Source organism: Haliotis asinina, chromosome 5 (assembly GCF_037392515.1).
Source record: "Haliotis asinina isolate JCU_RB_2024 chromosome 5, JCU_Hal_asi_v2, whole genome shotgun sequence".
NCBI lineage: Eukaryota > Metazoa > Mollusca > Gastropoda > Lepetellida > Haliotidae > Haliotis > Haliotis asinina.
Genome location: NC_090284.1, coordinates 65,684,998 through 66,194,274, shown reverse-complemented (window position 1 = coordinate 66,194,274; position 509,277 = coordinate 65,684,998). Strand labels below are relative to the sequence as shown.

The 509,277-nt window shown below is 39.0% G+C and overlaps 16 protein-coding genes, 7 long non-coding RNA genes and 2 pseudogenes across 27 annotated transcripts; 12 read left to right on the top strand and 13 right to left on the bottom strand.

Moving 5' to 3' along the window:
- Window positions 1-7,996: 7,996 nt before the first annotated feature.
- LOC137285081 (polycystin-2-like) lies at window positions 7,997-23,585 on the bottom strand. 3 transcript variants are annotated; one of them, XR_010956943.1, is made up of 16 exons: window positions 23,115-23,572; window positions 20,771-20,884; window positions 20,034-20,161; window positions 17,722-17,996; window positions 16,548-16,772; window positions 15,868-16,030; window positions 14,902-15,138; window positions 14,515-14,696; window positions 13,809-14,028; window positions 13,473-13,606; window positions 13,168-13,285; window positions 12,498-12,833; window positions 11,885-12,067; window positions 10,889-10,906; window positions 8,866-9,675; window positions 7,997-8,813 (listed from the first exon to the last, which is right to left on the bottom strand). XR_010956943.1 is itself a non-coding variant. In XM_067817288.1 (15 exons), exons 1-14 carry the CDS (start codon window positions 23,323-23,325, stop codon window positions 10,892-10,894), a joined length of 2,541 nt encoding a protein of 846 aa, XP_067673389.1. In that variant the 5' UTR covers window positions 23,326-23,572; the 3' UTR covers window positions 7,997-9,675; window positions 10,889-10,891. The 3 variants fall into 3 exon arrangements, 2 of the variants coding, with proteins under 2 accessions (XP_067673389.1, XP_067673388.1); XM_067817288.1 differs by having other exon boundaries at window positions 7,997-9,675; XM_067817287.1 differs by lacking the exon at window positions 10,889-10,906 and having other exon boundaries at window positions 7,997-9,675; window positions 23,115-23,585.
- A 15,146-nt stretch (window positions 23,586-38,731) lies between these two features.
- On the bottom strand, window positions 38,732-40,111 carry LOC137284099 (protein yellow-like). Its single transcript, XM_067815778.1, has one exon. The coding sequence runs from the start codon at window positions 40,094-40,096 to the stop codon at window positions 38,909-38,911; it is 1,188 nt and encodes a 395-aa protein (XP_067671879.1). The 5' UTR covers window positions 40,097-40,111; the 3' UTR covers window positions 38,732-38,908.
- Window positions 40,112-42,755: 2,644 nt separating this feature from the next.
- On the bottom strand, window positions 42,756-57,689 carry LOC137283791 (protein yellow-like). Its single transcript, XM_067815478.1, has 3 exons — window positions 57,307-57,689; window positions 53,956-54,218; window positions 42,756-44,268 (listed from the first exon to the last, which is right to left on the bottom strand). Exon 3 carries the CDS (start codon window positions 44,060-44,062, stop codon window positions 42,872-42,874), a length of 1,191 nt encoding a protein of 396 aa, XP_067671579.1. The 5' UTR covers window positions 44,063-44,268; window positions 53,956-54,218; window positions 57,307-57,689; the 3' UTR covers window positions 42,756-42,871.
- LOC137283984 (major royal jelly protein 1-like) lies at window positions 51,829-53,022 on the bottom strand. Its single transcript, XM_067815651.1, has one exon. The coding sequence runs from the start codon at window positions 53,020-53,022 to the stop codon at window positions 51,829-51,831; it is 1,194 nt and encodes a 397-aa protein (XP_067671752.1).
- Window positions 54,592-57,683, bottom strand: LOC137283792 (major royal jelly protein 3-like). Its single transcript, XM_067815479.1, has one exon. It carries the CDS (start codon window positions 55,850-55,852, stop codon window positions 54,662-54,664), a length of 1,191 nt encoding a protein of 396 aa, XP_067671580.1. The 5' UTR covers window positions 55,853-57,683; the 3' UTR covers window positions 54,592-54,661.
- Window positions 57,690-63,384: 5,695 nt separating the features above from the next.
- LOC137283790 (major royal jelly protein 1-like) lies at window positions 63,385-64,702 on the bottom strand. The gene has a single exon (XM_067815477.1). The coding sequence runs from the start codon at window positions 64,648-64,650 to the stop codon at window positions 63,457-63,459; it is 1,194 nt and encodes a 397-aa protein (XP_067671578.1). The 5' UTR covers window positions 64,651-64,702; the 3' UTR covers window positions 63,385-63,456.
- Window positions 64,703-74,466: 9,764 nt separating this feature from the next.
- Window positions 74,467-100,059, bottom strand: LOC137285080 (BAR/IMD domain-containing adapter protein 2-like; annotated as a pseudogene).
- A 7,487-nt stretch (window positions 100,060-107,546) lies between these two features.
- LOC137285084 (prosaposin-like) lies at window positions 107,547-141,677 on the bottom strand. Its single transcript, XM_067817290.1, has 19 exons — window positions 141,517-141,677; window positions 132,508-132,548; window positions 132,333-132,410; window positions 129,757-129,819; window positions 126,676-126,735; window positions 125,432-125,491; window positions 124,332-124,433; window positions 123,075-123,137; window positions 122,335-122,394; window positions 121,172-121,372; window positions 119,683-119,848; window positions 119,047-119,150; window positions 117,770-117,950; window positions 116,581-116,696; window positions 114,885-115,065; window positions 112,945-113,096; window positions 112,721-112,801; window positions 111,378-111,506; window positions 107,547-109,805 (listed from the first exon to the last, which is right to left on the bottom strand). Exons 1-19 carry the CDS (start codon window positions 141,560-141,562, stop codon window positions 109,770-109,772), a joined length of 1,920 nt encoding a protein of 639 aa, XP_067673391.1. The 5' UTR covers window positions 141,563-141,677; the 3' UTR covers window positions 107,547-109,769.
- A 1,971-nt stretch (window positions 141,678-143,648) lies between these two features.
- Window positions 143,649-427,522, top strand: LOC137285088 (zinc finger protein ubi-d4-like). Of its 3 annotated transcripts, XR_010956944.1 has the most exons (12): window positions 143,649-143,720; window positions 144,468-144,631; window positions 145,149-145,268; window positions 145,774-145,815; window positions 147,071-147,273; window positions 153,069-153,147; window positions 155,158-155,286; window positions 160,071-160,196; window positions 161,013-161,125; window positions 161,577-161,658; window positions 161,889-162,644; window positions 427,512-427,522. XR_010956944.1 is itself a non-coding variant. In XM_067817294.1 (11 exons), the coding sequence occupies exons 1-11, from the start codon at window positions 143,686-143,688 to the stop codon at window positions 161,954-161,956; spliced, it is 1,161 nt and encodes a 386-aa protein (XP_067673395.1). In that variant the 5' UTR covers window positions 143,649-143,685; the 3' UTR covers window positions 161,957-165,039. The 3 variants fall into 3 exon arrangements, 2 of the variants coding, with proteins under 2 accessions (XP_067673395.1, XP_067673396.1); XM_067817294.1 differs by lacking the exon at window positions 427,512-427,522 and having other exon boundaries at window positions 161,889-165,039; XM_067817295.1 differs by lacking the exons at window positions 145,774-145,815; window positions 427,512-427,522 and having other exon boundaries at window positions 143,673-143,720; window positions 161,889-165,039.
- On the top strand, window positions 150,610-151,485 carry LOC137283244 (uncharacterized; annotated as a pseudogene).
- LOC137285079 (phosphatidylinositol 3,4,5-trisphosphate 3-phosphatase and dual-specificity protein phosphatase PTEN-like) lies at window positions 174,468-212,358 on the bottom strand. Its single transcript, XM_067817286.1, has 9 exons — window positions 211,963-212,358; window positions 194,935-195,019; window positions 191,184-191,228; window positions 184,980-185,154; window positions 182,557-182,664; window positions 181,679-181,820; window positions 179,170-179,336; window positions 178,019-178,249; window positions 174,468-177,509 (listed from the first exon to the last, which is right to left on the bottom strand). Exons 1-9 carry the CDS (start codon window positions 212,039-212,041, stop codon window positions 177,081-177,083), a joined length of 1,461 nt encoding a protein of 486 aa, XP_067673387.1. The 5' UTR covers window positions 212,042-212,358; the 3' UTR covers window positions 174,468-177,080.
- Window positions 234,189-272,080, bottom strand: LOC137283983 (uncharacterized). Its single transcript, XM_067815650.1, has 5 exons — window positions 271,947-272,080; window positions 265,814-266,026; window positions 263,906-264,358; window positions 250,848-251,303; window positions 234,189-234,648 (listed from the first exon to the last, which is right to left on the bottom strand). Exons 1-5 carry the CDS (start codon window positions 272,078-272,080, stop codon window positions 234,189-234,191), a joined length of 1,716 nt encoding a protein of 571 aa, XP_067671751.1.
- Window positions 301,837-303,027, bottom strand: LOC137283982 (neuronal acetylcholine receptor subunit alpha-7-like). The gene has a single exon (XM_067815649.1). The coding sequence runs from the start codon at window positions 303,025-303,027 to the stop codon at window positions 301,837-301,839; it is 1,191 nt and encodes a 396-aa protein (XP_067671750.1).
- LOC137283981 (CHRNA7-FAM7A fusion protein-like) lies at window positions 333,463-333,987 on the bottom strand. The gene has a single exon (XM_067815648.1). It carries the CDS (start codon window positions 333,985-333,987, stop codon window positions 333,463-333,465), a length of 525 nt encoding a protein of 174 aa, XP_067671749.1.
- On the bottom strand, window positions 344,418-344,954 carry LOC137283979 (CHRNA7-FAM7A fusion protein-like). Its single transcript, XM_067815647.1, has one exon. The coding sequence runs from the start codon at window positions 344,952-344,954 to the stop codon at window positions 344,418-344,420; it is 537 nt and encodes a 178-aa protein (XP_067671748.1).
- Window positions 370,821-385,477, top strand: LOC137283978 (prosaposin-like). The gene is made up of 11 exons (XM_067815646.1): window positions 370,821-370,869; window positions 371,218-371,273; window positions 371,469-371,543; window positions 372,605-372,673; window positions 373,047-373,106; window positions 373,330-373,419; window positions 383,479-383,553; window positions 383,744-383,812; window positions 384,022-384,081; window positions 384,414-384,509; window positions 385,451-385,477. The coding sequence occupies exons 1-11, from the start codon at window positions 370,821-370,823 to the stop codon at window positions 385,475-385,477; spliced, it is 726 nt and encodes a 241-aa protein (XP_067671747.1).
- On the top strand, window positions 388,502-417,253 carry LOC137283977 (prosaposin-like). The gene is made up of 24 exons (XM_067815645.1): window positions 388,502-388,550; window positions 389,077-389,132; window positions 390,069-390,143; window positions 390,613-390,681; window positions 391,059-391,118; window positions 391,309-391,398; window positions 391,537-391,611; window positions 391,803-391,871; window positions 392,084-392,143; window positions 392,470-392,565; window positions 397,746-397,820; window positions 399,120-399,179; window positions 399,674-399,748; window positions 400,640-400,723; window positions 405,749-405,823; window positions 406,242-406,301; window positions 406,673-406,768; window positions 413,865-413,939; window positions 414,382-414,450; window positions 414,808-414,867; window positions 415,279-415,353; window positions 415,818-415,877; window positions 416,210-416,305; window positions 417,227-417,253. The coding sequence occupies exons 1-24, from the start codon at window positions 388,502-388,504 to the stop codon at window positions 417,251-417,253; spliced, it is 1,686 nt and encodes a 561-aa protein (XP_067671746.1).
- On the top strand, window positions 423,377-423,951 carry LOC137283709 (uncharacterized). The gene is made up of 3 exons (XR_010956873.1): window positions 423,377-423,422; window positions 423,610-423,678; window positions 423,891-423,951. It is a non-coding gene; the product is annotated as an uncharacterized lncRNA (long non-coding RNA).
- Window positions 427,523-429,370: 1,848 nt separating the features above from the next.
- LOC137283976 (prosaposin-like) lies at window positions 429,371-447,229 on the top strand. Its single transcript, XM_067815643.1, has 18 exons — window positions 429,371-429,419; window positions 429,936-429,991; window positions 430,648-430,722; window positions 431,194-431,262; window positions 431,621-431,680; window positions 431,872-431,961; window positions 432,092-432,166; window positions 432,318-432,386; window positions 432,598-432,657; window positions 432,990-433,085; window positions 436,995-437,069; window positions 438,311-438,370; window positions 438,866-438,940; window positions 439,831-439,914; window positions 446,024-446,095; window positions 446,417-446,479; window positions 446,795-446,851; window positions 447,143-447,229. Exons 1-18 carry the CDS (start codon window positions 429,371-429,373, stop codon window positions 447,227-447,229), a joined length of 1,272 nt encoding a protein of 423 aa, XP_067671744.1.
- Window positions 447,230-447,587: 358 nt separating this feature from the next.
- LOC137285153 (uncharacterized) lies at window positions 447,588-448,788 on the top strand. The gene is made up of 5 exons (XR_010956956.1): window positions 447,588-447,658; window positions 447,840-447,905; window positions 448,227-448,283; window positions 448,424-448,478; window positions 448,766-448,788. It is a non-coding gene; the product is annotated as an uncharacterized lncRNA (long non-coding RNA).
- Window positions 448,789-459,214: 10,426 nt separating this feature from the next.
- LOC137285099 (uncharacterized) lies at window positions 459,215-460,451 on the top strand. The gene is made up of 5 exons (XR_010956948.1): window positions 459,215-459,280; window positions 459,462-459,527; window positions 459,849-459,905; window positions 460,046-460,100; window positions 460,388-460,451. It is a non-coding gene; the product is annotated as an uncharacterized lncRNA (long non-coding RNA).
- Window positions 460,452-471,064: 10,613 nt separating this feature from the next.
- LOC137285098 (uncharacterized) lies at window positions 471,065-472,301 on the top strand. The gene is made up of 5 exons (XR_010956947.1): window positions 471,065-471,130; window positions 471,312-471,377; window positions 471,699-471,755; window positions 471,896-471,950; window positions 472,238-472,301. It is a non-coding gene; the product is annotated as an uncharacterized lncRNA (long non-coding RNA).
- Window positions 472,302-482,488: 10,187 nt separating this feature from the next.
- Window positions 482,489-483,720, top strand: LOC137285100 (uncharacterized). The gene is made up of 5 exons (XR_010956949.1): window positions 482,489-482,549; window positions 482,731-482,796; window positions 483,118-483,174; window positions 483,315-483,369; window positions 483,657-483,720. It is a non-coding gene; the product is annotated as an uncharacterized lncRNA (long non-coding RNA).
- Window positions 483,721-493,808: 10,088 nt separating this feature from the next.
- On the top strand, window positions 493,809-494,634 carry LOC137283199 (uncharacterized). The gene is made up of 4 exons (XR_010956854.1): window positions 493,809-493,835; window positions 494,014-494,079; window positions 494,383-494,439; window positions 494,580-494,634. It is a non-coding gene; the product is annotated as an uncharacterized lncRNA (long non-coding RNA).
- Window positions 494,635-505,289: 10,655 nt separating this feature from the next.
- On the top strand, window positions 505,290-507,828 carry LOC137285092 (uncharacterized). The gene is made up of 5 exons (XR_010956945.1): window positions 505,290-505,352; window positions 505,531-505,596; window positions 507,201-507,257; window positions 507,398-507,452; window positions 507,743-507,828. It is a non-coding gene; the product is annotated as an uncharacterized lncRNA (long non-coding RNA).
- Window positions 507,829-509,277: the final 1,449 nt, after the last annotated feature.

The window sequence follows — 509,277 nt, the reverse complement described above, 5'->3', positions numbered from 1 at the left end:
CTTGGGTGACCAATGAAACTATACAGCAATGTGAAATACCTGAAACGATACATCACGTTTTCGTATATTAGACTGTTAAAAGACACATCACTTGGGAAATCTGCAGATGAATTATATATCACTTGTTTTGTGGATATTGATGGATACATTCCTCGGAGAAGGTAATAGCCTGATATTGTTCCTATAACTTTAATTTTAATATTTGCATTTTTTGTTTTTAATAAGTTGTCGTAGCTTTCACAGGGGCTTGTATCGCTTTGAAACGGCGTTCGAAAGACATATAGATGTATAGACCCTACCCTAGTACTATATAAAAGGAAAGGGATGTAACGAAGAAACCACCCCCTCCTCGATCAAAGTTACATGTTACCGCGTAAAATATTTTTAAGGCCCCATCGAGGCCAACGGATCGAAAGCCAGATGATTTCCCTACACAATGAGCTATAAATGGTCACAATCGGATCATTATTTCAAAAGTTATACGCTACGAATCATCGAAAACAGCTACCTCCGCAATTTCACGCCAAAATCATGGATCACCCAATACGGCGAAAACTCACCTTTTAAATTCGTTTATTAATTCCAGCCACGTTGGCAGCACCAGCGCTGGGCCGGATTCGATCGGCCGCGGTATTCCGCGGGTCGGAAAACTTATTGCAACATCTACATGTCATTTTTTCGACAGTAAGCAAGCATTTTCACCAAAATAGCCGGCAATCCTACTCACATGTCGGCCATAAGCGACCTTGACATTCAAGTGAACTGAGCAGATCCGCACAAACTGACTCGGGCCATCCGATTGGCCATTTCCACTGTATATTTTGTTTCCAACCAGTCGGATGGCCCGCGTCTGTTTGTGCGGATCTGCTCAGTTCACTTGAATGTCAAGGTCGCTTATGGCCGACATGTGAGTAGGATTGCCGGCTATTTTGGTGAAAATGCTTGCTTACTGTCGAAAAAATGACATGTAGATGTTGCAATAAGTTTTCCGACCCGCGGAATACCGCGGCCGATCGAATCCGGCCCAGCGCTGGTGCTGCCAACGTGGCTGGAATTAATAAACGAATTTAAAAGGTGAGTTTTCGCCGTATTGGGTGATCCATGATTTTGGCGTGAAATTGCGGAGGTAGCTGTTTTCGATGATTCGTAGCGTATAACTTTTGAAATAATGATCCGATTGTGACCATTTATAGCTCATTGTGTAGGGAAATCATCTGGCTTTCGATCCGTTGGCCTCGATGGAGCCTTAAAAATATTTTACGCGGTAACATGTAACTTTGATCGAGGAGGGGGTGGTTTCTTCGTTACATCCCTTTCCTTTTATATAGTACTAGGGTAGGGTCTATACATCTATATGTCTTTCGAACGCCGTTTCAAAGCGATACAAGCCCCTGTGGTAGCTTTCAACAGAATCATTGTTTTCGTCGTTAAGTGTAAGGATGCAGACGACATACACTAGGGCGTGCGTGCGAATTATGATTCATATAGGAAAACTATGAAATGTCTACATATTACATTCCTGTTATATATTCGCAGATCGCGTCTTTTTATTAAGTTTCAAAATGCATGCAAGTATGATTCTAAAGTAATTAGGATTATGAGACCAAGTATAAAGACGTATATTGACAAGTGTCTACATACTGTTGAGTGAACGTTACAAACCAAGTAAATTTAACAAGTAAAGACATTTATCGCGCAGTATTTTCACTTCGACTCCTACATCGCTTAGGTTATGTTACAGGTTGTGTCATGCAAACTCCTTTTGGTAATGATTCAAATACATATTTATGTAGCTTTGATTTTCTAACTTGATGAGAACAAACCATACATAATCTCATTAATTCAAATGGATTTTCAAAAATGGCGGCGCCCTGTCTCACAGGGGCTTGTATCGCTTTGAAACGGCGTTCGAAAGACATATAGATGTATAGACCCTACCCTAGTACTATATAAAAGGAAAGGGATGTAACGAAGAAACCACCCCCTCCTCGATCAAAGTTACATGTTACCGCGTAAAATATTTTTAAGGCTCCATCGAGGCCAACGGATCGAAAGCCAGATGATTTCCCTACACAATGAGCTATAAATGGTCACAATCGGATCATTATTTCAAAAGTTATACGCTACGAATCATCGAAAACAGCTACCTCCGCAATTTCACGCCAAAATCATGGATCACCCAATACGGCGAAAACTCACCTTTTAAATTCGTTTATTAATTCCAGCCACGTTGGCAGCACCAGCGCTGGGCCGGATTCGATCGGCCGCGGTATTCCGCGGGTCGGAAAACTTATTGCAACATCTACATGTCATTTTTTCGACAGTAAGCAAGCATTTTCACCAAAATAGCCGGCAATCCTACTCACATGTCGGCCATAAGCGACCTTGACATTCAAGTGAACTGAGCAGATCCGCACAAACAGACGCGGGCCATCCGACTGGTTGGAAACAAAATATACAGTGGAAATGGCCAATCGGATGGCCCGAGTCAGTTTGTGCGGATCTGCTCAGTTCACTTGAATGTCAAGGTCGCTTATGGCCGACATGTGAGTAGGATTGCCGGCTATTTTGGTGAAAATGCTTGCTTACTGTCGAAAAAATGACATGTAGATGTTGCAATAAGTTTTCCGACCCGCGGAATACCGCGGCCGATCGAATCCGGCCCAGCGCTGGTGCTGCCAACGTGGCTGGAATTAATAAACGAATTTAAAAGGTGAGTTTTCGCCGTATTGGGTGATCCATGATTTTGGCGTGAAATTGCGGAGGTAGCTGTTTTCGATGATTCGTAGCGTATAACTTTTGAAATAATGATCCGATTGTGACCATTTATAGCTCATTGTGTAGGGAAATCATCTGGCTTTCGATCCGTTGGCCTCGATGGGGCCTTAAAAATATTTTACGCGGTAACATGTAACTTTGATCGAGGAGGGGGTGGTTTCTTCGTTACATCCCTTTCCTTTTATATAGTACTAGGGTAGGGTCTATACATCTATATGTCTTTCGAACGCCGTTTCAAAGCGATACAAGCCCCTGTGCCCTGTCTTGGGATGAATGCTGTTTAGGTTTGTTTTCACCGACTTACAAAAGGACAATTACTTTCTATTGGTAGTAAAATATGTATTTTATTGATGGACATTTGGATTTTACATGACATTGCTTATAACATAACAATTTCACTCTTGGAAGTGAGGTGGAGGTCAATATAACATTGCTTGCAATATAAATGTCACTTCGACCCCCACCTTGCTTCCTTGGAAGGGTCCTTATGTTTAAGTCGTGTCATGCAAAATCCTTTTGGCCATGATTCAAATGCATATTTAACTACCAGTAAAAAGTAGTTTTGATTTTTTAACTTGATGAGAACAAATCATAATCTCAATAATTCTAACGGACTTTAGTCCGTGACTTCACGATTTTCAAAAATGGCGGCCACCTGTCTGAGGATGAATGGTATTTAAGTTTGTTTTCACCGACTTACAAAATCAAAATAACTTTCTACTGGTAGTAAAATATGTATTTTATTGATGGATATTAGGATTTTACATGACATTGCTTATAACATAACAATTTCACTCTTGGAATCGGTCAATATAAGGGGTCAATATAAGATTATTTACGATAATATTGTCACTTCGACCACAACCTCGTTTCCGAGGAAGAAAGCGTCATATCCATGCAAAATCCTTATGGTCAGCAATGTGTAGTAAGCAGTCTTGATTTCATAAACTCGATGAAACTTGACCTCCATTTTCTATCCTGGAAGCGTGGTTGGGGGCGAACCATCCGATTTAGTATACACCACAGGCTTCCTTCCACAAAGCTCACTTCGCACACACTAACAACCAATTTAGGCACAAACTATGGAGTCTGGTGGAAATCTGCGCATAGTGACACCATCACCCGACCCCAAGGAACAACTGACGGCAACACAACAATTCGGCATGTCTTTGGTGAGAAATCAGCAAAATGACGAGCTTCCAACACATTTTCTATACATTCAACGGGAAATCGTTCCTTCTATGACGTCACTGTAGGGCTCTGGTGACAGAGTTACGTAACCTGTCTGCGGATTCGTTTGCGGGCGAGGGAGAAGCAGACGGCTTTTTAGAAACTTTTAAGCGCTTGGTATTAATTAACCACAAGTTTTTTAGAAAAAAAATGGTGTTTCGTTTATGACTAACCAAAAGTCTTTCATATGCAGTGATAAAAAGAGTACCAAAAATTGAGTTTAGTGGTCCTTTAAGAACCACATAGAAGTATTGGATTTATCCTCATATCGATTAGTTTAAAGAATGTTTAGAAGACATTTTACCTAATGAGCTCTTGTTTTCACAAACACCGATTAATATTTTCAAGGGTTGTATTGACGCTTGTGTTATGTGTCTGGGCCAGGTAAGGTTATCAGAGAAATATAGGCCTATGTGCTTCTAAACACACAGCGTTTTCTCGGTTAACTTCATTTGTTCATATCCTATGATTGGGAAAGGGCTTTTCTAAGAAGAGTTGTGCCCAACCTTTTTTTCTTGAATGAATGAGACATGTTTCAATCAGTTAACTTCAATCAAACCTCTCAATGACAAACCTGTTTACATATTCGATTTACACACAATCAGATTTCTTAGTAACGAACTTGTTTCAGACTTACCCTCTACGCACTAGAAAGTGGACTGTTTCATTATACCCGTAGGTGGTACCCTAATTAACCTTTTTAGTACAGTGTCTGTCAGCTGACTGTCTGCCAAATGGGTGTATGTCAATTGGGAAATACCCCTATACCCTGGATGCACCTAGGGCATTCTCACAGTAGCCAATCACCTAAGCCACCGTTACAACCGAGCTTGCCAGAGTCAACAAAGGCAGCGGTCGCAGCTATGAAGGTTTGTTCGGAGAGCGACTCAGCTTTGGGGGAAATCATATATACAGACAAATTGTCTGGTCGGAGACTTTAAGAAACATATACAAGAATTCCTTCTATCTCTTTCAGGGTTCCACTGCATAATTTATGTTGCCAAGTTTAATCGGTTAGATAATTTAAAAAGCGAAAATGAGTTGTGATTGGTACGCTCAACTTCCCAGCGTAGACACCTGACTCGATAAAAGACAAGCCACCTTAGGGAGGTAATAAAAATTATCGGGCCGAGCTTTAGATGAATTCAAGGTATAGTGGAGATTTATCGGAACGTCTACCCTGGAGATATCGAGGATGGAAACTTCTCACATTACAGCAATTCTATGCTGGCTTCTTCAACAATAGCGTACTTGGCATCGTACCGGATGTCAGTCACATTTACAATGTCAGTGGGGACGTGAATTAAGATGTCATCAAATTACAGTGAGAACAGATCGAGGCCGTGTCCATATCGGCATGGACAATTACGATGGCAGAATGAATGGCATTAACATCAAAGCGGGCGATATTTAATAGAGCAGCAAATTACAAATGACCTTCAAACAACTCGCACTGAGACTGTTTCGGTCAAACATAAACCACGAGCACAGGGGCTCAGTGATGAAATATTTCAGTGGTCAGAGGCTCCTTGGTGTAACACTGTAGTAGCCAGAAACACAGGTAAATAACAGGCAGGAATGCCTGCTTGACACCGGTACAAGAATCTGTATCGACACGTCGCAATCATGCAATAAAGAAGTAGTTATCCATAACAAGTTGTCCAAAGAAATACTATTGATATAACATTTGACAACTTTCTAAACCCCATATGGATGCCTTCGTCCCTGGGAGTAGTGCCAATTTACACTTGTCACAGGAGAACACAAAGAAAGTGATCTGGGTGCTAGCCAAAATGGCCACACGTCAAAATGGCCACAAAACTTCCAAGTCAAAATGTCCACAAACCCCTAATCATACATTAGTTTATTAAATTTTAATACTCATAACATTTGTATTATTTGATATCAAGGTGTAAAAGTGAGAAAAGAAGTTATATCGGATAAAACTCCATGTCTATTACACATAAACAAATCATTTTAAACAAATAGCCAATATGTATGTAAAATTATGTTCTTTATTCGTGTTCAAGCAAATTTCTATTGTTTATTTATACTGTTTATCAGTAACTTCGAGTCAAAATCTTGATCTTCTAATGGTCCAGTCAGCTGTTACGTCAAAAACTTTATCATTCCCATAGTCCCCAAGAAGATAGGCCATGGCTGCTTCATTCACCCCGGGAGCAGATTTTCGAAAACCTAAGTGACGTACATCACCTTACGGCTGTCGTAGCGCTACGAGAGCTTCCAAAATGTAGGCCCTAGACTACAATTGACGGACTTAAGTGTTGTAGAAACCGTCGTGGCTGCGTAGGTTAGATCGTTGATGTTATGTGCTGACTATTAGGAGAAAGTGGATTTGAATCCCTGGTGGGAATCAACCAAAGAATGTACTAGAATCTGCACGTCACTGACAAAATGTAATGACAAACAGAGAAACACGTGCTAACAATGAATGCCCTCGGAGCAGTGTGATAGTAGTTAAAGCGCTGGCTTGTCCTACCGAAAACCCAGGTTCGTTTCCCTACATGAGTACAATGTGTGAAGTCCATTTCTGGGCTCCCTTGCTGTGATATCTTCCGAGTATTTCTGAAAGAAGCATAAAATATACACTGTCTCACTCACTTGCTGAATCCGTGCAATCTATTGCCTAGACGCAAAAGTGTGTTTGTAGATATTAAGATGTTACATCACATCGAGGGCTTTTTACATGTTTTTAAAAAATATTTACGCTCTACTGAAGTTATTAACCTGTTTAATGCGACCATTTTCACAACCCATAATGCATATCAGTGCTATTGGCAATACCGCTAAGTACAGTATACGAACGCGGTAGGCAGTCAAGGGAGGTAAGTTTGAGCTTTTACGTATGTGTCAAGCAATAATCAACTAATGTCAACGAACTGGCGGTAAACCGACGGTTAACTGACGGTTATCACAAACATACGCAGCGGGGATTTTAGTTGAACGAATCCATCACAACATGTTGTGAAAACACTCGTATCCTTGAAATGTACATGTGTGATCTTCTTGCATATTTGTCGATTCGTGGTACCAAATTTTCCTGGGTTTTTTTCCCCCACACATTGAACACACTATTCTTCCTACGATAAAGTATAATGTGCCCATGCATATGGCCTTTTGTGCACTACCTGCACACATCGAATATGGTGCTAGATGTCACAGACTCAGGATCGACTCCAAACCTTCCGCCGAAACATTTAGGTCCCTTTTTTGTGATTTCGTCCTTAACGTCACAACAAGCATTGTACCTGTAATATGGAGTCCTGACATAATCGAGTGTAGACCAGACAATCCTGTGATCGATATTGTGAACAACAATTACGCAATTCCGACAAGCATTGGTTGCTGTTCGCGTATTCCATCTAGAACCCGCGGGGACTGACTTGTTACTGGTTCCTTACTACCAGAAACATCAACATGGGGATGTGCTACCTCGAAAGCCAAACCTGGATGTCTACTGTTAGAGTATCTGTATGCAACAGGTTCCAAGTAGTCTAAGAAGTAAACACATGAAAATCAGGTCTGTGGTGGATTGTAGCTGACGTTATTAACCACCATTTGTTGGTGCCTCAGATAGGACTACACACATGGCATGCCTGTTGGCTTCCTGATTTCATGTCCAATTAGGACACCTTGAACAAACTTGCTACTTGATAAGGTGGGACCATCTCGCTCAGTTTTCAGGATTTTGTACATTTCAAGTTTAGAAATGAAGACATTGAGGTTTGGTTTCTTGAATCAGTGTTGACTTCATGCCAGCCATTGCAATTATTGATGTCTTCTTTACCCATGAGAGTATGGGTACCCGATGGGAGAAGTCATGCGACTGAATCCTTCTCATACCTCAGAGGCACCTTGGGTTATCAGCTGAATCATCAGCCATGGAGTATTGTGGATGATACTTACAAAGCCTTCAACAGTCTACCGGACAACAGGCCAATAAGTTAAATGAAGATGTAAGAGAATATATTGATGACACTCTTTATTCTCAACAAATAAATACATCTTGTATCACAAAACAATACTGAGTTTCAGCAGAATTAACATAGAAGCATTCAGTCTTTTCACACCTCCTCAAGCCTTCTTAACATACCGATGTCAGGCATTTTCAACAAAGCTTGTGGCTCTCAGACCATCCCGTCTCCAAACAATTGAGTTATGTAAAGACTGAACTGTAGCTTACTTGGACGGAGTGAATGTAAACAGTTCCAACTACAGCACAACGACCAAAACATGGTCGAAGTTTGTTGTCACCCGAAAACAGCAGTAGATTTTAATAGAAAAATTTAAAACACCTGCATGTAACATAAACATGAAATATGACTCTAGATATAACAAAATATACATAAATAAAACCTAAGCAGTGGGACATTTTATAAATGGGAGTTCAAACACTATCACCTTATTACATCACATACAGTAGATCTCAATGGGCTTCAACCCTTTAAGTATAGACAGAATGTATTTTCTGGTTTTTCTTTTTCATTTGGCAAACAAAACTCATGTTTTGAATGAAAACAATGGCCATATGAGATGTTCTATGCAACCGAGTTCAACAGCCCTCAACATCTTAATTTGAGATTCACACTTTAGACTGTCATGTTTGGCAAAACAATGTCAACATATATAATTTATAGTCACCTACTATAAAATTATTATGAATATAAACAGTTTTCACTGTCATGATTATTTAGAAATATACTTTCATAAATGTTTGGACGGAACACAATATTTTCTGCATCATTTCAATATACATGTGTGTATTAATATTACACATTAACAGCCTTGTGAAAGTGAAACGTTTGTCACCTAGAAATATGTCAGAAACATTCTAACTTTAAGAAATGACTAGGAAATAATGACCTCAATCAAAGCAGTGTGTAACCAACAGCAAGATTGGCATAGGAAATGTACAGCGAAATATAATCACCTTAATCTTATTGCACATGATTAAGAACTTCAAGCAAAAAGCTAATTTCTCAGTAGAATTACATGTAAATTCATGCAAATGTTATGCATCCAGCACTATCACTGATTCAAGAATATACATTTTTCATTACATAATACTTCATTTTTTCACCATATTAATAACTGGTTCCTGGTCGAAAATGGAGGAATATGTATTTTTGATGTAAAATGCCATTTACACTGATGTTGAATTGTTAAATTGGTCCCATACAAAAATGCAGCATTATAATACACAAAAAAACGCACACTTAAAACAAAGTGATAAATTAACATAGTGAGCTAAATATCAATAAATATGGCACATTGCTGCTATGGGATTTTTTAAATGGACGGATTTCAACAGAACATCACAGTTCAAACAAGTTAATACTCTTTGATTACAAAATTTGGATACATTCCGGCAGTTAGCAGCTTTATATTACGGACAACAGTCTGAAATTCTGATCTGAAATAGTTGAAAGTTACCCTGTTGAAAATATTTGTCACAACTAAATTCAGGAAATAACAAAGTTCAAGAGAAGATTCTACAGCTGACACAAAGACAAACAACACAAAGAGGTGGGGGACAAAGAGTTGTATCATCTGCTGCAAGTGCGTCGGAATGGTGACGAGAGGATGTAAATATCGTGTCAGTCCGCCAAGTTAGACGGATGAGGTGGCGATATCTTCAGCATCATTCTGAAAAAGAAAAAAGATTCATCAAAAGTAAATAATTGGAAATCATTAAGTCCCAACAAGTACATCTTCAAGCCAAATATTTACAGCTATGTACAAAAATTGCTAACCAAAATAATCTCACATCAGTAACCTGATGCTAAGTGCATCTTTCATTACCGAAACTCTTAAAACTGAGAACAATCAAAAACATATCCTTATATAAGAATGAAAGCATCTACATCCAGAAAACCATATTTTCAGTAATTTCAAGGGACAAAGACAACCGTTGTTTAAATGCATGTACATGAGAACATCCCCTAAAACAAACAAACACTCAAAACATGCATAATTAGTTTTTACAAAGGTTCGAAAGGGTAGATTAAACATTAAAATAATTAAAAGTATTCAAATGGTCATCAAACGAATGCATGAAGATGAAAGAACTAATAATCAAACAACTGCAACACTGTAATACAATTGCATGCAAATTACTTCAGATACCTATCTGAATTTTTCTTGTCCTAGCACCTAGTGGTAATGAAAGTACAAAGTATGAGAACAGGTAGCATACAGTATCTTCAGCAACATTTACCAGTCTACCATCTGTACAAAATGCTTAATAGAGACATGTATTTAAGGTAAAGATTCACTAAATCGACAACACATCCATGCAGAATATTTATGTGAACTGCAGACAAGAGCAGGTGTCAAGGAGCTGTCACTGCAGTGACTGTAGGTATTTCTGTCTTATTTGATACCAATGAAAAGTCTGTAACTCATTATAAGGGACAAAATGACTTTTAAAAGTAAAGCAATCTCTCTCCCCGTCATTCCCCACCCCCCACCCCCACATCCATGCAAGTTATGTAAAAAATCAATAACATCCACCCTAGTACATGTGTGCAAAACTGATGACCCCTCTACTTCTCTGAAGAAAAATGGGCAACCACCCCACTACCCCACCCTAATCTTCCTCCTAGCCATAAATCATAAAGAGTCCCTCATCTTAATATCTTAAAACTAATTGGTTTTCTTTAGTTGACCTTTATTTCCCTCCATTAATGCAGCTGCATCTTGGAAATGTTTATAAAAGTATGCAGAACAGCTAATAAAGTTGATGGGAATGGCAAGAAGATGGTCAGGAAGCTACAACAATGAGAAAGCAGACACCTACTCTGGGTGCGCACACACAAAGACAGACTGGCACTACAGAGAGAGGACAAACTCAAATTACCTATTACACCTCTGAGGACTGTCAGGAGAAGAAAAGAAAAACAATTGTCAGAAATCAACCTTGAACATCATGAGTACAATCTTGGTGTTTCTTTAAACATTAACCATTCACCTACAAGATGACAAACAAAACTATGCTGATACAACAAATGGATTAAGAACTCGCTTGTAAATTTAAGAGGGCACATAATTTAAAGTCCTGAAATCCAGATATTGTTGTTACTTGTCGCTACCCAAACATCACAGGACATTCAATTATGAGCCATGTGAGAATGACCTTTCGTGACATTTGACCAACAAATGCAATGACGTAGCCATGATGCATTTCGAAAACTGCTTCCTGAAGCTTTTCTACACTAATATGAAACTGTCGACTCCAATTCCAGACAATGATGCGTAAAAATTATTCTCGATTCAAAATTTGAAAACTGAACAAACAAAATTTCTTCAGTGTCTAACAGACGGTGGAGAATGTATGGCAGTGTTACACAAAATCTTTTCCATTTCAAATGTTGAAGCAAGAGACTTGACAGGATCAGTCAGAGCCCATCACTATTGTTAAAATAGGTCAAGGCTGATATTTTAAAGTCAGATGCACAGCACAAACATTCCAACTGTCACTCTCTGACTCATCTGATGAAAGTACTTCTGACTAAACTCATAATGGGATTTCTCAGAAATATGTGAGGCAAGATCTGATTTATTTGAGCCTGGTACATCATTCATCTATAAAGCAACTAATCCATACATGAAATCAAATCGTATGCCGCAAAAATATGCCTGTACACATATATTTCCATATAGCAACTAACGTTGATTACGTAAGTCAAGCAGATGCATTGTTCTATTCAAAATAAAGAAATGTGGGATCCATGGACAAAAAGTCACAAGACATTTCACAAAAAGCAAAGAAGTTCTCTACCACTTAACCACAACTGCTGGAGTAGTGAAAGGTGAAGATTTTAGCAGGGTGTTACTGAGAGTCAGGGATACCTACATTTTGTCCTGACCCGGGACGAGGTCTCATTTGTCCTCTGGCACTGCTGCCACTAGTTCCGCTGGGTGACGCTCCTCTTGCACTCCCAGCCCCCATAGAGGTCTCAGAGTCCCATCTCTCAAGCTCCTCACGAACTAAACGTTCCATCTGCTCTCTTTTCATTTCATCACTTGTGCCATCAGACTGAAAACAGATGACAACATATACTGTGTTTCTTGGTACACTGAAGCATGTGAAGTGACAGACAGTAGATACAAAGGCTGACACAGCGACAAGAGAAACATCCAAAGGTTATCAATTAATGAAATATCAGACATTAAAGAGTTCCGTTATTTTGTATACATACAGTGGCATTTCTAAAATCCAACTGTACATGTACTTCCCACACAACACACAACACTTTCCAAAAGGGTAAATTTCATCAGAATCTGCTTATGCTATGTCCTGTAAGAAGCCCAGGATTCAATAAAGAAATTCAACTGACCAACTACCTGTGAAATAGTTCCACATTTACAGTAATTACTGGTCCAGTATGGTATTGATGAGTCAATGTTATGAGTACTATGGCATTGTGAACATGAAGGACAGAGTTGTGGGAGCCTGTCACACTTACCTCTGTGATGCTATCTAAAATTTTCCCCATTGTTTCCCTCCTCTTTAACTTGGCTTTCTCCATGGCCTCTAGTTTAACCAGGACAGCATCAATCTTTGAAACAATGCTTCCAATAGAGTGTTCCATTCTGTCCACCCTCCGAGACAGGACTGTAAACTCTTCATATGAAACCCCACTTGATGTTCTCCCTGTTCGGGATGATTTTGTTCCACTGTCCTCGTCATCGCTGTCTTCTCCGCTCTCTTCATTGAAGCTGTTTCTGCTGCTGGAGCGGTGTGCAGTGCCTGGGCGATGGACCTTCTCCTCCAGTTCATCATATTCTTTGTTGAGAGCATTCTACAAAACAGGTCAAATGTGTCAAAATAAATTTGTATTATACATTACTGGCGAGTCAAAAATAATACAATCCAACAAGTTATGACACAATGTGGATCTAATTGTGTGTGTTTTTGCATAATGCCTCAACCTGCAAGATACAGACAAGCAGTTTGTACAAAAGCGAATCTGAACCAGACTCTCTGGTGATCAATGATATGAGTAAATGGCCACAGACCATTGCTACGCCATCAACTAAGGTTGACCAACCATTCTATTACAGCACTTCCTTCTATTACTGTCCACGGATAATCTTGAATCTGAAACTACAGATAAAGTAATCACCAAACCGTACCTTTTGATCTGTGAGGTCTTGATGCATGCGACGCTGTTCATCTTCATCAAGCACACGGTCACCATCAATGTCGTATTTGGCAAACATAGCCTCGATTTCACCATCAGCATAACCACGACTGAAAGTGGATATAGAAAAGATCTCTATCAATCATGAGACAATTCTCACCTCAGCATCAAAATACAGAGCAAAGCAAATAATTTGTTTAGCATATGAAGCACAATTTGATGAGTAATATTTTCTATTTCTTTCCCATTTGAATTTTGTAGATTAGCACTTTACAATATATGGTTAGTAACACTCACGTCTTCAGGTCCTGTCTCCATTCGTCGAAGTCAAGTCGCTTGTCGTCATTGATGTCGGCTGACTGCAGAGCTTTCTGGATGTCCACAATCTTGTCTCTCTTCCAGTTCAGTTTGTCCATCATCTTCTGTGCCCCCTAAAAACACAGTCAAGAATGGAATTAGGTTAACTAAAATGGATGGAATTATAGAACAAAAACTTGTTATTCTGATACGGCCTACGAAAAATGTATCTGACCATTACACAAAATTCAATACTGCCATGTCTTAGTTCATTCACCTTGTTTTTAGTGATCAAACTCTAATTCTTAGCATGAAAATACCTCTCAGATGACTTACCTTCTTGAAGAAGTCAGTCATCTCGAACTCATTCTTCTGGTTGGCCATGTCGCCCTTAACCTCCGAGTAGGTGTCGTTGATGATAGCCAAGAACATGTTGATGAGCACGAAGAAGACGAAGAACACAAACAGCATGAAGAAGATAGGTCCCAGCACTCGGTTGGCAGCCTCCAACTGGTGGAAGTCAAAGTCGCCCAAGATGATACGGAACAGTGTGAAGCTGAAACATACAGAGTGTTCATCTGAAACATTATGACCACAGCATGAGTGACTTTATTTGTACACAGCTTTCAGAAATATTCCAGCAATGTTATTGCAACACCAGTAAAAGGCTTCACACATTGTACCCCTGTAGAGATTTAAACCCCGGTTATCAGCATGACAAGCAACTGTGGTACGACTTAGCTACCCCAGGGCAAATCTACCTGTCGAACACTCCAGAAATAAACTCTGATGAAACCAACCTAGATGATTCAGGTTACTGGGGCTGCATTTTTTTATAGATATGGGGGAAATGTTTATTGTTAAATACAGTTGACACTTCTACGCTGAGGGGACATGTTGATAAGAAAAATCACTGCAAGTTACCGAGGTAAGCTACGAAATTATCTGTAAACACTATGCATTAATCTAAAATAATGTAAAAAGTGGGAAAAGCTAAAGATTAGTTCAAAACGTTCAATGCAAGGATCAGCTTTGGACTTACAAGGAGTCCTGGAAACTGCTGAAGTCCTTGACCTGGGTTCCAAAGAGCAGATAACCCAGCTGAGTGAAGGCCAAGAAGATGATGAAAAACATGACAGCAAAGCCAGCCAGGTCCTTAGCACAGCGCCCCAAGGTAGAAGACAGCTGGGTCATGGTCTTGTTGAAGCTGATGTACTTGAAGATCTGAACACACAAGTTGCTTGTGACAATCAGAAATGTTTTGTTGGGAAAATCACACGTTAGTTGAATTTTCATTAAGGATGAGACTTTTTCTCATAATTAAGATACCATTGTTTATTGATGTAGTTCAGCACCTTTTTTCCAAAACACATAACACAAGAGGTAAAAAGACTTTTCAGAGCTCATGCCTCTCTAACATCTGCCTTACCTTGATCCAAGCCAAGAAGACTGCTATAGCAATGGCATTGCTGAACCGAGTTTCCCAGTAGCTCAGCCTCTCAAAGTCTGCGTACACTTTGTCATTCTGCAGAAGTGACGTCAACTTGTCCCCAACCGCCACTGTCCGATATATGTCAAACGCCACACAGATGAGGGAAATCAGGATCACCAAGATGTCAAGTATGTTCCAGACGCTCTTGAAGTAGGACAGCTTGTGTTTCTTGATCTGGCAGAATAGAAAAATATACAACAGTGTAATGTAGGACAGTTTCAACAGTGTGACAGTCAGCACCCAATATTGGAGTTACCATTATCAAAATGAAAGAGAAAATCATTCTTTACACTTTACAAACTGTATTGCAAGACTCTTTTGGTGATTAAGTATATGTGGAGGCAAAAACCTTGATCAAATAAAATCTGCTACTTTCTAAGTTGATATATGTCTGCTGGTTGCAATATGTCTGCAACATCACATGGTAGTTGGGTAGACACCAGATATTCACATTGAAATGTGAAATCAAAACTGGGTTTTCAGTGTTATCATGGAAGTAAGTCATTCAGTCACTGCCCTCAGTCAAACTAAAAGATCCAATATGAGTGAATATGAATTCATGCGACTTCTAGCAATATTGTAAATGTTCATTGTATCACTGTAGGGGATACAAAAATAATCTAATGGACATTTATTCCATAAGAGACTTCAGCCACTAGTTTTGGATTCATATTGTGTTGCAAAAGACAATGCAGTAGTGTAAGTGAGGACAGCAGAGTTTTTTTAGCTGATATAATATATATATTGCTCAAATCTATCGGAGGAATATGTAATTTTAATGAATTGCTTCATGGAATAGGAAAGGAGTTTAAGTTTCCAGTTAACCATTGAAGGTAGATCAGCAATAAGCATGTATCAGGATAAGGACAAATCATTAGTTGTCTGCAGTTTCGCCAGACTCACCTCCAGCACTTCTTCCACAATGTAGTACAGAATGAAGAGACAGAAGATACACTCGCAAGCCATAATGAAGTAGTCACCCACAGTCACGTAACGGATCAGTTTCACAGTCCGGAAAGTCCAGGATGGGATAGCGCCTCCAGTGGCAGGGAACTCAACCAGAAGTCTAAGGGAGACAACTCACAGTTTACTTTAAATACCAAGAACTATCTCGATGTATGCAACAATGAGTGAGTGAGTTTAGTTTTATGCCACACTCAGCAATGTTCCAGATATATGGCAGAAGTCTGTAAATAATCAAGTCTGGACCAGTTAATCCAGTGATCAACAGCATGAGTATGCCACGACAATCTAATATATTCCTACAGGCCGTTTGGCTCAAAAGCAGACCGATGAATTCGAGTGTAACTCGAAAACTAATAAGCATAACATACTAAATGAAATGCTGATCATAATCAAAACATCATACCAACTCTGAGGTTTTTGCAGAATTTTTGTCCTAATAATCCTAAACTGCATTTTATCGGTTGCCTTTTGAGCCAAACAGACTATAACTCCCTTATAATACCCTTGGGCATAACTATAAGTTAATCTGCAGGTACCCATAGTTACATCACAAATATCCATCACATTAACAACAACATGATCATTACAGGAATAGGGAAATGTCTTTGATTACATACCTGACGACACAGAACAGGTTGATGTTTGCATTGTAGACTGTAAAGTCTATAAACACTGCTCTTGTTCCACGTGTAATCCATAGCGAATTAAACAAGTCCTCTATTATCTGTGCCGACTCATTCATGCTGGCCCGGAGATCTTGAACATACCCTGCTCCGGAGTATGTGGTCAGCAGACCCCAGTGGGACGACCCTTTCAGTTCAGATTCCGTTTTATACTTCCATCTGTAACAAGGATGCAAATTGAGGTTAAACATATATCAGGAAACACAGCTACAGAATCCTTAATAACAAATAATATGGCACCATGCTTTATAGGAATGATTGCTGTCTGAGATCTTAGGATGAGGCAGGTTGTTTGATATGTGCGAAATCGTCAAAAATGAATGTTTAACATGTATGTAGTAATTTTCTACAAGCTCTAAAGAAGTATATAATTTTCTAAATAAAATTGATGTTTTTATACTTATCCCAACTCATGCTTAATTGCTTATCTCCTCTTCCTGGCGAAGGTAGTGGAACACCTGAAATCCCTTGAAGTTCCCTTCTAAAAGAAGCGGATGTAACATTCACACTCACCCATGTATTACCTCCCTTCCCATGCACATGGTCAGCTGATCGCCATGATACTCACTCTCTCCTATGATCGCCCGACACGAGAATATGAGAATTCAGCGTGTCTGTGAGGGCTTTCATCATGAGTCAGGATAAGTATAAAATATTAATTTTATTCAGAAAATAACATATTTTTCCTTAACCTAACTTATGCGTAATTGCTTACAGAATTAGAAGGGAACTTCACGGGATTTCAGGTGTTCCACTGCCTTCGCCAGGAAGATGAGATAAGCAATTATGCATGAGTCAGGATAAGGAAAAATAGAAAATATGGTACACTAATATTATATGGAAGATCATAACTAATGATTTCGCAAATTCCCTGCTTAACCCTAGAGTTCTGTGTTGTAAAAATGTCACAACTTTCAACTAGCTGTTCAAGTTACAGCAGTGCAACATGAAAGCTCTAATGGCAAGAGTGATCTAGTTTTACAGGCATAGCCATGATATTGTTTGAGCATATTTTGGGCTGATGAACTTGAGAGCCCTTCCAGTGACACAAAGAAAACACTCCAAAACAATCTACATCTGCCTGAAATGATCACATTGAAATACATACGCAGTGAGGTTGGCAATGGCACTGTTAGGATCATAATTGCCAAAGGTGTTGGTGTCCTCAATGCTGGTGGAGTAGGAGTCATAGCATTCCTTGATAACGTCAGTGAAGTCATCGTGGACGATGCAGGAGTTGCTGTGGACCTTCAGGTGTCGGAGTCGGGGCATGCCTAGAAGCTTATTTTCGTAGTATATATAACCCAGCTGTTCCTCCGGTACAGCATCCTTGTTGTACCATGTTTCCCAGTAAAGTCCTCGGAGCAGGGGTCCCTTGGCGAACTGGAAATTAAAAAGACCATTTTATAACAATAAAAGTTAAGAACCACAATAAAAAGACAAATCCAGAATGGATATGAAGCATGTCTATTTCCAAGATCCATCCTTGAAACATTACATCACAGCAATCACATGAATTCTGTAGGAACAACTTTAGTAGTCTATTGCAAAAACAATCCTGTTCAATAAGCACAAATAATACTGAAATGTTTTGAAAATAATTTCTAATAAAAAAACTAAAATGACCTAAAAGGATGATACTTTCCCCTGTTAAAGCTTGTAACATCTTGCCTCCTCTACTGTCTGTCTGCACAATAGCCCAACAAGGTATACTACATATAGTAGCACACTTCATAAACTGTGTTGCAAGAATATTTTGGTGATGAAGTATATATGGTTTCATAAACCTAACAAAGTTTGTTCACAATTTTGCCAAAAACCTAGAAAAATCACAACAATATTTTCCTTGAAACTGACTGACCAGAAGGTGGAAAAGCAGATGTCATTGTTCTCACAAGTTGTTATCTCCCCTGAATCCAGAACGACAAAACGGTGGCAATTGACAGTGACCATGCTGATAATTAACTGTAGGTTTTTGAAAAATTGGTCTTTAGTCCAGACAAATTTTATTTCTTGTTTTATGGATCCACCTGCCGTATTTTTTCAAGGATGAGAAAAAAAATTAAAAATTAATTTCCCCTGCTCAAAAAATATAATCCTAATGTTTTCATTGGCTAAAAACGTCAACTCACAAGAAAATACTTTTTAGGTTATTTTTTTTACCCATATTCATTTCATAAATTGCCAAAAGTAAAATATTTTGAGTATTTAGAAGGAATACCACTTTGATTGGAAATTTATTTTCATTTTTTTCACTGCCTGTATTTAGGTTTACAGAGGACCAAAATCGGTGAAACAAGAAATAGAATTGGTCTGGCCTTAGGTAAGGTCTGTGTCAATTACAATTGGCACACTATAAAACCAACTGTTTGACAATGAACAGCCTTACTGCACAACCATTGTCACAAGTGCAAAATACTACTAAATATTATCAGGACCTAACACCAGTGTTTATTCTAGGATGTGCGATTGTGCAATTCGCACTAGTAATGATCAAATCGCCCCTCATAAAAACAACAGAGTGCAAACTGGTGTGCATAGTAATTTACTCCCTACCTAATTTCAAAAAACATACAAAAAAGCTTTATACTGCCGAGGAATGACATTTTAAATCGGAGTCGACATCAAGTCAAGTTCGATAGACAACATGTAAACATAACAAAGTAACCTCCCTTGGTTAAAACCACTATAGGCACTGGGGAAATGAAATTCCATTCATATCAGTATGAAAACAGATCACATTTTTCGATGAAGTTATGATCGATTAGCTAACTGAAAATGACTATGATCTCTAAACATAGTGCATGTGTACAGCGCTTGCAAAACACAGTTTCATCAATCTTTTTAGAACAGTTCGTTTTAGCTTCCAAATCAGATACTATTATCACTTGAAGTTGCAGACGACAAATGAATACGACATTCTTATTTACAACAGTTTCTGATAATTTGGCGTGAATAATGTCACGCAAAAGAATGAAAATAACTGACTTTTTTGCACAAAATACCACTGAGAAAGCAACAGTGTCAGCCACGTCTCCTCGGACCGATATGTCTGTTAAGGAGACATGTGAATCGAAAGGCGAGCAAAGGCCCGAGACTGAACCCGGTCCCTCCAACTCTAAAAATAACAAACCAAGTGTCTTTTCAGAAAAAATGGTTGAAAGAATGGCCACGGCTCTCTCAAAATGAGCTTGGTGCTATGATATGTGACTATTGTAGCCAAAATAAAATGAGCAATAGTTTTACTGGTGGTGGTTGCAATAACTTTCATACATCCACACTAACTTGAAAGGCAGTAATACAGGTATTCACCCCTACATTTTCCAAATCCCCCCTCCTTTTTTTGGGAGGGGGCGAGAAATGCCCCCTAGATTTTCAGTTCTAGAATAGACACTGCCCAACACCCCACACACATCTTACCTTCCAGAAGTCATCAACACTGGTGATTCCTCGGAAGGTTCCACCATACTTGCTAGGGGTGTCCAGGAACAGATCGCTCATCACCTTGGTGTAGTAGTACATGGTGGTGCTTGTCATGCCAAAAGTGACTGTCAAAAGCAACAAATGTCCATTACCATGGTCACTGTATCATACAAAATAGTGTTCAATGTTGCTATTAATGCTTACCAGTTGGGATAGCTATGCATGAAAGTTACTTGTCCACAAAACATTTCACTAACCCATAATGTGAATGCAGAAACTAAGCAAAAGATATTGTCGGCATGACACAGGTTTCTTAATTAAGCTGCTATACTTTAACATTTTTATCATGCCATGATCTTCACAGTCTAAAAGTGTATTGTAACTTAAAAGTCAGAGATAGTGATATATTTACAAAATGGCCCCATGAAAATTCACTAGACACCCAAGCTATTGAAAGCAGAGAATCTACTAGCAAAACTGAATTTTTACTAGACGCGAGCTCACAAGCCAGTGGTTATATCACAACCAATTCAATAATAACCATGATAAGGCATTTCATCCTTGATCACTTACTTTGAAACCTTATTAGTTAGAAGTGTTTTGTTTATAGTTTACAAATCTTACTTTAAAATAGGCATGATAATGTTGAACACACCACTAGTAAATTAGTGACACATCCAGACGACCCTTTAGGAGTCAGACAGCTCAAGATGCTTGTAACGGCTGCTACTTACTGACACAGATGATGACAAGGAAAACAATGTAGATGATCAGCTCTCTCAGGGTTGTCTTCACATACAGTTCCCTGTTGGACTTGGTCTCTTCTGTGTGTCGTGTGGCCCATAGTGCTGGAAGAAAGCATCAAAAGTCTAACCAATGGCATTCAAGCACGACACATGAAACATGACAGTGAAACAGTATACAGCAATATTAGTAGAAATGAAGTATATTTCCTTTGGTTTGGTATTCTGTAAGGCAATGCAAAATTTCAGTACTTTCGGCTTTTGTACTATCATTTCATTGCGCTTTTTAACCCTTTTTCTAAATGTCTAGAAATCGTATCATTTTGTTAAAATCTACACATTTCTTTGCTAGACGTCCAAAATTTTCCAAGAAGTAAGCTCTAGGTTGCCTCAAGCTATCTACTTCCAAATCAACAAGACAGCTACTGCAAAAACCAAATCAGTTGCCGGATTCTGTTTTCAGTTATTTCAAATCAGATCAACACTAACAACAGCTAAAACATCATAATAACTTATAAAAGACACATTTATCATGAAGACACACCATCAGCAGGCAAGTGCATATTATGTTTGCTATATCTTCAACAAACCGCCTTGCAGCACGGGTAAACACTGCCAAACAAAAATTATATCAGAGGGCATATAATAACACTATCTTCCTAGACTGTCTTTTTACTGTTATTAGTGTCAATCCAGTGACTGACATAACATCATACTGATCGTAACCATGTTCATCAGCTGTACACAGTTAACATCGTGAAAGACTTCGGAATGAAAGTTGTCCATGCTGCTTTACAAATTACAGAACCCAAGTGCTCCAGGCATGCAATAGGTCCATGAGTATCACAGATATTCATCTGTTTCAGGACCCATGAAGGTCCGGTTAGAATATTGGCCTTCAGTAACCCATGCGTGTCATATGAGCCTTGATGACTTGGTTGACTTATTGGTTCCTAACTGCAAAGATTGTTGCTAATGCTGTTGATCACAGGTCCAGTCTAGAATATTGCTCAGTGCGGCATAAAACTAAACTCACACACTCGCTCATCTGTTTCAGAATGAAAGCGTATCACTATCAAATAGACAATCATAGAAGAATCCTTTTGAGCTGTTAATAAAAACATAAATGCACTAATAGGTGCCTCGAAATCAGTGATTTCCTATCTGTTTCTCAAGTCTGTATAAAAAGCATATTTACACTTACTTCACAAGATCATGACACTGTTGACAGTAAGCAAAATCATAGTACATTTGTATGCATTATCTGAAGAAGTAAGAGATGATGAAAGTTGCTAAATCATTTAATTCATTTATCATGGACAAACAAAAACAGAAACCTTTTATCACAGTCAGTTATTTTTACCAGCTTGTAACCTAAAGTATCTCAGTTATGCCTTTCCATTATAGATTAGCAATTATTTCCACTGCATGTTGTCATGGCACCTAAATTGATTTTGCTATGACATCGTCTTCTGACAGCCATGACAATGTGCCTAAGCTTCTTTCAAAGCAAGTATAGCACCCAATCAACAAATCTACATGAAAACCAATATTGCCAATCAATAACAACCACAAGTTAACAAAAGCTGTTTATGCTCTGGGAAGAGTTTTCATGTAGAAATCAATACTGTGTCCATGGTACCATCTAAACACTGGGATTGGGTTACATTATGAACTTGTAGAACCGGTTGCAGGCATCAAATATTTATTCCCTTGGCACAAGTGTCAGAGATGAACATGATGAATGCATTCCAAAGGACACCACTCGCCAGAAATATTAAAACGACAGTCTCTACCCTGATGCTAGGCAATTTTAAACTCACTATGGTTACAGTACAATAAAGACACAATTATACACCGACAAGAATCAGACATTTTGTTACAAATATAAATTTAATAATAATGGCACATGCGGCCTTTGGGAAAGTTGTTTGCTGTATGAAACTTACCTGTAGTTTTGGTGCCAAGAGAAATCTGACAGCAGTCAAATACATGCATTTTCTGACAGTATATCTTAGCATTCTTCAGGGTATTAGATGTCCAAAATCAGATGCTGTGGTCAGCAAGATTGGACTCAGTGTCTCCATGCCAGAGACACAAATTAAGTATATTCTAACAAAAGATAGTGGTTCAATTTGGGTTTCAGATTGTTTCATTTTCTTAATTGTTGTCTAACTGCTATGCAAATTTCTCAATTTTGGCAAAGTACCGGATGCAGTTAATTTTTGTGCTACGTTGGCAAGACTATCGTATCCGGAATTTCCTGTCAGCATTTTGAAATGTTTAACTCCTTTCCAAGTCCTAGTAAAATGTTTTGAACATGTGATTTACTTACATCTAAGACCACGGACGAAGGTGCCCATGCATCCAGTATTCTGGGTTTGGTTCTTGGTCCTCACGGCGGGCACGTTTCCTCGGCGGTCCTGGTCCATGTACACCTGGTCGGGGAGGTCGGGGTCATCTCTGATGTCTGGTCCATACCCTTCCATTCCCTCATCAACCCAAGCCGTACGGGAGTGGCTACTTGAAGGCCTATTCCTTGACATCGCACTGTCACGAAGTTACAAGCACGTAAAGTTTCACAAAAGGTGAATTGATTCTATATGGACGGAGTTTGACAAGGGGGGACGCAATGTCCCAAAGTTAGCGAGTACCACTAAAGAAGCTTGTGGTCGACACGCCTGCAAGGTGAAGACTGAAAAGATGCGCAGATATCAGCTACCGATGCTGTTTGACAGATCGATAAAAGTTTGTAGGCTCACAACTTTCTCAGCAACATGGCGGAAATAAGATGACGTCATACGACAACAACGTGTTGATTGGACAAGAGTCACGTAGTGCCCGTCCTGAAATGTTCGATTGATTTTATTTTAGGTCCAGCAAAAGCCAGATCTACTGAACATACTCGGATACGAATAGGCTCGGAGACACACTCGATGTTATGAAATAAGAACAATGAACGTTAATGTCGATATAGCCTGCAATACAATGAAGACCTTAATGCGTAGTGGGAAGGTTACGAACCGGTTTGGGAATTATGGTGGCATATCAGATTCCCTATCCACTGAAGGCCCAGTTCCATACCAACCGGTTTCAGAATCCATGTTTCTTAAACCAAACCAACTTAACTTCTAAGAATAAATTTGAGAAAATAAACCCTGTATGTGAAACAAAATGTGCACAGTCTGTTTGAAAAGAAGTATGTTATGGTATCTAAGACAAAATCTATAATTCATCTATATAAAGTGTAATTTTAAATTCGTTGAGTGGCATGTAGGAGTTGGGGAAGTTGGGGTAGAGGTGATGATGAATTTAAGGCGCGTCACCCTTTTTTGTTCATGGGGATTGTCAGCAATTCTGTACGCATTATCTGGGGGTGGGTCACTGATTTGATGCTACACCCCAGGTAGCATGCCAGCATCGGGCTGAAGTCGGACCGACGTCGGCCAGCTTCATCGATGATGGCGTGCAACCTGGGACCTACAAGTCGCTGTATTGTATGAAAGAAGTTGTATATCCACATGACTGTCCTTGTTTGTCACGTTTGGTTTTAATATTTCTCTTTCATGTTCCACATTTCAGCACATCTGGTTTGGATATAAGACTTATAACGTTTATAAACACTCGACGAAAATATGCGTCTTATCCCTAGCTTGAACACGAATTCCGTTTATATTCTCGCGTATTTCACCTTATACTAATATCACTATCTGCATCACGGACAATGTCCTGAAACCGAACACAAAAAATACGACACGTCTTTCCGTTCTGTTGTTGATTTTGATGAAGAACATTTTGACGAAAAACGAAGAATTCGAATCCGTGAAGTGCGCATCGACTGCACTCGAATTACTGTAATCTGCCATGAGGAGACACTGATTAAATCAGAGACCATGTATTGGTATATGATATCTGATCAAATAAGTGCTTTTTCAAGACAAGTTAACCAGTCGATCATTTTACACGTACACGTGTTCTATTCGGTTTAATAGATCAAAATCTAATGTGCATCTAGTAAAGTTTCGTTAGAAGACATGAAGAGATAGAAAGGAATTCTTGGATTTTTTAAAAGTGTTCCATTTTTCTCGATACACTTCCCGCTGACACATCCCAGACCAGAGTGATTCATAGGACTGACTGATATTATTTTCCCGTCAATTATCGCTGCAGTGGAAACTCGGGAGGAGAACGTTTTTCCAATACCTGAAGTTATGATGTTCATAACTAATATCAATGACTAGTTTGTTTGGCCAAAGTTCGCCGTCAAATGGCTTCAACATTGCTATTCAGCGTTATATAGCAAACAGATGTTTAGTTTTCAAACCAAAAAGCAACACAACATGCAACATGAACTAATACGAGAGGTCTTAATGAATTCGAATCATCGTTTAAGATCAACTAATATTTCAGCTAATCATTTTTTGGTACGTAACATAACATGCAGTACAGTAGCTATGTAACAGTGTCACAAATAGTTCTAATTCATGAGCGGACCGTTATCGTCACATAGTCCCTGGGATGAGCGAACTGATCCGTAGCTGTAGCATACAAAACGACAGTTTACAAAACAGGTTAAATATGGCGGCTGTCGGGTGCGTCAACATGGTCAAATATCTCTCAGCCGGACAATATAAGCGGATCGCCATAATGCCTTCTATAAGAACGACGTCAATTGCCCCGTACTACCTCCAGGAATTCTGAGACCCCAGACTTCTTCTGACTGTGATCCGACAGGGAATGTTTAGCCATTTGTCGGCATTCATTTTCCTATTTGTCATACGATAAGAAGACAGAAAATCCAAACCAACATTTATCTAACTGAAGCGTCTTTACAGCGCAGTAGGGTGTTGACAGAGCTGCACAACTCTGCAAACAATTGAACTGACATTTTCGCAAAAAGAGCAACGTGCATCGATCGCTCCCTCTAATGAATATATCAAATTTGTGAAAAGTACGGTACAAAGGTACCCCTGCCCCATCCTAAACTTATAAGTTTCCTATAAGTGTCCTAACAACGAAGTTGAAAAACCATGCATGCCAAATCCAACTTTAGGACGTCTGTAGTTAACACATGACGAATGGATCGTGTTCTACGACCTACCTCCACCTGTCCGTCCATCCATCTAGTTCTCTACCTTCCTACAGACCTATACCTGTCTACTTTCACCTACCTTATTGTACACCTTTCTTCCAACCTACCGACCTACCTGTCTACCACCACCTGCTCGTACATCCGTCTGATTGTCTACCTTTATACCAACCTATCTATCTATCTATCTGCCTCCACCTCCATCAATCTGACTGTCTAACCATCTGACTATCTACCTGTCTACCGACCTACATGTCTTCCCCCACTTGTCCGTCCATCCATCCATCTACGTGTATACCTTTCAGCGTGAGTGTGTAAATGCGTGTGTTTCTGCAGGCGCGTATGTGTTTCTGTGTGTCTGCGTCCGTGTGTGTCTGTGTGTCTCTGTACGTGTCTGTGTGTCTATGTGTGTCAGTGCTTGTCTGTGTCTGCCTGTGTCTGTATGGTTTGTATGTGCGTTTGTCTATGTGTCTCTGTATGTCTGGACGTGTGTGTCTGTGAGTGTTTCTATGTGTCTGTGTCTGCGTGTCTCTGGGTGTGTCTTTGTGTCTATGTGTGTGCCTCTGTATGTCTGCGTGTTTGTGTGTCTGTGCCTGCGTGTTTGTGCCTCTGTGTGTCTGTGGGTGTGTATGTGAGTGTCTGGGTGTCGGCGTCCGTGTCTTTGTGTGTGTCTGTGTGCGTCTGCGTGTGTCTGTGTCTGTGTGTCTTTCGTCTGTGTGTCTGTATGTGTATCTGTGTCTGTGTGTCTGTGTGTATGTGTTTGTGTCTCTGTGTATGTCTTCGTGCGTGTGAATGTGTGTGTCTCTGTGTGTCTGTATGTGGTTGTGGGAGTGTGTGTGTGTCGCTGTCTCTGTGTATGTCTGTGTCTGTACTATGACCTAGTCTGCGTGTGTGTATATGTACTCTGTATGTGTGTGTGTCCGTGTCTGTGTGTGTGCATATGTACTATGTATGAGTGTGTGTCCGTGTCTGCACGTGTGCGCGCTTGTGTTTTGCTCAACACGCTGAAAAGTACAGATGTCATGGTTTTTACCACCCTCTTGAAAGTGTCAAAATTTCTTCATTTCCAAGAAGACATTCTCCACTAGTTAACACTAACGACCACCGAACAATTTCAATCGCAATTGTTGCGATATTTGTGTTCACGTTGTCTGTGGTGTTCAATGTTGAAGAATCCAGTGAAAACACTAGACGGGGGAATGCATTTCAATAAAACATCAATCCCAGAATATTTTGAATTGGTATCAACTTAGCAGTGTGAGTGAAATCAATACACATGAGGCTGTAGGTAAGACTTTAATTCTGTGAGTCTTTATTTCGTTCTCTTTGCGGTATGTCTCTTGGGCCTGTGCCAGACTCCCCAGCGAGGTTAACCAGAGTGGTCTTTGTGTGTCGTATCATCGAGTAACAGTACGGCTATTGATTAGGGTACGTACGTTTCGTGGTTACACGTACAACAATCTTCAACGCAGAGATATATTTCTCTTGTTGGAACATTCTCAATAGGTGTTGGGTGGCTTGAAGAACACACTTCCCAAACATACTTATATTGCCTTCATTGGTATACTACCTAAAATTTAATGCTTAAGCGAAAAACATTTTTAATTGGATTTTTTTAAACGAAAACGAGAACACGTGCTGTAATACACAATTAGACAAATTATTTGTCAAAAAATCTACATAGTAGACATGTTACTAATTAAAATCAAAGCACTTTTTACTAGCGGAAACCGGGGGCTGGTTATTGTTGGATGGTTATTGTTGGATGGTTATTGTTGGATGGTTATTGTTGGGAAAGGATGGTAGATGAAAATGAAACACACAGTAAATGTTTATTTGAAGGTCATGTATTTCACCTTGGTATCCCATCTGTGTTTTGAACATTAAACTTGCAGGTTTACGTTACGTTAGAACTGCCATCAGCAACCCATGTTAGTCTTAACGGGATCGAGAGGTACTGACTCATTGACTTGACAGATATCATCATTTCCGAACTGCGCAGATACGTGCTCATGATGAGATGACGGGATTGTCTGGTCCAGACTCGATCATTTACAAACCGCCGCCATATAGATGGAATGTGGTGTAAAACAACAAACATTTCGGTGACATTTGTAAACCTAAAGCGAATCCAGGTGTTTACTTTCTTCCACATCGTATACATAACAGACGTTTTTTCCACATATATGAACGTTTTGCGGAAAATGAACTTTCCTTGAAACCTATTTTCACCGCCGACTAAAAACGTCTGTGAGATGTAAACACTATTTTAATGCAAAAGGAATTTTAACGAATTCATGAAATGTTAGCCATCATCCGTACCACTGAACGCGTGTATGGGACACCCAAATGATCAATAACATCGATTTTGTTCTGTGACTTGCTCAATAAAACACAGGTGTACACATGTTCAGCTGAACGACAACCATGGGGACCTCTAATTGTTGTCCCCAGTCTCTTGGCAGGGTGCTTGTTATAGTCATTGTGATATATCGCCACCTGGCAAAGGGACGCATTTCACGTGTCCACATATGTCGTCCAACACGACATTGGCCGGATACGGCCCATTATAGCTTGGTTATAGGGGAAAATATCATGGTCGCTCTCTTTGTAATGTTCATTCTTGAATTTTGCTACCAGGATTAGTTTGCCATGTATGTCAGATGTAGGACTGTATCAGAGATCATATTCATATGTTTTTCACGGTCTTTTTCGGAAATAATAATTCAGTGAGTGAGTTTAGCTTTACGCCGCACTCAGCAATATTGGTAGTGGTGAGGGGTGGGGGTGGGGGTGGTGGGTAGTAGATGTAAGCATGTACTTTAGGGCTAGGACGGGTAACCAGCCATGTTGCTTTATACATAACGTTTGCAGTCATTGGTGAAATCTCCAAGCGTATTCTATCTTTCTTTCGTCAGTTTCTACTCAAACCGATATATTAAGGTCTTGGAGCTTGCCGTTCTCAGTCAATGGTCCCCATCAAGATTATGAGAATACAGGAGACAGAGGGAAGTTGTTTGGTACATGAACGTTTGTTGGCCACGCCTTGCTCCTTCAGCGGGTGAAAACATCTTATAAATACCAGAGATGTACACTGGACTCTGTGTAATCCGACACTCACAGGGACGGTGAAAAAAGGTCGGATTATACAGAATGTCGGATAATTCAATGTCTCCTTGCGTGAATATTTTTCAAACAGTACCACATATGTAAATTAATGCTTAGTAGTTAATTTCTTGGTAAACAATGGTAAACAAACCAAAAACAAATTGTGTATTTACATGTGCATGTACATCACTGGATTTATTATCTTCACTACAATATACATACATGTACTACTACTGAGGCAGAGTGCCTTGAATATTCTTTTCAAGAGTCAGATCTCTTCTTAGTCTCTTTGATGGCGGAATTTCCATTTGATGTCGGAATTTAGAATGTACAGATGCATGATAATGCAATGTTTACATGATGAAAGAACGCTACAGGGACCTGAAATGTGACGGAATTCAGAGATTGTCGGATAATTCAGATGTTGGATTATACAGAGTGTACTGTGCATGCATATACAATCAATCATTGAAGACAGATAAAATAGCAGTTATATAAACAACAATAACTGGGATAAGGTAATGTCAGTGGACATATATCATGATTTACAATAAGATAAATTTAGAAAGAAAATGTGTTATATGTTGGTATGATCAGAAAATGTGATGTAAGATATACATTTAATTTACACCTTTTGCATAAAGATGAAATACTGTGAAACAAATGTTGGAAAGTGACTGCTGTAGCACAGACTGACACAAATTCGATCTGCGAGTATGTGTCTTTGCAGCTAAATATGATCAAATGGGGTCTTGGTGTTTTCTGTTTAGCATAGAAAACCGTTCATTTTAAGTATATCTGTCACTGCATTTTTGTTCCAATGTGTTCTAAAGCATTTGACATCAAATGTTTGAGATCAAATAGAAACAGCTGGTATGTAGAAACACAAGATATTCTGGAATTTACAATATTTATAAAATCATATGTGATTTCAGGTCTGTGATGTTATTGAATATAAGGAATCTGCGCGTTCATTAATAATTAACATTTGAAACCTAATTCTACTACATATTAATCAATACCTATATAATCAGGGTAACCGATCGCATAGTTACTTGGAATTTAAGATAGTAATATCACATACTATCCGCAATAACAAATTTTAAAACGCAAAATATGTGGCTAGAGAACGCCATGTTGTCGTGACGTCGATACCTGATAATTTATTCGCGAATGAGAATAACGAATACAGTATATGTAAATACAAGTAGAGTTTTCTGTCGATCGATAAGAAGCAATTCATCGTCTTGACTACAACCTCATCTCGTCTTCATGTTTAGGAGGTTGTCTGGTTACGGGGTACGTCCTATTAATGTTTAAACATTTGCGGCACTGTTTCACCGTCTAGATGGCATGACAATCAAAAGTTAATTTGCCTGCGTACGTCGACATTAAAGATATGGACATATTCTTGACCCGCAAACATTCTGGCCTGCATTTGAAGCAGACATGATTGTCATGGCCATGTAGGCTAAGGATACATATTGACATATGTGGAAAATGTGTTGCGTACTTTGACCATTTAAACTCTCCTGAAAATGAAAATGAAGTTGTGTCCGCCCTTGTTGTGACATAACGCCCTCAATAATTTAGATTAAAACAAGGTTTACATTCAACTTGACGCCTAGTGGTCCAGTGATCTGCTTGTTTTGAGATTTTAGTTATCAGAGGAGCGTGTGAAATTGAGATAAATATTGGTATAGTTGAGTTCACTACCACCGAGAAAATAACTGATTTGAATGTAGCTATAACTGAGATGTACATTTATAATGCCATGAAGTCGCTGGAACGTATAAAGGCAATGACAGTACACGTCATTTATCTACAAAGACAAGCAGAGAAGCAGCATGAAGTTAGAAACGAATTCGGGATTCAGGATTCGGGATTCGAATCCCGAACCTGAATATTTGTTTATACATTCTGGACTCAAATCATGAATTAGAATATCTGTTCACATTCCAGATTTTTCTTTACTAGATTCAGTATTGCATTATGTATGTATGTATGTATGTATGTATGTATGTATGTATGTATGTATGTATGTATGTATGTATGTATGTATGTATGTATGTATGTATGTATGTATGTATGTATGTATGTATGTATGTATGTATGTATGTATTCATGCATCCATATTTGGATGGGATTCAAATCTTAAAACCATGAAGACAAAAACCTACGTTTTTTCCATATTTCAACCTCAAGTTAGACTCTCTGCAAGCAGAGTCTGAGACCTTCTGAACATGCACGCACAAGGAACGGTCTGTGATGAAGCGATTGTGGTTTGAAAGTTGTCCCGTTTGTGAACGTTCAAATCGTAAAACACAATAATAAGACGAAATATAGGCCAAACAAAAAAAACTTTATCTTTTCTCACTCTTTTCTTATCTAAACTTGTTCACTCTAGATGTTTCTGGTGAAATCATAATATAAAGCGAATATCCATGTCTTAAATCATTAACTGTCCACCGATGTTTTTGACAGTGGTCCCGGATGATAATCGATTGGAATGTTGAATTTTATAAACACTCTCACCCGTCTAAGCTAATGGCTGTCATCCATGAATATATTGGTACATGCAAAATCGATAAATTGTTCGTTTGGAGCAGTAAGTAGCGGTACCATAGAAACCTCATTGTTCCCCATATTGACAGATGATGTCAGGACACTGCAGGGTAGACATTCACCTTGCAGGTGTCATGGCGGCTGAACATGAAACAAGCAAGGGTGGTTATAGGTGTTACTTACGGGTATCACTGATTTAGTTGGCCTCCTATATTTGTAGTGTATAGCTGATTTTTTCAGCTGTAATATTTGTCAAATCAGGCTGAATATGTGAATACTTTCTTTTGAAAGATCACTTGTCCTGTAATGACCACCGACATGCCTGTTAATGATAAAACGATTCTAGTTCCGATTGTTTCTGATTATGTGTCTAGTTTTGTCAGCACGTTGCTTGTCCTTTTGTACTTTATCAAAGTGATAAACGTCAGTTTCTTCGGCCTTTCCTGTTATGGTGTAACTTGTTAGAAAGGCGTTAAACCAACTCACACACGCCCGCACGCACGCACGATCGCTCGCACGAACGCACGCACGCAGGCACACAGGCACCCAGTTCATGATAATTCTTAATACTATCACCTCATGACTCTTATCAAACTAAGTAAAATTCCGAAGTGTTGGGTACAACGGATGATGAATTCTAGTTTCTAGTTCATCATACACAGAGTAGAAGTAATGTAATGTAGTGAACATACGCGGGGTTTTGAGTTATACCTCTCTGTCGTTACTGGAATGTTCCGGCTGCAGGGATGCAACGAAGTCGGAAGTACACTCTTCCTTCACCTTCACTCTTCAAGAAGACAATACAATACAAAAAAAACTATTTGAGTGATTGCTAAACAGCTTCAACGCCAAACCGTTACCGTCAAGAATCGGGGTAGAAAAGGTCTTCAGCAACCGACACTTGCCATATAAGGCGACCATGCTTGACGTAAGAGGTGACAAGCGGGATCGGGTGGTCAGGCTCGCTGACCTGGTGGACACATGGCATCGGTTCCCAGTTGCGCAGATCGATGGTCATGCTGTTGATCACTGGATTGTCTAGTCCAGACTCGATTATTTACAGACCCCAGCCATTTAGCTGAAATAATGCGGAGTGCGGCGTCAAAAGAAATTCACTCATAGTTTTTCCTTGGTTCAGAAGTGTTTGTAAAAACATTCGCCAAAACGTCACCAAGAAAACATACAAAGCCAAAGGCACTTGCAAGTGAGCGGAAAATCATGCGGTGTCGATCACCATAAAAAGGCAAAAGTTGTCTTTAATTCTGTCATTCGTTTTGGCCGTGAAAAGAGGAAATCATCATGCCACGACTGAATGCCACCAATTGAAACATCGCCATAGGCCGCCTTGAAGCTGAGGAGGTGCAGTCTGCAGTTGCCATATATTTCATCAGAGCACCAGTCCTCCTCCCTCGTAACAGTATTTTAATCGTATCAGTATTTAAATAACAGTTGGTAAAACAACTCTTTTTATTTCTAGGGCTCGGTTTCTGAAAAGGTGCTCTGATATTTTGATTATGATCAGCCATTCTTTCAGGATTTCATTTAGTAGTATACAGAATGAGGATTCTACATGGACCGGGTTACATAGAAAGAGCAGAAAATTGGCGCTATTCGAGTTACAAGATGCATGCAAACAAAAACATACATCGTTTGTAGTTCGAGGGTATGCAAACAAAAAACAGGGGAGGGTGATGAGACAGTGGGTGCATTGGTTGTGTCTGTCCTTGGGTTCCGGGCAGTCTGTGAGTATAATTCGTAGTTTGCCTGCTGCAGGTCGAAATTGGTGTGATGGGTGGAGGTACATGAAATCGACTTTTGTGCCGTCTTCTACGAACTCGCGAAAGAGCAGGAGTAGGAGAAATTTTCGAGGAATCTGGTATCGCTCGTAGAAGGTGTAGACCTATCGCCGCAGGATTTGTTTCTCTCGGTCGGAAAGGAAAACATAAGAGTTATCCATGAGGGTTTCAAAGTCAGAAGTTGTCTTTGTTTGTAGGTCACCTCAGATTCTCTAGCTTGCAATATGTGATATTTCCTCTTCGCTTCCTGAAGGGACAAATGGGCCGATCGGATCTCGGCACAGGCTTCTCGTCATGAAACCATTGGCGTGGTCCCTATAGACGCCTATAGACGCCCGGGAGAACGTAATGCCTGTGTCTTGGAGAGGAATCGCTTTGGTGATGGTTCAGTGATGATTTGGGGTGGAATAACAGCACGCCAAAGAACTCCTTTGGTGATTGTTCAGGGCAGCTGAACTGGTGTGAACTACAGGGATCAAATTCTTCGACTTGTGGCAAATACATTTCTGCAACTGCCTTGGCCTGCTAATTCACCGGATCTCTCCTCGATAGATCACATTTGGGACGAGATGGATCGACGTCTACGCCGTCTTCCTCATCCGCCAGATAACGTCCTTGACCTTGCAATAGAACGTGAGTGACTCTGTCATGACATCCCACAAGCCTTCCTTGCACGTTCGATAGTCTCTATGCGTCGCCGATGCACAGCTGTTCTCAATGGGCATACCCGTTATCGAGCTTGTGACATGATCGATTGACCCCTGCCCCGCTTGTGGACTCATGACGTCATTGTGATTGACTTTTCAACTGAAATTCTCCCGACTTGTTATGGTCTCATGATCCCTCCATTAAAGTATATATGTACCTTTGACATTGTTATCGTACTTATCAACTGGGATAATATTTTGACAATGCACAGTTTCTTTATGTGACTAGTATATTATTAGTACTTATTCTGTAGAATCATCTCATCTCGTGGATGAGAGAGATACCGAATACCGTATATCTTTACCTACGCCAATTCCAAAATGGTCTTTTCGCTTTCCTGCGTTTGACCTTACCTGTTTTGAATAATACATGCCAAAAGACCAACGGGGAGAATTCCGATCAGTTTCTGACCTCAAAATGAAGACTGTCTAAATAATGCAAACATTAATCACCAAAGGTCGACGTATAGCACGCAAACTGTCACACTCGTGCATGGAAAGCGTCAAATAGGGCAAGACTGAAAACACTGTAAATAATACATACATATCAAAATAATAGAGACGTTACACAATGTATTATGTGTAGATTATCAATGACGATTGAGGGTAAATTATATAATGCTAATTTTGATTACACAAGTAATTCCGTTTCTGGAAATATATCTTCAAATGCTTAATTTTTATACATCTGTTCCATCTGCAGACCTTAATGGTATCTGCGGAACTGTTTACTCGGGTCGTTCATATTTCCGTGTATTTCGCTACATGGCTACAATAAAATCGATGCGACGTTAAATATTAATTTGACCATTAATTCTGTTAAATATAGAGAATCTCATCTGAGTGTCATTTATAACAAATAAATCACCATGAGTTGATTGGGTTACAAATAGCATTGCATAGGATGTTTTTACTTGCATCAACGGGTGTTGATATATTTGGAATCACCAGAGACGAGAGTGAGTTTCTATTTATCATCAAAAATCGCTCTATTACTTTTCAATGACAAATGTACATCTCTGAACCCAGCACTGCCATTAAACCTGCAGTGCATCGATGTCATATCATTGTGACGTCTTCAAGTTCTTTACGTCATAGCGTTGTCAGGGCAAAATCTACAGCCCTTGGAGATATCATTTGCTCTCACACGAGCAATATCTCCTGTGGTACACAGCCTGGGATGATAAATAGTTAAATGTTATCAATATTTGCCAGGATAACATTGTATCTGGCCAACTGTAGCCAGCTTTAGACAGGATATATCCGTATATCAAGGCAACAGGATTCTGGTCATGCGGTGATATATCCGATAGCATATGTTATCAAATTCACCTCTCGACGTGATATATAACATATGTGTACAGTATTACTCAGTTTTCGACTAGGTGTACACACATATCGACAGTACCGTATTTCATTCCCGTCATGGCGCGTACAATGTTTTCATATGCAACACTAGCAACAATATACCTGTGAATATATTTTGCAGCAGTAAAAAATATTTTTTCATAATGACATACACCCGGGTTAGAACCGGTCTTCGGCATATCATGCTTCTGGTGGTCAGGCTCGGTGACACATGTCATCATACCCCAGTTGTGTAAACCGATGCTCGTGCTGTTGATCACTTGAGTGACTTGTCCAGATACATTTAATTATATTTACAGATGCTGTGCAGCAGGAATGTTGCTGCAGCGTCAAACAACAAGGAATATGGAGTAGGTGTGTGTAAATACTGTTGTCTTCAAAACTTCAAAACTAGCCGTATATATGAGCGTGTTGTTGTTGTTGTTGTTGTTGTTGTTGTTGATGATGTTGTATTCAAATCAAGCCATGATAATTCAGGAATATATTCTGTATTACGTAAATCCGCCGAGATATATCCGTGAATTCAGTTTGCAGTTTTGAACTTATACCATAATATACCTACATCTATAGTGTTGTTGTCTTTCCCCGCGAGACATAGCTCTCCATGTACCCAGTCCCAGTCATGCACGGCTCGGACAATCGATATATGTTGTCGAGCATCACGTATGCAATGGCGAAGGATGACGGCATTCGTTCCCATAGCGATCGGGGTCCTGAATTATTCACCGATGTAAGCTCTAAGAATCTTACATCTAGCTTTGTTCAGCATCACATTAAGGGTTTGAGGTGTTTTGAATTACCCTCTTCAATGAGGAAATATATTTGGGTTTTAACAGCATTACGTTTTATTCATTGGCGCATGTACTCCCAGATACATCATTAGAATTAATTTACATATAATGAGATGTTATCCCCAAAATATGGCCGCATCATAACCACGATGCATTCTTCAGATTTGTCTCATTTTGAAACCCATACATACAGAGGAAGTATTGAAATACCCTATGATCTTGACAGCTATATACACTGATCTACACTGACATACCGTATCATCTTCACAGCAATACACACTCATCTACCCTGAAATACGATATCATTTTGACAGCCATACACAGGTTTCTACACTGACATACCGTATCATCTTGACAGCCATACACAGGGATCAACCCTGACATACCGTATCATCTTCACAGCTATACACATCGATCTACCCTGCAATACCGTATCATCTTCACAGCTATACACACTGATCTACCCTGGTCTACACTGACATACCCGGTTACCGTATCATCTTCACAGCTATACGCGCTGAAATACCCTGACATAGCGTACCATCTTCACAAACATACACACTGATCTCTGAAATACCGTATCATTTTGACAGCCATACACAGGGGTCTACACTGACATGCCGTATCATCTTGACAGCCATACACGGTGATATAAGCTGAAATACTTATCGTCTTCACAGCTGTATACACACTGATCTACCCTGGTCTACCCTGAAATACCGTATCATCTTGACAGCCATGTGCATTGATTTACTCCTACGCTACCGTATATCTTCACAGTCGTGTGTATTCATCTACCCTGAAATACCATATCATCTTCACAGCCATACACACTGATCTACCCTGAAATACCGTATCATCTTGACAGTCATGAACAATGATCCCCCCTGAAATACCGTTGCATCTGGGCAGATCTGGAATTGAAGTATATTGGCAAACTATTGAAAGAGGGTCACACAGTAAATGCCAAATACATAATAATGTGCTACAGGAGAAAACATGCTTAATAGCAGCCATGAGACGACAGCCAAACTTGATATGTGTCAATGCTGATACGTGGCTATCACTTTTTCACTGACTATTGTCCAAGTCAAACACATTTTGAAACACGTATTATGATGTTTGGTTGACAACAGTGCAAACGTAAATGACTCTACAGACTGTAATCATTAAGATATCATTGTAAAATACCGCCGTCTACCCGGCATTCCAAATACAGCAAGGGTCTCTACCATTTTACGATTACTTGGAAGTATACGATGTATTTAGCAAGCAATGGTCGAGGGTGTGGTGACCTCTTTATCACATCATTTGACGTCGTCGAAAAACGTGCTCCCTAAAAGCTCGATCAGTACAATTCCAAATAGAACATGTTTCCTAAAGATGGGTGAAAATACAGATTTGTCAAAATGTCATTTGCAAACACATAAAATTGCCTCTGTTTTGCTTCCGCCGAAATCTACATTGGCGGGTCAACTGGAGTTACTTCCATTTATCAAAGGGAAGCTACTCCTATTCTCGTCTAAAACTGGTTCCACTGTTAGTACGGTGTATTAGTTCATGTAGACAGGAACTCGGTAAATCCTTGTCAGACGTCAAATGTGTCTGCATGAAGTACGAAGGAAAATATACACACAGCCAAAGAGGAAAAGGAACAAACACGGTAAGAAAGTGACTAAGTTATCTGAGTATTTTCTCTATATTCCCGAGGCGATGGCCACTGACAATTACATTGCGTTGTTTGTAAACAATGAAAGTAGCGTCCTCGCATTTGCTCATCTATCGATATATAATTCCAACACCATTTTGATCCTTTGGCTTCGCTCCACGACTCACGATTAGGATAGGTTTTAATATGACAATTAATGAACATCCTGTGCACGACGCTCCTTCATGGATTTCACCCTGTACTGATTGTAAGATGTAAAGTAAACATAACATTCCATCGTAAAAACATTGTCCAAACATTGTCCAAGCATTGTCCAAACAGGACAAACTGCGACAAGTTTTGTTTCCGAATCGGATTCTCTATGGTACTCTATAACAGGGATATGGAAATCAAGAGGCTCATGGCACCAGGCACTGATGGCTGAAGGGATTTAATACGTCAAGTTAGCAAAACATCTTGCAAAACATTCTTCATCAGGAATAGATACAAAAAGTATCACAAAGACACAGTGGCTTTCTTTTATAGTTACACCTGGCGAGTATAGATACCTCGTATCCTAGAAGAGCTTGTTACTCCACACCGATGTTTGGTTTTTCAACGCATTTTTTCGGAAGCGTTCACTAAGAACGGTAGAGAATGTCTTAACGACCTAACATTCACAAGTGTGAACAGACACATGAGGCGGTTGTAATCATCACTAATAATCATCACCGTAAATATAATGAGTGTCAACCTGTCAGTATATCGTTATGTATAGGATTTAGTCTTCATAAAGTACAAACGACTAAGCAATGTTATCATACTTTGTACCATACCTCTGTGGCCAGTACTGGAACAAAGATAGTCCGCAATAACCAAGTATCGATAAGGAATTTTATTCACATACATATGATAGGTTCATAACAATATGGGTGGAGAAATATGTAACTATACTGCAGAGTTCAATATATGGAAAGCTTATAAATCACTTGTCACGATCCAAGCAACGCATTATTTTCGGGGCAAATACTTGTTGGTATGAGATTAATGTCAATTTTTACATGTAACTCTTTTCACCAACATCAACCTTCCAAATGAACATATTATATGGGCCCGTGGCACTAAAGTCCATTGTATTCTGCAAGAACCGAGGCACGTCATTTACTGTAAACCAGAGGTGGCCACTGGTGTCCATAGCAAAGCTGTCAACCCATTTCATGCGGCTGTCATCCTTTACCACCTGGGTCTGTGTTTTCAAGGTAACGTCGTCAACAGACGCCGCCATTGCTATGTCCTTGCTGAAATCCCACTTGTAGACAGCATTGGAATTCAGCGCTCCGTAATACAGACTCTTACTTCCAGCTATCATTCCTCCTGTCTGGGACACTTTCTTTCCAAGGTTTTTGACAGATCTGCTGATATCGGCATTTTCATTCGCGAGCACTGACGTGGGTACTCGGTAAAGTTTAAACGACGACAAAGGACAATAGTAAAGATACCGATGGTCGGGGGAGAGAGCAATGCCATTTATGGCTGTATGTGACACAAATTTGGTGTGGTCAAAATCGATTGTAGTAGCAGCGCCTTGCTCAGCTGCCATACTCTTGTGTGAAAATGTGTACGATTTGTCCTTTCTGAAATCATAAACAACAAGTTTGGATGTTCCAGTATCGCTGATGTAAGCATAAGCAGGCTTTCCTGAAATTTTATGAATGACGATGTCGTTGAGGTACGTTCTCATCTTTGGAGCGACGGTTTCATGAAATGTGTGGACACGGATAACCTTCCTGGCGTTTATGTCGTAGATTACCAGCTTGGCGGGACACAAGAACTGACCCGGCTCGGCGATTATGTGTAAGCCAGTGTCAATGATCCACATCCATCCAGATACTGGATCAATCTCAAAGCTCTGGGCGAACTGGATAGCTGAACAGTCGCCCACTTTCTGCATAGCCCAACTGGGGAATGGTTTGAGGATTGCCTCCCCATGCTTCTGCACTACTACGTTGACGGTAGATGGGACGCCCTTTTTAGTACGAGGAATCGTCAAGTACACGGTGTTATTGTAAATCTTGATGCCTGAGATAAGGTTATTTTTTATGATGAAGCTTCCGTTTTTTATGGATGTCTGTTTCACTGAATTGCTTGGCCAGTCAAAGTCGATAGCACGCCATTTATACTCGATGGCGGAGTCCGCAAACTTGTTACCAAGGAGGATTATGAGGAGGATTGTGAAGGCCAACATCGTCAAGTCGGAAGCTGGACTGTCTGAGTTTGTCCCAATCGGAAGCTTTATAGCTTTTGTTGGTGCCATCTGCTGTGGGTCCACAGTTATCTGTCAGTTGCGCAATGACACAAGCACTTTTCATTACCATTGTCGACATATTCCATGCCCTTGAAATAACTCCAGCTAAGAATTGTAGAGTCATCCCGATAAAGTTATGTAATAAAAATTATAAGGAATACCGACCTCGACCAGCTAAGATTGTTACAGAGGATGGGCAACACTTTTTATAGCACGTTATGTAGTCACGCACAGTACATATTTTGAAACCCTTAAATCAGAAGTGATTTCCAACCAAAAGCCCTTACACCTCCACCAGCGCATATTCATATCGATAACGCATGTCAAGTGCATGTGCCTGTGAGTACAGACATGTGTTTACTATGCATGACAATGACGTGACTTCCATTATGTTTTTCTTTCACTGTAGAACATAAGCTATTACATTTTAAAATGCAGATCACTTGATATAGCCGGTAAAATAATTTATGATGAAGATTCATTATGAGGACTGAGTCACCGTACATCGGAAGGATTTTCTGAATACACAAGAGGATAGATTAAGCTGACATGCTATTTAAACATATGAAAGGGTAATTCTATCTTCTTTCACAACGGAGCATATGATTGTACAGAGTCGGGAGAGTTGATACGCCTGTCTATAACGTTGGAATGAATGTCAAGGGCATGTGGGAGTTGTGTAGCATTAGGGTGTATCGGTTCATCAAGAAAATTACTCAGTGTCAATTCTTCACATTTTCAGCGAATCGTGATCGTGGTGTCATTAGATGCAATCCAATGGAGGTTCCGTTTTATGTTTCTTGTATTTTTAGGCACAAGACTATGATAAATATCCAGACGACAAGCTTTGGTAAAGACAGACATTTTCCCTTCCATCTCATTCCAGTGTAATTCATCACATTTGGCGCAGCTTGGGTTGAAATGTATATATATATTGAGTTCATGTGTCGTATTTGGTCATAAAACATGCAGGATGAACTGTTCTATGTTCTCTAGACTTAGAAAAACTTCTGTATCCTATGTGTAAAACTGTAGACATATACACCTCAAATTTAAATAAATACAAACATAACAACGACCTGTTGACCATCACCGGATGATCACTTAAGTCATATTCTATCTCAACATGCTGGATACGTGAAACAAATGTGTAGTAGGTTTGACAAGTGTGAATATGGTGAACATTTGTACAGAAAAAATAGTTATTAGATATCACAGTTTTAAAGTATTTCTGAGAGTAATCTTTATACATTTTACTGACCTTCTTCAAATTGTGTTTTTTTCTTTTGCTTAAATACGGTAGGACGTATTGTTTATTGTCTGTGTAATGGAGTTTTTAGAAAATTGAATTAAAATCAGATTACTTAGCGTCTGTTATCCACTACAAAACACTCTGTTTTCACAAGATTTAGATCTGAGAAACGCATTAATACCTCACATAAGCAGTGGCGTGGGAGTTAAAATATTGTTATCCATTTTTATTCAAGTGTGATCCGGAATCTTGTACATAAATTAAAGCTATAGACCAATCCAGCGCGACTGGAAGCTTTCCAGGAGGATCTTGTATATACATTAGAGCTATAGACCAATCCAGCGTGACTGGAAGCTTTCCGCGAGGTGCTTAGACTGAATAAGTGGGCAAAAATGCGCGCCTCCTTCACGCCACGTTACATCAACTCTGGTGGTCGTTTAAAAACCGTGTATAACCAACTGTGTTGGTCTGTATGATGTAATCATTACTAGTATATCGACACGAACTAGTCTTCAAGACCATACATCGTTGATGATCAGGAGTAACTAAGCATCTGGTAGCTGACCATGGAAGACCCTCGCCTGAAACCAACAATGTGATATACGTAACCCCGAGATACCGAACCCAGTCAATGCAGGTGTGTGTGCACTCGTGTGTGATGACGTAGTGTCATTGGCCACTGCTTCATTTGCCGATACGCTTAGCTGGCTCTTTGTTTATGACTTATAAGCTGGATAACTGTTAATTTCAAATTGCATGTGGTCAGTGATTGAAGTTGTGCATTGCATATTGTCATGAGTGAATAGTTTGAACTCTGAATTCGCGGGCTGTTTTCATCGCAATATTTTTCAACTTTATAGGTTAAATTGGCTTTTGTGATGATTTGTTCGGTAAGTGCACACCGGAAGGTATCGGAATCTGCAAAGTTGTGTTTTACGTTGCATGTGACCTTTAAGGCGACTCGACCAACATTGATCCCTCCTCTGTTTCGGAAATGATGTCAGCTGCCATATAGCTTGAATATTGCGGAGAGTGGCCTAAAAGTGACGCTCTCACTAGGAAGTGATGTTACTAGATCAAACCTTTCAGAAGCTTTTCACAGAAAGCCCCTTGCAAATACTTTTCTACGTGCTTTTCACATGTAGGTGTGAGAGGAAACTTCTAAAAGTCTTTAGCGTAAATGACAAGCACTAGAAAGGCCGAGGTGAACCAGGAATTAAGACCACCATCACCATCTGCACAACAAATTCTAGCGCCTTGACGACTGCACCACCTAAAATTAAGAGTACATCACGGTTCACACTAACTAGTCTTTAGGAGGACGCGTCGTAAATAATCAGAAGTAACTAAGCATCGGCATTGTTTTATTAAGGTACATGCGAAAGGTATATAACATTCAATGATGTATGACTAACTTGGGGATCTATCTGGAAAGACCTATGGTCTAAATTGTCGTACAATAGTTACAAATAATTCTTTTCACCAACATAAATCTTCCAAATGAACATATTAGACGGGGACGTGGCATTTAGAAAATCCATTGTATGCTGAAAAAATTTTGGAAGTTTATTTACTGTAAACCAGAGGTAGCCATCAGTATCGAAAGCAAAGCTGTCAACCCATTTCATGTACGTATCATCCTTTACCACCTGGGTCTGTGTTTTCAAGGTAACGTCGTCAACAGACGCCGCCATTGCTATGTCCTTGCTGAAATCCCACTTGTAGACAGCATTCAAACTTAATGCTCCGTAATACAGACTTTTACTTCCAGCTATCATTCCTCCTGTCTGGGATACCTTATCTCCAAGGTTTTTGACAGATCTGCTAATGTCGCTATTTTCATTCGCGAGCACTGACGTGGGAACTCGGTAAAGTTTCACTGATGCCAAGGAACAGTAGTAAAGATACCGGAAGTCAGGTGAAAGAGCAATGCCATCTATCGGCGTGTGTGTTGTAAACTGTGTGTTGTCAAAATCAATGGTAGTCGCCGAACCCTGCTCAGCAGCCATGCTCTTGTGTGAAAATGTGTACGACTTGTCCTTTATGAAATCATAAACAACAATCTTAGCTGTCCCTGCATCCGTAATGTAAGCAAAAGCAGGCTTTCCTAAAACCTTATGAATCACGATGTCGTTTAGGAACGTACGCATCTTTGGAGCGACGGCTTCAGGAAAATGATGAACTCGGATAACTTTGTCGGTGTTTATGTCGTAGATAACCAGCTTAGGGGGACACAAGAACTGTCCCGGGTCGGCGATTGAGTTTAAACCAGTGTCAATAATCCACATCCATCCGGTTGAAGGATCAATCTCGAGACTCTGAGAGTACTGAATAGCTGAACAGTCCCCTTCTGTCTGCATGGCCCAGCTGGGGAAGGGTTTGAGAATTGCCTCCCCTTGTTTCTCCACAATGACATTAAGAGTAGATGGGACGCCTTTCCTCCAACGTGGTACCGTCACGTACACACTGTCATTGTAAATCTTGATGCCTGAGATGATGTTATTTTGTATGATGAAGCTTCCGTTTTTTATGAATTCCTGTTTGACGGAAATGTTTGGCCAATCAAAGTCCAAAGCACGCCATTTATACACGACGGCAGAATCCACAAAAATGTTTCCGAGAATGGCTATCTGCAGGATTGTAAAGGTAAGCATGGTCACAGTAGTAAACTGGTAAATCTGGGTGAGACACAGTCTTGAGCTAGAGAGTTTGCTGTCTTATTTGTAAGTTGTGCAATAACACGCTGACACACACTTTTCAGTACCATTCTCGAAACATTGCTTTATCTCCAGGAGCATGAGAATTAACAATATGTTGTCTCTAGTATAAATGCTGTAGTCATCGAGATAAGACTGTGTATCTATTCAAAATACAGAAAAACAATATGAAATTGAGACAGGTGAGGATTGAGGATTGGCAAAACATTCACAAAGTTTAGTTTCACTGACAATAAACAGACCAAAACTGTGATGTCTGGTTATCGGGTTCAACTCCCAATTACCCGTTACTTTAGATGTTTTGTCTGAACCATAAGCGTGGGTTCCAACAAGGGGATAAATAACCATCACTTCATCATTTAGAGAAGCTGACATAACCTAATGTAAACTTGGAAAACATTGCAAAGCCGAGACACCCTAATGTAAACTGGAAAGAGTCTGCAAACAATGCTTACACAATCTCATATAAACTTGGACGACCCTGCCAAAAAGGATTGCACAACCTAATGTAAACTGGAATGACGCAGCAAACAAAGGTAAACAACCTAATGTATACTGGCAATAGACAAAGCTTACATAACCTAATATAAAATGGGAGGACTCTGCAAACAAAAATAAGACAACCTAATGTAAAATGTGAAGACCCTACAAACACAGCTGAGACAACCTAATGTAAACTGGAAACACCCTGCAAACAAAGCTGACACAATGTAACGTATACTGGAAAGACCCAGCAAACAAAGCTAAACAACATAATGTGTACTGGAAAGACCCAACAACCTGAGCTTACACAACTTAATGTAAACTGGGAGGACCCTGCAAACAAACCTGGCACCGCCTATTGTTAAATGGGAAGACCCTGCAAACAAAGCTGAGACAAGCTATTGTATGTTGGAACGACCCTCAAACAAAGCTGACACACCGTAATGTAAAATGGAAAGATCGAGAAAACAAATCTGACACAAACTAATGTATACAGGAAGGACCCAGCAAACAAAGCTAAACAACCTGATGTATTGGATCTCAGAATGAAGGTAATAAAGATCTACAAGTACAAGGCTGTGATACATACGGCTTCAAGTGATTCAGTTACATAATGTACAGATGAGATAATGATGTTTTATAAACATGCATGATGCATTAAATAGATGACGTATAGATAATGTCAAGTACAAATCAATACAGCAAGAGTCATTAAAGTACTGGGGCGAGAAAGCTCAACTGATGATGAAAGTTGTATCTTACTATTTTTTGTTGATACAGCGGCAGCTGTCTAAACCGGCTCTCACTGGCACTAAAGAAATAATCCGGTAAAGACAAAGTGCTGGGTTGTAGAGCTGATGCCTAATGTTCAAGCTATGGATGGGACTAAGATTTTAAGCCGGTGTTGACAACTTGCCGGATTGGACAGATGCCGGTTTTGTCGGCTTCCACTGTATAAGATGTTCCACAAAGAATAGTTCTTTTCAAGTTTTTATGTACAGAGTTACATTTGGAAGCGTATTTTTAAAGTTCCATGTGTCAATATGTATCTTTGCAGCAATGATATGAGATTTAGAAGTCTATTTTCACCTTGAGTACCAAACCAAATCATGTTTTTTGATAATTTCAGTGGATGTGGATAAAAATTGTCAGCCAAATTTTTGACTTTATCCAAAAGGTTTGAGTCACCTGAGATTTCAAGTAAACATGACACAAACTCTCATTTACATCTCTGCAAAAAGAGCACAGACTGTTGTCATTTATTTCATTCTGACCAATTCCTTTTTTGTGTAAATAATCCCTTGTAGAACTCTGAAAGTGTAAAAACTTTGTATCTTGCAATCCTTTTCTATATACTGTAAACATATTTTTCCAATCAAAGTCAGTTTCGGTAAATAAAAGTTACAAAGTTACATTTATTACAAATGTCTGGATATTTATCATTACAAATAAGTTTATAATAAAAAATTCTACAACGTTTAACGTCTTTACTAAATATTTCTGGCATTAGGTAATATTCATGTTACTGACTGGAACTGACTTTTGAAAGGTCTTGAAAAGATTCCATTGATAGCATTCCATTCTCATCTAAAAAAACTTCACAAAATGTAATTTTTAAAAATAATGAATAAGTCTTTTCTGATGATACATTGATGTATCCGAAATGGGATCCCTATCTTTCGATCCCACTATTCGTCGTGCAAATGACGTTAGTGCCAAATCAAGTTTTGCATGAGCATTCGATCATGTAATCATGGCATCGAAGTTTTCTTCATTTGCACATTGGCCTCAAGAATTGAAAAAAACACCTCTAAACCACAGTTCTAACGGTACTTTAAATGCCACAATTGGTCGTTGGCATGTTGCACGCGGGAAGATCAGTTTTTACGTCGCAAGAGCAATGGGATGCAGCCGTCGCACTGTGTATGACTGGTGAGGTCGTCTACAACAAACTGGCACCACTTCTGATCGACAAAGGCCGGGTAGTCCATGTGTGACGAGAAGACCGTCCAATCGTCCTACGTCACCTATGTGACAGACTACACGAACCAGGGCTGAGATGTTTAGAGGTCGACTGTCCTCACAAACCATTCGAAATCGGTTGCTGGCTGCCAGTCTCCATTCTCGACGTCCATATCGTGGGCCAATATTGACGCCTTTTTATCAACGTCAACGTCTGCTGTGGGCCCAGCGTCACCTCCGCTGCATCGAGAGAGACTGGAATCGAGTCGTCTTTAGCGATGAATCCAGGTTTACTCCCAGATTCGCAGACGGCGGGCATACAGTCTGAAGACGACCTCGTGAACGGAATACCCAATGTTATGTACAGGAAGTCGTCAGATTCAGGTGCGGAAGTTGCATGGTGTGGGGTGCTTTCTGTGGGAACAACCGTTCCCGACTTCTGGTCATCCGCGAAAACCTCAGAGTTGCTGCTTACCACGACCAGGTGCTAACCCCTGAACTCGTTCCTTTCATGGCGGCTCATGGCCCAGGTCTACAGTTCCAGCATGACAATGCTCGTCCGCATACCGCGATTTTGACACGAAATTTCCTTCAAAACGCTGGAATCAACGTCATGGACTAGCCATCGAGTTCCCCTGACCATAATCCAATAGAGCATGTTTTTGGGATGCACTTGGGAGAAGGCTTCGTGGTCTTAGGAACCAACTTCAGAATTTGCAGCTACTTGCCGCTGCCTTGCAAGAGCAATGGCGGAGAATTCCCAACCAAGTGTTCACAAGCATCAGGCAGTCGATGAGGAGACGATGCGGGGCGGTCATACACAATATTGAACTGAGAAATTTCGAATCTTTATTCTTATGGCTTGACATTGTGTATACCCATGTTTTGGTACGGTGGTGTAGCCGAATGGAACTGATTGTGGCACTGTCAGTGCATCGCGTACATCACACAGATCTCAGCAATGAAATAATAACAATTTAACCTTCTTACCATTTCTTGTTCTTTTGTAGTGCCCTGAATAAGAATGTGAAGTTCCTTTTTTGACTCAGTATATATACCTAATATGCATAATCCCTTTCTCTGCCCAATTTGTAATGAAATATGTAGAGTTTTTGAAGTTGTGATTGAACGGTAGTCGTTGGGATAGAAATTCATTTAAGTTGTTTGGGTCAACACAATGCTGTTTGTGAAATAGGTTTCATGCTTTTAGCACATCATTGCATGGATTCATGTTTTCACATTTTTAAAAATGTGATTTTAAAGTTGATAATTTCATAACATCAATAAATCTGCTTGTATCAATAATTCTCTATCCTATTTCTTCATATTTGTTTTTCATTACACTCCTCTATTATTTTTATCATTCAAGATGAATTTAAGAAATAGTTCTTCAAGCAAAGTAATAGATTCTGCTGGTGGGTTGGGAAAATATGAGCCAGTTTGGGGGTTGCTAAGGCTTTTATTATTGTTATTTTACCAATAAGTTTTAAATGTCTTTTTTCTCCAAGATGCTAAGAGCCTAGTAATTTCTTCAACTCTCTTTCTGGTGTTGATTACTCACATGATCTCAAGATCCGGTATAAATTTAACACCTAGTACATCAAATGCACCAGTTACCCATTCAATTTTCAGGTCATTGCATATCTTATCAATAGGTTTAGCTTTTGACCCAATCCAGATTCCTTTTGATTTATCTAAATTTATTTTCAAATCCGACATTTTATAAAATGCATTAATTGAGTCAATAGCAAGATATAAACTCTTCTCAGTTCCATAAAGAAATAGTTCAGTATCATCAGCGTAATCATGCAGTATATATTCTTTATTATTGATGACAGTACCCTTAAAATTTTCATTGTTTCTTATCATAACATAAGGGGAGAGTGGGTCTCCCTGTCTACATCCTCGTTCATTAGCATAAGAATTTTGAGAGATTACCATGTTGCTAAATGGTGTTGCAATATGTTGTTTCAAAAGTCAATATGTATATCCATCTTACCATTTCAGGGCCAAACTGAAATTGAAATTTGAAGAAACGTTTAGAAACAGTGTCAAATGCTTTTTCAAAATCAATTAGAATTAGCAATCCAGGGATGTTTCGTTCCTTTGCTTCGAACATTATGCCATATAGTAGTCTTGTATTTTCACTTATAGTCCTACCTGGTATAAAACCAGTTTGATTACAATGGATAAGATTATCGAAAGTAGTTTTTTATCTATGAGCAATACAGGAGCTGATAGTTGTATAAATGGCGATAGTAAAGTGATAGGCCTACAGTTTTTAAATAATGTTCTGTCGTTACTTAACTTTGGGATACTTGACACCCCTTTTAATGTTTGAAGATATTCTATTCTTAGTTGTTGCATTTTTAACAAATCTATAAATCCATACTTTAAATTCATTCCAGAAAAACTCAATAGGAACACCATCAATCCCAGGGCTTGTATTATTACTTCCATACTGATTTCCTCCATACTGATTTCTTTTTCAAGATTCTCTCTTAGTGTCTTGCTAAGAGTTGGAGTTTTTATATCCTTTAACGAGTGATTCAAGAAGTCTTCGCCCTTATTCTGTTTGTGAGTAGCATAGAGATTGTTATAAAATAACTTTACTTCATTAAGTATTGACTGACTGTCGGTAATTTCTTTGTTATCGTTAGTTATCAATTTATTGATTGATTGTTTGGAGAAATTTCGATTTTCGACATGGCAGAAATATCTTGAATGATTTTCCCCTTCTTCATACCAAAGAACTCTGTTCGGATCTGTATTCCTTTCATTTCCTGAATTTTGATTTCCTCCAGTTCTTTTTATGCTTTGATAATTCATTGAGAAGTTCTTCATCTATGTTTTGATAGTTTTTTTCTAAAATTGTCCTCAGCCTGTTTTACTTTTAATTCCCGTTCTTGTTTGTTTTTAGTTTTAGTTTGTTTATTTTATTTAGTATGAAAAAGAAATAGTCTTCGCTCGGATTTTAATTGATAAAGTTTCTAAAAATAAAGAATCAGAAATAATAAGTTTAACGTGATCCATGTTTTCAAAATCACATTTTTCTGTTCAGTATTCTTGAATAGTAGCATTTATTCCCGTTCTGACTAAATTACAATATTCAGGGTTTAACAGTAAGGAACTATTAAACTTCCAGTAGCCCTGCAAACAAAGTTGACACAACCTAATGTAAACTGGAAAGACCTACCAAACAAAGCAGACCCCAAATTATGTAAACTGGGAAAACCCTGCAAACAAAGCTGAAACAACCTAGTGTATACTGGAAAGATCCTGCAAACAAACAGTACACAATCTAATAGAATTTATAAACTGGAAAGACATTGCAAACAAAACTGACACACCCTAATGAAAAAATGGAAAGATCCAGAAAAAAACCCTGAAAAACCTAACGTTTACTGGAAATACCCTGCAAACAAATCTTACACAACGTAATGTAAACTGGGAACACCTTGCAATCAAAATTCGCACAACCTAATGAAAAATGATAGGACCCTGAAAACAAAGCCAAGACAACCGAATGTAAACTGGAAATACCCAACGAGCAAAGATTGCACAACCTAATGTAAACTGGAAAGACATTGCAAAGAAACAGACCCAGCCTTATGTAAACTGAGAAGACCCAGCAAACAAAGCTGACACAACCTATCGTATACTGGGAGGATCCTGGAAACAAAGCTGACATACCCTAACGTAAAATGGGAAGACCATGCAGACAAGGCTGGGAAAACCTATTGCAAGCTGGAAAGACCCTACGAACAAAGCTGACACAACCGAATCTTTACTGGAAAGACCCTGCGAACAAAGCTCACACAATCGAATCTTTACTGGAAAGACCCTGCGAACAAAGCTGACACAACCGAATCTTTACTGGAAATACCCTGCGAACAAAGCTGACACAGCCCAATATATACTGGGAAGACACTGCAAACAAAGCTTACAAAAGCTAATGTAAAATGGGAGGACCCTGCAAACAAAGGTGACACAACCGAATGTAAACTAGAAATACCCAGCAAACAAAGCAAACCCAAGCCAGTGTAAACTGGGAACACCCAGCAAACAAAGCTGACACAACCTGAGGTAAACTGGGGACACCCTGCAAACAGATCTGACACAACCTATTGCGTAGTTGGGGGACCGTACAAACAAAGCAGACCCAACCTTATGTAAACTGGGAAGACCCTGCAAACAAAGCTGATACACCCACAATGTAAACTGGAAACACTCTGCAAACAAAGTTGACACAAAGTAACGTATACTGGAAAGACCCAGCAAACAAGTAACTGAAGTCAGAATTTGTTACTTTTGACGTTGTATTGTATGACCTTCCACAATAATACAAACCAATTTTGTCAATTTTATTAGTAACAAATAATTCGTTATTGGTGCACAGTATACTCCTTGGAACATGGAAGGGTCAGGGGTGTTATTACACCTGGCGAAGATTACACCAGCTATTGCCATTATGTTAGGTCGTTGACACTTCTGTTCTTTTTCGATTGCATGCCAGAATCGACCGCACCTGCTAACTTGATACGAACACATCAGCACTAAAAATAAGTCCATTTTGTTACATGTCTGCCTCGCCAGTATTTCGTTCTTTTTGCGTTTCGATCTGCCATTTCACGTTTGCTTTGGGTTCGTTGTATTCCAATAATAATTTCAATTAAGGTTTGGATACATTCCTTTGCTGTGGTTAATAACAACATACGCATACCATGAAAATTGGGGTGTTGTTATAGCTTTTTCCATGAGTATATATGTACAAAAGGATATATTGACTTCTTCGCTCAAAGACTCGTGGTTATACCAATTTTAGTATAGAAACGGTATTTTAATTACATACTTAGGTAAAGAAATATGGGATTACATGAAAGTACAAGTGTTCCCTCATTTGTTTTCAATTTTCTTTACAAACTATGTGATACAAAACCTTATAAAAATAAAAGAACACTTGTTCTTTCACGTAATCCCATATTTCTGTACCTCAATATGTAATTAACATACCGTTTCTATACTAAAATTGGTATAACCACGAGTCTTTGAGCGAAGAAGCACATATATCCTTTTGTACATATATACTCATGGAAAATGTTATAACAACATCCCAATTTTCATGGTATGCGTCGGTGTATATCAGGTTTATACTGACAAATTGAGCTACCGAAATAACGAGAGAAAACAGTCCGTCAAAGTACTTTTATTGCACTGATGTGTGTATTGCAACATCCTCAGATATGCAATAAAAAGATTCACTTCGTTGCCAAATAACCATTTTCACCCAAATACAGTTTCCATACAAACAAGTTAGTACGGGAGATGTTCATCGTTTCAACCAAGAAGCTTCCTGCATTATCAGCTGTGAACCAGAGTGAACCTTCGTTGTCGAAAGCTAAGGTGTCCACCCATTTCATCCGCTGGTCATCGTGAGCAATAAGAACCTGAGAGGTCAAAGTTATGTCATCCGGTCCGGCCGCCATGTTCTGATCCTTCATGAAATCCCACTGGTACACACCACTGGAACTCAAGCCACCGTAATACATACATTTCTGTCCAAATGCCATACCATCAGACTGAGATTTCTTCACTCCGACCTTACGAACAGATTGCTTGAACAACCCCTTGGGGTTGGAGAGAACGGTTGTGGGTATTCGGTACAAGCTCGTGCCTGCTAGAGCAGAGTAATACACGTACCTGAAGTCTGGTGACATGGTAATACCATTTACTGGTATTGTCTCTGCGAAGGACCTGTTGCCAATATGAACAACAGAAGATGGTGGGGATTCTGCTAACATGCTGCTGTCAGCAAAACTGAACGATTTATCAGACCGGAAGTCGTAGGTCACTATATGTGCTAGTCCGCTATCACTAATATACGCAAGGACGGCTTTACCATCCACTTTGTGCAGGACGATGTCGTTCAGGAAGGAAGACCTGGATGCAACATCATCAGGGAAAACATGGGTGCGGACCATACGTCTACGGTTGATGTCGTAGATGATCAGTTTAGGAGGGCAGATCGTCTCCGTGGAATCAGCGATGAATCCAACTCCAGTGTCTATGATCCACATCCATCCCGTTAATGGGTCGATCTCCATGCTCTGGGAGAACTGAATGGCGGAACAGTCCCCAATAGTCTGCATCTTCCAACTGGGGAATGGTCGGAGGACTGGCTTCCCGTCTTTCTCAGTGATGACATTCAGCGTTGATGCAACACCTTTCTTCAGTCTAGGAACTGTGATATACACGCTTCGATTGTACACCTTGATTCCGCTGGCGATGTTATTTTCGGGAATGAAACTGCCATTCTTAATAAACTCCTGTCTTACGTTGTCACTGGACCATTCGAAGTCTAATGATTTCCAATGATACTCCAGAGACAACTGTCCAACGTTTTGACTGAAAGCGGTTGCGAGACACAGACCAAGGATTACCAAACTGAGCATTGTGCATGTAGGCACCGTCTATGAAACCGTTATCAGATCCTGTCTTGCAGTGTTGTGATAGATCACACTAAATGTGTCATGTCTTTGCATGTTTCAAGTACGTAATATCTCTTTCAGGCATTAACTGTTAAAGTTCCGTTTAGGAGTACATGTGCGAGTTTTGAATACCGCTATTTCCGTTTTGTCATGGTAGATAGGGTCTCACTGGTTAAACAGATGAGCTCATGTATGGTGCTGACACGCATGAGGGAGTGAGCAAGTTTGGTTTTACGCCGCTTTTAGCAATATTCCAGCAATATCACGGCGGTGGACACCAGAAATGGCCTCACACATTGTACCCATGTGGGGAATCGAACCCTGGCTTTGGCGTGGCGAGCGAACGCTTTAACCACTAGGCTACCCAACCGCCAAGATGACACACATAGAAGCACCGTCGATACAAACTGAGGTTTGAACTCGAGATCACAGATTAACAAGCCTGCCCAAGAAACCATACTTATGTACCGTGAAGTGTAGTGTCTTGGGCGAGGGTCCACCAGTATCCCCTGCTCCATGTGGAAACTGGTGTTACCAGCTCAGCTGTATCAGCAGCTTTTAACAGATGCTTACTCTTGACTTTCAAATCAACCAAAATGAGTGAGAAATATTGGAGTTCTCCATTTTGCACGTACTCTAGAAACATCAACTACTGTTACCTAGGAAAGCTTGAAGCAACGAATGTATTATTTGGGCGAGAGTTCGGTGATGGAAGCATCACATCTCGTGGTCGGACACAACTTCTCATTGACAACAGCAGTCTGACACGTCTGCGATACAGGGATGAGACCATTGGGCCTCATGTGCAACCGTTCATTCAAGGAAGAAGACTAACTTCACGTCAACGTGTGGCTTATGTTGTGACAGATTACCTGAGACTGCGAAATAATTATATACCTGCACTCCGCTGGCCAGCTGTTTCACCGGAGATTTCCCCTAGTCGAGCACACTTGTGATGAAATGTGGCGACGCTTACGCCGGAATCAGCTACTGGCGTCAGCACTGGCTCATACATGGAACATTCCCCAAGCTCTCCTCAATCGTTTAGTGTCTTTTGTACGTCACCACCGTCAAGCCTGCATCGACGCCAGTAGTGGGCACACACGATACTGTAAACGAACTTTTGACACCGCATCTCTGCAAGGTCACGTCACGATGCCCTGTGTAAAATCATTCAGATTTCGATATTATCCTTTCAACAGATAGGCAGTGATTAAGGAGATGAAGTAAGTTGAGTTGGGTGTTATGTCACATCGGCATCATTCCAGTCATATAGTGACGAGATCAAGTTTGCATCCATTACCAGAAGGATTAAGGAAAGTACCGTAACATGGCACAAAATCAAATAATGCACAATTACCTTTCTCCAGTAGTATATATTATATATTATATATTCGTGCAGTTTAGGGTAGGTTAAGGGAAAGTAGGTTGATTAGAGGAACGTAAGTAATGAAACGTTCAGCTGGGAAGGTATTTTACTGTAATATCACCAATAAATGACAAACTGAGTAAAACAAAAAATAAGAGAAAGAGTTCATCAAAGTTACTTTTATTGCAATGACTATGCATTGCTTCATCCACAGTTATACAACAGAAAGATTCATTAGATTCCGAGATAGTCATTTTCACCCAAATACAGTTTCCATACAAACATGTTAGTACGGGAGATGTTCATCGTTTCAACCAAGAAGCTTCCTGCATTATTAGCTATGAACCAGAGTGAACCTTCGTTGTCGAAAGCTAAGGTGTCCACCCATTTCATCCGCTGGTCATCGTGAGCAATAAGAACCTGAGAGGTCAAAGTTATGTCATCCGGTCCGGCCGCCATGTTCTGATCCTTCATGAAATCCCACTGGTACACACCATTGGAACTCAAGCCACCGTAATACATACATTTTGTCCCAAATGTCATACCATCAGACTGAGATTTCTTCACTCCGACCTTACGAACAGATCGCTTGAACAACCCCTTGGGGTTGGAGAGAACGGTTGTGGGTATTCGGTACAAGCTAGTGCCTGCTAGAGCAGAGTAATACACGTACCTGAAGTCTGGCGCCATGGCAATGCCATTTACTGGTGCTGTTTGTGGGTAGGACTTATTACCGATATGAACAACAGAAGAAGGTGGGGATTCTGCTAACATGCTGCTGTCAGCGAAACGAAACGATTTATCAGACCGGAAGTCGTAGGTCACTATATGTGCTTGTCTGCTATCACTGATATACGCAAGGACGGCTTTACCATCCACTCTTTGGAGGACGATGTCGTTCAGGAGGGAGGACCTAGATGCAACATGATCAGGGAAAACATGGGTGCGGACTATACGTCTATGATTTATGTGGTAGATGATCAATTTAGGAGGGCAGATCGTCTCTGTGGGATCAGCGATTAATCCAATTCCTGTGTCTATGATCCACATCCATCCCGTCAAGGGGTCGATCTCCATACTATGAGAGTACTGGATGGCGGAACAGTCCCCAATAGTCTGCATAGACCAGCTTGGGAAAGGTCGGAGGATTGCCTTCCCGTGTTTCTCAATGATGACGTTCAGCGTTGATGCAACACCTTTCTTCAGTCTAGGAACTGTGACGTACACACTTCCATTGTACACCTTTATCCGACTGGCTATGTTATTTTCGGGAACGAAGCTGCCATTCTTGATAAACTCGTGTTTAACCCTGTGACCTGGCCATTCAAAGTCTAATGACTTCCACTGAAACACCAATGACAACTGTCCAACGTTTTGACTGAAAGCGTTTACAAGGCACAGGCCAAGGATTACCAAGCTGAACATTGCACATGTAGGCAGGAGCTCACTGGATCTATGAAGCCGTTATCAGCTCCTGTGTTGTAGTAGACCGCGGGAAACGTGTAATGACTTGTCATGCTTCCACTGCATTATATCTCTTTTAGGCATTAAATGTTAAAGTTCCGTTTCGGAGTACATCAGCGAGTGTGGTTTAACACTATTTCAGTTTTATCATGGTGTGAAGTCTTAAGGTCTCTGACGTTTACAACATCGTTCAAGCAGATGAGATCGTTTGTGGTGCTGACAAACATGGAAACACCGTCGATACAAACTGTGCCTAGAACTCGAGATCCCAGGTTAACTAGTCTGCCCAAGGAACCATATTTTTGCACTGTGAAGTGTAGTAAGTTTGTAAAATCTTGAAGAAGATTATTCACTCATGAATTATCATTATGCATTGTCTCTGATGCGCATATGGCATCAAACGTATTTAAATAATGTAGAAAAGTATTATCTGCACACAATGAATGGATACCATGAATGTTCCAACTGCACACATTTACATTGGTGTGTAAATCCGATATTGTCCTGTGCGTGAATGCTAGCATGTGAGTGACTACGACGCCCCTAGCTATTAAACTTAATATTGATATGAGAGGTTGTGTTTCACATATTTTCGGTTTCTTCCGATCTCCATGAGCAAGCTGTCCTTGAGGGTAAACACTTTGTCCTCAATTATCAACTTGTCATAAGACAAGTAGGACTCCTTGCCACTCTCCCTCGCCTTGATCAGGTGTGGTATGAGACCACTTCTGACGTCACGTACTCAGCGTCCTTCAGTGCAGCTCTCCATGCCTCCAAAACCCTCATTTTATCCTTATAACAACTGATTTCAACCATTACTGGTTTCATCCTACTCCTGGATTTAAGTCTCTGGACACGCTCCTGTTGCAACGTTCTCTAAGCTGACATTAAACTGGAGGAAATTTCGCACAGCATGTCCCGTTTCATCCCATCTTTCGCCCTGTGCACCTTGAACACCATGAATAACAAAGTTGTTCCGTCGATTCTGGGTGTCATGGTTACCCAAAACGGTTTCCATAATCTCCACACGAGCTTTCAGGTCTCTCTTCTCGTCCCTCGAGGACTTGTAATCTTCCTTGACGAATTTCAACACATCCCTACTGAATTGCAGGATCACCTGTCTGGAAGACGGCTTTTCCCCGCCATAGACGCCCCACTTGGCTTCGGGTCTGGGTTCGATTCTATATGTTCCCAAATGACTCGAATTCCCGGGGAATGAACACAGACTTCCACTGCTCGCGCTGCACGTCACGTGTTCGAATACCATGACTTAAGAGATACCCGGCGGTGGTCAACAAGTTCCCAATACCGTAGGAGTTCGGGCCAAGGTGCACAAATAGCGACAGCACTATGATGAATTTCAGGTACTTTGTGCCCGTGGGACCCAAACCAAAACCAAAACCAAAACACATTACCTTCTTAATTTGACGACTACGATGTTTCTTGGGTGCAAAACAATTAATGTCTGCCCTCCAGCTCGCCAGCGAGTCTCCCCCGACTCGAATTGAAAACCGCCAACCGACGAAACGTTATCACATGGTCACTCTGATCTGCACGAGAATTCCGTGCGCAACAACACATGGGGTGATTTTGATTTTACCAGTGTTCCAAAAGCCTCCAAATTCCAAAACTGCATAAACTTACAGTCTCTGGATGGTGTCTTGGGGTGGTATTAACATTGAGGGAGGTTGAGTAATTTCTCGTTCGGTTGAAATTGCCAGTCGTTTCATACCAAAGTCGTTTCATACCAAGACACAGGTCTTGCCACCATGACGCATGCGCACCATTCATGTATTTTGGCGGCGATAAGGTTAAGATATGAATACAGTTCTTTATTTTTTTTAAAGAAAACCTGAGCACTTCGTGTGAGGTTCATGTTGAATCCTTTATATATAACTCATGAACAGAGATCCTACACGTAATAATATTATTCGGAAAGGTGGCATTTATAAAATCTATAGTATTCTGAAGGACACTGGGACATGTACCCACTAAATACCAGTAATAGTCAGGTGTTAAAAGCAAAGATGTTAACCCATTTCATGTTCGTTTGCCACCAGAGGAGTAACATCGTACACAGATGCTATCATGCCTTTGTCTTTGAAGACAATCAGTTTGCAGTCAGCATTCTAACCCGATGGGCACCCCCGGTGAGCCACCTCTTCGTGGTGGGTGCTGGGTAACGCTAAGAGCTCGCCAACCCCCCGTTGTAGACCCGTGGGCATATTTGATTCACCAACCCGTTTGCCGTGGGTTGTGGTCCTGTGTCGGTGGAGGACGAGATCCTGGCGGTTGTGGGCAGTTGGAGTGAAACAGAGTTCCTTTGCCCAACACAACCACTTACTTCACCTAGACGGGTGAAATATGCACTTGCTTGGTTTTGTCTAGAGTCGTATGCCCAGAAGGGAGTGGTTCATGGACCAATCTGGTGGAATGATTAAGCTTTTCATTTTTCTGCTGGAGTATATCATCCAGGTATCCTTCATGCCGCAAGCTGGAGATCCTTTTGTTTTTAGCATCGTCCTTGTGATACTCCGTAGTGGATGGGGAGCCGGGGTGATGAACCACTAAATACTAACCATGGAACACCGAGCCCTTACCCAAAAGACATAACACCCACTTGACATTGATCATGATACCACTGAACACAGATCCACTACATCAAATGACTACTGGCCACGCTGTAGTCAATCGAGACGCCATTGAAACTGAACCCTTTTGCAGTATCTCAGGGAATACAAGAAATTGCGAGCGAAGTCAAAAACATTCCTGTTTCGGGCTCAGCACACAGAAGCTTGAACGCTTGTTCAATCAATTGTTTGCTGACATGACAGAATTCGATATTGCGTCAGAGATGAAATATCAAGGTGTCACTTATGTTAAGCGATTCACAACTCGTAGAAATAATGAAACCCTTCAAACAAATATGGAACTGTTTTCTTTTTCATGTCCTATAGCTCCAAAATCAATGAAGACTGGCTACTGTAACATCGGTGTGGATACTTACATTCCAAATCCTTTAAGATGATTTAAATGCCAAAGATACGGCCATCGTGTCAATACATGTAAATCATCTGTTACATGTGCTCACTGTAGTAAGAGACACGACGGATGACTACATCTGCACTTTCAAAACATGCACCAGTTGCGAAGGAACGCACTCATCTTCCTCAAAGGAATGTCCCATTTGGAAACAGCAAAAGAAAACCAACATGATAAAATTTACATAGGACATTAGTTTTTGCAGAAGCCCAAAAAACAAATCCACAAATCTTAAATCACGAAAACGTAAGCTTCCGTATTTCGACCACCGTCGAAAACAGCCACAATAACCAAAATGTCTATAAGCTGTCAAACCTACTTGACCTGGATGAATACCAATTTCCCTCGGATCCTGTCACCTGAAATAACCACTCAGACTTTCTGTACCTCCAGAGTCAACCCGTATTCAGGATGCATCTGTGTCTAAGGCATCTAAATCTCACTCACAATCTAAATCTGATTCTCAACAAATGTGAAAGACATGGCGTTGTAAGACATGGCGTTATCCACAGCACTGTGACGCTCAAGACAAATCTCCAAGCAGCTGCAGGTCGACTTACTTTGAACGTTTCACTTACTCTGTGTTCACTGTACATTCCGCCATCACCAGCTCTTATTCTGGCTGATCTTCAGTCTCTCTATGATGAACTACCAAAACCATGTGTACTCATGGGCGATCTAAATGGCCACAACCCACTCTGGGGGTTGCGAACACAAACACAAAGGTACAATTCTAGAGGATTTTATTTTAATGAATTTTTTATATTATAATGATTTTTGTATATTAAATGATGGTACAGATATGTATTTACATCCTAATACAGGAACATATTCAGCTCTTGATTTGTCAATACCTGACTCCAACTTACTGAATGAATTTGAACGGTCAGTCCACGATGACCTTTGTGGAAACGACCATTTCCCTACCATATTGGACCCGTGAAGGTCCGGGGAACAATAGGCCTTCAGCAACCCATACTTGTCATAAAATGCGACTACGCTTATCGTAAGAGGCGACTAACGGGATTGGGTGGTCGGACACTTGACTGACACATTGTCATCGGTTCCCCATTGCGCAGATCGATGCTCACGCTCAGCGCCCATTATTTTAAACATCAGTTACTTACCAATAAATCAGATATTGCGAACAAACTGGGTGAAACTCTCGCTAAACACTCTTCGTCTTCAAATTATGTACCAAAATTCCAACATTATCAAAAATAAAAAGAAAAGAAAACTATTAATTTCTATTCAGAAATATGGGAGAAGAATGGGGAAGACTATAATGATCTATTTCCTATTCAGGAGCTTCACACTGCACTTGAACAAGCGCACAAAACTGCTACAGGGTCTGATAACATACATCATCAACTCCTGAAGCACTTACCCGAATCGTGCCTATAAACCATTTTAGATATATTTTATGATATTTTATCATGACGCCATAGTTGTGCCAATACCCAGACATGGACATCATCATACGGATCAGTCAAATTATCGACCAATTTAACGAACTAGCTGTGTTTGGAAGACCATGGAAAACATGATAAATAATCGACTTGTTTGGTACTTGGAAACAAATAATATCCTTATAACAGACATACAGTGTGGTTTCCGTAAAAACAGAAGTACTGTCGATCACTTAGTGCGTTTGGAATCATTAGTAATAAACGCTCTCATTAATGGGGAGTGGGGGTGCGTGTGTGTGTGTGTGTGTGTGATGGGGGGGGGGGGGGGGTCACTACCCTCCTCCATCTATTTCAATCACTCGTCCGTTCCAAAGTTGATTAAGGCTCCATCATCTATGGTGCAACAGCAACCGAAAACTATTACATTCTGTTCACTGCCAAGGTCTAACACTTTGTCTGGGATCCGGTCTTTCAGAACTTCTGTTCACAGTCTCTGTCGGGGCAGATGAACTATCTCTTGCAAAACGCCGTAGAAATTAGCTTTACAATATATCACAAAACTACACTCTAACGAATCTAAGTGTGTCGTTAATCCTCTCTATGAGAATTTACACAAAAAGAGTCTTCTTTTGTTCCCCCTCTAGGGCTCAGAATTAAGTCATTTACTGCTGCTATTGGCATTAACCTGGAAAATATAAACAATATAGAAGCACTATGAACAAGAATAGTATCAATCAAAAAGTAAATATAATACTTACAAAACCTGTTTTATAGATGGGTCCAAGGACATTGGCACAGTGACTTCTGCCACTGTCATTTGATCCAGGACAATATCTTCTAGAATACCAGACAACAGCTCTATTTTTACTGCAGAAGCAAACGCCATATTAACGGTTCTTAAATATATTCAAAGACACTCTAAACATAAACAATATATAATCTATTCAGCTTTTCTTTCGAGCCTTCAAGCATCCACTTTCATCGTGTAAACATCCACTTTTGATAGAAATTATTGATCTCTATAGTGATCTTGCTACTGGCCAATACGACATCGTCTTTTGTTGGTTTCCCAGCAATGTAGGTACTTCTGGTAACACAGTGGCCGATTTTGCTGCCAAGGCAGCACTCAACAAATCTGTGACACCACTTCTTATCCCATACTCTGATTACAAAGCTAGCATCAGAACTTACATCTGCGATCTGACGCAGAGGTGGGACTCCCTAGTAGGTATAAACAAATTACATGCAATAAAACCTTATATTTGGTATACCTACTTGGGTTGTCAGTCCAGATTTGAAGAGGTAATCACGCGACGATGCCGTATTGGCCACACAAGATATACCCACACATACCTGTTGAAAGGTGAGGAGCGTCAAGTTTGTATCCTTTGTGAAGAAAGAGTCACCGTCAAGCATATCCTGCTTGACTGTGTTGAATTTTCTATGACAAGGGCTAAGTATTTCAATATCGAAACTGTTAATGATTTTTTTACCACTGTCAGTTCTCTTTTAATTATTGTTTTTTTTAAAGGGAATTGATTTCACGGATGAATTTTTATTAATATGTTCTATAGATAGATGCATTTTAGTGATTGGTAGTTTAGATTAGTTACTTAGATTTTAGTGGCTGTACCCTCAAAGAGGGGTTGAAGTATTGTAAAATTATTGTCCTCCTGAGACGGTACGTAAGTTCCTACAATTCAAACTCAATTTCGCTCAACCATTGTATTGTCCAAATAGTGCTATTAGTTTTAACTTTTCATGCTAGTTATTACTTGAATTGTGATGTTCGTGTTGTTTTACTGCCCTTTGTCGATACGTTTTCATAATATACATATAATCCATTTCAATGTCAAATATGTTCTCGTCAAGATGTGGCTGAAATATTGTCGATGTAACGTTAAGTATTCACTCACTCACTCACTCACTCACTCAAACCAAGTGCTGCATAAAATGAACGTTCACTTCCATCCATCCTGCCTTCGGACTGGTCATGTTTGTTACAGATCTCTCGTCCATTTTTCAGAAGCTATGGCATGGGAACACAAAACTCATTGAAGCCAGAGAGCAATAGTAAAGGAAACTGGAAGTTAGGGGAAGGATAAATGTCTGGTATCGGAGTGTGTCTTAAATTCTGTGAGTTCACAACTGATGACAGCTTCGGTGGTCAGATAATACGATCGTGTGAGTATGTCTGTACAAATTCCTTTCCTTTCCTTTCTAAATTCGATATAAAGAAATCTAGCTGCTCCTTCATCCTTAATGTAAGCATCACCTTGCTTTCCTGAAACCTGAATCACGATCTCGTTCTGACATGTTGGCATCTGTGGAGCGATCATAGCTGAAAAGGATGAAATGGGATAACCTCAGAGTACTTCAGAGTACACGCCTACTGCCTCGGTGGGTGACATAGTGGAAGTCAGTCTCAATAATAGCTCAAGAAGTTGAAGACAAAAACTCTGAGAGTACTGGTGTGGTCCAAGGATTGAAACAAATTTCCTACACCCACTCTATTTGCTGGACCAGAGAGTCAAAATACCATCCTGCGTGCAAAATGCCCTGTGCACAAAACAAAGGAAGCAGTCTACCCTCCAGGACAGACTCAAGACGTTAGTGATGGTCGTACGTTTTACAAGAAATATACCCAACAGCAAAAAATCCGTAACACTGTATTTGTCAAGTGTTTTTTAAATAGAAAACGTCAACATAAAGGCTTAGTTTTATGAGATTTCGTGTTTTTTCAAACCTTGAGTTTCTGTTGCAATTCAGTATAGAATACTAATAGTTACATCCTTCATTTGCCAGTTTTAAGATAGAAACGTTAAGCAGAAAAGATGCTGGTGTAACATGTATGCTGTCCAGCACCGCTGTGTTCCAATTCCAAGCAAAAGCCGCATATTCCAAATGTTTCCTCATGATTCGTGGTTGTGTCAAAATTAGGAGAACGCGTTGTATAAACACAAGTCCCTTTAACTTCGAGACAGATTTGTTTAACTGTTAGTGTGGGCACAAACTGAGCTGCAAGAATAAAGATATAATAAATGACCCCGCAAAAGGTACTTTTATTACCACCATGTATATAATGCTACATCCACAGGTGCACAATACAGAGCTTCAGTCGGTACCCAGGTACCCATTGTCTCCCAAATACAGCTTCCATATGAACATATTAGGCCTGGAGAAGTTCATCGTTTGACCCATGAAGCTTACCAGATCATTCACTGTGAACCAGAGTGAACCTTCGTTGTCGAAAGCTAAGGTGTCCACCCATTTCATCCGCTGGTCATCGTGAGCAATAAGAACCTGAGAGGTCAAAGTTATGTCATCCGGTCCGGCCGCCGTGTTCTGATCCTTCTTGAAATCCCACTGATACACACCATTGGAACTAAGAGCGCTGTAATACATGAACTGCTTCCCAAATGCCATACCATCAGACTGAGATTTCTTCACTCCGACCTTACGAACAGATTGCTTGAACAGTCCCTTAGGGTTGGAGAGAACGACTGTCGGTATTCGGTACAAGCTCGTGCCTGCTAGAGGAGAGTAATACACGTACCGGAAGTCTGGCGATATGGCAATACCATCAATCGGGGTTGTTTGAGGGTAGGACCTGTTGCCAATATGAACAACAGAAGATGGTGGGGATTCTGCTAACATGCTGCTGTCAGCAAAACTGAACGATTTATCAGACCGGAAGTCGTAGGTCACTATATGTGCTTGTCTGCTGTCACTGATATACGCAAGGACGGCTTTACCACCCACTCTGTGCAGGACGATGTCGTTCAGGAAGAAATACCTGGATGCAACATCATCAGGGAAAACATGGGTGCGGACCATACGTCTATGATTAATGTCGTAGATGATCAGTTTAGGAGGGCAGATCGTCTCTGTGGGATCAGCGATTAATCCAATTCCAGTGTCTATGATCCACATCCATCCCGTTAATGGGTCGATCTCCATGCTCTGGGAGTACTGGATGGCGGAGCAGTCCCCAATAGTCTGCATCGTCCAGCTGGGGAATGGTCGGAGGACTGGCTTCCCGTCTTTCTCAGTGATGACATTCAGCGTTGATGCAACACCTTTCTTCCATCTGGGAACTGTGACGTACACACTTCCATTGTACACTTTGATCCCGGTAATGATGTTATTTTGGAGAACGAAGCTGCCATTCTTGATAAACTCCTGTTTAATGCTCTCACTCGGCCATTCATACTCTATCGAATCAAGATGATACTCCAGTGACAAATGTCCAACGTTTTGACCGAAAGTGTTTACAAGGCACAGACCAAGGATTACCAAGCTAAACATTGTGCGTACAGACTGCCACACGGTGACTTGCGTTTCCAAAGCCGTTATCAGCCTGCGTGTTGTAGAATAACGATAGCTCACGGGAAACATGGTATATTTAGACACGTTTACCAAAGTATTGTCACACACACCATTGTCTTGCTATTGTTTCTTAGCTAAGTTAGTTATTTTCAAATAATATATCCGAAGAAATCATGCTCATAAACAGCACCCTGTTATGACGTATGCGTCCTCAGACTGCACATGGAAGGGGTGGTGTATTAGGTTTACCATGTTTAATATGACGCGTTTTTTTAGCAAAAGTATAATGTATTCTTGGAAACAAACGCTCAAGATGTCAACGTCTAAATCCACCTGCCGGTCGATCCTGAGCATGGCACGACGAATTCGTGAATACCTTGCCAACAGAGGTAGTTTCATCTCACATGACCCCGTCGTCTCTAACGACCTAATGAGCCATCATCTCCCCAGACCATTCGAGTCAGGGGGTGAGCATTTGTTTACGCCACTTTCAGCAATATTCCAGAAACATCATGGCGATGGACATTAGATATGGGTTTCACACATTGTACCCATGTGGGGAATGGAACCCGGGTCTTCAGTGTGACAATCGAACACTTTAGGCACTAGGCTACCCCATCGCCCCTTTCACTATTATAACCCAGTGGTCAGTGATCGCCTTCCATCCAACAGATCTGGAGTTAACATATGCGTCGATGTCGTATTTGTTTTTAGCTATGCTCAAGAAAATGGGGTTACCCGTGAAGGTTCGGGTTAGGATACTGGCCTTTAGTGACCTATGCTAGTCTTGAGGAGACTATCGGGCTCTGGTTTTCGGCTCGCTGAATTGATTGACACACATCATCGCTTCCCAATCGCGCGAATCGATGCTCGTGCTGTTGCTTACTGGATTGTCTGGTCCAGATTCGATCATCTACAGACCGTCGCCAATTAGCTGAAATATTGCTGAATGCGACGTAAAACTAAACTCAGTCACACATTCACTAAAGAGAATGGAACCTGTGTCTTCAGCGAACACCATAAGCACAAGCTACTCCCCGGCCCCTCTCTGTTGGAGGTGTGACTAGGGCAACCTTATCAGCAGCTTTTCAAAGAACGTTTGCAAATGCGATTACAAACAGTTTTCAGTTGGTGTGGTGCACGTCATAAACGTTTTCGGTTTAACACGTGTTCACCAATATCACACCAACAAACGTAAATGCATTTACGGAGATCGCAATAATTCTTCGCCTTTGAAGTCGGACGCCAAAACATAGCCAGACATCACGTTTTCTTATTTCCTGTGACATGGTATCAGAAACGATGTAATTTCTTACTTTTGCCGCGTATTTCAACATATGTTATTCACCGTTTAGCAAAGGAATTGCTCATTTGGTACAAGAAGGCCCATTTCGCTATGATAATGGACGGCAGGACGGATATCAAGTACTGAATTGCGTTCATAATTTCAAGTGAACACTGACATTTTCGTTTCTGATTAATATGACGGTCTTTGTGTCGAAAAAGAAACACCACACAAGAAGGTATGCAACAGCGCATACGATCAAAAGTAGAAATACTGAAATATACCATCTACTTTGCCTTACCATATCACCAGGATAGGTTATGTGTAACAAGAGTATAATCGAGGGGAAAAAACAAGAAAACACAAACGAAAAACATTTCTATTCACAGGCAGTCCATGACCACGTTATTAAATTTAACATGAGACATATTTTCTGATGCTACTGGTCAATTCTGAGGTTTGCTTTCAGACACCCGCTGTTGTTAATGACTTTAGTTGGGTGATATTGATGTGGAAAAACATTTAGCAAAAGAAATATACAGCAAATATAAATAAATATATCATGTACACGTTGTGTTTGGCTTATGGAACATCTACTTTTGTTGGAGATAGATTCTAGTGTGGTCTTTGGACTTTGTGTGAGAAATATGTGTTTTAAACCCTTCATTGACGTAAATTATAAACATGCTTTAAAACATATTTGGCAAATTCTCTAATTGAACACGTTCAATAAAAATGTTTTTACATTTCCATAAACAAAGAAACACATACGTAATCAAAACAGTTTATTCTAACTTTGAATATTATCTTAACAGGAAATTGAATGAAAAATACGTTCAACAAATACACCAATTGTATAATTATGATCCAACACTTAACTATTTGGTTAACAATGATACATATCGTTCCGAGGTGAACATAAATACTTTTTTGCACTTATAATACGTTTAAAAACTACAACCCATTCTATGATTTCCCATATTAACAGCCAACTATGAATGGTGCGATTTTAGAACAGATTGTGTGACCTTCAATAATGTTTTGAATACACAGAAGTGTATTTGTTTCTACTGTAAAAAACAGGCCCTTTCTTCACACTTGTTTCAAATTGTAGCAAACAAACATTATTACCAGAACATTTAATACCCTCAACACATCTCTAAGCAATCAAAAATTAGGTTTATTAGTTATATGAGACACGATAAAACATGATGAAACATGATATGATGGGTGATTTCTACCCATCTCCTGTGGATACAAAGGGAGAAAACTCGGCTGAATATTGGAAGGTAAAGCATTTGTTTGTCTTAGATCAGTCATACAAAACAAATTTGATAAAGATGTGTTTGGATATCACAGTACTTCTGCTGAGGTTTTGTGTTTTAAATATAGATATGATACATGGGGAGTGGAGGCGTTCTGTGCATAGAACAAACAACATAATACTAGTTACAGGTGAATGGAAGCTGATGATGAATAACTGGCAGAGTGACTGAATATGGTTTTAGTAATTAGCAATACCTGCACTGAGTCAGAGGACACAGGAAATGGGGAATAACATATTAAAACCTTGTGGAGTGAGCAAGTGAGTTTAGTTTTCGCCACTTTTAGCAATATTCCAGCAATATCCTGGTGGGTGACACCAGAAAATGGGCTTCACACATTGTACCCATGTGAGGAATCGAACCCAGGTCTTCGGTGTGACGAGTGAACGCTTTAACCACTGGGCTACCCCATCACCCCGAAACCACGTGGAAATGGGACTTTCATGACAAAATAATACTTGAACCACTTGGCACCCTTACTGGTCCTCATGCTGATGGAAGAGCCATTGGTATATATTTTTGTGGATTTAAAGGTTGGTTCGTCTACATTGACCAAGACACTGAAGTAATCTTTGGAGCACCATTTGATTGAAAGTAAAATTTTGCACATACATAGTTTGTTAAAAATATGACAAAAAGTAATAGTTTGAATTGTTGAAAATATGCAAACATCATTTGTTGAAGATAACAGTAAAAATGTATATAATGATTTTGTGATTTCGCTCATTTAATGCATAGTTTCTTAGAAACAGCTGAGAAAACATGGATTGTTCTTAAAACTCTTTGTCCCAACTGTCATCTCCAGCCTCAAACTAAATGGATGCTATCTTAATGGAAATATTCATGATACACTGATAAAAGCACACTGCAAAAGTCTCAGTGTTATTGTCTGGATGCATATTAAATATTGAGTGGATATGGTTTTGCATGAGAAGTCTAATATTTCAGAGAATGTGGACAAGGTTGTTCTGCTATACAGCTATTGAAGCAAGTGGAAGAAAAAGTGAACACTGAATGTCTCATGGGAAAAAGATAAGGCCAACAAATGAAAAACTAACATCAAATATTAACCTATTCTATGAAAATAAACATCTACTGAAAACTCATTTGTGATAAATAGTGGAAACATTTTCTAACACTAGTCTAATTTATGATATATGTTTAGGACAGACCAATTTCATCTGTTGTTTTACAGAGTTTGTCCTCAGAAAACCAAAAGGCAGGAGGGGGGAAAATGTATACAAAATCACCAGTCAAAGTAATATTTCTTTTGAATACTAAAAAATTTACTTTGGACAATGTATGAAGAGTATCTGAGGCAAATACCAGTCTAAAAATACACCTGTCTGGTGAGTTTACATTTTTGGCCCATAAAAACATTCAGATTTCTATTTTATCAGTAAATTTATTTTTATTTTTTTTTCTTTGAAAATAAAACAAGAAATAAAACTGGTCTGGCTTTATGACATGTTTATGACTGACAGTATAATGCAAAGAAACTAATTTGTTTCTGGAAGCGTAAGAAATGACTATTATCTAAAAATTTCATTTTTTGTTTTTTCCTTTAACACCAATGGCAATTGGAGCATAACTTCAACTAACAACCTATTGTTTCACTGCACACTGATATAATCTCTAAGTATGAATATTTAATGAACCTTCCAGGATAGCAACTTACTTAAGCAGATAAAACTGTTCAAATATATCTGAAGAAAAAGAAATATTCTCTGAAATTCAGATGACTTGCCTTCTCATGATCTATCACCAAGCTGAAGCTGATAAATGATAATAAAAAATCAAACCCACATTTCGAAATATCACACTATATGAATAAAAACATATCTGTTCTCCATTTCCATGATAAATATAATAACTAAAACATAAACAGATGATGGTATAAAAGTCTTTGGCCTTCAAATATTAAACAGCATCATATGAGCACTTTCTGCTTGTTTCTTGGAAAAATTATGATTTGGGGCAACGTAACTGACTGAATACTACATAAGCAGTCCTTAAATGTCCCGTAAAATGTTGCGATTCTAAGTTGTAATCTGTGTATCAATGAAGAGAAATGAGAAAATTGGAATCTTTGGATCATGTGACAAAAGACATTATTGCTGTCATCCAAACATGGGTTGGAGGACTGGGGCAAAGATGATTTTTATGATTTGCTTCCGGAAAAGCAGTATGCCAGTTCAAAGTGGGAGGAAAGATTACATGAGAGATTTGAATGCATGACTAGTGTTCTGAACAACAATCAAAATCAGATGAATCTGGGAATAAACGTTACCCATGAACTTCTCGCACAGCTAGGGGAGGTAACTTTGGAAACCACAATGCAAACTCTGGCACATTCACACGGAGAGAATAAGTATGGTTTTTCACCAGTTTTATCAATATTTCGGAAATTTTACAGCAAGGGACAGCAAAAATGGGCTTCACATATTGTACCTACAAGGGGAATTGAACCTGGGTTTTCCTTGCAATGAGTGAATGCTCTAACCACTAGACCACCTTGATGCCCCACATGCACGCTGAAAGGATCAGTGATGTCTAGGGTTCTGTAGCTGTCCCACTGGTTTGGGGAGTTCAATAATCATCACTGTAATCATACACAATAAACTATTGGTTGTAACTCACCCAAAGGAGTGACACATTAAACTTGTTATAAGTGTCTTTTGTTGTATACTTTTCAATCAACAATATACAAGAAGGATAAAACAAATAGTTCATTACATCTGCCAGTTCATTACAGGCTTGTAAACATACTTTATTTTACATAGCACTGTAAGGGAACAACTCCCTCAGCTCACTGCAGATGTATGTGAAGTTTCCATATGTATGGAAAGTCAGCTAGACTCATGCTGCATGCCTGTCATGTATTTATCTTAATATAGAACAGATAGCAAGCTGTAATCTTAGAAAACAAAGTCTGTTGTTTCACATGATTCTACTTACTTTCTGAAGATGATCGTGCATATAATAAGCCTACATGGAAAGCTTTGTATTGTTCCAATATTTTAATACATGCTCTAGTAAAATAGACAGATCCCTATCAATAAACCATCTGAGATGGCTAAACCCTGTCCAACTGTGCTGATTCTAATATCAAACATTAGTATGTGTTTTGCAGCTGAGTTGAAATCATTGAAATATGTGTTTTGCTCCTGACTTCTTTTTAAAACATTCCATGAAACAGGAAAATAATATAAGAATAAATAAATAATACAGATCAGTAAGACTAGATAACACTTTATACATAATACATCCTTCACCAGAACAATAATTATTAATAAGACATTAAATGAGATCATTTCAAACCCTCAATAGAAGATTATTTCAAGTTATTACAATATGGCTAAATGTACTGAATTATTAACAGTTATGTGCAATATACCAAAGTTACCATGGTAACAGGTTCCTGGTTTTCACAAATTCAAACCACTTGTAGAATGAGGGCAGATTGTAAAGTAAGGTACATGCACACATGAATTATCAAGGAGAAACAAAGCAATGAACACTGTACAGCAAGTATCGCATCTGAGGGTTCTGATGAGTGAGTGTACCTTACATGTTAAATGTCATTTTTAATGTTTAAATCACCATTTTACAAACATCAGGATAACTCCTGGCTCATGTCATTCCTGCCCATGATGAGACTAGGTAAAATAAATCATTCTTTCTGCACATATTTCATTGTGCAATCTCACACTGAAAAGATGTGAAATTAAAAGAAATACTGAATATGGTTAAGTAGATTGTAATTTTATAAAAGGTTCCTTAAAATTTAAGCTAAAATAGATAAAATGACCTGATGGTGTCATATTTGCTTAATTAAAACTAGAGTTATCAAGAAAAGAAAATCAGTATAGAGAAAACCTTACCTTAAATATCTATCTAAGATTTACTGTACCATCAGTAATATCATTCAAAAATCAGTTCAAACATAACAATAACAATTGCTTCTTCCATCTCTTGCAACAGCAACTACAGTAACCTTGACCTTGGAAAAATATTAACACTGTCCAAAACCAACACCAAAAGCATGAACATTCGATAAATGTTTTTTTTCTTTCAGTATACCCCTAGTGTAGATATATGACATCTTCATGTAACAGTCCTGACTCTGGGCATATCTTCAATACGTCCAGGGTCTGATTCACATCATGTCGTTCCAACAACAGGTGGAGAATCATCCATGATCAGCGCTGTCTGACTTCAATGCATGTACATTTAACCAGTTAATTAAACCATGGTCTGGATCCAGCAAGTTCTCAGACCAATGAGAGTTCAGCTTACTTTGCACAATAACAGTGTTCCTCCTGCAATTTTTGTCTTTCACTACTTGCCTACAAACTGCCAAAATGTCTGACAATGAAACGTCATGTCTCCTTGGACATTGGTGAGTCAAAACCAATTATATTAGTTGATCAAAATTAGAAATATGCCACTGCTACACTGCAAAGCCAACACATGTATTCATGGCTGACTGTGGAGGTTAGGTAAAATAACATACAAAGTATCCACAATGAAACAACAATGAACACACAAAGTGTTTATTACTGCCTCATAAGATCCTCCTCCTTCAACAAGATCCTTGCTGAGCACACCATCAGGATCCTCAAATATTCTTGTCTATTTCTCACATATTTTTTATACTCAAATTGCATCTCTCATCTCTTAACAAATACCTGCAAAGTTGTTCAGAACAAAAAAATCTATTTCCAATCCAAATATCTTGGCAGGCAATTGGCAATCTATGATCATCTGAACAAACATGATGGTCGATGCCAAGTCAGCAGAGATGTTACGCAAATCTTACTGTGTGAGAGATTGATAGACGTGCTTAACAACCACCAAGTTCTGGACCTCCTTTCACAAAGCACTAAGGTGATCGTAAGTCACAACCTTAACCTTAGTACAATGTCAAAGCATGGGAGTTAAGGTTAACCTTAGTAAAGGTTGTTTCATGAAAGGTGCCTCTGGACAGCAAAAGCAGAACACTACATACCTACAATGACACACCCTTACAACCTTAACACATAAATAAATTAAACAATCACTGTGTGACACAATACTGCCATTTCATTTAAAGCACATTTGAGCATTGGTATATATGCTATCACATCTTAAAGCAACCATTCATTGTACAAAGAGGAATGTAAAATAATATCACTGTAAGATATATTAGCTAAGGAAACAAAACTATGATGTTTTCAATAAAACAATAAACGTAAAAAATGTATTTTTCTTGCACTAAATTGATCTTTGACTTGATCTCTGACACCTTAATAGCATTCGGGTAAAAATATTCTGCTATGCAAATGCCAATATCAGTGACTTCTTTGGGTGACCTTCTCTCATAAACATTCAGAGAAAATTCAGACATTCACTGGTCTCTGAATGTTTGTATTTGGTCAAACCTATAAACCATCCTGTTCAATGGCCAGTGTTATAAAATCAATCAAAAATAAATACAAAACTAAACTATGTGGGAATAAATCCTATCACCTTTCCAGCATCATGTGTATGGACAGTGTGAGAAATGTGACGTTCATACTTCAAAGTAGAATATGTACAGCGATACAAATACATGTCAAGTGATGGCAACATAGCAGATCAAGGTGCATCTTTGGCACGAGAAAAACGTGTCTTTGGTCTAAGGCACATCTAGTTACAATAAAATAGAACTGATGTGATCTTGGGCAATTGTGATACATAAGTCTTCTGATAAGTCTTATGTGATCTTTGGCAAGAGAAATAAATTTGTCTTGAATCACAGGCACATCTAGTTTCATAATGATAAATCTTGTGTGACCTTTGGCAAGAGTAATACATACATCTTTGGGAAAAGGCACATCTAGTTACAATAAGACAGAACTGACGAGATCTTTGACATATGTCATGAGTCTTCTGATGGTCTTATGTGATATTTGGCAAGAGTAATAAATATGCCTTGGATCTCAGGCACATCTAGTTACATAAAGACAGAAATGAAGTTGTCTTTGGCAGTTGTGATACGTACAGCTCACTATAAAAGATTCTGATTTTGACTTGTGCTATAGACTGTCACATACTGTTTTCCTAACAGATTTTCCATTCTGAACATAACACCATAACAGTCCGCTATAATGTTCATGAATAGTAATCCCCAAAAATCTGTAAAACAGCTTTCCACCACAATGTTTTCAGATTTGAGGACTTATGTTTTTGATTCAGCAACTTCCATGCTCTTTTGGTTGGATTTGATAAACCTGAATACAACAGCAGCCACAAAACCTTTACTTTTCCAGTTTCCAACATGTGAAGATACGAACATAATCTAAAATATGAGTACCCATATTTAACAGCTAAAGTCTTAAGAAGTGATGTTTGTCTGATATCTATCACAACATGTGTCCTTTGATTAAGCAATCAATATAGACATGGGATCTGTTAGGAAAAGACAAACTGAATAACTGGTCAATAAAATCTGCTATAGACCAACACAGAGTTAAGGTTGACCGTATTTACACATCAACAAAACATTGCATGCAAAACAGATTTCTGTCAGTCTCATAACAGATGAATATTCTCATACAAAAAGCATTATTTACACATTACCCTAAAACCCTCTGTACATGATCGTCAGCTTCATAAGACATTTCCTGAACCTCTTTATCACCATATACAGCAGGCATATCAGTAGATCTGTCTTGCTTGTTTGTGACACCAACTTCAAATGCCACACACAGACGTGACATTGCATGAGTATGAATTGTTAAATTTTTCAGGATTTCAAGAAAGATATGGATAAATGAATCACAACACATATAACCAATGGTATATTTGAAAACTGTTATTGTATGCCAACTGACTGATGAAGAAATCTTTACCGATACCTCAACTTGGCCCTTTTGTCAGATCTTGTTTAGTGGATGAGGTTGCATATAGAGAGTGTCACATGTGAAGTTAACAAGACCAACAAATACTTCACTTGAAATAGACTTTGGACCAATGACTCACATCAGACTGTAAATGTAGCTTAAAATAGAGGGACACATGGAAGCTGGTGAGCTTTGTGTTTAAACACATCAAAGCATGTTGACTGAAATTGTTCTGATTGGATACTCATGATTAAAAAATTACATCTCCATGTGAGATTTGCACTAAAATGCTATGTGTTGTGGTTTCGATGTTTTGATGTTTATGTAAGTAAGGATTGTCAGAATGACTTTGTGGGTGAAATGATGTCACAAAGATGACAGATCACTTCAGGCGTGGGGCAGATCGATCGTTGGTAAGTGTTTTACGCAAAGCCACATTTGCAAACATAGGATTCCTGTTGCGTCTGGAATAAAGAATACCATGATTAGAATAGATAAAATAAAAGAGGAAATGATATACCACCTGCTGACAGTAATATACTACTAACCACTCTATAAACATGCTACAAGGATACACATAAGAGTTACCAACACAAGATACTACAGAATATATTGCTAAAGAGGCTGTTCTAATGAAGAGAAGTGCAAACGTTGCTGAATGTGGTGTAAATCCTGTATCCTCAGTACCTGAGAGTTATGTGAGTGAGTTAATTTTAAGCTGTTCTCAGCAATGTTCCAACAATATGGCAGCAGTCTGTGAATAATCGAGTCTGGACCAGATAATCCAGTGATCAACAGAATGAACATCGATCTATGCAACTGGGATTCTATGAAATGTGTCAAGCAAGTCAGCGAGCCTGACCACTCTATCCGGTAAGTCATCTCTTACAACAAGTATGGGTTAATGAAGATCAGTTCTAAAATGGATCTTCACGGGATGTGAGAGGATGTGTGAATGATACTGCTCCGGATAATTGGTATTTTACCCATATCAAGGTAATTCTCAATATAGTACCAAGATCCATCCTTATACACCTTGTTGAAAGAGCACAGAGCCCCTCATACATCTGGTTGATTGGGCATAGATCCTTTATACGCCTGTTTGACTGTTAAAGATGCTCCATCAACACCTGTGCCATGCCTACACTCTCTTTACACCTATTCCACATGCAAAGCCCTCCATTCATATGAGTACTTACAGTTGTTCTTCTTCCTCAATGTAGTCAGTTGGTGGTGGGGGTGGGGGGAATCCGGGGGAGGCATTCCCAGACCACTGTTGTTGTTGGCTTGTGGCCGGTGGTGGAGGTGGTGGAGGAGCCTGTGGAGCCTGTGCTGTCTGTGCAGCCTGTGGTACCTGCTGATGGAGTCCAGCCTGGTAATGTTGGTCATGCTGACGGGGCAGCGTGTGGACCTCACCCTGACCTGTCAGGATCTGAGACAGAGTGGTGCCTTGAATTGAAACAGGGTGCACAGAAGAGGAAGTGGAGAGAGGATTCATAGGAGGAAGCGGGGGAGGTGGAAGGGGAGCAGAGGAAGGATTAGCAGAAAGAGAGTTAGAAAGATGAGATGCCATCATGGCTGAGTTTCGTGATGTGGAATCCATCGTGTTATGAGCTGGGCTCTGGGATGGAACTTCTCTCACGCTTGGATTTCGGGACAAAGGTTTGAGGACATGCTTAGGTGTGCTGGGAGTGCCAAGGTCAGTATTATGTGGTGGGTGTGGTGGAGGGTGGGGTGGGCGTGGTTGTGTCGGAGCAGCAGGGTAGGGGAGAGAATGAGGGGCAGAATCATGCAATGGTCTCCTTGTAAGAACGTTCATCTCCAGGAAGGGAGCTCCATGCTGTTTGAAGGAAATGGGAACAATTTGTTACTTTAATGATATTCAGGATCACGTTCTGTGACAGCAACTGAGATTAAAGCAAACTGTAGATGAGTCAAAGGTGAGAAGAGGGGTGGAATTCATAAGCCAGTTAGTCAGCATGTAGGATGAGATATTGCTAATGCCATACATGTTCGAATGCTTGTTATGAAATATCTCTTAAACTTGAGAAATAAAAATGCTTTCTTTCACATCTCCAGAAGAATTAGAAGTAAATATTAGTTTCTTGAAAACTATGACATGTTAGTAAAAGATATTAATGGTAAAGGATACAAGAACATTAGAAGAAGAGAAGTTGTTCTATCTTCTAACACCAGATTGCATGCACTACTGTAAACAAAAACAAATGCATTTCCGAACAAAGCACCTCATTAAAATGAACAGCATCTCATTACCACAAACAGTACCTCATTACCACAAACAGCAGCCCCTCATCCCCATGAACAACACCCCTTCTAAACACAAACAACAGCACCTCATCCCCACGAACAGCACCCTTCCTAACCACAAACAACAGCACCTCGTCACCACAAACAACACATCTCATCACTGTAAACAACACGCAAAAATCACAAACAACAGCACCTCGTAACCACAAACATGAAACATCAAGGATAAAGAACAAGACAAACATAGCATTTAGCCAGGCTTCTTAACTGAAATTTGCAATCATCATTTCTCTGTAACCATGGAAACAAGACCATTTGTTGTACCTTTGACATTTGTATCAAGGTCTACATTTCACTCATAAATTTTGCATAAACGTTCTCGACATTTGGGGGAATTGGTTTTTAGAGTTATCACATAATCATAATTCATATGTGAAACAGTTCAGGGAGCCAAATGACAATTATGAGACTTCTGAAAACACCAAAATATCCAACCAATTGTCCAGATATATATGGAACACAAAGAGGTCTATAATGAACAAAATAGAGAGCAACATTCCAGATGACTGTCTGCCAGTATTATTCAACACAGCTTGTCCTAGTGTGTCGAGCTGAATATTGCATTCGCGGCACATAAAATTACAGGTGTATCTTCAAATATCTATAACTACTGGCCATATCCAACAACACGTGGACGAATCCAATCATGTTACAAGACTCATTATCCAAAGTTCAGCCTGAGAACACTGCCCAGTATTCTCAGACTGTCACTTCAATATGTTTCATCCATTTGCAAAAATAACATGGACACTCAAAGAAAACAGATAGATTCTTCATAACTCTACTGCAGCTATCCCTGCTGTATTGTAAGTATTCAGCTTTCTCATGTAACATTGTGTGAGGTTTATGTTCACCTGAACAGACTCCTGGCTTTACATTTCAAGGACAAGACTCTGAATCGCATCAACTGAATTTTTTAAATGCATTTAATGAAGATTTTTCATAGCTTAAATTGACACAATTTCTTTCAAATGAAATTTTCATGATGTGAATCTGAACCTTGTATGCCATATTTAGTATTCTAATCTGAAGTTTTCCCACTGCTGATAGAGGGTAATGACTGCATGTTGGACATTGGATTTTCCTTGCCCGCTGTCAATGAATTCATACCTTATGCAGCTCATTAGTAAGTAAACGCATCCTAAAATTTTCAATATGTGGTCAAAATATTCAAAAGCATCAAAATTCAACAGCAACACTTTCATGTTGACAATGTGTATGACTTGTTTGGATTCCCTGTTCAAGTCCAACTAATGCACAGGAATGAACTATGACACTATACTATTTTATTCAAATAGCATGATCGAACAATTTGGCTTTTGAAAGAGCAGTAAAACAGAATTACATTACAATTACATAAATATGCTTTAACACAGACAGGTGGACAAGTGGACAAATGATAGCTGGGTGGGCAACATATGGACGTTGAAGATTCAAATTCACATTTGTTGATTTCAGTTAGTTTGTAAGTCCGGGCACCTGATACATCACATCAGTCTGGATCGACCAATTCTGAAGGATGACTGGCACCATGGAACAAAAAATGAGACAGAAAAATGAGGTTGAGAAAAACAAACAGCATGGTTCTCCCATTCAGAAACATTTTAAAACACTCTAAAGAAACATACACAACATTAATTCCCACAATAACATGCACACAGGTAGGCATGCACGCACGCTTGCCCCAGAATATCATACGGTTGTTCCCTAAACCTGCCCAACCACAAAAACAACAGGAACTGTCAAGCCAATATAAAGTCAACTAGCATGCAGGACCGAGCACCACATGCTGCATGCAGTACCTTGGGGTCATAGTAGGGGTCAGGCAGGGTCTGGTACAGCTCCTGGGAACCCATGTCAACCTGGGGTGAAGGTCGAGGAAGGGTATGAAAGCCGGAACTAGCTCGAGCAGAAGAGGTGTCTGACCCCATCCCCCCATAGGACATCATATGAGGGGCAATGTCACCACTGGTTGTGTGGTAGAGGTGACTCGACCATGGAGACATAGAGGTTGTGATGGGCATAGAGGGCTGGAATGCAAGGTCGGGAGGTCATGGTCAAAGAGGCACAGTGCTGGATTTCTCACAGTACATGGGAAATGTGTACAAATGTTTGTTTCTTAGATGTGTCAGAATTTCAGTTACGAATACAATAGACAAATCACAGTTTTGACAACAATATCAGATCAGAATTTTTTTTCGAATTTGATGAATATGCTGGCAAACTTCCAAACATAAAAATTTCACTATGCACTGAAATTTATTGTGCAATACTACAATACAGGTAAACAGAATTAATTATTAAGTGTTATTTCACATTAAAATCGCTTCCTATGATATTATAGTTACACCAAAACTATGCATCAGAGGAATTCTGCTACCCACATCTTAAACTTGATGGGAGGATAAATTTTTTGTCAACCTCAAGTGGGTCTAGAAGAAACAACCTGTGCTCGCCCCTCCTTTCACCTTACTAAACCAACGTCCACAACTGGGGAAGGAATGTCCTTCACACAAACTAAATGTCACCATGAACTTTGAAATATTTTCACAAAGTATTAAGTCAAAATGTGAGAACAGAGTGAGTGAGTGAGTGAGTGAGTGAGTGAGTGAGTGAGTGAGTGACGTTAGTTTTACGCTGCTTCACTCAGCAATATTCCAGCTATATGGCGGCGGTTTGTAAATAATCAAGTCTGGACCAGACAATCCAGTGATCAACAACATGAGCATCGATCTGCAGAACCGATGACATGTGTCAACCAAGTCAGCGAGCCTGACCACCCAATCCCCTTAGTTGCCTCTTACGACAAACATAGTCGCCTTTTGTGGCAAAAAGCATGGGTTACTGAAGACTGATTCTACCCCGGACCTTCATGGGTTGTGAGAACAGTACAGAGAGTGATTATGGTTTTATGCCACTTCTAGCAATATTATATCACAGCATTGGACACGAAAAAAGGGCTTCAAACAGTGTGATCATGTGAGGAATTGAACCCTGGTCTTCAGCATGACCAGTTGATGCTCTAACCATTATCTACCCTCAGAATGAAAATATGAGATGGATAGTCGAGACTGTCTGGCAGTACTATACAGACTATGGAAACACATCAATTTCAAATGTTTACGTTACTGTCATTCAGAATGCACACAGTAACCAAATATGCCAACTCAAAGTGTTGCAAACAGTTTCAAGGATCAAAATTAGCAGTTTGGCCATAAAATTAATATTCAAAATGCTTAAAATCATGATGGATTGTGAGAAAAATGATATGGCAATAATCAAGAGTGAAGCTTAAATTTCACATGCCTCCTACAGCAGATTTCCAAATTATCAGCTCTACATTTGTGTAATCGGTGAAAATATATATGCTTTTGTCTATATACCTGAATGTTAACAAATTTTATTCAAATTTCATAGAATTTCTAGTGCAATTGTATTAGCATAGTTTGTGGATAACATTTGTAGTGACTACGATAAAATCATAGAGGTCGGCATCTCAAGTTAACCCTTTCCAGGTTGCACAATCAGTAAAACACATTAAAACTTTCAGTGCACCTGACTGGTGGAATGACCCATAATGAGATGACGAGTGAACACTTTAACCACCAGACTACCACACAGCCCCATGCAGGCTTCAAGAACAAGCAGATGCAGTACTATGCACATCCCCTAAATGTAGACTATGAAACCTGTCACGTGTGGTGGAAATGAAAGTACAATGTGACGTTCGTTCTAAATAATGTCACGTTTTACATAAACAGGATTTTAATTTTGAACTGTTTGAAGCACTTCTGTTGAATGCGAGTCGAATTGCCATTTTGCAGATGAAACAAGGTAAACAGATTGAGAGTAATCTCCCTTCAATCGATTTTCAATTGCAAAACATCAGTAATTTCTGTGCTTCATGCATGATTCAATGGTATTCGAGGCAAAGGAGTACTACCATGAAGCACCAGAAGAGTTCGGAATTCCCAGCTGTGTACATTGAAAATAATACATCGATTGCAAGCGGGATACATTAAAAATAATAGAATAGTGCTTAGCCAGTCAGAAAGTGACATTCATGTGTGAGGTAAGATAATACTAAAGATCACATCTCCAGTACACACTCTGTGCCCCTTTCCCTCACTGACCACTGACCTGAGACGTAGGTGTGACATGCCGAACCATGGAACTCTCGTACAGTGATCGGGGGCGCCGGCTCCGACCGGGCATGTCCACTTCATAGCTGATGCTGATGTCCGAGATCTGGGACCGGGAATCCAGCAAGTCGCCAATACTCTTTGCACGGTGGAGGCTGAATGAAGACAATCAAAAAACACTGTACATAAAACATACAAAAACCTTGCACTTCCTGCCTCAAGAGTTACCATGGTGACCACTAAAACGAAAGGCTGCTTCAAACTGCCACTACTGTACTTATCAAGAAATGTATTATGTGGGATGGCCATGTCCAAGGTAGAAAAAGACACAATAAAAATGATGCCGACACCATTTTTTAAAAGTTCTTGTCTGAAAATTAATTCTCATAATTTTTAAGCCTTAAGAGTCAGGATTGTTCAGTTTAGAGCAGTTTGTTATGATCAAGGCATCTATCCATCCCAAACTACTTGTCATTCCACTACCTACTTGTAATCTACCAACATGATCAATCCGTTAGTCTGAAGATCACAATCGTGTCACAGAACTGCCCATAATGACAATCACAAAAAGGCCTGATTGTGTGGACGTGAGTGTGACAGTGTGTGACTCACAGTTGAGTGTGGTCTGTGTGTCGATTGCTTCCAACAGCATCAGTAAAAGACAGGGGGAACCAGCCAAATCTGTCAAAGTATAACGAACTGGATTCAATAACACTTGAAACAGTAGTATGACATACAAGTTTCATGTGCGAGACCAAACAGAAATGGTTGTTTGAACAAACAAGCAGGGAAGATGAAACAGACCCATGAAGGTCCGGGTTATAATATTGGCCTTCAGTAACCCATGCTTATCGTAAGAGGCAACTAACAGCATCGGGTAGTCAAGAATGTTGACTTGGTTGACACAAGTCATCAGTTCCCAGTTGTGCAGATCAATGCTCATGCTGATCACTGGATCGTCTGGTCCTGACTCGATTATTAACAGACCACTGCCACATAGCTAGAATATTGCTGAGAGCAGAGTAAAACTAACCTCACTCACTTACAAAAGAGATCCGGGCTACAGTTATGGGCAACAACTCTGCAATGCAAGTTATTGATTATAAGGACACTGTTACACCTGCAAGAATGTAAGTTAAACATTGTAGTCACATCTAAACAATAGCCAGAACATGCAGCAGTGTCTTTTGTATTTGTCTTTTGAAGTAGACAAAGCAACAGCAGTGTCAGAATCAGAACCTGGAACCAGAACAAGATCCTGACAAATGTAAGGGACACAACTGTGCATGGCAGTGTCTTTTCCAACTAGATCACATGTGCCCAAGAGAAGTGACTGCAAAGCTAGTTCTTCATCATCAATGACAAGTCCATGTTTTAGAAATTTGCAAGCTGCCATCACTCTACACCATACAAGGGACAGCTGGGTAGCCAAGTGGTTAAATCATCTGCTCGTCACACTGAATACCTGGGTTCAAACGTCCACATGGGCATGATGTGTGAGCCCCAGTCCTCCCATCCCCACCCATTATCTGTTACAATGATAGCAATAGTTTCAAACTACTGAAATGTACATATGACAACTGCAAGTAGCGACGACCTACTTTCCAGTGTGAGCATTAAGGCCATACTGCCATCCATCCGACTTCTCCCCAATGAGGGTGAGAACATCCCCATCACTGAAGCTCAACTGGTCTTCCCCACGGCCAGTGTGGGCATAGATTGCCTGTACATTAGATGTGGCAGGAGAACCCTGGGTCATTGATGGGAGGCCACGAGGTAACGTCTTGCCTGGAAACAAAACCGAGAATGATGAACCAAAGGGTTTAGGACAATATTACTGTAAACTGAAATATCAGGCACGTAACTATTGACATGGCAGATCTCGGTGTAGTGACATTAACTCAGTAAGCGGTGTTGATTTAGAATATGTGCACTATGTGACATAGTGACATTGTTTCAAAATAAATTGGTTGATAACTTACTACCTTTTTGATGACACTGACAATAACTAATGAAGTCTGCTCAGAAAGGCCAACTCATATCCCCTATAGCTCCAGGGCTCACATTTGGAATATCCAACCCATACTGATGAACCCTCTTTATTGCAGCTCAATATGGAGGGAAAACTTTGTGTTATAGAAAAATTTCTTCCATAACACAAAGTTTTCCTTCCATATTGAGCTGTCTTCTGGCCCACTAGTACTGACAAACATCGGACTTCAGAAAGCTCCACCTACTCTCTACAGGCATGGCAGCAGGCACAGCATACTCAGATGGTGCAGACTTCTGTCTCATGTACTCAGTGGAGGATGTGGGGCGGTGGTATGGGCTGCCATAGTGGCCGTCTCCAGGATACACCATGCCGTTCTGGTGCTTTTGGGAGTTCTCCATGGCTTCACGTCTCTGCTCCTAAAATATTATGAACTCACACACTGTTCACTCATCATGAGTTAAAACAGAAATAGAAAGGGGATGTTTCCATTTTCCCAACTATTACAGTCATAATCTTGCATCCTTTACAGGATGTCAGTATTTCCCTTGGCTGGTTGATTTCACTCACTCTGATTCTCATACTATCAATCACTAGTTCATCCTGGAGAGACATTTACAGAATACTAACACACAGCAAGGAAAAATCAGAAAAAACTGCATGTAAAGTTTTAGGCCGGACCAGGTAAACTGGTGATCACCAATCTAAGATTTATCTCATCTCAGAATGAGTGAGATAAAAGTTTTAAGTAAAACTGTTGGTGTTTAAGCCAAAGCGTTACTTACTATCAATATTTAAGATAATCATACCATGTCCAAATAACAACATATCTAAGAATCACATTTAGTACTAGTAGATTTACAACAGTTTCATGAATGTTGAAACATTTTACTTTCAACAAGAGGAAATAATCTTATATTCAGGTTATGGATTGCCAAAATTTCAACGTTTCACAGCCATTCTGTGAACCTTGGGGAATTACAGATCTCTTACAGTAAACATGAGACACAATCCCACAGTTGACTAAGAACAACAATTTCAGAGTTCATGTTTATCATGTTTTTTATGATAATCAAGAAGGTCAAGGTCTTACGCGTCTGTTGACGAGTGGATCTGCTGATCGAGGCAGGATATGAGGTTGTGAACACAATTGTTTCCAATGTGGTATTTCTGATGCCAACATCTCATAACCCTACAAAATAAATAATATGTCACAGATAATAAATATCAGGAAGAAAAACATAATGTTTTAATTCAGATACCTTTTTCACTTGGGGTTAGCTTTATTCGTTGTGTTTCTGACACTGATGACATATGTATCTATGTTATACTTCACAAATAAGACAACATTAACGGGCAGTCCTTTTCAGGCAGAATATACAAAATGAGTTGTAACGAAGCAACAGTGGAAGCTGCCTAAACCGGCACACATATTTGGGACAACATGCCACAATGTAGACCTGATTGTAAATGTACAAGCCACGGACAGGACTGAGATTTTAAGCTGGTGTTGACAACTTTCCAGATTGGACAAATGCCTGTTTTGACAGCTTCCACTGTGCTAACAGACTATCAGTGATTGATATTAGCACTATATCTAAACTCATCTCTGTGAAGGTATTGTGAATATTTCTGTTTTACATCAACATTATCTAGGGAACAACAAAGGCATCTTACCACTGATCGAGGCTGACATTCAAAATCCTTGTTGTTTGTTATAAAATTTACTGCAAGTTGCCCTAAGTTGTCAACAAAACAATATTCCTTAATATTTCCATTGATTAACCTAGCATAAACATGATGAGATCAACAGAGAGAAAACAACAGTATTGTTTTCATGACTATCATCCGGCATCAAGCATTGAGAAACAAGAGAGTCCATAGCACTTCCTCAGAATTGCACAACCACTATCATAACGTGATATGAATAAAAAGCGTATATCAAACACATGCTATTTAGGTTTCATCATGCATAAAACATAATCTTACTAGTATATTAATAATATGCATCTATTTATATCTAAAATGTCAATGTTTCAACATCACTAATTCACAGCCTTGAGTTCTTCATCAGCCCATGTACATACTGTCAGCTTGCAGCAGTTAATGTTTATTATTAATATTATGCAAATATTTGCGTAGCACCAACATCCAGCTCAGCTTTGTTATTCCTTCGATCACTGGATGTCAACCTCAAACAGCACATTGTATCATCAACCACAACTCCTTGGGGATCAAGTAAGTCTTAAAGTCACTAGGGTGCACTGAGGCACTGAGTTGGTTTTCCCATCTTTACGAGGTACCCATTCACAGCTGGGTGGACTAGGACACATAGTAACAGTACTTTGTCCATGTTTACTGCACTTTGCTGTACCTGAAGCTGACTGTGTGCATGTATTCATGTGACCACCATCCGGTCATTTACCAACAGATTCATGGGTTCTTTTAAGTGCACAGGGTTGTGTACTGTACAATAGAGGTTGAGACAAAACCTAAAGAGTCTGCACACAAAGATGTTCACTCCTGGTCATGGGTGGGCTTGATCCCGGCAACTCAAGTTCACCGGATCACTTGCCAACAGCTTAGACAGGTCATCCACCATGCCCCACACTAGTTTATAGAAAAGAAACCAAGCTACAGCCTGTTTCTAGGGAGAAGGATGTCAGTGAATATACTAACCAACGGACCAATGAGTGCTCAGTTTATATTCACTCATCAGAGTTCCTTTTGTACCCTGGTCCACGGCTTTACCATCAACTGTCTGTTGCAAATGCCACCATGGTCAGGGTTCACAAAAGATTCATGTAAATGATGAACCTTATTGACAGAATTTCACTATCTCTGTGCCACTGTGCTGCAAATATGACATATGTAACCAAGGATGACGGTCGAATGTAGTATCAATACTGTGAACTATTGATGATGGTCTGAAGAAACATAGGCTGTAAAAAAGAAAGCTGTGCTATTTCTACACATTAGAACCATCTATGACTTATACAGAAAGGCAACGCAAACAAAACCAACTACATTAACGCTAAGAATAGATTCATGAGATGACTCCATTATGCCCTCTAAAGCCCTGGTGTGAATATAGCAGCATATTAACAGACAGCATGAGTGAGTGAGTGAGCAAATGAGTCAGATTTGTTCAATGCAATCTTTGATCAGTATTCTGTTATAGCACACAATGTAAGGTTCACTTGGGAAGCAAGCCCAAAGAAGTGCAGATCTTAAGATAACAATCACTGTGAATAAATCAAAGATCACAAGTAGTGAGTGAGTGTGGTTTTATGCCACAGCAATATTCTGGCAGTAGCAATATCAGATCGGGGGACACCAGAAATGGGTTTCACACATTGGGCCCATGAGGGGAATCCAACCTGGGTGTTAGGCGAGATGGGCTTTAACCACTAGGCTACCACGATCATAAGTAGAAAATCAAAAAACATTATCACCTGTGCTGTCAGGTGAGCTAAAAGTTCATCTTGGCAAAAGAGAATGAGAATGATGAGGATGATTGATGTGTTAAGTGAACTGATTACCATGGTTACATGACAGTTTCTACAACAAAAGAGATGATCAGCAGATGAGTTAAAAAATGAAAATGGGTTATCATGGGTTCATGAGATCACAAAGCACAGAGAGAGACTCCAGTGACATCCAGAAATAAATGTGTTAAAATGCATCTATATCAATCATGGCAAGCCAGATTACCTCCACTGATCTGCTGAAAATGAAATATGGTGTCCATGACAACATAGTGAGTGAGTGAGTTTAGTTTTACACCACACTCAGCAATATTCCAGCTATATGGCGGCGGTCTGTAAACAATCGAGTCTGGACCAGACAATCCCGTGATCAACAGCATGAGCATTGACCTGTGAAACTGGGAATGTGTCAACCAAGTCCGCAAGCCTGACCACCTGATCCCGTTAGTCGCCTCTTACGACAAGCATAGTCGCCTTTTATGGCTAGCATGGGTTGCTGATGGCCTTTTCTACCCCAGGACCTTCATGGATCCCGTCACAACAGAAAAGAGAATACAATCAAACCTCAGACATAATGTCATCTATATATGGCCCTTTGTCTTACTATGTTATTGTAGAATTCTGTAACCCATAAAACTGATACATGGTTAATGAGCTGGTGAAGAGGTGCCTCACTCCCACAGTGTTTGAATCCCAGATGGGATTTAACTCAAATTACTACCAGAATCTGTAATTAATCCCAAATATAACATTTGTTACACTGTTAAAGATGATGGAGTTTTCTCATCCTAACAGAACATTTACTGAAATTCTGCAGAAAAAAGTACCCCATTTTACCAAGCTATGGCCAGATGACTTTGCTGATAGATTAGGAATATATACTGCTCCACTTTAGCTTTTTCAATTGTACTTTAAATGAAGGAAAACATTTGAACAAACGATCACAAAACTATAACTTTGATAAATCTATATTGAAGTAGAGAGTTAAGATTGTCATAGAACTATGATCCCTTATTCTCAAAACATTTGTAGCCCTAAGAATTCTTAATTTTTATCGTAGCCAATGTGTTAAAAATGTGCTTGAGAAGTACGTAGGGTTATGAACATTTCGAAAATGGCTTGCCAGAAGCCTGCAACTGTACCCACATCATCAGCAGGAAAAGGACAAGTTATATCCCAATCATGGAAGTAAATGATTGAAAATATACACATTGTTGATTCACTGGCAGTCTAGTATTAACTCTGTTTTACCGCATGTCTAATCATGTCATCTTAATTCATTCTTCTTTATGAATGACAGCATCCTCGTCCAACCAGGTACTCACATCTATATGACCATTGTTTGGTAGAAATACAACAGAACCTTTCTGTACCAACATCTCTTTCACATAACTGATCAGGATTCTTCTGAACAACTTTTGGAAGTTGATTCACATTCAAGGGCAGTCTTGACTGAGCAATCACAATCCACAGAAACTAAAGGCTATCCACTTAATACGAAAATTGTCTTAACCAGGTTACTACACTCTAAAAAAACGAGACTAAGGCATAATGAAATAAGACAGCTAGTTCCTTATTACCTTTTCGGACTAGTCAAACGGATCAGCCCAAGCCTCATGTTTCTGGAGAGTGAGTTTGGTTTCATGCCGCTTTTAGCCATATGCCAGCAAATTATGGTGGGAATACCAGAAACGAACTTCACACAATGTACCCATGTGGGGAATCAAACCCAGGTCTTCAGCATGACAAGTTTTAATCACTAGGCCCATCATGCTTGCACTGTTCAAAGGTTTGTCTTCATTTTGACCAGTCACAACAAGTGGAAACCCAGGGGTCAGTGGGTGACATAACTCACCTTCTTTGTGTAGGAAGTCTGTACAGAGGCAAAGGCTGTTAGTCTCTCCAGTAGGTAGCAGTAACACTTGCGTTCCTCCAGAAGAGCCTGCAATGTGTTCATAGTCACAACTGTACTCAACAATATATATAAACAATTAAGGATTGACTGTGTATTTCTTTCGTTGCATTGAGGTATGAAACTAAGAATCAATGTGCAAACTTTTTGTAAGAATCCGCTATGCGGATTCATACACTTTGCAGATTCATACACTTTGCACATTGGTTTTTAGTTTCATACCTCAATGTAACAAAAGAAATACACAGTCAATCCTTATAATGAAATTTAACAACAAATACAATACTTTATTTAAACATAATCAAATTCATTGAAACAGATATCTTTGTTACCGCCGATTAACATTTTTGCTGTAAGAATTCGGTAATGACGTGACATGACTCAGGTGACTCATTTACATAGAGTGACACGCCTACCAAACCATTAGCCAATCAGCATACAGCACCCTCAAACAGCTGTCAATCAACCAAGCTAACATTGGGTAGCGAATCAGAGCGAACAACACAACGTGACGCGTTCCGGTAATGGCAAAGTTTCAAGTTCAAACATTTGAATTATTACCAGCGAACTGAAAGACACAATTTGAAAAGTGAGAATTGGAAATGAACCCCGATGACATGAAGTTAGTGGAACTGAGATTGTTAGTGACAACAGTATTTCCACAAGTGGAAAGAGGTTGTGATGTGACTGGGATTGCGATGCCATGAACTGATGTTCCAACGTGCGCATGCTCTTGTCGAGGCATTACAATGTTATTAAAATTTACAAAAAAGTTTGAGTTGTTTTTTTATGTTAACCACAATGTATCACTTCAATGTTTATCCAAAGTTCATTAAGGAACCCGAGTGCAAGGGAATTCCCTCGCTGTGTAAAGGTATTCCCCAACATTCCTCAGGCCAAAAGTAGTTTGGTTAAGTGGGCGTGGCTTATTTTTTTAGATTCACTGGGAAATGAAATCAAAAGAAATGTTCCCAGTTAACCAATCAGATTGCTAGAATTTTAATGAACACAATAAAAATTTAATTACAACAGGTTAATATCTGCAGAATAATAATTTATATGTGCTTTATTATCACATCAAATAATTTTGGAAGAACATTGCACTGAGGATAATTAGTTTTTTATCTCACCCATGCTTCTCTGTTGATGAGAACTAAGATGAGAGAATTTACTTAAACTCATCAGACATACCATTTCATCTGTTGCATTTAATCAAAGAACAGTATTTGATATTGTTGATTCAACTGGTTGGTTTTCATTAGGGATGGAAGGTCTTAAAAGTTATCAGCCCTGTGATCTTGTACAAATCTGGCATGAATTTCATATACTGTGTTTATCATCAAAGTATTAAAGATTGGACTTACACATAACTTCCCAAGTTGATCTCATGACTCTCAGAGAGCTCTGAGTGAATACCAGTGGCTCTTAGAGTCTTAGTTTTATGGACCTGGTAAAACCATGTCCAGATCTGTCCAAGGGGCATAACTCTAATCTATGTTTCATTAATGATGACATTTTGTCCCTCTGTATGCTCTACTTTCATCAACTATGTACAAGTTTAGAACTCACAAGTTTCAGGCCCTGTGTTCTGAACTCTGTCAGTTTCTCTTGACATTTAGCAACGGCTCGCATATACTGAAAAACAAAACAAGGATTCATACCAGACAGATTTATCATCACTTTTCAAAATTCAGTACAAAGCCAATTTCAAACAATTGTATGTGACATATTTTCTTCTAGTGCTAAAGAATATCTACAATTAGGCTACAATGTATACTATATTCACTGTATATAAAAAGCAATAGGCATTAAATACACTATACAAGAATACACTGTTTGAGGGAAACAAAACAGAAGTAAACATAATTCAACGCACCATTATTTATAATTACCTGAAATGTAACATACACTGCTGTTTATCTTGAAAATTTATCCAAGGTAATAAAAAACATTACAAACGATAAAAACTGTTTCTATTTACTTTATTATATTTAGGACTGCCCATGTAAATCCTATTCACAAGAAATAAAAATTGTCTAAGCTTAACAAAGTTTCATCAGATATACGTAAAGAAAACTGCCATATGCTCATTTTCAAGAGATTTCTGAGATGACCATGTTCAGACCAGGACTATTGAAATTTGTTCAACCTCTACAAACTACCTTATCCTGAAGTTACTGATGCACACAGAGAGGGGTCCAGTGGATATCCTACCTGAGCTTCCTTGGAGTCATCAAAAGTAAATTTGGACTTGCTTTTCTTCCTGAACTTTTTGAGGGCTTCTTGTGCCTTGATGTACGGGCTGATGTACCCTTTGTGTCCGTGTTGGTACTTCTTGTGCTCTGCCTGGAGACAGTGACACGCACTCATTACACAATGCTATATTAAAAGTGGTCAAATGTTACATCTTATATTTGGGATTAAACTTTCTCAATACATAATCTAGTACTTTCTTTGGATAGCACAAGCTCTTGTGGCTGAGTGGGTTAGGCGACTGACTTTGTGTGATGGTGATTAGGTGCCTGACTCTGAGAGTGTGGGTTTGAATTCTGATTCGAACTCAACCCATCGAAAGTACTAGAATCTGGACTTTACTGAGAAAGGTGTAATCCCAAACATAACATATGTCACAAAAGACATGTAGTGTCTGGATTTAAATGCTTAACTACATGAGAAAGGTTTGCATCATTTCTGTTGACAATGCAGCATTTACAGATGTTTCTCCAGTAAGAAGCCCACACCACAACAACTCATTGAGCAGATAATGTAGACATACATAGGCATGCTTGAAGTCATTCTCCAGTCGATGTTCTAGTGGCAGGATCACTTCAGAAAACAGTGCTTTTGTCTGAAAATGAAAAGCCTACTACAGTCACTGTTGTCAGGATTCCTATTTTAAAAATGCCATTTGACATGTTGTCAGGGACAGAGGATAAATTGTTGCAGAATTGACTGCAATAACAGATGAGCTGTACATGTATACAGTAAAATATTTGCAAAGCAAATATCAGTATACTCAAACACAGAAGATAATAATCATGTTCTTACACTGCGAAAGTTTGTTAGAAGCATTATTTATCTTTACTAAAAACACACCAGTTGTTCTCATGTCAAGTGTATATTCAAACAGAATGACATGCTTTGACATGTACCATATCATCTTTAACTGTTTCAGCTGATACATTATGCAATAAAATTGATATTTTATACTTATCCTGACTCATGCTAATTGTTTATCTCCTCTTCCCTGGTGAAGCTAGTGGAATACCTGAAATCCCTTGAAGTTCCCTTCTAAATGAAGCGGATGTAAAATACACTCACCCACGTGTAGCCTTCCTTTTCCCGCGCCTAGGTCATGTGACAGGCCATGCTTGTCACTCTCTCCTTGTATATGATCCGACACGCGAATATAGGAATTCAGCGTGCCTGTGCGGGGCGGCTGGGAGGGCTTTTGTCATGACTCAGGATAAGTATAAAATATCAATTCTATTCAGAAAATTACATATTTTTCCTTATCCTGACTCAAGCTAATTGCTTACAGAATCCGACAGAAACGGTGGTGGGTCAGACCATGCTGGATTCTGTTTGCTGTCAAAATTACGTCTAATAATTCCCCGTGATAAAATGAGTGAGTGAATTCAACGCCTTCATAGAACTATTAGTTGCTGAGCAACGACAAGAGACCCAAACTGATGAATGCCAGAGACGTCCTCCGTGGCCATGTTATGTAGATAATGGTTGGCAAACACCGTGTTTGACTTCCAAAAGCAGCCCTCCATTATAGTTGATAGCGAGCAATTCCCATGTGGCGCTAGTGTAGAGGCCAAGGCTCTGACTTCATGTGGGTTGGTGGCTCACAGAGTTTCCAATCCTGCTGCTTTACTGGCTCTCCATGTAACAGCTCTGATCCACACTGAGATAGTGTTGCAGGATACCTGCATAAGTGTCTCAGTAGATATAGGCATAAACAGGCGCTTAAAACCGTTGTCTTCTAGACTTGGTACGTGCGATGTATATCTTCAATGCTCTGACTGGACATAATGATAAACCTTGAGTATCATGGGGTCCAGGGATTAAAGATAGTGCCGGTATATGAAATTGCCTATCCGGTTGACCTGGTTATTGATTTCTCACAAGAAAATGCCATCGCAGACCTAGATGAGCTGTCTGATGATGATTTGCATCAAAAATCATGCATTTGAAGTCCAGAGCATGAATTTCTGACATTCATGCAGCTGCAGCCAAGGCAAGTAAAAACAGCGTCTTCTGAGTTACCAGTTCAAGTGAGGTCCGATCAAGCGGCTTGTACACATCACTTGTGAGACGTTGAAGTACGATGTTTAGATCCCATGCTGGAGCTCTAAATCTACGTTGTTGATCTTCCAACTTGAAGGAGGGTAACAAAGCAAGTAGCTCGTGTACTTTAGTCAGACTGGTCCCTGTTTCCATGGTGATGACTGAGCTGAGAGCTGCCAAGTATGTAGATAATGTAGAGCCTATCAGACCTCTGGAATGTCATAGGTGACATAAATATTCTGCAATCTGCGGATATGTTGTCGTCATCGCTGTGAAGCCTTTCTTCTTGGTGTATGTCTCAAACCGCTTCCACATGTCATCATAAAGGGTGCAAGTGAATTTCACTAAGGCTATGGTAACTGCTTTCGCTGTGCTCGAGTATCCTCTGTATTTTAAACAGATTCGTCGGAATGCAGATGGGTTGCTGTGTGCCTATTTTGTGTGAGGATGTACGAGAAAATTTTCCCAATCTGTAGTTGTAGTGTTGGTTGTCCTAACTCCTCATTGAGTGCTGGAAGCCAATGTCTCATTGGCCAGTAAGGCACGACCAAGATTGTAGTGAGTTGTAGTCTCCTGATCTATTTATTTTCTCAATGGCTTTTGGTAGCAGCATTGGAGGGAGGAAACGCGAATGCATTTAGTCCTTTCCATGGGATGCTGACAGCGTCTGTTACCCAGACTAAAGGATCTGGTACCGGTGATACAAAGGTTGTTGTCTGTTTGTTGAACCTTGTTGCAAAAAATTTCCAGTGATCCAAATGATTGGCTGACTAGTTGAAATCCCTCTCGATGCAGCATCCACTCTGTTGGTGATGGACAAAGGGGACGAGATAAGGCGTCTGCCATGATGTTGCAGACTCTTGGTACGTGACATGCTTTTATTTGGAGAATCAGACTGTCGACCATGTCGAAGAGTTGAAACGTCAGGTGTAGTAGAGATGGCAATCTCATTGACCCTTGCTTGTTTATGTAGAAAGCCATGGGTGAGTTGTCTGTGTGGATCATCAGTAGCTTGTCTCTCAGTGTTGTCAACCAGTGATGGATAACATACATCACTACTTTCATCTCCAACTGGTTGATAGGAAGAGCAATCTTCCTTCTTTCAGATTCCTGCTGCAATCTCGTTGCTTAGATGGGCACCCCATCCTTCGAGAGACGTGTCTAAATAGAGATGGTTGTTGAATGTCAACTGTAACTTATAAGTTTCTGAGCAGGCCTTCAACTGGGGAGTCCACCAAAGCGGGTATTATCTCAGATGTCCAGCGTCATAAACCGATCAAGACTTGAAACCGTGACTCGGGAATCGCTGTCATAGAAGTAGCTGTAGGCATCTTCGTCTGGTCATGTCCTGAGCTGACATGAGCAGACCGAGAAGACATCGTCATTGTCGTAGTGGTAACAGAGAGAGTAGAACTTCGGCTTGACCTGTGACCCACCGAACCTCTGGGACAGCGATATATTTCAACGCAGTGATGAATCCAATTCAAAGGAATTTAGATTCACAAGTCATCCGAGCTGAGTTAGTAGCCTGACAATGAAGTACAACTGTAGACTGAGTTGACTTCTCTCACGATGTGCTTGTATGCCATGAAGATACGTCATTCTTCGTCTTCAGATCCTCAACCCTGCTCACTATGAGCAAGTTGACATGCGAAGGGAGTCTATTTATAGCTGGCTGCCTGTCCGATTAGAAACTGTCATTCATTGCTGCAGACCTCATGATATGCAACGCTGGATATGCTGTTAGAAGACCTCTATGCCGTCTGAAGAATCAAATGACGTTGTAGACTGCTAATCTAGTGTGTTATCAACATCTGTCCATCGTTGCAAGTGTGAAAGATTAACGTAGACGACTTCCTGACACAGGGACAATAACATCACATTCTGCGCAGGGCATTGTCTCTTGGGGACCAATCAGACTGACAACATGATGTCAGCAGCACGGCATTGTCTCTCAGGGAACAATCAGATTGAAGGTGTGATGTCACCAGCAGGGCGTTGTCTCTTGGGGACAAATCAGGTTGTAGACGTAATGTCACCGGTGTAGCAGTCAACTGATCACTGTGAAATCTTGTTCAAACGGTGATACCCTTTCTAGCACTCAGGCTTGTCCGTAACCCTGCTGTTTGGCGAGCACGTGTCTAGATGAGTAAAGCATGCGAAAAAACTTCCGTCGCTTGAAGCTGAAGTAGACAGACTGTCTTCAAGGTAGATGTGTCGGAATTCTTTCCCCGAAAATAATACCGTCATCTCTTGTGATCATGGTGTAGTTTGCAGTGGTACCTTGAAGTCATCTCAAAGACTCCTCGTGATGTATTCGTCGTTGAGTATTCCCCAATTGAGACGTCCACCCACTTGAGACGGTTCTGTGGGAACGGCAGAATTTAGAAGACTCCAGTTGTTCAGACCCTAATCTTCAATGTTTACCTCCTCTCTCTGGACTCTGGAGAACATGGACTTGTTAGTCTAACGCTGACTGGTCAACTTCAGCACCGTTGTCAAGGTGTCAGTGGACTTGATCATCATGACTTCTGTGGGTGACCATCCTTGCTACGTCATTAATCTTGTCGACGAAGTAGATTCTGTCCCGCATTAGTTGAGGTGAGGTGTTCAGACATAAACTGCTGATCAGTCATCTGAGTGACAAATGCTGAGTAAGTTTCTTGTCGTCTACCTTGTAAGATTTGTTGCAGGTGGGACTATTATTTATAAACATTCGGTGTTGTGACGAAGGGCTCCATATACAATGAAGAGGGAAGCGATGAATGTTGAATGATGGTACATGATGTTGTTGAAACTTGGTTGCTGACTTAAACGCCGAAGATAACATCTCAGGAATCGTAGATATCGGAGGTATCGGCGGGAACGTAAGTGCATCAATGTCGTCATCCTTCATCATGTAATATTAGCTTCATTAGAGTCCTTGGATGCTGAAGTCAAGTCCATTCATGATCCATGATGTAACTTCAGAGTCCGAAAATAGGGCTTCCCCCGATGACGACACTCGATAATGTCTATCTTCATCCCTCCATGAGTGTGAAGCACTCTTTCCGTCATGACGATCCCTCCTATAAGAGTCCACAGCTAAGGGGGTTGATGATTGTTGACAGCGCCTTCGATGAACTGGGTAGAGTGACGAAGACAAACGCCACTGGTGCAAGTGTACTCTCGTGAGCGTGACTCCTCACTGTTGCGAGTGCACTCACGTAAGCGCGAATCCTCACTCCTGCGAGTGCACTCATTCGACGTAGGTGGATCTCTCTGTCCGGACTGGAGCTGGGGAGACTGATGAAGATCGTCTTCATTGGCGAGTAGACCTGTGAGTTCACTCACCAAAGCGGGTGCGCTCACTCGACGTAGGTGGATGATAAGGACAATGGTGATGATCTTCCTGTGCAGGTGCGTGCATACGCCTCCTCTTCATCCTCTGGAGTGAGTGCAGATCTAGTTCAGAGTTCACACGGAGCAGCAGTCGATGTAGTTGAAGATTGTAGTCTTCGTTGTTCGTTGTTGACCTCCAAGCTCATGTTGCATATAGGTGTATGTGTCGAATGGCTGCGTTGTGTGCAGTGACAGATGACTTGCACAGATGTCAGCTGTGATGACCGAGGCTGATTACTGACTAAATCTACGTTGTCTGCCGATCCTGAGCAGTGACGATGTTGTCGTGGCCGATCTAGGAGCAACTGTCTAGGTAGTTGAAGATTGTAGATATGTCATTCCTGTAGGGGGACAAACGCGTCCCACCAGAACTTCTTCATCGAAGAGTGTTGATTCAGCAACAACTTCGTAGCAGGCAACTTTGTCTTCGACGACGATGGTGATCTAGGCTTCTTAGGCTGAGAATGAAACGGCTACCGAGGCTAAATCATCCGATTACACATGACTAATGAAAGACGACACTGCCTGTCCCTCACGAAGAACGAATTTACACAATAAATTCTGAAACAGATACATTTCTGTAAAATTCACAGCACATAGTGGAAGAACATAAGGGCTTACATGCCAGCAAAACTAAAAGTGGGTCAACCACTGATAGATGTTATTTACACTGTAAATACGATTTCATCAAATGAGACTAAGTCTCGGTTGAAGAAATACGTGCTATATCAACACACAATAATCATGAATAAACAAATTGTGATATATATACATAAACTACATACCGCATGCGACATAAATATAGTTAAAGGACCGAAATAATTGAATAACTTATCGCCTTAGTGGAGACTCCAGGTAACTCCAGCCACCCTCGTCAGGCGATAAGGAGAGAGTGACAAGCATGGCCTGTCACATGACCTAGGCGCGGGAAAAGGGAGGCTACACATGGGTGAGTGTATTTTACATCAGCTTCATTTAGAAGGGAACTTCAAGGGATTTCAGGTGTTCCACTACCTTCGCCAGGGAAGAGGAGATAAACAATTAGCATGAGTCAGGATAAGAAAAAATAAAGGCCTTTGCATGTGCTGATGGTCGCCATCAGTGGGACAGGACATGTTCACCTTTTCATAAACTCCTACTGCCACCATTTTTGAATGAAGTAGATTAGCAAACTTTCTTTATGTTTAGGATATAAAGCTACCGAAGGAAACTGCCTCTGCTATTAACAGTGATCAATTCAGAAAATGGAAAAGGTTTTTGCCGCTCTTTTTATAGACAGTAGATGTTGTTGGGTACTCACGCATTCTTCCACTTTGGCATACATCTCCTTCTGTATGTCTGCCAGCTTCAGAATGGCACCACCTGAAAAGTCACACCATCATGAGGGGGTTGTTCAACTTGAGATGTATTACAGCATTCAGTGGTATAGATGTATCCCTGTGCTTTCTCAGTAAAGCTGAACAATCTTCTAAGGGTTGCCTGTGTATTTGTTTTGGTTCATTGAATAATAAAATCGATGTACAAACTGCATGAATTCATGCGGCTAATTCTTTCACAACCACTGGGATATGGGTGCAGTAATGTAACCAGTTCAGTTAATTGGAAAGCTAGAATTACAATTAGCAATGATGTAAATCAAATTTTATATGGTTGATATTTGAAGCCCTGTACACAGTGGATAATAATATGAGTGACTGTTTGTAACTTTGCAAAACAAATTTCTTCAGTAAGCATAGTCACTGAAGCACAAACATTTCACATGAAGAAAGTAATGAGCATGGTCAATATTGGTTACTTACCGTACAAATAATAATAAAAGTTCTGACCTGTTAAATGGGATTGTACATACTCTGAAACCTTACCTATTTCATCTGTCCCTCCTTGGCCATTCACTTGACAGGCGTAGCCCACTTTGCCGATTGCCTCAATAAACGAATGATGATGTCATTCCTACAAAATACAACAGTATTACAAGCAATAACAACATGTCTATAACATAACTAGATTAAAAGATAATATTAAAACCATAGCTTCCCTGTCAGAATGATACTGCTAAAAACAAAAGAATCAAGGGAAACCTAATATCAAGAAGATGTACCACAGAGGAGTATTTCAAGGACCCACCCAACAAAGACACACCTCCTCGCAAACATTATTTTGAAACACTGAAAATCTATCAGCAAACTGCATATAAGAGATACCACTGCAACTACAAACTTGGTCAGTGTAGCAGAATTTCTGCATATAAAACAATACATATTGTAACATATAGAGTACTTCTATTTTAACTATGGCTTATCCAGGACCTTGTTACTGATACATCACTACTAGTCTGTAGTATTCGAAACTCGAACAAACCTGTACAGGTTTCTGATTCTTTGGAAAGAGTGAGTGTGTTAGTGAGTTTAGTTTTACGCCGCACGCAGCAATATTCCAGCTATATGGCGGCGATCTGTAAATAATCGAGTATGGACCAGACAATCCAGTGATCAACAATGTGAGCATCGATCTGCGCAATTGGGAACCGGTGACATGTGTCAGCCAAGTCATCGAGCCTCACCACCCGATCCCGTTAGTCACCTCTTAAGACAAGCACAGTCGCCTTTTATGGCAGGCATGGGTTGCTGAAGGCCTATTCGGCACCTTCACGGGTGCTTTGAAAAGTGTCCTCCTTGGGGTCCTTATAAGCATTAAAATGTCCATTTTAAATTCCTAAAACGGTTGTAACAATATTTTTCAATAAAAAAATGTACAACACAAAAAAATTGTTTTTGCCTTGTCAGACCATCCTTACTGAAACCCTGGGCCAACAGCCAGGAGCAGCTAAGTCTAGAGAGGATCTCTTTTGAAAAAGAAATATATCATATGTAACAGTCACAAGCAAGAGTTCAAATATAGTAAGTCAGTAAGCATTTTCCCATCTCAACAATAACTGGAACAGTAGACGCAGACAGTTACTATGGAAACATCATAGATGTATCCAATAATCTTGGTAATATACTTTCAGTTGCAAACAACTAACATTACATAGAACATACACACTAATGAAACATACAGAATCATAAAACAATGACATCACCACCCGCACATACCAACAAGTGCCTTGTGATAGGATTTTCCAGCTGTTAATATCTGGCGTACTCCATTATTAAAATTGCTGGTGATATTCTGAAAAGAAAAAATAACTTAAATGTACCAACATTTAACTTTGGGCCGATAGAGTAGCAGCATACCACTACCAGGATTACTGTGAACATAGATCAGCAACTGTTTGTTCCTGTTGACAGCATTACAAACAGAATGATAAGTCAGTTACAAAAAAAATGTAATTATGTATAAAGTTATGTAACAAGGATCCCATGAATCTTGTACATTTCAATCATAATTTAAAACAAATTTAACAGTTTGGTGAATTTATAGATTTCAAAAACATTTCCCTTTTAATTATTATGATGAAAATGGTGTAGTGTGACAGTACCGACGTGTGAAAAGGGGGGCATGTCAAAATATGTATTTGGGGGAAACATCTAAAAGCTATGAAAAACTCCAAACAATCCTAAAATTGGGGCCCTAAAATTAATTTGTGCACATCTTCAATACTTTGTGTGCAAATAATATAGAAATTGCACCTTCATATCAAGTGTGTTGTATCATGCTTCCAACTTCTAAAGGCTTATCACTGGATTTTTGATACCATGGTCTGAGTGTATTCAAGGGTTATCAAATAACCTTGACATAATCCTTTTGTTTCAGGATCATAGCGATTAAACACACATATTTCATTTTGTTTAGGATCCCGCATTTGGTTAATAATAGAAAGGAGGGGAATGGATAAAATGGACTCATATTTTCTTCCGTCAGATATTTTTTTTATTTTTTATTTTTTGGCAAGCTTTATGTCATTCAATATTGTAATCATTCGATGGAACTGTATACTATTTATGACTGATATATCAGGATACATCTACAACAAACCATCGGTTAGTGATTAAATTGGGTCAAGCATGGTTATGTTTGTTTTTGGTTTTTTTAAACATCTGTAAAATCTGTTTGTTAAATCTGTGGAGAAACACACCTGTTGCATGGAATCTGGATCAAATTCAGTGTAATTTATGACAAAATGTAAATGGACTCACCTTATATATTGCTTCCGTGACTTTGTGGGTGTCCTCAGGGTTCCACATTTTCCTTTTGATCGTTCTTGTCAGTTTCCGCTGTGACAGGTGAGCGATTGGCCACTGTTCAAGATTTTCGTCAGGTGGGAGACACTGCATACATTCGTCAATTAAAAAAATCGGAAATACTTCGATTGTCTGTCACAGAATACATCCGAGAAAGAAAAACAATTAGTTGCAGCGTTGTTTTACCACTGGATGAGCACTATCTGTCATTATCTGCTTATTGATATCAACTCCACCAAACTGACTTCGGGCACCACCCAAACTAGGGAGTAGTTATTGCGGAATGATGTCAACATGTAATAAAGTTGTTAAATATTGTTTAACAAATAAATACATGGCAAACTGCGATAAATACAATGTAAGACGTATGTAAACTTTAATTGTAAACTATCATGCTGCTCAATTTAGATGCACCAAAGAATATATCAAAACTGTAAAAACACAATTAATGATATGCCCCCGGTCGATTGGCTTATCGCCTTTTGACTCGCGTGCGGAAGTCAAAGAAGCGCACGAACAATGCCTTTGACATCACACTGCGTTCTTGTCAACTGAGGCCAGTTTGAGGATTATGTGATAAAATAATGTTTAAGCAATATTCCATGAAGGGACCCACCACACATGGAATTTTGACATTGTACCAATATTCGGAATCAACTTGTGCGTGCGAACACATTTTAAAAACACACGGCTACCCCACAAATTTACTGACTGTTAAAACGCCAATTCACCAGTACAGTGTAGTTGTATATCTGTCTGGTCCAAGTGTTCAGTTATTTTAATAGTTCCTAAAATAGTACCCCTTTCATGCTGTCAAAATGTCAATATATGAACGGTTCAAATGTGTTTTACATTTGATCTCCATGCCTGGATATTCCCATTTTATAGATATTGATATCGATGATGTGGAGCTTCCATCATCATTAGACATATATCGTGTCACGATAGCATCACCTGATATATTCATGACATGAACGTTATTTAGACTGTAGAACAAGTATATAGATAAGCCCATATCAGATTTGTACCTGTAGCATACGTACATAATTTAGTATTTTGGAGAAAAAAAAGAACGCTGTTTTACGGTTTGGGTTTTGGGGTCGCTTAATTGTAACATATTTGCGTCCTAAAAGGAAACTTTAAATTACTCTAGTACATAAGAAATACACTTGCATATGTAACTTCCTTCCGTCTTTACATCCAGCACCACACGTACTAGTGTGTACCGTAAATCGCCTAAATAGTGCATGGAACTTAAGGTCTGTGCAATATCGTCTGCTTTTATCTCGATCTTTGAATACAGCTCTGACACTATTACTACCATTCACCTGACGAATAGCCCTGAAACTATTGCAATACAATATACAAGAAGCTGTCATCCATATTATTTGCGTTTTACTATTACTACAACTGAAAAGAAGTTAAAGACCTCCTGGGTTTTTTTTCTTGTCACTGCAATTATTTCGCAGTAGAATGAAAGCGAGAAGTAAGGGTAATGTGAAAGAGAGGAAGATCGTTACTTCATATCTTTACTCATTCACACACACACACACACACACACACACACACACACACACACGTGTGTGTTGAATATGAAGAATATGTTATGTGTGTGTGTGTGTGTGTGTGTGTGTGTGTGTGTGTGTGTTATTGGAAGCAAACGCATCCACAAGGAGTTGCACGAGGCAATTTCAAGGGGCCAGGACCGGTGATTTAGTTGATTTTTTTGTCATGGTAACTCCAGGCTTTGGATGTTGCTCTTGCTATCAGTCACTGCTCCGACTGAATTTCATTATAAACCAATTGGGCAACCAAGTCAGAAGGAACCTCGTTAATCCATTCATGTGCGTCACTAGTTAGATGACGAGGCATTTGGCTACCCAAACTGAGTCATAGTTCGCCCGTCACCCATAAATGCAACGCTCGGTACCCCTAATGGGTACACATTTGTCGTAATCCACTCTCACTTCCTCACTCACCATCTCACTCACTCACTCGATGATTCAAGAAGAATTGTTATGCCTACTCTACCCTGGACCACAGACCTCTAAGTACAGAAATAAAGTCATACATCTTTGTCAGCCACTACGAAGAGCCTTTTATCCGAATAAGTACGGTACACCCATCTCACCTTTACCTTACTACCACAGTCCGTAGCGCAATACGTCGTGACCCGGCAAACCTGTATAACATTGACCCCCGACCAGCCGCTTGTATTAACAGCAGTTGTATCAACACTCCGAGCGTGACACTCGACCTTATCTATGTCCCATAAAGGATGTAATTTCATGACTAAGAATACACCACGCAGACTTTGCGCAATTATCGTTTTCCGCGGTGACTCATGTACACGAAGTTTCAACAAGCACTTTAGAATGAACGCCCCGAGACTATCTGTTATGTTGTGTTCATAATCCTCATATGAAACAAACCCTAGGATTAACTAGGAAAATCGCCAGATCTTCACTATATACATTACATCTAACTTCCGTTTTAATGATGCCAGATTTGTTTGGAAACGTGATCATTTTCAAGAATGATAGAATATTGAAGATTTCTATTCATACGTATATGGTGCCACGGCCAACATTAGTTGTATAAAGTTAATGCATGCTCGTCAGAGGAGTAATTAAGTGAGACAAAAAAAAAATTAAAAGATATTTAATATATAAATAAAGTTGGGGAACGTTGTGTTGGCAACTTATAATACGTTCCTAACATGACATTTTAGTGTATCAGTATATTGGGACCATTTCCCTTGAGTATGATTTTGAGTGTAACATATTTACTGTAACCAATACCTCGTATGTCATAAATGTGTCATTATGATTATGTCTAATCTCAAGTATGTCATTAATCGACTATTATAAGATTTAATACCTCTTGTGTCATAAACGAAGTATTGTGATTATATCCAACCCCCATAAATGTACCATTGCAATTCGATCTAGTCCCTCGCATGTCATGAGTGTTCCGTTAGACATGAGATCTACTATCTAGTATGTCTGAAATATACAATGGTAACTGGATCTAATCCCTCGCATGTCATGAGTGTTCCGTTAGACCATGAGATCTACTATCTAGTATGTCTGAAATATACAATGGTAACTGGATCTAATCCCTCGCATGTCGTGAGTGTTCCGTTAGACCATGAGATCTACTATCTAGTATGTCTGATATATACAAGGGTAACTGGATCTAGTCCCTCGCATGTCATGAGTGTTCCGTTAGACCATGAGATCTACTATCTAGTATGTCTGAAATATACAATGGTAACTGGATCTAATCCCTCGCATGTCATGAGTGTTCCGTTGGACCATGAGATCTACTATCTAGTATGTCTGAAATATACAATGGTAACTGGATCTAATCCCTCGCATGTCATGAGTGTTCCGTTAGACCATGAGATCTACTATCTAGTATGTCTGAAATATACAATGGTAACTGGATCTAATCCCTCGCATGTCATGAGTGTTCCGTTAGACCACGAGATCTACTATCTAGTATGTCTGAAATATACAATGGTAACTGGATCTAATCCCTCGCATGTCCGAAGTGTCCCGTTACCATGGCATCTAATATCTAGCATAGCTTAAATGTACCCTTGTATTTGGATCCAATCCCTCGTATGTCATGAGTGTTCCGTTACAATGGAATCTAATATCTAATCCCCATATATGTACTATTATAATTAGATCTAATCCCCCGTATGTCAGAATTGTCCCGTTACCACGGGATCTAATAGCTATTATGTCGTAAATGTACGTTTGTATTTGGATCCAATTCCTCGTATGTCAGAAGCACCCTTGCCATGAGATGTAATATCAGATTTTAGTTTATCATGAATGTACCAATATAGTTACATCTGATCTCTCGTGTAGTATCCATGGCACTGCGCTATTCCGTCGCATGTTATGTTACTATTATAATCAGTTTTAATCTCTCGTATGTAATAATTGTAATAATACAATTAATCCTATTCCTTCGTGTATCACATATGTATTTTTAAATTAGTTGTACCATTTCGCCTGACACTCAGGGGATTGTATACTTAATAAACTCCACTCCACTCAGTGTAATCTGTGATATATTGGAGTCCTCTTCCCTGGTACTTTTATTATGTACGTTACAAATGCTACACAATAATCGTCCCTATTTCATCCCCATGTAACATAACTTGCCCAACCTCATCTTACGTCTTAAATTTAACATCATAATCAGTGATGTTTTCATCAAATGTAAACATCAGCAAGAGGTGTGCATGAACCATGCAGAATGTACGCGAATCTATCTCATTTTTATGAAAATGTACACAACACCAATGCATCAAAACAACGTATATATACTTACATCCCTGTATTGCCCTACTAAACTGACTGGCACTAAATAACATTAGTATAAACATGTTGTCGACCGATGCTTATTGGGCTATATTTACCCAGCGTTTCGATTGAAGCATTTGGTAACGTAAGCGTTGGCAGTGTGTGCCGGCCTATCAGATAATGTCTCGGTGCACGCACTCCCGGTGACAGTGGTATGTTATCTGTCGTCAAGCGGACATCCTTGCTGTTTTCATGGGTTTCCAGTGTATCTTGACCCACTCCGGGAATCGCATAACCGTAAACCATCGACTGGACGAGGCTTATATTAAATAAAATTACCACCTTATTTTTCTTCCTAAATTTCTTGCATTGCTTAAACCGTACTTATATAGAAGAAAGGAGATTTAACTTCCTTTACGTCAGTGACATTTAATTGGTTATGTGTTGCGAATGTTGTGTACTTGATCAGTACTATTAGCAGAGACAATATATATATGACAGAGACAATATACCGATGTGCTCTCTGATATTTAGTCTCTGGTGTTAGTGTTTTCACATAAAATGACATTGCGGTACACCCGTGGAAATTTTAGTTTACTTTTTGACATTCTTTAATCATGAAAACATTTGGTTTACTTCTTACTTTGATCTGGGATTTACTCAAGACGGGCGTCTATTTGCTAGTCGGTGGGGCGTGGTCAGGTTTGAGCTAAACGTGTGTGTAATGGCACGAGTTCATCTAAAACATGACTGGGAGCGACAATGGTGTAAATATAAGAACACACACGTGGTACAAGCTGTCGTGTAGGCCAACGTGATCATCATGCGACGTCTGTTGAACAGATGAGGCAATGAGGGACGCATTAGTGCCGGTCTGTGACGTGGCTTATAGCTGGATTAATGACGCAACAGTGATGAGTGGAGCTGGACAGCGGAAGAGAATGTGAAAGTTACCGAATATAATCTCTCATGCTTCCGCTCAGAGGAAATGTATCCAGTGCGTTGTGTGACAGTAAAGGGTCAAAATATTGTAGAAATGGAGAGCACGATAGCGTTGAGAGTACCGTTGAGAGGAACTAGAAAGTGAGGTCAATGGGGTACAAATGGTTTGTTGTTATGCCGCACCCTGCGATATTCCTGGTACATGACCGCGGACTCGAAACCGTCCAGTGGTTGACATCATGAGCACCGAATGTACGTACAATGAGCCAGGTTCAGCTCCATTGTCCACAGTATTATAGTTACATTGCTATGTTACAAGGGCTGTGTGAGGACATCCCAAAGTGACACAGGTTTGGAATGTTCAGAGATTATTCAGTTTACTTGTATGTGACCATGGATACATGTGCATGAAGCAGGGAATGAGTCACAGTAGTCAAGAGTGGTGTGGAAGTAACTGTTGGGGACTGGGGCTAAAGTGTAGGGGCGTAATATTGGAAGATAACGAGTGGTGGAGGAGAGTGGCAGTGGTGCCAGGTGGATCAGAGTGGAGTAAACTAGTCCTTGCCTACTGCATGTGGAGAGGTAGCTGTCTCTCCTCACTTTAGCTTGTGTCTCCTCACCTTTCCTTCACAACTGTAGAAGGATCTACACCAAAATGTTCCCTATTATAATAAAGAAGGCATCAGTCATAACATATCTTGACTTAAAAGTAAACTACCAATACAATAGGGGCAGCTGTCTTGAGGTCTTGTGCAGAGACAACTGATAACCATCCATGATCTTACTTTGACAGGCTGACACAAACAACATGACATTTACATCAACTGTCACATGTTGGACATGTGAGGGAATGATGACTTGACAGCTGACATCAGATGGGGTTCAACCAAGCAAAACCTGTTACATCACTGATGTCCATGCTCCTGACTTGCCCACTTACAGTACTACAATTAATCTAAGTCATCCTGTGGGCGTGGGACATAATAACATCCTTCCCCTAGTAAAGTAATTAGTAGACAATAGTTGTACAATCACGTGGAAAATTATGAAATGGGAAATCTTACTTGGTACACATATCACATTGTCAGTGGAGATGATGAAATTAACAAATGCATATAAAAGAATGTAGGCAATGGAGACATGGGTCAGAAACACAGACCATTAAGATCTGATATGAAAAACAAGGACACTGGTGAATAACAAAGACTTGGGAAATAATAGCTGATAGGTGTAACTGAGACATGGGGGAAAAACAATGACAAGGAAAAGAAGAGCCAAGATGAATAACAGGGAGAAAGGTGAATAACAAAGACTACAGAAATACGAGCTAATATATAAAATAGAGACATGGGGGGAAAACAAAGACAAGGAAAAGAAGAGCCAAGATGAATAACAGGGAGAAAGGTGAATAACAAAGACTACAGAAATACGAGCTAATATATAAAATAGAGACATGGGGGGAAAACAAAGACAAGGAAAAGAAGAGCCAAGATGAATAACAGGGAGAAAGGTGAATAACAAAGACTACAGAAATACGAGCTAATATATAAAATAGAGACATGGGGGGGAAAACAAAGACAAGGAAAAGAAGAGCCAAGATGAATAACAGGAAGAAAGGTGAATAACAAAGACTACAGAAATACGAGCTAATATATAAAATAGAGACATGGGGGGGAAAACAAAGACAAGGAAAAGAAGAGCCAAGATGAATAACAGGGAGAAAGGTGAATAACAAAGACTACAGAAATACGAGCTAATATATAAAATAGAGACATGGGGGGGAAAACAAAGACTAGGGAAAAAGTAGCAGAGGGGAATAACAAAGGCAAACATCTGTCACTAACAGGGAATGACACAGAAAATAAAAACCCCCGAAAAAACAAGATTTGAATGGGTAATAACAGACTAAAATACTGGTACTAACTAGTAGTGTGATGATGAATGCACAGACTGCCACTACAATGATTCGATACAAAGTTTTACATTGTTGTAAATGTATCCCAAAACATTACTTCAAATGAGCCACGATACATCAATGTTTAACTTTGAATATTACCAAATCAGGACACCTGTGAAGAGAAAAGACTGTCCTTTGTTTGAGGATTAAAATACAAACTAACTTATTTTCATTTCATAAGTAAAGTTTTCCCAGAAATTCTTGCATGAATTACTTTGTCAGACATAGCATGCTCATGCTATCAACATGAAGTTGATACCTTTCATATCACCACCCTTTTATTGGGAGTAATAGCATATTGCAGCTGAAGTATACAACACTTTGGCAGTATATTGTCATGACTAAAAAGTAGTGTCGTGACATATCTCGTATCGCAGGTTGTATGGCAATACCAGATAACCGAGTCTTGAGAAGTAGTTGGAAGTAATGCTAGCAAGTCATGGAAAACATAAGTCTCATGAAGGAATGTTTTCTTTATTGAAAAGAAAGGGAAAATATTTTGCTAAAGACTTTCAGAACTTTGATTTACTCATCATGGAATAACCTATTTGACATCTAGTCCATACATACCTGGCGTTCAGGACATCTTGTTTATTGTAAATGAACTGGACTTGTACTCTTATGGGCACCAGGTGTACTAGCTTCCACCATCAGGTGTTATAGCGTTAAAACACCATTGTTACTCACTCCAAGCTGCTTTTACAGAACTGAACCCAAACAGAAGCAATGGCTCATTCACACTAAACAAGTCATGATCCTTAAAACCAACCACAAATATCCACAAGTAATAAATAACTTAAAATATCTTTTTTTGCACCAAAATACATGCACAGGTGTAAATTTAATATGTGGAGAATACAATTTTCAAACACAGGATATTGCAATACATCCAAACATGTTTCTAGTTTATATGTTCTTAATATGGGTTATTTCAAAGGCATGTTGGAGCCTATGATGGCACATAAATGTAAATCTTTTCTCTCCAAATGCAAACTCAAAACTCAATATAAAACAATTATCTGGACAGAACAGGTAAATGTATATATGATACTATGAGAACACACCAATGCCCTCCTAAAATAGTTGGTTTGTCCACACTGTCCCTAACGAAAACAGACTTCCATCTGGACATTCATTGACAGAGTCAATATGATGGCTACAAGCTCGACTTAATAAACAGCTACACACTGGCAAATGTATTATTAGTTTGTAATTTACTTCTACAAAAAATGTAAAATATAAATCCTCCCTATCCTAAAAAGGTGTAATCGGAACCACAACAATTGTGTGCTTGGCCTTACAGAACTAAAAAACCCATCACATTTCTTCATATGACATCTATCATGCCATGGTTGTCCTTCAACATCTTTCGAGTATGGGCAAACTAACCACCTAACTAGGGCCTTAAGAATATGTACAACAGTTAAGAGTGTATGCACAGACTTAAACAATATGATATTCATATGGTGGTAAATAGCATCTGTACAATAATGGTCCATGTTTCCTGGTGATGCAAATGACAAACCCGCTGCCATTTCACCTCTGGATAATGAGACAAGGCTGTATTGTTTTCTTTATGTGATTTGTCATCTCCGGAAGTAATTCACTTCCTGCATCTTTTACAAAAATTTTCAAAACTGATGTTTTTTTCAACATAATTAATGTCTGTATTTACTGTTCCTCAGGCTGTCATGCCCATGCACTTTGTAGCCCATTAAAATAATGAACTTTAACTACAATACTCATTTTATAAAAATAGTGCAATATATACAGTTTCCCTCTGACAGGTAAGAATTGAGAACAACCTATACGTTCACTTATTCTGTTTTGCATAATTTTCACAATAGATTCTACTCGTTGCAGTTCTAGAGACATTAAACTGATATGTACATGACTTATATGAAAATAACATAGTATCAAATCAATGCACCAAACACACCACAAGGACCAATGTATAATTTCATAACAATACAGCTGGAAAAATGTTAAATTACTGAATACAGTAAAATACAAAGTGACTTTATTTTCAAAATATATACAAACCGAAACATAATTCTACTATTTTCCACTCTTGTAACAAAAAAACCTTTTAAACTTAACTTAATAAAAAAAACCTCACAAATCTTCAAAACACAATCAGCATGACATTTTGGAATGGGAAACGCTACAATTTTTCAAAACAAACCTGGAATTATATCAAAATCAAATTTCCATGAAAACATACCCTCATGTTAAGATTCCACTCTTGTAAAGAACTAAATTTTATAAAGTATACCGACAATGTAAACAAGGAAAGTTCATGTCCGTGATCACCTAAAAGTATGTCCTTACAACTATATCTCAGCTGAACAGTGTTGAGACTAATAATACAAAGCAAAATCTAGCACTCAATGCAAATAAAAGTAAGTATCTTGTAATCTGAAGGATTTGATACCTTCCACTGGTTCTAGGAAACACAATGATACAAGGAAACATCTAGCATGTAACACAAAATACGTATGTATCTAAGGATCTAATAATCTCCTTGATTTATCCACTTTCCATGGGTTCTTGGAACACAACAGTAAATTGCATCCATTAGCTGGCAATGGTTAGTTTAATACAAAATATCCAATTGTTGAAGTGAGTAAAATTTTCTGAGCTTGAATTTCTCTTTCCTTGTGTTCCTGCTCCTGGCTCAAGTCTAGTTCCAGACATGTTTCTGGCAGTGTTCCATGGCCTGAAACACAATGAAGGGTGAGGGAGGGAGTGCATGAGTAAATGAGTTTTGTTTAATGCAGTTTCATAGAGTATTAATGCCATATCAAAACATGTCGGTGTGACTTGGCTGAAAGACCATATCTTATGCTATGATACATAGAGTGAAACTTAAGAGCACATGTCCGGTGCTGACAGAGGCCTAATGAGGGTAAACAGGATTCCTAGGTCTCTGGCACACCTAGGGGAGTAAGCTCTGGGTGAATTTAAATTTATGCCCCAGTCACCAATATTTCAGCTATATGGAAGCAATTTGTAAATAACCAAGTCTGGACCTGACAACCCATTGATCAACGACATGAGCATCGATCTATGCAAATGGGATATGATGAGATGTGTCAACCGAGACAGCCAGGCTGACCACCAAATCCTGTTGGTCACCTGTTACGACAAGCAAGGGTTACTGCAGATCACTTCTAGCATGGATCTTCAAGGATCAATGTAACTGTGCACATTAAATTTTGTCAACAAGGACAATTGGTAACCACACTACTCCAGGCCTACAGTGTCTTTTGAAGACATGCAAAACCCCATAAGAAAACAAAGGCCACTACCTCTATTTTTCAATAGCGTTACCATTGACTCATGTCTCATATCACTGCATACTACGATCTAAATATTCATCTTACACCTCATCGTATACTTCTCTTACACTTCATCACGTATGACAATCCAAATCCTGTTACAGTTCATCAAATACACCAATGGTCGAAAACAGGACCATAATAATTCAAATCTCCGTATGGGAGGAGGCATTATCTAACAGCAGGATCATATGACGTTTTTGCATTCGCATCTGTCAGTCAAAGTTCACCAGTCAATCACAGAAAATTAATTATCTCTACTCTCGGACACTTACCTGGTGTTGAACAAGACATTTTGTTGACTGTGTAAGGTATGTCATTCTCATTATTTTTATACTAAACATTGTAAATTGTCTAACTTTTGTTACATTGAGTGACATGTGCCAGTGTATTCAAGGCTAACTGATCCCACGCGATGCTCCCCTCAGTGTATTCAAGGCTAATTGATCCCACGCACTGCTCACCTCAGTGTCAGATTAACATGACTAATTACTGTGTGATTAGGACTGTCAGCTGTTGATTGTGTGTTTCGGTGTCGGAACACAGAACTTCCAGAATAACAAGAGTAAATAGCATTCATTCAATTTGTTACCGACAAATGAGTCGGATAAGGCCAATTATCGGATTAAAGGAAGTCGGATTAATCAGAATTGACTGTACTCCTGTTATACTTCATCACAGACCACAATCCAAGTACTGTTACACTTCATCAAACACCACAATCCAAGTACTGCTGCAACACTTCATCACAGACCACAATTCAAGTACTGCTGCTACACTTCATCACACACAACAATCAAAGTACACCCATTACATTTCATCAAACACTACAATCCAAGTACTCTTACACTTCATCACACACAACAATTCAAGTACTCCAGTTACACTTCATCATGCACAACAATCCAAGTATTCCAGTTACACTTCAGCACAACAATCCTGGTACTTACATTGCACTGTATGGCATTATCTTTGCTGGCACACCAGAAGCTTGGTCCAAATGAGCACTTGTCCTGACCCAGCAACTTGTAGGGCTTGTCTTGGACACCCTTCTGCCCGGTTGGACACAAACTGATGGTCTGTTAGACAGAACATAAGACTTAACACAATTTCAAACAGGAATACACTGCTGACGATCACATGATTTAGCAGGCACTTACAAAAAGCTCCTGTCAGCATTGCTATTCAGGTATTTTCTGAATACAAGGGACAAAATTATTAATAAAAAGAAAAAGGAAAATAAAACATAACCATAAATCTAAAAGTGCTAAATGAAGAAGTGCTTGCCACAAATATGGCAATGTCCCCCAACGCTAAAGAACAATGAAAATAAGATCAAGGTCAGCAAAACTCCAAATTTTGTAGCCAAATTTGAAGATATTCCGTACAATACTTCATGAGATCAAGAATCTAAACAGTGGTCAAAGTGTCGTGGTGACCTAGAAAATGAGGTCAAGGTCACCAAAACTGACTGGTGTCTGCGTAAGCTATCACCAAATTTAAAGTATTGGGTAGAATAGTTAACGAGATATTTTGTTCACAAAAATATGTGCGGAGGAACAGACGCCACTGAATACACCGTCCCCTGCTCCGCGTTGCAGCGGGGAACAACTAATAAGCTATTGCAGGCCATGTTCACAATACAGTTTAAACACATCAAGTTTACACCGTGAGAATGGCCACAAAAATTTTCAACTTTCAGTTTACAACTACAAAGGTTATACAAAAGAAAATATAACACATTTTGAACAAAACTACCAATTCCAAACACACTTTGCTGTACAACGTTTCTTTCAGGAATGGACACAACAGAATTTCATGTTGTGGCTATGTTACGTCCTTTGTTCTGTGACTTCTTAGAGCTAAGGAACAAGTATTTTGTGAGAATCTGAGTGCATGGTCCCAAGTCTAGTTAATTTATCGTACCATGAAACATTTACCAGTTTATATAGAATAAAATTAAATGAATCCAGCAGAAAACATTTACACTACTCCAAAACAATTCAGGATATTCTTCCAGATCACTATAGGTAATATGTTCTGCCATGAAACTAGTTATATGAGAGTACTGTCCTTGAAGACAGTCATCCATTTGTGGATGTGGTCTATATTTTTTGGCTTACTGAAACCTACCATCAAAATACATTGCCTCGCCAAATGACATCACTTGCAATCTATTCCACAATAGGACATGTTGCACTAGATAGATTTTTTGTCAAACTTTATAAAAATCTCATTGGACATGATAAAAAGAGTAATAAACATGTTGTTACTAGTTATCAGATAATCTCACCTGGCAGATTTGCCTGGGGTCAATGTCGCTGGCAAGAAGGTCAAGGACAAGTGGTGCATACTGGTTAACAAAGGCCAAACACTGGAAAAAGACATAAAAAGTAAAATAGGACATATGAAGACCCTGTAACTAAAAAAATTCTCCCTCGGGAGTTTCAAGTTCTTAAGAGCACAACGGTGGACGCTAGAATACATTAACACAGTTTGTATGTTGCAAGCACACACCTGATTTGTCATCTGAGCTGACAGAAAATTGCAAACTTTGTCCAAGACCATCTCGACATCCTGCACAGTGGCATTCTCCTTCAGTAGTGCATCAGCGTAGTTCATCACGGTCACACACAGGTCACAGATTTCATCATTCACCTTCAGGGGCACTGAAATACAGAGATTCCATTACTGTTGGTGTTCAGCAATATTCCAGCACACATATGAATAATCCAGTTTCATGAAATCACACTATCACTCCTGATCATCAGATCATACCATCACTCCTGATCATCAGATCATACCATCACTCCTGATCATCAGATCATACCATCACTCCTGATCATCAGATCATACCATCACTCCTGATCATCAGATCATACCATCACTCCTGATCATCAGATCATACCATCACTCTTGATCATCAGATCATACTATCACTCCTGATCATCAGATCATGCCATCAAGCATGATCATCAGATCATATTATCACCTGATCACCAGATCATTCATCACGCCTGATCATCAGATCATACTGCTAAGTCTAATGATGAAATCATACCCCCAAAAATGATTATCAAATCTATATTAGTATTTTCCAATTCTCTGCCAATGTATGTTGCAAGTACACATCCAGTTCTCTGTACATACAAATTCGACATGATGGATAAAATGGTAGTTGGATGCCTTTACAACTGACATTATTTGATGAATACAAGCAGTTGATACCATCTGGTGTCAGTGTAAAACTTGCATTGTTACTGACTGTACAAGAGGACTGAACTATGGGCTTCAAAGTAAGGGCATTCGAAACTACGTGCCTATGATTAAATATGTGAGTGTTAGATCCCTGATAATTTGGTGTACAAATAACAGACAGACACTGCAGTCATTTTGGAAACCTGTCTCATACATTACACTGAGCAACACATCACAACATTTGAGTTTTGGATAACCAAGTCTGTTGTCTTGTGGACAATGGCTGCCCAGGAAGGTTCAATCTCTGGCCAAATCAGGCCAAAGACAAAGCACTTGGTATCAAGCCCGGTTCACAGATGGGGAATAGGTTCACTTTGTCTTGAGTGTGGGATGTTACATTGAGACATGGTATCACAGTAGACTATTAAACCATCATACGTTCAAATACACACATCCATGGGAGTCACTATGTAAGCGCAATATTCTAGAATGTGATGCTCTACACCTTCCCACAATGATTTTTTGTCTACTGGGGGTTTTGTATCAAGTAACAAAGATGCATTACACGTATGTCAAGACATTTTTATTAGAATAGGTTTACAGTGTCTTGAGTGTGGGTGTTAAATTGAGACATGGCATCACAGTAGCATAGGTTCACACACACACACATCCACTGGGGTCACTATGTATGTGCAGAATTCCAGAATGCGATATTAAGCAGCACTTGAGGTACATTCCAAAGGTTGTGTCAGACACAATATCTCCCTGGTCATATAACCTAACAACCAGAGCAGTGGGGTAGCCCCATAGTTGAAGCATTTGCTCATCTCGCCAAAGACCTGGGTTCAATTCACAACATGGGCACAACGAGTGGAGCCCATTTTTGGTGACTTCCACCATGTTAGTGCTTGAATTTTGCAAAAAGCAGCAAAAAGGTAAACACACTCACTTACGCACAGACCAACGATCTTTATTGTAGTAAACCTAAATCATACCTATGTTTTCACAGCAATCAAAATGACCAGGACACAACTTTTGTTTCCTTTTCAGTAGAAACAAAGAAATGAATTTAAAAGGTACATATTTCCAGTGAATATATGTACATTCAAGTTTCACGCTGACTCAAATGCTTCAAATAAATGAGCTACAATGTCTTATGACGTTCAACACTGGAATGCAATGATGGAGAAACTGGAAGCAGCAATGTACATCATGTACTTACGAATGATTTGAACAATGTCTAGAATGGCATAACGCACCTATTTTGTTTCTTGTCTGTGAGCAAAGACCAAGGGCTCTGCAAACCACACTTGCGTCAAGCTCTTGGACAAGAAGCTGAATGACGGCAGGGCCATACGTATTGACAAAGTCAGTGCACTCCTGTGAAACAGAACCTGGCAAGAGGCTACAGACTTTGTCAAGAGCGGCCTCTACTGCAGCCTGGAGGACACAAAAATCTCATTAGGAGGGGAACAATAATTTCATCAGACGGCACATTAATTAAATGAGAAAAGGCACAGAAACCTCATAGGAAAGGGCACAATAATTAAATCAGAAAGGGACCCAATAATCACACAAATATAGATGCAGATAACAGAGTATGTATAGATTCAAAACAAGAGTCATCAGAAGATGACATATCCCCCCACCCCCAACATGTTTGAAAGGACAACTCATCTGACAGTTACTCATTGTTTTTTTAGACTAAGTTTGAATTGTTTCCATGGAATTCATGGAAATTATAAATGCCATATATCTGTAATCAGCAAAGTCACAATATCAACATCTGTCTCATATATCTGCCAAGATCTGTTGAAAGATATGAAACGGTTTTCGAGTTTTGCTTTGGGAATGAAGCCCATCCCTCCATTTTGAGACTAAGTCCGAAACGTTTCCATGGAAACCAAGAAAATAATAAATTACAAAAACCTTTAAAAACCAAAAGGCACCACTTTGGGGTCTGCCACACATATCTGTCAAGTTTTACTGACAGATATTAAGACGTTTTTGAGTTCTGCTCCAGAAATGAAACACTCCTCTCACTTTTCAGACTTGGTCCAAAATGTTTCCATGGAAATCGAGAAAATAATAAATCACAAGATGCTGCACATAGCAAAAGGCACCACTATAGTTTCAAATTGATATATCTACCAAGTTTTGCAGAAAAATATTGAACGTTTTTGAGTTATGCTCCGGAAACAAAACACACCTCTCACTTTTGAGGCTATGTCTGTACTGTTTCCATGGAAACCGAGAAAATTATAAATCACAAAAACTTGTAGATAGCAAAAGGCACCACTTTAGGTTCTGATTGATATATCTACCAAGTTTTGCAGAAAAATATTGAACGTTTTTTTAATTCTTCTCCGGAAACGAAGCCAACCCAACCATAAGACTAACGCCAAAATGTTCCATGGAAAAACAAAAAAAAATTATAAATGCCAAAAATCTGTAAATTGAAAAAGGCACAACCATAGGCTGAGACTACTATATCTATCAAGTTTTGGTCAAAAAATATTGAACGGTTTCTGAGTTATGCTCCAGAAACAACATGATTACGGACGGACGGACGGACAGACGAGGCATCGACTATATCCCTATATATATATATTACATGCCAGGGGAACAAAAATCTAGAGAGAGATATGAGGATAATCATTTTCATGCTAAGTTTGAAGTATGCTGATCTTTTAAATGTTGAACGTTGACTTTTCTGACATCTTACTCTTCATCTTCACTGCAATTGTTTTTGTCTCAGTGTATATCTTTTTAGCATAAACTTCTTTAACTGTACTGATACTTTGCCGACATTAATCAAGCTAAAAAGGTATAGTGATCAACACATATCATGAGATATGATGATAACCCTGTGTTAAAGTTCAGTGAAAAGTCCAGAAGATTTTACTACCCGAGGTACATACCGCATATTATAAAAACCGTAGTGTTTCTACTCACCTGTGTTTTGTTGTCACCAAGGAGAGTGTCCACTTCACGCATGACAAACTCGCATATTATACACTCCGGGCTTGCAGATACCTCCGTCTTTGGTGTGAATGACAGACTCTTTGAGACTGAAATGATGCACATATATCTCAGGCAATGGTCAATTAGATTTCATGAATTATCAACAATGAATATGGGAGTGATTCAGTTTGGTTTAATCAGTGTATGAAATAAGGCCCATTTGACCACCTGTGAGGGTCCAGATTTCTGAAGGAAGGTCTAAATTTACAGCCAACCAGCCCAATGGTCTGGTAAAAAATTTCGATGTTCCATACATCTGACTAAATTCACCATATCTTCGTGACTGGTCTGGTTAAATCCATTCTGAGCTGGTAACATTTTCTAAGTTGCCAGTCATGTTTCTGGTACAGGTTGGGAATGCAATAATACACTGTGAATTTAGGCACCTTTGACAACTAGGCATCTTATGAAAGGTTCCAATCTAATGCAGACAGGCAACACCTGCAGAATTGAGTACCATACTGGTAGCACCATGTTGAAAATTGCATATTAAAGTCTGCTTGACCACTATATTGTGGTGGTGTGTTGATCTATGTGCAGAACTCGGGACAGGCAACGCTGGGTTGGCTGTATCTGGCAGCCTGACTCCTGAGAGTTTCTAGGACTTGAATCCTTTAATCACCAATCACAGCGAATCACATGTGGATGCACCTAAGGCAAGTGAGTTTGCCCACAGCTGCCTCTGTTCACCCAGCATAAAATGAGTGCCCAACAAGCAGTTTGGGCTACCCGAGGTAATAACAATCAGAGTCTAATTACAGAGTCCAGTGAGCAAATAGTCAGATGAATACCAGGTGCTAAATAAATGAATTATTATTTTTATCACACTACACCCATGAGGATCCTGGGTAAGAATAGGCCTTGAGAAACCCATGCTTGCCACAAAAAGGAGACAATGCTTGTCATAACAGGGGACTAACAGGATTGGGTGGTCAGACTCGCTGACTTGGTTGACATACATGTCATCGTTTCCCCATAGTATAGATCGACGCTCCTGCTGTTGATCACTGGACTATCTGGTTCAGACTCAATTATTTATAGACCATGACCAAAGAGCTGGAATACTGCCAAGTCCACCATAAATTAAACTCACTCACTTTTTCACTGTTATCATACTAACCTTTAACACTCTTGCTGACTGTACACAGACGCAGAGTTGTGCAGACGCTTTTGGGGTCCAGTTTATTGACCAGTAAGTTGATGACAGCTGGACCATACTCCTCAACAAACTGACTGCACTCAGCACTGATGGTTGCTGGCAATAGAGAGCACACCTTCTCCAGCGCAGCTTCAACCTCCGCCTGTAATGGGAAGTTAAAATGATAAACTCTCTAGCAGAGATGGGTTATGACAATGCTACTAAAGGGCAACAGCATAAAACTAACAACAGCACCAGACATTGTAAGAAAGTATGAAAGCATATCTAAAAAAAACTCATGCCCAAAATTTTCAAAGAGCAGAAATTCATGTGAAAACAACCTCAGCAATGTCAGATTGACTGATCCATTACAAGTCTTTCCCTGTGACTATAACAGGGCAGCTCCCCAGAAATGGCTTCAGGTGAACTCTGAGCAACCACTGACGGTTGCTTGCATGAACTATTTTGTCAAAGCAGATGTCTGATTTCTAAAACAGTTTGGTTTCAATCCTGACCAAAAAACCCCCCAAAGAACACCAATATATCCTTGATAGTAGACCCTTCGGGATGTAGAAGTCTGGGAGCTCAGAAAAAATGCAATATTGATGTATCCACAGGTTTATATCAGTACTGCATCAAAATAGTCAACTAATATGTGTTTGTATTTGCCTAATCATACTCTATTTGTCTATGGGGTTCATGCCCAACCATACTATATTAGTCTGTGAAACTCGTTCCCAATCATTCTCTATTTGCCTGAGATTCAAGCCTACTCATTCTACATTAGTCTGTCGTACAGACCCAGAAGTATATATATCCAAGAAAGCCCACGCAAGTCTAGAAAATGTGGCAAGTCTAGATTTCCTTCTGAAAATGAAGAAAGTCTCAGGGCTCCATTTCATTATATTATTTTTTTTCACTATGAACGTTTTTTCAGTAAAATATGTTCATTTCAGAGACTAGCTGTTAGTCTAATTCTACATCTGCCTATGAGATTAATGCCAAATCATTCCCCATTTGTTTGAGATATTCAAGCCCAGTAATATTATACTTGTCCGTGAGATTCATGCACAATCATACTGTGTCTATCTGAGATTCATGCCCAGTCATGCTCTATTTGTATATAGCAATTATACTATACTTGCCTATTAGACTCATGCACAATGATGCCATATGTGTCTGTGAGATTCAGATATTGGACAAGCTTGTTCAGTGTCAACAAATCTGATCTTTAATGAGACTACAAATGTACTACCTACCTGTGAACTGTTGGCAGAGATGAGAGAATCCAGTGTGGTCATGACAAATTCACAGACGATACAGCCAACATCAGCACTAACTTTAGGCTTGACAGCCCTTACACCTGTCAAAGATAGATCAGACATGTTCAATCATCATATATTTTGTCAAAATATATCAACAAATGAGTGAGTCTAATTTCTATCAAAAACTAACTATGTGCACCTGGAAATCTTCTTATTCCCCAAATATGTACAGTTTTAATATGTACATAAATATTTCAAGTCCACCTTCCATCCCAGTCTTTTCATGAAGATACATATGGAGTGGTTTTGGTGAACTCCAGTCAGAGATTTAACATCAACTGATTCTGGATCTCATTCCCTGGAAACTAAATATCTAAGTTGAAATGCTCTGTGGACATGGTGAAGAAATGAACATCCTAAATTACTTGAATTAATTGTGTCTGAATCTGTGAAATCACACAATACAAATGATTTTGTCACAGAATCAATAAAGTATGTCTTCATAATACATGTTAGGCATGCGTTTGCAGCACTGAGGACCACAAGAAATAATTTCATCTCACTTCACGAGGAAGAGAAAGCTACATTTAACTAAATCTGACTTGTCTAATGAATGTGATGTGTTCCTACCCTGTGTGCACAAGCCAATTTCTTTGCAAATTTCATCTGGCTTCAGGTTCGCCACGAGTAGCTTGATGATGGCAGGACCATATGTGTTGACGAAGTTGACACACTCAGTACTGACGGAGGATGGCAACAAGTTACAAATCTTGTCCAGGGCCTCCTCCACAGCAGCCTAGGTAACCAATGGGCAATAACCAATTGAACAGATAACGTTTTCAGTCAGTCAGTTACCAGTGTATGAAATAGCATCTGCCCGGTTTCCCGCTGCCTGCTAGTTACATGGCGGGCTTACAACTTTATTTTGTAGCCAGGCCTGTGCACAAATACATTTTCCAAGGGTATATTTGTATACATATAGTATATTTGACCATGTCATTGACTACAGGAAGTATTTCCAAAATAATTTACAATTTACAATCTAGATGATGTCTGTTTAGTTCATGATCATTCAAACTGTAACTTCCACAGATCAACCTGCCGTTTATCTAACACTAAATGTGACTGGTCAAGAGAATTATTTCAGCCAATGAATAATGTTGTTCTTTTCTGATGGCAGTGACACTAAATGAATTAACAGTGACCACAAACTCATGGTTTTATAAAATTTGCTTTTGCACATGTTTTAGTTTACCTCAATACAAGTAATTCAATAATTACTTTCTTATAACACCTTCTCTCAGTTTCCTATATTTCATACAGGACTGGTTCCATGTTAACAGGGCCAGCAACATTTTTTAATTATCAGCCCTGTGGGCTTCCTGTCTTTTTGCAGGAGTTTCATACAGTGCAGTTACCACTTACACTTTCACACTGGGTACTGAATATTTTAGTCAGGTCTTTAAATCACGAAGTGGTTACTTTTTAACAAACACTACTCACTTTGCAACCTGTTGGGATGTGGAATTATCAAAATTATCCACTGAGTGGATACATCCTTCACACATCTAACTGTCGTGATATTTGTTTTGATGTTGATGAACATGTTTTCGTATTTTCAGTTCCCTCTATACATAATAAATTTACACATGTATAATCACATGGGGGTAAATTTAAACCAATGGCGTCAAAACAAAACAACATGTTTCTTGCAGCCAGCACAATCTGCCAAGTCTTCTTACTATCTTTCACTAGTCTTAAAAAGTGATCAAAATGAGAAAAAGGATTGAAGCAATACCCTTCAATGCTAACTGGTGATGTTTATACTGTTTCAGAGCAGTACATAGTAACTGTTACAATTATTGTTTTCAAATGGACTTACGAGCTGCAAATTTGTAAGACTGCCCAAGGAGAACTGAACTGATTCTGTTTACTGACTTGTCATCTCTGATGACAAATCAAATAGGTCATGCACTCATTTACCACATCCCTGTTCACAACGACAATATGCATCAAGTTATAATGCATAAGATACTTCTTCGTACCCGTCACTGCAGATGAAGTCATGCCTGAGAGGTACTTACTCATGTACAAGCAACACTGGGAAATGATTCTGTACCTGACTCCTGTTGTTCCCAAGAATTTGATCCACTTCAGTCAACGCAAATTCACAAATTGTGCACTGAACGCTGACCTTGACCTTTTTGGGGGCACCCATGACCTTGACATTTGTTTGGTAGGAAGCCAACCCAACACGAGCCAAAGGCACAGTTTTGGCTTGTGTACACAACTTCAGATACTCACACACTACAGTGGGATCCTACAATAACAGAACATAATGTTTGTATGTACATCCTTCATCATGGATACAATATCAGTGTCTATCCTAGAACTGAAAATTTAGGGGGGATTTGTCGCCCCTTACAAAAAAAGGAGGGAGGATTTGGAAAATGTAGGGGGGAATACCTGTATTACCGTCTTTCAAAATAGTGTGGATGTACGAAGGTTATTGCAGCCACCACCAGTGAAACTATTGCTCATTTTATTTTGGCTACAATGGTCACATATCATAGCACCAAGCTCATTTTGATAGAGCCGTGGCCATTCTTGCAACCATTTTTTTCTGAAAAACACTTGGTTTGGGTTCTTTTTGAGTCAGAGGGACTGGGGTCAGTCTCAGGGTTTTGTTCGCCTTTCGATTCACACATCTCCTTAACAGATGTACCGGTCTGGGGAGACATGGTGGACATTGTTGCTTTCTCAGTGGTGTTTTGTGCAAAAAAGTCAGTTATTTTCATTCTTCTGCATGGCATTATTCACGCCAAATTACCACAAACCGTTGTAAATAAGAATTTTGTATTCATTTGTCTGCAACTTCAAGTGATAATATTGTCTGATTTCGAAAACAAAGCTAAAACGAACTGATGTTCTAAAAAAGATTGACGAAACTGTGTTTTGCAAGTGCTGCACACAAGCACTATGTTTAGAGTTCATAGTCTAACATTGTCAATTAATTAATTAATCAAATCATAACTTCATTGACAAATGTTATCTATTTTCATACTGATATGAATGGAATTTCCTTTCCCCAGTGCCGATAGTGGTTTTAACCAAGGGAGGTTACTCTGTTATGGTTACATGTTGCCACTCGAACTTGACTCTGTGGCCAACTCTGATTTAGAAAGTCATTCCTTGTCAATATAAAGCTCTTTTCGTATGTATATACGAAGAAATGAAACAGTCCTACCCTAGTAATGGTGCATATACAGGTGACATTCTTACCAGCTCATTAGCCAGCAGCTGGAACAAGATGGTAGCATACATCTCCACATCCTGCATACACTGAAAGCAAAACAAGAAGATCACTGCAACAGTGCTGAAACAAAGGACTATTTCCTCTGAAAACACTTTAGGTGATCTTTGATAATCTAATGTCACCTTGACTATGATCAAGGTCAAAATAAGTTAGAAACAAAAAAAAATCTATAGAAACAGTAATTTGGCATAAAGGATACAATGTTGTCAAGAAGGCAATATTATGCACGCACATGCACAGAAAAGTCATGTGGTTTCTACAATGTGCTATGGTGCATACCATTGGAAACATTTATGAAGTACACATCATACTAAAGATTTCTTTACTGACAAACAAAAATTCTAAATCAGGCCATACTGTAGGTTTTAAGAAACTATGCCGGGACCTTCTTGAAAGGAGAACAGACATGTCAAGAATGTTAAGAGCATGTTTTCTGACCTGGTGTAGCAGACAGCTTATTATTACAGGCTGACAAGCTTTATCTAGTGTCACATGTTTCCTTGAAGCAATCTTGACACAGTTAATCATCTAACAGGCCTGTCATAAATTATCACACAACTGAAAAATGTTTCCTGAGAGATAAGATATGGAAAGGAATGACATTATCATACCGATGCCCTCTAACAAGTGGGCTTTCCCCTATAAGCTAATCTAAACGACATTGTGTCTAATCAATTACTGGCTTCTTAACTCAAACATTACATACCTGTTTTTGTGCACTGCCAAGATAGGGGCAGATATTATCTTCGACAAACTTCTTCAGCTCAGTCTGAAACACATCATCATCATCATCATCATCATCATCATCATCAAACCTATAAGCAAACTCAAACGTTTTAACTGACTGACGAACCGATCCCCAGCTAACATCACATTACTGGGCCAGTGCTGGCATTGGTCTGGCCTGTACAGTTGCTACTGGCATAACGTACGCCAGTAAAGAGCCAGTACTGGGCCTGTGCTTATTTTCCTTTTGTGGCTCACTGCAGGCAAAACTGTACTGGGCTACATATGGATGGTTACAATAAACACAACACCACAATGCTGTACTGGCCCAGTACAGGCAGTGCACTTCCTGCCTGAGGTATTGAGGGAGATTACCTCGGGACCATGTCGTCTGCCTAGAGAGGTGGCCATAAAGTAGAGGTTGACATTTTCCATATTTCTGAGTGTAAACTGATGTAATGTGACTCTAAATAGTAACAATCTTTGTTTTGAATCACTTGTGGAGACTACTTTTGCTACTCAAGTTAAGTGTTGAGCTAAATTTTGAACAATAACATGTAGTATAAATTTTGCTGAGACAAGAGCATTTTGAAAATTGAAACATTCAGGTCAATTATTTTAGGTGACACAAGACCTGTTTGCATATCTACTTCAAAAAGATAAGTTCAATTCAGGTGGAATTAAATTCATATGGATTTTGATTTGATTTTGGTTTTTTTCTTCAGATTATGTTTGTTTAGTTTCAGCTTGTAACTGTAGAAACGATATTAAAGTAATAACCAAACCAGTGCCAGTCAAACTGTAAAGGGCCAATTAGGCAACCACTATGGCTGTGTACTGGGCCGAGTTCTCTGGGACAACTTATTACTACAAGCTGACTAGCTCTATCAATTGTCACATGTTTCCTTGGAGCTTGTTCAGCGTATTTTAAAATGTAATAACGGTATTAAACTTTTAACCAGGCCAGTGCCGGTCAAACTGTAAAAGGCCAATTAGGCAACCATTACGGCTGTGTACTGGGCCAGTCCAATGCCAGTGTGCCAAATCGTACAGGCCCAGTTCCAGAATGCCTTAAATGGGCCTGATGCTCTGACTTCACTGGGCCAGTACTGGTCCAGTTATGTGATGTTAGCTGGGGACCTATTCTACGATAAATAAAATCAAACATCCCAAAGAACAAGAAGAAGAAGAACAAAAACAATAATAACAACGAGTCAGTGACCTCATGTTAACTCACCTGCGTTGTCTGGTCTCTGTCTAAGGCTCTCAGCTTAGTGACCACCTGCTTGCAGAGGTCACACTCTACCACACCGGACACAGTCCTCCTTGCTACATGACGCTGACAAGACAAGTCAAGACAGCCTTAAGTTTAGACAGGAGTGGATGAAGGAGATTCATGCCATATAAAAGACAATACTGCAGGCATTCAATTCAAACAGGAAACCTGATGGGTGGGTAGCTTAGTTCCACTTCATACAGGATAATTATGACATGGATGCCTATAGGAAAATCTCTTTTCAACTAGAATCTTAATATTGTGTCAAAAAATAGGGATCAATTTGCAATAAAATCAGCAGAAATGTGCAGATCAACAGACAAAAATCTGTTGAAATTGAACTGAAAAATGCAGACATTATAAATAGAACAGTGAATCTATATTCATCTTCAATGTTCATGTTAGTTCTGCCTTCAACAAGCAGAAACTGAAATGAAATGCCTACAGCGTGCTGTCACCACACATGTAATATTTTCTGACTGAATAAACCTGTTCCACATCAGGAATACACAAAAAGGTTTCTACATCAGTTACAGTATAGGCAATTGAAAAAGCAATTAAAATCAAATCACAGGCCTTGCTACTGCTACATGACAATGCTCCATTGTTTGCTTTGCATCTAAAAATGGGATGTTCTCATATCTATAAAAAAATATCAGAACAGCCTTTCATCTGACCAATCATAGTAACACTTACTATCCCTATGAAAGTGTCTTGTAATCATACACCCTTGACTAGTTTAACATTCCAAATGCCATTAGCACACTGCATGACCGATTCTGTGGACACATACACATCTTCTGTCTCCAGCTTTGATGACATTAACCTTTAAGTGCATGAGTATGGGTCTACTTCTACTTTTGGCAATATTCCAACAGTGTCAGTGGTAATGGTCAATACATATTTGAAAGAGATGAAACTTTCAATAGCCCATGGTATGGATTGCCATCAAATGTTAGCAATCTATTGACATTCCTGAATTTTCATTTGACATTTTAAGGATGTTGATAGTTTCAGACTATGTGCCTGGATTATATGACTGATTTCGAGTGAGTTCTTACCGAACGCTCCCGAATTTCCTGAGTACACATTCCAAGCAGTCCACAGATCTGGTTGGGGTCCTGTAACAAGCAACCAACATATTGTAGTCAGCACTGGGGGTGATGGACGAGTGCAATGCTAAAGGTCATATGCATCATAAAACACAGCCTTGCAAATTCTGATACGTTTCGGTGTGCACTTACCAAAACAAATCATCAAAAATGCCAATTCAACATAAAAAGTTTAGAAATAATGTGATGAAAAAAACCCTGCAAAACTGGAGTTCAAAAGATTCACTAATTTCACCCAAGCGCCGACAGAAAAAGTTGTTTCAACACCTATGCTGCGCTGTGCTGCTGTTATAATGTATGCACAGTGAGTAAGTGTGGAAAGCTTGAAACAGTATGCATCCCCAGAGTATGAGGTCTTGAGCAGTAGTCTAATATATTAACATATTCTCACGATAGAATCCTTCACCACAAGTGACTGAGTATGTTTAGTTTTATGCTGGACTCAATATTCTGGCAGTGGCCTGTAAAGAATTAAACCTGGAAAAGACAATCCAATGATCAACAGCATGAGCATCTATCTGTGCAATGGGAAACTGATAACATGTATCAACAAAGTCAGCGAGTGCTGACCACTTGATCCCTGTAAGTCGCCTCTTACAAGCATAGTCGCCTTTTCTGGCAAGCATGGGTTGCTGAATAACTGTTCTACTCCATATCTTCATGGGTCCTTTACAACATGTGAATGTTCAACAAGACAGATCAAGTTTACTATACATGAACACATTCTCACAAATCTGTATTTTTAAACAAAAATTTACACTTACCCTCACTGATATGCTACAGAAATTAGGTAGGAAAATAAAGGTGCCATGGTGAATGCTTCAACATGACTGAACTCTAACCACACATTAGCAGAATCTCAAACCATGTGAAATATTTACCACAAGTGAACGCCTTACATTAAGACTTGAAAACATAATATCTCCTCTGCTACCATACGCTGGGTTGCATTATACATTTCTTGCAAACTTGAAACACATGCCCATGTTTCAAAAGAGTTACTAATCTTATATACTATTTCTTGATATACTCATGAAAACGAGTAAGGGAAAAATGAAAGTAAGATGCAATAGAAAACATGACCAGAAATCTGGAAACATTATTGAACACTTGCACTTTCGTATACTCCTTTATTCATTTCCATAAGAACATGAGGGACACTGGTACTGATGACTGACATGAAATGTACTCACATCTTCCTCAGCAAGATACTTCAGTATCAGAGGAACATAGTTCTCCAATAGTTGTTTGCACTGAAAAAATGTAACATAAAGCAAAACATTACTAGACTGAAGAGCCTTGTTAATCCTGTTCAGTTATGTCTACAATAATTAATCAGTTATTCAATTTTTGGTCAAACAAGAGATGACCATGATTTTATTTCTACCTGGGTTGAGTTTCGGTCCCGGTTACACAAAGGCTTTAACACGTGTGTATATTAGGGGACACTACCTCGTTATGTCCATGGTCTTTGTTCTGCTCAACCTTGGAACAGACCTGGGCCTTGATTATAAAGCTCTCTTCGCGCTAAGATAGTTGTAAGTGCCATACATTAACATAACGTTACTAAGAGAGCTTCGAAAATCTTGGCTCAGGCTATTTACAATTAGTTTGCATGGTGTGCTACAAGCACACAGAGTGAGTGAGTTTGGTTTTACACTGCTTTTAGCAATATCAGCAATATCACACACTAGGTGATGATAGGGCAACCTGCCTTCTGAACAAGTGGCAAGAACCAGGGACTCACTTACAAATTCACCTTGTCAAGTCTTTGAAGGGCATTTAGAAGTGAAATACATAAGAATGAAGATTTTTTATGGATATCAACTTCTTTATGTGAGAACACAACGTTTCAGAGTTAATGCTTACTCCTTCAGAAGGTGATGAAGGAGTAAGCATTAACTCCGAAACGTTGTGTTCTCACATAAAGAAGTTGATATCCATAAAAAATCTTCATTCTTAATTCACCTTGTCTGAAAGTATTTTCTAACAATGTAAGTTCAAAGAATGGAGCACCATAAATTCCAACCATAGCTGCATGATGTATGACAAATTTGTATGCCTCTACAAATCATTGTATAACTTTCTTTGGATAAACATTTGAAACAGAAGGCCAACGACCTCTGCCTTTCTTAGAAATTGTAGAATTTCTTTTAGGAAGTAGTTGATGATTTTATATTTATAACAAATGATAAATGGCTACTTAATTCATATTTTCGGACAATGACTCATAGCCGTAGTGATGGACACTGAAGTATTGTTGGAAATAAATAAAACTGTTATTCTGCATCCCTCACCGAGCAAAACTTAGAAAAAGTATGAATAGCTGCTGAAAACAGATAAGACTATAGATGGCAATTAGGTCACTCTGCCAGGAATGACAACGGAAAATCGACTTACTGGCATGAATTGCATGTGCTGTCCACTTGCACAAGGGGTCATCTCAAAGATATTTTGTGCTTTTTCATGTGTGTGGAACATGTCTCATCTGTTGAATAACATCTTATGTGTCTTTCTTTCATGATGTTGATGTTGAGATATGTAAAAGAGAGTGACACCTGATACCCACTCTATCATCTGTTTTCTTTCTATAGTGACAGAGATCCCATGGTAGGAACACCCTCAATAGTTTCAGCATGAAAATAATTGGTATTTTTATGTCAGCAATCATTTATAATGAAGCTAAGTCTAATTTCAAACTGGACACTTCAAAATTCCCCTTTATAATACAATATCACTGCACATAAACTTGCATAAAACCATGGTCTGTATCAAATAAGTAGCTTTGGACTTTGGATCTGCATTGCTCATTTCCAGGCCCCCCTAAGTAATTGAAGGAATTACAGCAAATTTGAAGGAATTGCATCTCAAATGTAAACAAACGCAGCCCACTCGCGAAACAATTGCAGCGATATCGGTAGTTTAGCGGTAATAACAGAAACACATCAGCCCTATCGGAAGCAATGTCGGTAATACTGGAAACACGCTCGGCCATCTTCGGAGATTTTTCGGTCGCGAGCGGAAACTCACGCAGCAAAACATGGCGTCCTTGGAAGAAACACCCGTCTCGGTGAGTAGTGTTTTTAGTTCCTATTATTACATTTTTATACTTATCCATCTTTGACCACCCGTGTTGAATGCGCTTAGGTATGAGGTGTTGTCGGGGCAATAGCTTATGCTTTTAGGAAAAGATAGTCACTCTAGAAGAGTGTCACAAGTCATGCCCCTGGAGGTTGTTTACAGCTGAACATCGAAGTCGTGCCGATGATTACGAACGTGCGCTAGATATAACATCATTTTTTTGTAAAATGTGTTTAAATTTGTCAATTGCACTTCATAGAAAGAAAAATTATGGCTCATAAACTTCTTCATGGCGCACGCTCATGATGTTCGTAATCATCGGCACGACTTCGATGTTCAGCTGTAAACAATCTCCAGGGGCATGACTTGTGACACTGTTCTGCAGTGACAATCTTTTCCTAAAAACATAAGCTATTGTCCTGACAACAGCTCATACCTAAACGCATTCAACACGGGTGGTCAAAGATGGATAAGTATAAAAATGTAATAATAGGAACTAAAAACACAACTCACCGAGACGGGTCTTTCTTCCAACGACGCCATGTTTTGCAGCGTGGGTTTCCGTTCGCGACCGAAAAATCTCCGAAGATGGCCGAGCGTGTTTCCAGTATTACCAACATTGCTTCCGATAGGGCTGATGTGTTTCTGTTATTACCGCTAAACTACCAATATCGCTGCAATTGTTTCGCGAGTGGGCTGCGTTTGTTTACATTTGAGATGCAATTCCTTCAAATTTGCTGTAATTCCTTCAATTACTTAGGGGGGGCCTGATTTCTGCACTAATCTCTCCTCAGTAAAGTCCTTTTCATTTTCTATCTCCCTACCAATGCCACTGAGACTGCAGTTAGGCCAATTTGACAGGTACTTCACCCTTTTGAATATGAACTACTTCAATTGTTGAGATAAACATGAAAAAATAAAACAGTTTGTTTCTATTTCCGTCAGTACTATAGTACTCCAGCACTCATGACAGAGTGGCTGATATACCAGCAGTGTTGAAACAGTTAAGGACTAACCACATTTTCTAACAGTTCTCCATTCTCTGAACAGATTTTAATGTAAGTTATTTAGCTGGACTGACTGCAAACTCTTATGGACTAGAGAAAAATATTTTGAAGATGAAGTCATCTGTTGTCATATTTCTTCCTGTCAGTATACCCTGATTAAATCTTGTAGGTCAAGGTGATACTCACAATAGGTTCCAACCCACCAAACTTGGAACACACCATCTGGTCCAGGAGTTGTTCGATCTCGGCCTGGTAGATAAACCAGTGTATTACTCAGTAGGTCAAAGTATCATTCACTGAAGAATATCGACCTATCAGTCACCAATATGACACATTCTAAAATCACTCTGAGGAGCATAAGATGGCTCTGCTCAAAACTACAGCAAAAATATTCAAGGAATTTTGAATAAACTTTGTGGACAACAATTTTTTATAATATGTTAATGCAAAGTTTTGATTCAGATTCTTGTACCAATGTCAAGCAGAAATGATAACGGTACAAGAATATGGATCGAAATGTCGTACTCACGTAATATGTCATTAGAGAAGTTGCTATGTAGAGGAGAAAGCACACCTCTGAGGTTTTGGTAGACAATGTGAAACAGAAGGCTGAGGGATTTCCAAATCTTGATGGCTTTACATCGTCTTCCAAAACCTTGGAGAAGTGTTTTCTCTAACATACATACCGTCAGTGAATGATAATTACAATCATTTAATGGAGCTAAATAACAATAACTGAAGCCTGCACAAAATCAATTTAATGACAGTAACTATAAGTAGATAATTTAACCTCACCACATTCGTCGGCCCGGTGGCCGTGCAGTAGAGCATCTGCCTAAGAATCTGAGATTTGCAGTTAGAATCTCGCTTGGGAAAAGATTTGTATTTTGTGCATAAACTTGAACGATATTTTTCAATTGATTTCAAACAATCATGTATCACTTGAATGTTGATATTCGTATAAAGTAAAGAAAAGTAAAACCTGGCGAGAGGTCTTTCTAGTGAAAAGAAAAACCTGTCCCTCCAAAACAAAAACCTCAAATGTGGTTGTTCTGGGAAAGCAAGAGATGGCCTAATATATAGTGAGAAGCACACTTCAGGTTATCACATTTGTTCAATGCTGTATGTTTAACTGTATTAATTTAACAAGACCATTTGCAAAAAGCTAATATTATTTGTACAGAAATAAACTGGATATGACAATAGTTCCAAGCCAGAAAGGTCTAAGTTTCCTCCTATTAATACAATTTCATGACACTACAGATACTACAATGTTTTCTTCAAAACCTTTAATTAATACTGAAGGTTCAACACTCCCCATCCTCTCCAGTCTCTTTCCCCACTTTGAAATGAGCAAAGAAAACGTGTAGTTATTGTTTTGCATTGTCAGAGTCAAGGGAAGGAATTCCCTGAACCCACCATCCCCTTGCCAAATTGTTGGATCTGTCTATGGCAATGCTTAAAGGTCACATGCAACGTAAAACACAACTTTGCAGATTCTGGTACCTTTCGGTATACACTTACCGAAACTAATCATAAAAAATGCCAATTCAACCTATAAAGTTGAAAAAAAACGTGATGAAAAAAAAAATGCGAAATCGGAGGTAAAGCATTTCACTAAATTCCCCCCCAGCGCTGGGGGGAAAACTGGTTTCAACAGCTGTGCTGCGCTGCATCCATAACGCATGCGCAGTGACTAGGTTCGCAGAGCTTGAAACAGTATGCATGCCCAACGTCTGAGGTCGTGAGCAGTAGTCTAATCTTGGTTGTGTACACAAACAAGTAAATAATCTACTTTTTACGTAAAAAAGTCAGTGTCTGGTTTATTAACACCTTTATGTCTGCCTGCCTGTCTGCTAAAGACAACATGCAATACACAGCTTCAATCATTGACTGCGTGCAATTTGAACTTAACACCTATCAGACAATACGACATAAAGAAAACATGTTGATTTATGACTCTTGCACCCGAGTCCCGTGTCTGCCACATTATGTAATTAGGCACGAGTGATACACATGACATGTTTTTATGTCTGTGGGTTGCAAACAAACTACATTCATTTTTTTCGGATGACTGGATCTGACAGAAACTGGTACAAACTCTTGTCAGTTTCAAGTCCTGCTTTGTACTTAGACAAATGACAGATTCCAGCCACGCAGTAGTTTATCATCTCTACTGAGATGATTTTTGATTGGATCGAGCGCAAATTCAGAGAACATGTATTTTCCAAATCCAACATCTCTATATACATTCTTCATGGATAACGACTTCTTTTCGTGTATATGATTTTGTTTGACAACAGTATATGAATCTATACTGAAATGACACATCAAGTACACAAGAAGAAGTTGTTATCCATAAAGAATCTTACTTTCTTGTGACTGGCTATACTTCTAAAATGCCCATCAAACAGATCATCTTTCTGTACACACAATGAAGCCTCAGCATATCAGCAAAAGAAACAGCCATTCGGAAGCCGCTGTTACACTTGAGTGAATATCCACCCGCTATGACTGGGTTCAGTCTCCCGAGGGCTTCATTTCGGGGGAAGTAAGCCCAAGTACAAAATATTGCACTTTTGAATCGCGATTGTACGCTTATAATTTTGTTTATTTGTTTTTTCACAAGCAGCAATTTATATTATATGTCATGAATAAGTGATAAATGTGTTTTAATTATGTTTGATTTTTTGGTTGCATGTGACCTTTAACAAAACACAAATCACTTTTGAAAAGTATAGAGCTTCTACTGAAAGACTTACTGTAGTGTTGGCCGATGACACGATATCAGATAAGTCCTTGAAGAAGTTGATGCAGTCAGTGCACACCTTGTCAGCACTCTACAGAGAAGGAAAGTGTAAAAGTAAGTCCTAAGCAGTGTTGCCAAATTTTGTTGCCAAAATTTCCCTTTCTATAAAATTTGAACTATAGACTTACCCCTCCACTAGATACCACCTGGCCTGCTGCCTGGCCATTGGCTGAAACAAAACAGAGTGCGGTTACTATGGTTACATACTGACATATATTTCAAGTGACTGGGAATGAGGGAAAAGAAATCTCTTACAGTAATTTGCAAGATGAATGTCCCAACAATGACTGATGTGAAATCAAATGATGTGGGCTGCTATCACAACTTATCTGACACAAAGACACATCATGATTTAAAAATCAAAAAAAGACAGGGCAACAGGTATAATTTAACTCCCCAATTCAACATGTTCAAATCACTATTTGTGGGACTGTAAAATTTGACATCTCCTCTAATCACATGGCTTAGACATGACCGAAGGAGACAGAGAAGTATGTGAGTCATTCGTATGGGGACTACTCATGACTCAACATGGCTCTTGCAGAAGCCTTGTGATATATGACAAAGATATACTTCCTACATAAACCCTGCTTTTCTGTACTGTTCAGAGCTCCTTATATTACGTCAGACTTGTTTAGTAAGTAACATATGCCATATTTGTTATTACACTTTCTTAGTAAAGTACAGATTCTAGAACTTTTGTTTGGTTGTATCTCATCAAACCCACACCCTCAGAGTCAGGCTCATAATCGCCAGCAAACAAAGTCAGCCACCTCACCCACTTAGCCACTGTGACTTCCAATAAAGCGTTGGGTGAGCAGGTTAGGCGGCTCACTACCTGTCAGGAAATGATAACATACAGGCTGAACATAATACCTGATATCTGGCAAGGCAAGAGTTGCACAGGAAAATACAATGTGTATTCCTGATGCAGAAAATATATCCTAAACCACAATTGCATGCTAACCTCTAATTACACCTTACCATACGTAATAACTGGCTATGTATATTATTTATCACTGTAAATGGTCAACTGGAGGGATTGTTATGGCAAAATAAACAGTATTTGGGATATGTATACAAATAATTGACTGTCTGACATGCACAATATTTGACCTGAGAAGATTAGTATTGGGATTCGGATAGCAAATCCACTACTGAGCACCGGATGACTTGTGGTGAATAATTATCGATCACAAATGAAATGTATACATTTTTTATGTTATCATTATTTTAAGGATGTTTCCTCAAGATTTTTTTCTAATATGTAATTTCTAAGATAAAAACAACCATCCGCTTGGGCGATGGAGGAGAGGCATGAAAAGGAGGCAGCTCAGGTTGAGTGATAGTATGTTCACTTCAAGGGAATTTTGAAGTGTTCGGGCAAAATAATTTTTTTTAAACTAATACTGTCATGAAATGAAATGCACATATGCATGAATGATACTGAAATTGTTTTCACAATTTATAATTATTTTTAATCCTTCATCTGTACACCACTAGAAAAGACAGACCAAAAGGTTCACTAATAAATACCAACATCGGGCCAAGGCAGTCAAACAAGGAACTCCACTTGGGATTCATTCAATGAAGACACACTTTAGTAACAGGGTGTATGATATTGACACATATATGGTAAAGCTGTCCAACAAGACACATTTGAGTAAGGCTCGCCACAAAGGATATACATTTCACCATTCTGAAAGAGAATTGTGAACTGAATTCACTGTTTCTAGGTCAATCTTATCACAGCCTGGGACTGTCTCGGTGTCCTCATCTTCAATTCATTTCCTGATCATGAAAGCAAAACTATCTTCACATCATGTCCTACTAGAACAACATGTTTTTATGGAGTACAGAACATAATTCTGAACTCTGAACATCTAATGTTTCCGTTACTGTGATGTTGTGATTGTCTGCATGATTCACAAACACATTCAATTGTTCACCATGTTCTGAACAAAGGCCAACTCGAGAAGGTTGAAACATTCCCAAAGAAAAGAAATTGGAGCAGAGGAAATATTTCTTAAATGTATGAATTTCCTTGAATTTACATTTTCTGAGCTTTTGAATCCAATCCACAGATTAACAGTCATTGATACACATGTTCAGAACCAAGGTCAATTCGTGCAGATTGAAAAATTACAAAAGAAAAAAAATTGTAGCCGAGGAAATATTTTTTAAACGTATGAATTTCCTTGTTTACATGTTCTCAGCTTCTGATACCAATACACAGATTAACAGTCATGGATACAAATGTATTCGTCAATTGAAGTTCCTCCTCTAGTTAGTTTGGTCGAAAGATTTCCAATACATTTTCAGCTCTTGCAACTGTAAATATAGAAATTAAAACAGTACGAATAATTGAAATCTGATTTCATACTATATATTTTTAAATGATATTTTATGCTGATTTATCAAAATAACAATGACTGTTATGCAATCAAAATTGCACATGACAGTATTGCAACCATTTTACAGCAACCTGTAAATAAATTAAAAGCAGACCAGACAAATCAGTAACTGTCAGTAGTGGTGGTCACATTGACCAAACAACCAAGCAATCGATCATATTTTCTCATAATTGAACATGAACGAATGATTCTGGAACTTCTGTTTTAGTGCTTGAAATACTTGACGATGGAACAATCTTTGAAGGTGTCAGGACTTGAAAACATGTTGATTTCTTAGAGAACTCACTTCACTAACTGAAAAGTCATGACTGAATATTTATTGAAGACCCCAGGAAGTTTATGTTCATGATATATCAGTCATCACTTTGAAGTAGCAAGTCGCATCATGTTATACATATCTGCAATAACAACCAGGGTATGAAAATCTGAAAAATGACGCCAACCAATTTTTCAATGTTCTCTGGTAATGAAGCAATCATCAATTGTGAAATTTCTACTAATTAGCAAAGCTAACTGTCAGCATCAGCAACGATCCATGCAATCTGACTACATGGAGGCATTGTGAGTGAACTCAAGAGTTTCATCTTTGCCCAACCTACCAATTACTTCAGTTATCAAAGAGTTGCAAAAACATCTGATCTGATTGACTTTGATCAACTCCTGTTATCAAATTCCTGTCTGTTTACCGCTAGTGATCTTCATTCCTCCAGGGATAACAGAACAATTAGACCAATATTCCACCTAAAGTCTACAGCAACATCAGCAATTTGTGTTTCACTGATAACACTGCCAATAAACAAGAACAATTTTTAATGCTCAGTTTTAGGGGTGTCCCCTTAAGGTGCCTCACCATACGATATGTATCTTGATACTGCGGTCATGATATGATACGTGTCACAATACAGTATTTTCAACATTTTGTGCACAACAAGCAGCCATTAATGGCAAGTTGTCTGATGTTGAAACCATAGTTCACTGAGTAAGTATGGTTTAACACCACTTTTACCAACAATATTACAGTAGAGGACACCAGAAATAATGCAAATAAAGAAAATACTTTTAAAATGAAAAAAAAAGGAACAAGTTTTCCATATTTTTCGCAAATTGCCATTCCCGTGATAATTAGTTTGGAATCCAAGTTTAATCAGTAACACCCAAATGCAGCATTGTAAATCAGAGGCTAACAACCATATGACAGCAACAATGTTGAAGCGACGACTCCACCTACAGTCATGTGACGCATACTGGACTTTGGCCCACATGTGGAGACCTTTAATCCTGCATGCTAGAGCCTAACTTATCAACACATCTAACATGTTTTCACCATCATGCGTCATCCAACATTTCCGGCCTCAAACATGAACATTCTGATGTGAAATCTAATGTAATAATTTCCCACTAATTCCAGTGACAAGCCAGTGTTCTCATAACTTTCATGACACAGGAAGAGTGTAGGCAGGTGATCATAAAACTAGACGTTATCAACCCAATCACGTTCTGGAATCACATGAGTTTTACTTCCACTGAATAAGTAATGAGGGGGCCATATCAGAGTCCATGTTTTGTTGTTTGTTTGCTAGTTGTCAGATCTTCCCTTATTGGAAGTCAGATGTGTGATGAGAAAGAATAGGGTTGAACTAAACATTTTCAAGATTATTGCATATGTACAGAAGTCTGCAATCTGCATACATGTTTCTGTGTGATCAGACAAATACCACAGTGACCTAAAACATTATTAGGATGGATCTCATTTCCACATTTAAAATAACAGGTATTAAATAGACTTTAGTGAGAAGATGAGGTAGCTGAACCTCCAGAGTGAGGTGTCACTGTATGTCAAAAGGTATCCAGGTAATTTGGGGAAAACATTCAATTATGAGGTAAAACAGTTGTCACTTTTCCAAATATGTATTTCATAAAGTTTCAAAATGGATTCCATGCAACAATGCAAAACTGGACAGTCTCTAACATAGGTCAGATCTACAAAGTCATAACATTGGATAAAACTAAATAACAAGAAATGAGGACTAGTTAATTCCAGTATGGGTAAATTTGGAGACATTTATCGCCGGAGTGGGGCAAATATTGCTCTGTGAAGAATTCTAGACAAATCCCTGTTAGGACAATAATTTGGACATACAACTTATTCTAAAATGATTATACATAAAAACACTATCGCCTGCAAGACACAGGCTGTTCCATTAGTACCAGCTTTTGCACAAATGACAATCATCTAGTCTATAAATAGGGTACCAATAATTATCACAGTCAAGCACATTTTTTGGAATAAAGGCTGACTCGATGGTGTTCATCAAAATGATCACACATTTACTGAAGAAATACACATCTACATAAATGTGTCTTATCTTACCCCACACATAAATGTCGCTGTCTGATTGGCTGAGCACTCTTCTACTATTTTCAATGAACCCCATGTCTGTAAGCGGGGTGTATTGCAAACCCCCCTGCTGCCAATAGCAACTCATTCGGTACTTCGTGTTAGTTATCTTGAATAACACTGCATCATGCATGATGAACAGACATTACTGATGTTTTACAAAAGCAAATCGATGTAAGGGAGATAACTCTAAATCTCTTTTTCTAGTGTAATCCGTCACATCTAGCGATGGCTACGAAAAAATCTGCCTCGCATTCCAATAAATAAATTTTGACAAATCATTCAAATGTAGTCCCTGTGAATATTAACAAGGGGAATTAGACAGCAGCAACTTTACTAAGACAATACCTATGGGGCAAAACAGCATGATGCAAGATTCAAATTGCTTAACTGACACAGGTTGGCTGAAGTGTATGATCCGATACAGTTAAAAATTAACATTGAGGAGTGTCTACAGATATCAAATATATCAACATGAGTTGACAAAGTAACAAGTACCCAAGGTTTGCCGAGGATATTTTTACCTTTATCAATGAGTATTATCATATTAGAGCCCCAGATAAGCATCACAGAGGGCCATGGAAGCTGCATATCCGGGTAAAATATATGCATAGAAAATTACAGTTTTAAAATGTAAGATATGCGAAAAGTTTAAAACATGCACATTTATAAAAATTGCATGCATAAGGAAAAAGACTTTGGATGCTATCAAGCTGTACTGTTAATATAGAACTAGTGTTGTATTATCAGTAGATGATGAGAGAATTTTTATGAAATCATTTCCAATATATTTAAGTTGATTTTGATTAGATGTGACATAAGGCAGTACATAACTGCTAAGTAAACTTACTCAATGACACATACTTCGCAGAGAAAAAACACTGAAATACCGAGATCTTTGAAAGCAGTGTGTAATGAAAATGAAATACCCACTCTAAAAAATACATTGGGTGAAAAATACAGTACCCACATGAGCTAAATCTGGAGCTCTAGCATCCTGAGTATGTGGAATGAAATGTCCTTGATCTCAGCTGACAATGGGCTTTCAGTGTTATTGATTGCACATGATCTTTATCTGACTGATTCTAAAACAAACATGAACTGACTTGTTGATAAAATCATTCCTTAAACCCATGCCAACACATGAAAAATGATTTCTGTCAACAAGGATTTAAAATGACCTCAGTGCTGAATGACAACAAAGATATGATTTGATTTTCTTTGTTTATTCAGTAAGTAAATAAGTCTAATTATTGTCTGTTTTAACCTTTTTTTAATTGTTTGGACTTTTTCGTGGTTGTATAACTGTAACAGGCATCATGACATTATATACATGTACATATAAAAGACATTGGGAACACCATCAATCATATGATAGAAATGTTAAAGCACAGGATTCTACAGTAAGGTCCTCAAGGTAAGTTTCCATATGGAGAAGTGTACAATGGCTTAAATTGAATTATAGATTAGAACCCTAGATTCGAACTATGGTAAAGTCAGTCATAGCAGTACAAAATGGTACATGCTGGAATGGAAAATTCCACAATGGTGCTGCTTAAAATATATGTTCTAATAAAATTAACTTCATACTAACTAAGCTCTTTATAATCTTTGAATTATCAGTGTTAAATTAAAATAACATTTGTAAACTAGGCTGAGACTAAGACTAGAAATCTCCTGATGTATTGCCAGTGTATGAAATAAGACAACCACCCAGCCAGATATCAGTGCAAGCAACTTCAAAACATTTGGGGTTGTTACTAGCCCCAAAAGGATTTAACCAGACCATATCTGGTGAATTTACTTATATCAATGGAACATCAAATATATTACCTGACCAAAAGGCTTTCTAACTGTAAATTTATACTGTCCATCAGAAATCTAGCCCATCTCAGTCCTATTTCACACACTGCTACGAGGGTTGGCTGAAAAGTTCTCAGCCTGAGTGGTTTTTCCCCACCAGCTAGAGACAGGTGTTTGCCACCAATGAGGACAATCATTTAGTGAATCATAGACACACGAACTACAAACGTACTAATAGTTTTATCTCAACTACAGCTCTTTTGGTAAACCTACCCTCTGAAATCATCAGAAATGGACAAAACTGAATACGGGGCAGTCATCAAGTACTTGCAAAAGAAAGGGATGTCCCCAACATAGATACATGCTGACAAGTAAAGAAGTGGGCTGCAGAATTTAAGTGTGGCAGACAAAGCCTTGATGATGACCCACGCTCAGGAAGGCTTTCAACAGCAACCACTCCAGAAAACATCACGCGAGTGCTGGATATGTTGATGGATGATCGACGATTGACTACTCGACATATTGCTAGTGTAGTGGGCATCTCTCATGAGAGGTTTGAGCATATTATCACCAACGAATTAGGAATGACTAAAGTTTCTGCAAGATGGGTGCCAAAGCTCTTGACAGCAGAACAGAAACGTGTCAGGTTCCAGACGTCCCTTGACAATTTGCGTCGTTTTGAAGCAGATCCCGATGATTTTGTGGCACGATTTGTAACCATGGATGAGACCTGGATACATCACTTTCAACCAGAAACAAAACTACAGTCAAAACAGTGGAAGCATCCTGATTCACCAGCTCCGAAGAAAGCCAAGTCTGTTCCTTCAGCTGGAAAGGTGATGGCATCAGTCTTTTGGGATTCCAGGGGTATTCTGCTCATTGACTATCTTGAAAAAGGTCAAACTATCAACGGCAGATACTATGCTGATCTACTGAACCAGTTGCGAGAAGTAATCAAAGCCAAACGACGAGGGATGATCGCTAAAGGTGTCCTCTTCCACCAAGACAATGCGCCTGTTCACAAATCGGTGGTTGCCGTGTCAACAATCCGCGATTGTGGCTTTGAACTCATTGACCATCCTCCTTATTCACCTGATTTGGCTCCTTCTGACTTCCACCTGTTCCCCAAAATGAAAAATGAACTCGCCGGTCGCCATTTTGCAAGTAATGATGACGTCATTTCCGCTGTGACTGATTTTTTTAGGGTAGCTGAAGAAAATTTCTTCCTGACTGGGATTCGGGCTTTGCAGCATCGCTGGCAAAAGTGTGTGAACTTGGAAGGGGACTATGTAGAAAAATAAATTACAAACGTGGACTTTGTAACTTTTTTTTCACCATGTGAACTTTTCAGCCAACCCTCGTATTAGTGGTATGTCCTTGTTGACTAGTGTACCACTGTCCCTTTCATTAAATGGTAACTCTTTTGCGCATGGTTTTTGTGCAGCAAAACTATTTTTCAATGATTACTCTCATCACATACATTCCCACATCAGTGTAAGTGTAAAGTGGTGGATGACAACCTGCCATGATTCAAAACTTCCTCAAAAGACACCTATGAACATTTTCAAAGGCATCCCTGGTACAAGTTCTCTTCAGCCTTGAGTCCTTCAGCCACATTATTGGGTTATTTGTAATCTAAGAATCATGTGTGTTTGGAATAACACTTGTCCACAAGGACGAGATTAAGGCTGGTATGTTAGTGAAGGATCAGTGGTATTTCCTTGTTCACTAGTCTAACACTTTCACATTCCTGGTGGCAGATCTTTCTCGGATGTGAAATAGTGAAACTAAAATTAGTTTCTGAACCCCACTAATTACTTTCCTCACATAATTTCAACATCAGAGTATCAGGCAGCCTGTCATGGTTCATTGCTTCCTCAAAACAATCTTAAATATGCATTATCTTGTACAGCATTCCAGGACTATGCTTTCAGAACCTTCTCCTTTAGTAGCATCACTGAGTTTCATTGCAGACTTTTAAAATCTTAGAATTATGATTGTTTGAAAGAAACATTTGTCCTCCTGGTTCATATTAGAGTTGGTAAGTTGATGATGGATTAGTGACATTTCCTTGTTAACTAATCTTTCACTTTAGTTAACGGCAGCTCTTTTGAGCATCGTTTTTTCCAGTGAAATAGTGAAACTAAAACTATTTTCAAACCCCAGTGTTTATTTTCTGGAAATATTTTTCATCCTCATCAGTGAAATTTGATCAGAAGAATTTGTGTGGAATGTCGGTGGCTATGTCACGGTTCTTCTTCAAAATGATAGTGTGACTGTGAGTATATTGTAAGATCTAGTTTGGGGTTCATGTGCCTGATTCCGGCATCCTAGACAAGCTACAATTGTGACTGTCACACTGACTACGCCTGTTTCTCCAATGATAAAAGCAATGCTTCAACAGAACATTCCACAACTCGCTCAAATTGTTAATGTTATGTTCTTGTCATGATACACAGTATGCCAAAATCAATTGCCCGACTAGTGGAAACTGAGGTCAGCATTCATGGAACTTGACTCACCTTGGCTGGCAAATGCCAACACCATTAATGCGAAGAAAGTCTTCATGTCGATCCCTCAAGTGCCGAGACAGGCCGTTGTGTCTGTAACACCAGAGTAAAACTAGATATCAAGCGTAGTTCAGGACACTTTGCAACTCACGTGACTCAAAATCATATGACTTCCGGTAGCGATAATACCGCAATTTGATTGGTTCTTTCTCTCAATGTAGCCTTGCTCAAAATGTTTTGGCCTAAATATTTTTAACGAACCAATTCAGCAATCAAAATCTATCTTAATTAACACAGAGGGGGTATTTTCGAAATTTGAGAAAGCGTTCGGCGATATATCACCACATGTTTTATATTGAAAAGTCAAACTGTAATTAGTAAACAGAGTAAATATATTTTCTACACGCGCCCCACCCTCCATACCTTTGATCTTCTCTTAAGCGCTTCTCTTAAAATTAGTCTGCCTTTGTACAGGAAACGTCTCTGAAATGTTCTTTGAAGATTTAGTTATATAGTTTTCATTACTCAGCATGCCAGAGTGTGAAGTTACTTGGTTTTCGGGATTTATTCAAAACGAATAAAGAATATTTCAGCACACTTCATCTGTTCAGTTTATTCACGTCAGTTCGACGTCGCTTCGCCTCGAAGTGTATGTGCATCTAGTCAGATAGATATACAGTATAAATACGAATATTTCACATGTTGATTGAACTACACTTAGAGTAGCAGTAATATAGCTGAATAATCATGCATGCATATACTTTCATATAGGAATGTGAACTTTTTGTTTTGGTTTGTTTTGGTTGCTGCATTACGTAGGGATGACGGAGGGATGGAGATGAATTTGTCTGAACCAGACAATGCCTTGATTAATGCTATGAAATCGATCAATGACGCAGTCACTATGTGCACGTATAGTCGATACACCGTAACGAACAAACTGAAAGTACACAAGTGTTTAGGAAACTAACACAAATTAAGTCAAATATCAAATGTATCAAAACCAATCAATAGTCTGTTTAAAACAGGCAACAGGTGTCTCAACTGCCCAAGTAATGCCTTACACCTTTTACAGGTAAGTCTGAGCTGGCCTGCGCCCTCATACCGTTGTTCCCAGATCAAATAAAGACTAATATCGGGGTGAAATGTGTTCGGTTAATTGAATAAATTAATATTATCATGCATGGGACATCGCATGTTCCATCTTTCAGACTGACGGGGAAATTAATATAACTTAAACAAGGGATACTCTATAACACTCTCTATATAGGCTCCCTGCTTAAACTGATTTGTGTAATATTTCATTTAGATATTCCATCAAATAGTGTTGTTTGTCATTTATAAAGATATTTGGAAATTCTCAGATTAAGCAGTTGAGCGACGGGTGATACCAGAAATGGACTTCACACATTGTGCCCGTGTGAAGAATCGAACCCGGATGTTCGGCGCGAGGTGCGAACGCTTTAACCACGAGGGTACTTCACCGTCCCTCGGGTGGGAACACAAATGGGATATGATTGACCGAGGAATGGGGCATGGCTATGTCTGCATCCAGACATTATGTCGTGAAACGATTTGCCGGCGGATTCCAGACATGGGATACTATATACAAAGATATCAGATCCCATACGAAACTTTTACTTGCATGCACGGATAACAAGAGGTCGTGATGATACATGTTCACAACCAAAACAAGCATACAGACTGAACGGCAAATGTTCTTCAGATGCCGCTATTTGGAAATATTGTTGGATGATGACACTATATAGAGTAGAATCTGTTGTCGATTATACCTGGTTTAAGCATCACACCACACACACCCAGCCATAAATTACGAATGGTCCCTAAGACTAGCATGTATATATATAATCCACGTAATGAAGTTCAAAAGTTAATCATCGTTAATCATTTATACAGGGATAATCCACGACTCTGTATGTAGTCTCCCTGGTTTACAAGATTAATTATGAAACCTTCGAGGTCAAACAACAAGTTTTATTACTTGATTGATCATTTTACTGTAATGGAACATATTATATAATGATATGCCATCGCAGAAGACAATTTCTTATTTAATAAGTGTTTGATTCTCACACTGTTGCCATCCACTGTGATACATGCCCTTCAAAGGGCAGATAACTCTTATCGTCGTGAAAATAGCCACTACAAAGAGAGTTCAAAATGGCGGCTGTAGATGTAACAGTGTACAAGAAAAGGTAAATATTTCCAGTTTAGCCTTTTTTGGCCAGCAATTGTGTTTTAGAATCTCATGTTAGGTTAACAATAGTGTACAGAAAAGCTTGGCGTGAAATAAGCTCCATTTCCTGTTGGTATTTCTAGATAATATGTCTTTTCATATGATCATCTCCAGACGCGGCTGCCTTATGCCTTGTCGCCTCACAATTATTTGTTCAGTGGGCGGCGGTATTTGCTTTGTTTCTAAATCTTCATTTCTGTTTTGTTCTAACATTGCCATGATACGTATGTTTCATACTGTAATTGATTAGTGGCGTTATTGTAAATGAAGTACGAGAAGATTCAGCATGAATACGCTTTTACTAAATTATGAAAATGGGTGAAACTAGCCACGGTTTGTGTGGACTTGCTGAGGCTCCAAATCGTGAAAAATAGTCCCTCCGACCGATGTTTTGTCGCTTGTACGTAAAAATTTACAACAAACATGAGGGATAATCTTTACATCTATTCTGTTATTTTAACTTTTCACTTGTAAATGACATGATGATAAAAATGATTTTGTTCATGCATTTAGTGCATTTAGGAAAATGTGATAATTTCATTTTTGAGTTGACAAACATTTTTGGACAACGTATAAAGAAACATATATTGTTTTGTGCCTTTCATAAATTATATTAAGAAAACAAAGAATGCTTTAAAACCATAAACGTGATAAGTGCAGTAGTTCACACCAGGCTATTGATTCATCTTTTATTTTATCGTTTTAGTATGGGAAGTACACAGTTGTACAAGGAGGCGCTAGAACAAACAGCAAGCTTCAACACACGTATGGCCATGGAGCGTAAAATGAGATTACCATTCCTAGATTCACAGACTGGCTTGGCACAGAATCACAGCAACCTATGGCATCCGTATATGAACAGACAACCAGGTAGTCATGAATTCATTGTATATGGAAATATATATAGGGGTTCAGAACAGTGGACTTGGTACAGGTTCCTGTAACCTTTGCTTATCTTGAGAGTGTGTCCACAAAATGACAAACAATGAATTGAGTGGTTGCCATGTGAGGTGGGTTTAAACTTTGATTATTGCTCATACTTTCAAGCAGCTGACTCAGTCTTGATTTAGACATGTTCTTGCTGTAGATTACAAGAACATCAAGTATTGCTGATGTATCCAAAAGTCTCATTCACTGTGACCAGTTGGCTTTGAGGCATGACCATGTTGGCCCAGTAAGTTCCGGATGTTAAATATGTTCAGATGCAAACAAGGTACTTTATGATAGTACCATGTATTAATAAAGTTTGCATCAATTTTCAAACCATTTTCAATTATCATGAATTTACTGATTAGTATCTGTATAATAAATATTGTGATATTTGACTAAGATACAAGGTGTTTGTTTGCTGTTTGGATGTGTGCATTCTACTTGTGGTTATTTCCAGGCAATGTATATGGTCAAATCTACTCATATCCCGCCAAACGATGGAAAAAGAAAAAACGCTCATTCTTTGCTGCTGAGGTTCGTTTAGCACGTGCAGGGGACATTGAGATGGGGGAAGCAGGTGAGCTTGACGGTTATGTTCTTGATTGTTCAATGGCAAATCCAGGCCCACTCACTCACTGGCCATTTTGAAACTACATCATAGTCCCCAAAATGAGTTACCTCACTGCAAAAAGTTGGACTGTAACTAAGTACTGGTGGACTAGCTTTAATATGCATTACTTATAGAGAAGACAATAATGCTTTCTTACCTGCATGATGTTGGGGCACATCCCAGTGTATGAACTCATTCAGTCTGTCTTTTATGTTCTGTTTTCAATTCAGCCTTGCCCCATGTTCCTTTTGAAAGATGAACGGGCTAGTAAACCAAGACGTTGTTCTTGGGATATGTTTAACTAAAATTCATTTAGGCAATGTAATGGTAAAAACTGTTTAAAAGTCTCAACTTTAAGGCGTACTATTGCTTTTGTTTGCATTATATCTTGTCTTGTCCACTAAGAGTAACTACAACATTTGTAAATCACTGTCTTTCCCATTTTATTTTGATGTTTTCATCCTACCAACAGCAGTCAACCAAAATAAGTCCACGATCCAAGTAATAAGAAAAGGTTGGCTTCGTCTTCATTATGTTCATGAATTTGTTTTGTTACCTGTGTGAAGGAATATAATATGTAATTGATTAGTATCTAACCTGCTAACATTTAGGATTACAATGTTGTTCTGTAACATAGAAGGCACAGTAATGCACAATGTATTAATTCTTTATCAACCTGATCTACCTGTTTTGGCTTCCATTGAAAAATAAACTGTGTTGATCCTCAGACAGATTAGATCCAAATCAGCTAAAGTGACTAGCTGAGTAGTGAAGCAGGAGTGATTGGACCCATCGATTTTACAGTCAATAGTCATGCGATTTCTCAAAACACGCTTCATTCCAGACTTGTAATATGTGTGGCTCCAATATTGCTGATGTGAAACCCAATTCACTCACTTCACCATGTTCACTTACTTAATCATTCACTGTGTTCACTCACTTTTTCACTGTGTTTACTGACTCACTTCTTCACCATTCACCTGACATTTGACATTAGGTCTAGTGCCAATTTTGTCCAATGTATTCTACTTCCAACAATTATTAATCACTGGACTTTTATTAGGAGCTGTACCTGTTCCTTAGATATTTGAACATCAGAATCCAGATTTCACTAAGTAAGGATTGTGTTTATTCCTAGGAAACAGGCCCCAGAACACACCTCATCTATTATTTTGTTATCTAATGCTGAACAGGCCGCTTTATATGAATATGACAGATGTATTTGCAATTAGTCAAATATTCCAACTTTTTTACCAACAACTTGAATGCAGTCATTACTACTTTATACAGATGAGGTATGTTTGAATCATTTGTTAACAGTTTTATTACTGTTAAAGATATGGCAGTGACACAGCGTTTAAGACGGCCTTGATCAATAGTTAAAATTGATGCCTAATATTACAGTAGTAAATAAAGAAAATATGAGAATATGGAAGTGCCCAGGTTATGGCTAGGCCTAGGTCTAATAAGTCCATCTTATTATAGTTCATGAAATTCAGTTCCCCTGAAATAGTTCATTTAAATTCTGCTGAAAGTAACGTTTAATTACAAGTTTGGTCAAGCGCTTTCAAAAGAGTTATGCACCGACTGAATTTTTTTTGGTGATGCATGCAAATATAAAGAAACTATTGTTTAACCATCTGGCTCATGAAGTTTTCAACGTGTTGTGTCCTTTGAAGACCTACTTTCATTTCTTGAACTTGAACATGACATCACTGGTGCATTAATACTGAGGTTCATGTATTGGAGCATGTCTCTATGGATTTCAGACATGCATCAAATAAGTGCAGTAGAGAACCCTGCCCACAGGGGCAAAGAGGATGAGGATGTATTGGAACAGAAGGCGGAGTCCCAGGACCGTTGGTTTGAGGACTTTGACATGCTCAGTGATCCTCCAGATGCTGGGGAGATGGTTGATGATCAGTCAGATATCAGTGATTATGAAGATACAATAAAGAAAAAGAAGAAAAAGGTATGTAACACATTGGAAAATTATGGCCATGTTTCATTTTAGCACATGTCAACAAGTCACATTTTCTGTCTAACTTGGAATTGAAACCTTGTCATTGAACTTGGCATCGGTACTGAAGTCAGTGATATCAGGGATAATGATGACGAGTAGCAGATTCAAGAGACTTAGTAGCAGATAAACTACCACTGAGCAATCAAATTACTAAGTTTTGTTTGTTCTATTTGTTAGTACCCTGTTTTGATTTTGCATAAGGTTATTTCATCCCCCTTGAGGACTGCACAAACATCCATAAAATATTCACACACACAGGACCTAGGCTAGGACAGAAAGGAACCTTCTAGAATTGTTTTCATTCGTTAAACACCAAAAAAAACCTTCAAGTATTGTATTGGATTCTGTATGGAAATTGTCAGCCGCAGAAATAGAACCAGTTCTAGTAGAGCGAGAGGAAACTGACACGCTTCACAGCAGTTTATCGCTTTACATACCCTGTGCCCCTACATGGTAAAACATACTTCACCGATATTCAGATTCACTGGTTCAAATGACAGGTCAGCATTATTTTTAAGCATGCATTCCGGAGAGGCATTAATATAAGTCATACAGGCTTGTTTGCCAATCCATTTCTAAGTGAATAAATTATATTTTTCCTCATCCTGACTCATGCTGATTGCCTATCTCCTCTTCCCTGGTGAAGGTAGTGGAATACCTGAAATCCCTTGAAGTTCCCTTCTAAAAAGAAGCGGACGTAAAATACACTCACCCATCTGTAACCTCCCTATTTCACTCTCTCCTTATTGCCCGACGAGGGCGGCTGGCGATCCCTGGGATCTCCACTACGGCGATAAGTTTTTCATTTATTTCGGTCCTTTAGCTATATTTATGTTGTGCGATATTTGGTTTATGTATATGTATCACAATTTGGTTATTTGTGATTATTGTGTGTTGATATAGGAGACTTAGTCTCCGTTGATGAAATCATATTTACAGTATGGATTACGGCTGTCAGTGGTTGACCCGCTTTTAGTTTCTTCGGCGTGTAAGCCCTTATGTTCTTCCACTATTTGCTGTGAATTTATCTGTTTCAGAATTTATTGTATAAATTTGTTCTTGTCACAGGCATGCGAGGGACAGGCAATGTCGATTTTACACTAGCATGTCTCATTGGGTGATTTAGCTTCTTGTAAGTGTTGTTTTTCATTAACTGCTGAATTTCATTCCCATTACCAGTCAGATGGGTCTCTGGGGTTATGCCTTGGGTCCTCGGATCGGGGCCGTCGCAGCTGAAGAAGTCAAAATCACCATTGTCGTCTGCAACGAAGTCCTCTACAACGAAGTCGTCACAGAATCAACATTCTTCGACGCAGGATGTCAACTGGTATAGACATCCCCGTCAGACAATGTAGGCTTCTTCAGCAGCCTTGGCCATCGCAGTAGACATCTCTATGAGTCAACCGTCACTGCATTCAACGCAGCTGTTCGACGTTGATGCCTTCATGCAACATGAACTTACAAAGGTCATGTTGAAGAAGAAAGAAGACTACAATCTTCAACTACGTCGACTGCTGCTCCTAGATCGACCATGACTACATTGTCACCACTCTGGATCATGATCGTCAGACAACATAGACCTCGTCAGCAACTTGGGCCATCGAGTCATCCGTCACTGCACTCAGCGTAGCCGTTCAACGTAGATGCCTGCATGCCACGTGACCTTGGAAAGGTCATGTTGAGGAAGAACGCAGACTGCATTCTTCAACTACGTCGACTGCTGCTCCAGGTGAACACTCAACGACATCTGCACAGTGGGTGAATGTCTTCAACGGAGCTACTGGAGCTGTGGGGAATTCTCAACGATGAATACGTCACGAAGATTCTTCGAGACGACTGCAACAGCATGGTTACGGACAAGCCTAAATGTTGGCAAGGGTATCACTGTTCAAAGAAGATTTCACGATGATCAGTTTTCTGCTACACTGGTGACATGTCTACACTCTGATTGGTCCCCGAGAGACAACGCCCTGCAAAGAAAGCCGATGACATTACATCTATAATCTGATTGGTCCCCAAGAGACAATGCCCTGCGCAGAATATGATTTTATTATTCCAGTGTCAAGAAGTCGTCTACATTTGACTTACCGTTTTTTCAATTAGGGAAAGATGTTGTTACACACTAGATTAGCAGCGTCATTTGATTCTTCAGACAGCATAGAGGTCTTCTAACAGCAGACTCAACGATGTCTTTGAGGAGGGTTGCGGCAATGAATGACAGTTTGTGATCGTACAGCCAGCCTGCTATAAATAGACTTCCTTGGAATGTCAACTCATTCATAATGAACAGAGTGGATGATCTGAAGACGAAGAATGACGCATCATCATGGCATATAAGCTCATCACGAGAGAAGTCAACTCAGTCTACAGTTTTACTTCACTATCAGGCTACTAACTCCGCTCGGATGACTTGAGAATCTAAATTCCTCGGGATTTGTTTCATCACTACGTTGAAATACATCACTGTCCCAGAGGATCGGTGGGTAAAAGTTCAAGCCGATGATTAGAACAGGTTCTACTCTCTCCATTATCACTACGTCAGTGACAATATCTCCTTGATCTGCTCACGTCACCTCAGGATATGACCAGACGAAGATGCCTACTACTGTGTCTATGATAGTGAGTCACAGTTTCACGTCCTGATCGGTTTACGATGCTGGACATCTTGAGAGCATACTCGCTATGGTAGACTTGACAGTCAATACCTGCGCAGGAACTTACATGTTAGAGCCGGCATTCAACAACTATCTCTATGTAGATGGATAGCTGCAAGGTTAGGGAGCCTATCTAGACAACAAAGTAGCAGCAGGGATGTGAACCAAAGGAGAGCAAGCTCTTCATATCAACCAGTTGGAGATGGTCGACAATGTTGAAAGACAAGTCACTGATGATACACACAGATAACACAACAGTGACCTTTTACTTAAACAAACAGGTGTCAATGAGATCACCATCTCTTCTACACCTGACATTTCAACTCTTCGATCTAGTTGTCAGTGTGGATCTCCCAAAAAACCATGCTACATACCAGGAGCCTGCAACATTATGATGGCGGATGCCTTATCTGGTCCTCTTTGTCCATCACCAACAGAGTGGATGCTGCATCAGGAGGCATTTCAACTAATCAGCCAGACATTCGGATTGCTGCAAATGGACTTATTTGCAACAAGGTTCAACAAACAGACAACGTTTGTATGACCAGTACCGGATCCGTTAGCCAGGGCAAGAGATGCTCTCAGCATCCCTTGGGAAGGACTAAACGTATTCGCTTGTCCCCCTCCAGTGATGCTACCAAACATCATCGAGACAATTAAAAGCTCTTTAAAACACAGAGGATATTCGGCGAGAGCAGCGAAAGCAGTTACTTTAGCCTTACGGAAATCCACTCGCACCCTTTATGATGACAAATGGAAGTGGTTTGAGACATATGCCAAGAAGAAAGGCTTCACGGCGATGAAAGCAACATATCCACAGATAGCAGAATATTTCTGTCACCTACAACATTCCAGAGCTCAGAAAGGTTCTGCATTATCTACATATTTGGCAGCTCTCAGCTCAGTTGTCACCATGGAAACAGGAACCAAGTTGACTCAAGTACCTGAGTTACTTGCCTTACTACGCTGTTTCAAGTTGGAAGATCAATAGCGTAGATTTAGAGCTCCAGCATGGGATCTAAACATTGTACTTCAACATCTCACAAGTGATGCGTACGAGCCGCTTGATCGGACCTCTCTTGAACTGCTAACTCAGAAGATGCTGTTTTTACTTGCCTTGACTGCAGCTGCACGAATGTCAGAAATTCATGCTCTGGACATTAACCGCACAAGTTTTGATGCAAATCATCAACGGACAGCCCATCGGTGCCTACGATGGGATATTATTGTGAAAAATCAATAGCCAGGTCAACCGGATAGGCAATTTCATATACCGGCATTATCTTCAATCTTAGGACTGCAGGATACTCAAGATTTATCGTTCTGTCCAGTCAGAGCATTGATGATATACATTGCACGTACTAAGCCTAGAAGGCAGCGTTTCAAGCGTCTGTGTATCCCTATATCCACTGAGACACCTACGGAAGTATCCCGCAACACTATCTCAGTGTGGATCAGAGCTGTTATATTGAGGGCTTATAAAGCAGTAGGATTAGATCCTCCGTGAGCTTCCAGCCCACACGAAGTTAGAGCCTTTGCCTCTACACTGGCGCTACATGGAAATTGCTCGCTATCAGCTATAATGGAAGGCTGCTTTTGGATGTCAAACACAGTGTTTGCCAACCATTATCTACGAGACATGGCCATGGAGGACGTCTTTGGCATTCATCAGTTTGGGCCTCTTGTCGTTGCTCAGCAACTAACAATTCCCTGAAGGCATTGAGCTCACTCACTCCTTTTATCACATGACTTGTGGAAACCAGACGCTCTGCAGAGTCCATGCACACATCTTAAACAGACTAACATGAGTGATTATGACCATGTACTCGTAATGAAGATACTTGTACATGAAGAAGGGTCACAACTAGTCTTGATTACAATATCTTGGCAATTAGCTGCATCAGAAACTAGCAGGACGCTAGTTACTTTTGATGTCACACATTCCAGTCAACAAAACCTTCGGCTGAAGACAAGTTGGACTGGATGTGATCCCCCCAGAATCTACAATGAATATTAGAAGAGCAGGACCATATTATCGCCATTACAAGTTCCTGTTTATGGGGGGGAAATTATTGGACGTAATTTTGACAGCCAGCAGAATCCAGTGTGGCCTGACCCACAGCCATTTCTGTCGGATTCTGTAAGCAATTAGCATGAGTCAGGAGAAGGAAAAATATATAATTTTCTGAATAAAATTGATATTTTATACTTATCCTGACTCATGACAAGCCGCCCCACACAGACACGCTCAATTACTATAATTCTCGTGTCGGGCGATATATAAGGAGAGAGTGAAGAGCATGGCCTGTCACATGACCAATGTGCGGGAAAGCAGAGGCTACACATGGGTGAGTGTATTTATACGTCCGCTTCTTTTTAGAAGGGAACTTCAAGGGATTTCCGGTATTCCAATACCTTCGCCAGGGAAAATGAGATAAGCAATTAGCATGAGTCAGGATAAGTATGAAATATCAATTTTATTGAGAAAATTACATGTTTAAGTGATTGTTAAAGGTCACATGCAACATACAACACAACTTTGCAGATTCTGATACCTTTCTGCACTTACTGAAACAAATCATCAATAATGCCAATTAAGTCTATAAATGTGATGAAAAAATGCCTGAGTTCAAATGATTCACTAATTTTCCCCCATCTCTGGGGGAAAAAGGTTTGAACAGCTAAGCTGCCCTGCGCTCATTACACATGCTCATTGAAGAGGTTTGTGGAGCTTGAACAGTATGCCTGCCCTCAGTATGACGTCATTAGCATTATTTAGTCTAATCTTGGCTGTGTACGCAAACAAATAAATAATCTACTCGTTACATAAAAAACCCAAACATATTGATTGTGATAAGAAGACTCTGTGACAGAGAAAACTCAATGTCTGGTTTATTGGCACTTATATGTCTGCCTGTGTGTCTGCCAATGACATTATGCCGTGCACAACTTTAATCACTGACCACATGCAATTCTCAGCTATCAGGCTTATAAGCCATAAACAAAGAACTGGCTAAGGGTATCGGCAAATGAACCAGTTTGTTTCAAAATGCTAAGTGTGGGCTGAGTATGTCATGTTTCCTGTTGCAGGGACCAGGACGAGGAAGGAGGAAGAATGTAGACAAAGACTTGATGCCAGAGGAAAAAGATAAACCCTATGTTTGTGAAGGTGAGCACACTCCATGGGCCATTTGCACAAAACGATCTTAGAGCTACAATTATTGTAAATACTTAAGATTGCGATTTTAAGCTTTGGCTGCAATTGCCATCCACTTGCACACTTGCGATTGTAGGCTAAGATCATTGTAAGTTACAATCAAAACTTACAATTGGTAGGAAACAATTGTAAGGAGCTAAAATCATTGTAGTCAGTAGCAAAATGCTGTTCAAGTTGGTTTCAGTTTCGCTCAGATAATTAGCTTTACGTTTGGGAATTGCTTTCATATTGCATAAAACTGTATGATTCGCCTCGACACTTCAACAACATGGAGAATGCAACATCGATTTAACGTCTGAAATATAGTTATTTGAGGTAGTGAACAACATCATTATCGAGTCAAAAACATAGAGTACAAATCTCACACGATTCAGTGTTGGAAAAAGTATGAACACCATACCATTTGATAAACAAGGAAAGGATAGTAACGAAAGGTGTCTGCATGCAATCAGCAGTGGCAATGACCTTTTCAGTAACTCAAGGGCAGCTAATCTTAGTTTTTACGCAAGATGGGAGTGGTTTCCCTTTGCAGATTGTGCCGTTGGTGTAAAACTGCCATGCCCAAATACAAAGCTTGTTCTGTTGTGACAGAACAGATATCCACATATTTCTTTTCGGTTAATGATTTTGTCTTAGTTTAACATTGAAATAATCTACAGTTGGATAACGTACAAAATTATGGGTTTTTTTCTGCTTGTAAAAATTGAATTTGACAAGAGACAAGAGTTTTTAATCTATGCATTTTAAATATAATAGAAGTATTCTTCAAACGTGAAATATACACTTGCTGGGGTATGTGATATTTGTGTAAAACATTTTTTTAACAAAACAAAAAATAATTATCAACAAAGTAGTTAATATACCGTGGATGAGCATTTAACAACACATACAACAAACATGAAATAATGTGATACTTCAACCACAGAAATATCATGTTCTATGCAAATATTGAAATACAAACAAATACATTAACAAACTGGGTCTTGAGTTATTGACCTAATAATCATGAAGATAACACATAAATAAAATTTTCTTATGATATAACACCTAAATGTGCCATGATTTGTCAGTGGCTGTCAGTTCAACATGGTTTGGCATCTGGTCGGTGTTATTTGGAATAAAATCCCAAATATATCCCACAAGCATTAGATTTGTAAAGATATGAAAGTGTGACATGACAGTGGGAGTGTTGTGGAAAATTCATGACAGGGAAATATGAAAACATTATTTTTAGATCATGAAAAAATTAGAATGTTGAAAAATTAGGGAAAAACCCTTGAGAAGTGATTATACATGTTACCTTCCATGTTATCGCTTCCTACTTCAACGTTATCATTTCCTCTAAAGATTTGTGGGTTTTTTTTTGTTTTGTTTTTTTTTGCGTTGTTTTCATGAAAAATCTGCAAGGTGCGATTAAGGAAGGAATGTCATTTGCGTGCAGTAACCAGTTCCATGTTTTGTTTGCCATGCGCGCTTGAAGACAACTGTAAACAGGAGTCGAGTTAAAGAAATTTCTACCTCCAACGCTGAAGAGGTCTATCTTAGTTAAAATTGCAATCTTAAATCCATGCTCTCTTAAGATTGTCTTTGTGCAAGTGGATAAGGGCAATTGTATGGTGATTGTAAAGTTGATTTGGAGGGGCCTAAGGTTGATTGTAACTAAGATTGCTCTGTGCAAGCGGGCCCATGTAATTACTTGGCTAAGGCATTAACCAGCAGGTGATGGTAAACCACGAGACTGTAAATGTGTCATCCATCCATCCATCCATCCACCATCCATACATACATACATACACACACACACAGACACATACAGACACATACAGACAGAAATTAGCAAATATTGTGTTTGGGGTTACAGTTTCCTCCTGAAAGAAGATGCTGTTCTTTTACTGCAATCAGTGCTCACCTCAGCAGGACTCTATGTTAGTGCTAACTGAGTAATTTCTTTCTCCTCTCCAGCATGCGGTGCCCGCTACAAGACCCGGCCTGGTTTGGCATACCACTACACCCACTTCCACAACGGCATGATTGACGAGGACTGCAACACACAATCTCCCAAACCTCAGACTCGTTCCAATGGTAGCAAGTGTGAGTGTGCAATCCGCTTACACAAACCACCTTCATGTTACTATATCTCAAAAAGTTGAAATTAGTTCTACATCTTTTGTAACCACTGTAGGTCATAATGCATGTTATTTTGATTACAAGCTGATAATTTGTAGATTTTTTGTTATTTTTAGTATTTTTCAAATTTTGTTTTGTTGACCCCAGTATTATTTTAGATGGATATTTTGCCAGCTTGGCATCTGGATCATGGATGTTGTCAATCTTGCTTATATATGAGTCGTCCCCTTGCACTTGGCAGTATACATGCATTCTGGTAGCATCTAGACATTGTTGCCGTATGATAGCACATTTCACCATTTTTCATTGTTGTAGATTTTGATAACAGATGTGGACAAAATAAACTAGAATTTATTTATCCTACAGATGTGTCAGTGACAAACTCTAATGATAAAATAGTGGTGAAATATGATCATATGAAATGTATTGTCTTGTGTTGATATTGTTTAAAAGATTATATGCTCATACATGTGATAGATCGCAAATGTGAACTATCAACTGTAAGTGTGATGTCTATGTGATCTGATGCGATAGGTGGTAGTTCATTCTTGCACTGAGGAATGTGTTCGGGATTATCACCTTCCAGTGGATTATTTCCATTGTCGTGATTTTATCACTTTTCATGTTCTGCAATGTTGATTAGATGATGGAGACTGGTATCCAGATTTTATCCTGGCATACGCTAGAATCTCAGTAACGTTATACATCATAACTCTAGTTTGGGTCCTGTTCCACAATGTGATCTTAGCTATACAGATGTTGTGATTTAGTGTTTAAGTATGTGATAATTAAAGTGCTGCGATACCATTGTGGAATGGGGGCCTGCCTTTATCTGATGATACAAAAATATTTGATGATGTTTGTACCTGTAGTTGCCACCCATGGTGTCTTGGGGTGACCCTGTGTTTCTGTTATCCCCTTCACTTTGATATTTCCTGTAGTAACATACCTTCACTGTTCTGGTATGTATTTATTGGAACCTCTTTAAACTGTCTCATGATCACAACAAATTTGCCACTCATATTCTGAATATTGCCACGCCTGACCAAAGTGGATACCTCCTTGTCATGATTTCAGTGACTTTACCCTGTTTGAAATGGCTTTGCAATTACAAATCTCCTTGTTTACTTGAGACGTCTTTTCTTCGCCTCCTTGTGTTCAAGATGATTTGAAATGTTCCGACTATTTTTGGGAGCTGCCTATCACTATATATCTCTTGTGCCTTGTGTCTTCCTAATATGTGTCTAATAACCCCTAATCCTATAGATGGATGTCCACACCTACCTAATACATCAGTAACCATCCTATATGTGCCTCTCCATACTGTGGTGTTATCCTTGTCGCTCACCACATGGTAACTTGGCAATGGAATCATAGCTGTCACTTGCTATACGCACAAGACCTACGTTTCTATTCCACCTGGTTTTCTATGTGTGAAGTCATTTATCCTCTGCAGTCCTGGAATATTGCTATATTTACCGAATCTTCAAACTAGTTCTGTTCCCACTATTGCCTATTTATGGCGTTACATAGTCTTGTGACCTATATTTTGTTGGGAATTGATATCTGAATGAATTTCAACTACCTGCTTGTTGTTGAAGATTATTGATGGTCCGTGTGGCTGTCCTGTATAAGTTGTAAGTGAATGGATGGTCTTCTGTCTGCTAGGATTATGTAGATTGTTACTGTCTCTCCTCACTCTCAACCAACGGTTTGTCTCCACTTGGGTCAGTTTCATCTCAAACCTGTGTGATTGTGTCATTAAATTAACCAAATTAACTCATATCATTGTCCATTAGCACCAAGTTACCCACTAATGAACAAGAGCTACCAGATTCAGTTGAGACATGTATACATTTAAGTGAGCCTTTTCTAGGTTTAAATTTGTCAGTCCAATCTCCATCCTCTGCAGACATTCTGTGAAGCTTGACATTCCTCAGTAGCTCACTCAGTCCTAGTACTTGTTCTCATGGTTTGGAAATGATGTCACATTATTTTGGATCTATCACATGTATGGCAGTCTGTGCAACTGTGTTGTGGTAATGTAAGCATGATGCATGATGGGATGTTATGGTTCTGTTACCATGGTTGTATGGCAGGTATAGATTGAATACATTGCCTTTAGAAGTCACGTAAATCTGAACATACAGTCACAAAAATGTCTGAAATTTTCAAATACTGGTTGAAGAAAGAAAACACCCATGCTGAGAAAGCTTTGCTTGTAGCGTAGTCATTGTGGTGTTCATTGTTTAAGGGTTATGGAAAGATTGAAAGAAATATAAAACAGAAACAAAACACCTGAAATTTTGAAGAAAAAATGACAAACTTATTTATCCTGTCTGTTTTCTCTAGGAGGTTATGATTTCAAATAGCTTGTGTGAACTTGAAAATATTGTGCAGTGTTGTTTAAGGGAGTTTCACTTAGCCTTTAAAGGTTATCATTATCAAAATATCGTTTGCTCTGTTGATACCTGCTGGGCTAACATGGTTATAAATACTTTTATAATCTTAAGTGCTTGTTGTAATGTCATTGCATTCAATGATATGTTCAAGTGCAATTATTCAATTAATTACTTGAAAATTGTTGATTGCAGATTCTTCTGTGAAGAAGACTCCACACCAAGTTTCATTTAGTGAAATCCGCTGAAATTGAAGCAATTTTGCCCTTTCACACCATTTTATTTGGTTTTATTGAATTTTAAAAACAGATAGTAGGACAGAGGAAGGATGAATGGAATCTGGGATTTGGAGGTTGCCTAATGTCTTGGGGAGTTGCAGGTTGAAGAAGTGGATGTTTTTCTTCTTTTTGTACTTTGAAAATTCCTTGTCATCTCTGAAGGATTAGATGGAAATTTTTAGCCTTTGATCATAAGTTACCACATGGGGAAAAGTGTCAGTATTCGTTCTCAAGGAAGAAATTTGTACCTGTTAATGTAAGACCCATCTAACCATAGTGAAATCTTTCCACAATCCTCCTACTTTATGACAGCCATAAGCAGCCACGATGTGAATATACATGCCTAATTAGAGGTTAGAATGTAACTGTTGGTGGAGTAGATTGCATGCCCTAGCACCGCAGCATGTTATGGTTAGCCCTGTTTGCACTCAAGCCCACTGCAGCGCAAGTCTCAACCATGTCTGCTTTTCCCGCCCACCTGCTGGTAGAGTTGTCAAGAATGTGCATGCTGGCCCCACCCCCTCCATATCCCTCCTCACCCCCAAGACAGACGCAAGGGTTGGTGACAATATCTGTCTCTCTGATATTATGGTTTTGGATCCCAGCGACTAATCTCTCCTCTAAGTAACTTTTTCTCCGTTTCAGGTGGGTCTATGCGAGCTCACCGTCACACTTAACTTCCCCCACTTATAGCCTCTTCGTGGACTTCTGAATGGGATGTACAGTGTGTGTATAGTTTCTAAAGGGCAACTTTTTTTTTCTCGATTGGATCATTCATCCATTTTTTGCTCCTAACATCACCTGGTGATTAAATGTGTGATCTTAGTTTTGCTCATTTTTTGGTGGGTTACATGCCGAATGGCTGATGGACTCTACTGAATTTTTGTGGCTGTTTGTCAGAATTTGCTGAATACGCCGAGAATATAAGCTTTTGATTTGCCCACTGCTTAAAGTTTAGCTAGTTGTATGATTTCTTTATTGTGATTAATTTGAAATGCTTGATTGTTCGATTAAACATAGTGTGCAAATTTTGCATCTTAGTTCTAAAACTTGAATATTTATGATTTTCCAGAATGATCTATGCAACCAAAACATGAGCTCAAGAAGAAAAAGTCATATTTTGTCCTTCATAAATATGTTCCGCTGTCACCAATTTTTAACTGTCTTAGTCATAACTATAACATGGTCTTTATATTTAGATCTAGACTAAAATGTAGTTTTAGAAGTCCTGCTAACTCTTGCATAATCTGTGTACATTTCCTTTTTTTTAATTGTTTTATTTACCAAAATATATTCAGTGTTTTTCTGTATGTGTTCAATGTTGATATCAAAGTGCCTACTTTCATTAATGTAACATGGTGTGGACTTTTCTTCACTCAGTAGATCATGAGAGGGTTTCACAAGCTTCAAAGGTGGTAGAAGGTCCTGTAACTCTCATTCCAACATCTTTCATTATATTGATAGGTTTACAGTGATCTGTCCTGGGCAGTTTGGCAGCAACACTTTTGTCTGTATACTGAAGTTCGGTAGTTTGGCAGTTTTTTTTCTTTTTTTTTTTTGTTGTTGTTGAATGAATGAGACTTTGATTTTTTTTTTTAGTTTAATTGATCCTGAACATTCTTTTCTATGTAGATAGTTTTAGTTATAATTACATATGACAAGACAGTCTGTCGCTTATAATAAAACTTCATTGGATATAGGAATAGTTGTGATTGTCAAACTTAATGATAGCCTTTTCAGCAGCTACATTTAAGTTACGAAATATGAACTTTTGTTTTGATCGGTATTTCTAATTTGATCCTTATGTGACAAAGTGTAGATAACAGACCAGTGTTCAAATTCAGTGCTGTGATAATCCCCACAGTGTTTATCCTCTAGATAGGTGGTATCTAGGTCCTATTTGAAAAAGTGACCATATTGCTACAACTGTGTTCTTATATTGATATAATAGGGCTTGTCTTGATTTAAGTTTTTGTGCTATTGAGTGTAGACTGTTAAAATGTTCTTGGAGCTGTCCTCTGCTGGCCATGCCTCCATGCTGGACTGACTCTTGCTGTGGGATGTGTTACAGGTAAAAATGCTGATGGGAAGGCAACTGCTAATAACTATTGTGACTTCTGCTTGGGAGATGCTGCAGACAACAGGAAGACCAAACTACCCGAGGAACTGGTGTCTTGCAGCGATTGTGGCCGTTCAGGTAACACCGACTTTCTAGCCATGCACTTTTTTTGTTGTCTTATTCAACCTCCATCATGGTCTGATGGATAGAATGTCTGCCTTAGAGTGAAGCCTTGATTTGGTCTGCGTGCGAGTCATACTAAAAGGCTTTAAAAGATGATATTTGATGTTTCCCTCCTTCACATTGGAGATAATAGGAACTAAAAATGGACTGACACTGGTATATTGTCAGGATTATGCATGCCTGATAGTGTGTTGTATTATGTTTGTGGGCAAGCTATCTAAAATTGGCTTTAGCATGGGTTCAAATTTTTTAGAAACCACTTGCCCAGATTTTATGACATATTCATGATGACGTAATTGTGCAAGAGTAAATCAACTTGGTATTTATGGTAATGTTTACTGTACTATTTAGTGGAATGTGATAAATAACACAGAAAGAAAACTTGCCTTTATTATCACTGCCCAATTTAATGGCTATGTTTTGGACAGGTACGAAATAAATCCAAATTATTTGCAGTTTGAAACCCTAAGTGGAAATAATCTCACACGAAATTACTTGGTTTTTGGAAATGAATAATAAAAAAAATGATGTATACCTTATTTTAACCCCATTCCTGATTTTAACCTAGCCTGATACAGTCTGCATTATGTATTCCCTAGTGTGTTGTGTACCTGTTCATGTTATTGCATATTTCTCATGTAGGTGTAACGTTTTTCTGCAGTGATGTGCTGTTACGAAGACTGATTGTCTTTGGGAACTGCTACACACAGTGTTGTCTATATTTGCTGTAACCATTGACGTGTAAGTGACTAGCTGTATGTTTGTGTGCAGGTCACCCAACATGTCTCCAGTTCACAGCCAACATGATCATATCAGTGAAGAAGTACCCCTGGCAGTGTATAGAGTGCAAGTCATGTGGACTGTGTGGCACCTCCGATAATGATGTAAGCTGCGCATATACATTTATATTATTCAATTCAGTACAACTTGATAATACAACAATTCTACCATTTGACTAAACTTGATCTAATCATGCCATCAGTGTTTGCATGCTGTTTGAATTGTATTATCTTGAATAAATTTGTGGATGCAATGTAAAATATTAATCATGTTTTCTCCCATTGTCAAATGTTGCAAGGGAGCTAACTCTTGTTTATGGTGGAGTTACAGACCTTTGATGCCATGTGAACTAAGCATTTGGTTTCAGTTGAGATATTGTTTAACACTTTTCAGATAGTTCTTTCATGGCATAACCTTGATTAAAAAGGTCTGAAATATTGGTATGTAAAATTATTCCTTAAAATTAATTCTGGAAGAATATTTCAAGGTTGACGTTGTTGGTTTCCACCTGAGTTCAGCACTTCATTTCAGGAGTTTCATTTGATTTCATTTCAGGATCAGTTGTTATTTTGTGACGACTGTGACCGAGGCTACCACATGTACTGTCTCACACCACCTCTCACTGAACCTCCTGAGGGTATGTATACTCTACTAGCCACTGGGCAGTGCAGTAGCCCAGTGGTTTAAGTGTTTGCCTGTCATGCTGAAGACCTGTTTATGCAGAATGAAATTCAAGTGCACATTTATCCATTTACCAGTATAGAAGTAATGTAAAAATACTTTTGGCCACTGATTGTTGTTACTTAATGTTTTAGAGAGATGTTAAACCAGATTTGCTCTCTCTCACTATTGCTGTGTCTGTTGCAGGTAATTGGAGCTGTCACTTGTGTATTGAAGAGTTCCATGGGGGTAAGAAGCCAGCTGGCATGCAGTGAGGACCACACCTCAGTTGTTCTCAGGGCTGACAGTGGGACTTCACAGTGGGAACTTAGCATTTATCATATCGGGTCAAGATCTCTCATGCACAAGAAACATGCATCAATGCATTCGAGCTTAGCTTTGTGCAGATGTTACATGTGTAGAAACTGCTATCACTGTCATCTCAAAACCTTTGCAAATACAAGAAGGAAGAAATTGATATCCAGTCCAGCATGGGTGTCCTGGATTACAATACAGCAGGATACCGCAGTACTCATTTACCAAGATCCATACACAGGAGTTGGAACCTGAACTGTCCAAACTGTGATGATCAAAATGAATCAGTTTTTGATTCTGTGTGATGCCCTCTTGCATTAGCTTCAGGATTTAATCTCATTCATGTATTGTGATATATTCAGAATAGCTGCTGTATCATTTCAACCCAGGATGGCATTGTCACAGTTACACCGTTGCCATCTACATCTGCCGAGATCTGCCGTACACCCTGGGGTATCATAGTGGCAAAGCATTCCCATCTAAATGTCGAACCAACTTGTACATTATCTTGTTCATATACTCTTTCTTTTGTCTATAGACTGTATAGTGCCTTTAATGCTTGTGTTATTCAGGAATTTTTCTTGGTATTGTCCTTTTCCTCTTCCTTATCATAATAGGCAGTCACATTGTGACCTGTGCCAGGATAATGTACTATGACTCTGAATAATGTAAAGAACCATATGATATATCTTACAGTGGTATTTTAATGACTCTGCACTTATTCATGAAAACAAAAGAGCACAATTATCTTGAAACTGTGGTTGTGGAACTGTGTTCCACTTTGAAGTGGAAATTGAAACAAGCTGCTCATAAAGCTTGTTTACAATGCAGTTGCCGGTGAACCTGTATCTAAAAAAGAGATGGTATTGTCATCCATTATCAATTCAATGTAATAATGTTTGTCATTCTTAGTATTGTTTAGTAGCACCTTATCACCCTCAAATGTGTCAAAAGCAGCTTTTTCTATAAGGACCACAACTGACAACTGCTGAGATCTTCATGATTTTGTCTTATTACCAGTACTTAATTTGGCATGAAGATCAGAAAAGGAGATTATTCTTCTGGCATTCTTGGCACAAGACTGTCTCTGTGGAAGAACATTTTACTCTGTAGACATACTGTACGGAGTAGTTATCAGTCAACTATGATAAATTTCGAGTAGAAATCCTTTTGTTACATTGACATTTTTGCAGTTCACCTAAGAGATGAATCTGTAACCAATGGTGGGGCTTTGAATTGAGCACTTGTGGTTCATTTCATTGTTTGTGATTCAATCATTTGTTCAGTATTCAGGTCTCCTGCCCAAGTAGAAGCAACACAGTGGAGATGTTTTCAACATATGTGCAACAGCAAATATTTACTAATGTGAAGATAATGATTTAATGACATGTATTTTGGGATCATGTGTGCAATATTTTATGATTGGCAAAGATCTAATAGATTATTTTTATACTATGACCACAATTCAGTAATGCAACGATGAGATTAAATCAAAATAGGATTTTTCAGATTGTGCCCTCTGGATATTTTTGAAAGATTTATGTACTCTTTATAGTGCCTGGTTTTGTTTAAAGTAACAACTGCATAGCAAACTTTGGCTCAACAAAGAAAATGTCTTTCCTAGGGGAAATGAAAAATTTAGAGGGATCCGAGTGAAGTTTATTGGTTGTTGGGGTGGTGGGGTAACGTAGTGGTTAAAACACTGCCTCGTCACGTTGTAGACCTGGGTTTGATTCCCTACGTGGTTACAATATGTGAAACCCATTTCTGGTGTCCCCTGCAGTGATTCTGGTGAAATATTGCTGAAAGTGGCATCAAACCATACTCACTCACTTACGGCTGTCATAAGAAAATGATTTGTTCTATGTTGATTTAATGTTGATTTGTTTTGTATACCTTTTTGGTTTACTTTCAGTGGTTTGTAGTTTCTGCAATTCTGGTTCACTCATTGAGGTAGGCAGGGTGAAAATATAAAAGTATATTGATTCCCATTTTCAAATGGTTTTGTATTTCTTTCAAGTTTATTACAGTATGTCTTTGTCATTTATTCTAATTAATTGTTTCTGTTCAATACTGATATATTTCCCAAAGGTCCAGTGCACTGCATTCGTTCCACTTTCCATTATCTTCTGATTGCACTTTCAAATCCTAATTTCATGAGCCTTAGTCTGTCTATCTGCAGTTTGCCGGTACCTGTGCTTGGACAGAATGGGTTACCTCTAAGACTTCCACCAGTTAAGGCTCATCACAAATGTATTTCACTTTAATGTGAAATATCATTCAAAGTGGCAGTATAGAAGTCCATTCTCTGCTTTATGACAAATGACTAATAGGGATTAAATTAAGTGGGAGACCTTCCTTTGACACATTATGTTTGTTTTAAACTTCACATATGTTCATTGCAGGAGTCTGTATCAAACAGGTTTTTTTTGAGTACTTGTAAATATGCTGTCATTAAGTGCATTCTGAACTTGCCATGCTGTTTGAATGTTTCAGCAATTCATGATTCCTGGGTAAATTTAGTATCTTGAAGTTTGAATCTTAACTCTGATAGGATTCCTTGAATGGGTCAAATATTTAATGCCTTATCTGTATATAACCACATGGCATGACTGTGAATTGGTTGAAGTGGAACTACTTGGTCACTAAATAAGTGCAGTGGCATAAAACTAATGTCACGAAGTGATTTGGAAGTTTTGGATCATGTTTCAAGAGCTGAAATGACAAGTTAAATTCTCTTTCTAAATAATGATTCATTGTTCCCTCCATTCCAAGTTGTGGTTGAAATAACAGTAGCATGGAATGTTGAAGACATGATTTATGTCCATTGATGTTTTGCCAAGACATTCTTTCAGGCCAGTAAGGCAGCTGACAGTCATGTCTGTTGTTTATTTCATTAAATCAGCATCATTTATGAATCACTTAGTATATTACAGTTTGCAAACAAGAAAGGTGCTCGTCAGTTTCACATTATTGTAATCATTGTCCATCTGTCACCGTTTGTGCATAATCAGCAACATTAAAGATCACAGTGAAAGAATAACATTGTTTTGTTTTGTACTTTGTCATTTTCGAAGGTCACATGTTAAGGATGAGGGTTAGTTTCTGATTTGATTTCCGTTATGATATGTGTTATTCTAAAGTGTTTAATGAATATACAAAGAAGTGGGGATGTATTTGTTCAGGTTTGTGTCTGACAAATGAAGGGCACATGGATTAATCTTGTCATCCTTATGCTAATGGAGGTCCAACTCCTCAAACATGGGACAAGTGACAAGTTATGGCGAACTCATAATCTTGTTTTCTAGATGTAGCAAACAATTCTTGCAAGAGAAGTACTAATTTTGTTCAGATTTTGACCCCTTTCTGTAGTACTTCATCTATTCGAACATCTACAATTCAAAAAGACAGCCAAGAGGCAAATTGTACTGCTCTGTACTATTTTTAGAGGTACATGCCATTAGTTATCACATGACCAGAAACTAGCGACATGTGAATGTCAATATCATGTTTATGTGAATGATATTAACCATTATTCAATGTCATACACAGGTCAGAAGTAGTTTTAGGCTCAAGCCATTTTTCTTCTGTAAAGATTACATACTACATTTTTCAAGGACTTATGAAAGTACCTTCCTCTTATCACCCATGAATGCATTAGGCCAATAAATATTGTTATTTTATACCAATTAATTCATACTGGTTTCAGTATGTGGGCACTAGTTCTTTCACAAAAATGCTATGACCACATCTCACAAACAGGAAAGTGTCTGCTTAGATGTGAGAATAGCCTTGAAATGTGTGCTTGCATGTGCCATGGCCTTGTGATGCCTTTTGACATAAGCCATGGCCTCATGGCGTCTGGTGACATGTGCCATAGCCTTGTGATGCCTTTTGACATAAGCCATAGCCTCATGACGTCTGGTGACGTGACATGTGCCACTGATTCAGTGACAGACGATTGGATCATTATCACGAATCCATTACCACTGGTAGGGAACTTGGATATTAGTCCAAGAAAACCAAATTACAAACCTTGGACCACAAGTATCTCAAACATAAATCTTTACATCAGGGAAAGCACAACAGGACTTGTTCTTATGAAAATATCATTTATTACATTGAACCATGATAGTTGTTTAATCAACAAGTTGGTGGTCTGTGACGTTCCTCCAAAACCAATAGGCCACAGAATGTCATTGCAGAATCCAGACACAGATGAACTATGACTGCTTTGACACATTAAGTCTTACATTCGGTGAAAGGACACAATCTTCATACACAGTCTCAATATCATCATTTTCCTATATCTTCATTACTAGGAATATTTCAACAGTTGTCAACATGGACAAATGGCCACACATTGGAAGAGGCTTGAAGTTCATTGTTAAGATCCTAAACCCAATGGCTATATTGAGTGCTTTGTGTGCCTTTCATAAAGCATAAGAATTGAGTTCATCTGAATGGATAAAAACAAGGGTAAAACAAAACACTATTGAATTCCAGAGAGTACCTGACTACTAAAGCAGAATTTGGTCTATGCCCATATTTGGTAGTTCACTAAGTGGACAATGGAAGTACCCTGTTTGTGGATATTTCATTGATGCATTTCCAATTTCAGGACTCATGATCGAGACTTCAAAGTTCAAAGTCTCATGCAACAGTGTTGAGACTTAGTTTAAGGCAGTCTCAGATTGCTGACAAAAACAGAAACTCAAGATTTCAATAAATTGGCAAACCTTTTTTTAACACATCCTCCATGTGCACATCAAAGGTAATATGCAATGAAGAAATATTCTAAACAAACCTTAGCTTTAGTGATCAATATTCTTGAAGGTATAACATGAAATCCTGAAATGTGTTATCTACCTTCACTGTTTGTGAACATCAGAGGGCAATGAAACCACCCCAGTGACTTACTTTTTACAGGTTTTCCAAACTGGACATTTTCACCTGGATTGTAGGGTTTGGTTCAACAGACATTCACTGTACAACAGTATATGTCTTGAGCAGATCCATGTTAATAATGTTTCGACAGATTTACTCTCTCTGTACAACAGCTCAGGAGATAGATGTGTAGGAGTCTTGTTCCCGCTGCTAGAGCTACCTGATCACCCGGCATTTGTCTGTATTGGGCATATTATCATAACTATGGTAATAATACTACACTGATGGACTAGAGATCCTGTTTGTGTCGACAACTGCACAAACATTTGTGGAATATTGTACAAGACTTCTGACTTGGTCATACATTACACCTTCAATACTTTAAGTACAAAAAAAAAAAAAAAAAATTAAATGGAACAGTAACAAGATTCTTGGAAAATGATGGTCCGGGTCCATGAAAGTGATGATGTTTTTATCTACTGAATCATATACTACTAAAAAAGAAGTCAAAGAACAAGTGATTTTTTCATATTACTAGGGTAAACCTGCCATGCCATGACTGATTAACTCCAGTAATTTGAAATATTTCGAACATTGAAGCGCAATAATGGTCACATTCACCAACTCCGAATTTTGTGACTTCTACTGCGAAAACAGTTCAGAAGACTTCGCGAACAAATTTGTTCCCATCATGAATGCATCTGTACAATCACAGTGTACACAAAACTGAAGTATAGACAGTAAAGTTGCAAAGTTTCGAAGACAGTTACACAATACGGTTCATAACAGTCCAGATTTGTTTGCTGATGTTATCATTTTCTGAAAAATAAACAATGATGTCAAATTATCAGCATATTACTAAACCCTAAAAGGTACGGACATCAAAACTCTACTAAATGACGTAACAGATTTCGGTTAACGAAAAGAAGGTACCAATTTTCTTCCACATTAACACTAGACTACCTAACAAAAACTTACAATGAAAAAAGAAATATATATTGACCACCATATCATTCAGGAAGGGGGGTTGGGAGGAAGAATCTATTGAGAACATCTTTGAATAAGAGATGTCCAACTGACTATCCAGCTATCCAGTCATGTAGAATCAGTTCTTGTGTCCTGGGTATATGTAACTTGTCACTGTTGTAGTAGAGATGCATTCGTGAGGTATAAAGCTCTGGGTTTGTAGTTTCCTTCACACAAAGCAATTAGCTATACCATAAAACATATCAGAACAACTTAAAAACATTTCTCAAAACTATGCATCGATAATGATACTTGCTCAACAGTTTGCCGCTCCTGTCAGGAAACATTCATAAAAACAATATAAATGTACATTCCTAGATACAGAACTATATTACAAACAGTCAGATTGTGTAATAAGTTTGTACGATGGAGTGTCCACATTGCCACAACACCATGTCCACCAAGTAATGGCTCCCTTCCACCTATTCTTCCTGCCTGTAGAAAATTTATTGGTAAGGAAAGTGTTTGTTCGTCATCAATGCAGAAGTAGCTCTGCTCCACATACAGCGCTTTAAATCTTTAGGTAGGCTGTTTTATATATACAGATCATGAACATGTCTGCTGACCAATTTCATTCCTTGGTTTACGGTTCTGCTGGTTGTGTGTTTCTCGAGAATAAAAAAAATTTAAATAAATTTTCCAAACTCAGAAAATAAAATCCTAATGTTAATGGTATGATTTAAATGCTCTCAAAATCAGTGTGAAATGTAAACTCATTCAACTTATTTTTAGTTTATATAAACAAACCCAAAGATTTAATAAGGAAACTCATGTAGGGCTTTTGATTCAATAATTAATAGTTAATTTTTTCCCCTCCTGCCTTTGATTTTCTGAGGACAAACATGTCAAAAAAGAAATATATTTGGTCTAGCTTAACTGGGAGAAGAAACAAAACAGATGCATAACAATACTACTTTCTCAACGTGAGACAAATACAATGTTTGTCATTTCTCTTCCATCAACAATAGTCACAATGCCATCATTGCAAGTATGTGGCCAGTTACTTACGTTCTCGATCATACTGCTCAAAACAAGTAAAGGACCACCATTCTTTAATATTAATATAGTTAATATGCAGTCCCTAACTTCTAATGAGTTGTAAGTTCAGTGTATCCCTATACTAGTCTAATGTTGTTATTGTGTTGAAACTAAGTTACCATACACCATATATGATCTGACCCTGACTGACGATAGGTTACATGTGACTGTACTCTATTCTAACTAGTTGTGTATTAAGTACTACCAACGCTTGGAGGACGAACTGTGGTTCCACTGCCTGGTGGACATAATGTGATTGGCTTGTTCCACTGAAGACATGGTATTTACAATCTATGTACACAACAAACTATACAAACAATAACGATATGAGTAGCATTTGGAGACAGTGAAATCGACGTGTCTTAGGCCACACACAAGCCAATGTCCTAGTGAACATATCACTAATTATAGTCATATCTTAATTGTCTTAACAACATAAGCTGGGGGATTGGTTCAGGGCAACAAACACTGGGACGACTGCAGGGAGTGAATTAATTATTATATATAACTAAAACAAATGCATGCTGCACAAGTCACATTTGATTCTGAATTTCTGAATTGTGCATTTGTTTCTAATTTCATTTTGTGAAGAATAATAAAACAATTCAAAATCAGTCTGTTAATTAGGACACCACTTAAGGATGTACCTCTGCCTACATCTGCTATGCACACATTGACCAGAAATATATAAGTTTTTAACACCTAAGCAGGGAAAACAAGTTGTTATAAACATGTCACACTACATCACACATGCTGGAACACTTACAAAAATAACTCATTCACTGTAAGTCTGCACATTTTCCTGAATCAGCATTTTTTGACATCTTGGAAGAGGTATTGCCAGTGGCCTTATAAAAACACAGTTTTATCTTTCAACTTAAAATATAACTTTTTCAAACAAAGATATACTTGTGTGGACAATCTAGTTTTAAAAAACCCCACAAAACCCCAAGCAAACAATTCTGTACACAGTAACTGACATCTTTAGCGCCATGGGGGTTTGACCAAGTAGGAGACCATATACAGAAGGAAAAAAATAAGGGAACACCACTTCATCGCAGCGTTCCTTCATATATTCTTAACTTTCCTCTGACAGCGCTATTCAAAGCTGGTGATGAAAAGTGGAAAATATTCGAGGGACACTTGAAATTTCCTGTCTTCTCTTATTTGTTTCTTATTAGTATATATAAACCAACTTGAACAGAAGTAATTTATGATTTTGATTGGTTTAGGGATCATTACAAAGTTGTCTTGTACAAATGATAATATCTGTCTCGTTTAATAAATAATAAATAATCCATGACACTGCTTTCAAATGTAATTTGTTTTAAAAAGGGTTAACTTTTGAGAGGACTAATATGGATCACTAGTACTCTGGAAGAAAAGTACACGAAGAAGGGTTTATGAAGCGAGTGGCACTAACCACTCTAAATGTGGCAGCTGAATCTACCTTGAAGCATAACATTATCACAATGCAACTCACTACCTGAATGCCAAAAATTATTCACACTCTCGTGCTGTGCTAACAAGTCAGCATGGCCTCGTATTAACTGTTTCAACATCTTCTGTGCAATAATTTTTCAGTTTCCATTCACAAGCTAACAGCCATTTGAAATTTCTTTAACACTTTGCACCAAAATGACTGCCAGAGACAGTCTGATACACAAAATACTTCTACAAACACCTCTGAAAGTGACGAAGTATTGGTTCCCATTGACATAACATGGGCTCATTCTGATCCATCACTGGTTCCCCTTTTACATACCACCCAATCTCAGTCCACACTTACATAACAAGAGCTCAGGTTGACGAATAAGGTACTTGTACTGCACTAATAACCATTTTCGGTTGACCAGCTTCACAATATATACACCTAAGCTCCTAAAGCTGAGACAATTGAAGTGACGATTGACGATCTTCACACATTGAAGGATTTTGCTGTGAAAGTGTACAAATTGTGAGATTCTGAGTTTGAAACTGATGTTTATTATGAGATCTTTTTTAAATTCTCATCAATAATAACGTTCATTAGTCATTAGTTTTAGTTCCTGTCTTTGAACAACCTCTGGCATTAACCAACTATGTCTTGTTGTGTATGTAACGAAACAACTCACTTCACTACAAATGTAACTAAAATCATGCATTATGAAACTGCTTTGCTGTGAAATGATTTTTGATTTCAGTTATCAAAATATTGATATCTCCATTCAAAGACCTTAAATCAAAACAAACTTTAAGTGCTTTAAGGTAAATCAAAGTATAAGCAGTACAATTTATTGCCAGATATCTGCTTACAGCGATCAGGAAGTTCATGGTACACTTCCATTACCAAGTCAACGTAAAACAGGTTAGTTGCAAACCACCTTCATTATCCATGCTGAAATGTAGGGTGTGGTCTTGGCCACTGAACACAAAGATGGTGGGAGGATGGTCGAGATACTGGAGACCTGGGGGGATGAGTATGGAGTGCTGCCTCTCAAGAAAATATTCTGCTACCTGGGTTATCAAACATGTACGAACATTACTTTAATGACACTGTCGTATATGTACCATCAGAGATTTTCCTCAACCGTAGCTTCATATCACAGCGTGATGATGTCACAGACTCCTTCAGATGTAAGACTTATTAAAATGTATGTTTATATTCTTCAAGGTTTTAATACTTAACACTAGGACCTCTTTAATGTGGACTGTCATTAATTTTCCACATGGAGAGAGTATTTTGACAAAGTAACATGTTTACCTCTTTGCTGACAGGAGTCAACAATCACCAGTTCCCAGCATGGTCAAGGGACATAACTCTTGAGGGAGAATTACAGGAGCCAGCTGACCAAAATGTTGATCTTTTATTATCAGATCAGTATCAGAATCGGTCTGGATTGTGTTTTTTCAATGAAACAAGTGTACACTTGAAAGGGATCAGAGACCAGTCCGTTATTTGTAGGGTCTTTGTTGCACACAAATTTGACAAAAACAAGGGCAAACTTCCGTCCCTAATCTTGATCAGTTTCTGTGGGATTCTGCCTTGGAAATAAAACACTTATCAGCAAATTCTAACATTCTAAAAGATATTTGTTATCAGTAAGAAACCCATGAATTTGCTATTATCAATGCAGGTAAATTCCTTCATTATTTTCCAGAAGTAAATAGCTCTCACAACAATTCATTATAACTGTGAAATAAATTTTTTGGGACTGCCAAGTTCCCCCTGAAATACTAAGCCAGTACATAACTGTCCCTCAACATTTTTGCATTTTGTTGTTCTGTTGATCGAGTGTGGCATATTGTCTCTTATTCACACCCTTAGTCTTCTCTTGAGCCATTTTTAACCAACGACATACAATTACATAAGCACATTCCCTTTTATGCCTTAGTGACCATGGTGAGACCAACATGGTCACATATTTCATTCCCAGGTATATCAAACATTATTCACAACAATCAACAAAGTAAAAAGGGACATTATCAATAAACAGCCTTGTACACTCTATGTTCCTCCACCAGCCATGACTATGTAACATCACTTCACTTCACTACTTTCAAGTGTTCTAGTGTATCTGGCCAAATCAATGAGTTCGGTTTTACTCTGCTTTTAGTAATATTCCAGCAATATCATGCTGGGGACACCAAATATGGGCTTCACATATTGTACCCATGTGGGGATTCGAACCTGGGTGTTCAGCATGACAAGTAAACACTAAAATCACTAGTCTACTCCACCACACTCAGTCCAGTGAGAACACAGATTATGTACCATTGATGCAGCAAGCAGGTCCACAAACCCAATACACAACACTCCCAGTGGCAGTCCTATAAATTCCTATAAATGACGTTAGCCCTCATTGATAAGAAGTACTTGCCTAGTACCCAAAACCAGTACTCAATATTTCAGTTTGTGTAATAGGGGTCCTGAATGAAAAATATTGTAGGAGAATTTTTTGCCTGATTCAAACAGGTAGAACTAAAACGTCTGAAGACTAGTGAACTAAGAGTTACATCAGAGCCCCCATTCCAAACTTCTAGAGCTGACGTAGTCATTAGTAGAACGTGTCATCATGGTTACATCACAGTCTGAACCCAGGATGTGTGAAGGAGGAACAAAGAGCATGCAAGCCTGTGATGTATTGAAACAGTAAAGAAGAGCAAGGCCTGTTTCTCCCAGCACTAAGACAATCCCCTCAGACGGCAATAATAACAAACATAACTACGACGAACAGTGTTGATGTCTGACAGACACCAGGCAATAAGGACCTCGTCGTCACACACTCTCAAGACACATAACAATACATAACAATCGATAATTAACATTATAAAATATTTTCCAATGAAATCAACCAATCTATACAATCTTCAAAAAGTAACAAGTTAGCCCTAGGTTTGAATGCTGAATATCATATAATATTGTATTCATGTCAAATGAGAAAAAGATCCGTGGGGAAATCACTTAATGAAAATAGTATATTCTGAAAATAAAGATATGTTTTGGTGATAAGTTGAACATGATCTCATGTATTTCGTTGCTATGGAAACTGTTTCTTTTAAATTTGAAAGTTTCCATCAACGGCTATTGTTCTATGAAAAATTAATTAATTTTGTCAATTTAAGTTTCTATCACATGTTAACTTCATCCAACATAAAATGCTAATCATAAAAAAGACCCCAAACCTTTTTGCTCTGTGTAGAAAAATAACAAGAATTCACTTCGTCTAGATCAGGGCCTCTTTTCACAAAGTGATCATAGCGAACGACTGATATAAGTGTTAGAACTGCCTGAGCGCTGGAATCAATTTGTGAAACAAGGCCCTGGAGTGAAACAACATTTCTTTGGACTTGATGTGTCTGATGTAATGAGGTTAAGTACTGAGTAGATACTACATCTGAAATGTACAACGAGTGGGTGCACCTACCCTACATGCTTGTGTGTTTAAAGCATTGCCAGGAGTTATATACAAGCAATGTAAGGATGAAATTGACAAGAGAACTGCTATAATAGCCAGCTGCCTTCACATGTCAAGTCAGCTGATTCTGGGACAATGCAGTGAAACCCTCCCCAGTTGATGAAGGTCAAGGACTTCTGTCATAACATTCACGTTAGAAAGCTAACAACTTACAGGATCCTCAGATTCAAAAACATCAAGGTGTCCTAGATCCTGTAATCTCCACAGAAGCAGTATATTTATTTTTTTTAACAATATAAAATAGCTCTGCCTTGTTTGATGTTTACTGCAGTCAAACAACACCATTTCACTGAATTTCATTTCACAAACTTTTGAGTTAATCTCTGCTTGTCACTGACTTGAGTAAATTGATCATAGATTCTGATTAACCATCTTAGAGTGCGGAGCCTGTGCGCTAAAGAAGATGATTCAGATAGATAGATAGATAGATAGATAGATAGATAGATAGATAGATAGATAGATAGATAGATAGATATTTTATTCAGTATAAAGGCCAAAGGCCCACAACACAAAAAAAGTAGATTCGTTGAGATAAGCGCACATAAAATTGATAGGATTTACGTTTTCAGGGTTGCAGTTCTAGTTTCATGTACATATTTCAGAAATGTACAGACATTTGTGATAATATTTTTTTCTTTAGTGTTAAGTATGTGTATTAAATTTTGTTTGCTGACATTGCCATACAAAAATGGAGTGATAAACCTGTTTCTAGCATCATTATAATTTACAATCCAGCAGGACATGTGTTTTGTCTTCGATACATTTCAAATTTTCTGCTTTACAGTACAAACAAGTAGTAAGTGGCAACATCGAAAATAGTGAATCTAAACTTTTGATGGGATTGTTAAACTGCAAGTTGTTATTGGTAAGTCAAACCCTACACGAATTAACTGTATACATACAATTCTTATTCCATTTCATCAACTATTCTAAAAGATAACAAAAAGTGTCTGTTAATGTGAATAATGTTCAAGAAAAATATTTCATTGTCCTTTGACTATAATCCTGTTTCCTTCATGGCAGTGAGGGGCTAGCATTGAGGTAAAAGTTCATTTAATTATGTCAAAAGACAATAATGATTCGACTGTTCAGACACTGCTGGGATACTGCTCCAAACTGCCGTCAGTCCACCTAAACAGTGATGCTAAGTTTCCGAATATTTTTCTTTGCTTATGTTGACCCCAGTCATCAGTTTTACAAAGTGAAATGCTTGACTGCATATTCCTTTTTTGAAACAAACAAAAACATTTTTCTTTGTTTCTTCAACAACATAATGCTACATGACTCTACGACTGGAAGCCCAGATAAGATAACACTGTTATCTAGTTCAACTAGATTCTAGTTCAACTGTATCTAAATTTACCTCATGTCAAACAGATATAAACAGAAAAGTTTAACATCTGTAAATGATAATGGATAGTAAAGAAGTTTCCTGTTTGGATCAGAGTTGTGTAGTGAATGATGCCTCTACATAAAAATCAACCCAAGTTAAATTAATGAAGGAAATCTTCCCTCTGGCGGTACAGGAACAGTCATCTTGTCCGGCTCACTTGTCACATAGCTTGCTGTATTGCAACATCTGATTAAGCTACGAGGAACTAAGTACATTAATTGTTTGGCACAATTGACAGATTTACTGATAACTGCAAACATAACCTAAACTCTTTGACCTTACAAAAATGAAAATTACTACCATTTGTTCCTGTCTGATACCCAGTTTTTTGTATGGAGCTGTTCAGAAACAGTCTCCCTGTCTGGGCAGGGTCCCACTGCAATACATAGCCAGCTAACAAGTTTCCTGATTCATGAATCAAGGAACTAGATGTAGAGAAAGCTGTACAACAATTATTGGCACTTTGTTTTGGTCCCCCGTGGGATTCTGGGAAAGCACAGGTCCCGAGTACCCCATGCTAGTCTTAGCTGACTAAACTGGATTGGGTGGTCACAATGACTTCTGATTGGTTGATGACTGGCATGTCCAATATGTGTGCATTCACCTCGACTTGGACCTCCTTTCACAAAACACTAAGGTGATCATAAGTCACTACGGTAACCTTAGTGCAATGTTAAAGAATGGGAGTTAAGGTTAACCTTAGTAAAGGCAGCTTCATGAAAGAGTCCCTGTTCCAGAAAGTGGTCAAAATGCAATGAAATTTGGAAGTCAAGGCTAGAGGAAGAGAGTTACAAAAGTCACTTTGTGGAACAATGAGTGCCCTCATTCCTCACTCTCATCATCAACAGTGTAAGTTAAAGAACAGCGCAAAGATAGTTGTAAGTTAATGTTGATGTATGGCACTTATGACTATCCTAGCGCTAAGAGAGCTTTGAAAATTCCACGTTAAGAAGATTTACGATCATCTCAACTGAGAGATCAGTTTGTGAAAAGTCCTGGTTGATTGGTGTCACTGTGATCGAACAGTGATGCACACACTGATGGACAAAACAGGCCATCTAATATTTCTGCTTTGGCTAAAAATCACAATCACTCATGCTTCTGAAATATTTCGTTTGGCGTTCCTGAAACAAGACAGTGATGTGATTTAATGTAACACAATGGGATTCCTATTCCTTGACGCAATCTGCCATTTAAGCCACCTATTCTGTCCTCTATTTATCTAGGAAGTGGTATTAAATACAATAGAGGAAAAATGAACTAAATCACTAAAACTAACAGAGGTTAGTATCCCAGACCAGATCAGTTTCATACAAGTTAACAAATAGTACACTGATAAACTTTACATTTGATCAACATGAAGTTTGATAGCTTTACTGAAACATGTAACAATATCTGCAAATATTAACTCAATATTTTGAAATAAACCAAAGTATATTCACATGGCAAGATGTCTTCCTTCTAAAAGTGAAACAAACTACTTTTTCAATACTTGAATCACACTGATCTGGTCTAAAATACTCGTGGAAAGAAAGTAAAGGATTATGCTCTATAAACGTCATCTAGTAATAGAAAATTTTAGAAACAATTGTGACCATTCAACCCACAAAAATAAAACTTGAATAAACTATGCCCAGCTTCCTTACAAGAAACTGTAAAGCAAACACAAGCTTGTAAAGTCAAATGTATCAACAACTGGATGTAGATTGTAACACGTCAACAATACAGCTGTAAGGCAAAATACACCCAGCCTTTGACTGGCTCGACCCACAGGGTCAGGGGTCATACTTGGGTCACTTCACAACCATCCCACTCATTGTCTGATTCCGTATCCGAGAGATCGTCGTCACTGAAGCCCCCAAGGGACACACCCTCTGCGCTCCCTGATACAGAGGCAGTATCGCTGCCCCCTTCACAGCCTCCCATTCTGTGATTGTTTAAAGCATTATCTGGAGGCATGAGGAAAACTCGGTTGGGTATTGAGTGTTCGCTCAGACTCAGCTTGGTCACTGAACTTGACAAAGTGCTACTGCTGCTGCAATCCATGGCCTGTGTTTGAGGTACCCACAGTTTGTCCGAGGTCTGTGACCGAGGCTGTGAGTACTCGTCCCCTCTCTTGCATGTCTTGCAGATCATATTGTCAGCACTTTTACTACGTTCCAGGTTAGGATTTGGTTCCACCTCCTTCATTGGGGAGAAGAATACTTTCACCTAGGAGTGTAAAGCCTACAAGTTAGTACAAGTGTGATGTTGTTCAAATTGTTCTGTGAAGTACATGTCATCTGTCCAAAAACCATCACTTGTCTGGGAATATTTACTGACATTTCAAGCTGTCTTTGAGTTGAATATTTGATATCTGAATATCTTGAACATTTGAGCAAGTTTAGATAAATTCCTGATTCTGTTTTTGGATATGCTTTGTTTTTTTAAGTTGCTGCAATAATATCCAATCCGCAAAGTCTGTTAGTAATGAAATACTAGGAAATCCAGTACCTCCTATGCACCCCAATCTCGGGGTGCAACGACACACAATAAGCAACTTTTATGCGAATCAACAAGCATCCTGTCCTCACCTGAGCACAGATTTTCGAAGTTCTCTCAGCAATATGATAGCCATCACAGCATTACATTAACATTAAATTACAAATATCTTTGTGCTAGGAAGGCAGTAAAAGTTATCAAACTGCCCCTACTGGTAAACTGTTAGATTTATTACTCACCTTAAAATTAGGGCTAAAATTTCTATGTGACTTGTCCTTGTTAGCTCTGTCGAGTTCGCTCTTGGGCAAGGTAAGCGTGAGGTAGCCCTGGTTGTACTCCTCCCCTGTGTGGTCCCCCCCATCTTCCCTCACTGACCCCCCGCTCAGCCTCTGACTGGCCCCATTCTGCTGGTCACAGGCCTCCCACTCATTAATGAAGAACGTGTTGAACCAGAAGTGGAACATCCTCTCCTGAAAATTATTAAACAAGTGTGTGGCTCAATCAGATTGGTAGTAACCATTGATAATCAAGGAATTCAAGCATGAATACTTCATGGAGCCTAAAACTAATTTCCATTCCATAAGAAATACAATCAGTAGTTTGCGAGCCATATCAGGCTCTTCCTTCAAATGTAAATGGAAAAAATGAAAATCTTTATCAGCCTACAAGGTAAATAGTAATGGAATAACACCAGAAGCAAGTGAGCGAATATGGCAGTGTTATAACCACACATCAAAGTATCAATAGACTGCAGTTTTGAAGTGTCTGATAGCAATTAATCGACGGTAGAAACGAAAAGCTGTTATCTGACCTTCGTTGATAAATGCGCAGTGCAAATTACAGAGAGTACCAGATTCGTTCACTCTGATTTAGAGTTATCTGCCCCTGTTACCTCTAAAACATACATGGCAGGTAACGCGTATTCAACATGGAGTTTGAAATTGTGAGTAACAATAAGGTTATGTTTGAACTGTTTATAGTCCGTTTGGCTCAAAAAAACGGACCAATGAATTGTAGTCTAGCTCGAAAACTCACAAACATAACATACTCAATGCTTATTAGATTTCGAGTTACACTGCAATTCATCAGTCCGCTTTTGAGCCAAACGGACTATGCTTAATCTGGGTTTCAAGTTTCTTGTCTGTTATCAAAAAGGACTGGAACTACTTCATCTCATGTTTATTTCATAGAAAGTGTTCATTCGGTAAGGGAATGACTTAAAATGAGACAACTTAAGGAGAAAAACTACTGCAATAGTTGGCAGCAACAGAATATCGAAATCACAATAGTATGTTGCCAATAGACTATCACTGTCGCAATAGGTGTTTCCCCATCAATAGTCATCCCTTTTGCTTAACATCATCTGTGTCAAAATGCTACAAGCATATACCTTCTTCCCATATCTTGTTTTATGAAAGAATTCAATCTTGATGTCCCCACACAGCGGAACAGGCTGTGTCATGGGCATTAGAAAGTATTCATCTTTCTTCTTAAAGCCATCAAAGTTTCTAGATGAAAATACTTTCACTTTCAGCTGGTAGACTTCGAAGCAAATAGCTGTGGAATATAAATATGCAAAACAGTGGAACAGGCTTCAAGGATGCCATGAATATGGAGTGTAAGAAATGACAATGGAATATGGGGTGTAGATATGACAATGGAATATGGAGTGTAAGATATGACAATGGAATATGGAGTGTAAGATACAGCTATAAAGATTTTGTATTGAAACCATGTACATCACCAAGTATTTAAGCATCACACTTTCATCTTATGCTTCAACAGTGTACAGCTTTGTTGTTGCTATATCAAGAGCTCTGCTCTCATATCTGCCCTGACCAGCTTCAACTTCAAGGACTGAGTGCGTGAATTTAGTTTTACGCTGCACTTAGGAGATAAAGGCATTCTGTTTTCATTTTTGCGGTCCTTTATCTGTTGATTTAAGTCTTAAATCAACAGATAAAGGACCGCAAAAATGAAAACAGAATGCCTTTATCTCCATTCTAGCACGACTGACACGCGTTTGAAATCCGGACACTTTTGCGCGCAAGAGCACAGAGTTGTGATGGGGCGTTTTTCCAGGAATCGATATGGAATCGTCCAACTCAAGAACAGGATGTGCAATGATTTAGACAAAACATTTGCAAAGTACAAGAACTTTCCTTTGGATGCTCAAACAACTTGTTTGTGTCTCTTACATATGGATACAATGCTGTCAGTTACATAGTGTAGAACCCCTAAACAATTTTATACACCGAAAAATCACCTCACCCCTAGAGTACATTACTATAGACTCACCCATGACCTACAAGTAGGACGACTGTAAAGTATTGTCGCTTCAAACTTTCAAACTTACTCACGGAAGTAATTATTAATCACCACGCTGCTGTTGCCAGTTTGGAATAGACCAGACATGCCAGTTTTAATATTGGACACGTTTATAGTAGATGTGGATGGTGCAACAACTGACGATGCAGCGGGGACCAAAGGCATCAGGTTAGGGGTAGGCCGAGTGTTTTCATTGCCGGTGCGAAGGATGGCTGAGTAACGGCGTTTCTGTGCTGCCGATGAATCGGTGTTGTAGGATGATAAACTTTGATGGTTTTTGTGACCTGTTATTTTGACAATTTCTTTAGCCTCAACACCTGCATGTGATAAGAGTGTTACAGTAGTGGACCTAACACAATGGTTAGTGTACTGCTTACTAAGATCACATTTAACAGAGATTTGTTTATAATAATATATTTCATTTTAATTTTAATTCATACTGTTTTGTGCTTTGTTTTGGAGTGGAAACCGTATGCAGTACAGTCTTGTACGACTGTTTTGTAGAGCGGTGTCGGGTATTACCGAACAAGCGGCTGTCACTGAACAAAATTCCATCCCCGCATATATAGATATTGTGAGGTTCGTTTTGTGTATTTATTTGTGTAACGAGTGATGAAACACTGGGGGAATTACTAACTTGTGTGATGTGATGTTAGCAGTTATGTAATACCCGGCACCGCTCTATGTGGAATCCAGCGTTAATTCAGTGACACTCAATGTGTGTCGAAATTCTGTTGTTAAAGAATTTCATTTGGAACGCTTGATTCCAGTGGGTCGTCATCGAACCATTCCGGTTATAGATGAAATTTCTCTTCTCCGAATATCTCGTAGAAGGTACCAAGGTGAAAATCACCTATGTCTAATTCAAATGACATGTTTGTTTACAAACAAAAAGGTCAGCGAGTGCTATGTATTCATACGCAGATGAAGCAGTCGATGTGTAATTAGCGGTCCTTTGATTTAGGTTTAAGGACGGTCACATGCAGCAGTCAACCAATCAGAATTGAGTATCTCAAAATGTCGTGCTAGAATGTGCAATATTCTAGCTATATGGCAGCGGTCTGTAAATAATCGAGTCTGGACCAGACAATCCAGTGATCAACAGCATGAGCCTTTGATCGGCACAATTTGGAACCAATGACATGTGTCAACCAAGCCAGAGAGTCTGACCACCTGGCAAGCATGGGTTGCTGAAGACCTATTAAGCCCAGATCTTCACGGGTCAACTTCAACAAAAAGCTGGACGTACTCGAAGCCTGTAAAAAGGCATCAAGAAACTTAACATTGACAGTAGCCCATAAAGAGTAGGCAACTTCTAAGGAATGTCTTGTTCACTGACAATGGCTGAGTCTCAGAAACACAATTCAACTTGTGTCCAATATCAATCAGCAGCCCCTCTGTTGACTTTTTAAGTGTTTACCATGGCAAATATGGTAACATTATCCTCACAGCTTAACAATATTACAGATGTTATCATCTGGTAACTGATGACAAACTATCATGCGTAAAATCAGATAACTGAAACATCTGACAATCTGAAACGTTTGTAATCACTGAGCCTGTGTACTTACACACAGATCCCACATTGACCATGGGCACCGTTTCAAACATGATCTGTTTGAGAAGTAGGGTGACTGGCTTATACTCCAGCTCGTTTCGCAATAGCTCTCCGTAGTAGCGGACGTACCTCCGCTGGCTTGGTATTGTTACTCCCTGCAACAGATCACCACATACCAGGAAGGAGGACTGGTAATAATTTCCTTACACAGTAAAAACAATCACTAGGGGCCACTAATTTTAGTTACAAAGTTTAATGTATGAATTTCAATTCATGTGAATATTAAGTGGCTAGGACAAAAAAAAAAAATTTCTATGTGTATTAGATTGTCATGAGCAAAATGGTAGTACTAAAACAGAGTATATTTACTTGTCTGCATCTGAACGATACCCAATGCTTATTGGTTGTCACCAAGACACCTGCTACGTTTTGAGCACAAGTAACCAAAATTTCATTATGAACTAATGTTTGAATGCCATAAAGAGTTATCTCCCTTACCAAATAAATTTCCATTCACAGCATTAACTTAACAAACACTAATAAACATGTTTTATGTTTGGTTGCTTGTTGCTTGTCAATAATTTGAGTTAGACAGGCAGGCAGACAACCATTCTTAAATAGCTTCATGGCAAAAGATCATGAGCAGTTTTCCCAGTGTGAGAAAAATCTCTAAAATCAGAAAGAGCAAGGTCTAATACTGAGATGTGAAACTCCAATTCAAACCTGGTGGACACAAATGGTCTCTAACCATATGAGAAAAACTGAAAAGTCTGTTTCTGGATTTGAAGTTTTAAGGGCAAGTCAACACTGTCCACATTTTCCACTTTCGACTGAAATACTATTTTCCAAACCTAAATCACAAAAGAGGGTTGTATCGATGACTAAACTCACCTTATAATCTCTGGTCCTTGTTTTTCCATAGTATTTGAGGGCCTCATCTGCATCCTGGAACCTCTTCCTGTGCAGCATGTAGGCACAGATCATCACTCCAGTCCGACCCTGGACATCAGAAACAAACATTACATAAAACCTCAAATACAAAGACTTGACCTAAAGATGTCCAGACGATGAATCTTTTATCATAATCTCCTTTGTAGCACTGCAATGCCTTATCTATCCATCAGCACATCTTTGTGACTAAGTAGCGCAATTAGGAGATAAACATCATGTGTTGGCCAGTTTCCTGGTGTTATTGAGCATTCGAAGCACGGATATACATTTGGAACCGACGGCGTCAGCTGGACACGTTTCTGCATGTCGATACGCAGTGAATAGTCTTGCAGTTTCCAGGAATATTATTAAAATATTTTAGATATTTAAATACTTACCTTACCATAGGGCTTATGCATATTACCTCAAGCATCGCTTAGAAGAGATCAGTCGTTGATACGCGATTCTCCTGAATGGCTACCTCATGTACGCCCACCCAACGATGGATATTTTACTCCCCACTCTGAACTTCGTTGGACTTATTTCTTTTCAGTAAAAGTGAAGTTTTTGGATTGTTCGTGCATGCGTGGATGGTGAGATCACGTCACTTCTGTTCCTATACACTTGTCGATACATGAGGTAGTCATTCGGTAGAATGGCGTATCAACGACTGTCTGATCTCTTCTAAGCGATGCTTGAGGTAATATGCATAAGCCCTATGGTAAGGTAAGTTAAAAATTAATACTATTTGATCATGTTTTTCAACCAATCAGATTACAGAACACAGTGACTTCTGGTTTACAATGTTCCTTGGCTCTATATGTCTTTAAGTCTTCTCCCCATACTTGATTTACTGCCTGGTTTTAAGACAGTCCCTCATGATGATAGTTTGTGTACCTCAGAACACAACGTCCATAACCTTCCAGCTCATGGGGCAGCCTTTGCCTTCTTTGACAGTGGTGATGTAAAAGTTTTCAGTAAAAGTGAAGTTTTTGGATTGTTCGTGCATGCGTGGATGGTGAGATCACGTCACTTCTGTTCCTATACACTTGTCGATACATGAGGTAGTCATTCGGTAGAATGGCGTATCAACGACTGTCTGATCTCTTTTAAGCGATGCTTGAGGTAATATGCATAAGCCCTATGGTAAGGTAAGTTAAAAATTAATACTATTTGATCATGTTTTTCAACCAATCAGATTACAGAACACAGTGACTTCTGGTTTACAATGTTCCTTGGCTCTATATGTCTTTAAGTCTTCTCCCCATACTTGATTTACTGCCTGGTTTTAAGACAGTCCCTCATGATGATAGTTTGTGTATCTCAGAACACAACGTCCATAACCTTCCAGCTCATGGGGCAGCCTTTGCCTTCTTTGACAGTGGTGATGTAAAAGTTTTCAGTAAAAGTGAAGTTTTTGGATTGTTCGTGCATGCGTGGATGGTGAGATCACGTCACTTCTGTTCCTATACACTTGTCGATACATGAGGTAGTCATTCGGTAGAATGGCGTATCAACGACTGTCTGATCTCTTCTAAGCGATGCTTGAGGTAATATGCATAAGCCCTATGGTAAGGTAAGTTAAAAATTAATACTATTTGATCATGTTTTTCAACCAATCAGATTACAGAACACAGTGACTTCTGGTTTACAATGTTCCTTGGCTCTATATGTCTTTAAGTCTTCTCCCCATACTTGATTTACTGCCTGGTTTTAAGACAGTCCCTCATGATGATAGTTTGTGTATCTCAGAACACAACGTCCATAACCTTCCAGCTCATGGGGCAGCCTTTGCCTTCTTTGACAGTGGTGATGTCAAAGGCTACTACTCATTTGATGCCTTTTTCCCAACTCTGGTAGCCAGTTGTGAAATCCAGTTATTGCAAAAACTTTTCTGGATCAGCTTCAAGCAGAGCTAGATTATCACCATATAAATTATTCCAAACAAGCATTCAATATTGTTTCTGTGATTATCTCCCTGTGAATTACCATCTGAAGTAGCAATCTGACAAAATTGGGAAGGGGACTGTCTTCGAGACACTGTAAGTTAATTGTGATGCCCATATCCTTACACTTGCAAAAGCAAGAACTACTTTTCTTCCTTGATGCTTTAAGTGTTAAGTCCTTCTGCTTGTATGTAATCACAACACATTCTTCAAATCTGTCCAAATTCCAAATTCCTGATTTGTCACAGAGACTCAACTTGCCAAAGGTTTTGTGGATGTATTTCTGAAACCACGTACAGTAAGTAATGGTTGCCATAAACTCAATGGGACCACTACTATTACTTGCTATAATCACAGTTTGTTTTACACAGTTGCACTAATATATGGCAAGTGTTTGGGGAAAAGCCCTCGTAGATATAGGTTATTATATTCTCCTACCTTGCCAGCTTTGCAGTGAATAGCTGCTATATTCTCTGCGTCCTGCAACAGCCATTGGTCCAGATCATCACAGAATGGCTTTATCAGCTCCAGACGTGGTGGATTGTGGTCATCAAATGGGAACCTAGCCACACGCTGGTGGAATTTGGATGCATCATAGTCTCTCTCATGGCACCTGCAAACAGCGGAGCTTTTTAAGAGCATGGGCTTGGATGTACCTCTTGAGTAAGTGAGTGAGTGAGTGAGTGAGTGAGTGAGTGAGTGAGTGAGTGAGTGAGTGTGAGAGAGTTGCCTTACGTTGATTTTGCAACATCATAGCACTCTCTGAAGCATATATGTGAAGATAAAAGTGAACTGATCTGAACCTTATGAAAGGTTCTTGATTTAAGAAATGATGACCAAAATTGGAAACATCAGCCAGTATTGTGCATAAATGAAGCCACAAACGACAATGTAGGATCCAAAGCTCTACTTATATCATTCTCATTGTTACAAGCAGGGATCCAGGACCTTTGATCATGAATCAGGCTTCGTAACTCCACAATTTACAGTAAAGTCTCGTCAATCTGACATCTTCTGATGCACAGCAAATTGTCGGATTAACAAGGATGTCAGACTAAATAATTAAGACTAAATTACGTTTATTCAATTTGTTACCAAAGAAAGCCTTGGACAAAGCTGTTTGGCAGATAAACAAAAGTCAAATTAACAAAAACTGACTGTGTATCACCCAAGTAATTTTATCACACATACATGAACTCTACTGCAATGGATAATGTAAAGACATGTGTTCACTGCTAACTTGTGTTCTTCTTAGTTAATGCAATATATTATATTTATTGTTTATAGTTTAATGTTGTACTCAGCAGTAGTCCAGCTATATGGTAGTTGTCTGTAAATAATCAAGTCAGGACCAGACAATCCAGTGATTCAGCATCGTCCATCTTAATTGCATAACTGGGACACGATGACATGCTGTCAACCAAGTCAGTGAGCCTGACAAACCGATCCTATTGGTCGCCTCTTACAACAGGTTGCTGAATATCAGTTGTAACCTGGATTGTCTTGGGTTCCAATATGATAAACACTTGGATCAGCTCACAAATAGATATAAGTAGACAGACACCAACTGAGAGACCATTTCAAGTTGAGTTTAATTAAATGTCTACTCATGCATGACTGTGAGAGTAAAAACGCAAACAATCACCTTCAAGTTAAACACATAAGGTCTAAATCTCCATGTTGCTACAGAAACTTCCTCCTTGAGGTTACCGCAACCTGTGCATCACTCGGTGCACGTGATGTATCTCTCGATGCACGTGATGTATCTCTCTCACCCCGCCCCCCCCACACAGACAGACAGACACGGACACACCCACACACATATTGGATCAAGTGCCAGTTTCTGATCCACAAAGGGACAAAAGGAACTATTGGCCACAAAACAACCTGGTAATTAAAGATCTTAATAAAATTGGAATACCGATGACCTAAATAATGTCCCAAATGTTGGCAAAAGTAGATGTGGCAGCCATGCAATGTTTCTGAGCTCAGGCTGCTGGGTCTTCATTATTCACTATCATAAGATTAAAACAGTATGTAATAAATGGAACACACAGAAGCCTAAATGAATACCCAATGATAAATTTAGAGGAAAATACCCAATGGCTAACACATTATATGGAAGCATAACATTCACGTTTGGCACTCTTGATTTCCTTCAGTTATACACATGATAATATGGTCTATTTATGGATCCGCTCCTTATTCAAATTTATTTTCATAGAGGCTGGACAAAGTTTATTTCCTGTTCGAGATATTTTCAAATGTACATATTGTGTGTGCCCTAGTGACAAGAGGCTGATTGTTGTCAACTTCCTGCATTCAGCCACCTGGCAACCCTACTTTCACTGCAGTTCAAAGCGAGGAAAATGTTACGAAACAATCAATACATGACAAACATGACCACTATTTATATGTACACGTTTGGAAACATTTTCTACTTCCCAGTTGAAAGAAAGACAGGATTAGTGACTGGGTGAAGGATAACAGTGAGTGAGTGCTTGGGAGAGTAGGTGAAGGATACCAGTGAGTGCTTGGGAGGGTGGGTGAAGGACAACAGAGAGTGCTTGGGCGAGTGGGTAAAGAATAACTGAGTGCTTGGGAGAGTGGGTGAAGGACAACAGTGAGTGAGAGCTTTTTGAGAATGGATGAAGGATAACGGTGAGTGCTTGGGAGAGTGGGTGAAGGATACCAGTGAGTGCTTGGGAGGGTGAGTGAAGGACAACAGTGAGTGCTTGGGAGGGGGGGTAAAGAATAACTGAGTGCTTGGGAGAGTGGGTAAAGAATAACAGTGAGTGCTTGGGAGAGTGGGTGAAGGATACCAGTGAGTGCTTGGGAGAGTGGGTGAAGGATAACAGTGAGTGCTTGGGAGAGTGGGTGAAGGATGCCAGTGAGTGCTTGGGAGAATCAGTGAGTGCTTGGGAGAGTGGGTGAAGGATACCAGTGAGTGCTTGGGAGAATGGGTGAAGAATAACAGTAAGTGCTTGGGACTACTAGATAATTGCCACTTATGGTTTCAAACTGCAAATAGTCTTGGATTTAATTTCATATCTGCTCACAATGAAGCTATGGAAGTTTGCAATAATAATAAAGTAAAGCAAGCAGAGAGTGAAATTATCACTCTTGTCCTGTGGCAAGTGGCTTTTCAACATATTTTTGAACCCCTGATCTGAGCAAGACGGGATTCAAACTCACAGTGAGAGGTCATCTGGTCCACTCAAGGGATGCAACTGTATAACATATAACTGGGACACCTGCCCTGAATATCATAAACATCTTCCTGGATCTATTTCACAATAGTAAGCACATCAGAGTGAAAAGTAGTTTATTCCCTATCTCACCTCCATCTGATGAAGTCATATTACCAAAGACAAATAATGATACTTTTCAAAGCACATTCTGTAAAATTACCAAATATGAAATTTTTCAAGGCACACTGGATGTAGATGAAAACAAAACAAATACGAATCAATTACTGTAGCCCAGTAAGAATTTTCTTTCATCTGATTATTAATACCTTGCATAACAAGTACTTCACAAAATATTGACATCTATAACATCTATTCTGTGCAATTGCCAGTTAACTTCAAGTCTAATTGCCTGTATGAGTGAGAAAATCGATGAGGCTATGTCACAGATACAAAGGACTCACGACCAGGTTAATCAAATATAGGATTACAAACTTAACGAGTATATAATTCCAGTGAAGGTTTCACATAAGTACGCTGGCAGAGTAACGCTATCTCTTGTTGTTTCAGTGCAAAGTACAGAGAATCAACAATGATGCTACAGGGATCATCCTGTTTCAAGCATATTGCGTGTCATGTCAATCTGGTTTGTAAACATGCTAATGGCAACATTAGTCTGGCTGGAGAATAAATGGAGAGGGCACAGTGACATGTGAGTATGATGCGTGTTACACCCATCATCTTGTTGCTTGTGTCATGCTTAGATCGGATCATATATCCCATACCTAGAGAGTCGAGTTTCATTTTTTTCTTCTTTCCTTCAAAAATTGAATATACCTTATTGAAGTCTAAGCTACGAAAACTGTCACACAGCAATAGATGTACAAACAGGAAGGTAGCAACATGCCAGCATTTGTCACACTATGTGGGTGGGTCAGATTTAACAGTAATAATACAGCTTTTAACACTAAACCTATTTCATCAGTATCACAGCTTGTCACATAGACTAATGCTTACTCTCTCAATACATAATTTTGATTATAATAATAATGAAAAAAAAAAAAACCCAACTGAAATCGTGGCCAGGGAGACCCGAGAACCAGGAGAAATCCAGACATGCTTTATTTAGGGCTTTAGCATTGCAGAGAAGGCTAGGCTGCATGGAAAATAATATAGTTCAGGGACTGTGAGGCAGACTACTAGTCATCCTGTTATGAGTAGTGTGAGTGAGTGAGTGAGTGAGTTTAGTTTTACGTCGCACTTAGCAATATTCCAGCTATATGGCGATGGTCTGTAAATAATCGAGTCTGGACCAGACAATCCAGTGATCAACAACATGAGCATCGATCTGCGCAATGGGGAACCGATGACATGTGTCAACCAAGTCAGCTAGTCTGACCACCCGATCCCGTTAGTCGCCTCTTACGTGTTATGAGTAGAAAGTCTAGACATTCTCCAGTTTGATAAAATCCAAACTGCTTGCTGTTAATCTGTGAATATATCCAAATTTGGGATCTGAACCCATACTGCTATGTTTTTAGTACACTGACGACTGCAAAGTGCAGTTGCAGAACCTGAAACACCAGGGCCAGACTTACATTTACATACTAGAGTCAATGAAAACAATACATACCGTTGGATTCAACCTATCCCTGATGTGACATATATAAAAGATTTGCCTTGAGCCCTGTATTTGTGGATCCCTGGGATGCATTCTTATATTTTTCAGGGTTTCAGGGGTCCTGGACAACAAAATGGGGTCCCAGACACTTAAATATTATCACTAATACTCTTATCGTATTGTGTATCATGATCAACACATTAATTGTTGAAATAATGAAATTGCAAGTGATACCATCACCCAGCTAGGAGCAAACTCGGTGATAAATGACTGTTACATGATTGGAATTTCGACATAAGTATTTGGACTTCTTCTGCATCCCTGTGCCTGTGGATTCACTGATAACTTTCATTGCGTCCACAGTCAAATTCACATGCCGGAATTTGCATCCTGTAAATCCCTGATACATTGTAATTCTTTGTACACTGTGCAATACCTACTTGCAGCAAGTTTTGTGTACATTTTGAAACTTCACATAATTTCAACTAATACATAATTTCAAATAAAACCTGAATTTATCTGCCAGTCTAACACGGGCAATAACGTATTTCAGTCCGAAGGAAATGTACCGGTAGATACAGCATAGATTAAAATCTATGAAAGCTTACATTTTAAAAAAATGGGGCAAAAGTATGGATGAATAAAGTTAAGAGTATACTGCAATAACTTTCTGTAACTTTGGTGCAAGGTTGAAAGTGGGTCAGGAAATGAAAAACATTAATTCGATAGCTAAAGCATATGGTCTCATCTTATTCACTGTTATTGGAGAATTTTTGGATTCGAACACTTTGCTACTCGTGCACGAGGTCCATCAATAATTGGTTCTGTTCTACAATCGTGACAACAGCAGTGACAGATCTTAAAGGCTGTTCTAGCATCAGTTGATTAATAACAATGGTATTGGTAAATAAAGATCCAAAGCATACAGTACTGCAGCTAGGATTTCCTTGCAAGGCCAGTTGGGGCCTATCTTTAGAAAATGTCGGCTAAAAATATATCTGTAATCCTTCAATTTGACAGACAAAAATATTACCTAACCTGTGTACATCATGTCAAACTCCATACAGAGATTCATACTACTGTTTCATACGCAATTATACATACAAGTATTGTGCAGAGGTTAAGAGGCCTCATTTTTGAATTTCGAAGTTTCAGTATTTTAATTTTGATTTCCGAATGTTAGACAACGCTGTCAATGAAAGCAGTCGCATATTGAAATTACTTACACAACCGATATATAAAAATGTGTTACTAATTACAAATTTGTGCAAGTAACGGTGCACACTTTTATACATAAAGCGCCAAGGTTAGTACAATTAGCAGGAATCCTGTTATTACACAGCTTCCCTGCAACACTGGCATACAACATCCTGTTTCAGAAGCAGCAGAACTCCCCTAAATACTCCACCTCAAGCTCTTAAGCTTGATACAGGAACTACAGGCCTAATCTCTATCTGGTGCCGACAGTTGTGGCAACATTATACAGTAGTCATAATGGCCTATAAATGAAGCTTAATCATAATTACAATGATGTTATTATTAATTTGCAGCTTTATCAACACAAAAAGTTCGATGCTATCAGCACCTGGGAGATATATGACATCAGATACAGCAGATGTGTGTGTCAAGATGAAAGTGAGATGGCTTCTCACATATACCTCACAGTACAAAACCTGACCTTTATATACATAATGTATGTGATTATGCTAATTTGATGTCGACAGCATTAAAGAGAGCATAATTAGATGTTCATTGTCAGTTGAAGTAGGATCATATTACATGTCAGTGGGTACGTGCAGTCTGCAGCATCTCCCGCTATGACAGGTTACTTACAAGTTGTAAACCTTGTACTTGTCTTTGTGCTTCTCTTCCAGGAATCTGAAAAACAAAACAAAATAGTATGTAGGAAGAAGGATTGGAGTTATTCATCGTTAAACAGTCTAAATAAACAATCTACAGAGAAACAGAGAGGGGGGGGGGGGGAGAGGGGAAAGAGAGAAAGGGAGAAAGAGGGAGAGGGAGAGAGGGAAAGGAAAGAGAGAGGGGGAGAGAGGAAGACAAGAAAGAAAGGGAAAGGGAAGGATGAGAGAGAGAGAACAGAGAAAGAAGAAGTGAGAGGGAGGGAGGGAGGGAACAGAGAGAGACACAGAGAGAGTTCTTCAAGCTTGAATGCTAAATCCCAAATCTATGGTCTTACACTAAAAAAAATGCTTTCACAAATATTGACTGACTGCAAGATTCAAGGTCTTAAAATTACTTAAAGCAAATTCCAATTCAAGTTTGGTTTTGTGGTGTGGTGTGTTATTTTGGGTTGGTATTCCTTTATCACTCATACCTACGTACACCTTAATCGGGTCTGGCCATGGACATGTGGAGGCTAGTCCCAGTTATTCATTTTATCAACCTAATCCCATCAGCCATGCAAATTACCGCCATGAAGCAGATAATATAAGCTGATATAAATGGCAAGGTTGTCACAAAAGAGTAGAACATATTGAATGAACCTTCTACAGTGAGGCATAGATCCAAACCATCTTTGGTTATAACCATGGGGAGCTGATTCAGATAACCTCAAAGTGAAAAACACCACATCACTGAAACATATTACCGTATTTGCCATCATACAATGCCCATCAAAAGTTTAGACTTTAAAAACTCACTATAAGTTATCACATCGTGTTTTATCAGTCCCGAGTAGGGGTGTATACAACCTTATGAGGCACTGATAAAACCATGCATCTCCCTCAACACGAAGTGATAACGCATTTATCGAGCTGAATGTTTTTACTAAATCAAAAGAAAACAATATGCATTGAAATGACTTGTTCATATTTATGTGAGATGCTGCCATGTTGACACTGGCTGATTGCCTGACCTCAGTGCAGCACATGTAACAAAAGGCTTGGCAATGTATGCTTTTCTCACTTCGCATGGTCACCAAGGTGGGGTCAGTTTTGTACTCCTTCTACATGGTATTTTATCAGGGTCACATGAACCAATCAAAACTCAACATTCTTACACGAGGCTGGATAATATATGTTATGCATATATGTCACAGTGTGAAATCAGTCATTTTGTGAAATGGCTAAGAAAGTCAGCCATTTCGCATCATTTTGTGTAAAAACAATCAAAATACTTGTCATTTCACGAAAATTTCACTTAACAACTTAATCTCCAAAAGTGGATCATAATTCCAACAGTTAATTGTCATTTACAGCTAAAACTATTGTGGCAGCGACTGTTGCACTTCAGATAGGCTTTGAAGCATTTACACCTGTTTGTTTGACACTTGCACAGTCAGAACAGTGACGCCTTACAAACCTCTGTCCAGCAAATATAGATAAAATAAAATTTCATGAAAAGACTGAATTCACAACTGACTGCAACATGTAAATGGCTACATTGATGATGAATTAATCCACTAAGCTGGGTGAACTGCAAACGTAAGCAAGGATCACACATCAAATTCTGGAAAGTAAGTGCATAGATCAGCTATTTGTGTAGAAGTTGGTTCTGGGGAACTTACTGGATGCATTGTAACATCATATCATATACACTGAATCCAGTAACTCCAAGTCAAACATGCCACATCCACACTTTTAAAACATGGCATTTATTAGAAACACATTTTGGATTGGCACATTTACTTCAGACATGTAATCTGATATTCTTCTACTAGTCTGTCACATAGTCTCTCAACCATATTCTATTCCCTACAGCCTAGCTCTCCCTCCAAAGCTAAAGCTCTAAATGAGGCAAGTCCTGGTTTCCTTATTGAAGACATCTCAATATTTGTTTGCATTAGTGTTACTGATACTTATTAAAAAGGATAAAATTAGCCCATATCAACATATACAATGTATTTGTAGTTCACACAATAATAAAACAATTCCTGAAAAGGCTTTAATCAATACAGAATGAAATTCATCCTGGATATGAGAGTAATATTGGCTTGCAAGCATGATTTTCCAAGCCAGCCAGCTTTGATCTGCAGTAATGATCGTGGGTGGGCTCTATTTCCATCACTAGTTATCTACAGTCAGTGCCCAAAGTAGTCTACAGTCTCTTAGCACCATTTTAGTGTTCAGTGTTATCTTATAGACTGAGATGAACTTACAAAACAGTTTTACTTGTCTCAAGCTTCAGATGAAAGGCTAAAATTTCACCCTATGTAATACTTAAAAGCTGCAGCACAAAGTTAACGATTCAAATCTCAATAAAAAATCCTACAGACCCTAAAGTTTTCATTTTATATAACATTAATTTTAAGAGGATGGTTGACCAACCATGTAATTTGTGATGACAATATTTTCCAATACCATGAATAACGTTTTCTCTCATTCCATAGGTCCTCTTCCCCAGACTCATATGAAGCACAAAATAAAATATATTTTATCCGTGGAGAGCTTATGACACTCAAAAATGTAAAAATATAGTCCTTAAACCTCTAAGATATGGTTAAAGCCCACACAGTTTCTGTTACTTGTGCAACAAACGAACCTGTATTTAATTTAGAGGAAAGTTTTAACTAGCAGCAGCCTCATAAACCATGTTAGTTGGCAAAAGCTTGTTAATCATCACAAAGTGAGAGTAAGTGTATCACATTGCAATGTGAACATGTGCAACTAGTGTCAATTAAACAGCAGCTCAAGAGACAGGTTAAAATATATACAAAATACCAGTAGTTATGGTACATATACTTTCACCTCTTGAATCTCTTGGACAAATCTGTGCTAAGTGTCACTTAACATGCTTAAGTTGTTACTTAAGAAATCATTTTGTGATTTGAAGAGACGACTTAAACAATCTGAGTTGTGCCAACTGTTCTGATGACCTGACACGACAAGGAAACAAGCAGTAGACCTGAAGCTGTGCTGCACACTTTGGTCGGTTATCTATTTCTTGGACTGTCACGGTTCACAGCTGCAAATTTACGTCTGATTGTGACACATAAGTTTCCCAATACTTGTTAAAAATTTAATTAATACATTACAAATACTTCTGCAATTACTTTCTAAAAATATGTACTGTTTTCAATGTGATAACAGGAAACTATCAGACCTACACGCACTATGTCACTACATACAGTTTCAGTAGCAGCCCCATCTTAAAATGGACATAGTGCACAGGTTATTTCAGAAGGGGGATCCAATTCTATTTATTTTATAATGAAAGACCAAAAGTGAAGAAAAATTTAAAATAACAACCATTCAAGACTCTAGACCCTACATCAAGATGTACATACATGTGTGTGTGCATTTGCATGCATGCATGCATGCATGCACCAGACCGAAGTAATGACTTCAAGGTGGCCTGTCCTAGAGCCAGACAGGGAAATCAGTACCATCTTTAACATCACTGGAACTGTTGACCTTGTACTTTCAGCAAGTTCAGAAGCTGAAACCACTAGAACACAGAGCTGGTCAAGCTGAACAAAGTAAAACAGCCTGCAAGTCCGGCAATTTCATCTTTACAGTGCATCAAACATGGTGCAAATGAACATATTCAACTCAACAACTTCTTACCGCTCTGTACAGCATTATCAGCATGTACATTTTCATTTTAAGAAGGTGGATGGACTTACTTGACTACATCATCGATGTTGTTGCGATACACGCCTTCCAAGTTGTCAGCAGGAAACCCCATTGCTATGATGTTGGGAATTATGTCTGGCACAAAGTTAAGGCAAACATGTGTAAGGTGCTGATGCTATGGTTACAAGCCAATACTGACTTTGACTTTAATACTATCAAGCAGAAAAAATGAGACTTTTCACAGTGCTATTTTGTATTTTATATTAAATTTTCATAAAATTTGTCACAGATGTGTCTGATGCCTTGTCCTTAAAGGAAATATATCTTAGTATTCGGTCAGTCCTCTGTTTCTCTGTATGTACTGCTGAATTTGGTCCGACATGGAATCTATTAAATTGTCTAGGTAAGTTTGGGGTAGGTCCATCCATGTCTGGTCAATAACATGACGCCACTCGCGGATGCTTTTGGGTTCCAACTTCTCAACTTTGTCCTCTATGATTTGCCACACATTTTCTATTGGATTTAAGTCTGGTGATGCTGCGGGAAAATTTAATAAGGTCACGTGATTGGCTTCCAGCCAGGTCAAGGTGTGAATTGATTTGTGGATCGTTGCATTGTCTTGTTGAAGTTGGAATGAGATTCCACTTTGACCTATGTGGGAATCTAGTACGCCTTGCTGTAAAATATCACAGTATTTGCGAGAATCAAATCTGCCCTCCGTCTTCAACAGAGGTGTCACACAGAGTTTACTGATGCCACCAATACCATGACACTTGGAGAAAACTTCGGTACCATTTTTAAGCACTTTCCTCCCTTAGACCACCTCTTCCTCGTTATTCTGTAAAACTGAAATTTACTCTCGTCTGTGAAAATCACATTGGAAAAATCCTGGCAGCCATACTTTCTACACCATTCAAGTCCTTTAGCCTTACGGTCATCTGTCATCAAGGGGACTTTTTTCTGTACCTGTTAAGCATATCTAGAGTATTTTAATGAGCGTCGAATTGTCCGTTCTGATAAGTCAGGGCCACCTTGACTTGATGCTTTGACAACAATCTGTTTGGCAGACCAGTTCGGATGAAGCACAGCAAGGTGCGCAACCCTCCTCCTGTCATTAGGCCCCAGGCTCGAGCGACGTCCCGATCCCGGTTTACGTCCTACGCCAACTCCTGCTTCGATTCTTATAAAATTCTGTAAACTGATGCCCTAAGGCCTGACAACTTCACAAGTTTCTTAACTGATCGCACGCCGGATTCATACAATGCCTGAAGTCTACTTCTTTAAGTCATAATTACCATTTCATCCATTCTGTCATCTGCTAACAAGGTCACGTGACCAAGCCGAAAGTGCATGTAAGGGAGAGAAGCGCTTGACATCATGGGAAGTCAACTCCAATAGCCTATATTAGTGTCCGGCGATCTCTCTGCGTATATTATCAATTTTCATATATGTAACATGTGTCTCATTTTTTCTGCTCGATGCTATATATTACACCTAAAAACAGCATATCTGACATACTCCACAAAATTAAGGCAAACGGTGAGGTCCTGTTGCTATGGTTACAAGACAATACTGACAGGCTAACATACTGCATCATACATCTCTCTTCAAAATAGCATATCTGACATACTCCACATTCAACATGCATCAAATACTTTTCATATATCAGTGAATATTCATTCATCTGATGAAGGAGTAAGAAGGCTACAACAGTTGACATCCATATGTTTCCCCCCGTATACAAATTTTGTTTGCAACCTATGCCGTTTCAATGAGGTTACAGCTTACATATTACATTCATCCAGCAGCCAGAGGCACACACTCGGGTGTCTGGTTATCAAACCACATGTACATGGATCAAGTGTGACTATCTCAATCACAAGACTGTGTAGTCAAGGCTTCATTATTTACAGAATCAAATAACTGTGTGATGAGTGAGGTTTTATGCAGCTTTTAGCAATGTTCCCGCAACCTGACAGCACGAGACCATAAATGTGCCTTGCAATGTTGCATGTTGTTCCAATGTGGGGAAGTGAACATGAGTTTTCAGTGTGATGAGCAAATGTTTCAACCACTTGGCTACGCCCTGTGCCTTGACAGGCTTAAGGCTGTCAAGGAGTGTTCTGTCTTGAAAGAAATTCTCATTGTTTGTTGCAAACTATGTAATCTGCAACATTTCACCAATGTGATTAGTTTCTGTAAATAATCATAAAATACATAGTCTGAACCAGTCAAAACAGTGACTGATATCACGAGCACTACTCCACACACCTGGGATATCCAAACCACTAGAACGATTAAGTCATCTCTTATAACCAGCTCTTGCAGCTGGGAACAATCCCAACCCATATTCCCACCGGGTGATATAAACAAAACCAATTAGTTCCAAGACAACACATTTTCACCCCATCAGGCAGGCAAATCAAAGCTTCTCTGTGGGTCTGTGGCCTGAAGCATCCCACCATCACCAGCCCACCTTGCTGGAGAATGGTCTGACTGCAGTGTCTATAGGCTGTTGTAGAGGCCTGCCTCCTCAGCTGTACTGACAAATGTTCTCTGACACTGGCTAATTGACTTGGTGAGTGAGTGGGGTATCGGTACACTGGGACTGTCTTCAACACCACTTATCCAATCTCTAGCCCAGGTGAATCGAATCCACCTTCCAAACAACCAGCTGTCAATTTGACCAATGCAGTGGTAGTTTCATATAGTGTAATTTGTCAAAATATTCACTTAAAACATGTTAAATGGTTTCACTGATTAACTAAACATACAGACTTATTTCGATCAGTTACCATGGTTACTACTTGATAACGATGTTTCCAGATTGGCAAGGTCCAGGATGGCCACGCTAAATTAATTTATAATACACAGAGTTCTACTGCCTAAACAGCCTCCTGCAGAATATATGCCACAGTCTGATCACGCAATTCAGAAATTCAAATGAACATTCAAAACATACCCCCCTCCAAATCAAGGCATAGCTGAATCTTTGATTTGATTCACAGGAAGTAGGAGTGTTTGGAGAAATTTGTAAGGTCAGAGTAGTAAGACTCAGACTAATATTAATCATTGTTTTACAGATTTCTGTTATCTGAAAACCTAAAGGCAGGAGGGAAAAAACCTGGGAAAAAAGAAAAACAAATCACCTATGAAAGCGAAAAACCACATGAGTTTTCATGTGAACGTTTTGTTTTTGTTCATGTCAAGCAAAAATAAGCTCAGTGAGTTTAGGTTTCAAACTGACTTCAAGAGTATTTATAGCACACTGACACTAGGATTTAAATATTTCAGTGGAAAAATTATTCCTCCACCCCCCTCCCCACCTTATTCTTGAATCCATATCCATAAAACAAGAAATAACATTGGTCCAGCCTAATGTTAAAAAGAAGGAAACATGAATATCAATCACCTTGGACCTAGATTTTAGATGCTTTCTTTGTGTGAAGATGGTCGTTAGTGCCATACATTAAAATAGTCACAACTAGCTTATCTCTAAGACTGGTAAGAGAGCTTAAAAAATGTAGGCCTTGGTCTCTAGCTATGAACGGCATTCGGTAAAAACACAAAAAGGTGTGGGAGTTGGATGAGATGGGATAAAATCTGACAATTCATTCCTAAAGGCCAGTTTCTCAAAAGCTGGCTTCTGGAAGTTTTGTCATACCTAAGGGTTGCCTTGTGAGTAACAAATTTTACTGTTAGATAGATAGCAATTTGCAACATATCAGTTTTGCTGACTAGTCAAAACAAAACATATATTTCCAAGTCTGTCTGAAGAGAATCTCAGAAGGCGCTGCATTTTTTTCTTTTTTCGCAAAGTCAGAGTGTTTCTCATTGGTCAGACCATGTGTCCTGCTTCGACATGATACGTCTTTCTATGAGTCATTATTCAGCTTCCTGATTAGCAAGCTTACGAAACTTTCCAAGCAACAGCCTATATTATGTTATGTGTCACACACTTGTATTTCACAGAGAGAGATGGTTTCACCTGCTTTTAATAGCATTTATGTAATATCATCATGTGCCAGCTTCATGTTTGAGAAATCCCAGACTGATGCTGGTTTCAGATACCCATCACATCAGTGAAATCCATCAACATGGCATTGGAGCTTTCCATCTACAATTAAGTCTATATGATATCTGAACCTGTGACCCGTGGATACAGGGCATAGGAAAAATTGAACTAGGTCAAGTATCCTACATCTGCTTTATTATCTTATCAATGTAAGATGAACAGTTCAACAGATAAGTTATTATTGTATGGCTTCCTCATCCTTATATCTGTTTACCGTACTTGTAGTAAGTACCATAGAACATGTAGAATCTAAGAACACTGAATGATTGCCGTTTAAACTTTAATGATGCAGTCTACTCCAGTCATATGGCAGTGGTCTGGACTGGACAATCCAGTAATGAGCATCAGCCTACACAACTGTGATACAATGACTTGTCAACCAAGTCAACCTGATCCCAATACCTGATCACTCTCGCTTCCCCCTTTTCCATTCTTTGAACTGAAAGGAAGGGAAGCTTATTAAACCCATACATGTGTAAAATTTTAACTATGATGTTGAAAGCCTGGATGCCTGTATTTAAATGTGAGTCCCTTTGACCACTAAAATCTAAAAACTCATCTAAACTCTTTATTACTTCCAGCTCAGTCAAGAAGTGGGTTTCCCTTGAACCTATAAATCGACAACATGGGTAAATCCTGTAATACTTCCAGCTATGTACGGATGTGGGATTTCCCTTGAACCCCTAAAATCTAGAACTCAGCTAAACCCTGAATTAATTCCAGCGTAGTCCGGAAGTGGGATTTCCCTTGAACCCCTAAAATCTAGAACTCAGCTAAACCCTGAATTACTTCCAGCGTAGTCCGGAAGTGGGATGTCCCTTGAACCCTTAAAATCTAGAACTCAGCTAAACCCTGTATTACTTCCAGCGTAGTCTGGGAGTAGGATAGTGGATGCTTAATAAGGCATACAGACTTTACACTGTGACATCACAATCAATCATCATCTTAAGAATTCTACTGTGGGATATTTCTAGCAAAGTCAGATTACAACAGCCAAGCTATATCTATGATGAAATGTTTGTTTCGTTAATGCCTGACATGGCAATATTGCAGCTGAGGGATAAATGTCTGTACATAATCAATTATGTACAAGTGGTTAATATCATGAGCAATGACAAAACACCTCCGGGAATTAATATGCCCTATGAAATCAATGGCAGACCTTGTGGAATAAATACGTTCCAATCAATAGACAACACTACTTTGATAAAGTCATAGTCAAATGTCAACACTGTGAAGTGCTTCCTCAAGCAACCAGTTCGACCAATCAATGCCACTGTCTCTTTCTCTCTGTAGTTCGGAGATAATAAACCAAACATACCAACATCTGAAACCTAAGCCCAGACCATTTCTATTTCTTGTTGCTGGTTGTATTTTTCAAAAATGAAAAAAATAATAATAAAAAATAATAATAAAAAATGATAATTTTCTCCTCACCAAAAAATTTGAAATCTGTATGGTTTTAAAAGGCCAAAAATGTAAATTTACAAGAAAAATTGTTTTTGATTGCATTTGTCCCATCCATACTGTCTTCACAAACTGCCAGAAGCAAAATATGTTTGATATTTTGAAGGAATATTTCTTTGACTAGTACTTTTTTCCCCTCCTGCCTTTAGGTTTTCTGAGGACAAAAACCTATAAAACAAGGAATAAAATTGGTCTGGTCTTATCCGAACATCACCAGAGTTCAAGTTAATACAATAAGTCCACTTGTCTGTCTCACAGTCCCTAACCACATTATTTTCCCAACTGCCTAGCCCTCAATACAATAATTAAGTTTATAAATGAAGAAAGTCTAGATTTCCTCCGGTTCTGAATTTACATTTCACTGGGATTCCTTTTCAACATAAATGGGTCTATATGTTACTATCAACAAAATATATATTCAGAGACTTAAGCACTAATCTGTCAGTCCACGAACTGTAGCCATCCTTGTGCTGTGATTTCTGTGCATGTGGTAGTATGACACAGTCATGAATTAACCAGGAAGTTAAACCTGTTGATCTGTCAGAGGCCAAACCCTGTGAACGTTCTGAATCAAGGATTGGCGTTTGTCAAGATGACATGGCACTGAAAATGTTTACAGCTCCACATCATGGGTATCCACGCTTCCATGCTGGTATATTTGAGCGCTAATTACTAAAGTACATCTGGCAGCATGCCTCACATCATACAGTGAGTGAGTAGTTCTATGGTACTTAAAGCGATATTCCAGCAATATGAAAGAAATGGCTGTACACAATGTACCCATGTGGGGAATCGAACATGGGTCTTTGGAGTGATGAGCCAACACTTTAACAACTGGACTACCCCATCGCCCGCACACATCAAAGACATTCAAGTTTGGATGAGCGTGCATGCATGCATGCATGCACACACACACTTTTCCTCGCTGACTCAACAATAAATATATTATTAAAAGCTTCTTTGGTATCTTACATTTGGTTCCACCGTTCTTAAAAACAATAATAAAAAACTTAAAAACCCTGGGTAAAACCTTATAAATTCTTGCTAGTGTCTTAAAAAGTCTTGCTAGTGTGCTGGCCTGACAAAATCATGCAGAAGGCAAGTAAATATTCAGTGATGGCTGTCGTCACTGATTGATAATATCTGACTGCCAAAATTCTGAATCAGTTCTTAAGACTAGAATATTCTACAGATTGCAACTGAACAAAACTGACACTGCATGCAACCTAGTGAACATACTACTATCTCATTCAAGATACAAACTCTAAGGCTATAAAATGATGTTTACAGTAGCCTTTTGTGACTATCAAGTAGACATGAAACCAGGAAACCACTGGAAAACAATGGACATATTTCCGTTCATGTTAAATACTGCTCATCACAAACTAACAAATCATCAGATCTTACAGGCTAAGGCAGGAAATTTCAATGTATGGATGACAAATAGGGGTCTTGCAATTCAGATGTCCAATGACATGCTAAAACCATCTTACAAATCATTGCACATTTCATATACTTATTAATGCAGCTTTAGTCTTGCATGAAAGTTTCCATTTGTGTAACTGAGTCACCTAGTTCATGGACAGTAAGTCGTTATCATTGATATTCAAAGCGTGTAAATCATGCAAATTGTGGAAACATTAACCGACTTTGTCAAACAACTGGTAAGTTCAAATCGAGGTCTATTCAGGACACACAAAGCAGTAGACCTTAAACCATACCAATCTCATGTGCAACACAAAGCAGTAGACTTTAAACCATATCAATCTAATGTGCAAGTATGTAATTAGATTTAGGTAGTGCAGTATACAGACTTGTGGGACACTATAGGGACACTATAGGCACCTTAATTCATCTTGAAGGTTTTTTCTATCGTCAGCCACATCAACATACTAGCAAACATTGAGTCATTGATTGACATAGATGACATCAGGTAACCATGGGAAACCTGACTGATCAAGGTGACAAGATCTCTGTGAAACTGTATCATTGGATCAAAGGTTTCCAGACGTCATATCCAGGGATTTATTTGGAGTCCTGTATTTGAGGGTCCCTGGGACTCATGCTCTTTATTTTCAGGGGTCCACGACTACAAACTGGGAGTCACAGACACTTACACATTATAACTCATACTATGTTATTAGTTATAACACAGTTACAATTCAGTCAGTGTTATTGTATTGTGTATCATAATCATCACAGTAATTAAAATGCAAAAGATATCATACCCTGCCTAGATGCAGACTCAGTGATAACTTATTGTTACTTGATCAACATATTCAAAAAAGTACTTGGACTTGTTCTGTGTCCCTGTGGACACGTTAGTCTATTTCGTTGTGTCCACTGTAAATGTTCATATGCACAGGATGCAGGAATTTGCATAATGTAAATCACTGCATATCTTTGTGTTTGAGCAGTGTTTGCTCTGTCTAACTGTAAATAAGTGGGTTGTGTCACACATGCCGGATTCTCATACTGATTGGTACATGACTAATCAGCAATCACTGAAGAAAAAAAAAAATGGTTCCAGTCATTTTTCACAATTTCCTATTCATGTTGTTATTGCAGATAAATGTATAGAAAAACTACATGTTGTCATCTGTTGGGTTTTTTACTTATATATAGCAACAACACAAGTTGCATTTGCAAAGTTCAGATCCAATGTAAAGTTATGCATCCTATGAAAATATACTTCCCAGAGTGTTCAAAAAAAATATTCAGGCAAGTGTTTAGAAAACTAAAACAGTAGTTCCAAAATTATTTGTAATCGATTATCAGAAAATGTTATTGATTGCTTTGTCACTGCACTTTACTACGGAAGTGTAATCCCACATATAACATGTTATAATGACTACTTTCTACATGGCATTGTGTAATGATGATTGCTTTGTTGTTTGATCACTGAAACCAATCTAAGATTATTTCAATTAATAGAAACATCACTAGTAAATACTCAGACTGTGGCGGGTTTTTATGATGAATACGTTTTTACAAAGGTTGTGACATATTAAACAATTGTTCATCTGATAAATGGGACAATTATCAGATTCTGATTAAGCACCAAAAAGCAGCATATGTGAAATGACTTACTATTATTTTGTTATAATACCTAATATTGTTACGAATCTGAAAACCTGAACACAATGAAAAGTAGAGCTTCATGAAAGTTCAACAGCAACAACAAATTTGGACATGAAAGTTTTCATGTATTAATCAAAACTGGTTGTTTCAATTTTGCTTTCAGTTTCAAACGTAACAATCTCAACCATGTTAAAACTGCTTCTCTGAGTGAGTGTTAACTGAGCCCGGCAGAGCAAGCTGGTTTTATCATTACACAATCAGCTCAGTAAAACCTAGTTCCTCCTTGCACACACAATTGTGTTACTGTGTCACCATACCACGGTTATTTATAGATATGCATATAAACACTCAGCATGTGTTTATTCAAAATCCATCTCTTCAAAACCACCTGTCCATAATAGCAGAACTGATGATCAGTGCACTATGAGAAGCTCTCTATGCCAATGTGCCTACAGCCAGGCAATAAATGCTGTATCAATTACCAACTTTGTGCCATTCACAGAGCCACAGATCTGCAGAGACCAGCTCCCAAAACGATTCAATCGGGGCTGCAACATTCTCAAAAGTTGATATCAGGAAAGTGGACCATGACAAAGAACTACTTGTTGCTGGGGGAAAATACACAGTGGTAAAAAAGTAGCGCTGCAGAAGTATAGATGTAAGATATGGTATGCTTTGAAGGCTCCTGGGGCTGGTGTGAAAGGCTGTGGTGTTATTTTATCTAATACTTTAGTTCCAAAACCAACGGCAGGGAGAGATGGCTGACGATTGCCATAGAAAACTGAAAAGATGATCTAGCAACTATTTATCGAGTAGTTTTTCAATTTGTTCTTTTTGAAAGTCTCTCCTGGTGTTTCAGCACCGAGGGCAGACTGCCAAGGACTGGATATCTCCTGGCAAGCTTCATCCCTCCAGCAGTTAACATGGTTAGGACGGAGGAGTGCCTTTCAGGACTTAATGGATCTCTGATTCCAAAAGAGATTGGCAGTTAAATATGAGTTGCAATGATACAGTTCTCTCAAATAAATCCCATGGTAAAGAGTATTGAATTTATTTTTAGCATATACAATAACCTGCAGAACAGACAGAATAAGAGACAAACCCATGCTAAACTAACCTGCAGGTGACTGTGCGAGAATGTTCAAAATACAGAGAAAAATCTGAAATGGTACAACAGTGGGGGAGTGTGTCAACAGGTGTTATCAACAATTAATACCAGCCAAATACAGATCAGATTGTAAACAACTTTCACTGGGGCTTCAGTATGGCAACCAGCGGCCATGTCAAAAATTCTTGATCTGTGAGCAAGCTGTCACAGCACCATTTAAGTGTTTAACAATCCATTTTTGTTCATATCACAAGTGAGTAAATGATTGAGTCAGTTTTTAGCATTAATCCAGCAATATCACCAGTATGTACACCAGAAATGTGTTCAGCTTGACAAGCTTCCTGAAAACTTGTATCACTACAGAAATGACAGCATGGAGATGTTCTATTATAGCTCAAACTGCAACCATGGCATTACATGTTGATCTATGCATAATTTTAAAATTGCTGCCATCTACTTCAATGTGATCAGGGGGATAGGGAGAGTATTGTATTATGTTGCTTTTAGCAATATTCCTGCAATATTGTGGTGGGGGACACATGAACAGGGATTGGGAAAGGCAGGGGTCATGGGCCAATTGCCATTTTGCATATTAGAATACAAAACAGCCCAATAAAATTTTTGAAGTTTACTATTGATACAAGGGCAATGGTCCATTCTATATTAAGAAAATGGGTTATAATCATGAAAATGGCCCTTTGTCAATGTTTTCTTTCCCAAACCCCGCAGAAGTGAGCTTAACACATTCCATCCATCCAACGAAAAGGACTGTTGTGTTTGGTTAGACAAATGAACGCTTGAACCGCTTGGCCACACCAGATTCTCCATCAAGTTTGATTTTTGGGAACATTCATGACTGCATGCCATCAATGATTAAAAGATGTTCATGAACATAATGTCCAAATATTCTATTGACTAAAAAACGACAAACAAATAAATACTGCTAACTAATGCTTTCATATTTTTCAGTAATAACGTCAAGAGAAAAGCTTACAATTACCGCCAATCAACAAGTTACAGAAACAATTCAAAACGACTATCACAGTTTAACACTAAAACAGTCATAAAGTATGTCAGACGAACGAAGAGTTAATAGTGTCAGCAATATACTTGATGGCAATAAGACACCAGTCAAATAGACTTCTGGTATTCTTCAGTAGTCAATATAGCCAGTACTAGTCATTGCATGACTTGAATCTGTATCCCTTCAAAAATTCAATTCAGTATTTTAAAAGGAACATTATACTTGAACTTCGGTGTTATTTATAAGAAAGATATGCAAAGGGGACCACATCCCAAGCTAGGCAGGTAAACAGACAATGCCCAGTCATGTCGTCACTGGCCACTGGTGTGATAAATGAACACTATCTGCATGGCTAATACATGTCAAAGATATTATATCATCAGGGATAAACCTTGAAATGTTTGAGTGGGGCAAAGTGGTCTCAAAGGCCTGATAGGTGGGTTAAGTACCCCACCAAGTTAATTTTACTAGGTAGGTACCTTTAGATTTGGGTGGTTTAAGATTTCAGCTAAATGTATTTACTAAATTTGTATGCTATTATGTTGTATGTTATAATAAAACTTATAATTCTTTTCATGAACGAGAAAAAAACCCGAAAGTTACCAAATGAAAGATTTTTCGAAACAAACACTTTGACTGGCTGAAACAACATTACAACAACTCATCTACAATATTATTGCGTGTGGACTTAAACTGGTTTTCGGGTGATTGCGGCAAACAATAACAATATTTACAACATCATACATAGACTGCACTTGTATTTTCTGGGTGAGGAGTTTTGAAATATGCTGTGTCCAAAGGAAGTAACCAAAACTTCTGTCAGCAGCAATTCATATTTTGATGCAGAAATGACGCAGAAATGCAACCCAGTTTTATCCCTGTCTCATAATGTTTTTAGTGGATAAAATCCACATCAACTGCTGACTTGTGATGGTATTCATTACTCAATCTTGGTATTAGATACATGATGAAATGTATCATATTTGCAGCACAATGGATTCGCCATGTTAGTATCATCTTGAGTACTAATCATATCACACAGCTATTGTGACCAAGTCTGTTTCAAAACATGAACATTGGATGTAATCACCAATTGACAAAATTATCTGAGATCTTGCTTTATCTGTCTTTATTTCTTAACCACAATCAACAATATGCACTGTAAATGTACACTGCTGGACAATATTTCAAAACTCCTGGTGTAGATGAGACGACCGTTAAGAGTATATGTTTGATAGGCATTAAGAAGTTGGCAGGGTAATACAACAAACTTGTTATGCGTGTGTATTAGCCCAGAAATATTGTGTGTAAATAATGAAGAAGTTGCACCTCCATAACATTAACAAGAGTGTTGCATGGCTAACAGTAATATTTAATATCCATCCTTTATGGGAGATGATGTTTTATGGATAATAATATATAAATGCAAAAAGCAGATCATACAGTTCTATTTCACTGACTGCATTATTACTCACAGTGTATGAAATAGCGTCTGCCCGGCAGCCCGCTGCTTGCTATTTACATGGCGGGCTTACTACTTTATATTACAGCCAGCCCTGTGCGCCAATACATTTTCCAAGGGTATATATTTGACCATGTCATTGACTACAGGATATATTTCCAAACTAATTTACAACTGTTGTAACTAGAAGATGTCTGTATAGTTCATGATCATTCAAACCGTAACTTCCACAGATCAACCTACTCATGTATCTAACACTAAATGTGACTGCCCTAGAGAATTCTTTCAGCCAGTGAATAATGTCATTCTTTTCTGATGGCAGTGACACTCAATGAATCAACAGTGACGACCAAGTTACGGTTATATTAAATTTCCTTTCGCACATGTTTAAGTTTACATCACTACAAGTAATTCATTGATTACTTTCTTATAACACCATATCTCAATTTCCTATATTTAATTCAGGGCTGGTTACATGTTAATAGGGCTGGCAACATTTTTTAGTGATCAGCCCTGTGGGCTTTCTGTCTTTTTGAAGGAGTTAGTTTCTTACTCACTATTTTCTGTGGCAATGATATCACTTATATTATTAGTTCATATCATGATACATATCAAATTGCAAGACACATGGCTATAGCATTGTATTTGCAAGAGCTAAGTTTTTCCTTGTGAACATGATTAATCAAGGAGCAAAATTTCATGTTCAGTATTCCATTTACAACGATCCTCCACATGTGACATATAGCCGAGAATGGTGGCATGACAAATAAGTTGGTGCATGGGTTGGTGACTGCGTGTAGCACTTTGGTTCTTGATAGCTTCTATTACTCCAGTTCTGACCCACAACATACACATCACCCCCATACAGGTATGCTTGTTCAAAACTGCCTCTATTCATTTGCAGTGAATGGGTACCCAGTAGGATGAAATAGTCATGACTGTTGACCTTCTGATACCTCACGGGGTATAATGTCTGCACTTTGAACAAAATATACAACAAAAAAGTGAAATGCATTAATAATGTATTACTGTAATGAAAGTTCTGTTACCATACCTCTGGGTTGAACCTGATAACATCAGAACAACTTTATAAGGTTATATAAAGCTATTCTCTGATTCTGAGTTTTGAGTGAGTGAATGAGTGAGTGAGTGAGTGAGTTCATATTTAACGTCACATGGGCAATATTTCAGCCATATCATAACGGGAACATTTAACAATGAAGTGGAATATATGTACACTATAAAAACCTGTCAACGACAGGACTGTAAAAACACTAGAATATTACAGATATAAATATAAAACTAGCATGAAAAACTAAAACATTGTAATGTGTCATTATAAAACACCCGCTACAGATCCCCAACAACTGAAGGTAGATCACCATTAAAAGGACCATGGGGACTTACATAAGTTACAGTGCCTCTGCTACCTCCATGGACCCTAGCTGGATTTACACCACACCATCCCTTCAGCCACTGGCAAATGTACTGGATACTAGTCAAAATTAAAATAACAAGACTACCACAATTAAAAACTCAGTGGACTTAAATTTACATTGAATGTTTTGGGACTTACGTACTCTCTCAGGAGGACAATAGATTCCAAGTTCTGATTCAAGCTTGCTACACAAGGTGAAACTCATAAAGGTAATCAAGTATGCATTTGCACAAAGAGGGTAATAAAAACTTGCACCTTCTCAACACTGTTCAAGCATGACGTGTAACAATAATAGGGTTATTTAGTGCCACTTTGGTACCTCCATACAAATACTGACATGAGCTGTAGCATGATCAAAAATTGATCCAGCAGGAAATATGCCAGATGTTGAAACTTTCTGTCTTACTTCTGTTTGCTGCATTCAACTGTGTCCAGCCTGACAAAGTAAAGAGTTGCTGGGGTACATTTTATGGACTATCATTCATTACACTTCCGAGTATTGAGCCAAGATACAAAGTTTTCATAGCGCTATGTCCTTTCATAAGTTAAAGGTAAACTGTAGAGTTAAGAGAGGTCATGATCTTACAAATGCTTCGTGGAGTGGGATCCTAGTCACTAACAAATGGATCCATTCTCAGCATATCATGTATTCATCATATGCCGAGTGTATTTTGAAACAAACCTGTTAACTGTGCTATGTAAAATATAGAAGAAAAGTTGTCTAGTAAATCCCCCAAGGTCCACACTCAGCAATATTCCAGCTTTATGGCAGCGGTTTGCAACATAGTTGAGTCTGGACCAGACAATCCAGTGATCAGTATTAAACAACTTAACTAACTCAAGCTTGCCTCTGGTGCATGTTGATATGAGCACTATGACTAGTATGAGCATACCGCCTTGAATGAAGTTTAATGCATTACTCATTATTATCATTATTACAACCTTGCTCCACCTGACTAAACTGTGTTAAGCTCATGACAGCACCTGTTAATCACTGACATACTCTTAAAAAAAAGTTGAGGAACTCTCTTTTTTTCATTTACGATTAAAAATATTTGGGAGATTTATCGGAGTTAATCAATGTTGATACGATATTATTGAATGTTTTGAGAGTGCATCACTGTTTGCACTTCCTCACAACCATAGCTATTTGGAATGTAGTTGCTTTTGAAAGATGATTGGTGTATGGCATGTAACTTACGGCATGTATGCGATTTTCATTTTAGGACAAACAACTAGAAACAAACACTAACAAATGTGTGATGCAAGATGAGTGCCAAAATTAAGGTTCTAACTTCTAAGTGATTTCTCCAGCTCCTTGAAAAATCAAGAAAGGGACCCCATGCATGTGTATGGGACTACTGTGTTGTGCACGTCATATCATTTGTTGTGTTTAGGAGTGGTGTAATAGAGGGAAATGGTGGTGCATTAATAAGAGGTCTGTAATTGAAACGTTTATTAACGTTTATCATTCCTATCCAAATTGAAAGTTCAGGATCCCATATTTTTTTAAGAGTATAAATAAACAGTGGTTAATTCTAAAAAATGTTACTTTCTTTGAGAAAATCACTTTAATGGAATTACTCAGACTACATTCTCTTGCCTTTTCACTATTAAAGATACAGTTTAAAATTGATCTTCAGCAACTAAAACTTGTTGTAAGAGGCGATTAACGTGATCATGTGGTCAGACTTGTTGCCTTGGTTGACACAGGTCACTGCATTACATTTGTGTAAATTGATGCTCATGCGGTCAGTCAACGAATCTTCTTTTCCAAAGTTTATTTTAAAAAAATAACAACCATTGTCATATATCTGGAATATTGCTGAGTGCGGCTTTTAACAGCAAGTGAATAATTTTGTCAGTATCGTAAGTAACATTCATTTGATGTCACACAAAAAGTACAACATAAAATTACACTATCTCTAGTTAACACTTTATGTCACATCAGTGTTCAAGAATAGCACCTGATCCTTGGACAAGTCTAACAGAATGGGCAACAGTCTATGAGTACAACCCGCCAGCCCCTGTGCCCGACTGTATATTCTACAATAACTTAGTCATATGTGACACGTTACACTTGTTTGCTGTTTATAAATTTTACATTTGTTAACAATCATAACAAATCTGAAATGTGAGTCTAACTTTCATTCTATGGGTCCTGTGAATGTTCAGCGGGTCAGACAGACATTAACTTACAGGACCTTACTTTGAAGCACTATTCGTGAATAATGCACATCTGCATTATTTCAGGAAGAGTGACAAGACACTAACAATCTATCATTATGAATAATTATTTAGAGTGCAAATGACTGGTACTAAATTTACAAAGTGGTGTGGAGAAAATTCTCATTAAGTCACAAGGATGTAACATTTTTGACATGTACTGGGTACATCTAGAGATAAATAATAACCTGTTTTCTTCAATGAGGGGTTGCACAAATTCCTGTATGATATGGTTAAATGAAACCCGGTATTCTGAACATTTTACGATGTCTAACTTCAGCAGACCTGTCTCTACCACCCACACAATATTACATATCATCTATCTTATCCAGTATCCAATAATATTGTTATATATGTCCCATACCATGTCCTAAAATAAACGTAACTTTAATGTCATAAAGTTTACTTGATAAAAATTCTGCTGGTCTAGGTTTTTAGAGGACATGTAAATTGCAAATTGATTAACTGACTGACATACCTGGGTTGCACCTGAAGCAGTTTCAGAAATCAGAACTGTATGCGTAATAAACAAATATCCGATAAAAGCCAAGCCACTTATAAAAAGTCTTTCCAAGTATCTCCTTATTATACCGGCTTCTAAATGTCACTGAAATCTGACCAAATATTGCAACTTATAAACCACTGCCTTCCCACGATGGAACATCAGTTAGGTTTTGAATATGAAAACATAAACATAAAAACCCACTAGAGTGCACTCTCAAGAGACTTGCATATAAAGTTGCAGGAAGTTGATTGTATACTTGAATAACCGACAGTTAATTGTAAGACGTCAACATGTGGTAGAAATTAGAGCACCTGATATTGCCAGCAAACTAATAAATATGTAAATTCTTACTTATTTACTGTGCAAAAATGCACGAAATCGCAGGATATGCAACACTGTGCACACTCCACCACATGATCAGAAGTCTAGGTTGAAGAGAATTACTTCCTGTTAAGATTTTGTCCTGTAGATCTCGTTATCAACATTGAGTACATGACAGCTAGGGGCATGTCGAGCTGTGGTACAAAAATATGATGAACATTAAGCGTTGAAAACATACATTCATGCCAATTCATCAAATAGCAGTTGTCAAACTGAAGACACTTGTAAAATAATTACTTTAAGTGTCATTTAAATCGTTTGGGAGTGAGATGTTTGACATTTTGGAATGTTCAACATGTGTTAAAGGATACACGTCAAGTCCAGGTCGTAGCCATCTTCTTTGTACCGACGTTTGTTTTTGCTGACCCATTCTTTGATTTTATTCGCCATTCTTGGAAATTTCGGAACACTCAAAAGTCAATGGTGGTGGAGCGATGTAAAATTATCGCGACAGTGCACCGATAGATATTCACATATCACCTCTTCGGTTTTGCAGGTGCTCGCGCTCTGTCCCTTTCGAGCCCTGTAAACACAACATCACCTCAGATTTTATGTCAATTCATTCCGATTTTCACACCGGGTCCAAAAATTCCATTTTGAATACCAAAATCCCACTGTCAATTCATGTTGAAGCTGAACAGGTCTCAAGCCGACTTGTGTGCGGAAATAACAGTGGCCATGATGGCGGTCGCCTTACCGTTAACTGCGCACCACAAGAAATAGTCCCTATGTACTAAATATATCGCGCTTCACTGGTCACATATAAAAATATACAGCTTGTAGCTACACTGATGGCATGCACTAATCAATGAATTTATATTCGTAGGATTAAAAACAGACTTGAAGCTACACCGGGTGAAATTTGACAACAGGTCAAGGGTCAATGTAGTGTAAGTTCTGAGGCCCACTTTGCTGACCTTTTCTGCGCGGTAACTGGGTCACATTGAACGTAAGTATCGTATTTGACCCAGTGACCGTAAGATGCACCCCGGCAAAATGCATCGATTAGCACTGGACGGGCAGAATTGGAATTATAATGTCTCGAGCAGGGTTATCGAAAGGGGATACGATTTGTCGTTGTTTAGACATGTTAGTTGATCACACGGGTTTTATGACAAGTTGCTCCCCGCGTGCATGTTTATTTATAGCCACGATCAATGTTAGGACTGTATTTGACATTTTCCCCGCGATTAATAATTCTACGCACTTTTTTTAATGCTAACAAAATATCGTATTTTAGATATATACATTTTTTGGCACTCTACGCTCATGTTCTGTGGTTTATGTGTTTGCTTGTTGCTTGATTTGTTATTGTGTCTTGAAAATATAATTTCAAAGTGTATTTCTGAGGGATTGTGGTTTTGATTTTAGATGTAGTTAAAATTTAAATGTTCAGCTCAGATTTTTATTTTTGTATCGTTCTAATTCATAGTTGGTGTGTGTGTGTGTTGGGGGGGGGGGGCGGTTGTATGTAAAATATTTGAAAGTCATGCTTTTAAAAAAAATATGCGCAGATTGAGGGAGGGGGGGGGGGGGGTAATTGATTTTGTATGTGTCATGCAGGGGGGTCATGCACTTTATTTGTCCATAAATGTACGTTACATATGAAAAGTCCATGGGATAATTCAGTTAAGGGGTCGGGGTGGGGTGCGGGGGCTGTGTTCAGGGATGGGCCTTCCCTCTTCCCATTTGAAACTGGTGAAAATGCAGTGTGGGCACTGCCCACCCCTCCCCTTTTTGCAACTTGGGTGAAAATGAAGTTTGTGTTGAACATCCCATTCTCCACCTCCCCCACCCCACTGTACCCACTGTATCCGCAGTGAATAAGGGGAACACTACAAATGGGCTCTTACCCTTAAGAGTAATCGAACTTATTTATTAACAATATTTTTTGCAGAAAATATAAAAGAAATATTGTTGTATCAAAGATATGAATGGGCCCATTTTTCCCATCTGTATAAGATGTGGTTCTTCAGTAGAAACGTACGTGGCCTCCAGTCGGCGAGCCGGGATGATTTCCGGGTCTGCCTCAGATTCCGTTCCCTACTGTAATTTGTAATAAATAACTGAAACACAGCAGTTTCAGGAAACAACAACAGACTCGAGGCTGTGGCAAACAGCTTTAGACCGAGACCATCTAGTCAACTGTTAGTCATCAGCTGTCTCATAAGGCAAACTGCATGCTTTGGGCCCCAAGGCCACAGGACAGACTTGCGGATAGATAGACAGAGGCTCGAAAGAAAGGAAGAATGTAGCTCTGTGTTTGTTACTGAATGTATTTCTCACACAGCGATGTCGTCTATCACGCATCACACTCCTTATACAAAACATGTCGTAACTAACTAATATTAAAGACCATTAATTATAACGAGTGACTTTAGTTTTGCAAAGCTTTTAGCAACAACAGAGCACTATTACGCCGGGGATAGCAGAAAAGGGCTGTACACATCATACTCAAGTGGGGAATCGAACCCAAGTCGTCGGCCCGCCGGGCGAACGCTTCAACCATTAGGCTGCCTACCGCATATAGTGAGTGACTTAATATTTAACGTCACATCGGCAATGTCTCAGCCATATCGTGACGAGAACATTTAATACTGAAATGAAATATATGACTATTATAAAAACCTGTCAGCGAAGGACAGTAAAACGACTAGAATATCACAAGTGGAATTAAAATTAGCGTGGAAAGTTAAAACTAATATCACTATTCAGACAATACAATATAAAAACAGGCTATAGATTGTCAACAACTGAAGGTAGATCGCCATACTAGGGACCATGGGGACTTACAGTACCTTAGCCCCCTGCATTGACCCTAGCTGGATTTACATCATCCCTTCAGATGAAAGCAATTTAGCCACAACTAGCCAGAAATGAAAAATGCTCATATACTAAGATTAAAAACAGTGGAAAGTCTAAATGTACATGGAATGTTTTGGGACTTACGTACCTTCTCAGGAGGACAATAATTTTACAATACTTCTACCCCCTTTGAGGGTACAGCCACTAACAATTTCAAGTTACTAATCTAAACTACGAATTATTAAACTGCACCTATTTACAGAACATATTACTCATAATTCAACCAAGAAATCAATTTCCTCTAAGAAAAAGAATAATTAAATGAGCACTGACTGTGTTAAAAAGATCCTTAACGGTTTTACAGTAAAATATACTTATCTCTTATGATGGAGAATTCAACACAGTCAACAATGATATGCTTGACCGTCACTCTCTCATCACAAGGGATACAAAATGGAGGATCCTCACCTTTTAACAGGTATGTATGAGTATATCTAGTATGGCCAACACGACATCGTCGTGAAATAACCTCTTCAAATCTGGACTGACAACCCAAGTAGGTGTAACCAATATACTTTTTTATTTCATGTAATTTATTTACACCTACCTGGGTGTCCCATTTCTTTTGCACCAGATCACTAATGTAGGTTCTAATGCTAGATTTGTAATCAGAGTATGGAATAAGAAGTGGTGTCACAGATTTGTTGAGTGCTGCGTTGGCAGCAAGATCGGCAATTATGTTACCAGAAATGCCTACATGGCTGGGTAACCAGCAGAAGACGATGTCGTATTGGCCAGTAGCAGGATGATTATACAATTCAATAATTTCAATTAAAAGTGGATGTTTGCAAGAAAAAATTGTAATAGCCTGAAGGCAGGAAAGATATTCTGAAAAGATTACATACTGTTTATGTTTAGGGTGTCTTTAGGAGCCGTTAATATGGCGTTAGCTTCCGCTGTGAAAATAGAGCTGTTATCCGGTAATTTAGAAGATATTGCTCTGGATCCAATGACAGTGGCACAAGCCACTGTGTCACCGTCCTTGGACCCATCTGCAAATAAGGATTTGAAATTGCTACATTTATGTTTTAATTGATTATAGTCTTGTTTATATTGTAATTCATTAGTTTCTGATTTTTAAATGTAGTTAATGTTAGGTCCACTTGGGGCCTAACCAATTGCCAAGGACGAGAAGAAAGAAGTCGGGAGGGAGCTATATTTTCCAGCTCAATTCTAGAAGCAGCAAGAAATGGTTTAATTCTGAGCCCAAGAGGCGGGAAAGGGGAAGACGTTTTGTTATACAAATTCTCACAAAGAGAATTAAAGACACAATTAAATGCAGGATTAGACTCATTTGAAGCTAATTTTGTAATGTATTGTACAGATAGTTTTATACGGCGTTGGTTGAGAGAAGGCTCATCAGCTTCGACGTAAAGACAGTCGATAGGAGAGGTTCTAAAAGAACCAAGACAAAGTCTTAAACCTTGGTGGTGCACAGGATCAAGTAGTTTTAGGGTGCTTTGACAAGTGTCACCATATACGATGGAGCCGTAATCAAGTTTAGAGCGCACAGTGATCTATATAAGTGAAGAAGGGTAGTTTGATCCCCTCCCCATTTTGAATTAGAAACAACCTTTAATAAATCGAGTTCCTTCAGGCATTTGGCGTTAAGGGATTTAATATGCGACAAGAAGGGCAAATGTAAATCGAAAATAAATCCCCAAAATTTGGCCTCCTTGACCACTTTGATTGGGGTGCCACTTAGAAATAGTTCTTTGTCTTTATGGGGTTTGTATTTACGACAGAAGTGTACACAATTGGTTTTTGATTTAGAACATTTGAAGCCGTTTTCAAGGCACCATTTATCTATTTTGTTTAAACACAGTTGCAGTTGTTCAATAGTATGCATATTTTTCCCACGACAAGAAAGATTAAAATCATCCACAAATAACGATCCATCTATTGCAACGTTGAAGACTTTAGATAAACTGTTGATCTTTATGCTACAAAGAGTGACAGACAAAATACTGCCTTGTGGAACACCTTGATAGTGATTGTAATGATCAGACAGGGTAGAACCCACACGGACCTGGAATTGTCTGTCATTAAAAAATTGGCTATAAATTCAGGCAAACGACCTCGCAAGCCAAAGTCATGTAAATCTCTTAAAGTGCCATATTTCCAGGTTGTGTCGTATGCTTTTTCGAGATCAAAAGAGATAGACACAACGTGTTGTTTATTAATCAGCGCGTTTTTTACAAATGATTCCAAACGCTTTAAGTGATCGAGAGTACTTCTGTTTTCACGGAAACCACATTGTTTATCTGTTATAAGGTTATTTGTTTCCAAGTACCAAACAAGTCGATTATTTATCATGCGTTCCATGGTCTTGCAAACACAGCTGGTTAATGAAATTGGTCGATAATTGGATGGATCCGTATGATCACGTCCAGGTTTCGGCATTGGTACTACTATAACATCACGCCTTGAAGAAGGAAATTTTCCTAAAGTCCAAATATCATCAAAATACATAAAAGCGTCTGTAAACATGATTCTGGTAAGAGCTTCAGAAGTTGATGATGTACGTTATCAGCTCCTGTAGCAGTATCGTGAGCGTGATCAAGAGCAGCATGGAGTTCATGAATAGAAAATGTTTCATTATAAGCTTCCCCATTATCTGACTTGAAATTAATATTTTTCTTTTCTTGTTGTTTTTGATATTGTTGGAATTTAGGGACATAATTAGAAGAGGAAGAATATTTAGCAAGAGTTTCATCCAGTTTATTTGCAATATCTGATTTATCCGTAAGTAATTGATCTTCATGTTTGAGATGATGGACAGTAGATGTAGTACCTTTACCTTTAATTTTCTGAACCATGTTCCATACCTTGGACATGGGCGTTCGAGAATTTATTTTGGACACATAATTTTGCCAAGATTGGCGTTTGTTCTGTTTAAAAAGTACGCCGCGCTTTAGCATTTGAATTTTAAAATTTATTTAAATTATTCACCATAGGATGGCGATGGAAATAATGTTCTGCCCTTTTCCTTGCCTTCCTAGCTTGTTTTGCATTCATCGCTGAACCATGGTTTTCGAATATGTGGAACTGAAGAGGAATCTGGTATACACTCATCAGCTATGGAATTCAGTTTATCCGAAAAATATTTAGTAGTATCAGGAGCGTCAATAAAACGTTCATGTTCAGGAGTTACAGATTTTAGCTTAGTAGGAAAATGGTCACTTCCACAGAGGTCATCGTGGACTGACCATTCAATCTCAGTTAGTAATTCTGAATTTGTGAGTGTCGAGAGCAGAATAGGTCCCTGTACCAGGGTGTAAATATGTGCTGGAATCATCATTATAAATGCATAAATCATTGTCAGAACAAAAAGTCCTCCAACAATTTACCTTCAGCGTTTGTAGTTACACTACCCCAGAGTGGGCCGTGCCATTTGAATCTCCCATTATAATATAGGGCTGCGGGAGAATGATATGCATTAATATGACGAAGGTCAGATGTATCTGTTTGTTTTAAATATGTCTCTTGGAGACATAATGCTGAAGGTGTAAAATCTTGGACTAATAGCTATAATTCATGCAATTTAGTCCTCTATCCTCTGCAGTTCCACCGTACACTAATATTGGAATAAACTATCTTTTGGATGGTTATATAGGAGTATCTACCCCGCACTCTTTTGGAGGGCGACAAGCTATGTGGCCTAGAATGGACGTTTTCAGATACACCTGGATTCTATTTTGTGACCCTTAAGGGGCTCTGCCACTTTGTTGTTTTGAAGCATGAGGTTTGGGCTTAGGTTTACTTTTAACAGTTTGTTGACTCCCAGCTGTCGATTGAGACTTTGATTGTGACTGAGATGATGATTTGTGATCAGAAGAAATCTTTGATGTACCAAGATGTGATTCCTCAGTCTGAGATGATATGGCGGGGTGCAAAAGCTGTGGAGAGTCGCTATTTACACAAGTTAAGGTAGTTTGGCAGCCTGTGGATGATTTTGTTATTTTAGAGCTAGACTCAGATGATGTTTTTGTTACTGTAATATAACTTTCTGGAAGAACAAGATCTCTTTACCAGTTTTTTGCATCAGAGAAAGGGATATTTTGAGTAAATTTTATTTTGTTTATCTCCATTTGCTCTTTTCAAATAAAACACTGTTTAGAAAATGAGGAATGGTCGCCTGAGCAGTTGGTGCATTTTTCAAAATCACTAGTTTAATCTTCTGTTGTGTGTGTTTTCTCACCACAAAGTGGTGATGTTTTTAACATCCCCTGCAATACCGTGAATACCTTTGGATACAGCAAAGGGGTTCAACTTTAACGGAGTCTTGTCAGGAGTCTCAATTACAAGGAAACGCGGACAATACTCAATCGATGCAAACGGTCTGTGGTCAGTATCAACAGGGTCATTTTCAAACGGACGTTTTGTTTTGGGGGGGGGGGGGGTGGAATTTCATAAGCCATGGTTAGTGTAATATGGTTCATCATCCGAGCTCTCCACCCACCATGGAGTATCACAAGGACAATGCTAAAGCAAGCGGGCCTCCAGCTTGTAGCACCAAGGATACCCGGATGATATACTCTAGCAGAGGAATTAAAAGATTAATAATTCCACCAGACTGGCCCATGAGCCACCACCTTCTGGGAATAGGACTCTAGGCAAAATAATTTTATGACATGTTAGTACATAAAAAACCAAAATGGTTAAAATTGTTCTCAATCGTGAAAAGTAATTTCCATGCGCGGGGCATGGCGTGACCAGCCGATTGATAGAATCGGGCCGATTCTACCACCCGTCTCGGTGAAGTAAGGGCCAAAGTGGTGTGTTGAGCAAAAGGAATAATGTTCAAGCTCCCATTGCCCTCAACCACCAGACTACCGTCCTCCACCGACACGGGACGCAACCCACGGCAAACTGGTTGCCCAATTTGGTCGCCTCTTACGACCAGCAATGGGGTGATGTGGACACATTCTGCCCCGGGTCCACACGGGACCTACCGCATGTAGACCAGATTCCCTTTTACATACGTTTACAAAATAGTTCGCAAATACAAGTCCATAAACTGTGTCTTTAATCGGACATCCTAAGCTTGGACCTATTGCATTACCATAATAGCTAAATTACCACACAAGATGACCAAAGGCAAATGCACCGACAGGCTGCTATATTCTTTCCGTTATGAACAATCGCATTGAGGTAATTGAAGTCTTTGTCTTTGTAGACTGATAATGTATTTGGTAGGACTGGAACGGGAGGGTAATGAGTAGGACCCGGGTACTCGTCTCAATACCTCGACCCGTTATGATCATGGAAATTTTAGCCTCCGACCTGAAGGATATATTGCCATTTCTTACAAATTTGATGTCTTGAATTAACATAACGGGTATCAGGCTAGGGTAATAGAGGGTGGGGTACCCACGTCAAACATTGGACCCGCCACTGCCCTGGTATTTAATATATGAAAAACAGATCAAATCCTGTTCATGAATGGAATGAAAATATTCAAGTAAAACTGTGACATCATTTTAGCTTACGTTCCACACGTACGTACACTCTTGAAGACTTATAGAAGCTGGGCGAACATGCTCATGTCTGTGGCCAAGAGAGTTGGTGAAATAAGGAACATTGTTTATCTTCGCTTTTCGCAACATTATTATGGCGTCTGACAAAAGAACTGGCTTCATGCATTGTACCAGTGTGGGGAATAGAAAAATGTCTTCGGTCTGACGAGCGAACGCCTACCCCACAGAACCTGCACGAGGGAGAGATTTACAAACAGTATTTCAGTATGGCTACATCTCTCGGACTAAAACCTAGTATACGCTGGTGTATGTGAAATCGTCTGTCGTCTCATAAGCGAGATATATTCAGAAGAGGTTGTCTGAGGAGCCGTAAGATCCTGCTCGAGCCTTTGGCATTAGTTGTTGCCGTGCCGTGCCGTGCCGTGCCGTGCCGTGCCGTGCCGTGCCGTGCCGTGCCGTGCCGTACTTCTGCATTCAGTCCGTGCGAGTAATGGTCATACTACCTTCTGCAAACCAAACTACTGGTGTCCGAGAATCAATATCATAGTAATTAGAGAACACTGAGATCCGATTTCAGTTATATTGCTAACTTCGTATAATACATAAACGGGACTCTGATAAAGAACGTATAGGGATACATGCTAGGGGTTCAACTTTTATCAGTAAATGAGCTATGCGATATACGTTTTGATACCATACCATTAAAAAGGTAGGGGATATTGGATTGATAAAAAGCAAATGAAGTCCAGGAGGAAACATGATAAAGAGAAATTAAGGGAAAATGTGACAATTTATGTTATTCCTTTGGAAATGTTTCATGTGTAAGGATATATATTACTTTATCGTGGTGAATGAGTGAGGTTTGTAGCAAGTCTATAGCAATAGCGTGGGGAATCGAACCATCAGGCTGCTGTGTGTGTGGGTGTGTGTGCGTGTGTGCGCGTGCGTGTGCGTGTGCGTGCGCGTGCGTGCGTGCACACAACATACCATACCAATCAACAATACCTGTTACTTCGTCAATGAAAATATAAAAGCCTTACAATGTATGAAGCAGTAGTTTTGTAAAAGATCGACATACCGAGCGACAAACTAGGGTGGGCAGACCTACAGTAACACTTGACCTATACGCCACAATAGAAGTATATTTGAACATCGCTGCTACAACCACACATTTATACGTACGTGCTGAACGAGAATGTGAGTTGTATAACAGTACGGTAATATATGTGAAACGTTGTGAAATTAGCAACGCTTGGATAGCACCTGGTGATTATCTTTAAGGTTGTACTTTAAGCAAACTCGACTTGTTCCAGTTAAAAAACTAGTGCCTAAGAAATTATCAGAGATCATATATATATATACTGACTTGTCCACGGTTTGTTCTAGATGGACCCTCCTCGTTGTCTGGGTTATGAAACGTCTGCCTTGACCCCTGAGATGGTTGGTGTGACACTATCAAAAGACGCTGAAAACGCGGGGACGGGTAACCCTGCCACCCCGGACGGGTGGGTAAAGAGTTGGACCCGGATAAGTGTTTAAAAAATCAGACGCGGTATGATCATGTGTCTAATAGATTAAACAACGTAATATATAATTCTTTCAAAGTTGTATTGTTTTCTTAATTTAGGCATAATTACCGTCACTTCTTTTGAATGGAAGAATAGTTAAGATCTTGAAAAGGTTAAACTTAAATAGTCTCGGAGCTGAAAAATCTATTGCCCTTTCTTACAAATTTGATACTTGGAATCAACATTATGGGTATTATATGGGTAATATTACAGGGTAATAGGGGGTGGGTGTATCCGGGTGCGTCATGATATCAGACTGGAGTATGCGATCGCACGCACATACGCAAAACTCCTGAATGGATAAGCTCATCTTATGTTATATAAAATATTAGAATGGCCTTGAGTCACAGAAGAAAGTGAACGGGGGATCGATAATGAATGTGTGAAACAAACTTACAGGTTTTTGATACTCTTACGGACGTCATGGCATCGAATGTATATCACAGACAGAGCTATGTTGGGATGCGTTTAGCGTGTATTTAACGGAGAGATCTCGTCTTTGTGTGATCTATCTTTGTCAGGTTGCCAAACTAATTTACACATCTACTTAAACAAGCATCAATGCCTTACACGGTGACACAGCGTCAGAAGCAGGCAATTGTGTTGCCGCTGAACCGGAGTTAAAATAAATCGCCTTGTCATCGATATACGTTTCAGTATACTGATGTAGGAAAATCAGCCCCCTGACGTATATATGTGTGCAAATGCCAGCGCTTATCAATTGTCTGGTTGTCTTGCTAAAGATACATTAAACCTTAACAGAGATGTAGGTAGCCTATTTATATAGAGAAAGCATTGATATCCTACAGCAACACATAAGGGCAGCGGATTCACGTGATGGTAGTAGGTTATTTTTAACAAAGGAACATGACTCGTGACGTATTATACATGGTCCAGCAGAGAAATGTCATTTCAAATCTTGTAATTTTGGACTTGACAGCTATAAGTGTGTGAGGAAGTATGGCTTTACGCACCTTTTAGCAATATTCCCGCAATATTTCAGCAATATCATGTACCCATGTGGGGAATCGAACCCGGGTGTTCGGTATGATGAGCCAACGTTTTAACCAATAGGCTACCCATCACCCCAAACAGCGAAACTAAGCTTAATGTTTACTACTGACAAACTATGTGCACTTTACATATTAATGAAGCGACTTTCACCTGGTAATCCTGCAAACACGTTGCATGGAAACGTGATGTTTTGGGGTGAGAATATCCTCATAAACATTCGAAAGCTGTGATTTGACCGATAAAAGGCTTAAATAATGCCAACAACATGTGACTGCCGAATTGCCTGTAATGTTGCGCCCAAAGGGGTACTTGTACGTAGTTTTACACTCTATCGGGTAAAACGGAACTTGGCTTTCTATGTAACAGACCAGTAGATGAAGAGTTCACTCCTCGCGCGGAGTTCGAATGCCTCCATCGGTTTTGGTACCGTGATATTGAAATTGTATTCCGGTTTGTAGGTCGTCACGTCATGGAAGGAGTACTCCCATATACATGACTGTCGGCTAGCTTTTAAGTAAACCTACATTAAACACGTCATATCTACAGTGCTAGCTTTTCAGTAAACACGTCATATCTGCATTGCTAGCTTTTCAGTTAAACAACACAAGACGTCATATCTCTAAGGCTAGCTTTTCAATAAACCTACGAGGGGATGTCAATAAGTGTTGAGCCTTGCATAGAAAAACACAAAATATTGGTACGAACCACATTTATTTTTCAGCATAGTCCCCTTTTGAGTCAAGACACTTGTTCCATCTTTTCTGCCAGGCGCTGATGCCATCTCTGTAGAAGGCGCCATTTTGGTCCTCAAACCAAGCCTCAGTAGCAGCAATAAGCTCATTATCATCCTGAAATCTACGACCACGCAAGTGTTTCTTGAGATTTGGGAACAGATGGTAATCACATGGTGCCAGGTCTGGAGAGTAGGGGGGATGCGGCAAGATTTCGTACCCGCATTCCTGGACAGCAGCGGCTGCAACGCGAGAGGTGTGTACTGGAGCATTGTCTTGATGTAGAAGAATACCACGTCTGATCTTGCCCCGGCGCTTCTCCTTGACTGACTGTCACACTTGCCTCAACAAGTTAGCGTAATATTCCCCATTCATTGTTCTTCCTTTTGGTAAGTAATCTATGTGGATGACGCCTTTGCTATTCCAGAAGAATGTCGCCATTACCTTCTGCACTGATCTGGAGGCTTTGAACTTTTTGGTCCTGGGAGAAGTGACATGTTTCCATTCCATGGATTCTTGTTTGCTCTCAGGATCATAGTGGTGGATCCAGGTTTCATCACAGGTTACTAGCCTAAAGTGAACATCTTCTGGATTCTCGTTGTATCTGGTTAGCATAGAGTAGCTTATGGTGACACTTGTTTGCTTCATTTCATCTGTAAGCATTCTTGACACCCATCTTGCGCACACCTTAGACATGACGAGATGTTCATGAAGGATTGTCTCGATGGATCCGTGTGAAATGCCTGTGGTCTCCTCTAACTCGTGGAGTGTGATTCGACGATTTTCCAGCACAAGTCTATGCACCCTGTCAATGTTTTCCTGACTAGTGCTTGTTGTTGGGCGACCTGGACGGGGGTCATCTTCAAGACTCTCTCTACCATGCTTAAATTCATCGACCCATCGTTTGATAGTAGCAGATGAAGGGGAAGACTTCCCATAAACACTTCCCGAGTGTCCTTCAAGAACTAAAACTTAGTTACTGATCTATACTCAATTTTATTCATTTTCACTGCCGTGAGGGGGGTTGGGGTGGGGTGGGGGTGGGGTGTGTGTGTGTCTCTCTTTCTGTCAATATGAGCTGTTCAATAACTTCTGAGAGTAGGATACCAAAACTTATATATCACATCAGCTACACCCCAAGGTTCAATGTCGTACCATAGGCTGTGACACCTGGGTATGAAGAATGCTCAAGGCTCAAAACTTATTGACATCCCCTCGTACACTAATCACATCATGACTGCAGAGTTAACGTTTCAGTAAGCCTCCATGCAGTAAACATGTTAATCGACAGGGCTATCAATTCAGTAAATCTTCAGTAAACATGTTCAATCGCCAGACTTAGGTTTTCAGTAAACATTTTGCGTCATATTTGCAGGCTTAGTTTTGTTTAGTAAACATTCAGCAAACACGTTATTTCGCCTTGGGCTGATTTTCGGTAAACCTACACTAAACACGTCATAGGGATAGCTTTTCAGTAAACCTTCAGTACACATGTTAAATCACCAAGGCTAGCTCTCCAGTAAACCTTCAGTAAACATGTTAAAGCACCAGGGCTAGCTCTCCAGTAAACCTTCAGTAAACACGTTAAAGCACCAGGGCTAGCTCTCCAGTAAACCTTCAGTAAACATGTTAAAGCACCAGGGCTAGCTCTCCAGTAAACCTTCAGTAAACATGTTAAATCACCAGGGCTAGCTCTCCAGTAAACCTTCAGTAAACATGTTAAATCACCAGGGCTAGCTCTCCAGTAAACCTTCAGTAAACATGTTAAATCACCAGGGCTAGCTCTCCAGTAAACCTTCAGTAAACATGTTAAATCACCAGGGCTAGCTCTGTTGTTTTCGCTTTTCAGTAAACCTATATAGCTGTTCAGTAAACCTTCAGTAAACACGTCACATCGCTAGGGGTTCCTTTTCTGTAAACATTCAGTAAACACGTTATATCTGAAGGGCTAGTTTTTCGGTAAACATGTACTACACACGTCATTTAAACTAGACCTGAAAAGAAAGTATACAGACTTGAAAAGAAAAGAAGTTTTTTAAAGCATATATAAATGAACATCTGTTTCAACAGAGTATTCATTTTTACAGCAAATGTACACAATTTCATTTCATACAAAATACTCTGAAACATTACACAAATCAATAAAGGGTCTTTTTTTTAGCAAAATGTGTTCAAATGTTGAATCAATAGTGAGTGTGAGTGAGATCCCTTTGGTCTTCAGTACACGTCAAAATACGTCGACGCATTGTTCTGTGACAGGAGACGACGGATGACGTTTGGTGTGATCCACAGCCATTACTGTAGGAGACAATGTTCAAGTTGTTGAGCGGTAACAGATGGCGCTGGTAGTCTTCTTATGTGTCGACCCACCATCTAAGTTCTCAGCTGATGACAATATTGATCCAACTTAAAACATAGCCTATATCGATTTCAAAATTTACCGATCCGTTCAATTTCTCTTCAGAAGCCAAGCATAAAATCAGCATTGACATTACAAAAAAGGTAATTTAGACTCCTGGGATGATAATATAGATCCATTCTGATAGCTAAACCTTTGATATCAATGGCATTCATTGTGTTTAACTGATTATCGCTGTGTTTAACTGATCGAACTAGTTAAGAAAAGACTCAGACGCATTTATCAAAGCCCATTTACACGGAAGACTTATATCTCCTCTTCACTGCTTATATGAAACTAGGCCACGAACAATTAATCAAACAAGACAAATGGTTATGCTGAAAACGAACTAAGGCTCAAAGTGGAAATTCCTCGACGATTAACTCCAGAGTACGCCTTGAAGTATCGATTTCTTGTCGAACTTGACACCGCCAGCCGCTGTTCGTATTATTACCCACCAGCATGATGCTGCTCGAATCTGACCCGCCCAACGTCAGTTATACCACCGAGAAAGGGCGTATATTATATCATCACATATATGCTTCATGCATTGCCCTGTATGAACTTCTGTTAATACTTTTTATCTATTTTAATGATTCTAATACTATGCGGTTAGTGTTTCATGGAGCGGTGGGGTAGCCTAATGGTTAAATCGCCCGCTCGTCACGCTGATGTCACGGGTTCGATTCCCCAGGGTACAATGTGTTCAGCCCATTTCTGGTGTCCCCTGTCGTGATATTGCTGGAAAATTTCTAAAGGTGGCGCGAAACTATGCTCACTGACTGACTCACACACAAACTCTCATGGCAGGTAACGCTGGGTGTTGTACATCACGTAATCTGTAACGTAATATTCGTCTCCTCATACCTCGTTGCCGTTCTGTGGCGCAGCCTACGTGGGGTAGTTTAGTGGATGCGTCGTTCACTCGTCACGCCGGACACCCGGGTTCGATTCTCCACAAGGGAACAATGTGTGAAGTTCACTTGTGGTGTCTCCCGCCGTGATATTACCGGAATACTGCTAAAACCTAGGGGTGTCACGATACAGGTGCCTCACCATACGATACGTATTTTGATACTGAGGTCACGATATGATATGTACGGCAACGGAGCATGACTCTTGACAAGACATGTTTGCTGTTCTGTGTGAAAAATACAAGAGACATTGTGATACGGGTACGATGCACCGGTGCGTCTGTGAAATGTGACTCTACTGAGAGCGGTGTAAAACGTCTCATGCACCCGACGCTACCTCGCACATCAATCTCAGCTGTATGAATCGGTGGTGAGGCCTTGATTCACCTGTAAACACATCGCCTGTGGTAGGCTGTTAGAGTCACTTTTCACAGGACATGCTGCTTTCAAGTGCTGCTTTCTAATGTTTGATATTGAAATTCGGCTTCGTGTTATTGTGCGAAAGTCTATAATGAACAGATAAGAATGTTTTAGATTTGATGCAATGCGGTGTCGTTTGATTAAGCCTGTCCTTCCAAGGCCTTATGCAACCTCAGCCGTTTGACAGTACTTGTCTCGCATACTTGTTCACAAAATTATTATTAAGGTAATGTATACCACCCATCAAAAGTTAAGATGAAATTAAACACTCACTATCTTTATAAACTAGTGGGCGAAAGAAAGTGAACACTTTTGATTTTTAATTTTTGGCAAAGTTGTTCAAGTTAATTAAATCCATTCACACCGAAACTGACTAATTATGCACCCAGACGCAGCATGTTGGCTGTGTTAAAGCACGTGAATTTGCGAAAAATGGCAAAACGTGCATCTCTGAGTTTTTGCAAAATGCTTGTCTAGAACAGGTATAAAAAAGGCAGCGAATCGGTGGTCATACATCTTATCTGACAGGAAACCACCGAAGTTATGTCACGGCTAACAGCACAAGTGAGAGAGAGGGACATAGGTATGAACCAGATGGTCACCAACAACAACCATAAAGGCCCTGAACTGTACATGTGGTACCATCATTAGGTTGTTCCAGTGTTACAGGCAGGCCGGCAGCACCCAAGACAGTCCACAGGCAGACCGCCATCTGCGTATTCTTCATCTGCGCAAGCACGTCATCACAGCAACGGAAACGGCGGCAACGGCTCTAGGACATGTCATCAGTCGATGTACCTTGATACGACATCTACGTGCAGTTTGATGTCCTCTGCGTGGAAACCAGGTATCGTTGTCTTAGGTTACAGTGGGCACGGTACGACATTGGCAGCGAGTGATTTTGACAGTCGAAAGTCGACTCACTAGGATCATATGTGTGTTCACTGTCGTTTGCCCACTAAACTGGCGCCCAAAAGAAATGCCACCAAGTATTTGTTCTGGTCTAAAACAAAACCTAAGCGAAATATGGTAACATTGAATGTTTTATTGCAAAAATAAATCATTCGGCAACAGTATTTAATGGATAACAATATGAAAAACGACGCAGCTTGTGATCTTAAGATCGCATGAATGACACTGGGGTACATTATCCAGTATTCGATCACCAACGCAGAATCGACTGGGACCTTTAACAACTTTGTCGGTACCACATATTGGTCAATGCCGGGTGTGGTCACCTCTAACACTGATGCAGGCCCGAACCCGGCGACGAGTAGATGCGTCTTCTGACGTTTTGATTACTACGCCATTCCCTTAGTAGAGCAGCTGCCAAAGCGTTCCTCGTCAGTGGCTGATTTGGGCGTTTCCGAATACGGCGTCCCCGTTATTCCCAAGTGCTCAGCTGGGGACAGATCTTGAAGAGCTGGAACTTGCTTTCGTCACTAAGTTTCACTCTTCGCCAGTTTCGCTGCTGCCAGTGTGGCACAGTGCTGGTTCATCTCAATCTGGCATGTCGGTGTTGGCACGTGAACACGTCGATCGGTACAGAAACCATGAATGCAGGTCGTCTGGTCACACTGACTGCTGACTGGATGTCCAATATTGTTGACGCTTGACGACGCCACATTGACTTTCCGGTTCCTCAAGCGCAACACCCGTAAATACCGGTTTTCATGTTGGGTAGAGACGCTCCAGTCTATCACTCTTTGGCCTGACTGCTTTAGTGGCAGTCTGCTGTAGACATGTGACGTACATGCCTTGCAATGGTGGACGTACAGCATCCCATACACCCTAGCCACGTGCTCTTATGTCTGTTACATCTGTAACATACCGAGTGCTCTCCCCTTCTGCTCTGATGCTGCACCAGGCATGTTCCTGGCAAACTGCAAACTTTATGCAGATGAATTGCACGAGGATCATGCATCAAATTGTTAAAAAGCATGTGAGTGAGTGTGTTAAGTTTTACGCCTCATTCAGCAATATTCCAGGTATATGGCGGAGGTGTGTAAATAATCAGGTCACTGAGTTTAATATCCAACGTCACATCGGCAATATTGCAGCCATAAAATAATCGAGTCTGGACCAGACAATCCAGTGATCTACAGCAGGAGCATCGATCTGAGCAACTGGGAATCAATCATATGTGCCAACAAAGTCAGCGAGCCTCACCATCCGATCCCGTTAGTCGCCTCGTACGACAACCAGAGTCACCTTTTGTAGCAAGCATGGGTTGCTGAAGATCTACCTTACCCCGGACTTTCACGGGTGACGAGGGCGGATCCAGAGGGGGTTGCAGGAGTGCGCACTTCTCTTTTTGTCTGAAACTTTGTTAAGAAAAGGCTGTATCCACCTCCGGGTATAGTGCATGTGAGCAGCTGCGTTTTGGTGGATTTTCACTGATTTTCATCATTACTGGACTCATGACAGTATTTTCAACCATACGAATTTGTTTTACAATGCATCAGTTCGTGTAAACAGTACCTTTGAAGCAGAATGCAGTATTTTGCAAAATGTAGTTGAAAACAGTTGACTGATGTAAGTAGCTATATTTAATCTAGTGAGTCTAAACGTTCGATAGTACATGTTCATATATTTGCTAACTGCAGGAAGCACTTTTCTGGAATATGTGTATTGGGATATTTTATGTCTGTTTCAGTTACTTTTAATATCGTGATTGATGATATGTTTGATATTTTCAGGTTCCGATGATACAAATTACATCCATCCATATCCATTGTATCCATCGACTGCTTATTAGCTTATTACACATAGAAGGTAAAGCTACTCTGTTTTCAGTTTTGCGGTTTTTTATCGTTGATTTAAGACGGCACAATTGAACATTTAGAGGTCTTAAATCAACGATAAAGGACCGCAAAATTTAGTAACTTTATCTTCTAGCACGACAGATAAGCGTTTTAAAACAGCACATTTTGGAGCGTAAGAACAGAGGGCGTGAAGTGGTCTTTTTCCTGGAAATTGCTCGGAATCGTGCAGTTGAGAGACAGGTTCTGTAATGAACATTTTAACAACACAATTTGCTGTATTTCAGAAACCAATATGGTTCCAGTTTGTAACAAGTATGTAACAAGTGACATAAATAGATCACGAAATATACAGTTTAAACTGTAAGCAACTTCAGTTATTTCATTTACTCAAATGAATTATTCACCTCCCCTTCCAGATCACAATCGACTCGCCCCATTCAAGTTATGAACTCGCAAAGTTTAGTCGCCGCGATCTTTACTTATGGAAGTAATTGTTAATAACGACACTACTATTCCCAAGCTAGATATGACCCGACATTCCAGCTTTTATATGGAAAACCTGGACAGCGGAAGTGGAAGTTGAAGGACTGGGCATTGCGGCTGGGACAGAAGTGGACAGGTTAAGACGTGTGTTCTTGATGTCATGTCCGCTGGAACCAGTTTGAAGTATGGCGGAATAGTGCTGCTTTTGGCGCGGCTGACGAATCAGTGTTATATGAGGACAGATAGTTTGTGCCCAGTAATCTTACCCGTGTCCCATGTTTCCACCCCAGCTTGTGAAATCCAACATTGCTGACTGCACAGGTAGAATTAACCCCTTTGTCCAGGGAATAGTGTCGCGTGTCAGCACTTCGTGAAGCGGGCGTAAAATGCATCTACGCGAAATCCATATATAGATTGCCTGAACACACTACACGGCACAGTTCATATGGGTTCACATGAAGGCGATGAGTGATTAGGTAACTCGAAACAAGGGTAGGTGTACAACACATAAATAAAAATAAATGACACACGCGGTCCTGAAACACCTGTACCCAACAAGATCTGATATCCGACGTTTTATGAGAAAGAGTGAAAAAACAGTGTTTTAATAATCTTAACTCCTCGCACAGACACGAGGGCCTGTGCTGCTATGGTCAGGAAATGACTGGTGGTGTTTCACCGGTCGTTTGTCACCCCTCGGTGTGAAACGTGAAAATAGAACAATGTTACATGATAGTTTCTTCAACAATATTCTGTGATTGCATGTTAACGCTAACCATCAACGAGTTGTGTTCTCGCCTTATTCACAATACCCAATAAGGCCCACTCACTACATAGACTAATGGTCTATCTGGCTGCTGCGAGTGAGTGACTTAAAAGTTTACAACGCATCGGCAATATTGCAGCCATATAGCTATACAAACAATGCTGTCAAGATGTATGTCGACAGAGGACAGTGAAACCAATTAGACTATCACAGATATAGATGTATAATTAGTTAGATATAGATGTATAATTAAATTACCAAGGTAGACAATGTTGTCTTCACATGACGGAAACCTGGAATGTTATCCCCTTCCTCTTATGATTGATAATGCAGAAACTGGAAGAATGCACCATTACAAAAATCTCGGTGTTATTTTCGATTTTAAACTTTCGTTTACTAAACAGAACGATCGCATTTACAGGACCAACAGCGACATTATTTTCTTCGCAGCTCAAGAACCTTTTCTACTGACAAAACCATAATGGCAGCTTTTTATCAAATCTTAATTCAAAGTGTGGTGACCTCCAACTTTTTATGTTGGTATGGGGATCTGTCTGCTCGCAGCAAAAACAAACTTTTCAACATTGTTAATGCTGCCAGTAAATTACTGGAGTGTCTTTCGGGCGTATTAATCCTTTTATGTTTGAGCGCCATATCGTCAAAAAGGCAACCAAAATTGGATTTGATCGTGCCCATATTTTATGTCACCACTTTTGATTACCTCCCCTTAAAACACATTTTCATACAATCGAGTATTCGTGTTAATAATGCAAGAAATGTTTTTGATTAGTTAGTGAGTGAGATAATATTTAAGGTCAGATCGGCAATGTTGCAGCCATATCGTGACGAGAACATTTATTATTACATAATATACCAAGAATACCAGAAACAAAAACCCTGTAGACGAAGAACAGTGAAGCCACCAGTATATCAATAACATCCATTTAAAACTAGTAATTAAATATAAAACAATTTAACTAAGAAGACAATACAATATTAAGACGGGCTACGGATTGCCGACAACTGAAGGTAGATAACCATACCATGGGACCATGGGGACTTACAGTATTTTGATTTGTCATCATGCATGCGATAACACCTAACGCACCCATTTTACTGTGTATGGAATCGTCAGCATTTACTTGAGCAAGCAATTATTGTGTATTTTTGTGTGAATTTTGTATCCGTTCTTTTTGACGCCATTTTTAATACGAAATGAATTTACTCCGGGATAATAGTGTTATCCCAGAGTATCATGTCTTATCATATCTTATAGGAACTGTGAATCATATAGGAAGGACCATGGCTGTGTCCGTATCGCTGAGGTTACATATACGTGTAAAAGAGAATGAATCCAATGATGTTATTTCCTACGTCATTGACGAAAGGAGGTTCGCGCCCCATATATGACAGGGATGACTAATTCCTGCATGTTGTCTAGCCGATTTGAGAAGAAGTTTTAATATTGCAATCACCAAATGGCAAGGAAGAGCAGCCGGCAGAACTTAACACTGACGCATAAAGCGGAACGAAAACACCAGTTGCAGGGGCGACTTGTCGCTCTTAACTCTTTTGTTACAATGTATGTTTTCAACTGGTCTTGTAAATTGGAGCAGCAAAGCAACTCGCTCCTCTAAATATACCATTGAAAAAAGAGTTGAGTTAAGATTTAAAGTCACATCGGCAGTATTTCAGCTATATTGTGACCAAACATAGAAAGATAGGGGATATTGTGTAAACAAGATTGATAAAATGCAAATCATGAAACCAAGGAGGAAACAGATGATGACGAGAATTAAGGGCAAATGTGACAATTTATTCAATTCTTCTGGAACTGTTTCATCTGTATGGATATGTAACATACAGATCATATAGTCATATACACTAGCATTGGTTAGTGGTATGCTCGCAAAATGGATTATCTCCTAGTTTTGTGAACTGTATGTAAATTTAATTGTTCACATTTGCTTGTTCTGTCACATTTCGGAATTTCCACTTCGGTATTTTAGCGGGGTCAGTATCTTCTCAATAATTATCCAGTTACGTGATAACGTTTTTTAAACTAGACAATAGGCAAATAAATCAAGCTGCACTGAAAGCAGTCGCCGCCATACAAGTGAATCATTGACAATCACAATCAAATGATAATAACAATAATATGGACTAAGTCGGCTCTTAAATGTAAAGCAGAGGGCTTCGTTTTTCGCTGTCCCAGACAAGTCATTTCCCACTGGCTATCGTCAAAATGTGATTCTTAAACAAAATATCGATTTGAAATGTCGCTTATGCAAGGTATTTACAGAGATGGTCCAACACATTGTCAAGGGCGCCCTTTCCCGGCTCAAACAGCATATCTTAAAAGACATGATGTCTACTATGTCTGTGGTTTTGAGGTCCACCCATTGTCCTTTTCGATAATGACAATGAATCTGTTCATACCATTGAATTTTTGTCAGTTTGACGTTAATGTGATTAGCAAGATTTAGGATAAGAATGCTAAATATGCGAGTTCCTGGGTTTTCCATCGGAACACAAGCCTTCTGACAGATTGAGTTACGCACAAGGTTTCTGTGTCTGCGTATTCCAGGGAACGTTCATAGAGGAGTCGATCAGGCAGCGTTTCCTTAAAAAAAGTCCCACTCTGGGCTAGTAAACCATCCAATCCATCACGTTGTATAGAGGAAGAGCTTTAAATTTAGTGCGGTATTAAACAACAACAACCAGTCAACCGAAATGTAGGATTGTGTCAATATTCCTAAAATGGCATGAGATGATACCCATTAAAGAAGCTGTCGCAAATGTGAGACACATAAGAATACAAACACGAACAATAAAAAATATTCAGCGATCAAACATATTCAGAGCTTTTATACTGTGATATAACGCCTCTACTGCAACACATCATCAGGGAACTGTCATAAGCATATAATGTTCATATCATAGAGATATATACGCATATACGCACTGATATGATAGATAATGAATTATAGACAATATATTACCAACTACATAATCAAATAACATTTACACACATTTCAAACATCAAAGGGTTTTTGTCCTTTACGCGCATTTCTTTGTCTAAAATGGTGGGTCTGACTGATTCAGGAGATTGTGAAAAAAGGAAACGATGTATTTACATAGTTGTAAGGATCGTGAAGAAGATGGCGCCACATGTGACGTTGATGACGAAGAATACCCTCAGACACAGTGCATCCAGCATGGCAGATACATCCTTCCAGGTTGGACCACCTGTGCACTTCTTTGTATTCACATCATCGATGTGGTTTTCGTGTACATGAGGATCCAGTCCTTTACTTGAATGACAACACTTCCAATAAATGACCAATTTCTGTAACACTAACGGGACCACTCCTTGTTGCCTGTGCATTCTGAGGATCACAACTGACATTACCACGTGGAGGGAGCTTAGGGTGAGGAGGATGGTGAGGTAGATGGTGAGGTAGGACGTCTGACGGGATGTCTTGGGCATGTTGTTTGTCATCTGAGTGAGAAAGACCCCGAAAGAGAGAAGAACGGTCATGGAAAGACCTACTTTATCTCCGTACTCTGCTGGCAGAGCAAACACCAGGGAGCTGAGGATGGATAGTAATACAATTGGGATAATCAAGTTGAAAACATAGTATGATGGTTGGCGCTTAATCACTAGGTTTACAGTGAGATATGGGTAAACTGTGTCGTAGGCGAAAGTTGAAATGTCCTCCAATTGCCATAATCCATTTTCAAAAGCAAGGGTTCCATAGGATTTGTGCACACCTGGCGTGAAACGTATGCTATCTGATTGTGTGACCCATGTTGACAGAACCATACTGCAGTTTTGAGTATCAAACGGAAAATGTAAAACATCAAAATCGCAATGGCTCTGGAAGAGATCACCATGGTACCACGTGACTAATCCTGTGTGTTCTACAGATACAGGCACAATGCGTTGATTAAAAAGTATCCTTTCTGCAACAGAATTCAGAAGCAGTACATCAGGTGTCCACATTTTATCGCTTGTCAGGGTTATGTTCTTCATGTTGTCAAAGACTGAGATGTTCCACATCAAGGCTTTGTCCACCCACTGCAGACCAAACCATCCACTGGTGGTGATGGATTGTCGCTGTTCATCGTGTTGAACTATTTGTGAATAGATAAAGAAAATACTAATGTAGAGCACTTCGTCGCTTGGGAACAGTTGTGGTTTGCTGTTATTTAGCAAGTGTTGTAAAAGTCTCGCTTGACCATCTAATCTGTTTCCGTGAATATGAACTAGAACAATAGTAAGAATACCAATGCTGAAGACATGTGTGAATAGAGTCCAAGCCATCCTTAGTGCGTGGTTTCCGTTGAATGATGAGTAGTTACCGAGGTAAACGATATCTACCTTTAAGTTAGAATCTAGATCAATATTCAGTAAATAATTCTCATTTCTAGCTGAAAGTTCTATTTGTGCCAATACAGAAAACTGCTTTTACCAGTTTGCACCTTGTTTGAGACATACGCATCGCGACAGAGAGTAATTCACATTGATGAGCCATTCATAGCAATACGGGTTTACCCTAAATGTCTTTCATGATTGCATATTGTCTGTTAAAAGGGTAGTCTAGCGATTCGATGATTAGCACCCATATTCAAACAATGCCTTTTATAGTAAGTATCTATAATGTTTACATATCATCCGACTTCAAACAATGTCCTTCGTGAGTGATGTGTTGACGCCGCCAGAGAATAATCAGACTGGGTTTCATGGGTCATTGGAGACGAAGCCTGTTAAAAGGGAAGCTTCTTGAGTAGGAGGCATAATCAAACAAAGAACTGCCGTGTATAATTGTCGTAAATTACATAACGTCGGAATGCAAACAGTGAAGTGAATTATTTTCATCTATTTTTTCTCTTGGTTTGTGAGTGATGTGCCAGCGTATGTCATGTGTCACATGAGTATGTTAATGAGTCTTGATATCATAATGAGAAAGATTTCATAGGTCATTTTACCTGTGTTAAGGTATGGGAGTTCGCTCACAGCGATGACTTTACTTTCCGAAAGTCAATTTGACTAGTACATATTCTGAATCTTGTTGTCATAGTGGTAGTATAGGGTGAGTGAAGCATCGGTGTTAAAACTTAAATATTCCCACCCGTATTTTATCAACAGCAACATTAACACTGTTTGTTAAAGATGATGTGATGAAGACATTTTCTTGGTTAGCTTTCCAGAACATACCAACAAACAGTATATGACTGTATTTAGAATGCATGAAGAAAATAAATGTTAAATTATCCTTCATCGTGGATATTGAGCGATCATTGATACTGCCTTGTAAAGTTGGAAATATATGTTGGGCACTTTGTACAAAATAATCAGTTGTTGTGAGGTTAAACCCTTGTTCACACCTTCATGAATATGTTCACAGTACCACAAAGCTACCTTCCTTAAACGAGAACATACACATGATTTCGGTATTTATATGAAAATACAGGAAATATCACACACACACACACACACACACACACACACACACACACACACACACACACACACACACACACACACACACACACACACACACACCATTTCAAAGGAAGACAATTATGTAATACAATTACAATATCGGATCACTTCGTTAATACAACCTTAAGCGAGATATGCTACCAGGACTCATGAAAATTCAGAATTATCAGACGGCATCAATTCTGGATTGACGCTCATCTGATTTTAGGCGGCTTCATTTAGGAGATAAACGTTTCAAATAATACATTTAGAAACTATCAATTCTGCGTAACATTCATATAATCATGATCATGACATAATTCAATAATTTCAATTAAAAGTGGACATTAGCATGTTAAATGTTTAACAGCCTGAAGACATGAAAGAGGGTCAGAAAATGTTATGTATTGTTTATGTTTAGGATTGTGGAAGTCGCGGTGGCTGGGCGGCCGACTTTCTGTGCTGGCGATTAGGTGACTGACCCTAAAGGTGCGGGTTCGAATCCCGGATGGGACTCAACCCAAAAATGTACTATAATCTGTACTTTACTAAGAAAGTGAAATCCCAAATAAGACATATGAAGAGAAAAAAAGAAGACAGGAAGGAGATTAATTCTCCAGCTCAATGTCGGCAGAAGAAATGAAAGGTTTAATTCTGAGCCCAAGAGGCGGAAAAAGAGAAAGGTTTCTTATTGTATAAATCCTCATAGAAGGGATGAAAACCACAGTTATATGCAGGGGTCGATTGACTAGAATATAGTTTCGTGATATAATGCAAAGATATTTTTGTATAAGAGAAGACTAAGAGAAGGTTCATCAGCTTCTACGTAAACACTGTCAATAGGAGAGTTTCTAACAGTTCCAAACCAAAGCCTCAGACCTTGGTGATGCACACAATCTAATAGCTTCAGGTTCCTTTTGCAGGCTCCACCACATATGATATAGCCATAATCAAGTTTAGAATGAATGGGTGATCTGTATAAGTGAAGGAAGGGTAGTTTTATCCCTTCCCCATTTTGAATTAAAGACAACCTTTTATAAATCGAGTGCCTTCAGGCAATTACTGTTTTGTTTAAACATAACTGTAGTTGACGTTCAATAGTATGCATATTTTTCCCACGACGAGAAATATTAAAATCATCCACAAATAATGATCCATCGACTGAATCGGTTAAAACCTTTGATAAACTGTTAATCGTATTTTGCGCATGTTTTTATTCCCAGAATTACGTTTATAAATTTAAACTGTTAATCTTGATGCTAAGTAAGTCACAGACAAAATACTGCCTTATAGGACACCCTGACCCTGTTTGTAATGGTCAGGCAGGGTAGAACCCATGCGGACTTGGAATTGTCTGTCAGTTAAAAGGTTGGCTTTTAAACCACCTCGCAATCCTAGGCCATGTAAATCTTTCCAAATGCCATACTTCTAAGTAGTGTCATATGTTTTTTCAAGATAGAAAATAGACACAACATGCTGTTTATTGATTAGAGCATTTTTATCAAATTCCAAATGCACTAGGTGATCGACAGTACTTCTGTTTTTACGGAAACCACATTGTATATCTGTTATGTTTCCAAGTACCAAAAACGTCTATTATTTATCATGCATTCCATGGTTTAGCAAACACAGCTGCTTAGTGAAACAGGTCGATCATTGGACGGATCTGTATGATCACGTCCAGATTTTGGTATTGGTACTTCTATAGCATCGCGCCATTTTGGAGGGAAGTTACCTGAAGTCCAAATATCATCAAAATATTTTTAAAAGTTTCAATCAGGATTCTGGTAAGTGTTTTAGGAGTTTGTACTATGTTATCAGCCCCTGTAGCAGTCACGTGAGACAGTTCAGGAGCAGTAAGGAGCTCATGAATAGAAAATAGTTCAATATCATCTTCCCCACTGTCAGAACAGAAATTAGTAGTTTTCTTGTTTTCTTGTTTCTGATATTGCTTGAATGTAGGCACACAATTAGAAGAGGAAGAATGCTTAGCAAGAGTTTCATCCACTTTATTCGCAAGATCCGATTTATCAGTAAATAATCGATCTCCATGTTTAAGATGATGGACGCTAGATTTAGTACCTTTACCTTTAACTTTCTGTATCATTTTCCACACTTTAGACATGGGCGTCCGAGAATTTATTTTGGATACATAATTTTTTGTGTGCAAAACTGGCGTTTATTCGTTTTAAAGGTCTGACGCGCTTTAGCATTTAAAATTTTAAAATTTCATAAATTGTATACCATAGGGTGTCGCCGGAAATCTACTGAGTAAAAAAAGAAACTTCACAAAATGTTATTTTTAAAAATAATGAATAACTTTTCTCTGATGATACATCTATGTATCCGAAATGGGATCCATATCTTTCTACTCTAGAAAGACGTCAGCAAAACCCACTTAAACCCATCCATTCGTCGTGCAAATGACGTTAGTGCCAAATCAGGTTTTGCACTTGCAGAACACGTTATCTTCGCATCGAAGTTTGTTTCAGTTGCGCGTGTTTGCATCGATCTCAAGAATTGAAAAAAAAAAACACCTTTAAACCACAGTTCTAACGGTACTTTAAATACCACGATTGTCAAAAGTAAGTGCAACGTGCACGTGCCGTTGGCATGTTGCAATAATTTATTGACGTCGCAAGAGCAATGGGATGCAGCCGTCGTACTGTGTATGACTTGCGAGGTCGTCTACAACAAAGTGGCTCCATTTCTGATCGCCCAAGGTCGGGTCGTTCACGAGCAGAAGACCGTCAAATTGTCCTACGTGACAGATTTCTTCTGGCCACACGAACCAGGGCTGTGATGTTTAGAGGTCGACTGTCCTCACAGACCATTCGAAATCGTTTGCGGGCTGCCAGTCTCCATTCTCGACGTCCATATCGTGGGCCAATATTGATGCTGTTTCATCAACGTCAACATCTGCTGTGAGACCAACGACACTTCCCGTGGACCCAGAGAGATTGGAATCGAGTCGTCTTTAGCGATGAATCTAGGTTTACCACATGCCGCAATGTTGACACGAAATTCCCTTCAAAACGCTGGAATCAAATCTTGGACTGGCCATTGAGGTCCCCTGATCTTAATCCAATAGAACACGTTTGGGATGCACTTGGGATGCAAATTGTTGCAGGAACTTGGCGCTGGCTTGCAAGAGGAATGGCGGAGAATCCCCAGACAGTGTTCACAAGCATCAGGCAGTCAATAAGGAGACGGTGTTTGGCAGTGGCGAATGCGCGGGGCGGCCACACACACACTATTGAACTGAGAAATTTCGAATCATTATTCTTGTGACTTTCTGTATACCCATGTTTTGGAACGGCGGTGTAGCCTAATGGAACTGATTGTGGCACTGTCAGTGTATCGAGTACATCACACAGGTCTCAGCACTGAAATAATAACAATTTAACCATCTGACCATCCCATGTTCTTTTATAGTGCCCTGAAGAAAGAATGTGAAGTTTCTTTTTTTTATACTTTCTGTTTTTTTCCTTGCCTTCTTGCCTTGTTAGCTTTCATCGTTGAAACATGGTTTTCGGATGTGTGAAATTGCAGAATTCTAGTTAGTCGCCTCGTACGACAAGCAGAGTCACCTTTTGTGGCAAGCATGGGTTGCTGAAGATCTACCTTACCCGGACTTTCACGGGTGACAAAGGCGGATCCAGAGGGTGTTGCAGGGGTGTGCACTCCTCTTTTTGTCCTGAAACTTTGTTAAGAAAAAGCTGTATCCGCCCCTGGATATCGTGCATGTGAGCAGCTGCGTTTTGGTGGATTTTCACTGATTTTCATCATTACTGGACTCGTGACAGTATTTTCAACCATACGAATTTGTTTTACAATGCATCAATTCGTGTAAACAGTACCTTTGAAGCAGAATGCAGTATTTTGCAAAATGTAGTTGAAAACAGTTGACTGATGTAAGTAGCTACATTTTATCTAGTGAGTCTAAACGTTCGATAGTACATGTTCATATATTTGCTAACTGCAGGAAGCACTTTTCTGGAATATGTGTATTGGGATATTTTATATCTGTTTCAGTTACTGGTAATGTCGTGATTGATGATATGTTTGATATTTTCAGGTTCCGATGATACAAATTACATCCATCCATATCACATTGTATCCACCGACTGCTTATTAGCTTATTACACATAGAAGGTAAAGCTACTCTGTTTTCAGTTTTGCGGTCCTTTATCGTTGATTTAAGACGGCAAAATTGAACATTTAGCGGTCTTAAATCAACGATAAAGGACCGCGTAAAAACAGAAGGCGTGAAGCGGTCTTTTTCCTGGAAATTGCTCGGAATCGTGCAGTTGAGAGACAGGTTCTGTAATGAACATTTTAACAACACAATTTGCTGTATTTCAGAAACCAATATGGTTCCAGTTTGTAACAAGTATGTAACAAGTGACATAAATAGATCACGAAATATACAGTTTATACTGTAAGCAACTTCAGTTATTTCATTTACTCAAATGAATTATTCACCTCCCCTTCCAGATCACAATCGACTCGCCCCATTCAACTCGCAAAGTTTAGTCGCCGCGATCTTTACTTATGGAAGTAATTGTTAATAACGACACTACTATTCCCAAGCTAGATATGACCCGACATTCCAGCTTTTATATGGAAAACCTGGACAGCGGAAGTGGAAGTTGAAGGACTGGGCATTGCGGCTGGGACAGAAGCGGGCAGGTTAAGACGTGTGTTCTTGATGTCATGTCCGCTGGAACCAGTTTGAAGTATGGCGGAATAGTGCTGCTTTTGCGCTGCTGACGAATCAGTGTTATATGAGGACAGATAGTTTGTGCCCAGTAATCTTACCCGTGTCCCATGTTTCCACCCCAGCTTGTGAAAGCTGTGTAATGGTGGTAGATCCCACATAGCTGACTGCGTAGGTAGAATTAACCACTTTGTCCAGGGAATAATGTCGCGTGTCAGCACTTCGTGAAGCGGGCGTAAAATGCATCTACGCGAAATCCATATATAGATTGCCTGAACACACTACACGGCACAGTTCATATGGGTTCACATGAAGACGATGAGTGATTAGGTAACTCGAAACAGGGGTAAGTGTACAACACATAAATAAAAATAAATGACACACGCGGTCCTGAAACACCTGTACCCAACAAGATCTGATATCCGACGTTTTTTGAGAAAGAGTGAAAAAACAGTGTTTTAAAAATCTTAACTCCTCGCACAGACACGAGGGCCTGTGCTGCTATGGTCAGGAAATGACTGGTGGTGTTTCACCGGTCGTTTGTCACCCCTCGGTGTGAAACGTGAAAATAGAACAATGTTACATGATAGTTTCTTCAACAATATTCTGTGACTGTATGTTAACACTAACCATCAACGAGTTGTGTTCTCGCCGTATTCACAATACCCAATAAGGCCCACTCACTACGTAGACTAATGGTCTATCTGGCTGCTGCGAGTGAGTGACTTAAAAGTTTACAACGCATCGGCAATATTGCAACCATATAGGTATACAAACAATGCTGTCAAGATGTATGTCGACAGAGGACAGTGAAACCAATTAGACTATCACAGATATAGATGTATAATTAGTTAGATATAGATGTATAATTAAATTACCAAGGTAGACAATGTTGTCTTTACATGACTGAAACCTGGAATGTTATCCCCTTCCTCTTATGATTGATAATGCAGAAATTGGAAGAATGCACCATTTAAAAAATCTCGGTGTTATTTTCGATTTTAAACTTTCGTTTACAAAACAGAACGATGGCATTTACAGGAGTGAGTGAGTTAATATTTATCGTCACATCGGCAATCTTGCAGCCATATCGTGACGAGAACAAGTAATACTGACATTGTAGAATGAATGAATATAAGAAAATAAAACCCTGTTGACAACGAACAGTAAAAACACTAGTAAATATCACAGATATACATTTAAGACTAGTGATTAGATTAGACAATATAAAAATGGGCTATGGATTGCTAACAACTGAAGGTAGATCACCATACAAGGGACCATGGGGACTTACATTACTTTTGCTACCTGCATGGACCCCAGCTGGATTTACACCATCCCCTCAGTCGCCAGCAATTTAGGCACATATAGCCATAGATTTAAAAGAACACATATACTACGATTAAAAGAGCGGAGTGTTTGAATTTACTTTGAACGTTTGTGGACTTACGTACCCTCTCAGGAGGACAATAATTTTACGGTACTTTAACCCCCCTCGAGGATACAGCCACGAACAATCTCAGTTACTAATTCAAAATTCCAATAATAAAATATTTATATATTTACAATTCATTTAACAAATCTAATTCTTTTAAAAAAGCAATAATTAAATGACCACTGTTATTGTTAAAAAGATCCTTCATAGTTCGGGATTTAAAATAGTTATCCCTTGTGATGGAATATTCAACACAGTCAAGCAAAACATGCTTGACCGTGATTATTTCATCACAAGGGATGCAGAACGGAGGATCCTCACCTTTCAATAAGTATTCATGAGTATATCTCGTATGGCCAATACGACATCGCCGCATGATGACCTCTTCAAATCTGGACTGACAACCCAAGTAGGTATAACCAACAGAAGGTTTTATTGCATGTAATTTATTTATGCCCACCTGGGTGTCCCACTTCTTCTGCATCAGATCACGGATATACGATCTAATGGTAGCTTTATAATCAGTGTAAGGAATAAGAAGTGGTGTCACAGATTTGTTGAGTGCTGCCTTGGCAGCAAGATCAGCCATCGTGTTACCAGAAATGCCAACGTGACTGGGTAACCAACAAAAGACGATGTCGTATTGGCCAGTAGCAAGTTCATTATGCAATTCAATAATTTCAATTAAAAGTGGATGTTTGCAAGAAGTGTTTTTAATTGCCTGAAGGCAAGAAAGAGAGTCGGAATAGATTATATACTGGTTATGTTTTGGATGTCCTTGAATATATTTGAGAGCCGTTAACATGGCGTTAGCTTCAGCTGTGAAAATAGAACTGTTGTCGGGCAATCTAGAAGATATTGTTCTGGATCCAATGACAGTGGCACAAGCCACCGCGCCACCGTCCTTGGACCCATCTGTAAATAAGGATTTATAACTGCTATATTTATGTTTTAATTGATTATATTCTTGTTTGTATTGTAATTCATTAGTGTCTGATTTTTTAAATGTAGTTAATGTTAGGTCAACTTGTGGCCTAACCAACTGCCAAGGAGGAGAAGAAAGAAGACAGGAAGGAGCTATATTTTCCAGCTCAATGCCAGCAGCAAAAATAAGTGGTTTTATTCTTAAACCAAGAGGCGGAACAAGAGAAGATTTCTTATTGTATAAATCCTCATACAGAGGATTGAAGGCACAGTTATATGCAGGATTTGACTTATTCGAATGCAGTTTTGTTATATACTGTAAAGCTAATTTTATACGTCGCTGTTCAAGAGATGGTTCATCAGCCTCGACATACAGGCTGTCAACAGGTGAAGTTCGAAAGGAGCCAAGACAGAGTCTTAGACCTTGATGATGGACTGAATCTAATATTTTTAGGTTGCTTTTGCAGGCTCCACCATACACAATGGAGCCGTAATCAAGTTTCGAGCGAACCAGTGATCGATACAGGTGTAGGAGGGTAGATTGATCCCCTCCCCACTTGGAACTGGAAACAACTTTTAACAGATCTAGTGTCTTCAAGCATTTATTTTTTAGGTATTTAATGTGTGGAAGAAAAGTTAAATGGGAGTCAAAAAGTATACCCAAGAACTTTGCCTCCTTTACAACTTTGATGGGAGTGTCATTTAAAAATATTTCAGGGTCTTTATGTGGTTTGTATTTGCGGCAAAAATGTATACAATTAGTTTTGGATTTAGAAAATTTAAAGCCGTTTTCGAGACACCATTTATCTATTTTATTTAAACATAACTGCAGTTGTCGTTCAATAGTATGCATATTTTTTCCACGACAAGAAATATAAAAATCATCCACAAAGAGTGATCCATCAATTGAATCACTTAAAACCTTTGATAGACTGTTAATTTTAATACTAAAGAGTGTGACAGACAAAATACTGCCTTGTGGGACGCCCTGGTCCTGAGTATAATGATCAGACAGGGTAGAACCCACGCGTACCTGAAAGTGTCTGTCAGTTAAAAACTCGGATATAAATTGAGGCAAACGACCCCGTAAACCAAAATCATGTAAATCTTTTAAAATGCCATGCTTCCATGTCGTATCATAAGCTTTTTCTAAATCGAAAAAGATTGACACTGCATGCTGTTTGTTAATGATGGCGTTCTTAACGAATGATTCCAATCGAATTAAATGATCTATGGTACTGCGGTTTTTACGAAAACCACATTGTATATTTGTGATTAAATTATTTGACTCTAAGTACCAAGTTAGTCGGTTATTGACCATACGTTCCATGGTTTTGCAAACGCAGCTAGTCAAGGAAATAGGCCTATAATTAGAGGGATCTGTATGGTCACGGCCAGGTTTAGGTATGGGTACAATAATGGCATTACGCCAGGATGGAGGAAATTTACGAGATGTCCAAATATCATCAAAAATATTCAACAGTGTCTCTAAACAGGATTCAGGTAAGTGTTTCAGGAGTTGATAATGAATGTTATCAGCTCCTGTAGCAGTATCGTGAGATTGTTCAAGAGCAGTATGAAGCTCATGAATAGAAAATATTTCATTATAATCTTCCCCATTATCTGAATGAAAATTGATTTTGCTCTTTTCCTGCTGTTTTTGATATTTTTGAAATTTTGGAACATAATTAGACGAGGAAGAGTGTTGGGCAAGAGTTTCTCCCAGTTTGTTTGCAATATCAGATTTATCTGTTAACAACTGATCCCCAGTTTTGAGATGATGTATGGTTGATTTGGTACCTTTACCTTTTATTCTCTGGATCATGTTCCATACCTTGGACATCGGCGTTCGCGAATTTTTTTCGAAACATATTTTTGCCAAGACTGGCGTTTGTTTTGCTTAAATGTGCGCCTTGCTTTAGCATTTAACACTTTATATTTATTTAAACTATGCACCATTGGGTGGCGGCGGAAATAATGTTCAGCTTTTTTCCGTGCTTTCCTAGCTTGTTTACATTCATTAGTAAACCATGGTTTACGTATGTGTGGATTTATAGAGGACTTAGGAATACATTCATCGGCTATTTTGTTGAGCTCATCAGAGAATAATTGGACTGAATCAGGAACATCAATAAAACGATCAGGAATTAATTTGTCCTTGCAAAATAGTTTGAACAAAGGCCAGTTAGCTTTACTGAAGTTCCATCTTGACGATGGAGGGATATCGCCTGGAGCTATTGCCTGAAGAATGGTCGGAAAATGATCACTGCCACACAGATCATTGTGAACTGACCATTCGAATTCATTTAAGAGATCTGCATCAGTGAGTGACAAATCAAGAGAAGAATATGTACCTGTACCAGGATGTAAGTACGTTTTCGAATTATTGTTGAATAAACATAGTTCATTGTTTGAAAGAAAATCTTCTAATATCCTCCCATTTCTGTTTGTATCAGAACTACCCCAAAGTGGATTATGGCCGTTAAAGTCACCCATAATGATACATGGCTTAGGGAGCTGGTCATAAAGAGCCTGAATATCTGTTTGTTGTAGAGTAAAAGACGGTGATACATAAATTGAGCACAAAGTGAAAACAATATTCAAAGTCAGCCTGACAGCAACAGCTTGAAGTGGTGTATTCAGGGGGACAGGGCTATGTATAACACCCTGCCTCACCAAAATTGAAGAACCCCCTGTAGCTCTAGGTCCTGGAGGAGAAAAATAATTAAAAGAATCATATTGCCTTATATCCATAAGGTCAGTGTCTCTAAAATAGGTTTCTTGCAAGCAAAATGCCGATGGTTTGAAGTCCTGTATCAGTAACTGTAAATCATTTAAATTGTTCCTTAGTCCTCTACAATTCCACTGGATGATGTTAGTTGATGAGAGTTGCTACATCCTCTGTCTGAGAAGTTGATGTAGATACATCAATCAGAACCTGAGAAGTCTGAGTAGTGTCACTGATTATGACTTGTTGATTGACCCAAGATAAGGATGTTTGACATGATTTTGATGTCATAGAAGGTCTGGAAACGAGAGCTCGAGAAGAGACTGCATTTGAGTATAAAGTTGATGAAATGGTAGAAAGGGGTACCAACTTTCTTGCAGAAGAATACGAGATATTGTTAGTGTGTTTGATATGTTGAATTTTTGTCTCGCGTTCATAAAAAGGACAGGATTTAGATGAGGCTAAGTGGTCTCCATCACAGTTAGCAAGCAGTCAGAAAGTTCGTGTGCACTACCACAACGGGAACATACCGAGCTGTTGCGGCAGAACTTTGCCCCATGACCAAATTTTTGACATTTGAAACATCGGAGAGGAGACGGTACATACACCTCCACCCCAATGTTGAAATATCCAGCTTTCACAGATTTTGGAGGACGGAATGTGAAAACGTGAACAAATACGTATTGAGCTTGATTGTTGTGCCATCGTCTTTCTTTTTGGATAATCGCTTTACAGCGATGACCCCTTGATTGTGAAGCTCAGTAACAATGTCCTCCTCAGTCATGTCAGAAAGACAATGAGCCCTATCTCTGACAATGCCTCTACATGAATTCAAAGTTCTGTGTACAGAGGCAACAACGGGTGTGTTTTAATTTCAACAGATTGTCCGATTGTTGCTTACGCGCACATTCCACCAACAGAGAGCCATTTCGAAGTCGCGTTACATCCTTAACTTCTCCACAGACACCGTGAATGCCCTTGGAAATAGCAAAGGGGTTCAATTTGAGAGGGTTTTCATCAGCAGATGAGATGACAATAAATCTCGGCCACGAGTCAACTAAGTCAGATGAGCTTTCATCAGATGACGAAGATTCAACATACCGGCGTTTATTCTTCGATGAACCAGAAGGAATGGAGGTAGCCATTATGTAGGAAAAGTGTTCGACAACCCTGCTCCCCACCCACCATGGAGTGTCAACAAGGACGGTGTTACAGCGGAAACCAGTCTGTTACACCAGGGCTACAGGGATGTTATACTCCAGCCAATAAAAACTTGAAAAGCTGTTGAATCAAACAGAACAAATGCCAGGCTGGTTCGCCCTCGACACATTTCTGAAGAAACACAGAATTCAGAGGTTAATATTGCCAGATTGACCCATGAGCCACCGCCTTCTGGCATGGGACTCTAGGCAAATTAGTACACATAAAATTGTACATTGAAAGCCAAAAAAGCCAAGATCATATAATCAAAGTACTACGTGCAAAAGTATTCACCATGCACAGGGCTTGGCGTGACCAGCCGATTGATTGAATTGGGCCTATTCAAACTCCCGTCTAGGTGAAGTTAGGGCCAAAGTGGCGTGTTGAGCAACAGGAACACGGTTGCAGGCCCCTGTTACCCTCAACCACCAGGATCCCCTCCTCCACCGACACAGGGCCGCAACCCACGGCTAACGGATTGGTGGACCAAATATGCCCCCGGGTCCACAACGGGGGGTTGGCGAGCACTTAGCGTTACCCAGCACCCACCACGAGGAGGTGGCTCGCCACGGGTGCCGGCATTTACAGGACCAACAGCGACATTATTTTCTTCGCAGCTCAAGAACCTTTTCTACTGACAAAACCATAATGACAGCTTTTTATCAAATCTTAATTCAAAGTGTGGTGACTTCCAACTTTTTATACTGGTACGGGGTTCTGTCTGCTCGCAGCAAAAACAAACTTTTCAACATTGTTAATGCTGCAGTAAATTACTGGAGTGTCTTTCGGGCGTATTAATCCCTTTATGTGTGAGCGCCATATCGTCAAAAGGCAACTAAAATTGGATTTCATTGTGCCCTTATTTTATCTCACCATTTTCGATTACCCCCCCCTTAAAACACATTTTCATACAATCGAGTATTCGTGTGAATAATACAAGAAATGTTTTTGATTAGTTAGTGAGTGAGATTTTGCAGCCATATCGTGTCGAGAACATTTACTATTACATTGTATACCAAGAATACCAGAAACAAAAACCCTGTAGACGAAGAACAGTGAAACCACTAGTATATCAATGACATCCATGTAAAACTAGTAATTAAATCTAAAACAATTTAACTAAGAAGACAATTTAATATTAAGACGGGCTACGGATTGCCAACAACTGAAGGTAGATAACCATACCATGGGACCATGGGGACTTACAGTATTTGATTTGTCATCATGCATGCGATAACACCTAACTCAGCCTCTTTACTGTGTTTAACTGTATGGAATCGTCAGCATTTACTTGTGCAAGCAATTATTGTGTATATTTTTGTGAATTTTGTATCCGTTCTTTTTGACGCCATTTTTAATACGAAACGAATTTACTCCGGGTTAATAATGTTATCCCAGAGTATCATGTCTTATCATATCTTATAGGAACTGTGAATCATATAGGAAGGACCATGGTTGTGTCCGTATGGCTGAGGTTACATATACGTGTAAAAGAGAATGAATCCAAGGATGTTATTTCCTTCGTCATTGACGAAAGGAGGTTCGCGCCTCATGTATGACAGGGATGAACAATTCCTGCATGTTGTCTAGCCGATTTGAGAAGCAGTTTCAGTCTTGCAATCACCAAATGGCAAGGAAGAGCAGCCGGCAAAAATAAACACTGACGCATAAAGCAGTGTGGCGTAGAGCGAAGACACCAGTTGCAGGGGCGACTTGTCGCTCTGAACTCGTTTGTTACAATGTATGTTTTCAACTGGTCTTGTAAACTGGAGCAGCAATGCAACTCGTTCCTCTAAATATACCATTGAAAAAAGAGTGAGTTAAGATTTAAAGTCACATCGGCAGTATTTCAGCTATATTGTGACCAAACATAGAAAGATAGGGGATATTGTGTAAACAAGATTGATAAAATGCAAATCATGAAACCAAGGAGGAAACAGATGATGAAGAGAATTAAGGGCAAATGTGACAATTTATTCAATTCTTCTGGAACTGTTTCATCTGTATGGATATGTAGCATACAGATCATATAGTCATATACACTAGCTTTGGTTAGTGGCATGCTCGCAAAATGGATTATCTCCTAGTTTTGTGAACTGTATGTAAATTTAATTGTTCACATTTGCTTGTTCTGTCACATTTCGGAATTTCCACTTCGGTATTTTAGCGGGGTCAGTATCTTCTCAATAATTATCCAGTTACGTGATAACGTTTTTTAAACTAGACAATAGGCAAATAAATCAAGCTGCACTGAAAGCAGTCGCCGCCATACAAGTGAATCATTGACAATCACAATCAAATGATAATAACAATAATATGGACTAAGTCGGCTCTTAAATGTAAAGCAGAGGACTTCGTTTTTCGCTGTCCCAGACAAGTCATTTCCCACTGGCTATCGTCAAAATGTGATTCTTAAACAAAATATCGATTTGAAATGTCGCTTATGCAAGGTATTTACAGAGATGGTCCAACACATTGTCAAGGGCGCCCTTTCCTGGCTCAAACAGCGTATCTTAAAAGACATGATGTCTACTATGTCTGTGGTTTTGAGGTCCACCCATTGTCCTTTTTGATAATGACAATGAATCTGTTCATACCATTGAATTTTTGTCAGTTTGACGTTAATGTGATTAGCAAGATTTAGGATAAGAATGCTAAATATGCGAGTTCCTGGGTTTTCCATCGGAACACAAGCCTTCTGACAGATTGAGTTACGCACAAGGTTTCTGTGTCTGCGTATTCCAGGGAACGTTCATAGAGGAGTCGATCAGGCAGCGTTTCCTTAAAAAAAAAGTCCCACTCTGGGCCAGTAAACCATCCAATCCATCACGTTGTATAGAGGAAGAGCTTTAAATTTAGTGCGACATTAAACAACAACAACCAGTCAACCGAAATGTAGGATTGTGTCAATATTCCTAAAATGGCGTGAGATGATACCCATTAAAGAAGCTGTCGCAAATGTGAGACACATAAGAATACAAACACGAACAATAAAAAATATTCAGCGATCAAACATATTCAGAGCTTTTATACTGTGATATAACGCCTCTACTGCAACACATCATCAGGGAACTGTCATAAGCATATAATGTTCATATCATAGAGATATATACGCATATACGCACTGATATGATAGATAATGAATTATAGACAATATATTACCAACTACACAATCAAAAAACATTTACACACATTACAAACATCAAAGGGTTTTTGTCCTTTACGCGCATTTCTTTGTCTAAAATGGTGGGTCTGACTGATTCAGGAAATTGTGAAAAAAGGAAACGATGTATTTACATTGTTGTAAGGATGGTGAAGAAGATGGCGCCACATGTGATGTTGATGACGAAGAATACCCTCAGACACAGTGCATCCAGCATGGCAGATACATCCTTCCAGACTGGACATCCTGTGCACTTCTTTGTATTCACATCATCGATGTGGTTTTCTTGTACATGAGGATCCAGTCCTTTACTTGAATTACAACACTTCCAATAAATGACCAATTTCTGCAACACTAACGGGACCACTCCTTGTCGTCTGTGCATTCTGAGGGTCACAACCGACATTACCACGTGGAGGGAGCTTAGGGTGAGGAGGATGGTGAGGTAGATGGTGAGGTAGGACGTCTGACGGGATGTCTTGGGCATGTTGTTTGTCATCTGAGTGAGAAAGACCCCGAAGGAGAGAAGAACGGTCATGGAAAGACCCACTTTATCTCCGTACTCTGCTGGCAGAGCAAACACCAGGGAGCTGAGAATGGATAGTAATACAATGGGAATAATCAAGTTGAAAACATAGTATGATGGTTGGCGCTTAATCACTACGTTTACAATGAGATATGGGTAAACTGTGTCGTAGGCAAAAGCTGAAATGTCCTCCAATTGCCATAATCCATTCTCAAAAGCAAGGGTTCCATAGGATTTGTGCACACCTGGCGTGAAACGTATATTATCCGATTGTGTGACCCATGTTGACAGAACCATACTGCAGTTTTGAGTATCAAACGGAAAATGTAAAACATCAAAATCGCAATGGCTCTGGAAGAGATCACCATGGTACCACGTGATTAATCCTGTATGTTCTACAGACACAGGCACAATGCGTTGATTAAAAAGTATCCTTTCTGCAACAGAATTCACAAGCAGTACATCAGGTGTCCATATTTTATCGCTTGTCAGGGTCATGTTCTTTATGTTTTCAAAGTCCGAGATGTTCCACATCAAGGCTTCGTCAACCCACTGCAGACCAAACCATCCACTTGTGGTGATGGATTGTCGCTGTTCATCGTGTTCAATTATTTGTGAATGGATAAAGAAAATACTAATGTAGAGCACTTCGTCCCTTGGGAACAGTTGTGGTTTGCTGTTATTTAGCAAGTGTTGTAAAAGTCTCGCTTGACCATCTAATCTGTTTCCGTGAATATGAACGAGTACAATAACAAAAATACCAATGCTGAAGACATGTGTGAATAGAGTCCAAGCCATCCTTAGTGCGTGGTTTCCACTGAATGATGAGTGGTTACCGAGGTAAACGATATCTACCTTTAAGTTAGAATGTAGATCAATATTCACTGAATAATTTTCATTTCTAGCAAAACGTTCTACTTCTGCCAACACAGAAAACTGCTTTTACCAGTTTCCGCCTGCTTTGAGACATAACCATCGCGACAGAGAGTAATTCACATTGATGAGCCATTCATAGCAATACGGGTTTACCCTAAATGTCTTTCATGATTGCATATTGTCTGTTAAAAGGGTAGTCTAGCGATTCGATGATTAGCACCCGTATTCAAACAGTGCCTTTCATAGTAAGTATCTATAATGTTTACATATCATCCGACTTCAAACAATGTCCTTTGTGAGTGATATGTTAACGCCAGAGAATAATCAGACTGGGTTTCATGGGTCATTGGAGACGAAGGCTGTTAAAAGGGAAGCTTCTTGAGTTGAGGCACAATCAAACAAAGAACTGCCGTGTATAATTGTCGTAAATTACATAGCGTTGGAATGCAAACAGTGAAGTGAATTATTTTCATCTATTTTTTTCTCTCGGTTTGTGAGTGATGTGCCAGCGTATGTCATGTGTCACATGAGTATATTAATGAGTCTTGATATCATAATGAGAAAGATTTCATAGGCCATTTTACCTGTGTTAAGGTATGGGAGTTCGCTCACAGCGATGACTTTAGTCAATTTGACTAATACATATTCTGCATCTTGTTTTCATAGTGGTAGTATAGGGTGAATGAAGCATCGATGTTTACAGATAAAACACGGGTGGGAATATTTAAGTTTTATCAACAGCAACATTAACACTGTTTGTTAAAGATGATGTGATGAAGACATTTTCTTGGTTTCCAGAACATACTAACAAACAGTATATGACTGTATTTAGAATGCATGAAGAAAATAAATCTTAAATTATCCTTCATCGCGGATATTGAGCGATCATTGATACTGCCTTGTAAAGTTGGAAATGTATGTTGGACACTTTGTACAAAATAATCAGTTGTTGTGAGGTTAAACCCTTGTACACACCTTCATGAATATGTTCACACACACACACACACACACACACAACAAAGACAACACACCATTTCAAAGGAAGAGAATTGCGTAGTACAATTACAATATCGGATCACTTCGTTAACACAACCTTAAGCGAGATATGCTACCATGACTCATGAAAATTCTAGATTTGGATTGGTTGTTCAGAATAATCAGACGGCATCAATTCTGGATTGACGCTCATCTGATTTTAGGCGGTTTCATTTAGGACATTAACGTTTCAAATAATACATTTAGAGACTATCAATTCTGCATAACATTCACATAATCATGATCATGACATGATTCAATAATTTCAATTGGACATTAGCATTTTAAATGTTTAACAGCCTGAAGACATAAAAGAGAGTCAAAAAATGTTATGTATTGTTTATGTTTAGGATTGTGGAAGTCGCGGTGGCTGGGCGGCCGACTTTCTGTGCTGGCGATTAGGTGACTGACCCTAAAGGTGCGGGTTCGAATCCCGGATGGGACTCAACCCAAAAATGTACTATAATTTGTACTTTACTAAGAAAGTGAAATCCCCCAAAAGATATATGTTTTATGTTTAGGATGTTTTTGAATACATCTCCGAGCCGTTAATATGGCGTTAGCTTCATCTAGAAGATGTTGTTCTGGATCCAGTGACAGTGGCACAAGATATCCATCTGTGAAGAAGGATTTGTAATTGTTATATTTACTTTTAATTGATTGCATTCTTGTTTATACTGTAATTCGTTGATTTCTGATTTATTAAAATGTGGAAAACTTCAGGTCAATCTGGGGCCTAGCCAGTTGCCAAGGAGGAGAAAAAAAGAAGACAGGAAGGAGATTAATTCTCCAGCTCAATGTCGGCGGAAGAAATGAAAGGTTTAATTCTGAGCCCAAGAGGCGGAAAAAGAGAAAGGTTTCTTATTGTATAAATCCTCATAGAAGGGATGAAAACCACAGTTATATGCAGGGGTCGATTGACTAGAATATAGTTTCGTGATATAATGCAAAGATATTTTTGTATAAGAGAAGACTATGGGAAGGTTCATCAGCTTCTACGTAAACACTGTCAATAGGAGAGTTTCTAACAGTTCCAAACCAAAGCCTCAGACCTTGGTGATGCACACAATCTAATAGCTTCAGGTTCCTTTTGCAGGCTCCACCACATATGATATAGCCATAATCAAGTTTAGAATGAATGGGTGATCTGTATAAGTGAAGGAAGGGTAGTTTTATCCCTTCCCCATTTTGAATTAAAGACAACCTTTTATAAATCGAGTGCCTTCAGGCAATTACTGTTTTGTTTAAACATAACTGTAGTTGACGTTCAATAGTATGCATATTTTTCCCACGACGAGAAATATTAAAATCATCCACAAATAATGATCCATCGACTGAATCGGTTAAAACCTTTGATAAACTGTTAATCGTATTTTGCGCATGTTTTTATTCCCAGAATTACGTTTATAAATTTAAACTGTTAATCTTGATGCTAAGTAAGTCACAGACAAAATACTGCCTTATAGGACACCCTGACCCTGTTTGTAATGGTCAGGCAGGGTAGAACCCATGCGGACTTGGAATTGTCTGTCAGTTAAAAGGTTGGCTTTTAAACCACCTCGCAATCCTAGGCCATGTAAATCTTTCCAAATGCCATACTTCTAAGTAGTGTCATATGTTTTTTCGAGATAAAGAATAGACACAACATGCTGTTTATTGATTAGAGCATTTTTATCAAATTCCAAATGCACTAGGTGATCGACAGTACTTCTGTTTTTACGGAAACCACATTGTATATCTGTTATGTTTCCAAGTACCAAAAATGTCTATTATTTATCATGCATTCCATGGTTTAGCAAACACAGCTGCTTAGTGAAACAGGTCGATCATTGGACGGATCTGTATGATCACGTCCAGATTTTGGAATTGGTACTTCTATAGCATCGCGCCATTTTGCGCGTGTTTGCATCGATCTCAAGAATTGAAAAAAAACACCTTTAAACCACAGTTCTAACGGTACTTTAAAAACCACGATTGTCAAAAGTAAGTGCAACGTGCACGTGCCGCTAGCATGTTGCAATCATTTATTGACGTCGCAAGAGCAATGGGATGCAGCCGTCGTACTGTGTATGACTTGCGAGGTCGTCTACAACAAAGTGGCTCCATTTCTGATTGCCCAAGGTCGGGTCGTCCACGTATGACGTCACGAGCAGAAGACCGTCAAATCGTCCTACGTCACCTACGTGACAGATTTCTTCTGGCCACACGAACCAGGCCTGAGATGTTTAGAGGTCGACTTTCCTCACAGACCATTCGAAAGCGTTTGCGGGCTGCCAGTCTCCATTCTCGACGTCCATATCGTGGGCCAATATTGATGCTGTTTCATCAACGTCAACGTCTGCTGTGGGGCCAACGACACTTCCCGTGGACCCAGAGAGATTGGAATCGAGTCGTCTTTAGCGATGAATCTAGGTTTACCACATGCCGCAATGTTGACACGAAATTCCCTTCAAAACGCTGGAATCAAAGTCTTGGACTCGCCATCTAGGTCCCCTGACCTTAATCCAATAGAGCACGTTTGGGGTGCACTTGGGATGCAAATTGTTGCAGGAACTTGGCGCTACCTTGCAAGAGCAATGGCGCAGAATCCCAAACCACGTGTTCACAAGCATCAGGCAGTCAATAAGGAGACGGCGTTTGTCAGTGGTGAATGCACGGGGTGGCCATACACACTATTGAACTGAGAAATTTCGATTTTTTATTCTTGTGACTTGACATTGTGTATACCCATGTTTTGGAACGGCGGTGTAGCCTAATGGAACTGACTGTTGCGCTGTCAGTGTATCGAGAACATCACACAGGTCTCAGCACTGAAATAATAACAATTTAACCATCTTACCATCTCTTGTTCTTTTTGTTCTAGTGCCCTGAAGAAAGAATGTGAAGTTTCTTTTTTGACTCAGTATATTTTCTGTTTTTTTCCTTGCCTTCTTGCCTTGTTAGCTTTCATCGTTGAAACATGGTTTTCGGATGTGTGGAATTGCAGAATTTTAGTTAAACATCAGCAATATCATTTTGTTCATCAGAGAAATATACAGAGAAATAGGACCAGGTCTTTCTATAAAAAGTGCAGGTTTAAGTCGGCTACAACACAGCATTTGATACAAAGGCGCTAAATGTGGGTTTACGTTATATGATTTTCAAGATCGTACTTTGTTAAAAGGAAAGGTTAACAATTGGAAGAGCAGGAGTCATATACAAAGAATAGGTTGCGTTTCTAAGAATCTATAACGGTTATATTGCACCAGGCTACAAATAATGGCTGTAAGGGTTTCTGCCCTGTTCTAAATTCACTGATGGGTGAGCCATGTGTATGCATGACGATTCGGTTCACTGTTTAAAGGGCATCGATTCCGTGAGTGGGAGGCATACTCAAATAATGACTTGCACTTGTAAGTATATATCATGTTTACATAGCATCAGACTTGAAAAAATGGCGTTATGTATTTCAACTTAATTTTAATTTCTCTAATGAGTGATGCAGTAACGCCCAGAATAATTCAACTCGATTTCATGGACCATAGACTACTGGATCTGTTTAAAGAGAAGCTTGTGGGTGGGCAGGACGCATAATCAAACAAAGAGTTGCGTTGTGTAGTTATCCTAAATTACATAGCGTCGGAATATAAACAATGCACAAGTCATCGAGTGGGTGAGTGAGTGAGTGAGTGAGTGAGTGAGTGAGTGAGTGAGTTAAAATCTATTGTCACACGGTCAATATTTCTGCCATATCGTGACGAGTACCATTACTATTTTACATAACAGTGAATGGTAACAATCTGTCAACGAAGGATAGTAAAACAGCCAGATTATCACGGATAGATATTTAAAACTAATCATTAAATCTAAAACAGTTTAACTAGGGAGGACGATATAATGAAAAAAAAACGAGTTATAGATATAGCAAGCCAAATGAAAAGAGTAAGTTAAAACTCAACGTCACTTTAGCACTATTTCAGCCATATAGTGGTTTTTCATACACAATAAATACACAGATGATGTTTGATTTAGCATGTAAATAAAAAAAATTATTATATTTACGATGACATAACAATATAAAAACGGTATATCGATCAAAACCAGTATGGGTCAAAGAACATTAAGATTACTTGTTTATCACAATTTAAGTGTAACTAGCATGCTGTCATTAAACGGCATTATTAAATAGAACAATGCAATATAAAAAAATGGGCTATAGGTCACCAACAAATGAAGCTAGGCTCCATGGGGACTTACAGTGTTTTTGCTATCTGCACGGACCCTAGTCTGATTTACACAATCCCTTCAGCCGCTGGTGATTGTAGAAACATTTAGCCGAAATTTATAATAGCAAACATACTACGCGTAAAACATCTGAAAAGTTTCAATTTTTCTTTGGAAGTTCTTGGACGTACGTGTTTTGTACCCTCTCGGAGAGAGTCGTCCTGGGAGAGTACGTAAGTCCCGAAACATTCAAAGTACATGTAAATATTTACCAGGCTTTTTGAACGTAGTATTCTTGTTGTTTTAAAACTGGCTGACATTTCCCACAAATCGTCAGCAGCTGAAGGGATGGTGTAAATCCAGCTCGGGGCCATGCAGGTAGCAAAGGTACTGTAAGTCCCCATGGTCCCTAGTATGGTGATCTACCTTCAGTTGGCGATCTACAGCCCGTATTTTATATTGTATTGTGTTCTTTAATTACAACGTTTTAGTTTTTCATGCTATTTTTATGTGTATATATGTGGTATTCTAGTACTTGTATTGTCCATTGTTGGCAGGTCTTCATAATGTACGTATATTCCTTCTCAGTGTTAAATGTTCTCGTCACGATGTGGCTGAAATATTAAGTCAATCACTCTCGCAGGGGATACAGCTACAATATCATTTGGTTACATAAAAAATACCATGGATAAAATGTCATGAAATACATTTTTTTTAAAACAAAAGTGTGAAGTTGCAGGTTCATATTATTGTATTAGATATGGGCTTGTAGCTGAATGAATACGACAACTGATGGTACAAAACAGGTATAATTGTGTAAAATGGATGAAAAGTTCAAATGGTCTTCATATTCAGAGTCATCCTTTTCGTGTCATCCTTTCGGCGTCGTTTCCGCTGGATGAACAGTGATCATAGCACTGAACAGTATATACTCGCAAGTTAGAATGTGGTTCAATATTCACTGAAAAACAGCAGTTTTATTTGAACGAATTCATCGGAAACCCTTTACCGTTTTTTTCTAAACGAACATGAGCCACCTGTATTCATAGTTAATTATTATTATCAGCTGTTGTGAAGTTCATTTTTAAAACCCTTGTTCACACCTTCAAGAATCGATTAACAGCAATGGAAAGTTACTTTGTTCAAAAGCAAAATTTCACATGTTGTCGATATTATAACGGAACTATAGGAAATAACACGCACACAAAACAGAGACCACACACTATAACAAAGAGTGAGAATTATGAGACACGATTTAAGATCACTTCGATAACACAACCTACAGAGACATAATCTTTGACAGATGACGATGATCACAGAGGGTCCATATGTAATACTTAATTAGTGATTCGTAAGCAATATATTTCGTTTAACACTATTTTCTTTTGTTCACAAACTGCACTTTCTAAATAGTCTTAATTTAAGTGAATCCATTTTAAGATACATGTAATAAGACGTACTTTCCAAAGCACCATGCGTTGTTTGGAAAACACAGTACAATTCACAGATTCATTCGGATATGAATACTATAGTGTACTTTTATTGGGGACAGTGGAAGGTTAAATAGTTAGATGTCTTGTCAAGTGTTCAGTACACATTTCCTTATTAAGGACAGCTGAAGGTTACATATTCAATTCAAACAAACGCTGATAAGCACCACCACATTTCCTTCATATGGAAATCTTTTCCATGGCGAGCAAAATCACACAACACCATTGTTTTCATTTTGAAAATCACGTTGGAAGCTCAATATTCCTACAAGTCGTTGTAATCAAGTAGTTTTTGGTGTAAGACATGTAATGGTGTATTCCGGGACAGCGTAAGGTTTGAATAATGGCTATGGGCAAATGCGTTTTGTGACACATACACAGCATGTGACATGGATGCAAGTTGTTATTGTGTTACAAAACACGTAGTGGAATCGCTGATTTTCAGTAAGCCACTCACTGAGTTTCCAGTACTCCTCTGCCATGAGCGCTCAACGAAATTTGTTTGAGGAGATGCTCAACACTTATTGCACTATGACTGTGACGTATTAGTCACATCGCCAATATTTCAGCCATGTCATTTAACATTTAACCCTGAAATGGAATATATATGTATGATAAACACCTGTCGGCAAAGGACAATAAAACAACTAGAATATCACACTTAGCATTAACGTTAGCGTACACAGTTAAAACTAACATCATTTTATGTGAGTGAGTGAGTGAGTTTAGCTTTACGCCGCACTCAGCAATATTCCAGCTATATGGCGGCGGTCTGTAAATAATCGAGTCTGGACCAGACAATCCAGTGATCAACAACATGAACATCGATCTGCGCAGTTGGGAACCGATGACATGTGTCAGCCAAGTCAGCGAGCCTGACCACCCGATGCCTCTTACTACAAGCTGAGTCGCCTTTTATGGCAAGCTGGGGGTCGAAGTGATATTAATATAATTGCTAATTATCTTGCCCTCCACCTCGCTTCCATGAGTGAAATTGTTATGTTATAAGCTATGTCATGCAAACTCCTACTGTCCATCAATAAAAAAAACATATTTTGCTACCAATAGAAGTAATTTTGCTTTTGTAAGTCTATGAAAACAAATTTAAATAGCATTCATTTTCAGACAGGGCGCCGCCATTTTTGAAAATCGTGAACTCACGGACTAAAGTCCATTTCAATTAAGTACTGCAGCATATTCATGCAAAATACTTTTGGTCAGCAATGTGTAGCAAGCAGTCTTTATTTTATAAACTCGATGAAACTTGAACTCCCATTTTCTATACTGGAAGCATGGTAGGGGGCGAACCATCCGATTTAGTATATACCATAGGCTTCCACACGCTCGCTTCGCACACGCAAACAACCAATTTAAGCACAAACTTCGGGTTCCGGTGGAAATCTGCGCATAGTGACACCATCACCCGACCCCAAGGAGCAATCGACGGCAACACAACAATTCGGCATGTCTTTGGTGACGTCGAGAAATCAGCAAAATGACGAGCTTCCTACACATTTTCTATACATTCAACGGGAAATCTATACAATTAATTGGAAATCGTTCCTTCTATTACGTCACGTCCGATTCCCTGGCGACAGTGTTACGTAACCGTGTCTGTGGTTTCGTTTGCGGGCGAGACAGAAGGAGACGGCTTCTCAGCAAATTTTAAGCGCTTGGTATTAATTAACGACAAGCTTTTTGTAAAAAAAATGTGTTTCGTTTAAGACTAACCAGAAGTCTTTCATATGCAGTGATAAAAAGAGTACCAAAAAATTGAGTTTAGTGGTCCTTTAATAAGCAGGTTTATTTTAAGCTAAAGAGCAAAACATGCTAACAGACCATCACGTCGTATACGAGGGGATGTCAATAAGTTTTGAGCCTTGAGCATTTTTCATACCCAGGTGTCACAGTCTATGGTACGACATTGAACCTTAGGGTGTAGCTGATGTGATATATAAGTTTTGGTATCCTACTCTCAGAAGTTATTGAACAGTTCACATTGACAGAAAGAGACCCCCACCACCACCCCCTCATCACGGGAGTGAAAATTAATAAAATTGAGTATAGAGCAGTAATTAGGTTTTTAGTTCTTGAAGGAAACTCGGCGAAGAACACTGACGAAAGGCTTTCAGCAGTTTATGGGAAGTCTTCCCCTTCCCCTTCATCTGCTACCATCAAACGATGGGTCAATGAATTTAAGCATGGTAGAGAGAGTCTTGAAGATGACCCCCGTCCAGGTCGCCCAACAACAAGCACTAGTCAGGAAAACATTGACAGGGTGCATAGACTTGTGCTGGAAAATCGTCGAATCACACTCCACGACCTAGAGGAGACCACAGGCATTTCACACGGATCCATCGAGACAATTCTTCATGAACATACCGCCATGTCTAAGGTGTGCGCAAGATGGGTGCCAAGAATGCTTACAGATGAAATGAAGCAAACAAGGGTCACCATAAGCAACTCCATGCTAACCAGATACAACAAGAATCCAGAAGATTTTCACTTTAGGCTAGTAACCTGTGATGAAACCTGGATCCACCACTATGATCCTGAGAGCAAACAAGAATCCATGGAATGGAAACATGTCACTTCTCCCAGGACCAAAAAGTTCAAAGCCTCCAGATCAGTGCAGAAGGTAATGGCGACAGTCTTCTAGGATAGCAAAGGCGTCATCCACATAGATTACTTACCAAAAGGAAGAACAATGAATGGGGAATATTACGCTAACTTGTTGAGGCAAGTGTGACAGTCAATCAAGGAGAAGCGCCGGGGCAAGATCAGACGTGGTATTCTTCTACATCAAGACAATGCTCCAGTACACACCTCTCGCGTTGCAGCCGCTGCTGTCCAGGAATGCGGATACGAAATCTTGCCGCATACCCCCTACTCTCCAGACCTGGCACCAAGTGATTAACGTCTGTTACCAAATCTCAAGAAACACTTGCGTGGTCGTATATTTCAGGATGAAAATGAGCTTATTGCTACTGAGGCTTGGTTTGAGGACCAAAGTGGCGCCTTCTATAGAAATGGCATCAGCGCCTGGCAGAAAAGATGGAACAAGTGTCTTGACTCACAAGGGGAAAAATAAATGTGGTTCATACCAATATTTTGTGTTTTTCTATGCAAGGCTCAAAACTTATTGACATCCCCTCGTACACCCTTTAACATTTATGTGTGTACATACTTTAAATCTTTTTTACAATATCTTAACACTGAATACTTAATACTATCTGTGTACTACAAACGTAATTCCTTTCACATATTAAACTCAAATATACGTTAGAATATGTACAACGTATATTTACAAGGTTATACTGTATACCGTAAAGAATGAAGTACATTTGTTGGTGGCTTCTTCATACTAACAAACGCCACATCAACAGAAGAGAAAGAAGTCATCGTCGACTTCAAGACAGAAGGGGTAAAGATAAACATCTGCAGAAGTAAACAATCTGCAGAAGTAAACAACTATACGCTGTAAACTTCTACACGCCACATAGAAACGTGAAAGACATGAAATAACTAGAGAAATCCTTTGAGAAACTAAACGTCATAACAAACTCTAAACAGCCCATCTTAGCAGGGAACTGCAATTGACCTACCCTAAACTGGAGCAGCATTACAGTGCAACCGAGTGCGCCCGACAGAAAGGTACAACAAGCCCCGATAGACGTCACCTCAACCAGCCTTACTCAAATTCACGACTGTCCAACACCTGAAAATAATCTCATTGACCCCTTATTTGTATCCAACTCATCATTGGTGAGATCATTCACGTCGATCCCAGGACTATGAAATCATGAAGTTGTTGTGACAGACTTGGAGATGAAGCCAGTGCATAACAAACAGAAGAGACGGAAATAATACAAGTGCTCACAAGCAAACTGGGACCAGCTTAAAGGTAACTGCAACACAATCTTCAACGACATCACCGAAATGACTACACAGCAGAATAAACTAACGACGACAAATGGAAATACATTAAAGAAAGAATAAAATCCAGCACAGACAATAATGTACCATCCCGAGAAACGAAAGCCATCAGACATCAGCCCCAAGACACGAACACAACCAAAGTACTGGCCAGTATAAAGAAAGCCAGTAGCCCAGATCTTATTCCGAATACCACTTTATAGAAGTGTGCCAATAACGTCTCACCAGGCCTCAACAAAGTTTCTAAGTATCCGTCAGCCAAGGAGTACTCCCCAAGGAATGGCTGAATGCAATTATCTCAAGCGTCTTCAAGAAGAAGGGACCCAGCAGCTACAGACCAATCTCACATGTGGCTGCTGTAAACTATTGGAACATGTAATCTGTCGTTACCTAATGAAACATCTCTAAGATAGCGCAGCATCCCCGAACGATCTGCCTACCACAACAGAGGAGTCCCGCTACCACATACTAACACATTAGAAATAAGGAAAACATTCTTTGTAAGAACAGTGAACGGCTGGGACCACCCACCAGAAGAGTGATGAGTGCATCCTTAGAGAACTTTAAAGCTCTTGAGAACTACAAACTATGAACAGTAAATGTGCTTCTCCTTCTCTCTGTACCCACTACACCTACCACCTACACAGTAATAATTCAGATTCAGAGATTTTGTTCTTGCCACTATGCAGAAGTACTGATATACATTATCCACTGTTTGCATAGACATACACAGAAATGCATTTTCCGCAGTTAAAATAGAACAGTGAGAAAACACTGGATCCAATGACAAATACAAATGCATTTTCGAAAAACTACCAACAGAAAAAAGGTCGTTTTATGTTCAGTTCCACACGTGTTTTCATAATCACTAACTTCGCAGGTCAGTCTGACTCAGAGGCTCGGAGTCAGTATATTATGTCAGAGTGGGATATTCATGCATAACTGTGGCATGGTATCTCAGTGAACTGGCATGGTATCTCAGTGAACTGGCACTATAAAACCAGTTTAATTCTGAGTTAGTACAAGCTGCCACACATACACACGCATGGACGTTGTCATCCGAAACGTGTATGCTTAAATAGGATGTTCAACTCATTTCTCCTCACCTCAGAACGGTCAACTTTACATTGTAAGGATGGCGAAGAAGATGGCGCCACATGTGATGTTGATGATGAAGAATACTCTCAGACAAATTGCATCCAGCATGGCAGCTACATCCTTCCAGGTTGGACCCTCTGTGCACTTCTTTGTATTCACGTCATCGATGTAATGTTCGTGTACATAAAGATTCAGTCTCTTATTTGAATGACAACACTTCCAACAAATGACCAGTTTCTGTAAGACTAACGGGACCACTCCTTGTCGTCTGTGCATTCTGAGGATCACAACCGACATTACCACGTGGATGGAGCTTAGGGTGAGAAGGATGGTGAGGTAGATGGTGAGGTAGGACGTCTGACGGGATGTCTTGGGCATGTTGTTTGTTATCTGAGTGAGAAAGACCCCGAAGGAGAGAAGAACGGTCATGGAAAGACCTACTTTATCTCCGTACTCTGCTGGCAGAGCAAACACCAGGGAACTGAGAATGGATAGTAATACAATGGGGATAATCAAGTTGAAAACATAGTATGATGGTTGGCGCTTAATTGTCAGGGTTACTGTGAGATATGGGTAAACTGTGTCGTAGGCAAAAGTTGAAATGTCCTCTAACTGCCATAATCCATTCTCGAAAGCAAGATTTTCACTGGATTTCCGTGCACCTGGCGTCAAGTGCATATTATCCGATTGTGAGATCCATGTTGACAGAATAAGACTGCAATTTTGAGTGTCAAACGGAAAATGTAAAACATCAAAATCGCAATAGCTCTGGAAGATATCACCGTGGTACCACGTGATTAATCCTGTATGTTCCACAGACACAGGTACAGTGTGTTGATTGAAAAGTGTCCTTTCTGCAACAGAATTCACAAGTAGTACATCAGGTGTCCATATTTTATCGCTTGTCAGGGTTATGTTCTTTATGTTTTCAAAGTCCGAGATGTTCCACATCAAGGCTTCGTCAACCCACTCCAGTCTGAACCATCCACTTGTGGTGATGGATTGTCGCTGTTCATCGTGTTCAATTATTTGTGATTGACTAAAGAAAATACTAATGTAGAGTATTTCATCGCTTGGGAACAGTTGTGGGTTGCTGTTATTTAGCAAGTGTTGTAAAAGTTTCGCTTGACCATCTGATCTGTTTCCGTGAATATGAACTAGAAGAATAGTAAAAATACCAATGCTGAAGACATGTGTGAATAGAGTCCAAGCCATCCTTAGTGCGTGGTTTCCGTTGAATGATGAGTAGTTACCGAGGTAAACGATATATACCTGTAAGTTAGATTGTAGATCAATATAACATTACACAAGAAGGCTTTTAACAATTTCCGTCTAAATAAAGACCTAACTATACAGAGAGCAGCCCTGATGGATGGGCCATTTGTATACATGACAATAAGAGTTTACTCTGAATAATTTCATAATTGCATACTGTCTGTTAAAACGATATTGATTCACTGAGTAGGGTATATACGATGATTTGCTTTTGTAAGTATGTATAATGATTACATAGCATCAGAGTGCAAACAATGGCATTATGCATTACCGCACAAGTATGTATTCTCTCGGGTTTTGAGTGATGCATTAACGTCAGTGAATAACCAGACTCAATTTCATGGGAGAGAAAAGACAAAATCTGTCTAAAGGGAAGCATATTGATTCGATGGGTAGGACGTATAATAAAACATAGTTGCCTTGTATAATTAAGTCCGAGTTAAATGGAACCGAAATACAAACAGAGAAGTAAATTATTTTTAGTATTTTTTTCTCTGTGATTGTGAATGATATGTCAGAGTATCAATCTCGATTATCTAATAAAAAGGATTTCAAAGGCCATTTCACCTGTGTTAAAGCATGTTAAAGTATGGAAGTTCAGCTCGCAAGAAGGGAAGGGTTCACTTCCCGATAGGCAAGTGCACGTCAGTTTGACTCATACAATATCTGAGGCTTGTTCACTCTGCACTGGGAGCACCCGTGGCGAGCCACCTTCTCGTTGTGGGTGCTGGGTAACGCAATGAGCTCGCCACCCTCAACCCGGAGGAATGTTTGGTCCACCAACCCGTTACCTGTGGGTTGCGGCCATGTGTCGGTGGAGGGAGGGATCTGGGTGATTGGGGGCAATAGCAGCCTGTAACCGTGCTCCTGTTGCCTAACACATAATTCAAATAGTAGTATAGGGAATGGGGGTTCTGGATCACTTTCAAAAAAAGTCTCTACAACGCCTTATTTACTAACTAAGGCTTTGGTGGGGCCCTTAGCTCTTGCTACTATTACCCCTACTACACGTTTACCGTTTAACGTGTGTTGGTAGGAGGTAACACTGTGCCGTACGGTACGATCAATAATTCTTCTCTTACAAACCCCCTACCCGGCCCATCCCTCAAGTAGTATAAGTTAGGTTCGTCGGCTTTCATATCCACTTTATCTATGTTGTAAGTTTTGACTGACCATATAGGATCGGTGGCCCGCTTACCACTATCACCCTCGTGTTCCCCCGGCTGGTATAGATACCTCACTAGGGCCCTATCTGGTATCTGTTTCTCCTTCCCACGCAATGGAGCGGCCGACTCTGCAACTATTGATTTTAGTTTGATAGCGTCTGCCGGTTTCTTACCGGTGAGACGGGTGACTTCATGGTTGATTGCCGACACCACCTTGGGTAACCTCGTGACCCATTCAGTCGATCGTTTTCCAGGGGTGGCCATCTCCCTAGCATACTGATGGCCGAACAAGCGCTCAGCCAAAGTCCTATTAAATCTCTCAACTATGGCTTGGCTGCGATGGGCTCTGGCCGTGCCACGCCTGACCTTTGTATCGTGTTTGGCTAGCAGTTGTGACACGGCACCCATGAACTCCCGTCCGGGGTCAACTTGCAGCTCTGTTGGCCACGTCAGCGGGCTGCGTTTGTATATGCGTTCGAATCCTCTGGCTACCTGGGCCGAATCTTTCGTGGTCAAGGGTTCGGCTTCCTTGTAACGACTGGCTACGTCCACTACGGTTAAGGCATACTTGTACCTCTTGTCGTGGGGTAGGAACAGTAGGTCTGCCTGGTGAACGCTATTAGGTATGTTAATACCGAACCTCCTTCTAGGCACGTAGCGTGGTGCCGGCAAATAGATCTGCCACAGGGCTTGTTTTTCAAGCCACGCTTTGGCTTCCTCCGGGGGTACTCACGCTATTTTAGCTAGCTTATCTACTGCGCTAGCTCCTTTCCAGTACCCACGCGGGCTGTAGTAAATAGCCTCAAATTTTTTCATGTCCATACGCGTATGTGTTTATACCATCAATAGCTATCCAACGTTTCGTGTCCATAGGCGACAGGGACGTCTTGTTTATAGTCAGTCCGTATATCTTATGTCCATCACTTCTAAGTGTGTTCATTTTATGCCTAAAGGTACGGGTCTTGAACAGGGCTTCCTTGAATCTGGCGTGTTTGATGTGTTGTTTCACCACATACTTCTTAACCCCCTTAGCCTTCCGGATCTCACTATTGTCGTCTTTCAGTATGGAGTACATCTTAGGTCTCAAACCTATCTACTCGGCTATGGCCGTGCCAGCACACTCGTCCTTCATCTTACCTAGGACCTTTTTATTTACCGTACTGTGTATGGTATGGGTCTTAGGGTAGTCGCTGGTGTCGTATAAATCGAGGTGTTTTTTCATGTCCTCGTACACGTCCTCGGTTCGAATTTCTAACAGCAGGGAATCCGTGTCAGTGTACAGCACTTCACACCTGTCGCCGTACTGTTTCTTGAGCTCGTTGTAGTAAAAGTCGTACATCAGGTGTTTGGATAAATCGAGGATGCTCATCCCCACGTAAACAGGCCGGTTGAATTTTATGTGGCTTTTCTTCATGTGTAGGGCAACCAGGTTGTCTGTGAATATCTTACTACGGTTGAATGCCGGACTGACTATCAATCTCCTGAGCTTGTCTTCCTCACTCGACCGAACCAGCTTCACGGTCACGCGTTTCCTCAGGTTCTCCATAGTCTTACCAAACACCGAGTTGTTCATGAGCTTGTAGAGATTTTTCTCAAAATCACTGGTGGCTTTTTTTCGTAGGTCTGTGTTCATTCTGATGTAGGGCTCCATCCATGGGCTCTGGTCGAACATGAGCACCCTGTGTATTTTGGTCAGCCTCATACCCAACGACAGGTACAGCTGTAGGTTGCGGTAGTGAACGATGTACTTGGTCTTATTCATTAAGTTAGGAACGAGTTTTTCAACGTCTGTCACACGCCCACCTAACAAGTTATGTTGGTACTCAGACATCCAGTCTGGGTTAACCCTCATACGTTCGGGGGCCAGGGGGTAGCTGTTGTGTGATGTGTGTAATTCCTTGGTATACTCTAAGTCAACCCCGAGGATATAACCTTTGTTCGAATCTGGTGCAACCCCCATAACATCAACGTGGGGTACCCATTCGAATCCTCCTGTAGGTAGATACTGGCTCATGGCCCAGCCGTACAGGTTGTTTGCGTCGAGGTAGAGAATGTGATTGGTTGGCTTGTTAGGATCGTAACCTTTCACGTATTGATTATTTGCTTTCGCGTATCGTTTGGATGCCATGGAAATCCCACCTCACAAGCCTTTCTCAATGAATAGGTGCATGTCGTAATCTGTGAGCAATTCCAAATTAACTCCGGTCTTTTTAAGCAAGGCGTCCCACGACAGACCTGGGCTGGTGTAATACCATGCGGGGTCGAGTTTATACTGCTTGAAACACGTCCGCCTAAACGTCTCAAACACGTCGGCTAACAGCAGTACATCTGTCCTCAAGTACAGGTCGTGATAATCACCCAGGTTCTTACAACCCAGTTTATTCCATACGTTAGTCGCGTGCGAGTAATCATCTCGTGAGACGGACGCCTCATTCAGCTTGCTATAAAAGCAGTCAATAGGGGGTAGTCTGGTCTCGGTGAACTTGACCCAACTATCCATGTACTCATAGGGGTACACACCTTTCCTCATAAGCAGGGGTCTAGTCTCGGCGTCTGTGTATCGATCGGTGATAGGGAAGGTATTGTTGGCCTTGACCAGACTGTCGAGTGACGACAGGAGGAACTGAAACGAGTCAATGAACATAAGTCCTTTTAAGCTGAAGGAGATGTATCTCTCCATGTTGTTGGGGATGCACGTTATATTACCATCGATTTTCGCGATGGCCTGCATGATTAAGTGTGAGTCGTACCCTCTCAAGTTGTGAAAGACAGCGGGGATGTTTATTGTCTTAGGGTTGATTTTAAGCTTGAGGTTGCACGCGCTGTGAGCGGCGCCTCTATACTTACCAGTTATGTGGCAGTGATCTCTCACCGAATCACCGTTAAGTGGTGAGTCACACACGTGACAGTTAGTGCTACTAGCGTGAGCTAGCCTGTCGACTCGGGTCATACACATGGGAGCGATTCTATACAATGCATTCCTAACAATTTTTTCTTCCTCCTGCAAACACTTTAGAAACCTTTCAGCCGCGTCAGGGCCCCTATACACTACCGGAGTTTTCGTTTCCCCGTCACAACGGACGACAATGTATCCAAACCCACAGGCTTTATGCTCTTGTGTGGGGGAATCCCCCCCCACAACCAAGGCTTCGAAGTCGGCGTATATGATATAAGGCACAGACATTTGGTTCTTGTGGTTACCGAATTTTAGGATATTATCACCTTCCTTAGGCATGTCGACTCGTATGGCCGTCTGCCCCACACCTTGACAATCCTCCCGGTGGGATTCTAATAAATCAGCTCGTGTGAAGCCATGTAGACATCGTTCACAGAAGTGGGTCTTTCCTCTGTGTGCCGATTGGTCATACAACAGCCTGCTAAAGTGTTTTATCCATGTGTAGTGATACTTGTCACCTCGCTGGATCATGAATATATTGATAACTTGGCGATCCTTCACCCCGCTGACCCTGTGTACTATTGTTGTGTTACCTTCGTGCCCAAAGATATTTATAGCCAGATTATTCTGTTTTTCTACTTTAGTGATCTGCGATATGGGGGTGGGTTCATCTATACCATCCCAGTTGAGCCCATCGTCTTGGGGATAGCTAGAAAGCCTATCTGAATTAGTGCCAGCTGGAAATAAGGCTGACCTGGTAGCTAACCTCAGGCAATCGTTTCCTCTATTCTTAACGTTTACTATGGCATGTTTGTTCCTATAGTAGGGGGGCAAGGCTAGGTATGACCCGCCTCTGAATGGCACGTAGTTAGCTATGTCTAGATAGACATTATCGATTTTATCTACAGCCCACCCGGACCCCAAGTGTGTGTAGCGTTCTAGGTATTCTCGTATCTGCTGAAAACTGGTATCGATTGATGTGTCAATGGTCTCTGTATGTGTGACGACCTCTTGTTTACCTCGGAAGTAAGGCTGAACATATTCAGTGAGGTCCCCAACCTGCTTATCGAGCGACATTTTCACTGTGATCTGAGACTTGATACTTCCTAGGTTATTTAGTTCCTGGTTGACCTTATCAGCTATCAGAGGCTTGATAGCTGTAATGTCTATGTTTCTATCAACGTGCATGTGCCAACCTCTCAAATAGTTGCCTACAGCGCGCTCAGTGCGCACGAACTGTAGGTCAATAGCTCTATTCTGTCGTAATAATTCTAAAAGTTGTGGTTTCCTCATACGGGAATATCCGCCTAAACCCAAATCGTGTGCCTCGGCTTTCAGTTGTTTTACAGTGGGACGTGCTACGGGGGTATGTGATAACAATTCGACTAACCCGGCTCTCCCCAGTTTTGAATAACCCGTGTATCCAAGCTGTTTTGCTTGAGCTTTTAATTGTTTTACCGTAGGGGCTTCTAAACCTAGTAATCTCAACAATGCTGACTTCCGCATTCGAGAATACCCGATCACACCTCTCTGTTTTGCGACCCGCTTAAGCTCGCGTACAGTAGTCATAGTGTTTACACCTAACATAACCAATGTCTAATTGGAGTCTATCTTGAGCAGTCGCCTACGTTCTTTTATGTAGCCCATTTTATTCTCGTAGATGAGTTGATGTCTGACTACGTTCGCTCCGTGAGCTTTACATAGACAGTAGTGCCCTTTAACCCCGATACCACACACAGAACACGTGTAGTTAGGACTTCCCATATGGAAACAACAGAACCTAGTCCTGCATTTCCTACCACAGACCTCGGTCTTCCCCATAAGTATGTATTCGCATCGGTATGGAGCGGGTCTCATGTTTACTTATATGGGTATTTTAATTTAATTGCTTCGCAACCAACGCAGTAGCTGCTATACCCAACACTATGAAGCCCAGTTCACGATTCATTTGTCCCTTGGATGGTGTGTAGTACTGAGCGAGTGTGGGTTTATTGAGCGGTTCCAATCGTTTACCAGTTAGTAGGTAGTATTCTTTCATTGCTTCATCGACATCGTTGAATGTTTGAACGGCATGGTTTTCACGCTGGAGTTGTTCGTTAATAAAATCGATCCTCTGGAGGCGTTTTTTAGCGTACTCGGCCTGTGCCTTTTGTAATTTCTCAGTAGCGAGATCGTGCCGCTTCCTTTCTTCCTGTATTTCAGCCGCATGGTCATCTCGTAGTTTCGAGAAGAGGAAATTACTCCCGGAAAATGCCAGGGCATTCACTAACGCCCCACCGACCATCATAGCTATCGTGGCCATCCTATATTATTTCATTATATTTTCAGGTATTATCCCTTGTTTTACTAGGATGTCTTTTGTGGCCATCGCCATACCAAGGTTCATTATGAGCATACCCATATCCTGCAGGTTGAAATCTAGCTTGATAGTTGGTTGTTTAAGCACCATTTTAGTCAACCGAGCGTACCCTACGGCTAGACTGGCGACCACTGTGGCGTGGTATGCGTCGTTGACGAACGTTTTCCCCTCAGACATTATGTATATGATATAAAAATATTAAAATTATAACATGATATGCGGGTCGACAGTGGGGGTTACCCCCACACCCCCACTGTTGGGGGGTACCACCTCACTGTTGGGGGGTACTCCCACGTATAACCATGTTATAACCACGGCAGCACCTACAGCCAACAACAGTCGGGGGTTGATAATTTTATGTTGGTTACACCACCGTTTTTTACCGGCAGCTACTCTCTTAGGATTCTTCTGCCTGGTTACTGTTTCCCTGGTCTCCACTGTCACCTCGGGAGGGGTTTCCCTCACTGTGGGGGGTACCCCCACCGTCACCTCGGGAGCAGCATCCATCTATACTATTATTATTATTTTTTCTCTCAAATTGACAATGCTTTGCCGTGATAATCGCCGCCGTCACTGGAGCCAACAACATGCCATATTTGTGGTACAGCTCGCAGCTGATAGAGCTCACGGCGTGTTCGATAAAAGGGTCTTTCTCGAGGTCTTCCCACAGGTAAAGTCGGCGCTCTGGTGGAATGGGAAGGAAGTATGACACAATACCGGTGTATATCTGGGTCATAGCCGATCCTATTGTCTTTGTCATTTCTGCTCCGAGCCGGGACTCGTATCTAGCGTACAGCTTATCGATTTCTTCGGCTGACATTTTGTGAATTTTATCCGGAGTGTAGTCTCCAAAGTAATGTTTGGCTTTGCCGCCAACAGCCAACGCCACCAGTTTCTCTCGCTTGTCATCATCCACTACCCCAGGTACCAACAATTGTTCGAGCAATTCCTCACACTCCATCTTATAATATAACAAGTAAGATTTAGTTTTAACTATATAATACCCGATACAGACAAAACACAGAGAAATGAAGGTTAAGTTGCACACGAGAAACACTTCAAATATCATAGCTATACTTAGCATTTGCTTAGCTTTAGCTTAGCTTTGCTTAGCTTTAGCACACCCTATATGCTACTGGTTGGTCGGTCTTGAGCACGAGCTTAGCGTGTTTAGTTTCAGCGAGCTGTTTCTTCACCCGTTCCCGTTCTAATTTGCTCATCACATCGTTCTCTCTCAAACACTCCTCGAACGAATCCCTGTCCTTGCAGTGAAATAAGGCCACCCATCGCGTCTGCTCCCTGAGGTCTTTCAACACCGAGTTGAACTTCTGCGTTAGCACCCAGACGCTGTGATTTGCATGCCGGCCGGAGAAGGCCAGGTACGATAGCATGTCTCTCTTTTTTGTTATCTCGTGATTAGCGCTGCAGTCGTCCAGTATGAACAGCGTCGGTTCCCCTTTAAATTTCTCGTGAAGAGCTTTCAACCAGTCCTGCACGCGTGTTCCAGGGTCGATTTTGTGTACGTCCGGGTCCGTCATCACCCAAGGTCGTGCGTACGTTTTATTCATGCTCAGAGTAGGGCACATGATAACGATGTTATCGAACACATCCTTGTAGTAACCCTCCAACATATCCAACACGAAAACGGTCTTCCCACAGCCAGTCTGCCCGCACACTATGGCGCAGTGTGGGTCAGTGGGGAGGTGGAGGTCAGTAGATGGCTTGCACGAATCTCCCATTGTCTATATTAAGTTGCGCGTCCATAATAACGTACAGATATAATTTCAACTTACCAGCGGGTTGAACCTTCTTAGTAATCTGGATGGTTATCCCTTCGCTGCCGTTATCTATACGGCGCCCGCTACCGTGCAGTTTATCATCATCCGTGGATCGCATGTCCAACCATAGGGCGTACTTGGTGGTCAGGTATTCACCGATCTGCACGGAGCCGAGGTCCAGGTCCTTTGTTATGTAATCCCCCACTGGTAGCTTTTTTATCTCATCCCACTGCTGGTGTGGTCTCATACCATGACTGAACAGCTGGTTGGGCACGCCCTCGATGGTCACTTCCACCTTTTCAATCTCGGGGTTGAAAAACTTCTCGCTGTCCCTCCGGAATGGCTCGTAATCCTCCACGGGGACGACCAGGATACCTTTCATCGATTGCGCCGGCACGTTCAGGTTGATATTCCACACAGTGTCGCTCTTATCTCGCACGACTGATCTATGCCTCAGTACGCGATCGTACAGGATAGCCATCTTCCCAGAGTACTGGCTTCGAACCTGCCTTGCCAGCTCCGGGCTAGTGACCAAGTCGAACTCCAGAGAGATGTTGTCTATGGCATAACTGGCCTCATCACCGTTCGGCGTACGCACTACTTTGGTATAGTCGTTAAACGTGAGCTCGTATTCGAGCCTATCACCCAGCGCGGCCTGGTAAAACGGCGCGTGTCCCGTGAGCAACTCGAAGTCGAGCGGCACGCAGAATCGATTCCCGTATGCTCGAGCGATGGCCTTTTCACCGTCCGATAGCTTGTCTAGCTGGTCTGGCGTGAAGGCATACCCTATGCGCGACCGGGTTGATTTGCTGATGCCCTGGTACACATCATTGACTCGTTCTCCCTCGCTTTTCCAGAGATCCCCGTAGCAGTGAAACACGTCGCTGTCGTCGATGCTCAGCACCTCGTTACCACTGATCTTGACGGTCGTTTTCTTGATGATAGCTCGACCCACGTTCCGCACTAGCTCGCGTTTGTCGTTGTCGGAGGTCAACGTGATATTGAACGCCACTCGAACAGTGCCTGGTACAATAAGGTCATTCTCACCAAGGTTTGGAAATCTAACCAGCAGAGTTTGATTCTGGTCTATCTTGCTGGGATTGTTGGTGATGGTCACCGACTGGCGCACGGCTCTGGCTCCTAATGGCTCTCTCAATCTTCTGAAAGGATCTAATTTTCTGCCGTACATTGTTATATATAAATGAAATATATTTTTAATACTAAATCATGGATGAAGACATACCTATGGAGACGTGGGGCGATAGTGCCCAGGCATTCGATGAGCAGGAGACCTCATTCTCAGGTGACGCACTCATGGAGGGCGCCGTCGACGATTATTACAACGCAGTTGAAAATAAATCCAAACTCAAGCCGTTGGGAAGGAACTATTCCAGGTTTACCCTCGATAGCAATGGCACGCTGCGTTTGAAGGCTCACCCGGAGATCGATCTCGTGAATAAACGCACGAGAGAACCGCTTGTTTTATCAACACTGGGCAGTCGACATGGGAGTGACTTGATCCGCGATGAGCTAGGTTTCATAGATTACGGTGGCGCGCGACCTAAGCTTCCTCCGAAGGTCCGTCAAGATATGCAAGATTATGATATTAAAAAGGTGTTGGCCGACTACAAGAACAAGCCCTTCCCGGGTTTCGAACTTACCTTTCGGGAACTGCGGGGGTTGGACCTGTTGATGCAAACCATTCGTGGACAGCTCGCGAAAAGCACGGCCAAAGTGGGCGAGATAGACGACCACATCGACTATGAAAAGGAAAAACTCGGTGAAACTGAGGACGAGTCTATGAAAGCCACCATCGAGGAACGAATACGTAATTTGGAAGAGGAAAGGCAGGTCTGGTTGGAGACAGCGTCCGGCCACAAAGAAAAGCTTCGATCCCAGGCCAACCGAGTGCGGGAAACCATCAATCAAGTCCTCTACCGAGACACCACGTTAGCAGACAGGATTCGGATATTGTTCCGGGAGCAAGGGATCACCATCGCCAGCATTCTGACTGCATTGGGTTTCATCATATCAACCTTGGTGGTGTCACTGACAGGGGGTACCCCTGTGGGGGGAACTCCCACACCCCCCGGCGGTGGTGTTAAAGACTGGATAAAAAAACTCGGGGAAGGCCTAGCTAAACTGGCTGGTAAAGCCGCCGAAGCCCTTCCCGGCATCCTGGGTAGCATCGTCTCGTGGTTGTTGGGCGCTCTGGCTAAAACTGCCACGTGGCTCAGTCAAAACCTGTGGGCAGCCATCGTCGCCGTGGCGGGTCTGGTGTACGTAGCGGCTAAGAAATTTTTAACCAAATAAGTCCCAAAGCTACCCCACCAACCACCAGGGCCGTTTTACTATCAATATGCTGCTGATTGGAGGCCTGAATATGGGGGGCCACCTCCTGTGGTGTTGGTTGAACTTTAGACTCCGGGGGTGGCGCCACTATACCCGTTTAACGTGGTGGGATGTGTGGGATATAGGGGGTGTTAATATCGGGGTTGATACCCAACTTTTGATCCGCCGTGGCTATGACTATTTTGTTGTTATAACCCACCACTTTTTTTACTCTCAGTTGCATATCACTCGGAGCCATGTACAGCCCCACGGCGAACACGTAGTTGACTTTCGATCTGGCGTATTCTAACACGTTTTGGTAGCGTTCGATGGCCCGCGGGAGATCAACTGGAGAATTGATAGCATCCTCAACGTTGACAACGAACTGTTTCTGAGCGTCGTAAGCAGTTCCCTTACCGAGGATGTTGGAACGCGTCATCGACTGCGCACCCAACAGCGCCCACACGTACGTTCGAATCGAGTCGTTCAACCTGACTACCCCGGCATTAGTAAACCCTTTCGACGTGTCCAGCATGAACATTTTCCACCCGTCTGCGGTTGACTGCTCCACTTTCTGGACTGTGAAAGCAACACCACCTTTAAAGTTCATACGATCATCCCTCCATTCATTACTCGACAAAGCAAAGTCCTGGCGTAGTATATCTCGTTTCAGTAAATCATCACTGACTTCTTTCACTGGTCGCCCCCCATCATAAGGAATACCCAACCCGTGGTTCGGGCCCGGCAAACGCCAATCCGTCTTCGGGTTTATTTCGAATTCATTGCAAATACGTTCGTAGGCCCGTCTATCGTACGGGTTGTTTGTTGCGTCCCACGCTTTGTCCTGTGGGAGGGGGCGCTGATCTCTTTAAGGATACGTCTGACCTGGTAGTACACGTGGAACTTGAACACAGACTGACTCAGCGGTCCACGCCGAGTGTCGGTCAATGTCACACCACACCCCGTTGTAGCGCACCACACGGCAAAGTTGAATTGATTCTGCCAGAACTGCATAGGGTTGTTGAACCAAGCGTGGACTGCCTTGACGTTAGTCACCGAAAGCTTATACTTATCGAACACATCTAAAAGCTGGGCATTGAAATACAACCCAGGAGCAACCACGATCTTCATGGGGGAGAAATCTACGTCCAGTTTAGGGTAAAACATTTGAAACTCTTATATAATGAGTATATATACTCTAACATGTACATAACACTTCCAGGAATAACGAGCGGTGAGGCCGTTCAGCTGACGCACGCGATCGATAACACCTCAGGCCAACTAGAAGTCGCACTCTGTGATATCACCTACCTACCGCAATGGACTAACATCAACGCCAGCAACAATAAGCTGTTCGTCAGTGGAACTCGCAGTCAGATAACTGACGGCTACTACAGTGTGTGCTCTCTAAACGACGAGGTCTTCAAACCCCTGGGAGCCGAACTCAAGATGAACGACTCAAACGGTACAGTGGTGTTAATCAACAATGGAAGAAACCCCTTGAGGCTCGGCCGACCATTAGCGAGGATACTCGGTATGTCTCCTGACGAGATAAAACCAACAACAACCGTCACAGGCACGAAGTTACCCGACCTAGTACCGTACCGAGAGCTGTACATTCATCTCGGTCAGGTGAGCACAACGTACAACATTCAAGGAGGTCACCCTTCCACTATACTGAGAGCAGTGCCGGTGAAAACTGAGAAATACAACGACGGTAGAACCGAGTCGTTTTCACCACGGCAGTATAAGAGATTAACCCAGGGCAACATACCTGAGCTGATAATATCGGTGTTAGATATAAATCATAATCCTGTAAATATAGGATACCTCAGCTTAACGCTTCATGTAAAATGACCAGCGCACAAGGGCCCGGAGTGAAAAAATGCGTCAATATCGGGATCTCCGACCTCGGAGACACGCGCGGTTTCGACGCTCCCGGAGTAGATGGTAAATCGTACGCCTTGCAACTGAAAAACAACATTTACAAACGCGTTGAAGTCACCTCCGGTGGAACCCTAAGTGATATAGTAGATACCACAAGAGCAACAGTCAACACTAAGTATGCCCTTGTCAACACCGGTAATAACTGGATAATATACCCATCGTTCGGGGGTAAACTGTTCGACTTAGACGATGTTGAGAGCACTACCGTCGCCCGAAACAAGCCATATATGCTCGTCTTCACCGAAGATGACAAGTGGGTGTTGTTACCCGATAACGACTGGTTTCTCAATATTAGGCTCGGCTCCCCCTACGTGTTCACGGATAACAAAGACAACCACCTAAACAAAGTCGTGAACAATGGAACCCTGCTCGTGGCTTACGTCCCAACTCAGAGACGTAGCGTAGTCGTCAGCCCACTCGACACTATGGCAGCCCACATGCTATCGAGTAAACCGACCATACAAAACGTGACATTACAGTTGGTGTCTGAATTCGAAGGCGTGGTCAGTATACTAGAGAGTCTACCGGCAAACTCAACACTGATCATCAAAGTCTACCTAGGGGAACCATCGGGGAATGATGTCGAGATCGTGAAGGGGATCAAACTCGGGTGGGGGAAACGACACCAGTATCAAGTTTGCAACGTTTACGTGCGGGTGGGTGTCGGCTCCAACACCAGTCTGCAGGGGGTCAACGTGATCGTGGAAAACAAGATATCACTAACCAAGATCTTCCTGCCTGACAACATACACTTCATGGGTATGAAGTTCACCCCTGAACTATTATCAGAAAACCAGTTGGAAATTATATCGTAATAGTATAATAATGACCAGTCATCGTCCCAACACTACGCTTAACGACCTAGGAGATACGGAGGGATTCGATCAGCCTGGTGAGGAAGACACCTTATATATCCTGCACTTCAAAGACAACGTGTACAGACGGGTGTCAGATTTAAAAGAGCCCAAATGGCTGATCAACTTAACACTCGCCTCACCTTATATCACAATAGACGCAGATACGTGGTATATCTCTAAGATTAGGAACAACCGTATCTGGTTCGGGGATTTCATTCCGGAGGAATTAGTACCCACGAAAACTACTGATACCGAAAAAAATAGGTAAAAGTCTGGAGCAAAAAATAAATTAACATTTAGCAATAATCCTTATGGCATAGATCTTGTTGGTAGAATATTCTCCCCTTTCACACTCATCATAGAAGTCTTCTTTTATTTAGACAATGAAAACACCTCAAGAGTACACCAATTTTTACCCGGGGTGTCAATACACTGGTATGACGAACACGCAAACAAATATTGTCGTATTGTTATACAACAGGATACCCCCACGGGTCCTATAAACCGCTTAATAAGCCTCAGTGGGGTTTTTATTACAACAGGAAAGTCTATTAGCCTCTCACCTATTACCCTGAGTAGTAATCTAGAACTTGTAGACTTCAAATTCATTGATAGACTATTAACTGAAACCCAATTAAAATATCTTTCAAATTATATATTATAGGATGGGTCTGTACCCAGTCGTAGAGGAAGTAGCGAAGACGCTGGAAATCGTAGATGGGTTCCGCTTGAGGCAGTTATGTGATGTGAAACGCCAACTAGAACAAGACCGTGACACGCGGAAAGCACTATGTAAAAAGTACCATAGAGCTTTCAATATCTTGGACGAGGCTGACACTACCCTTATGACAACCAGCATGGGACTAGGGGCGGCAGGTGTTGGATTGTTAGCTACCATCGTGGCTACACCTATAGTGCTAGGTATTGAAATAACAGCTGGGGTGGCAGGGGTGTTAGGGTTGGCACTTAAGTTGATATCACGCAGACTGCATCGTAAGGCATTGAAACACGACGAGATCAGGGTTCTGGCCGAAGCAAAGCTCAACACAGTAAGTGGGCGTATTTCCACGGCACTCTCTGATAGTAAGATCTCAGAAGAGGAGTTTCGTTCAATCCTCTCTGAACTCACAAAATATAACGGAATGAAACAAGATATTCGGTCCAAGTCTCGTAAGTCTGCTATCAGCGAAGACGAGAAAAAAAAGGGATACAAAAAGCCCAGCAAGCCTTTATTACGAACACCAAAGAGATCATAGGCGGTTCACGTTAAACTGTTTCATCGATATAAACGTGACATAGGCCGGGTGATCGTACCGTACGGCACAGTGTTACCTCCTACCAACACACGTTAAACGGTAAACGTGTAGTAGGGGTAATAGTAGCAAGAGCTAAGGGCCCAACCAAAGCCTTAGTTAGTAAATAAGGCGTTGTAGAGACTTTTTTTGAAAGTGACCCAGAACCCCCATTCCCTATACTACTCAAATAATGTACAAAAATGGGCGCATACAACTATTTCACGGTTACAAAACTAAATGATTCTAACAGAGAAGCGAGTACATGGAGATGAATAATTGTTATCCCCAGACATATTTTTAACATATGTGGGTTACATGCTTCCCTATTGTAGACAGGACAAACAGTATATGGAAGTCATCCTCTATACAAGTTTGACGTAAAACACACAATCTTTTTATTATTACATACAGGATATATTACTGTACGTTGCTGTACCTGCAACTAGGTGTACGCGCGTGTTCATGTGGCCACCATCTGGTCATATACCAACGGCTCCGTGGGTTCTTTTAAGTGCACAGGCACCCGTGGCGAGCCACCTCCTCGTGGTGGGTGCTGGGTAACGCTAAGAGCTCGCCGACACCCCCGTTGTGGACCCGGGGGGATATTTGGTCCACCAACCCGTTTGCCGTGGGTTGCGGCCCTGTGTCGGTGGAGGATGGGAGTCTGGGGGTTGAGGGCACTGGGGGCCTGTGACCGCGTTCCCTTTGCTCAACACACCCCTTCGACCCTTACTTCACCTAGACGGGAGGTTGAATGGGCCCGATTCAACCAATCGGCTGGTCACGCCATGCCCTGTGCGTAGAACTATTTTTGCACAGTTAGTCCATTGGATATTGGTGTCTTTGATATCTGTTATCCAAATATTTTCAAATTATTCCTGATTTTAAATTGCCTAGAGTCCTATGCCAGAAGGCGGTGGCTCACGGGCCAATCTGGTAATGTCAACCTCTGAATTCTGTATGCCTCCAATTACCTGTTTAGGGCTGAACCAGCCTGACTGTGCTTTTTGGTAGGCAAATATGGCTATTCACGTTGTATTTGCTGGAGTATACCACTCTTGAAGCCCTGGTGTTGTAGATGGTTGCCTCTGCAACATCGTCCTTGTTGACACTCGATGGCGGGTGGGGGTCAAGGGTGCTGAATATTACTCACACGCCATGTCTCAAAACCCCAATCCTGGTTCATTGAAGGCAAATAAACGTCGCCACGTAGAATCTTTATCCTCTGATGAAGAAGTTTCTTCAGATGTAGCTAATTCTTGGCCAAAGTTCATTGTTATCTCTTCTTTTGACGGAAACCCACTGAAACTTAATCCTTTCGCTGTGTCCAAAGGCATTCAAAGTGTATGTGGAGAGGTGAAAAATGTCACTGTTCTCCGAAGTGGTTCACTGCTTGTTGAATGTGCACGGAGGCAACAATCTGTCAATTTGCTGAACCTTCAGCAATTTGTTAACACCAAGGTTGTTGTCACGGTGCACAAGTCACTCAATTCATGTAGAGGAATAGTGCGGGATTATGCAAAGTGTCTGTCTGACATGACAGAAGATGAAATATCAGCTGCTTTAAAAAGTCAAGGTGTTACATCTGTAAAACGGTTCACTAGGAAACAGGATAACACTATTGTCAAAACACACACTTACCTCCTTACCTTTGCCTTGTCCTCTTTGCCCAAATCTATAAAGGCCGGGTATTATAACATTGCTGTGGAAGTGTATATACCAACACCACTGAGATGTTTTAAATGCCAAAGATTTGGTCATGGTACCAAGACTTGCAATCACAAGGTTATCTGTGTCCGTTGCAGCGGGGCGCATGAGAGCTCTGACTGCAATAATGAAATCAAGTGTGCTAACTGTCACGGACAGCACTTAGCATCATCCAAATCATGTCCTAGTTTTGAAACCCAATCTAAAATCCTCAAAATTAAGTACACAAACAATATCTCTTTCAGTGAAGCAAGAAAATTAGTTTCCACTGTCACACAGTCTACTGCTTCTACTTACTCCGCTGCAGTTTCTTTAACTCAGCAAACTCAATTTTCACATGTTGTCACAAGACAATCAGTCTCATGTCAAACAGATTTGTCTTGGGTGACAGATAAGCAGATCAGCCTTGGTAACTTTATCTCATCTCCAACTTTGCAGAAATGTTCATCAGCCTCTCAGACGGACGATCTCCCTGAACCGCTATCTGTCCATACGCTTCATTCTACAAGTGACAAAGAAAATGAGAAAAGTCAACTATCAAGAAATAAAAAGAAACATTCAAAGAAAAAGGGTAAACCGCTAATGCATTTGGAGCTGCCTTCCACTTTGGAAACCCCTGTGACGGTTCATAACTCATTTGAACCGCTTGAGATGGATATCACTTCCTCGCACTGTATCGTGCCTGGGAGTGGTCCTTCTACATGTCCTAGATCCCCAGTTCAGCCCCCATGAGTGGCTCAAATCTCATTCAGTGGAATTGCAGAGGACTCAGGAAAAAGTTCAATGAGATACAATTATTAGTCCAAGATATTCAGCCCATAGCAGTTTGTCTCCAAGAGACGTATCTTAAATCTACTGACGACTTTGCTTTAAGAAGATACAACTGTTACCATTCCTTCTCTCCACCCGGAGATAAGGCTTCAGGAGGATCTTCTATTTTGATTCGTCAGGATGCCATAAACAGCTCCATTCCTCTTAAGACAAATCTCCAAGCTGTTGCTGTACGGCTGACTATGCACATTGTATTTACTCTGTGTTCACTGTATATCCCTCCATCTACGACACTGCAACAATCTGATCTTCAACAGCTATACGATCAGCTTCCTAGGCCCTGTATTATCATGGGGGACCTGAATGGACACAACCCTCTTTGGGGAAGCATAACTACAAACACCAAAGGGAGAATACTCGAGGAATTCATAAATGACAATAATCTGTGCATATTTAATGACGATTCAAACACGTACTTACATCCTGCCACTGGAACGTATTCAGCACTGGACGTTTCTCTTACAGATGCGAACTTATTAACTGAATTTGAATGGTCCGTTCATGACGACCTTTGTGGCAGCGATCATTTTCCCACTGTTCTGACAGCGACCAGCCCACATGCTGCTTCATCGTCATCTAGGTGGAATTTTAAAAATGCAAACTGGCACCTGTATGAGGTATTGTGTTCTTCAAATCTAACTCCTGACCATTTTAATAATACCGAAGATCCAATTCAGTTATTTTCAGATAAGCTCAATGCCATAGCTGATCACACAATACCTAAGTCCTCTGCAAATCCTCACATTCGTAAACCATGGTTTACCAATGAATGTAAACAAGCCAGAAAGTGTAGGAAGAAAGCTGAAAAATACTTTCGTCGACATCCCACAGTCCATAATTTAGACAAAGTAAAACTTTCAAATGCCATGGCTCGACGTGCATTCAAACAAAATAAACGTCAGTCTTGGCACAACTATGTTTCCAAAATCAGTTCTCGTACACCGATTTCAAAAGTGTGGAATATGATTCAACGTATCAAGGGTAAAGGTTCGAAATCTTCTGTTCATCATCTCAAGGATGGTGACTCTTTATTGACAGGAAAGGCTGACATTGCCAACAAATTTGGTGAAACACTATCTAAGCATTCCTCTTCAACCAACTATGTCCCCGAGTTTCAGACATACCAGAAACAACAAGAAAAGAAAAGAATTAATTTTAACTCAGACAATGGTGAGGATTACAACGAACTATTTTCACTGCATGAGCTACATACTGCCCTTGAGCAAGCTCATGATACTGCAACAGATGATAATATTCACTATCAGCTCTTGAAGCATTTACCGGAATCATGTTTGGAAACACTTCTACACATTTTTGATACTATATGGACTTTGGGGAATTTCCCATCTTCGTGGCGTAATGCCATTGTCATCCCTATACCAAAACCTGGCCGGGATCACTCTGATCCGTCGAATTACAGACCAATTTCTTTAACGAGCTGTGTCTGTAAAACCATGGAACGAATGGTAAACAATCGTGTAATTTGGTATCTTGAAACCAACAATCTTATTACAAATATTCAATGTGGTTTCAGAAAAAATCGAAGTACCATTGATCATTTGGTACGTTTAGAATCCTTTGTCAAAAATGCTATCGTCAATAAACAACATGCTGTATCAATTTTCTTTGATCTCGAGAAAGCTTATGATACGACCTGGAAGCATGGTATTTTAAAGGATTTACAGGATTTGGGTTTGAGAGGCCGTTTGCCTCTTTTTATATCACAGTTTTTAAAAGACCGGCAATTTCAAGTCCGAGTGGGTTCAACCCTGTCTGATCATTACAATCAGGATCAGGGTGTCCCTCAAAGTAGTATTTTGTCTGTTACGTTATTTAGTATTAAGATCAACAGTTTATCCAAGGTTTTAAATGATTCCATTGATGGATCATTATTTGTGGATGATTTTAATATTTCTTGTCGTGGGAAAAATATGCACACTATTGAGAGACAACTGCAGTTATGTCTCAACAGAATAAATAAATGGTGTCTTGAAAACGGCTTTAAATTTTCTAAATCCAAAACTAATTGCATACACTTTTGTAGAAAATATAAGCCGCATAAGGACCCTGAACTATTTTTAAATGGCACTCCCATCAAAGTTGTAAAGGAGGCCAAGTTTTTGGGTTTAATTTTCGATTCTCATTTAACGTTCTTACCACACATTAAATCCCTTAAAGCTAAATGCCTGAAGGCACTAGACTTGTTAAAGGTTGTTTCTAATTCAAAATGGGGAGGGGATCAAACGACCCTCCTTCACTTATATAGATCGTTGGTACGATCGAAACTTGATTATGGCTCGATCGTCTATGGTGGAGCCTGTCAGAGCAACCTAAAATTACTTGATTCCGTCCACCACCAGGGCCTAAGACTTTGTCTTGGGTCTTTTCGAACTTCTCCTGTTGACAGTCTGTACGTTGAGGCCGATGAACCTTCTCTTAACCACCGCCGTATAAAGCTCTCTTTACAATATATTACCAAATTATTTTCTACTGAGTCAAATCCTGCATTTGACTGTGTCTTTAACCCTCTTTATGAGGATTTGTATAACAAAAAGTCTTCTCTTGTCCCGCCTCTTGGGCTCAGAATTAAGCCATTTATTGCTGCTGCTGGTATTGAGCTGGACAATATAGCTCCTTCCCGACTTCTTTTTTCTCCTCCATGGCAGTTGGTGAGACCACAAGTCGACCTAACATTGACCTCATTTAAAAAATCAGAAACCAATGGCTTACAATATAAACAAGAATATTATCAACTTGAAAAAAAATATACCAATTACAAATTCATATTTACAGATGGATCCAAGGACGGTGGCACAGTGGCTTGTGCCACTGTCATTGGCTCCAGGACAATATCTTCTAGAATACCAGATAAAAGCTCTATTTTTACTGCAGAAGCAAATGCCATATTAACGGCTCTTAAGTATATTCAACGACATCCTAAACATAAACAGTATATAATCTATTCTGATTCTCTTTCTTGCCTTCAGGCTATAAAAAATGTGTTTTGTAAACATCCACTTTTAATTGAGATTATTGAATTGTATAATGATCTTGCTACTGGCCAATGCAACATCGTCTTTTGTTGGTTGCCCAGCCACGTGGGCATTTCTGGAAATACAATGGCCGATCTTGCTGCCAAGGCAGCACTCAACAAATCTATTACACCACTTCTTATCCCTTACTCTGATTTCAAAGCTTGCATTAGAACTTACATCCGTGATCTGATGCAGAAGAAGTGGGACACCCAAGTGGGAAGAAATAAATTACACGCCATAAAACCGTATATTGGATATACCCACTTGGGTTGTCAGTCGAGATTTGAAGAGGTCATCATGCGACGATGTCGTATTGGCCACACAAGGTATACCCATGCGTACATGTTAAAAGGTGAGGATCCTCCGTTTTGTATCCCTTGTGATGAGAGAGTTACAGTCAAGCATATCCTGCTTGACTGTGTTGAATTCTCCATCACAAGGGATAAATATTTCAATGTGAAAACACTTCATGATCTTTTTAGCACAGTTAATTGTCCTTTAATCATTGGTTTTTTAAAAGAAATAGATTTTCTGGTTGAATTTTGATTAATATATTCTGTATATAGTTGTATTTTAATGCTTGGTAGTTTATGTCAGTAACTTTGATTGGTCGTGGCTGTACCCTCGAAGGGGGTTGAAGTAGTGTAAAATTATCGTCCCCCGGAGAAGGTACGTAAGTCCCGATACTTTCATTGTCAATTTAAATTTACCAATAGTTTTTAATCGTAGTATATTTGTTATTTTAATGTATGGCTAGCATTGTCCAAATTGCTAATGGCTGAAGGGATGGTGTAAATCCAGCTACGGTCCATGCAGGAAGCTGAGGTACTGTAAGTCCCCATGGTCCCTAGTGTGGTGATCTACCTTCAGTTGTTGGCAATCTATAGCCCAATTTTACATTGTGATGTCCAAATTGGTTTGTATTGTTCTATTATTTTTTAGATTTCGACGCTAGTTGTATATTCTCAATGTGATAATCTAGTCATTTTACTGTCCTTCGTTGACAGGTTTTTACTATATGCACGTCTTCATTTCAATATGTAATATGTTCACGTCACAATATGGCTGCAATATTGCCGATGTGACGTTAAATATTAACTCACTCACTTTAAGTGCACAGGGTTGTGTACTGTTCATTAGTGGCTGTGACAACACTGAAAGAGTTTGCACACAATGTTGATCTCAAGGTTTTTTACACCTGGTCCGAAGTGGGCTCCAACTCATCGCCTCAACCTCCCTGGACCACTAGCCTGGCGCTTTAACAAGCTCGCTCACCGCGCCCCAGTCTTAATGAGTTCAGTGTAGAGCACAGTCATCCAATGTTAACTATCACCAGATCTTGAGTGTGTAATTTTCCGAGTTGTATTAAAAACTGTCACCAGCCAGTGGGGCTAATGATCACAAAATGTCACTTGCCCTTCAGACACTTTACTGGCCCGAATAATTAATGATAATTTATAGATAATAAAACAACGCATATGAGAATAGTTAGAGTATTCATTTCACAAATTAATTGATCTAGACTATTATCTCTGAGTCTCTGACACTGGAGAACCCTCCTTAGACGTTTGTGTTTTGCCTTTAACCAGTGGTGAATCACTGTGTCACTTCAGAATTGACGGCACCCGTGGCGAGCCACCTCCACGTGGTGGGTGCTAGGTAACGCTAAGAGCTCGCCGACACCCCCGTTGTGGACCCGGGGGATATTTGGTCCACCAACCCGTTTGCCGTGGGTTGCGTCCCTGTGTCGGTGGAGGACGGGAGTCTGAGGGTTGAGAGCACTGGGGCCTGTGATCGCGTTCCCTTTGCTCAACACACCCCTTCGATCCTTATTTCACCTAGACGGGAGGTTGAATGGACCCGGTTCATGCCAGCTCCTGTGCATGTAATACACACACACACCCACGCACGCACGCACACACACACACACACACATATATATATATACACATATATATACACACACATATATATATCATTGCACATGTATGATTTGAAATTTATGTAATTTTGGTCTTAATTTTATTTTAGAACTTGCCTAGAGTCTTATGCCCAGAAGGCGATGGCTCATGGGCCAATCTGGTGGATCAATTATTCATAATTCTTCTACTGGAGTATATCATCCGGGTATCCTTGGTGCTGCAAGCTGGAGGTCCGCTTGCTTTAGCATTGTCCTTGGAGAGCATAAATGTGATACTCCGTGGTGGGTGGGGAGCTCGGATGATGAACCATATGACACCAACCATTGCTTATGAAGTACCCAACAAGAAAACAAAACGTCCACTTGAAATTGATCCTGTTGATACTGACCACAGACCGTCTCTATGGATTGAGTAATGGCCACGTTTCCTTGTTATTTTGACTCCGGACAAGACGCCATTAAAGATGAACCCTTTCGCAGTATCTAAGGGTATTCAAGGCATTGCAGGGGATGTTAAGAACATTCGACTCTAACGTTCGTGTGCGCTACTAGTTGAGTGCGGCAAGAAACAACAAGCATCCAATCGGAAGTGTGTTGAATCTTTTGTCGGCATTCCGATCACGGTCTCTGCTCACAAGACCTTGAACAGTAGTAAAGGTATCATCAGAGATCGTGATCGATTGTTTGCTGATATGTCTGAAATTGACATAGAATCAGAAATGAAAGATCAAGGTGTGCTGTATGTAAACCGATTTTCAACCCGAAAAAACAATGAAACAGTCCAAATAAATACGTATCTGTTTACTTTTCCATGTCCAAATGCTCCTAAATCAGTGAAGGCAGGCTATTGTAACATACAAGTTGATAACTACATCCCCAACCCGCTCAGGTGTTTTAAATGCCAAAAATATAGACACGGTGTAAATACTTGCACATTGTCTGTTGTGTGTGCTCACTGTGGTGAGAAAACACACACAACAGAAGATTGTGAAAGTGATATAAAAAGAAAAATGCACCAACAACTGAGGCAACCATTCCTTATTTTCTAAACAGTGTCCTACTTGGAAAGAGCAAATGGAGATAAACAAAATAAAGTTTACTCATAATGTCTCCTTTTCTGAGGCCAAAAAACTGGTAAAGAGATCTGAACTTTCAGAAAGTTATGCTACAGTAGCACAAACATCATCGGAGTCTACCTCTAAAATAACAAAATCATCCACAGGCTGCCAGACTACCTCCACAGCTTTTGTACCCTGCTATATCACTTCAGACTGAGGAATCACTTCCTAGTACATCAAAGTCTTCTTCTGATCACAAATCATCATCATCTCAGTCACACTCAAAGTCTCAATCGACCGCTGATTGTCAACTAACTGTTAAAAGTAAAGCTAAGCCAAAGCCTGATGCTTCAATACAACAAAGTGGCAGAGCCCCTAAAGGTTTACAAAATAAAATTCAATTGTTCAACAAATATGGGTCTCTGGAAGACATGGACGTTTCTGAAAACGTCCATTCTAGGGCACATAGCTTGTCGCCCTCCAAAAGAGTGCGGGGTAGATCCCCAGTAAATCCCCCCCAAAAGATAGTTTATTCTAGTAATATAGTACAGTGGCACTGCAGAGGATCGAGGACTAATTTACATGAATTACAGCTATTAGTCCAAGATTTTACACCTTCAGCGTTATGTCTCCAAGAGACATATTTAAAACAAACAGATACATTTGACCTTCGTCAATTTAATGCATATCAATGTTTTTCACCTCCGGATGATAGGGCCACTGGCGGATCATTCATTCTACTCAGACAAAACGTTATTCAAAGCCCTGTTCCACTTATTACTAATATGCAGGCTGTTGCAGTGAAAATTACTTTACATGTAGCGTTTACACTATGCTCTCTTTATATTTCGCCGTCTTCGACGTTTGCCAAAACTGATCTTCAAGCTCTATATGACCAACTGCCGAAGCCCTGTATTATAATGGGAGATTTAAATGGGCACAACCCACTCTGGGGTAGTGTAACTACAAACGCTAAACGTAAATTGTTGGAGGACTTTTGTTCTGACAATGATTTATGTATTTATAATGATGGTTCCAAGACATATTTACACAATGGTACAGGGACTTATTCTGCTCTCGACTTGTCACTGACATATTCAGAACTACTCAATGAATTCGAATGGTCAGTCCACCATGACCTCTGTGGAAGTGACCATATTCCTACTATATTAAAAGCTGTAAGTCCATCTGATGCTCCTCCATCATCAAGGCGGAATTTTAAAAAGGCTAACTGGGCTTTATATCAAACACTGTGTGCTGAAAAACTTATACCTGAACGTTTTATTGACGTTCCTGGTGCTATTAAATGTTTTTCTGATGAACTGAATTCCATAACTGATGAGTGTATACCAGAGTCCAGTGCAGTTCCACATATTCGAAAACCATGGTTCAGCGATGAATGCAACAAGCTAGGAAGGCAAGGAAAAAAGCAGAACATTATTTCCGTCGCCATCCTATGGTACATAATTTAAATAAATTAAAAGTTTTTAATGTTAAAGCACGGCGTACTTGTAAACAGAACAATCTTGGCAAAATTATATATCCAAAATAAATACTCGGACACCCATGTCCATGGTATGGAGTGAGTGAGTTAATATTTAACGTCACATCGGCAATATTGCAGCCATATCGTGACGAGAACGAGTAGTTATGTAAATACAAATGAATTAATAGCACATACGTTGTAAAACCCTGTCGACAAAGGACAGTAAAACTAACTAGGATATCACAGAGTAGAATGTAAAACTAGTGAATAGACCTAAAACAATGTATCTATACAGGACAGTACAATATAAAAATGAGCTATAGGTTGCCAATAACTGAAGGTAGATCACCATACTAAGGGCCATGGGGAGTCACAGTACATTTGCTTCCTGTATGGACCCTAGTTGGATTTACATCATCCCTTCAGCCGTTAGCAATTTAGACAAATCTAGCCATAAACTAAAAACACACTTATTCTACAATTAAAAAGCTGGAAAACTTAAATTTACTTCAAATGTTTTTGGACTTATGTACCCTCTCAGGAGGACAATTATTTTACGGTACTTCAACCCCCTCCAAGGGTACAGCCACTAACGGTTTGAGTCACTAATTTAATCTTCCAATTATAAAATATTTATCTATTTACAGTTCAGTTAATAAATCTAATTCTTTTAAAAATGCAATAATTGAATGAGGGCTAACATTGCTAAAAAGATCCTTCATTGTTTGTGAATTAAAATACTGATCCCTAGTGATGGAATACTCAACACAGTCAAGCAAGACATGCTTGACTGTGATTCTTTCATCACAAGGGATGCAGAACGGAGGATCCTCACCTTTCAAAAGGTATTCATGAGTATATCTCGTATGGCCAATACGACATCGCCGCATAATGACCTCCTGAAATCTGGATTGACAACCCAAGTGGGTATAACCAATATAAGGTTTTATTTCATGTAATTTATTTACACCCACTTGGGTGTCCCACCTCTTTTGCATCAGATCTCGGATATACGATCCAATGGTAGCTTTATAATCAGAGTATGGGACAAGAAGTGGAGTCTCGGAGTTTTTGAGTGCTGCCTTGGCAGCAAGATCGGCCATTGTGTTACCAGAAATGCCTACATGGCTGGGTAACCAACAAAAGACGATGTCGTATTGGCCAGTAGCAAGATTATTATACATTTCAATTATTTCTATTAAAAGTGGATGTTTACATGACATGTTTTTAATTGCCTGGAGGCAAGAAAGAGAATCAGAATAGATAATATACTGTTTATGTCTGGGGTGTCTTTCAGTATATTTAAGAGCAGTTAATATTGCGTTAGCTTCTGCTGTGAAAATAGAACTATTATCTGGTAATCTGAAAGATATTGTTCTGGATCCAATGACAGTGGCACAAGCCACTGCGCCACCATCCTTGGACCCATCTGTAAATATAGATTTGTATGTATTATACTTACTTTTTAATTGATTATATTCTTGTTTATATTGTAATTCATTTGTTTCTGATTTTTTAAAACTTGTCAGTGTTAGGTCAACTTCGGGTCTAACTAACTGCCAAGGTGGAGACGAAAGTAGACGGGAAGGAGATATATTGGCTAGCTCAATGCCGCAAGCAGACAGAAAAGGTTTCACTCTAAGTCCCAGAGGCGGAACAAGAGAAGACTTTTTATTGTACAGATCCTCATAAAGAGGATTAAAAACACAGTTAAATGCAGGGTTGGCTTCATTAGAATATAATTTTGTTATATACTGTAAGGAGAGTTTCATACGTCGTTGAGTAAGAGATGGCTCATCGGCCTCGACGTAAAGACTGTCAATAGGAGAAGTTCTAAATGACCCAAGACATAGTCTTAGACCTTGATGGTGGATAGAATCAAGTAGTTTGAGGTTGCTTTTACAGGCTCCACCATAAACGATGGAGCCGTAATCAAGTTTCGAACGGATGAGAGATATGTATAAGTGGAGTAGGGTAGTTTGGTCTCCTCCCCACTTTGAATTGGAAACAACTTTTAACAGATCAAGTGCCTTCAGGCATTTAGTTTTAAGGGATTTAATGTGGGGTAGAAAAGTTAGATGTGAGTCGAAAATAAGACCCAACAACTTGGCCTCCTTTACTACTTTGATGTGGGTGCCATTTAAAAATAGTTCTGGATCTTTATGCGGTTTGTACTTTCTGCAGAAATGCAAACAATTTGTTTCTGTTATAGAAAATTTAAACCCGTTTTCAAGTGACCATTTTTCAATTTTATTGAGACAAATTTGCAATTGTCTCTCTATTGTATGCATATTTCTACCTCTACAAGAAACATTAAAATCATCCACAAATAGTGATCCATCTACTGAATCACTTAAAACTTTAGAAAGACTATTGATTGTAATACTAAATAAAGTCACAGACAAAACACTGCCTTGTGGAACACCCTGATCTTGATGAAAATAATCTGAGAGGGTTGATCCCACACGTACTTGAAACTGTCATTTAAAAAATTGGATATGAACTGAGGCAAGCGACCTCTCAACCCAAAAGAATATAAATCTTTCAAAATACCATGCTTCCAAGTAGTATCATATGCTTTTTCGAGATAAAAAAAGATTGATACTGCATGTTGTTTTTTAATGAAAGAATTTTTTACAAATGATTCCAACCGAACCAAGTGGTCAATTGTGCTTCGGTTTTTACGAAAACCACATTGTATATCAGTAATAAGATTGTTGGTTTCCAAAAACCAAACTAAGCGATTATTTACCATTCGCCCCATGGTTTTGTAAACACAGCTAGTTAAGGAAATAGGTCGGTAATTTGATGGATCTGTATGATCCCTCCCAGGCTTTGGAATAGGAACAACTACGGCCTTTCGCCATGAAGGGGGAAAATGTTGGGTTATCCAAATATGGTCAAAAATACCAAGTAACGTTTCGAGACATGATTCAGGCAAGTGTTTTAAGAGTTGGTAATGGATATCATCAGGTCCTGTTGCAGTATCGTGAGCCTGTGATAGCGCAGTATGAAGTTCATGCAATGAAAATACCTCATTATAATCTTCACCATTATCAGATTTAAAAGTTACTGGTTTCTTCTCTTGGTGTGTTTGATAAGTCTGGAATTGTGGATGATAATTTGAGGAGGACGAATGTTTAGCCAAAGTTTCACCCAACTTGTTTGCAATATCAGACTTTTCAGTTAGTATGTTATTATCATTTTTGAGATGCTGAATACTACTGGATTTGGAACCCTTGCCTTTAATTTTTTGGATCATATTCCATACCCTTGACATAGGAGTACGGGAATTTATTTTGGAAACGTAATTTTTCCAAGTATGACGTTTAGTGTGTTTAAACGTTCGTCGAGCTTTAGCGTAACTGATTTTTACATTATTTAAGTTATGAACAGTGGGATGAAGACGAAAATATTTCTCTGCTTTCTTCCTCTTTTTCCTAGCCTGTTTGCATTCATCATTAAACCATGGTTTACGGATGTGCGGATTTACAGAGGACTTAGGAATAGTTTCATCAGCTATATGTTTTAGTTTGTCTGAGAATATTTTAATTGGATCAGGGACATCCATGAAAAGGTTTGGTTTAAGTTCCATAAGGCAGGTGGCCTGAAATAATGGCCAATTGGCCTTTGAAAAATTCCATCTTGTTACAGGCGGATCATCGGAAGGGTTAATTGCTGTAAGTACTGTAGGAAAATGGTCACTACCACAAAGATCATTATGGACTGACCATTCAAACTCATTATAAACGTTTGAATCAGTGAGTGACAGATCTAAAGACGAATATGTTCCCGTTACAGGATGCAAATACGTGTTAGAGCCATCATTGAATATACATAAATTATTATCAGATATAAACTCTTCAAGAACTTTCCCTTTACTGTTGGTATCAGGACTTCCCCATAATGGGTTATGTCCATTGAGATCACCCATTATGATACAGGGTTTTGGTAATTGGTCATACAAATTTTGAAGATCATTCTGATGGATGATGGAAGAAGGGGAGATATACAAGGAACAAAGAGTAAGAGTTATATGTAAAGTAAGACGAACAGCAACAGCCTGATGATTGGTTTTAAGAGGAACAGGGCTATGAATAGTACCATGTCTCACCAATATGGAAGATCCACCAGTGGCTTTGTCACCAGGGGGTGAAAAAGAATGATAAGAATGGTATTTACGCAATTCGAACTTATCAGTACGTTTCAAGTACGTTTCTTGAAAACTAAATGCTGATGGTTTATAATCCTGTGCTAATAATTGTACTTCATTAAAATTGGTCCTAAGTCCTCTGCAATTCCATTGGATTAAGGAATTATTGTTCATTTAATAGCAGGTGGTAGTACTGGGGACCGACTTTTCCCCTTCCGAGGCGAACTGCTTCTATTTCGCGCACGGGGATGAGGAGAGACGTCCATGTCTTCTAAAAGTTGAAACTTGTTATAGACTTGTACAGGATCACGTGATCCCTTTTGTACTCGATCAGTTTTTTGTCTATAATCTACTTTATGACAAGGATTTTTCACTGCAGGAGATATTGTTTGTGATTCAGTCTGGCAAGCTGATGTGGCATGATTCTTATCACCAGCAGAATCTGTTGTACTTAAAGTTTGTTTGTCAGCTTTGACCCAGGTGATATCTGTCTGACATGAAACAGACAGCACAGATTTAGCATGAGGGCGAGCAACGACAGCAGAGTATGTTATACTTGATGGCTGAGGCGAGGCTGCATTTACTAAACGTTTTGCCTCATGATAGGTGACATTCTTTTGAGTTTTGATCTTGATAATTTCATATTCACGTTTCCAGATTTCACATGACTTTGATGAAGACATATGGTCTCCCAGACAATTAACACATTTTGGAGAAGACAAACAGTCAGAACTTTCATGATCTTCTTCACCACATCTGTAGCATGTTGCACGATTCCTGCAAGATTGGGCACCGTGACCAAACTTTTGACACTTGTAACAACGAAGTGGATTTGGAATATATTGCTCCACTTCGATATTACAATATCCAGCTTTGATATACTTTGGATGTTTCGGTTGTGAAAAAGAAATCAAATAAGTATTTGTATTGAAAGTTTCTCCATTTTTCTTAAAAGTGAATCGTTTGACATGAGTGACTCCTTGATTTTGTAGTTCAGTGGCGATTTCTGTTTCACTCATGTGGGCAAGCCACCGGTCCCTGTCTCTCAAGATGCATTTGCTGCTGTTCAAAGACTTATGGGGTGAAACAGATACTGCAGTATTTGCAAGCTGTTTTGTACCTATGAGGGTAGCTGATTGTTTCGCTGTTTTACACTCTATGAGGAGAAACCCAGATCTAATTTTTGTAACAGCTTGGACATCCCCAACAAGTCCATAAATTGCTTTTGATGTGGCAAATGGATTGAGTTTTAGAGGTTCACCGTCAGCAGAAGATACAACCAAAAATCTGCTCCATGTATCCGGTAATCTGTTTGTAGCACTGTCCTCGTCCGAGGACAAACACTCATCTAGTGCTCGTTTGTGTTTTTTGGGTTGAGCCATGGTAAATAATATAAAGTTCACCATCCCAGCTCCCCACCCTCCACCGAGTATCACATGGACAATGCTATATACCAGTGGCTCTCCGACTGGCAGCACCAAGGATACTGGAATGGTATATTCCAGCAGAAGACTAATTCAAAATTAATCGATCCACCAGATTGGCCCATGAGCCACCGCCTTCTGGGCATAAGACTCTAGGCAAAGTTCATAACGTCAGTTTTCAAATCTAAAAGTTATATATGAATGAAAAAGCCAAGGCCAAAATTGAAACAGTACAAAATCAAATCTGTGCAATTACATAAATAATCCACGCACAGGGCTTGGCATGACCAGCCGATTGGTCGAACCGGGCCCATTCGACCACTCGTCTAGGCGAAGTCAGGGCCGAAGTGGTGTATTGAGCAACAGGAACACGGTTACAGGTCCCTATTGCCCTCAACCACCAGGATCCCCTCCTCCGCCGACACAGGGCCGCAACCCACGGCAAACGGGTTGGTGGACCAAATATCCCCCCGGGTCCACTACGGGGGTGTCGGCGAGCTCTTGGCGTTACCCAGCACCCACCACGAGGAGGTGGCTCGCCACGGGTGCCCCATGGTATGGAACGTGGTCCAGAAAATCAAAGGTAAAGGTACTAAATCTACTGTCCATCATCTTAAACATGGAGATCAATTACTTACGGATAAATCAGAACAGAACAAACGCCAATCTTGGCAAAATTATGTATCCAAAATACATTCTCGGACACCCATGTCCATGGTATGGAACATGATCCAGAAAATCAAAGGTAAAGGTACTAAATCTACTGTCCATCATCTTGGAGATCAATTACTTACGGATAAATCTGATATTCGAATAAACTAGGCGAAACTCTCGCTAAACATTCTTCCTCTTCTAATTATATACCTAAATTTCAGGAATATCAAAAACAGCAAGAAAACAAAACTATTAATTTCAATTCTGACAACGGGGAAGATTGTAATGAAACATTTTCTATTCATGAACTCCATACTGCTCTTGATCAAGCTCATGACACTGGTACAGGAGCTGATAACATACATTATCAACTCCTGAAGCTCTTACCAGAATCCTGTTTATCAATTTTTGATGATATTTGGACTTTCGGGAAATTTCCTTCTTCATGGCGTGATGCTATAGTAGTACCAATACCTAAACCTGGACGTGATCATACGGATCCATCCAATTATCGTCCGATTTCATTAACTAGCTGTGTTTGCAAGACCATGGAACGCATGGTAAATAATCGACTTGTTTGGTACTTGGAAACAAATAACCTTACCAGAGATATACAATGTGGTGTCCGTAAAAAACGCGCTGATTAAAAAACAACACGTTGTGTCTATCTTTTTTTTGAGAAGGCATAGGACACAACCTGGAAATGTGACATTTTGAGAGATTTATATGATTTCGGTTTGCGAGGTCGTTTGACTGAATTCATAGCCAAATTTTTAAATAACAGACAATTTCAAGTCCGTGTGGGTTCTACCCTGCCTGATCATTACAATCAGGATAAGGGTGTTCCACAAGGCAGTATTTTGTCAGTCACACTTTTTTGTTTTAGTATAAAGATAAATAGTTTCTCAAAAGTTTTAAACAATTCAATTGATGGATCATTATTTGTGGATGATTTGAATATTTCTTGTCGTGGGAAGAATCTGCATACTATTGAAAGGCTACTGCAGATAAATGATGTCTTGAAAACGGCTTCAAATTTTCTAAATCAAAAACCAATTGTATACATTTCTGCCGTAAATATAAACCTCATAAAAACCCAGAACTATTTCTAAGTGGCACCCCTATCAAAGTTGTGAAGGAGGCTAAGTTCTTGGGACTTATTTTGTATTCACATTTGACCTTTTTGCCCCATATAAAATCCCTGAAAGCCAAATGCTTGAAGGCACTCGATTTATTAAAGGTTGTTTCTAATTCAAAGTGGGGAGGGGATCAGACTACCCTCCTTCACTTATATAGATCACTCGTCCGCTCAAAACTTGATTGTGGCTCCATCGTATATGGTGGAGCCTGCAAAAGCAACCTGAAACTATCAGATTCTGTCCATCACCAAGGTCTAAGACTTTGTTTTGGTTCCTTCAGAACTTCACCTATTGACAGTCTCTACGTTGAGGCCAATGAACCATCTCTTACACAACGTCGTATTAAATTATGCTTACAGTATATTACTAAATTACACTCTAATGAATCTAACCCTGAATATAACTGTGTGTTCAATCCCATTTATCAGGATTATTTCTCTTGTTCCACCTCTAGGGCACAGAATTAAACCCTTTCTTTCTTCAGCCGGCATTCAGCTGGAAAACATATCTCCCTCCCGTCTTCTTTCTTCTCCTCCTTGGCAGATGGTTAGGCCACACGTTGACCTACCATTAATTACATTAAAAAATCAGAAACGAATGCATTACAGTATAAGCAAGAATATAATCAATTGAAACATAAATATAGCAATTATAAATCCTTATTTACATATGGGTCCAAGGACGGTGGCGCAGTGACTTGTGCCACCGTCATTGGATCCAGAACAATATCTTCTAGATTACCAGATAATAGTTCTATTTCTACAGCAGAAGCTAACGCCATATTAACAGCTCTTAAATATATTCAAAGACATCCTAAACGTAAACAATATATAATCTATTCAGACTCTTTTTCTTGTCTTCAGGCGATTAAAATGTATCATGTAAACGTCCACTTTTAATTGAAATTATTGAATTGTATAATAATCTTGATACTGACCAATACGACATTGTCTTCTGTTGGTTACCCAACCATGTAGGCATTTCAGGTAACACAATGACCGATCTTGCTGCCAAGGCAGCACTCAACAAATCTGTGACACCACTTCTTATTCCATACCCTGATTACAAAGCGAGCATTAGAACTTATATACGTGATCTGATGCAAAAGAAGTGGGACACCCAAGTAAGTATAAATAAATTACATGAAATAAAACCGTATATTGGTTACACCTACTTGGGTTGTCAGTCCAGATTTGAAGAGGTTATTTTACGACAATGTCGCATTGGCCATACTAGATATACTCATGGATACCTTGTAAAAGGTGAGGATCCTCCATTTTGTATCCCTGGTGATGACAGAGTCACGGTCAAGCATATATTGCTTGACTGTGTTGAATTCTCCATCACAAGGGATAAATATTTTACAGTTAAAACAGTGAAGGATCGTTTTAACAGCGTTAATTCTCATTTAATTATAGGTTTTTTAAAAGAAATTGGTTTTTGGTTGAATTCTGAATAGTATGTTCTGTAAATAGATGTTTTTAATGATTAGTAGTTTGGTTTAGTAACTTGAATTGTTGGGGGCTGAACCCTCAAAAAGGGTTGAAGTATTGTAAAATTATTGTCCTCCTGAGAGACAAAAACATTCACAGTAAATGTAAATCTACCAGGTTTTCAATCGTAGTATTCATGTTATTTTAATTTTGGCTAACATTTCGTACAATCGCTAGTAGCTGAAGGGATGGTATAAATCCAACTAGGGTCCATGTAGGTAGCTAAGGTATTGTAAGTCCCCATGGTCCCTAGTGTGGTGATCTACCCTCTGTTGTTGGCGATCTATAGTCTGTTTTTATATTGTATTGTCTAAATAGTGATATTAGTTTTAACTTTCCATGCTAGTTTTAATTGAACTTGTGATATTCTAGCTGTTTTACTGTCCTTTGTTGACAGATTTTACAACATGTATATATTTCATTTAAATGTTCTCGTCACGATATGACTGAGATATTGCCGATGTGACGTTAAATTTTAACTCACTCCCTTACTGAGAATTGACCAATGATTTAGACAGTTATTTGTCTAACTATTTGTTTATGTTTTTAATGCTAAAATTAACAAGTCAGGATTCAGAGAATATGATCAGCTCCTAAATTATCACAAGCCAAGCGGACTGTCTTCACTAACTTTTGACAGGCTCGAGCAAATGTAGGCATTTTGCTAGGCAGTTATTTCGAACACTGGTTCAGATATATATATATATATATATATATATATATATATATATATATATATATATATATATATATATATATATATATATATATATATATATATATATATATATATATAAACAGTAATTTCATTATACATTTTCTGGTTTCTCTTGATTCATACGATCTATAGCTGTGAGTCGTACTGCAGGATACAATGTATTTTGACACCAAAAATTTACTTTGAATACAGTTCAACACGATCTTTGGATTTTTTGCCTGAAAGCTAAATATGGAACGGGTTTGTTTCATAGCAATGCTTCCAGTAAACTATCATTAGCAAATAACACCAACTCTAAAGCACCTGGATACAGATGAATACCGTCATTCCCCTCTCTAACATAATCATTGTTTTCAATGAAACAAGAAAACATCAACGGACTTAATAAGCAGCTTTATTTCAAGCAAAGAGCACAAAATGCTAACAGACCATCAAGTCGTATACATCCTGTAACATTTATGTGTGTACATACTTTAAAAAAACTTAAAATATCTTAACACTGAATACTTTATACTATCTGTGTACTACAAACGTAATTCCTTTCACATATTAAACTCAAATATACGTTACCATATGTACAACGTATATTTACAAGGTTATACTGTATACCGTAAAGACTGAAGTACATTTGTTGGTTATTTCTTCACACTATTAAAAGATACAACATCATCAACAGGAGAGAAAGACGTCATCGTCGACTTCGAGACAGAAGGGGTAAAGATAAACATCTGCAGAAATAAACAACTATATGCTGGAAACTTCTCCATGCCACATAGAAGCTTGAAAGACATCCAATAATTAGTGAAATCCCTTGAGAAACTAAACGTCACAGCAAACTCTAAACAGACCATCTTAACAAGGGACTTCAAATGACCTACCATAAACTGGAACAGCTTTACAGTTCACCCGAGTGCGCCAGACAGAACGGTAAAACAAGCCCCGAGAGACTTACTCAAATTCACGACTGTCCAACACCTGAAGATAATCTCCTTGACTCCTTATTTGTGTCCAATCCATCATTGGTGAGATCATCCACGTCGATCCCAAGTTCTCACAAGCAAACTGGGACCAGCTTAAAGATAACTGCAACACAATCTCCAACGATATCATCGAAATGACTACACAGCAGAATAAACTACTGACGACACATGGAAATACTTTAAAGAAAGAATAACGTCCAGCACAGACAAAATGTACCATCCCGATTATCATTATATGGGTGAACAGAAATATAAAGACAATGCTGAGAAAACAAAAAACAAAGAACAAAAAATATATATATATATATCAGAAGACAAAAAAACCCAAAACTACATCAGCCATACAAGAGGGCAAGGCGCACCAAGAGCCGGAACAACTACCGGGAATGGAAATGAACTCTAAGAAAAGCAGAATGGACATACAGCAGTAATGTCATCGAGGAGGGGATGAAATCAAACAACAGTAAACCGTTTTTGACGCCTAATCAAAGACAACTTGACAATATCGGTGTATCACCTCTCAAAATTAAGGGAAGCCAAGTGAGTGATAGCAAGAGTAAAGCTACTGGCCAGGTATTAAGACAGCCCGTGGCCCAGATCCTATTCCGAATACCACTTTATAGAAATGTGCCAATAACGTCTCACCAGGCCTCAACAAAGTTTCTAAGTATCCGTCAGCCAAGGAGTACTCCCCAAGGAATGGCTGAATTCAATAATCTCAAGCGTCTTCAAGAAGGGACCCACACACATACCAAGCAGCTACAGACCAATCTCACATGTGCCTGCTGTAAACTACTGGAACGTGTAATCTGTCGTTACCTAATGAAACATCTCTAAGATAGCGCAGCATCCCCGAACGATCTGCCTGCCATAACAGAAGAGTCCAGTCTACAAGAAGGGACTCACGCACATACCAAGCAACTACAGACCGATCTCACATGCACTTGCTGGCCAGCTACACAGTAGTAATGCAGGTTCAGATATTTTGTTCTTGCAGAAGATAATAACACACATATATGAATGCCACTATAGAGAAGTACTGATATACATTATCCACTATTTTCAAATTCCCGATATAGACAGGAATGCATTTTGTACAGTTAAAATCGACCCATGAGAAAACCCTGGATCCAACGACAAACACATATACAAATGCATTTTTGAAAAAAAAAGAAAACCATTCGTTTATGTTTAGTTTCACGTTCCACGTGTTTTCATAATCACTGACTTCGCAGGTCTATCTGACTTAGTGGCTTGGAGTCAGTATATTGTGTCAGAGTTGGATATTCATGCATAACTGTGGCATGGTATGTCAGTGAGCTGGCACTATAAAACCAGTCTAATTCTGAGTTAGTGCAAGCTGCCACACATTCACACGCATGCACCTTGTCATGCGAGCGAAATATGCTTAAATAGGATGTTCAACTCATTTCTCCTCACCTCAGAACGGTCAACTTTACATTGTAAGGATGGCGAAGAAGATGGCGCCACATGTGATGTTGATGATGAAGAATACTCTCAGACACAGTGCATCCAGCATGGCAGCTACATCCTTCCAGGTTGGACCATCTGTGCACTTCTTTGTATTCATGTCATCGATGTGGTTTTCGTGTACATCAAGATCCAGTTTCTTATTTGAATGACAACACTTCCAACAAATGACCAGTTTCTGTAAGACTAACGGGACCACTCCTTGTCGCCTGTGCATTCTGAGGATCACAACCGACATTACCACGTGGATGGAGCTTAGGGTGAGGAGGATGGTGAGGTAGATGGTGAGGTAGGACGTCTGACGGGATGTCTTGGGCATGTTGTTTGTTATCTGAGTGAGAAAGACCCCGAAGGAGAGAAGAACGGTCATGGAAAGACTTACTTTGTCTCCGTACTCTGCTGGCAGAGCAAACACCAGGGAGCTGAGAATGGATAGTAATACAATGGGGATGATTATGTTGAAAACATAGTATGATGGTTGGCGTTTAATTGTCAGGGTTACAGTGAGATATGGGTAAACTGTGTCGTAGGCAAAAGTTGAAATGTCCTCTAACTGCCATAATCCATTCTCGAAAGCAAGATTTTCATTGAATTTCCGTGCACCTGGCGTCAAGTGCATACTATCCGATTGTGTGGCCCATGTTGACAGAACAAGACTGCAGGTTTGAGTATCAAACGGAAAATGTAAAACATCAAAATCGCAATGGCTCTGGAAGAGATCACAGTGGTACCACGTGACTAATCCTGTGTGTTCCACAGACACAGGTACAGTTTGATGATTGAAAAGTGTCCTTTCAGCAAGAGAATTCACAAGTAGTACATCAGGTGTCCATATTTTATCGCTTGTCAGGGTTATGTTCTTTATGTTGTCAAAGACTGAGATGTTCCACATCAAGGCTTCGTCAACCCACTCCAGTCTGAACCATCCACTTGTGGTGATGGATTGTCGCTGTTCATCGTGTTCAATTATTTGTGATTGACTAAAGAAAATACTAATGTAGAGTATTTCATCGCTTGGGAACAGTTGTGGTTTGCTGTTATTGAGCAAGTGTTGTAAAAGTCTCGCTTGACCATCTAATCTGTTTCCTTGAATATGAACTAGAAGAATAGTAAAAATACCAATGCTGAAGACATGTGTGAATAGAGTCCAAGCCATCCTTAGTGCGTGGTTTCCGTTGAATGATGAGTAGTTACCGAGGTAAACGTTATATACATGTAAGTTAGATTGTAGATCAATATAACATTACACAATGTCTAAATAAGACCTAACCATCGTGATACAGAGAGCAACCTGATGGATGGGCCATTTTTATGCATGACTATAAGCGTTTACTCTGAATAATTTCATGATTGCATAGTGTCTGTTAAAACGACATTGATTCAGTGAGTAGGGGGTATACAATAATTTGCTTTCGTAAGTATTTATACTGATAACATGGCATCAGACTGCAAACAATGGCTCAAGTATCGCACAAATATGTATTCTCTCGGGTTTTGAGTGATGCATTAACGCCAGTGAACAATCAGACTCAATTTCATGGGGGAGAAAAGACAAAATCTGTTTAAAGGGAAGCCTATTGATTCGATGGGTAGGACGTATAACAAAACAGAGTTGGCTCTAACTCCGTGTTAAATGGCAGCGAAATACAAACAGAGAAGTAAATTATTTTCAGTATTTTTTTCTCTCTGGGTTTGTGAATGATATGTCAGAGTATCAGTTTCGATTATTTAACAAAAAGGATTTCAAAGGTCATTTCACCTGTGTTAAAGCATGTTAAAGTATGGGAGGTCAGTGCGGAAAAAAGGGATAAGTTCACTTAAAGGCAACGTCCACGTCAGTTTTCTGAAGCTGGTTCAATTTACACTGGGGGCACCCGTAGCGACCCACCTTCTCGTGATGGGTGCTGGGTAACGCTATGCGCTCGCCACCCTCAACCCAGGGAATGTTTGGTCTACCAACCCGTTAGCTGTGAGTTGCCGCCATGTGTCGGTGGAGGGAGGGATCTGGGTGCTTGGGGGCAATAGCAGCCTGTAACCGTGTTTCTGTTGCCTAACTCACCACTTTGGCCCTGACTTCACCTAGACGGGTGGTAAACTGGCTCTCATTCTTCCTCCAGTTAGGCTACAATTATGTCTCAATAAAATCCATAAATGGTGTCTTGAAAACGGTTTTAAATTTTCTAATTCCAAAACAAATTCTATACATTTCTGTAGGAAATATAAACCACACAAAGACCCAGAACTATTTTTAAATGGCACTCCCATCAAGGTTGTAAAGGAGGCCAAATTCTTGGGACTTATTTTTGACTCCCATCTGACTTTCTTACCACATATTAAATACCTGAAGCATAAATGCCTGAAGGCGCTTGACTTGTTGAAAGTCGTGTCTGGTTCAAAGTGGGGAGGAGATCAAGCTACCCTGCTACATCTGTATCAATCACTCATCAGATCCAAACTTGATTATGGCTCCATCGTATATGGTGGAGCCTGCAAAAGCAATCTAAAACTATTGGATTCTGTCCACCACCAAGGTCTGAGACTTTGTCTTGGGTCTTTCAGAACTTCTCCTGTTGACAGTCTCTATGTTGAAGCCGATGAGCCATCTCTTTCCCATCGGCGTGTAAAATTAGCTTTACAATATGTTACAAAACTCTACGCTAACGAATGAAATCCTGCATATAAATGTGTTTTTACTCCTCTCTATGCAGATTTGTACACCAAGAAACCTTCTCTTGTTCCGCCTCTTGGCATAAGAGTCAAACCTTTCCTTTCTGCTGCAGGCATTCGACTAGATAATATAGCCCCTTTCCGCCTGCTTTCTTCTCCTCCTTGGCAATTTGTTAGGCCACAAGTTGACCTGACACTGATAGCATTAAAAAAATCAGGAACTAATGAATTACAATATAAACAAGAATTTAATCAGCTAAAAAGTAAATATAATACATACAGATCCTTATTTACAGATGGATCCAAGGATGGTGGCACCGTAGCTTGTGCCACTGTCATTGAATCCATAACAATATCTTCTCGCTTACCAGATAATAGCTCTAGTTTTTATTGCAGAAGCAAACGCAATACTGACGGCTCTTAAGTACATTGATAGACACCCCAAATGTAAACGATACATAATCTTTTCTGACGCTCTTTCGTGCCTTCAGGCTATTAAGAATCTGTCTTGCAAGCATCCACTTTTATTAGACATTATTGAATTGTATAATGCTCTTGATACTGGCCAATGTGACATCGTCCTCTGTTGGTTACCCAGCCATGTTGGAATCTCTGGTAACGCGATGGCTGATCTTGCTGCTAAGGCAGCGCTGAAAAAATCTGTAACACCACTTTTAATTCCATACTCTGACTATAAAGCTGTTATTAGATCTTATATCCGTCATCTTATGCAAAAGAGGTGGGATACTCAAGTAGGTATCAATAAATTACACCAAATCAAGCCAACTATCGGTTATACTTACTTGGGTTGCCTGTCCAGATTCGAAGAGGTCATTATGCGACGATGTCGCATTGGTCATACAAGATACACTCATGAGTATTTGTTAAAAGGCGAAGATCCTCCGTTTTGTATCCCTTGTGATGAGAGAATCACGGTCAAGCACGTCTTGCTTGACTGCGTTGATTTTTCTATCACAAGGGATAACTATTTCAGTGCCAAAACAATTAAGAATCTTTTTAATAAAGTAAATCATCATCTAATAATTGGTTTCTTAAAAGAAATAGAATTGTTGGATAAATTTTGAACAATATGTTTTGTAAATAGATAAATGTTATTTTATTACTGGTAGTGTAAATTGGCAAACTGAGATCCTTAGTGGCTGTGCCTTCAAAGGGGTTAAAGTATTGTAAAATTATTGTCCCCCTGAGAAGGTACGTAAGTCCCAGAACTTTCAAAGTAAAATTTTCACGTACCAAGGTTTTAAACGTAGTATATTTGTTATTTTAAAATTTGGCTAAATTTGGCTAAAGGAAATGGAAATCAACAAACTCAAATGCACAAGAAGCATCACTTATCTGAAGCAAAGAAACTTGTGCCAAATTATCGGCAGTCTGAGGTATATGCATCTGTGACAAAACACGCACACTCTCAACATCGACTGCATCAATTCAGTGTCAGACAGATGACTTGGGTGACTTCTGCACTCCTCAGCCAATTATGGCATCTGAATCCAGGGACACAGAAATCTGACTCTTCATCTTCTGTGACAACTAAAATGCCTTCCAGGACAACCAAAACATCTTCACAGCTATCAAAACTGCAATCTGGAAAAGGACAAACTGATAAAACAAGGTATATAACAGATTCATTTTCTCGTTCTAATCTACCGGGTAAACAGTCTAAATGATCAGATGACCCAATGAAAGTATGTAACATGTTTGATCACTTGGAGAGATGGATGTCTCAGAAAGCATCCATCACAGAACTGTTAGAATGTTGCCTGACAGCAATGGGTCAGTCAGGCCGCCTAAGACACTGAGTGAGTGAGTGAGTTAAAATTTAAAATCACTTTGGCAATATTTAAGCCACATCGTGACTAAAACAACATATAGAGTAACAATAATGAAAGATTGATTATATAATCCTGTCAACAAAGGACAGTAAAATGACTAGAATATCACAGATACACAAGTAAAACTAGAACTGAATTCTAAAATATTTAGCGATAGGGGATAACACAATATAAAAATAGGCTATAGATCGCCAACAACGGAAGGTAGATCACCATACTAGAGACCAAGGGGACTTACAGTACCTTTGCTACCTGCGTGGACCCTAGTTGGATTGACATCATCCCTTCAGCTGATGGCGATTGTAGGAAATGTTAACCAAAATTAAAAGAACAAGAATACTACATTTAAAAATCCTGGTACGTTTACACTGGCTTTGAACGATGTGGGACTTACGTACCCTCTCAGGAGGACAATAATTTTACAATACTTCAACCCCCTTCGAGGGTACAGCCACAAACAGCTCAACTTCCTAGTCTAGCTACCAAACATTAAAATACATCTATCTACAGAACATATTGTTCAGAATTCAACTAATAAATCAATTTCCTTTAAAAATGCAATAATTAAATGAGAACTAACTGTGTTAAAAAGATCTTTAACTATTTTAACAGTAAAATATTTCTCCCTTGTGATGGAGAATTCAACACAGTCAAGCAGTAGGTGTAACCAATGTAGGGTTTTATTTCATGTAATGTATTGATACCTACTTGGGTGTCCCACCTCTTCTGCATCAGATCACGGATGTAAGTTCCAATGCTAGCTTTGTAATCCGGGTAAGGAACAAGAAGTAGTGTCACAGATTTGTTGAGTGCTGCCTTGGCAGCAAAATCGGCCATTGTGTTACCAGAAATGCCTACGTGGCTAGGTAACCAGCAGAGGACGATGTCGTATTGGCCAGTAGCAAGAACATTATATATTTCAATAATTTCTATTAAAAGTGGATGTTTACACGATAAGTTTTTAATAGCCTGAAGGCAAGAAAGAGAGTCTGAATAAATTATATACTGTTTATGTTTAGGGTGTCTTTCAATATGTTTAAGAGCCGTTAATATGGCATTTGCTTCAGCTGTGAAAATAGAGGCATTGTCCGGTATTCTAGACGATATTGTTGTCGAACCAATAACAGTGGCACAGGCCACAGCGCCACCGTCCTTGTACCCGTCTGTGAACAAGGATTTGTAATTGCCATATTTAGTTTTTAACTGATTATATCCTTGTTTGTATTGTAATTCATTTGTTTCGGATTTCTTAAACATTGTCAGGGTGAGGTCAACCTCTGGCCTAACCAATTGCCAAGGAGGAGACGAAAGGAGACGTGAAGGAGCTATATTTTGTAGCTTAATGCCAGCAGCAGAAAGGAAAGGTTTAATTCGTATTCCAAGAGGCGGAATAAGAGAAGTTTTTTTCCCATACAAATCCTCGTAGAGAGGATTAAAAACGCAGTTGTATGCAGGGTTGGATTCATTAGAAAACAGTTTTGTAACATACTGCAAAGAAAGCTTAATACGTCGATGGTTCAAAGAAGGCTCATCGGTTTCAACATAAAGACTGTCAAGGGGAGAAGTTCGAAAGGATCCAAGACAAAGTCTTAGACCGTGGTGATGAATAGAATCTAAAAGTTTCACGTTGCTTTTGCAGGCATACACAACGGAGCCGTAATCAAGTTTGGATCGTATAAGAGCTCGGTATAGTTGGAGGAGGGTTTTCTGGTCTGCACCCCACTTTGTATTAGATACAACCTTCAGCAAATCGAGGGCCTTCAGGCATTTATTTTTTAAATATTTAATATGTGGTCGAAATGTTAAATGTTCATTCAAAATTATGCCCAAGAATTTTGCTTCTTTAACAACTGTAATAGGTGTGTTATCTAGATATAGTTCGGGGTCTTTATGAGGTTTATACTTTCGGCCATATCAATCTGTTATTGACCATGCGTTCCATGGTTTTGCAAACGCAGCTAAAACGCAGAAAATTGATGGGTTTCTTCTCCTGTTGTTCTTGGTATTTTTGAAATTTTGGAACATAATTAGACGAGGAAGAATGTTTGGCAAGCGTTTCACCCAGTTTATTTGCGATATCGGATCGATCAGTGAACAACTGATCTCCAGATTGTAGATGGTGGATGCTTGTTTTGGTCCCCTTACCTTTTATTTTCTGGATCATGTTCCAAACCTTTGACATTGGCTTTCGTGAAGTTATCCTTGACACATAATTTTGCCATTTTGTTTAAAAATACGCCGGGCTTTAGCATTTAGTATTTTATATTTATTTAAGTTATGGACCATGGGATGGCGACGGAAATAATGTTCAGCCTTCTTCCGTGCTTTCCTAGCTTGTTTGCAATCAGTTGTAAACCATGGTTTACGTATGTGAGAATTTGGAGAGGACTTTGGAATACAATCTTCAGCTATTTTGAGAAGTTCAGCAGAGAAAGATTCTATAGGATCGGCAACATCTGTAAAAGCGTCAGGTGTTAGTTTATAAGTACAAAGAGTTGCATACAAATTCCAGTCAGCCTTAGTGAAATTCCATCTGGATGATGGAGGAACATCAGATGGACACACAGCTGTGAGAACAGTAGGAAAATGGTCACTTCCGCACAGGTCATCGTGAACCAACCACTCGAATTCACCCAGTAAATTGGAATCCACTATTGACAAGTCCAGACAAGAGTAACTGCCAGTTCCAGGATGAAGATAAGTGTAAGAACCATCATTAAAAATACATAAATCATTGTTTGAGAAAAACTCCTCTAAGAATTTACCGTTTGTATTGATGTTAGTACTACCCCAAAGAGGGTTATGACCATTTAAATCTCCCAGGATGACACAGGGCTTCGGTAGCTGGTCATACAATGCTTGAAGGTCAACCTGTTGGAGACAAAACGAAGGTGGAATATACAAAGAACAAAGAGTAAAAACAATATTCACGGTTACGCGTACAGCGACAGCCTGGAGAGGGGTATTAAGAGGAACAGGACTGTGAATAACACCCTGCCTCACCATAACAGAAGATCCCCCAGTAGCTTTATAACCTGGAGGGGAAAAGTGATGGTAAGAAGTATATGATCTCAAGTCAAAATTATCTGTAGCTTTAAGGAAAGTTTCCTGTAAGCAAAAGGCTGATGGTTTTAGATCTTGTATTAATAGCTGAAGATCATTAAAATTATTACGAAGTCCTCTACAATTCCATTGAAATAAAGTAGTGGAAGAAGTCATGGTGGTTCAATTGGAGATCGAGCACGTGGAGAATGTCTTCGCTGATCTGATAGCGATGGCGTGACCTCCATGTCCAGAGGTTCAAAAGTGTTGTGAACCTCTATAGGAACAGTTAAAGGAAGAGACACTTCTATGTGCTTAAGTGCCCTAGTTTCTTTCTTTTTGAGTTGTTTCTGTTGTTTGTTCGTAAGACGTTTAGGTTTGTTTACCGATGCTGGCTGTACTTCGGGGTCTGAAAGAACTTCAGGTGCTGGCGATGTAGTGGTGGTTATTGGTGTGGGAGACATTGCTGGAAGCATATGGTCAGCTTCAGTCTCTGTTTGAGTGGCAGCACCATTTCTGGCACCAGAAACACTGTACAAAACAGTTTGGTCATCTGAGACCCAGGTGATCGCAGTTTGACAGCCCTGATCAACCTTTGTACAAGGAGTAGAAACAGCTACTGCGTACGTATTTGCAGACGACATGTGACTTGTAACTGGTAAAAGTTTCTTTGCTTCATTGAAGGATATATTGTTGGTGTGCTTCAATTTCAAAATTTGTGCTTGTCTTTCATATGCTGGACATGATTTGGAAAATGACATATGGTTACCATTGCAGTTCGCACATTTTATTTGATTTGCGCAGTTGACATTTTCATGTTTCCCACTACAACGGGAGCAAACTGGGGAGCTGTGACATGACTTAGCTCCATGTCCAAACTGTTGACATTTGAAACATCGAAGCTGATTGGGAATATACACTTCCACTTCAATGTTAAAATAACCAGCTTTTATTGATTTTGGTAAGGACGTGAGACAGAAAGTAAACAGGTATGTATTCGTCCCAATGATATCATCACCTAGTTTCCTAGAGAATCTCTTGACAGAGGTGACACCTTGGGACTTCAGTTCAGAAGCAATTTCGCCTTCTGACATGTCAGCAAGACATTTTGCCCGATCACGTATGATGCCTCTGCACGAATTAAGAGTTTATGAACGGAAACAGTAATCCCAGTATTCACAAACTGACGGGCTGCGAGCAAATTAACAGATTGCTGTGTCTTTGCACATTCAACTAACAGAGAACCTGTCCTGAGACGTGTTACATTTCTCACTTCACCACATTTTCCAGCAATGGCTTTTGATATGACAAAGGGGTTAAGCTTCAAGGGTTGTCCATCAATTCCGTCCACAACTAAAAAGCGCGGCCAGGATTCACTACTGACTGCAGTAGAGTCATCATCAGAAGATGATAAACCATCTGTTTCAACATGTCGCCTTTTTTATTTTGATCGAGAACCAGTTAGAGTGGGGGTAGCCATAATGAAGAAAGGATATTCGACAACCCTGCTCCCCACCCACCATGGAGTGTCAACAAGGACGGTGTCGAAGTGGAAACTGACTCCAAACCACCAGGGTTACAGGGTTGTTATACTCTAGCAGTACAGACACAGGTAGCTAAAATTGTCAAACAGAATAAAAGTCAGGCTGGTTCCGCCCATGGCTATTATCTGAAGACACATAGAACCCGGAGGTCAGTATTGCCAGATTGGCCCATGAGCCACCGCCTTCTGGCATGGGACTCTAGGCATAGCAACAATTTTCAAACATGAGAGTATCACAAAAATATTTCGTGGAAAAGATACAAAGATATACATAATCCACATTTGATGTTGACCATGCACAGGGCATGACATGACCAGCCGATTGGTAGAACCGGGCCAGTTCTACCTCCCGTCTAGGTGAAGTCAGGGCCAAAGTGGTGTGTTGAGCAATAGGTACACGGTTGCAGGCACCTATTGCCCTCAACCACCAGGATCCCTTCCTCCACCGACACAGGGTTGCAACCCACGGCAAACGGGTTGGTGGACCAAATATCCCTCCGGGTCCACAACGGGGGTGTCGGCGAGCTCTTGGCGTTACCCAGCACCCACCACGAGGAGGTGGCTCGCCACGGGTGCCCCTAAGACACTGATTTCATTCACAAACACTGATTCCATGGAATTGTAGAGGATTTAGGGAAAATTTAATGATTTAGAATTATTGGTCCAGGACTTTCAACCATCTGGTATATGTCTGCAAGAAACTTATTTAAAGCAAACAGACAAAATTAACTTACGTCATTACAGCTCGTATCATTATTTTTTACCCCCTGGCGATAGAGCCACTGGAGGTTCGTCAATCTCCCCATCGTCCCTCGTATGATGATCAACCTTCAGTTGTTGGTGATGTATAATCTGTATTTTATAGTGTTTTCTCCAAATAGTGCTACTATCCGAGTATCCTTGGTGCTGTAAGCTGGAGGCCCGCTTACTTTAGCATTGTCCTTGTGATACTCCAGGGTGGGTGGGGAGCTCGGATGATCAACCAAATTAAACTAACCATGGCTTATGAAAACCCAACAAAAGAAAAACAAAACGTCCACTTGATACTGACCCTGTTCATACTGACCATAGACAGCATCGATTGAGTATTGGCCACGTTTCATTGTAATTGAGACTCCTGACAAGACACCCTTGAAGTTGAACCCCTTTGCTGTATCCAAGGGTATTGAAGGTATTACAGGGGATGTGAAGAACATAAGACGCTTATGTTCAGGTGCCCTGCTAGTAGAGTGCGGGAAAAAGCAACAAGCAACTAATTTGCTGAACATCAAATCTTTCGTGGGCATTCCGGTCACGGTCTCTGCACACAAAACATTGAACTCAAGCAAAGGTATCGTTAGAGATCGAGACCGATTGTTTGATGATATGTCGGAACTTGATATAGGATCTGAAATGAAGGATCAAGGTGTACTCTACGTCAAGCGTTTTTCAACTCGGAGAAACAATGAAATCATCACGTATCTGTTTTCTTGTTTATGTCCTAATGCTCCTAAATCAGTGAAGGCAGGCTACTGTAACATACCAGTTGATACCTACATCCCCAACCCGCTAAGGTGTTTTAAATGTCAGAAATATGGACATGGTGTAAATACTTGCACATTGTCTGTTGTGTGTGCTCACTGTGACAGTGATTATAAAAAATGCACCAATTGCTCAGGCGACCATTCTTCATTTTCTAAACAGTGTCCAATTTGGAAAGAGCAAAAGGACATCAATAAAATAATATTTACACAAAATATCTCCTTTTCTGAGGCCAAAAAAACTGGCAAAGAGATCTGAACTTTCAGAAAGTTATGCTACAGTAGCAAAAACATCACCGGGGTCTAGTTCTAAAACAACATCAAACACAGGCTGCCAAACTACCTTGACTTGGAAAAAATTGCGACTCTCCACAGCATTTGTGCACTGCTATATCATCACAGACTGAGGAATCACTTCCTAGTACCTCAAAGTCTTCTTCCGATCACAAATCATCATCTCAGTCACACTCAAAGTCTCAATCGACAGCTGATAGTTAGTTAAAAGTAAAGCTAAGCCAAAGCCTGATGCTTCCAAACAACAAAGTGGCAGAGCTCCTGAAGGGTCACAGAACAAAATTCAGTTGTTCAATAAATACGGGTCTCTTGAAGACATGGACGTTTCTGTAAACGTCCATTCTAGGGCACATAGCTTGCGGCCCTCCAAAAGAGTGCGGGGTAGATCCCCAATCAATCCCCCCCAAAAGATAGTTTATTCCAATAATATTGTACAGTGGAACTGCAGAGGATCGAGGACTAATTTACATGAATTACAGCTATTAGTCCAAGATTTTACACCTTCAGCAATATGTCTCAAAGAGACACATTTAAAACATAAAGATACATTTGACCTTCGTCAATTTAATGCATATCATTGTTTTTCACCTCCGGCTGATAGGGCCACTGGAGGATCATCCATTCTAGTCAAACAAAACGTTATTCAAAGCCCTGTTCCACTTATTACTAATATGCAGGCTGTTGCAGTGAGAATTACTTTACATGTAGCGTTTACACTATGCTCTCTTTATATTTCGCCGTCTTCGACGTTTGCCAAAACTGATCTTCCAGCTCTATATGACCAACTGCCGAAGCCCTGTATTATAATGGGAGATTTAAATGGGCACAACCCACTCTGGGGTAGTGTAACTACAAACGCTAAACGTAAATTGTTGGAGGACTTTTGTTCTGATGGTTCCAACACATATTTACATCCTGGTACAGGGACCTATTCTGCTTGTCTGCTCGACTTGTCACTCACAAATTCAGAACTACTAAATGAATCTGACTGGTCAGTCCACGATGACCTCTGTGGAAGTGATCATTTTCTTACTATACCAAAATCTGTAACGCCATCGGAATTTTAAAAAGGCTAACTGGGCTTTATATGAAACACTGTGTGCGGAGAAACTTAAACCTGAACTTTTTATTGACGTTCCTGATGCTCTTACATGTTTTTTTCTGAGGAACTGAATTCCACAGCTGATGAGTGTATACCAAAGTCCTCTGCAGTTCCACATATTCGAAAACCACGGTTCAGTGATGAATGGAAACAAGCTAGGAAGGCAAGGAAAAAAGCAGAACATTATTTCCGTCGCCATCCTATGGTGCATAATTTAAATAAATTTAAAAGTTTTAAATGCTAAAGCACGGCGTACTTTTAAACAGAACAAACGCCAATCTTGGCAAAATTATGTATCTAAAATAAATTCTCGGACACCCATGTCCAAGGTATGGAACATGGTTCAGAAAATCAAAGGTAAAGGTACTAAGTCTACTGTCCATCATCTTAAACATGGTGATCAATTACTTACTGATAAATCAGATATTGCGAATAAACTAGGCGAAACTCTCGCTAAACATTCTTCCTCTTCTAATTATATACCTAAATTTCAGGAATATTAAAAACAACAAGAAGAGAAAACTATTCATTTCAATTCTGATAATAGGGAAGATTATAATGAAACGTTTTCTATTCTATGAGCTCCATACTGCTCTTGATCAAGCTCATGACACTGGTACAGGAGCTGATAACATACATTATCAACTCCTGAAGCACTTACCAGAATCCTGTTTAGAGACGCTGTTATAAATTTTTGATGATATTTGGACTTCCGGGAAATTTCTTCATTCATGTCGTGATGCCATAGTAGTACCAATACCTAAACCTGGACGTGATCATACAGATCCATCCGTGATGATAAATAATCGACTTGTTTGGTACTTGGAAACAAATAACCTTATCAGAGATATACAATGTGGTTTCCGCAAAAATAGAAGTATTATCGATCACTTAGTGCGTTTAGAATCATTTGTTAAAAACGCGCTGATCAATAAACAGCACGCTGTATCTGTCTTTTTTTATCTTGAGAAGGCATATGATACAACTTGGAAATATGGCATTTTAAGGGATTTATATGATTTCGGTTTGCGAGGTCGTTTACCTGAATTCATAGCCAACCTTTTAAATAAGAGACAGTTCCAGGTCCGTGTAGGTTCTACCCTGTCTGATCATTACAATCAGGATCAGGGTGTTCCACAAGGCAGTATTTTGTCTGTCACTCTTTTTAGCATCAAGATCAACAGTTTATCTAAAGTTTTAAACGATTCAATTGATGGATCGTTATTTGTGGATGATTTTAATATTTCTTGTCGTGGAAAAAATATGCATACTATTGAACGGCAGCTGCAGCTGTGTTTAAACAAAATAAATAAATGGTGTCTTGAAAACGGCTTCAAATTTTCTAAATCAAAAACCAATTGTGTACACTTCTGCCGTAAATATAAACCCCATAAAGACCCAGAACTAAGTTTAAGTGGCACCCCTATCAAAGTTGTCAAGGAGGTTAAGTTCTTGGGATTTAGTTTTGATTCACATTTGACCTTTTTGCCGCATATTAAATCACTAAAAGCCAAATGCTTGAAGGCTCTCGATATACTAAAAGTTGTTTCTAATTCAAAATGGGGAGGGGATCAGACTACCCTCCCTCATTTATATAGATCACTCGTGCGATCGAAACTTGATTACGGCTCCATCGTATATGGTGGAGCTTGTCAAAGCAATCTAAAACTACTTGATCCTGTGCACCACCAAGGCCTAAGACTTTGTTTCGGTTCTTTTAGAACTTCTCCTATCGACAGTCTATACGTCGAGGCTGATGAGCCTTCTCTCAACCAACGCCGTATAAAATCTTTACAGTACATTACAAAATTAGCTTCTAATGAGTCTAATCCTGCACTTAATTGTGTCTTTAATCCTCTTTATGAGGATTTGTATAACAAAACGTCTTCCCGTCTTCCGCCTCTTGGGCTCAGAATTAAGCCATTTCTTGCTGCTTCTAGTATTGAGCTGGAAACTATAGCTCCCTCCCGACTTCTTTCTTCTCCTCCTTGGCAATTGGTTAGGCCCCAAGTGGACCTAACATTAACTACATTTAAAAAATCAGAAACTAATGAATTACAATACAAACAAGAATATAATCAATTAAAACATAAATATAGCAAATATAAATCCTTATTTACAGATGGGTCCAAGGACGATGGCGCAGTGTCTTGTGCCACTGTCATTGGATCCAGAGCAATATCTTCTAGATTACCAGGCCACAGTTCTATTTTTACAGCTGAGATAAAACCTTACATTGGTTATACCCAATTGGGTTGTCAGTCCAGATTTGAAGAGGTTATTTTACGACGGTGTCGTATTGGACACACTAGATATACTCATGCGTACCTGGTGAAAGGTGAGGATCCTCCGTTTTGTATCCCTGGTGATGACAGAGTCACGGTCAAGCATATATTGCTTGACTGTGTTGAATTCTCCATCACAAGGGATAAATATTTTACAGTTAAAACAATGAAGGATCTTTTAACAGCGTTAATTCTCATTTAATTATAGGTTTTTAAAAAGAAATTGATTTTTGGGTTGAAATTTGAGCAGTATGTTGTGTAAGTAGGTGTATTTTAATGATTGGTAGTTTGAATTAGTAACTTGAATTGTTGGTGGCTGTACCCTCAAAGGGGGTTGAAGTATTGTAAAATTATTGTCATAAGTACATAAGTCCAAAAACATTCAAAGTAAATTCTAAATTTCCAGGTTTTTAATCGTAGTATAAGTGGTTTTTTTTATTGTATGGTTAGATTTCCGAAATTGCTAACGGCTGAGGGGATGATGTAAATCCAGCTAGGGTCCATGCAGGTAGCAAAGGTACTGTAAGTCCCCATGGTCCCTAGTATGGTGATCTACCTTCAGTTGTTATCAATCTATAGCCCAGTTTTATATTGTATTGTTCTCCATAGATAAATTGTTTTAGGCACAGCTACTAGTTTTACATTCTTTTCTGTGATGTTCTAGTTGTTTTACTGTCCTTCGTCGACAGGTTTTTATACTACTCATATGTTCCATTTTAATGTCACGATATGGCTGAGATATTGCCGATGTGACGTTAAATATTAATTCACTCACTCAGTCTTAGTCAAACAGAACGTTATTCATAGATCTTTGACCTTATATTTAGTCTTCAGACATTTGCAGTGCCGCTCACTTCACAAGTTGCATATACTTTATGCTCTTTACATTTTTCTCCGCCTTCAATCTTTCAGAAGACTGACCTTCAGTCTTTATATGATGAAATTACCAAAACCTTGTATTACTATGAGGGGCACGTAAATGGCCACATCACACTTATAGGGCGGTACAACTACTAACGCTTTTATTGTAAATTATTGGAAGAGTTCTGTTCAGATAATGATTTATGCATATATAATGACGGCTCTAGGAACAATGTCTAGGAACTTATTCTGAACTTGATTTATCAATGACAGATTGGAACCTACTGAATGAATTTTAACGGTCACTTCACGATGACCTCTGTGGATGTGAATATTTCCTTACAATTCTAATACCTGGGAACCCATCTGATATGATGTAACTTCTGAAAGGCTAATTGGCCTTTGTATCAAACGCTGTGTTGTGGCAGACTTAAACCTGAACTATTTATAGAAAGTCCTGATCCTATGAAGGATTTCTTTCATGAACAATATAATATTGCAAGTGAGTGTATACCCAAATCCTCTGCAATTCCACACAGTCGAAAGCCATGGTTCAACGATGAATGCAACCAATTTGGGAGGGCAAGGAAAACAGCAGAAAAGTATTTCCGGCGCCACCTTATGGTGCACAATTTAAATCATTTTAAGATTTAAATGGTAAAGCGCGGCGGACCTTTAAAATGAATAAATGCCAATCTTGGAAGAAATTTGTCTCCAAAATAACAACGCCCATATCTAAAGTGTCTACAGAAAATTAAATGTAAAGGTACTAAATCTAGTGGCCATCATCTAAAACATGGAGATCAATTACTTTGTGATAAATCAGAATAAACTGGGTGAAACTCTTGATAAACATTCTTCCCTTCTAATTATGTGCCTGAATTCCAACAATATCAAAAACAACAAGAAAGGAAACCTAATAGTAGGAATAGAAATGAGGGTCTGTGCGGTATTCATCTACATTTCAGGGGTTAAACTATTTGGTTTACAGGTTTGTACAAACCTGAAATCGCGAAAGCTGTTGAGAAAAATGATTGCTATATGTTCTCACAATCTACTATGACTTAGTTTTGTCTCCTGCTTTGCCTAGTTTCCGAGTTACAACCCTTGTTTTCATAGACGATTCTGTCAAAATCACTTGGTGTCGCTAGGCTGTAATCCGTGTTAGGTGGTATAAACCTACACGTTATTTGTCATTATTCACTTGATGCTCAGTTAATGAATTTATAACAGGTATAATTAACGCCACTTAGATTACCCGACAAAGGCCCCCATTTGGCATTTGTTTGTCTGGATTGATCAAAGGATTAACCGATAACACACTGATTGATTAATTACTTTTATGGGGATTTAAATGGGGGTGTTTGTCAAAAAGGTAGTGTTTATGTATGTACATTTACTAATCTATACTGAATACACTCTGTCGTGTCTGTCTCTATGTAAAACAACACCCTTCTTTCAAAGGATTAACCGCAAATACATTGATTGATTGCTCATTATTGGCTAATTAAATAACTTTTTAAAAAGAATGACGCCCAGTATGCAATTAGTTGCCAGATGTGCTATCTTGGGTAACCAGTGAAACTATACAGCAATGTGAAAACCTGAAACGATACATCACGTTTTCGTATATTAGACTGTTAAAAGACACATGACTTGGGAAATCTGCAGATGAATTATATATCACTTGTTTTTGTGGATATTGATGGATACATTCCTCGAAGAAGGTCATAGCCTGACATTGTTCCTATAACTTTAATTTTAATATTTGCATTTTTGTTTTTAATAAGTTGTCGTAGCTTTCAACAGAATCATTGTTTTCGTCTTTAAGTGTAATGATGCAGACGACATACACTAGGGCGTGCGTGCGAATTATGATTCATGTAGGAAAATTATGAAATGTCTAGATATTACATTCCTGTTATACATTCGCAGATAGCCTCTTTTTATTTAGTTTCAAAATGCATACAAGTATGCATATAAAGTAATTAGGATTATGAGACCAAGTATAAAGACGTATATTGACAAGTGTCTACATACTGGTGAGTGAACGTTACAAACCAAGTAAATTTAGCAAGTGAAGAAATTTATCGCGCAGTATTTTCACTTCGACCCCGACCTCGCTTAGGTTATGTTACAGGTTGTGTCATGCAAACTCCTTTTGGTAATGATTCAAATATATATTTATGTAGTTTTGATTTTCTAACTTGATGAGAACAAACCATACATAATCTCATTAATTCAAATGGATTTGACTTCACGGTTTTCAAAAATGGTGGCGCCCTGTCTTGGGATGAATGCTATTTAAGTTTGTTTTCACCGACTTACAAAAGGACAATTACTTTCTACTGGTAGTAAAATATGTATTTTATTGATGGACAATAGGATTTTACATGACATTGCTTATAACATAACAATTTCACTCTTGGAAGTGAGGTGGAGGTCAATATAACATTGCTTGCAATATAAATGTCACTTCGACCCCCACCTCCTTATGATAAAAGTTGTGTCATGCAAAATCCTTTTGGCCATGATTCAAATGCATATTTAACTACCAGTAAAGAGTAGTTTTGACTTTCTTACTTGATGAGAACAAATCATTATCTCAATAATTCTAACGGACCTTAGCCCGTGACTTCACGATTTTCAAAAATGGAGGCGTCCTGTCTGAGGATGAATGCTATTTAAGTTTGTTTTCACCGACTTACAAAATCGAAATTATTTTCTACTGGTAGTAAAATATGTATTGCATTGATGGACATTATTATTTTACATGACATTGCTTATAACAAAACAATTTCACTCTTGGAATCGGTCAATATAATTGGTCAATATAAGATTACTTACAATAATATTGTCACTTCGACCACAACCTCGTTTCCGAGGAAGAAAGCGTTATATCCATGCAAAATCCTTTTGGTCAGCAATATGTAGTAAGCAGTCTTGATTTTATAAACTCGGTGAAACTTGAACTCCATTTTCTATCCTGGAAGCGTGGCAGGGGGCGAACCATCCGATTTAGTATATACCACAGGCTTCCACAACGCTCACTTCGCACACAACCAATTTCAGCACAAACTACGGAGTCTGGTGGAAATCTGTGCATAGTGACACCATCACCCGACCCCAAGGAACAATTGACGGCAACACAACAATTCGGCATGTCTTTGGTGATGTCGAGAAATCAGCAAAATGACGAGCTTCCTACACATTTTCTATACATTTAACTGGAAATCGTTCCTTCTATGACGTTACTGTAGGTTTCTGGCGACAGAGTTACGTAACCCGTCTGCGGTTTCGTTTGCTGGCGAGAGAGAAGGAGACGGATTTTTAGCAACTTTTAAGCGCTTGGTATTAATTAACCACAACGTTTGTTTGTCTTTTTAAAATGGTGTTTCGTTTATGACTAACCAAACGTCTTTCATATGCAGTGATAAAAAGAGTTTAGTGGTCCTTTACATTGCTTCGGATTGCGAGGCCGTTTGCCTCAATTCATATCAAACTGCGTCCGCGTGGGTTCTACCCTGTCCGATCAGGATTAGGGTGTTCCACAAGGCAGTATTTTGCCTGTCACACTATTTAGTATAAGGATAAATAGTATATCAAAAGCGTTAAACGATTTAATTGATGGATCACTATTTCTGGATGAATTTAATATTTCTTGTTGCAGTAAAAATATGCGTAGTATTGTTATAGTGTCTACTTCAGGACAGCCATGTCCAAATATTTCTACAGACCAAAAACTATGTAGCCAGGCTATATGATATTTAGTTATTATTATTATTATTCTGCAATCTTGATCTTTCTCACTACCGCAGAGTACATTGTTTTGTCAGCTACCTTGTTCCTCTTTGTCACTTCCATTAATTACTGTAAATGACATTTATGGCCTTTATTGGTCATCCCCCTTGGCTGTGTCTGTCATCACAACAACTGTAGAAGGAAGTACTATTGTTTCTCTAGATGTCCATTGTTGAATCGTTGCTTGTCCATTGTTGTTAAAAACTGTATATATATGTATGCTCTAATCTATACTAGACGTGAGAGATGAGAGGTGAGATGTGAGTGTGGAGACCAGCATTTCGACTGTCTTTGTAGGGACGACCGCGAGCAGGATTATGCCGCTCGCAGGAAGGGCCCTGGGGTTGAGCTGGAAGTCCGCTCACCTCATTCATGTATACTTCTTTGTCATGTCTTGTGAAACCAACTAAAGAAGTTTGAACTAAACTATGCCTTCGTCTCACCAACGTAATATTCATTCATCTCACACACCAAGCCGATGTCTACAGGCACCCGTTGACAACTGGTGTTAGAATCCGGATAGAGTAACTTTTTAGCTTACTCCCGATCTTGAAACCTCTCTATTTGCCTACCATTAACATCATGTATCAAGGATGATTCCCCAAGTTCTACGTCAAAACGAAGAGATTGCAAGCAAACATGGTCAATGAACACTGCCATCTTGAATGGAGCATCATACAGCAACCACCTAATGGACAACCCACAAGTTAAGGATGGAACAGCAAGATATGACAGACCAAGAAAGTAGGTGCGTCTCTCCCGTGGAGATCGTGTATTCATCCAGAAGCCACCTTATGAACATCTTCAACATGAACATTGTGTACAAGACAGCTCATTAGGACTTACTTATCTGCGTGTAGGTAAATGAACTGAGTGCAGGATATCCAATGTATTATTGTTGCTAAGTGCAACCAGGTATGTTTGATCACAGATCAGTACATTACTACCTTCTTATGTCTATACCATATTGTATTTCGAGCATGTGAACATTGATTACTTATATAGATACAGAATGAAGTCAGAATAGGAATATTGTTTTCTCCAGATACGCATAACAACATTTTTATCATGTGTAAATATTAAGGCATTAACAGCAAAGAAATATTCAGCATTTTAGAATTTTGAAGTCAGAGTAGGGTTTTTATTAATACTTCTTTATTGGGCTTAGCACCCACAATATATGGGCAAGCTCTGTCAACGATGCAGGAATAGCCCCCATTGTAGGAGTATTATTTTTTTTTATTGGGCATAGCACCCACACTTTATGGGCAAGCTCCGTCACAGACACGGGAAGAGCACCCATCATTATTAAAAGGGCAACAGTACCCACAAGTACCGTCTGCGTCGCGCGGTAAAGTATGACTCCTGGTTTCAACTTTCTAAATGTGAAATATTTGCTGAGATGTTTAATGCATACTTTCATGATGCTAATTATTACCATTATTTGGTACTGAGCCTCACCACAAAGCCAGACTTCAGATTTGAATATCCTGCTCAGACTTTGAAATATTTCTTGAAACTGTCCTAAGTAGCCAATACCCGAATGTGAAATGTACATTGCAATGATCTTATGATTATTTTTCTGGTGTCAAATTGACAAGATGATCACTCTCTTACCGTCGATGCATAGATATATTTGCTGCACGGGATGTCAACGACATCAAGAATCACTTTACCGTGATTATGTACTGATTCGCACTGTTGGTATTTACAAAGCTTCACTCCTATCAATATGAACTCAATTTATTTAAGCTTGGGGTCCAAGCTTTACGGAACAGGGGGAACTTGTTATAGTGTCTACTTCAGGACAGCCATGTCCAAATATTTCTACAGACCAAAAACTATGTAGCCAGGCTATATGATATTTAGTTATTATTATTATTCTGAAATCTTGATCTTTATCACTACCGCAGAGTACATTGTTTTGTCAGCTACCTTGTACCTCTTTGTCACTTCCATTAATTACTGTAAATGACATTTATGGCCTTTATTGGTCATCCCCCTTGGCTGTGTCTGTCATCACAACAACTGTAGAAGGAAGTACTATTGTTTCTCTAGATGTCCATTGTTGAATCGTTGCTTGTCCATTGTTGTTAAAAACTGTATATATATATGTATGCTCTAATCTATACTAGACGTGAGAGATGAGAGGTGAGATGTGAGTGTGGAGACCAGCATTTCGACTGTCTTTGTAGGGACGACCGCGAGCAGCATTATGCCGCTCGCAGGAAGGGCCCTGGGGTTGAGCTGGAAGTCCGCTCACCTCATTCATGTATACTTCTTTGTCATGTCTTGTGAAACCAACTAAAGAAGTTTGAACTAAACTATGCCTTCGTCTCACCAACGTATTCATCATTTGTCTTCGTCAAAGTATTGCATGTATGTAATTCTCCAGTCATTCTATACATGAGCCGATCCGAAGTCGACGCACCAACCATATATGGACACGTTGACAGTATTGAACGGCAACTGCAGTTGTGTTTAAACAAAATGTATAGATTGTATCTTGAAAATGGCGCTAGATTTTCCAAGTAAAAAACTAATTGTATACACTTTTTCAAAAAAAATATATGCAGCGTAAGGACGAAAATTATAAGGGCCCAGAAATCGGTTAAAAGGGTCAAGGAGGCCAAGTTCTTGGGTCTAATTTTCGACCCCTACTTAACTTGCCTTCGGGATATCGAATCCTTGATATCTACACCTCTCCCATACCTAAACAGATCACTTATCCGTTCGAAGCGTGACTGTGGCTCCGACCCGTGAAGTCCCGTCGAAGAATAGGCCTTCAGCAACCCAGGCTTGCTATAAAATTCGACTATGCTTGTCGTAAGAGGCGACTAACTGGATCGGGTGGTAAACCTTGCTGACTTGGTTGAGACATGGCATCGGTTCCCAGTTGCGCAGATCTATGCTTATGTTGTTGATCACCGGCTTGTCTGGTCCAGACTCGATTATTTACAGACTTTTTATTCAACATTTTCAGCGCTACTCGTGGTAGATCAGACCGATCTTCGCCTCCATTGCCACTTCCAGCTTCCGGTTCAACGGAGAAAAGGAACAGCAGGGTATTTTTCCATTCGTAACTACTCACCTCTTTCCGTAACCTGCACGCCATCCGGCTTGCCGGAATGACACGAGTAGTCACGAATGGGTATTATTCCGTACATAGGTTAGGAAATGTGAGAGCACAACCAAGTGAGGAAGCGGGAGCGTGCCTTTGATGGTGGTGATATTTTATTTTGAGATGAAAAATATTTTTGGATCGGAAGAGAGGAAAGTACGTTGCCAACCTTTGCTCGATTCGCGCGCATATATGAAGAATGGTCATTTTCTCTATGCTGCGCAACCCCGTTTGAGCTACAATTTGCCTGTGCTCTTATCCAACGCTAAACAAAATTATCTGTACAATAGGTCACAAAATTATATTCTAACAGGTGTATTCCTACATGTGATCTTTCGCCCTCTTCACAAGGATTTGTATAACAAAAAGTCTTCTCTTGTTCCGCCTCTTGGGCTCAGAATTAAGTCTATTTATTGCTGCTGCCGGCCTTGAGCTTGGCATTTATTTAGACCAGAAGTTGACCTAACCACAGGCAAACTGTAGCGCAAATGGGTTGCGCAGCAAATAGAATATGACAAGTCTTCTTGTATGCGAGGTTGGCAACTAACTTCCCTCTCTTCCGATCGAAAATTATTTTTCATGTCAAAATAAAATATCGTCATCATCAATAGGTACACTTCCATTTCCTCACTTGGTTTTTGCTGTCGGATTTCCAACCATATGTTTGATAATTACTCACGTGAAATATGTTTTTGTCAACATCTTAAGCACCACTCGTGGTATTCAGATCGTTCTTCGCCTCCATTACCCCTGTCAGCTTTCACGTAAGTAATTGTTCAACATGGGTTTGGAGATATGAGAGCACACCCCAGTGAAGAAATAGGTGTATACCTTTGGTGGTGGCGATATTTTATTTTGACATGAAAAGTATCTTTTAATCGAAGCGAGGAAAGTACGTTGCCAACATTTGATGGCTTCGCTCGCATGTAAGAAGAATGGTAATTTTCCATTTGCGCTACAGTGACCTAACACTGAAAACTTATAAAAAAATCGGACACAAATGAATTACAGTGTGAACAACAATGTAATCAACTGAAAAGTAAATGAAGTACATACAAATCGTTCTTTACTGATGGGTCTAAGGATGGTGGCGCAGTTGCTTGTGTCGCTGTGACTGGATCCAAAACAATACCTTCACGATTGCCCGATATGAACTTCATAGCAGAAGCAAACGTCATATTAAAAGCTCTTAAATATGTTAGCAAACATCGTGAACATAAACAATACATAATCTTTCCGATTCTCTTTATTCCTTCAGGCCAGTAAACATCTTTCTTGTAAACACCCACTTTAAATTGAAATTATTGAATTGTATAATGATCTTGCTACTAGCCAATCCGATATGGTCTTTTGTTGCTTACCCAGCCATGTTGGTATGTCTGGTAACACAAAGGCCGATTTTGCTTCCAAGGCAGCACTCATCAAATCTGTGACACCACTTCTCATCTCACATTCTGATTACAGAGCTAACATTAGAACTCACATCCGTGACCCGATGCAGAAGGCGTGGGGCACCCAGGTAGGTATCAACACATTACATGAAATAAAACCCTGTATTGGTTGCACATACTGGGGTTGTCAATCCAGGTTTGAAAAGGTCATTATGCTACGATGTCGCATTGGCCACACAAGATATATGCACGAATATAGACTAAAAGGTGAGAATCCTCCCTCTTGTCTCCCTTGAGATGAAAGAATCACGGTCAAGCATACCCTATATAATGCTATACAATGTCATTATTACTTGTTCTCGTCACGACATGGCTGTATTATTGCCGATGTGACGATAAATATTAACCCACTCATTCACTGACTCTCTTTACACTGACAAGACCGTTCACTTAATAGTGTGACAAACCCATTTCTGGTGTGTCCGGCTGTGATATTGCTGCCTTAAACTAAACTCACTAACTCACTTTACAGTGCCGATATTGAGTTAAAAAAGAAGCTTCACAAAATGTAATTTTAAAAAATAATGAATAATTCTTCTCTGATGATGCATCGATGTATCCGAAATGGGATCCCTATCTTTCGACTCTAGAAAAACGTTAGCAAACCCACTCAAACCCATCCAAATGACGTTAGTGCCAAATCAGGTTTTGCAAGTGCAGTCGATCACGTGATTTTCGCATGGAATATTTTAAACCTCACTTTTAAAGGTACTTCAAATGCCAAATTGTCAAATGTGCAACGCGAACGTGCCGTTGGCATGTTGCAATCGGGAAAATCAGTTATTGACGTCGCAAGAGCAATGGGATGCAGCCGTCGAACTGTGTATGACTTACGAGGCGACAACAAACTGGCACCACGTCTGATCGCCCAAAGTCGGGTAGTCCACATGTGACGTCACGAGCAGAAGACCTTCAAATCGTCCTACGTCACCTACGTGACAGATTTCTGCCGGCTACACGAACCGGGGCTGAGATGTTTAGAGGTCGACTGCCCTCACATTCGAAATCGGTTGCGGGCTGCCAGTCTCCATTCTCGACGTCCATATCGTGGGCCAATATTGACGCCGGTTCATCAACGTCAACGTCTGTTGTGGGCTCAACGTCACCTCCGATGGACCGAGAGAGACTGGAATCGAGTCGTCTTTAGCGATGAATGCAGGTTTACCCTCAGATTCGCGGACGTTAGGAATAGAGTCTTGAGACGACGTCGTGAACGGTATGCCCAATGTTGTGTACAGGACGTCGACAGATTCGGGGGCAGAAGTTGCATGGTGTGGGGTGCTTTCTGTGGGAACAACCGTTCCCGACTGGTCTTCCGTGGAAACCTCACAACTGCTGCTTACCGCGACCAGGGGGTGATCACCCCTGAACTTGTTACTTTCATGGAGAGAAAGAGACAATCTAAAGAAAAACAGAATTATACAACAAAATTTCCGATCCTTTCGGTAACGCTGATTTCACTGAGATATTATGTATTTCGTTTCTATGCAAAACATTTCGTTTGACACTATATGTGGGAAATCAGTTTTCTCTTGTTCATTAACGGAATTTTCAAAATAGCCTTAATTCACGTTGATCCGAGTTTGCTTTGATTTCAAAATACATAATGAGACGTATTTTCCAGAGCACCATGCGTTGTTTGGAAAACACTTTACAATTCCCAAATTCAGTTAGATAGGAATATCATGATGTGTTTCTCAGCTGAGGATAATGGAAGGTTCAATAGTTAGATGTCTTGTCAAGTGTTCAGTACACATTCCCTTATTAAGTATAATTGACGGCTTCATATTCTAACAAAAGCTGGTAAACACCACGGTCATCACACAGCGATTGAGCAAGCTCAAGATACTGTATCAGTCGATGATGATACCCATAATCAGCTGCTGAAACATTTGCCTGAATCGTGTCACACTGCTAGGTATCAAAATCAACAAGCCGTCCAAGGTTATAAATGATTCAATGGATGGGTCGAGTTTTGGGGATGATTTTAATATTTCATGCGTACTAATGTGTTTAAATAAAATAATAAATAATCTATAATAATAAATAACGGCTTTTAATTTTCAAAGCAAGAAACTGACTACATACACTTCTGTAGAAGGATCCAGAACTATGTTTAAATGTCAAGGAGGCCAAGGTCTTGGTTCTAATTTTCGACTCATATTTGACTTTTTCGGCATATCAAAATTCAAAGTCCTGTGTATAAGCAATACAGAATCTTTTCAGACTTGCTTTCGTGCATTCATGCTGTTAAAAATCTTTCTTACAAACATCCACTCTTAATTGAATTCCTTAATTTATACAATGATCTTGCTACAAATTATACGAAATCGTCTTTTATTGATTGCCCAGCCACGTTGGCATGTCTGATCTTACTGCTAAGGCCGCACTCAACAAATCTGTGACACCACTTCCTGTTCCGTACTCAGAGTATTAAGCTACAATTAGATGATCTGTATTAGATGATATCCGTGATCTGATGCAGAAGTGTGACACTAAAGTAGGTACTAATATATTACATGTTTAAAAACCCTATATTGGTTACACCTATTGAGGTTGTCAGTCCAGCGACGATGTCGCATTAGCCACACAAGACATACTCGCGAATATTTATTGAAAGGTGAGGATCCTTGTACCTGCTTGACTATGTTGAATATTCCATAACACGGGATAAATATTTTAATGGTAAATTAGATGTTCCATTAAATTGCTTTTTCCCAAGAGACGTTGATTCATACTGACTGATATGTTTTGCAGATAGATGTATTTTATAATTGGTACGGTTCAGATTAGTAACTCAGATTGTCAAAATTTATTTATTGGAATGCGAGGCAAATCGTTTTGTAGCCATCGTTAGATTTTGCAAACGACACAAGAAAAGCAAATATAGAGTTCCAGTGGGGTACATTGGAAGTAATAAAAGACCGCTTAGCTATTCATTATTTATGCTCAAGGCGCAACAAACACCGATTGTGGTGGATGGTGACAATGCAGAAAGAAAATGAACTGAAAGTCCTTCGTTGACAGTTTCTTTTAAACTTATCATTAGTTACTGTGTATACCAATTACTTGTTCTCGTCACGGTATGGCTGAAATATTGCCTATGTGATGATAACTTTTGACTCACTCACATAATTGATATCACAGATGCCACAAAGTCATATATCAATGTCTGTGAAGGTGTCAATACCGCTGGGTCATTACGTGACCCACTGCACTGTACAAACACAAAGGGACAAACTGTCGCATATACATATACTTGGGACTCACGCATTTATTTCTCAGGTCAGCCTCACAACAACTGCGTTTTGCAGTACGACCTGCGAAGGTCAAGGTTAGTATATTCAGTAATCCATGCTTGTCGTAAGAGGAGCCTAATGATCTCGGGTTTCTCATGCTCGCTCACTTGGTTGACACATGTCATCGATTCACAATTGCACAGATCGATGCTTATGCCGTTTATCACAGGATTGTCTCATATATCCTGACGCGATTATTTACAGTTGGAACAATGCTGAGTACACTCACTCAGTCACTCGTTTTACAGTATACTGACTATGATGAAGGTGACGCTGCAATTCACAAAAATATCTCTCAAGTATCACATCCAGGGTAAGAAATTGATCTCTGAAACAAAAACCTATATGTTTCATTCAGTTTGATTCCTTTTAAGTATGCTAGAATTATATGGTTGGAAACTTTGGTAGAAAGTCCACATTAAGTAGAAACAGCGTCATGAAAACGTTGGTTAAATATGGGAAAGGTCAACACATTAAAACACAACGTGCTTGATGGTAATTTGTCTATGGCATGGGATGGAAAATGGCGTATCTTGTCCTTTCAACGGAAAGGAATGTGTATAGTAACTATGTCCGATACGGCATCATTGAAGAACAACCTCATCTTGACGACTTGGTCCTGTAAATGGTCCAGTATTGGATTTGATGGAATGAATCTTATTTGAGGCTGGACCATTCTTTGACATACTGTCAAATAGCAGGTTTGGGGTCAGTAAAAGGGAAATTAGTGTTGGTAACGACATGTAAAGCTTTTCCAGCTACGGAATCTGCAAGAGTTACCTCTTATACCAGAGTCGCTTGGAAGCCAACAAAACAAAGTCCATAGATATGTCTAGATTGTGACTTACAATTTTGTCCTAATATGGGTGATTATGTTTATGGTTTTTGATTGCCTGTAAACTGGGCAAATTATGGGGAAAAGGATAAAATTGTTGTGTCGACACATCACAGCAGCTGCTGACACCTTATTGCCATCCTTTGATTCATCTGTGTAAGGCTTTGGTAAGAAGAGTAGCTATCTGTAAGTTCTAAAAATGCTCGTGGGTACAATGCAGTATTTGTTTTGTCATATCTAAATGAACATCCGGCTGTATGGACTGCCAAAGCGGTATATCTGAAAAGTTAAATGCTGATACATTCTCAAACTTTGAAGAAGTATTCTTGATACGGGACTGCATACCAGGAGGTGGAATTGATTTTCGTTTACTAGCATATAAATCATTATAGGAAGGATTCAATACACAGTTGAAAGTAGGGTTAGATGAATTTGAGTGAAGTGAAGCATTACATTGAAGTTTAGTTTGTTCAGGGAGACTATATAAGGATATATATGTTGAAGGTTTGTCCATGGTTTGTTCCACCAACATACTCTCGATTGGGGACGTTCTTATTGCCCCCAATCCTGACATGGAAATGACCGTAAACAGTACAAACTATCTGAATACTAAATGGTGAAATTGCTGTCATGGGATGTTTTAGTAAACGGCAATGCAAATAAAATTGCCATAGATTGACTGACGGATGCTCTTACCACTCAGTCTCAGGGAGAAGGTGTTATCATGAGCAACAAGGGCTGCTGATACCTTCCATCTTTTGATCCATCTGTGGAAAGGCCTTTGTAATAGAAGTATCTATATTTAATTTGTAAGAATGTTTGTCCGTACAATAAGGTATTTGTAACAGCTTTCTTTCAGTCTTGTCATATCTAAATAAACATCCGGCTGTATGGAACTGCAAAGGCGGTATTTCTTGAATGTCAGGAGGTAACACACCAAGGGCACCGAGAACAATGGGCAGCCTGATAACAGTGTAATTAGGACACAGGCGAAACATTTAAAAGGCGAGTTCCGTATACTTAGCATGCTTTACCTGAATCTTCACTTAGCTGTGAACAGTGATAGAAAATTAAATGATATAAATATATTCACTGGCTTTATCCAAAAGAAGATCAGGTTTGTTGACAGAAACTCTTCCGAGGCTGTACATGGGCCTATTCCACTATGTTTGAAAACATCATTTTCCATTACGCCCTAGACATGTTCCGGGTCGTACTTCGGAGTCAAAGCCACAGTCATGACGAGGGCGGTGGTAAAAGTAACGAGCCATGTCATAATGTCTTTAAAGATATGCCGGGCCAAGGAAGGGCATCCTCTGAAAAGTTATTTGACAGTCTCTATAAATTAATTACATATTCGACATTTCATGTTTATATTTTCATTAGGAATCAGATTCTTGAGATCGCAAGTGGGATGTGAATGGTCCTGAGCAGCAAAAAGGAAGCTCTCAGTTTCACATTTGAGATCAGCCGGTTTCATCCAGGTGAAGGAGTCGTTTGCATTGATAATCTGTTCCACACACTGTATGTACACACCATGCAAATACGTCTCAGAAAGCTTCCGAACAAAGGACCTTCTTTGAACAAACTTGATGAATAACACGCCTTAAATATTGCGCCGCTCAGCAGTGCACCACAGACAACAAAATCAACCTGAAATTTCAGATTCTGTCCAACTCCAACAACCTTGGCAGTCTTAAATACCTGTGGAATTCCTTGTTTTGATCATGAGTCTTGACATACATCATTAGAGGATCATCCGATAAATAAATATGTGCGAAAGTACACAACAAAATTCTGTCATGAAGAGCCTTTACATTAATCAAACCCAGACCTTCAGAATTGATTGGCATATTTAAACGAATAAGAGAGGAACGAGGGTGGTGGGTTCTGTTATCAGACGTGATCCTTCTGGTCAGGCGGTCAAGACTCTGGATGTCTTGTTTTGTCCAATCAACTACTCTAAACGAACATGAGAGGACTGGCACTGTAAACGTATTGGTGGCTTTGACTTTGTTTCGAGTATTTAGCTCTGTGCTCTAAATTTTCTGTAAATGGGCTTTATACTAGAAGTTTCTCCTGAATCTGGGCCTTCTTGAGCTTGTCTCGAACTTGTATTACACCACAGGTGTAGCATATGCCGAAACATTGCCGATATGACTAAATTTGATCTCACTCACTAGTTTGGACCGGATGAGTGATCTGTATAAGTGTACGTATTGCTTGGTCCTCTCCCTACTCAGAATTCAAAACAATTTCAGCAAGTCAAGTGCCTTTGGACATTCTATTTTGAAGTATTTGAGTATGAGGAAGACAGGTAAAATGGTAGTCGAACGTCAGACCCAAGATCTTCTTGACAACTTTGATGGGAGTTCCATTTAAAAATAGCTGTGAGTCTCAAGGAGTGACTTTGATGGGAGTACCATATAAAAAGAGCTTTGGGTCTTAAGGAGATTCATATTTACGGTAGACATATATACAAGAAAATTTTGATTTCGAAAATGTAAAACCAGTTTCAAGACACATATATTCATTGTATCTAAACACGACTACAGCTGAGTTTCAAAAGTATGCATACTTTTACCACGACAAGAAACAGTAAAAGCCTTCACAAAAAGTCATTCACTGATTGAATTATTTAAAACCGTTGACAAAATGTTGATCGTGATACTGAACAATGTTACAGAGGAAATACTGCCTTGTGGGACGACAGTCTGATCCTGATTATACCAATTAAATAGGGTTCACTCCACACGGACCTGAAACTGTCTGTCATTTAAAAAGAGGTAAACGGCCTCGTATTCCAAACGCTTGTAAAATCTTTAACATGGGCATACTTCCATGTCGTCGTGTGCCTTTTCTAGATCGAAAAAGACCGATACTGCATATTGGTTATTACTATATATATATTCTAGATATTCTAAACTCACTAAATAATCGATGATATTTCTGCTTTTATTGAATTCTAATATGTGACTTTATTACTATTTTCATAAATGGATACAGCGGACATAAAAGGTCATAAATCATCACATATTTCAGCGGAAGCAAACACAGCACCACAGTCAAGCTGATTCTTGTAAACCGATCAGTAAGGTAAAACCAACCACTTGGGGACATATAAATTCCACATGCACGTCCCTGTATAACGTTTTCAATTGATATCGTCATTTCTCATGATGTAAGGTTTCCTTTCCACAATGATAACCACAGAGACAGTTCTCCTTGAAAGGAAAGAAAAACCCACTTTGCATTACAACCAAAAGTAACATAAACTGACAACAGATAAGCAATCGTGTCAGTGAGGATATATGCTGACATACAGCTCTGATGTTCCAGAACTCCAGTTCATACGCTTTCCAAGTTGGTGTGTATGTGCACTGTGGGAGTATCATACTACCACCAAGACATCCATGCATTCATGAAACCTGCGGGTGCTTTTCGACACCAAACTGGGACATACACCAAACTGGGATATGTTTGTGTTTGAAGGTTCGTTGCGTAACGTTCTGATGTTTCACGGTCAGGTCGTGGTGTACCCCACGAACATCCAACACAGTTGGGACTGGACAAAACCTCCATCAAGGGGAACTATATCTATGTCATGTAAAAACCAAGCAAATCATTCAGGCGCGTACATGAGCTGAACACACCCCTTATAGGACTAGGCCATCATTGCACACGTCATACGTAAGCGGTAACAGCATACACGGCTATCAGATGTATAGCAAATAGGCGGCTAGATTCTAAGCATTTTTAGTAGTGAACACAAGCAAAGGTATTGGACGTATGGTCTGGTAAAATGTATTTAAACATCTCTCATATATGACGGTAGTACAGTGTCATGTACAGATTCCAGTGTCATGATAACACTAACCTATTACCTTGTCGAATGAGACTATGGAGTCAGAAAACAGTCAGCTCAATACAGCAAGTACAGTGAGGAAAACGACGCCGAGACTGATATTCAGGAAGAGGAACACCCTCAGGCACATGGCTTCAAGCCTAGTGGACACATCCTTCCAGGTTGGATCCGCTGTGTATGTGTGGGGATTCACATCGCCTGCAGGATCAGTAGATAGTTTGCTTTTGGAACATTTACATTTCCACAAAACTGCACATTTTTGCAGCACTTGGGGCACCTTTCCTCGGTAGTTGTGGAATCTGAGGATGAGAATCATCATGGCCACTGAGAGGGAGCTGAGGGTGAGGAGACTGGTCAAGTAGATGGTCAGGTAGGAAGTCTGTTGGGATGTTCTGGGCATCTCGTTGGTCATCTGAGTCAGGAACACGCCGAAGGAGAGTAGGATTGTCATGGAGAGAGCTACTTTGTCTCCATAATCCATGGGCAGTGCAAACACCAGGGAGCTGAGAAGTGATAACAGTGTGATGGGGATTATCAGGTAGTAGACATAGTATGATGGTTGGCGTGTCATGGTCATTTCGACAACTAGTCGAGGGTAGATATGTTTTAAAGGAAATGTTTTTATGTTTCGTAACTGCCATAATCCATTTTCACCCATACGGTAGGCATTCATTTGATTCGGAAGTGGTGTTAATTTAACTTTGTCCGACTTTGACACCCACGTTGAAAGAACAAGATTACACACCTGTGTATCAAAGGGAAAATGTACAATGTCCAGGTCACATTGGCTCTTGAAGAGATCACCGTGGTCCCAGGTTACTTTTCCAGTATGTTTCACGCATATAGGTGTATGTTGCAAATTGAACAGTTTCATTCCTGTAACTGAATTTATCAACATCAAATCAGGGGTCCAGATTCTTTGATTTGATATGTATATTTCCTCTGTACCATTGAAATCGGAAACATTCCACTTCAATGAAAAGTCCACCCAGCTGAATCTGAACCATCCACTGGTGGTGAATGATTGTCGCTGTTCATCAATTTCAACTATTTGAGATTGGGAAAAATAAATTACAATATCCAGCATGTCATTATTTTGATAAAGGTCTTCGGTGTAGCTATCAAGAAGGTGCTTGAGAAGTCTCCCTTGTTCAGCATAGGTTTTCTCATGTATTTGCAAGAGAATGACAGTGAAAAGATGAATGCTTCCGACTACCTGGAATAGTTTTACTGACCACATTTCCTCTGTCACGTCTCCTATCTGAACATTGGTGACTAGAAGTGTGTAATATATATGATCGATCGGGTGTCATGAACGGGCGTTGAGAATAGCAAAAATAAACGCTTTCATTGTCATTACTGAAATAGCTCACTGACAAACTTACAGTGAATCGATCCGATATGTTAAACCCTCACGTTTAACTGTAGGCGTAGTGTGCCTGTTGCGTGCCTGTCTGCGAATGGCTGAAAGGTTTTTGCTCCTACGTGTGGGAAGCAGTGCTTTCTGACTCAAGCGTGCTTGTTAGTGATTGGCTGCATGCAAATGTGTCCCTCTTTATTTGACCTTGAAAGGCGAAAGTAAACCTTCCCATACTTGCGCCCGCCTTGTTATGAAGCATTGCCAAATTTGGGCGCGTGATGTTGGAGAGTTTATAGGCGACTGAAGCGCATCGTTGATAATATCACGGGAAAAAACGCAGATTTATTGTATATCGGACGTACCTAGTCTCTTGGGGACATTATATGTCCTTTGGCTCCCCTGTGTGTGTCCGGAACACCTGATTTGTGTCTGGTACTTTCTAAACACACGTGAGGACCTTTAACCAGCCATGGACAATGTCGATGTCAAACGATGCTCATTAGTGAAAGGACTGTTGTGCTCTTATAAAAGAATGATTTTGAATGTGCAGAGAGAGTTTCGAAAGAGTCTTGAGGGGAAGCAGAAAAAAAGAAGCATTATGTCTGGCTTGCTGTGTGGTATCGGTGTGTTGTCACACATGACACTGGGTGCTTGGACTTTATACATAGATTGTTAGCTTGATTTTGCTAAATCGTAAAAGTGCTTCAGAATATAAAGTTGAGAAGGCACAGCAATGCCCACAGACACGTTTAGTGAAATCTTCAGTAACAATAGCAGTCTTAATCTTTCAGCTTCAGACATGCAGCTCCTCGTCAGAAAGAAGTCTTCTATTATTGGTGAATATTGTTTCAACGCAGGAATACGTTGAGGCCTCGGTATTAAGAGAGTATCTGAAGTTTCATTCCCATGTTATCCTTCATGAAACGTCTGCTCAGACACTTCATATATCTCCCTCTTATCACTAATCTACCTTGCAAAGCGAAATTATTTCGGAGACGCCCAGAACTCCTGCCCACGTGTCAGGTTCGGATGGTTAAAGAGAGACTTTGGTGCATTCAGGTAGCAAAGAAACTGTAAGTACCCGTGGTCCCTAGTATGGTGATCTACCTTCTGGTGGCTAGTTTTAATTCAAATTGTGACCTTATAGTTGATCTACTGTCCTTCTTCGACAGGTTTTTATAACATACACATATTTCATGTCAATGTCAGTTCTGTTTCCGTCATGATATGGCTGAAATTTTGCTGATTTGACGTTAAATATTAACTCACTCACTCGCTAAAAAGAGACCTGCGTTTCTGATTTTGACAGATGGCATGGGTGTTGCAAGGCACACTCACCTCTAGGGGTATCAACACCATAACCTATATCACCATAACCATAAGCTTTATGACATGATCTTGCTCTTCAAACCAGACCTTTATCTCGAATAGAACCAGATATGCACCACGAAAGTGAAGAACATGTCACATTGGAATATTTTCTGTGTTATTGCCTGATTGGGTAAACATCAATGGAGATATTTCAGCATACACAGGTTAGATTCCAGGCACTCCGCGTATTTGGTTCGAACCCTAACCTTTGCTGGGCTATTTCCAATACATTTGTCAATACTTCGATCATAATAACGTTTTCGCTAACTCTGGAAATGCAATCAAACAAAGTGAAAATATTTAAACTCTACATATATAAACCTGCGCTCCAGTACTTTCAAGCTTTAGAGTACTTTCCTCGCTGTAGAGTACAAAACTGCTAGACCAAAACTAAATTATCCCCGGATGAACGCTAAGAGCATCAGGTTTATGTTCAACGTTGTAAGTGTTGAGAGGGGTTCCATAGGCGTCGCTAAACACCGCTAGCAGTTCACTAAAAGCTGCGAATCCGTTTGTTACAGTAATGGCCATTAAACACACTATAGATTGATGGTCGTTAGTTTTGGCAAACAATGAAGTAGTTAGGGTAGACAGTTTCAAACATTTAGGGACCGTACATAATATATGGCTAGGGGGAGGGGCGTGACATGATGGTATCAAGGGAGGTCACCCACTTTGTTCTGGGGAGGTAAGAGGGTACACATGTACAGGGTGTGTGGGGTGTGTTTCCACTGTTATGCACGTAATTTGCTAGCGGGTGTGTGTGGTGTGTGTGTGTGTGTGATGTGTGTGTGGTGTGTGTGTGTGATTTACATTATGCATGTTTCTTATAAATGTCATTATCGCCCACACGACGTGATCCATCTAGACCTGCAAACGGTATATGCCTATTTATTATACACATGATTCCATTAGAAACGCACCAGTGGAACAAAACGTTTAAAGAACGAAAGGACATTTGTGAATCAAGGTGGCAACACAAGAGAAAACAGCCTTTAATCATTTAAATTAACGCTAACAATGAAGACGTCCAACTGAAATGTGAGACGCGGTCAAGACTTAATGTCAGTGTCAGTAACGGGTATGTTCATCTCACGGACGTTATTCGGCATATAAATCTGATATGAAACGGATGGCAGATTTGGCTGCTATTTATCAAAATTCTTTGAGTGGCATTTTAGAAATTGGAAGCGACATAATGACAAATTCATGCACATCACATGCAAGAAAGTCGCATTCACAAAATATACATTTACTCCGTAAATTTGCCATTATTACTTACTTATTCACAAAATTATGCCAAGCCTGTGTATTGACATCACTTGCTGCATGCATGCCATAATACCACTGCGTACTGAAGAGACCACTTTGTTGTTCAATACATGTACGTCAAAGGGTCAGGTTCCGTCACAGTACAGTAATTTTGATTTCGTTTTGTGAAATATATGAATATAGGATATGTATATAGCTTACATATCATGCTATTACATAGCATCTAGTGAATGCCCAAGGCGCTTTTGTTCCCCCGGATCATTTGATGTCAATCTGATCAACGCATTGTATTGTCACTCTCAAATCCCCGGGTATCAACTCTTGCAGCCACCAGGACCACTAGGGTAATGTGACTTTCTCAATCTTTTTAGAATGACATTATTAGATTCATAATTTTGTACACGGAAGATTGTGACAGCAACTACAAAAAGTGCACAAGGCTCTTCAGGTGGTCATTTTTCGTCCGTAAAGTGTGGCAGAAAACAAACTGAAATCAACAATATTAAATTTAGGCAAAACATTAGCATTCTGATTATATCTACATTGCTCGACGAAACGAATGCATCAGTCGTCAGGACATCCTATTCTATTATTTAATACGTATGATGGATGAGTCCGAAAACACCTCATACATGAGTCTCATACATGTGGAATCCATCTTTAAGATGTGTGAGATGTACGTAAAGTATAATTTCGCAAGCAAATAGCATGTTGCAGTAGAAAAGTACATAAAGGTAAACAACAAACACCATGATTAGCATGCCCCTGGGACAGACAGACACGGCTGTTTTCGGTATAGTAAATTATTCAGATAATAGTTATAGCAGAGTTTGGATATTCGAAGTAGGTGGTTGTCCTTCTTGAACCACCTTTAGTTCAGGCACCACTGATCTTTGAGGAGAGACCTGCCTCTGGCAAATATTTGGATCGAGCTTTGGTCAGATTATCATTGAGGAAGATCTTATTTGAAAACTTTCATCCTTTCCGTTTTTTGGCGATTGCTTATTTATTTCTGGTGACGTAGAAATTACACTATAAGTGGTTTTGGTTTAGTGCTAGATTGCCGATCCTGTGGCAAATTTCAAAATCGTTGTTTGATACGTCTTCCCCAGTAGTACGGACGATATCAAAAGTTGTCTTATCGCGCTCTTCCATCTATCCAAATATCCGAATATTGTTCTTCCTGGAGTACAGCACTAATTCATCAGTTTTGTCATTCTGATGCGGGATCTTCCAGCTGAACAATTTTCTGGTCGTGTGATACCGTTTTTCTCTCCTCTTTAAGGCCAACAGATTGTCTAAGACTCTGAATTCGAGTAGAGGCATTGTTTGAGATCACGCAAAGTACCTTCCAGATATGTCCGAAGAAGAGGAAATTATAGTAGAAATGAAACCTCAAGGTCTCTGTTCAGCGTTTTACCAGGAAAGATGGTGAAATAAAATATGAACATCAACACTCACCTTTTTACGTTTGCCTTATCGTCACTATCCCAACAAGCACATCTTTGTTTACATTTTCTGTGACATCTATATCCAGGTCCATAAGGCAGACCATTTTAACATGGGAGTGGAGATTAGCTTCTCTTCTGCTGCGTAAATTGTACGGGTCGACATGAACCGTGGTCCAAATCCTGCCCTTCAGGGATACTTTACAAGAACGCTTTGACAGTAAAGTGTCAAAACAACATTTCCTTTCAGTATGGGAAACAAGGTGCTAGTCGTTTACCTCGATAGCTCCTCCACACAAACGTGTGTTGCAGTTGTCTCCCGCTTTGTATCTTTCAGATTGACTGACCATTCCTGGGCCAAACCCGAGCACCCATAGCCCATAACTAAACCAGTTGACAAGTTATTCAGACAATCAATAATATGCCATTTCTCCAACATCTCAATCAACACCAGCTCCTGAAACAACAGCTACAAACACTACTCAGCTGAAGTTTCCAGTCAACAAATGCTTGTCATAAAAGGTGCCTAACGGGAGCGGGTGGTCAGGCTCGCTGACTTGGTTGACACATGTCATCGGTTTCCAATTGCGCAGATTGATGCTCATGTTGTTGATCACTGGATTGTCTGGTCCAGACTCGATTATTTACAGACCGCCGCCATATAGCTAGAATATTGCTGAGTGTGGCGTAAAACTAAACTCACTCACTCTCTCTTCTAATGAACAAAAGAGAAAAAGGAAACAAGGAAATTACTACTAAGATCCCCAATCCTACTGAAACATCAGTAGATCCTCAGAACTTCTTGAGATAGATGTTACTCCGTCTTCACAACATACGAGTAGTAACAGCTACTCTTCATGTTCCCGCTCACGTGGGCAAACGACATACAACCATCAGCAATATGTTCACAACCATTTTCCTTTTCTCCCTAAAGTGATAAAGGTACCGGTGGATCTTCTGTTTTTGCTGAGACAGGACATCATTTATAGTCCTGTTTGCCTTAACGTAAAGTCTGCAAGCTGTGGCAGTTCGTCTTATCTTGCGAATCACTTTCTCTTTGTACCGTGTTCCTTATTTGAATATTCAAACATGATTCGACAGCTCACAAAACTGTTTGCCACAATGGGCAATATAAATGGACACAATCCATAATGGAGTAATTCAATCACGAATCAAGGAGGAGGACGAGAAGAGAAGGGCCCTACTCCCGTGATTCATATGGTCAGGTCATTAAACACGCCAAATAAATATCCAGCTTTGATCGAAATTCTTGAATTACACATTGGCCGATTTTGCTACTAAGGCCGCACTCGACAAATATGTAGGTATCGATACATTGCATGAAATTAAACTAACAAGTACTTGGGTTGTCAGTCCATGTCCATCGTGCCTCATCGTATTGACCATTCTCGATATAGGTGAGGATCCACCATTCTTTGTCCCTTGTGATGAAGGAATCTCGATTCAAGCATGTCGTGCTTAGCTGCACTGATTTTCCACAAGGGGTGATTATTTAAGTGTACAAAATGTTGGTAGTTTTTGTTAAGTTGATCGTCATTTAAGTATCAAATTATTAAAGGTCACATGTAACAAAAAATCAAACATAATTAAAACAGAATTATCACTTATTCGTGACATATAGTATACGTTGCTGCTTGTAAAAAACCCAAATAAACAAAATTATAAGCGTACAATCGCAATTCAAAAGTGCAATATTTTACTCTCTCGAAACGAAGCCCTCGGGAGACCGAACCCAGTCATAGCGGGTGGGTTTGCGCTTAAGTGTAACGACGGCTTCCGCTTGGATGGTTCATTTGCTGATACGCTGAGGGCTCTTTGTGTGTACAGAAAGATGACCTGTTTGATGGCATTTTAGAAGTATGGCGAGTTACAAGAAAGTAAGATTTTTTATGGATAACAACTTCTTCTTGTGTACTTGATGGATTCATATACAAAGAAAATCAAACAAAAATCATATGCACTAGAAGAAGTTGTTATCCACAAAGAATGTATATAGAGATGTTTAGCTTTATAAATACATGCTCTCTGAATTTGCGTTCGATCCACCAAAAATCATCTCAGTAGAGATGGTGAAGTACTGCGTGGCTGGAAACCGTCATTCGTCCAAGTACAAATAAACCAGAAATTGAGCTTTCTCTATGACAGAGGCTGCTTACCACAATCAACAAGTTATTTTTATGTAACGAGCAGATTATTTACTTGTTTGTGTACACAACCAAGATTAGATTACTGCTCACTACCTCATACTCTGGGCATGCATACTGTATCAAGCTCCGCGAACCTGTTCACTGCACAAACCACTTTCCCCGCAAGTGCTGTAGGAAATTAAGTGAATCGTTTGAACCCATTTCGCGGGCATTTTCCATCGCGTTTGTTTCACCTTTATAGGTTGAATAGGCATTTTTGATGATTTGATTCGGTAAGTGCATACCGAAAGGTATCAGAATCTGCAAAGGTTGTGTTTTACATTGCATGTGACCTTTACGATAAATGGTATTGACTGGAAAGCCTCACAACATTCAAAGTACATTTAATCTTATCACCAAGGTATGGTGTAAATCCAGCTTGGGACCATGCAAGAAGTAAATCTAAGAAAGTGTCCATGGTCCTTGGTATTGTGACATTCAGATGTTGGTAATCTATAACCTGTTTTATATTGTATTGTCTTTTATAGTTTAAATATTTTAGATTTTCGTATTCGTTTTATATCTATATCTGTGATCCTTTAGTTGTTTTACTGTCCCTCAGTAGCATTGCTTTATATTTTAACTTTATTCATAACACATCTAGTAAGTTATTTTAATCACGATATGACTGAAATACTTCCGATGCCACTTAAAAGCTCTTTTAAGTCATTTTTTTTTATGGAACTAAACTACTAATGGGTCGCTCGCTGTATACAAAAATATTGGCAGACAGTTTATTCAGTAATGTCGACTCCAAGGTCAAAAGTACAGTACACATAAAACATTAATGTTTGTCACGTGATAAATAATAATACTTTATTCAAGTAGAACATTTCCCAGTACAGAGAACTCAGCAACAACATCGGGATAGTAAGCAGACTGTTGATATAAGATGGACACTGTTAAGACATAGCTTGCAAGGGGAGGAGAAGTAAATACCGTACACTGGAATCTAAATATTGATGTTTTACCTCTCCAGCTAAACTGTTTTGTACAATCAAAGTTAACGTGTTTTGGCCAGTGACGTACATTTGCATTTCAGTTGCGGAATGATAACTCTACAACGACAGCCGAGGAAACTTGAATCGCCAAACAAGTTGAATGTTTTTCTTAACAATAATGTGTTTAACAATTGTTTTCACTTTGCTAGTGACAAGGTTAGAGAAACGCCACTGTGACAAATGGACATTTTCAGTTTAAATGACTCTAAAATCAATGTTAATCTCCCACGGCAATGCGTTTGAAAAGTGAGAGAGTTAATATTTAACGCCATATCGGCTATATCTCAGCCATATCCTGACGAAAACAATTTATATAAGAAATATGAAAAACATATTGAAGAATACAACCTATCACGATGAAAGTAAAATACTCGTGTATCTCAGATATGGATACAAAACTATCATAGAAAAGTAAAACATTCTAGTAATTGAAACAATACAATATACAACACGGGCTATAGATCGCCAAAAACTGAAGGTAGATCACCATACTAAAGACCATGGGGACTCACAGTACATTTGCTTCCTGCATGGACCTTAGCTGGATTTACATCATCCCTTCAGCTGTTAGCAATTTACACATATTTAGCCAGATATTAAAATACAGATATGCTACGATTAAAATAGTAGAAAACTCTAACTTCACATTGAATGTTTTGGGACTTAGGTACCCGGACTTAGGACTCAGGAGGACAAGAATTTTACAGTACTTCAAAACCACTCGAGGACGTATGAAAAGTCCATGACAATTATTGAATTATGACATCCAGATTCCTATTCATTTTACCATTATCATCAAGTACCTTAACAGAATGTGACGCTGATAATGGTATGATTTTTTAAAATTACGTTTGCGTAACATTGATTCGTGGATATGAGGGATGTGCGTCGTAAAAAACATTTGAAATATAAGATTTGATTATTCATTCTTTGATTCAGCAAATTGGCAATGCCGATTCCACTCATCAATGAAACGTTTGTTTACCGAAGCCATTTTCAATCATCACCCATTCGTGCAAGCAAAAAATGTGACACCACCATGTTTCGTACGACAGAGCATTGCAGTAAGTATTGTCTGCAGAAATATTACTATATTACTAATATTATTATCACAGATTGCCTTAACTAAACCAAATCACAAAGATTACATTTCAAATATGACCTATAGAAGAAAGTAGTTTTACATTTTCTTTATAAACGTCAAATTTGTTCTCGTCACGATATGACTGAAACATTGCCAATGTGACGTTAAAGATTAACTTACTAACTCACTATTAGGAAACAAAGGTGGAAGATGCCTGTGTATCTATCTTCTCCAGCAAACATAAATGATTGCGCCATTGACCTCCCTTTGAATGATCGCATTTTAACTTTACACACCAGTTTTAATTCTAATGGTGATATTGCAGTTGTTTTACTGTCCTTTGATGACAGTTTGTTATGTATACATATATTTCATTTCAATTTCAAGCATGTTCTCCTCACGATATGGCTGACATATTACCGATGTGACGTTAAATCGTAGCTCACTCACTCACTCACTTTGAATGATCGCACCTCACATTTGATCAAAAATATAAATCATCATGTATCAGAGAAAAGCAAACATAGGAGCACAATCAAGCTGATTTGTGTCATTTCCCTGTACGTATAAGCAGTTGTAATATTGATATCGTCATTTCTGCATGATGTAAGTCATAGTTAGGTTTCTTTTCCACACTGATAACTACAGAGACCGTTCCCCTTGAAAGGAAGGAAAAGAACACTTTGGATTACAATAAAAAGTATCATAATTGCTGATGTTCCAGAACTTCAGTTCCAACGATTTCCAAGCCGGTGTATATGTGAAACCTTCTAGTAGAGGAATGTGAACAGACTGTGAGATTATCATACTACCATCAAGACATCTATGCATTCATAAAAACTGCGGGTGCTTTCGGGCACCAAACTGGGATGTAAGGTTTAGAGGGTTCGTGGCATAACGTTATGTTGTACGGTCAAGTCGTACTGTACCCCTATGAGCACTGCACAAAACTTAATGAATGGAAATTACACAGACTATGCCTCTGTACAACTACATCCAATCATTCAGGTGCGTTCATACCTTTCGGCACGTACATGGGACGCACCTGAACAGGTCCCTTAGACGGCTAAGCGACCATTGCACGGTTAACAATGCGTTAACAACATGCACGACAAATCCGACGCGTAATAAATACGTTGGTAGATTCTAACGTTTCAAAGTGAACCTTTTTTAGTCATGAACACAAGCAAGGGTATTACACATATGTGCTGGTAAAGAGTAATTTAACATTTAATGCGAATGAGACTACGAAGCCTGAGAAGAGTCATCTAAATACTGTGAGCACAGTGAAGAGAACGATGCCGAGACTGACATTCAGGCAGAGGAACACCCTTAGACATATGGCTTCAAGCGTGGTAGATACATCCTTCCAGGTTGGATCCCCTGTACACTTCTGGGCATTGACATCGCCTGCAGGATCTTGAGCAATATCAGTAGCTAGTTCGCTTTTGGAACATTTACACTTCCAGAAAATCATCCATTTTTGCAGCACCTGGGGTACCTTTCCTCGGTAGTTGTGGAATCTGAGGATAAGAATCATCATGGCCACTGAGAGGGAGCTGAGGGTGAGGAGACTGGTCAAGTAGATGGTCAGGTAGGAAGTCTGATGGGATGTTCTGGGCATCTCGTTGGTCATCTGGGTTAGGAACACGCCGAAGGAGAGTAGGATTGTCATGGAGAGAGCTACTTTGTCTCCATAATCCATGGGCAGTGCAAACACCAGGGAGCTGAGAAGTGATAACAGCGTGATGGGAATTATCAGGTAGTAGACATAGTATGATGGTTGGCGTGTCATGGTCATTTCGACAACTAGTCGAGGGTAACTATGTTTTAAAGGAAATGTTTTTAGATTTCGTAACTTCCATAGTCCATTTTCACCCATACGATCGTCATTCATTTGATTTGGAAGTGGTGTTAATTTAACATTCTCCGTCGTTGACACCCATGTCGTTAGAACAAGATTACACACCTGTGTATCAAAGGGAAAATGTACAATGTCCAGGTCGCATTGGCTCTTGAAGAGATCACCGTGGTCCCAGGTTACTTTTCCAGTGTGTTTCACGCATACAGGTTTATCTTGGTAACTGAACAGCTTCATTTCTGTAACTGAATTTATCAACATCAAATCAGGGGTCCAAATTCTTTGATTTGATATGTATATTTCCTCTGTACCATTGAAATCGGAAACATTCCACTTCAATGAATCATCCACCCAGCAGAACCTGAACCATCCACTGGTGGTGAATGATTGTCGCTGTTCATCAATTTCCACTATTTGAGATAGGGAAAAATATATTCCAATATCCAACAGATGATTTCTTTGAGACGTGTCCTGAGTGTGGTTTTGAAGAAGATGTTTATACAGTCTGCCATGTTCAGCAACTGTTTTCTTGTGAATTATGGAGAGAATGGCTGTGAAAAGAAAAATGTTCTTGAGACGTTTCAGTAATTTCGCAGCACACATTTCTCTTGCTAGAACTCTCGTGTTTTAACAGTAGTGGCTAAAGTGTGTAATGAACGTCATCGATTGCCAGATGTGCGTCATAAACGGACGTTGGTGATAACACTGTACACGCTTACATTAACCTTGCCTGATGTGAATGAGATAGCAAACACAAGCTTCTCTCTGAACGACTATAGCTGACTTTCAGCAGAGTGGCGGCGATAAGTCATTTGCTATGGCACGCGTTATTCAGTGTGAAAATACCTCAGATGACTTTGCTGGTAGTACTTCACGGCAGGCAGTTTATTACCGATTGCAAGTAGAATGTCCTCTTGAAAATGCTAATATACAAATTAAACTTAAATGTAAAACAAGTGGTGACGGTGAGCATGAGAAACGGCCTAACATGGATGCCATTGAAAAGTTTTGGAAACAGTTGTGCTCTGTACCCAGCGACTGTCACCTGGAGGCACCATGGGTCAGTGATTATGACCATGGAATGCATGAGAAAGTAACTAGGTTGTTTGTCTGTTACATCTCACCAGACAGCTCGAAAAGAAAGTGTCATTAAAAAGTGAACATCTAATACAGTTCCAGGGCCTGATGGCATTCGAAACCGGTATTGGTATTCCCATCTGTCCAAACACCATTACGTCACTGTTTCTGTATTCCTGTGGTTACAGGTGATGTTCCTCCATGGTTCTGCAAAGGTCGCACAATACTTCTCCTTAAGAAAGGATGCTTGACTGATCGCCAAAGGAAATTATTTACAATACAAAATATTTACAGGTTGTTTGACAAAACTGGTGTTTTCTTACAGTTCTTTCAGTGACATAATTTACAGCGAGCAGAAAGGGGCGAGAAAGCGATGTTGCAATGATCACCTTCTTGTACAGAAAATGATTTTAGAAGAGCCAAAATCGTATCACCGCGAATGTCTCCATGTGCTGGATTGACTACAAAAAGGCATATGACTCTGTCCCTCACGAATGGATACTGACTTAGAAGTACTCGCAGTCGCAGGTGCAGGCTTAGGAATCTATTCCAATCAGAGATTGAATATTTCAGTGAGACTCCTTCAGTCCTTTTTTCAGTGCTTTTTTTCAGTGCTTTTTTGTCTGTTTTTAAATAGTTTTTCTAATGATATCGGCATGACTTTTGGACTCGACAAATGTCGAATGTCGACTCTTCACTTGAAACGTGGCAAGGTAACTTATGATAGATCTTTCAGATTACAAAGGTGAGGAGTTATTGTGGAAGATCAGGCCTACAGCTATCTAAGTTCGAGACAAGCTTCGGGCCAAGTATAAATGTCATTTAAAGAAAATGGAGCTAAATGCTTGGAACAAGGTCAAAGTCACCAATACGTTTGCCGTGTCAGTCCTTTCCTATTTCTTTGGAGTAGTGGATTGGAAAAAACAAGACATCCAGAGTCTTGACCGCCTTCATGATAGAGGCACCCTTGGCGAGCCACCTCCTCGTGGTGGGTGCTGGGTAGTGCTAAGTGCTCGCCAACCCACCGCTGTGGACCCGGGGGTATATTTGGTCCACCAACCTGTTTGCCGTGGGTCGTGGCCCTGTTTCGGTCGAGGAAAGGATCCTGGTTGAAGGCAATAGGGTCTTGCAACCGCGTTCCTGTTGCTCAATACACCACGTTGGCCCTGATTTCACCTAGGCGGGAGGTTTAATGGGCCCGGTTTAATCAATTGGAGGGTTACGAAGGCCCTGTGCACAATTAGTATTTTTGCACATACCTATTTTTCTTGTATTGGCTATTCTAAATTCAAATTATTAATGATATTGTTTTGCCTAGACCACTATGCCAGAAAGCGGTGTCCCATGGGTCAGTCTGACATTACTGACCTCCAGGTTCTAATTGTCTTCAGAAATTCTCATGGATGGAACCAACCTGACTTTTACTCTGTTTGACAGTATTGGCTACCTGTATCTGTATTGCTCGAGTATAACATCCCTGTAACACTGGGGTTTCATCTATGGTTTCCACTTTGATATACCTTCGGTTGTTGGTGATCTGTAGCCTATTTTTATAATATGTATTGTCCAAATTGTCCTGTTTTTTCATCTTCATATGCAAGTTTTAAATTCGAATTGTGATACTCTGGTTGTTTTACCATACTTTGACGACGGGTTTTGTAATGTATACATAATATTATTCTTTATGATCATGTTTGTTCTCGTCACGATATGGCTGAAATATTGCCGATGTGACGTTAAATTATATAACTCACTCACATCATGATGGAATTGTATCCTTTTGCGCATATGTATTAGTCGGTTGATCCCCTGGTGATGCACGTCAAGACTCACGATGAAAGCAAGAAATTCCATAGTTACTTTAAGCGTGTCAAGGTTGTTGGACACAATCTGAAATTTGAGATTGCTTTTGATGATAGCGATGTACTGCTGGATGGTATAGCGATGGGATTAAACCATGTGAAGTCCTTCACCAAGTCCGCCCAGATTCGGACCCTTGTGGAGGAGCTGTCTGAGAATCCATTGCACCATGTGTACATGCAGTGTGTGGAACAGAACAGCAATCCAACTGACTCCTTCGCCAGGATGAAGTCGGCAGGTCTGAAATGAGACAATGAAAGGCAACAATTAATCATTCCGTTCACTTTTGTTCTGTGAAGGAAATAATTTTGAGTAGAATGTAGATGTCGTCCTTTGAACAGTTACAAGAATGGTGAGTGTCGTAAGCAAGCACAATATAATGAAATGAAACTATTCCGACGTATACAGCTGAAGTGCAGTTACATAACCTGTGATTCTATCATATAACAGTGTAGAGTGGGCCTACAGCGACCCATGCTTGCCATAAAAGGCGACTATGCTTGTCGTACGAGGGGACTAACGGGATCTGGTGATCAGGCTTGCTGAATTGCATCGATCGATGATCATGTTGTTGATCACTGGATTGTCTGGTCCAGACTCGATTATTTACAGACCGCAGCCATAGTGCTGGAATATTGCTGAGTGCGGCGTAAAACTAATCTCACTCACTCACTCACTACGATACGACCTTCTCAAACTTGCCTGCCTGCTAGCCAAAATTAAAATAACAAAAATACTACGATTAAAACTAGGTACACTTAAATTTACATGGAATGGTTTGCGACGTACAAACGTATTTTACTGTACTAACAGTAGTTACTACCAATCATTAAAGTACATCTATCTACAGAACATATAAATAAAACTTCAACAATGAAATAAATTTCCTTTAAAAAACCAATAACTAAATTAGAACTGTGTTCCAAAGATCCTCAGCTGTTTTTACATTAAAATGTTTATCCCTTGCGATGGAGAATTCAACACAGTCAAGCCGGATATGCTTGACCGTGACTCTCTCATCACAATGGATACAAATGGAGGATTCTCGCCTTTTGACATCTATGCATGAGTATATGTAGTAAGGTGTCTACCTCGTCGCAAAATGACCTCCATACTATCACAGAACCCCCTTCATAACGATCATGCTGTTTAATGGTATAGGCACTGAAACATTCATCAATACGTCTTCAGACCCGAATTACGGCCTATGGTGTACCTGTTTTCATCGCTAAACATGGAGTGTCTCCACTGGCGTAAAGTCCTTCCACCATAGGCGCATGCCCACTGCAGACGTAAGCACCTGTACAACTCGTATTGGTTCCATCCACCGAACGACGGCTTTTTAGACCAGCTGATTTAAAGCAATTCCGTACAGTATGTTAATAAATTCCAACGTTTGTCCTTAGCCTGAATTCTGCTTATGCTTTGGAGGAAGATTTAAAACACATGATATGTTGTTTTAATTTACGGCTAGATTGTCAAAATAACATCTGACGTGACGGGTCCATGTAGGAAGCACATGTACTTAAGTCCCGACGGTCCCTAGTATGGTGATCTACCTTCAGTTGTTGGCAATATATAGTCTGTTTATATCTTATATTGCTATACACGACTTTTTGTCGTGTATGAAGACCGTGAAGTTAGTCCGTTGTGGACTCATAACGTGTTTACACTTCTGAGACAATGTCGCTGAATATATAGGCGACCAAACTTTCCCCAAACTCAGTCCACAAGCAGTCTCTGCTAACGGCAGAACAGCTGCTTCGAACAGCTAAACATGCTTTATAGGGCAAAAGAACCTATAGCGTGTCTCGGGTAAGGAGAAGTAGATGCACCACCTTTTCCCATATGTGAAGCATTCTAGAGACGATGGGTGTGTAGCCTTCATTTCATATAATAAATTCGTTACCGACGGCACTGTTTACATAACAGCGATCAACAACGAAAAGACCCTCATGGACTCATGACATGAAACACCTACGGTTTGTGCTCAACATACATGCTTTCCAAGGTTTTGTAAATTTTTGCACACAAGTTGATATGTTTTGGTTTACAGATACTTGGATTATGTCTGAAGATGCTGTAAAATCAACGATTGATTAGTAGGACTGCTTTTAATATAAACCACCCATATTCTCCTTTGCTGTTGTCCGTTTCGATCAAAAGCGATGAATTACAGTTTAACTCGAAAAGTTTTAAACATAGCATACTCAGTGAAACGCTGATCATAATCAAAACATCATATCAACTCTGTGAGCTTTTTGCAGAATTTAGTCCTAAAAATTAACAAGTTGCATATGAAACTATCATTAAAATGTTTGCTCAGTTCACTGTTTGTTACGACGGAGGAGTGCAGAGAAAGGGACAGCCAGGTGTTAGAGAAGCACGTGCACAGTACCGGGAAAGTTATCTTTTCATTAACCTGTGCGGTGCCGTCTCCATCCATCTCGCACATCTGGCTGTGCCTTTTTCTTCACTATTCCCTCGTGACAAATAGTGAATTGTGTCATTATTTTAATAACAGACTGTTCAAAACCTTGTTTATTTTTAGAACAAAAATTCTGCAAAAACCCACAGAGTTGGTATGATGTTTTGATTCTGATCAGCTTTTCACAGAGAATGCTATGTTTAATAAATTTCGAGTCAGACTGTAATTCATCGGTCCGCTTTTGAGCCAAACGGACCATGGTAGATTATCTGGTGGGGTTATTGCTTGTACAAAGCGAAATGTGTTATTATGTTTTCAGAGAATATATGATCACTGGGAGAATGGTGTGCTTTCCATGTTTGCAAGTGATGTGTTAGAATATACAGTTATTTTGGGGTTTCATATATATATCCAGGCAAAACATATATGTAGACTCAAGTTGAAAATGATATAGTTGGAAACAAACTTCCCCGTTTTATATATTTTCTTCGTAGGGATTCTGTAAATTCAGTCTCGTTAGAGACTTTAATGCTTGAACTGGTAGCTTATGAGATTGCATATTGAAGATGATGGTGTGGATTACCTGCCCTTGCCTGATGATTATGCGAGCGACTCCTTTCGTGCTCCAAGATACAGCTGTTACAGCGCTTTGCTTACGTACGATCTATCTACGTACGGTACGGTATATCTTTGATATGCATATACGCAAAGGACGATTTCAGTTTGATATAGCGTCGAATTGTACCTTCGTTGGATACAGTGTAGTAAACGTGGTTTATTTCTAGCGACATTTTCAGTCTGGTAGTCTGGTAACCGATATTAAAGTAATGACGTTAACTAAATCAGACCTTGTGCCAATTGTATGCGCACTTACGGATATCATGACATGTGACCATATCAAAACAGTTCTCCTAATTTGACTCGTGCACTGATATAGCATCTCGATCCATCACGTGTGAAGGCTTACCTCGCAAACGCTAAGCAGACGACATTCTTCAGACATTCCTCACGGCCTTGGATACCAGTGTGGAGACTGCTCTACCAGTACTCAGAGATCTTATGACATCATGTGCTAAATGTCGTTTGACTAGGAATGTGTAAATATGAAAATGGAGAAGTTTAATGATCTATCCGTTTCAAAAGATGTGATGAAAATCTACAAAGTTACATACAAACAAAAGCGACTTTTAAGAAGTCTTGATCTAGCAAAGGTTTTTAGAGAAAGAATTACATATCAGTAAACTCGCAGAGGAGCAGAGGAGATGAATGAAGCAGACAAGTCGGGAGACTGTAAAGCCTTCTGGGGTTCATACAGGTAGCAAAGTAATGTAAATCCCCATGGTCCTTAGTGTGGTGATCTACCTTCAGTTGTTGGCGATCTATAGCCTACGTTTTACATTGTATTGCCTTCTTTAATTAATATGTTTTAGTTTTGTATGCTAGATTTATGTTCATACCTGTGATAGTCTAGTGTTTTTACTGTCCTTTGATGACATGGTTTTTCGTTCTCAATTTACTGATTTTAATATTGATATAAATCAAATTATTCTCGTCACGATATGGCTGCAATATTACCGATGTGACCTTAAATGTTAACTCACTCATCTGGGGAACTCTTAGACGTATACGTCATAACAATAAACTAAATGTGCCAAGAGCCAGCTGATGTCCTACAGGATTATTTCACGAAACGGTTAAGTCCTACAAATGAAAATACAACGTTTGAATACAACCGAATACCTCAACGTTAATTTTGAACTGTTTGGAGCATGGCTATCGGATCGTAAACTTCAGCCAACCTGTGTGAATCAAACGATTCGAATCCTGCATCTTCCTCTTTCCCCCTCGGGTATTCATAGTATACCGCTGTGTATATCCCCTTCGTTTATTGACAGGGACCACATTTGAGCGTTTTGTCGAAGTTTATTCATTATACTCCGCGGCAAATCTTTTCGTAGCCATCGCAAGATTTTGAAGACGACACAAGAAAAACAGATTAAGAGGTATCTCCCTCCCATCGAAGGTTGGTGATTAAATCGAAGGTTGATTTCTCCAACTAAACTCTGCAAACGTTATGCTCGAGGATCATGCGTGTCCAAATGTCAAGCATGTGAGAACCGCGTGTGGATGTCAAAGTTTTGTTATGAATTTGCCCATTTTCACCATTTACTTAACTCATGACAATAATCGTTTAATGACACGAATTTGTTTTATAATACATCAGTTCCTGTGTAACTTTAAACAGGAAGGCATATTTTGCAAAATCGAGTTTAGAACAGTTGACTGAAACACTTGACTGGCTACATTTACACTAGTGAGTGCAAACTCTTGATGTGTAGTATATGCTTGTAAGTAGTAAAACTGGAGCTGTTAAATACTAGATGAAACATTTATATGTGTTGATCTAGGTATCCATAGCAATGTTGTGTAATACTTATGTCAATGGATGAATAACTGGTTACGCAAATTAGCGCTTAATTGTTTGATTGTGGTTTTTCATACGCGTATTTTTTGACACGATGTTGAAAGTAAAAACTGTTTTTACAAAATATACCACAACGTTTCTTTGATATATGTTCACAGGAGTTACATAATATTTCTTCTTCCAAATATCTTGCATTTTGTGACAGTTAAATTTGTGTTACAACCTGAGTACTACTCCAACTGTCTTTCACTTATTTACCCGACTGAATCACATAAATCACACAGGCAACCAGTGAAACCAAATGATCTGGTTCATTTGATTACAGTTTATGTACATAAAGAATCCGGTAGACAGTAAAGTAACAATAAGACTGTGTTACAGGACGGATGACATCCATCTTATGTCGGCGTGTATGACAATGCACAACTTTTGTTGTTACGTTGAGCGTGCCCTTTCTACCAAGATTTACAAGAACACAATATTTGTATCGAAAGGTTTTTAATTACGAACGATTAAAACACCTAGCAATTTTTTCATCATTTGTTAAGATACATGTGGAAGTATCCGTTTTGTTTGTTGATGGTCATATTGTTTCATAAAGTGAATGAAATCTCGGTACAATCGAACTGAGCACGAATTCAACTAAAAATAAGAAATCATATGCAATTACCAAATATTTTATCGAATTAATCATGGATACAAATTTTAAATAAATACAAAACCTGTAACTAACAGCCTTACACGAAAGTACTTCAGTACAAAATAACAACAATAGGGTCAGCTGTCACGAAGGTGAAAATGACACTATCATCTACATTGATATGGCTGAAGTATTGTGAAGTCATCTACGTGGAAAAGGTGCAGGTCGTGATTTTCTCTGACTTGTTTGACTTGAAACGATGGAAGAATCCAATTCTGAATATACATGACCGTTTCGCGTTATCGCTGATATCCACTCATATGCTATAAACCGCTATTTTGCCTTTTGAATCTCGCTTGTGCGAAGACGCTGAGGTTTTAATATGATATCAACACAATGCCATCGAAGTCCGAAGCATGTAAATTTGAGTGATGTACATTTTTACGACACAGGACATCACAAGTGTAGCAAACGGAGCATAGACTTTACGCTGATGGCGCATCAGTTGATGTTATCATAGATGATGTAGATGTATTTGAAAGAGATAACTGCTTAAATGACGATCGATAAAGATATGAAAAGAAACCACAGCAAGTTACTTGTAATCCCTCTAAAACAGAAACTTAACTGTTCACTCGAACCGATGTTCCCAACCCCAAATAACATTGCAAAAAAGTTCATTTAACGCACGCAATTACGACATTATTGAACATGTTATTCCTATGATTAATTGTTTAATTAGGTTTAAAATACCACGTGAAGAAGACACCACAGACCATATACACATCTTTTCGTCTTCGTATTTTTGATTACTGGTCTCATATTTTAGACACCTGTATGCATTATCAAGTTCTTATGCCAAACAAAACAACATTTAGATTCCCTTAGAACATCATGTCTTGCTGTCCATAGAGCAAACCATAAAAAGAACATTTGTCGTGAAAAGCGAAAACACTTAAAGTTTAAATAGCTACCACTTCATGCATTGTATTATTGTTTAGTACCGGACCTACCGGAGTAAATGGTCGTTATACGTTACGTGACAGCACTAATTTACAAACTATTTACTTCCGAACGACAAGATTATGCCAAATCATTCATTCAAGACACAATCAAACTATGGAATTCACTGTCTCAGAAACTGTACGCCTCTATTTGATTTTAAAACCCAGACCAAACTACAAAAAATGTAATATTATGGTAGTAGAAACAGTCATATAGTTCACAGTCGCCTGAGACTAGGATGCATTGATCCTAATTGGGACATATATCAGGAAACCCGGTCTGTTTTGGGGCACCAACCTGAAAACAAAATCATACAATTATTTACCAACAAAAACCGACCAGGTGCCGATTTAACAAAATACCTCTCTTTGTATGTAATTTGTTTAGCTTTGTAATTCAGTACAAAAGAATGGACACGCCAATCGTGGCAACAGAAACGTACTTGAGCAACGTGTGTGATCGACTTTGTCATAGAGACAAAAGTGAATTTACTTCCACGAACCATATTATTGATTTGGAATGTATATGGACATTTTCTGTCAGGTGTCTTCAATGATACAAGGTAACATAGGATACAAATATGAAAAATTGTATGAAGATTAGCATGTTTATATTGTTGCATACAGTGTAACAGGAAGTTTTTAGAATGTCATTAATAGAAACGTTACCGTCAGCCAACGATCAGTTTGGGGAGACACCATATGACAAAACCACGGTGAAATTATCGAAAGGATGACGAATTTGTGATGACACAAGAATTTGTGGAAATGCCATCATTGTCTCTAAACAAGTAATCATGATGGTCATTTCGAGTGTGTGTTGTCTATGGTATTGTAATGATTGATAGTGGCTTTGTTCTTTCAGTTAGTCATTCAGTTTTTGAACACAATGTATCCTATGACAGTGTAAACTGTGAAGCATACATATTTCAAATGTCATGTATGACGTTATTCAGAAACGACTGATCATGTATTATCGGAGAGAGAGAGGGGTGGGGAGGAGACAGAGAAAGAGAGAGGGAGAGGGAGGAGGGGAGGTGTGTTTTCAAATGCGTAATAACAGTGATAATGTTGTCACAAGAAGTCATGATCATTACATTATGATCATTACATTATGATCATTACATTATGATCATTACATTATGATCATTACATTATGATCATTACATGTCAACAGGGATGTATCAGGGAATGTCGCTGCAGCAACAAGGCACATACTAACAAGTTGTAATCACGGCGAGCCTAGATAATGCAAACCCGACTTTATGTAGCTCACCCATGTGTTTGAACTTTTCAGATTGGAGACCACTATTTCCATGATACGGCGTATTGTTCTCTCACTCAGAGAACCTCTTGGGAAAAGGTTAATCTGAATATCTTTTTGACCTATGAAATCCAAGGCAAATAAATGAATAAATAAATAAATAAATAAATAAATTAAATAAATAAATAAATAAATAAATAAATAAATAAATAAATAAATAAATAAATAAATAAATAAATAAATAAATAAATAAATAAATAAATAAATGCCATGTCTTCATAATATACCGGATGTAATCAATTCATATTTCATACTTACATCTCCGTAAATTCCGTAAGGCTGTGGCGAAGAAGAGCAGTCCCCCTGTGAAAATGAACATAGCCTCATCAGTGTCACATCCAACCACACGGGTTACACCTAAATACTCGCACTCAGTAGTTTTGGATACGGTCGATGGGATAACATTGAAATTAGACCGGAACAAATCCCCAACACGCAGAGATAAGGAAAACAGCTTTCCGATGGTGACAACCATCAAATGACAACGACGACGTCATAAGTTCAAATATTATATTCTTACAAAAATTAACATCATCCACATTTACATGGTAAGATCATCGTTTAAGAGTGTTGAATTAATTTTCTGTGATCTTATCATTATTACTATTGCCTTGATGACGAGAAGATGTGGCAGAAACTTTTTGTAGAAGGTCACCTTGGAGTGAGTGAGTGAGTGAGTTTAGTTTTACGTCGCACTTAGCAATATTCCAGCTATATGGCGACGGTCTGTAAATAATCGAGTCTGGACCAGACAATCCAGTGATCAACAACATGAGCATCGATCTGCGCAATTGGGAACCGATGACATGTGTCAACCAAGTCAGCTAGTCTGATCACCCGATCCCGTTAGTCGCCTCTTACGACAAGCATAGTCACCTTTTATGGCAAGCATGGGTTGCTGAAGGCCTATTCTACCCCGGGACCTTCACGGGTCAGGTCACCTTGGAGATGAGTATTGATGGGGAAGCCAAATGACGTCATAAATCTTTTGTTGTGTATTATTGCACTTCTACGATGAGAAAATAAGAAATCTGAATCTATTCGAACATAAAATGGTGCGATTTTAGTGTAAGAAAACGATTACTGTACTCGATATTCCTAACCGAGTGTTTACCTTACAACTCGTTTCAAAACGCTCTCGCTCGTTAATTAAATAAGCTTTGAAAGTTACAGTGTTCCCAGAAATTATTGAGAAAATCTTTGTTTTGTTTTCTAATGATGCTAAGATTGGAAAAAGGGCTTTCACTATGCACTAAGCATACTAAATAAGGGAGACAACTCTTGAAGGCTTAGAAGGCAGCTCATTATGTCAAGAGTTATCTCCCTTGTCTGAGCAGACCTCTTCCTGTGTTGACATGGCAGAATTTACAGCAAGAGAGAAAAGAAAGCTCATTCTAGATGATTTTGAAAGGGGTGAGGCTGATGCTAAAGTGTTAGCTTGTAGACATGGTATTCCTCTGTCTACAGTATACAGAACTTTGAAGAATATTCAAACAGGAACCGGGATAGAGCTCAAAGAAGGGGCAGGTCGGCCTAGGAAATTCAGTGTTGTGGATCGCCGAAGACTTGGGCAGATTGTGAGTAGGGGCAAATTGAAAAGTGTTGAGAACATCAGAAATGAAATGATTAGCAGAGGAAGTCCTCAGGTATGCAATGAAACAGTTAGGCAGGAATTACAGAGACTTAATTGGGTGAAAAAACGTGGCATTCCCTCGCCGTTGATGAAAGATGCACAAAAGGAAAAACATTTAAACTGGTGTCGGGCTCATGAAAATCAAGATTGGGATAATGTTTTCTTTTCGGATGAAAGTTCTGTTTGTCTTTTCCCTAATTGTGTGAAAATTTGGACCAAAGATACTGTCAAACCTATCTACCAGCGACCAAAACATAGCCCGAAGTTTCACATGTGGGGTGGCATATCGGCTCGCGGAGTGACGCCATTGTGTGTTTTCACGGGAAACTTGCTGGTCACCTTCTTCCAACAGCACAAACATTGTATGAATATGATTGGATTTTCCAGCATGATAATGACCCAAAACACACTGCGCGCTACACAAAACAGTGGTTGTCGGGCGAAAATGTTCAAGTTTTAGACTGGCCCAGTTACAGCCCAGACCTAAACCCAATTGAGAATGTGTGGGGAGTCATGAAGGACAGAATAAACCAAAAGGGACTGAGAAATATTGAAGATATGAAGGCCGAGGTGGTCCAATATTGGGATACCCTGTCACACGATTACCTACAAACTTTTATGGGTAGTGTGCCTAGGCGTATTCAGGCATGCATTGCTGAGCGAGGAGGTCTAACAAAGTACTAAAACAAGACTGAGACTGTAAAAGGATGATGTTTTAACATGTTTATGTAAGTAAAAGGCCAGAAGTTAATAAACGTAATGAGTTACATTACGCAACATGATTCTCAATAATTTCTGGGAATACTATATATCTGACAGACACACGACTAGTAATATGTCTTTATTTGTCGAGAACGTAAGACACGTGTTTGTGGTCGCGTTGATCAAGAGATGAAGAAAACGAGAGACGACTTAATGATATATCTGTGTTCACACATTGGAAACAAATATTTTTCTACTATACATTCCACAGAATGCATGCAAACACTATTCCGAGGTCATGGGATGTTGCTAATTCATTTCAGGCAATTTTCCATTTGCAGCTCATAATACTTATTGATCACACTAACTTATTGAACGTTAATGCCAACTCCTAATGTGTCACATTTAACATTCAGCATAGCAGTGTGCATTTAGTAAACAAAGGTAACAGCAGTTCTGAATAGATCCCATTAAAAGGCATAAACATTAATTGGCACTGAATTGCACATGTTGCTACCCACACATAGGTATATATACCCGCATGAACTACATTTCATACAAACTGACTTTGCATCAACATCGTGTCCCCGTTTATCTCGAAAATGAATACCGCTTTTCTCATCGTTGCCTTATGTGTCTCCGTCGGCTCGGGTAAGTAGACGTTGGCTTGATTGTACGTTATAAGCCTTTGTTCAATTGTATACCTGGCATTGGACGTGAACATTGTGAGAACACCTCGGTTGTCATCATTGTGATTTGTTCCTTGTGCAAGGAGACAAGGGGCTAACTAAAACATATTTAGACTGAGTCAGTTATTATTTAACGTCAAATTGGCAATATTTCAGCCACATCGTGACGAGAATATTTAGCACAGAAATGGAATATATATATAATGTATATCACATAATTATGCTATTATGTATATCACATAAAACCTGTCGACGAAGGACAGTAAAACAGCTGGAATATCACAATTAGATTTAAAACTTGCGTTGAAAGTTAAAACTATATCACTATTTGGATAATACAGTATATTGTATACTGCAGATTACAAACAACTGGAGGTAGATCCCCATACTAGGGATCATGGGGACTATCAGTACCTCTGCTACCTACATGGGCCACAGTTGGATTTACACCATCCCTTCAACTGCTGGCGATTGTAGGAAAAACGTATTTAGAATCAACCATGTTTCTCATCGTCCTACATTTGAAATGACATGACATACTGTACATACTCTGGAACAAAATTATATAATGATATTGGGCCTATGAGTCTTTTGTATAGTAGAATCGAGGATTTGACAGTACATTGATTGTAAATTCATATCTATTTGATTCTCAGATCATGTACCTTCACATTTTAAATGCTCATTATATTTTTCAGTTATGTCATTTCCTGATAACTGGATCAATAGACAACTAAGGAACCGAAAAGCAAAGGTACGGCATGTAGCACGTTAGAAACATCATCTTCAGTTTATCATGAATTGAATCAAAAGGCGTCTCACACAAATCATAAATCTCTAAGGGCAATTTGTTTCTTTGGAAGAAATTCTTATCAAACTCTTGATTGCTTGAGAAATGTCAGCAAATAACGAAAACTTTGTTCACATGTATTTTTTTTCAGGCCGACGACACCTGTACAAACTGTAAAGAAATCCTTGCTGGGGTAGTTGCAAGATTGGGAACCGAGGAGGGCGTGGTAAGCCTTAGAAAGAATAATCAAATCCCAACCCAGTGCTTTATCTGTAGAGTAGCCAGCGAAATATATACCTCAGTTTCTGCGATTCTGTCAAGACGAAACTAAATGTTTTGTGGAGGTGTCGTGTTATCGCGTCCATGACAAGTACAAGTTACCTTCCATCCACACGAGAACACCTATCTTCAGCTTATGGTGCGTGGACGTTCACTTATTGGTCTGTCCATGCTTGCCCCAATCTCTCTGCAGCCATGACATGGGTGCAACTATTGCTTGAATATTGCTATGTTTGTGCGATTGCGATATTGCTATGTGTGAACAGAAAATGGAAAATGCTAACAGAGATGACTTTAGATGTTCCTAAACACTTTTTTACAATATGAAGGATACGTTTTACTTGCTTTCACTAATGTAAATCAGCAGACAATGTTGTGAAAGAGTGAAACCATAGGAATAATTCTTAAGTTACAAAATGGTGGCCTGAAATGGTTAATATTTTTCTCAAAGCAGACATTTTTTCGAACTTTCTATTGGACACCTGGATCACCGTTATCGGTTTATTTCGGCATGGTCGAAAATAGGACTGTGTGTCAGCTTTATTGTAAACTAATGACTTCTAACATGTCTTTGATAGTTTTGGGGTAATTGATAAATTAGGGGGTGGGGTGGGGTGGGGGGTTCCTTATATGGCCCAGATATTCTTTACGTAGACTGATGGTACTGAAGCTAGCGTGTCCAACAAGTAATCAGTTAACACGACGTACGTCTATGATCAACACATGTGTCCCTGAAGTTCATGTCTGTAATCGCTTTCTTCACATTTCAGTCGATGGTAGAGCAATTCATGAATGATGAAATATGTGCTTATCTCTCACCATACGTGTCCTATGAATCAGTAAGTAAATACCGGAAGGTGTATAAATCAAGACACATTTAGAAAGTGCTACCATAATAAGAATAACATGGTAATCAGTGAGTTAAAGAATGTGACCACTTGTTAATCTGACCTGTAATCATAACGAACACAGATTTCGTCAAAATATGCATGCCACTTTGGCAGAATGTAATCACAATTGGGCTTTGAAAGTGGTACTGTATTTTTATAGTAACATCACATAAACTGTATATGTTATATAGTACCAGTATCTCGAAAGTCCGAACATTATATTATCTTCTTTTAGTGTTCTTCTGCTGTCCAAGCGCTTGTGCCAGGACTTCTGCAGTATGTCGTAGAAAACGCGGTAAGCCAAATGAGACGGTCCTTTTCTATGATTAAGACACAACAAAAAAATACCCCATTAAACAATTAAGTCGACATAAATGAACAAAATAAAACATATCTTCGATCTAAACTAGCAAATTTTAAAAATACATGGACTTCATAATATGTACACCATAAAAATCTTAGTATCTATTCATGTATTGCTTAAGATGTTAGATTAAACTTGACGAAAGATGTGTCTGTTTAAGGATCCTGAGGTTTGGTGTAGTGTTGCACATCTGTGTCCCGAGACTCTTACCAGTCAGTTCCAGAAGCCCACAAAGATGTCAGTACAAATGGTAATAACTCGATTGGCTATTGAGCCATTCCATGCTCAGCACGGTATGGCAGGTTTTCTTAAGCTTTGAGAAGACACGCGTTGTTTTGTTTCTTGCTGTTTAACGCCACACTCAGCAATAACCCAGTTATTGGAGGCGGTGTGTAAATAACAGCATGGGTACTTTAGCACTTTGACGGAACTTCAACAAAGGGGTTAGCTTATCATAACTTAGTATGATTACTTGATTACTATAGTAGCAAATACCTCAAACCCCTTGGCACTTCTCATAACAACAATAATTTGTGCCGTTTTCATAATGATTCCACAATTCTGCTTAGCAGAGCACGTGATGAGACAGACAGTATTCAAGTTCGAAGACTCGATGCGATATTGTTTTTCATTTTCAGGGTGACAATGCTTGCACTGACTGTAAGGAATCCGTTGCTAGTTTCATTGCCAGTTTGGACACAGTTGAAGTTAAGGTGAACTCATGTACACTGATCTGCAAACTTGATTTGAATTACATTATATAGTAACTGGCAGATATATTCTATGCTAGTCATCACAAGCTTGGCCTCACTTAAAGATCTCACTATATGTTATGCATGGTTAGATCGAAAATGCATTTCTCCATTAACTTGGTGAAACCACTTGCAAACTTTATGCAGATGCATTCAAAAGATCATGCATTAAATATGCATGTGCAAATACCGAGAATGTGATCAGCTACGATTGGATTGTGTTAAGAATTTGACTGAAGTAACTGGCTACATTTACACTAGTGAGTCTACACTGTTGATGGGTAGGTTATAGCCAATGTATAAAGACTCTAAACAGGTTTGTGTTACTGTTTAGTGGTCATTTGCTCATTATGTGTCTCTGCTTTATGACAGGCAGCCGTTGAGCAGTATATTAATGAAGTCGTTTGCAGTGAGCTCTCTGCTTACTTTCTGGAAGAAATCGTAAGTATATATTCTGTGTTTTATACTATGGTATTGCAATTAACAGCAATATTGGTTATTAGTTCTTGATATTCGATGTTTTGTTTATAAAAGGAGCTTCACTGTAACAGACATAAACAACTCTAAAGTAACATTTCACATACAGATGCCACTTATGTTGACTGAAATACAAACAATAATGTGTACTGAATTTTATTAAAACCTTTTCATCCTTTTTTGTTTTAGTGCACCGCCGAAGTCCGCGCGCTGATCCCCGCGGTGTTGAATTACATTGTTGAAAACTTGGTATGAAATGGTGTCACAATTAATGCACTTGAATCTGAAATACGGTATAATTTAGAAACATACCTTTTGTGATCCGTAGTGGGAATGCATGTCCTATCCTATAGTGTATTTGATAAGGGATATTAGAGTTAAAGAGCGAGCCCATAATGCTCAAGCCACATTTGTGCCATCAAGGAGTGAACGAAATTCAGCACAAGACTGTGTTTTTACAATCAAACTTCCGCAGACACCCAAACGAAGGAAAGCTAAGATTTATGATCTACTATAGGCTAACATATCAAATGATCATATGTGAATGAGCGTTGTTAAATTTTTGTCTTTCAGGATCCTGAGGAGGTTTGCACTCTAGCTACTTTATGTCCAGAGGAATTTGTAGAGAAGTCATCCAATGCTTTGTTTAAGAAGACATTTGCCCAACAGGTAGCAATATAACAACTACATTAGACGTATGAACCGTTATTCAATTGAGAATACAGACATCCTTTGCTTGTCAAACCAAGCATGAGCATCGATCTACAAAAGTAAGATACAATGACACATCAGCGAGTCTAACTACCCGATCCCGTTAGTCGCTTTTTCACTGCTACAGCGGGATCCTGGAGACCACATCTAACCCTGATCTTGAATGACATGAAGAAACGGATACTGAATAAACTGGTTACTGGCATCAAGGATGTTAAATTTTCACAGTCCAGTACAATTACACAACGTTTGTAAAGTCTTGCGTACTTCGAAGCAATAGTGCGCTTTGCTATGATTATTACGAGTCGACACTCGAGCTCAGAAAGAATTCAAGTTGAACACAATGTCAAAAAACGATGTTCGTTTCCACTTTCAGGGTGACGGTGCTTGCACAAACTGTAAGGAAGTCGTCGCTGCTTTCATTGTCAGTTTGGATACAGATGAAGCGAAGGTAAGCACAGATGAACTGACGTGCAAATTTAATTTGAATCACCTAATGTAGTCAGTGACATACATGATCTATATAGCTAATGCTTAGGACTCTAAACAGGGTTACTGTTTTGTGTTTATGCAGGACACAAACCCTTCATATTTCTATCGTCATTTACTCATTATATATATATATATATATATATATATATATATATATATATATATATATATATATATATATATATATATATATATATATATATATATATCTTGACCATATAGTTAAAAGTAATACTGTTTTGTGTTTATGCAGGACACAAACCCTTCATATTTCTATCGTCATTTACTCATTATATATATATATATATATATATATATATATATATATATATATATATATATATATATATATATATATATATATATATATATATATATATATATATATATCTTGACCATATAGTTAAAAGTAATATCATCAAAAACCACATGCTTAAGAATCTAAACAGACCTACGACGTTTTATGCTGATGCAGGACACAAATCTTTCATATTGTATCCTCATTGATTAAGTAAACGTATCTCCATTACAACAGGCATCCGTTGAGCGGTATATCAATGATGTCGTTTGTACTTCGCTCTCTGCTTACTTTCTGGAAGAAATCGTAAGTATATAACCTGTGCAACCTGTGGTTGGTTTATGCTGTACGATTGCAGTTGTGTGTGTGTTTGTGGATGTGTATGCTTTGGTTTTGAAAGGATCAAGTAGCCTCACTGTAACCAAGATAGCTGTAAGTGGCATGACACACAGATGCCGTTTATGTTGATTGAAATGGATGTATTAATGTGTACTGAATTTTAGTAAAACCTTACACCTTGTTGTTTTAGTGCACCGCCGAAGTCCGCGCGTTGATCCCCGAGGTGTTGAATTACATTGTTGAAAACCTGGTATGACATGATTTCACATTTGACACACTTTGAAGAACAAAGGCAATCCACACTTTCTGTGGTCAGTTGTGGGAATGTAGCAATTTCAGATGTTGTCCTATAAATTACAAGTTTAATCTGGACATCGATTTGCTTTTTCACATCCTATAGTGTGCTTGGTTACGGATCTTACATTGTAAGATGATTACGGATGTTACAGTGAAAGAGCGAGACCATAATGTTCACACCAGTTGTTCTCTATCAAACAGTCAACGAAATTCAACATAGGACTGCGTTTCCCGTTGTCAGTCCATGAACTCATGACACCTAAACGAAGAAAGTTACGATTGCAAAGTTTACAGTAGGATCCTTGAATGATCCTTGTTATCATTATTTCTCATTCAGGATCCTGAGGAGCTTTGCACTCTAGCCACCTTATGTCCAGAGAAAGTTGGAGAGAACCCATCCCATGCTTTGTTTACGAATACCTTTGTCCAACAGGTAGTAATGTAACAGCTACATGTAGATATATTCACGTTCACACCAAACTATCATTTGACTTTTCTCAAGCCATAGCTAGAAATCATAGCTACACCATTCATACAATTTTCGAATGAAGAATACTTGGCATCCTTTACCGGTGAAGCCAAGCCTTTGATGAAAAAACAGCTATGCATTAAGTTGCAGTCTATACATCTTCTGTCGTTCGCTTGCTTGTGTGAGATGCAGATGGTCTGACAGCTGGATTATGCATCTTTATAGCAGGAGGGTATTGTCTGATTTCGAAAAGTGGACAAGGGGAAGCCTTGTAGGCCGAACGCAGGATTGCAATCCACATACCCAACATATTCTTCATGTTCCTTTGTTACCTATTATTATTTATTTATGTTTCAGATGTTTACAAAATACTCCAAGTTGTGAATTATCCAGGTATGTTTAAGCTTTTGTTCTAAAGGCTCAAGATGTCCCTTTCTAAGTGAGTAGGTGAGTTTACTTCTACGCCGCACTGAACAATATTCAAACTATATGACGGCAGTCTGCAAATAATCGAGTCTGATCCAAGCAGTCTAGTGATCAGCAGCATGAGCATCGAAGTGCATGATTGGGAAGCAATAACATGTGTCAACCAAATTAAGTACATCAAAAGACATTTGTTTAAGGTGGTGTAGCGACCAGCTGTTAATAAGAGACACACGCCTGGAATGAGCCACATCAGACGGAGATCACAAGCTCGTTCACGGTCAGTGGCGAGAGTGTCCATCTTCTACATTGATGTAGGTCTGGCACCGTCGCCACACTGAGATCAATTCCATATCCAACGCGTTCCTGCAAAGATTTTTTTGAATTCAGATGACGTCGTATATGCAGCTTCATTTCACGTGTGGCTTGGTGTAACTGCCGTAGCTTGATGTACACGCATCTTGCTCTCAGAAAAGAAGGAATTGTGTGACGCATCATTGAGTATCTTTTCTCCACTCAGTGGCCGCCTGACACGGCGTCTTCTTTCGAAGTGTCTGAAGTGTCGAATGATGTTTCTCGGGACGTTGAAAAGACGTTACCAGACTGAAGCATAACCTTCCGTTTCCATCAGTCATCTTCCTCTAGGCGTGGAATGAAAACGACCATGTTCGGAGCAATGAACAGGTGTTTTTGACTCCTTATGACAACAGTCAGTGAACTTCATTAGCGTCTGATTGTCAGTTCTTTTCTATGATTCTTGCCAATTCGAATATAACACTATCAACTGTTTTTCTACGTTTCTTTCACAGGTTTAAAACCAAGCATTCACTCATAACATCAGAAAGGAAGTATTACAATGTTACAACAATCTTTGCCTGTGAGTTTGGTATTGAATCTGGCATATCAACTAAATGAACACTTATCTTTTGCAGATCAGTTTCGTGACTGGTTCAGCACGCAGCCACGACTTGAACATCACCCATGAACTAATGGTGAATTTATTTGTATAAGTTAACTGAAATAAATAACCAGAATTTTATAAATCAGCTGTCTTTCCTTACTGTCTTAATGAAGCTGCTTAGCTGTTCACAAGCATGTCGTAACAGATTCCATATTTTATGTCATGACAATTTAACACACATCGACGCGATAAACAACAGCACTTGTTATTTTGGTGTACTAGATGAATGTCCGAGTTAAGCTGTTCACAAGAACACTGTAGCAGCATTTATGTTTTATTTCATAGCACTTTAAGACACATCGACACGATAAACAATTAATGTGGCGTGATGGATGAAAATCGACTATTTACCCACTATTGTACTGATTATCTTCAGAAACGACGGAGGATGTAAACACATACATATCACTGAACTTATGGAAGTGCATATCTTGATATTGTTTGGTTGCAAACAGGGTATAGAACACTCTTGAAAACACACCATCGATTTGACGCCGCAAACCATGTGAAATCGACTTCATGCAGTTCATCTACCTATGCAACGACGACATGTTAGACCTTGCCCACATACACACACAAGCACTGAAGCATGGCGCTTGGCTGCGGGCATTACAATGACAAAAATTAAAATGGCCTGCTTGACTTAGAACAAGCTCTGTGATGCATTATTCTAACTGAGGCATTGAATGCCGGTGGGGGTTGACGCTGACACGGTTCTAAAACCATTCTCTACAACCGACCTCTCTTAAGAAGCACTCTACTACCTACTAGTGCTGTACATAAATTATGCAGTAACCGTAATATGTCAACCGACACTTGATATTAACGTCGTTGTTGTCCGTACGAGTACAAAAATACATAGACAGTCCAGAATGCTAAATCACACACGTACACACAAACACAGACACACATGCACACAGATAATCAAGAAATGCATACAGGCACACATACACATATAAACACAGTGAGGTGCATATAAATATACAGACACACACAAACACACACAAAGACATATACATAAACACACTACAGTCAATTTCTCACACTGATTGCTTACACAGATACATTCAGACACATTTACAGTCACATACGCACAGATGGATACATAGAGACACACATACACACAGAAACACACATAGATACATAGAGACATACATACACAGACATATTCAAGATAGAAAAAAGCAGAAATTACAGTTAGCGTGTCACACTATTACTTCCCCTGGAGGAAAACCGACAAACAATCCCATTGCCTTTTTTGACTGTGTACTGCGTAGGGGCAGACTATAATATATACTTAACACATAGTATAAACTTGCCGGTAAAAAGGTGACACAAGAAATTGGCCTGTTAAGCTTAAGAACTGTCTTTTGGGTACATTATACTTGAAGCATGAATATTAGTTACAGAGCTGACGAAAGTCCTCGAAAGCGCTAGTATATGTTCATGGACGCTTATAAACTGATACGATTATTAAGTTGCATTTATTCATGAAAAATAGAAATCAAAATGATATTTTATGCGTTTCTATACGAGCGATTTTCACTGTATGATGTAGTGAATACACAAAGGGAACAGGTTTATGCAACTGTACTGGCGTGGTTGGGTACGTAAGGGTTACGTAAAGCATACATTGATATTTATGTCTTCAATAACATACCATACGGTATCTGAAACAAAACATGCAAATTACTAGCCATATTAAACATATGAAATATCTGAAATTACACTTTGCTAGTAAAGTACAGATTCTAGTACTTTTGCTGGGTTGAGTCCCATCCGGGATTCGAACCCACACCCTCAGAGTCAGGCACATAATCGCCGGCATGCAAACCCAATCAGCCACCGCGTCGGACAACTGGTAGTGTAGACTGCGAACCCTCTGACGAGTGAAAATTGGCACGGCTCCCACGGCTCCGAGAGCCATGATTGCATTTTAGAGAATGGTCCAACGTAACATATGTTACAACATAATAATCCCAGCTATAACATATCCTACATTTGACTACTTTCTAAACTTCATTGTGTAATCATAAGTTACATGTTTTTGACATTTGACAATTGGTAAGGTGTGCATTTTACAAACTGCATGACAGTTTTCTCTAAATCCAGGTTTCTAAAACTGCACGTAATTATGCGGGGGTTAAAATGAATGCAATACAAAAAGCTGACAAATCTTTGAGGGGCAGTTAGAAGTGGGATGCACAAAGGCCAGATTTATGGACGTCAACTTTATTGTGAATAACACCTTCGGGGTGTAAGGCTACTCCCATTTGTGAGAAATCCCCATTGTGAGGCTCCCAGTTGTGAGACAGTGGAGTAGGTAACTAGCAAAGAAAACAATCTACCTTACTCCCCTATCTGTTAGAATCACTTACCCTACCTAATTAGGGTTTAGTTGTGTAACGGTACCTTGCGAACAGAACAGACATTTAATCTAAAAAATCACATATAGTGACACAGAAAACATACAGAATATTGATGCATGTTAAATCATATTAAATCATTTAACAAAGTCCAATTTTGCTAAATGTTGTACCTCAAGAGCTATTGGGAAATTTTAATGTCTAGGGGCATTTTCACTGCAGGGCAATATAACATAATGTGCAGTTCAGTACAGACAGATCATTCATATATATATATATATATATGTGTGTGTGTGTGTGTGTGTGTGTGTGTGTGTGTGTACATCTTTAATACCGTAACAACGTTCTGTTTCAGTGGGCAACCTGTGGTTTTAGTTAAGAGTCTGTAGTAATAAGGTAATTGTAACAGAAGAGTACAGTGTATAGTAATACCATTTAACTGCTTAAGTTGATCAATGAGATTGAATAAACCATGTTTTAGCGAAGCACTGGTAGGTACAGACAGGTTGAGCCAAATATAATGCAATCCAGTATCCGGTAGGATGCGATAAACGTGACATCTGATAACAATGAAACATTAAAATCAGCATTTGAAGAATATAAATCATACATAACATTATGAAAAATGGTATTTAATTTGCGATTACAACATAGCATTTTAGTCCAGTTTGATGGAATTCTTACTTTTACGGATATTGTGATAGGCTATCTACCTAATTCATCGTAAATCATAAAATCTGATCTGTTTAAATGTAATGTATATGAATGTATTTATACACCATTGACTGCATTTTGTGACCGTCACGATGGCATGATGTGGCAGGCCTTCAGCAAGTAGCTTATCTTTGATAATCTATTCCATTATTTCTGTATTTATCGATGTTCTTTATTGAAAACAATAAATGTTCTTAAACGAACGTCATCTGCATTAAGTAACTCTGCCTGTGGGTACTCTTCATCAACTGAGCTGTTCCCAATTTCTCTGTGGGATGGAGAAGCTCCACATATGTGCACTCAATCATTAAACGATATGTCTAACAAATGGGAGTTTTCCTAAACGGGAGGAAAACGGAGCGCATGCTTAAAAAAGCAAGATTTGTGGATGTCAACTCCAATATTGTGAATAAAAAGATGTTTAGGAGAGTATGCATTGACAATGCAGAAGTTGACACCCTTAATTCCCGCCTTTCTGAAGAACTGACAGTTAAATCCAATATTTTCATTCCTTCATGGAATTGCACAAAATTCAAAGTCGTATGGTGCTGTAGGACAAGGCTAGTGTTCACCGTTTAAAAATGGACTCGGGTTGACACTTTTCAAACATTTCAAGCAACTAACCCGCGAAATACCTCTATAGCAGGCTAAGTCACTACTGTCGTGTAATTTCCAAAGTGAACATGTATGCATCTGAACACACGTTGAATTGAATTACGTGAGATGTGCTGATTACCACAAAACCAGATTTCATATAATTACAAGGGGATTCATATGAACATTCATGGCGATGGTATTGTCGGAATCGTGAAATGGCGACAAGAAATGAAAATAACCACAGACGTCAGAACAGTGGCATCCCTATGAACCGTTTGTGTTCACCAGGCAAGACTACAAGGTTGTAGGGTTATATATTCCAAATCAGACTTCTGTGGAGTTGAGAAACATATAAAAGTTAGTGTGAATTCTGTGAGGCATTATAGACGGAAAGTTATGCTATAACTTACTACATGTATGTTCACAAGTCGAAAATTGTTTAAAGTTTATATTCGAATAGCGTTGTTATATTCAATTTATTTTTGATAATTGGTTCACGGACGCGAGACGTTGCTGATTCATTTCAGTCTCTTTTCAATACGTTTCCTATAAACCTAATTGAGCATAGCGAAATACTAACCATGATTTCAGTTCCATCACCTTGATGTGTCACATTGAACATACAGAATGGCAGACAGCCTTTACTAAACAAAGGTAACAGCTGTTTTAAATTTGCAATAGAGTATCATTAACAGATAAATGGCAACTTTAATTTGCCATCAGACTGCACACGTGGCTACACCAGCTTGGGTATATATACCTGCATGACATTCAGTTCAGACAAACTGACTGGACGTCCCTGAAAATGAATACCACACTTCTCATCGTTGCCTTGTGTGTCTCCATTTGCTCGGGTAGGTTGACTTTGTGAGAACTTACAAGTCTTCAGTTGTATGCCTGACATGTTTACAACATCGTAGTTGACTTGTGTGATCACGTCGTTTTTCATCCTTGCCGTGTGTTCCTTGTGCTAGGAGGCCATTTAGCCACAGAAATAAGAACTCAAAATATTGAAAAACACCTGATTATTTTCATATTGCTAAAGTTAGTATGCAATGAGATCATAGACAATAGAAGGTCTCGAAATACGTATGTTTGAATAGAAGAGGCAAGGAGTTGAAGGTGCTTTGATTGGACGTTTTTCTGCGCTTGTTTACCAGGTCATTTATTATCACATTTAATACACTTATTGTATTTTTCAGTCATATCTCTTCCTGATAACTGGAACAACAGACAACTGAGGAATCCAAAAGCTAAGGTATAACAAGTGGTTTGTTAGTAACATAATCTTCAGTTTATCACTTAACAAACCAAATATGTCACACGGGTATAAGGGCAAGTTTTGTTTGAGAGATGATAAAAAAATTCGGAATAGCTTCTGAATGTTTGACTATAAGATTTAATATATAGCATGTATTGACAACATTGATGAGATATATTCCTTTCTTTTCAGGATGACGATACCTGTACGAACTGTAAAGAAATCCTTGCAGGGGTAATTGCAAGATTGGGAACAGTGGAGGGCGTGGTGAGTCTTAGAACGTATTATCAAATACCAACCCAGTGCTTTATCTGTAGAGTAGCCAGCGAAATATATACCTCAGTTCTGCGATTCTGTCAAGACGAAACCAAATGTTTTGTGGAGGTATCGTGTTATCGCGTCCGTGACAAGTACAAGTTACCTTCCATCCACACGGGGGCACCTATCTTCAGCTTATGGTGTGTGGACGTCCACTGCCCATGCTGCCCATGTTCAGGTATATATAGCGTAGTCATTGAAATAAAAATAAATTTTCAACATTTTCGATGAGGAATTGTGTATGATATTTCTAAGAATCTGTCTCTTTCTCCCAGACCAGTAATTTCGTTAATGATTATCATCTTTACTGCCAACACAAGATGAGATAATATGGGATTTAATTTCGCATACAGTATTATTGTCCATATATAGCGAACTATAAGGGCATTATTTCAATTCAACCTATTAGTCTATAGTCTGACTGGGAAGCAAGTACTGCCATCGCCTGTGTCATTGCCGTCGTGGATGGAATAAACCACGTTCAGCTGTCGTTGGTGAGGTTCCATCAGGGGATGCGGGCATTTTTCATACAAAGCCGTCCTTCGAATGATCCAACCGCTAAGATGCGATTGCATGATCATGCCTTAAAGATTGTTGTGAAATCTACCGTGAAGTTGTGATCAAATGGCATCTCGTTCCTGAACCTGGATAACGGCACCTTAACTTTCCAAACACTGTTCAGTACTCTTAACAAGTAGCAGAAGAAAAATCAGATTTAAAAGCAGAATCTCTATCTATTAAATGTCTCGCTAAAGGTTTGGATCCTTCAGAGCATGAACAGATTTTATAATGGTTTAAATAAATATTCTTATGTAGAGGTAATAACATTTGCTAACTTGACGTGCAGAAAATAGAATGTGAATTGTCTTAAGGTAGACCTTTTTAAATTGTATTTTGTCACGACTTGTTGATTATGGAAAATATGCCACGTCATTATAAATCAGTGATTGAAACTTTGTGCAACATGTGAAATGAATCTCTTTGTTGTGATTACTTCCTTTACATTTCAGGCAATGGTAGAACAATTCGCGAAGGATGAAATATGTGCATACCTGACACCATACGTTACATATGATTCAGTAAGTAAATGTTTGAAGATATATCCACACAGTGCAGTTTCTAGTTCTGTTGCTAGATTCTGGTATTGACAGTACCCGAAGTCAGCGATCTAAATCTCAAATATAACAAAAATGTTCATTCCAGCACTTTTCTCGTATTGTTGTAACATTGAAGCATTTATCCCTTGTGATGGAAAAATTACGAATGTCACACAAGATAATAATGCTCAGCCATGATTCTTCCATCAATATCACAGAATGGATTATCTTCACCTTTAAACGAATAAGTATTCAAGTGTTTATGTTTTAGTGCAAATTATTTGAATATAAACGTTTGAATACAGTTTGAATATGGTATGTGGTACCAACATTCTACATGTATTGTCCCCTTTAGTGTTCGTCTGCTGTCCATGCGCTTGTACCAGGACTTCTACAGTATGTCGTAGAAAACGCGGTAAGTCACAGAGAACTGTCTTTTCTATGTTTAAGACACACGCAGAAACCAGTGAGGATTGGGTGTATTTGTAACTGTATGAAATTATGAATAGCCTAGACCTAAATATGAACATGTTTAAATATGGATAAAATGTGTATACAGCAAATATTGAAGCATCCATTACTTTGCCGCTTAAGATGTTCATTTAATTTATGATTGACTAAAGAGGTTTGTGTTTAAGGATCCTGAGGTTTTGTGCAGCGTTGCACATCTGTGTCCCGAGACGCTGACCAAACAGTTCAAGAAGTCTACAAAGATCTCAGTACAAACGGTAATAACGTGATCAGTGATTGAACTATTCATCACGGTATCTCAGATTTATGTAGGGTTTGTTAAGCACTGAGAAGGTACGCATGTATATTGTTTGTTTGTTGTTTAGCGCCGCACTCAGGAATATTCCAGTTGATGGTCTCGGTGTCTAAATAACAGCGTGTGTACCAGACAGTCCATCGATCAACAACATGGGCTTTGATCTTCGGAATTAGGATATGATGACATGTGTCAACCATGTGAACGAGTCTGAGCACCCGATCCCGTTACTCGTTTTTTTACAACAGGAATGTGTTGCTTAAGGCCACTCCTAACCCCGACTTGCACATATTGGTGGAACGAGTACTTAACCAACTGGACACAAACACCAAGGGTGTTATCACAACTCAGTACGCACTTTTCTAGAGACTTATGTACCTCAATTCCACAACAGACAGAAGCGTTGCCATGCTTATGATGTTTCAACTATTGAGCTGAGACCAATACGTGATGAGACAGATTCATGTCTGAATACAATACCAGGAACCATATTCGCTTCCACTTTCAGGGTGACAATGCTTGTACTAACTGTAAGGAAGTCGTTTCTGGTTTCATTGTCAGTTTGGATACAGATGAAGCTAAGGTGAGCACATATATACTGACGTGCACTTTGATTTAAATCATTTTATATTGTTAAAAGTAATTATATTCTAAACAGCTAATGCCTAAGCATCAAAACAGACGTGTTAGTTTTTTGTGTTAATGTTGGGCACAAACGATTCGTATTTAGATCGATTCACTATGCATCTCTCCTTTATGACAGAAATCAGTCGAACAGTATATCAACGAAGTCGTTTGCAGTACGCTCTCCGCTTACTTTCTGGAAGAAATCGTAAGTATATAATCTGTATGTTTTCTATTGTGGTAATGCATTGCACATTATGTGATGTTATATTCGATGTGTTTTCTAACGCCTTAATTGACTTTATTGTAACGACATTCACAACCCTGATTCGGCACGGACAGTGCTGAACTTAAACCCTTTAATATTATTGTTTCAGTGCACTGCCGAGGTCCGCGCGCTGATCCCCGAGGTGTTGAATTACATTGTTGAAAACGTGGTATGATATAAATTTACAGTTTATTCTCTCGACGAAGAAATATATATGCATTTTGTGACGGATTGTTGGAATGCCGTTTAGTCATATGGAGGTTTATAAATTTCACATAGATGGGTTTTATTTTACCATAATCCAATAGTAAGATGTGATATGTTTCCAATGTAGAGATATTCTTGTAAAAGAGTGAACCCACAATGCCCAAACCACATTCTTGCTTTCAAAAAGGCAGCAAAATTTGACGTAAGATTTACCAGAATTTGAACTTCTTCAGACATCTAAGCAAAGTAAAGTCAAGATTGCAAAGTAATCATATAGATTACTGAAAGTTGTTACTGTTTTCTCTCTTTCAGGATCCTGAGGAGGTTTGCACTCTAGCCACCTTATGTCCAGAGAAAGGTGTAGAGAAATCAGCAGATTTGTTGTTTACGAATACTGTTGTCCAACAGGTAGGAATGTACGGAGATGATATAACAACCATGGCTAACAAGAATCTGCCATACTTGAATCATTGCACAACTTGTTCAAATGAGCATTAAGACAACTCGTCGTTCTTGCTTCTAATACCAATAATAATAAATGACGTGTAAACGAACAACTGGTACTTTTTGCAGAACATGCCTTTGTGAGTAACTGGTGCCTCCGGCAAAATAGGCCACGCTTATTCTTTCTGTGAACACCAGGTGTCATCACATATTTTCTGTGCTTCATTCATCCAACCATTAATTTGCCATTTACGCCCAGTTGAATGTGATTCTCAAGCCAGTGTCATGTGATGGATATTTTGTTGTATTTTCCTGTATGTTAAGGCCCATGATCTGACCGCTAGTTTTCCTACCTATACAAAAGGGGAGTATGTGACAAAGTATTGTATCCAGGGACAAGGAGACACCTTGAATTGTTATGCAGGAGAAATACAGGATTGCAATTCACATAACTTGCTTTTTTTAAATCTACTTTTCCTTTTACGCCTGGATTCATGTTTTGTGCTGATTGTCTAGATTATTTAACTGTATAAAAGGAAAGTATTGTCCGATTTCGAGAGCACTGAATCGAAAAGGGAACAAAACGCCTTGCATCGTTCTGCAATATACATATTCCCGTGGTCTGTGTAAAGTGCATCAGTGAATTCACTGTTATTGATTCCATAATGTATTTGTGACTGTTAAACACTACGTCTGTTTGTTTCAGATTTTAAAGACATACTTCAAGTTCTGAGTTATCACGGAACGAGGTAATGTTAGATGTTTCCTTTAAAATGCCATATAAACGCATTCCTGCTCAATAGCTACAACATCAAATATGGAATGTATAAAAGTTATTGTCATGCACAAAAAGCAAAGAATCAATGTTAAACTATTTTAATTTTATTTACATGGCCAGATACACATTTCAAGGTATGTATATTTATATCAGAATAAAACCTATGCAAATGAGTCACAAGCAAGGTCACAAGACCTGAAGCATAATTCCCACCTTCAGCGTTGATGTAGGGCTGACACATTGGCCACATTGAGGGCATTACATATCGCTGAATGCCACTGGGAGAGATCCATCCATATCCTTGGTAGTATTTGGCGAACTTCCTTTAGGGTTGTTTGGAGGATGTGGATTACGTTTCTCCATGTCAATCTATGTGTGGCTTGATTTAATCGTCGTTTGTGCGCCTATGTCCTACTGTTAGAAGAATGAAGAAAGAACCCTTCTCCACTGACGTATCGCCGATAGCAATTTGTTTGTTCAATGAAGGAGACGCCGACACCGACTGGAGTCAGAATTGGCCATGGGACTGGACGCTTCGCACAGATGCTGTACACGCATAGACGTCACCATACTGTTCTCGCTCATACACCTCTTTTCTTTGTCACACGGGTTTACGGGCTGACTGGAGCCTGCTTCGGAGCTCTCATGATATGTGATCGTGATTACGACCACCTCAAAGTGATTGTTTTTGCCATAAGTGTCGAATACTGTTTGTAAATACCTTAAACGAAGTAGAAACCTTGTCCTGCGAGGTACTGAAGTGGCGCATTAATCTGTCATTTCGTGAAGGCGTGGCATGTCGAATTTGTTACAGAGCGATGTATTGCTGACTTCTTAAGGCAGTGTTTCTCAAACATGGCGTGTTCCTGGCAAATACGAATGATAAAGACTGTTGGGTTGCGTTTATTCGATAGTTTTAGCACATCCCTTCCTTGGATTCCATTCTTAATTCTCTTAAATCTCTCTTCTAAAATTACGAATAAAAAAATATCCATGTCACAATAATCTTTGCCTCCGAGTTTAGTTGTGAATCTGTCATATCAGCTAAATGAAGCTTTATCTTTTGCAGAGCAGTTTCCTGGCACAGTTACAGCACGAAGCCATGACGAATTTCACCCATGAACTGTTGAATTTATTTTTGTGAACTGAAATAAATAACCAGCCATTTACAAATGAGTTGTGTTTCTTATTACCTTAATGAACTTGTTTAGCTGTTTACAAGAACATTGTAGCACATTTTATGCTTTATTTCACAGCAATACATTTAATACACAATTACACGATAAAAAGTGGCCTATTAATGTGTTAGGTGAAAATTGGACTTGCACCCACTCCAATATCTGGAAAAATATATCCTGTGTTATGGTAATAAGAATGTTAAAAGGGCAATACTTTCAAGCTGAAGCTCTTCTCACGTGGTCTGTAGTTGGCATATCTTTGCATTTGTATAGTTTAAAGATAGTTTAGTATTTTCCCATGTCCACACTAATGCCATGCATTTAGCATCTGGCTGAAAAGCGTTGTGTACAATTGGAGGCAAACTTGGATGGACACGCTTCCACGAAGTGATTTAAAATGTGAGAATATCCGTCACCTATCGTCACTGTCACACATTATTATAACGCTTGATAGGCATTGGTTTAATGAAAATGTGCCGGCAACACTGTGTAATGAACTGGAGTACCTTTCACATTCCACATCATACGCCTCCTCTTGTTGGCATCACTGCACTCAAAACACCTCTATTTATGTTACATAAAATTAACAACAGTATAGGCACTGCGAGCAGCTGATCCACTTATGATGTCAATAGCTATGCATTATCGCATACGATGCAAGATGAGTATTTTGGAATAGTAATTGCTTTTTATAACGTCATAACTACAAATATATTAGTTTCGATTTCGCCCCGAAAAAGATGATCGTAGACACATGTATTTTACACGACACTGTAACGGTGGGTAGTTTTACTGTTCCTTCCTTCTCTTTTAAGTTTTATTCAGACTTGATCTTATTAAACCGTTGTAATTGGTAGCACTATTAATGATGGATACAATAAAAGCTGTGAAATGTAGAAATTCCAAACGTCGAGTTTGAATATCTTCAGAAACGTCTGAAGTTGTAATAACATATTCTGTATTCCTTTAAATTCCGTAGCAGACTTGTTCACCAACACATATTCATTTATTGAATAATATGTGTTAAAAGGTACAATATTGTCGCTTTGAAGTGACACATGCTCATGCTCATGCTATGCAAATCCTACTGTTGGGACGATCAGCGAGAAAATCATGTATCTCTAGTGTAAGCCGTGTCCAGTAGATGAGATCCCGCAAGTAAGAAGACATAGTTTAAGGCCTAAGTTGACAATTAAACAAAACATACGTGCCACTAAATTGTAAACGCGTTTGTTAGTGTAGATGTTTGAAAACAAATAACTGATCCGTCACGTAAATAAAAAATGACAGATTATGCATGCAATCTTTGTTATTTAATTTATTTAGTGTCCATCAGCCATACACGCGTTTCTTTAAGTAAACAAATCCCTGTCGTCTTTCTCCGTCGAAGCTGTAACATAGACATCTTATGGTAGAGCTCACTCTAGAATGAAATGAACAGAGGAACAAAACAGCAACAGCAACAACAACCTATGCAGCACAGATTAAGGCAGGTCAGTGAAAGTTTAAGTTAAGAAGTAAGTAAGGCAGGTCAATCAATCGGATCATTCCCATTATGACTGTTCCCGGTTTCACTACCTGTCCAATACACAACCTGTTCCAGTCGAGTGATTTAATTACTAATTATTACTGATAGTTTACCAGGTTCATACAAAATCTATTCACCTAGTTATATATATCATTGCTGTGGGACAATTCAGGTATATACATACACTGAGTTACACGATATATCATATACACTACATAGTAAGTGAAGTAAGAAGTTATTGTGCTGTATAATAATTTGAACTATGGGAAACACAAGCGACACGGTGCATGTTATTGTTGATTATCATCTCTTTACAGTCGCTTCCTTAAATGACTTAAAAGTATCTTTACTGGGCTCCAATATGGCAGGTTAGTTATAATCCTGGTAAGATTGTTTTATTTACTCGCAGAGGTACCGGTAATCAGGCTTCATATGCAAGGAGTAGACATTACTGAAGTCAGGTATCATAAACACTATAGTAACCATGCAATAAATGCAGGATCAGTTTTGAGAAATGTCATGTACTTCCTACAGAAGCCTTCTTACACACCATCGGCAGGTAGTACAGTGTATTTATCACATAGGCCGATTGTAGTCCCGACAATGAGGTGTAGAACTTACGCCAGTTCTCTTGCGTTACTCCAGTGGCATCCCATCAGCATCATTTTCGGTTGTTCTGGTGCTGCCACAATCATTGACATATTAAGTGTAACTGCTACAATGTACAGTCAACTTCAGGAAATCTTCATTTACATGTCTGTGTGTCTGTATGCTTCCTTTAAATATCTGCGTGTCTGAATGTGTGTATGGGTGTAGGTTTAAACACGTAGGCTTGAGGGCGATTAGTCGAGGGCGCTGCACGATGGTAGTGAGACAGTTCATGTGTGTTGCAGTCTGCTCTGTATCTGCCGTTCTGACACGTCGCACGTTTTTATGTACTAAATACTGACTTGTCCTAATCTATGCTTCAGGGGTGGGTGGTTATATTTCGTTCCCAGGATTACATGTACAAAATTGTGCACGGGTTTAATGTGAATATCATATCCATAATCGTATATAAGCCAATAAAAAGGAAATATGATATCAGATAAATATGAATAGATTTTTAAATTCATCAAAGTATCTGTAAGAGACAGTCACACAGAAACGCGAGGAAGTGCTAAAGTATGACACACAGACAGACACACACACAAAGGGGTACTCAGTAGCATGTACAGTTAACTTGTCATAGTCACTGATTGCACAGACACATAGACACACATACACGGACACACAGAATGCGGTATACAGTAGCATTTGCAGTTCGTCAATGTCCCTGATTATTGCATCGGAAGAACAACTGTCAAATGACCCTAACGCCCTTGTTTTCAGAGTACAGGGGAGTACTCAATACGTGTTGCATTCTTTCTCAGTAAAGTACAAATTCTAGTACTTTTTCGGTGTAGTCCCATCCGGGATTCGAACCCACACCCTCAGAGTCAGGCACTTAATCGCCAGGACACAAAGTCAGCTGCCTAACAACGTCAGCTGCCTAACCCGGATGGGACTCAACCGAAAAAGTACTAGAATTTGTACTTTACTGAGAAAGTGAAATCCCAAGTGTGACATATGTTGCATTTGACCATTTTCTAAATGGCATCGTGTAATCATAGCATCTAAGCTAATCCGATTTAATGGCTTATAACACATTGTCCTTTTTGATAGATAAGAGCATATATATACATTGAGGAACAGTACAGGACAATTGCCAATAGCCGAAGGGACGGTATAAATCCAGCTGGGGTATATGCAGGTAACCAAAGTACTGTAAGCCCCCCTTGTGGTGATCTACCTTCAGTTTCTGGCGACCCCCAGCATTCTTTAATATTGTCCTCATTTACAATCCTATTTTAGAGATGTATGCTAGTTTTATTTATTGCTACTGTGATATACTAGTTGCTTTTACTGTCCTTCGTCGACAGGTCTTTACAATATACCTTGCTATAATTGCTATGTCTATATTTAACTGATCTCATGGCAATATTACAGAAATATTGACGATGTGACCGTAAATTTTTACTCCCTCACTCACTGAGAAAGTGTATGACCTTAGCGACTATGTTGACTTTTACAAACTGCGCATTATGCCGAAGTTACAACTGTTGCACCTGTTTGATCGAAAGCAAATATCTCCTCTCAAAGCCAGTATTTGCAAAAGTAGTTCACAAGGAAAATCATGCTGCTGATAAAGTCACCATTCTTCACCACCAAACAGTTTCATTTCAGGTAAACTATTTGCGATATTGCACTTTTGTAGAGAGATAGACAAGTTAGCAATTGACATTGTTAATGCAGGTGTCACATTGTACCGATGTTGGCATAAGATGGAAACGCGAATGTGAAAATAATGTGCCACCTCTGAGAGCATCGTAAACCAATCGGGCCATTCGTAAGGGCACCGTACACCATTGTTTACTCGTCGGGAGGGTTCTCCGGCTCCGGCAGCAACATCGTCAGAGCGGACAAAATCTTTGGCATACCAAAACATTCCTGACACCCCGTGAGAAAGTTCATTCTCTGATACGTGTCTCCATGGAAGTAAGAGATGAATTACAAACAGAGAGAGCGACACAAATACAAAATGTAAGTTATGGTCTTGCTGGTTCAATGCGGCCTCTTTACAATATCCGCCCCATTGAACCTAATTGAGCATATAAACATGCTGAACATAAATTCATTGTCATCACCTGATGTGTTACTTTGACCATCCAGAATAGCAGTTACCGTTTAGTAAACAAAGGTAGCAGGTGCTTTTAATCGACCATAGGGTTTCATTAATAGATATATGACAACAGTAATTGGCATCAGATAGGACACGTGGCTACCCTAGCTCGGGTATATATACCTGCACGACATTCAGTTCAGACAAGCTGACTGGACATCAATATCGTATTCCCGAAAATGAATACCACACTTCTCATCGTTGGCCTTTGCGTCTCCATTGGCTCTGGTAGGTTGACATTGTACTGAGTTGAGTCTATATTACGAAACTGTATTCGGTTTTATGCCTGATATTTTGCCATATCATAGCCGCACGGTCCGTGTACTAGGAAGCCAGTTAGCCACACACCAGCCAAAGCAGCGCTCAAATATTTTTCACATTCCTACTTTAAATATGCGTTAACATGATAAACGTGCACTGTAGAAATTCTGGAAAAAGTAACTTTGCCAGATGTGTGGTTTCTGCAAGCATTTTGAATGGCAGAATGTAGGATTTGATGGTACGTTGATTGTACGTTCTTCTATGTCTGTTTTAAAGATCATTTACTATCACATTTAATCCACACAATATATTTTTCAGCTGTATTACCTCCTGATAACTGGAACAACTGGCAAAAAGGCAATCCAAAAGCAAAGGTATGGTAGCCGTCTGTATGTAACATCAGTTTATACTGAATCTAAACCATATGTTGCAGGCAGTTATATTAGATTTCGGAAGATGATCAAAAGCGCCTTGATTTCTTCAGAACATTTACGTCAAAATACAATATGTGAGAAAAACTGAATATCCCCAACATTGATCTTACATACTCTTTTCAGGATGTCGACACCTGTACTAACTGCAAAGAAATCCTTGCAGGAGTGCTTGCAAGATTGGAAACAGTGGAGGGTGTGGTAAGTCTTTACACGTATTGTCAAAATGGAAACGCCAGTCAAATAAATCTTTCTGTCTAGGGACGGCAAATGTCAACGCCGAATCGTTTGAGATATGAGTAGAGGCATTGCTCTTTATCCATGACAAGTAAATTAGCAATGATTAGTTTTCCTGGCAATGCAAGATGAGGTTATAGGGGTTTAATATCACGAACAGTATTGTTGTCCATATTTGGCAACGTGTAAGGACATGCAATTATGTTTCGCCAATTATTCTATAGTCATACCATGCATCATTCATCTGTCCACAGATTACAGAATGTAGATTGAAGGTTGTCGTTTGTGAGTTTAATTCTTTGGACGACCGGTTCGTTGATTACGGAAATCACGCCACGTCATTGATTGAAACCTTGTGTCACGTGTTATGAATCTCTGTGATGTAAATATCTCCTTTACATTTCAGACAATGGTAGAGCAATTCCTGAATAATGAAATATGTGTCTACCTTTCACCATACGTTTCCTATGAATCAGTAAGTAAATAGTTGTAATCAGTAAGTAAATGTAAGTAAAAGTACAGATTGTTGTAGTATTGTTAGGTTGAGTCAATCGAACAGTCACCCTCAGGGTCATGCACCTGATTAACGGTAGGAAGGTATCATCCCAAATATAAGTAATGTTAAAACTGACTTCTTTCTCAATGGTATTGTTTTAACATTTAATATTTATAATTGTTAAAGAATAAAAGGAGTCATGCAAAATAATTTGCTTGCCTATGCTTCTTCCATCTCAATTACAGAATTGATTATCCTCAACTTTTTTTTAAATAGCCACGTGTTTACATTCTGCATCAGCAATTCCGAAGTCTGAACTTATAACGTTCTTTTTTAGTGTTCGTCTGCTGTTCAAGCGCTTGTACCAGGACTTCTGCAGTATGTCGTAGAAAACGCGGTAAGACGAAGAACACCACCATGTTCTACATCTAATACACCTATATATTTCTGAATAAACGAAATTATGAATATCCTAGATGTAATGAAGGACATGTTTGATAATTATATACACCGTAAATTGTCTAAGCATCTATGAATTTACTGCTTGAGATGTTCATGTATAATTGACGAAAGATACTTGCGTTTAAGGATCCTGAGGTTTGGTGCAGTATGGCACATCTGTGTCCCGAGACGCTGACCAGTCAATTCAAGAAGTCCACAAAGAGCTCAGTACAAACGGTAACAACGTGATCAGTGATTCAGCTATATTCCATGTTCATCAGGATATTGTATAAGTCCACGAAACTTTGAACGTTGGAGCTTTCAAGCTTGAACATAATGGCTGAAACGATATTCGTTTCCATTTCAGGGGGACGATGCTTGTACAAACTGTAAGGAAGTCGTTGCTGGTTTCATTGTCAATTTGGACACAGTTGAAGTTAAGGTCAGCACACATAGACTGAAGTGCACTTTTGATTTTAATTATCGTATATAGTTAAAAGTAATGAAATTCTATTCACCTGATGCTTAAGAATCGAAACGGACATATGTTGGTTTTGTGTGTTTTGATGTGAGGGGCACAAATCAAAATATTTATCGTCATTTATTTATTATGCATGTCTTCTTTATGACAGGAATCCGTTGAACGGTATATCAACGATGTCGTTTGCAGCACTCTCTCTGCTTACTTTCTGGAAGAAATCGTAAGTATATGATATGTGTGTTTTATACTGTAGCCATGCATTGCACATTATGTGAAATATGTGTCGATGTTGTCTTTTCTGACGTATTAAATGACTTTATTGTAACGACATACACAACCCTAAATCGACACATGTTGTCATTTATGTTGATTGAAGGAAAGTCAGATTGTACTGCACTTTAGTACAAAGCTTTTATCTTGCTGTTTTAGTGCACCGCTGAGGTCCGCGCGCTGATCCCGGAGGTGTTGAATTATATTGTTGAAAACGTGGTATGAGATCATCTCACAATTTTTTTCACTTGACGAACAAGTATAAACACACCGATAATAACAAAACCTTTTTGTGACCTAGAGTTGGATTTTGTAGATCTGATGTATTTTACCATACACTTGCTATGCTTAGAATACAAACGCTTAAAGTGAAAGTGCAAGACATTAATGTATTATTCACATTCTTCCTATGAACAAAATTAAACATAAACGAGTGTTGTTTATATAACTTCAGCCACTCAAGTGAAGTGAAGATTTGCAAAGCTTATAGTAGTCATATAGATTATACTGTCACATATGACTGGAAGTGATTACCATTGTTTTTCCTTCAGGATCCTGAGGAGGTTTGCACTGTAGCCACCTTATGTCCAGAGGAAGTTGGAGAGAAGCCATCTAATACTTTGTTTACAAATACCTTTGTCCAAAAGGTAGGAATGTAACGACCATATATCTTAATGCCTAAACAGCTAAATATCATTCCTTTTTCTACAAACCAGAATTAACAATCACCCGCCATACTCGTCCCAGAATATATTGTATAATCCAATGAGCATACACAGTTTCTTTCACATCAAAAGTTTTCATAACAATTTTTGACAAAATGTACAAGGTAATCTGGTTGTTTGTACAAAGATATGCATATGTGTGTGGCAGGTTTTATTTGTACTATTATTGTGCCATGTGTTTTGTTTGTTGCTGACAATCATTATATCTGTATGTTACAGATGTTAACGAAACATTACAAGTTATGATTTATCACTCAATAAGGTATGGTTTAGAGTTTTCAATAATGAAAGACATACATTGTTCAGTATGTGTGTTCCAATGTTGTAATATTGACTGATGTTGAATTAATGGTTGAACGGATACTTAACGAACTGGCTAGTGACATGAAGAGTGTTAAACTTTAAAAATTCATTACAAAAACTTCTGAAACGTCTTAAGTCTCGTGTACGTCAATAGAAAAACACACATTTCATTACTGAAAAGTTAAATATGTGCTCAAGGGCAAAATTTGTTTGTTATGCACAAACAACAAACAGAATCAGTGTTCAGCTTTCACTGCCGAGTACGAATCATTTCGCATGTATAGTAAAATTTTTGATGGTATGATAGAGATCAATTGTCCACTTGAACAGTTCACCGATCCGATGCAAACGCGGATGTTCACACGGTGTGTCCACCTTGTGTGTTGATGCAGGCCTGGTACCTTTAAACATGTCGGTCCATTGAGGCCGTTTTGCGTGAGGATGACCATTCCATGTACTTGGAATGATGTGGTTCTTACAGCGTTGTTAGTGGAATTGGATGGCGTCGCACCATTTCATCCCAAGTGTGGCCTGATGTAATTTCACTTTTGCGCTTGTAGACACATGTCCTGTCGTCAGAACAGTGAAGACAGAAACATGTTCCTTCAGTACAGCTTTTCCCCAACTCAAATCCAAACATCGAATTCCTACGATTACGAATGAAAACATTCTATGCAACAATACATTCTGCCTCTGGAATATCATATGAACGAAGTTTTATCTGTTACAGGGCAGAGGCGTGACACAGGTCCAACAAAGAAACACAACTTGAACATCACCCATGAAATAATGCTATTTATATAAGTAAATAAATAATCAGAGGTTTACCAATGTGTTGTTTTACTTACTGTCTTGATGAAGGCGTTTAGCATAAAAGAAATTCACCAAACACCAAAGTGATGTGGAATGTGATATGTAAAATCTTCATCACGTGTCATAATTGGCGCACACTACTTGAACGCTTGATAAGTGGTACCTGTGAAGATCCGGGTCAGACTCACTGACTGGGTTGACACATATTGCCGTATCCCAAAAGCCTAGAATAACGTTCATGCTGTCCATGGATTGTCTGTTCCAGTTACGAACATTTACCCATTGCCGCCATGTAGCTCGAATAATGCTGAGTGTGGCGTAAAACTACACTCACTCACTGACTCACACCTGATAGGTGTACTCAGTTTTGACGAAAATACAGCTTCACCTCTCCACATATAGTATAATGGACTTTATTGGACTGACATCTCCTCAATGCATGTGAAATATGCGTAAACAGAACAACAGTATGTGCATGCATATGATGTAAAGATAATGTTTTAGAATGTTAATTGTTAGAATAGTTAATTGTTAATGTCATTGTCACAGAGAGAGCAGTCAAGATGGGTGCATGCATGGAAAAGGTGGTTAAATTACTGGAAGAATCACTGAAAGTAAAAGGAATCGTTATGAAACATGTTTCGATGTACCGGCCGTTTAAAGGATATATGATAGTTGTAATTGTCAGTTGTCAGCACTATTTATGATTGATTCTGTGAACAGCAGAAATGGCATATTTGATTATTTTCAGAAACGACACAGGATGTAATCTCGATATAATGACACATAACACTGAGCAAATGAGCTGTTCACCCTTTCAACGAGGCGACCGTTGTTAAGTGTTCACATATCCCCAAAACACACACGTCTGCACGTACGAACACATACACCTGGAAATTGTTTGCCGGCAGATATTGTAAAGAGAAGCATCTGCAACGTTAACACTCTTTGGGCAAACTATATTCCATGGGAATTCACACATATTTGAATATTCATAATCATCTTGCCACATTCCAAGGAACCTTTGAACAATAAGGCATAGATTAAGTTAGTGCTTAGTACTAAAACATTAGATGCAGCTAATCTTCCCGTGCAAAGACCACGTGGTAGAGCACACACACACACGCATACACACACACACACACACACACACACACACACACAAAACATACACAACGATACACACGCACATAAGAAGTATACAGTAATTGCACTTTGTGAATAACACTTTACCATCTGATGCGTAAAAAGTATTCGCACACATGTGAAAACGTGAAAATATCCGTACCTCTTCGGTACATTGTTTTACTGTAAACTTTGAGAACAGAATCGTGTGCAACATGAAGACTATCGTAGTGGAAGTTATATGCGGGTATACGAGGGACAGATACACACAATTCAGTGTTTGGTAGTAAAATCTAAATGTATGTACAAACATTGTTCATGGACGCTGATACGAAACTAAATTGTATTCATTTGCGAAAAACAGAAATTAAAAATTTATATATTATGCTTTCTACTTCATATAACAGGTTTTCGAGCACTATTTGGATGATGCAGCGCGTACACACACTGTTCTCTTACTCAAAGACTCTTACTCACGGCAAACGACATCTAATATGCAGATTACATATTTAATAACTCTTAAACACTGACTACATTAAGCAGATATTATGATATACGATATAGAGTGTTGAGTATTTTTATGGAAAGTTTTATAGATAATGGTCTATATAAGAAAATGTATGACTAAATCCAGTGTTCCAAAACCGCGCACAATCACACAGAGAAGCGATCCAATACAAAAAACTGACAGATAGATCCAATATTTTCATTCCTACATAATAACTGAAAGATCTTTAGACCTGTGTCAGAAGCTGACTCAGTTGTGTAATGCAATAATAACAATAAAACTTAAATACATGTTTGTTTAGGCTTTCAACACATCCTTGCCGACATTCATCTAGTATGTAACAGGTTACGTCGTTGTATGGGATGCACACTCCCACAGAAACAGACAAATAGAAGCATAAACTCAACCTAAACACAAACATACAAATAAACAGACATGCACAATGGATTACCCCATCAGACGTCTCTGTTGACCTTCAGATATGTTTTATAAGAAAATGACAGTAATTCATAATAACAATCATGCTGATGATAAAGTCAGACTTGTGAAGTCAAAGCCCGCGTAACCTTAGTAGAAACAGTGTGTCGAATGAGCGAATGACACTTTACGAAAATATTTGTAATGTCATCTGTGTGCAACCATTTGTGTTTTGTGTTCCCCCATTCACCAGGAATCCAATCCATGTAAGATGGACTCATTACGAAATTGTATTTGAAGAGATAGTGAGAAATAAGTAAACAATAGTGTTACACCAGAGATTTGTTGCAAACGGAAAGCGACATGATGGTATTGTATACTGTATTCACATACTGGAAAATAATATCACAGTAAAATATATATCTCATTATTCCTATGACGTCGAAAATGATGATAACTACGTTGCTGACTCACTACAAACATTTTCCAATACGCATCTCATAACACTTATTGACCACATTAACTTATTGACTCCAAATGTGTTACGTTAAACAACCCTAATAGCAGTCAGCGCTTAGTAAACAAAGGTGACAGCTGTTCTGAATTTACCATTTGATCTCATTAGTAGACATGTGGTAACTTTAATTGGCATCAGATTGTACACATGGCTACAAAAGCTCGGGTATATATACCTGCATGGCATTCAGTTCAGACAATGTGACTGGACGTCAACATCGTATCCCCGAAAATGAATACCACACTTCTCATCGTTGGCCTGTGTTTCTCCTTTGGCTCGGGTAGGTTGACGTTGTGAGATGTTGAGTGAGTGAGTGAGTGAGTGAGTTTAGTTTAACGCCGCACTGAACAATATTCCAGCTATACGGCGGTGGTCTTTAAACAATCGAGTCTGGACCAGACAATCCAGTGATCAACAGCATGAGAATCTATCTACGCACTTGGGAACCGATGACATGTGTCAACCAAGTCAGCGAATTTTACCACCCGATCCTGGAGAAATCGATGCTACATTATAAGTCTGATTATATTCCATTTTATTACAATATATCGGATTTGGACCTGAATGTTGTGTGAATACCTTCGTCGGTTTCATCTCTGTAATGCGTCCCTCATAAAAACCCAGGTCTTTCATATGTTACATTTAATATGTCATTTTGTGATATACTGTAGATGTTAAGGAGCCAAATAATGTAGTAACAGGTGTTCACACTTTTTGGAGCAGTATAATCTAGAAGTTGATTGCGATTGCATATTTCTACACTTGTTTACCATATACTTTCATTATCATACACTTTGATGTTTCAGTTATATCACTACCCGGTAACTGGAAGAACAGGCAGCTAAAGAATCCAAATGCAGCGGTATAAATAGATTCTTTATTTAAGCATCATGTTTTCGTTAATCTAATCCAAAGGTGGCATGTATCTAGTCACCATATGGGCACCCGTGGCGAGACATCTCCTCGTGGTGGGTGCTGAGTAACGCTAAGTGCTCGCCAACCCCCGTTGTGGACCCGGGGAAATATTTGGTCTACCAAACCGTTAGCCGTGGGTTGCAGCTCTGTGTCGGTGGAGGAAGGGATCCTGGTAGTTGAGGGTAACAGGGGCAAATGACCGTGTTCCTGTTTCTCAACACACCACTTTGGCCCTGACTTCATCTAGACTGGAGGTTGAATGGGCCCGATTCAATCACGCCGTTGCCCTGTCCATAGAAATTGCTTACGTTTTGCACTTACATTTTTGGGTATTGGTCATTTTATAATCTAGTATACAAATTATTGTTACATTTACTGACCTAGAGTCCTACGCCAGAAGGCGGTGGCTCATGGGTCCATCTGGTTATATAGACCTCTGACTTCCGTGGTCTTAAGAACAGTGTCATGGGCCGAACCAGTCTGACACTTATTCTTTAAGATACCATGGCTTTTCAAGTCTGTATTTTCTGGAGTATAACATCCCTGTAACCCTGCTGTTGCAGTCTGGTTTCCACTGCAGCACAGTTCTTGTTGACACCCCATGGCGGGTAGAGGGCAGGGTTGTTGAATTACACTAATACACCATGAGTGAAAACGCTCAATCTGGTTCATCTAAAACTAGCAAACGTCGTCATATGCTTCTTCATCCGATGAAGAGGTATCTACTTTCAAAACTGATTCCTGGTCAAGGATTTTGGTCATTGAAAGTTCTGATGGAAATCCTTTAAAGATCAATCCTTTTGCCGTTTCCAAGGGCATCGAAAGTATCTGTGGAGGCGTAAAAAACGTCACACGTTTACATGATCTTACATATTCTTTTCAGGATGTCGACACCTGTACTAACTGCAAAGAAATCCTTGCAGGCGTGATTGCAAGATTGGAAACAGTGGAGGGTGTGGTAAGTCTTTAAGCGTATTGTCAAAAACCAAAACATTGCTTTTCAGGTGTATATAGAAACGCCAGTCAAATAAATCTCTCTGTCTAGGGACGGCAAATGTCAATGACGAATCGTGAGAGATATGAGTAGAGGCATTGCTTTTTATCCCTGACAAGTAAATTAGCAATGATTAGTTTTCCTGGCAATGCAAGAAGAGGTAATAGGGGTTTAATATCACGAACAGTATTGTTGTCGATATTTAGCAATGTGTAAGGACATGCAATTATGTTTCGCCCATTATTCTATAGTCATACCATGCATCATTTATCTGTCCACAGATTACAGATGTAGATTGAAGGTTGTCGTTTGTAAGTTGAATTTTTTGGACGACCGGTTCGTTGATTATGGAAATCACTTTCTTTCACGTGAATGAAACTTTCTTTCACGTGTTATGAATCTCTGTGATGTAAATATCACCTTTACATTTCAGACAATGGTTGAACAATTCCTGAATAATGAAATATGTGCTTACCTCTCACCATACGTTTCCTATGAATCAGTAAGTAAATAGTTGTAATCAGTAAGTAAATGTAAGTAAAAGTACAGATTGTTGTAGTATTGTTAGGTTGAGTCAATCGAACAGTCACCCTCAGCGTCATGCACCTGATTAACGGTACAGAAAGTCAGCGATCTGGAAGGTGTCATCCGAAATATAAGAAATATTAAAACTAACTTCTTTCTCAATAGTATTGTTTTAACATTTAATATTTATAATTGTTGTCAAAGAATCAAAAGAGTCATGCAAAATAATTCGCTTTCCTGTCCTTCTACCATCTCAATTACAGAATTGATTATCTTCAGTTTTTTAATGAATATCCACGTGTTTATATCCTGTATCAGCAATTTCGAAGTCTGAACTTATAATGTTTTTTTTAGTGTTCGTCTGCTGTTCAAGCGCTTGTACCAGGACTTCTGCAGTATGTCGTAGAAAATGCGGTAAGACGAAAAACACCACCATTTTCTACATCAAATACACTCATATATTTCTGAATAAACGAAATTATGAATATCCTAGATGTAATGAAGGACATGTTTGATAATATGTACACCGTAAATTGTCTAAGCATCTATGAATTTACTGCTTGAGATGTTCATGTATAATTGACGAAAGATACTTGCGTTTAAGGATCCTGAGGTTTGGTGCAGTATGGCACATCTGTGTCCCGAGACGCTGACCAGTCAGTTCAAGACGTCCACAAAGAGCTCAGTACAAACGGTAATAACGTGATCAGTGATTAAGCTATATTCCATGTTCATCAGGATATTGTATAAGTCCACGAAACATTCCAAGTTTGAATATTTGAGCATTCAAGTTTGAACATAATGGCTGAAACGATATTCGTTTCCATTTCAGGGGGACGATGCTTGTACAAACTGTAAGGAAGTCGTTGCTGGTTTCATTGTCAATTTGGACACAGTTGAAGTTAAGGTCAGCACATATACACTGAAGTGCACTTTTGATTTTAATTATCGTATACAATTAAAATTAATGACATTCTATTCACCTGCTGCTTAAGAATCGAAATGGACGTATGTTGTTTTTTGTGTGTTATGATGTGAGGGGCACAAATCAAAATATTTGTCATCAATTATTTATTATGCATGTCTTCTTTATGACAGGAATCCGTTGAACGGTATATCAACGATGTCGTTTGCAGCACTCTCTCTGCTTACTTTCTGGAAGAAATCGTAAGTGTATGATATGTGTGTTTTATACTGTAGCTATGCATTGCACATTATGTGAAATATGTGTCGATATAGTCTTTTCTAACGTATTAAATGACTTTATTGTAACGACATACACAACCCTAAATCGACACGTGCAGTTGTCATTTATGTTGATTGAAAGAGAGAGAAATTGTACCGCACTTTAGTACAAAGCTTTTATCTTGTTGTTTTAGTGCACCGCTGAGGTCCGCGCGCTGATCCCGGAGGTGTTGAATTATATTGTTGAAAACATGGTATGAGATAATGGCACAATTTATTTTCACTTGACGAACAAGTATAAACAGACTGATAATAACAAAACCTTCTTGTGACCTAGTGTTGTAGATCTGATGTATTTTACCATATAGTTGCTATGTTTAGAATACAAACGCTTAAAGTGAAAGTGCAAGACATTAATGTATTAATCACATTCTTACTATGAACAAAAGTAAACATAAAACAGCGTTGTTTATACAACTTCAGCCACTCAAGCGAGGTGAAGATTTGCAAAGCTTATAGTGATCCAATAGATTATACTGTCTAATATGAGTGGAAGTGATTGCCATTGTTTTTCCTTCAGGATCCTGAGGAGGTTTGCACTGTAGCCACCTTATGTCCAGAGGAAGTTGGAGAGAAGCCATCTAATACTTTGTTTACGAATACCTTTGTCCAAAAGGTAGGAATGTAACGACCATATATCTTAATGCCTAAACATCTAAATATCATTCCTTTTCTACAAACCAGAATTAACAATCACCCGCCATACTCGTCCCAGAATATATTGTATAATCCAATGAGCATACAAAGTTTCTTTCATATCAAAATCTTTTATAACAATTTTTTACAAAATGTACAGGGTAATGTGGTTGTTTGTACAAACATATGCATATTTGAGTGGCAGGTTTTATTTGTACTATTATTGTGCCATGTGTTTTATTTGTTGCTGAATCATTATATTCGTATGTTTCAGATATTAACGAAACATTACAAGTTTTGATTTATCACCCAATAAGGTATGGTTTAGAGTTTTCCATAATGGAAGCCATACATTGTTCAATATGTGTGTTCCAATGTTGTAATATTGACTGATGTTGAATTAATGGTTGAACGGATACTTAGCGAACTGGTTACTGACATAAGTGTTACACTTTAAAAAATCATTACAAAAACGTCTAAAACGTTTAAGTCGCGTGTAGGTCAATAGAAAAACACATTTTATATGAAGGCCTGGCACCTTTAAACATGTTGGTCCATTGAGGCCGTTTTGCGTGAGGATGATCATTCCATGTTCTTGGAATGATTTGGTTCTTGCTGCGTTGCTAGAGGAAATGGATGGCGTCCCACCATTTCATCCCAAATGTGGCCTGATGTAATTTCACTTTTGCGCTTGTAGACATATGCCCTGTCGTCAGAACAGCCTTTACCCAACTCAAATTCAAACATCGATTCCTAAGATTACGAATGATGAGATTCTATGCAACAATACATTCTGTCTCTTGAATATCATATGAACGAAGTTTTATCTGTTACAGGGCAGCGGCATGAGACAGGTCCAGCAAAGAAACGCAACTTGAGCATCACCCATGGAATAATGCTATTTATATAAGTAAAATTAATAAATAATCAGAGGTTTACCAATGTGTTGTTTTACTTACTGTCTTGATGAAGGCGTTTAGCATAAAAGAAATTCACCAAACACCAAAGTGATTTGGAATGTGATATTTAAAATCTTTATCACGTGTCATAATTGGCCCACACTAATAGAACGCTTGATGGGTGGTACCTGTGAAGATCCGGGTTAGAACTGACCTTCAGTGACGGAATAAGGTGGTCAGACTGACTGACTGGGTTGACACATGCCGTCCCAAAAGCCTAGAATAACGTTCATGGTGTCCATGGGTTGTCTGTTCCAGTTACCCATCGCCACCATGTAGCTCGAATATTGCTGAGTGTGGCGTAAAACTACACTCACTCACTGACTCACTCCTGATAGGTGTACTCAGCTTTCACGAAAATACACCTTCACCTCTCCACATATAGCAGAATGGACTTTACTGGACTGAAATCTCCTCAATGCATGTTAAATATGCTTAAACAGAACAACAGTGTGTGCAACACCAACAGCATATTCAAGTACCGCTACATACGATGTAAAGATAATATTTTAGAATGTTAATTGTTAGAATAGTTGATTGTTAATGTCATTGTCACAGAGAGAGCAGTCAAGATGGGTGCATGCATGGAAAGGGTACTTAAAGTACTGAAAGGATCACTGAAAGCAAAAGGAATCGTTATGAAACAGGTTTCAATGTACAGACCGTTTAAAGGATATGTGATAGTTGTAATTGTCAATAGCCAGCACTATTTATGATGGACTCTGTGAACAGTAGAAACGGAATATTTGATTATTTTCAGAAACGACACAGGATGTCCTCTCGATATAATGACACATAACACTTTTGCAAATGAGCTTTTCACCCTTTCAACGAGGCGACCGTTGTTAAGTGTTCACATATCCCCAAAACACACACGTCTGCACGTACGAACACATACACCTGGAAATTGTTTGCCGGCAGATATTGTAAAGAGAAGCATCTGCAACGTTAACACTCTTTGGGCAAACTATATTCCATGGAAATTCACACATATTTGAATATTCAAAATCATCTTGTCGCATTCCAAGGAACCTTTGAACAATAAGGCATAGATTATGTTATTGCTTAGTACGAGGGTTGGCTGAAACGTTCTAAGCCTCACTGTGAATAAAAGTTACAAAGTCCACGTTTGTAATTTATTTTTCTACATAGTCCCCTTCCAAGTTCACACACTTTTTCCAGAGATGGTGCAAGGCCCGAATCCCGGTAAGGAAGAAATCTTCTTCAGCTACCCTAGAAAAATCAGTCACGGCGGAAATGACGTCATCATTACTTGCAAAATGGCGACCGGCGAGTTTCTTTTTCATTTTGGGGAACAGGTGGAAGTCAGAAGGAGCCAAATCAGGTGAATAAGGAGGATGGTCTATGAGTTCAAAGCCACAATCGCGGATTGTTGACATGGCCACCACCGATTTGTGAACAGGCGCATTGTCTTGGTGGAAGAGGACACCTTTAGCGATCATCCCTCGTCGTTTGGCTTTGATTGCTTCTCGCAACTGATTCAGTAGATCAGCATAGTATCTGCCGTTGATAGTTTGACCTTTTTCAAGATAGTCAATGAGCAGAATACCCCTGGAATCCCAAAAGACTGATGCCATCACCTTTCCAGCTGAAGGAACAGACTTGGCTTTCTTCGGAGCTGGTGAATCAGGATGCTTCCACTGTTTTGACTGTAGTTTTGTTTCTGGTTGAAAGTGATATATCCAGGTCTCATCCATGGTTACAAATCGTGCCACAAAATCATCGGGATCTGCTTCAAAACGACGCAAATTGTCAAGGGACGTCTGGAACCTGACACGTTTCTGTTCTGCTGTCAAGAGCTTTGGCACCCATCTTGCAGAAACTTTAGTCATTCCTAATTCGTTGGTGATAATATGCTCAACCCTCTTATGAGAGATGCCCACTACACTAGCAATATGTCGAGTAGTCAATCGTCGATCATCCATCAACATATCGAGCACTCGCGTGATGTTTTCTGGAGTGGTTGCTGTTGAAGGCCTTCCTGAGCGTGGGTCATCATCAAGGCTTTGTCTGCCACGCTTAAATTCTGCAGCCCACTTCTTTACTGTGGAAAATGAAGGAGCATCATCCCCTAGAGTGGAGACCATGTCAGCATGTATCTGTGTTGGGGACATCCCTTTTTTTGCAAGTACTTGATGACTGCCCTGTATTCAGTTTTGTCTATTTCTGATGATTTCAGAGGGTAGGTTTACCAAAAGAGCTGTAGTTGAGAAAAAACTATTAGTACGTTTGTAGTTCTTGTGTCTATGATTCACTAAATGATTGTCCCCATTGGTGGCAAACACCTGTCTCTACCTGGTGGGGAAAAAACCACTCAGGCTGAGAACTTTTCAGCCAACCCTCGTACTAAGAAACTAGATGCATCTTCCCTTCCCGTGCAAAGACCCCGTGTTAGAGCACACACACACACACACACACAAATAAACAACAAAACAACCAAACAAACAAAAACAAACAAACACACACACAACATACACAACGATGCACACGCGAATAAGAGGTATACAGTAATTGCACTTTGTGAATGACACTTTACAACCTGATGCGTAAAATGTATTCACCTTTCAGCCTTTCAAGTGGGCAGAGAAGAACTTCGTCAAATAGTATTATACGTCTCACGCACACACACACACACACACACACACACACCTATATGCACACACTCACATACGCGCACACATGTGAAAACGTGAAAATATCCGTACATCTTTGGTACATTGTTTTTGCTGTAACCTTTGAGAAGAGAATCTTATGCAACATAAAGACTATCGTAGTGGAAGTTATATGCGGGTATATGAGGCACAGATGCCCACAATTCAGTGTTTGGTAGTAAAATCTCAAAGACTCTTACTCATAGCAAACGATATCTGATATGCAGATTACATATTTCATAGGACTTAAACACTGACAACAACGTTAAGCAGACATTGTGATATATGATATAGAGTGTTGAGTATTTTTTATGGAAAGTTTCATAGATAATAGACACATATATAGAAGCGATCCAATACGAAGAACTGACAGATAGATCCAACATTTTCATTCCTATATAATACCTGAAAGACTTTAGGCCTGTGTCAGAAGCCGACTCAGTTGTGTAATGCAATAATAGTAATAAAACTTCAACACATGTTTGTTTAGGCCTTCAACATATCCCTACCGACACTTATCTAGTATGTATCAGGTTACGTCGTTGTATGGGATGCACACTCCCACAGAAACAGACACATAGAAGCACAAACACAACCTACACACAAACATACAAATAAACAGACATGCACAATGGATTACCCCATCAGACGTCTACGTTGACCTTCAGATATGTTTTATAAGAAAATGACAGTAATTCATAATAACAATCATGCTGATGATAAAGTCAGACTCGTGAAGTCAAAGCCCGCGTGTTGTTTCAAAGACCGCGTAACCTTAGTAGAAACAGTGTGTCGAATGAGCGAATAACACTGAGTAATATCCCATTTTATTACAATATATCAGAGTTGGACGTGAATGTTGTGTGAATACCTCCGTCGGCTTCATCTCTGTCGTGCGTCCCTCGTAACAACCCAGGTCTTTTATATGTTACATTTAATATGTCATTTTGTGATATACTGTAGATGGTAAGGAGCCAAATAATGTTGTAATAGGCGTCCACACATTTTGGAGCAGTATAATCTAGAAGTTGATTGCAACTGCATATTTCTACACTTGTTTACCATATACTTTCATTACCATACACTTTGATGTTTCAGTTATATCACTATACGATAACTGGAAGAACAGGCAGCTAAAGAATCCAAATGCAGCGGGCGGTATAAATAGATTCTCCTTCTAAGCATCATTTTTTCATTAGTCTAATCCAAAGGTGTCATGTATCTATTCACCATATTGCTAGAATATTACTAAGTGCGGCGTTAAGCACCCTTCCAACAAACATCACATCATGTAGCTTTATTGAGGCACTTTGTTTCTTTGGAATATGATAAAAATCTTCATACCGAGATTGCAAAGTCGAAGTATAATAAGTACGACACAGTAGACATCAACAGTTGGCCATGTCAGACAGCTATATATCATGAAGGCATTTCGTTTGTTGGAAAATTACAAACTCCTTGTGTGCTTGAACAATGTCAAATTACAACATAATTGGTATAGCAAACATGATCGGATGTAATACTTTCAGGATGACGACAGCTGTGCAAACTGCAAAGAAATTATTGCCGGAGTAATTGCAAGATTGGTAACCGAGGAGGGCGTGGTAAGTGGTATAGTGGAGAGTAATCGGAACGTATACCCTTCAGATATAGAGGATGCGTTTGCACAAGCATACAGTTAATTTCACGCCGAATGTAGACGATTGTGACGCCTTCATTAATATGATGTTGCCATCATCTGATATCTTGCTGCAGGACCTGGATGTTATTTGTTAACGTTTCGGTCACTGCTCTTTACTGTTAACAAACTACACAGGATGAGAAATGATGCTGAATGACGAGTAGAATCTAATTTTTTGTCAAATGACTTCTTTCTATACGACGTAAATATTTTAAAGGAATGGAGCTAAGCTTAGTATTTGCAAATGTCAGAAATGTCTTTCTCTTACGCTAGTCGGTTGTCTTTTATATTTGATTCCTAGTATGTACCTTCAGTTGTTGGTGACGCACATTCCATTTCAATATCAAACATCTTCTCGTCACGATATGGCTTACATATTGCCGATGTAACGTTACTGACTGACTAAATCACTCACTCCTTTATACTTGTGCACGAATCGTTCATCAATTACTAAATTCCATGCGTCCAGCAATCAAGCCAGTTAAGACAACTGGTATTACATGTTTTCAGAGTTCATGGCTGTAATCTCTTTCTTTACATTTCAAGCAATGGTAGGACAATTCGTCAATGATGAAATATGTTGTTACCTTTCACCATACGTTTGATATGAATCAGTAAGTAAATGTTTCAAGACGTATCTACAAGTATTAAGAAACCAACATCACACAAATGACAATTTTAATGACGATAACTTCTTACCATGAATTACCAGTGAAACTGACCAGTTGTCCTCTGATTCATCATTTGAATATTTTGTTCGTTATATGTAAAGTACCTTCAGGTAATGGTTCAGCCACATTATGTATATAGAGATTTGTAAAGCGATAGGATATTGTAAAGCCCAAAGGATAGCTAGCAATTTATCATAAACCTAACGAGAACAATAGCATACTGAAAAAATAATATCGGTCCTCAATGCAAAATGAAGCTATTTTATTTGAAGTTCAATATCTGTTTTAAACAACTCAATACTAATTGAGAGTAAACTGCACTGAAAGATCCCAGACTATGTCTACATTGAAGTAGTTATCCCGTGTGATGGAAGAATAAACACTCTCAAGCAGGGCAGTTATGGTTGACCACGATTCATCAATCACATGTGCCTATCTGCTAGGGCAAATATTATGACCTAATCAAACATGGTTTGCATACAAAGGTCGTTTGAATATTGTAAATAGTTCGAGTATCTCACATGTTTGAAAGTTGTATTGTCTTGTTTTAGTGTTCCTCTGCTGTCCATCCGCTTGCACCAGGACTCCTTCGGTATGTCGTGGCAAACGCGGTAAGCCAAAGGAGGTTTTTGAACGTTTGGTACACAAAATTGTTCCATTTCTGAATAAATATCTATCAGAAATATCTCAGAAAAAAACCCGGAAGGACATTTAAACAATGCATGGGGTAAATGTTCATTGTATTTTATATATCAAATTATTAATGGCAAAACTGAATGCATATTGTAAGATGATTTAAAACTGATGAAAAATGTTTGTGTTGAAGGTTCCTGGTGTTTGGTGCAGTGTTGCACACCTGTGTCTCGAGACGTTGAATTCCAAAAGTCTGTATAGATCTCAATACAAACGGTAATAACAGCGAAAATTTATATGATCTTAGTAAAGTGCTCTCAGATAACTAGAGTCTTGGGTACCTTAAATCCCGTGGTTCCCAACAACAAGAATCTTTGCCATGCTTATACGTTTCAACAAATGTGCTCAGACAAATGCCCAAATATTCGTAACTGAACACAATGCCAGGAACGAAATTGTATTCCATTTTCAGGATGACAATGCTTGTACTAACTGTGAGGAAGCTGTTGCTAGTTTCATTGCCAGTTTCGACACAGTTGAAGTTACGGTAAGAACTTATACACTGAGATACAAATTGGATTTGTTTCTATCATCATATATAGTTAAATATAACTTTATTCCCAAAAGGTCAGTGTTCACGAACCTAAAGAAGCATGCGTTGCTGAAAATGTTGCTAAACAGGACGAGGTATATGTTGATACATGGCACATATCAAGCATAATTTATTGCCATGGATTCATCGTGCATCTCTCCTTTATGACAGCAATCGATCGCACAGTACATCAGTGATGGCGTTTGCAGCACGCTTTCGGCTTACTTTCTGGAGGAAATCGTAAGTACACTCTTGTCTTATATACTAAAGTAATGAAAATAGTCGCACATTGATAAATTTTAAATACAATCTTGTGACGCAATCATGCTTCATTGTAACCCACATAAAATTTCCTGAAGTTACATAGTACACACAGCTGCCATTAATGTTTGTTGAAATACATATATTTTGGGGTACTTAATTCTACTAAAACCTTTTTACTTTCTTGTTTAGTGCATCGCGCGCTGATCCCCGAGGTGTTGAATTACATTTTGAAAACGTGGTATGAAATATGCTCACAATTTATACACTCGAATAACAAATTTTTAGAAACAATACATTTTGTCATTGATAGGAGGATGTTAAGATGTGGGTGATTAATTACAGGCTAGTTAACCTTCAGATAGATCTGATTTAAACCACAGTAATCCAATAGTGGGACTCAATATGTTTTATTATGGAGGTGTCACAGTTAGACAGCCCAGACCACATTCTCGCTATATATCAAACAGTCAACGCAGTCCAACATAAGACTGCGAAGTAAATTGAAGATTACAAAGCTTACGTTAGGCACATGGATCACATCGTAACATATGAATGATTGTTGTTCAATTATTTCTCTTTCAGGATCCCGAGGATGTTTGCCCTCTAGCTACTTTATGTCCAGAGAAAAGTGAAGATTTGTTGCTTAGAAAGCCCTTTGTCCAACAGGTAGCAATTAAACAGCAAGATAATTTCTTCTTCTCTTTCTTTAATACCACTAACTTTATGGTACACTTTAAGTTGTAATTGACTGGTCACGAGGGGAACGTGTGGGGAAGGCCGAGGGGGACATGAACAAAAATCGAGAGTACATCAACCCATGGGTCCCGAGGCACCAGTGAACAACGTGTTTGAAGGAAGAGTACAAAATATTTTGTAACCATCATTAGATTTTGTAGACGACAAGAAAAACCAATTCGCAAAACATCGGTATTTCTGTTCACCATACGTCATTCACTGTCATCCGAGATAAGGAATTAGTACCACGAACTACTAAATGATTTCGGAATTCCCAGCCAGGCACATAAAAAAAATGTCACAAGCTTTTAAGAGGTGTACATTGAAAATAAAAGAACACCCAGCCAATCAGAAAACTGCATTTATGTGTGCGGTAAGATAAGCAACGTGATATGCAGGGTGACTGTACTGTTCAATTCTCATTTTTTACCTCAGTCACGGCCATGTAATTTCAATATGCCGATGAATTTCTCAGAATGCATGTTTATACACAGCCAATGCTGAATACCCATACACTCTGCACAATACAGAAGCATATCATGCTCTGGACCAGTACTAAACAACAAGATATATCAGTACCTACACTCCTAACCTGTGAAGATCCGGGTTAGAGTTGGTCTTCAGTGTCCCATTCTTGTCATAAGTGGTACCGGACTGTCATGTGTGTTGACTTCGTTCAGACACGGCATCATATGCCTGTTGTGTAGATGGATGATGATGCTGCTGATTACTGGATTGTCTATTTACAACCCGCCACCATGTTGAGTTCGGAGTTAACAAGAACCCACCCAAAGCAACCAATTGCAACCTAAACATCTAAATGTAATTTTGTTGGATCACTTTGTACAAACCATGGCTGACAACCATTCGTCATATTTGTGTCAGATTAAATGTGCAAGTTCTTTAATCAAGCATAAGCTTATCACGACAAACGCATGACATGCATTGCGAAGATGGTAGTTTATACAAACACGTATACTGATGGTTGTGTGAGTGACATTGGTTCAGGGAAGAGAAGACATAATTTAATCTGTGTGAACATCTGCTCATGATAACACTGACTCTAGTATGTAGAACAAATACAGTTTGTACATGCTTGCAACCCACATATTTTAAAACTTTTCTACATGTGAATGCACCATTATTGATTGCATCATGCTTGTTTGTTACTCACAATCCTCATTTGTTTGTGTTTCAGATTTTACCAGAGTACTACAGGTTGTGAAGTATCACGAAACAAGGTATATTTGACCTACTGTGCTGAAGGCAGTTAAATACATGTTCCTGCTTAATAGTTATATGCACCGTTAAATATGTTTTCAAATGTTGTGTAATATCGACTGAGGTTTGCCTCAATCTACAATGTTTTTGATTTTGAGAAAAACGTCGCCATAAGTAGAAAATGGTATTTTTACGGACGTGAAATTGTCCAGAAACTTTGTGGTGCGAGATACTAGACAGGCGCATACTATAGACTTACATTTTGTATTGTTCTCGTGACGTACACTATAAATTTACATCTGCATTGTCCTCAAGACGTATACTATGAATTTACACCTAGGATTGTCCGAGAGGAGTTGGTTGTCGAACATGTTTCTGAATGATTTATTTGTGATATCTGTGCTTTTGCGAACTGGTTTAGTAGAAATTATTGACCTGTGGTTGTCTAAACGGTTCTAGTGTATACTAGCTGAACATTTCAAATCCAACCATTTATTCATAGGACTGAAAAGGAACTATTTCCATGTCCCAAAATTGTATGGGATATCTGCTGATTGAAGCTTTATCTTTTGCAGAGCATAGTTCACCGCGGAACCTCAAATTGAATTTGCTTGTATACTCGCACTGAAATAAATAACCAGCTGTTTATAAATGAGTTGTTTTGCTTATCATCTTAATAAAGGAGTTCACCTGTTTACAAGAAAAATGAAACAGAATAACACCAAAAACGGAATGATTCACGGATATATGTTTCTTTTTAAAGCAAATCAAGATACAACGTCACAACAACAACAACAACACTGATTATTATACCAGTATATTAGGTGCAGATATAATTTCAGCACCTCATGACTAAACAGGACCTGAAAAATCTGTGACGGTCACAATGAGATTCAATCGGCTTCAGACATTGTGCCTCGTGTAGAATAGAGCAGGTCTATCGAGTGAACGCTTTAAACACTAAATGTGGCCCGCATGAAGGAATGACTGAGTGTGAGTGAGTATTGTTTACGCCGCTTATACTAAATCCCAGCAATAGCACGGCGGGGAAAAATTATCGTATCGATCCCTTCATCAACAACAGTTGTCAGAGAACTGCTATATCGCCCACATTGTTATCAGTCTGCCAAACTGACGCTGCCATATCTCAATTTGAGTCAAAGTAACCGACAAAACACATTTCACATCCTTGGAACATCATATTTCGAAATATCCTCCATATGTCTACCATACAATGTTTTGAAAGCTTTAGTGTGCCGTGAATGTTGTAGTCTTGATCACTTCAGAGCAAGTGTAGTATGAAACCCTTTGAAATCTCATATGTCATATGTAAACACCCTTGGATATCTTCGTACCAAGAGCATGCTAAGTTGCATCTCGAATGTTGTGAAATGTAATTTTACACCAAAGGCTGGAAATGTTGGAATATTGCTCATCACAAATGTAAAAATCATTCTCAAACTGTGATGGTAGTAGGTGTTCAAAATAAATTCAGTGTATTCTACTACAATGGTCACACTTGTCTTCCAGGAATATTTTGGAGGCCCTTCTAAGTAGTAATCCTGATGAAAATGAATTTTAGCAAGTGTAAGTGTAATGTTCTTTGCACACGTTGAAGAAGGAGCTCACTTGGTTGTGTAATGTAGACATCAAGACTGGAGCTCCTTGAATTTTATTCTATACAAAGGTAAAGTTTGAATATTTGATACTGACACTAAGATCTGCATCCAAGGTGGTGATGCTTATGTTCGGACCACAAGCTTCCACTATCAAAGTTGTGGAAAGTATTTTTAATGATAATAGAAATAGTCATTTTAATGAGAAGCAGCCCAATAACATGTTTACGGGCGTTTCGAAAAGTGTTCTCTTTAACACAATTTACACCAAACCTTCCACGTTCAAAGATGTGGAATGTCGATTGTGCAAAGTGACAAAAGAAACAGTCAACAGTTTACTGAAACAAACAACACAAGACAAACACAAAGTTTTGCCTGACACAAAAGTGTTGGAAATTTTATAGTTATTATCACCTGACGCTTGCTCTGTGTGAAGCCATTTTCTGGTGTCCTCTGAGGTCATTTCTGCAAAATTGCTAAAGTCACACTTACTCACTCTTGTCTTCTAAAACACATGGAAATTCACAACGCCTATGTCATTATTCGTTGTCTGTCATACACAACTGATCTTTGGAAAAGCAGCACGTCTCCATTGAGGTGTGCATTAATTTTCTGCGGTGTCGACATTAGTTCTTTGTGGTTAACTATGAACGAGTACAAGCAGGAATCATAATCAACTCTTCAGTGCTCTGTATGTGGGCTGCTACTAAACGAGTTCTCACATTACCATGTATCATTTAATTTAGGGAAACCGCTTCCTGGTTTACAGACGATTGCAACCCAGGACATATTTCATGAACAAATGTATCCACACTTTCAGTCTCATCCTTGTGAACGAACGGGTCATGTGATCAGCAAATGCATCGATTACTGGAAATAACTTTCAATCAGAAAAGCTGCCACAGAAGTCACGTTAACTTTACTAAGTGCAAAAGTATGAATAAGTCTATGTTCAAACACGTGTATATCACCGGATGTAAAACATTGCTCGTCAATGGGGATTTTAAACATTAATAACTCGTGGCCAAGATTACTGACTTATGCCAAATGTCATTTTGTTCAAGTAGACGATTGAGTTCCTTGTTACTAGAAAGTTTGCAATGCAATGTGCGTTGCATTAAAGCACATACGCACGCACTCAGTCTGAACCACACATACACTCCATTAATGGTCATAATCTCTCGAAAGATTAATGAGCAAACAAGGGGGACATCCGAACAGTGTATACGTATAACAAATATAATACTAACATAAAAACGAGACGCTGTCACGTCACCAGGAGGTGCAAAATAAAATGTTACCCGACAACCAGTCAAAACAAAAAGGATGGATTCTTCGAAGGAGAATCGGGGACTGTACTATGTACAGCTGCTATCTCCCTGAACAGAACATCCCTTCTTGTTGCTCATCTGTATAGAAACGTGTCCACGATGAGTCGCAGTCGATACACATACGGTGATTATACACAATTGTGTTTTTGGCAATATATCTACAATGACCATAGCTGAACCTATCCCAATATTAGGAAGTTAGGAAGTTGTATATTGTTTCTAAACATCGTTTAGGGGATTATAAATTCTTGGGTCTGTTTACACAAAACAATGCTGAATAACGCAGTTGAGTTAATACCATGCGTCAATATAATCGTATATCACAGACCTATAGGGATACGTAAACCCGAAAGAGGCTTTTCGTTGTCTAGTTCTAGAAATGCCGCACTTCTTACACTCCAAGATGGATCTAAAGATGTTTGATAGGATTTCCAACGGGGCTCCTTGTAGGTCATGGTAATGTGTGGATACCTTGATCTGGACATGGGTGATTACGTCTTGTGAACGGTGAGGCCAACCATTGTCATCAAGGAATGTCTATCGACTGAAAAAGAAAACGGCAATATTCAGTACTTGCTCTCGATAACGCTGAACATTGAGTGTCCCAGATGCTTTTGTGAGATTCAATTTGCATTCATAAGAAACAGGACACCATCACTGAGTCACTACTGAAGTAACAGTTATAAGCCTCCTTACGACGTTTCTAAGGCTTCACGACAATGGCTGTCGGTTACATGTTGACCATGTCTGAATACAATACCAGGAACCATATTCGCTTCCACTTTCAGGGTGACAATGCTTGTACTAACTGTAAGGAAGTCGTTTCTGGTTTCATTGTCAGTTTGGATACAGATGAAGCTAAGGTGAGCACATATATACTGACGTGCACTTTGATTTAAATCATTTTATATTGTTAAAAGTAATTATATTCTAAACAGCTAATGCCTAAGCATCAAAACAGACGTGTTAGTTTTTTGTGTTAATGTTGGGCACAAATGATTCGTATTTAGATCGATTCACTATGCATCTCTCCTTTATGACAGAAATCAGTCGAACAGTATATCAACGAAGTCGTTTGCAGTACGCTCTCCGCTTACTTTCTGGAAGAAATCGTAAGTATATAATCTGTATGTTTTCTACTGTGGTAATGCATTGCACATTATGTGATGTTATATTCGATGTGTTTTCTAACGCCTTAATTGACTTTATTGTAACGACATTCACAACCCTGATTCGGCTCGGACAGTGCTGAACTTAAACCCTTTAATAATATTGTTTCAGTGCACTGCCGAGGTCCGCGCGCTGATCCCCGAGGTGTTGAATTACATTGTTGAAAATGTGGTATGATATAAATTTACAGTTTATTCTCTCGACGAAGAAATATATATGCATTATTGTTATTAGCTAAACCATTTTGTGACGGATTGTTGGAATGCCGTTTAGTCATATGGAGGTTTATAAATTTCACATAGATGGGTTTTATTTTACCATAATCCAGTAGTAAGATGTGATATGTTTCCAATGTAGAGATATTCTTGTAAAAGAGTGAACCCACAATGCCCAAACCACATTCTTGCTTTCAGAAAGGCAGCAAAATTTAACGTAAGATTTACCAGAATTTGAACTTCTTCAGACATCTAAGCAAAGTAAAGTCAAGATTGCAAAGTAATCATATAGATTACTGAAAGTTGTTACTGTTTACTCTCTTTCAGGATCCTGAGGAGGTTTGCACTCTAGCCACCTTATGTCCAGAGAAAGGTGTAGAGAAATCAGCAGATTTGTTGTTTACGAATACTGTTGTCCAACAGGTAGGAATGTACGGAGATGATATAACAACCATGGCTAACAAGAATCTGCCATACTTGAATCATTGCACAAGTTGTTCAAATGAGCATTAAGACAACTCGTCGTTCTTGCTTCTAATACCAATAATAATAAATGACGTGTAAACGAACAACTGGTACTTTTTGCAGAACATGCCTTTGTGAGTAACAGGTGCCTCCGGCAAAATAGGCCACGCTTATTCTTTCTGTGAACACCAGGTGTCATCACATATTTTCTGTGCTTCATTCATACAACCATTAATTTGCCATTTACGCCCAGCTGAATGTGATTCTCAAGCCAGTGTCATGTGATGGATATTTTGTTGTATTTTCCTGTATGTTAAGGCCCATGATCTGACCGCTAGTTTTCCTACCTATACAAAAGGGGAGTATGTGACAAAGTATTGTATCCAGGGACAAGGAGACACCTTGAATTGTTATGCAGGAGAAATACAGGATTGCAATTCACATAACTTGCTTTTTTTAAATCTACTTTTCCTTTTACGCCTGGATTCATGTTTTGTGCTGATCGTCTAGATTATTTAACTGTATAAAAGGAAAGTATTGTCCGATTTCGAGAGCACTGAATCGAAAAGGGAACAAAAAGCCTTGCATCGTTCTGCAATATACATATTCCCGTGGTCTTTGTAAAGTGCGTCAGTGAATTCACTGTTATTGATTCCATAATGTATTTGTGACTGTTAAACACTACGTCTGTTTGTTTCAGATTTTAAAGACATACTTCAAGTTCTGAGTTATCACGGAACGAGGTAATGTTAGATGTTTCCTTTAAAATGCCATATAAACGCATTCCTGCTCAATAGCTACAACATCAAATATGGAATGTATAAAAGTTATTGTCATGCACAAAAAGCAAAGAATCAATGTTAAACTATTTTAATTTTATTTACATGGCCAGATACACATTTCAAGGTATGTATATTTATATCAGAATAAAACCTATGCAAATGAGTCACAAGCAAGGTCACAAGACCTGAAGCATAATTCCCACCTTCAGCGTTGATGTAGGGCTGACACATTGGCCACATTGAGGGCATTACATATCGCTGAATGCCACTGGGAGAGATCCATCCATATCCTTGGTAGTATTTGGCGAACTTCCTTTAGGGTTGTTTGGAGGATGTGGATTGCGTTTCTCCATGTCAATCTATGTGTGGCTTGATTTAATCGTCGTTTGTGCGCCTATGTCCTACTGTTAGAAGAATGAAGAAAGAACCCTTCTCCACTGACGTATCGCCGATAGCAATTTGTTTGTTCAATGAAGGAGACGCCGACACCGACTGGAGTCAGAATTGGCCATGGGACTGGACGCTTCGCACAGATGCTGTACACGCATAGACGTCACCATACTGTTCTCGCTCATACACCTCTTTTCTTTGTCACACGGGTTTACGGGCTGACTGGAGCCTGCTTCGGAGCTGTCATGATATGTGGTCGAGATTACGACCACCTCAAAGTGATTGTTTTTGCCATAAGTGTCGAATACTGTTTGTAAATACCTTAAACGAAGTAGAAACCTTGTCCTGCGAGGTACTGAAGTGGCGCATTAATCTGTCATTTCGTCAAGGCGTGGCATGTCGAATTTGTTACAGAGCGATGTATTGCTGACTTCTTAAGGCAGTGTTTCTCAAACATGGCGTGTTCCTGGCAAATACGAATGATAAAGACTGTTGGGTTGCGTTTATTCGATAGTTTTAGCACATCCCTTCCTTGGATTCCATTCTTAATTCTCTTAAATCTCTCTTCTAAAATTACGAATGAAAAAATATCCATGTCACAATAATCTTTGCCTCCGAGTTTAGTTGTGAATCTGTCATATCAGCTAAATGAAGCTTTATCTTTTGCAGAGCAGTTTCCTGGCACAGTTACAGCACGAAGCCATGACGAATTTCACCCATGAACTGTTGAATTTATTTTTGTGAACTGAAATAAATAACCAGCCATTTACAAATGAGTTGTGTTTCTTATTACCTTAATGAACTTGTTTAGCTGTTTACAAGAACATTGTAGCACATTTTATGCTTTATTTCACAGCAATACATTTAATACACAATTACACGATAAAAAGTGGCCTATTAATGTGTTAGGTGAAAATTGGACTTGCACCCACTCCAATATCTGGAAAAATATATCCTGTGTTATGGTAATAAGAATGTTAAAAGGGCAATACTTTCAAGCTGAAGCTCATCTCACGTGGTCTGTAGTTGGCATATCTTTGCATTTGTATAGTTTAAAGATAGTTTAGTATTTTCCCATGTCCAGACTAATGCCATGCATTTAGCATCTGGCTGAAAAGCGTTGTACAATTGGAGGCAAACGTGGATGGACACGCTTCCACGAAGTGATTTAAAATGTGAGAATATCCGTCACCTATCGTCACTGTCACACATTATTATAACGCTTGATAGGCATTGGTTTAATGAAAATGTGCCGGCAACACTGTGTAATGAACTGGCGTACCTTTCACATTCCACATCATACGCCTCCTCTTGTTGGCATCACTGCACTCAAAACACCTCTATTTATGTTACATAAAATTAACAACAGTATAGGCACTGCCAGCAGCTGATCCACTTATGATGTCAATAGCTATGCATTATCGCATACGATGCAAGAAGAGTATTTTGGAATAGTAATTGCTTTTTATAACGTCATAACTACAAATATATTAGTTTCGATTTCGCCCCGAAATAGATGATCGTAGACACATGTATTTTACACGACACTGTAACGGTGGGTAGTTTTACTGTTCCTTCCTTCTCTTTTAAGTTTTATTCAGACTTGATCTTATTAAACCGTTGTAATTGGTAGCACTATTAATGATGGATACAATAAAAGCTGTGAACTGTAGAAATTCCAAACGTCGAGTTTGAATATCTTCAGAAACGTCTGAAGTTGTAATAACATATTCTGTATTCCTTTAAATTCCGTAGCAGACTTGTTCACCAACACATATTCATTTATTGAATAATATGTGTTAAAAGGTACAATATTGTCGCTTTGAAGTGACACATGCTCATGCTATGCAAATCCTACTGTTGGGACGATCAGCGAGAAAATCATGTATCTCTAGTGTAAGCCGTGTCCAGTAGATGAGATCCCGCAAGTAAGAAGACATAGTTTAAGGCCTAAGTTGACAATTAAACAAAACATACGTGCCACTAAATTGTAAACGCGTTTGTTAGTGTAGATGTTTGAAAACAAATAACTGATCCGTCACGTAAATAAAAAATGACAGATTATGCATGCAATCTTTGTTATTTAATTTATTTAGTGTCCATCAGCCATACACGCGTTTCTTTAAGTAAACACATCCCTGTCGTCTTTCTCCGTCGAAGCTGTAACATAGACATCTTATGGTAGAGCTCACTCTAGAATGAAATGAACAGAGGAACAAAACAGCAACAGCAACAACAACCTATGCAGCACAGATTAAGGCAGGTCAGTGAAAGTTTAAGTTCAGAAGTAAGTAAGGCAGGTCAATCAATCGGTTCATTCCCATTATGACTGTTCCCGGTTTCACTACCTGTCCAATACACAACCTGTTCCAGTCGAGTGATTTAATTACTAATTATTACTGATGGTTTACCAGGTTCATACAAAATCTATTCACCTAGTTATATATATCATTGCTGTGGGACAATTCAAGTATATACATACACTGAGTTACACGATATATCATATACACTACATAGTAAGTGAAGTAAGAACTTATTGTGCTGTATAATAATTTGAACTATGGGAAACACAAGCGACACGGTATATGTTATTGTTGATTATCATCTCTTTACAGTCGCTTCCTTAAATGACTTAAAAGTATCTTTACTGGGCTCCAATATGGCAGGTTAGTTTTAATCCTGGTAAGATTGTTTTATTTACTCGCAGAGGTACCGGTAATCAGGCTTCATATGCGAGGAGTAGACATTACTGAAGTCAGGTATCATAAACACTATAGTAACCATGCAATAAATGCAGGATCAGTTTTGAGAAATGTCATGTACTTCCTACAGAAGCCTTCTTACACACCATCGGCAGGTAGTACAGTGTATTTATCACATAGGCCGATTGTAGTCCCGACAATGAGGTGTAGAACTTACGCCAGTTCTCTTGCGTTACTCCAGTGGCATCCCATCAGCATCATTTTCGGTTGTTCTGGTGCTGCCACAATCATTGTCCGTGACATGTTAAGTGTAACTGCTACAATGTACAGTCAACTTCAGGAAATCTTCATTTACATGTCTGTGTGTCTGTATGCTTCCTTTAAATATCTGCGTGTCTGAATGTGTGTATGGGTGTAGGTTTAAACACGTAGGCTTGAGGGCGATTAGTCGAGGGCGCTGCACGATGGTAGTGAGACAGTTCGTGTGTGTTGCAGTCTGCTTTGTATCTGCCGTTCTGACACGTCGCACGTTTTTATGTACTAAATACTGACTTGTCCTAATCTATGCTTCAGGGGTGGGTGGTTATATTTCGTTCCCAGGATTACATGTACAAAATTGTGCACGGGTTTTATGTGAATATCATATCCATAATCGTATATAAGCCAATAAAAAGGAAATATGATATCAGATAAATATGAATAGATTTAAAATTCATCAAAGTATCTGTAAGAGACAGTCACACAGAAACGTGAGGAAGTGCTAAAGTATGACACACAGACAGACACACACACAAAGGGGTACTCAGTAGCATGTACAGTTAACTTGTCATAGTCACTGATTGCACAGACACATAGACACACATACACGGACACACAGAATGCTGTATACAGTAGCATTTGCAGTTCGTCAATGTCCCTGATTAGGGCATCGGAAGAACAACTGTCAAATGACCCTAACGCCCTTGTTTTCAGAGTACAGGGGAGTACTCAATACGTGTTGCATTCTTTCTCAGTAAAGTACAAATTCTAGTACTTTTTCGGTGTAGTCCCATCCGGGATTCGAACCCACACCCTCAGAGTCAGGCACTTAATCGCCAGGGCACAAAGTCAGCTGCCTAACAACGTCAGCTGCCTAACCCGGATGGGACTCAACCGAAAAAGTACTAGAATTTGTACTTTACTGAGAAAGTGAAATCCCAAGTATGACATATGTTGCATTTGACCATTTTCTAAATGGCATCGTGTAATCATAGCATCTAAGCTAATCCGATTTAATGGCTTATAACACATTGTCCTTTTTGATAGATAAGAGCATATATATACATTGAGGAACAGTACAGGACAATTGCCAATGGCCGAAGGGACGGTATAAATCCAGCTGGGGTATATGCAGGTAACCAAAGTACTGTAAGCCCCCCTTGTGGTGATCTACCTTCAGTTTCTGGCGACCCTCAGCATTCTTTAATATTGTCCTCATTTACAATCCTATTTTAGAGATGTATGCTAGTTTTATTTATTGCTACTGTGATATACTAGTTGCTTTTACTGTCCTTCGTCGACAGGTCTTTACAATATACCTTGCTATAATTGCTATGTCTATATTTAACTGATCTCATGGCAATATTACAGAAATATTGACGATGTGACCGTAAATTTTTACTCCCTCACTCACTGAGAAAGTGTATGACCTTAGCGACTATGTTGACTTTTACAAACTGCGCATTATGCCGAAGTTTCAACTGTTGCACCTGTTTGATCGAAAGCAAATATCTCCTCTCAAAGCCAGTATTTGCAAAAGTAGTTCACAAGGAAAATCATGCTGCTGATAAAGCCACCATTCTTCACCACCAAACAGTTTCATTTCAGGTAAACTATTTGCGATATTACACTTTTGCAGAGAGATAGAGAAGTTAGCAATTGACATTGTTAATGCAGGTGTCACATTGTACCGATGTTGGCATAAGATGGAAACGCGAATTTGAAAATAATGTGCCACTTCTGAGAGCATCGTAAACCAATCGGGCCATTCGTAAGGGCACCGTACACCATTGTTTACTCGTCGGGAGGGTTCTCCGGCTCCGGCAGCAACATCGTCAGAGCGGACAAAATCTTTGGCATACCAAAACATTCCTGACACCCCGTGAGAAAGTTCATTCTCTGATACGTGTCTCCATGGAAGTAAGAGATGAATTACAAACAGAGAGAGCGACACAAATACAAAATGTAAGTTATGGTCTTGCTGGTTCAATGCGGCCTCTTTACAATATCCGCCCCATTGAACGTAATTGAGCATATAAACATGCTGAACATAAATTCATTGTCATCACCTGATGTGTTACTTTGACCATCCAGAATAGCAGTTACCGTTTAGTAAACAAAGGTAGCAGGTGCTTTTAATCGACCATAGGGTTTCATTAATAGATATATGACAACAGTAATTGGCATCAGATAGGACACGTGGCTACCCTAGCTCGGGTATATATACCTGCACGACATTCAGTTCAGACAAGCTGACTGGACATCAATATCGTATTCCCGAAAATGAATACCACACTTCTCATCGTTGGCCTTTGCGTCTCCATTGGCTCTGGTAGGTTGACATTGTACTGAGTTGAGTCTATATTACGAAACTGTATTCGGTTTTATGCCTGATATTTTGCCATATCATAGCCGCACGGTCCGTGTACTAGGAAGCCAGTTAGCCACACACCAGCCAAAGCAGCGCTCAAATATTTTTCACATTCCTACTTTCCATATGCGTTAACATGATATACGTGCACTGTAGAAATTCTGGAAAAAGTAACTTTGCCAGATGTGTGGTTTCTGCAAGCATTTTGAATGGCAGAATGTAGGATTTGATGGTACGTTGATTGTACGTTCTTCTATGTCTGTTTTAAAGATCATTTACTATCACATTTAATCCACACAATATATTTTTCAGCTGTATTACCTCCTGATAACTGGAACAACTGGCAAAAAGGCAATCCAAAAGCAAAGGTATGGTAGCCGTCTGTATGTAACATCAGTTTATACTGAATCTAAACCATATGTGGCAGGCAGTTATATTAGATTTCGGAAGATGATCAAAAGCGCCTTGATTTCTTCAGAACATTTACGTCAAAATACAATATATGAGAAAAACTGAATATCCCCAACATTGATCTTACATACTCTTTTCAGGATGTCGACACCTGTACTAACTGCAAAGAAATCCTTGCAGGAGTGATTGCAAGATTGGAAACAGTGGAGGGTGTGGTAAGTCTTTACACGTATTGTCAAAATGGAAACGCCAGTCAAATAAATCTCTCTGTCTAGGGACGGCAAATGTCAACGCCGAATCGTTTGAGATATGAGTAGAGGCATTGCTCTTTATCCCTGACAAGTAAATTAGCAATGATTAGTTTTCCTGGCAATGCAAGATGAGGTTATAGGGGTTTAATATCACGAACAGTATTGTTGTCCATATTTGGCAACGTGTAAGGACATGCAATTATGTTTCGCCAATTATTCTATAGTCATACCATGCATCATTCATCTGTCCACAGATTACAGAATGTAGATTGAAGGTTGTCGTTTGTGAGTTTATTTCTTTGGACGACCGGTTCGTTGATTACGGAAATCACGCCACGTCATTGATTGAAACCTTGTGTCACGTGTTATGAATCTCTGTGATGTAAATATCTCCTTTACATTTCAGACAATGGTAGAACAATTCCTGAATAATGAAATATGTGTCTACCTCTCACCATACGTTTCCTATGAATCAGTAAGTAAATAGTTGTAATCAGTAAGTAAATGTAAGTAAAAGTACAGATTCTTGTAGTATTGTTAGGTTGAGTCAATCGAACAGTCACCTTCAGCGTCATGCACCTGATTAACGGTAGGAAGGTATCATCCCAAATATAAGTAATGTTAAAACTGACTTCTTTCTCAATGGTATTGTTTTAACATTTAATATTTATAATTGTCAAAGAATAAAAGGAGTCATGCAAAATAATTTGCTTGCCTATGCTTCTTCCATCTCAATTACAGAATTGATTATACTCATTTTTTTTTAAATAGCCACGTGTTTACATTCTGCATCAGCAATTCCGAAGTCTGAACTTATAACGTTCTTTTTCAGTGTTCGTCTGCTGTTCAAGCGCTTGTACCAGGACTTCTGCAGTATGTCGTAGAAAACGCGGTAAGACGAAGAACACCACCATGTTCTACATCTAATACACCTAAATATTTCTGAATAAACGAAATTATGAATATCCTAGATGTAATGAAGGACATGTTTGATAATTATATACATCGTAAATTGTCTAAGCATCTATGAATTTACTGCTTGAGAAGTTCATGTATAATTGACGAAAGATACTTGCGTTTAAGGATCCTGAGGTTTGGTGCAGTATGGCACATCTGTGTCCCGAGACGCTGACCAGTCAATTCAAGAAGTCCACAAAGAGCTCAGTACAAACGGTAATAACGTGATCAGTGATTCAGCTATATTCCATGTTCATCAGGATATTGTATAAGTCCACGAAACTTTGAACGTTGGAGCTTTCAAGCTTGAACATAATGGCTGAAACGATATTCGTTTCCATTTCAGGGGGACGATGCTTGTACAAACTGTAAGGAAGTCGTTGCTGGTTTCATTGTCAATTTGGACACAGTTGAAGTTAAGGTCAGCACACATAGACTGAAGTGCACTTTTGATTTTAATTATCGTATATAGTTAAAAGTAATGAAATTCTATTCACCTGATGCTTAAGAATCGAAACGGACATATGTTGGTTTTGTGTGTTTTGATGTGAGGGGCACAAATCAAAATATTTATCGTCATTTATTTATTATGCATGTCTTCTTTATGACAGGAATCCGTTGAACGGTATATCAACGATGTCGTTTGCAGCACTCTCTCTGCTTACTTTCTGGAAGAAATCGTAAGTATATGATATGTGTGTTTTATACTGTAGCCATGCATTGCACATTATGTGAAATATGTGTCGATGTTGTCTTTTCTGACGTATTAGATGACTTTCTTGTAACGACACAACCCTAAATCGACACATGTTGTCATTTATGTTGATTGAAGGAAAGTCATATTGTACTGCACTTTAGTACAAAGCTTTTATCTTGCTGTTTTAGTGCACCGCTGAGGTCCGCGCGCTGATCCAGGAGGTGTTGAATTATATTGTTGAAAACCTGGTATGAGATCATCTCACAATGTTTTTCACTTGACGAACAAGTATAAACACACCGATAATAACAAAACCTTTTTGTGACCTAGAGTTGGATTTTGTAGATCTGATGTATTTTACCATACACTTGCTATGCTTAGAATACAAACGCTTAAAGTGAAAGAGCAAGACATTAATGTATTATTCACATTCTTCCTATGAACAAAATTAAACATAAACGAGTGTTGTTTATATAACTTCAGCCACTCAAGTGAAGTGAAGATTTGCAAAGCTTATAGTAGTCATATAGATTATACTGTCTAATATGAGTGGAAGTGATTGCCATTGTTTTTCCTTCAGGATCCTGAGGAGGTTTGCACTGTAGCCACCTTATGTCCAGAGGAAGTTGGAGAGAAGCCATCTAATACTTTGTTTACAAATACCTTTGTCCAAAAGGTAGGAATGTAACGACCATATATCTTAATGCCTAAACAGCTAAATATCATTCCTTTTTCTACAAACCAGAATTAACAATCACCCGCCATACTCGTCCCAGAATATATTGTATAATCCAATGAGCATACAAAGTTTCTTTCACATCAAAAGGTTTCATAACAATTTTTGACAAAATGTACAAGGTAATCTGGTTGTTTGTACAAACATATGCATATGTGAGTGGCAGGTTTTATTTGTACTATTATTGTGCCATGTGTTTTATTTGTTGCTGACAATCATTATATCTGTATGTTTCAGATGTTAACGAAACATTACAAGTTATGATTTATCACTCAATAAGGTATGGTTTAGAGTTTTCAATAATGAAAGACATACATCGTTAAATATGTGTGTTCCAATGATGCAATATTGACTGATGTTGAATTAATGGAGGAACAGATACTTAACGAACTGGCTAGTGACATGAAGAGTGTTAAACTTTAAAAATTCATTACAAAAACTTCTGAAACGTCTTAAGTCTCGTGTACGTCATTACTGAAAAGTTAAATATGTGCTCAAGGGCGAAATTTGTTTGTTATGCACAAACAACAAACAGAATCAGTGTTCAGCTTTCACTGCCGAGTACGAATCATTTCGCATGTACAGTAAAATTTTTGATGGTATGATAAAGATCAATTGTCCACTTGAACAGTTCACCGATCCGATGCAAACGCGGATGTTCACACGGTGTGTCCACCTTGTGTGTTGATGCAGGCCTGGTACCTTTAAACATGTTGGTCCATTGAGGCCGTTTTGCGTGAGGATGACCATTCCATGTACTTGGAATGATGTGGTTCTTACGGCGTTGTTAGTGGAATTGGATGGCGTCGCACCATTTCATCCCAAGTGTGGCCTGATGTAATTTCACTTTTGCGCTTGTAGACACATGTCCTGTCGTCAGAACAGTGAAGACAGAAACATGTTCCTTCAGTACAGCTTTTCCCCAACTCAAATCCAAACATCGAATTCCTACGATTACGAATGAAAACATTCTATGCAACAATACATTCTGCCTCTGGAATATCATATGAACGAAGTTTTATCTGTTACAGGGCAGCGGCGTGACACAGGTCCAACAAAGAAACACAACTTGAACATCACCCATGAAATAATGCTATTTATATAAGTAAATAAATAATCAGAGGTTTACCAATGTGTTGTTTTACTTACTGTCTTGATGAAGGCGTTTAGCATAAAAGAAATTCACCAAACACCAAAGTGATGTGGAATGTGATATGTAAAATCTTCATCACGTGTCATAATTGGCGCACACTACTTGAACGCTTGATAAGTGGTACCTGTGAAGATCCGGGTCAGACTCACTGACTGGGTTGACACATATTGCCGTATCCCAAAAGCCTAGAATAACGTTCATGCTGTCCATGGATTGTCTGTTCCAGTTACGAACATTTACCCATTGCCGCCATGTAGCTCGAATAATGCTGAGTGTGGCGTAAAACTACACTCACTCACTGACTCACACCTGATAGGTGTACTCAGTTTTGACGAAAATACAGCTTCACCTCTCCACATATAGTATAATGGACTTTATTGGACTGACATCTCCTCAATGCATGTGAAATATGCGTAAACAGAACAACAGTATGTGCACGCATATGATGTAAAGATAATGTTTTAGAATGTTAATTGTTAGAATAGTTAATTGTTAATGTCATTGTCACAGAGAGAGCAGTCAAGATGGGTGCATGCATGGAAAAGGTGGTTAAATTACTGGAAGAATCACTGAAAGTAAGAGGAATCGTTATGAAACATGTTTCGATGTACCGGCCGTTTAAAGGATATATGATAGTTGTAATTGTCAGTTGTCAGCACTATTTATGATTGATTCTGTGAACAGCAGAAATGGCATATTTGATTATTTTCAGAAACGACAGAGGATGTAATCTCGATATAATGACACATAACACTGAGCAAATGAGCTGTTCACCCTTTCAACGAGGCGACCGTTGTTAAGTGTTCACATATCCCCAAAACACACACGTCTGCACGTACGAACACATACACCTGGAAATTGTTTGCCGGCAGATATTGTAAAGAGAAGCATCTGCAACGTTAACACTCTTTGGGCAAACTATATTCCATGGGAATTCACACATATTTGAATATTCATAATCATCTTGCCACATTCCAAGGAACCTTTGAACAATAAGGCATAGATTAAGTTAGTGCTTAGTACTAAAACATTACATGCAGCTAATCTTCCCGTGCAAAGACCACGTGGTAGAGCACACACACACACTCACACACACACACACACACACACACACACACACACAAAACATACACAACGATACACACGCACATAAAAAGTATACAGTAATTGCACTTTGTGAATAACACTTTACCATCTGATGCGTAAAAAGTATTCGCACACATGTGAAAACGTGAAAATATCCGTACCTCTTCGGTACATTGTTTTACTGTAAACTTTGAGAACAGAATCGTGTGCAACATGAAGACTATCGTAGTGGAAGTTATATGCGGGTATACGAGGGACAGATACACACAATTCAGTGTTTGGTAGTAAAATCTAAATGTATGTACAAACATTGTTTATGGACGCTGATACGAAACTAAATTGTATTCATTTGCGAAAAACAGAAATTAAAAATTTATATATTATGCTTTCTACTTCATATAACAGGTTTTCGAGCACTATTTGGATGATGCAGCGCGTACACACACTGTTCTCTTACTCAAAGACTCTTACTCACGGCAAACGACATCTAATATGCAGATTACATATTTAATAGCACTTAAACACTGACTACATTAAGCAGATATTATGATATACGATATAGAGTGTTGAGTATTTTTATGGAAAGTTTTATAGATAATGGTCTATATAAGAAAATGTATGACTAAATCCAGTGTTCCAAAACCGCGCACAATCACACAGAGAAGCGATCCAATACAAAAAACTGACAGATAGATCCAATATTTTCATTCCTACATAATAACTGAAAGATCTTTAGACCTGTGTCAGAAGCTGACTCAGTTGTGTAATGCAATAATAGTAACAAAACTTAAATACATGTTCGTTTAGGCCTTCAGCACATCCTTGCCGACATTCATCTAGTATGTAACAGGTTACGTCGTTGTATGGGATGCACACTCCCACAGAAACAGACAAATAGAAGCATAAACTCAACCTAAACACAAACATACAAATAAACAGACATGCACAATGGATTACCCCATCAGACGTCTACGTTGACCTTCAGATATGTTTTAAAAGAAAATGACAGTAATTCATAATAACAATCATGCTGATGATAAAGTCAGACTCGTGAAGTCAAAGCCCGCGTGTTGTTTCAAAGACCGCGTAACCTTAGTGGAAACAGTGTGTCGAATGAGCGAATGACACTTTCCGAAAAAATTTGTAATGTCATCTGTGTGCAACCATTTGTGTTTTGTGTTCCCCCATTCACCAGGAATCCAATCCATGTAAGATGGACTCATTACGAAATTGTATTTGAAGAGATAGTGAGAAATAAGTAAACAATAGTGTTACACCAGAGATGTGTTGCAAACGGAAAGCGACATGATGGTATTGTATACTGTATTCACATACTGGAAAATAATATCACAGTAAAATATATATCTCATTATTCCTATGACGTCGAAAATGATGATAACTACGTTGCTGACTCACTACAAACATTTTCCAATACGCATCTCATAACACTTATTGACCACATTAACTTATTGACTCCAAATGTGTTACATTAAACAACCCTAATAGCAGTCAGCGCTTAGTAAACAAAGGTGACAGCTGTTCTGAATTTACCATTTGATCTCATTAGTAGACATGTGGTAACTTTAATTGGCATCAGATTGCACACATGGCTACAAAAGCTCGGGTATATATACCTGCATGGCATTCAGTTCAGACAATGTGACTGGACGTCAACATCGTATCCCCGAAAATGAATACCACACTTCTCATCGTTGGCCTGTGTTTCTCCTTTGGCTCGGGTAGGTTGACGTTGTGAGATGTTGAGTGAGTGAGTGAGTGAGTGAGTTTAGTTTAACGCCGCACTGAACAATATTCCAGGTATACGGCGGTGGTCTTTAAACAGTCGAGTCTGGACCAGACAATCCAGTGATCAACAGCATGAGAATCTATCTACGCACTTGGGAACCGATGACATGTGTCAACCAAGTCAGCGAATTTTACCACCCGATCCTGGAGAAATCGATGCTACATTATAAGTCTGATTATATCCCATTTTATTACAATATATCGGATTTGGACCTGAATGTTGTGTGAATACCTTCGTCGGTTTCATCTCTGTCGTGCGTCCCTCATAAAAACCCAGGTCTTTCATATGTTACATTTAATATGTCATTTTGTGATATACTGTAGATGTTAAGGAGCCAAAAATTGTAGTAACAGGTGTTCACACTTTTTGGAGCAGTATAATCTAGAAGTTGATTGCGATTGTATATTTCTACACTTCTTTACCATATACTTTCATTATCATACACTTTGATGTTTCAGTTATATCACTACCCGGTAACTGGAAGAACAGGCAGCTAAAGAATCCAAACGCAGCGGTATGAATAGATTCTCCTTCTAAGCATCATGTTTTCGTTAATCTAATCCAAAGGTGGCATGTATCTAGTCACCATATGGGCACCCGTGGCGAGACACCTCCTCGTGGTGGGTGCTGAGTAACGCTAAGTGCTCGCCAACCCCCCGTTGTGGACCCGGGGAAATATTTGGTCTACCAAACCGTTAGCCGTGGGTTGCGGCTCTGTGTCGGTGGAGGAAGGGATCCTGGTAGTTGAGGGTAACAGGGGCCAGTGACCGTGTTCTTGTTTCTCAACACACCACTTTGGCCCTGACTTCTCCTAGACGGGAGGTTGAATGGGCCCGATTCAATCACTCGGCTGGTCACGCCGTTGCCCTGTCCATAGAAATTGCTTACGTTTTGCACTTACATTTTTGGGTATTGGTCATTTTATAATCTAGTATACAAATTATTGTTACATTTACTGACCTAGAGTCCTACGCCAGAAGGCGGCGACTCATGGGTCCATCTGGTTATATAGACCTCTGAATTCCGTGGTCTTAAGAACAGTGTCATGGGCCGAACCAGTCTGACACTTATTCTTTAATATACCATGGCCTTTCAAGTCTGTATTTTCTGGAGTATAACATCCCTGTAACCCTGCTGTTGCAGTCTGGTTTCCACTGCAGTACAGTTCTTGTTGACACCCCATGGCGGGTAGAGGGCAGGGTTGTTGAATTACACTAATACACCATGGCTAAAACGCTCATTCTGGTTCATCTAAAACTAGCAAACGTCGTCATATGCTGCTTCATCCGATGAAGAGATTTCTACTTTCAAAACTGATTTCTGGCCAAGGATTTTGGTCATTGAAAGTTCTGATGGAAATCCTGTAAAGATCAATCCTTTTGCCGTTTCCAAGGGCATCGAAAGTATCTGTGAGGCGTAAAAAAACGTCACACGTTTACGTAATCTTACATATTCTTTTCAGGATGTCGACACCTGTACTAACTGCAAAGAAATCCTTGTAGGCGTGATTGCAAGATTGGAAACAGTGGAGGGTGTGGTAAGTCTTTAAACGTATTGTCAAAAAACAAAACATTGCTTTTCAGGTGTATATAGAAACGCCAGTCAAATAAATCTCTCTGTCAAGGGAAGGCAAATGTCAATGACGAATCGTGTGAGATATGAGTAGAGGCATTGCTTTTTATCCCTGACAAGTAAATTAGCAATGATTAGTTTTCCTGGCAATGCAAGATGAGGTTATAGGGGTTTAATATCACGAACAGTATTGTTGTCCATATTTAGCAATGTGTAAGGACATGCAATTATGTTTCGCCAATTATTCTATAGTCATGCCATGCATCATTCGTCTGTCCACAGATTACAGAATGTAGATTGAAGGTTGTCGTTTGTAAGTTGAATTTTTTGGACGACCGGTTCGTTCATTACGGAAATCACTTTCTTTCACGTGAATGAAACTTTCTTTCACCTGTTATGAATCTCTGTGATGTAAATATCTCCTTTACATTTCAGACAATGGTAGAACAATTCCTGAATAATGAAATATGTGTCTACCTTTCACCATACGTTTCCTATGAATCAGTAAGTAAATAGTTGTAATCAGTAAGTAAATGTAAGTAAAAGTACAGATTGTTGTAGTATTGTTAGGTTGAGTCAATCGAACAGTCACCCTCAGCGTCATGCACCTGATTAACGGTACAGAAAGTCAGCGATCTGGAAAAAGGTGTCATCCCAAATATAAGAAAAGTTAAACCTGATTTCTTTCTCAATGGTATTGTTTTAGCATTTAATATTTATAATTGTTGTTAAAGAATCAAAAGAGTCATGCAGTATAATTCGCTTGCCTATGCTTCTTTCATCACAATTACAGAATTGATTATCTTCAGTTTTTAAATAAATATCCACTTGTTTATATCCTGTATCAGCAATTCCGAAGTCTGAACTTATAACGTTCTTTTTTAGTGTTCGTCTGCTGTTCAAGCGCTTGTACCAGGACTTCTGCAGTATGTCGTAGAAAACGCTGTAAGACGAAGAACACCACCATTTTCTACATCTAATACACCTATATATTTCTGAATAAACGAAATTATGAATATCCTAGATGTAATTAAGGACATGTTTGATAAATATATACACCGTGAATTGTCTAAACATCTATGAATTTACTGCTTGAGATGTTCATGTATACTTGATGAAAGATACTTGCGTTTAAGGATCCTGAGGTTTGGTGCAGTATGGCACATCTGTGTCCCGAGACGCTGACCAGTCAAATCAAGAAGGCCACAAAGAGCTCAGTACAAACGGTAATAACGTGATCAGTGATTCAGCTATATTCCATGTTCATCAGGATATTGTATAAGTCCACGAAACATTCCAAGTTTGAATATTTGAGCATTCAAGCTTGTTCATAATGGCTGAAACGATATTCGTTTCCATTTCAGGGGGACGATGCTTGTACAAACTGTAAGGAAGTCGTTGCTGGTTTCATTGTCAATTTGGACACAGTTGAAGTTAAGGTCAGCACATACAGACTGAAGTGCACTTTTGATTTTAATTATCGTATACAGTTAAAATCAATGACATTCTATTCATCTGATGCTTAAGAATCGAAACGGGCATATGTTGGTTTTGTGTGTTATGATGTGAGGGGCACAAATCAAAATATTCATCGTCAATTCATTATGCATGTCTTCTTTATGACAGGAATCCGTTGAACGGTATATCAACGATGTCGTTTGCAGTACTCTCTCTGCTTACTTTCTGGAAGAAATCGTAAGTATATGATATGTGTGTTTTATACTGTAGCCATGCATTGCACATTATGTGGAATATGTGTCAATGTTGTCTTTTCTAAAGTATTAAATGACTTTATTGTAACGACATTCACAACCCTAAATCGACACGTACAGTTGTCATTTATATTGATTGAAAGAAAGTGAAATTGTACCGCACTTTAGTACAAAGCTTTTATCTTGTTGTTTTAGTGCACCGCTGAGGTCCGCGCGCTGATCCCGGAGGTGTTGAATTATATTGTTGAAAACGTGGTATGAGATAATAGCACAATTTATTTTCACTTGACGAACAAGTAGAAACAGACTGATAATAACAAAACCTTCTTGTGACCTATTACTGTAGATCTGATGTATTTACCATATAGTTGCTATATATAGAATACAAACGCTTAAAGTGAAAGTGCTAGACATTAATGCATTAATCACATTCTTCCTATGAACAAAATTAAACATAAAACAGCGTTGTTTATACAACTTCAGCCACTCAAGCGAGGTGAAGATTTGCAAAGCTTATAGTGATCCAATAGATTATACTGTCACATATGACTGGAAGTGATTGCCATTGTTTTTCCTTCAGGATCCTGAGGAGGTTTGCACTGTAGCCACCTTATGTCCAGAGGAAGTTGGAGAGAAGCCATCTAATACTTTGTTTTCGAATACCTTTGTCCAAAAGGTAGGAATGTAACGACCATATATCTTAATGCCTAAACAGCTAAATATCATTCCTTTTTCTACAAACCAGAATTAACAATCACCCGCCATACTCGTCCCAGAATATATTGTATAATCCAATGAGCATACAAAGTTTCTTTCACATCAAAAGTTTTCATAGCAATTTTTGACAAAATGTACAGGGTAATCTGGTTGTTTGTACAAAGATATGCATATGTGTGTGGCAGGTTTTATTTGCACTATTATTGTGCCATGAGTTTTGTTTGTTGCTGACAATCATTATATCTGTATGTTTCAGATGTTAACGAAACATTACAAGTTATGATTTATCACTCAATAAGGTACGGTTTAGAGTTTTCAATAATGAAAGACATACATTGTTCAGTATGTGTGTTCCAATGTTGTAATATTGACTGATGTTGAATTACTGGAGGAACGGATACTTAACGAACTGGTTACTGACATGAAGAGTGTTAAACTTTAAAAATTCATTACAAAAACTTCTAAAACGTTTAAGTCGCGTGTACGTCAATAGAAACACACACATTTTATATGAAGGCCTGGCATCTTTAAACATGCTGGTCCATTGAGGCCGTTTTGCGTGAGGATGATCATTCCATGTTCTTGGAATGATTTGGTTCTTGCTGCGTTGCTAGTGGAATCCCAAATGTGACCTGATGTAATTTCACTTTTGCGCTTGTAGACATATGTCCTGTCGTCAGAACAGCCTTTACCCAACTCAAATTCAAACATCGAATTCCTACGATTACGAATGATGTCTTATTGACATTCTATGCAACAATACATTCTGTCTCTTGAATATCATATGAACGAAGTTTTATGTGTTACAGGGCAGCGGCATGACACAGGTCCAGCAAAGAAACGCAACTTGAGCATCACCCATGGAATAATGCTATTTATATAAGTAAAATTAATAAATAATCAGAGGTTTACCAATGTGTTGTTTTACTTACTGTCTTGATGAAGGCGTTTAGTATAAAAGAAATTCACCAAACATCAAATTGATTTGGAATGTGATGTTTACAATCTTTATCACCTGTCATAATTGGCTCACACTAATAGAACGCTTGATGGGTGGTACCTGTGAAGATCCGGGTTAGAACTGACCTTCAGTGACGGGATAAGGTTTTCAGAATCACTGGGCTCAGACATGTCGTCCTATCCCAAATGCCTAGAATAACGTTCATGCTGTCCATGGGTTGTCTGTTCCAGTTACGAACATTTACCCATCGCCACCATATACCTCGAATATTGCTGAGTGTGGCGTAAAACTACACTCACTCACTGACTCACTCCTGATAGGTGTACTCATCTTTGACGAAAATATACCTTCACCTCTCCACATATAGCAGAATGGACTTTACTGGACTGAAATCTCCTCAATGCATGTTAAATATGCTTAAACAGAACAACACTGTGTGCAACACCGACAGCATATTCAAGTACCGCTGCATACGATGTAAAGATAATATTTTAGAATGTTAATTGTTAGAATAGTTGATTGTTAATGTCATTGTCACAGAGAGAGCAGTCAAGATGGGTGCATGCATGGAAAGGGTACTTAAAGTACTGAAAGGATCACTGAAAGCAAAAGGAATCGTTATGAAACAGGTTTTGATGTACAGCCCGTTTAAAGGATATGTGATGGTTGTAATTGTCAATAGCCAGCACTATTTATGATGGACTCTGTGAACAGTAGAAATGGCATATTTGATTATTTTCAGAAACGACAGAGGATGTCCTCTCGATATAATGACACATAACACTGAGCAAATGAGCTTTTCACCCTTTCAACGAGGAGGACGCCGTTATGTGTACACATATCCCAAACACACACGTCTGCACGTACGAACACATACATCTGGAAATTGTTTGCCGGAAGATATTGTAAAGAGAAACATCTACAACGTAAACACTCTTTGGGCAAACTATATTCCATGGGAATTCACACATATTTGAATATTCAAAATCATCTTGTCGCATTCCAAGGAACCTTTGAACAATAAGGCATAGATTATGTTAGTGCTTAGTACGAGGGTTGGCTGAAAAGTTCTCAGTCTGAGTGATTTTCCCCACCAGGTAGAGACAGATGTTTGCCACCAATGAGGACAATCATTTAGTGAATCATACACACAAGAACTACAAACGTACAAATAGTTTTATCTCAACTACAGCTCTTTTGGTAAACCTACCCTCTGAAATCATCAGAAATGGACAAAACTGAATACAGGGCAGTCATCAAGTACTTGCAAAAGAAAGGGATGTCCCCAACACAGATACATGCTGACATGGTCTCCACTCTAGGGGATGATGCTCCTTCATTTTCCACAGTAAAGAAGTGGGCTGCAGAATTTAAGCGTGGCAGACAAAGCCTTGATGATGACCCACGCTCAGGAAGGCCTTCAACAGCAACCACTCCAGAAAACATCACGCGAGCGCTCGATATGTTGATGGATGATCGACGATTGACTATTCGACATATTGCTAGTGTAGTGGGCATCTCTCATGAGAGGGTTGAGCATATTATCACCAACGAATTAGGAATGACTAAAGTTTCTGCAAGATGGGTGCCAAAGCTCTTGACAGAAGAACAGAAACGTGTCAGGTTCCAGACGTCCCTTGACAATTTGCGTCGTTTTGAAGCAGATCCCGATGATTTTGTGGCACGATTTGTAACCATGGATGAGACCTGGATACATCACTTTCAACCAGAAACAAAACTACAGTCAAAACAGTGGAAGCATCCTGATTCACCAGCTCCGAAGAAAGCCAAGTATGTTGCTTCAGCTGGAAAGGTGATGGCATCAGTCTTTTGGGATTCCAGGGGTATTCTGCTCATTGATTATCTTGAAAAAGGTCAAACTATCAACGGCAGATACTATGCTGTTCTACTGAATCAGTTGCGAGAAGCAATCATAGCCAAACGACGAGGGATGATCGCTAAAGGTGTCCTCTTCCACCAAGACAATGCGCCTGTTCACAAATCGGTGGTGGCCATGTCAACAATCCGCGATTGTGGCTTTGAACTCATAGACCATCCTCCTTATTCACCTGATTTGGCTCCTTCTGACTTCCACCTGTTCCCCAAAATGAAAAACTCGCCGGTCGCCATTTTGCAAGTAATGATGACGTCATTTCAGCTGTGACTGAATTTTTTAGGGTAGCTGAAGAAGATTTCTTCCTGACCGGGATTCGGGCCTTGCAGCATCTCTGGCAAAAGTGTGTGAACTTGGAAGGGGACTATGTAGAAAAATAAATTACGAACATGGACTTTGTAACTTTTTTTCACAGTGAGGCTTAGAACTTTTCAGCCAGCCCTCGTATTAAGAAACTAGATGCAGCTAATCTTCCCTTCCCGTGCAAAGACCACGTGTTAGAGCACACACACACACACACACACACACACACACACACACACAAAACACACACACACAACATACACAACGATGCAGACGCGAATAAGAAGTATACAGTAATTGCACTTTGTGAATGACACTTTACAACCTGATGCGTAAAATGTATTCACCTTTCAGCCTTTCAACTGGGCAGAGAAGAACTTCGTCAAAAAGTATTATACGTCTCAAGCACACACACGCACACACACACACACACACACCTATACGCACACACTCACATGCGCGCACACATGTGAAAACGTGAAAATATCCGTACCTCTTTGGTACATTGTTTTGCTGTAACCTTTGAGGAGAGAATCTTATGCAACATAAAGACTATCGTAGTGGAAGTTATATGCGGGTATACGAGGCACAGATGCACACAGTTCAGTGTTTGGTAGTAAAATCTCAAAGACTCTTACTCATAGCAAACGATATCTGATATGCAGATTACATATTTAATAGGACTTAAACACTGACAACTACGTTAAGCAGACATTGTGATATATGATATAGAGTGTTGAGTATTTTTATGGAAAGTTTCATAGATAATAGACACATATATAGAAGCGATCCAATACAAAGAACTGACAGATAGATCCAACATTTCCATTCCTATATAACAACTGAAAGACTTTAGGCCTGTGTCAGAAGCTCACTCAGTTGTGTAATGCAATAATAGTAATAAAACTTATGTACATGTTCGTTTAGGCCTTCAACACATCCTTACCGACACTCATCTAGTATGTATCAGGTTACGTCGTTGTATGGGATGCACACTCCCACAGAAACAGACACATAGAAGCACAAACACAACCTAATCACAAACATACAAATAAACATACATGCACAATGGATTACCCCATCTATGTTGATGTTCAAATATGTTTTATAACAAAATGACAGTAATTCATAATAACAATTATGCTGATAATAAAGTCAGACTCGTGACAATTATTCTGTCAAAGCCTTAGTAGAAACAGTGTGTCGAATGAGCGAATAACACTTTCCGAAAATATTTGTAATGTCAACTGTGTGAAACCATTTGTGTTTTGTGTTCCTCCATTCACCAGGAATCCAATCCATGTAAGATGGATTCTTTACGAAATTGTATGTGAAGAGATAGTGAGAAATATGTAAACAATAGCGTTACACCAGAGATGTGTTGCAAACGGAAAGCTACATCATGCAAAAGGATACTGTGTTCACATACTGGAAAATAAAATCACAGTAAAATATATATCCCATAATTATCCCATAATGATTTTCCCATGTCGTCGACAATGATGATAACTACGTTGCTGATTCATTACAAACATTTTCCAACACGCATCTCATAACCCTTAATGAGCACATTAACTTATTGACTCCCAATGTGATACATTGAACAACTCTAATAGCACCCCGCGTTTAGTAAACAAAGGTGACAGCTGTTCTGAATTTACCATTTGATCTCATTATTAGAAATGTGGTAACTTTAATTGGCATCAGATTGCACACATGCCTACCCAAGTTGGGGTATATATACCTGCTTGACATTCAGTTCAGACAATGTGACTGGACGTCAACATCGTATCCCCGAAAATGAATACCACACTTCTCATCGCTGTCCTTTGTGTCTCCTTTGGCTCGGGTAGGTTGACGTTGTGAGACGTTGAGTGAGTGAGTGAGTTTAGTTTATCGCTGCACTCAACAATATTCCAGGTATACGGTGGTGGTCTTTAAATAATCGAGTCTGGACCAGAGAATCCAGTGATCAACAGCACGATAAGCTATCTACGCACTTGGGAACCGATGACGTGTTTACCAAGCCAGCAAGTCTTACCACCCGATCCTGGAGAAATCGATACTACATTATAAGTCTGATTATATCCCATTTTATTGCAATATATCGGATTTGGACCTGAATGTTGTGTGAAAACCTCCGTCGGTTTCATCTCTGTAATGCGTCCCTCATAAAAACCCAGGTCTTTCATATGTTACATCTAATATGTCATTTTGTGATATACTGTAGATGTTAAGGAGCCAAATAATGTTGTAATAGGTGTTCACACTTTTTGGAGCAGTATAATCTAGAAGTTGATTGCGATTGTATATTTCTACACTTCTTTACCATAGATATTCATTACCATACACTTTGATGTTTCAGTTATATCTTTACCCGGTAACTGGAAGGACAGGCAGCTAAAGAATCCAAATGCAGCGGTATAAATAGATTCTCCTTCTAAGCATCATGTTTTCAATAATCTAATCCAAAGGTGGCACGTATCTAGTCACCATATGGACACCCGTGGCGAGACACCTCCTCGTAGTGGCTGGTGCTGAGTAACGCTAAGTGCTCGCCAAACCCCCATTGTGGACCCGGGGAAATATTTGGTCTACCAACACGTTAGCTGTGGGTTGCGGCTCTGTGTCGGTGGAGGAAGGGATCCTGGTGGTTGTGGGTAACAGGGGCCAGTGACCGTGTTCCTGTTTCTCAACACACCACTTTGGCCCTGACGTCATCTAGACGGGAGGTTGAATGGGCCCGATTCAATCAATCGGCTGGTCACGCCATGCCCTATGCATAGAAATTGCTTACATTTTGCAGGGGGGCAGGGTTGTTGAATTACACTAATACACCATGGCTAAAACGCTCAATCTGGTTCATCTAAAACGAGCAAACGTCGTCATATGCTTCTTCATCCGGTGAAGAGATTTCTACTTTGAAAACTCATTCCGGGCTAAGGTTTTTGGTCATTGAAAGTTCTGATGGAAATCATGTAAAGATCAATCATTTTGCCGTTTCCATGGGCATCCAAAGTATTTGTGGAGAGGTAAAAAACGTCACACGTTTACATGATCTTACATATTTTTTTCAGGATGTCGACACCTGTACTAACTGCAAAGAAATCCTTGCAGGCGTGATTGCAAGATTGGAAACAGTGGAGGGTGTGGTAAGCCATTAAACGTGTTATCAAAAAGGCAAAATATTGCTTTTTCAGGTGTATAGAGAAACGCCAGTCAAATAAATCTCTCTGTCAAGGGAAGGCAAATGTCAATGACGAATCGTGTGAGATATGAGTAGAGGCATTGCTTTTTATCCCTGACAAGTAAATTAGCAATGATTAGTTTTCCTGGCAATGCAAGATGAAGTTATAGGGGTTTAATATCACGAGCAGTATTGTTGTCCATATTTAGCAATGTGTAAGGACATGCAATTATGTTTCGCCAATTATTCTATAGTCATACCATGCATCATTCGTCTGTCAACAGATTACAGAATGTAGATTGAAGGTTGTCGTTTGTAAGTTGAATTCTTTGGACGACCGGCTCGTTGATTACGGAAATCACGCCACGCCATTGATTGAAACTTTCTTTCACCTGTTATGAATCTCTGTGATGTAAATATCTCCTTTACATTTCAGACAATGGTAGAACAATTCCTGAATAATGAAATATGTGCTTACCTCTCACCATACGTTTCCTATGAATCAGTAAGTAAATAGTTGTAATCAGTAAGTAAATGTAAGTAAAAGTACAGATTGTTGTAGTATTGTTAGGTTGAGTCAATCGAACAGTCACCCTCAGCGTCATGCACCTGATTAACGGTACAGAAAGTCAGCGATCTGGAAGGTGTCATCCCAAATATAAGAACTGTTAAACCTGACTTCTTTCCCAATGGTATTGTTTTAGCATTTAATATTTATAATCAAAGAATCAAAAGAGTCATGCAGTATAATTCACTTGCCTATGCTTCTTCCATCACAATTACAGAATTGATTATCTTCAGTTTTTAAATAAATATCCTATATCAGCAATTCCGAAGTCTGAACTTATAATGTTCTGTTTTAGTGTTCGTCTGCTGTTCAAGCGCTTGTACCAGGACTTCTGCAGTATGTCGTAGAAAACGCTGTAAGACGAAGAACACCACCATTTTCTACATCTAATACACCTATATATTTCTGAATAAACGAAATTATGAATATCCTAGATGTAATTAAGGACATGTTTGATAATTATATACACCTTAAATTGTCTAAACATCTATGAATTTACTGCTTGAGATGTTCATGTATACTTGACGAAAGATACTTGCGTTTAAGGATCCTGAGGTTTGGTGCAGTATGGCACATCTGTGTCCCGAGACGCTGACCAGTCAAATCAAGAAGGCCACAAAGAGCTCAGTACAAACGGTAATAACGTGATCAGTGATTGAGTTATATTCCATGTTCATCAGGATATTGTATAAGTCCACGAAACTTTGAACGTTGGAGCTTTCAAGCTTCAACATAATGGCTGAAACGATATTCGTTTCCATTTCAGGGGGACGATGCTTGTACAAACTGTAAGGAAGTCGTTGCTGGTTTCATTGTCAGTTTAGACACAGCTGAAGTTAAGGTCAGCACATATACACTGAAGTGCACTTTTGATTTTAATTATAGTTAAAAGTAATGAAATTCTATTCACCTGATGCTTAAGAATGGAAACGAACATATGTTGTTTTTTGTGTGTTGTTTTTTGTTCATTATGCATGTCTTCTTTATGACAGGAATCCGTTGAACGGTATATCAACGATGTCGTTTGCAGTACTCTCTCTGCTTACTTTCTGGAAGAAATCGTAAGTATATGATATGTGTGTTTTTACTGTAGCCATGCATTGCACATTATGTGGATTATGTGTCAATGTTGTCTTTTCTAACGTATTAAATGACTTTATTGTAACGACATTCACAACCCTAAATCGACACGTACAGTTGTCATTTATATTGATTGTAAGAAAGTCAAATTGTACTGCACTTTAGTACAAAGCTTTTATCTTGTTGTTTTAGTGCACCGCTGAGGTCCGCGCGCTGATCCCGGAGGTGTTGAATTATATTGTTGAAAACGTGGTATGAGATAATAGCACAATTTTTTTCACTTGACGAACAAGTATAAACACACCGATAATAACAAAACCTTTTTGTGACCTAGTGTTGGAATTTGTAGATCTGATGTATTTTACGATATAGTTGCTATGTTTAGAATACAAACGCTTAAAGCGAAAGAGCAATACATTAATGTTTTAATCACATTCTTCCTATGAACAAAATTAAACATAAAACAGCGTTGTTTATACAACTTCAGCCACTCAAGCGAGGTGAAGATTTGCAAAGCTTATAGTGATCCAATAGATTATACTGTCACATATGACTGGAAGTGATTGCCATTATTTTTCCTTCAGGATCCTGAGGAGGTTTGCACTCTGGCCACGTTGTGTCCAGAGGAAGTTGGAGAGAAGCCATCTAATACTTTGTTTTCGAATACCTTTGTCCAAAAGGTAGGAATGTAACGACCATATATCTTAATGCCTAAACAGCTAAATATCATTCCTTTTTCTACAAACCAGAATTAACCATCACCCGCCATACTCGTCCCAGAATATATTGTATAATCAAATTAGCATACAAAGTTTCTTTCACATCAAAATGTTTCATAACATTTTTTGACAAAATGTACAGGGTAATCTGGTTATTTGTACAAAGATATGCATATGTGTGTGGCAGGTTTTATTTGCACTATTATTGTGCCATGAGTTTTATTTGTTGCTGACAATCATTATATCTGTATGTTTCAGATGTTAACGAAACATTACAAGTTATGATTTATCACTCAATAAGGTATGGTTTAGAGTTTTCCATAATGCAAGACATACATTGTTAAATATGTGTGTTCCAATGATGCAATATTGACTGATGTTGAATTACTGGAGGAACGGATACTTAACGAACTGGTTTCTGACATGAAGAGTGTTAAACATTTAAAGAATCATTACAAAAACTTTCGTTTTGTGTACGTGAATAGAAAAACACACATTTCATTACTGAAAAGTTAAATATATGCTCAAGGGCAAAATTTGTTTCTTAGGCACAAACAACAAACAGAATCAGCGTTTAACTTTCACTGCCGAGTACGAATCATTTCGCATGGATAGTAAACTTTTTGATGGTATGGTAAAGATCAATTGTCCACTGGAAGAGTGCACCTGTCAGATGCAAACACGCATGTTCAAACGGTGTGTCCACCTTGTGTGTTGATGCAGGCCTGGCACCTTTAAATATGTTGGTCCATTGAGGCCGTTTTGCGTGAGGATGATCATTCCATGTTCTTGGAATGATTTGGTTCTTGCTACGTTGTTAGTGGAACTGGATGGCGTCCCACCATTTCATCCCAAGTGTGCCTGATGTAATTTTACTTTTGCGCCTGTAGGCACATGTCCTGAACAGTGAAGACAGAAACATGTTCCTCCATGTCCTGAACAGTGAAGACAGAAACATGTTCCTTCAGCACAGCCTTTACCCAACTTAAATCCAAACATCTAATTCATACGATTACCAATGAAAACATTCCATGTAACAATATATTCTGCCACTGGAAAATCATATGAACGAAGTTTTATTTGTTACAGGGCAGCGGCATGATGCAGGTCCAACAAAGAAACACAACTTGAACATCACCCATGAAATAATGCTATTTATATAAGTAAATAAATAATCAGAGGTTTACCAATGTGTTGTTTTACTTACTGTCTTGATGAAGGCGTTTAGCAGAAAAAAAATCCACCAAACATCAAAGTGATTTCGAATGTGATATTTAAAATCTTTATCACGTGTCATAATTGGCACACACTGATAGAATGCTTGATGGGTGGTACCTGTGAAGATCCGGGTTAGAACTGACCTTCAGTGACGGGATAAGGTGGTCAGACTGACTGACTGGGTTGACACATGTCGTCCCAAATGCCTAGAATAACGTTCATGGTGTCCATGGATTGTCTGTTCAAGTTTTACTGATCAACATTTACTGATCGCCGCCATGTAGCTCGAATATTGCTGAGTGTGGCGTAAAACTACACTCACTCACTGACTCACACCTGATAGGAGTACCCGGCTCTGACGAAAATATACCTTCACCCCTCCACATATAGCAGAATGGACTTTACTGGACTGAAATCTCCTCAATGCATGTTAAATATGCATAAACTGAACAACAGTATGTGCAGCTCATGTGAAGATGATATTTTAAAATGAGCTGTTCACCCTTTCAACGAGGAGAACGTTGTTATGTGTACACATATCCCAAAAACACACGTCTGTACGTACGAACACATACACCTGGAAATTGTTTGCCGGAAGATATTGTAAATAGAAGCATCTACAACGTAAACACTCTTTGGGCAAACTATACTCCATGGGAATTCACACATATTTGAATATTCATAATCATCTTACCACATTCCAAGGAACCTTTGAACAATAAGGTAGAGATTAAGTTAGTGCTTTGTACTAAAAATACTAGATGCAGCTAATCGTTCAGTGCAAAGACCACGTGGTAGTGGGCACACACACACACACACACACACACACACACACACACACACACACACAACATACACAACGATATACACTGAAATAAGAAGTATACAATAATTGCACTTTGTGAATAACATTTCTGATGTGTAAATAGTATTCGAACACATTTGAAAACGTGAAAATATCCGTACCTCTTTGGTACATTGTTTTGCTGTAAACTTTGAGAACAGAATCGTGTGCAACATAAAGACTATCGTAGTGGAAGTTATATGCGGGTGTACGAGGGACAGATATACACACAATTCAGTGTTTGGTAGTAAAATTTAAATGTATGTACAAACATTGTTCATGGACGCTGATACGAAACTAAATCGTATTCGTTTGCGAAAACACAAACAAAAAAATTATATATTATGCTTCCTACTTCATACAACAGGTTTTCGAGCACTATTTGGATGATACAGTGCGTACACACACTGTTCTCTTACTCAAAGACTCTTACTCATAGCAAACGATATCTGATATGCAGATTACATATTTAATAACACTTAAACACTGACAACTACGTTAAGCAGACATATTGATATATGGTATAGAGTGTTGAGTATTTTTATGGAAAGTTTTATAGATAATGGTCTATATACGAAAACGTATGACTAAATCCAGTTTTTCAAAACTGCGCACAATTACACACAGAAGCGATCCAAAACGAAAAACTGACAGATAGATCCAACATTTTCATTCCAACATAAAAAAACTGCAAGATCTTTAGACCTGTGTCAGAAGCCGACTCAGTTGTGTAATGCAATAATAGTAATAAAACTTAAATACATGTTCGTTTAGGCCTTCAGCACATCCCTACCGACATTCATCTAGTATGTAACAGGTTACGTCGTTGTATGGGATGCACACTCCCACAGAAACAGACACATAGAAGCACAAACACAACCTAAACACAAACATACAAATAAACATACATGCACAATGGATTACCCCATGAGACGTCTCTGGTGACCTTCAAATATGTTTTATAACAAAATGACAGTAATTCATAATAACAATCATGCTGATAATAAAGTCAGACTCGTGAAGCGATTATTGTGTCAAAGCCCGCGTAACCTTAGTAGAAACAGTGTGTCGAATGAGCGAATAACACTGAGTAATATCCCATTTTATTACAGTATATCAGAGTTGGACGTGAATGTTGTGTGAATACCTCCGTCGGTTTCATCTCTGTTGTGCGTCCCTCGTAACAACCCAGGTCTTTCATATGTTACATTTAATATGTCATTTTGTGATATACTGTAGATGTTAAGGAGCCAAATAATGTTGTAATAGGCGTCCACACTTTTTGGAGCAGTATAATCTAGAAGTTGATTGCAACTGCATATTTCTACACTTGTTTACCATATACTTTCATTACCATACACTTTGATGTTTCAGTTATATCACTATCCGATAACTGGAAGGACAGGCAGCTAAAGAATCCAGATGCAGCGGGCGGTATAAATAGATTCTCCTTCTAAGCATCATGTTGTCATCAGTCTAATCCAAAGGTGTCATGTATCTATTCACCATATTGCTAGAATATTACTAAGTGCGGCGTTAAGCACCCTTCCAACAAACATCACATCATGTAGCTTTATTGAGTCAATTTGTTTGTTTGGAATATGATAAAAATCTTCATACCGAGATTGCAAAGTCGAAGTATAATAAGTACGACACAGTAAACATCAACAGTTGGCCATGTCAGACAGCTATATATCATGAAGGCAATTCGTTTGTTGGAAGATGATTACAAACTCCTTGTGTGCTTGAACAATGTCAAATTACAACATATGGGGTATAGCAAACATGATCGGATGTAATACTTTCAGGATGACGACAGCTGTGCAAACTGCAAAGAAATTATTGCCGGAGTAATTGCAAGATTGGTAACCGAGGAGGGCGTGGTAAGTGGTATAGTGGAGAGTAATCGGAACGTATACCCTTCAGATATCGAGGATGCGTTTGCACAAGTATACAGTTAATTTCACGCCGAATGTAGACGATTGTGACGCCTTCATTAATATGATGTTGCCATCATCTGATATCTTGCTGCAGGACCTGGATGTTATTTGTTAACGTTTCGGTCACTGCTCTTTACTGTTAACAAACTACACAGGATGAGAAATGATGCTGAATGATGAGTAGAATCTCATTTTTTGTCAAATGACTTCTTTCTATACGACGTAAATATTTTAAAGGAATGGAGCGAAGCTTAGTATTTGCAAATGTCAGAAATGTCTTTCTCTTACGCTAGTCGGTTGTCTTTTATATTTGGTTCCTAGTATGTACCTTCAGTTGTTGGTGACGCACATTCCATTTCAATATCAAACATCTTCTCGTCACGATATGGCTTACATATTGCCGATGTAACGTTACTGACTGACTAAATCACTCACTCCTTTATACTTGTGCACGAATCGTTCATCAATTACTAAATTCCATGCGTTCAGCAATCAAGCCAGTTAAGACAACTGGTATTACATGTTTTCAGAGTTCATGGCTGTAATCTCTTTCTTTACATTTCAAGCAATGGTAGGACAATTCGTCAATGATGAAATATGTGGTTACCTTTCACCATACGTTTGATATGAATCAGTAAGTAAATGTTTCAAGACGTTTCTACAAGTATTAAGAAACCAACATCACACAAATGACAATTTTAATGACGATAACTTCTTACCATGAATTACCAGTGAAACTGACCAGTTGTCCTCTGATTCATCATTTGAATATTTTGTTCGTTATATGTACAGTCCCTTCAGGCAATGGTTCAGCCACATTATGTATATAGAGATTTGTAAAGCGATAGGATATTGTAAAGCCCAAAGGATAGCTAGCAATTTATCATAAACCTAACGGGAACAATAGCATACTGAAAAAATAACAACTCAATACTAATTGAGAGTAAACTGCACTGAAAGATCCCAGACTATGTCTACATTGAAGTAGTTATCCCGTGTGATGGAAGAATAAACACTCTCAAGCAGGGCAGTTATGGTTGACCACGATTCATCAATCACATGTGCCTATCTGCTAGGGCAAATATTATGACCTAATCAAACATGGTTTGCATACAAAGGTCGTTTGAATATTGTAAATAGTTCGAGTATCTCACATGTTTGAAAGTTGTATTGTTTTGTTTTAGTGTTCCTCTGCTGTCCATCCGCTTGCACCAGGACTCCTTCGGTATGTCGTGGCAAACGCGGTAAGCCAAAGGAGGTTTTTGAACGTTTGGTACACAAAATTGTTCCATTTCTGAATAAATATCTATCAGAAATATCTCAGAAAAAAACCCCGGAAGGACATTTAAACAATGCATGGGGTAAATGTTCATTGTATTTTATATATCAAATTATTAATGGCAAAACTGAATGCATATTGTAAGATGATTTAAAACTGATGAAAAGTGTTTGTGTTGAAGGATTCTGGTGTTTGGTGCAGTGTTGCACACCTGTGTCTCGAGACGTTGACTTCCAAAAGTCTGTACAGATCTCAATACAAACGGTAATAACAGCGAAAATTTATATGATCTTAGTAAAGTGCTCTCAGATAACTAGAGTCTTGGGTACCTTAAATCCCGTGGTTCCCAACAACAAGAATCTTTGCCATGCTTATACGTTTCAACAAATGTGCTCAGACAAATGCCCAAATATTCGTAACTGAACACAATGCCAGGAACGAAATTGTATTCCATTTTCAGGATGACAATGCTTGTACTAACTGTGAGGAAGCTGTTGCTAGTTTCATTGCCAGTTTCGACACAGTTGAAGTTACGGTAAGAACTTATACACTGAGATACAAATTGGATTTGTTTCTATCATCATATATAGTTAAATATAACTTTATTCCCAAAAGGTCAGTGTTCACGAACCTAAAGAAGCATGCGTTGCTGAAAATGTTGCTAAACAGGACGAGGTATATGTTGATACATGGCACATATCAAGCATAATTTATTGCCATGGATTCATCGTGCATCTCTCCTTTATGACAGCAATCGATCGCACAGTACATCAGTGATGGCGTTTGCAGCACGCTTTCGGCTTACTTTCTGGAGGAAATCGTAAGTACACTCTTGTCTTATATACTAAAGTAATGAAAATAGTCGCACATTGATTAATTTTAAATACAATCTTGTGACGCAATCATGCTTCATTGTAACCCACATAAAATTTCCTGAAGTTACATAGTACACACAGCTGCCATTAATGTTTGTTGAAATACATATATTTTGGGGTACTTAATTCTACTAAAACCTTTTTACTTTCTTGTTTAGTGCATCGCGCGCTGATCCCCGAGGTGTTGAATTACATTTTGAAAACGTGGTATGAAATATGCTCACAATTTATACACTCGAATAACAAATTTTTAGAAACAATACATTTTGTCATTGATAGGAGGATGTTAAGATGTGGGTGATTAATTACAGGCTAGTTAACCTTTAGATAGATCTGATGTAAACTACAGTAATCCAATAGTGGGACGCAATATGTTTTATTATGGAGGTGTCACAGTTACACAGCCAGACCACATTCTCGCTATATATCAAACAGTCAACGCAGTCCAACATAAGACTGCGAAGTAAATTGAAGATAACAGAGCTTACGTTAGGCACATGGATCACATCGTAACATATGAATGATTGTTGTTCAATTATTTCTCTTTCAGGATCCCGAGAATGTTTGCACTCTAGCTACTTTATGTCCAGAGAAAAGTGAAGACTTGTTGCTTAGAAAGCCCTTTGTCCAACAGGTAGCAATTAAACAGCAAGATAATTTCTTCTTCTCTTTTTTTAATACCACTAACTTTATGGTACACTTTAAGTTGTAATTGACTGGTCACGAGGGGAACGTGTGGGGAAGGGCGAGGCAGACATGAACAAACATCGAGAGTACATCAACCCATGGGTCCCGAGGGACCAGTGAACAACGGATTTATCTTACCGAACAGCTCAATGTTAATTTTGAAGTGTTTGAAGCAAGAGTACAAAATATTTTGTAACCATCATTAGATTTTGTAGACGACAAGAAAAACCAATTCGCAAAACATCGGTATTTCTGTTCACCATACGTCATTCACTGTTATCCGAGATGAGGAATCAGTACCACGAACTACTAAATGATTTCGGAATTCCCAGCCAGGCACATAGAAAATGTCACAAGCTTTTAAGAGCTGTACATTGAAAATAAAAGAACACCCAGCCAATCAGAAAACTGCATTTATGTGTGAGGTAAGATAAACAACGTAATATGCAGGGTGACTATACTGTTCAATTCTCATTTTTTACCTCAGTCACGGCCATGTAAGTTCAATATGCCGATGAATTTCTCACAATGCATGTTTATACACAGCCAATGCTGAATACCCATACACTCTGCACAATACAGAAGCATATCATGCTCTGGACCAGTACTAAACAACAAGATATATCAGTACCTACACTCCTAACCTGTGAAGATCCGGGTCAGAGTTGGTCTTCAGTGTCCCATTCTTGTCATAAGTGGTACCGGACTGTCATGTGTGTTGACTTCGTTCAGACACGGCATCATATGCCTGTTGTGTAGATGGATGATGATGCTGCTGATTACTGGATTGTCTATTTACAACCCGCCACCATGTTGAGTTCGGAGTTAACAAGAACCCACCCAAAGCAACCAATTGCAACCTAAACATCTAAATGTAATTTTGTTGGATCACTTTGTACAAACCATGGCTGACAACCATTCGTCATATTTGTGTCAGATTAAATGTGCAAGTTCTTTAATCAAGCATAAGCTTATCACGACAAACGCATGACATGCATTGCGAAGATGGTAGTTTATACAAACACGTATACTGATGGTTGTGTGAGTGACATTGGTTCAGGGAAGAGAAGACATAATTTAATCTGTGTGAACATCTGCTCATGATAACACTGACTCTATTATGTAGAACAAATACAGTTTGTACATGCTTGCAACCCACATATTTTAAAACTTTTCTACATGTGAATGCACCATTATTGATTGCATCATGCTTGTTTGTTACTCACAATCCTCATTTGTTTGTGTTTCAGATTTTACCAGAGTACTACAGGTTGTGAAGTATCACGAAACAAGGTATATTTGACCTACTGTGCTGAAGGCAGTTAAATACATGTTCCTGCTTAATAGTTATATGCACCGTTAAATATGTTTTCAAATGTTGTGTAATATCGACTGAGGTTTGCCTCAATCTACAATGTTTTTGATTTTGAGAAAAACGTCGCCATAAGTAGAAAATGGTATTTTTACGGACGTGAAATTGTCCAGAAACTTTGTGGTGCGTGATACTAGACAGGCGCATACTATAGACTTACATTTTGTATTGTTCTCGTGACGTACACTATAAATTTACATCTGCATTGTCCTCAAGACGTATACTATGAATTTACACCTAGGATTGTCCGAGAGGAGTTGGTTGTCGAACATGTTTCTGAATGATTTATTTGTGATATCTGTGCTTTTGCGAACTGGTTTAGTAGAAATTATTGACCTGTGGTTGTCTAAACGGTTCTAGTGTATACTAGCTGAACATTTCAAATCCAACCATTTATTCATAGGACTGAAAAGGAACTATTTCCATGTCCCAAAATTGTATGGGATATCTGCTGATTGAAGCTTTATCTTTTGCAGAGCATAGTTCACCGCGGAACCTCAAATTGAATTTGCTTGTATACTCGCACTGAAATAAATAACCAGCTGTTTATAAATGAGTTGTTTTGCTTATCATCTTAATAAAGGAGTTCACCTGTTTACAAGAAAAATGAAACAGAATAACAGCAAAAACGGAATGATTCACGGATATATGTTTCTTTTTAAAGCAAATCAAGATACAACGTCACAACAACAACAACACTGATTATTATACCAGTATATTAGGTGCAGATATAATTTCAGCACCTCATGACTAAACAGGACCTGAAAAATCTGTGACGGTCACAATGAGATTCAATCGGCTTCAGACATTGTGCCTCGTGTAGAATAGAGCAGGTCTATCGAGTGAACGCTTTAAACACTAAATGTGGCCCGCATGAAGGAATGACTGAGTGTGAGTGAGTATTGTATACGCCGCTTATACTAAATCCCAGCAATAGCACGGCGGGGAAAAATTATCGTATCGATCCCTTCATCAACAACAGTTGTCAGAGAACTGCTATATCGCCCACATTGTTATCAGTCTGCCAAACTGACGCTGCCATATCTCAATTTGAGTCAAAGTAACCGACAAAACACTTTTCACATCCTTGGAACATCATATTTCGAAATATCCTCCATATGTCTACCATACAATGTTTTGAAAGCTTTAGTGTGCCTTGAATGTTGTAGTCTTGATCACTTCAGAGCAAGTGTAGTATGAAAGCCTTTGAAATCTCATATGTCATATGTAAACACCCTTGGATATCTTCGTACGAAGAGCATGCTAAGTTGTATCTCGAATGTTGTGAAATGTAATTATACACCAAAGGCTGGAAATGTTGGAATATTGCTCATCACAAATGTAAAAATCATTCTCAAACTGTGATGGTAGTAGGTGTTCAAAATAAATTCAGTGTATTCTACTACAATGGTCACACTTGTCTTCCAGGAATATTTTGGAGGCCCTTCTAAGTAGTAATCCTGATGAAAATGAATTTTAGCAAGTGTAAGTGTAATGTTCTTTGCACACGTTGAAGAAGGAGCTCACTTGGTTGTGTAATGTAGACATCAAGACTGGAGCTCCTTGAATTTTATTCTATACAAAGGTAAAGTTTGAATATTTGATACTGACACTAAGATCTGCATCCAAGGTGGTGATGCTTATGTTCGGACCACAAGCTTCCACTATCAAAGTTGTGGAAAGTATTTTTAATGATAATAGAAATAGTCATTTTAATGAGAAGCAGCCCAATAACATGTTTACGGGCGTTTCGAAAAGTGTTCTCTTTAACACAATTTACACCAAACCTTCCACGTTCAAAGATGTGGAATGTCGATTGTGCAAAGTGACAAAAGAAACAGTCAACAGTTTACTGAAACAAACAACACAGGACAAACACAAAGTTTTGCCTGACACAAAAGTGTTGGAAATTTTATAGTTATTATCACCTGACGCTTGCTCTGTGTGAAGCCATTTTCTGGTGTCCTCTGAGGTCATTTCTGCAAAATTGCTAAAGTCACACTTACTCACTCTTGTCTTCTAAAACACATGGAAATTCACAACGCCTATGTCATTATTCGTTGTCTGTCATACACAACTGATCTTTGGAAAAGCAGCACGTCTCCATTGAGGTGTGCATTAATTTTCTGCGGTGTCGACATTAGTTCTTTGTGGTTAACTATGAACGAGTACAAGCAGGAATCATAATCAACTCTTCAGTGCTCTGTATGTGGGCTGCTACTAAACGAGTTCTCACATTACCATGTATCATTTAATTTAGGGAAACCGCTTCCTGGTTTACAGACGATTGCAACCCAGGACATATTTCATGAACAAATGTACCCACACTTTCAGTCTCATCCTTGTGAACGAACGGGTCATGTGATCAGCAAATGCATCGATTACTGGAAATAACTTTCAATCAGAAAAGCTGCCACAGAAGTCACGTTAACTTTACTAAGTGCAAAAGTATGAATAAGTCTATGTTCAAACACGTGTATATCACCGGATGTAAAACATTGCTCGTCAATGGGGATTTTAAACATTAATAACTCGTGGCCAAGATTACTGACTTATGCCAAATGTCATTTTGTTCAAGTAGCCGATTGAGTTCCTTGTTACTAGAAAGTTTGCAATGCAATGTGCGTTGCATTAAAGCACATACGCACGCACTCAGTCTGAACCACACATACACTCCATTAATGGTCATAATCTCTCGAAAGATTAATGAGCAAACAAGGGGGACATCCGAACAGTGTATACGTATAACAAATATAATACTAACATAAAAACGAGACGCTGTCACGTCACCAGAAGGTGCAAAATAGAATGTTACCCGACAACCAGTCAAAACAAAAAGGATGGATTCTTCGAAGGGGAATCGGGGACTGTACTATGTACAGCTGCTATCTCCCTGAACAGAACATCCCTTCTTGTTGCTCATCTGTATAGAAACGTGTCCACGATGAGTCGCAGTCGATACACATACGGTGATTATACACAATTGTGTTTTTGGCAATATATCTACAATGACCATAGCTGAACCTATCCCAATATTAGGCGAAACTGTGGTCTCATGTTGAAGTTGTATATTGTTTCTAAACATCGTTTAGGGGATTATAAATTCTTGGGTCTGTTTACACAAAACAATGCTGAATAACGCAGTTGAGTTAATACCATGCGTCAATATAATCGTATATCACAGACCTATAGGGATACGTAAACCCGAAAGAGGCATTTCGTTGTCTAGTTCTAGAAATGTAGCACTTCTTACACTCCAAGATGGATCTAAAGATGTTTGATAGGATTTCCAACGGGGCTCCTTGTAGGTCATGGTAATGTGTGGATACCTTGATCTGGACATGGGTGATTACGTCTTGTGAATGGTGAGGCCAACCATTGTCATCAAGGAATATCTATCGACTGAAAAAGAAAACGGCAATATTCAGTACTTGCTCTCGATAACGCTGAACATTGAGTGTCCCAGATGCTTTTGTGAGATCCAATTTGCATTCATAAGAAACAGGACACCATCACTGAGTCACTACTGAAGTAACAGTTATAAGCCTTCTTACGACGTCTCTAAGGCTTCACGACAATGGCTGTCGGTTACATGTTGACCTTTCTTCAGATCAATGATGCCCGTATGCAAGACATTCATGACTATTTGAGATTCCCTCACTAAAAAAGGATGAATTAGATCATCCCGGTCATTAGTCGTCCTCGTTCTTGACTCATCCATTTACTTCACATGTGAACACTGAAGCCGATTTATAACCGCGTGGTTATGCTCACATTAGCATGCTGTTGCGACGACTCATTGCTGCTTCATGAATGCCGATAAATGTAATTGTCCTTTTTTGTCTCTTTTGTTTTGTTGTTTGTCCTTTTAGCATTCCCAGCCGCTTCCATCTTCGTGCCAGATTCATGTTTTTACAACCACCAAGCATGTTTTTCCACAAAATTTATTCTGGCATTGTGCATTTCTTGATCAATGAGAACAAAGAACATGCATATACACGGAGTCAGCATCTATGTTCCTTGATGGCCTTTCTAGATCTGGCATAATTTAGTAATGAGACATTTACATCCTACATCTCACCAACTGTGAACTAATTGCAGATATTTCATATTTTCATTTTTAAAATTCATTTCAGTATGCATCACTATGACCCACAATAGGTGTCTGAAAGTTCTAATGAACACAATATATGCTGGCAAGATCGTGACAATTAGTGTCCCAACAAGTGAAAGTTGCAAACAGAGAATACTTGTTGAGCAGAGTGAGTCAATTGAATCAGCTTGATTTCAATTAGAAGCCCCCGTCAGTGTGTTCTGATTGAATTTATTATTAACGTTACATTTGGAGGATGGGAACATATATAAAGCTTTACACTTAAACACATTTCAACAGTTTACTTTCACAGTTTCAAGCACAATGAATCCATTCGTCGCACTTATTGTTGCTGTTGTGGCAAGTAACAGTGAGTAGTTGAAATGACCAGATCATTTTCAATTTTCAGTAACTATGATGGCTTGTGAATTTGGCGTTCCAACATCGTTTTAAACTTTCCGTCCATCTAAGGGACCATTTGCAATTTATTCGAATCTATTTTGTAAACGTTTGTCATCAACTCAAATTCATTGTCATTGTTTCTGAATCACTAAAGTAAAACCATTTTCAGCTCTGGCCCTGTCGATACAGGATGGAAGTGACACATGTGCTGATTGCATTGCATTCTTCACTGATCGTAAGGAGATGACACTCGAGAGGATTGTATGTACATAATACTAATTACTACTCATCAGTAGTTAGTAAAAACCACGTTTGTTGAAAATGCGTTCATGTTTGGACAGTATTGTTTCAATGAGACACTGATGATTAAAACCCTTATCTTATCATAGCACATAATTTAATGAAAAACGTCATTGTTGTTTCCAACTTTAAATATGAATTGGCCACCAGCTCAAAAGTATGTTCGAATTCATCCCGTTTTTATAGGAATAATGTAATGAACCATCCTGTATATATTTAGCAGTATGTAGCATTATTCTAACACACACACAAAGTATGTGAAAGAACGTGTCTTTTTTTCAGGATAAAGAGGAGGTAAAAATGAACAAACACTGCTCCTCACTGGAACCTAGCAAGATGGAGGAGGTTAGACATATTTCTCTTTACATTACAGTTTCTCAACAAAATCCGATATTAATGGAATAGTTAACGTATATTATGAACGTCACATACAATAGCTGAGGCACTAGTTGGCTTTATCTTTTAACCATTTGCTTCATTACCATCAGAAAGAGCATCGTTGTTTCCAAAACATGTTACATGTGGGTATATGTGACATAAACAATTAGGTAATGAAAGCGAGTCAACAATCATAATGTCTCGTTTTCATGCACAGCAATGTGAATGCATATTTTTGTCAGTATTGTTGAGGGTAACATTGTAAAAAATGTGTATTTTCAGTGTAAGAGAAAAGTAGAGGAAATATGTCAGGAGAAGAAAGACAAGGCCAACAGTCAGGTAACTGTTTCCATTCTTACCATCAACAAACCGTCTTCTTTCAATGAACTTGTCTAGAAATACAAAGTGCCGTTAGCTAACGTTTGTTGAAGGGATCGTTTGTTGCAAAATGATCAACAATGTGCAAAATGAAATGGAATTTGGATAGTTGGGGAAGGCACCTGCTTGACAATTTAGCCCTTGTTTCTTTTAAGAGTATAAGATGTACACATGTATAATAATATAATTATTGTGTACAGTGTGTGTAGGGCGGGGATTTCCAACATGACATCTGAACGTGTTCCTTTACAGAGACCTAACGCCATTTGTGAAGCCATCAGCTTCTGTCAGTCACCCGAGGCCGTGAATAAGAACAAACCCATAAGCAAGGCAAGATAAATACCTAGTGCTTGTTCATAAAATATATTACTGTTACCCCGAGATCAGAAAATGTACTGTCGAGGTTCTGGACTTGCGTCCGACGACTGTTGATGTTTACAGGCTGTCGTGGCATTGCGGTCGTCCTGGTGTGAGACACTATATACAAAAATTTCTATGCAAATTGTGAACATATGATGTTTAAACGTTTGGCAAACAGCCGATTTTCATTTATCCATGCACAAGATCGTCATAGCTTTTTTCGTATATTTGTGTCAAACACACAGTTTGGCGGATAATCTAGGCAGTATTTTTGTTTACAAACCTGTATATAATGGGATTACTAATTCAATTTGCCGTTTCATGTATCTGCAGGGAAAGGGAAAACGCCGTTGCAAGGACTGCAAGAACTTTCTCAATGACGTCAAAGAAAAAGAAATGGCCAGTATTGTGAGTGATTACGTTTTACAAGATTTATTCACTTATATCTTAGAGTGGCATATTTGCACCATTGTACAAATATCTGAAAGCATGCAGCATGGTTTTGTGTGCTTTAGTCGTAGAGATTGAAATAAAGCTATGGCAAAATCATGACTATCTCAGTTATTCAATAACGTGTTTATATTCACAGGCTTCTGTAGGTGAGCTGATAGAAAGCCAATTCTGTGGAAAACTTAGTGAAGATCGTCAGGAGAAGGTATACAAAGAGACGTCAATGTTTTGTTTCCGTAATTGCTTCTTGCATTTTCTGTTTTAACGTATTTTCTGTTGTAACGTATAAAAGCTCCACCCAGCAATCCTCCAACTATCTGAAGCAGACAATTAAGTGATTGACACTAAGAGCATCGAATGTGATGACATACATGAAGCAAGCCAGTCCCTTCGTACTTTTGTCACGAATAAAGAGTGTAAAAGTGAAATCGTGAGGGTGATAGGGCTGGGGATTGGATGTGTGAGCACGCATGTGTGACTATGTATCCAGATTGATCCTTTTGTATTTGAACGTTCCATGTTTCAGTGTGAAGGCTTCATAGAGACAGCTACCGAAAAGGAAATCGAGCTACTAGATTTGGTAGTAAGTATATAGGGGGTAAAAAAGTGGTGTAGACATAGTTATTACCAATGTGTATATGACTGTGTGACTGATCAAATATAACAACCTATTGTATCAAATTAAAATATACACATTGAAATGACAACTTATCTTACTTATAGAATGTGGAAAACACGTGCAAGCTCCTCGACATGTGTGGTGGCAACTAATTGTAAGGTGAGTGTATTATTGAACGTGATACGGGCGAGGTAAGGTGAGGGGAAATATTTTCATACCATGACACTGTTCAATATTGATACCCCACCTTAACATATTATTCTGGTCAACTGATGATATAGTTAGTGGTTTTGTTTATTATTATTCAGGCCATTCCAGTCTGTAAACACTGATCCACTTTTCGTCATTTGGTCTTTCTGTGAGGTACGGCTGAAATGGTTTCCTCGTGACGAGTTATGCTATGTACATGGCCCAGTGAATTTCATTTCGAATCTTTTCCCTTGCAGATGCCAAAGATGCTGCCTGTCGATCTTTCAACCCCACCAGACAATGTCATATGTAATATTTTGTTAATAAAACTTGCTATTTAAGCTCATATCTATTGTTGGACTAATTACTTTAGATACCAATGTATAAGAATATATTAGAATATATAAATGTCAAGATTCTCACTGTCGTTTCAACTGCATTTCAGAATTAAGCCATGATGGTATAACATATCGAGAAGGATCTCTACTGACTTGATGAACATACGGAATTCTTATATCCACAAATGAACCGTTTAGAATCAACATTCTGAGGAAACATCCAACTGACATCCTGTTGCATCTTTGTAAAACCTAGCCTCCTCATTGTCTTTATGTTAAGAATTTCAGTGTTGTGTAGACATTACCGAATGAATGTTTTCAGGTATTTATCCAAAGATATTACTGATCATTCCTCTCACAGACGAATATGAGTTATACAGTGGTTCATTGCAGGCATCACTTGTCAGAGAGATATCCGGTCAGATCTGAAACAAAATATAGCATGAAAAAATTAAAAGTGTGGTGACGTAGTATTAAGATCTGCAAACACACAAGGAAAAGATGCGAGAGCAATATTGCTTGTCCTTTGTGAAATAAAGTAACAAGGATTCTTCTGATAAGATAGCGGAAAATAAGATAAATTACATTAAGCAGAAAAATCAAGGAGATACAGTTGTGGTACGAATGGGTCAATGCTCACCACAAGGTATATTTTTGTATTTCATTGTCGAGAGGACAATCAGTCGAACTAATCAGAGATGTGTAAACATCACTGTTGGTGTTAAGTTTCTGGGAGTGTTAATGAGTGTTGGGTTCATCTGCATCTACATCTACATTCGATCACCTGTCAGGTGCAGAAAGAATCGCCTTCTTACAGATTGGTGGATCCATCGATTCCAAAATGGTCCGCTCTACACAAGTCCAATTCTACGATGTTGAACGGATGCGTCTAATGAAAATTCTGAGAGAACAGAGTTATCGCAATGTTATTTAAAGGGACAGTGAGAGAATAAGGAGTATTAGGAGAAAACGATATTTAGACCCTTAATATTCAAGATTGGAAAGGAACAACAACTAAAAATCTATCTTGCAAACATTCACTTTCAACTGAAATTATTGAACTGTATAATTATCTTGCTACTGGTCAATACGAACCGTCTTTTGTTGGTTAATCAGCCATGTTGGCATTTCTGGGAATAGAATGGCAATCTTTCTGCCAAGGCAGCACTCAACAAATCTTTGGTGCCACTTCTCATTTCATACTCTGATTACAAAGCTAGCATTAGAACTTACATCCATGGCCTCATGCAGTGGGACACCCAAGTAGGTGTAAATAAATTACACACAATAGAACCCTATATCGGTTACACCTACTTGGGTTGTCAGTTCACATTTGAAGAGGTCATTATGCCATGCACGGGCCACACTAGATATACTCAGGAATTTTTCTTGATTTCTTGAAAGGCGACGATCCTCCGTTTGGTATCCCTTGTGATAAAAGAATCATGATCAAGTATGTTCTGCGTGACTGTTTCGAAAATTCCATCACAAGGGCTACACATTTCAAATCATTAACTATGACGGATCCTTTCAACAATGTAAAAGAGTTATATTTGTAAAATGATTTGTAATAAGATTAACTATTTTATTATGGGTATTTTAGACTAGTTACTTAGATTGTTGGTGGCTGTGCCCTCAAAGGGAATTGAAATATTGTAAACTTATTTCCCTCTTAGAGGAAATAGTATGTAACAAGCTACGTTGTGGTATGGGATGCGTTTCCAGTATAAATTCCTCAAGCGCACAATCAAACCCAAAGACACAGACAAACAGAAACTGAGCTTCCATACGCTAATAATAGTAATTCATAATAACAATGATGCTGATGATTAATCGTGAAGCGATTATAGCGTCAAACTTTAAAAATAGTCTGCCGAATGAGCAACTAAAACTTTACGAGAATATTTGCAATATCAAATGTATGAAACCATTTGTGTTTTGTGTTACCCCATTCAACAGAAATAGAATCCATTGTAGATGGATTCTTTACCAAATCAGACTTTATTTGAAGAGAAAGTGAGAAATATGTAAGCAATAGTGTTACACCAGAGATGAATTGCAAACGGAAAGCTACATCATGCAAAAGGATGCTGTATTCACATACTGGAAAATAGGATCACAGTAAAATATATATCCCATAATTACTATTACGTCGAAAATGATGATAACTACGCTGCTGATTCACTACAAACATTTTCCAACACGTATCTCATAACCCTTATTGAGCACATTAACTTACTGACTCCCAATGTGATACATTGAACAACTCTTATAGCAGCCAGCGCTCCGTAAACAAAGGTAACAGCTGTTTTGAATTTACCATTCGATCTCATTAATAGGCATATGGTAACTTTAAATGGCATCAGACTGCACACGTGCCTACCTACATGACATTCAGTTTAGACAAACTGCCTGAAATGAATACCACACTTCTCATGGTTGACCTTTGTGTCACTTTTGCCTCAGGTAGGTTGACGTTGTGAGAAGTTGAGTGAGTGAGTGTGTTTAGTTTAACCCCGCACTCAACAGAATTCCAGCTATATGGCGGCGGAATGTAAATAATCGAGTCTGGACCAGACATTCCAGACATCAACAGTATGAGCATCTGCTCACTTGGGAACCAATGACAAATGTGTCAACCAAGTCAGCGAGCCTGACCACCCGATTCCGTTAATTGTCTCTTACGACAAGCATAGTTGCCTTTTATGGCAGACATGGGTGTGCTGAAGTCCTATTCTACCCGGACCTTCACGGGTCTGACACTGTGAGCAGTTGATAGCACATTAGTAGCCTATGTTTAATTGAATTTCATTTCACTATGTCATATCAAGATTGGACGTGAATGTTGTTTGTATAGCTTGGTTGCATCCCTGCCGCACGTTATTCATATTAGGTCACATAGCCACGGAACTAAAAAATATTGAGTAGTATCCTTTCATATGGCTACATTTAACATGCCATTTCATGATATACTGTAGACCTTCTGGAGCCACATACTGTACTAATATGTATTCATGTATTTTGGAGTGGTATAATCTAGAAGTTGATTGCACATTGAATGTATTTTTTACCATATCCTTTATTGATATTTCAGTGATATCATTACCCAATAAGTGTAACAACAGGCTTTATGACGACAGTTGTACAAACTGCAAAGAAATCCTTGCCGGAGTAATTGCAAGATTGGGGACCGAGGAGGGTGTGGTGAGTCTTACAAAGTATTTTCAGACACCAAGCCAGTACTCTATCAATTGCATGTAGAGGTGTTATTCAAATAAACGCAGGGGTTAACAAGAAATTAGCATTGAAGTGCAATTGTATCATATACCTTTAGGAATCCTGTGACAAGGTAGGAAAGCCGTATCTGTGTGAACAACTTCCTTACAACATAACGCTTGCTTAGTACTTGTACAGACATGCAGTTTAGACAACTGATGACATCGTTGATATGATGTTGCCATCATCTGATATCTTACTGTAGGACCCTGATGTTCTGAAAATGTGTTTATCTGCTAGGGCAAATATTATGACCTAATCAAACATTGTTTGAATACAAACATCGTTTGAATGATATAAATGGTTCGAGTATCTCACATATTTGAACGTTGTATTGTCTCGTTTTAGTGCTCCAATGCTATCCCTGCGCCTGTACCAGGACTTCTTCAGTATGTCGTGGAAAACGCGGTAAGCCAAAGGAGGGTTTTGATACACCAAATGGTTCCATTTCTGAATAAATCTAAATCATCAATATCCCCCAAATTTTCCAGAAGGACATTTAAACAATGCATGGAGTAAATGTTCATTGTATCGTATACATAAAAAAACTGAATGCATATTGTAAGATGTTCATTACAATTGGCCAAAGATGTTTGTGTTGAAGGATTCTGGTGTCTGGTGCAGTGTTGCACATCTGTTTCCCGAGACGGTGATCAGTCATTTCCAGAAATCTGTAAAGATCTCAGTACAAACGGTAATAATAGCAAACATTTACAAGATCACAACAACGTGCTCTGAAACAACAGGAGTCTTAGGTACCTTAAATCCCAACAAGAAGAATCTTTGCCATGCTTATAAGTTACAACAAATGTGCTCATTCCAGTGCCCATATATTTATAATTGAACACAATACCAGGAACCATATTCGTTTCCATTTTCAGGATGACAATGCTTGTACTAACTGTTTATGCTAGTTTCATTGCCAGTTTGGACACAGTTGAAGTTACGGTAAGTACTTATACACTGACACACAAATTTTATTTGTTTCTGTCAGAATATGAAGTTAAAAATAACTTTTTTTCCAAAACGTTAATGCTCAAGAGCGTTGGTGTATATGCTGCTAAACAGACCTAGATAAATGCTGCTGTTTTGATTCATGGCACACATCAAGCATAGTTTATTGTCATCAATTCATCGTGCATCTCCCCTTTATGACAGCAATCGGTCGAACAGTACATCAATGATGTTGTTTGCAGCACGCTTTCGGCTTACTTTCTGGAAGAAGTAGTAAGTATAATCTTATGTCCTGTAGTACAGTAATGAAAAAGTTGCACATTGATTAATTTTACATACAATCTTGTATTTTCTGACGCAATCGTGCTTCGCTGTAACCAACATAAACATCCCTAAAGTGACATAGTACACACAGCTGCCATTGATGCTTGTTGAAATACATATATTTGGGGGTATTGAATTTAAATGAGACCTTTTTATCTTCTTGTTTAATGCACCACCGAAGTCCATGCGCTGATCCCCGAGGTGTTGAGTTAAATTGTTGTAAACGTGGTATGAAATATGCTCACAATTTATACACTCGAATAACAAATATTAATACATTGTTAGAAACAATACTTTATGTGATTGATACTGGGATGATCAGATGTAGGTAATCAATTACAGGTCAGTTATCCTTCACATAGATCTGATTTACATTACAGTAATCCAATAGTGGTGCTCAACATGTTTTGATTGTGGAGATGTCACAGTGTGACAACAGCTCAAACAACATTCTCGCTATATATCAAACAGTCAACGCAGTCCAACATAAGACTACGAAGTAAATTCAAGATTCCAAAGCTTTCGTTTGGCACATGGATCAAATCGTAACATATGAATGATTGGTATCCAAGTATTTCTCTTTCAGGATCCTAAAGATGTTTGCACTCTAGCTACTTTATGTCCAGAGAAAAGTGAAGATTTGTTGTTTAGAAAGTTCTTTGTTGAAAAAGTAGCGATTAAACAACCAAATATTTTTTTCTCTTTCCGTAGTACCAATAACTATATGGTACAATATAAGATCGGAGTGGCCACGAGGGGAACATGGGTGGAAAGGCGAGGCGAACATGAACAAACATCAACCCATGGGCCCAAAGGGACCAGTGTTAATTTTGAACTGTTTGAAGCACGGGTACACCATTGGTGTTCAATGTTATCTGAGATAAGGAATCACTACCACGAATTACCAACTAATTTCGGCATTCCCAGCAGGGTGCATAGGAGATTTTAGTAGCAGTTAAGAGCTGTACATTGAAAGTGAAAGAAGAACACCGAGCCAATCAGAAAACGGCATTTACGTGTGAGGTAAGATAAACAACATGATATACAGGATTACAATACTGTTCAGTTCTTATTGTTTTTTTCACTAGTCACGGCCATGTAAGTTCAATATGCCGATGAATTTCCAACAATGCATGTTTATACACAACCAATGCTGAATGCCCATAAACTCTGTATAGTCATGCTGTATTAAACAATGATACACACCAGTTCCTAAACTGTGAAGATCCGGGTTAGGATTGGTCTTCATTCTTGTACATGGTACAGGATAGACAGGGATGCTGACTTCGTCCACACGTGGCAGCATATACCTGTTGTGTAGATCGATGCTCATGCTGTTGATTACTGGATTGTCTATTTACTGGATTTGTCCAGAAACTTTGTCAGTTGATTGTCGAACTTGTTTCTCAATGATGAGTTTTGTGATCTGTGTACTTTTTGTCGAACTGGTTTAGTGGAAATTATTGACCTGTTGTCTAAACGTTTCTAGTGCATACTAGGTGCCCATTTCAAATCCAAACATTTATTCATAGCACTGAGAATGAACCATTTCCATGTTCCAATAATTGTTGCCCCTGAACATATCACAATAATGTATATATTGTATGGGATATCCGCTATAAGCAAATTGATGCTTTATCTTTTGCAGAGGATAGTTCACCAAGGAACCTGGAGCTGAAATAAAATTGAATTTGTTTGTATACTCGCACTGAAATAAATAATCAGCTGTCTATAAATGAGTTCTTTTGAGTACCATCTTCATAAGGAATTCACCTGCTTACAGGAAAAATGTACCAGTATAACAACACAAATGGAATGGTTGACGTTTCTTTATGTTTCGTTTCCAAGCAAATCAAGAGAAAACGTCACCACAACAAAATAACAGTGGTTATAATTCAGAAACATGTCAGTATATTAGGTACAAATGATAAAATTTCAACGCCTAATGACAAAACAAGACTCGAAAATTCCGTGACTGTCGATCAGCTTCAGACATTGCACCCCGTGTAGAATGAAGCCGGGTCTGTCGAGTGAACTCCTTAAACACTCCTTAAACATCGTACTCCGCATCAACAAATGAGTGTGTGTGTGTGTGTGTGTGAGTGGGTATGCTTTTACGGCGGTTTTACTAAATTCCAGCAATAGCAAGACGGGGGAACACCAGATATGGGCTTCATACAGTGTAACAAGGAGTGGAATGAAGCCCAGGTTTGACGAGGGAACACTTTAAATATCTGCTCGATCCCCTCATCAACAACAGTTGTCAGAGAGCTGCTATGTCCCCGGCATTGTTATCTGTCTGCCAAAGAAAAAAATAATTTGAATTGAGGCATCTATATCATTTTCTCCAAGGTTGATCTGATATTTCATCCAACTGACGGTGTCGTACCTCAATTTCAGTCAAAGTAAGTGGCAAAACACTTTTAACATCCTTGGAACATCATATTTCGAAATATCCTCCATATGTCTACCATACAATGTTTTGAAAGTTTTACTGGGCCTTGAATGTTGTAATCTTGATCACTTCAGCGCAAGGGTAGTATGAAAGCTTTTGAAATATCATTCATGATTGTACCTCAAAAGTACCTCACATTACCAAGTATATTTTGTACTTAGGGAAAATCGCTTTCTTATTTGCAGACGATTTTAAGCATGAAAAGTTGTGACCAAGATTACTGACGCATTCCAAATGTCCCGTAGACGACTGATTTACCTATCACGAGAAAGCTTGCTATGGAATGCGCTTGCGTCAAAGCATACAGTCACGCACTCGGTCTGAACCATACATACACTATAATGAATGGTCATACATCTGTCTAATGATTAACGAGCAAACAAGGGGGACATCCGACTAGTGTGCACGTATAACAAATATAATACTGACATACAATCATGACCCTGTCACGTCACGAGAAGGTGCAAATTAAAACGAACTTAAGTTACCCGACAATTAGTCAAAACAAAAAGGATGGATTCTTCGAAGGACAATCGGGGACTGTACTATGTACAGCTGCTATCTCCCGGAACAGAACATCCCTCTTTGTTGCTCATCTGTATAGAAACGTGTCCACGTTGAGGTGCAATCGATACGCATGCTGTGTTTATACACAATTGCGTTTTCGGTAATATGTCTAGAATGGCCATAACAGAATGATAGGCGAAACTGTGGTCTCATGTTGAATTCATGACTACTTGAGATTCCCACAGCAATTAGGATGAATTAGACCATCCCAGTCATTAGTCGTCCTCGTTCTTGACTCATCCATTTACTTCACATATGCTTCCTAAAGACGATTTATAACCGCAGGGTTACGATCACATAGCATGCTGTTGCGACGACACATTGCTGCTTCATGAATGGCGATACCTGTAATCGTCCTTTTTCGTCTCTTTTGTTTTGTTGTTTGTCCTTTTTGCATTCCCAGCCGCTTCCATCTTCGTGTCAGATTCGTGTTTTTACAACCGCTATGCGTGTTTTTCCACAAAATTTATTCTGGCATTGTACATTTCTTGAACAATGCTCAAAAAGAACATACATAAGCAAGGGGTCAGCGTCTATGTTCCTCGATGACCTTTCTAGATATGAAATAGCAGTTAACTGGTATAATTTAGTAATGACATATTTACAACCTACATCTCACCAACTGCCAACTAATTACAGATATTTAATATTTTCATTTTTAAAATTCATTTCAGTATGCATCATTATGACCCGCAATAGGTGTCTGAAAGTTCTAATGAACACAATATATGCTGGCAAGATCGTGACAATTAGTGTCCCAACAAGTGAAAGTTGCAAACAGAGAATATTAGTGCAGCAGGGAGAGCCAACTGGATCAGCTTGATTTTAATTAGAAGCCCCCGTCAGTGTGTTGTGATTGAATTTGTTATTAACGATACATTTGGAGGATGGGAACATATATAAAGCTTTACACTTAAACACATTTCAACAGTTTACTTTCACAGTTTCAAGCACAATGAATCCCTTCGTCGCACTTATCGTTGCTGTTGTGGCAAGTAACAGTGAGTAGTTTAAATGACCAGATCATTTTCAGTTCTCAGTAACTACGATGGCTTGTGAATTTGGCGCCCCAACATCCTTTTAAACTTTTCATCCATCTAAGGGACCGTTTGCAATTTATTCGAATCTATTTTGTAAACGTTTGTCATCAACTCGATTTCATTGTCAATGTTTCTGAATCACTAAAGTAAAACCATTTTCAGCTTTGGCCTTGTCGATACAGGATGGAAGTGACACATGTGCTGATTGCATTGCATTCTTCACTGATCGTAAGGAGATGACATTCGAGAGGATTGTATGTACAAAACACTAATTACTACTCATCAGTAGTTAGTAAAAACCACGTTTGTTGAAAATGCGTTCATGTTTTGGACAGTATTGTATCAATGAGACACTGATGATTAAAACCCTTATCTTATCATAGCACATAATTTAATGAAAAACGTCATTGTTGTTTCCAACTTTAAATATCAATTGGCCACCAGCTCAAAAGTATGTTCGAATTCATCCCGTTTTTATAGGAATAATGTAATGAACCATCCTGTATATATTTAGCAGTATGTAGCATTATTCTAACACACACACAAAGTATGTGAAAGAACGTGTCTTTTTTTCAGGATAAAGAGGAGGTAAAAATGAACAAACACTGCTCCTCACTGGAACCTAGCAAGATGGAGGAGGTTAGACATATTTCTCTTTACATTACAGTTTCTCAACAAAATCCGATATTAATGGAATAGTTAACGTATATTATGAACGTCACATGCAATAGCTGAGGCACTAGTTGGCTTTATCTTTTAACCATTTGCTTCATTACCATCAGAAAGAGCATCGTTGTTTCCAAAACATGTTACATGTGGGTATATGTGACATAAACAATTAGGTAATGAAAGCGAGTCAGCAATCATAATGTCTCGTTTTCATGCACAGCAATGTGAATGCATATTTTTGTCAGTATTGTTGAGGGTAACATTGTAAAAAATGTGTATTTTCAGTGTAAGAGAAAAGTTGAGGAAATATGTCAGGAGAAGAAAGACAAGGCCAACAGTCAGGTAACTGTTTCCATTCTTACCATCAACAAACCGTCTTCTTTCAATGAACTTGTCTAGAAATACAAAGTGCCGTTAGCTAACGTTTGTTGAAGGGATCGTTTGTTGCAAAATGATCAACAATGTGCAAAATGAAATGGAATTTGGATAGTTGGGGAAGGCGCCTGCTTGACAATTTAGCCCTTGTTTCTTTTAAGAGTATAAGATGTACACATGTATAATAATATAATTATTGTGTACAGTGTGTGTAGGGCGGGGATTTCCAACATGACATCTGAACGTGTTCCTTTACAGAGCCCTAACGCCATTTGTGAAGCCATCAGCTTCTGTCAGTCGCCCGAGGCCGTGAATAAGAACAAACCCATAAGCAAGGCAAGATAAATACCTAGTGCTTGTTCATAAAATATATCACTGTTACCCCGAGATCAGAAAATGTACTGTCGAGGTTCTGGACTTGCGTCCGACGACTGTTGATGTTTACAGGCTGTTGTGGCATTGCGGTCGTCCTGGTGTGAGACACTATATACAAAAATTTCTATGCAAATTGTGAACATATGATGTTTAAACGTTTGGCAAACAGCCGATTTTCATTTATCCATGCACAAGATCGTCATAGCTTTTTTCGTATATTTGTGTCAAACACACAGTTTGGCGGATAATCTAGGCAGTATTTTTGTTTACAAACCTGTATATAATGGGACTACTAATTCAATTTGCCGTTTCATGTATCTGCAGGGAAAGGGAAAACGCCGTTGCAAGGACTGCAAGAACTTTCTCAATGACGTCAAAGAAAAAGAAATGGCCAGTATTGTGAGTGATTACGTTTTACAAGATTTATTCACTTATATCTTAGAGTGGCATATTTGCACCATTGTACAAATATCTGAAAGCATGCAGCATGGTTTTGTGTGCTTTAGTCGTAGAGATTGAAATAAAGCTATGGCAAAATCATGACTATCTCAGTTATTCAATAACGTGTTTATATTCACAGGCTTCTGTAGGTGAGCTGATAGAAAGCCAATTCTGTGGAAAACTTAGTGAAGATCGCCAGGAGAAGGTATACAAAGAGACGTCAATGTTTTGTTTCCGTAATTGCTTCTTGCATTTTCTGTTTTAACGTATTTTCTGTTGTAACGTATAAAAGCTCCACCCAGCAATCCTCCAACTATCTGAAGCAGACAATTAAGTGATTGACACTAAGAGCATCGAATGTGATGACATACATGAAGCAAGCCAGTCCCTTCGTACTTTTGTCACGAATAAAGAGTGTAAAAGTGAAATTGTGAGGGTGATAGGGCTGGGGATTGGATGTGTGAGCACGCATGTGTGACTATGTATCCAGATTGATCCTTTTGTATTTGAACATTCCATGTTTCAGTGTGAAGGCTTCATAGAGACAGCTACCGAAAAGGAAATCGAGCTACTAGATTTGGTAGTAAGTATATAGGGGGTAAAAAAGTGGTGTAAACATAGTTATTACCAATGTGTATATGACTGTGTGACTGATCAAATATAACAACCTATTGTATCAAATTAAAATATACACATTGAAATGACAACTTATCTTACTTATAGAATGTGGAAAACACGTGCAAGCTCCTCGACATGTGTGGTGGCAACTAATTGTAAGGTGAGTGTATTATTGAACGTGATACGGGCGAGGTAAGGTGAGGGGTAATATTGTCATACCATGACACTGTTCAATATTGATACCCCACCTTAACATATTATTCTGGTCAACTGATGATATAGTTAGTGGTTTTGTTTAGTAATATTCAGGCCATTCCAGTCTGTAAACACTGATCCACTTTTCGTCATTTGGTCTTTCTGTGAGGTACGGCTGAAATGGTTTCCTCGTGACGAGTTATGCTATGTACATGGCCCAGTGAATTTCATTTCGAATCTTTTCCCTTGCAGATGCCAAAGATGCTGCCTGTCGATCTTTCATCCCCACCAGACAATGTCATATGTAATATTTTGTTAATAAAACTTGCTATTTAAGCTCATATCTATTGTTGGACTAATTACTTTAGATACCAATGTATAAGAATATATTAGAATATATAAATGTCAAGATTCTCACTGTCGTTTCAACTGCATTTCAGAATTAAGCCATGATGGTATAACATATCGATAAGGATCTCTACTGACTTGATGAACATACGGAATTCTTATATCCACAAATGAACCGTTTAGAATCAACATTCTGAGGAAACATCCAACTGACATCCTGTTGCATCTTTGTAAAACCTAGCCTCCTCATTGTCTTTATGTTAAGAATTTCAGTGTTGTGTAGACATTACCGAATGAATGTTTTCAGGTATTTATCCAAAGATATCACTGATCATTCCTCTCACAGAACGAGTATGAGTTATACAGTGGTTCATTGCAGGCATCACTTGTCAGAGAGATATCCGGTCAGATTTGAAACAAAATGACAGCATGAAAAAATTAAAGGTATGGTGACGTAGTATTAACATCTGCAAACACATAAGGAAAAGATGAGAGAGCAATATTGCTTGTTCTTTGTGAAATATAGTAGCAAGGATTCTTCTGATAAGACAGCGGAAAATAAGATAAATTATATTAAGCAGAAAAATCAAGGACATACATTTGTGGTACGAATGGGTCAACGCTCACCACGAGGTATATTTTTGTATTTCATTGTCGAGAGGACAATCAGTCGAACCAATCAGAGATGTGTAACCATAACTGTTGGTGTTAGGTTTCTGGGAGTATAATCAGTGTTGTGTTCATGTGCATCTACATCTACATTCGATCACCTGTCAGATGCTGAATGAATCGTCTTCTTCCATATTAGTGGATCCATCGATTCCAAAATGGTCCGCCCTACACAGAGCACGTCCAAGTCTACGATGTTGAACGGATGCGTCTGATGAAAATTCTGAGAGAACAGAGCTATCTCAATGTTATTTAAAGGGACAGTGAGAGACTGAGGAGTATTAGGAGAAAACGATATTTAGACCCTTAATATTCAAGATTGGAAAGCCACAAAGACTAAAACTCTATCTTGCAAACATTCACTTTCAACTGAAATTATTGAACTGTATAATTATCTTGCTACTGGTCAATACGAACCGTCTTTTGTTGGTTATTCAGCCATGTTGGCATTTCTGGGAATAAAATGGCCAAACCACCTGCCAAGGCAGCACTCAACAAATCTTTGGTGCCACTTCTTATTCCATACTCTGATTACAAAGCTAGCATTAGAACTTACATCCATGGCCTCATGCAGTGGGACACCCAAGTAGGTGTAAATAAATTACACACAATAGAACCCTATATCGGTTACACCTACTTGGGTTGTCAGTTCACATTTGAAGAGGTCATTATGCAATGCACGGGCCACACTAGATATACTCAGGAATTTTTCTTCAAAGGCGACGATCCTCCGTTTGGTATCCCTTGTGATAAAAGAAGCATGGTCAAGTATGTTCTGCGTGACTTTTTCCAGTATTCCATCACAAAGGCTACATATTTCAAATCATTAACTATGACGGATCCTTTCAACAATGTTAAAGAGTTATATTGGTAAAATGATTTGTAATAAGATTAACTATTTTATTATGGGTATTTTAGACTAGTTACTTGGATTGTTGGTGGCAGTGCCCTCAAAGGGAATTGAAATATTGTAAACTTATTTCCCTCTTAGAGGAAATAGTATGTAAGAAGTGACGTTGTGGTATGGGATGCGTTTCCACTATAAATTCCTCAAGCTCACATTCAAACCCAAACACACAGACAAACAGAAACTGAGCTTTCATACGCAAATAATAGTAATTCATAATAACAATGATGCTGATGATAAATCGTGAAGCGATTATAGTGTCAAACCTTAAAGTTAGTCTGCCGAATGAGCAACTAAAATTTTACGAGAATATTTGCAATATCAAATGTATGAAACCATTTGTGTTTTGTGTTACCCCATTCAACAGAAATAGAATCCATTGTAGATGGATTCTTTACCAAATCAGACTTTATTTGAAGAGAAAGTGAGAAATATGTAAGCAATAGTGTTACAGCAGAGATGAATTGCAAACGGAAAGCTACATCATGCAAAAGGATGCTGTATTCACATACTGGAAAATAGGATCACAGTAAAATATATATCCCATAATTACTATGTCGTCGAAAATGATGATAACTACGCTGCTGATTCACTACAAACATTTTCCAACACGTATCTCATAACACTTATTGAGCACATTAACTTACTGACTCCCAATGTGATACACTGAACAACTCTAATAGCAGCCAGCGCTCCGTAAACAAAGGTAACAGCTGTTTTGAATTTACCATTCGATCTCATTAATAGGCACATGGTAACTTTAAATGGCATCAGACTGCACACGTGGCTACCTACATGACATTCAGTTTTAGACTGAAATGAATACCACACTTCTCATCGTTGGCGTTTGTGTCACTTTTGCCTCAGGTAGGTTGGCGTTGTGAGAAGTTGAGTGAGGGAGTGTGTTTAGTTTAACGCCTCACTCAACAGTATTCCAGCTATATGGCGGCGGAATGTAAATAATCGAGTCTGGACCAGACAATCCAGACATCAACAGTATGAGCATCTGCTCACTTGGGAACCAATGACATGTGTCAACCAAGTCAGCGAGCCTGACCACCCGATTCCGTTAATTGTCTCTTACGACAAGCATAGTCGCCTTTTATGGCAGGCATGGGTGTGCTGAGGTCCTATTCTACCCGGACCTTCACGGGTCTGACACTGTGAGCAGTTGATAGCACATTAGTAGCCTATGTTTAATTTTATCTCATTTCACTATATCATATCAAGATTGGACGTGAATGTTGTTTGTATAGCTTGGTTGCATCCCTGCCGTGCGTCCTTCATATTAGGTCACTTAGCCACGGAACTAAAAATATTCAGTAGTATCCTTTCATATGGCTACATTTAACATGCCATTTCATGATATACTGTAGACCTTCTGGAGCCACATACTGTACTAATATGTATTCATGTATTTTGGAGTGGTATAATCTAGAAGTTGATTGCACATTGAATGTATTTTTTACCATATCCTTTATTGACATTTCAGTGATATCATTACCCAATAAGTGGAACAACAGGCTTTATGACGACAGTTGTACAAACTGCAAAGAAATCCTTGCCGGAGTAATTGCAAGATTGGGGACCGAGGAGGGTGTGGTAAGTCTTACAACGTATTTTCAGACACCAAGCCAGTACTCTATCAATTGCATGTAGAGGTGTTATTCAAATAAACTCAGGGGTTAACAAGAAATTAGCATTGAAGTACAATTGTATCATATACCTTTAGGACGCCTGTGACAAGGTAGGAAAGCCGTATCTGTGTGAACAAGCTTAGCACATGTACAGACATGCAGTTTAGACAACTGTCGACATCGTTGATATGATGTTGCCATCATCTGATATCTTACTGTAGGACCTTGATGTTCTTAACATGTGTTTTTCTGCGAGGGCAAATATTATGACCTAATCAAACATTGTTTGAATACAAACATCGTTTGAATGATGTAAATGGTTCGAGTATCTCACATATCTGAACGTTGTATTGTCTCGTTTTATTGTTCCAATGCTATCCCTGCGCTTGTACCAGGACTTCTTCAGTATGTCGTGTAAAACGCGTTAAGCCAAAGGAGGTTTTTGATACACCAAATGGTTCCATTTCTGAATAAATCTAAATCATCAGTATCCCCAACATTTTCCAGAAGGACATTTAAACAATGCATGGAGTAAATGTTCACTGTATCGTATACATAAAAAACATATGCATATTGTAAGATGTTCATTACAATTGACCAAAGATGTTTGTGTTGAAGGATTCTGGTGTCTGGTGCAGTGTTGCACATCTGTTTCCCGAGACGGTGACCAGTCATTTCCAGAAATCTGTAAAGATCTCAGTACAAACGGTAATAACAGCAGACATTTACAAGATCACAACAACGTACCCTGAAACAACATTAGTTGGCCTTAGGTACCTTAAATCCCAACAGCTAGAATCTTTACCATGCTTATAAGTTACAACAAATGTGCTCAGACCAGTGCCCATATATTTATAATTGAACACAATACCAGGAACCATATTCGTTTCCATGTTCAGAATGACAATGCTTGTACTAACTGTAAGGACGCTGTTGCTAGTTTCATTGCCAGTTTGGACACAGTTGAAGTTACGGTAAGTACTTATACACTGACACACAAATTTTATTTGTTTCTGTCAGAATATGAAGGTATAAATAACTTTTTTCCAAAAGGTTAATGCTCAAGAGCGTTGGTGTATATGCTGCTAAACAGACCTAGATATATGCTGCTGTTTTGATACATGCCACACATGAAGCATAGTTTATTGTCATCAATTCATCGTGCATCTCCCCTTTATCACAGCAATCGGTCGAACAGTACATCAATGATGTCGTTTGCAGCACGCTTTCGGCTTACTTTCTGGAAGAAGTAGTAAGTATAATCTTATGTCCTGTAGTCCAGTAATGAAAAAGTTGCACATTGATTAATTTTACATACAATCTTGTATTTTCTGACGCAATCGTGCTTCGCTGTAACCAACATAAACATCCCTAAAGTGACATAGTACACACAGCTGCCATTAATGCTTGTTGAAATACATATATTTAGGGGTATTGAATTTAAATGAGACCTTTTTATCTTCTTGTTTAATGCACCACCGAAGTCCATGCGCTGATCCCCGAGGTGTTGAGTTAAATTGTTGTAAACGTGGTATGAAATATGCTCACAATTTATACACTCGAATAACAAATATTAATACATTGTTAGAAACAATACTTTATGTGATTGATACTGGGATGATCAGATGTAGGTAATCAATTACAGGTCAGTTATCCTTCACATAGATCTGATTTACATTACAGTAATCCAATAGTGGTGCTCAACATGTTTTGATTGTGGAGATGTCACAGTGTGACAACAGCTCAAACAACATTCTCGCTATATATCAAACAGTCAACGCAGTCCAACATAAGACTACGAAGTAAATTCAAGATTCCAAAGCTTTCGTTTGGCACATGGATCAAATCGTAACATATGAATGATTGGTGTCCAAGTATTTCTCTTTCAGGATCCTAAAGATGTTTGCACTCTAGCTACTTTATGTCTAGAGAAAAGTGACGATTTGTTGTTTAGAAAGTTCTTTGTTGAAAAAGTAGCGATTAAACAACCAAATATTTTTTTCTCTTTCTGTAATACCAATAACTATATAGTACAATATAAGATCGGAGTGGCCACGAGGGGGACATGGGTGGAAAGGCGAGGCGAACATGAACAAACATCAACCCATGGGCCCAAAGGGACCAGTGTTAATTTTGAACTGTTGGAAGCACGGGTACACCATTGGTGTTCAATGTTATCTGAGATAAGGAATCACTACCACGAATTACCAACTAATTTCGGCATTCCCAGCAGGGTGCATAGGAAATTTTAGTAGCAGTTAAGAGCTGTACATTGAAAGTGAAAGAAGAACACCGAGCCAATCAGAAAACGGCATTTACGTGTGAGGTAAGATAAACAACATGATACACAGGATTACAATACTGTTCAGTTCTTATTGTTTTTTTCACTAGTCACGGCCATGTAAGTTCAATATGCCGATGAATTTCCAACAATGCATGTTTATACACAACCAATGCTGAATACCCATAAACTCTGTATAGTCATGCTGTATTAAACAATGATACACACCAGTTCCTAAACTGTGAAGATCCGGGTTAGGATTGGTCTTCATTCTTGTACATGGTACAGGATTGACAGGGATGCTGACTTCGTCCACACGTGGAGTTGTGAGTTGATTGTCGAACTTGTTTCTCAATGATGAGTTTTGTGATCTGTGTACTTTTTGTCGAACCGGTTTAGTGGAAATTATTGACCTGTTGTCTAAACGTTTCTAGTGCATACTAGCTGCCCATTTCAAATCCAAACATTTATTCATAGCACTGAGAATGAACCATTTCCATGTTCCAATAATTGTTGCCCCTGAACATATCATAATAATGTATATATTGTATGGGATATCCGCTATAAGCAAATTGATGCTTTATCTTTTGCAGAGCATAGTTCACCAAGGAACCTCGAGCTGAAATAAAATTGAATTTGTTTGTATACTCGCACTGAAATAAATAATCAGCTGTCTATAAATGAGTTCTTTTGCTTACCATCTTCATAAGGAATTCACCTGCTTACAGGAAAAATGTACCAGTACAACAACACAAATGGAATGGTTGACGTTTCTTTATGTTTCGTTTCTAAGCAAATCAAGAGAAAACGTCACCACAACAAAATAACAGTGGTTATAATTCAGAAACATGTCAGTATATTAGGTACAAATGATAAAATTTCAACGCCTAATGACAAAACAAAACTCAAAAATTCCGTGACTGTCGATCAGCTTCAGACATTGCACCCCGTGTAGAATGAAGCCGGGTCTGTCGAGTGAACTCCTTAAACATTCCTTAAACATCGTACTCCGCATCAACAAATGAGTGTGTGTGTGTGTGAGTGGGTATGCTTTTACGCCGGTTTTACTAAATTCCAGCAATAGCAAGACGGGGGAACACCAGATATGGGCTTCATACAGTGTAACAAGCAGTGGAATGAAACCCAGGTTTGATGAGGGAACACTTTAAATATCTGCTCGATCCCCTCATCAACAACAGTTGTCAGAGAGCTGCTATATCCCTGGCATTGTTATCAGTCTGCCAAAGAAAAAAATAATTTGAATTGAGGCATCTATATCATTTTCTCCAAGGTCGATCTGATATTTCATCCAGCTGACGGTGTCGTACCTCAATTTTAGTCAAAGTAAGTGGCAAAACACTTTTAACATCCTTGGAACATCATATTTCGAAATATCCTCCATATGTCTACCATACAATGTTTTGAAAGTTTTACTGGGCCTTGAATGTTGTAATCTTGATCACTTCAGCGCAAGGGTAGTATGAAAGCCTTTGAAATATCATTCATGATTGTACCTCAAAAGTTGTCATATGTAAACACCCTTGGACACCTTGGTACAAAGAGCATGCTAAGTTGTATCTCGAATATCTCGTCTTACACAACCATGTTTCAGGTAAACTGCCCTTTTAAATAGCAGAACACATGTGTATTGAGGTGTGCATTACGTTTCTGCGAGTGTCATCAAGACTGGGTTCAGTTCTACCTGTCGGGATAATGTGATGCAAAGATGAAAGACATGAGGAAAATGATCTAGAGTAAATCTGATCTGACAGAGAGTAAGTAGGCATCAAGTTCGAGCAGTAATCATAAACGGCTCTTCAGTGAACGATATGTGGTGTTCTACTAAACTGTAGAAACAATCGATTCTCACATTACCAAGTATATTTTGTACTTCGGAAAATCGCTTTCTTATTTGCAGACGATTTTAAGCATGAAAAGTTGTGGCCAAGATTACTGACGCATTCCAAATGTCCCGTAGACGACTGATTTACCTATCACGAGAAAGCTTGCTATGGAATGCGTTTGCGTCAAAGCATACAGTCACGCACTCGGTCTGAACCATACATACACTATAATGAATGGTCATACATCTGTCTAATGATTAACGAGCAAACAAGGGGGACATCTGACTAGTGTGCACGTATAACAAATATAATACTGACATACAATCATGACCCTGTCACGTCACGAGAAGGTGCAAATTAAAACGAACTTAAGTTACCCGACAATTAGTCAAAACAAAAAGGATGGATTCTTCGAAGGACAATCGGGGACTGTACTATGTACAGCTGCTATCTCCCGGAACAGAACATCCCTCTTTGTTGCTCATCTGTATAGAAACGTGTCCACGTTGAGGTGCAATCGATACGCATGCTGTGTTTATACACAATTGTGTTTTCGGTAATATGTCTAGAATGGCCATAACAGAATGATAGGCGAGACTGTGGTCTCATGTTGAATTCATGACTACTTGAGATTCCCACAGCAATTAGGATGAATTAGACCATCCCGGTCATTAGTCGTCCTCGTTCTTGACTCATCCATTTACTTCACATATGCTTCCTGAAGACGATTTATAACCGCAGGGTTACGATCACATAGCATGCTGTTGCGACGACACATTGCTGCTTCATGAATGGCGATACCTGTAATCGTCCTTTTTCGTCTCTTTTGTTTTGTTGTTTGTCCTTTTTGCATTCCCAGCCGCTTCCATCTTCGTGTCAGATTCGTGTTTTTACAACCGCTAAGCGTGTTTTTCCACAAAATTTATTCTGGCATTGTACATTTCTTGAACAATGCTCAAAAAGAACATACATAAGCAAGGGGTCAGCGTCTATGTTCCTCGATGACCTTTCTAGATATGAAATAGCAGTTAACTGGTATAATTTAGTAATGACATATTTACAACCTACATCTCACCAACTGCCAACTAATTACAGATATTTAATATTTTCATTTTTAAAATTCATTTCAGTATGCATCATTATGACCCGCAATAGGTGTCTGAAAGTTCTAATGAACACAATATATGCTGGCAAGATCGTGACAATTAGTGTCCCAACAAGTGAAAGTTGCAAACAGAGAATATTAGTGCAGCAGGGAGAGCCAACTGGATCAGCTTGATTTTATTTAGAAGCCCCCGTCAGTGTGTTGTGATTGAATTTGTTATTAACGATACATTTGGAGGATGGGAACATATATAAAGCTTTACACTTAAACACATTTCAACAGTTTACTTTCACAGTTTCAAGCACAATGAATCCCTTCGTCGCACTTATCGTTGCTGTTGTGGCAAGTAACAGTGAGTAGTTTAAATGACCAGATCATTTTCAGTTCTCAGTAACTACGATGGCTTGTGAATTTGGCGCCCCAACATCGTTTTAAACTTTTCATCCATCTAAGGGACCGTTTGCAATTTATTCGAATCTATTTTGTAAACGTTTGTCATCAACTCGAATTCATTGTCAATGTTTCTGAATCACTAAAGTAAAACCATTTTCAGCTTTGGCCTTGTCGATACAGGATGGAAGTGACACATGTGCTGATTGCATTGCATTCTTCACTGATCGTAAGGAGATGACACTCGAGAGGATTGTATGTACATAACACTAATTACTACTCATCAGTAGTTAGTAAAAACCACGTTTGTTGAAAATGCGTTCATGTTTGGACAGTATTGTATCAATGTAACACTGATGATTAAAACCCTTATCTTATCATAGCACATAATTTAATGAAAAACGTCATTGTTGTTTCCAACTTTAAATATCAATTGGCCACCAGCTCAAAAGTATGTTCGAATTCATCCCGTTTTTATAGGAATAATGTAATGAACCATCCTGTATATATTTAGCAGTATGTAGCATTATTCTAACACACACACAAAGTATGTGAAAGAACGTGTCTTTTTTTCAGGATAAAGAGGAGGTAAAAATGAACAAACACTGCTCCTCACTGGAACCTAGCAAGATGGAGGAGGTTAGACATATTTCTCTTTACATTACAGTTTCTCAACAAAATCCGATATTAATGGAATAGTTAACGTATATTATGAACGTCACATGCAATAGCTGAGGCACTAGTTGGCTTTATCTTTTAACCATTTGCTCCATTACCATCAGAAAGAGCATCGTTGTTTCCAAAACATGTTACATGTGGGTATATGTGACATAAACAATTAGGTAATGAAAGCGAGTCAACAATCATAATGTCTCGTTTTCATGCACAGCAATGTGAATGCATATTTTTGTCAGTATTGTTGAGGGTAACATTGTAAAAAATGTGTATTTTCAGTGTAAGAGAAAAGTAGAGGAAATATGTCAGGAGAAGAAAGACAAGGCCAACAGTCAGGTAACTGTTTCCATTCTTACCATCAACAAACCGTCTTCTTTCAATGAACTTGAAATACAAAGTGCCGTTAGCTAACGTTTGTTGAAGGGATCGTTTGTTGCAAAATGATCAACAATGTGCAAAATGAAATGGAATCTGGATAGTTGGGGAAGGCGCCTGCTTGACAATTTAGCCCTTGTTTCTTTTAAGAGTATAAGATGTACACATGTATAATAATATAATTATTGTGTACAGTGTGTGTAGGGCGGGGATTTCCAACATGACATCTGAACGTGTTCCTTTACAGAGCCCTAACGCCATTTGTGAAGCCATCAGCTTCTGTCAGTCGCCCGAGGCCGTGAATAAGAACAAACCCATAAGCAAGGCAAGATAAATACCTAGTGCTTGTTCATAAAATATATCACTGTTACCCCGAGATCAGAAAATGTACTGTCGAGGTTCTGGACTTGCGTCCGACGACTGTTGATGTTTACAGGCTGTTGTGGCATTGCGGTCGTCCTGGTGTGAGACACTATATACAAAAATTTCTATGCAAATTGTGAACATATGATGTTTAAACGTTTGGCAAACAGTCCGATTTTCATTTATCCATGCACAAGATCGTCATAGCTTTTTTCGTATATTTGTGTCAAACACACAGTTTGGCGGATAATCTAGGCAGTATTTTTGTTTACAAACCTGTATATAATGGGACTACTAACTCAATTTGCCGTTTCATGTATCTGCAGGGAAAGGGAAAACGCCGTTGCAAGGACTGCAAGAACTTTCTCAATGACGTCAAAGAAAAAGAAATGGCCAGTATTGTGAGTGATTACGTTTTACAAGATTTATTCACTTATATCTTAGAGTGGCATATTTGCACCATTGTACAAATATCTGAAAGCATGCAGCATGGTTTTGTGTCCTTTAGTCGTAGAGATTGAAATAAAGCTATGGCAAAATCATGACTATCTCAGTTATTCAATAACGTGTTTATATTCACAGGCTTCTGTAGGTGAGCTGATAGAAAGCCAATTCTGTGGAAAACTTAGTGAAGATCGCCAGGAGAAGGTATACAAAGAGACGTCAATGTTTTGTTTCCGTAATTGCTTCTTGCATTTTCTGTTTTAACGTATTTTCTGTTGTAACGTATAAAAGCTCCACCCAGCAATCCTCCAACTATCTGAAGCAGACAATTAAGTGATTGACACTAAGAGCATCGAATGTGATGACATACATGAAGCAAGCCAGTCCCTTCGTACTTTTGTCACGAATAAAGAGTGTAAAAGTGAAATTGTGAGGGTGATAGGGCTGGGGATTGGATGTGTGAGCACGCATGTGTGACTATGTATCCAGATTGATCCTTTTGTATTTGAACTTTCCATGTTTCAGTGTGAAGGCTTCATAGAGACAGCTACCGAAAAGGAAATCGAGCTACTAGATTTGGTAGTAAGTATATAGGGGGTAAAAAAGTGGTGTAAACATAGTTATTACCAATGTGTATATGACTGTGTGACTGATCAAATATAACAACCTATTGTATCAAATTAAAATATACACATTGAAATGACAACTTATCTTACTTATAGAATGTGGAAAACACGTGCAAGCTCCTCGACATGTGTGGTGGCAACTAATTGTAAGGTGAGTGTATTATTGAACGTGATACGGGCGAGGTAAGGTGAGGGGTAATATTGTCATACCATGACACTGTTCAATATTGATACCCCACCTTAACATATTATTCTGGTCAACTGATGATATAGTTAGTGGTTTTGTTTAGTAATATTCAGGCCATTCCAGTCTGTAAACACTGATCCACTTTTCGTCATTTGGTCTTTCTGTGAGGTACGGCTGAAATGGTTTCCTCGTGACGAGTTATGCTATGTACATGGCCCAGTGAATTTCATTTCGAATCTTTTCCCTTGCAGATGCCAAAGATGCTGCCTGTCGATCTTTCATCCCCACCAGACAATGTCATATGTAATATTTTGTTAATAAAACTTGCTATTTAAGCTCATATCTATTGTTGGACTAATTACTTTAGATACCAATGTATAAGAATATATTAGAATATATAAATGTCAAGATTCTCACTGTCGTTTCAACTGCATTTCAGAATTAAGCCATGATGGTATAACATATCGATAAGGATCTCTACTGACTTGATGAACATACGGAATTCTTATATCCACAAATGAACCGTTTAGAATCAACATTCTGAGGAAACATCCAACTGACATCCTGTTGCATCTTTGTAAAACCTAGCCTCCTCATTGTCTTTATGTTAAGAATTTCAGTGTTGTGTAGACATTACCGAATGAATGTTTTCAGGTATTTATCCAAAGATATCACTGATCATTCCTCTCACAGAACGAGTATGAGTTATACAGTGGTTCATTGCAGGCATCACTTGTCAGAGAGATATCCGGTCAGATTTGAAACAAAATGACAGCATGAAAAAATTAAAGGTATGGTGACGTAGTATTAACATCTGCAAACACATAAGGAAAAGATGAGAGAGCAATATTGCTTGTTCTTTGTGAAATATAGTAGCAAGGATTCTTCTGATAAGACAGCGGAAAATAAGATAAATTATATTAAGCAGAAAAATCAAGGACATACATTTGTGGTACGAATGGGTCAACGCTCACCACGAGGTATATTTTTGTATTTCATTGTCGAGAGGACAATCAGTCGAACCAATCAGAGATGTGTAACCATAACTGTTGGTGTTAGGTTTCTGGGAGTATAATCAGTGTTGTGTTCATGTGCATCTACATCTACATTCGATCACCTGTCAGATGCTGAATGAATCGTCTTCTTCCATATTAGTGGATCCATCGATTCCAAAATGGTCCGCCCTACACAGAGCACGTCCAAGTCTACGATGTTGAACGGATGCGTCTGATGAAAATTCTGAGAGAACAGAGCTATCTCAATGTTATTTAAAGGGACAGTGAGAGACTGAGGAGTATTAGGAGAAAACGATATTTAGACCCTTAATATTCAAGATTGGAAAGCCACAAAGACTAAAACTCTATCTTGCAAACATTCACTTTCAACTGAAATTATTGAACTGTATAATTATCTTGCTACTGGTCAATACGAACCGTCTTTTGTTGGTTATTCAGCCATGTTGGCATTTCTGGGAATAAAATGGCCAAACCACCTGCCAAGGCAGCACTCAACAAATCTTTGGTGCCACTTCTTATTCCATACTCTGATTACAAAGCTAGCATTAGAACTTACATCCATGGCCTCATGCAGTGGGACACCCAAGTAGGTGTAAATAAATTACACACAATAGAACCCTATATCGGTTACACCTACTTGGGTTGTCAGTTCACATTTGAAGAGGTCATTATGCAATGCACGGGCCACACTAGATATACTCAGGAATTTTTCTTCAAAGGCGACGATCCTCCGTTTGGTATCCCTTGTGATAAAAGAAGCATGGTCAAGTATGTTCTGCGTGACTTTTTCCAGTATTCCATCACAAAGGCTACATATTTCAAATCATTAACTATGACGGATCCTTTCAACAATGTTAAAGAGTTATATTGGTAAAATGATTTGTAATAAGATTAACTATTTTATTATGGGTATTTTAGACTAGTTACTTGGATTGTTGGTGGCAGTGCCCTCAAAGGGAATTGAAATATTGTAAACTTATTTCCCTCTTAGAGGAAATAGTATGTAACAAGCTACGTTGTGGTATGGGATGCGTTTCCACTATAAATTCCTCAAGCTCACATTCAAACCCAAACACACAGACAAACAGAAACTGAGCTTTCATACGCAAATAATAGTAATTCATAATAACAATGATGCTGATGATAAATCGTGAAGCGATTATAGTGTCAAACCTTAAAGTTAGTCTGCCGAATGAGCAACTAAAATTTTACGAGAATATTTGCAATATCAAATGTATGAAACCATTTGTGTTTTGTGTTACCCCATTCAACAGAAATAGAATCCATTGTAGATGGATTCTTTACCAAATCAGACTTTATTTGAAGAGAAAGTGAGAAATATGTAAGCAATAGTGTTACAGCAGAGATGAATTGCAAACGGAAAGCTACATCATGCAAAAGGATGCTGTATTCACATACTGGAAAATAGGATCACAGTAAAATATATATCCCATAATTACTATGTCGTCGAAAATGATGATAACTACGCTGCTGATTCACTACAAACATTTTCCAACACGTATCTCATAACACTTATTGAGCACATTAACTTACTGACTCCCAATGTGATACACTGAACAACTCTAATAGCAGCCAGCGCTCCGTAAACAAAGGTAACAGCTGTTTTGAATTTACCATTCGATCTCATTAATAGGCACATGGTAACTTTAAATGGCATCAGACTGCACACGTGGCTACCTACATGACATTCAGTTTTAGACTGAAATGAATACCACACTTCTCATCGTTGGCGTTTGTGTCACCTTTGGCTCAGGTAGGTTGGCGTTGTGAGAAGTTGAGTGAGGGAGTGTGTTTAGTTTAACGCCTCACTCAACAGTATTCCAGCTATATGACCTTCTGGAGCCACATACTGTACTAATATGTATTCAGGTATTTTGGAGTGGTATAATCTAGAAGTTGATTGCACATTGAATGTATTTTTTACCATATCCTTTATTGACATTTCAGTGATATCATTACCCAATAAGTGGAACAACAGGCTTTATGACGACAGTTGTACAAACTGCAAAGAAATCCTTGCCGGAGTAATTGCAAGATTGGGGACCGAGGAGGGTGTGGTAAGTCTTACAACGTATTTTCAGACACCAAGCCAGTACTCTATCAATTGCATGTAGAGGTGTTATTCAAATAAACTCAGGGGTTAACAAGAAATTAGCATTGAAGTACAATTGTATCATATACCTTTAGGACGCCTGTGACAAGGTAGGAAAGCCGTATCTGTGTGAACAAGCTTAGCACATGTACAGACATGCAGTTTAGACAACTGTCGACATCGTTGATATGATGTTGCCATCATCTGATATCTTACTGTAGGACCTTGATGTTCTTAACATGTGTTTTTCTGCGAGGGCAAATATTATGACCTAATCAAACATTGTTTGAATACAAACATCGTTTGAATGATGTAAATGGTTCGAGTATCTCACATATCTGAACGTTGTATTGTCTCGTTTTATTGTTCCAATGCTATCCCTGCGCTTGTACCAGGACTTCTTCAGTATGTCGTGTAAAACGCGTTAAGCCAAAGGAGGTTTTTGATACACCAAATGGTTCCATTTCTGAATAAATCTAAATCATCAGTATCCCCAACATTTTCCAGAAGGACATTTAAACAATGCATGGAGTAAATGTTCACTGTATCGTATACATAAAAAACATATGCATATTGTAAGATGTTCATTACAATTGACCAAAGATGTTTGTGTTGAAGGATTCTGGTGTCTGGTGCAGTGTTGCACATCTGTTTCCCGAGACGGTGACCAGTCATTTCCAGAAATCTGTAAAGATCTCAGTACAAACGGTAATAACAGCAGACATTTACAAGATCACAACAACGTACCCTGAAACAACATTAGTTGGCCTTAGGTACCTTAAATCCCAACAGCTAGAATCTTTACCATGCTTATAAGTTACAACAAATGTGCTCAGACCAGTGCCCATATATTTATAATTGAACACAATACCAGGAACCATATTCGTTTCCATGTTCAGAATGACAATGCTTGTACTAACTGTAAGGACGCTGTTGCTAGTTTCATTGCCAGTTTGGACACAGTTGAAGTTACGGTAAGTACTTATACACTGACACACAAATTTTATTTGTTTCTGTCAGAATATGAAGGTATAAATAACTTTTTTCCAAAAGGTTAATGCTCAAGAGCGTTGGTGTATATGCTGCTAAACAGACCTAGATATATGCTGCTGTTTTGATACATGCCACACATGAAGCATAGTTTATTGTCATCAATTCATCGTGCATCTCCCCTTTATCACAGCAATCGGTCGAACAGTACATCAATGATGTCGTTTGCAGCACGCTTTCGGCTTACTTTCTGGAAGAAGTAGTAAGTATAATCTTATGTCCTGTAGTCCAGTAATGAAAAAGTTGCACATTGATTAATTTTACATACAATCTTGTATTTTCTGACGCAATCGTGCTTCGCTGTAACCAACATAAACATCCCTAAAGTGACATAGTACACACAGCTGCCATTAATGCTTGTTGAAATACATATATTTAGGGGTATTGAATTTAAATGAGACCTTTTTATCTTCTTGTTTAATGCACCACCGAAGTCCATGCGCTGATCCCCGAGGTGTTGAGTTAAATTGTTGTAAACGTGGTATGAAATATGCTCACAATTTATACACTCGAATAACAAATATTAATACATTGTTAGAAACAATACTTTATGTGATTGATACTGGGATGATCAGATGTAGGTAATCAATTACAGGTCAGTTATCCTTCACATAGATCTGATTTACATTACAGTAATCCAATAGTGGTGCTCAACATGTTTTGATTGTGGAGATGTCACAGTGTGACAACAGCTCAAACAACATTCTCGCTATATATCAAACAGTCAACGCAGTCCAACATAAGACTACGAAGTAAATTCAAGATTCCAAAGCTTTCGTTTGGCACATGGATCAAATCGTAACATATGAATGATTGGTGTCCAAGTATTTCTCTTTCAGGATCCTAAAGATGTTTGCACTCTAGCTACTTTATGTCTAGAGAAAAGTGACGATTTGTTGTTTAGAAAGTTCTTTGTTGAAAAAGTAGCGATTAAACAACCAAATATTTTTTTCTCTTTCTGTAATACCAATAACTATATAGTACAATATAAGATCGGAGTGGCCACGAGGGGGACATGGGTGGAAAGGCGAGGCGAACATGAACAAACATCAACCCATGGGCCCAAAGGGACCAGTGTTAATTTTGAACTGTTGGAAGCACGGGTACACCATTGGTGTTCAATGTTATCTGAGATAAGGAATCACTACCACGAATTACCAACTAATTTCGGCATTCCCAGCAGGGTGCATAGGAAATTTTAGTAGCAGTTAAGAGCTGTACATTGAAAGTGAAAGAAGAACACCGAGCCAATCAGAAAACGGCATTTACGTGTGAGGTAAGATAAACAACATGATACACAGGATTACAATACTGTTCAGTTCTTATTGTTTTTTTCACTAGTCACGGCCATGTAAGTTCAATATGCCGATGAATTTCCAACAATGCATGTTTATACACAACCAATGCTGAATACCCATAAACTCTGTATAGTCATGCTGTATTAAACAATGATACACACCAGTTCCTAAACTGTGAAGATCCGGGTTAGGATTGGTCTTCATTCTTGTACATGGTACAGGATTGACAGGGATGCTGACTTCGTCCACACGTGGAGTTGTGAGTTGATTGTCGAACTTGTTTCTCAATGATGAGTTTTGTGATCTGTGTACTTTTTGTCGAACCGGTTTAGTGGAAATTATTGACCTGTTGTCTAAACGTTTCTAGTGCATACTAGCTGCCCATTTCAAATCCAAACATTTATTCATAGCACTGAGAATGAACCATTTCCATGTTCCAATAATTGTTGCCCCTGAACATATCATAATAATGTATATATTGTATGGGATATCCGCTATAAGCAAATTGATGCTTTATCTTTTGCAGAGCATAGTTCACCAAGGAACCTCGAGCTGAAATAAAATTGAATTTGTTTGTATACTCGCACTGAAATAAATAATCAGCTGTCTATAAATGAGTTCTTTTGCTTACCATCTTCATAAGGAATTCACCTGCTTACAGGAAAAATGTACCAGTACAACAACACAAATGGAATGGTTGACGTTTCTTTATGTTTCGTTTCTAAGCAAATCAAGAGAAAACGTCACCACAACAAAATAACAGTGGTTATAATTCAGAAACATGTCAGTATATTAGGTACAAATGATAAAATTTCAACGCCTAATGACAAAACAAAACTCAAAAATTCCGTGACTGTCGATCAGCTTCAGACATTGCACCCCGTGTAGAATGAAGCCGGGTCTGTCGAGTGAACTCCTTAAACATTCCTTAAACATCGTACTCCGCATCAACAAATGAGTGTGTGTGTGTGTGAGTGGGTATGCTTTTACGCCGGTTTTACTAAATTCCAGCAATAGCAAGACGGGGGAACACCAGATATGGGCTTCATACAGTGTAACAAGCAGTGGAATGAAACCCAGGTTTGATGAGGGAACACTTTAAATATCTGCTCGATCCCCTCATCAACAACAGTTGTCAGAGAGCTGCTATATCCCTGGCATTGTTATCAGTCTGCCAAAGAAAAAAATAATTTGAATTGAGGCATCTATATCATTTTCTCCAAGGTCGATCTGATATTTCATCCAGCTGACGGTGTCGTACCTCAATTTTAGTCAAAGTAAGTGGCAAAACACTTTTAACATCCTTGGAACATCATATTTCGAAATATCCTCCATATGTCTACCATACAATGTTTTGAAAGTTTTACTGGGCCTTGAATGTTGTAATCTTGATCACTTCAGCGCAAGGGTAGTATGAAAGCCTTTGAAATATCATTCATGATTGTACCTCAAAAGTTGTCATATGTAAACACCCTTGGACACCTTGGTACAAAGAGCATGCTAAGTTGTATCTCGAATATCTCGTCTTACACAACCATGTTTCAGGTAAACTGCCCTTTTAAATAGCAGAACACATGTGTATTGAGGTGTGCATTACGTTTCTGCGAGTGTCATCAAGACTGGGTTCAGTTCTACCTGTCGGGATAATGTGATGCAAAGATGAAAGACATGAGGAAAATGATCTAGAGTAAATCTGATCTGACAGAGAGTAAGTAGGCATCAAGTTCGAGCAGTAATCATAAACGGCTCTTCAGTGAACGATATGTGGTGTTCTACTAAACTGTAGAAACAATCGATTCTCACATTACCAAGTATATTTTGTACTTCGGAAAATCGCTTTCTTATTTGCAGACGATTTTAAGCATGAAAAGTTGTGGCCAAGATTACTGACGCATTCCAAATGTCCCGTAGACGACTGATTTACCTATCACGAGAAAGCTTGCTATGGAATGCGTTTGCGTCAAAGCATACAGTCACGCACTCGGTCTGAACCATACATACACTATAATGAATGGTCATACATCTGTCTAATGATTAACGAGCAAACAAGGGGGACATCTGACTAGTGTGCACGTATAACAAATATAATACTGACATACAATCATGACCCTGTCACGTCACGAGAAGGTGCAAATTAAAACGAACTTAAGTTACCCGACAATTAGTCAAAACAAAAAGGATGGATTCTTCGAAGGACAATCGGGGACTGTACTATGTACAGCTGCTATCTCCCGGAACAGAACATCCCTCTTTGTTGCTCATCTGTATAGAAACGTGTCCACGTTGAGGTGCAATCGATACGCATGCTGTGTTTATACACAATTGTGTTTTCGGTAATATGTCTAGAATGGCCATAACAGAATGATAGGCGAGACTGTGGTCTCATGTTGAATTCATGACTACTTGAGATTCCCACAGCAATTAGGATGAATTAGACCATCCCGGTCATTAGTCGTCCTCGTTCTTGACTCATCCATTTACTTCACATATGCTTCCTGAAGACGATTTATAACCGCAGGGTTACGATCACATAGCATGCTGTTGCGACGACACATTGCTGCTTCATGAATGGCGATACCTGTAATCGTCCTTTTTCGTCTCTTTTGTTTTGTTGTTTGTCCTTTTTGCATTCCCAGCCGCTTCCATCTTCGTGTCAGATTCGTGTTTTTACAACCGCTAAGCGTGTTTTTCCACAAAATTTATTCTGGCATTGTACATTTCTTGAACAATGCTCAAAAAGAACATACATAAGCAAGGGGTCAGCGTCTATGTTCCTCGATGACCTTTCTAGATATGAAATAGCAGTTAACTGGTATAATTTAGTAATGACATATTTACAACCTACATCTCACCAACTGCCAACTAATTACAGATATTTAATATTTTCATTTTTAAAATTCATTTCAGTATGCATCATTATGACCCGCAATAGGTGTCTGAAAGTTCTAATGAACACAATATATGCTGGCAAGATCGTGACAATTAGTGTCCCAACAAGTGAAAGTTGCAAACAGAGAATATTAGTGCAGCAGGGAGAGCCAACTGGATCAGCTTGATTTTATTTAGAAGCCCCCGTCAGTGTGTTGTGATTGAATTTGTTATTAACGATACATTTGGAGGATGGGAACATATATAAAGCTTTACACTTAAACACATTTCAACAGTTTACTTTCACAGTTTCAAGCACAATGAATCCCTTCGTCGCACTTATCGTTGCTGTTGTGGCAAGTAACAGTGAGTAGTTTAAATGACCAGATCATTTTCAGTTCTCAGTAACTACGATGGCTTGTGAATTTGGCGCCCCAACATCGTTTTAAACTTTTCATCCATCTAAGGGACCGTTTGCAATTTATTCGAATCTATTTTGTAAACGTTTGTCATCAACTCGAATTCATTGTCAATGTTTCTGAATCACTAAAGTAAAACCATTTTCAGCTTTGGCCTTGTCGATACAGGATGGAAGTGACACATGTGCTGATTGCATTGCATTCTTCACTGATCGTAAGGAGATGACACTCGAGAGGATTGTATGTACATAACACTAATTACTACTCATCAGTAGTTAGTAAAAACCACGTTTGTTGAAAATGCGTTCATGTTTGGACAGTATTGTATCAATGTAACACTGATGATTAAAACCCTTATCTTATCATAGCACATAATTTAATGAAAAACGTCATTGTTGTTTCCAACTTTAAATATCAATTGGCCACCAGCTCAAAAGTATGTTCGAATTCATCCCGTTTTTATAGGAATAATGTAATGAACCATCCTGTATATATTTAGCAGTATGTAGCATTATTCTAACACACACACAAAGTATGTGAAAGAACGTGTCTTTTTTTCAGGATAAAGAGGAGGTAAAAATGAACAAACACTGCTCCTCACTGGAACCTAGCAAGATGGAGGAGGTTAGACATATTTCTCTTTACATTACAGTTTCTCAACAAAATCCGATATTAATGGAATAGTTAACGTATATTATGAACGTCACATGCAATAGCTGAGGCACTAGTTGGCTTTATCTTTTAACCATTTGCTCCATTACCATCAGAAAGAGCATCGTTGTTTCCAAAACATGTTACATGTGGGTATATGTGACATAAACAATTAGGTAATGAAAGCGAGTCAACAATCATAATGTCTCGTTTTCATGCACAGCAATGTGAATGCATATTTTTGTCAGTATTGTTGAGGGTAACATTGTAAAAAATGTGTATTTTCAGTGTAAGAGAAAAGTAGAGGAAATATGTCAGGAGAAGAAAGACAAGGCCAACAGTCAGGTAACTGTTTCCATTCTTACCATCAACAAACCGTCTTCTTTCAATGAACTTGAAATACAAAGTGCCGTTAGCTAACGTTTGTTGAAGGGATCGTTTGTTGCAAAATGATCAACAATGTGCAAAATGAAATGGAATCTGGATAGTTGGGGAAGGCGCCTGCTTGACAATTTAGCCCTTGTTTCTTTTAAGAGTATAAGATGTACACATGTATAATAATATAATTATTGTGTACAGTGTGTGTAGGGCGGGGATTTCCAACATGACATCTGAACGTGTTCCTTTACAGAGCCCTAACGCCATTTGTGAAGCCATCAGCTTCTGTCAGTCGCCCGAGGCCGTGAATAAGAACAAACCCATAAGCAAGGCAAGATAAATACCTAGTGCTTGTTCATAAAATATATCACTGTTACCCCGAGATCAGAAAATGTACTGTCGAGGTTCTGGACTTGCGTCCGACGACTGTTGATGTTTACAGGCTGTTGTGGCATTGCGGTCGTCCTGGTGTGAGACACTATATACAAAAATTTCTATGCAAATTGTGAACATATGATGTTTAAACGTTTGGCAAACAGTCCGATTTTCATTTATCCATGCACAAGATCGTCATAGCTTTTTTCGTATATTTGTGTCAAACACACAGTTTGGCGGATAATCTAGGCAGTATTTTTGTTTACAAACCTGTATATAATGGGACTACTAACTCAATTTGCCGTTTCATGTATCTGCAGGGAAAGGGAAAAGGCCGTTGCAAGGACTGCAAGAACTTTCTCAATGACGTCAAAGAAAAAGAAATGGCCAGTATTGTGAGTGATTACGTTTTACAAGATTTATTCACTTATATCTTAGAGTGGCATATTTGCACCATTGTACAAATATCTGAAAGCATGCAGCATGGTTTTGTGTCCTTTAGTCGTAGAGATTGAAATAAAGCTATGGCAAAATCATGACTATCTCAGTTATTCAATAACGTGTTTATATTCACAGGCTTCTGTAGGTGAGCTGATAGAAAGCCAATTCTGTGGAAAACTTAGTGAAGATCGCCAGGAGAAGGTATACAAAGAGACGTCAATGTTTTGTTTCCGTAATTGCTTCTTGCATTTTCTGTTTTAACGTATTTTCTGTTGTAACGTATAAAAGCTCCACCCAGCAATCCTCCAACTATCTGAAGCAGACAATTAAGTGATTGACACTAAGAGCATCGAATGTGATGACATACATGAAGCAAGCCAGTCCCTTCGTACTTTTGTCACGAATAAAGAGTGTAAAAGTGAAATTGTGAGGGTGATAGGGCTGGGGATTGGATGTGTGAGCACGCATGTGTGACTATGTATCCAGATTGATCCTTTTGTATTTGAACTTTCCATGTTTCAGTGTGAAGGCTTCATAGAGACAGCTACCGAAAAGGAAATCGAGCTACTAGATTTGGTAGTAAGTATATAGGGGGTAAAAAAGTGGTGTAAACATAGTTATTACCAATGTGTATATGACTGTGTGACTGATCAAATATAACAACCTATTGTATCAAATTAAAATATACACATTGAAATGACAACTTATCTTACTTATAGAATGTGGAAAACACGTGCAAGCTCCTCGACATGTGTGGTGGCAACTAATTGTAAGGTGAGTGTATTATTGAACGTGATACGGGCGAGGTAAGGTGAGGGGTAATATTGTCATACCATGACACTGTTCAATATTGATACCCCACCTTAACATATTATTCTGGTCAACTGATGATATAGTTAGTGGTTTTGTTTAGTAATATTCAGGCCATTCCAGTCTGTAAACACTGATCCACTTTTCGTCATTTGGTCTTTCTGTGAGGTACGGCTGAAATGGTTTCCTCGTGACGAGTTATGCTATGTACATGGCCCAGTGAATTTCATTTCGAATCTTTTCCCTTGCAGATGCCAAAGATGCTGCCTGTCGATCTTTCATCCCCACCAGACAATGTCATATGTAATATTTTGTTAATAAAACTTGCTATTTAAGCTCATATCTATTGTTGGACTAATTACTTTAGATACCAATGTATAAGAATATATTAGAATATATAAATGTCAAGATTCTCACTGTCGTTTCAACTGCATTTCAGAATTAAGCCATGATGGTATAACATATCGATAAGGATCTCTACTGACTTGATGAACATACGGAATTCTTATATCCACAAATGAACCGTTTAGAATCAACATTCTGAGGAAACATCCAACTGACATCCTGTTGCATCTTTGTAAAACCTAGCCTCCTCATTGTCTTTATGTTAAGAATTTCAGTGTTGTGTAGACATTACCGAATGAATGTTTTCAGGTATTTATCCAAAGATATCACTGATCATTCCTCTCACAGAACGAGTATGAGTTATACAGTGGTTCATTGCAGGCATCACTTGTCAGAGAGATATCCGGTCAGATTTGAAACAAAATGACAGCATGAAAAAATTAAAGGTATGGTGACGTAGTATTAACATCTGCAAACACATAAGGAAAAGATGAGAGAGCAATATTGCTTGTTCTTTGTGAAATATAGTAGCAAGGATTCTTCTGATAAGACAGCGGAAAATAAGATAAATTATATTAAGCAGAAAAATCAAGGACATACATTTGTGGTACGAATGGGTCAACGCTCACCACGAGGTATATTTTTGTATTTCATTGTCGAGAGGACAATCAGTCGAACCAATCAGAGATGTGTAACCATAACTGTTGGTGTTAGGTTTCTGGGAGTATAATCAGTGTTGTGTTCATGTGCATCTACATCTACATTCGATCACCTGTCAGATGCTGAATGAATCGTCTTCTTCCATATTAGTGGATCCATCGATTCCAAAATGGTCCGCCCTACACAGAGCACGTCCAAGTCTACGATGTTGAACGGATGCGTCTGATGAAAATTCTGAGAGAACAGAGCTATCTCAATGTTATTTAAAGGGACAGTGAGAGACTGAGGAGTATTAGGAGAAAACGATATTTAGACCCTTAATATTCAAGATTGGAAAGCCACAAAGACTAAAACTCTATCTTGCAAACATTCACTTTCAACTGAAATTATTGAACTGTATAATTATCTTGCTACTGGTCAATACGAACCGTCTTTTGTTGGTTATTCAGCCATGTTGGCATTTCTGGGAATAAAATGGCCAAACCACCTGCCAAGGCAGCACTCAACAAATCTTTGGTGCCACTTCTTATTCCATACTCTGATTACAAAGCTAGCATTAGAACTTACATCCATGGCCTCATGCAGTGGGACACCCAAGTAGGTGTAAATAAATTACACACAATAGAACCCTATATCGGTTACACCTACTTGGGTTGTCAGTTCACATTTGAAGAGGTCATTATGCAATGCACGGGCCACACTAGATATACTCAGGAATTTTTCTTCAAAGGCGACGATCCTCCGTTTGGTATCCCTTGTGATAAAAGAAGCATGGTCAAGTATGTTCTGCGTGACTTTTTCCAGTATTCCATCACAAAGGCTACATATTTCAAATCATTAACTATGACGGATCCTTTCAACAATGTTAAAGAGTTATATTGGTAAAATGATTTGTAATAAGATTAACTATTTTATTATGGGTATTTTAGACTAGTTACTTGGATTGTTGGTGGCAGTGCCCTCAAAGGGAATTGAAATATTGTAAACTTATTTCCCTCTTAGAGGAAATAGTATGTAACAAGCTACGTTGTGGTATGGGATGCGTTTCCACTATAAATTCCTCAAGCTCACATTCAAACCCAAACACACAGACAAACAGAAACTGAGCTTTCATACGCAAATAATAGTAATTCATAATAACAATGATGCTGATGATAAATCGTGAAGCGATTATAGTGTCAAACCTTAAAGTTAGTCTGCCGAATGAGCAACTAAAATTTTACGAGAATATTTGCAATATCAAATGTATGAAACCATTTGTGTTTTGTGTTACCCCATTCAACAGAAATAGAATCCATTGTAGATGGATTCTTTACCAAATCAGACTTTATTTGAAGAGAAAGTGAGAAATATGTAAGCAATAGTGTTACAGCAGAGATGAATTGCAAACGGAAAGCTACATCATGCAAAAGGATGCTGTATTCACATACTGGAAAATAGGATCACAGTAAAATATATATCCCATAATTACTATGTCGTCGAAAATGATGATAACTACGCTGCTGATTCACTACAAACATTTTCCAACACGTATCTCATAACACTTATTGAGCACATTAACTTACTGACTCCCAATGTGATACACTGAACAACTCTAATAGCAGCCAGCGCTCCGTAAACAAAGGTAACAGCTGTTTTGAATTTACCATTCGATCTCATTAATAGGCACATGGTAACTTTAAATGGCATCAGACTGCACACGTGGCTACCTACATGACATTCAGTTTTAGACTGAAATGAATACCACACTTCTCATCGTTGGCGTTTGTGTCACCTTTGGCTCAGGTAGGTTGGCGTTGTGAGAAGTTGAGTGAGGGAGTGTGTTTAGTTTAACGCCTCACTCAACAGTATTCCAGCTATATGACCTTCTGGAGCCACATACTGTACTAATATGTATTCAGGTATTTTGGAGTGGTATAATCTAGAAGTTGATTGCACATTGAATGTATTTTTTACCATATCCTTTATTGACATTTCAGTGATATCATTACCCAATAAGTGGAACAACAGGCTTTATGACGACAGTTGTACAAACTGCAAAGAAATCCTTGCCGGAGTAATTGCAAGATTGGGGACCGAGGAGGGTGTGGTAAGTCTTACAACGTATTTTCAGACACCAAGCCAGTACTCTATCAATTGCATGTAGAGGTGTTATTCAAATAAACTCAGGGGTTAACAAGAAATTAGCATTGAAGTACAATTGTATCATATACCTTTAGGACGCCTGTGACAAGGTAGGAAAGCCGTATCTGTGTGAACAAGCTTAGCACATGTACAGACATGCAGTTTAGACAACTGTCGACATCGTTGATATGATGTTGCCATCATCTGATATCTTACTGTAGGACCTTGATGTTCTTAACATGTGTTTTTCTGCGAGGGCAAATATTATGACCTAATCAAACATTGTTTGAATACAAACATCGTTTGAATGATGTAAATGGTTCGAGTATCTCACATATCTGAACGTTGTATTGTCTCGTTTTATTGTTCCAATGCTATCCCTGCGCTTGTACCAGGACTTCTTCAGTATGTCGTGTAAAACGCGTTAAGCCAAAGGAGGTTTTTGATACACCAAATGGTTCCATTTCTGAATAAATCTAAATCATCAGTATCCCCAACATTTTCCAGAAGGACATTTAAACAATGCATGGAGTAAATGTTCACTGTATCGTATACATAAAAAACATATGCATATTGTAAGATGTTCATTACAATTGACCAAAGATGTTTGTGTTGAAGGATTCTGGTGTCTGGTGCAGTGTTGCACATCTGTTTCCCGAGACGGTGACCAGTCATTTCCAGAAATCTGTAAAGATCTCAGTACAAACGGTAATAACAGCAGACATTTACAAGATCACAACAACGTACCCTGAAACAACATTAGTTGGCCTTAGGTACCTTAAATCCCAACAGCTAGAATCTTTACCATGCTTATAAGTTACAACAAATGTGCTCAGACCAGTGCCCATATATTTATAATTGAACACAATACCAGGAACCATATTCGTTTCCATGTTCAGAATGACAATGCTTGTACTAACTGTAAGGACGCTGTTGCTAGTTTCATTGCCAGTTTGGACACAGTTGAAGTTACGGTAAGTACTTATACACTGACACACATATTTTATTTGTTTCTGTCAGAATATGAAGGTATAAATAACTTTTTTCCAAAAGGTTAATGCTCAAGAGCGTTGGTGTATATGCTGCTAAACAGACCTAGATATATGCTGCTGTTTTGATACATGCCACACATGAAGCATAGTTTATTGTCATCAATTCATCGTGCATCTCCCCTTTATCACAGCAATCGGTCGAACAGTACATCAATGATGTCGTTTGCAGCACGCTTTCGGCTTACTTTCTGGAAGAAGTAGTAAGTATAATCTTATGTCCTGTAGTCCAGTAATGAAAAAGTTGCACATTGATTAATTTTACATACAATCTTGTATTTTCTGACGCAATCGTGCTTCGCTGTAACCAACATAAACATCCCTAAAGTGACATAGTACACACAGCTGCCATTAATGCTTGTTGAAATACATATATTTAGGGGTATTGAATTTAAATGAGACCTTTTTATCTTCTTGTTTAATGCACCACCGAAGTCCATGCGCTGATCCCCGAGGTGTTGAGTTAAATTGTTGTAAACGTGGTATGAAATATGCTCACAATTTATACACTCGAATAACAAATATTAATACATTGTTAGAAACAATACTTTATGTGATTGATACTGGGATGATCAGATGTAGGTAATCAATTACAGGTCAGTTATCCTTCACATAGATCTGATTTACATTACAGTAATCCAATAGTGGTGCTCAACATGTTTTGATTGTGGAGATGTCACAGTGTGACAACAGCTCAAACAACATTCTCGCTATATATCAAACAGTCAACGCAGTCCAACATAAGACTACGAAGTAAATTCAAGATTCCAAAGCTTTCGTTTGGCACATGGATCAAATCGTAACATATGAATGATTGGTGTCCAAGTATTTCTCTTTCAGGATCCTAAAGATGTTTGCACTCTAGCTACTTTATGTCTAGAGAAAAGTGAAGATTTGTTGTTTAGAAAGTTCTTTGTTGAAAAAGTAGCGATTAAACAACCAAATATTTTTTTCTCTTTCTGTAATACCAATAACTATATAGTACAATATAAGATCGGAGTGGCCACGAGGGGGACATGGGTGGAAAGGCGAGGCGAACATGAACAAACATCAACCCATGGGCCCAAACGGACCAGTGTTAATTTTGAACTGTTTGAAGCACGGGTACACCATTGGTGTTCAATGTTATCTGAGATAAGGAATCACTACCACGAATTACCAACTAATTTCGGCATTCCCAGCAGGGTGCATAGGAAATGTTAGTAGCAGTTAAGAGCTGTACATTGAAAGTGAAAGAAGAACACCGAGCCAATCAGAAAACGGCATTTACGTGTGAGGTAAGATAAACAACATGATACACAGGATTACAATACTGTTCAGTTCTTATTGTTTTTTTCACTAGTCACGGCCATGTAAGTTCAATATGCCGATGAATTTCCAACAATGCATGTTTATACACAACCAATGCTGAATACCCATAAACTCTGTATAGTCATGCTGTATTAAACAATGATACACACCAGTTCCTAAACTGTGAAGATCCGGGTTAGGATTGGTCTTCATTCTTGTACATGGTACAGGATAGACAGGGATGCTGACTTCGTCCACACGTGGCAGCATATACCTGTTGTGTAGATCGATGCTCATGCTGTTGATTACTGGATTGTCTATTTACTGGATTTGTCCAGAAACTTTGTGAGTTGATTGTCGAACTTGTTTCTCAATGATGAGTTTAGTGATCTGTGTACTTTTTGTCGAACCGGTTTAGTGGAAATTATTGACCTGTTGTCTAAACGTTTCTAGTGCATACTAGCTGCCCATTTCAAATCCAAACATTTATTCATAGCACTGAGAATGAACCATTTCCATGTTCCAATAATTGTTGCCCCTGAACATATCATAATAATGTATATATTGTATGGGATATCCGCTATAAGCAAATTGATGCTTTATCTTTTGCAGAGCATAGTTCACCAAGGAACCTCGAGCTGAAATAAAATTGAATTTGTTTGTATACTCGCACTGAAATAAATAATCAGCTGTCTATAAATGAGTTCTTTTGCTTACCATCTTCATAAGGAATTCACCTGCTTACAGGAAAAATGTACCAGTACAACAACACAAATGGAATGGTTGACGTTTCTTTATGTTTCGTTTCCAAGCAAATCAAGAGAAAACGTCACCACAACAAAATAACAGTGGTTATAATTCAGAAACATGTCAGTATATTAGGTACAAATGATAAAATTTCAACGCCTAATGACAAAACAAAACTCAAAAATTCCGTGACTGTCGATCAGCTTCAGACATTGCACCCCGTGTAGAATGAAGCCGGGTCTGTCGAGTGAACTCCTTAAACATTCCTTAAACATCGTACTCCGCATCAACAAATGAGTGTGTGTGTGTGTGAGTGGGTATGCTTTTACGCCGGTTTTACTAAATTCCAGCAATAGCAAGACGGGGGAACACCAGATATGGGCTTCATACAGTGTAACAAGCAGTGGAATGAAACCCAGGTTTGATGAGGGAACACTTTAAATATCTGCTCGATCCCCTCATCAACAACAGTTGTCAGAGAGCTGCTATATCCCTGGCATTGTTATCAGTCTGCCAAAGAAAAAAATAATTTGAATTGAGGCATCTATATCATTTTCTCCAAGGTCGATCTGATATTTCATCCAGCTGACGGTGTCGTACCTCAATTTTAGTCAAAGTAAGTGGCAAAACACTTTTAACATCCTTGGAACATCATATTTCGAAATATCCTCCATATGTCTACCATACAATGTTTTGAAAGTTTTACTGGGCCTTGAATGTTGTAATCTTGATCACTTCAGCGCAAGGGTAGTATGAAAGCCTTTGAAATATCATTCATGATTGTACCTCAAAAGTTGTCATATGTAAACACCCTTGGACACCTTGGTACAAAGAGCATGCTAAGTTGTATCTCGAATATCTCGTCTTACACAACCATGTTTCAGGTAAACTGCCCTTTTAAATAGCAGAACACATGTGTATTGAGGTGTGCATTACGTTTCTGCGAGTGTCATCAAGACTGGGTTCAGTTCTACCTGTCGGGATAATGTGATGCAAAGATGAAAGACATGAGGAAAATGATCTAGAGTAAATCTGATCTGACAGAGAGTAAGTAGGCATCAAGTTCGAGCAGTAATCATAAACGGCTCTTCAGTGAACGATATGTGGTGTTCTACTAAACTGTAGAAACAATCGATTCTCACATTACCAAGTATATTTTGTACTTCGGAAAATCGCTTTCTTATTTGCAGACGATTTTAAGCATGAAAAGTTGTGGCCAAGATTACTGACGCATTCCAAATGTCCCGTAGACGACTGATTTACCTATCACGAGAAAGCTTGCTATGGAATGCGTTTGCGTCAAAGCATACAGTCACGCACTCGGTCTGAACCATACATACACTATAATGAATGGTCATACATCTGTCTAATGATTAACGAGCAAACAAGGGGGACATCTGACTAGTGTGCACGTATAACAAATATAATACTGACATACAATCATGACCCTGTCACGTCACGAGAAGGTGCAAATTAAAACGAACTTAAGTTACCCGACAATTAGTCAAAACAAAAAGGATGGATTCTTCGAAGGACAATCGGGAACTGTACTATGTACAGCTGCTATCTCCCGGAACAGAACATCCCTCTTTGTTGCTCATCTGTATAGAAACGTGTCCACGTTGAGGTGCAATCGATACGCATGCTGTGTTTATACACAATTGTGTTTTCGGTAATATGTCTAGAATGGCCATAACAGAATGATAGGCGAAACTGTGGTCTCATGTTGAATTCATGACTACTTGAGATTCCCACAGCAATTAGGATGAATTAGACCATCCCAGTCATTAGTCGTCCTCGTTCTTGACTCATCCATTTACTTCACATATGCTTCCTGAAGACGATTTATAACCGCAGGGTTACGATCACATAGCATGCTGTTGCGACGACACATTGCTGCTTCATGAATGGCGATACCTGTAATCGTCCTTTTTCGTCTCTTTTGTTTTGTTGTTTGTCCTTTTTGCATTCCCAGCCGCTTCCATCTTCGTGTCAGATTCGTGTTTTTACAACCGCTAAGCGTGTTTTTCCACAAAATTTATTCTGGCATTGTACATTTCTTGAACAATGCTCAAAAAGAACATACATAAGCAAGGGGTCAGCGTCTATGTTCCTCGATGACCTTTCTAGATATGAAATAGCAGTTAACTGGTATAATTTAGTAATGACATATTTACAACCTACATCTCACCAACTGCCAACTAATTACAGATATTTAATATTTTCATTTTTAAAATTCATTTCAGTATGTATCATTATGACCCACAATAGGTGTCTGAAAGTTCTAATCAACACAATATATGCTGACAAGATCGTGACAATTAGTGTCCCAACAAGTGAAAGTTGCAAACAGAGAATATTAGTGCAGCAGGGAGAGCCAACTGGATCAGCTTGATTTTAATTAGATGCCCCCGTCAGTGTGTTGTGATTGAATTTGTTATTAACGATACATTTGGAAGATGGGAACATATATAAAGCTTTACACTTAAACACATTTCAACAGTTTACTTTCACAGTTTCAAGCACAATGAATCCCTTCGTCGCACTTATCGTTGCTGTTGTGGCACGTAACAGTGAGTAGTTTAAATGACCAGATCATTTTCAGTTCTCAGTAACTACGATGGCTTGTGAATTTGGCGCCCCAACATCGTTTTAAACTTTTCATCCATCTAAGGGACCGTTTGCAATTTATTCGAATCTATTTTGTAAACGTTTGTCATCAACTCGAATTCATTGTCAATGTTTCTGAATCACTAAAGTAAAACCATTTTCAGCTTTGGCCTTGTCGATACAGGATGGAAGTGACACATGTGCTGATTGCATTGCATTCTTCACTGATCGTAAGGAGATGACGATCGAGAGGATTGTACGTACATAGTACTAATTACTATCCATCAGTGGTTGGATTGTTTAAAATGCGTTCATGTTTGGGCAGTATTGTATCAATGTAACACTGATGATTGAAACCCTTATCTTATCATAATTTAATGAAAAGCGCCATTGTCGTTTCCAACTTTAAATATGAATTGGCCACCAGCTCAAAAGTATGTTCGAAATTATCAAGTTTTTATAGGAATAATGTAATGAAGCACCCTGTATATATTTAGCAGTATTTAGCATTATTCTAGGAATTATCAGTAAGTGAAAGAACGTGTTTTTTTCAGGATAAAGAGGAGGTAAAAATGAACGAACGCTGTTCTTCACTGAAACCTAGCAAGATGGAGGAGGTTAGACATATTTCTCTTTACATTACAGTTTCTCAACAAAATCCGATATTAATGGAATAGTTAACGTATATTATGAACGTCACATGCAATAGCTGAGGCACTACTTGGCTTTATCTTTTAACCATTTGCTCCATTACCATCAGAAAGAGCATCGTTGTTTCCAAAACATGTTACATGTGGGTATATGTGACATAAACAATTAGGTAATGAAAGCGAGTCAGCAATCATAATGTCTCGTTTTCATGCACAGCAATGTGAATGCATATTTTTGTCAGTATTGTTGAGGGTAACATTGTAAGAAAATGTGTATTTTCAGTGTAAGAGAAAAGTTGAGGAAATATGTCAGGAGAAGAAAGACAAGGCCAACAGTCAGGTAACTGTTTCCATTCTTACCATCAACAAATCTTTTTCTTTCAATGAAATTTTCCAACATGACATCTGAACGTGTTCCTTTACAGAACCCGAACGCCATTTGTGAAGCCATCAACTTCTGTCAGTCGCCCGAGGATGTGAATAAGAACAAACCCATAAGCAAGGCAAGATAAATAGATGTACCTAGTGCTTGTTCATAAAATATAGTACTGTTACCTCGAGATCAGAAAATGTACTGTCGAGGTTCTGGACTTGGGTCCGACGACTGTTGATGTTTACAGGTTGTCGTGGCATTGCAGCCGTCCTGGTGTGAGACACTATATATAAACATTTCTATGCGAAATGTGAACATATTATCTTTAAACGTTTGGGAAACAAATGATTTTCATTTATCCATGCACAAGATCGTCACGGTTTTGTTTTTGTATATTTGTGTCAAACACACAGTTTGGCGGAAAATCTAGGCAGTAGTTTTGCTAATAAACCTGTATACAAAAATAATGGGATTAATAATTCAATTTGGCTTTTCACGTATCTGCAGCGTGAGGGAAAAGGCCGTTGCAAGGACTGCAAGAATTTTCTCAATGACGTCAAAGAAAAAGAAATGGCCAGTGTTGTAAGTGATTAAGTTTTACAAGATTTATTCACTTATATCTTAGAGTGGCATATTTGCACCATTGACCAAATATCTGAAAGCATGCAGCGTGGTTTTGTGTGCTTTAGTCGTAGAGATTGAAATAAAGTTATGGCAAAATCGTGACTATCTCTTTCCAATAACGTGTTTATATTCACAGGCTTCTGTAGGTGAGCTGATAGAAAGCCAGTTCTGTGGAAAACTTAGTGAAGATCGCCAGGAGAAGGTATACACAGAGACGTCAATGTTTTGTTTCCGTAATTGCTTCTTGATTTTCTGTTGTAACGTATAAAAGCTCCACCCAGCAATCCTCCAACTATCTGAAGCAGACAATTATGGGATTGGCACTAAGAGCATCGAATGTGATGACATACATGAAGCAAGTCAGTCCCTTCGTACCTTTATCACGAATAAAGAGTGTAAAAGTGAAATTGTGAGGGTGATAGGTTTGGGGATTGGATGTGTGAACACGCATGTGTGACTATGTATCCAAATTGATCCTTTTGTACTTGAACTTTCCATGTTTCAGTGTGAAGGCTTCATAGAGACAGCTACCGAAAAGGAAATCGAGCTACTAGATTTGGTAGTAAGTATATAGGGGGTAAATAAGTGATGTAAACATAGTTATTACCAATGTGTATATGAATGTATGACTGATCAAATATAACAACCTATTGTATCAAATTAAAATATACATATTGAAATGACAACTTATCTTGCTTATAGAATGTGGAAAACACGTGCAAGCTCCTCGACATGTGTGGTGGCAACAAATTGTAAGGTGAGTGTATCATTATTGAACGTGATACGGGCGAGGTAAGGTGAGGGGTAATATTGTCATACGAAGACACTGTCCAGTATTGCCACCTTAACATATTATTCTGGTCAACTGATGATATAGTTAGTGGTTTTGTTTAGTAATATTCAAACCATTCCAGCCTGTAAACACTGATCCACGTTTCGTCATTTGGTCTTTATGTGAGGTGCGGCTGAAATGGTTTCCTCATGACGAGTTATGCTATGTATATGACCCAGTTAATTTCATTTCGAATCTTTCCCCTTGCAGATGCCAAAGATGCTGCCTGTAGATCCTTCATCCCCAGCAGACAATGTCATATGTAATATTTTGTTAATAAAACTTGCCATTTAACCTCATATCTATTGTTGGATTAATTACTTTAGATAAGATAGGGATAGTAGACGGAATATATAAATGTCAAAATTCTCACTGTCGTTTCAACTGCATTTCAGAATTAAGCCAAGATGGTATAACATATCGATAAGGATCTCTACTGACTTGATGAACATACGGAATTCTTATATCCACAAATGAACTGTTCAGAATCAACATTCTGAGGAAACATCCAATTCACATCCTGTTGCATCTTTGTAAAACCTAGCCTCCTTATTGCCATTATGTTGAGAATTTCAATGTTGTGTAGACATTACCGAATGAATATTTTCAGGTATTTATCCAAAGATTTTACTGGTCATTCCTCTCACAGAACTAGTATGAGTTATACAGTGGTTCATTGCGTTTCAGAGAGATATCCGGTCAGATTTGAACCAAAATGATAGCATGAAGAAATTAAGAGTGTGGTGATGCAGTATGACAATCTGCACACACGCAAGGAAAAGATGAGAGAGCAATATTGCTTGTCCTTTGTGAAATAAAGTAACAAGGATGCTTCTGATAATACAGCGGATAATAAGACAAATTACATTAAGCAGAAAAATCAAGGAGATACTTTTGTGGTACGAATGGGTCAACGCTCACCACAAGGTATATTTTTGTATTTCATTGTCGAGAGGACAATCAGTCGAGCTAATCAGGAACGTGTAAACATCACTGTTCGTGATATGTTTCTGGGAGTGTTGAGTTCATGTGCATCTACATCAACATTCGATCACCTGTCTGGTGCAGAAAGTATCGCCTTCTTCCAGATTAGTGGATCCATCGATTTCCAAAATGGTCCGCCCTTCACAGAGCAAGTCCAATTCTACGATGTTGAAGAGATGCGTCTGATGACCCTTCTGAGAGAACATTGCTATTTAAATGTTATTTAAAGGGACAGTGATATTAGGAGAAAACGATATTTAGACCCTTGTTATTCAAGATTGGAAAGGCACAACAACTAAAAATCTATCTTGCAAACATTCACTTTTAACTGAAATTATTGAATTGTATAAGGATCTTGCTACTGGCCAATACGAACCGTCTTTTGTTGGTTACCCAGCCATGTTGGCATTTCTGGGAATAGAATGGCCAATCATTCTGCCAATGCAGCACTCAACAAATCTTTGACACCACTTCTTATTCCATACTCTGATTACAAATCTTTGACGCCACTTCTTATTCCATAGTCTGATTACAAAGCTAGCATTAAAACTTACATCCATGATCTGATGCTGTGGGACACCGAAGTTGGTGTCAATAAATTACACGCAATAAAACCCTATATCGGTTACACCTACTTGGGTTGTCAGTTCAGAGTGAGTGAGTTAATATGTAACGTCACATCGGCAGTATTTCAGCCATATCGTGACGGTAACAAAACGCTAAAATGGAATACATGTGTACTATGAAAACCGGTCAACAAAGGACAGTAAAACAACTAGAATATCACAGAAAAGAATGTAAAACTAGTAACAATATACCTAAAACAATTTACCTATAAAGGACAATACAGTATAAAAAAGGCTACAGATTGCTAACAACTGAAGGTAGATCACCATGCTAGGGACCATGGGGACTTACAGTACTTTTGCTACCTGCATGGACCCTAGCTGGATGTTACATCATCCCCTCAGCCGTCAGCAATATGGGAAATCTAACCATACAATAAAAAGACGTATTCTACGATTAAAAACCTGGAAATTTAGAATTTACATTGAATGTTTGTGGACTTACGTACCCTCTCAGGAGGACAATAGTTTTACAGTACTTCAACCCCCTTTCAGGATACAGCCATTAATAATTCTAGTTACTACTCTAAACTACCAATTATTAAAATACATATATTTACAGGATCAGTGCTCAAAATGCTACCATGAAATCATTTTCCTTTAAAAACCCAATGATTAAATGAGAACTAACAGTTGTAAAAAGATCCTTGATAGCTTTGACATTGAAATACATATCCCTTGTGATGGAGAATTCAAAACAGTCAAGCAGAATATTCTTGACCGTGACTCTCTCATGACAAAGGATACAAAACGGAGGATCCTCACCTTTTAACAGGTACTTATGGGTATATCCTGTGTGGCCAATACGACATCGTCGCATGATGACCTCCTCAAATCTGGACTGACAACCCAAGTAGGTGTAACCAATATACGGTTTTATTTCATGTAATTTATTGATACCTACTTGAGTGTCCCACTTATTCTGCATCAGATTACGGATATACGTTCTAACGCAAGCTTTGTAATCTGAATATGGAAGAAGAAGTGGTGTCACAGATTTGTTGAGTGCTGCTTTTGCAGCAAGATCGGCCATCACATTCCCAGAAATACCTACGTGACTGAGTATTGGCCAGTAGCAAGAGTATTATACAGTTCAATAATTTCAATTAAAAGTGGATGTTTACAAGAAATATGTTTAATAGCCTGAAGGCAAGAAAGAGAGTCGGAATATATTATATACTGTTTACGTTTCGGGTGTCTTTGAATATATTTAAGAGCTGTTAATATGGCGCTAGCTTCTGCTGTAAAAATGGAACTATTGTCTGGTAATCTAGAAGATATTGTTCTGGATCCAATGACTGTAGCACAAGCAACTGTGCCACCGTCTTTGGACCCATCTGTAAATAAGGATTTGTAATTGTTATATGTATGTTTCAATTGATTATATTCTTGTTTATACTATAATTCATTCGTTTCTGATTTTTTAAATGTAGTTAATGTTAGGTCAACCTGTGGACTAACCAACTGCCAAGGGGGAGAGGAAAGAAGACGGAAAGGAGCTATATTGTCCAGCTCAATACCACCAGCAGCAATAAACGGCTTTATTCTGAGCCCAAGAGGTGGGACAAGAGAAGACTTTTTGCTATACAAATCCTCATAAAGAGGATTGAAGACACAGTTATATGCAGGGTTAGATTCGTTAAAGTACAGTTTTTGTGATATATCGTAAAGATAATTTGATACGGCGTTGTGCAAGAGATGGTTCATCGGCCTCAACGTAAAGACTGTCAATAGGTGAAGTTCGGAAAGACTTAAACCTTGGTGGTGGACAGAATCATGAAGTTTAAGGTTGCTTTTGCAGGCTACACCATAGACGATGGAGCCATAATCAAGTTTCGAACGTACGAGTGATCGACATAGATGGAGAAGGGTAGCTTGATCCCTTCCCCATTTAGAATTTGACACCACTTTCAATAAGTCAAGTTCTTTCAGGCATTTAGTTTTAAGTGATTTAATATGTGGTAAAAACGTTAAGTGTGAATCAAAGAGTAGACCCAAAAACTTAGCTTCCTTCACAACTTTAATCGGCGTGCCATCTAGAGACAGTTCAGGGTCTTTATGTGGTTTGTATTTACGACAAAAATGTATGCAGTTAGTGTTTTGATTTAGAATATTTAAAGCCACTTTCAAGACACCATTTATTTATCTTGTTTAAACGCAACTGCAATTGCCGTTCAATGGTATGCATATTTTTACCACGACAAGAAATATTCAAATCATCCATAAATAACGATCCATCAATTGAATCGTTTAAAACTTTAGATAAACTGTTGGTCTTGATGCTAAATAGAGTGACAGACAAAATACTGCCTTATGGAACACCCTGATCCTGATTGTAATGATCAGACAGGGTAGAACCCACACGAACCTGGAATTGTCTGTTATTTAAAAACTTGGCTATAAATTCCGGCAAACGACCTCGCAAACCGAAGTCATGTAAATATCTTAAAATGCCATATTTCCAAGTAGTGTCATATGATTTTTCAATATAAAAAAAGATCGCCTCAGCGTGTTGTTTGTTAATTAGTGCGTTTTTAACAAATGATTCCAGTCGCACGAGGTGATCAACAGTACTTCTCCTTTTACAGAAACCACATTGTATATCTGTTATGAGATTATTTGTTTCCAAGTACCAAACAAGTCGATTATTTATCATGCATTCCATGGTCTTGCAAACACAGCTAGTTAATGAAATCGGACGATAATTGGATGGATCCGTATGATCACGTCCAGGTTTGGGTATTGGTACTACTATGGCGTCACGCCATGAGGGAGAAAAGTTGCCCGATCTCCAAATATGTTCACAAATATTTAGGAGAGTTTCTAGGCAGGATTCTGGTAAGTGCTTCAGGAGTTGATACTGTATGTTATCAGCTCCTGTAGCAGTGTCATGAGCTTGATCAAGAGCAATATGGAGTTCATGAATAGAAAATGTTTCATTATAATCTTCCCCATTATCAGAATTGAAATTGATAGTTTTCTTTTCTTCTTGTTTTTGATATTGCTGGAATTTTGGTACATAATTTGAAGACGAAGAGTGTTTAGCAAGGGTTTCACCTAGTTTATTCGCAATATCTGATTTATCAGTAAGCAATTGATCTTCATGTTTAAGATGATGGACAGTAGATTTAGTACCTTTACCTTTAATTTTCTGGACCATGTTCCATACCTTGGATATGTGTGTCCGAGAATTTATTTTAGATACATAATTTTGCCAAGATTGGTGTTTGTGCTTTAGCATTTAAACTTTTAAATTTATTTAAATTATGCACCATAGGATGGCGACGGAAATAATGTTCTGCTTTTTTCCTTGCCTTACTAGCTTGTTTGCAGTCATCGTTGAACCATGGTTTCCGAATATGTGGAACTGCAGAGAAATTAGGTACACACTCATCAGCTATGGAGTTCACTTCGTCAGAAAAGCACTTAATAGCATCAGGAATGTCAACAAGACGTTCGGGTTTAAGTTTTCAGCACACAGTGTTTCATATATAGCCCAGTTAGCCTTTTTAAAATTCCCCCTTGATGATGGAGGAACATCAGTTGGAGTTACAGATTTTAATATAGTAGGAAAATGGTCACTTCCAGGTCGGAAGAGGTGGAATGACCTTTCGAATTCATTTAGTAGTTCTCAATTTGTGAGTGACAAGTCGAGAGCAGAATAAGTCCTTGTACCAGGGTGTAAATAAGCGCTAGAACCATCATTATAAATACATAAATCATTGTCAGAACAGAAGTCCTCCAACAATTTACCTTTAGTGTTTGTAGTTTCACTACCCTGGGAGTTGGTCATATCGAGCTTGAAGATCAGTTTTGGCAAACTTCGAAGACGGCAAAATATAAAGAGAGCATAGCGTAAACGCTACATGTAAAGTGATTCTCACTGCAACAGCCTGCATATTAGTATTAAATGAAACAGGGCTTTGAATAACGTTTTGTCTGACTAGAATGGATGATCCGCCAGTGGCCCTATCACCCGGAGGTGAAAAACAATGATATGCATCAAAATGACGAAGGTCAAATGTATCTGTTTGTTTTACATATGTCTCTTGGAGACATATCGCTGAAGGTGTAAACTCTTGGACTAATAGCTGTAATTCATGTAAATTAGTCCTCAGTCCTCTGCAGTTCCACTGTACAATATTATTGGAATAAACTATCTTTCGGGGGATTTATTGGGGATCTACCCCGCACTCTTTTGGAGGGCGACAAGCTATGTGTCCTAGAATGGACGTTTTCATCATTCGAGCTCCCCACCCACCACGGAGTATCACAAGGACCATGCTAAAGCAAGCGGGCCTCCAGCTTGCAGCACCAAGGATACCCGGATGATATACTCCAGCAGAAGAATTAAAAGATTACTAATTCCACCAGATTGGCCCATGAGCCACCGCCTTCTGGCATAGGACTCTAGGCAAATTACAGAACAACATATTTCAAAATAACAAATGTTTTAGATAATAAAGCCAAAGCCAAAAGTCCAAAGTTACAACAATTCCATGCACAGGGCTTGGCATGATCAGCCGACTGGTCGAACCGGGCCCATTCGACCACCCGTCTAGGCTAAGTCAGGGCCAAAGTGGTGTATTGAGCAACAGGAACACGGTTGCAAGCTCCTATTGCCCTCAACCACCAGGATCCCTTCCTCCGCCGACACAGGGCCGCAACCCACGGCAAACGGGTTGGTGGACCAAATATCCCCCCGGGTCCACTACGGGGGTGTCGGCTAGCTCGTAGCGTTACCCAGCACCCACCACGAGGAGGTGGCTCTCCACGGGTGCCATCAGTTCAGAATTGAAGAGGTCATTATGCGATGCATTGGCCACACTAGATATACTCAGGAATATTTCTTGAAAGGCGACGATCCTCCGGATCCTTTCAACACCGTAAAAGAAATATTAGATTTGAAAAATGATTTGTAAATAGATAACTATTTCATTAGTAGTAGTTTAGATTAGTTACTTAGATTGGTTGAAGTACTGTAAAACTATTGTCGCCCTGAGAGGAAATAGTATACAGCAGGTTACGTTGTGGTATGGGATGCATTTCCTCAAACTCACATACAAACTCAAACACACACTCGAAAACTCACACAGACAAACACAAACTGAGCTTTCGTACCGAAATAATAGTGATTCATAACAACAATGGTGTTGATGATAAAGTCAGAATGGTGGTGCCAAAACCTGTATAAACTCAGAAATAGTCTGCCGAATGAGCGATTAAAACTTTACGAAAATATCTGCAATATCAAATTATGACACCTTTTGTGTTTCGTGTTCCCCCAGTCATCAGCAATGCATACATTTTTACATGGGTTCTTTACAGATTTTATTTGAAGAGAAAGTGAGAAATATGTCAGGAATAGTGTTACACCAGAGATGTATTGCAAACGGAAAGCAATATCATGCTATTCTATGTTGTATTAACACACAGGAAAACAATATCACAGTAAAATATATATCCCATTATTACAATGACGTCGAAAATGATAAGTACGTTGCTGAACATTGCTGACAAATTACAAACATTTCCACATATGACGAGAAAGTTTGCTATGGAATGCGTTTGCGTCAAGCACATGCGCACGCACGCACGCACGCACGCACGCACGCACTCACTCAGTCTGAAGCATACATGTATTACATTAATGGTCATGCATCTGTCAAATGATTAATGAGCAAACAAGGCGGCATCGGAAAGGTGTACCTGTATAACAAATATAATACTGACCTAAAAACATGAACTGTCACATCACGATAATTAATTAATACGAATTTATGTTACCCGACTACCAGTCAAACCAAAAAGGATGGATTCTTTGAAGGACAATCAGGGACTGTACTATGTACAGCTGCTATCTCTGCTATCGGTGATTATACACAATTATGTTTTCGGTAATATGTCTAGAATGACCATGGCAGAACCTAACCTAATAAGAGGCAAAACTGTGGTCTCATGTTGAAGTCGTATATTGTTTACTAAACATCTTTTAGGGGATCATCACATCTTGGGTCTGTGTACACAAAACAGTGTTAATTTATGCAACTGAGTTGAAACCACGTGTCAGTAGTCATCAGTCAAAGTAAACAAACACTGTGGTAATATATTGGGCATTCATTATCTAGTTCTAGAAATACTGCACTTCTTACACTTCAAGATGGTTCTAAAGATGTTTGATAGGATTTCCAATAGGGCTCCTTGTGGATCATGACAATGTGTGTATACCTTGATCTGGAAATGGATGATTACGTCTTGTGAATGGTGAGGCCAACCATTGTCATCAATGAATATCTATCGAACGACAGGAAAACGGCAATATCCAGTACTTCCTCTTGATAATGCTGAACATTGAGTGTCCCAGATGCTTTTGTGAGATCCAATTAGCAGTCATAAGAAACAGGACACCATCACTGAGTCACTACTAAAGTAACGGTTATAAGCCTCCTTACGACGTCTCTAAGGCTTCACGACAATGGCTGTCGGTTACATGTTGACCTTTCTTCAGATCAATGGTGCCCGTACGCAAGACATTCATGACTATTTGTGATTCCCTCACTAAAAAGATGAATTAGATCATCCCGGTTATTAGTCGTCCTCGTTCTTGACTCATGCATTTATTTAACATATGCTTTCTCAAGCCGATTTATAATTGCGTGGTTATGTACACACTAGCATGTTGTTCCGACGACACATTGCTGCTTCATGAATGGCGATACCTGTAATCGTCCTTTTTGTCTCTTTTGTTTTGTTGTTTGGTATCTTTTGTGAGATTCGTGGTTTTACAACCACCAAGCATGTTTTTCCACAACATTTCATCTGGCATTGTGCATTTTTTGAAGAATGCTAAAAAAGAACATACATACGCAAGGGGTCAGCGTCTATGTTCCTCGATGACCTTCTGGATGTGAAAAAGCAGTTAACTGGCATAATTTAGTAATGACATATTTACAACCTACATCTCACCAACTGCCAACTAATTACAGATATTTAATATTTTAAAAAAAATTCATTTCAGTATGTATCACTATGACCCACAATAGGTGTCTGAAAGTTGTAATCAACACAATATATGCTGACAAGATCGTGACAATTAGTGTCCCAACAAGTAAACGTTGCAAACAGAGAATATTAGTGCAGCAGGCAGAGCCAAATGAATCTGAATCTAATTTTAATTAGAAGCCCCCTTCAGTGTGCTGTGATTGAATTTGTTATTAACATTACATTTGGAGGATGGGAACATATATAAAGCTTTACACTTAAACACATTTCAACAGTTTACTTTCACAGTTTCAAGCACAATGAATCCATTCGTCGCACTTATCGTTGCTGTTCTGGCAGCTAACAGTGAGTAGTTTAAATGACCAGATCATTTTCAATTCTTAGTAACTACGATGGCTTTGAATTTGGCGCCCCAACATCCTTTTAAACTTTTCATCCATCTAAGGAAACGTTTGCCATTTATTCGAATTTCATCAACGTTTGTCATCAACACGAATTTATTCATAATGCTTCTGAATCACTAATTTTTTGACGTGACACATTTTCAGCTATGGCCTTGACGATAGAGGATGGAAGTGACACATGTGCTGATTGCATTGCATTCTTCACTGATCGTAAGGAGATGACACTCGAGAGGATTGTACGTACAAAGCACTAATTACTATCCATCAGTGGTTGGTAAAATCCACGTTTGTTTAAAATACGTTCATGTTTGGGCAGTATTGTAACAATGAAACACTGATGATCGGCTCCCTTATCTTATCATAACACATAAATTAATGAAAAACGTCATTGTTGTTTCCAACTTTAAATATGAATTGACCACCAGCTCAAAAGTATGTTCGAAATTTTCCAGTTTTTATAGGAATAATGTAATGAACCACCCTATATATATTTAGCAGTATTCTAACACATATATATTATTAAACATTTGTACATACATAAAAGCAAAGTATGTGAAGGAACGTGCTTTTTTTCAGGATAAAGAGGAGGTAAAAATGAACAAACACTGTTCCTCACTGGAACCTAGCAAGATGGAGGAGGTCAGACATATTTCTCTTTACATTACAGTTTCTCAACAAAATCCGATATTAATGGAATAGTTAACGTATATTATGAACGTCACATGCAATAGCTGAAGCACTACTTCGCTTTATCTTTTAACCATTTGCTCCATTACCATCAGAAAGAGCATCGTTGTTTCCAAAACATGTTACATGTGGGTATATGTGACATAAACAATTAGGTAATGAAAGCGAGTCAGCAATCATAATGTCTCGTTTTCATGCACAGCAATGTGAATGCATATTTTTGTCAGTATTGTTGAGGGTAACATTGTAAGAAAATGTGTATTTTCAGTGTAAGAGAAAAGTAGAGGAAATATGTCAGGAGAAGAAAGACAAGGCCAACAGTCAGGTAACTGTTTCCATTCTTACCATCAACAAATCTTTTTCTTTCAATGAAATTTTCCAACATGACATCTGAACGTGTTCCTTTACAGAACCCTAACGCCATTTGTGAAGCCATCAACTTCTGCCAGTCGCCCGAGGATGTGAATAAGAACAAACCCATAAGCAAGGCAAGATAAATAGATGTACCTAGTGCTTGTTCATAAAATATAGTACTGTTACCTCGAGATCAGAAAATGTACTGTCGAGGTTCTGGACTTGGGTCCAACGACTGTTGATGTTTACAGGCTGTCGTGGCATTGCAGCCGTCCTGGTGTGAGACACTATTTACAAACATTTCTATGCGAAATGTAAGCATATTATCTTTAAACGTTTGGGAAACAGATGATTTTCATTTATCCATGCACACGATCTTCACGGTTTTGTTTTTGTATATTTGTGTCAAACACACAGTTTGGCGGATAATCTAGGCAGTAGTTTTGCTAATAAACCTGTATACAAAACTAATGGGATTAATAATTCAATTTGGCTTTTCACTTATCTGCAGCGTGAGGGAAAACGCCGTTGCAAGGACTGCAAGAACTTTCTCAATGACGTCAAAGAAAAAGAAATGGCCAGTGTTGTAAGTGATTAAGTTTTACAAGATTTATTCACTTATATCTTAGAGTGGCAAATTTGCACCATTGACCAAATATCTGAAAGCATGCAGCGTGGTTTTGTGTGCTTTAGTCGTAGAGATTGAAATAAAGTTATGGCAAAATCGTGACTATCTCTTTCCAATAACGTGTTTATATTCACAGGCTTCTGTAGGTGAGCTGATAGAAAGCCAGTTCTGTGGAAAACTTAGTGAAGATCGCCAGGAGAAGGTATACACAGAGACGTCAATGTTTTGTTTCCGTAATTGCTTCTTGATTTTCTGTTGTAACGTATAAAAGCTCCACCCAGCAATCCTCCAACTATCTGAAGCAGACAATTATGGGATTGGCACTTAGAGCATCGAATGTGATGACATACAGTGTTCCCAGAAATTATTGAGAAAATCTTTGTTTTTGTTTTTTAATGATGCTAAGATTGGAAAAAGGGCTTCCACTATGCACTAAGCACATTAAATAAGGGAGACAACTCTTGAAGGCTTAGAAGGCAGCTCATTACGTCAAGAGTTATCTCCCTTGTCTGAGCAGACGGCTTCCTGTGTTGACATGGCAGAATTTACAGCAAGAGAGAAAAGAAAGCTCATTCTAGATGATTTTGAAAGGGGTGAGGCTGATGCTAAAGTGCTAGCTTGTAGACATGGTATTCCTCTGTCTACAGTATACAGAACTTTGAAGAATATTCAAACAGGAACCGGGATAGAGCACAAAGCAGGGGCAGGTCGGCCTAGGAAATTCAGTGTTGTGGATCGCCGAAGACTTGGGCAGATTGTGAGTAGGGGCAAATTGAAAAGTGTTGAGAACATCAGAAATGAAATGTTTAGCAGAGGAAGTCCTCAGGTATGCAATGAAACAGTTAGGCAGGAATTACAGAGACTTAATTGGGTGAAAAAACGTGGAATTCCCTCGCCGTTGATGAAAGATGTACAAAAGGAAAAACGTTTAAACTGGTGTCGGGTTCATGAAAATCAAGATTGGGATAATGTTTTCTTTTCGGATGAAAGTTCTGTTTGGCTTTTCCCTCATTTTGTGAAAATTTGGACCAAAGATACTGTCAAACCTATCTACCAGCGACCAAAACATAGCCCGAAGTTTCACATGTGGGGTGGCATATCGGCTCGCGGAGTGACGCCATTGTGTGTTTTCACGGGAAACTTGACAAAAGAAAGATGCGTTGACATTCTAAATGGTTACCTTCTTCCGACAGCACAAACATTGTATGAAGATGATTGGATTTTCCAGCATGATAATGACCCAAAACGCACTGCGCGCTACACAAAACAGTGGTTGTCGGGCGAAAATGTTCAAGTTTTAGACTGGCCCAGTTACAGCCCAGACCTAAACCCAATTGAGAATGTGTGGGGAGTCATGAAGGACAGAATAAACCAAAAGGGACTGAGAAATATTGAAGATATGAAGGCCGAGGTGGTCCAATATTGGGATACCCCGTCACACGATTACCTACAAACTTTGATGGGTAGTGTGCCTAGGCGTATTCAGGCATGCATTGCTGAGCGAGGAGGTCGAACAAAGTACTTAAACAAGACTGAGACTGTAAAAGGATGATGTTTTAACATGTTTATGTAAGTAAAACGCCAGAAGTTAATAAACGTAATGAGTTACATGACGCAACATGATTCTCAATAATTTCTGGGAATACTATACATGAAGCAAGCCAGTCCCTTCGTACCTTTATCACGAATAAAGTGTGTAAAAGTGAAATTGTGAGGGTGATAGGTTTGGGGATTGGATGTGTGAACACGCATGTGTGACTATGTATCCAAATTGATCCTTTTGTATTTGAACGTTCCATGTTTCAGTGTGAAGGCTTCATAGAGACAGCTACCGAAAAGGAAATCGAGCTACTAGATTTGGTAGTAAGTATATAGGGGGTAAATAAGTGATGTAAACATAGTTATTACCAATGTGTATATGAATGTATGACTCATCAAATATAACAACCTATTGTATCAAATTAAAATATACATATTGAAATGACAACTTATCTTGCTTATAGAATGTGGAAAACACGTGCAAGCGCCTCGACATGTGTGGTGGCAACTAATTGTAAGGTGAGTGTATCATTATTGAACGTGATACGGGCGAGGTACGGTGAGGGGTAATATTGTCATACCATGACACTGTTCAATATTGATACCCCACCTTAACATATTATTCTGGTCAACTGATGATATAGTTAGTGGTTTTGTTTAGTAATATTCAAACCATTCCAGCCTGTAAACACTGATCCACGTTTCGTCATTTGGTCTTTATGTGAGGTGCGGCTGAAATGGTTTCCTCATGACGAGTTATGCTATGTATATGACCCAGTTAATTTCATTTCGAATCTTTCCCCTTGCAGATGCCAAAGATGCTGCCTGTAGATCCTTCATCCCCAGCAGACAATGTCATATGTAATATTTTGTTAATAAAACTTGTCATTTAACCTCATATCTATTGTTGGACTAATTACTTTAGATAAGATAGGGATAGTAGACGGAATATATAAATGTCAAAATTCTCACTGTCGTTTCAACTGCATTTCAGAATTAAGCCAAGATGGTATAACATATCGATAAGGATCTCTACTGACTTGATGAACATACGGAATTCTTATATCCACAAATGAACTGTTCAGAATCAACATTCTGAGGAAACATCCAATTCACATCCTGTTGCATCTTTGTAAAACCTAGCCTCCTTATTGCCATTATGTTGAGAATTTCAATGTTGTGTAGACATTACCGAATGAATGTTTTCAGGTATTTATCCAAAGATATTACTGATCATTCCTCTCACAGAACGAGTATGAGTTATACAGTGGTTCATTGCAGGTATCGCGTTTCAGAGAGATATCCGGTCAGATTTGAACCAAAATGATAGCATGAAGAAATTAAGAGTGTGGTGATGCAGTATGACAATCTGCACACACGCAAGGAAAAGATGAGAGAGCAATATTGCTTGTCCTTTGTGAAATAAAGTAACAAGGATGCTTCTGATAAGACAGCGGATAATAAGACAAATTACATTAAGCAGAAGTATCAAGGAGATACATTTGTGGTACGAATGGGTCAACGCTCACCACAAGGTATATTTTTGTATTTCATTGTCGAGAGGACAATCAGTCGAGCTAATAAGGAACGTGTACACATCACTGTTCGTGATATGTTTCTGGGAGTGTTGAGTTCATGTGCATCTACATCAACATTCGATCACCTGTCTGGTGCAGAAAGTATCGCCTTCTTCCAGATTAGTGGATCCATCGATTTCCAAAATGGTCCGCCCTTCACAGAGCAAGTCCAATTCTACGATGTTGAAGAGATGCGTCTGATGACCCTTCTGAGAGAACATTGCTATTTAAATGTTATTTAAAGGGACAGTGATATTAGGAGAAAACGATATTTATACCCTTGTTATTCAAGATTGGAAAGGCACAACAACTAAAAATCTATCATGCAAACATTCACTTTTAACTGAAATTATTGAATTGTATAAGGATCTTGCTACTGGCCAATACGAACCGTCTTTTGTTGGTTACCCAGCCATGTTGGCATTTCTGGGAATAGAATGGCCAATCATTCTGCCAATGCAGCACTCAACAAATCTTTGACGCCACTTCTTAATCCATACTCTGATTACAAATCTTTGACGCCACTTCTTATTCCATAGTCTGATTACAAAGCTAGCATTAAAACTTACATCCATGATCTGATGCTGTGGGACACCGAAGTAGGTGTCAATAAATTACACGCAATAAAACCCTATATCGGTTACACCTACTTGGGTTGTCAGTTCAGAGTGAGTGAGTTAATATGTAACGTCACATCGGCAGTATTTCAGCCATATCGTGACGGGAACAAAACGCTAAAATGGAATACATGTGTATTATGAAAACCG

Coding starts and splice junctions, on each gene's coding strand:
- LOC137284099 (XM_067815778.1), bottom strand. CDS start 40,096: ATGTTGGCCTTCACAATCCTCCTCATAATCCTCCTTGGTAACAAGTTT.
- LOC137283982 (XM_067815649.1), bottom strand. CDS start 303,027: ATGGCTTGGACTCTATTCACACATGTCTTCAGCATTGGTATTTTTACT.
- LOC137283979 (XM_067815647.1), bottom strand. CDS start 344,954: ATGACCATGACACGCCAACCATCATACTATGTCTACTACCTGATAATT.
- LOC137283983 (XM_067815650.1), bottom strand. CDS start 272,080: ATGGATGCTGCTCCCGAGGTGACGGTGGGGGTACCCCCCACAGTGAGG. Junction 264,359..265,813: donor GTGAACAAGCCTCAGATATT/GTATGAGTCAAA, acceptor ATCCATTCTCAG/TTCCCTGGTGTTTGCTCTGC. Junction 251,304..263,905: donor TTCTTCGCCATCCTTACAAT/GTAAAGTTGACC, acceptor ATCCATTCTCAG/CTCCCTGGTGTTTGCTCTGC.
- LOC137285081 (XM_067817287.1), bottom strand. CDS start 23,325: ATGTCAAGGAATAGGCCTTCAAGTAGCCACTCCCGTACGGCTTGGGTT. Junction 12,834..13,167: donor AAGACCTCACAGATCAAAAG/GTACGGTTTGGT, acceptor CCTGTTTTGTAG/AATGCTCTCAACAAAGAATA. Junction 12,068..12,497: donor TTTTAGATAGCATCACAGAG/GTAAGTGTGACA, acceptor ATCTGTTTTCAG/TCTGATGGCACAAGTGATGA.
- LOC137283790 (XM_067815477.1), bottom strand. CDS start 64,650: ATGTTTAGCTTGGTAATCCTTGGTCTGTGCCTTGTAAACACTTTCGGT.
- LOC137285084 (XM_067817290.1), bottom strand. CDS start 141,562: ATGAAGACTTTCTTCGCATTAATGGTGTTGGCATTTGCCAGCCAAG. Junction 129,820..132,332: donor TGTCATCGGCCAACACTACA/GTAAGTCTTTCA, acceptor TTTATCTACCAG/GCCGAGATCGAACAACTCCT. Junction 115,066..116,580: donor TTGGTGACAACAAAACACAG/GTGAGTAGAAAC, acceptor TGTGTCCTCCAG/GCTGCAGTAGAGGCCGCTCT.
- LOC137285079 (XM_067817286.1), bottom strand. CDS start 212,041: ATGGCGAATAAAATCAAAGAATGGGTCAGCAAAAACAAACGTCGGTAC. Junction 179,337..181,678: donor GGTCAATGTGGGATCTGTGT/GTAAGTACACAG, acceptor TATATTCCACAG/CTATTTGCTTCGAAGTCTAC. Junction 177,510..178,018: donor ATTTTAGCCCTAATTTTAAG/GTGAGTAATAAA, acceptor TTACACTCCTAG/GTGAAAGTATTCTTCTCCCC.
- LOC137283976 (XM_067815643.1), top strand. CDS start 429,371: ATGAATACCACACTTCTCATCGCTGTCCTTTGTGTCTCCTTTGGCTCG. Junction 438,371..438,865: donor GGTATGTCGTGGCAAACGCG/GTAAGCCAAAGG, acceptor TTCCATTTTCAG/GATGACAATGCTTGTACTAA. Junction 446,852..447,142: donor AAGACAAGGCCAACAGTCAG/GTAACTGTTTCC, acceptor GTTCCTTTACAG/AGACCTAACGCCATTTGTGA.
- LOC137283792 (XM_067815479.1), bottom strand. CDS start 55,852: ATGTTCAGCTTGGTAATCCTTGGCCTGTGCCTTGTAAACGCTTTCAGT.
- LOC137283791 (XM_067815478.1), bottom strand. CDS start 44,062: ATGCTTACCTTTACAATCCTGCAGATAGCCATTCTCGGAAACATTTTT.
- LOC137285088 (XM_067817294.1), top strand. CDS start 143,686: ATGGCGGCTGTAGATGTAACAGTGTACAAGAAAAG. Junction 160,197..161,012: donor CAGCGATTGTGGCCGTTCAG/GTAACACCGACT, acceptor GTTTGTGTGCAG/GTCACCCAACATGTCTCCAG. Junction 161,126..161,576: donor GTGGCACCTCCGATAATGAT/GTAAGCTGCGCA, acceptor ATTTCATTTCAG/GATCAGTTGTTATTTTGTGA.
- LOC137283984 (XM_067815651.1), bottom strand. CDS start 53,022: ATGCTCAGTTTGGTAATCCTTGGTCTGTGTCTCGCAACCGCTTTCAGT.
- LOC137283981 (XM_067815648.1), bottom strand. CDS start 333,987: ATGACCATGACACGCCAACCATCATACTATGTCTACTACCTGATAATC.
- LOC137283977 (XM_067815645.1), top strand. CDS start 388,502: ATGAATACCACACTTCTCATCGTTGGCCTGTGTTTCTCCTTTGGCTCG. Junction 399,749..400,639: donor TCGACACAGTTGAAGTTACG/GTAAGAACTTAT, acceptor TTTCTCTTTCAG/GATCCCGAGGATGTTTGCCC. Junction 414,451..414,807: donor CATACGTTTCCTATGAATCA/GTAAGTAAATAG, acceptor GTTCTTTTTCAG/TGTTCGTCTGCTGTTCAAGC.
- LOC137283978 (XM_067815646.1), top strand. CDS start 370,821: ATGAATACCACACTTCTCATCGTTGCCTTGTGTGTCTCCATTTGCTCG. Junction 372,674..373,046: donor CATACGTTACATATGATTCA/GTAAGTAAATGT, acceptor TGTCCCCTTTAG/TGTTCGTCTGCTGTCCATGC. Junction 384,510..385,450: donor CAAATACCTTTGTCCAAAAG/GTAGGAATGTAA, acceptor TTGCGCTTGTAG/ACACATGTCCTGTCGTCAGA.